The sequence below is a fragment of the Delphinus delphis genome, chromosome 16 (assembly GCF_949987515.2).
Source record: "Delphinus delphis chromosome 16, mDelDel1.2, whole genome shotgun sequence".
NCBI lineage: Eukaryota > Metazoa > Chordata > Mammalia > Artiodactyla > Delphinidae > Delphinus > Delphinus delphis.
Genome location: NC_082698.1, coordinates 78081093 through 78588192, shown reverse-complemented (window position 1 = coordinate 78588192; position 507100 = coordinate 78081093). Strand labels below are relative to the sequence as shown.

The 507100-nt window shown below is 43.2% G+C and overlaps 3 protein-coding genes, 1 long non-coding RNA gene and 1 pseudogene across 7 annotated transcripts; 2 read left to right on the top strand and 3 right to left on the bottom strand.

Moving 5' to 3' along the window:
• Nucleotides 1–19998: 19998 nt before the first annotated feature.
• On the bottom strand, nt 19999–86777 carry GNG4 (G protein subunit gamma 4). 3 transcript variants are annotated; one of them, XM_060033778.1, is made up of 4 exons: nt 86656–86777; nt 55641–55751; nt 49200–49308; nt 19999–23586 (listed from the first exon to the last, which is right to left on the bottom strand). In XM_060033778.1, exons 3-4 carry the CDS (start codon nt 49296–49298, stop codon nt 23458–23460), a joined length of 228 nt encoding a protein of 75 aa, XP_059889761.1. In that variant the 5' UTR covers nt 49299–49308; nt 55641–55751; nt 86656–86777; the 3' UTR covers nt 19999–23457. The 3 variants fall into 3 exon arrangements, with proteins under 3 accessions (XP_059889761.1, XP_059889762.1, XP_059889760.1); XM_060033779.1 differs by lacking the exon at nt 86656–86777 and adding an exon at nt 86424–86542 and having other exon boundaries at nt 55633–55751; XM_060033777.1 differs by lacking the exon at nt 86656–86777 and adding an exon at nt 86424–86542.
• A 13736-nt stretch (nt 86778–100513) lies between these two features.
• LYST (lysosomal trafficking regulator) lies at nt 100514–277755 on the bottom strand. Its single transcript, XM_060035027.1, has 53 exons — nt 277695–277755; nt 253361–253450; nt 249154–249352; nt 234901–234991; nt 231093–233172; nt 228667–229690; nt 226727–226888; nt 225077–225233; nt 222712–222938; nt 222140–222206; nt 218246–218355; nt 215691–216123; nt 212500–212644; nt 211337–211510; nt 207724–207884; nt 206688–206878; nt 203969–204214; nt 200446–200619; nt 199009–199158; nt 194796–194933; nt 193808–194006; nt 191494–191625; nt 188417–189044; nt 187517–187694; nt 185537–185706; nt 184054–184284; nt 182248–182414; nt 180999–181151; nt 174718–174909; nt 172847–173022; nt 170936–171142; nt 164524–164700; nt 163876–163952; nt 163552–163740; nt 161539–161684; nt 161352–161448; nt 160120–160181; nt 158390–158445; nt 156185–156337; nt 151492–151736; nt 146683–146749; nt 145153–145309; nt 135395–135535; nt 132435–132652; nt 125280–125510; nt 123081–123270; nt 119826–119962; nt 115944–116042; nt 109991–110130; nt 109613–109710; nt 104115–104271; nt 103638–103709; nt 100514–102696 (listed from the first exon to the last, which is right to left on the bottom strand). Exons 3-53 carry the CDS (start codon nt 249343–249345, stop codon nt 102558–102560), a joined length of 11403 nt encoding a protein of 3800 aa, XP_059891010.1. The 5' UTR covers nt 249346–249352; nt 253361–253450; nt 277695–277755; the 3' UTR covers nt 100514–102557.
• LOC132440039 (uncharacterized) lies at nt 125453–136485 on the top strand. The gene is made up of 3 exons (XR_009522484.1): nt 125453–125534; nt 128490–128661; nt 136180–136485. It is a non-coding gene; the product is annotated as an uncharacterized lncRNA (long non-coding RNA).
• A 105464-nt stretch (nt 277756–383219) lies between the features above and the next one.
• NID1 (nidogen 1) lies at nt 383220–478051 on the bottom strand. Of its 2 annotated transcripts, none has more exons than XM_060035025.1 (20): nt 477689–478051; nt 455761–456060; nt 453389–453615; nt 449848–450221; nt 447098–447250; nt 443124–443375; nt 440272–440472; nt 437945–438190; nt 436169–436312; nt 429571–429696; nt 423250–423399; nt 421765–421887; nt 403399–403617; nt 400679–400851; nt 396046–396172; nt 392212–392383; nt 389817–389974; nt 387195–387318; nt 386413–386525; nt 383220–385428 (listed from the first exon to the last, which is right to left on the bottom strand). In XM_060035025.1, exons 1-20 carry the CDS (start codon nt 477911–477913, stop codon nt 385307–385309), a joined length of 3729 nt encoding a protein of 1242 aa, XP_059891008.1. In that variant the 5' UTR covers nt 477914–478051; the 3' UTR covers nt 383220–385306. The 2 variants fall into 2 exon arrangements, with proteins under 2 accessions (XP_059891008.1, XP_059891009.1); XM_060035026.1 differs by having other exon boundaries at nt 383221–385428; nt 447098–447247; nt 477689–478050.
• On the top strand, nt 469400–471713 carry LOC132439482 (charged multivesicular body protein 1B2-like; annotated as a pseudogene).
• Nucleotides 478052–507100: the final 29049 nt, after the last annotated feature.

Below are 507100 nucleotides of genomic sequence, written 5' to 3'. Positions count from 1 at the left end.
AACAAACAGGAAGTGTCCGTGGTCTCTGTAAGACTCCCTAAAATGCCCTTATTCTAGGAAATTCTACTGGCTCACTTCATTCATCTCATGATGCAGGCATTTTATCATCTGACATCATCACAAGCAGAAGAATGGTGAACACAGTACAGTAAGATATTGAACGAGAGAGAGAGACCACATTCCCACACTTTTATGACAGTATATGGGTATAATTGTTCTATTTTATATTTTCTATCTCTCTTACTGTACCTAATTTATAAATTGAACTTTATCATAAGTATGTATGGATAGGAATAAACATAGTATATATAGGGTTTGGTACTAGCTGTGGTTTCAGGCTGCTGAAATTGGGGGTCTTGGAATATAATCCCCTGTGTATAAGGGGGGACTAGTGTACACATTTCTCAAATTACAAAATTCCATAACTTAATACTCTTAGAGTGACTTGGGTTTATGTACACAGGAAGAGATTCATTTGTACTCTTCTCTGCACTGATTTTTTCACCTTGTTTCTCCTTGTTCATTTGGTACCTTGAGATATGTTAGGAATCTTGCTTTTAGGAGATCAAAGAAAAACAAGTTTTTCTCCCACACTTCTGTGTTTCGTTTAGGTTAAAAATCAACATTGTTTTTATATTTGCCCAAGATACACCATTAAAATTACTTCAAAGCTTTCTGACCAAAATTTGTACAGAGAAGCCTTGTGGTGAACTGCAGAGTGATAATTTTATAAGAAATGAATTTCAAATGCTAGCAGGGAGGATGGTACTAGGTTTCCAAAATGACACTACATTAATCCAGCAAGCATATCTTAGAGCCATTCTGAGTCAGAGGACAGGATGATATGTTGATTTTAAAAGGTAAAAGGATAATTCCAGGGTTTCCCTGGTGGCACAGTGGTTAAGAATCTGCCTGCCAATGCAGGGGACACGGGTTTGAGCCCTGGTCCGGGAAAATCCCACATGCCACGGAGCAACTAAGCCTGTGTGCCACAACTACTGAGCCTGCATTCTAGAGCCCACAAGCCACAACTACTGAGCCCACGTGCCTAGAGCCCATGCTCCGCAACAAGAGAAGCCACTGCAATGAGAAGCCCGCACACCACAACAAAGAGTAGCCCCCGCTCGCCGCAACTGGAGAAAGCCTGCACACAGCAACGAAGACCCAATGCAGCCAAAAATAAATTAAATAAGTAAATTCATTTTTAAAAATCTAAAAAAAAAGAGAAAAGGTAATTCCAAATAGCTAATTATGCATGGGGATCATTATTCGTATTGACCTAAGTATTAGGGTGAGTTTCCTCTGTGACAGCGGTGCCAGATCCCATCTTACACAATGCTAAAACAGTTTTTCCTTCTGGTTTATACACAATGAGGTGACTATCTCTTTCCCCTGATGAATTCATGCTGGGGTACAAAACCTATAATTACCTGCCATGGAGACAGCAATCAGATGCTCCAGTGACCTCATCTGATTTCTATAAAGGATTCGGCAGTGCCAGTGGTGTTTCTCATGAAGTGTGAAAACCTGGTTTGGAATCCTAATTCTGTCACTTGCTCAAATGATAACTTCGGATAAGTTACTTAATTTCTCTGAGCCTCAGGTGCCTTGTCTGTAGAATGTGAAAAAGAATGCCTACCTCATAGGACATTTGAAAAATTAAATATAATACTGTATGTGAAAACACTTGGCAGGTGCTTAGAAAATGTTAGTTTCCTTTCTTCTACGAGGCTAGAGGAACACAGAGGGTAGAGAGCCGTATTAGTTAGCAACGGCTGCGTAAGAAACCACACCAAAGCTCAGTGTTCCCTCTTGTTCATGTACTTGCAAGTCAGCAGGGGTGACAGCTGTAGATTGTGAGTTGGTTAGGGTAGCTCTGCCTTGCTTGTCTTGCTCTGGGGCCCATGCTGAAGGGACAGCCACTACCTGTCCCTGTTATGGCAGAGTCAGAAGCACAGGAGGGTTGAGCAAAAACACGTGAGCTCTCTTAAGGTCAAGGCTCAGAACTGGTGTGACGTCACGTCCACAGGCCACGCCCAGTCAGTGTGCGGTGAAATACATGCCACCTCCAGCAGGGGCCGCTGTGAAAGCCACATGCTAAGGGCATGGATGCAGGGAGGGTGAGAACTGGGAAAAACAAGCAACCTCTTAGAGAAGCAAGAACAGCCCCCAGACCTCATGGGAAGGGGACTGGGCCAGTCAAGGTCAGGCTAGTAAAATGCCTTTGTACCCTCTGAGTGAAGGGATCAGGAAGGAGGTCCGTGCGGTCCAAAGGGACAAGGTGACATGAAAGTGTCAGCCACTCCACATGTGCAAAGCTGTAAACAGTGGGACAGTGAGATTGACACAGCACAGGGGCCCCTGCAATGTCAGATGAGGTCCTTGGTCTAAAAATAGACCAATGATGATGATGAAAATCACTTCTCTGCTATAACACCCATTTATCGAATGACATTCACAAAGAGGTTGATTGTGAATATCTGCTTCCTGAATTCACGGACACACACAGATTCTCTTCTTTTTGATCTGGCCTCAGGGAGGACATAAAGGCTTCCCTCTGACCCCTCATTTTACTCTCCAGGAGGACCTCTGATACGATTCAAGGAAAAACATGAGCTTCTGGAGGACACGTGCCAGGATGCTTTTGGGGGTGGCGGAGTCTTGGGCGGGAGGAGGGAAAGGGCCACTGTTCTCCTCCTCAACTTGGGCTTCTCTTGAGCTGCCCATGAGTTTGGAGGGACAAGGCTGGGCTGGGATGTCTTTTTTTTTTTCCATATAACTTTTTAAAAAAATTATTTATTTAGGCTGTGCCAGGTCTTAATTGCAGCATGCGGGATCTAGTCCCTCGACCAGGGATCGAACCCAGGCCCCCTGCACCGGGAGTGCGGAGTTTTATCCACTGGACTACCAGGGAAGTCCCTGGCCTAGGGTGTCTTCAGCTCAGGAGAGCGTGGACCTCTGAAGGCAAACAGGATCATGGGGAAGCCCAAGAGAAAGGAGGACTGATGCCTAGGCCTGCCTCTGCACACTCCTCCGTCAATGCTGAGCCGAGCATCTGCCGTGTAGCAAGCACTGAGTGGAAACGCTAGCGAGGCAAAGACTAGTAGACAGATGGGCTAATAAACAATCACAAAATGCGATCAGCGCTACAGGGAAAAGGAAACCCCGGTGCTGCTGGAATTACACCAAGCTTGGGAAGGTTAAGGAAGACTTCGGAGAGGAGGTGCGACTCCTAGGGTCAGTATGAGAGTTGAGTACAAGTTCTAGGTCATAAGAAAGGGTGAAATGTTCTAGGAGTTTTCAAGCACAGCCCAGGCACACCAGAAATGAGAAAGTGATAGGACATAAACTCTAACAGGGAAAGAGAACAGGGACTTACTTGTAATACCTCCTGTTGATATGCCTGGCCACTTCTCATAAGTTTAACTCCTTTTCAATCATTTAACAATTATTATGCGCCTGAATCCAGCGAAGGGTAAGACAGACATGGCTCCTGCCCTCAAGGAGCTCGGCCAGTCCAGGAGATGACCATCAGTGTCACCAGGGAGGAAGGACGAGGTGTTTGTGACCCTCCAGCAAGGGGGCATGACCATGTGTAAAGCATGAGGAAAGGCTGGCAGAGGAAGGAGCGAGCTCGGTGAAGCAAGGGCAAGGGAAGAATATCCCAGAAATGTAGATGCTTAAAGTATTATATAAGAAAATTCTAGGGAGGGTGGGAGGGAGGGAGACGCAAGAGGGAAGAGATATGGGAACATATGTATATGTATAACTGATTCACTTTGTTATAAAGCAGAAACTAGCATACCATTGTAAAGCAATTATATTCCAATAAAGATGTAAAAAAAAAAAAGAAAATTCAATTCTGCTGTATAGCAAACAAGAAAAGCAACTGGGATAGATAACAAGCAATTAGCTTGTGAGGCAGAGGCAGAAAGTATAAAATGTTTTAAGGACTCAACTGTAAGACATGTTAAAGATAGAATAAATGAAGCACATGGCTGCTAAATACAGATAAAGAAGATGAAGCAACTGAGAGTGTCAGTGATACACTGAAGGGCTGGGAGCACCAAAATGGACCTTACATATTTATAAGGCATGAGTCCTGCCACCTCTAGGTTGACGGTGATGCCATTACTACACTGGCCATACCTGTTGTCACCTACCCTGCCCCATGTATGCTCTGCCCCCCGGATGCAGGTAAAAGGCCTGGAGGATGATCAAGCTATTGGGAAGCTCCACTGGCTGGGTGTACTGTCCCGAGTCTCTCTGATAGGGAAGGTTATGTTGGCTCCAGGCGCCTTTGACCTGCTGACTCCTCTTGTCCAACCCCTACTCTGGCCCTCGTAACCACATCAGCGAGGAAGGATGGTGTGGCAGAGGGAGAAACAAGCAAATGTGTGTGGGGAGGTGTCCCTGGAGGTCCCGTGGTTAAGGCTTCGCCTTCCATTGCAAGAGGTTCGGGTTCGATCCCTGGTCAGGGAGCTAAGATCCCACATGCCTCGAGGCCAAGAAGACCAAAACGTAAAACGGAAGCAATACTGTAACAAATTCAATAAAGACTTTAAAAATGGTTAAAAAAACAAAAAAAAAGACAACCAAATGTGCAGAACACAGGGTTCTGGTGGTGTCCTCCTTCTGCCCTGCCTGCAACCCGTTCTCAGGGTGCTAACCTACCCTCTGTCCTTCCCCTTGCTTCTTCCTGTGTCTTTTAAGTGGATCTGATAACCCATGCAAGCTCCTTCATGTGGTATGTGAGGCTTTCTGTTCTGTGGCCTCTGGGAGGGTCTGCATGGCAGTGAGCCGGAGGCCACCACTGCAACGGTTATTTCCTGCATCACATCGTGCTTCGTGAGTTTCTTCCACAGATCAGCAGCCTGAGGGTGAAGAGCACCGAAAAGATTATCGTTGGGTTTATCCAGGGTTGGGATTCTGCCAGGTGGGCTCAAAGAAGGCAGGGTCAGGGAATCTAGGAAATCGGCAAGAGGGAGGTTGAAGTGATGGATCGCAGACCCTAATTTGATGAGGCAGAGAAATGAGGAAAAGAAAGGATTGTGTGACTGCGAGGAAGTAAGGGATCTGTGTGCTGGAGGCCTCCCCTCCGAGGGGATGAAGAAGAGGGATGAATGTGGCTGTGAGGGAGTGACGAGCCAGAAGGATGAGCTAGTGGAAGGTGGGCCTTCTGTTTACTGTGCAACCTTGAAGTGATGACGCATTTGCGGTTCAGAATCACCTTAACGGCACGCCCATCATCTTGGCGCTTAGTTCTCAGCACTTCATTGCATGTCTGTGCAATGGCTGAAAATCCATTGCGCTAAGACATCCTTCATTGTTTTGAACCCACCACCCCCTCCTTTGTGATTAACCCATCACACAGCTAACTCACAGCTTTTAGCATGGGTTTTCATATCTTTCTATATCTTTATAGAAAGATATCTCTATATCTTCATATCTTTCATATCTTTCTATATATATATATATATAGAGAGAGAGAGAGAGAGAGAGAGAGAGAGGGAGGATGGATAACAACAAGGTCCTGCTGTATAGCACAGGGAATTATACTCAATATCCTGTGATAAACCATGATGGAAAAGAATATTAAAAGAAAGAGTATATATATATATGTAAAACTGAATCACTTTGTACAGCAGATATTAATACAACATTGTAAATCAACTACTTCAATAAAGAAAATTTAAAAAACATACAATGTCCTGCTTTGATGCCCGAGCCACGGACCACCTGGCCTGAGAATCATAAACCAGAGACACCCTGACTCATGAAACCATGACTAAGAAATGTCACAGAAATGTCACTAGATGGGCTTCCCTGGTGGCGCAGTGGTTAAGAATATGCCTGCCAATGCAGGGGACATGGGTTCAAGCCATGGTCCGGGAAGATCCCACATGCCGCAGAGCAACTAAGCCCGTGTGCCACAACTACTGGGCCCGTGTGCCACAACTGCTGAAGCCCACATGCCTGGAGCCTGTGCTCTGCAACAAGAGAAGTCACCGCAATGAGAAGCCCGCGCACCTCAACGAAGAGTAGCCCCCGCTCACCGCAACTAGAGAAAGCCTGCGCACAGCAACGAAGACCCAACACAGCCAAAAATAATAAAAATAAATAAATAAATTAATTAATTAATTAAAGGAATTGTCACTAGATGATGATTAATCCCAGCCTGTTTCTCCCCTTTTAAAAAAAACCCCTAGCACAAAGACCAAGTTGGAGTGGCTCTGAGATTTGTCTCCCGCTCCCTTGCTTGATGCCCTGCAAACAAATCCTTACTTTGCCGCAAAAAAAATTAAAATATCCTGTTTTAAAATTGAATTCAACAAGTAATTAAGGAGCTGCTGAGAGTCAGACACTGAGGCAGGCCCTGGGTCTAACGGTGAAAAGAGAAACACAATGCAGGGTGCTAAGGCAGCGCCCTTGGGGGTGGGGACCTTAAGTGGCATGCAAATACGTACAGCAGATAAAGGCAGAGCCACTCTGATTCAGGACCACCTCCAAAGCAGCCCATCTACCTGCACACGTTTGAAACCCTCTGTCCCAGGGGATGCTAACTTTGTCACAGGTAGAGATGAAGCTTGGTTCCCTTCTCAGAGTTATCCAACACAGTGAATTTGGGGGATAGCCTCTGGCTCGTGTTTTTACACTTTATGTCTCTGTGTGTGTCCATCAAAATTTGTAATACTGTTTTGCTTTTCAAATTTACCAAAACAGCATATTTTAATTATTGTTCTATAACGTGCTCGTTCTGTTTTTAATACCTGTCTTATGTGATATGTGTGGACCTAATTTGTTCATTTTGGCTGCTGTTTACTATGAGATTGCATCATTGGATGACTATGTCACAGTTTATTTCGGCATTTTCCCATGGGATGGACATGTGTACAATATTTACAATCTGCTAGGCACAGTTCTAAGGGCTCTACAAATTCTCGTTCATGTATCCTCATGGCAGGTACTATTATTACCATTCTTATTTTACAGATGAGGAAACTGAGACACAGAGAGGCTAAGTAACCCATTCAAGGTCACACAGCAGATAAGTGGTAGAACTAGGATTCAAACCCAGATGATCTGTCACATCAGGGTCTTCATCCTAACGGCTGAGCTGTGCTGCCTCTTTAAGGTGTTTCCCTATTAAAGTCTTATTGTACTTACTGTTATGCCTATTGTCTTATGCACGTGAGCGGAGGTTCTTTCCTAGAACTGAGATTGCTGGGTCCAGATGAGATCTCTCCTCATGATGGGTTTTTACAGCATTAACGAGACTGAGGAATAAAGCATCAGAAGAACAAGTCTGAGGCTTTGACAGAATTCAGAGCAGTTAAATAGTTCTTCAATGTTTTATCCAGCTCTTAACTACAGGCTGTTCTGTCACTGTAACCGTCCAAGAGGAGGTTAACAGACTATGAAAATACTTTGAGAGAAGACAGACTGGCCCACGTCACATCAGTGGCCCACGTCAAATCTTCTGAATTCCTTCCTTCTCATCACAAACGCACTGTCACACAACTGTACGTTGCTGCGCACTCTATCCAGGAATTGGACATTTCCTCTGTATAATTTCCGCTGGTAAATTTCACTTATTAGCCTGCTAAACCACTTAGGGGATTCTGTATTACTCTATATGTCACTCTATACATTGGCCTAAACCAACAACGTTCAACACATTTTTGCCATATTGCTACCGTAAGAACAGAATAGCTTTTGGTTTTATAAATGCCCAGTACAACTGGTGTAAATCTTGGAGAATCTTTGTGTAGGTACTGTCTTCCCATTTTCTTCTTCTCATCCTGGAACACACTATAGCACCCTTGTTTGAAAAGGACTGACACACGTGTTGCCGTTGTCACCAAGGGCACTCATTAAATTCGACAAATAAAGTTGTCTTACAGATGAGATGTCGCCAGTGAGCTTAGACATCAAATGGAAATAGAATTGGGAGCTTTCTGTTAACCCTTTCTGAAGGCTTTTTGCTTTGGCTGAGTCTGAAATAGCAAACACACAGCCCATAACATGCACCTCAGAAACGGTGAGGTCCATGCTTGCACTTTCTCCCTCTTTGGTCCATTTCTGGGCCGCTTCGGGGGGACGTTGGAAAGAACTGATTTGTGCGTCTGACTCAGGTACATCCTGCCTCCACAGGCTTGTGTTTGAAGGCTGGCTCTCAGCTCACCAGTACAGTGGTCCTGAGACAGGCTGGGACCTAAAACCTGGCACCTGCGACCCTTCGCTGCAGTGCTTGCACCTGGACAAACGTCTCCTCGAGCAACAAAATACAAAGAAGATATAAGGGACTAAAAATAACTGCATGCATGCGCAGTTGGAGCAAGTTTTGAAAAATAAGATACAAAAAGACCAAAAACCCACTGCCACTTCTGAGGAGTTGGGAGCAAAAGCAGGGCACTGGGCGTGATCCCTGCACACAGCACCACCAAGGGAGTGGGCAAAACACTTAAGCCGCCCCTCCGGCCGGAGCCCTGGACCCGCTCCCACCCTCACCCCATATAAGGGACCAGACTGCCCCCCTCCGAGCACAAGCAACTTGTTTTCACTTGTTACTTGTTTTCACTCCCTTGTGCTGCAGCGCAAGTCCCCATAAGGCCTCGCCTGAATTCCTCGACTGGCCTCTTACCAATTTCTGTTGATTAAAGAGTCCAAGAGGGCTTCCCTGGTGGCGCAGTGGTTGAGAGTCCGCCTGCCGATGCAGGGGATGAGGGTTCGTGCCCTGGTCCAGGAAGATCCCACATGCCGCGGAGCGGCTGGGCCCGTAGCCATGGCCGCTGAGCCTGCGCATCCGGAGCCTGTGCTCCGCAACGGGAGAGGCCACAACTGTGAGAGGCCCGTATGCCGCAAAAAAAAAAAAAAAAAAAGAGTCCAAGAACCCGGGTCGGTAACAATCCTAGTCCCTTAATCTCTGCAAATTGTCATTTCCTAATTTGTAAACCACCATTTTATTGACTCACTAGTAAATTCATGTATCAATTCAACAATTACTGAGTTCCCAAAGTTCCTATTCTCAAGTTGCTCGCAGTAAAGGAAATAAATGTGTGTACTTGTGTACATGTAATGCTAGAGAGGAAATCTTAATTTCTTAGTAGGTTACAAGAGGTACAATCCTATTGGGTGGATACTTGGATATTCCCTTTCTGAAGGGAGGATCCCAGCACTTGTAGGTGAACTGGTGCCCACAGTATAATATTCTGATTCTAATAGTAATCTTGACAGCTCACTCCACTGACAGATGCCTAGAGTCTCTATAAGAGGAGTCTTGACACCCTTGTCATTGCAGCACTATTCACAATTGCCAGGGGACAGAAGTAACCTCATGTCCATGGAGGGATGAACGGATAAACAAACTGAGATATGTCCATATAATGGAATATTATCCACCCTTAAAACCCTTAAAGGGCTTCCCTGGTGGCGCAGTGGTTAAGAATCCGCCTGCCAACGCAGGGGACACAGGTTGGAGCCCTGGTCCGGGAAGATCACACATGCCGCGGACCAACTAAGCCCGTGCGCCACAACTACTGAGCCTGCGCTCTAGAGCCCGCAAGCCACAACTACTGAAGCCCGTGCACCTAGCGCCCGTGCTCCGCAATAAGAGAAGCCACCGCAATGAGAAGCCCGCGCACCGCAACGAAAGGGTAGCCCCCCCTCGCGCAACTAGAGAAAGTCCGCATGCAGCAACGAAGACTCAACGCAGCCAAAAATAAAATAAATTTTAAAAAACAAAAACAAAAAACAAGTAAACCCTGTCTTATACTACAACGTGGATGAACTTCGAGGACATGATGCTGAGTGAAATAATCCAGGCACAACAGGACAATACTCTATGATTCCACTTCTGTGATGCGTCTAAACTAATCAAAGTCATGGAAACAAAGCAAAATGGTGGTTGCCAGGGGCTGGGGCCAGGGAAAAACGGGAGTATAGAATTTTAGTCTTGCAAGATGAAAAAGTTTTAGATATCTGTTGTACAACAATGTGCATATAGCATACTGCAGTGACTACTTAAAAACTGTGAAGAGGGTAAATTTACATTTTTTTAAGTTAATTTATTTTTGTCTGCGTTGGGTCTTTGTTGCTGCGCGTGGGCTTTCTCTAGTTGCGGCGAGCGGGGGCTACTCTTCTTTGCTGCGGTGCGCAGGCTTCTCATTGCGGTGGCTTCTCTTGTTGCGGAGCACGGGCTCTAGAGCACAGGCTCAGTAACTGTGGTGCATGGGCTTAGTTGCCCCGCGAGGCTTGTGGGATCTTCCCGGTCCAGGTATTGAACCCGTGTCCCCTGCAATGGCAGGCGGATTCTTAACCACTGCACCACCAGGGAAGCCCACGTTATGTGTTTTTTAACACACACACACACACACACACACACACACACACACACACGGAGTCTCGGCTCTAAAGTTCCCCATGTTGGGTACGACTAGTTCCTACCTTCCAGTTTCTCCCGCTTGTCTGCTTTCAAGGTCCTTTGGACCTTTTTTGGCATCTCCGCTGAGCCCCTTGAGACAACCCTCATTGTCCATCTTGCTCCGGGGTTTGTCTTCGATTTGCAAGAACTCGACTCCATCCGGAAACCACCTCGGCCTCTGAGGCCCGGAAGAAGGTCGCAAGCCAGGCAGATAGGAAATGGCATTACGGAGACCCTGCGCATGCGCATCCCCTACCGAGCAGCCAGGCTGCAGCCCTCCTCCCGCACCCCTCCCCAAACATGGGAAACACCTGGAGAAGGTCCTGGGCACTTTGCTTCTTTCTCTCTCCACTTTCCATCCACCTGCTTCCTCCAGGTAAGAGTATTCTCAGCTCCTTGAGGACGTGTGAGCACAGGGCAAACCTGGAGGGTCACGTGGTCCAGCATGGGTCCATGTGCCCGGCTCCGAGGGTACTCAGCTCCTGTGTTAACAAAGATAAACTTAGGAGGAGGACAGAGAAAATGGAGGTCAGGTCAGGGGGGGGGAATAATCACATGATTTTCAGTCCTCTCCCCTTACTGTGGTGGCCGTGAGGGTCCAAAATGCAAATCTGAAAAACAACAACAAAAATGCAAATCAGACCTTGTCACACCCCTTCCCCAAACTCTCTGTGGTTCTCTGTTGCTCTCCGCGAAAAGTTGACACTCCCTGCCTTGGTTTACCTGACCCCTCATCACCACCCTCTCTCATGTCCCCGTTGGCCACTTCTAACTCCTCGTCCAGGGCTCCAAAACTTCCTGGAGCTCCCAGACCGCCCTCCCACCCCAGACTTTTGTTGCTGCGTGTGTCGGGTCCTCGGCCAGCTCTCTGTTCCTACAGCTCTTTCGCCTGGCTAATTCCTACTTATTTTTCAAGTCTTAGCAGAAATGGAGCATTGACCATGAAGCTAATGACGCTGAAGCTTCAAGGTCTGTGCCAAGCCCTTGTACCTCATTTGTAAGCTGGTATAACTTTTAAAGTGGGTCTGCCGAGGTGTACAAGCCTTAGTTAGGCGTCACAAAACCTGAGTCTCTTTCTGGATCTCAGGGTATACAATCCCACCTTCCTAACTCCTTAAAATGGGGATCTTGATCTTGATCTCCTACACGAGTCCACTGATCCCACCCCACCCCTCCCCCTCCCTTCCCCCTCCCCCTCCCCTCCCCTCCCCTCTCCCTCCCCTCCCCTCCCTCCCCCCTCCCCTCCCCTCCCACTCCCCCATCAACAGCCCTGCCCATGACAGCCTACAAACCATTTTGGCCTGAAACTCGTAAAGAAAAGGAATCTCACCTGTCTTTGCCGTTGGAGTGCCAAACTACAAAGTGCATAGTAGATAGTAAATAAAAATGTGGCGAATATAGGCATACCTCAGTCATTGTGTTTCACGTTCTTCCGCTTTGCAGATATTGCCTTATTTTTTGTTTTTTTTTTTTTTGTTGTTGTTTGTTTTTTACAAATTGAAGGTTTAGGGCAATCTTGCATCGAGCAAGTCTATCCGTGCTATTTTTCCAACAGCGTTATTTTTTTACTAAGGTATGTACACTTTTTTTAGACATAATGCTATTGCATACTTAACAGACTACAGTATAGTGTATACATAACTTTTATTTGTACTGAGAAACCAAAAAATTTGTGTGACTCGCTTTATTGCAGTGGGCTGGGACCCAACCCACAATATCCCTGAGGTGTGCCTGTATATGCCCTTCATAAGCTGATTTGGGGAAACACTGCCTTTTCTGCTTCCCAGGGTATTCCATAAAACCAATGACAGGAAATGAAGAGTGGGGACTAGCAAGAAGAAACCTCCAGAACATTGCCCTGGGAGGCGTCTGCTGAGCGCTGCTGATTGTGTACCACTTCTTAGAGGTTAAAGGAATTTGTGGCAACTCCACAAGTAAAGGCAGCTTCATTGTCTGCCCCACCATCTAAGGATCTCTCTGGAACGGGGCATTTTTTATGAAAAAATAGAAACAAAAGATACAGCATCTCTTCACACTTAAGGGCTGTCCAATTTGCCAGTTTTTCTTCCTCTGAGAGTTCATTACATTATACAGTCTTTTTCTGACTGAAGTCTCCAGTTAGAGCCGTTAGACACTTATTTACTCCTGATTGTGCCTGTGGCTCAGGTGAAGCTCTGGGGACAGTGGGGTCCTTTTCCTGTCTTCTTTTTACCCTTGTGAGTTATTCTTTCTAAAAAAAGCTAACATAGTGTTTGAGAACACTGTCTGAAGTCAGACTTGCTGGGTTCAAATCACAGTTCTTCCATTTACTGATTGTGTCCCGTGAACTCGAGCAAGTGACTTGATTGGCTAATGACAGCCAATTGTGAAATTTTCAGGAACATTGCAAGCCTGTTGATGTCATGTTGGTAACTTGACATCAGCCTTGAGGGTAGTATTTACACCATGGAAATTGGCAAATGCTGCAAATCGGTACCTGCCCCCTTCCCTAACCTGCTTATCGCCATTTACCAGCTCACCCCTGCTCAGTTTCTGCATCTATAAAATAGGAGTAGTACCAGTGAATACATCACGGAGAATTCTGGGAGAGTTGAGTTAAATATGCTTACTTGTGCTGGCAAATACTCAATAATTGTGAGCTGCTCTGGGTGTTTCTCCCATCTTACATGGTCCAGAGCTTTTATGCCATTACTTCAAACACTGTACCGGCCAGATCCAGCACATACGTTGGTACATTTTAAGAAAATCACTTAGATTAATTAGTGCCTTAAAACAACTAGCTCATAATTGATAGAAAATGTGTGGTCTAATGTTTATGAGGCAGACACTGATGATTATAAAATTAGAATTTTTCTAAGTCTAGCATTGATTACTTTTGTTATATACATTTCCTTTGGCTAGCTGTTAGAAAGAATTTCTTCTTTGGAATTTCTATTCTTCTTCTCCCAAATAAAGCAAAGGCTCTAAAGATAGTTTATTACAGCATTTGGTAGTTCAATAAACAAATGTGTTCTAAAAAATGGAAATAGCTGTGTTGAAGTAAAACATTTGCTGATAATTCCATTAATTATATACAAGTTAGTCAAGACTTTGGTGAGCAAATAAACTCTTGGTAATGTATTGCTGTTATCTGAGGGCTAAAAATATATCTTATAACTATCTGATCACTAATGACTTAATCACATATGTGTATTTAAATATAAATATTCTACTAGCAGAGCTTAAGTTCAATGTTTTCTTAAATGAATCCTTCATTTATCCTCAGTAGATTTGGGGGAAACTTATTTTCTCTTAGTTTTCATGATTAGTGGAATATGTTTATCTTAATTTAACTTTATCAGCATTTGCATTATAGGAAGAAAGTGTTATTAATGGAGAGTCGATCATCACAAAATCATTATAGATTCTGCACCCAGGATACTTTGTATTGGAGAACTCTTCAACCAAGATGCTTAGAAGTTCATCTCTTCAAACAGTGCCCCTCTTCAGAAAAAAATATATAGCCTGCTTGTATGTTTACAAAATACCAGCTGTCAACATGGAGAAAGATAACGGCATTTGGAGGACATGGAATCCTGTTTCCTTTTCAAGATACTCTGGTGTCAACCTTGCTTGCTTCTGGGAATCCTTTTCCTTGCAGCAGTAAACCTTTTCCAAGCCTTTCTCTGTTAGTGGAGTTGAGTCCGGCTTCAGCAATAAGTTTCAGGATAATTAATATAAATAGGTGTCTCCTTCTCCATAGGCAGGAAAGGACATTCCCAGAGGATGTTGGCCGCCCCCGGAAAAGTTTTTCTCCTACTTTTCCCTCCTCCTGCTTTTTCTGGTCCCCAGAGTTGGGCTTCCTGAGTCCCATAGAGTCAGTTCCAATCTGCGCTCAAGTAGCCTTGCCCTCATGTGTAGACTTTTATCCCCATTCCGTCCTGATGAGGCTGACTTGGAAAATAGTACCTGTCACCTGGCTGAAATCTGTGACATTCTTCTGAACATGTCCACCACCTCTTCTGCTCATGAGGCTTCTGCCCTGGGGTCCCCAGGCCTGAGTTCTCTTGCCTCTGGTGTGTCCCAGTTTGCAGGACTAGGCTTCTACTGTGGTCTTTACCCCAAATTCTTTTCTGGCAAATTTTAGTTCTCCAGACATTACATGAATCCGGATCTTACACTAACCAGGCCCATAACAACTGGGGCTTGGCCCTGTGATCTGCCCTGTGGCTTCCTCCCAGCTATCTGAAGGCATATGTGTCCCCTGCCCCCATGTCTCCTGTCCCCCATGATGACTGACCACCTGCTGGGCTTCTTCAGCATCACTTGCATCCTGTGACCCCTGTTCAGCTGCCCACTATTTTCATTTGAACCCTTGGGTATCGACTATCAATATTTCCCACTTACTCTAAAGGGCAGTATAGCAAAGTGGTTAGAGCATGTACTCTGGCACTACACTTCCTGGGTTCCAGCTTTGCCTGTTCCTACTCAGGTGACAAGACAGTCACTCCACTTCTTTGCACCTCATTTTGCCATCTTTAAAATGGGCGTAATCATAGTACTCTAAGGCTTGTTAGGAGGAGCTAGAAAGTGATACTTGCAAAGTGCTTAGAAGGTGGATTGGCACCTGGTAAGCTCTATATAAAAATGTGAAAAGGGAAAAATTTTTTTAAATAAATAAAACGTTTTGTAAGCCAAAAAATAAAAATTGAAAATGGTATTAGTTATGGGACTTCCCTGGCAATCCAGTGGTTAAGACTTTGAGTTCCAGTGCATCCATCCACAGATTGGATGGCTTAAACAACAGACATTTATTTTCTCACAGTTCTGCAGGATAGAAGTCCAAGATCAAGGTGTTGGCAGAGTGGTTCCTTCTAAGGTGTCTCCGCTTGGCTTGCACGTGGCTGTCTCCTTGTGTCCTCACACGGTCTTCCCTCTGTGTGTGTCTGTGTCCTAATCTCTTCTTATAAGGACACCACTCATACTGTATCAGGTCCTACCCTAAAGGCCTCATTTTGATTTGACTTACCTCTATAAAGACCCTGTCTTCAAATAGAGTCACATTCTGAGTTACTGGGGGTTAGAACATCAACATATGAATTTTAGGGAGACACAATTCAGTCTGTAACAATAATTAAATAATTTGTGCCTGGACAGTGACAAGCCCCTGACTCTCCCTGGCAGAACCCCTGGCTTCTTTCTCCAGCCATCTCTCCTCCAGCATCCGGCCGGGACAGCAGGGGGACCTTCCTCACCAGCCCAGCCTGGCCTACAAGAGCCCTTCCTCCATGCCCTGTGTGACCTGGCATCACAGAGCAGGAGTCCAGCCTCTGCTATCTCGGTCCATTGTGTATTCGTTCAAAATTGTCAGAGGTGAAAACCAGGAGAAGATGACACAGAAAAATCAGCTCACCACACAAAGACAGCACTACCTGGTCATAGTTAGAGAGTTCTGGCCATCAGAGAGACCCTTAATGGTTTACTTCCTTGGGTGAATACTGTGGTCCCTCAGAGACCCTGAATGTTTTATCAAGCAAATATTTTGACCTCCTTCAGATGAATATTATTATTGCCTTTTAAAATACCAATTCTGAAGTTTGCAAACTTACAGCTATAGGCTTGACCACCTGCTCCATTGGTCATTATCACAAGGTCCACCTTCCCTGTCTGCCATGAGGCCCCTTCTCCACAAGTCTGTTCCTGGAATGTGAGCCTCCTACGTTGTATTTATGTATGAATAAGCCTGGAATTTTGATGTATCAAGGTACTGGAGTACGATGGGTGCTCAGCTACTGGCTGGGAAGTTCTACCTTCTCTCCTTCCTTTGGTGCACCTTTGGTAAATGACAAAGTCTTATTTTAAATACTGAAACTGGTCTTGTTTCTACAATAAATGAAAAAGCCTTATTTTAAGTTCTGAAGCCGGTTTTGTTTCTGCAATAATAAAAGATATATACAGTCAGTCCCTATTTATTGAGCATGTGTTATGTCCCAGGCAGTGCTAAATACTTAACGTTATTCCATTGAATTCCTCTGAAATAGGTGTTGCTCGCTCATTTTACTAGACGAGGAAATGAAAGCTCAGAGCAGTGGCAGAGCTAGTTAGTGGCAGAGCCAGGATTTGACCCTGAGTTCTTCTGAGTCCATGACCCAGGCTCCTTGGCACTCTGTTTTAGTGTGTGTGTGTGTGTGTGTGTGTGTGTGTGTGTGTGTGTGTGTGTGTGTGTGTGTGTGTGTGTGTGTGTGTGTGTGTGTGTGTGTGTGTGTGTGTGTGTGTGTGTGTGTGTGTTTGTCTCCCAAATACCTCCTGGCTCAATCGTTATTTGTTGACCAAGCGGGGCCTCTCCTTTCTTCTTGCATTTTCTTGTTCCCATGTAATTTTCACTGCAGCAAGATGTGCCGATGCCGACCTGTACTTCTGAGTATAAGAGAGCAGGCAGAGCTAAGATGAAACAATAACTTATTTGATCAGAAAACAAGTGGCATCAGCTACAAGGCACCGACTTCATCAGGGGCAATGGTTTCTTATATTCTGCCTGGGGATTGGTTTCTACGTAAAACTGAGTTAAATGAAGTTTAATTTAACTTAAAAACAAAAAGAGAGAATATAACAAATGTAAAAGCTCCAAGTAAATGATAAGAATTTTCCAAATGCTTTGGAAGGAGAAGTCAGAGAACTAGTACTTATGCACACACCTGGCCATGGTAATAATAGGTCACTTTTGTCACAGGAACACTTCAGTACCCCGTAACTCCAAACAATGGGCATTAGGCATGAACTAAGCTGACTAATGTTCCCTTCATGCTTCACAGAGACAATGTTTCTTTCCTCTTCAAGCTGTTCTTTCATCACTTACCCAGGAGCTGCCCTCCCCTGGCCTGAATTACTACAATTAAACCAGCGTTCAGCTGCACAGCGTGAAGGTGGGTTTATAGCATGCAGGTGCTTTATGGTTTTTAAATGGCCAGAAAGCACATTAATACTATAAACTCAAGAGCATTCTCCCTGGCTTCCAAGTAGCTTTTTAAAAAAAAAATGTGGGGTGGAGGATATGAAAACCTTCTGCCTCTTAGACTCCTTGATTTAACTACAGGCGCTATAGCGGTGGTAAGTCAGGAGGACTGATTGGGATTCAAATCCAGTCACTTAGTACCTGTCTGATCTTGGGCGAGTTACTTAATTTGAACTTACCTTCCTGATTTACATTTGAGGAATATACATCTCCAGAATGAGGATAATTAATCTTACAACACAATTGTTGTGAGGGTTAGAACGTGAACTCCTTGGCTGAGTACATTTTTTTCTTTGCAATAAATGATCCACGTGTAAGCCCTCAACAAATAACGGTTTCCCTCGCTCCTTCCCTTAGTTACTATTTCAGCGTTTTCTGAGGGCTCATCTGCACTGGTTCACAGCTTATGAGAACCTCTAAGGAGAAGCGCTCAGGGTCACAAAGGGGACTGGTGACTTGCACTCATTCATTGGGATAATACTTACCGGGTGCCCGTCATGTGCCAGGTGATATGTTAGGTGCTGGGGATAAAACCTCTGCCCTCATGGCGTTGAGAGCATAGTCAGGGAGGCAGATGGGCACTGAGCGATCACTTGTACACATGTAAAACCGCGGCAATGACAGATGGCTTCACAGCACAGGAAGGACGTATACACAGATTTGACTTGGTCAGAGAGTTCAGGGAAGGCTTGCACCTTCGGAGTTGAGATCTGAAAAATAAGTCGACCTGGCCAAGAGAGGAATGAGGAACGTGCTCGGCCAAGGAAGCAGCAGATGCAAAGATCCTGCGGCAGCAGGGAACAGGGCTAGTGAGGTACGCTTGAATAACGGCCAGTGTGGATGGAGCACAGGGTTTTGCGGGGAGTGAGGTGTGAAAGTGACTGGTGAGAAGTAGGGCCAGAGCTGGCGGGGCCTCGGAGGCCACTCTGTGTCACTGGGGAAATCTCTTTTTTCTTTAAATTTATTTTATTGAAGTATATTTGATTTGCAATGTTGTGTTACTTTCTGCTGTACAGCAAAGTGACTCAGTTATACATATATGTACCTATATATATATTCACTTTAATATTCTTTTCCATTATGGTTTATCATAGGCTACTGAAGTACAGTTCCCTGTGCGATCCAGTAGGACCTTGTTGTTTATCCATTTTAAAGGTGAGGGGTCACAATAACGCCAGCATTTGGTTCACTACCATGCACGGGCCTGAACATCTTACAAGTCAGTAACTTATTTACAGCTAATGCAGAATCAAGTGTAAGGGTCTTATTAGAAACTGGATGGGTTGTCAGGTGTTGACCAGTGGGAGTTATCACCAGCTCATCCACACGTACCTCCAGAAACACTGAAACTGGGCAGACAGCCAGCTTGTCCTCCACCCTTGCTGCTCTGGCTGTGTGTCCCAGGGAGGGCAGAGTGGCGTGCCCCCGAGAGATGGAGCTGAAGCCTGGGGCGGGGTGGAGAGCTTCGCTTGGGTCCTCCGTAAAACCTGGTGTCTTCTTGCCACCCTGAAGAGGTGAAGGAGATGGAGGTGTAGGTCAGTTCTGTCTAATCTATGACAACCATGTTCTTCTCAGGTCAAAACACTAGTTGTTTTGTGTTTTTGTTTTTGTTGTTGTTGTTTGGGACTTGCTGCTCGTCTTGTGGGATCTTAGTTCCCTGACCAGGGATTGAACCAGGGCCACACCAGTGAGGGTGCTGAGTCCTAACCACTGGACCTCCGGGCAATTCCCCAAACACTAGTTGTTATCATTAGTTTCATGTCAAATTGGAACAGTCATCAGAACAAAATTCCTTCTGACCTTTGCTTCGCTCCCCTCCCACGGCTCCCTCGGAGGGAGGCTGCTGCCGATTCAGACTCCCTGTTGAGTTCTGTGGGCCTGGCGCTCGGAATCAAAGGTAAGACCTGTGGATTCATGTAGCAGGAGTCCCAGCGTGAAGCCACTCTGTGATCACCCCGGGAGTCAACGTTTCAGAACTGCAAGAAGGAGAATGCTGAGGCCACCCGGGAGCTGAGAGCCAAGGAGACAGCCCTGGGGGACCTCGGACTCAGCCAGAAGTTTGGAAGGGGGCCCAGTGCCCCCGTAGGTGGGAGCAGAGTTGAGGGAGCCAGGTTTGCTTCAGTGTATTTGGGAGACCGGGTTGCATTCAGAAGATGCATCATCACAAAGCCAGCTGGCGCCTGTAGCAGCTCCTTCCCCCAGAGCTGGTGTTTGATAATAGGTTTTTGTGGCCGGCCATTCATTCCACTGGTCGGAAGGCAGGAGAGGCTCAGGGTAGGTCACCGGCCTCACTGACAGAGGCTGAGCCGAGTGGGAAATCCCAGGAGGATTTCTCACTGTTCTCCCCAAAGATACAGATCCCACGCACGGCACTCACATGCCCCATTCATGGGCAACCGTCTGCGTTGTGCTGAGAGCTATTCTCTGTCCAGAGAGCTGTGGATTACAAGTATTTTGTATTTCAGAATGTTGGTAAATACACTTAAATGCCCCACTAATGATGTTATACCTAAACAGGAGTAAAAAGTTGAGCAAAGTGCCCCCCCCCCAAAAAAGGAAAAACAATAACCATAGGATTCTCCATTGCTAGGCACAAAACCAACTTTTTATTGAAGTACAACATCCATACAGAAAAGGGCACAAACCACAAGTGTACAGCTCGAAGAATTTTCACAAACTAGATACGCCCAGGTGACCAGCAACCGGATCAAGGAACAGAAGGTCCGAGAATCTCCCTTGTGCCCGTCTGGTTACCATCCCCCCAAGAGTACCTCATATCCCTACTTGCAACAGCAGAGGTGAACTCTGCCGGGTTTGACACTTGATATAAATGGAACCATACAGTACGAACTTGCCTCCTCTCATGAGACTTACGTGGTGCCGTGCGGGTGGCTGCAGGAGCACCCCTTCTTGCTGTGTAGGACTTCACTGTGCAAATATACCATAATTTATCCATTCAACATGGGCATCTGGATACCTTCCAGTTCAGGGTTATTATGAACAGTGCTTCTGTGAACATTCTAGTACATTTCTTTTGGTGAATGTACGTACACATTTCTGTTGGGTAGAGGAGTGGAGTTTTTAGGTCATATGATATGTACATTCAACCCAAGCTATTTCACAGAAGAAGGAGGAATTTATTGGACGGAGCTTGGCGGCTCACAGAATTGACAGAAAGCTAGAAAGGAGACCTGGGAAGATGGGTGGGGGCCAAGAAACGAAGCAGAAACGGTCTGCCCAGCACTCTGCCATCCCCGGACATTACTACCAGTGGACACGCCACCCCTGCAGCCTGCCAATCCTAGACACTTCCCCTGCTGGACCACTGCCACCCCTGGACCACCACAGCTCCCGTGAAACGAATCTCAGCATCCCTTAATTTCTGTGTCACTTGCACCAAGCTCACAATGCCAAGCATGGGAGTCCAAGGAGTTCACCCTGGGTCGCTGGCCGGTCTGGTGCTGGAAAAGGGGAGGCACCTGAGAGAGAAGACCTCCCCACTTCGGCATCCACTGTGCTGGGGGCACTGCATCCCTACATTTATACATAGGGGTGATTTCATGATTTCCCCCTTTAGGAAAGGGGTCAGGTGCTGGACAGCCAAGCTAGAAACACCATATGACGACTGCCCGCTACAGGCAGCTTCATCAGCTCCCGGCGATTGCTAGGGGGCGAGGGGCTCATCCACATGTTTGCGTGTCTCACAGTGCACGTTCACGAACTTGCCTTTAAGGGCAGCAATGAGTTCAGGGATACGTTAAAAGGGGCAAGCCACACAAAACGCCATAGGTTTGGAAGGAAAAGGTGTAGTAAAAGGACAAAAGGCATCTCATGGAGGGATGCAAGGAAGAGAGGAGGAGAAGGAAAAAGAGGGAAAAAGTGGAGGCAGAATACGGAGGGATGTTGGAAATGAAAACAAAGGGGAGAAAGTTTGGTGAAGACTGTGGACCACAGAATAAACAGGTCCTGGTCATAAACCAAAATAGAGGAGGACTGGAAGTCCTAGTATCACAGACAGCATACAATTCTGCTATAGTTTGAGCACACAGCTTCCTAACAACAGTGTTATTACCAGGGAGCTTTCATGAAAGAAAGAATGGGTTTCAACAAAAGAAACCAAGAATAAAAATGTACTAAAACCCTTTATGAGGGTAGCAAGTCATTAATTGATCTGAAAATTGCATTTGCCTCTTTGTAGGCGGTTTTACATGATTCCTCCAACTGAACCACGGATCTCTGAAGTCATGCGTTCTTCCCTGTACGACAGCCTGGCATTTAGCACATTGGTTTTAAATGATAATCAGAGCTTTCATCTATGTAGCACCTCCCTCTGTCCTAGACAGAAAGGCAGGAGGAGTAACTACCATTATCCCCAGTTTGCAGGTTCCAGGCACACAATGGCTTGCCCTACAGTGAAGCCACTGCCAGGGCCAGGAAGGGAGACAGTTTCCAAACCAACGGAACAGGACATACTTGGACAGAACGCTCTCTGCCCCTGTGGTTTATTCCCTTCCTTCATCCGGGGTGGGAGGAGTTTGTTTGAGGTGGGGCTTGCAAGTTTGTCTCAGAAAAATCGAGAGCCACCTAGCCTTCCATGGCAGCAGCCACGTTTCATCTTCCAGAAGCTGCCAGGATACGGGCCCAACACGCCTGCTCCTGGCAAAGGTGGGAAGAGACGTGTGCCGCCGAGCGGACCCCAGCAGCGGTGCTTTGTGGCACGTGGCTCGGGCTGTCTGCAGGTCTACCTACCTGCCTGCAAACAGGCAGGCCTGGAAGGCAGGGGAGCTCAGGGGCTCAGGTCCCAGTCTTCTGGCTCACTATCTACAACCTCGGGGAAACTACATGGTCTCTTTGTGCCTCAGTTTCCCCCTCTTTAGAACAGACATACTCTCACGGCATTTATTTATTGTTGGAGGATTAAATAAGTGGATACGTGTAAATGCTCTGATCAGTGGATGCTACGTGGTGAGCTGCTGCCTCTCCCTCACTCCTCTGGGGCAGGGGCCACCCTGGTGAAACCCCACAGGACCCAGTGCTGTGCCCAGAAAAGGCCCTTATTTTTATTATTATTATTTTTTGGCCATGCCACACAACTTGTGGGATCTTAGTTCCCCAACCAGGGATCGAACCCGGGCCCCCTGCAGTGGAAACACAGGGTCCTAACCTCTGGACTGCCAGGGAAGTCCCCAGAACAGGCCCTTATTAATGCAGCCCATGCAGAGCAGGAGGCAGAATAGGAGGGAGCAGGAAAAGGTGGCATTTGGAGAGAAGACATGTGCCCCTGGCCCGCCTGGCTGGCGCACATAAACAGATGTAATGGTGTGACATTTACAGTTAAGCTCACTCCAATATCCACCCAACACCTACATTTGTAGAAGGACCACCTCCAAAGGGATCAATGACCATCCGTGGGAAACAGGGGTCTGGACCCTCCATCAGGGGCTGGGCCCCAGGGCCCCAGGATGACCCATATTTAGAAAACCATCCGATGACGCAGGTTATTTCTTCTTTAAATAGGATGACAGAAAAGCAGGAAATCGAGAACTTGCAGAACTGCTCTCTCCAGGGAGAGAGATGGAAACGTTACCCATATACTTCAGTTGGTCAAAATGATCTGATTTGACACTGAATGATCACGAATGGGGGACTGTTTTCTCTTCTCAATAAATTATCCACTTCTCAATAAATTATCTCTTCTCAATAAATTATCCACTGAAATGTATACACTTGACCTATGTAAACTTGGGAATTGATGTTAAAAAAATTTAAGCCCTTAAATCCATACTTAGTTTTACTTGGCACATTTGTTATTTGGCTACAAAAATGTCTATTTCATTTTCTAATAATGAAAATAACGTGAAAATGAAAAGAAAAAGTGAAATAGAATGCAGTGAAGAAAACCAGTGAAAAGAGGAGACAGGCCTGGGCAATCCTGGTTGGGCGGGGGTGGGTGTGGGCAGAGCTCCCTAAAGCTATGAGCATGCGCGGTCTCTACAAGGGATTTTTACGGACCGAAAAGGAGACGTTTTCATAGCAAACGGAGTCAGAGGATGGTACAAAAGAACTTCTTCTCTCGGAAGGGGTTTTCTGACGCAGGCACTGGAATGATGAGAGGGTCCTCCCGCACGTGAGCTTCACAGTACGCCAGGAGGTCCGCTGCTGCCTGGGAGACCTGGGGCGGGGGGGGACACAGCACAGGTGCAGGGTTAGAGGCTGGTTCACGGTGGGTCTGAGGCAGAGGTGTCCATCTGGAGAGTGCACAAGCGCAAGGACAGGCTGTGACGTGTGCACCACCAACGACAAGGCCATCCCGTGGTCTGGAGAGTGGACTTGTGCAAACCCAGAGGAGACAGGTTTTGAAACATGCTTCCAAGGAAATATGATAGAGAAGAACAAACATGACTCCACATGGCATCTGTTCCTTTAGCTCTAACCCTTGTGCTCTGTTTCCTGTGCTTAGTCATGCTGGCTCTGCACCTTCTGTAAAGAATGTTGCCTGTAGCCTGAAATATAGAGGAGAGCCTATTCTCAAAGCTCTGACCTTTAAAGGTAAAACACCTTTCCATTCATATAGAGATAAAAAGTTGCAGAACAGAGGACAACAGTTGTCTTGTTGGAGGTTTAAAGGAACCCCGTGACCTGCCCTATGGGGACAGGTGCAAAAACAAAAGATTCCTACATGAAGAAGTCTGCAACAACCAGCCACACCCCCTGCCCCTTTAATATAAAAGAAGCCTGAATTCTCACTCCAGGGAAGATGGTTCTTTGGGACAGTAGTCCACCATCTTCTTGGTCTGCTGGCTTTCTGAATAAAGTCACCTTCCATGTCCCAACACCTCATCTCTCTATCTATTGGCCTGCTGTGCATCGAGCAGTACAAGCGTAGGCTAGGTAACACAAAGAGATGTCGCCTGGTGGTAGAGTAGATGAATAGCGAGAGAGGAATGAGGGGCCAGCAGGAAGGTCCAGACAGCCTCGTCCTCCTCTCAGCTGAGGGAGTGGAAGCTCCAGGCCAGGAGCCCCACCATTACTCTGCGAGACCATTTCTAGCAGGATAAAGCCGAGTGCTGGCTCAAGCCAGGCCAGTGTGACTGTAGTTATTATTGTCATTGTTTTATTGCAATCTACTCTCGTGACCAACACAGCCACTTATTCCTCCTCGACAGAACACAGATCATAAGCACATTAATATAGAACGCACACATATGCACATGTTGAACTTGGAATGGCCACTCCCCTGAGGAGTCAAGTTGCTCCTGACCAGAACACCCTTTCCATTTTCCTTCCAGGCTTATCTGAAGCCTCCTGACACCCAGCAACTGTGGATCAAACTATCCCCCAGCTCAACTCCAGGAGTTCCAGGGGAGGAGTTGCTGGGAGAAGGCCAGGTGCCGAGAAGGATTCGCCAAGAGGAAGCTCATTTTGCCCGTGGTCTGTGTCACGTGTCTGGCAAATGAGTGGTCTGTGAATTAACATCCTGCCCCATTAGCTTGTGCTTATTAGAGGCTACAGGCCAGGGTAAGTATATAGCAGGCAAAGTTAATCCTTTTTGTACATTCAATGTCTAAATCTTCTCCAGAATGAAAAAACACTCCACAAGTGAATGAAAAATGTTTGAAAGCCCCAGTATGTACAAGCCATACACCTTCCATCAGGTTTTAAAAACTGGCCCATCTTCCAAAATTTTGTAGAAATTCTTCTTCTGTATTCCAGCCCAGACCTACCTATTTTAGCAGTGCCTGGAATCCTACAAAGAATTCCAGTAGAGATATGTAATGAATTTTTCCTTTGAATGAAACAACTAAAAGTTGAGCCGATGAGTCAACCTAAATCCTGACAAAGTCTACATTTGTTGGGAGTGTGGAACGGAGCATCAGGCTTCCCCATTCATCTCTGCCCCCAAGATGCCTGTGTGACCTTGGGTAAGTAACTCAAACTCTCTGAGCTTTAGTTTCTTCATTTGTCAGACTGGGTGAGTTAGAAATCTCCAAGATCCTGTTTACTCTAAACAGTCTATAATTTGAGCTCTCATAGCACCACGGCAATATTTTAGATCCTAAATAAATGGATGTTGGGTTGAATGAGAATGAAGTTTGCAGTGATTTACAGGACACACATACAGGAATCTCCCAGGTGAGGCCACAAATATAGGCCTGCAGGGGGCCTGTGAAGCCATCACAAGGGACTAGAGCACATGAGCAGGGAAGCTGTCTCTGAAGCCCACAAAGCTGTGATGGACACTCAAGAGAAGCAGAATCACAGAGTGAGCGCGTGGGCATGGAGCCGAGAGACGGCGCTCGGCACACAGCACGCTGACTTCCACCTTCTGCTCCAAAGCCAGGTGCTCTCCCCTGACTGCCTTAGTCACGATCCCCTACTCTCCATTCCAGGCTTCTCCCAGGGCCCAGAGAGGCATGGGGTCTTCTCCGTGGCCACCTTGTTAGGGTGACCATGGAAGTCATCCAGTGGGTTCTCTAGCAACCACTGCGAACTGGTCTACACTGCTGCCCAGGCCCCCCCACACACACAAGAGGACGGCAGTCCTAACAGCCACCTGTCCTCTTAGCTCTGACTTCCATGGGCTCTTCCAGATGTTTCATCTAAGAATGTCTTAACATCCCCTCTCTAGTTTTCTAGTTTTCATTTTCCCCATCAATTTCATTTGTGGGGACATGCTTCCATGTGTTCTGAATTCTCTATAAACTTTATCATCTCATCTGGGATGTATTTACTGAGTGCTCATCTTTTAGCTCATTGAAAGGGCATAGGGGGAAAAATAAGGCAGGGTTTTTGTCCTCTAAAGATCTAACTGAGAAGAGCTAAAAAATTATACAGTCACTAGAATAATCAGTATGTACTGAAACATCACCGGAGAATAGCTGCACACCACAGCAGGGCCATGAACAAGGGCAGGGACACAGGGGTGCCTGAGTACCCATCCACTTCCACACAGGGGCAGTTACCTTGGTTAACCTGCCTCCTTTATCCAGAGGCTGGTCCCAGCCATCTGAACCCAGAAACACGATTTTCTGGCATGCCAAGAATGGCTCATCTCCTGTGGCAGATCCAGATTAAACAAGTTCAAGAGACAGCTGTATAAAACCATTAATAAAAACAATAGCTAACATTTACTGAGCGCTTATTATGTGCCAGGCCCTGTGCTAAATGCACCATCCTATGTATGACCTCATTTAATTCTTCTAAGTACTACTCTTTTTTTTTTTTTTTTTTTGCGGTACGCGGGCCTCTCACTGTTGTGGTCGCTCCCGTTGCGGAGCACAGGCTCCGGACGCGCAGGCTCAGCGGCCATGGCTCAGGGGCCCAGCCGCTCCGCGGCATGTGGGATCTTCCCGGACCGGGGCACGAACCCGTGTCCCCTGCATCGGCAGGCGGACTCTCAACCACTGCGCCACCAGGGAAGCCCCTAAGTACTATTCTTAAAGCCACTTTACAGACGAGGAAACTGATGCAGGAAAGTTAAGAAATTTGCCCAAGGTCATACAACTAGTAAGAGAGAGGACCAGAACTTGAAGCTAAGCAGTCTGGCCCCAGAAGCTAAATGCTGCAGCAGCTGCCTGGTCAACTGCTTATGAAGACTTTAACTGTAAGGTGGGCTGGAAAGTTCTCGTCTGCTGGGCCAGCACACTCTCCTTGTAGACCAGCTACCTGGGAACTCACGTGACCAGTAGGAAAAGAGTCTTGCAACTGAAGTCTCTTAGGTCATTTGTTTAATCCAGGGACAGTCCTGCCAAGGAAACCCTAACAGGTGAATGTCCTCAGCTGGGACTGGCTTTCTTCTCTCCGGGTGCCCTGGGGAGTGACTGGATGGACGCTGCCAATGTCACCCTGAGACTCCTCCCTCTAGGCTGTGACCTACATTACACGCTGTTCGAGAATTAGACAAGGACGCTATTACACTGAGTTGGCTCTAATTCCTTAGTAGCCTTCATAAACTAACCAAAACCAAGAAGCCTGAGAATTTGAAAAAGTGAAACTTAAGACCAATTACAAACAGCCAGCTAGGTCTTCCCACCTGAGACAACCGCTTAAGCTATACCTAATAGCTGCTTTGCTTCAGCATCTTCTCTATAAACACCTTGCCCTACGCCTGTCGGTGGACGGCTAACTACCTTTGGTTTGGCGTTGCCGGATTCGACTCCACGTATGCCTAAATAAACTCTTCAAAAATTTTAGTGCGCCTCAGTTTACCTATTAACAACACGATCCATCTGGTCCGAAGTTGGCTTGCTAACAACCAGTCCCAACATTACAACTTCCTTCCCCTTGATCAGTTTACATGCTCAGATCCATCCATCGTGGGTGGATTTGACGAGTGTAATTTCCCGGGAGCAACCGCAAGGGCGCGCTGCATCGCCAACCATCAGGCCAGGACATGGGAGGAGAGGGTTCAAAAAAATGGGGCGTTGGGGGACGCCCGCGGAGGCGAGATGGGGCTGGGTCTCCTTCCGGTCTCACAGCTGTGTATTTGCTCCCCTCCCAGCCCCGTGTCTACGACGCCCTGAAAACCATGTTGTTAATGTCTGGCCTCGCTAGCTCCAAGCAGGTCTAATTTAGGGATTTTTCTGTCACCTCCAAAGGTGACACTGCACTTGAGATGCCACAATTTTTCTTTCAAGAAAACAAGCTGTTCTTAGATTGCCTCCTTTTGTTGTTGTTGTTGTTATTTTAGGATCACAGATGTGTTTGCTTAGTTACAACTGCACGCCTCTGGATTGCAGAGTCCTATCCGTGCACCTGTACAACAGGAATGAAATTGGAATCAAGTCAGTATTAGCGCCCAGTAATTGGCGCCCAGTTTAAGACCAAATGTGTGGGTCTGGGTTAGCTCCACGCAATTTTAGCTTCCTAGATGCACTCAGATTATTGAGAACACTGGACAGTATGGTATACGAGCGTGTAAGCCATCTTACAACAAAAGGGAGTTTTCCACCTTTTTCCACCTTCGCTATCAGCTTTATTTCATGCAGTGTCTAAGGTCCCTTTATTCCTGTATAGCCAAAATATCTTGGATAACCCCTGAAGTTTGTTGTAATGGGATCTGAAAAGATACACACATGTAATGAACACCTTTATAGTTTTTTTTTATATTTATATATATAGGTTTTTTAAAATTATTTATTTATTTTTGAGTGCATTGGGTCTTCGTTGCTGTGCGTGGGCTTTCTCTAGTTGCGGCGAGCGGGGGCTACTCTTCATTGCGGTGCGCGGGCTTCTCCTTGCAGTGGCTTCTCCTGATGCGCAGCACGGGCTCTAGGCGCACGGGCTTCAGTAGTTGTGGCTCGCGGGCTCAGTAGTTGTGGCTCGCGGGCCCTAGAGCGCAGGGTCAGTAGTTGTGGCTCACGGGGTTAGTTGCTCTGCGGTATGTGGGATCTTCCCGGACCAGGGCTCGAACCCGTGTGCCCTGCATTGGCAGGCGGATTCTTAACCACTGCGCCACCAGGGAAGTCCCGTAATGAACATCTTAATGAGCCTTCCACATGAAAGGTGACATCCTAACACACAGTTTAGTATCCAGGCATTAATTAACCTAAATCTGCTCCTTAGATTGAAAGAGAGGGTTTCCTTAATCAGCCCTAGATTGATTTTTATGGTTGAAAGTTTCCTTCAGTGCATATAAAATATGGCTTGCAGACTTCACCATATCCCAGAAACATCTGCCATCTTTGAAACATAAAATAGACGATTCACTTTCAAAGGGAAAATTTTATTATGGTTGGAAATGTGAAACTCCCTTACTGTTTATGCTTTCTCATCAAGCCTGAAGCCTGCTCTGCCTAAAGGCCTCTGTTATGAAATGCCCAGAGAATTTTTGCCTCCTCTCCTTAGTACTGAAGTTACAAGACAACAGATGTTGAAAAGAATCAGCAGCCTGGGAACAACTGTGGAATTTTACCATTACATTGCAGAATAAAAGAGGTGATTGAAACAGCCCAAGTTAGCACATAATCCCGTTAGTTGCACTATAATTACAAGCTTCAATGATGGGGAGAAAATGTGGCAATTACTAAATCACATTCCTGGACAAGGCAGATGACATAATTACTATTCTGGCTGTGACACCCACTGCATTTACCCTTTGCATCTGAAGTGGAGCGACTCACACCTATTTCTCAGCAGTTCTGGTCCATTTAACAATACTACTTGGAATCAATTACAATCATCCTTGATGGCTCTGCCTGTTCCTCCCTCCACCCCAAGAAAACAAAGCAGGATTACAGTCAAGAGCACAGCCAGGTTGCAGCCCGCATTGTGCAATGGTATCTTTCACAAGGTCAAACTTGGTACACACTCCAGCAGAAGAAGTCATACGCCATTTATCCCTAGTAGAATCCTGAGGACATCACAGGTTTATGCCTCGCCTCTAAGTCCTGAGCTAACATGACAGGGTGAATCCTTGTGAATTTTTTCTTTCTTCTAATGCTGGAGAGTATTTGAGATCAAAATACCAGTTTTTAAGGGCATTCTCAAGATACTTCCAAATTATTACGCTATGGGCTGAATGTGTCTGTCCTCCCACCACCCCCCAAATTCACATGTTGAAGCCTAAGTCTCCAATGTGATGATATTTGGAGGTGGGGCTTTTGGTAGGTAATTAGGTCATGAGGGTGGAACGCTCATGAATGGGATTGAGACAGGCCTGGGACCTGGGACCCTTTGCTGAATGTTTGCACCTGGACAAACGTCTCCCCAAGCAACAGAGAAACTATAAGGGACTAAAAATAACTGTACAAAGGGCAGTTGGGGAAAATTATGGACTAAAAGATACAAAAAGACCCAAAACCCAACTGCCACTTCTGCAGAGCCGGGAGCAGAAAAAAGGGTGTCAGGAGCAAAAGCAGGGTACTGCACATGCCCCCTGCACACAGCACCACCAAGGGGTGGGCAAACCACCTAAGCCGCCCCTCCAGCCCGACCCCTGGACCTGCCCCTACCCTCACCCCATGTAAGTAACAAGCTCGCCCCCTGCCTCAGGGAGCAAGCAAGCAAGCAAGGGAACCTGTTACTTGCTCTCACCCCCACCCCCCAGCTGCAGCAGGGCCCCCAATAAAGCCTTGCCTGAATTTCTTGTCTGGCCTCTGATCAATTTCTATTGATTAAGGAGGCCAAGAACCCTGGTCGGTAACAGGATTAGTGCCCTTATGAGAGACATGAGAGAGAATCTCTCTCTCTCTCTCTCTCTCTCCCTTCCATGTGCGGTCATAGCAAGAAGGTGGCCATCCGTAAGTCAGGAAGAGAGCCCTCACCACAACCTGACCATGCTGGCACCCTGGTCTCGGACTTCCCAGCCTACAAAGCTGTGCAAAATGAATTTCTGCTGTTTAAGCTACCTAGTCTATGGTATTGTTATAGCAGACATTTGGCTTCCAGTGGTTCCCAGCAACTATTTTGTATTGACCCAGATCAATACAGATAATTCTCAATCATTGGGTCTAGGCCACAAACAGCATCTAGTTGGGAGTAAGGTTATTCCCAGAGGAAACCAGAGGGGTTGGGAGATACGTGTGAATAAATGAATAATATAACAGAGAGTCCCTCTCTGAATTCTAAAGTCAAATGTCCACAATAGAGGATTAGCTGCTGTTTCCTATCACCAGCGTAAAGGTTTTTTTCCACATCAGAAGTTGATTGCACATTAAGAGGTAATTCTAAGATGCTTGAAAGAGAGTTTTAATATCTCCAAGTTAATCTAAGTGTAAGAGCTTGTCATTACATGGTCTTCACCACCAGAACCGCAAAGCTCTCAGCTTGTTTAGAATGACTGACCCAGGTCTACCCTGGACCTTGACTTAACCAAACACTTCCAGCAGGTTGCTATGTGTCCTGTATGACTCTGACCACTTCTTAGCTTTAATATGTCTCAATTTCCCACAAAGGAAGCCATAATTCAGTCATTTTGCAAGTTCGCCAAAAGAGTAATTTATGTGGTGACAGAAACTAGTGAGTCACTCAAGAGGTTTCTGGGGCTGACGTAGGGGTGAAAGATGAACATAACAAGCAGGTTCTAGCTCTAGGGATTCTAGAAAGCAACAGCATCTCTTAAAGAGGAAGCATGGGGTTGTGAGTCAAAAAGCAATGTCCCTGACAGAGCTGCACTCAGCACTGCTGAGCTGTGTCAGCTGGGCACTCAGTTTTCACTCCTGTAAACGGGAATGGCAATACCTGGTGGTTTGTGGCTAAATGATATAATAACAGATGCTATTATACATACAGTGTGTTATTATTTCATTACTCACTTGGCTACTTTCTGGTAGGGTGGGAAGGGTGTTTGAGCCATAGACATGAACTCATTTCTCAGAAATGATCAGGGCAATTTGATGCCTGTGGTGCCTCCGCCCAAAACGTCCTCTTGAAGTGGGAGGCGCTCTTCACGTTCTTTCTTTTTTTTTTAAAATAAATTTATTTATTTATTTTTGGCTGCATTGCATCTTCATTGCTGCGCACAGGCTTTTCTCTAGTTGTGTCGAGCAGGGGCTGCTCTTCGTTGCTGCACGTGGGCTTCTCATTGCAGTGGCTTCTCTTGTTGCGGAGCACGGGCTCTAGGCACGCCGGCTTCAGTAGCTGTGGCACGTGGGCTCAGTAGTTGTGGCGCATGGGCTTAGTTGCTCCGCGGCATGTGGGATCTTCCCGGACCAGGGCTCGAACCCGTGTCCCCTGCATCGGCAGGCGGATTCTTAACCACTGCGCCACCAGGGAAATCCTTCATGTTCTTGTTCTACTCTCACATTCTACTCTCTGATTTAATTCAAAGATTCCTTTCCTTTTATCTGATACCTGTTCTAGACGTGCTCATTCGTATCCCCCTTTTTGGATTTTATTTCTAAATTTGATTGTAGAAAGTTATCCTCTGAATCATTTAATTTCTAAAGGTCTGGGTGAGGATTATAAATGCTTCTGGCAGAGGAAGGGAAAACGAACAAAAGGGTTAAACCTAAATTGTTAAACTAGCAGAAGCTGGATTGAGAAAGGGTTGCTACAGAGTTCAGACGAGACCTATCGAAAAGGAAAAACCTATCAGCACTGCCTCGAGACTTTTGGCGGGTCATGTGACATAATTTATATTTATTTTCTTTTAGAAATGCCATTCTTTCCACCTTAATATCATCTATCATCTTAATTACATCCCTTTCCTGGATTTCGCCAGACCCTTTTTTTTTTTTTTTTTTGGTACGCGGGCCTCTCACTGTTGTGGCCTCTCCCGTTGCGGAGCACAGGCTCCGGACGCGCAAGCTCAGCGGCCATGGCTCATGAGCCCAGCCGCTCCGCGGCATGTGGGATCTTCCCGGACCGGGGCACGAACCCGCGTGCGCTGCATCGGCAGGCGGACTCTCAACCACTGCGCCACCAGGGCAGCCCTCACCAGAGCCTTTCAATCGTCCACCTATGACCTATCAGAACATGATGATCTCCCCAATTCTGCTCTTTCTCACTTGTTCACAGGGAATACCATGATATTTGAGCCTCACCCTTCTTTTGTTTGAACAACTACTGCCTTTGGCTTCAGAATTTTGTGCTTTGGCTTCAGAAACTTAATAGTGCATGTTTTATCTTCTGGAAAAATAAAACCATAAAAAACACATTTTGCTCTTTCCAAAGAATTCACAAGCTGGCAGCACGGCCACACCTCTTAGGAAGTGCTAGAAAAACATAAGAATAATATGCGTTAAAGACACAGCTGTTAGAAGAATTATGAGGAAAGAGCCCTGGCTCAAATACTAGCGTGAGGGACTTCCCTGGTGGCGCAGTGGTTAAGAATCCACCTGCCAACACAGGGAACACGGGTTCGAGCCCTGGCCCGGGAAGATCCCACATGCCGCGGCGCAACTAAGCCCGTGCGCCACAACTACTGAGCCAGCGCTCTAGAGCCCGCGAGCCACAACTACTGAAGCCCGCACACCACAACTACTGCAGCCCGTGTGCCTAGAGCCCGTGCTCCGCAACAAGAGAAGCCACGGCAATGAGAAGCCCGCACACCACAACGAAGAGTAGTTGCCGCCACTAGAGAAAGCTCGCGTGCAGCAATGAAGACCCAACTCAGCCAAAAATAAATAAATAAATAAATTTATTTTAAAAATAAACAACCAAATGTGAAGCAAGAGCCACAACATTGATGCCGAAAGGGCTGTGTCGGCAAATTTCCGGACACTTACCGTTTGGCTCCACCAAACAGCTCTGGGTTATCCAGGCTGTTGGAGAGAAGAACCATTAGTACAAAGACAATCCCAAGCGAACTCACACTAAAATCTGGAATATCATTTATGATTTCTGTGCCGTGTGTTTACTTAAAAATATGGTCAGATTTTGCATTTGGCTGTTAATACCTAAGGAATAGGGAGGAAGACAGAGACTGTACACGAGATGAACAATGCACGTGAAGATAACTGAATCTGTTTAACTTAACTGACAGTAGTTAAAAAAAAAACAAAACAAACCACTCCTGGGTTTGAAATACAAGTGGCTTGGGCTGATGGTGCAGTGGTGAGATCCTGCGTGGAAAGAACACGAGTCCCTGTTTCTGTTTCCTGCACTATGTGGTCACCTCACATGGCACCCCCCCCGCCCCCTTCAGAGGAGGGAGTAATTGAGTCCTCGGGGGCGGTGGTGGTGGTGGTGGTGGTGACACTTTGTTGTCTTTATTACAATAAAAATCCTTATTTGTTTGTAAAATTACTCCCAAAGTAGAAAGATGGAAATAAAAATCAACGGAAACCCTGCCATTGGAGGGAACATTTTGGTGAACATCTTTGCAGACATCTTACTTTCCGTCTTTGTACATACAATCTCACAGGCTGTTCTGCAATATGCTTTTCACTCAGTACACACAGATGTACATCATTTAATGATGCTATAACACTGCCTATATATAACTTATGTGAAATAAAATTCATATTTTATGGCAAGACCAGAAAAACTTAGACATAAAAAATTTTCTCTGCCATTTGGCCGCCTCTCTCCCCGCACTGTGCACTGTGTATGTGCATTCTGCATCACGCAAACCTCCCCTTCCACAGAAATACCTCGCAACCATAAAGTGCAACATTCTCCTAGCATCAACAAGACGACACCTTACAAGATTACGTACCTTCTTGATCTTGTAAGGGGTCACATGGCCCACCACTTTTACCTGCAGATCCGTAGTATGCAAACTGTCAATAATCCATCATTTGATGTACAGCCCTCTGTCTCAAAAAACATATAACTCTGCTTTGACTTGTAAAGGGTGGAACAGTTCTCAGAGCTTTCTGAGATGTTCTTCCCGGGTTATAATCCTCAATTTGGTGCCAATAAAAATTTCCATTTCTTTCTTAGATCGACTGATTAATTTTTCATTGACACTATTTAACCAATCCCTATGGATGGACAAAAATACAATTTTTTGACATTATAACAGTGCTCTGATGAAATTCTTACTGTCCTTTATTATTTATGAGATTCTCCTTTGGGTAAATTCCTAGAAGTGAGAATGCTGGGTCAGAGTGTGAACAATAAATATTTTGACACATATTTCAAACTACCCTTTGGGAAGATGGTACCAGTTTCCACTCCGGCTATCAAAACAACTGCTCACTTCCTTTAACAGTTGATGGATGACATTGGATTTCAGCAAAAATTAAAAACGTCAATAGCCTGGATCTCAGTTGTTGGTTTTTTTTTTTTTCCCAAGTGGATCTCAGTGTTTTCCGGAGGCACAATTCTTATATGATTTTTGAAGGTAAATGTCTCTTCATATATTTGACCCTTTACATCTCTCCTTTTTAAATTGCCTGTTCATGCTGTTTGTGCATTTTTTTTAAGAAAAGGGGGCTCTTTTTTATCTTATTGATTTTTCAGAGAAATTAAATTTAAAGAAATTAACCTTGTGCTATTCAGGTAGCAAATATTTTTCTTAATTTGTTAATTGGGAGATTTTTACCATATAGAATTTTTTTAAAAATCCAGCCAAAACTTTTACTTAATGAACTGTGGATTTTGTAACATGCTTGGCCTTCGCAAACTCACATTATAAAAATACTTGCTCCTATTTTCCTAGTATTTTTATGGTCCTATTTGTTATATTTAAATCTCTGATTGAAGTTATGAACTGAAATGTGTTTCCCCAAACTCAGAGGTTGAAGCCATACCCCCGTAAAAATTAATAAAGGGAAGCCTCATTAAAATGGAGCGAGGAGGCCAGCAGGGGGAGCTCTCATGAAGTCAGGAAGTATTGTCAATTTCAAACCCCAACAGAAGAACCAGCAACAGGAGAAGACTCCTCAATTCCAAGCCCCAACAGGACATCTCCTACAAGATATCAACTACCCCAGCAAACTCGGCCGACGAGAAACTATTGTCACCCTGAACTCTCACTTTTCTCCAAAGGACTTCCATTCAAAACAACCCTCCCAGCGTCTTCCTTTTTCTCTATAAAATAACATTCCTCTCCTTTGTTTGTTGGACTTGCCTATAGTTTTTGCTGTAGCATGCTTGTCCTGAATTTCAAGTCTATTAAGTACTATTCCCAAATGAACCCATCTTTGCTGGTAAAATAGCTGACTTTTCTTTTTAAGGACAACACCCCCAATGTAACTGTATTTGGAAGGCCTTCACAGAGATACAGTCGGTCCTCTGTATTCATGGGTTCTGTGTCAGCGGATTCAACCAAACACGGATGGAAAATGTTCAAAGAAAAAAAATCCAGAAAGTTCCAACAAGCAAAACGTGAATTTCCTGCACACCAGCAACTATTTACACAGCATTTATGTTGTATTTACAACTGTTTACATAGCATTTCCATTGTATTAAGTATTAAAAGTAATCTAGAGATGATTTAAAGTATATGGGAGGAGGTGTGTAGGTTATATGCAAATACTACACCATTTTATATAAGAGACTTGAGCATCCTTGAATTTTGGTATCTGAGGAGGGTCCTGGAACCAGTCCCTTACTGGGGATACCAAGGGATGACTGTAATTCAGGCTAGCTGAGGTCATAAGGGCGGGACCCCAATCCAGTAGGATTGTGTTTATAAGAAGAGGAAGAGAATCTAGAAGGCTCTCTCTTGACATGAGCACAGAGGAAAGGCCGTGTGAGGACACAGTGTGAAGGCAGCTGTCTGCAACCGAAGGAGAGAGGCCTCACCAGACAACCCTGCCGGCACCTTAACCTTGGACTTGGAGCCTCCACAGTTGTGAGAACACAGATTTCTATCGTTTAAGCCACACAGTCTGTGGTGTTCTGTTATGGCAGCCCTAGCAGATGAATACAATCCATCTGATATTTATCTGGATAAAATCAGTGGTGTATGCAGCTTTGTCTTCCAAAGTGCTAGCCATTTCCAGCAACACTTATTAATACTCTGTTCTCTACTGCTTTGAGATGCCATCTGGGTTGTATTTCAAATTCCCAATACACTTGGGTCTATTTAGGGACTTCCTATTCTTTTCCATTGATTTGTCTATTCCTAAAGGAGTATCATAAATCTTTAAGTACTATGATTTTATAATAAACTTTAATACCTAGTAGGAATATTCTACATACCTTCCTCCTCAAATAGATACACTTTTTAAAAAAAACTTCCTGGATACCCTTACATTTATTTATCTAACTAAAATTTACAATAATTTTAAGTTTGCTTTCTTCAAAAACAGTGATAGAATTACTCCCTTTTTCAAGCTGAATAATATTCTGCTGTGTGGATATACAGACATATCTGGTTTATTGTGCTTCACTTTATTGCATTTCATAGATATTGCATTTTTTTTATAAATTGAAGATTCATGACAACCATGCATTGTCAGATGATGGTTAGCAATTTTTAGCAATAAAGTATTTTTAAATTAAGATATGTGACATTTCTTTTAGACATAGTGATATTATTGCACACTTGATAGACTACCGTATAGTGTAACCATAACTTTTATATGCACTGGGAAACCAAAAAATGTGTGTGACTCACATTGCTGTGATATTGGCTTTACTGCGGTGACCTGAATCAAACCCGCAGTGTCTCCAAGGTACGCCTGTATACAGTTCGTTTATCCATTAATCTGCTGATGGATACTTAGGTTGCTTCTGCCTTTTAGCATTTCTGAATAATGCTGCTATGAACTGGGTGTACGAATCTCTCTCAAAGAGCTTGATTTCAGTTATTTGGGATGTATATGCAGAAGTGGAGTCGACAGATCCTGTAAGTAATTCTTTAAAAAAATTTTTTTTGAGGAACTGCCATACTGCTTTTCACAGTGGCTGCACCATTTACATTCCTGGCAACAGTGGCAAAAGGTTCCAATTTCTCCACATCCTTGTCAACACTTGTTTTTTTCTGTTTCGGTGATAGTAGCCATCCCGATGGGTGTGGGGTGATGAAAAAGGTTTTTAACATCAAATGCTGATATGTTAGTCCCATCTCTCCTGTGGTAGGGCTTGTTGCTACTGTCAGAACCCATAAAATGCAAGCGGGAGCCCAAAGATACAGCTGGAAGGACTCCACCAAAGGCTTACATGGAGGAGACTCTGAAGCTTGGTGGAAAAAGGCTTCTGTATCTTGAAGAAACAAATGACCAGACATTTGGGCGTCCAGTAGCAGTGACCAGTGCAGTCAAAAGGGATACTGAGGCCGAGTGGACCTTAGCTGTTGCCTCACCAACGAACGTGGGGCTTTTGACGTCCTGAAGAGCTCTTCACTGGGCTGGGCACAGGCTCTCCAGAGGGCTCACCCTGCAAGTCCAGTTCCTTTAAGAGGCTGAGCTTTCAGTTGAAGGATCCTTGTCCAGAAGATCTGTAGGGCAGATGACACTGAAGTGGTCGTAGCAGCTCAGCACAAAGTTAGAGACCTCACAAGGCAAGAGTGGACACCCGCCCCAAGGCAGGGCCTTTGTTTCATAGCCCTGATCAAAAAGTATGCCTGCGGGTGTTGTGTTGTTTCTTTGTGATGTCTGAGCCAGTGTAGTTGCAGATTTCCTACCCCTTATTGGTAGGAATGAAGCCTATGATACACAGATGGCCTCACCTGACCCTGATTCTCTGCTATTGATTTGGGCTGTCCTAAGCCAGCCCACACTTCAGTGTGACCTGCTATGACCCAAGTAGTGTGTGGGACCCCAAGACAAGAGGACAGCCCCCACTCGAAGGAATTCCTGATCTAGTGGGAACTTCACCAGACACTTTCTTACAGTCCTAATAAATATCACCACATGTAAATGATCACAAAATATGCACATCTGTTATCTCCTTTTGTGAAATGCAACTGTACAAAATGAAAGAATTTTGCTAAAGAAAAGAAGCATGTGTTTGCATTATATTTAACTTTCTGCCTAATTGAGAATATATTTATGTTTCTAGGACACATGTGACCACTTGGTTGGGTGGCAACTTCTTTGCAGAATTTTAGGCTGGCATCTTCTGAACTGAGGTGCAATGTTGTCCAGACTGATATTTCCGCCCTTTGGTGGGGGGGTGTGTGGCAGTGTAGTGTAATGATAATCAAGGATCTGGGTTGGTATCCTCAGTTCATCACATAACAACTGTGGGCCTCGGTTTTCCTGTCTGAGGACTGGGGTGCCAGTAGCACCAACAGCTGAGGTCTGGCGTGAGGATTCAAGCATCTGACACGTGTTAAGTCAGGTGTACTTGTCCTAAATGATCGCTTCCCCTGCCTGTATACTTGATGAGTTCTTTTTTTTTTTTTTTTTTTTTTTTTTGCGGTACGCGGGCCTCTCACAGTTGTGGCCTCTCCCGTTGCGGGGCACAGGCTCCGGACGCACAGGTTCAGCGGCCATGGCTCACGGGCCCAGCTGCTCTGCGGCATGCGGGATCTTCCCGGACTGGGACACGAACCCGTATCCCCCGCATCGGCAGGTGGACTCTCAACCACTGGCGCCACCAGGGAAGCCCTGTATCATTTTTTTAAGATTCCACAAATAAGCGATATCATAATTTGAAAAGATACACGCACCCCAATGTTCATCGCAGCACTGCTTACAATAGCCAAGAAATGGAAGCAACCTAAATGTCCATCGACAGATGAATGGCTAAAGATGTGGCACATATATACAATGGACTACTACTCAACCATAAAAAAGAATGAAATAATGCCATTTGCAGCAAGATGGACGGACCTAGAGAGATTATCATACTAAGTAAAGTGAGTCAGACAAAAAAAAGACTCTTTGCTCCTTCTAATGGTGTTCCCCACCCCCTCTCAAATTCTTTCCTTAGCTTTTCTACCACCCTTTCAACTCATTATTTTATCTCTCCCTTGAGCTCTTGTTTCATAGATTCTATGTTTGCTTTACATTTTTTGGAGACTATAAAGCAGTCACCGAAAATGTTCTTTGGATTTTTGGAAGAAGACTTCTTCCTAAGTGAGTGCTCCATTAGCCTTTCATACGCTAGAGTCTGGTCCTTGATACCTTGGCAGAATATTTGCATAGGTCCAATTTTTTTTTCTTTTATACTTAGAAAGAGGGCAGTTCTAATCCAAGTCTGCTATTTGTGCAAGAACAGTATGGGGAGGTTCCCTTTGACCCCCTTCATTGTTTGCTGAAGCAATATTTGAATATTCTCTTTATAGTGTGGCTGGAACATCTTCATTCAGTTCTTTGAGTGGGTGATGAGACCGGAGGCAGTGGAAAGTCCTAGTTCAGGTAAGTTATTCTTTAGAGCTTTCCCTCTAAAGATGTTTCATACCTTCCCCAGCTTGTCCAACCCCACCGTGGAAATCTTCGGGTTTTGGCTAATTCCCACTTTAGGGCAAGCAGACCACCTTTGTGAAAAGCCAGGCGGGTGGAATGCCAAGGCTCACAGGCCAGTGTCTGTTTTTCCCCTCTGGCATATGATTAATGAATAGATATTTTCCAGGCAGAGGTGAAAGAAATCTTCCAGATGAAGAGACTACCACGTGAAAAGGCAGAAGAGCGTTGTTACAGCAGGGCATATTTAAGAAATTGCCGGAGAAAGTGTGAGTGTAGACATGTGGAAGGGAGTACAAAGAGATGAGCCTGGAGGGGTATTGACAGTTCCTCGGACACCATGAGTGGACTGAACCAAGAGTCTTGTAGGTCATGCTAAGGAGCTCCTATTTTATCCAGTTTTAAATAGAGGGATTCAAAGTCAGATTTTTATACTAGACTAATTTAGAGAAAGGGGAAGGACAGATCTGAAGGGGCAAGACTAGAGGCAGATCAACCACCTACAGCTTCTGCAGTTGGTCAGACAATACATGTGACCATGAGGATGGAGGTGAGGGGAGAGATCTCAGAAATGTTCAGGGAGCTAAACTGGTGGGATATGGAAATATATTAGCTATATGGGATGAAAGAGAGTTTCTTGTTTGAGAGACCAGGCAGATGGTGGTATAAAGAAATGAGGGAGAGAATACACAAAAAGAACAGGATGAAATAAAAAAAGGTCAGTTTGGGATGTGCTGATTTTAAGGCTTTGGGGGATTGACCAGTAGGCACCTAGATATACAGAACAAAAGTTCAGGGGGTTGGGCTGGAGACACATATGTTAAAAACTCACAGGAGTAGATGAGTACACCTAAGAAGACGCTGAAGGTTTAAAAGCAAAGCAGGCTAGGGATAAAACTAGAGACCACTAGCATGAATATAGCAGATAGAGATCCAGTAATGGAAACAGGGATGAGTGACCAGAAGTAGGAACAGAAATGCTCTGAAGAGTCAGTATCTGCTCAAAAGTGGGAGAGCAGAATCAGTTCCCACATTTCAGATCAAGAGGGGGAATTATGGGTTGTTAGTTATGAACTGGTTTAAATTTTTTAAAAACTTTGAAAAAATTCTTATATTGATTCTTAAGTAAATGACAGATTTTGATGGATTAGACAGTTAAATGTAAAAACTGAAATAATAAAGGATATAGAAAAAATATAGGTGAGTGTTGATCTAATTTCATCATGGAAAGGCTTATGTATAAAGCAAAGGAGTCCACAGGAAATATTGATAGTTTTCATAGTAAAATTTTTAAATACTGGTACATCAAAGATAATCAAAGACTAAATTAAAACACAAACAACAAACTGGGAAAACTATTTGTAATATATAATATGCAAGAAACTCTTACTAATCAATACAAAAAAGATAAGTACAACAGAAAGTTGGGCCAGGGGTAGGAATAAGGCGATCAATGTGATATACCACATTAACAAAAGGAAAGACAAAAAACACATGATCATCTCAACAGACTCAGAAAAAGCATTTGATGAAATTCAACATCCATTCATGATAAAAACTTTCACCAAAGTGGGTACAGAGGGAACATATCTCGACATAATAAAAACCATTTATGACAAACCCACAACCAATGTAATACTCAATAGTAAAAAGCTGAAAGCCTTCCCATTAAATTCTCACTTCTATTCAACACAGTACTGGAAGTTCTAGCCACAGCAATCAGACAAGAAAAAGAAATTAAAGGTATCCACATTGGAAGGGAAGAAGTAAAGCTGCCACTATTTGCAGATGACATGATACTCTATATAGAGAACCTTAAAGTCCCACACAAATTAGAACTAATAAATGAATTCAGCAAGGTAGCATGATACAAGATCAATATTCAGAAATCTGCTGCATTTCTTTACACTAACAATGAAATATTAGAAAGTAAAAAACAGTGCCATTTAAAATCACATTTAAAAATACCTTAGAATAAACTTAAATGAGGAGGTGAAAGATCTATATGCTGAAAACTATAAAACATTGATAAAGGAAATTGAAGATGATTTAAAGAAATGGAAAGATACCCCATGCTCATGGATTGGAAGAATTAATATTGTTAAAATGGCTATACTATCCAAAGCAATCTACAAATTTAATGCAATCCCTATCAAAATACCCAAGACATTTTTCACAGAACTAGAACAAATAATTCTAAAATTTATATGCAACCACAAAAGACCCAGAAATGCCAAAGCAATCCTCAGAAAAAAGAAGAAAGCTGGAGTCATAACCCTTCCAGACTTCAGAAACTACTACAAAGCTACAATAATCAAAACAGTATGGTACTGGTGCAAAAACATACAGATTAATGGAATAGACTAGAGAGCTCAAAAATAAGCGCACACACCTATGGTCAATTAATGTATGACAAAGGGGGCAAGAATATACAGTGAAGAAAAGAGTCTCTTCAACACGTGGTGTTGGGAAAGCTGGCCAGTTACATGTAAATCAATGAAATTAGAACACTCCCTCACACCATATACAAAAATAAACTCAAAATGGTTTAAAGACCTAAATATAAGACATGACACCATAAAACTCCTAGAAGAGAACACTCTTAGACATCTCATGATAGAATCTCTCTTCTTTTATGGCAGTTCCTTCTTTCAGCCTAGTTTCACTACTGCCACCATCTCTTTGGGTGACTTTATGCACATCTGTCATCTGCCATTCTTCTTTTCCTGCCCTCATTTTTTCAGCAGTCTACAGAAGGGAGGCTGACATAGAACAGGGCAATCTGTCTGTCAACAATCAGCAAATCAAGCTTGTGCTGTTTTTTGTTTTATTTTATATGGGAGTATAGTTGATCTACAATGTTGTGTTAGTTTCAGGTGCACCACAAAGTGATTCAGTTATACATATACATATATCTATTCTTTTTCAGATTCTTTTCCCATTTAGGTTATTAAAGAATATTGAGTTCCCTGTGCTATACAGTACGTCCTTGTTGATTATCTATTTTACATATAATAGTGTGTGTATGTTAATCCCAAACTCCTAATTTATCCCACCACCTGCCCCCTCCCCCAGCAACTTTCCCCTTTGGTAACTATAAGTTTGTTTTCAAAGTCTGTGAGTCTGTTTCTGTTCATTTGTATCATTTTTTTTTTTTTTTTTTTTTTTTTTTTTTTTTTTTTGCGGTAGGTGGGCCTCTCACTGTTGCGGCCTCTCCCGTTGCGGAGCACAGGCTCCGGACGCGCAGGCTCAGCGGCCATGGCTCACGGGCCTAGCCGCTCCGCGGCATGTGGGATCTTCCCGGACCGGGGCACGAACCCGTGTCCCCTGCATCGGCAGGTGGACTCTCAACCACTGCGCCACCAGGGAAGCCCTGTATCATTTTTTTAGATTCCACATATAAGTGATATCATATGATATTTGCCTTTGTCTCACTTACTTCACTTAGTATCATCATCTCTAGGTCCATCCATGTTGCTGCAAATGGCATTATGTCATTCTTTTTTATGGCTGAGTAATATTCCATTGTATATATGTACCACATCTTCTTTATCCATTCATCTGTAAGCTTGTGGTGACAAGACTACTTTCATCCCAAGGGCGGCACTTTTCGGGGTTGTTAGCACGCCCACAGCTGTTTAAGTTATCTACTGAAGGCAAGTGAGAGAGATGGGCCTAATGCTGCTTGGCAAGTCTGTCAGCTTCCTGGTCCCTGGCTGAGAGGTACTGGTTTGCTCAAGGTGTGTATCCATCCCCAGAGCCTAACAGGCCACAGCCCATGCGGTTGGCCCAGTGTCAGGAGAATCAGAACACCCTGAGGGGTACCCAGTGGAGAGGCAGCTCCCAGAAGCCCTCCTGGGAGCCTGGGACCTGGCCTGCTCAGGGCCTCTGCATCTCCCCCAGGGGGCAACGCCTTTTCTGCAGCTGAAGTCTTCTCTTGGGCTGGACGGTCAGGCTCCAGAAACCACTTTCTCCACTTAAGAATCTTATACTTTGCTCAGCTCGTATCTGCCGTGATTTCTCAACAAATTTTCCCTATTTGATGATCCATGTCATATATGTGCTTTCCCAATAGAACTTTATATTGCTTGAACCTCTAAAGGATGAGAGTAAGAATAAGGTTATGGGTGCCCTTTTCCAAGGGACCAAAACAGTTTCCAAGCCATCTTTTATGTGCTCGCTATTTATTTATTCATTCATTTATTCATTCATTCATTCATTTTTGGCTGCATTGAATCTTCGTTGCTGCATGCGGGCTTTCTCTAGTTGTGGCGAGCGGGGGCTACTCTTGGTTGCAGTGCGCGGGCTTCTCATTGCGGTGGCTTCTCTTGTTGTGGAACATGGGGTCTAGGTGCGTGGGCTTCAGTAGTTGTGGCACGCGGGCTCAGTAGTTGCGGCTCACGGGCTCCAGAGCGCAGGCTCAGTAGTTGTGGCGCACGGGCTTAGTTGCTCCACAGCATGTGGGATCCTCCCGGACCAGGGCTCGAACCCATGTCCCCTGCACTGGCAGGCAGATTCTTAACTACTGTGCCAGCAGGGAAGTCCCTGTGCTCTTTATTTTTTAAGATCCTGAGTATTATTTGCTAAGCTTCTGCTTTTGGGGAGGCCATATAGGTTCTATGCTGAATCCTCCCTGTGCTTACGATGCATGGAACACATTTACCTTTTTTTTTAAGCAGCTGATACAGGTTCACAAAGGGGAACACCCAGCTTTGTTGGGAAATGCCCCGGTGAGCTTTGAGGTAGGATGGAGAAGAGTCACATGGATGCTGGGGGAGAGGGCTGAGCTGGGGAAGGCAGTCAATAAACATTAAAGGAATGAAGGTAGGATAAGCAGCTTCTGGCAGGAAAGAGCTCTCTACAGCGGCCCCCTTTGTCTTGTCACTAACCTTACACCAGGTGCCCCCCATGCTCTACTCATCTCCGGCCCTAGCACCCCTTTCACATCGTTTGACCACACAGTACCTTGCCTAATCCGTTGGTTCTTTCCATAGATCAAAGAAGTAGAAATGAAGAATAGGTAATTAACAGATGACCAGATCTCTCCCCTAGCTTCCGTGTCAGTAATCTCGCCAACTAACTGTGTGAACAAGACAACACCCAAAGAACGATCACGAGGAATCAACAAGCCTGCACACACGCCTGCAATTATTTCTTCCACGGGGCCTCCAGCTGTTTCCCCTTGTTCTTCCCTCTCTCCGGGCCCCATGGAAGGCACGGCACACTCGCTTTTCCTACATCCTCACCATGCAGTCAGACTGCCCTTTTCCCCCTTCATCTGGACCTGGCATTGCCCTCACTGTTTGTATGAGGTCAGTGAATTCTAGGTACTGTTCCTCTCCTCCTTCCACACAGCTTCCCTCGGTCATTTACCCCCAGGCTCCCTTTTTCCTTCTTCCCCTCCTGCAGTAAACTCTCAGCCACCCTAGAAAGGCCACTTCTTCTCCCTGGTGACGCTGTTCCTATTTCCACCCTCCTCAAGGTCCTCATCAAGGTCAATCTGGGTATCCTTGACGGAGTCTCTTTCTTCCCACATTCTGTTTTTATTGTCTGGCTTAACTGATATCAATACACACTTTTTTTTTTTTGCCGCCAAAGAGTTGCATCAAGTAGATTTTTCCCCAAAGCCATCCTGTGCCCTGAAGCAAGGGGCGTCCGTCTAGTGATGCAAATCAAGTGTGAGGGACTCCCAGTGGTTACGACTTTGCCTTCCAATGCAGGGGGTGCGAATTCGGTCCCTGGCCGGGGAGCTAATAGGATCCCACATGCCTTGCGGCCATAAAACCAAAACATAAAACAGAAGCCATAAAAAAATAACAAAAAAACAGAAGCCATATTGTAACAACTTCAATAAAGACTTTAAAAATGGTCCACATCAAAAAACAAAAAAAATCGGGCTTCCCTGGTGGTACAGTGGTTGAGAGTCCGCCTGCCGATGCAGGGGACACGGGTTCGTGCCCCGGTCCGGGAAGATCTCACATGCCACGGAGCAGCTGGGTCCGTGACCCATGGCCGCTGAGGCTGTGCGTCCGGAGCCTGTGCTCCACAGCGGGAGAGACCACAGCAGTGAGAGGCCCACATACCACAAAAAAAAAAAAAAATCTTAAAAACAACAATATCAAATAAAGTGTGAGCGTAACACCCATGAGGATGGCTATTATTTTAAAAAAAGGAAAATAACAAGTATTGGCGAGGATGTGGGGGTGGGGAGGATGTAAAAAGGTATGGCTACCATGGAAACCGGTATGGTGGTTCCTCAAAAAAGTTAAACATAGAATTACCATATGATCCAGCAATGCCAATTCTGGGCATATACCCCAAAGAACTGAAAGCAGGGACCCAAACACTTGCACACTCATGTTCACAGCAGCGCTCTTCACAATAGCCAAAAGGTGGAAACAACCCAAATGTCCATCAACAGATGAATGGGTAAGTAAAACGTGGTCCACGCACATAATGAAATACTATTCAGCCTGACAAAGGAATGAAATCCTGACATGCTACACTGGACAGACCCTGAAGGCATATGCCAAGTGAAATAAGCCATAGACAAAATTCAGACAAATATTGCATGATTCCGTGTACATCAATGAGGTACCTCGAAGAGTCAAATTCATAGAGACAGAAAGTAGGAGAGGTTGCTGGGGCTAAGGAAGCGGGGGCGGCGACAGGGAGTTAGAGCTTAATGGGTGGAGTTTCTGTTTTGGGGGATAAGGAAGAGCTCTGGAAATGGGTGGCTCTGCACAATACTGTGGACGTACGCAATGCTAGTTAACGGTACACTTAAAAATGGCTAAACTGATAAGTTACATGTTATATGTATCTTACCACAATTTAAAACAAACAAAGAAAAAGTTCAAGGTTGTGTGAGCAAAACCCAAGCCAAAAAACCACACGTGACTGTGAAGCTACGGCCAGCATGTGGTTCCTCAGGGCCACCTCTGTCCTCAGGCAGCCCTGGATCATCTCTGCTGTGACGACTCTCTGCCAGCTCTGAACCAAATCTGACACGGCTGTCACTGGCCCTGGATTTACCACAGAGGCCGCAGATCCCGCCGGGCGGCTTCTCCCAGGATCAAGGAGCCGCATTTCCATAACCTACTCACCGCAAGAACAGGACTGCCCATCCCTTGATGCCACCTGAGTAACAAACTGGACTCTGAGTTGCCTTATGATCTCCTCCGCCTCTTTCGGAGACTGTGCACGTGCCTTTAGTGACTCCTGAAGGGCCCTTCCTCGTGGGGACACGTGGTCCCCACCATGACTCCTGGGTGGTGAAGGTCACAGGTGAGGACCTGTTATCACCGAGTGTATCTTCCTTGCCAAAGTAAAACTCCCCAGCATGGTGACTGTCCTATCGCCAAAACCGGTGCCCACCATCTTTCCAGTCCTCAGGCCATGGGCTTGACGGTTGGGGTCTAGCTTCTCTCTTCCTGGCGGCTCCCACACTTACCCTGTAAGTTCTGCTGAGTTTCTTGCGCACTGGCCTCTCCATCCTGCCTCTGCTCTCTTCCCCTCGAGGCCTCTCCCGGGTACCTCTACAGCTTCCGCTGCCCTCGGCCTCTGACGACTTTATCGACTGTTGTTAGTCATCCCGTACGTAGCCTCGGCGCACACCCAGTCATTTCCATGAACTGTACGTGTGCACACGGCATCCCCCAGCTGCCCTCCCAGCACAACTACCAGCTCTTCCGTCAAGTCCAAGTGCTCGCAATGAGTCACAGTCAGCTCACACTGGCCTTCCCTTCTCCCCCGTGTCACCTCCCAACCCACTCCCAGCTCACGACTCCCGGGAGTCTTCTCTGAGCAACATGACGGAACATTCCACTCGTGTTTATATCCCAGGACTGCGCTGAGGCCAGAGCACGTGCTCAGGCATCTCTGTCCAAAGAGCGAATCTCACCGCATTCTCGTCCTCTCACCAAGGTCTAGTCTATCCTTGAACCAGTAGCCTCCTGACTGTCTGCAGTGCTCATCCTTAGACCCATTTCTACACCACTGGGGCTCCCCTTCTTTAAGAACTGTTTCTCTTCTTGCTTCCTCTTCTAGCCTAGGGATCAAGGACTGATGTCTAATTTGTAGTTGGTATCAGTACGTGCAGATATAGCTGGTCCACTTAGACCGATGTGTATCGTCCTGCATCCCCTTCTTGCGTGGTATATACACTGTGTCACTCACTGGGATTGCTTACTGCCTCCTTGGACAGCTCGTACCTGGACGTCCCCAGGGAAGGGGAATAACTATCCTGACGGAAGCAGAAGCTGGTGTTATCTGGCCACAGCTCTCGGGGGTGGGAGCCTGGGGAAGGGACTGCTCGCTCTGCCAACAGAAGGCTTTAGGAGTCCCCCGGTGCCCCATGGATTCTGTCTTATTTGCATCCCAGTGTCTGGGTGAGAGCCCTGTGTTGTGTCCCAAAAGGCCACAGACACACTGGACTCGTGTTTCCTGCTGTCAGATTCCCGATGGGCTTCCAGGTGTATTACAGTCCATGAACCTAACTAAGCGGCATCTCAGAGCCACTTGCTCCGCCTGGCCCCCTGCTTGCTTCAAAGTGGCACCTGGAGAAGAGCTGGCTTCATCTCACTTCAGCTCGCCCAGCGTGAAGACAACTACACTCCTCAGAGAAACGAACATGGTGGGAGGCGGCTGGCACCTCTTCCCTCTCCTCCCCAAAGGAGCCTATGACAAACGCGGTGCACGGCTCGATGCTGCACTCCCGACAGCGCCCCTGTCAAAATACGTGATGCTGTTTAACCTCAGAGTCACTGGATCAGGCAGGAAAACTATGATGGATCTCACGGCTCAACTCTCCCTCGCTTACTGGCATGACAACGGAGCTAAAGAGAGCTGAGATGGATACGGGTCTATTTTTGGCGACTCCTCACGGAATCCACACACTGTGTATTCTGCACCCACTGGCTGCTCAGGCACGCTCTGAACCCCGCAGCAAACGCTCGTCTGTAAACGTTACAGCCGCCAGTTGGCTGGATGCGCTATGGGGCGACGCATCTGCTCTCATGAGGCTGCTCTGAGCATGGGGGGCACTGTTTGGAGCTGAGCGTTGGTCAGAGGGCCAGGCCGGCTTGTGCGTGCTTACCTTCACCCTGTCCATGCAGGCCTCCATCTTCAGCTGCTCCACAGCCTTCCTGGCTTGGGAGATGCTGGCAGTGCTGTTACTGGACATGCCTTCTTTCATTCTGCTGCCCCTGAAACAACCAAAGTTAAGGGGTTGAAAGAGCTGCTTTTCCAAAGTGAGGCAGAACCCCCCTCAGCTTTCTCACCTCCTACCCCCTGCAGCTTCTCTTTCCAGGCCAGGAAGCCATAGGAGCAGACCCTCCTGGGATAAGAGGAAGGAGTGCTTCATCTGAGTGACGGGAGCAAGCCATCAGGCTCCTGTTTGCCAGACCTTCTCAGCCCCAGCGAGAGGAAACAGAAGATAACAGATGGTCCCAGAGTCACATTACCACCCCCATGGCCATAAGTAATACCTTGACATTTGTACGGTGCTTTGCTAGTAATAAATCATTTTCGTACACATTTGTTCACTCACTCCTCTAGCAGCCCTGAAAGTGGGCAAAATAGACTGAGTTTTGTTTTACAAGTAAAGAAAGTGCAGAACTCAGAGAAACGAAGCCAAGAGTCAAAGGTCCCACAGCCAAAATCTGTGGACCCAGAACGCAAACGCAAAGCGTTGAAGCCTAGCTGAGGGCTCTTTCCACTGTCTCACATGGCGTCCTCTAGCCGGCTACACTGCAAAGTGCAAGTTTCCCCTGAATGAGCCTGCTTTATTACTCTTTTTTTAAAATTAGTTTATTTATTTGGCCACGCCATGCAGCATGTTGGCTCTTAGTTCCCTGACCAGGGATCCAACCCGCACCCCCTGCAGTGGAAGCAGGGAGACTTAACCACTGGATCTCCACGGAAGTCCCGCTTTATTATTCGTTTTAATTTGCTGCCATTCCAAAACATTTACAGACTTTATGTTGGGAGTTCGTTTTTAAACAAGAACACATATAAACACATACACACCTATCCCAAACATACATTTGTTTTTCTAGAAGGGGGAAGAAATTCTTCCTGACCCAACATGTCATTCTGCCAGAAGACTCCTGTGATGCTAACTGCTCCACAGCAAAGCACATGCCGTAGGCTACCGTTACTGCAACTAAAGAAAGTACCCAGAGGAGGTCTACTCGGGCTAGCCCGAGAGCTGGAGGTGGGTCTCCCGGCGCCACCGGTTTTCCGCAGCGCACAGTGAGGCGGCAGGAGGCGAGGCCGGTCCCGTGGTGGGCAGGCCACACTCTGGCTTTTCTCATTCACACTGGCTCTCTGGCCCAGAGGAGGCCTGATGGCAACTTCATCTGTCCACAGGCAATGTTCGAAAAATAAAACTTCCTTCTTCTAAGACAGAGCAGCCACCAAAACCACAGTGTAACAGGGGTGTGTTCCTGTCGTGGTTGGGAACTTTTATTTCCCAGGAAGGGAAGGAGAAGCATGAGTAGTTGAGGATTTTGCAACCCGGGGGAGCAGCCACCTACCCCCACACTCTACAGAGATGCGCGTGCAATTCTGCATGTGTGCTCAGGGCTGTGTCCCTGTGTGCCCACGTGCCTGAAGGGCGCGCCCTCTGCCAGGCTGTGTGTGCAGGGCGGCCCCTCTGTGCACGGGTGTGTTTACATGTCCCTGTGTCCACACAAAAGGAAGGAGAAGATGCAGTCTACTCCCCAGCCTCCTCAGCCTGACCGACAAGTGAAAACAGGCCCTGAGATGACTGTCCTCAGATTCTCATTGTCCAGCCCCGTTCCTGAAATCACCCCTCTCTTCCCTCATCACTGACTTGGGGGGTTCAGGAGTTGAGGAAGTGGAGGGGTGGCAGGGACCAGGGGGGCTTCGTGAGAGGAAGCTGAGCCCGGGGTCAGCAGAAGTGAAGAAAGGAAGATCCGGGGAAAGGGAGCTGGGGGAAGGAATCTGAATTGCATGTGGGTGTGTGCGAGTGTATGTGTGAGTCAGGGTGGGTGTGAGTGTGTGTGTGTGTGTGTGAGGGTGGGTGTTACTGTGTGTGTGTGCGTGAGTGAAGGTGGGTGTTTGTGTGAGGGTGGGTGTTAGTGTGTGTGTGTGTGTGCGCGAGTGAGGGTGGGTGTTTGTGTGAGGGTGGGTGTTAGTGTGTGTGTCTGAGAGTGTGTGTGAAGGTGTGTGTGTGAGGGTGGGTGTTTGTGTGAGTGTGTGTGTAAGTGAGGGTGGGTGTGTGTCAGTGTGTGTGTGTGAGTGTGTGTGAGTGTGTGAGGGTTGGTGTGTGTGTGTGTGTGAGAGGGTGGGTGTTTGTGTGTGAGTGTGTGTGAGGGTGTGTGTGTTTGAGGGTGTGTGTGTGTGTGAGAGTGTGTGAGTGAGGGTGGGTGTGAGCGTATAGAAAACGTTACCTGCAGAACCGGATCTCCGTCTGTCCCCCTGGAACCGCCCTCTCCTTCCCTGCTGCCCCAGGACTGGCCCTGACCCCGCTCTGCCGCTTTCTCATCCTTCCCCTGGTCACAGAGAAAGGGCACATTTTCAACCCTCTCCTCAACACAGAGCGAGAAGTCTGGCCAAATGCTTAATATTGGACAAACGGCCTTTTCCGTTTCGTGTCCGAGAGATAAAATAAGCAGGTGGGGTGGGCCCAGCACCTGGCGCCGCGTGTCTTCTCCCTCCTGTGTCCCCTCCGTGGGCCCCTCCGCCTCCCTGCTCTCCCCACCGGGTCCCCCTCCGGACCGCGTCTGCCCCCAGCCAGGAGGGCTCTGCTCCCAGGCCCTGGTGTCCTCACCCCCTTCCTCCTCCTCAGTCTCAAAGCCCCGGGGCCTCCACAGTGTCTGTCAGACCACAGCCCCGCATCGTCATCACTCTCCCAAGACTTGCCTTCTTCCCTCTGTCCCCCAAACCCAGCACTTTCAATCTAACTCCTTCCCCTCCCAGCCCCCTCGGAAGGGCTGCTGGAGAAACGCCCCCAAAAGCTGGGGACTGGTGCCCAAAGACTTGACAGGCCAGCCTGAGCGGGTCCTCAAGGCCACCTGGCGACCTCAGCCCGTTCCCATCACCCCTCCCTCTGCCCTCCTGACCACGTCAATCTCCATCACCTCCTCACCACCTCTGTCCTCTCGTCCTTGGAAGGCGACCTCAGCTTCCACGGAACAGAGGAAAAGCCGTTAGGGCAGAACCTCCTTGACTCCAGCTCCACCTCCTACGGTTGCTCGGTGTCCACACGCATCCTGCCCTCCATCCGTGCCTCTGCATCAGGACCTGCTGCTGGCCCTCCCCATGGCTGCCCACTTCCCTGCTGCCCCTGAGAGCAGAGCCCACCTTCTGCTTCAGGGGCCCATGGTGCCACACGCCATTTCCCACCTCCCTTGCACAAGGACCAGAGCGCATGAGCCCGTCCTAATCAAGGCGACGTGCGGGGAAATCTGCAGGGGACTTGTAGGAAAGGTTTTCCTTCCTAGTCAAGGTCCACCAGGAGAAGTCCCAGTCTTTGGCTGGCTTCACTGAGAGTTGCCATCGTGACGTTGGGGAATGGACCCAGGGCAAAGGCAGGAGACTCATGGAGAAACAGATCCAGAGCCCTGAGATGCGTGGATCCCGGACACTCTACTTCGGACCCTTGATACTGACAGAATATATTCCTCACAGTCTAGGCCATACTTCTTGGGTCACCTGTCACTTGCGGCTGAAAGCACCTCCTTACCCAAGCCTGACACCTCACCTGTAGCGGACCTGTCCCCTTCTTGGGGCTCTGACCTGCCACGCACCCCACTTTCTCCTGTAACATCAGTGTCTCTGGGTGCCTTCTTTCTCAGCACATAAAAATACGTTTATGTCTTTTTCATCATCTCAAAACAAGCACCAACAACACAACATAGAACCCTCCCTTCCCCCCATTTCCACTGTTGCTCAGGAAGGAGGTGGAGAGGTAACTACAGATGCACATAGAAGGGCCCCCTAAGTAACTAAACGTGGAGATGCTAAAAATAAGGATGCAAAGCCCTGTCCCCAGTACAGGGATGACAAGCCTGCCCACCTCACCCCCCTGCTCTGCTGCCCCTGGGCTCGCTGACCCCATTTATAGGATGTCACTCTTGTTGCCGTCAGTGACTTATAAGCCACTTCACACGTGCACGTTTCTGTCCTGTCTCCAAGTGGCCAGTAAGGATGCTCAAGCGTATGCACACCCAGAGCCCAGACTGTGGCGCCACAGACCAGAACCTGCATTTCACAACCTCCCAAGGTGATTCTGGCACGTCCCAGAGGTGGAGCACCACGGCTGGCAGTAAATCGTTTCCACTCCGTCGTTCCTGTATGTCCATCAGATCACCTTGGAAGGTGGGTGCTCGTGTACCTTCAGGACTCTTTAATCAGACCTTTACAGATTTTCATGGGCATATGAATCCCTGGGGATCTGGACAAAATGCAGATTTTTTGATTAAATGAGTTGGGGTTTGGTCCAAGAATTTGCATTTCTAACAAGCCCCCAGTTGCTGCTGGTCCGGGGACCACACTTTGAGTAGCAAGGCTCTGAATCACCAAACGTTAATACTGGAAGGGACCTCAGAGGTCCAGGTCCTACCCCTTTATTTTTCGAATTTTCAAGGAGGTTAAAGAACTTAATTTTGCAGAGATCTTTAATGGAAGTGGAAGGAAGCATTTCCCCGATGCTGCCCGGGCTGGTCGCCCCTCCTCAGCCTGCTGGGGCCTTCAGGGCACTAAGAGGCCGTTACCCATCACTTGGGCTAGCCTGCTCTCCCAGGACAGGCTCACCCCTCGAGTGACCCTAAACCCGCCTAACTTGGGCATGCAATGGCAGGGAGGATTCCCCCACCCGCTGTGGTGTCAAGATAACCCAGGGACACAGTTGGCCCTGGAGAAGGAAATGGCTTTTGTCAAATGGAGCTAAAGGCAACTGAGTCTTTTAAAGAAAGGACCCCCTGGGAAGGTCTCTGAGGGCCTCCCTCCCCTACCTGGTCAGGCACCTCTTAGGTTCCACATCGCTGCCCTTTCAAGACTGTAACTGAGAAGGACCCTATGGGGCCTTCCCGGGACAGAGCCCTCCCCCATATCCTCCACTTCAGCTCCTCTCTGAAGCACCTAGATGACAGTGTCTGATGCACATTTCCTGAGTTGTTCGGTACATCCTAAAACCCCCGCCAAATGGAAGAAATTAACTACCTGACGACCACGAGCATGAAGCCCCCAGACCTACTGGGGCCTGAGGATTGATGATGTGACACCGTCCTGTGACCTCACCATCAGTCAATCAGAGAATTGCGCATGAGCGGATCACATCCCCTGGGACTCCCCTCTCTCACTCAGCCTTTAAAATGCTTTCCTGAAACCTACCAGGGAGTTCGGGCGTTCTGAGCACTAGCCGGCCTGGACTCCTTGGTTGACGCCCTGCAAAGAACGCTGCACTTTCCTTCACCACCACCCGGTGTCAGCAGACTGGCTTTACTGTGGGCGGGAGAGTGGACCTAAGTCTGGTTTGGCAACAAGACTACCCAGACACCATACCTCCACGGGAACAGATGGATGTCTCTCTCCATATACATATGTGTGCATGTACACCCACCTTGACCCAAGAAGAAACGTGGAAGTAGGGAAGAATGGAGATGCAATGAAGCTGAACATGAATACTGGCCACCGGTGGACCACGAACTTGACCCTTGGCTTTTTAGAGGACAAGGCAGAAGGAAAGGGAAACGAGCCAACTACTCAGGAGACTGGCTCTGTCACCTCGGTGGTCAGACCTCTCTCTCCTCCGGCACACGGGATACACTCACACAGACAGCTTTCCCAGGGAGGTTCTAACGGGCTGCATCCTGTGGTGTATAACTGGGTAAACTCAGAGTCAGGGGCAGGGCAGTGCAAGGTGGTTCAATCCCCAGTGCTGCCCATCTGACCTGACTCGGGATACAGTGCTTAGAATTTCATCGTGCCTTTTCAGCCACCCTCCCTAACATGACTTATCTCCACAAGCCCTTGCTATGTGTCGGCTGGCAGAGTGCTGCAGTCCGTCTCTCTGGGAAATGCCTGAAAAACAGCTGTTGCCAGTGAGCACAGCCCTCTAGGCCTAAAGGGACCAAGCAGCTTAGACTGCAAGGTGGGCTGGGTGGGAGTGTTGGTTGACCTTCACCCCCTTTGTCACAGCGAGTTGCTGAACAAGGGTGCCTGCCTGAGTAACATCTCTGTTCCTAGTGGGGAGAGCACACAGCTTGATTCCCACCCCGGCCAGCAACCCATGGACATGGCTTGGTTCTCCTCCTGATGCTCCCCCAGGAGGGGGCACATCCATAATGTGAGGGATGATGTGAGGAGGGGGGTAAAACAGGCTTCATGAGGGCCCTACATCTGGGATGATGACATCTGCTAGAAGAGGAAAGTGATGGTGTGAGGACCTGGCCACCCATCAAGGAGCCTGCCAGCCCAGCCTCACCCCAGGCCCACACACGCACTGCTGGCAGAGACACCTGCTCTCCAGAGAGAACCTGCTCTTGGACAGGGTACGTTACCTCCTCACCTGCTGAGAGATGGCACAGCGACAGGCCTGGGCAGGGGATGGGCTGGCGGCAGTGGCAGCTGACAGTCGTCAGATGAGAGGCTGAGTCAGGGCTCCTGCTTTGAGGCTCACCTGGAAGCACAACCAGAGATGGGTCACCAGGTGCAGCAGAAGCCAGGCGTCTCCCAGACAGCCCCAGCTCCCTCCGTGCCCTGCCCTCGAGCTCAGCAGCTGTCTCTCCCATATCAGACCCCAGGGGAGACGGTGAGCTAAAGGCAGAAAGAGAAGGCCCCAATCCGACAAAGAGCACAGGGGAACATCTGGAGGCCACAGGCCACCTGGGGCCTCCCGTACCTGCACGCTGCCCTCACCCACCCCACTCCAGCCAGACCTCTGCCAAACAGGAACAGTTTAGATGTTTTCTTTCTTCTTATGAAAAGATACGTCCATTGTAGAAAAATGTGAGTATAGAGAAAATTACAGCAAAGAAAATAAAGACAGATTATAATGCATTTTTTAAAAATTTATTTATTTTATTTATTTATTTTTGGCTGCTTGGGTCTTCGCTGCTGCGCACGGGCTTTCTCTAGTTGCGGCGAAGGGGGGCTACTCTTCAGCCATTGCGGTGGCTTCTCTTGTTGCGGAGCATGTGCTCTAGGGGCCCGGGCTTCAGGAGTTGTGGCTCGCGGGCTCTGGAGTGCAGGCTCAGTAGCTGTGGCGCATGGGCTTAGTTGCTCTGTGGCGTGTGAGATCTTCCCGGACCAGGGCTCGAACCCGTGTCCCCTGCATCGGCAGGCGGATTCTTAACCACTGCGCCACCAGGGAAGCCCTACAATGCATTTTGCCAGAGACAATTCTGGTTAACATGTTGATGCTTATTATTCTCACACATACTAGGAATAACCTGATTCCAACCAGAGGACATTTAGAAGAGATGATTTGATTAGATGGCTTTAAAGCAGGGGACTCTCCATGGAGAGACAATGAGCCCCGCCAACTCCCTCCCCCAGAAAGGCTGACTCTGGGACAATGGGCTCCCTCCCCCAGGGCTCCCAGCATCCTGCCCTAGAGCATCCATCTCCCAGGATCCCAGTGAACTTGGACCAAAAACAAAGGCCAGACAGGAATGGACTGACAGCGCTGTTTATTCCCCCAGCTAGAGGGGCATCCAAATGCGCTTTGGTTTGAGGTCGTTTGGGCCCGTTGTACGGCTTCACAAACACCCATGCCTGCTGTTTCCAAAGTGATTGTTTCTTCCTGTCACAGTAATTTGTTGCATCTGGGTGCTTCCCATCCCCCCAGATTGTTAGACTTTTATGGAGTTCTATTCTCATCTCCTTCCCTGTTTTGTTTTCTCATCCTCTGCCATTAGAAAACCCTTTTTGGGCTATAATTTGAGAAGATACACGCACCCCAATGTTCACCGCAGCACTATTTACAATAACCAAGACATGGAAACAATCTAAATGTCCATCGACAGATGAATGGATAAAGAAGATTGGTAGGACTTGCCTGGCCTTCCAGTGGTTAAGACTCCGAGCTTCCAATGCTGGGGGGTGCATGTTCGATCCCTGGTTGGGGAGCTAAGATCCCACATGCTGCACAGCGTGGCCAAAAAAAAACAAAACGAAACAAAAAAGTTGTGGTACATATACAATGGAATACTTCTCAGCCACAAAAAAGAATGAAATAATGCCACGTGCAGCAACATGGATGGACCTAGAGATTACCATACTAAGTGAAATAAGTCAGAAAGAGAAAGACAAATCCCATGAGATCACTTACATGCAGTATTTAAAATATGACACAAATGAACTTTTCTACGAAGCAGAAACAGACTCACAGACATACAGAACAGACTTGTGGTTGCCAAGGGGGAGGGTTGGGGGAGGGATAGACTGGGAGGTTAGGATAAGCATCTGCTTTAAAGAAAAGGGCACATTGACCAGAAGTAAAGAATGCCCATGTTAAAAATAAAGATTAAATGCCTCCCTTCCTGGGACACCAATGCTGGGACTCCTTCGATGATAAGACTGCCTTCCCAGGTGCCAAGGCCATGCTGACTCACTGCTGTGATGTGCTGGTCTGTTTTTTCTGAAAGCTTGAAGGAATGTATCCCCGACTTGTTTAATGTTCTTTGTTCTGACAAGATACAAAACTGTGCTGAAAACCGTGCTTCTCTGGAGCAGTTCCTCAGAATTATCTAAGATGCTGTCTTCCGGGCTACAGTCTTCAGTCTGGCTCCAATCACATTCTTTTCTATTCCTATTATAGACTGTTGATTATTTTCATTGACATGGCCAATGAACTAGACTTGCCCCAGCATCCCTTGCAGGTAGGTGGGGCCTTGTGAGTCTTCTCACCAGTGGAAACTGAGTGGAAATGCAGAGTGCCAATTCCTGCCTGGCCTGAACAATCCGTGTGTGTATGCCTCCACACTCGTTCCCCACCCCATAATCTGTACCGTGGACATGTCTGCGATCAGCCAGGACAGGCAAGCACAGGGCCTCGGGCAGTGGCTCCCCAAGCCCCGTCCCTGGACCAGCAGCACCTGGGAGCTTGTCGGGAATGCAAATTCTCAAGCCCCACTTGGACCTGCTGAGTAAAGACACTGGGAGTGGGAGGTGGTTTAATCAGCCCTTCAGGGGGCTGGGATGCTCAGGAGAGACTAAGAACTACAGTCCTGGGGCAGGACCGAGAAGCAAAGTGTAAGGAGCCTGTATCTCTGAAATGCACTTACAGCTGAGCTGCCCTGTCCACCTGCACTGCTTGCCTCTGGGCTCCGAGGTGATGGAGAGAAATATTTCTGTGCATTTTATGTCACTGTCTTTCTGGGGCTCTCTGTCACAGCAGCTGTGCATCTCCCTAAGCAATACAGTGTTTCAACAGAGGTCTGTAGACTGCTAGGGAAACACTGTGGCCTTGAAAATACTTTTAAGCCTTGAGACAAAAGTACTAACTTAATGCTGAGAACTATAAAACATTAATAAAGGAAAGTGAAGATGATTCAAAGAAATGGAAAGATATCCCATGCTCTTGGATCGGAAGAATTCATGTTGCTAACATGGCCATACTACCCAGAGCAATCTACAGATGTAATGCTATCCCTATTAAATTACCCATGACATTTTTTCACAGAACTAGAACAAATAAATAATCCTAAAATTTATATGGAACCATAAAAGACCCAGAATTGCCAAAGCAATACTGAGGAAAAAGAACAAAGCAGGATGGGACTTCCCTGGCAGTCAAGTGGTTAAGACTCAGCGCTTCCAATGCAGGGGGCAGGAGGCATAACCCTCCCAGACTTCAGACAACACGACAAAGCTACAGTAATCAAAACAGCATGGTACTGGCACAAAAACAGACATATGGATCAACGGAACAGAATACAGAGACCAGAAATGAACTTACACACCTACAGTCAATTAATCTTTAACAAAGGAGGCAAGAATGTACAGTGGGGAAAAGACAGTCTCTTCAGCAAGTGGTGTTGGAAAAGTTGGACAGCTGCATGTAAATCAATGAAGTTAGAACACACCCTCACACCATGCACAGAAATAAACTCAAAATGGCTTAAAGACTTAAATATGAGACATGATACCATAAAATTCCTAGAAGAGAACATAGGCAAAACATTCTCTGACATAAATCGTACCAATGGTTTCTTAGGTCAGTCTCCCAAGGCAATAGAAATAAAAGCAAAAATAAATGGGACCTAATCAAACTTACAAGCTTTTGCATAGCAAAGGAAACCATAAACAAAATATAAAGACAACCTACGGAATGAGAGAAAATATTTGCAAATGATGCAACTGACAAGGGCTTAGTTTCCAAAATACACAAACAGCTCATACAACTCAATAACAAAAAAGCCAAACAACCTAATCGAAAAGTGGGCAGAAGACCTAAACAGACACTTCTCTAAACTAGACATACAGATGGCCAGTAGGCACATGAAAAGCTGCTCAACATCACTAATTATTAGAGAAATGCAAATCAAAACTACAATGAGGTATCACCTCACACCAGTCAGAATGGCCATCATTAAAAAGTCTACAAATGATAAATGTTGGAGAGGGTGTGGAGAAAAGAGAACCTTCTTGCACTGTTGGTGGGAATGTAAACTGGTGCAGCCACTGTGGAAAACAGTATGGAGTTTCCTCAAAAAACTAAAAATAGAGTTGCCATATGATCCTGCAATCCCACTCCTGGGAATATATCCAGACAAAACTACAATTCAAAAAGATACATGCACCCCTATGTTCACAGCAGCACTATTCACAATAGCCAAGACATGGAAACAACCTAAATGTCCATAGACAGATGAATGGATAAAGAAAATGTGGTACATATATACAATGGAATATTACTCAGCCATAAAAAAGAATGACATACCATTTGCAACAACATGGATGAACCTAGAGATTATCATACTAAGCGAAGTAAGTCAGAAAGAGAAAGACAAAATACCATATGATATCACTTATATGTGGAATCTAAAATATGACACAAATGAACTTATCTACAAAACAGAAATAGACTCACAGACATAGAGAACAGACTTGTGGTTGCCAAGCGGGAAGGGGGAGGGAAGGATTGGGAGTTTGGGATTAGCAGGTGCAAACTGTTATATATAGAATGGATAAAGAACAAGGTCCTACTGTAGAGCACAGGGAATTATATTCAATATCCTGTGATAAACCATAATGAAAAAGAATATGAAAAAGAATATATATCTGTATAACTGAGTCACTTTGCTGTACAGTGGAAGTTAACACAACCTTGTAAATCAACTATACTTTGATAAAAATTTCTTTTAAAGAGTACTAACGTAAATTCTATTTGGAAAACCCAATACAATACAATCCTTGCATCAATTATAGCAAGGATTCCACCTTGGGAAGCTGTGTTCACATTTTGGTTTAACATTTCTGGGCACAGACTGGTGGGGTGGGCCTGCTGAGCCCCACGTGTCCCCAGGAAAAAATCACCTCGTTGGAGAGCGAGCCCAACAATAACCCTGTATTAATAGCCATGCCTTGGGCTGAAGCCACAATTTCTGGTCCTGCATGGTGTCTTCACATAGATTTCCTCTCTGGTCCAATCCCCATATGTGAAAGGAGCTACACGTAGAACATAAGGAAGCCACTTTGTCACCCTAAAATCCCACAAGTGACACTGCTTCTGGCAGGAAAACTGGGGACAGGTTCTCCTGGCATTCAGAGTGGTCATCTAGGGTCCCTCCTCCCCAGCTTTAGGACAAAGATTTCACACACTGAGTTCACATTTTGGAGTGTCCCCCTCCACCCCACCCAGTAATGCAGGTCACATTCGCTTCAAAACAAAGGCTCTAAAAGGGAGGGAGATACGAATTCACCCAAAGAGTCATAACTTCTGCAGCAGCAAAGGGTGCAGGCTTCCTCTATGTACATATGGAAGCACAAAGTGGTGTCTTAACCTCACTTGACAAACTCTGCTCTTTCTCAGTCATCCTGGGATGGAGTTGAAAGTCCCAACCCCTGAGGCGAGTGGCAGAGAATCATGTGCTGTCACACATACAGACCACTCTGGCTCTGTGTCTGTGGTGGGAACACGGTCCCCTTCGTCCCCTGGTCAGGGGCACGGCCATCCCCGCTCCTGTTTGAGCCACTTTGCAAATTAAATACAGTGAGAGTCAAGCTTGATGCGTTTTACAATCTGAGTCTCAATTACTCAGTTTACATCTTGATTGCCTGATAGCATCTGCCTGACCTAATAACATCTAATCACACAGATGCTAACCAGGTACGGGGCTAAGAAGCATTCAGCATGGCATGTACTGGAGTGGACTTGAGAGACAAAGGATCCTTAGGAAGAGCACGCTGAGTCTGAACAATGCTGGAGCCTCTGCTGGTCGCCAGTCACCCAGTGACTGCCCTTATCTGGTCCCTACTAAGGTCAAGAAAATTAGAGAAGGTTGGCAGACCAGCTGTGATATTACAGGGCATTTGACAAGTTGGTGCAGAATAAAAAAGAGGTCCATCTTCCCTGTGATCCTCCACTCCAGACACTCTCTAAGTATTTCTTCGGCATTGCAAATGGAGTCCAAAGTCTTAATCGAGAGGAGCAAGCATTAAAAAACCTAATAGTGGGGCTTCCCTGGTGGCGCAGTGGTTGAGAATCTGCCTGCTAATGCAGGGGACACGGGTTCGAGCCCTGGTCTAGGAGGATCCCACATGCCACAGAGCAACTAGGCCCGTGAGCCACAACTACTGAACCTGCGCGTTTGGAGCCTGTGCTCTGCAACAAGAGAGGCCGCGATAGTGAGAGGCCGCAATAGTGAGAGGCCCGCGCACCGCGATGAAGAGTGGCCCCCGCTTGCCACAACTAGAGAAAGCCTTTGCACAGAAACAAAAGCCCAACACAGCAAAAATAAATTACTTAATTAATAAACTCCTACCCCCAACATCTTCAAAAAAAACACCTAATAGTGCTCTGCTGCTTTTATATCAGCCCTCACAGAGTATGAAGCCAACTTTTTTCTGCCTGCTGGGTTACATATTCCAGTTAGTCAAGCTGGACCATGATGCTGAAGGAAGCTGAGTTGATGCAGAAGAGTTGGTGTCACAGCCAGAGATCTGAAGATGCTACACTGCTGCCTTTGAAGATGGGAGGGGGCCATGCCTCAAGGAATGCGTGCAGCCTCTAGAGGCTGGAAAAGGCAAGAAAATGGGTTTTCGCTTAGAGAGCCTCCTGGCAAGTCTGGTTTCTTCTGAAGAGACTCTCCTTGGCCTGCAGATGGCTGCCTTCTTGCTGTGTTCTCAAATGGTCTTCCCTCTGGGTGTGACAGTGCCCTAATTTCTTCTTTTTATGAAAACGCCACATGACCCGATTAATTACCTCTTTAAAGGTCTATCTCCAAATAAAGTCATTCTGAATTTGGTGGGAGACACAATTCAGCCCATAACATTCCACCCCCTGGATCCCCCAAAATTGATGTCCCTCTTCCATGAAAGATAAATTCACCCCATCTCAACAGGCCAAAAGTCTTAATCTATTCCAGCATCAACTTGAAGTCCAAAATCTCATCTAAATATCATCTACATCAGGTATGGGGTAAGACTTATTCATCTGGAGGCAAAAATTCATCTCCAGCTGTGAACCTGTGAAACCAGACAAGTTATCTGCTTCCAAAATACCACAGTGACAGGCATAGGGTAGACATTCCCACTCTAAAAGGGAGAAATCAGAAAGAAGAGCGGGGTCACGGGGCCCAGGCAAGTCCTTTGAAAGACAGCGTGGTATACGTCAGACTACGTCGAATCTCATTTTGACATGACATTATTTCGACAGAAAAGCTACTTTTCCAAAGTGGGAAGTGACTGACAGAAGAGGTGATACTTTTGAGTTTTCCATGTAATTTCTGATCGAGAAAAGGATAACTGCTGTTCTATGTCCGCTCCTAGCATTATTCAAGAACGAATTTTCTATTAGCATTCTTAGGGCAAACCATTAATTTTCACATTCCTGGAGAATTCATCTTTTTTAAAAAAAAATAAGATGATTTTGTTACAAAGCATCCGGATTTTACTTTACATTGTGTGGGCATGCACGCACGTGTGTGTGTGTCAATTATTTCTCAGATTTTTACTTCCTATGAGATTTTAGGAGTAAAACAGATCAAATAAGATTTCTTTGTTGTCTGTGGCTCCATCACAGTTTTCCTCTCACCTTTAGCAACTTGTTATTTGTCTTGGTCAAGGGTGCTATTTACAAACAGGCTCCTGAACGCCAAAACGGGAGGACTGTTAGTCAATTGCAGCGCTTGGGAAAAACCTGTAAAACATTGCTGACTTCCTTTTTTTTTGGCAGTATGCGGGTCTCTCACTGTCGTGGCCTCTCCTGTTGCGGAGCACAGGCTCCGGACGCGCAGGCCCAGCGGCCATGGCTCACGGGCCCAGCCGCTCCGCGGCATGTGGGATCCTCCCGGACCGGGGCACGAACCCGTGTCCCCTGCATCGGCAGGCGGACTCTCAACCACTGCGCCACCAGGGAAGCCCTGCTGACTTTCTTAAACCTGGGAAAGAACTGACCTTGAAAGTAGCTCCCGGGAGGGGTTTGGACAAATGTATAATGACACGTATCCCCCATCACAGGATCATATAGAATAGTCTCACTGCCCTAAAAATCTTCTGAGGATTTGTCCAAACCCATAGAAGGTACACCACCAAGAATAAACCCAAATGTCAACTGTGGGCTTTGGGTGATGACGATGTGTCCATGTATGTGCACCACTTGTAACAACTGTGCCTCATCTGTGGAGGATGCTGATTAGTGGGGAGGCTGTATGTATGTCGGGGTACATGGGAATTCTGTACCTTGCATTCAATTCTGCTGTGACACTAAAACTGCTCTAAAAAGTCTGTTAAAAAAAATCCTCAGTGCTTTACCTAATCCCTGGCAACCACTTATCTTTTTACTGTCTCCATAACTTTGCCTTTTTCAGAATGTCATACAGTTGGAATCCTACAGTATATGAACTTTTCACATTGGCTTCTTTTATTTAATAAAATGCATTTAAGATTCCTCCACGTCTTACAGATGGCCAACAGGCGAGAAGATGCTTAAGATTGCTAATTATTAGAGAAATGCAAATCAAAACTACAATGAGGTACCATCTCACATCGGTCAAAATGGCCATCATTAAAGTCTACAAATAACAAATGCTGGAGAGGGTGTGGAGAAAAGGGAACCCTCCTACACTGCTGGTGGGAACGTAAACTGGTGCAGCCACTGTGGAAAACAATATGGAGTTTCCTCAAAAAACTAAAAATAGAGTTGCCATATGATCCTGCAATCCCACTCCTGGGCATACACCCAGACAAAACTATAATTTGAAAAGATACATGCACCCCTATGTTCACAGCAGCACTATTTACAATAGCCAAGACATGGAAACAATCTAAGTGTCCATCGACAGATGAATGGATAAAGAAAATGTGGTACATATATATATACAATGGAATACTACTCAGCCATTAAAAAAAGAATGAAATAATGCCATTTGCAGCAACATGGAATGCAACTAGAGATTATCATACTAAGCAAAGTTAAGTCAGAGACAGAAAGACAAATATTGATACCATATCACTTATATGTGGAATCTAAAATATGACACAGATGAACCTATCTACAAAACAGAGTCTCAGAGAGAGCAGACTTGTTGCCAAGGGGTGGGGAGGGGAGGGAAGGCATGGATTGGGAGTTTGCGATTAGCAGATGCAAACTGTTATCTATAGAATGGATAAACAACAAGGTCCTCCTCTATAGCACAGGGAACTATATTCAATATCCTGTGATAAACCATAACAGAAAAGAATATGAAAAGGAATGTGTGTGTGTATATATTTACATAAAAAAACGGAATCACTTTGCTGTAGAGCAGAAGTTAACACAACACTGTAAATCAACTATACTTGAATAAAATAAGTTAAAAAAAGATTCTTCCATGTCTTTTCATGGCTTGATAGTTCATTTTTTTTTAGTGCTGAATAATATACCATTGTATGGATGTACCCCAGTTTATCCATTTACCTACTGAAGGACATTGGTTACTCCCAAGTTTTGGGAGTTATGAATAAAGCAGTTATAAAAATTACTGTGCAGGTTTTTTGTGTGGTTATATGTTTTTAACTTCTTTGGGTAAGTACCAAGGAGCACTATTGCTAGATTGTACGCTAAGAGTAAGTTTAGTTTGGTGAGAAACTGCTGAACTGTTTTCCAAAGTGTCTCTTCATTTTGCGCTCCCACCAGCAGTGATGAGAGTTCCCGCTGTTCCACATTCTCACCAGCATTTGGTGTTTTCAGTATTTTGAATTTTGGCCATTCCAAGAGGCGTGTGTATCTCGCTGTTTTTGTTTTGTTTTTTAACATCTTTATTGGAGTATAACTGCTTTACAATGGTGTGTTCGTTTCTGCTTTATAACAAAGTGAATCAGTTATACATATACATATGTTCCCATCTCTCTTCCCTCGTATGTCTTATCTCGTTTTAATTTGCATTTCCCTGATGACATATGTTGGGGAGCATCTTCTCACCTGCTTATCTGTCATCTGTGTATCTTTTTTTGGTGAGATGCCTGGTCAGAACTCTTACCCATTTTTAATAGGGTTGTTTGTTTTCTTATTGTTGAGTTTTAAAAGTTCTTCATGTATTTTGGATACCAGTCCTTTATCAGATATATTTTGCAAATGTTTTCTCCCAGTCTGTGGCTTGTCTTCTCATTCTTTTGACCTTCCCACCCTTTCCGATGCTTGTGTGCAGGGCCACTTGTGTGCAGGGCCTCGACTCTCAGGAGACTAGTAAGGCACCCCAGAGTGCAGAATTTAAGGAGGCACTCCGTCTCAGGATCCTGCAAGAGTGACACTGCACTTATACAACCCTGAGATCCAGGGTCTCCTTAAATTTTCACTGCAAGCCTTCTATGTGTTAATATCCTTAGGGAGGAAAGCTAGACCACCCATAGTAGAGTGAAGTCTGAAAGAAAACCCAAATCTCTTACCTTCAAACACATGTAACTGGAAGGCATTTTGAGACATTAATCTACACCTGCCCTTTCACGGAGGGATGGGTATGATCGGTTAAAAAGCAGACACAGGGCTTCCCTGGTGGCACAATTGTTGAGAGTCCGCCTGCCGATGCAGGGGACGCGGGTTCGTGCCCCGGTCCGGGAAGATCCCACATGCTGCGGAGCGGCTGGGCCCGTGAGCCATGGCCGCTGAGCCTGCGCATCCAGAGCCTATGCTCCGCAACGGGAGAGGCCACAGCAGTGAGAGGCCCGCGTACCACAAAAAAAAAAAAAAAAAGCAGACACAGCTGCTGAAAGTCCTTCTGGCTTTTGCTTCCAAAAGCCTACGCCTCGGAGGTGGGAAATAAAGAACTCAGCACGCAGGGGTCAAAATGTCTTGTCCAGAGCAGGAGGAATTGCCCCCACGACCAGGGTTGCTGGGTGGTAGGGGGGCTGTAAAGCCTTCTTAGGGGGAGCATGAAGGGTCGGTAAGACCCCAGCACAGAACGGCCACCTGATGCCCTGCGGCAGAGAGGGTCACGGGCAGCCCTGAGGAGTGTGGGACACAAGACCACCAAAAGCCACCGGTCTCAAGGGCTCATCCCAGCTACCATGTCTCATTGGTCACCCAGTGGACAGACGCCTTGAGGACCAGAGAGGCACCTCTCCCAACACCCTGGCTCTACATAAATTCTGGGGGAGCCCTGAGGCAACCCCAGGGTCCAGGCTGGGACAAAAGTTCCCTGCTGGCTATGGGACACACACTTCAGAGGAAGTGGAGTTCTAGGAAAATTACAAGAACCACCTTTTACCCTACAGCCGAGTTTGTAGATTGAGAGTCACCCCAGCCCCCTTCATCCTGACTCCTGGCACTAGACGGGGCCCCGGTTAATGATGGCTCCCCCACTGCAAGCCCAGCCTCCCCTTCCGCTGTTTCCCTTCACTTTTGTGTTCTGTACCCTCGGCCTCCTTTGATTCTGGGGCTTCTGCACGAGCCCCAGCTGGTTAAGGGCACCTGGCCTCAGCTCTCTGTAGCTCACGAGCCATTTATTACCAGGCTGCCTCTCTGAAGGCGTCTTACTTCCTTGGAATCTTTGTGCCAGACGTCCCTCGAGGTAATGACTCCATGGAACCGACAGAACCGAGCAGGACCAGAGGCTGCCGTGCAATCCCTTTTTGAACACAACCGGCACTTGCTTTATGGAGAGGTGATGAAGTCAAACACCTGCTTGGTTTTTCAAGCCGGGAGTTAATTAGAAACCAGGTGAGGCAGATGTTGATGTGAGGCAAGAAAAAGCAGAGGCCCAGATAAAGCCATTACGTTTATATATATATATATTTCTTTTTAATCTTATTTTTTTAATTTTTGGCTGCAGTGGGTCTTCGTTGCTGCGCGTGGGCTTTCTCTAGTGGCAGTGAGTGGGGGCTACTCTTCGTTGTGGGTGCACAGGCTTCTCATTGCAGTGGCTTCTCTCGTTGCGGAGCACGGGCTCTAGGCGCATGGGCTCAGTAGTTGTGGCTCACGGGCTCTAGAGCGCAGGCTCAGTAGTCGTGGTGCACGGGCTTAGTTGCTCTGCGGCCTGTGGGATCTTCCCTGACCAGGGATCGAACCCGTGTCCCCTACACTGGCAGGCAGATTCTCAACCACTGCGCCACCAGGGAAGCCCACATTTATTTTTTTAACCACATTTAACGTCACGGCTGGGTTGAGTCTTCCGAACTGTCAAATACAAGAGACTTCAAAAAAATTGGTACCAAACTTCCTCCATATAATATTCAAAATTAAATAATTCCAATCCAACCTTAGAGTTGGCTGGCTGAGTTTAGTCTTAGGTGCCTAGAAATTTTGCAGTCATGCTTTTGCCTCCGGTGTTTTATTTATTCACCGTCCCAACTCCTCCTGTTACAAGGTGCTGCTACCCATCTTTAAGGTACTATTCAGATGCTACCACCCTCTCAAAAAAAGCTCCTTGAGCTGGCTTGTCATCTCGGCCCCTGGGGCCAAGCTCTCCCCTCTGTTACTGTGACACTTCTAGCCTTCCACATTAGTCCGTGTAATCTTGTATTCAAATAATTTTTTCCTTTCTAGACTGCCAGCTTTTTTGAGGGCAGGGAGTGTGTTAGGTTCATTTTTATACCCTCAGGACACCGAGCAAAGGGATTACCACTGAGTAGCTATTTACTTAATTGAATAGAATGCCAAACCAAAAACCAACCAAACTAAAATACCAAGCGTCAGCTCTTTTCTGAGTCAATACCATGGGAGCCGAAATGATGTTGGCCTAGGTTGGAATAACATCAGCTGCAAAGGTTCCAGGTCTCAATAATTCTTTTGAAGGGTAGATTCGTTTTATGGAACGAATCTATTTTTTTTTCCTAATTATGTGCTCATTACAAACATATCCAAACTCCACAGGAAAATATAAAGTTAAAATCACCTGTAAGTTAATTAAGTTATTTCAGTAAGATAATTAAGATTTTTATTTACATTCTTTGACTTAATTCCATGAAAAATATGTATATATTTGCTCCAGTATTATGACTCCTTTAAAAAACAATATTTAGGGAATTCCCTGGCGGTCCAGCGGTTGGGACTCTGCGCTTCCACTGCTGAGGGTGCGGGTTCAACCCCTGGTCGGGGAACTAAGATCCCACAAGCCACAGGGCATGGCCAAAAAAAAAAAAAAAATCAATATTTGGTGGAGGAATTTTAGACTGTTAGAAGGCTAGAGTGGAACGAGATAATGGGAATATTTGTTTAGCTTCTTTAAGATCGCGGCAACCACATCTGCAAAAATCCATGGAATCATAAGGACAGAACCAATCCCAAAGCTCTGTGTTGGAGCAGGTTTCAGTGGCCCTGCAACAGCTTGGCCAAATGACCATCTGGCCCCAGCACGCTCCTAACAAGGCCTGTGGACAAAAGGATGCTGAGATGCTCTTCACAGGGGTGGTGACCGCCAGCAGTAGTGGCTTGTTCACAGGTCGTGGAGAACTTGCCAATGGTTCCCCAGTCCCGGCCTCCGAGCCAGCTCATTCCTGTTGATTCTGTGAACTTGCCCATAACTTTACAATAAATCTTCCTTTAGCTTAGGACTCCAGAGCTGCTTTCTGTTGTCTGGAAAAGACCCAGAGTTTTCTTAAACTAGGACTGGCTGCTCGACAGCTGTATTAGGGACTCATCTCCACTCGTCCACCTATCTGTATGGACATCAGTCTGGCCGCTGGTTCCTGGGTTCTGTCCCCAGGTTGCCAGGGCGTAGTTGTGATCTGCTCTCCTCGTGGCTGTGTGACCAGGAGACGGTCCCTGGGCAGCTAAGGCCCACTGTGCATGGAAACAGCCAAAAACTAAATACGCACTATGCTTTACATAAATATCTGCTATGATCTAATAATCTGTTCATTATTTTTTCCCCTATGCTCCTGAGCAAAGCGTTGGGTAGATTTCCCACCTGCTTCTTATTATGGGATATTCCAGACATATAATACAATTTAGAGAATCATACAACGGACACCCTGGACTATTTCCCACCCAGCCTATGAAATAAATCAAAAACATATGGTCGAAATTCCCTGGGTACTTCTCCCTAATTGTGTGCCCACTCTTCTGAATTTGGTTTTTTATTCCCACATGTCTTTATAGTTTAAAAAAAACATATGTATGTGTCTCTAAACAATACAATTATTTTCCTATTGAAAAATATTTATGTATCCTCTTGAACTATTTTTCTGAGATTTATCCAGTTTACTGCCATATATATATATATATACACATATACATATATATATATACACACACACATATACATATATATACACATATATATGTATATTTACCTTCTCTTTACCCTTCCTCCTGTAGATGCAGAGCTGGTGATTTACAATATTTTGTTATTTTTGTACCATACTGTACAAATATTGTAATATTTGTACCATTATGTCATAAATATATCTCTTGAGAGAGATTTTCTCTAGGGTACATACCAGGAAGAAACTTGGTATAGATTATATACATTCTTCATGTTCACTCTTGCTTTTTATTTTTTTATTTTTATTAAAAATAATTTTTTTTGGCCGCGTGGCACAGCACGTGGGATCTTAGTTCCCTGACGAGGGATTGAACCCATGCCCCCTGCAGTGGAAGCATGGAGTCTTAACCACTGGACCGCCAGGGAATTCCCTCTTCCCTTTCTTTTTAAATAGGACGACAATAACGTACTATCAAATATATTGTCAATCTAACATACTATCAAAAATACTACGATATTGGAAGCCTCCATGTGTTGTAACTTCACATACACCAAACACAAGCTCATGAAAGAGACTGTTACTCTTTACTCAAGACATTTAAGAATTCTCCTGTGACGCTGTTTCAGAAACATCCTCGAATCATCAGCATCTTCAAGCTGTCAGAAACACACCTTCAAAGTATCGTAAGTACTTAGCTTTGCTGTTGAGGATGGCAGCCTATGGTCAGTCAAGACCAGCAGCGACCCCTGCAGTGCAGTCACACAGCAGCAGCCCCGTCAAGGCAGAGCAGCCAAAGCTGGGTGTTTTGTTCATCCTTGAAATTCGAACAAGAGCCAGGGGTTTGTAAATTGCGGGTCAACACAGCCCGGGACGGCAGTTCAAGGGCAGGTCTGCGTGCCATAGACAAGGGCTGTGTGATGGCCACACTGTGGGGTGTGGGCGTAGCTCAGAACCACTTAGGAAGTGTGGCTCAGGACACTAGGGGAGAGGAACTCTGAAACAGTGTGGCAGCCGCTTATCCACTGCTCTGTCCACTGGAAGCCTCTAGGAACCAACACTCCTGAGGGGACAGACGCTCACGCACCCAGGAGGCGCTGCGGGGCTCCCAAGTGACTTCTGACTTATGACTGTTGACACATCCGGCATAATTTACTTTTTTCTAATTCTTCTAAGAGGGGTGATGTGTGGATGAATTCTCAGTTAACCCCAAGAAGGCACTTTACTGACAAGAAAACTTCCTTCCTGTGAACACATCATGTAAGAATTTAAAATAAACCCTGAGAGGGCGCAGAAGGCCACATGAAGAGGGTTGGCAGGCTGTGTTGATGGAGAGCGTCTTGTGCAGGGGCGGGGCCGAGTTCATACACTTTGCATCTTTGTGTGAACACCTGGGCTGCAGAACAAGCTACCACAACCAAATTAGAGAATTCCCCCTTCAAGGGAAGTAGTTAGAATGCTCCCGATGCTGATTCTGGAGAAGAAGCTTAAACAATCAGAAAAAGAGTGTCTTTTTTCCGACAGGAAGCGTAGCCTATCCTAGTCTCATCGTGCTATTTGTGACTTGTATGACTTCAAGCAAGTTTCTGTCTCTCTGCATTTGTCTTCCCCTTTGTAAGATGATGCTCTTACCCCCAACAAGATGAGAATCAAGTAAAATGCCTCAGGTGGGAACAAAACCCATAGGACAACTCAGCACATTCGTAGAATATTAGACCTTGTCTAGTTAGATTTTTTTGAGATTAGGTTAACAACTTAATGGCTTGATCTTGGGAAAAAAAAAAGAAAAACACAGTAATGTAGTTTTCCTTCTAGAGGAGAAGAATCCGTAAGACCAAATGATGACTCAAAGGCAGTTGTCTTTAAAAGAAGGAAGAACTGACGTTGAAGGCTGCTACCCACCAACATGGCTGGTCCTTTGTTACGCGAATTAACGGGATTTCTCCGAGGTGGTTATTCATACTTTGCAGACAGAAAGATTTGTGTGGCTCAAGTGAACTGTGCGTGGAGGAACATATGTTAGCAGCAGTGGAGGAAAAAAACAAGCAAACAGAGAAAAACAGGACTCATTAAATAAGCCTAAAAATAATCTGGGTTATTTTCCAAGAAAAAAGATGCAGCGTCTGACACCAGTTTTTCGTTAACGTGTCAACAGCCCACTGATGATCCCAGGAAAGTCGTTGTTCCCGGTGAATTGTCCCTAAGTAGGAGAGGTGGCCGTGGTGATAGGCGGAGCTGGGGCTGGAAGCAAAGCAGGGATACAGTCCACCTCTTGCTGGCAGCCAAAGAAGCCACAGCCCACAGGAGATGCTGGGCTGACCTGACCTGTAGCCAGCACCCCCGTGGAGAAAAAGCTCCCCCTGTGCCGTACGGCTGGACCATGCTGGGAAAGCTCCGAGCCATCTCTGAGCAAGACCGCTTGCCAGGGAGGCTGGCTCTGGCTGTTTCTCCTTTTAACCAGCAGTCAACTAGCTGTTGTGAAGAGGCACCTGAGATGGGAAAAGTCGAATGAGAAAAGGCTCTGGTCCAAGAAGAGGATCACCTGGGGGTGGAAGGAGACGCCAAACTTGAGAGGGCGGCCGGGGACGGAGCTGTCCTATGATGGCACGGTTAGTCTCACTGGCCACTAACTAGTCTCCACTTTACCAGGGACGGTGAAGGACCAACAGCCAGTCTCAGAGTGGCCCTCTACACCTACACAGGGAAGCCCCATCCCCTGGAAAGTCTCCGCTCAATGCCCTGTGGAGGGAGTACGGCCGCTTACAGAGGCTTCCTGCTCTGGAGCCAGCGAGCCATGTGGGAGAAGTCAACAGCAACTACATTTCTGGTGTATTTAGAGAATTTACCATAACATGACATTGTTCGTGAACCACAGAGTATTAGAAATGGAAGGGATTTCGCAGACCATGGTTCCAATGGTTTCAAGCATAAGGTCCCTTCTAAAGTAATAATAATAATAATAAAAATGCAGCTTCCTTTATGGCAGGACTTTTGATATCTGTTGACTCGGAAGATATAAAATGATCTAAAGAACCCAGCAGTACACTTACATTCATTTTTGTCTTCTTGATCCCAGAGGCGTCTATGTACACTTGCAAATTAGCTTTATACAAAAGCACAGCACCCTGCGTTCAGTCCACCCGGGGTTCCTGGTGCAGACCTGGATTCAGAGACCTCCTGCAGCAATTCTGGGTACCACCTCGAGGAAGCTGAAGGATGGCAGAAGGCGAGTAACTTAACCCCCTTAACTTCCTTTAACCAGCCAGTTAGTGGTGCGCATCCGGCATCACCACACAGCCCAGGTAGCAAGCCAGGGACCTCTTCTTTCACCTCCATCTGGGGGACACTGAGGGTCCTTCCTTTCCCTGAATAGGTGAGTTCAGACTTCGGTGCAGAGAGAGAATATCCTGCCACTTTGGTCTGTGCTTTTTCTCCGCGCTTCCCTGTACCTAGCCCGTCTCAGCCGGCCAGAGGCATCCATGTTGCCTCCAGGGGAACTAGGATTGTTAAAGCAGAAAGGGAAAGACAGGTGTTCTGCTTTTCACTTCCAAAGTAAGCTCTGAGAGCCCTCCTCAGGAGAAGTTTGGGGTGCCAAACTGTTGATTTGTATGACGGGGTCTCTCATCTATGGGAGGCCCCCAAAGGCACCTAGAAAGAGAAGAGAGAAAGGCCAGGACTGGCCTGTCCCTGGGACCCCTGTGTTGGCAGAGGGGCAGTGATCAGGACAGGACCACCGAGGGGCCTGGGGGGCCCATGTGTAAGGAGAGCACTGAGTACTGCAAGCAGACCTGAAGCCTCTGTCCTCGTCCCACTGGGAGCCCAGGCCTGCAGCAACCTGCATGTCACTGTGGGCCCTTATCAGGACTCCCGCCTGTGCCCTGAGATACCAGTGCGTCTCAACTCAACTATCCCACATGACACTCTCATGGCAAAGGCCCAGGGATCTGATGCATCCCCTCCAGCAGGGCGGGGTCCCAGAAACACCGAGAGGGGATGGTGTGGGTACCCCAGCATCTTACTTCCACACTTGAAAGAGGCACATCTGACCTGGAATCTGGCATCCTATTTCCTTGTAAGGATGTTTTGGGTCAACTTTTTTTTTTTTCCTTTAAGAGGCAAAAGAACACAACAGAGAAAGCGTGGAGGCCCAGAGCTTCCGTCCTGGCTCTGCCGTGTGCCTCGGCCACGCTGAACTTTTTTTTTTTTTTTTTAGTTTGGCTGCGCCGCACAGCTTGTGGGATCTTAGTTCCCTGACCAGGTACTGAACCCGCACCCTCAGCAGTGAACGTGTGGAGTGCTAACCACTGGACTGCCAGGGAATTCCCCACACTGAACTTCTTTGAGCCTCAGTTTCCTCACTGACACATGGGGATAAACATCCCCCCAGCATTTCTGAAACGATCAAGTGGACTGGGGACATGAATGCTTTTAGTAAATTCCGAAACGTGAGCTATTGCTCCTCTGGAAATCTAAGCACAGCCTGCAGAATACCTGGAGTACAAGTGAAGCAGATGTATCTGGAGTTGTGGCTTCAAGTAATGCTTACTATGCTTAATATTAAAAAAAAAACAAAAACCTATAACCCTGCCTTCAAATTCCTCTCACCACTTATTTCAGTCAAAGATAGAGGGACAGGGGATGCTTTCTATGAGAGAGAAAATGAGTCAGAATGAATGAACAAAGGAATGACGAGGTAGGAACGGATGTTTGAAGATAGGAGAATTTTAAATGCATGAGGATGCTGCGCTGAACCCGAGGCTGTCCTTAACCATGCAGCCAAGGAGGAGTAAAAACCATCAGATAGCGGAGAAAAGCTATTTCCTGACAACCTCCAGGGGCCATGATGCCTTTTTTTTTTTTTTTTTTTTTTTTTTGCGGTACGCGGGCCTCTCACTGCCGCGGCCTCTCCCGTTGCAGAGCACAGGCTCCGGATGCACAGGTCCAGCAGCCATGGCTCACGGGCCCAGCCGCTCCGTGGCATGTGGGATCCTCCCGGACCGGGTCACGAACCCGTGTCCCCTGCATCAGCAGGCGGACTCTCAACCACTGCGCCACCAGGGAAGCCCAAGGGGCCATGATGCTTTTTAACCTCTGCCAGGCAGGAGAGAAATGAAAGTGGACAAGTAACCGCAGGATCTGAGGCCAGACAGATGAATTTTCGATCCCGGATTTACTTCTTACTTGCTATGCAATTTTGGGCAGGTTACTTAACCTCCTGGTTTCTTCAGTGGCAAGATGGAAAATGTAATGGCTGTATTCCTTTCCTATCACTGTTGCAATGAATTACCACAAACTCATGGCTTAAAGCAACACAAACTTATGATTTTATACTGCTGGAGTTTGGAACTCCACAGCATCAGGAGGGCTGGAGGGGGAGGCTCTGGGGGAGAATGTTTCTATAAGCAGCTCTTTTGTCCCTTTCCTGTTTGCCCATTTCTGTTCCCCTCAAACCTTACAGAAATGAGATCACTCGGTAACATTTAACCTGCCTCCTGAGTTCTGCTCTACTGAACATACACAATGCCTTACCTAACCTGTTGATTCCTTTCCTGGATTAAAAGGTGTGAGAATGAAGAATTAAGTAGTTGAAGAATGACTAACTCTGTACCCCCAGCTTCCCCCTTAGCAAATGTGCAAGTGAACCAGGCAGGCAAGACAGCATCCAAAGGAAGATCAGGAGAAGTCAGCAGTCTGCTAGCAATGGAAAAATGACGAGGGGACTTCCCTGGTGGCGCAGTGGGTAAGAATCCGCCTGCCAATGCAGGGGACATGGGTTCGAGCCCTGATCCGGGAAGATCCCACATGCTGCAGAGCAACTAAGCCCATGAGCCTCAACTACTGAGCCTGCGCTCTAGAGCCCGTGAGCCATAACTACTGAGCCCGCATGCTGCAACTACTGAAGCCTGCATGCTTAGAGTCCGTGCTCCGCAACGAGAAGCCACCGCAATGAGAAGCCCATGCACCACAACGAAGAGTAGCCCCCGCTCGCCGCAACTAGAGAAAGCCTGCGTGCAGCAACGAAGACCCAACACAGCCAAATATAAATAAAATTAAACCAAAAAAAAAACAAAACGATGAAGAATCTGACCTCCTACCTTAATGATTAACTGAGATTGTTTTCCCTTTCCAAGAATTGTCATGCTGAGCAGAATCTTCGGAGTTGGTCTCGGACATGAGTCCACCTTCTCCCCAGATCGCTGGCTTTTCTGATTAAAACAACTTTCCTTTTCACCAACACTTGCCTCTCGATTATTTGTTTTTGAGTGGTGAACAGCTGAACTGAGTTTGGTAACATTTCCTGGCCTTTTCCAGCTTCCAGAGGCCACCTCCACTCCCTGCTTGTGGCCTTCCTCTACCTTCAAAGCCACCATGACACCTTCAATCTCTCAGACACTCCTACCCTCCTCTTATAAAGATACTTGTGATTACATTGGGCCCACCAAATAATCCACGCTAACTCCCCCACCTCAAGATTCTTACTCATATCTGCAAAATCTCTTCTACCCTTAAGCTAACAGATTCATTAGGTTCTAGGTATTTGAGTGTGGCCATCTTTGGTGGGGGTGGGGGATTATTTTTCCTAACACAACAGTTATCAAGGAATAAATACGTAGTATAATAGAAGGCACTTAGAGTCTGCCACGTATAATAGTAAGCACTCAATAAATGTTTGCTACTATGATGACTATTATTTGCTCAAGCAGAAAGTCTCAGCCTGGAAAGCCTCCGCCACTCACTGGCTCTGCCCCAACCCTTTCACCTGGCCAAATCCTGAGACCCTTCTGGAAGCTAGATTTGTGATCGGGGGGACCTGTTCTCAGTTCCCTGTGGTGTTATAATCATCTGCCTGTCTCACTAGATCGTAAATTCCTCAAGAGCTGGGATGCCTTCTTCTCATCTCTGCGTCCCGACCCCCAGCACATGGCACACAGCAGCCTTCACATGTCTCATCAACAACCAAGGGTCCCTCCTGACTCCACAGCAAACAAGGGTGCAACCTGCCGGGTGCTCCAGACCACGGGGTGCTGCTCCCTGCGGGAGGCGAGCTGTGGAGGGAATGTCTGTGTCCCAAGGTCATCGTGCTCTGCGCGGGGGCGGTTATTCAGGGAGAGTAGGTTTCCCCATCGAGGAGGCTCTCGCGTGAAATGCAGGGAGGACAGATGCATGCGTTCATCCTGGAAGGGAGGGAGACCTGGGCTCCAGCACGCGTGGCAGCCAGGTGGCGTTTGCTGGGAGTCACGTCTCAGGGCTGCAGGTGGGCGAGAGGGACCAGCATGGGAAACAGGCTCCACGACGCTTGGGCAGGTTGGGGGTGATCGGACACAAGGAAGAAAGACCCACAGAAATCACCTGGTTCCGTGGTTTGTAAAACTCAAAACACAGTCCCAGGCTCTAGCCCAGACCTGCTGAATCAGAACGTCCAGGGGTGAGGCAAGAAAGCAGTTATTTCTGAAAACTACCCAAAGCAATTGTGTTATGCAGCCAGGTTTGGAAACCACGGATGGATCTACCCTGAATTTTACAGACAGACTGTGCTACAAATAAATGGTTCCCTAAACAGGTATGTTAAAATGGAAGGAACAGGCAGGGCAGCTCATCATTAAGCAAACTTACTGTGAACGAGGCAGGCCCCACATCTAGAACATATGAAACCCTTCTTACAGAGCTGTGTCCCCTAACCCATCCAGGCCCGCAGAAGAGTGGACCTGCGGGTGGTCTCTCTACTCTAGCGAGCCCCCAGATCTTCAAGACGTGCAGGTCTCTGATCCAGCCTCTCAGGGCACTCTCTGGAGGGCTCCGGGATGGGTCAAACTCCCCGGTACCAGGCTCTATCTGGAGCCTGGTACATCGGGAGCTGCTTGGCCCATTGGTCCAGTCCCTGGATGGGTGGGGTGTCCACAAAACAGGCTGTTCTCGAGTGAGAGACATCTTTGTGCTGTGTGTTATTTTGCTGAGAGTCTCTGCCTCTTGCCCCGAGTTATACTGCTGGGGATGAAGAATGTCACCTGCCAGTATCAGTAAACAAAGGATGTTACGACCATCAAACCAGCAGCCACTGCAGTCACCCCCAGCTGTGCACCCTGAAGGGTTTCAGGATGGAGAAAAGCAGGATACTGACCCTAGAGAGTTACAGCGCATATCAAAGGAATCAATTCAATGAGCCCAGACTCTTGCATCTGCCCATACGAAGAAAAGTGCTCAATTCATTAACCTGAGATACCTGGTTTTCTTTAATTTCAGTAAGCTTTTGATGTTCCGACTACCTGGTCTTTGCTGCAGAAACTCCTGTATAGCCTTGGTCCTCCCTGACCTTTTCAGAGCAGTTCCTCAGAGCGATCTGAGAGGCTGTGTCCTCGGCGTAAGTCCTCGGTAAATCCATCGAATAAAACATAATTCTCAACTCTCACGTTGTGCATTTTTTTTTCAGTCGACACTACCAAACACTCCTTTTGGGAAATGCACCTTCCTTGCACGGTGGGAGTGTGGGAGGAGGGCAACGAAGCCCTGTTCTGTCAAGGAAGGCCGCGGAGCACCAATAGCCTGTGGGTCCACCACGTCTCCAGCTGCTTCCACTCTCACTGGCACCACCCAGATCAGGTAAGTTCATTTACCTCCTGACCTTCATCTTGGATCAACATAGGAATCCTTCCATGAGCAGCTCATTTTAAATTCATAACACCCTTCCCTAGCATCCCCTATCTCCCTTCCTCGTTTTATTTTTCTCCCAAGCACTGATTATACTGTTAAATGCTCATTTATTTGCTTATTTAAATTACTTTCGATTTTCTGACTTATTAGTACGGTGTGATGCCTCTACTAAAACATATACGAGGGCAGGGATTTTTTTTGTTTCCCCGTCCACTGCCTGCCTTTTCCACTGCTGTATCCCTCCCACGTAGGTGCAGTGAGGAAAAACAGCAGGATAGAGGGAGGACTGTTATAAGAAAGAAAAAAAAAAAGAAAGAAAGGAAGAAAGAAAGAGAGCAAACCCCACCACAGGGCCTGTTTCACAGCGAACACCTAACAACTAGAGGGAGCCCGAGCTAGCCTGGGGCCCTGGGTCAATCTGTGGGTGGTTTAGGTGAGTTGCCATGGTTACCGTGAAGCTGGGCCAGGGCCCAGAGCGCCTGCCTCGGGCCACCAGACCTTGGGGGTGGGTAGAGGGGGACCAGGAGTTTCGGGAAAAACATAAAACAGAGACTCACCCTTGGATAGAGACACGTTCTCACGGAAGGCTAAGAAACCGTAACCCCCGACGTCCGCGACTGGTGAGAGCATCGGATCAAGTGCGTAACGTTAGGGGGACAAAGGAGTCATAAACAAGAAGCAGAGCTGCAACTGCCTGAACACAGAAAGAATGAGTCATCCAGGGAAGCAGGGTGGTGGCGGTTTGCTCTTGCTTCGCAGAGACTGGCGGCCTGAGCAGCCTCAGGGACTGCTAGGCAGGGGGTCCCTTTTAAGGGACTCCAAAACATGAGAGCTTGCAGCAGAAAGAGTATGCATTCTACAGAATCATTTTTGTTTGGCCCACACTTCATATCTGTTCTCTGAAGCCTCCCTACTTGGTTTCCCTCGGACCCTCCGGGCAGTGTCACCCACCCGCTGGCTTCACCTGGGGACTAGCAGCTGTGGCTCGTCTCCAGCCGGATTTCTGCTCACCCGGATGCACCTCCCAGCTCCCCCTGCCCTCCATCTCCCGCTAGCCGCTCCGACTCACCCTGCACAGCAGGCACAGGGCGCCAAGGCTGGGACCTGCTAAATCCTGGATCTGCTCAACACCTGCCCTGGATCCCCATCCCTCCTACAAAAGACTCTTCGAGGGCTTCCCTGGTGGCGCAGTGGTTGAGAGTCCGCCTGCCGGTGCAGGGGACGTGGGTTCGTGCCCTGGTCCGGGAAGATCCCACATGCCGCGGAGCGGCTGGGCCCGTGAGCCATGGCCGCTGAGCCTGCGCGTCTGGAGCCTGTGGTCTGCAACGGGAGAGGCCACAGCAGTGAGAGGCCCGCGTGCCGCAAAAAAAAAAAAAGACTCTTCCATATGCCACTCATGCGCCTTCATAACCGGGCTCCGATCTGCCCTTTCCACTCTCCTCACTGCACTTTCCTAACTCTGGGCCTTCACTCAGGCTGGTCACTCTGGCTTAGAGAGCCCTTTCTCGCTTGTCTGGATTCAAAAATGGGACTCGGCTTTCCAGGGCCTGCTGAAGGCCCGAACTTGCTGAACGTGGTTTGCAGCAGTTAACGCACAGGAGAAGCAGAGAAAGGCTGACCACCCTGGGAAGGCTGGTCACGGTGAGGATGGGCAGAAGTCTGTGGTGACAAATCCCACGACAAAGAAAACACGCCTGGGTCCAGGCCAACGATCGGCTTATTTCAGACGCTATTTACTAAAACAGATTCTAGCACAAGGAGAGGGTTTGGAGAGAAACTGGGCAGTTCAGAGGACTTTGACCCATTAGAGTATGTAATGGGCGGGGGATGTCAGGGCTGGTCCCCCTCCACCCTGCCCCGTGCAGGACACACTGTGCTTTCTCTAACCTCCTCTTAGCAGTTCTGAGGACATGGAGACATGGCAGAGTGGTGGCGATGGTCACACTCGCTGCAATGTGGACAAACGGACGGAGCACAGAAAGGTCTGTGGGAAACAGCCAGAAGAAGAAACGATTCTACAAGACCGGCCGAGTGGAGCTGAAACACCAAACCCCGCTTGCAAGGGAGATGAGGCAAAGCCACTCAGAGACAGGGACAGGGTAGTGGGGTCACCCGGGCACCCAAAGGTCTAAGTCAGCAGAAGACTCCGGTGACCCTGTCCCTGTTAGTTAAAATTCAGCTGAAGAAGAGAATACGGGATGCCGATGAAGGCTGATTTATGTATCTACGCCTCACCTTTGTGCTCCAGAAAGAATTTGGTGACTGCTTTCCTGTGTTACTTCCCTTGAGGTTCAACGCTTTGGAAATCTCAAGCTTCCCTGTTACTTCCCTTGAGGTTCAACGCTTTGGAAATCTCAAGTTCCAGCATCCCTTCCTGGCCACACAGCCCTTAAAACTTCAGAAGCCTGACTGTGTCTCTACCTCCCTGCAACATTGGCTTCCCCCATATATACCATCAAACATACACTTACACACTTAAGTAATCTGTCTCCTTAACCAAGATGCGACCCTCCCCTGTCCGTGTGGTCCCACAGGTGTCAGGGGCTAAATAAGCACCTACAGACCAGCTGGAGACCCTGGGTTGTAAGTGAAGTCAACCGGGGCACCGAGAAAACAGATTTTTCCCGAGATTGAGGAACAGAGACTAAAAGCAAAGAGGGATTACTCACACTGGTTTATCAGGCCACCAGTTTTGGGCTCTAGACTTTGCTGGAAATTCTGAAGGGGATCAGAATAGACCACCCCAAAATATGCCACCTTGGCATAAGGATTATTTTGAGCTGAAGGCAATTAGAAAACAGCAGACACAGGAGGAATTCTCTGGCCTCCCCCTTTCTACCTAAAAGCAGGATATAAATCTCCCTTTGTGAAGGTGTTTTCCCCTCCCATCACCCAGGAGGAGGAAAACAACCAGTATCACTGGAGAAAGACACCACTGAGATGGGCCTGCACAAATAAACCTACACAAATAAAATAATCCTTATCTGCCATTAGTTTTTGCCACATACTTACCTTCCCAAAATTTACCACCCCTGGAAGCTCAAAGCCCTTTATCTTTGTCTTGTCACTTTCCCACAACTCATGTCCCTTTGTTAAAATGGTACATACGCTCTGAAGCCTAACCGGTTCTTTGGGTTTGCTCTTCTATCCTGTGAAGGTCCTGTGCACATGCATAATAAACCTTTTCCCTTGTTAATCTGGCTCTTTTCTCTTGTTATTCTTGCCTGTCCTCAGTTTAATTCCCAGGCCCCAGGCCCAGAACATAAGAAGGTAGAGGAGAAATTTTCTTCCTCTCCTACAGTTTCCATAAAGGGTATGCATAGCGGGTACTACAGAGCCACAGGACAGATGCCTGCCCAAATTAGGCTGGAAAAACACGCCGGAGGAGGATTCCAATGCTTGGATGTGCCTGGACCCTCATACAGGTAAGGAAAGATGGGAAGGTGGAGGCCACTGGGATAGTGGGTCCCACAGATAAAAAGGGGGGTCCCCTCCAGGATGTGAGGGTCCTGACACCACCCACTGTCTACCATCCCTGTCTTTGCCTCTCCAACAGCGTCCGGAACCTGAGCCACAGAGTCCAAGGGGCCATCATGGAAGATAACCTACTTGTAACAGACTGTCCTCAGCAATCCCCCACCTTGCTCTGCTTTCTACCCCCTCTCAGTATTCCCTTGCTCTTTCCTTCCTGTTTTCTAATTCCGTTTCTCCTACTTGGACCTTTATACTCGTGTATCGTTTTGGCGAACATCTCTCAACTTTACATATTTGTGTGATACAACACCGGAAGGAGTAATTACACTTGAATTCGGGTGGTGGGGCTATGGGGGCACATGTATTTTTCACGGTAACCCCTTTTAAGCTGCAGTTGCAAAGGTGTTCTAATAAGAATTTTGGAAACAATTTTAAATGTTTTCCTTCTTCCTATTGCTATCGTCCTGCCCCTCTTCCTTTGGTGGCGACCTTGGGGAGGGCGTGGCAGAGGAGGCCCCAGAGCTGCAAGTTACACACAGCACCCGGAGGAAGCACAGGGACGAATGAGAAAAGCACGAATGAGAAAAGCAGCTCGCGCCAGTTACCGGGTGGAGGGAGGGCTACTGCTCCACGTCGTGCACGAGTTTGATGGGGCAGAGGGGGTGACTTGGGCCCCAGAGGGATGTTTTTTTAATTTTTTTTAAATTATTTATTTTTGTGTGTGTGTTTGTTTTTCTTAACATCTTTATTGGAGTATAATTGCTCTATAATGGTGTGTTAGTTTCTGCTTTATAACAAAGTGAATCAGCTATACGTATACATATATCCCCATATCTCCTCCCTCTTGCGTCTCCCTCCCACCATCCCTACCCCACCCCTCTAGGTGGCCACAAAGCACCATTTCTTCTATCTTCTGTCTCCTCTATCTACTTCCTCAGCCTCACAGCAGATGTCCCACTAGAGAGTCAACCCAGCTGCCCAGGGAGAAATGGTTTGAGAACTCTAAGAAGTGAGAGGAACAAATCTTCTTTGGGAAGGGAGCACAAATGCAGTCCCTGGGGGTGGGTCTCTTCCACGCATCTCAATCGCTCGCCTCCCACTGGTATATGCATTTCCTTGGTTAGTTAAAAAAGTCACCACCCACCACAAGTACCCTGCCAGATATACCCCTGGATAAAAAGGACACTACGGACACCGTTGTCCTTTTTTGTTTTGCTGAAGAGAAACCTTCCAGGTACGCCGGGAGGATTAAATGAGCTCATCCACGAGGGGCATCCAGGTGAAGCCTGGTCCTCCCTCCACGCCGTTGCCCGCTGCTCCCTCTGCTGTCTGGTCCTCCTAGGCTGAGCCACTGGTGACTCACTTGCAGATACCTGGGAACCTCAGGGCTTCAGGGACAGAGTAGCTTCTCCACACCCAGGGCCCATTCCAGAAGCACCATATCCTCAACACACCCCGCACTCCCCAATCTGCACAGGACCTGACTTTTTTTTTAATTAATTAATTAATTAACATTTTATTTTTGGCCGCGTTGGGTCTTTGTTCCTGTGTGCGGTCTTTCTCTAGTTGCGGAGAGCGGGGGCTACTCTTCGTTCTGGTGCGCGGGCTTCTCATTGGGTGGCTTCTCTTGTTGCGGAGCACGGGCTCTACGTGTGCAGGCTTCAGTAGTCGTGGCACACGAGCTCTGGAGCGCAGGCTCAGTAGCTGCGGCGCACAGGCTTAGTTGCTCCGCGGCACGTGGGATCTTCCCGGACCAGGGTTCGAACCTGTGTCCCTGCATTGGCAGGCATATTCTTAACCACTGAGTCACCAGGGAAGTCCCAGGACCTGCCATTTTGTTTGCCAAGTTCCACCAGAAAAACTGATTGCACACCAGCTGCCATTTGACCTAACAAAAGCTCCTTGACAATTAAAGTGATTTGGAATGCTCCAGCTAGCTTGTTGAATGGAGCTCTTTTTAAGTACCCACTGTTTTCTCTGCAGTAATTTTTCTTCTTCCAGCAGTACTTCTTGCCTCTACTTCCTTCCCTAAATGGAAATTTCATTTGCTTGTTTTCACTTCTGATCATTTTTTAAAAGATATTTGGTTTATTCTTCATGTGGCTTCAACCAGCTACTTAAAACCTTTCAGTAGTATTACGTTAATTTCTATAGTATAATTGATCTCCTTGTTTTTCTTTTCTGACACTCATTCAGCTTCTCCGATTTTCAGTTAAAATTCCTTTGCTGACTACTGTTGAAAGGATATTTTGGTAGTATTTTTGGTGCATGAAGGAAGTTAAATTTCAGTTTCTGGCTTAAGAAAACTGATGAACAATTTCTCTACCTGAATAACAGTCCTCTGGAAGCCTGAATATGTCTAGAGTGAAAAAAAAAAACGAACGGGAATAATCTGCAAGATTAGATAATATTGATAGTAAATTCTCATAAAGGTGTTCTGAGAACAAATCAGGTAATATCTTAAAGACAGTTTCAAAATTCCATGAAGAAAAAAGGTCAATCTACTAACGTGCATTGCATTATTAGGCATTCTCCCTTCCTCAACTAGAACAAAAAATCAGACAAGGTAAGAAAAATGTGACAGTGATATGTGGCTATAAATAAATAAGAAGGATTCGTCTAGTAGATTTCAGTCTTTTCTCAGCCATTTTGCTGCTTTCCTCAGCAAGGAGTAGTTACGTGGTGAGTCAGTGTGTGCGTGTGCGTGTGTGCAAGAGATGACATTGTTCAGTCACTCGTAAGCTCAACCCCACCCTCCTGAGACAGCTGCCAGGCTCTAGCTTCCCTGGGAACCAGGGGGACAAGAGGACAGTGTCCAGTTCCCACCTGACGTTCCACCATTTCGAAGAACGTACTGAGATTTGGAGGGCTTTAGGGACTGTCATTTTGGCTTTAAAAACTGTAAGATGAATACAGGAAAAGCTTTTTCCTCGTTTCTCCACCATCAACTTGCATGAGAAACGGCAAAGACGATTGCCCGGCCAATCATAGCACCACTGGGAATGACCCTTTTGCACTGCTTTTTTTCTCAGCTGCCCAAACATCTTCTAGAGGCTTCCTCTGAACAATTTTATGTTAAGGAGGCTGAAGGATAGGAGCCACGTGTGGGCGGAGGAGAAAACAGGAAGCCCATTGTCCTAAATAGTCATTTCAGCCTAATAACCCCATGATGCAGCTACTCATTAACTAGCATCACAATACACCTTACCTTAACGCCTACTAGTTATGCCCAGCTCTATCCATGTCTCATCACGACTGATAATGCAGCCAACCCCACACTTCAAAAATAATTCACAGTTTACAGTGTACCTGTGTCTTGTTTCTCAGGATTGAAAAAGGCTTTCCATTTATCACGTCGTTTGTTCCCACAGTAGGGAAGTGGGCCAGATCTGATGGCGGGTACCTCCTTCCCCCCCCCCCCCAGCATGCAGAAACCAGGAAAAGGATTTCCCCAAAGGATCAAGAAGCCAGCCAGAGGGCCCGGGTCCCCTCCCTGCCTCTTTGAGGCATTTGCCACTGAATTTTCCTGTCGCACCATGAGAAGGAAGCACCACAGTGAGGACTCATGAGCAGATGATGAGACTGACACGGTTTAATGGGAAACACCAGCGCAGCCCAGCCGGCCCTGTGCCAGCCTTTTACAGTCCTGGGAGGCAACAGAGAGAGAAGAAAACAGGCGCCGGTGGGGAGCTGGGAAGAGGGCGGGAGAACCCGTGTCTAGGATCCACTTTATCACTTGATCAAACTTTACCATTTCTGCATTTCCTAACACCCTAGCTCAAGATACACAGAAATAAGACTTCCTTGTTTTTAAATTAAGAAGTCTTCTCCAGTCACACCACTGTCCACCGCCCCATCCCATCCTCTTGTTTTTATTTCTAAGGTAATTAAAAAAAAAAATTAAACCTAAGCTCCCCGAATGCCGTTGGGTGCGCGCGCTGCGAGCGCAGCCCATTTCAGCACCAGAGTCGGGGACAGACGCCATAAGGGGGGGACAAACCGTCGCCCCTCCGTCCACTGTCGCCGCCCGAGGCAGGTGTCCCGGGTGCTGGGGAATCAAGAGGGCTTCTTCAGGCCCAAAGCATATCTCCAAATAAAATGACCAACTAGCCACTCCGTCCCTCCCATTACGGCGCTCCTCAACGGGGGACGCCCCTGCCGAGACAAGAGCGAACTGCCGTGACCTACATACGAAAAACGGGTCCCCAGAAGCCTCCCCCGCCTCGAGCCGGAAAGATCGGACGACCCCGACCCCCAGGAGACCCCTCAGACGTTCCGAGCTGTCTGTCCAAACCTGCGCTCGGGTTTCCCAAGGGCTCGGCGGAGGGTCCTGGCTTCGAGGAGCCCCCGCACGCGCCGGCGCCGGGCCGACGACGATGCCCACCTGTGCTGGCGCCGCGCAGGCCGGGTTCGCCGCGGACGGCCAAAATGATCACAGGTATTCGTTTCGCGAGCTTCCGCTGACAGCTGCAGGAAGACGCAGGCACTAGAACCGTCTCTCCACTTCCAGAGAGCGTCCCGCCCGAGTTTCCCTTTTGTCTCTGGCTCTCCCCGAGCTCGCCGGAGCAAGGACGGTGCCTTTCGTTCCCCACCGACACGCCCCGGCCGGCACTTACCGGGCCGAGGGCGCCGCTCATGCGCTGGCTTTGTCTCCGGAGCCGTGCTCGCAGGGGGTGGCCAGACCGAACGGCATCGCCCCTTAATCCGGGCGCAGGGCTGGGCGGGCTCCGGCTCGGCGCTCGGGCTCCCGCGCCTGGGCGCCGACGGGCTGGCGGTGGAAACGCGCGCCTCGCGCAGCGCGCCACCCCCGGGGTCTCCGCGCCGCGTCACCAGCCCCGCCCCGCCCCGTGCCTCCAGGCCCGGGCGAGGGAAAGACCTCGTGAGGCCGAGCGCTGGGTGCAGGTGGGCGAGCCCGTGCCCCGCTGGCGAGTGCGGTCACCCAGCTGCCGAGTACTTTGTTTGCTCGGCACCCCCGGTGCCGGGCTCCAGGCGTGCGTCCGGGTCCGGCGGGTGCAGAGCGCGTGTCGCCGATCCCCGCCTTCTGGCGTCCACTCTGGTCGCGCCCACTCCGCAGCAGGGTCTCGCCCGGCGCCCGGGAGGGGCCGGGAGGGGCCGGGAGGGGCCAGGAAATCCCGCCCGCCGCCGTCGACGTCGCTGGTGCGTCACCGGGGCTCCCGCACCCGGGCTCCGCGCACTCCCAGCGCCCCTAGTCTCCCATCCCCGACCCCGCGCCCCCGCCCGGCCCAGCTCTCCGCCTGGGACGCGCATCGCCCAGGGGCTGGAGGAGGGGAGATGAGAGGGACGGTGGGGTGTTGGGGCCGTGGTCCTCGCGAACTTCGGGGACCTCGGTCTCTGGCAACTTCATCCTTGCCAGCGGGTTAGCTCCGTGGACCAACCCGGCTAGGCGCGGCCGGTTGCCATCCATCACCAAAGAATACACAGTACACCCCACCCCACCCCCAAGGGGGGGCAGTGAAAGGAGAAATGCTTAATACCCGTAAAGATTCACAGGCCATTGTCTCCATTTATCGGGACGTTGCTAAGTAACGGGAAATGTAAGGATGGCCACGCCAGCCCAAGGCGTTGGGAGTGGGAGTGAGCCGCGGCTCTCCTCCCGGGCTGCGACCGGGAAGGCGGGAGCACATTCCTAGTGTTCGTGGAGAGCAGAAGCTGTTTCCACGGGGAAATCCTTGGCGACTCCTCATTCCTTCTGAACTGTAAGCGTTTTGCGGTGGAGATACTAAAAACCTCTCCGTTATTATAATCCTTTTCCTTTAGGGAAAAACAGCTTAAGCGCCGTCCATGTTACAACTCCTGGTAAAATAATACAAAACATTTGGAATAGGGAAGCTACGTTACACTTACAGCAGTGTTAGCAAGATTGGTAGGAAAAGGAGGCCAATGTTAATTCCTTTATAGTAACAGCAGAAAATCGTGGTTGACAATTAGGAAATATTTCTTGAAAACCTGCGTTCGCCGTCCTCATCCACCATCAGCAGCCATTCCTTGCCATAAAGGGTACGAGGATCACTTGTTTCTGAGATCTCTTATCCCCGTTACTTTGACATTTGCCCCAGACAAATGTGCATCTTCCGAGACTCCAGGTGTCTGATAGAATGCAAATGTGGAGTTCAGAAAGCCTCACCTGGGGCTAGCAAACACCTCACACAGGTTTTTGTCACAGCTTGGAAGTGCCCATCTAAGACACAGAGTTAAACCATGATAAAGTGGCTCAGCCAGTAAATACCCACTACACTGACCTTTTTTTAAAAAGTGAGAAAGATATATGAGAACTGCATTTAAAATTCAACAAAGCCAGAACTGGGCTCATTATTTCCACCCCCCAAATCTATTTCTCCTGTACTTCCTGACTCAGAGGCACCACTGCCCAGTTGGCTGAGGCAGAATCCTCAGTGTTCTTATCCCAACTCCCATCTCAATCCATCGCAATCAGACAATTGTAAGGGAAATCAGTTTCCACCCTTTCAGATTCCTCACTCACTTATTTTATCTTTCTCATTCATTCCAATACCCCTTAAAGTAGAATTATGTCCATTTTAAAGAGAAAGAAGAGGGTCGGTTTGAGCCCGCGGCTCCAGAGTGAATCCCTAGACCAGCAGCATCAGCTGGGAACTTGCTAGAAATGCACATTCTCAGGACCCATCCCAGCCTTACTGATTCAGAAACTCTGGGGCTGGGGCCCAGCAATTGGTGTTTTAAGCCCTCTAGGTGATTCTGATTCTGTCTATCTCTGTCCATCACCCAAGACTGCTGTGTTGACAAAAATTCAATTAACAAACTAAAGAGAAAAAAAGGGAATTTTATTCGAGCCAAGCTGAGGATTATGACCCAGGAGACACACTCTCAGAAGGCTCTGAGAACTGTTCCACCTGTTAGAAGTCAGAGGCACAGTCATACACATTTTCGAGACAAAAGATTGTATATCAGAATGACATATTGGTATTTTACATAAAGTTCCCCAAGGATAATACAGTCCAGGTAAGCCCATATAAAGCAGCAAGTCACCATGACCCCCTAGCGTTGGGAAAGAAGGCTATTCTTTTACATTGATAAAATTAGAAGAAAGGGGGGGGCGGGAAATGACCTGTGGCCCAGCAGGCACTCTCATCTTTGAGAAGGTCTGGTTAATGTGTGACAAAAATGCACACTGCACATTAGGGAGGGAGGAAGGAGGCATAAAGGGACAGAACGAGACAATTTTGTGTTTAAATTTTCTTGTCCTGCCTTAAAATGTAAATTTTATTTCATTAGCTGCAATCACCTGACACCGGCTGCAGACCCTGGACATCCATTTTCCTTCCTTTGCCGCCCGTTCTGATACCTTTGTCTGATACCGATATAGCCTCTGCAGATTTCTTAGACTGGTCTTTGCATGATGTATCTTTCTCCATCCTTTTACATTTAACTTATCTGTATCTTTATTCTTAAACTGGGGATTCTCTATTCTTGCAGACAGCACAGAGTTGGATCTTGCGTTTTTATTCAGCCTGCCAAACTGGGCCTTTTAATTGGAGTGTTTGGGTCATTTACTTCTTATGTAATTATCATGTGGTTGGGTTTAAATCTACAATCTTGCTATTTGTTTGTTTTTTATTTGTCCTATTATTGTGCATTCCTTTTATCCTGTCTTTCTTTTTTTTTAATTGAGGTATAGTTAATTTACAATATTATATTAGTTTCAGGTGTACAACATAGTGATTCAAAATTTTTATGGGGGCTTCCCTGGTGGCGCAGTGGTTGAGAGTCCGCCTGCCGATGCAGGGGACACGGGTTCGTGTCCCGATCTGGGAAGATCCCACATGCCGCGGAGTGGCTTGGCCTATGAGCCATGGCCACTGAGCCTGCGCGTCTGGAGCCTGTGCTCCGCAACGGGAGAGGCCACAATAGTGAGAGGCCCGCGTACCGCAAAAAAAAAAAAAAAAAAAAAAAAATTTTATAGATTACACTCCATTTAAATTTATTATAAATATTGGCTATATTCCCTGTGCTGTACAATATATCCTTGTAGTTGATTTATTTTGTTAAGTAGTAGTTTGTATCTCTTAATCCCATACCCTTATCTTGCCTCTCTCCCATTTTCTCTCCCCACTGGTAACCGCTAGTTTGTTCTCTATATCTGTGAGTCTGTTTGTTTTGTTATATTCATTCATTCGTTTTATTTTTTAGATTCCACATATAAGTGTTAACATATAGTATTTGTTTTTCTCTATCTGATTTATTTCACTAAATACCCTCCAGGTCTATACATGTTGTTACAAATGGCAAAATGTTATACTTTTTATGGTTGAGTAGTATTCCATTGTATATATATATATATACCTCATCCTCTTTATCCATTTATCTGTTGATTGACACTTAGGTTGCTTCCATATCTTGGCTATTGTAAACAATGCTGCTGTGAACACTGGGGTGCTTGTATCTTTTCAAATTAGTCGTTTTGTTTTCTTCGGATATATGCCCAGGAGTGGGATTGCTGGATCATATGGTAACTCTATTTTTATTTTTTTGAGGAGCCTCCATTCTGTTCTCCATAGTGGCTGCACCAACTTACATTCCCACCAATGGTGTAGGAGGGTTCCCTTTTCTCTTCACCCTCTCCGGCATTTGTTATTTGTAGACTTTTTGATGATGACCATTCTGACTGGTGTGAGATGATACCTCATTGTGGTTTTGATTTTCATTCCTCTAATAATTGGCAATGTTGAGCATCTTTTCATGTGCTTGTTGGCCATCTGTATGTCTTCTTTAGAGAAATGTCTATTTAGTTCTTCTGCCCATTTTTTGACTGGGTTGTTTGTTGTCAATTGTATTCCAATAAAACTGGAAAAAAATAAAGATAAATCACATAAAATCTAAATTCTTAAAATTTCAGATATTGTATGCTTATCTCTAGAAGTTGCATTTCGTTTTTCTAATCTTCCATTTTTTTCTCATTAGATTTGTTTTTCTTTAAATCCTTGAGCACACTTATAATAGCTATTTTATTATGCTTCTCTGTGAATTCCATTCTTTCTTTTCTTGGTCTCTTTCTTTTAGATAAGTTTTCTACTGTTTTGGGTCACATTTTCTTATTTCTTCCTATATCTAGTAATTTTTTTTTTTTTTGCGGTACACGGGCCTCTCACTGTTGTGGCCTCTCCCGTTGCAGAGCACAGGCTCCAGACGCGCAGGCTCAGCGGGCATGGCTCACGGGCCCAGCCGCTCTGCAGCATGTGGGACCCTCCCGGACCGGGGCACGAACCTGCGTCCCCTGCACCGGCAGGCGGACTCCCAACCACTGCGCCACCAGGGAAGCCCCTATCTAGTAATTTTTAAATTAGATGCTAGACATTGTAAATATATGTTGCTGTGTGCCTAGATTTTGTTGACTTAAAGAGTAGGGACTTTGTCCTGGCAGGCAGTTAAGTTCCTTATGGATCGGTTTGATAGTTTGGATACTTATTTTAAAGGACTTTAGCCTTTATTCTAGGACTAGTTTAGCCTTCCTACTATGGTATGACTCTTCTGAGGTCTCACCTGGGTGCCTGTATGTTCAATGAACTCTTCCTCTCTGATTGGTTGGAACTCAAATGTATCCCAACCCCCCGGGAGCTCTGGGAATTGTTCAGCTTACAGCTCCTTGGACATTCTTTGCTCAGACCTAGGGCATTTTATCTTCTGTACAAATGACAGCATTCAGCCTGAGCCTCCAGGGTCTCCACAACCAGGAACCTAGTTCTCTTTGTCTGGGCAGCAACCTGCTGGTGGAACTCTGTGCCACAAATTCCTGTTTCTCAGCCTCCCCAAACTCTAATCTCTGAGCCTCGTCTCAAGATGTATTCTTGTTTATTCTTCTTAGGATCCCCTTTTGCACCTTGGTTGGCAAGTGCCCCCAGGCAGAAAGCTGAGGCAATGACAGGGTTCACTTAGTCTGCAGCCTTTTTCTCAGGGATCGCACACCTGTGCTGCCTGTTTTCACTGTTTGAAAATCCTTGTTTCACATAGTATCTCCAGTTTGCAGTTGTTTACCATGGAAGGGTGAGTCTGATCCCAGTTTCCCCAGAGTGGTAGGAGCAGGAGTTCTTGGCCCATCCTTTTGGTTTCATTTCCCCTCATCCCCTCACTTTTACCTTCTGTCCCTGACACACGGACTGCTTCTACTTCCTGCTTTCTTACACCTTTGAGTCTGGGCAACACTGGTTTCCTTCTACCCTGGCCCAAATTAGTAAATTTCTGTTTTCTTCATGATTCAGCTAAATCACTAATATCTTTGGGAAACCTGACCTGTTAGCTTCCCCACTTTCCATTTTAGTCGGTCTGATCTATAAAACCTCTATTATAAAATGTACTAAATGGTATCAAAATTAAAAAAACCATACCTCTTTCCACTATACTATGAGTTCTTTAAGAGCCCATCTTATAAATATTTTTGTCTGGTATGTTGTAGAGGCTTAAGAAATGTTCAGTGGGACTCCATGTTTATGGGACATCAAGAAAAACCATGTGCTTATTAATCTGCTTAATTTTAAATATTTTTAAGGATTTGGCAAAGGCGGTTTGGTGTATGACTGGCCCCACTTAGGAGAAAAATTACAAAAAGCCTGGCCTTTTGAACATTTTTCCTGGATAAAATGTTTTCAAGGATCAGTGATAGTGATAAATAAAGACTGCAAAATATTGTCTTATATGGAGTGATCTGTTGCACAAAGAAGACACAAGGATTACCAGATTGAAAGAGACTGATTGCTTCCGGCACAATTCATCTCTGAGTGATAACCAAATTTTTTGGTCTTAAACAGGGGTCTAAAGGAGCCTTTTTTGGTGGATCTATAAGGAGCTATTGTGATCCCTGAATGGACATGTGTACACGACTCTGTCATTCTTATCCTATTTTTATATTTGTGTACTAATTATCCTGAGATAAACGTGGATCTACTGAAACAGAGGACAAGAAAGAGCGTAAGAGACTCTTTGGGGGAAGTCAAATAAGTTCACTGCAAGGTAGGGAGTTTCTTAGCAAAGAAGAAACTTAGGAAAGTGTGTAAGTGAAGATAACCCAAGTGGGGGCTTCAGGTTCTGTAAAAAGACATTATCCAAAGATAAGGAAAGGTGACCTAGGACTTAGTTGTTTCTTTTGAGTTAGAACGTTTTCTTAAAAACAAGCAAAGAAACAAACAAATGAGACATGTCCACCCACCCATCCACTTACCCATTCACCCACCACACCATCCCTCCATCCCTCCCTCCCTCCATCCATCCATCCATCCTTCTTTCCCAGTATATACCTAATCTACCCTATTCTAATGATACTGTAAATTGCTCAAAACATTAAAAAATTCCTCTTTCTGAATTACCTGCAGAATCACACACTTTTTTTTTATACATTGTAATTGTACTTTGTTTTTGACTAAAAGAGTTATCAAATATTTTATCAGATTCAGTTCGGAATGACTTTTGAATGTTTTCAAAACTCATATATGTTCATAGGAGAAAGATTTCTCAACACTGAGTATATTCAACACAATTGTAATAACTGAAAGATTTAAAATTCAGGAAAATACAGTAGGAAAGAGACCACCAGTCTAACATAAAGCAGTGGGGAAGAGGATGGCTCACTAAGTGAGTACTGAGTATCCCCCATCTTCCCTCCCCACCCCAACTGCTCCTGCATGGTTTTAAGCCTGTTAACATTTTGAAATGCTTTGGCTTCATAGTATATGGAGTGTTATCCTGAGGAGTATATTGAAAAATAACAGAGCTGTCCAAGGATTGGACAGGTTGGAAATAAATGGGTATATTTTGCCCCCAATTTGGGACAAACTGGAAATAGTTGAAGGATAATCAGCAAAGTAAGGGTAACATGGATAATTCAAAACTTCCGGTAGTTTCAACCTCCAAATGTTAAGCTATTGAATTTCTTTCCTCCCTACTCACTTTTCTAAATATTGCCTTGTAACCCTCCCTTAACTTTTGGCAATGTTATTATAACGTATCTTGGTGTGGGTTCCTTTGGGTTCATTTTATTTGGAACTCTCTGGGCCTTCTGGATCTGGACTTCTGTTTTCTTCCCCAGGTCACAGAAGTTTTCAGCCATTATTTCTCCAAATAAGTCTTTTACTCGCCTGTGTCTCTCTTCTCCTTCTGGGATCGCTATGATGCAAATACTGGTCTGCTTAATGCTTTCCCGCAAGTCCCTTCAGTTCTCTTTACTCCTTTTCATTCTGTTTTTTCTTTTAGCTGCTCTGATCAGATGAGTTCCACTGCCCTTCCTGTCTTTGATTCACTGATCCTTTCTTGTACTTCATCTAGTCTGTTGTTGAACCCCTTTATTATAATTTTCAGTTCAGTTATTATATTCTTCAGCTCTGTGATTACTGTTTGGTATTTTCTGATATTTTCTTTCTCTTTTCTTGCTGAAATTCTCACTTTGTTCATGCATCGTTCTTGTAAATGTCAACAACAACAAAAAATCAACAGTCAATCTAAGAAAGAAACGGAAAATTTTTTGCAAGCCAAACTGCAGATGGTAATCTGGGAGACAGTCTCTCAGAGAGCTCTGAGAACTGTTCCAAAGCGGTGGAGGGTCGGGGAGCTTCAGTATATATGTGATTTGGGTGAAGGGTGCATGAAACCAAGCACACGCCTCAGTAGAAGCTTGCTGCTAGCCATGAGGCACAGACATCTTAGTTACTGGTTTTAGTACTTTTCTAAGTATGGAAAGATACAGGAATCCGGGTTCATACAAAATTTCTCCCGAAAATATCACAAGGCCAGTTCTGTCAGTTTTCCCAGAGCACAGAGTGCTTCATCCTGATCTTAACCCTGAACTCCTTTCAAAGTGTTTTGTAGGTCAATGACTGCAGTGGCTAATGGCTCGATTCTCGTAGACATTGATGGTGAGCAGTATTCTTTATTTTACAGTCCCTTCCCTTTTGGTCTTACTTTTGGCCAAGGTTTGGGAGGCATTTCATGACCAGCGTGTTCCACGGTGCTTGGGATGCTCATTCCCAGGTCAGGCAAGGATTCTGCAGATAGGCCACTTGCTGTGCTATTACTGGACTAGGCTCTGTTAACAGGAGCCACAAGCCTCTGGACCAGCTGTCTCACTATCCTGTTATGGGCCAGGAAATCATTCCCTCTTGTTGCTTCTTCCCATATCTAGAGGACACTGTTACAGACATTGCTCTTATAGAACTATATATCTGGTCGATTGTTGCAAGTTGCTTAATCATCATTAATTTTATCTGAGGCTCAGTCACACGTGGTGATGCAAGAAACAACAAGCGTGCAAACGAGGCAGAATACAAGTCATATAGCTAGTGACATGAATGAGATCCTAAGTAAATAATTAAGCTAAGAACTTCCACTAGGTGCAGCCCAGTATCTCTCCACATCATCTGGCCAGTCTGCTCTGCACCAGTCACTATGTTTAAGGGAAATGATAAATTATACATAAAGTTCACCAAAGATGTCTGCACGTAAAAGGTGAGTGGTGGGTCACTGTGACCGCTTACAGGACTGAAAAACGAACGTTATCTTCTAAGGAGTTACGTGGCTGGTGCCAGAAGGAGGCCATGGGGGAGGCCTGGGTAACACATAATGCAGATGCACAATGCACACTGGGGTGGGGGACGGGGAGGAAGCCCAAACGGGCAGAGAAATCGTTTTATGTTTAAATTTTTCTTGTCTTGCCTTAAAATGTGAATTTTTATTTCATCAGTGCATTGTTCTCCTGCCCTTGGTGTCTTTGTGACTATTTTCAGGTAAAACACTTACCTCTGTTTCATCAAGGTATTTTGCTGAGGTTTTATCTTGTTCTTTTGTTTGGAGCGTATTCCTGTTTCTTCATTTTCCTGGACTCCCTGTGCTGGTTTCTGTGCATCAGATAAAACAGCCACTTCTCCCAGTGCTGAAGGAGCAGATGTGTAGGAGATAAACCTTGTCCAACCCTGACCTAGCTCCTGTTGTTTGCACGCCTGTGTGCAAAGCCAGTTTTATCTTGTCAAATGAGGCTCTTTGGGGGAATTTTCAGGGCAAGATTTCCTTTTGTCTTCCTTTCCTGACACCCCTTTGATGTCTTGGAGAGGGAGCCCCTTCAGGTTGTCCGCACCGAGAATGTGGCTCTGGTATCTACCAAAAACTCACCTGGCTCTCCCCCGACTTCTAGGGTAACTGGGGCTCCTTGGGGGAGATGGGGGGTGGTGTTTTGAGGGGCCAGTTGGGGAGCCCCCAGGCTGCTTCTTCAGTTAGCAGGAGCTGAAAGGAAGGGGGTTTAGCTCAGGCCTTCCCCCTCTGTGGTTGGTCGGGGCCTTCCCACTTTCTTGCAGTAAGTGCACTGACTAGGTCCCAGCTTTGCTGGTGGCCTGTGTGTCCCAAGTCCCATGTTGGGGGCAGGGGCGCTCACCTGTGGAGTCTTCTTATTCTCTCCTCCCGGGTACCTGGGGTGGTCTGCAGCGCTACTGCAAGCAAGGCGCCTTGCTTCTTCATCTTCTTTTTCTTCTTCTGCCACATCTTATTGAAAACCAGCTGGTAGGTGGGGGTGATAGGTCCCTACAGCAATCTTCTGAAGTTTGCAGTGAGCATTTGAAGCACTAGGGGCAAAGGAAAATCTAAGGGGTCTTCAGGGGATCCTTTCAAAACAGGGAGCGAGGTCTTCCCCCCTGAGTTAAGTTGCTGAGCAGCCTTAAGTCTACATTTCTTCTGCAGCCTCTGCTCTGGTAAAGGGCCAGAAAGCACTGTACATAGGGAGTCTTACCTCATTTCTCTTTTCTCACAGAGGAAGTCCAGTTGGAGCATGGTGCTATGAGTTAATGAGCCATTCTCTGGCCATTTTCCCTGGTCACCTACTTGTTATTGCGGCCAGACAGTATTACAAAAGAAAATAAGTGGATATCTTTGTCATTTGGAGTAGAGCCATGGAGTTTCCGATGACTCAGAATGCACCCTAATGGGTTGTCCGAGGGGACTGATGTCTGGTTGCCCACATCCCTGGATCTGGGTTGAGAATTTGCCTTCACCTACCAAGAGGTCTGTAATAAGTGTTGGCGGGGACACAGCTTTGGCTGTTCTCAGCCCACTGAAAATTTCCTTCTCTAGAGAGTTGGTAAGTAAGTTCTTCCAAATGATAATTTAAAAGTGCACACTCAGGTTGTTCAGGTACACCAAACTGACGCCCCTCCACAAATAATTCAAGTTACCGGGACCCTCTAACAGAAGTCATAACCAGGGCCCCTTTGGGTTGTCAAAGCCAGGACCCCCTAGCAAGGGTCAAAACCAGGAAGAGGGACGCAGATCATTTCACTGAAGTTTTTGGTGACCAGGGTCCCGATCAGCCTCCAGGACTCAGGCAGACGGGGGTGAAGTTAGTATTTCCCATTTTGTTGAAAATGCAAGTACTGATACACAGAAATAGAAACAACAAACACAGTCGCACCGACAAAAGATCAGACTATGGAATTGTAGCCTAAACTATTCCATCGCCCCTCCCAGATGCAGACCTCAAGACCAGATTGGCCCCGCTCCCAAAAGAGAACAGCCCAGATTGGCTCATTTCTCAAAAGGGCATAAGCCTAGATGAAGGAGGGTAACTCCCAGCCTGCACGAGCGACTTACCCCCAAATGAAACAGAAGGCTGATGGTACAGGTCAGAATGCATCTGGCTCAGAGCTCCCTGGAGCAGAATGAGCCCCAGTAGCTCCTGGGGACCCAGGGAAGGGGCTGCCCCTAGTCAGGGTCGATCTGCCACGGGCACAGGCTCCTGGCTGGCTTGTCAGAAATTGCTGCTGAACCCAAGGTCGTGTGCCCTGTGCACGGGGAGACCAAACCGAAATGTCAGTTTCGAACAGAGAAAGGTTTATTGCAGGGCCAAGCAAAGAGAAGGGGAACTTGTGCTCAGAAGACCCAAACTCCCTGATGGCTTTCAGGCCAGGGTTTTTAAAGACAGTGTTAGGGGAGAGGGTCGTAGGGTGCGTGAGCAGCTCGTGGACCTCCTTTGGACTGACTGGTGGTGAAGTAATAGGGTGATGTTTCCGGAATCTCAACCTTCCGGTTCCAACTAGTCTGGAGTCTACGGGTTGGGGGCCGTAGTTTCTGTAGAACAGCTCAAAGGTCTGCATCAAAATTGTTGTGCATTTCCCTTCAGGAGAACTAGGCTTCCCGCGAGTCTACTGTTCTGAGCAGTAACTGCTTGAGTCTGCTCTTTGGAAGTCAGCGAAGGCCTAGGAGACTAAAGGCTTTTTTCTGAAGGCTGATTGGAAGCTGGACCCTCAGGCAGTAGCTTTTAAAGTACACAAATAGACCTCTCTTTGGGGAAGACAGGAGGATGGGCGTTTCTGTCTGCTCCCTCTGCACTGAGCCCTGGGGTGTTAGTTGTTTCTATGCTACCATCCCATTGAACCCGTGAACACAAGACCTGCTGGCCACCAGAGCCAGGCTTTCAAGGGATATGGCCTCTAGGTGGCAATGCTAGAGATGCCACAGGCTCCTTTCTCGGAGACACTGGAGACCTGGCGGGGCAGAGGGAGAGCACGAATGTGACACCCACTGGCTCCCATCTCTGGAGAGGGCTGCCATCGGCCTCAGGATGTGTGTTCAATTAGCAGCACCCGCCTCTGGGCTCTGGCCTGGGTGGTAGCTGGTTAAGAACTGTTTTCCCCTTGTTACAGTTCTGTGGGACCCGGGAATGTAAGCCTGGTTGGCCACCAGAGCCAGGTGGTCAGGGGGCACCCCCCGGCAGGCAGCGCCAAATCCGGAGCCCCAGACTGCACACCCCCCTTTCTGGGAGATCCCTGCAACCCCAGGAAAGGAGAGGGCGCGCACAAAGATGGTGCCTGCCGCCTTGGCCGTCCTTGGGGCGTATTTCAGTGGCCTCCAGAAATGTGTTAAATGCCCGCCCCTCAGGCTGAAGCTCTCAAGACAGGCAACAGGCCTCTTACACAGGAAGACTGGACACAGTTCAGCCCCGGCCTCGGCGCTGGGCCCTGGGGCGTTAGCCTGGTGAGTCCTGGAGAGCCCTTGGAGGGCTGCTTCTCAGATGCTCTAGCCTCATGGGTCTCGGGGATGCAGCCGCACTGGCTTTCCAAGCTAGATGGTTTTTTGGGGTTCATCTCTCAGGGGTAGGCCTTAAAAGTTGGGGTGCCCGATGTGGAGGTCAAAGCCTCACTCCTCAGGGAGAAGCTGGGAGCCGTCAGCCCCCCAGCCCACCCCTGACTGTGGGTCGCTGTGCCAGGAGCGGGGTTTAAGGTGAGAGCGCGTCTCGGCCTCTCCTACCCGTTTTGATGTGGGTTTTGTTCACCAGATTCTAAGAGTCGCTTTGCTAGTTCTTGGATTTCTTTCAGAGGAAATTGTTCTGTGTGTAGCTGTAGATTCAGGGTGTCCACGGGATGTGGGTGCGCTCAGGGTCCTCCCGTGTCACCATCTTGAACCGGAACCCCTTGTAGCTCTTCTTTGATTCAAAACATTAACAGGTCATCCAAAATACTGAGAAGCAGATCACCAGCAATGAGCTCTGAAGGGCTGGAAAGAATTCCCCACGCCTCCCCTCCACTCCCCCATCACCTAGTACTGGGCTTGCACGTAATTGGCAATCAGTGAACGTTGCTGAAAGGAAGAGTCAAGCTGAGATGTGCAGGTAAAGTGGGGACATTCAGGTTGGCAGGCTTACACTGATAGACGCTGCTCCTGAGTTCTTCTGGGAACAGACACGTAGAAGCAGGTGTGCCCTCGTCTTGAGAATCCTTCACACACCACAGATGCAAAGCAGAAAAAAAGAATATTTCTGAGTTCCTGGAGTGCTGGTGGTTGAAGTCACCCACCTTTTGCAAGGCCCACCAGAGGAGCTGAGGTGTTTCCCTCCCTGAGCCTCTGTTCACTGACGCTCCTGCCTCAGGTCTGCACGCGTACTGCCTGGAATACATCTGCTCCCATCTGCACCTGTCAAATTTCTCTTCATCCATCAGACAGCGGCAACAATTTGACTTTGCTGGATCCTCTTGATTTAGACTGAGTTCTTTGGTTGTGTTCTCTCAGAGGACCCTCCACTCTTCCTTCACAGCACTTACCACGTTTTGTGACTATGCGCGCTGTGTTACAGACAGCACGTTGCCCTGGCAGTGCAGATCTGCTATTGGGCGTGGGGAGGGGGGAGGGACAGATAGTCTTTTCCTTTTAAAAATGAGTGGTTTGGGATTCCCTGGTGGCGCAGTGGTTGAGAGTCCGCCTGCCGATGCAGGGGACACGGGTTCGTGCCCCGGTCCGGGAAGATCCCACGTGCCGCGGAGCGGCTGGGCCCGTGAACCATGGCCGCTGAGCCTGCGCGTCCGGAGCCTGTGCTCCGCAGCGGGAGAGGCCGCAGCAGTGAGAGGCCCGCATACCGCAAAAAAAAAAAGAAGAGTGGTTTGACCTTAGGACTTCTGTCTAAACTCCATTTAAAGTAAGTAAAGATTGAAATATACAAGTTCTCACAAAGACCACAATTAAGAAATGACAGTTATCCTTTTCTAGTGACATAAATTTATAGGGGAGCTAAAGAGAGAAACTATATGGGTTACCAAAAACAGCCACCAGTTTGAGATCTGGTCATAATATTTAAACTGCAATGAGAATAGGTCCTCAAATCTATTTTTATGAAATTTATCCCCACTGTGAAGTGGCAGTGTGTACAAAGGTAACAGAGCTTGTGATAGTTTACAGAAATATTTGCTACAACATGCATATTATGAAGTGCTTCAAACATATACATATTAAGTTTCATGCTGAATAAATAATCCCCCCAATTTCATTTTTATTTTTACATAAAAATATAATATTGCACTCTTAACAAGACCAGTCATTTTGCATATTTTCTCTTTAGATAAATGATGAAATTCAGCCTTAAAAAAAAAAAAAGACTGAGTAGCAACCTTATTCTAATAAGGGACTAATGTAAAGTTCTCAGTAGAAAAATGAAAGTTAGACAATAGCTGCGATTTTTTTTTTTTTTTAAACAAAGCAAATCACTTCAACGTGAATAGGAATAGTCTCATCTCTGCACCTATTTGGACCTCAGAATTAATAGGTGGTCTGTGCAAACCATGATCTCAGTGCAGCCGTGAAGTGCTCTTACCTATGTATGCAACTGAAGGTTACGAGCATACGTAGCCACTTGCTTCCTCTTGTATTTACCTTGACAGCAGAGACTTTGCAATTGCATTTTATACAGTTTTTAAGCAGAATGTTTTAGAAAGTCTGGAAGTTACAAAAGTAGTTCTGTAAACACCATATGAATTAAATTTCCATAACAAACACGCAAGTAATTCTTAGGCAGGAATACATCTTTGTATCTCATGGTAACAGCTTATTTTACAGTGTTTTCAAAGCCAATAAAGCAGCACCCCAAGTAAAAATAGAGCCATAATATCATGATAGACTATTCCAGGAGTTTTAGGAATTCTGTCTTTATCATGTGTAAGTTTGCTGTGGAGTACACAGATTTTTCTATTGTTCCTAGAATTCTCAAGTGGTATAGGTTAGTAGAAACAGTGGAAACTGCTTCCTAAAAGAATTATTCTGCCTCCTGTTTAAAACGAAGTAAGCTGTGTCCTTTTCTTTTGTAATTCTGTTTTGGGGAAGAAAACTCCTCCTGCATATTAGATTAAATGCCTTAACTGGACTGCATTATTAATATCTGTGCAAACTTTTTCTGAAATGGAGGCTTTCTATTGCAAATTGTTAAGTATTTAATGCTCTGTAAATGGCAGATATTAAAAGAATTATCACTGTGTTTAAATCTTAGTGACTCAACTAAGGATATTCCATATCTAGTGTTATGGATTTTAAGTAGGATTTTTATGAAGAAACAGAATGTGTCTGAAAATCAAAGATACTTGTGTTGTTGTTTGTGACTGTCAAAAAATTCTGGTTCTACTTTGAGCTAAGAAGGCAACAGGCAAAAACTGCCTAACACTGAGGTTCAAATATTCAGATATTCCAAAAAATCTTTGGTGCAGAGGCACCTACTGGATTACATACTTCTCAAAGAAAGCAATGATCAAGTCCTGAATTCTTTCTCCTTATCCTTCCTTTTTTGGGGGGAGTGGGGTGGGTGTGTTATCTTGGCAGAAAGCTTTTAAAATATAATCTTTAGAGCATTTTATACAAACAGCTAACCAATTTAAATCCTACTGGCTTTTTTGGAATAATAGAAAATAGAAAGTAATAGAAAACAGAAATAGAGAGATGCTCATCTTTTCTTTAGAATCCTCTATGGAAAAAAACCTTTAGGAATATGCTTTTAATTTACTGTGCCACACTTAAACCGTGTTGGTTAGTGCATACCGACACACCCTCCAGGTCATCACTAAACAATACTCTCCTCTCAGGACCTCGTGAGGCTGCAGAATTTTGTGCAGATGAATAGACTTTATCATTACTTGGATGGTTTGTTTGGTCATCCAGTTCTTCGGGTTTGACCTCCTGTAACTGGCGAAGTCGGCAAATCTAGCTTGGAGTTAAAGTGCCTTGCAGAATGCAAGGTTCTCACTCATCCCGCTGCATAGCTGCTGAGGAAGGAATAGAACATTGGCTGTTTCAGGCGCTGCTGGTCCTTCCGACACCAGGCGATCACGGTCCCATCACTGTTTGCTGTGTACAAATGGTGGCCGTCGCAGGAAAATGTAAGGCTGTGAAAAAAAAAAATCCCATTTGTATATTGTGTCTCTGAAAAGTGTATCAGCATATTGGTGATCACATGGAAATCAGTGTAAGGGGGTTAAGATATGTTTACTGGAGCACAGAGACAAACAAAATGACGGCCTACAACTCATTGGTTTTGACTGTAATTCTAATGTAGTTTACTTGCTCTGCTGGCATGTTTGTGAAGCTCCTTCTAACCAAGTGATACAGACTAAAACCAGGACCAAAAGGATCGGTACGTTCTGCTCCTTCTTTGCATATTTTCTTTTCCCTTCTTGTTTAGCCTGATTACTTAAACTACAAATACTTGGGTATAGGAAACTTCGAAAAATACAGCAGTACTACACTTTCTCTCTATAGAAATAAATGGTGATTATTTTATGGAGATATTTTATTTCCCTGAAAGGGGAAAGGGTAAAAAATGTAACATTAATACATAATTAATGTAGGTTCATTAAACTTTACATTTAGTGGATTAAAAATTATTTTAATAAAGTAGAATTTGAATCCCTTCCTTCCAATTGAGTTTTTAAAGTCAAATTTGTTAACAGAGCAAAGGGTAACTGGTTGTTTAGCAGTCCTGTCAAGCACACGCCTGTAGCCATCAATCACCATTATGGGATTTTCCATAAGGAAAGGGAAAAAATCCATCACTTCTGCTGGAAGTTCAGGAGGCTTCCCTGGCCACGAGCCCAGCACGCCTGCCTGTGGGGCTGTGAGCTCCTGACCCAGACTTCGAGCTCCATGAAGACAGGCATTTGGCCTCCTCTTGCCACCGGGCCCCGGGCATCCTGGGCTTCAATAAATGGCCGGCTGTTTATAATGACTTTCATTACGCACTTCTTTACCTCTGTGTGCTTTACTGTCTCTCCAACAAAACAGTCACAGAGTATGTTATGAAGGAAAGAAGAGGTGAGGGAGGTTTTACCTTACAATAGGCTTATTCGATTTAGGAAATGTAATTTCCCGCACAGGCTTTAGGTCCCAAGTACTCCATAACCTAGAGGAAGAAAAAAGTCATCATCTAATTATGCAAACTAAAGTTTCCTTCCCTAAAAATTGAACCTATGTGTTTACTTGTTAAAAGTCATCTGGAAGGAAACACAATAAACCGATTAACAGTAGTTACTTCTGGGCAATTTGCCCAGGTGGGTGGGGAGAAAGGAAACCTAACTGTGTACTTTCATATTGTTACTCTTTCATAGTTGACAAACAATATAAAATTTCAAAAATGTACTAAAGCTATCTTTACTATTTATAAATAAAACGAAGAACTGAAGAACCGATATCCGAAGGTGATTTTAAATCTCTAAATATTATTATGTTTAGATAGTAAAAACCAATTTTTGAAACTGCTGTGCCCATATAGACAAAAGTACACAAAGAAAGAAGAAACTCCTCTTACCTTACGATTCCATTTTCCAATCCCCCAGCAATCACGTTGATAGATACTCCCTCAGGCTGGTTCGAGAAAGCCACGGAACAAATAATCTCTCTGCAGTGGACATGTCCAACGAGGTCCCCGTTCACTGTCCAGAGTCTGAGGTCACTGCCCCCGCCAGCTAAAATGCCACAGTCACCCGCAGGTCACCAGGCTGTGGGTGTCACAGAGCCCCCTAAACTGGGCCCCAGAGGGGCATCCCTGAGGGCCTAGCTTGTTTGTTTTAGTGATGAAGTTTATAGGCAACTCACGACTGAAGACTGTATAAATGGAGCTACTGCACTGTAAGTCACACAGAGTTGGCATATTTATCTAGAGAAGATGACCAGTGAAAAAAACGAAAATAAATTAAGCTACAAGGTAGAGCAACAATGTAAATTAACCATGAATCTTTCTGTAGTCATGATATTTCAGCATACAAACTGCCAAATCTGAATTTGAAAGGACCTAGAAAGCTAAACAATCTCCAAAAAGAGAAGAAAATATTCTGTGAAACTATCTATAAGAAGTGACTTCCGGGACTTCTGAAGAAAAAAAAGTTACAGTAAAAGCTGAGGTAAAAACTAATTCTTAAAAAAAATGAAAGCTAAATAATTCTTCAGAATGTCTTCTTAAAAAAAATGAAAGCTAATTCTTCAGAATGTCTAAGATTGACCCTTACAAATCGATGTCTTATTAAACGAATTTTTTTTCCTTTCAAAGACCATGAGTAACCAAACTTTTTGTAGTTTTCCAGGGGGTGGAGGAGGCACTAATTGCTTTAATATCTTCTATAAACTCGGGCTGTGGTTTGGGGCCTCATGGTGATGTGTCCAGCCTTCTTTGGAGAAATATTCTCATACTGATAAGACAGAGGTTAAGAGTCATGGTAAAGTTTGGACGACATAATGTGTTACTACACTTAATTTTATCTCTCCATTAGAACTAACAGAAAAGCAGACAATGTGTTTCTCTCTTTATTAAGGAAATGAAAAGATTTTATAGCAAAGAAATAAGTATTGGAAATACTTCTTTACCTAAAGGTATGCGGAAGACCTTCAAATGTCACCAACCAAAATGCCTAGTGTGTTGCAGTATCATTCACAATAGGCAAAAGGTGGGAACAACCCAAATGTTTATCAAGAGATGAATGGATAAACAAAAATGTGGTATATCTATACGATGGAATATTGTCTAGCCACAAAAAGGAATGAAGTTCTGATATAGGCACCAACACGGATAAACCTTGAAAGTGGTACGCTAAGTGAAATAACCCAGACACAAAAGGACAAATACTGTATGATTCCACTTATATAAAATATCTAGAATAGGCAAATTCACAGAGAGAGAAAGTCGAATAGAGGTTACCTGCTGGGGAGGGAGGAGTGTGGGAGTTATGGTTACAGAGTTTCTGTTCAGGGTGATGAAAAAGTTTTTGAAGCGGACAGTGGTGATGGTTGCACAACACTGTGAACGTAATAATGCCACTGAATTGTATTCTTTAAAATGGTTTAAATGGCAGCTTTTATGTTAAATATATTTTACCACACACATACACACACACACACACACACACAAAGATTAAAAAATGCCCAGTGGTCTACTTCCCATTGTAGAATATTGATTAGGAGAGATTATCCAAATAAAGCATCAAGATATAGGAGACTCTGGGACTTCCCTGGTGGCACAGTGGTTAAGAATCCGCCTGCCAATGCAGGGGACACGGGTTCGATCCCTGGTCCGGGAAGATCCCACATGCCACTGAGCAGCTAAGCCCGTGTGCCACAACTACTGAGCCTGGGCTCTAGAGCCCGTGAGCCATAACTACTGATCCCGCATGCCACAACTACTGAAGTCCGCGCACCTAGAGCCCGTGTGCTGCGACAAGAGAAGCCACCGTAATGAGAAGCCCGCGCGCTGCAATGAAGAGTAGCCCCTGCTCGCCGCAAGTAGAGAAAGCGCACGTGCAGCAACAAAGATCCAACGCAGCCAAAAATAAATAAATTTAAAAAAAGATATAGGAGACTCAATATGCTAAAGAAATACAATTGTAGATGATAAACTCATCTTTTACGTAAGTAGAGATTTCACTCTTTCTTTTGAATTTAATATCTAATAAAGATTTTAAAAAATATATAAAGTGACCGGATGTGTACTAGTATGGTCAAAAGGCTTACTGAAGTCACTGGATACATATCCGTAAACAATATTGATGTAGGGGTTGGTAACTGTAAGACACAGCTATTGCATGGCTGAGTTCTTCAAAATAAAAAATCTAAATGTGGTCCTCAACTCTGAAGTATGGTATGGAACTTAACAGGCAAAGAATTACCTTAGCAGATTGCCCAGAAACTTGGTCTGCCACAAAACCAAGTAACCACTCATCTGCCTAAGATTATAAATATATATTAAAAAAAAATCGAGGCCCTTACCCAATACTGGATTGCTTTCATGTATAATTTAACATATCAACTAAAAGTCAGAAAGTTGGGTATTCCTGAAAAAAATCTTTATTCTTCCTATACATCTTCATCAGAATTAAAAGAAATTGGAGAACTACCCCCTACTCTGAATCTTAGAATAGTATATTAACTTCAGAGTACCACTGGCAACACAGGAAAAGGCTATGAGCCCTAGTTGAAATGCACATATTTTGATATAGTGGCAGAATGATTTTAAAAAATACAGAAACCATCTACTATAATATTTACATAGTTTAATAAATTTTACATCTTATCACTGTAACAACCACATCCCATAATAAGCCCTGGGAAATTAGGATCAGGAGGAATGAGTTTGCCAGTGTATCTTCAGCCCCAATACAGAAAATTTTGAGAATATATATGTGTATACATACATATACACATTATATATTATATATACACATACATGCACATGCATATGTATTTATTTCTCTTAAATTTTGATTTAAAAGTTACTTGGATGGTTCTCACTAAAGTGTCAAGACTTTTCGTAGGCTAAATCTGGTAACTTTCTTCCCTTCCTGGACTATAAGAATAGGAGAATGAAATACAGTCTGGATCACTTAACGTAAATTTGTCCTCTCTTTTTAAAAAAAAAATCATTATTTAAAAATAAAATTAAAAAAAATCATTATTTTTATTATGCTGTCTGTATACCAGTTGCTCTTTATGAGTCCTCTTCTATATGCACTGAGAGGCCTCAAACAAGTGTAGAAGGCCTTTTTGTTCAAAGTGGAAAGAACGTTCTAGCCATTACTCTATTATACTGTGCACACTACCTAGGGGCACCTGAACACCCTACTAGTGAGCTGGTAATTGTAAGCAAAAGTAATTTGGTTTCGTGTTCCCATATGACTAGCTAATGTAATATCACAGATATAATAAATCACTACTGGCAGCAGGAAAGTAATTAACTTTACAAAATTTGGTTCCCTCGGGATCAGTCCTAACTTCCAAATGTTGCCAAAACAAGAAAGTAGAGAACTCTATATAAATAATCATTATATGATTCCCCCAAATTCCCTCTTGATGTGACATACTAAAAGCCACTAATGTATAAATCAAGGAGGAACAATTAGCAAAGTCATCAATAATCTGCCCACACTTATATTACCAAAGTCAACTGTTTAAGGTCTTTCCCCTTAGTTATGCTGATTAGGAAATAAAAATATTTTCATGACATTATTTTATGACTAGGGGTGAAGACTGGCAAATACTTCACACTGAAATCTTGAAGCATGACTGAAGATGTTACTTTTCTTGAATACAAGCATGAATGAGTGTTTTGTAAAAACAAGAGTTTTACTGTGGTATAGTACAAAAATAAATATTCGGACTTTGTCCCAGGTCCCTGGCATAGAGCTCCTAAATCCTTGTTAATTTACTGTCTTTTTTATGCTAATGAGATAACTCCTGGGGGGAGGCCCAGACAGCTTCAGGATGGGAACTGGTCACCCGAAAAGCCAACCCCGAGTTAGAACTTACAGCACCTCCCACTTCCAGGGAAGGGAGAGGGGCGGGAGGTTGAGCTCAGTTCCTAATGGCCAATGATAGAATCTACTGCCTACAGAATGGAACCTTAGAAAAACTCCTAAACAACAGTGGGAGGAGAGTTTCCAAGTTGATGAGCACACTGACATGCCAGGAGGGTGGTGCAGTCTGACTTCACAGGGACAGACCCTGTGACCTCACCCTACCTACCTTTTCTTCTGGCTGTTCACTTCTATCCTTTGTAATGAACCATAGTAGTAAGTACAGTGTTTTACTGAGTTTTGTGAGTCATTCGAGAGAATGATCAAACCTGGTGGGGGGTCTTGGGACTCCCAAATTTGCTAACTTCAACTAGTTAGTGTCAGAATTGAATTGCACTGTTGGACACCCAGTTGGTGTCATAGAATTGGAGAACTGTTTAGTGTCTGGAAAGACCACACATTTGGTGTCAGGAAAAAACAAACAATATGAAAAATGCAAGCAAAGGATGCAAGCAAAGGATGCAAGCAAAGGATAAAAGACCACCCACTGTAGATGTGTGGAAGATATCTGTACTGAGTGGAAAAAAAAAGAAACAGTTCTTCCAAGGATCCTTTCAATTAATGGAAATGCAAACAGAAAATTGATGAGCTTTTCAACAGTTCTTTCTCTCTGGATGCATCAAGTTTTTTAATATGTATACATGAAAAAACAAAAACTAAAAGCCAGACCTTTGATTAGGAGATATATCTTTGCCATGCAAATTTTGGGCAAATTATACGTCCATTATTATTTTATACTACTCTCTCACAGGAACTGCAAGACACATGTAGGAAGTTGATCATCATTCTTTTCATTTAGTCAGGAGGGAGGTAGCAAAGTCAGTAGTTAAAAAGCAGAAGCAGGGCTTCCCTGGTGGCACAGTGGTTGAGAGTCCACCTGCCGATGCAGGGAACACGGGTTCGTGCCCCGGGCTGGGAAGATCTGCGGGGCGGCTGGGCCCGTGAGCCATGGCCGCTGAGCCTGCGCGTCTGGAGCCTGTGCTCCGCAACGGGAGAGGCCACAACAGTGAGAGGCCCACGTACCGCGAAAAAAAAAAAAAGCAGAAGCAAAAAAGGATGGAAAAATAAAACCAAAGAAAATTCAGATAATTATGTAACAGTAATTTGCTTAACTTACATGTGCTCAAATGCAATCTTACATATATCAGAAAAAAGTTAAATTATGACAATACTAACTTTTGCATAAGTAGATGCCGAAATTGATGAACTCAATCTTCAACCTTACTGGGTTTTTTTTTTGGCCTTGCTGTGTGGCATGCCAGATCTTAGTTCCCTGACTAGGGATCGAGCCCATGACCCCTGCATTGGGAGTGTGGAGTCTTAACACACATACAGGCTATCACCTAAGTATACAGATCTGGTAGGGACCTGAGAGATGTAATGCAACAGTTTAACCTATGAAGTAACCAGCTGGCTGAATGCACTGTGAGGGCAACCACCCTGTGCTTTGGTTTTGAGGCCAGCTCACCTGAGTCACACACGGTGGCAATGTCACCTGTAGTCTCACTGGCAGAGACGGCTGTGACAGGGCTTTTGTGTCCCGCCAGACTTTGTACGTAGCACAACCTGAAAGACCAAAGACATGAATTTGCATATGATCATTACATATAATTATATTCTCTTATTTGTATAATTCTTTTCCTCACTGTATATGTATCTACTATTTATAAGGCATTCCTGACTATATTCCTAACTGATTTTTTAATTCAATAAGATTACAAAGGTAAAGTCCGTATTTCATGCTTAAAGCTATTATGATATAAAGATATTATTTTAGTGCACCTATTTCTCACAGTAAGAACTAAAACATTAAAAGTAGCTATTTTAGAGTTGGAGATTTCTGTACCTGTTTAAATCCCATATGATGCAGGTTCCATCTCTGCTCACACTTATCATTACACTGTATGGTTTGCAGACAAATAAGCTGGTTATCTCTTCTGTGTGCCCATAGAGATGTATCTGAGACTCCATTTCTATCTCTGAAGGCTAAAATTTAAAAAATAAGTAAAGTATAAAACAAAAACCATGACGAAAGGTATCCTAGTGTCGTATCTCAAAAATAAAAATAACCCAAGTGATTCAAATATTCTTCTCAAACATCTCATTTTTCAATCTAGTTCAACTTTTTCTAAAGAGTAAAACTAATTAAACATTAACAAATTTTTAATTGACCATAATTTCATCAACAAATAAGCTTTTCATTTTTGTCTATTCTTTTCCAGTCTTTAGCCAATTACATATGCATTTTATAGCTGTGATTATTGCCATACAAATAATTCCCTATTTTGTATTTTATACATTCTCCCATAAGCATTTTCCATTTTTGACAGTGTCTTCAAAATGATTTTTAAGTGTTATAATATTCTATACAGTTAGTATACCATAATTTACTTGAGCATCCCTTTTAAAAATAATCAATTAATTTATTTATTTATTTATTTTTGGCTGTGTTGGGTCTTTGTTGCCTCACACAGGCTTTCTCTAATTGCGGCGGGCAGGGGCTACTCTTCCTTGTGGTGCACGGACTTCTCATCGCGGTGGCTTCTCTTGTTGCAGAGCACGGGCTCTAGGCGCGCTGGGCTCCAGTAGTTGTGGCACATGGGCTCAGCAGTTGTGGCTCATGGGCTCTAGAGCACAGGCTCAGTAGTTGTGGCACACGGACTTAGTTGCTCTGCGGCATGTGGGATCTTCCCGCGCCAGGGCTCGAACCCATGTCCCCTTCCTTGGCAGGCGGATTCTTAACTACTGCACCACCAGGGAAGTCCCCTTGAGCATCCTTTATTATAGACATTTAAAATTGTTTCAAATTTTTTCAAAATTATAGATGTCATAATTAAATCCTTCATGTATATAAGTTTTGTTCCTCCTCTAAATCATTTCTTTAGAATTTCCAGTATCCTACTAGTGGATCAGTGAATATTAATAATTTTACAGTTCTTGAGTGTACTTTTCAAAGGCTTTGTACCAATTCATGATGCCACCAATGGCGATGTATTACTCATCAATAGTTGTGGACTGATTTTCTAAATCAAACATTGAAAACTGATGTTCCAAGTTCCACATGGCTCACAGATGCCAGATGTCCACACAGGGTCTAACCTTTGTTTTCATTAGAGTAGCAGTTTATTGTCATAAAGTATTTCAATACAAAGAATATAGAAAAGTAGAAAGAAAGTATAATAAAAAGCTGTATACTGACCACTCAGTTAAACTAATCCTAATATTTTATAAGATCAGCTTATTTTTTAAATAAAGAAGACATTAAACATTACATAGTCTGTGTACTGTTTTACATTCTATTTCCTCTCTCTTGTCAGAAGTTACTATTATCCTGAATTTTGTATTTGTTTCCCATGTATGTAGAATTTATGTTCTACTATATGTTACTATAACAATTGTATTGTTTTTCATGTTGCTAAACTTTATATATATGGTATTAATTATTCTTTAGGTATCTGCTGCATCTTGCCTTTTTGATCACCACTGCTTTTGAAACATGTGTTATTAGCTGCAGCTCATCTATTTTAAGTGCTTTATTTTTCACGTAAAAATACCTATTTTATTCTTAAAGACTCAAATGACCCGGCGATACCAGGCTTACAGTTCCCCTTGGAACCACTGGCTTGAGCTGTGTGGCAGTGGCTTCTGTTTAGCTAGGGCATGTGGCCTTCAACTGCACACAACCACAGCAACCAGATGGCTCTGAACAAGGGCACGAGTCCTGGTTCTGGGCCCCTTCTGGCTCTCCTCCGTGACCTTCCCCGCAGGGCCAGGAGCCTGCAGGGCCACAGGGGTGTGCCAGCGCCCTTGCAGACCATTCTTCAGGGTCCCTGGGACCAAAGAATTCCTTGCCCCCAAAGGCCTGAGCTCCTTCCTTCTCTGCTTGAACTCTGCAGCATTTCAGTTTGTGACTCAATTCCCATTCTAAATCTGTGAAAATTTCCCGAGTTTTAAACGGCAATCAAGGTTGCTTTAACTTGAATTTCTCTTATTGTAACTAAGTTTAACTTGTTCACATATTCATTTTCTTATCTGTAAATCTGTGTGCTTGGTTTTGTGTATTTGTTACTACATTAAGAAGATTATTTGTAGGAATTCCTCTATTTGTGGAATAGAATGCAAGTACCTCCTTGTTTCTTCTGCTGGATGACCTGGATCTCCATGCCAGGCTAGGGACGCTTTACCCAAAGTCAAGTCTTGAGGATCCTGGACAACCCAGGGGATTCCAATCCAGGCTGTAATTCCAGGCAAGAGTTGGTCCTATCTGACTCATCCTTACTCTTAGGGACCAGTCTTTCAGACAAGGGCCTCCTTGGGACTCCCCAGCTTGCTCTGTCCCTTGTTGTTGTTTTCTATTCCTCTCACAAGAGGCTGTCCAAGGACAGTGTCAATATTCTAGGATTGACAAATGCCCTCAAGCTAAAGCTCCCTCCTTGCTTATTAAAAAAATAATAATAATAAATAAATATATGTATGTATATATATGTGTGTGTGTGTATTTTTTTTTTTACTTCATGATCATGAATAATATTTATGGGGTAAACACAAGGTAGGTACCCTATAGTGGTTATTGAAATTTTATAGATTTTTCACTTTAAAATGATTGCAGGTGTTAGTGTTACTAGATGATTCCCTGATGGATCAGAAAATAATTTCCATGGGTAGAACAGGAATCTTGTGCTGGCCTACTTCTTCATAAAATGTTCTTGAATGGTGTAATACTACCTTGATACACTGCATATATTTTCTCCAACCACCATCAATTTAGAGAACAGAAATACAGGTGTTCACTTATATGAAGATGATGTGGCCACACTATTTAATTAGTGAAAAAATGACTCAAGACCAACTATTTTAAAACCAGTTATCACTTTTAGAAGACATTCTTCTCTAATACTGTATACAAATGGCTTATAGATAACCATTCCCTATAACCAAGCAACATATTCGTCATTACACATGTAGAATGCATTTTAGCAGACTATCTTGGGATAGTCAACAGAAACTCACAATGCTCAAAGTTATATATGCTTCACTAGCTCAGGAAAGTATTTCATAAGATTCCCTCGAAAATATTTTCAGACAACAATTATTTTGGTCATATCCTATATGGTGCTTGGGAGGTGGTCTTTCGTATGTGTCAAGGCCAACACAAACGAGAGCACAGATACTTTTAGAACCATGGCCTTCAGCGGGTTGGGAGAACAGAAGCTAGTAAACATGAGGTGTTTCCTGCCAACCTCACAGGCATAGGGTCACATCTGCAGCTTCGGGGACCCCAAAATGATGAGACGGTCCCCAATAAAAAGCAACAACAACATCTACAAAAACCCAAGTAACCTTCTCTCAGATCAAACAATGATAAAACCACACAGCTAAGATACAATTTTGGACATGGTTTAAATAGTAACTATTAATCTCATGACTTGATTACCTAATACTATTAATACTTAGGAGAAAAAGAAAACCCTTACAAATAAATTGAAAAAATCCACTTTCAGGCAAATACAGAACTGAGGAAAGGTAAGCAACCTAAGACTTCACAATAACTTCAAACTAAAAGAAGCATGTGTCTTGCTGTATTCAAATGATAATAGCTACATCTTTGATCTATTTCAAAGCTATGTTGTGCAAAATTACTCCTATACTGAGTACAGCTTAATCTTTGGTTTTTTTTAACCAATACTGTATACTGTGCTAGCGTACAATTACAATTTTAAATTATAGGAAGAATGGAAGTAAGGAAAACTAAGAGCAAGGCTGTTCATAGTGTTGGGGAAAGCAAGAGGAAATAAAAAACAAAAGATGAAGCTAGTTTTTAAATAGGTGTCTATGATGGTGCAAATGATCTGAGTGTACAAGCAGACAACTGCTCTAGCAGCAGAGATTAGAATGTATTTGTAGAAAAAAGGAAACAGGGTGAACTCAGAAGGTGAAAGGCAATGGCAGTGGTAAATATTAGAGATATTATAAAATTAACATCCGCTTTAGGCCTTGGGGAGTAAAAAGGAGAAAACAGAAGACAATCCACAAGTGAAGGCGCCTCTCTGCTCAGACCCCCTAGCATTCTTCTTACTGTGGCCTGTGTATAAGACCCTCACCTCACTCTACTGTTCCTGCCCTGAATGTGGCACTCCTCCCAGCACGTTCTACTCTAAACTACACATAAAAGTATCTGCCATCCCCCAAACTACCATGCCTTTGTTTCCATGTGCTGGTTTACTTTGCTACAATACTCTTTCTTCTTTTCTCCACTTAGTAAAATGGTCCTTTAAGATCTAGCTCATGTGGGGGGCTTCCCTGGTGGCGCAGTGGTTGAGAGTCTGCCTGCCGATGCAGGGGACACGGGTTTGTGCCCTGGTCCGGGAAGATCCCACGTGCCATGGAGCGGCTGGGCCCGTGAGCCATGGCCGCTGAGCCTGCGCGTCCGGAGCCTGTGCTCCGCAACGGGAGAGGCCACAACAGTGAGAGGCCCGTGTACCGCAAAAACAAAAACAAAAACAAACAAACAAAAAAGATCTAGCTCATGTGTAACTTTTCAGGCTCCCTGACATCTGGTTGGTCCCACTTGTGGCTCTTCTAAGCTGTGTGTGAATCTTTCTTAGAGCACAACCTCACTGTCCTGCAATAACCTGTACATGCCAACCTCCTGACACGGAGCCCTCACCATGGCCGGCCTGTATCACTACAGCGTCTCTGAACTGGTACCCTCCCCTCCAGCCCCACACCCCTTTTAAGCGATTCTCCTCGTAGGCGTTACAGTGATGGCCTTAAAATGCTGACTGGATCATATCACTCCTGCTTCAAACATTTTAATGACTCCTTAGACTAAGAGACAGAAACAATATTATGGTCACATTTATACCCCAAGGATCGTGGCAAAGAACCTTAACAAGGGCTTAAAAGAGAATAAACTTGGACAGAAAAGTAAGGAACTGAGCATCACCCTATGCTAGAAATACAGGTTTCACCCAGTAAAACATGTTTTATAAAATAATGCAGAAAATTGTAATTAAAACAAAGCACAGAGCACATTTTAGACTAGAATGATAATCACTGAGTTATCATCCTAAACTTGCCACTAATCCTCAACAGCACCTCAGACAGCTGATTCAAGAAAGGAATGACAGACCTACAGTGGAAATGCCTCTTAGGAATTGCTTCTTTAATTAACTACTAAAATACTGTAGGTTTAATCTCTTAAAAAAGTAAGTACTGTTACTGCAAAAAAACAAAAAAAAGGAATGACAGTAGAGTAAAAGAAGTATTGCATAATGTCTTCTTCACTAGAGTGTTTTAATAATTTAACTCTCAAATCCAAAGGATTCAGTGAATGAAAAAATTTCTTCCAGTAAGTGGTAGAAATCAAGACTGGCTACTTGGATTTTTCTGTCATTTAATTCACCCAGAGGGCACAGGAATGTTGAACATTAGAAGTTCTGTACTTCCAACTTTTATAGAATATTGTGGGATACTTGTAAGCACTCAGGTTGATACCGAGAACGAAAGCAAGCAAGCATCAAAATGCCATGAAAAAGCCTAAACTCAAAACAGGTCATAACTCAAAATACTGTCTGTCTCTGACCTTTACGGTTATTTTCAAAATTTTTGTGATCTTAATAAGCCTAAAATTAAAGAGTTAGACATGTGACCTTTTACATTTTAAGAGCTTATGTGAAAAGATTAAAGTACAAAAGATTAATGTACAAAAAATTTAATCTTATACCAAATTTATACTTCATAAAGGGTTTCTTCCCCTCACTAACATGAAAATCCCACAAAACGCGCCCAGGACCTACCGTGCCACTCATGAATCTGTTTGTGTAGGCTGTGATGACACCACATTTGCTCCCAGTAAACAGTTGGCAACTGTCCGGTACCCAAGCACAACTAGTCACCTAGAGAAAGGACAAATCAAAGATTATCATGTTTAAAAAGCATGAGAAATGCTCCTACTTTTCTGACAATTATTTTAAAAATATATGATCACAAAATTTAAGGTAAACATTTTACTTGAAATGATTAGAATGGTGTAAGATATAATAATATTCTGTAACTTAAAGCTTTCTAAAAGCTGTTTCCAAATTAAAATGTATTACAATGCATTGTCTATGATTTTACATTTTTCTGTGTCCACACATACACACACACACACAAATACACACACACAAATACACACAGGGCCATTTGTTCCTGTGTGTGTGTGTGTGTGTGTGTGTGTGTGTGTGTGTGTGTGTGTGAGAGAGAGAGAGAGAGAGAGAGAGATGCATGTACCTGATTTTTACTTTTATTTCTTTTTTTTTTTTCCTTTTTCTGTCTTTGGTAGGGAAACAGAGTATATATATAAGTAGAGGTATTGCTTCTAACAGTTCTAAAGATTGCTAGATAGGAGAAGAAAGAAAGATAAACGTGGAGAAAAAAAATCTGGGATTATTCCTTGGGGATTATAAACCCTTGAGTCCCAACCATGGCGACACTATTCAAGGTGGGCTCACCTCTTTGCTCGGCCTGACAGTCTTCCTCTGGCACTAGCGGACCCCCAGCACCACACCCCAGCAGCTGTCCCCAGCTGCTCTGCCCCCTCTCCAGTCCCACGTCTCCTGGTCGGTCGGCTGGTCAGCAATACCCACACACTTCACTTCACTAAGAAGACGGCGGTCATCAGCCACAGACCTCATCCCTTTCCCTCCTTTGGGCCTGAAAATGTCTCGCGTCGCCTCCTGATTTAGAGAAGCCCCTCTGTTTTTAAGGCCAGCCCCACCCCACCCCGGTGTTTCTCAAACAACTGTCAGAATTTCAAGCTGTCATTTGCTGGCTTCTTCCCCTGGCCCTGCAAACGTGTTCAAGTGTCTGCTACCTTGAAAAATGACTTGCTTGGAGCCTGACTCTTCTTAACTCTCAATATATCTTCAGAGTCCATTGGATCTAATTTTATCCTTTGAGTTTCTTTCTTGAATAGTTCTATTTGTAAAGATTGATATTTCATAATTTTTATTCTTTCTTAGAGGTCTTCCAAAGAGGAAAAAGAAAATGTACCTATTTCTTATATGAAGAATAAAACTCACTCTGTCTTGCAATTACCATATGGGTCGACTGAACTCTTTTATAAACCTAAGTTACATTTCTAGGATTTCAATAATCTCATTTTTTTCTCTATTTTGAAACACTTTGCTATTTCATCATCCTAGGAGTTATTTCATCGCTACTCTGCAATCATTCCCAACTATGCTAAAACAAAACAAACAAAACAAGAAAATGGAAGAATGATGGATCTCCTGGAAGGATAATGTAAAATGTGAAATAAATTGTCACCTTTTTAAAAAAATTAATTAATTTATTTATTTTTGGCTACGTTGGGTCTTTGTTGCTGCACACGGGCTTTCTCTAGTTGTGGCGAGCGGGGGCTACTCTTTGTTACGGTGCGCGGGCTTCTCATTGCGGTGGCTCCTCTCGTTGTGGAGCACAGGCTCTAGGTGCATGGGCTTCAGTAGTTGTGGCACGCAGGCTCAGTAGTTGTGGCTCACGGGCTCTAGAGCACAGGCTCAGTAGTTGTGACGCACGGGCTTAGTTGCTCCGCAGCATGTAGGATCTTCCCGGACCAGGGCTTGAACCCGTGTCCCCTGCATTGGCAGGTGGATTCTTAACCACTGCCCCACCAGGAAAGTCCCTAAATTGTCATCTTTTGGTTTTCTTACTGCATTGTCAAAAGAATGTTGTCATCTTTTGAGAAAGTATAAAAGAAGACCAAAGACGCCATTTCTGTAGTCTACTTTCAGCTGTCATCGAACACAGTTGGAAATTGAGAATTTTTCATTTTCCAGCAATAATAGAAAAGAGAAGAAAATTGACAGAACATGTTTCACAATTATGAGATCAATCAGAAGATAAAGGCTAAGAGACAGCAGGACTCTAATCTGTAATGATGATGATGAAATTGATCAGATAAGTGAAATCTCAGAGAGTGAGTCTTCATATGATAATACCCTGGACAAATTTTCTCATACTAAACAACCAATGAGTGAACAACATATTTCTAAGAACAAAATGAAATATGGTACTCTTATCTAGTTACTTAGGCACTTGACCGGAAGTACTTTATCACACCGTGTTTGCTAGAAATCTGAATCATCCTGTTTTGCTAAAAGGACTTAATGAGGGTATTTTTTCATCTTTAATGATGTTTCTGTGCCCAACTTTACATGATAGAAATAATTTTTCAGTGCTTAAATTCTTATTAAAATTTATAATAAGGTTGTTTTTCACTGTCCTTTATTCTTACTTTTGTTAGTTTACTGGTAAGCCAGATGACAAAAGGCAGTGACCTTTTTTTCCACGCATATTGAAGGTTAAGCAAACAAGCCATTGCTCTCCTTTCTTTCACTGCCAAAAATTCCCCAAAAGTAGCTGACTCCATCTTTAAAGTGCTCAGGGAATGGTGACGAGTGTTAGGACTATATGAATAGGCACCAGGTGCTATGCAGGTAACGAAGTCAGAAAACAGTAAAAGAACTTCCTATGGAAAGACAGTCAAAGAAAGAAGGTTTAACATACAACTTAGTACCGGAAAAAGTTATGGCAGTGCTGTGTGTGTGTGTGTGTGTGTGTGTGTGTGTGTGTGTGTACATGGTGTTTTATAGTTTACAAAGCACTTTCAGAAACACTGGAGACATTTTTACAACAGCTTTATGAGAGAGTGGTGGGAGTATGACTAGCCCAGTTTTAGAGAAGAGGAAAGAAACTCAAGTTGGGTAAGGTTAAATTCCTTGCCAAAGGCTACATAGTAAATAACAGAGCTGGACACTAACACAGATCACAGAGCTACAGTTAGCTCCAAGGCTCTTTCTACCATGTTGTGATGCCTAAATACCCGGTTCATTTAGAAAAAGCCAGGTATAGAACATGGCACTCTGGTTATTGAAAATGACATAGTAAAGGGACTTCCCTGGTGGCGCCGTGATTAAGAATCTGCCTGCCAACGCAGGGGACACAGGTTTGAGCCCTGGTCCAGGAAGATCCCACATGCCGCGGAGCAGCTAAGCCCGTGCGTCACAACTACTGAGGCTGTGCTCTAGAGCCTGTGAGCCAAACTATTGAGCGCTTGTGCCACAACTACTGAAACCCGCATGCCTAGAGCCCGTGCTCCACAACAAGAAGCCACTGTGATGAGAAGCCTGCACACCACAACAAAGAGTAGCCCCCGCTCGCCTCAACTAGAGAAAGCCCGCACACAGCAATGAAGACCCACCACAGCTATACAGAGAGAAAGAGAGAGAGAAAGAAAGAGAGAAAGAAAGAGAAAGGAAGGAAGGAAGAAAGAAAGAAAGAAAAGGAAGGAAGGAAGGAAGGAAGAAAGGAAGGAAGGAAGAAAAAGAAAGAAAGAAAGAAAAGAAAGAAAGAGGAAGAAAGAAAATGACACAGTAACAAAAGGTAAGTGGACACTGAGAAGAAAGCAATGCTGATTTTGTTCCAATACTGAGCCATGAGCTGATGCTGGCTCAACAAGAGACTGGGTAGAGGACAAACTCTGGGGACACAGACAGCGGCAGTTAGGGATCTGTCAGCGCTGTAAACAAGGCATACATCCAGCATCACCAGCTCCTGGACTAGCTGCCATCAGTCTGACTCCTTTTTAAAGCATTATATTTAATTATTATTATAAAGTACTTCATGAAAATGTTTACCTGATACTGCTGTGAACCTTGTATAAAGTTTATTGGAGGCTCGCTTTGTTTACTCTTCAACCTCAGAATGTTATCAGCATATCCCCAGCTCAGGATGGCGGACCACTGAATGTCAGTACTGTTCATGCTTCTCACACCTCAAGGAGGAGAAATAAAAGCATCAGTTGCCACTGCTCCGTTATTACTGGACAGCCGGCCACAATGGCAGGTTAAAGGCTCAAGTTCACACAGCAGAACACGGTCATTCCAGTGCAAAAGCATCTTTATATCCATAAGATGGACCCAATTGTGTTAGTTTTATTCCTTTAAGGTTAATGGGATTCTAAGGGTGGAACTGTATTCTTTTTCACCTGTGGTGTTTTGGTTGGGATTTATATGACTTAGTACTAAAATTTCTGTTAGGAAATCTTTATAAAAGACAGTGATAATCAAGCTTCCTCTATTCATGTTCTGTGACACCTTACTTTTAACAATAAATATGAACTAGAAAATGTTTTAAAAAACGTAGATACCCTGTTGAAAAATCAATATGGACAACTATTAATACCAGAAGGGGATCATTGCTAGAGCAGAAGCAATCCTGAGAAGGGATAATTTAATCCTTTCAACTGCAAGGACTGCACGGGAGACCTTCGTTTAACAAGGTTCTTTTCTTTTCTCATTGGACCCGTACACAGTAGTATGTCCTTTGGGGATAAAGATCTGGACCTCCTGACATCAGCGTTTCTCATGATCTACGCCTTGTTGGCACGTTGACTAGGGCAAATGCAGCATAAATGCTATAGCTGGTGCTGCCCTGGAAACTTAGGAGCTTTGAGTTCCTTAAGGAGAGAGAATGTGAGTACCTAGCATAATACCCAGCATATAAAGCAATAAAACAAATAAATATTTGTCGAATGAATCAACAGCGCACTGAAAATGTAATTCACAGATTTTTTTGTTTTGTTGAGTATAATCCCAAATGTGGACATCACTTTTGCAATAAAGAAACTGGGATATCCTTGTTAAGTATAAACTCCTCTCTACATAAGCTGCTATGGAAAGGAACCACACTTCATGAGCCTTGGGACCTTGCAAATTCCACCATAAAGACTGGCATGTAGTAGGAACTCAGTAACTGTTCCTGGTTTCTCATTCCGGCAACACAAGAGGCACCATATTTTTTAAAAAAGAACAATAAACTTCTGCTTTATCTATTGGAACAGTGGATCTTAAGCAGGAGTTTGCAAGAAAATGGCTTTTGTAGCGTGCACAGGCTTAGGCTCAAGCCCCAGAGATTCCGAAGCGGTATGTCTTCAATGGGACCCAACCAAGTATCAATATATTTTGAAAAAAAGTACCTCAGGCAATTTTGAGGCATTGTCAGTTCTCAACCAATTGGCCTATACTGGGCTAAAGATCATGAAAACCATGGGGGTTTAGCTGCTATATTGTAGTATGCATATATAACTAAGCAAAATGGCACAGTTATTTGACACAGCAGTGCCTAACACACATGGCCTTCCATCTGCCAGGTGCACTCCCAGTCAGTCCAGGCCTCTCCGAAATGGCCCCGTGGACGGTTCCGCGCTGGGTACAGCAGTGAACACTCACACGGCCCCTGGCCCCAGGGTGCTAACTGTCCGATGAGCATTTATTTATTAAGCACTTAGAATGAGTCCCGCGCTGTGTTAGTCGTTCCTTATATTATTTCACTTAATCCTTACAGTGAATTACCCTGTGAGATAAGTCCTTTTGTTACTCCCATTTTATAGATTAAAAGCCAGGATTCCAAAAGTGTAAGTCATTTTCTCAAGATCACACAGGTATTAGGCAGCAGAACGAGAATGCAAATTCAGGCACGTGCCAGAACGAGGCCATGGCTGTAACTTGTATGATACCACTTCCCTGGACACACCTAGATTCTGATAAATCCCAAATACATTCTATGAGGAAATAAAGTGTAATCTGAATGAACACAGCTATTAAGGGCCACTAAGGGCTTGTGACTGAAGTGGCACAAATAAGACAGGTTAGCAATTATACTGGACATATTTAAGTCCCATCATTAGCATGATAATACCAGCCCTTTCTCTCTGCTCTAAAGAGATAAACTTCAATCCACCCTAATTAATTTTTTAAAGATAAATTACTCACGCATTTTGGTACTTTAAGTATTATTAGTAGTAAATTACTTGTGACATACCTCATAGCTAATTGCAACGTCCTAGTGAGAATAAAGTACTGATATTCCAGCGATGACCAAACAGCTTTTACCTTCTCCTCCTAGCTCACTAAACTTAGACAAAATGGCGCGCAGCCTCTTTTATTACCGACAACTATAAAGGCAATCGATCATTCATTTCATGACAGAATGAAGAGTGAGTCTAAAAGAACTGTGGCCCAGCCAGCACACTGAATTCCTTTAGGTGGTCGATGTTTGGCATGGGTCCTGGCATCTCTGCACTGTGGTGCTCCGTGGGGTGGGAGGCCATGTGGACCGAGGAGCACAGTGCACAGAACGCAAGGTTAAACACTAACAGCGCGGAACGCTAAGACGTGTCTGGTCCACACGCAGGCTTCCGGGCAAATCTGCACACACCTGATGCGAACAGATGGGTACCCTCAGTCATTCATTTTAGTGTTTAAAGCCCATGCCTAGGACGTAGGAAGAGTTCTTTCACATTAAGTAAAACGGTTAATTTGGGAGGACGGAGGGATTACTTGAGCGGAAAATGTCACTAGTTTTCCACGGTGTAGGTGACATTTAGAAATATGAAGAGGGCCTCTACTGACAGCACTTTTCCATGTGTTGCTTTCAGTGAGTCAGTGCACAGAGAGGTGAGAAAAACATTGCTTTCCAGACATACATATTTTAAAAACCTATTTTCAAGGCTATCATGACTTCCTCGTTGTGTTTTAATCTCATGCTTGTCTCTTCTGAGGTACTAGATTTGCTGGTCACATAAGTCTGTCTATTCTGGAATTCAAGAGTCTCAAAGTGTACATTTATATAAAACTGTTAATGTTTTCATCTTGTGAGACATTTATTCTTGTCTCCTCCTCTCATTTCAAATGACATTGCATTTAGTTCCCATTTTTTTCACGTACTATGTTTTAATTCCTACGTTGCATTAAATGAACACAGATTTGAGTTTAGTTTTTCGCCAAGGACTCAGAAAACTCAGAAATAAAACAAAATAGCAGCACAGATGAGGGGAAACATTCAGATCTCATGAAAGACATGCCTAGGACGATTTTCATGTTTGATTTTACCTTGTTCTTTGCTGTACGTCATCAGAAGACAGAAATTTCGGGACAAACCGCAGATTGCTCTAGTGGGCAGCGCCTGGAGAGAACCAAATCTTTCTCCGTGCGGCTGGCTGAAGCAGACCACAGGTACTGGGGCACTTGGGGAACCGACATACTCCCCCCACTTCAAGCCTTTTATCCATGACAAAGGACTCTACAACCGAGGAAAGTAAAAAGTACAATTTAAAAAAAGGTAGTAAATATAGAATCACTTCTAATTTAAACTCCGAACAGAGTAAGGGAAAGCAGCCTGATTATAAGCCCTTTGTGGGCAAGAATTATTTTATAATTTTTTACTTCCCCCGTGCTTAGCATATGGAAATATGTGTTCTTGGTTGCTAGACACAGTGATGAACAAGACACATGAAGTCCCAGTGCCCGTGGAGCTGTCTGATAGCTGGGTAGCAGGGCAGACAACAACTAAACAAATACATACATAAGATGTCAGCTAGTGCAAGTGCTATGAAGAAAGTCAAAGAAGGGGAAGAAGACCAAGAGTGACAGAGCTGCCCGTTTAGACACGGGGGTCGGGTAAGACTGTCTGCGGAGATAATGTCTGAGCAGACATCTGACTGAAACAGAGAGCAAACTGGGGTTCTATCTGGGGATGGGCACGCCAGGCGGAGGGAACAGCCAGTGCGAAGGTCCTGGGGTGGGAGGAGGCAGGTCCGTACACATTCCCACTGCAAACAGACATACTGCTCAGGTCCTTCATACTTGCCAACTTCAACTAGTTAATGAGCAATAAGTATAGTGGCAAATTAAATGGCATTTATTACTTTTCAGGGACGTACTGTTATTTTGACATGTTAAAATAATAGATTCTAGCTAAAAATAATGACTCTGGTAATGACAATGACTAAAATGATTTGTAAGGCTTCAAAAGCATATGAGTTTCGTTGACAAGTAAACACAAAACAAAAAATACAGCTTTCAACTATGAAACACAACACTGGTGGTCTGGGTTCAGCAAAACAACACTGTTTCTCCTATTGATGTTTTAAAATTTAAATTTCATTTTTACTAGTTGTATAAGTTTTGTTTGTATTTAACATGCAAATTTGATATATATGAGCTCTGAGCATAAAGAACTTACATTTAGTGTTCTATTTGTGTTTTACCTTTAGTGTATTTAAGAAGAAGCATTATTATAAGAAACGACTATCAAAGCAAGATCTGTAAAAACCATGTTCTCTTAAAGTGGCTCCCAGACGACTGCAGTTCGACATCCGTGCTTTACTTTATCTCCAAGACCTTCACAACCTCTTTCCCTTGCCTTTTCATTTTCTGAGATTTCCTTCTGCAAACCTTTGTAACACTTCACAATTCACAATCTCCCATCTTTGCTGCTTTTATAATGAAGAATTTAGTTGAGGATTAGAATCCATTTTACTCTTAAGGCTTGCTTGCTTTATTTTTCTATTTCAGAGTAAAAATTATACCTACTTCCCTTTTTTTTTTTTTTTGCGGTACGCGGGCCTCTCACTGTTGTGGCCTCTCCCGCTGCGGAGCACAGGCTCCGGACGCGCAGGCTCAGCGGCCATGGCTCCCGGGCCCAGCCGCTCCGCGGCATGTGGGATCCTCCCACACTGGGGCACGAACCCGGGTCCCCTGCATCGGCAGGGGGACTCTCAACCACTGCGCCACCAGGGAAGCCCCCTACTTCCCATTTTAAGAGGCAATACTTCTAATCATTACAACCTGGAGGGGCCAAAAAAACATGTACGATTTCCCCCTTCATTGTAAACCCAAACATTTACACTTCTGGTCAGCACCTCTGCTGGAAGATAATAACCAGGAAGGACCACGCTAGGCATGTCTGCACTGGCACAGCCATGCTCAGCCTCTTCCCGAGTCCTGGATGTCTCCTTTCCTCTCATTTGCAATGCCTGTTATGTCACTGCCTGGTGAGGCTCTCCCCAGTAACGACCCTCAGGGAGGTTACAATCCGCCCTGAGCTCCCGAAGTGCTCTCTTCGTAGCACTAACGCAGCATTTCCTACACACAGAACGTAGTGCAGGCATCTGTGTTCACTGGCTGGCACTCACCTTCAGGCCGGGACTGTGCTACTCACTTCCCTGCCCCTAGAGCCTGGGAGGGGACCTGACGGCTCAGGAGTTGAGCCAGTTTTTGCTGAATTCTATTGAAATCCAAATGACATACCGGATAGGGAACTTCCTTGACCTGTTCTCTGGTTTCCCGGAAAGCAAACTGCACTAACAACCCCACGGCAGCAGGAAGCTCCCCTTCGATGTTGAGCTTGGAGCCAGGTCTGCTCGCATGGGCCGACTGGAACAGCTGACGAGGGGTCTGGCCGTAGGTTTTTATCATGGTTTCCAGTGCTCGTCTCTGAACTGGATCTTCAACTGCAGAGACATCCATTCCAAAATACGTCTGAAGAATAAAAGAAAACGAGAGGTATGTAAAAAGCAAGACTTGGCGATAACACTGAAGGGGAAAACAACAACTTGTTTTATTCTCTAGGCAATGGTTTACTCTTCTCTGTTTCAAATGAAAAGGATTTTAAAATGTTTTTGAACAGGTTAACAATCATTAATAATCAGAATAGGAATTGAGATCAGAAGAGGAATGATCAATGCTTCTGAATGGGTGAATGAAAATAATGCACCTTGACTGGTGCTAATTAGGTATGTTTATAAAATTAATTTTAATTTAAGAGAATAACATATAAGACTTCATTTATCTGCACAGCAAAGGAATCCATCAACAAAATGAAAAGACAACCTACTGAATGAGAGAAATTGCTTGCAAATCATATATCTGATAAAGGGTTAGTATCCAAAATCTATAAAGAACTTACACAACTCAGTAGCAAACCCATCTAATTAAAAAGGGGCTGCACTGTTGGTGGGAATGTAAATAGATACAGCCACTATGGAGAACAGTATGCAGGCTCCTTAAAAACTAAAATAGAGCTACCATACGACCCAGCAACCCCACTCCTGGGCACATACCCTGAGAAAACCATAATTCAAAAAGAGTCATGTACCACCGTGTTCATTGCAGCACTATTTACAATAGCCAGGACATGGAAGCAACCTAAGTGTCCATCGACAGACGAATGGATAAAGAAGATGTGGCACATATATACAATGGAATATTACTCAGCCATAAAAAGAAACGAAATTGAGTTATTTGTAGTGAGGTGGATGGACCTACAGACTGTCATACAGAGTGAAGTAAGTCAGAAAGAGAACAAATACCGTATGCTAACACATACATATGGAATCTAAAAAAAAAAAAAAATGGTTCTGAAGCACCTAGGGGCAGAACAGGAGTAAAGACGCAGATGTAGAGAATGGACTTGAGGACACGGGGAGGGGGAAGGGTAAGCTGGGACGAAGTGAGAGAGCAGCACTGACATATATACACTACCAAATGTAAAATAGCTAGTGAGAAGCGGCTGCATAGCACAGGGAGATCAGCTCGGTGCTTTGTGACCACATAGAGAGGTGGGATAGGGAGGGTGGGAGGGAGACGCAAGAGGGAGGGGATATGGGGATATATGTATACGTATAGCTGATTCACTTTGTTACACGGCAGCAACTAACACAACAGTGTAGGGCAATTATACTCCAATAAAGATGTTAAAAAAAATGGGAAAAATTATGGACCTTTTCTGCAAAGGAATATTATAAATAAATAAAGGAATAAATTAGAAAGAAAATGGCGGGGGGCGGGCAGAGGACCTGAATAGACATTCTTCCAAAAAAGACATACAGACGGCCAACAGGTATATGAAAAGATGCTCAGCATCACTAATCATCAGGAAAATGCAAGTAAAACCACAATGAAATATCATCTCACACCTGTGAGAATGGCTAGTATCAAAAAGACAAGAGATAACAACCGTTGGCGAGGATGTAGAGAAAAGGAAGCCCCTCTGCACTGTTGGTGGGAATGTAAATTGGTGCAGCCACTGTGGAGAACAGTATGCAGGTGCCTCAGAATACTAAAAATAGAGCTACCATATGATCCAGCATTTCCACTTCTGGGTATTTTGAAAACACTAATTTGAAAAGATACATGCACCCCTATGTTCATTACAGCCTTATTTATAATAGCCAGGACATGGAAGCACCCGAAGCATGCACCAATGGAATGGATGGAGACAATGTGGTAAATACATGCAATGGAATTATTACTCAGCCATAAGAAAGAATGAAATCTTGTCACAACACAGGTGGACCTTGAAGGTATGATGCTAAGTGAAACAAGTCAGAGAGAGAGACAAATACCATACAAATAAGTATGATCTCATTTATATGTGGAATCTAAACAAACAAAAGACCAAGCTCCTAAGATTGGTGGTTGCCACAGGTGGGGCGTGGGCAAACGGGTGAAGGGAGCCAAAGGTACAAACTTCCAGCTGTAAAGCAAGTAAGTCCTGGGATGTAACGTACAGCATGGTGACTGCAGTTAATAACATTGTACTGCAGATCTGAAAGTTCCTAAGAAAATAAATCTTAAAAGTCTTCATCCCAAGAAAAAAAATTTTTGTAACTACGTATGGGGTGGGTGTTAACTAGACTTACTGCGGTGATCATTTTGCAAATGATCGAAATCAGTATGCTGTATACTGGAAACTAATATAATGTATGTCAATTATACCTCAAATTAAAAAAAAAGAAAAACTAAATGAGGTTTTTCTTTGGTCTTGTCTTTCAGTGAGAGTTGATGAAAAATAATCAGGTTTTTCAATTCAGTTGACCCAAAATAGCTTCTGCAAGTAGGTTAGTAGGTGGCTCTATTTTTTCTGTGGCTGCCTGTCAGATATTGGTCAGAAAACTAGAGTCAGGGAATTGGTCAAAATCATTTCAAGTGGTCAACAAAATCAAAAGAGACGAGAGAATGCAGCTATATGGCAACACGAAGACTGAAGAAAACTAGGGGAACCTGCCCCACCTCAATTTCTCAATTCCTAAAAATGAGAACTAGAAGTTCAAAACCATCTGTGTCTGCCTGAAATTACATGATATCCAAATGCCCTTTTGTCCTTTGATGGGAATATGCTCAAAGAAAGAGTCTGATTCCTCTCAAAACACAATGGCTGGTGTCACAGGATGACTTTGTGTCGCTACCCCATCTTGAAGATGTCTAAGAATATCAACTATTGAGATATATTTTCTTACATACAGAGACATTAGTAAGGAACCTAGATTTTTGTAGGTCTGTATCTCTTCTCCTGTCTGGGCTGAAGAATCAGGATTCTAAACACCAGCATCACTGAAACCCAAGCAAAGTCTTTGTGCTTTCCATCCTGTAAGCTCAAGAGCAACTCATCCATGCTTTATTTATCCTTGGAGAGGAATAATTGAATTCTGATTCCCTCTCTCTGTGTTTGCTGTGCAGGTTTCCACATACATTGCTGAACCTGACTAGAACCTGGCAGTGAGAAGGCTGTAATGTGATGTATATCCTTCCAGCCTCCCTCAGCCAACCAGGCAAAGCTGTCAACGGAGGAAGCGGGACAGCTTCACCTCCCCGGCAAGGGGCAGAAGACTGGATGAGAAACAAAGTCAAGGTATTCCATCTTCAACCAAAACACTGCAGAGAGGTTGGCACACTTAATGTTGCACGCGACTGGTGTCCTCCATGCTGTCACCTTTCTTAGGACGTGAAGCTAGAGAGAAAGGGGGTTAGGGCAATAATCAGTCTAGAAAAGGAGTAAAAATTCAGGATCTGTCACTGTCCTTTTCTTTCCCACCTAGTGTTTATATATATATATATATATATATATATATATATATATATATATATATATATATATATATATATATATATATAAGACTTCACGTGTAATACTAAATTATTGAAAAAGTCATTTGTCCAAAGTGATACATAGGAAAAGGTATATAAAAATGAAATTGTGATAGAATGTTAGTAGGTAGCTTAAGAGACTATTATTTAGGTTCTAATGAAAACTGTAAGTGGATCTGAAAGAGCAGCAGTGAAAATTGCAAGCTTTTTAACATGAAGGGTGTTGTTACACTTTTCTTCTTAGTGTTAGAGTCAGATGGAGGGTGATGTGCACTTACTTTATTATTTTTAAAGCTAGCAGTCAGTAGCTGGGTATAGATCTGTCATGCTTGTGCATCACGCTTGTGTAATTTAGCTTTTAGCATTGAATCAGTCAGCAAATTTCAGTTTTATATCTGCATAGAACATCTCTATAAATACCAAGAGAAAGTTTCAAAGATTCTTCAGAAGTTAATCTTCAACATCCACTCCCCTCGCCACCACCCTCGCACGACCACAAGGGCTCAAATACCTGTTATAAACGCTTATCTAAGCAGGCTCATTCCTAATGGTTGCTTGATTTAATATACTCGAAAATTCAAATGAAGAATGGAATAATCCGGTATCCAAGACTCTTAAAATTTACTTTAAATTAGTATCTTTACGTTCTGTGGTATCAGTTTCTAGTGAACCCCATATATTGGTGAATGACGAATTAAGATCAAAAGGCATTTTTACATTCCTCTTAAAATATTTTTTCTATTTTTTTTAAATTAATGAATGAATTAATTTATTTTTGGCTGCGTTGGGTCTTCGTTGCTGTGCGCGGGCTTTCTCTAGTTGTGGCGAGTGGGGGCTACTCTTTGTTGCGGTGCGCGTCCTTCTCATTGCGGTGGCTTCTCTTGTTGCGGAGCACGGGCTCTAGATGCACGGGCTTCAGCAGTTGTGCCACGTGGGCTCAGTAGTTGTGGCTCATGGGCTCAGTAGTTGTGGTACATGGGCTTAGCTGCTCCACGGCATGTGGGATCTTCCTGGACCAGGGCTCGAACCCGTGTCCCCTACAATGGCAGGCGGATTCTTAACCACTGTGCCACCAGGGAAGCCCCTACATTCCTTTTTACAAAGTTAACATTTATTTGCACTTAACTGGATGGCAGACATTACCCCGTATGCATTTTCTTATTTATGAGGCTGGTATTATTGTTCACATTTTACAAATTTGTACATTAAGGTACAGAGAAGTTAAGGTCACACTGCAGGTCACACAGTAAGTGGTAGAGTAAGGATTTGAACTCAATTGTGGATTTAGAGACTATGTGCTTAATTGTGACACTTAGTTTTGTCCCATGAATTGAGTTTTATTAAATTTCTAGAACAGGACTTCCCTGGTGGTCCAGTGGTTAAGACTCCACACTTCTACTGCAGGGCGCACGGGTTAGATCCCTGGTCAGGGAACTAAGATCCCACATGCCGCGTGGCGCAGCAAAATAAATAAATAAATTGTATTTAAATATTCTAGAACGATGGTATAAACTCTATCCTTTTTAAAGCTCTAAAGTCTCAAAGAATTAATGAAAAAAATCTAGTAAGATGAGAATTAAATGGTATATTTCAGCATGCAGATACTTTTAATGTGAATTTTATATGAGAACAAGCGAAAATTTGTCCCAGTATTATAGGCACAGAGTATATTGAGGTTAATGTCCAAATTCTTAATTGCTTTTAAAGTTACATTTTGCATCAAATATGAACAAAGTTCAAAAATTATACCTCAGTCTTTAAAACTTATAAAAATTTTATATACATTTTTATAGAGGTATATTTTACTTACAATAAAACAATACAGATTTTTATAGCACCATCCCATGCAACCATCATGCAAATCAAGGTATAGAGCATTTCCATCACCCCAGAAAGTTCCCTGGTACACCTGTGGCAGTCACTACTCTACTCCCCAGAGGCAATTCGATTGGAAATTATCTTAAAGAAATAAAGAACCATCTTTAAGATAAATTCCCCATGATTTCTACCACTAAGAGATTAATGTTCCTTGTTCTTGAATTTCATGTAAACGGAGTGGATTCATACAGAGTGTACTCTTATGTAAGGCTTCTTTCATTCAGTGTAAAATGTTTTGGAGATTCATCCATGCTGTCACAGACATCTGAAATCCATTCCTCTTCACTGTTGAGTAGTATTCCACCTACCCAATATCTGGAATTGTTAGTCTTTTTACTTTCAGTCATTCTCAAGGATATAAAGTGGTAACTCATCATGGCTTTAATTTGCATTTCCCTGATGACTAAAGATGCCAGCACCTTTATCATTTGCTTACTGGCCATTCATATATGTTCCCTCCCTATGTGAATCTTATTCACCTTCGTATCCCTAGAGCCTAGCAAAATAAATGTTTTCTGAATAGATTTTTTTTAAAAAAAGGTAGACTATCTAACAACATTAAAAAACATATGTTGAGGTGTAACAATTCTGCTTCTAGGAATTTATCTTGAAGAAGTAAAGAGCTACATAAAGAAATAATCTGAGGAATATTAGTTTTAATAGCAAATGCATACTAACTAAATATCCAACAATAGGGGACTGGTTAAATAAATTATTGGATAGCCATACTTTGGAATAAATAGTATTAATATTATATAAATGGAGTGATACATATGTATAGATAAAAGTCTAGAAGGTGGTTTGATATTTATCTTTGGATGATGATATCAAAGTTGATTTTAAAATTTCTTCCTTTTGCAGTCTGTATCTTATACATTTTTCTAACAAGGCACATATATTGCTCGTGCAATAAGGAAAAATGAGGCCATTTAAAAATAGAACATGTATTGATACACAGGACAGTATGCAGAAAAGAGTTACGTGGCAGGCCTGAACTGCTCTCCTTGGGATGGCATGCCTGCAAATGTGGTCCTTGGCTGGTGTCTGGGAACATGGATTTCAAGAGAGTTCCCACCTTCTCTACCTGATAAGAGTGGCTCACTGCACCTAAACTGTACAAACAGTGTGGTGTATACTGAATACCGGTCTCCTTCTGGACGCTGGAATTTCAGGACTTGTGAGAGAGAGGGTGCCTACAGGACCAGTCCTCGATAAAAACGCTGGCACTGCATCCCTCATGAGCTTCCCTGGTAGACAACATCACACGTGCTGTCACAATTTGTTTCTGGAGGAAGTGAGTGAGTTCCTTGTGATTCACTGGGAGAAGTCTCTTGGAAGCTTGTGCCTGGTTTCCTCCAGCTTTGCCCGGTGCATCTTTTCCTTTTGCTGATTTTGCTTTGTACCCTTCACTGTAATAAACCTTAGCTGTAATTACAACTATATGCTGAGTTGTTAAGTCCTCATCCAACCTGGGGATGGTCTTGGGGAACCCCTGACAGATAGTATCTTAGTTATTCTTAAAGAGGCGAAATATAAAACCTGAAAAATCTTGGGCAAGTTTAGTGTCTTTGTCAATTCTCTTTGATAACTTGGGTATTGTAAAGAAACAGTCTAACCTTCTACCTTATATAAATGCAGAGTTTTAAAAGAGTCACTTACAGCAGGATGAAAAACATTGATGGCTTGGACAGAGGCCTTCCCTTTTTGCTTATACCCGAATACCAAGTCGATCCACTGACAGATGTTCTGGGACACGTAGTCAGACTCTAGAGCCTGTCTATGGATGAGGATAAAAAGACGAGGATCGTTACGTGCCCAAGGCGGGAGGTTGACGTGATTAACCCGTTCACCATTCTGGCGTACACCAAAATCGAAACCTAAAAGAGAAGAGTAATATCAATGTTTATCTCCCCCAGAGCATGCTTCCTTTGGCCCACTGAGCAGATCGTAAGAGTTCACAGAAACAGCTATTGTGTGCTATAACCTGGAGAAGGAGCAGCGAGAGGATAGTGACACCGTTGCTCACCTGCTGACTTACCCCTCACAGAGCTACATGGATTAACGCTATCTATCCTAACTGAATCGGAGATCTTTCAACTTTACCCTTCCACCGCTTTATAGCATATTGAAAAACAAGCAGAAAATCATTGCCCACTAATTTCAATATTCCAGTTATCAAATCTTCAAATGCATCAAGTGAGAAAATATCTCAATTGTAAACCTGATTAAAATAAAGTGAAGGCTTTTGTATAAGCATTTCTGAATGATTGGTGTTAACATATAATAAATTCAAGACTACTTATATGTAGTAAGTATTAGCATTCTGTAGTTTAAAAACTCAACGAATACAAAGTATACACATTCCTAGAATGAACTGTCTTAGTCTATTAATTTTATGGTAAATCTATAGGTCTGTTCTGATTTCACTTCCACTAAGCATTCCTGTGGACAACAAAATTATACTAACACACTGAGTAAGAGGGTTCTTCTGTGATGTAAATAAGGTATTATCTAATTGCCTCATTAGTCTGCTAGTGTAAACAAAAATCTCAGAAGTGTTTCTTTAAAAAATTGTCCTAAAGGAAATGCTACCTTTGAACAGAACCTTTTTTTGTGCTACGTTTTTTTTTTTTTAATGGACAGAAAATCCGAACACCATAGCAGAATCCAAATTTAAAAAGACCTCTTAAAAGCTAATTATGCTCCATGTAACATTAAGTTGCTGTCTGCCTACTTCTGGATCTTGTGAAAACAGTTGGAAGGATCTTCACTAATTTTGGAAGTACTCTGAAATGATATGATATAAAATATAAACTAAGGGCTTATATAAAATTAATACGGGGTGGGGGTGAGGGTCACCTCAAAAATCCCAGCAGTCATCCAACAGACAGCTGCAGGGTGACAGCGTTAGGATGTACTGGCTGAGCACCTCCATACTCTATGCGGCGGCTTCAGGGGAAGCAGCAGAGACTTACTGATTGATCAATGGTGATGAGGCATCTAAGGGCTGAGCTAGGAGGGGTTGAGCCACAGGGGGTCTCTGTGAACTCAAATCATTCCCAGCTTTTTGGTGCTCTGGGGACACATCACAGAGGTAGACACTGTTCACCCAGAGCAGATGCCTGGAGGTACAATGAGAGGCCTATAGAAATGCTCATAGGAAATAGCAGGACGTATGCTATAGCAAGTTATCGTTTCCAAAAATGGCTGTAACACCACCTGCTGTTGTGCATGCTTTTCTAGAATCTTGCTGCTCCCCTATCAAATGGCAAAGTCTATGCTCCTTCCTTTTGAATGTGGGCAGGCACTTGTGACTACCTCACAAACAGAATGCAGTGTAAGTGCCACCGTGTGACTTCCAAGGCTAGGCTGGAAAAGGCCATGCAGCTTCTGCTCATCTCTCTAGGGACACTTGCCTTTGGAACCCTGAGTTGCCAAGTAGGGTGTCCGAGGCCGCCATGCTGTGAGGAAGTCCACACTAGTCCATGTGGAGAAACCACATGGAAAACCATGGACACTACCTGAAGAGAGAGATGCCCACCAGCCCCGTGCTGCTCTGTTCCCCTGGATGTTCCAGCTCCAGCCAATCTGAATGCACAAGAGACCCTGAGCCAAAACCACAAAAACCACTTGGCTGAGCTGTTCCTGAATTTCTGACCTGCAAAAACTGTGATGGATAATACATTCAATGTTGGTTTGAGTCACTAAGTATTGGGGTTATTCACTATGCAGCCATAGATAACAGGAACATACATATAAGAAACCACAGAGGAATGTGGTTTTTGGACAGAGAAATGAGTCCCTGATTGAAAGCCACAAGGCAGGTACCCCCAGCTGCAGGTGCTGATATTTCACTGAGGCATTTCTCGCTTGGGCAACACTATGAAGCTTGTTCCAGGTAATTAGCAGCACAGATTTATTAATGATTCTCTAAATAACTCCAGAGAGGCCAGTTAATATAGGAAAAAATTCTGAAGTCATTTGTCCAACATTAACCTCTCTAAAGATATAATTCTCAATTTCATGTATTTCCTAAAGGTCACATAAAAATATGAAATTAAGTAATGTAGGAAAATGACCCAAAGATACCCTGTAAAGGATTAACTGATCTTACATTAAAGAACAGGTAAGATTACCAAGATTGTCGGTCACTGGCATCACAGAAAATCAGATTTTACCTTCTAGTATTCCTTTTCATTATTACATAACTCTAGTTAGAGTGTTTTATTTCTAACTTGGTCATTCCTCATAAAATCATTGAGATTTTGGTTAATTTACATTGTTCTTTATAAATTCATGACTTTTTTTATAATCAGCATATTATAACTTTTGTAATCAGAGAAAATAATAAAGCAAGTTCTGTAGCAGAATTAAAATACATGTTTACAAATACTTTTAATAGTTAAAAGTTACAGTTTTCCAGATATACCTAGTCCTATAAAATATTTAACATCCTCAAGCTCACTTGGAAATAACATTATATACTTAATAAGTAAAGGTATTTCTCTTATTTGGGGACTCAAATTTTAGGACTTACAAAAGGTATTTTTATTTTTGGAAAATTATAAAGTAAGTACAAACACTCAGAAATTTAAATTAGAAACGGTTTACTGTTATACCTTCACGGTTAACTAAGAATTCTGGAAGATAGAAAAACTCTGGGATAAGTTCTTTCACATCAGTCATGGACTCAAAAGAGGAGAGACGCCAGGTTGTGTTTGTAGAATGAAAAGTTCTGTCTGGGATGTCAAAACTCTGATCTGAAAAAATACAAATAACACACTTAAGACACAAAGACTTGATTCCATTTAAAACTTGTTACAGTTAATTCATTTTTACTACTTCAAAAAGATTAAAATGATGTTCACTTTGTCCATAGTTTAAAAGAGATTATTCGTGTTCTTGAAAATAAATATTTCTCTACATAATTTGTGACTGCATTATGTTATTTTTAATCGGTATTATGCTTTCATAGTACATATAACTAGATAAATGTATATCACTTATTTGTTTAATTGATTACTGTCTGCCCAAGTAGAATGAAAGTTCCGTAAAAGTAGAGACCTGGGATATCAACCATACCGAGCACATTCTAGGAACTGGATAATCATTTATTTACTGAATGAAAGAATAAGGAAGGAAAATTAAAGTTCAAATAGGTAAAATAAGGTTTTTCCCCCATCAAGAAGCAAGATTATTTCTTTACCTCTTTTCTTCCCTCTTTTCTTTTTTTGGGGGCGGGGAGCATTACTTTTTAGATGTTCTAACTCTAACCTAAAAAATTAAGTAAAATTTCCTATGAATGAAAATAAAACTAAGAATACTTACTCCTTTGTTAAGTTTTTCTGGTGAACACTATTAATAATCGAGAACTGAGTTTTGACCCTGTCTTTTCTGTCAACAGCTATCAGACTTTCTACCCTAGAATATGAAATGATATCTAAAGACCAGCCCTTGAAAACAGCAGCAGCATGGATGCTTCTTCAGAACCATGCTGTACCATCCAAAACTCCTCTCAACTTGCTGAAATTTGAACACATCTTTTTATCTGGACACTGTTAGAGACTAATTTCAGCATCAAGCAAGGCACAATTTTTTAAAAATATGCTAAATCTTCCGCAAGCCTGACCTGCTTTGCCGAGCAACATTTTCTATTACTACTTTCTCATCTATTCTGTTGAGTCAGCATTGGCTGGGCACTAAATAAAATCTGGGGAGAAATTAGGTTTATAAATATTTCTTTTTTTCTCAGAAAGTAGGCAGGGCCACTTAAAGAAATGTTTACTAACTCACTCAGGAGAAAAAGTTATTAATCTAAATGGCATCCAGAAAAATTAAAGGCAGTTCTGTGAGGCTATGATGGAATCACAGTATCCAGAGTAGAGACTACAGAACTGTGGAACAGGAGAAGCACACCGAGGTTTCTGTTGGGATTTTTAAATTCTCTGCAGCTTCTTAATAAAAAAAAAAGTAATACTACATTTCCTATAATTTAGAACATGTATGAACTCAACTGGTAGTTGTTAACCTAGCACTTTTGTCCCCCAGGGGACACTTGGCAATGCCTAGAGACATTTTTGGTTCTCATGGCTGGGTGGGAGGGGATGCCACTAGCATCTAGTAGGTGGGGGCCAGGGATACTGCTAAATGTCCTACAATGCACAGGACAGTTGCCGTAACAAAGAAATATGTAGCTCAAAATGACTACAGTGCCAAGGTGAGAAACCCTGGACTAAATGAGAAGTCTAGAAATAAATTAAAAAGCCATCACACATCATTTTAAATTAATCAGAAGAAACTGAATGGGAACTTAGGTTGTCCCTGTTTTCTTTCTTTTTATTTTTAATCATTCTTAAATACACAATGAGGAAAACCTAGCATAATAGTCGGTTGGGAGTTTTACTGGGATATTACTATATCCTTGGGCTACATGAAAAGAAACGGAGGGCAGTAACAGTTCTGTTATACACTGCAGTCATCCCAAACCACATCTGACATATTCCTTTTTATTCCGACTGCCACTTTTTATTCAGAGCATTCACAAATCAGAACATGTCCAGAAAGATGAGCAGAGCAGTGACAGGTTTGGAAACCAGAGCAAACATGGCTTAAATATGAGTTTTTAAACGCTTTACTAAGTACAGAACTGTCTTATTTATTTTTGTATTCCTTGCAGCAGCTGGGATAAGGCCTTGCATATAGGAAGCTCTCAACTGGATGTCAAATTAACTAAGGATAATTAGCCTGGGAATAAACAAGAGTGAGAGGAGAAGGGGGACAGGGCAGTAATGTTCAAATATTTGAACAGCTGTCATACAGAACGTTTGTTTTGTGTACAGACAGAGGGACAAATATAAGAAAGCCCCTTTTATAGACCAAGTAGTCTACAGTCTATAAAATTCATTCCTCCAAGAGGTTGCATGTGAGTATAAATATATACAGAAGTTCAAGAAGGGTTGAGTAAATGAACGGATGATTCCATAAAGGATTCTGGGCACCAGGAGGAACAACTACAGGACTAGTACCATGGTCCTCACTGGAAACTGATAGGTGAGTGTGTCCCTGTTTGCACGCAAAGCAGTAACTTCATCTCTATCTAAGTCATCTTCAGGCCTGAGGGCTGCCACTGAAAATGCCGAGGTAGAAGATTAACTAGACAGTTACTATAGTGAAGGTGGCAGTGTGGCTCTCCTATAACCACTTACAACTCACTCAGTTGTCAGAACAACTGACAATAACATATTCCCCTTTAGGGGCCAAAGATAACTTAGGTGATCTCAAATAATTATTAAGTTGAACATTATAAAAAAGTGAATTGCATACACTTTAAAAGGGTAAAAAGGGTAAATTTAATGCTATGTGAATGACATTAATTTTTAAATAGTGAATTGCACTTTTATAAACTTAGACATGTTCAATTTGAAGCTAAAATGTAAGACATTAACAAGGTCATGTGGCTTACTGCTGGTTTTTTTTTAACATCTTTATTGGAGTATAATTGCTTTACAATGTTGTGTTCGTTTCTGCTGTATAACAAAGTGAAGCTATATATATAAACATATATCCCCATATCCCCTCCCTCTTGCGTCTCCCTCCCACCCTCCCTATCCCATCCCTCTAGGTGGTTGCAAAGCACCGAGCTGATATCCCTGTGCGATGCAGCCGTTACATTTGGTAGTGTGTATATGTCAATGTTACTCTCTCACTTCGTCCCGGCTTACCCTTCCCCCTCCCCGTGTCCTCAGGTCCATTCTCTACGTCTGTGTCTTTATTCCTGTCCTACCCCTAGGTGCTTCAGAACCTTTTTTTTTTTTTTTTGATTCCATATATATGTGTTAGCATACGGTATTTATTTTTCTTTTTCGAACTTCCTTCACTCTGTATGACAGACTCTAGGTCCATCCACCTCACTACAAATAACTCGATTTCGTTTCTTTTTATGACTGAGTAATATTCCATTGTATATATGTGCCACATCTTCTTTATCCATTCACCTGTCAATGCACACTTAGGTGGCTTCCATGTCCTGGCTATTGTAAATAGTGCTGCAATGAACATGGTGGTACATGACTCTTTCTGAATTATGGTTTTCTCAGGGTATATGCCCAGTAGTGGGATTGCTGGGTCATATGGTAGCTCTACTGTAAGTTTTTTAAGGAACCTCTATACTGTTCTCCATAGTGGCTGTATCAATTTACATTCCCACCTACAGTGCAAGAGGGTTCCCTTTTCTCCACACCCTCTCCAGCATTTATTGTTTGCAGATTTTTTGACGATGGCCATTCTGACTGGTGTGAGGTGACACCTCATTGTAGTTCTGATTTGCATTTCTCAATGATGAGTGATGTTGAGCATTCTTTCATGTGTTTGTTGGCAATCTGTATGTCTTCTTTGGAGAAATGTCTATTTAGGTCTTCTGCCCATTTTTGGATTGGGTTGTTTGTTTTTTTGATATTGAGCTGCATGAGCCGCTTGTAAATTTTGGAGATTAATCCTTTGTCCGTTGATTCGTTTGAAAATATTTTCTCCCATTCTGTGGGTTGTCTTTTTGTCTTGTTTATGGTTCCTTTGCTGTGCAAAAGCTTTTAACTTTCATTAGGTCCCATTTGTTTATTTTTGGTTTTTTCCCATTTCTCTAGGAGGTGGGTCAAAAAGGATCTTGCTGCAATTTATGTCATAGAGTGTTCTGCCTATGTTTTCCTCTAAGAGTTTGATAGTGTCTGGCCTTACATTTAGGTCTTTAATCCATTTTGAGTTTATTTTTGTTTATGGTGTTAGGAAGTGTTCTAATTTCATTCTTTTACATGTAGCTGTCCAGTTTTCCCAGCACCACTTATTGAAGAGACTGTCTTTTCTCCACTGTATACTCTTGCCTCCTTTATCAAAGATAAGGTGACCATATCTATGTGGGTTTATCTCTGGGCTTTCTATCCTGTTCCATTCATCTGTATTTCTGTTTTTGTGCCAGTACCATGCTGTCTTGATTACTGTAGCTTTGTAGTATAGTCTGAAGTCTGGGAGCCTAATTCCTAGAGCTCCATTTTTCTTTCTCAAGATTACTTTGGCTATTCAGGGTCTTTTGTGTCTCCTTACAAATTGTGCAATTTTTTTGTTCTAGTTCTGTGAAAAATGTCATTGGTAGTTTGACAGGGATTGCACTGAATCTGTAGATTACTTTGGGTAGTATAGTCATTTTCACAATGTTGATTATTCCAATCCAAGAACATGGAATTTCTCTGCATCTGTTTGTATCATCTTTAATTTCTTTCATCAGTGTCTTACAGTTTTATGCATACAGGTCTATTGTCTTCTTAGGTAGGTTTCTTCCTAGGTATTTTATTCTTTTTGTTGCAATGGTAAATGGGAGTGTTTCCTTAATTGCTCTTTCAGATTTTTCATCATTAGTGTATAGGAATGCGATACATTTCTGTGCATTAATTCTGTATCCTGCTACTTTACTAAATTCATTGACTAGCTCTAGTAGTTTTCTGGTAGCATCTTTAGGATTCTCTATGTATAGTATCATGTTATCTGCAAACAGTGACAGTTTTACCTCTTCTTTTCCGATTTGGATTCCTTTTATTTCTTTTTCTTCTCTGACTGATGTGGCTAAAACTTCCAAAACTATGTTGAATAATAGCAGTGAGAGTGGGCAACCTTTTCTTGTTCCTGATTTTAGAGGAAATGATTTCAGTCTTTCACCATTGAGAATGATGTTGGCTGTGGGTTTGTCATAAATGGCCTTTATTAGGTTGAGGTAGGTTCCCTCTGGAGAGTTTTTATCATAAATGGGTGCTGAATTTTGTCAAAAGCTTCTTCTGCATCTATTGAGATGATGATAGGTTTTTATCCTTCAGTTTGTTAATATGGTGTATCACATTGATTGATTTGCGTATACTGAAGAATCCTTGCATTCCTGGGATAAACCTCACTTGATCATGGTGTATGATCCTTTTCATGCGCTGTTGGATTCTGTTTGCTAGTATTTTGTTGAGGATTTTTGCATCTATGTTCATCAGTGATATTGGCCTGTAGTTTTCTTTCTTTGTAACATATTTGTCTGGTTTTGGTATCAGGGTGATGGTGGCCTCATAGAATGAGACTGGGAGTGCTCCTCTCTCTGCTATAATTTGGAAGAGTTTCAGAAGGATAAGTGTTAGCTCTTCTCTAAATGTTTCATAGAATTAGCCTGTGAAGCCATCTGGTACTGGCCTTTTGTTTGTTGGAAGATTTTTAATCACAGTCTCAATTTCAATGCTTGTGATTGGTCTGTTTATATTTTCTATTTCTTCCTGGTTCAGTCTCGGAAGGTTGTTCTTTTCTAAGAATTTGTCCAATTCTTCCAGGTTGTCCATTGTATTGGCATAGAGTTGCTTGTAGTAATCTCTCATGATCTTTTGTATTTCTGCAGTGTCAGTTGTTCTCCTTTTTCATTTCTAATTCTATTGATTTGACTCTTCTCCCTTTTTTTCTTGATGAGTCTGGCTAATGGTTATCAATTTTGTTTATCTTCTCAAAGAACCAGCTTTTAGTTTTATTGAACTTTGCTATTGTTTCCTTCAGTTTTTTTTCATGTAGTTCTGATCTGATCTTTGATTTCTTTCCTTCTGATAACTTTGGGTGTTTTTTTTTTTTTGTTATTCTTTCTCTAATTGCTTTAGATGTAAGGTTAGGTTGTGAATCTGAGATTTTTCTTGTTTCTTGAGGTAGTATTGTATTACTACAACCTGCCCTCTTAGAAATGCTTTTACTGCATCCCAGAGGTTTTGGGTCGTCGTGTTTTCATTGTCATTTGCTTCCAGGTATTTTTTTATTTCTTCAGTGATCTCTTGGTTATTTAGTAGCGTATTGCTTAGTCTCCATGTGTTTGTATTTTTTACAGTTTTTTTCCTGTAATTGATATCAGTCTCATAGCGTTGTTGTAGGAAGAGTTACTTGATATGATTTCAATTTTCTGAAATCTACCAAGGCTTGATTTGTGACCCAAGATATGGTCTATCCTGGAGAATGTTCAATGAGCACTTGAGAAGAAAGTGTATCCTGTTGTTTTTGGATGGAATGTCCTATATATATCAATTAAGTCCATCTTGTTTAATGTATCATTTAAAGCTTGTGTTTCCTTATTTATTTTCATTTTGGATGATCTGTCCATTGGTGAAAGTGGGGTGTAAAGTCCCCTACTATGACTGTGCTACTGTCGATTTCCCCTTTTATGGCTGTTAGCATTTTCCTTATGTATTGAGGTGCTCCTATGTTGGGTGTATAAATAGTTACAATTGTTATATCTTCTTCTTGGATTAATCCCTTGTTCATTATGTAGTGTCCTTCTTTGTCTCTTGTAATAGTCTTTATTTTAAAGTGTATTTTGTCTGATATGAGACTTGCTACTCCGGCTTTGTTTTGATTTCCATTTGCATGGAATATCTTTTTCCATCCCCTCACTTTCAGTCTGTATGTCTCCCTAGGTCTGAAATGGGTCTCTTGTAGACAGCATATATACAGGTGTTTTTGTATCCATTCAGCTAGTCTATGTCTTTTGGTTGGAGCTTTAATCCATTTACATTTAAGGTAGTTATTGATATGTATGCTCCATTTTCTTAATTGTTTTGGGTTTGTTTTTGTAGGTCTTTTCCTTCTCTTGTGTTTCCTGCCTAGATAAGTCCCTTTAGCATTTGTTGTAAAGCTGGTTTGGTGGTGCTGAATTCTCTTAACTTTTATTGTCTGTAAAGGTTTTAATTTCTCCATTAACTCTGAATGAGATCCTTGCTGGGTAGAGTAATCTTGGTTGTAGGTTTTCCCTTTCATAACTTTAAATATGTCCTGCCACTCCCTTCTGGCTTGCAGTTTCTGCTGAAAGATCAGCTGTTAACATTATGGGGATTCCCTTGTTTGTATGTTATTTGTTGCTTTTCCCTTGCTCCTTTTAATATTTTTTCTTTGTATTTAATTTTTGATAGTTTGATTAATACGTGTCTTGGTGTGTTTCTCCTTGGGTTTATCCTGTATGGTACTCTCTGTGCTTCCTGGACTTGACTATTTCCTTTCCCTTGTTAGGGAAGTTTTTGACTATAATCTCTTCAAATATTTTCTCAGACCCTTCCTTTTTCTCTTCTTCTGGGACTCCTATAGTTCGAATGCTGGTGCGTTGAATGTTGTCCCAGAGGTCTCTGAGACTATCCTCAATTCTTTTCATTCTTTTTTCTTTATTCTGCTCCCTGGCAGTTATTTCCACCATTTTATCTTCCAGCTCACTTATCCGTTCTTCTGCCTCAGTTATTCTGCTATTGATTCCTTGTAGAGTTATTTTTAATTTTAGCAATTGTGTTGTTCATCACTGTTTGTTTGCCCTTTAGTTCTTCTAGATCCTTGTTAAATGTTTCTTGTATTTTCTCCATTCTGTTTCTGAGATTTTGGATCATCTTTACTATCATTATTCTGAATTCTTTTTCAGGTAGGTTGCCTATTTTGTCTTCATTTATTTGGTCTTGTAGGTTTTTACCTTGCTCCTTTGTAACATATTTTTTTGTTGTTTCTTTTTCTTTTTTTTGATGGATGGTGCTGTATTCCTGTCTTACTGGTTGTTTGGCCTGAGATGTCCGGCACTGGAGTTTGCAGGCCGTTGGATAGAGCTGGGTCTTGGTGATGAGATGAGGATCTCTGGGAGGTCTCACTGTGATTAATATTCCCTGGGGTCTGTTAGTCCAGCGGTTTGGACTCGGAGCTCCCACCACAGGAGCTCAGGCCTGACCTGTGGCCTGGGTACCAAGATCCCGCAAGCTTTGTGGAAAGAAAGGAAGGAAGGAAGGGAGGGAGGGAGGGAGGAAGGAAGGAAGGAAGGAAGGAAGGAAGGAAGGAAGGAAGGAAGGAAGGAAGGAAGGAAAGAAAGAAAGAAGAAAGGAAGGAAGGAAGGAAGGAAGGAAGGAAGGAAGGAAGAAAAAAAAGGAGCAGTACAATATCAAAGAATCAAAAACAAATAAAATTAGAAAGATAAAAAAATATATTAGGAAAAATAAAACTATAATTGAAACAACTGCAACAAGGCAAAATAAAAACAAAAGAAAAAAGAAAAAAGCCGGGGGAATAAGTTAAAAAGAGAGAATGATAACAAAGTATAAAGAATAAAATAAAATTAGAAAACTAAAAGATTTATTAGGAAAAATAAAAATACAAAAGAATCAACAACAATGTATCAACAGAACAGGACTCCAATCTAAAAGAGGAAAAAAGAAAAAAAAAAAAAGCCTTGGCTATAGGGGCGGGGTTTAGGCAAGGGGTGGAACTTAGGCAGGGGCGGGGTTTAGGGTGGACCGGGACCTAGGCGGGTGGGGGGGCGACGTTTCAGCGTGGGGCAGGGCCTTTGCTTAGGACCTGCATGGAAGGGGAGAGGCAGCATCTCGAAAGGAGGGTCTCTGGAGTGTACAGTTCCGGACTTTGGAGGCAGGGCCCTGCCTGAGGGTGTGTGGGTGGGGCTTAGGCCCAGCTCGTTGGAGGGGGTCTCAGAGGGGGTTTCTGCGTGTAGAGGTGGGGCCCCGGGTGGGGGGATGGGGTGGGGCCCCGGGTGGGGGGATGGGGTGGGGCTTGGGCTCTGCACGGCAGGAGGGAGGCTCCGAGGGCAGAGGATTAGGCCCTGGAGCCCAACACGTTCCCTGGTGCCTAAGTGGACAGGGAAAGCGCTGGCCCCGTTCCCCTCCGTTCCTTTGTGCCCCTCCCCCACCATCTCCCCCAGGGTCTCCCCCGTCGCCACTGGACCCCTAACCGTGGGTGGGTCCTGCTGGGTGTAGGAACTCCTTCTCTCCCCCAGCCACCCTTCAGGGGTGCCGGTCCTGGAGGTCTGGGCTTTACTTTTGCTCCCCCTTCCCCACCTTCCACTCCCTCAGGACCCGCGCGCCTGGAGGGGGCCTCGGTGGGCAGAGGATCAGGTCCGGGGATCTCAGCAGGTTCCTGGGGGCCCAAGTGGGCAGGGGAAACCTGGCCATGCTCCCTTTTGATCCTCTGCCCTTCCAATGGTTCCCCAATTTCCCCCTTCTGGACTGGGATCCCTTCCCCTCAGGGGCGCCAGTCCCGTCCCGCCTCCACTTCTCCCACTTCACTCCTCCCATGCCCCGCGTCCTACCCGGTCACTGGGGGTTCCTCCCGTCCCCTTAGGTGTCCGCAGTCCCCCACTGGGGCCTGGTAGGTGCCCTAGTTGTGCGGAGATGCGAATTCCACATCCTCCTAGTACCACTGCTGGTTTCTTGAAGAGAATTTTGTTGTGGGAATATATAGAATTCTTTTTCCTATGGTTTGATTAGTTTCAGTACGTTCTCAGGACGTCAGACAAGTGTTTTATCCCCGATGACCAATCTGACCTTTGAGGTAGTTATGAAACAACCCTTACCTTGATAGGCTAAAAACATCTTTGTGAAAGGGGGCATCCTGACCAGGAAGTGGAGCACGGTGCCGCTGTTGGAGTAGTGGGAACCGTAGTGGTAGGGCTGCACCGGGGGCATCGGGTCGTCTTCCCGGGCTCCTTTGCGGTACTCCTCCTCCAGGTACTGAAGGACACAGGGACCAGAACTCGTGACAGTGAGCTCCAGGCAGAGCTGGAGCCGCCTCACTTGTCTTCTTTCCCATCCTCTCTGCTGCCCGTTAGACACCATTCTCCATGGCTTACCCATAGCCCTCCTGAGTGTCCGGGGGTCTGGTGCCCCACTAAGGCCTGACCACACACTGCGTGCATGTTTACCCTCTCATTTGCTCATAGAGAACCCACCTGTTCTGTACCCCACCTCCCAGCCCTCTGGCTCCCAACTAATACATAAATCTAAACTGATACTAATATCAGTTTAGATAATATATATCTAATATATCTCAACTGATCAAGGGCTCAATAAATAAGAGCTGCCTCTCTCACTAGAGATGTCTGCGTCTTAAGAGGGTTTCAAGCTGTAATGCTACATTCTTTAGAGAAATGCTTCTCTATCAGAAGAACTGCAATAGAAATGTAAAACCTGTATCATATTATTGGAATTCTTTAATATAACATTTTATAGCTGTCTTGCAGTGGAGTTACACAGAAATAACAAAGACAGTGGTGACTTTTCAACTACTCCTGTCTTCCCATCATAAAGTAAGAAGCTCAATCAAATCTTTAACATCTGTCACTATTCTCATCTCCTGTAGCTTCTGTCTCTAATAACAGAGTCAGGTGACAGTGAATTTTCTGGAGTCACTTCTCTTTGATTCCCATAGCACTGCTGCATTTTTAGCTGCAGAAGCATCAAGCAGTGACAGTTGTAAGACGCTTGGATGGAGCTTTCTGGAACTTTGACATAAGATAACATGGTGAATATGAGAAAACTGCTTCAGCTGCTCCTATCTTGATACTGTTGTGAAGACTGTAACATACGGCTAATGGGATTTTTTAAATCTCCAGCAGGATTCCATTAATATTAATTTCACAGAAATGGGTAATTAATTTCTATTTTTAAACTTTACAATCCAGTATTTTTTGTTAATAAACCTGTACACAATTTGCTGAGATGAATAATAAGGGACTATAGTACATTATAAATATATTGATATTATTATATATAACACTAGGGGATACAAATAGCAGGTCCCTGGAAATCTTTGTGATTTTTGTAAGGAATATAATTATTTATATATTTGAACATTACAATGGATTATGAGCTTCCAATTTATGTAACAGTAAGTGCATTTCTTTTTCTGGGCAAAATGTTTTCAGAGAATTAAGACAGAATAATATTTAAAATCACATAGTGATTTCCAGTTGTCTGTCAATCAAAGCACAAGGAAGTGGAAAACAGAAAAAGCAATACTATATGTTTAAAATTAGGTAAAACAGTCTGTAAAACAAAAATCCAGTTTTTACTTATCAAAATACATGAGGAAAAACTAAACCTACCTTGTATGTGTCCACGTAACGATCTTCTTTTTCTTTGTACTGCACGGCTATGGGCTTGGAGAGATTTCTACAAAGGAAGAGATGATGGAAAACATCGAAGTATGCTGATACTGTCAGGTTTAAGCTGCCTTAGATGTTTACAAGTAAATAAGTGGTCAACAAAATACTCAGCCCTTGGTTTAGTGCTTACACATGTTGCTTTGCAATTAAGTCACAATTATGATTTCATAACCTATGAAGATAGAATTTTTCTAAACAGATGCATACCATTATTAGGAAATCCTGACTTAACGAATAACCTACACAAGAAGAGCTGCTGTTCTCCCTCCCTTCCCTGGTTCCTCTACTTCCTCCAAATCATAACGGATGCTGCCCACGGCAGCTGATTCCTACCAAGCCCTGGAAGTTCCTGCCCCCATTTCCACATGCTACACCCAGCTCAGCAAGGAAGAGTGAAGGGCAGTTTGGACAGGAGACATGATCATGAGAAGATGTTATGTAATTACTAAGTTACTGAAAACTGAAGAAACAACACATGCTTAAAATGACCACCCTGAGATCTGGAGTGCGAGTACTGACATAAACATTTTGTTACCTAATTCGGGGACAGCGACTGACACCATGTGCACAGTGTAGCAAACGTGTGCATGCGTATGCACGTCTGTGCTGGTGTTCACACTGTATCAGGGAGGAAAGAGAACTCTAGGATCAGTCTCCACTTTCACAAGCTACAGAGTCAAGCAGCATCTGTGTGAGGCCCATGAAAGAGCAAGAGAACAAGATGCAACGAGGAAGGGCAGAGGCTGCTCTGGCTGAGGTGCCATCTGGTCTGGCACCAGGATGGGACCACCTGGAGTTTCAACATCTGGCACCACAACTAGATCAACATCAAGATTTGCTCAAGTTTCAGTTAAGTCAAACCAGGTCTGCTTAGCCAGAGGATGATTTATCTATTTTTTGGGAAAATTATTTCCTAGGGATATTAAAGTTAGTGATAGCAAACACATTCATTTCATTTTTGAGACTCTGATAATCCTAAAAACTTTGTTAAAAAGTAAAGACAGTTTTATAGCATAGATACAAATTCACCTCAATATAGGAGAAATCATGTTCGAGATCCTGCCATGCATGCAATTGTTTTCTAAACAGTGTAAGTAGTTTTTTTGAACACAGGTGATACTGTTGTGGTTGGAAAATCAGAAGTTACTGATGAGTGAATAGAATAAACCAAAAATCAACCACAATACTATTACTCACAATATATCTGGAAGGGTACATGCCTTTCCAGATGCTCTCTCCTTATTTGTGTATGTATAATTACATTTAAATAAAAATCTCCCCCTCCTCCATAATATACATTTCTACAATATCATTCTTTTTTTTTAAAATATAAATTTATTTATTTATTTTTGGCTGCGTTGGGTCTGTTGCTGTGTGCGCACAGGCTTTCTCTAGTTGCGTTGAGCTGGGGCTACTCTTTGCTGCGGTGTGCTGGCTTCTCATTGCAGTGGCTTCTCTTGTTGCAGAGCATGGGCTCTAGGCGTGCGGGCTTCAGTAGTTGTGCCTCGCGGGCTCTAGAGAGCAGGCTCAGTAGTTGTGGCGCACGGGCTTAGCTGCTCCACAGCATGTGCGATCTTCCCGGACCAGGGCTCGAACCCATGTCCCCTGCATTGGCAGGTGGATTCTTAACCACTGCACTACCAGGGAAGTCCTCAGTAGTGTAAAAATTTAAATGTACATTAGCAGTGTATAAAAATGTCTAAAAGATAAATAATGTGCCATTTGCTCTTTTTTAAATTGACAAAAATTAAATTGAATCTGATTTCTTGAAAGCTGTCTGAACTAGGCCTACTATTTAGCAGTTATAATTAAAATATTCTAATACACTAAGTAGTATACTGGCGGTCAATTCTTCTTTAAACTACATAGATAATTTTTTAATTGACGTGTAATGGACATATAACACTATATTAGTTTCGGATGTCCAACATAATGATTTGATATTTGTATATTCGATATTACAAAATGATCACAACAGTAAGTCTCGGTAGCAGCCATCACCACACGTAGTTACAGGATTTTTTTTTGTTGTGCTGAGAACTTTTAAGATTTACTCTCTCAGCAACTTTCAAGCATGTAATGCAGTGTTATTAGCTAAGGTCATCGTGCTGTGCGTTGCATCCCAGGGCTCATTTCATAACTGGCAGCCTGTACCTTTTGACTCCCTTCACCCATTTTGCCACAATCCCACCACCACCCCCCAATGCTTCTGGCAACCACCGATCTGTTCTCTGTATCAATGAGGTTTTCTGTTTGTTCTGTTTTTGTTTTGTTTTTATTTTTAGATTCCACATACAAGTGAGATCATACTTATTTGTATGCTATTTGTCTTTGACTGACTTGTTTCCTTAGCATACTGCCCTCAAGATCCATCCATGCTGTCACAAGATTTCATTCTCTTTTATGGATAAATAGTATTCCATTGTGTGTGTGTGACATTTTATTTATCCATTCATCCACAGATGGACACTTAGGTTGTTTCCGTATCTTGGCTACTATAAATAATGCTGCAGTGAACATGGGGGTGCAGATATCTTTGCAAGTTAGTGCTTTCATTTCCTCTTGATAAATACCCAGAAGTAGAATGGCTGGATCATATGACAGATCTATTTTTAGTTTTTTAAGGAACCTCCATATTGTTCTCCACAGTGGCTGCACCAATTTACATTCCCACCAACAGTGCACAGGGTCTCTTTTCTCTGTATCCTTGCCAACAGTTGTCATTTCTTGACTTTTTGATCCTAGCCAGAGAATGTTATTCAAAAGTAAAGAAACAGCATATTCCCTCATCAACTAGGGCTATGTGGTTACTCTAAAAGGCAACTCATTCAGGAAAGGCAGGATAAAAGCTTAATTCTTTTCCTTAGTTGTCAAATTTCAAAAGCAAGGAATTGATGCCCTACCCAAACAGTGACCAGTGAGTTTAGTTTTGCTTTGTTTTGGGGGCCTTTAAAAAGTGTCATTGTTAACTTAAGTACTTTTTTTTTTTTTTTTTGAATTTTTGCAGTACGCGGGCCTCGACCGTTGCAGAGCACAGGCTCCGGATGCGCAGGCTCAGCAGCCATGGCTCACGGGCCCAGCCGCTCTGCGGCATGTGGGATCTTCCCGGACCGGGGCACGAACCCATGTCCCCTGCATCGGCAGGCGGACTCTCAACCACTGCGCCACCAGGGAAAGCCAACTTAAGTATTTTTTAAATTCAAATGTGTTCAAGCAACTGTAGTCATTATTGTTTCTGATGCCCAGATTGTCCTATCTTTGGCAGTGAGAGCCACTTCAAGTTGGCTCCTAAGTGTTTTATTTTTTTGTAACTGTGGTAAAAAAAAAACGCACATCACAAAACTTACCATCCTAACCATCCTCAAGTACCTAGTTCAGTGGTGTTAACAATATCAACACCGTTGTGCAATAGGTCTCTGAAACTTTTTCACTTTGTAAAGCTGAAACTCTACACCTGCTGAGCAACAACCCCCTATATCCACCCCACTCTTCTCCTGTCCCCCACACCCATCATTCCACTCTCTGTCTCTCTGAGTTGACTGCCCTAGACAACTCATGAAGAGGAATCACACAGTGTTTGTCTTCTGTGGCTGGCTCATTCCATTTAGCACAACGTCCCCAGGGCTCATCATGTGACAGGACTTCCCTCCTTCTTAAGGTTGAATAATATTCCTCTGTATGTATGCACCTCATTTTCCCCATCCACTGATCCACAGACAGACACCTGGGCTGCCTCCACCTCCTGGCCACTGCGAATAAAGCTGCAATGAACATGTGTGTGCAAATATGGCTCCCGAGTCCTTCTGACAAGCCTATAGTAATTTCCTTACTCTCTGACACAACAAAATATCCTGGGCTCATCTTGTATGTTTTCTACTAATAAATGCAGAAGAAATGAGAGAACAGGAAATCACCATTCTGTAACCCCTAGTGAAATAATAGACTTGAACAATAATCATCAATGAAAGAAACAAGTTCAACGGGAGGCTGAACCCACGGACCAGCCTGAGCATCCTTAGAGTGGGATATCACAGGCCTCCTGATATGGGGCAATATAAAGTCCACACCACCTCCTCTAGAGGATTCTTGCCAAAAAATGTTGAATCTGAATCTAAGCAAGCCTTTAGAAGTAATCTGCAGTCTCTAGGAAGTACAGAGGCTAGAGGAAAAATCTAAATGCTAAAGTGGAATGGGGGACATCCTACAAGATAGATGACTTATTTTTGTTTTAAAAACAAGTCAATGTTAGGAAGAAAGAAAGAGAAAAATACATACACAAAAATAGGGCTGTTCTAGATGTTACGTCTTTAGACACAAAGCAACCAAAGGTGACAGTGGGCCTGACTCAAACAAATCAACTATAGAAAGACACCTCTGATATACTCAGGGGACATTTGAAAACGGACTGGATATTAGATGAGACCATGAAATTACTGTTGATTTTCTTAGATATGATAACAGCACTGAGGCTATGAAAGAAAATGTCCCCCTTTTTTCTTAAGAGATGTGTACTAAAGACCATATGAATGACATAAAAGATTTGTGTGGCTCATCTTAAGAAGAAAAAAAAAAAGATGACATAAGTTTGGCAAAAATCTTGGTAATTGTTGAGCTGGGGTCATGGTCATATGGGGCTCATTATACATTCATTCTATTTTTGTGCATGTTTGAAAATTCTCACAATAAGAACTTCAGTAAAATAAATACATCATATTGACAAAGCCAAAAGGTGATGATGTCTTTAGTTACCTGTACACTGATGGATCGCTGAGGTCAAGGGTCTCACTAACGTAGTCAGCTAGGATAAACGGGAACACTGGATACTGCATGAGATCATTAAAGGATCGGCCGGCATGTTTGTTTAAGTGAGTCAAATATTCAAAATTAGTAATCTGTCCAGTGTACCATAAACTTGTCAGAGCGGTGATATTGCCGTATTCCAGAAGATTAGGGAGGTTATTTGTTAGTATGTTGTGGTACACATCATCACGGACCTATACGGGAAGGAGAGAAAAAACCCAGATTTTATTTTTAGGCGTGACATTTTCCTCCAAAGAATCCATGATATTATAGGCATGTTACTAAGCTCAAGTCCTCCAAGAAAATACTTTTTGCCCAATAACATTGACTGGTGGGGAACTGAGATTCAAATCCATGTCTTCCTCCAAAGGTTGGGCTATTTATTTATTTATTGAAGTGTAGTTGATTAACAGTATTATATTAGTTTTAGATGTACAACATAGTGATTCAATTTTTTTTATAAATTATGCTCCATTTAAAGTTGTTATAAAATGTTGGTTTCATTCCTTGTGCTGTACCACATACCCTTGTAACTTATTTATTTTGTACATAATAGTTTGTACCTCTTAATCCTCTCCCCTTATCTTGCCCCTCCTCCTTCTCTCTCCCCACTGGTACCACTAGTTTGTTCTCCATATCTATGAGTCTATTTCTATTTTTTTAACATTCATTCACTTGTGGCTCTTAACCACTATGTTTTGCAGCTGGAGAAATCAGTAAGAAACTAAGAAGTCTGTATAGAAAAGTCACTTATATACAGACCCTAAGAAAAAAAATCAATAAAGCAAAATGAAGAGTCTTCACCTAAATAAATGCAACATGATGCAGTAGAAAGAGCATAGTTTTCTGACAGACAGAACGGGTCTTTTTTCTTGCTTAAACTCTTTGTGTTACAGTTATCATACCTGTAATATGAGGGTAATAATATTTATTTCCTGAGAATGAAATAAATTATCCTATGTAAAACAGAATACTTGATTTTCACTACTGATTGAAAACTAGTATATAAACTCTTTTTTTAGAGAGGCACAAAAGTTCTGTCACAGAAAAAAGGTATTCTGATTTCTTCTAAAGCAATTAAATGATAATTGATAATAAATGGAAAAAAACAGACGAGCCAGGACTTTGCTAAAAACAAATGTGAATTACCCCTCTTAAATGTGTATATGCTTTACGCATAGGAAGGTGAGTCACAGATGTGGATAATCAAAGATGAGACTAAAAGTGAATGAGAAGAATGATCTTGGTTATGGAATAGGCAAGATTACAGGGTGTTTAAGAACCTAAACCTGAAGGTCTGTTTCACAACAATGTGAATATACTTAACACAACTGAACTGTACGCTTGAAAATGGTTAAGATGGCAACTTTTATGTTATGTATTTTTATGATAATTTAAAAAAAAAGAATCGGTTCAAGGCAAAAACAAAAACTAAACTTATATTCTAAATCTGAAGGTTACAATATGGAAGTTCCCTAAAAAACTAAAAATAGAACTACCATGTGACCCAGCAATCCCACTACTGGACATATACCCAGAGAAAACCATAATTCAAAAAGACAAATGCACCCCAATGTTCACTGCAGCACTATTTACAATAGCCAGGGCATGAAAGCAGCCGACATGTCCATCAAAAGAAGAATGGATAAAGAAGATGCGGTACATATATACAATGGAATATTACTCAGCCATAAAAAAGGAACAAAATTGGGTCATTTGTAGAGACGTGGATGGACCTAGAGACTGTCATACAGAGTGAAGTAAGTCAGAAAGAGAAAAACAAATATCATATATATGTATATACATATATATATATATATATTTTTTTTTTTTTTTGTACGCGGGCCTCTCACTGTTGTGGCCTCTCCCGCTGTGGAGCACAGGCTCCGGACGCCCAGGCTCAGCGGCCATGGCTCACAGGCCCAGCCGCTCCGCGGCATGTGGGATCTTCCCAGACCAGGGCACGAACCCGTGTCCCCTGCATCGGCAGGCGGACTCTCAACCACTGCGCCACCAGCGAAGCCCCAAATATCATATATTAATGCATATATGTGGAATCTGAAAAAACTGGTATAGAAGATCTTATTTACAAAGCAGAAATAGAGACACAGACGTAGAAAACAAACGTACGGATACCAAGGGGGAAGGGTCGGGGTGGGATGAACTGGGAGATTGGGATTGACATATAAACACAATTGATACTATGTATAAAATAGATAACTAGGGCTTCCCTGGTGGCAGTGGTTGAGAGTCTGCCTGCCGATGCAGGGGATGCAGGTTCGTGCCCTGGTCCGGGAAGATCCCACATGTCGCGGAGCGGCTGGGCCCGTGAGCCATGGCTGCTGAGCCTGCGCGTCCAGAGCCTGTGCTCCGCAACAGGAGAGGCCACAACAGTGAGAGGCCCGCGTACCGCAAAAAAAAAAAAAGATAACAAATGAGAACCTACAGTATAGCGCAGGGAACCCTACTCAGTGCTCTGTGGTGACCTAAATGGAAGGAAATCCAAAAAAGAGTGGATATAGGTATACATGTAGCTGATTCACTTTGTTGTACAGCAGAAACTAACACAACATTGTAAAGCAACTATACTCCAATAAAAATTAAAAAAAAATAAATCTGAAGGTTGCCTACTGCTGAAGCTAAGGTTGGTGGAAAAGAATTTATGACAGTTTGCATACTAACCTCAGCAAGAAAAAGGAAACATTTATTCATTCAACAAATATTTATTGAGCACTTATATACCAGCACGTTTAAGGTGTTAAAGCTGAAGCACTTAACAAAACAAAGTCCTTACAGTCTACTGGGGAGACACTGTTGGATGCGTTTAAGTGCTGTGAAAAAAATAGAGCAAAGCAAAGGAGATAAGGGATGCTTGGGGGTGGCAGTGAGGCAGGGGTTGCTGTTTTATTTAGAGTAATCAGGGAAGTCTCTCTGATAAGAAGACATTTGACCAGGGAACCTGAAAAAAGTAAGGGAGTCAGTAATGTAGTTCTAAGAGGAAAAGCATTCCAGGCAGCATTCTAGGGAGCAGTAAGTGCCAAGGCCCTGAGGCATCAGTGTGTCTGCTATAGTCAAGGCAAACAGGGTCTCCACAGATGGATTAGAGAGAGTGAAGGATAGAATGGTAGAAGATAAGGTCAGAGAGATAAGGAAGTGCCAGATTATTCAACACTGTAAGGTCTCTGCCTTTAATAGAGTGACACAGAAAGTGGTCGGAGGGTTTTGAGCAGAGGAATGGCACGACCTGACACACTTTAGCTGCTGTGTTGAGAGCAGTCTGAAAGAAGAGGGAGTATGGAAGCAGGGAGGCCAGTTAGGAGGCTAGTGTAATGATTTATGCAAGAGATGACTGGCTTGGACCAGGATGGTAGCAGTGGAAGCAGTCAGATTCTGGATGTATTCTGAGGGGTGAGCTAACAGAACTTACTGATAGAGTAGATGTAGTAGATGAAAGAATAAGAGGAGTCGAGGATAATCCCCAGGTTTCTGACCTGGCCAATCAGAAACACTGGAGTCACCATTTACTGAGATGGGGAAAACTGCAAAGAGATTTTGCGGGGGAGATTAGAAGTTCAGTTTTGTCCGTGTAAAATTTGAGATGCCAATTAGACTTCCAAGTGGAGATGCCAAGTAGAAACTTAAATATTTGAGTGGGCATCCAGGGAAGAGGTTTGGGTGGTGATATAAATATGTAAGTCATTATAACACAGATAGTATTTAAAGTCACAAGATGGGATGAGAAGAGAAGAGGTCTGGAGGGTGAGCCCTGGGAATTCCCTAGCGTTCCAGTGTAGGACTCGGCGCTTTCACTGCCATGGCCTGGATTCAATTCCTGGATGTTCAATCCCTGGTCCGGGAACTAAGATCCTGAGAACCGTGCACTGCGGCCAAAAAATTTAAAAAATAAAAAATAAAATGAAGAGTGAGCGCCGAGATGCCCAGAGGAAGCATCTGCAAATAAGACTGAGGAGGAATGGCTGGTGAGCTAAAAGGAGAACTAAGAAAGTGATAACTCAGAAGCCCAGTGAGGAAGGTTTTTTTTTTTTTTTCCTTTCTTTAAAGAAAGAGAGAATAATCAGCTGTGTCAAAGGCTGCTGAGGAGTCAAGTAAGATGAAGACTAAGAAATATGACCATAGGGTTTAGCAACACGGAGGTCACTGGTGATGCTAACCAGAGAAGTTACAGGAGGAGTGGTGAGACGAAGATCTGACTGGAGCATTTCCAAAGAGAACCGGAGGGGAGGAATTGGAAGCAGCAAGCATTCACAGTTTCTTCCAAGAGGTTTTCTATAAAGGCTAGCAGACACATAGCAGCTGAAAGGATGTGGCGGTCAGAAAAGGGTTCGTCAAAAATGGAATCTACTATCAAGGTTAAACTACTTTCAGGTTGGTTATACATTCGTTCATTTGCCTTTTACAGATACTGTCACTCTGGGGAATGAGAATTTAATACAGTTTTGGAGGACAAAAGTAATCCTAATATAACTAAGTATTTAATCAGTACTAAGAAATAAGGCAATTTTTATTTAATTTCAGAAACAAAGTTTAAATAAGTTAAAACTTCATTTAATCAGTATGAGTGTAGTTACACTGATCCATGATCGCTTTGAAAAAGTACATGTATTAATAAAGGCGAATCTACCTTGGTGTTATCAAATGCCAACAGGAGAGTTCTGCCATTTGTTAAAAAGATTTCTACTGCATTATCTCTCAGTTGCCACCAGCGCTTGTGAACTTCTTTAATTTCTTCATATGTCCAGGAAAATGATGCTGGTTCCAATTCTCCCTGAAGGCTCTAAAGACAAAGGAAATAACATGAAAGTAATTTGCTCTACATAATTTTAGATTGTTAAAAACTATCAAAATGCAATAGAAAGTCTTCCTTTTGTGGCAGAATGGCAGGTAAGATTCTCTGAAAATCCTCCCACTACTAAACCCTTCAAAATGCTGGATTAAAAAATCTAAGGAAAAGAATTTAAATAGACTTCGTTTAAACTTTTTTAGTAGGCTGTATTTTTTAGAGCAGTTTTAGGTTTATAGAATCGAGCAGTAGCATGGCGCTCCATGCTTCCCCGCACTCAGTTTCCCTACTGTGAACACCTTGTTCTCACGTGGTGCATGTGCTACAACTGATGAGCCACTATTGAATAGGTTATTCTTAACTAAAGTCCATAGTTTAATCTTGGTGTTGTATAGTTCAATGGGTTTTGACAAATGTTTAATGACATGTATCCACCATTACAGTATCATACAGACTAGTCTCACTGCCCTAAAATTCCCTTCTGTTCCATCTGGCAGCCACTGATCTTTTTATTGTCTCCACTGTTTTCCTTTTTCCAGAATGTCATATGGTTGGAATCATACAGTATGTAGACCTCTCAGACCGATTTCTTTTACTAAGCAAATATTCTTTTACATGTATAGTTGAGCTTGCAAGAAAGTAAGGGAAATGAAATCTCCAGGAGTCAAAAATAAAGAGAAATTTGAAAAACAGCTGTAAGGAGGAAGTGACACTTTGGCCTGCTCTATGTGTGCTTTACTACTGTACTGGGTCCCAACCCATTTCTAGAAGTAGAGACAGGAAATATATTACAAAGAAAATAAAATATTTTAACGAACACGTAATATTCTCATTCTTAAAACCAAAATCCTCCCTGTTTAGCTTTGACATTCAACATGAATTCAAGTTAATAAACATTAATTAAGCATCTACAGGCAAGGTGCTCTGCTAAGTGCTCTGCATAAAATACATCTATGTATGATAAAAAGGGGGGACGAGATATTTGCACCCACTTTTAAAAGGCAAGATAGCAAATGTCATACAGGAAGTAAGAAAAAAATGCTACAAAAGGAGAAGGCTTCAATCTATTAAAAAGCAAGGGTCTAAAAAAAAAAAAAAAAAAGCAAGGGTCTTTTTCAAGTTTTAAAGGTGGAATATGTAACCTTTTGGATCCAGAAAAAAAGCTGGTTCATGTATCAACTATTAAATTCTTTGGTTGCTGAAAAGATGCATCTTGAAAAATAACATAACTATATTTTTACTAGCTGGGATAAATACTGTAGTAATTCCTATATGAATGATGAAATAATGCCTACTCAATTTTCGGGGGCTATATTAAATTAATTATTTTTTAACATGATTTGCTTTACAACCAAATTTTATGTTTTCACTCATTGATTTCTTTGAATCAAATATGTATTCACCATAAAACCATACATAACCTTATTTACTTACATCCTTAGCAGTTTGTAGCTTTAGAAGTTCTGAAACAAAGAGCCTTACTTCTCCTGTTACAGGGCTCTCAAAACAATATTTTAATGGCATGTAAATGAATTCAAATAGATAAAATGCTTTTCTGTACAAAAATGTGAATTGAGTCTTTTTTGTTATTTTTTGATTGATATCAGCATTTCCAGAAGAATAAAAATCATGACTACTAAGCTATGTGAATATCAGGATTACTTAAGTTATTCAATTAGACAATATTTTTCTTTCTTTTTGAAGGCAAATATACATGATAGGAAACTGGGAGTGGCAGGGAATTTGTTGCTACTGAGGACAGTAGTGAGAAATCGAGTGGACATACACAGAAATAACAGGAGCACTTCAGAATATGACTCATAATACTCAGGGCTCTGCGAATCAGACCATGAACCAGAGGGGATGGCATGGTCTTCTTTTTAAAATTATCTTTAAAAAAAAATTGGAATTCAGACAAATTTACACAGAGTGCGACAATTAATGAACTCTAACAGTTCTTTCTACAAGCTCTCTGGTTGTATTAAATTTATACATTTTGGGAATTTGTCTAGATTCATACAAATGCAAACTTAAGCCTCTACTCACGGAACTTTCAACTGTGTCAGAAGCGTTATCTTCCACAAAATACATTCCACATTTACCTGCAGAAAATAATCGGTATGAGTTTAAAAATGTATATGCACTATTACCTTATATGGTTAAAGGCATGCCTCTGGAGTCAGTTGGACTGAATTTGAATCCCAGAACCCAGAACGAGCTAATACTCAATAAATATTTTTGAAGCGCATCCATGAGATCTTCGGCAAGTTGCTTAACCTCTTTGTACTTTAGCCTCATTATAAAAAGAAGAGGGAGGACTCTATTTCACAGGGTTACTGTGGGAATTAAATTAGAATATATGTAAAATGTTTATTAACAGTGTCTGCCACTTCATGCTAAAAGGTTTAGGCTATTAATTATTACCAGTATGCTTCTTAGGTTACTAGCATATTACTTTGCTTTATTTTGTCATACATTAACTGAAGTCAAGTTATCAACTAAATTTTCTAGCAAAAGAGGAACGCTTAATTATTTTGCTGACTTAAACACTCAATAGGGCAGAAAAGGCCTTACAAGATACTTCCCCAATTTTTCCTGCTTGATAGGCTGTTGTTAATGCATGTCCCTACGTCATGTATCCAAACAGTAGAAACTTCCCTGGGGTTCTGCAGTGGGTGCTGGTCACCTTGAGCACTGGCACGGCTGGCTCGGAGAAAGGCACCATCTCCATCCTTGTGACCATGGCGCTCAGCCCTGGCAAGCTCGAAACTCTGCCTGTCAGGCCTTCGGGGCTATAGCTTTAGCCAACTGCAGCGACTCTCAAATTTGAGGGTGCATCAGAATCTCTGCAGGGTTCATAAAAATGCAGATCGCTGGGCCTCACCCACAGAGTTTCAGATTCAGCAGGTCTGGGCTGGGGCCTGAGAATGCGTATTTCTTAGAAGTTCCTATGAGATGCTGACGCTCCTGATTCGGGGACCGCGCTTTGAGAACAACTGGCCCACAGCGTACAAATTGGTTCTTTAAGGGAATAGAGACTAGAGTGATAAAACCTTATTCCTTCACATCTTGAGGAAAAAGTTTCTCACCAAATGTAACTATCCCTGGATCAACAGTCTTGGCCTTTCTCTCAGAAGTACAATAGAGAATATAAATTATGAACAATCTCAAGGTGGATATATTTCATATGCATAGGGGTATCTGTTAAAACAGTAGGCTTATAAGTATACCAATAATTCTTTACTTTAAAAATAAAAATTGATATATAATAAAAGGAATGATCAAATATAAAAATGTATACTCATGAAGAAAGTCAATTTTATAAAAATTAAAGGGCTTCCCTGGTGGCGCAGTGGTTGAGAGTCCGCCTGCCGATGCAGGGGACATGGGTTCGTGCCCGGTCTGGGAAGATCCCACATGCCCCGCGGCTGGGCCCGTGAGCCATGGCCGCTAAGCCTGCGCGTCCGGAGCCTGTGCTCCGCAACGGGAGAGGCCACAACAGTGAGAGGCCCGCGTACCCCCCCCAAAAAAAAAAAAAAAAAAAAAAATTAAAATGCTGTTCATGTGCTTTTCAGAGAATAAGACTGTCATTTTTCACATTCATGAGTCATCTACATTATATACAATGTTAAGGCAAAATAACCTATAAGAAAGAGGTTATTTGTTATAGAAAGTTCATCTCATTTAATGGTAGTGTGTCAAAACAATGCTTCAAATTATCTAAGAATAAAATAGGCAGGGTGAATATGTGTAAAAATCTGCAAAATGGGACTTACCTAACAACAATTCACCAGCTGTCTCTCTAGACGGTGCAACGCTGATACATCTTCGATTCACTCTGTCAAAACATATTTAAAATTACTATGATTAAATGTTTTGACCAATTTCAGAGAGTAAAAGCTTTATTTTATCTTATCATAGAAGATTTCAGCAACGCAGACTAGAGTTTCAAAAGCATAAAACATCTTGTTAAAATCTCATTTATTGAGATTTGAAAAGATCTCATTTATTGACATTATAATAGAGGAGAAAATAGCAGAAACTTTTAGAAAAGGTGAATAATCCCAACACTCTTATGCAGAATACAGGGATTCCATTATTTAAAAGAGATTTCAATATTTTACATTTTCCAGTAAATAAGCAAACATTGGTTCATGGCTCTGATACTTCAAACACAGAAAAGAAGCTTAGCATTCTAGGAAAAAGGGGGGATTCAGAGTCAGAAAAGTTCCTCTATTCTTTTTTTTTTTTTTGCGGTACACGGGCCTCTCACTGTTGTGGCCCCTCCCGTTGCGGAGCACAGGCTCCGGACGCGCAGGCTCAGCGGCCATGGCTCACGGGACCAGCCGCTCCGCGGCATGTGGGATCCTCCCGGACAGGGGCACAAACCCGCGTCCCCTGCATCGGCAGGCGGACTCTCAACCACTGCGCCACCAGGGAAGCCCTCCTCTATTCTTTAGTCAAGTCACTTACCTTTTTGAGTCTCGCAGTTTTTCATCTATACGATGGGCATCATAACAACCTCGACCACAACAATAATGATAATACTATCAATAGTTACCATACTGACCCACTGAATAGTGCTATGACTTATCCTCCTCATGTAACAGATGAGGAAACTGAGACAGACAGAGGCTAAGATCAGATGGCTAGTAAGAGGAGGAACTAGGATTTGAACCTTTAATCAATACACTAGATTGCCTCTTGAGATGCCACCAGCAGCGCTATCTATTTCACAGAGTTGTTGGAAAAATCAACTACAAAAATATATGTATGCAACCAAGGGCCAGAGCATGATGACTGAAGTCCAATGAATCCTCCCTAACAAAAATGTCTGTTCTTTTTGGATTCTGGCCATTCAGCTTTGTCTTCTCTTTGAGCCATATTTAGGATCTTTCCCCAAACCACGGCATTATCTAAAATAAATATTACATAAGCACAACAATAGACTATTAAAGTCTTTAACACCTTCAACAAAAGAGAAAATGTCTTATGGATTCAAATTTACCTTATAGACTCACTTGCAGCTTTGTCCTTTACAGTAGAAGAGAAAGAAGAATGAGTTTTGTCTTCAAATAGGTAAGAGAGTGGTGGTTTGACCACATCTGCTGAGGAAAAAAGGACATTATTATCTTTGTGTAATGCGCATAGTTAATCTGCTATATTTACATGTTGAGTCAAGAAGCCACTATCACCTTCTGATTTTTGTCTATCCCTAAGGAGATACTTATTTGGAATAGTTAGGTAACATCTCTGTAAGCGCCTTCTCTCTCGATTTGGCCCTTCTGTTGGATCCAACTGCCATGAAGTTGGATAGTAGATGGGGTCATACCAGACTGCTCTGCAAGTGAAAAGAAAAGATTTTAAGTGGCAACCTGAAGTATTTGTAGTTTAAAAAAAAAATCATTATAGAAATTGAATAAATAAATCAAAATGTATCTATTCAATTGAAAAATCCCAACCAGTTATATAATTAGACTAGGATATGCATACACATTGTATAAAAGAATAACATTTAAAAAAAAAAGTTTCCTCTGCTCCGGAGTCCCACTGACCCTGCCTCAAGGCAAGCTCTGCTACCAATTTCTTGTATCTATTAAATTTTTAAAAAGATAGAGCATGACTACTATGTATGCTTTAGCAATATATTAGACTTAGTATGGTTAACTAAAGAAAAAAATCAATTTTCCAAATTAATTTTCTTCATTTCCCATTTTGTCTATTATCTAATAAAACAAATAAAATGAGTTCACTTTTGTAGTAATCACATTTCTTAAAATGTTTTAAAGTAAATTAATATTTTAAATGAAAGGAAACAGAACCATATTAAATACATTTTTAGAAATAGATAAGAGAAAAAAAATTACCCTTAATCCCACTACCCCAAACATACCAAAATACTGGTAGTGATTACTTTCTTTCAGTTTTTAAAATTGCAGTTAAAATTATTATGTATACACATTTCTATATCCCGCCTTCTTTCACTGAACACAGTATAGTCTTTATTATTACCATTTTAAGTGGTTAACGTTATATTGAGTGGATGCATAATAATGTATTTAACTCTATTACTATTATTATATATTTAAGTTGTTTCCAATTCATTCACTAACATAAATAATGCAGAGATGAAAACCTTTATGCTTATTGCTTTTCCATATTTTGAATATTTTCCTTAGTACAGAATCACTAAAACAGGGTAACTGGAACTAGAAATAAAATGTTTGTAGGGTTCCTGACACATGTCAAAGTGTACAATGCCACCAAACCTCTGACCAAGGGCTAAGATACATTTCTTCCTGCTGTGGAGATTAGCACCTAAAAATAATTTTTTTTTGTACCATAAAAGGTAAAATACGGTATCTAAAGGTTTTAAATCAGCTTCTAGCAATAGTCAATATTGTCCCATCTGTTTATTAATTCTATTTGTCTTATGTGAAGAGTATATTCATGTCTTTTGCTTATTCAAACTTTTGGGATCTTGATATTTTATTTTCAAATCTTTATGCATTTTTAAAACCATAAAAATGTTAACTGTGAAATACTTGCTGAAAATAAACTTTGATGTTTCGTTGTGGTTGTGCTTGTTAAATACACTGGAAAATATGAAAGGTCAAAGCCATTAATTTCTTCTTTGTACTTTCTTCAATTGTGTTTGATCTTAAGAAAGTTATCTGTCCATCACCATTGATAAATATCCTATCTTCTTCTACTTTGTAAACTTTTAGAGTTTCATTCATTTGTTCACCTGGAATTTGCTTTAGTGCATAATGATTAGTGTATAATGTTTAGTGCCTCAAAGTCATAATACTAATCAGTTATTTTAATCAAATTCAGAGAATAATACTTTAATTTCCCTCTTTTCCTTATTTGTGATGCATTTTTTTAACTGTGTTATTAAAATCTTAACTAGAAAAAGGTCTATTTCCCAACTATCCTGTTTCAGTGATTTCTCTATTCTTTTGCAAAGATCATATTTTAAAATGAAAGCCACTATATAGATTTTTCTCTCTGGAAGAGCTAATGCCCCTCCCTCTCATTATTTTTTCTCTCCCTAAAAATTAAAAAAAAATATTCTCATAGGATTATTCTTCAAGATGAAATAAATCACAAATGAGTAAACAAAAAATATTTAAACTAATGCGATAATGTTATGAATCTTTACTCTGGAGTGAAAATAACATCAATATATAAAAATTCATGCCTACCTATCATGCGTCAGTTGTTGAATAAGCTCCTGCCAGTGTCTGCTGGCACTCAGATCCACTTTATACATTCCTCTGATGTGCTGGATCACCTTTTTTCTCTCAATTCCTTGGGAAAGAGACACTGCCTGGGTGATATCCGCAGCTATTTTAGATATATCCTTTGATTTTGAATCAAGACGCTGAAAGAGGCTAAACAAACAAGATGCCCATAAGTTAAGCATATGTGGAACATTAAATGTATATCAAAACATGATACTTTAAAAGTATATGTGAAATCTAATGGGTTCCTAAAAGACACAGCTTTTAGAACACATAAAATCCTACCTTTGCTGATTATTATTAACTGTTTTCTGCCAGTTGGCTTTATTCACATGTTCTTCAGTTTCATATTTCTTTTGTTCCTAAAAGATTTGGATAATAATATATTATATAAAATTTATTATTTACCATTTAACACTGGCACAGAGCTCAACAAACTAAATTTAAAACAAAGTTAACAAAGGAAAAAAATATTGTCCCCACGAGACCAAAATATTAAAATACATTAACCACTTAAATAATGCTATAACTCCCCTTTGTTTCCACACAATTTGGGTCACAGAAATTAGGGTGGAATAGTTAACTAGGGTTGCCAAACCCGATGGGTGTGCATAGTTGCTTGCTTCCTTATTTTGCCTTTTCATTAAAGAACCCAGAACTTAAGGTCGATGATTCAACTTGCTTGTCACTACTAAAATCTTTCCTTCCCTGAAAGCTAATGACAATGGATAAGCAAGACCACAGAGAATTAAATGCTCCTTAAAACAGGCCTATTTGTTCTCTCATAGTAAAAAAGCAATATAAAGTAAAAAAAAAAAAAATCAAATTCATTATCAATGGTACTCTATAACAACAAAAAAAAACCTTTCATTCTTCAGTTATATTCAATCGGATATCCTAAGAAAATTGTTTCTTATGCTTTCACTGACTCACCTCTTTAATCACTTTAATAAGGTCTGATTTTGTCGATGCACTGGGGGGGATGCACTTATGACCACATAACTTTAAAGCATTCATAAGCAGCTCTGCTGTGTCTAGTTCTTCTTCAGTCAATTCGTCTTCGTGATTATGTATCAACTCTGACAAATACAAAACTAACTTGGCTCCATGCTTTAAAAAAAAAGTAACAATTTTTTTAATTAAAATTTTTTAAAGTCATAAAGAATTTTTATTTCTTACATTTAAATTATTTAACAGTAAATTAAATTACATTGCTAGATTTATTTGGTTGGATCTGGTTTAAATAAATCAGCTAAAAAACACATTTTGGAAACAACTGAAGAAACTGTCAAACGATTATGTGTTGGGTATATGATGACATTACAGTACATGCTAATTTTGTTAGGTATAACAATGTTGTTACGGTTACATAAAAAATGTCTTTTGAAAAATGTCATGATTACTATAATTTACTTTAAAATACTTCAGAAAAAAGAAATGATGTTAATATGATAAAAATTATTAACAATTGTTAGATCTATGTGACGGTCATATGGTATTCATACAGTATTCACTAGTCTCCATTTTCCTTAGTATGTTTGAAAATTTTCATTGTAAAAGGTAAAAAAAAAAAGAGAAAGAGAGGAAAAGGAAGGAAGAAAAGAAGGAAAGAAGGAAGGAAGGAAGGAGAGGGGAGGGAGGAAGAAAAGAGGAAGGAAAGCAAAGAAGGAAGGAAAAGAAGGAAAGAAGGAAAAAAGCAAGCACACAACCTTTTGGGGAAAGAATTTTGGAGAGGATTTGCTAAAGGAATACAGAAAATAAGCCTGGGATAAAGAAAAATAATTCTTAGTTCTTCTCATAGAACTGAACTGGAAGGAAAACTTTCCTTTAAACCTTAAGGTAAGAGGATTATGCATGATTATTCTTTCTCCTTTAATTTCTGCCTGGGAGAATAAACACTGGAGAAAATTCCAGAACAAAAATGTATCTTTGGATCTGTTTGTAAGCATTCACTATTCCCTAGGGAGAACAAAAGGTGAAAAACTCTAAACCAATAATACATCATCACTCAGTTCTGTGCATGTCTAGAGAAGGGTTGGTTTAGGCCAATCTTCTATGAACAGACCCTAAAAAGAAAATTAGAGTGTTACTTAAGGTAATGACAATGGTCCTTCCAAGTGTAAACCTAAACCAAACTTTGATTCATGATTTTTTAAGTGGCCCTTTCATGCCATAGATATTACACCTGATGGTTATGTGTACACTATGTATATTTAGACATTAATTTTGCCAACAAGTGAAACATGCATAATTTTACTTTTTAAAAAATTTACATTGATACAAGTATCACTGCATTTGGCTTTATGATATTTTAAACTGTGAATAGTCAACAAATGGATTTGGAAACTATTACATTTTGGGTGATATTTAAATTAACACGCTGAATCACATCATGTCATTTCGCAAAAGCATAAGATGAACATATGCAATGATGAAAATAGCAAAGCTCATTTTAATGCAACATTTTAAATTAGTCAGGAGACAGCTGCTACCTGACCAAAAGAGAAAAATGAACAGATGCTCTGCAAGTAAAAGGCCTGAAGAGTTGGCAAATAAAGAGAAATGGTAAATGACTAGAATACTTTCATATGTGTGTCTTAAAGGCAATGTTCTTGATAGAACTCTAAAAAATTTCAGTTTAGTATTCAGTGACATTTAAAAATCATCTTGAGAAACTAGCAGAAATGTTTTTATTCATTCTGAATATCCAAAGAAACACATGATTTTTCTAGACACTGAAGTTGTTTCTAATATCTCATTTTAACATCCTCTGATCAATCATTTATTGGCTGCAGTTCCTGGGACTAGAAAAGGTGCTATTGGAGACACACACACGCGGAGTCTTGTTTTCAGCTCTCAGAAAACTGATTTAAGGAATCGAATCTATTAAACACAAATCCTAAGAAAATAATAAAATGTTAAAATGTGTAAAAATAAAAGTTTCAATGAAGTTTCAAGAAGGAAGAGTTCTGAGTGGACTAAAGAAAGGAAGGAAGGCTTTGAAGGTGGTACCACGTGATGTGGGTACGTGCCTAAATGGACAGGACGGGCATATAGACAGACAAAGGGGAGGAGAGACAGAGTGGTGTGCTGAGTGGACACCATGAATAAAGCAGCTTGTCAGTAGGACTACAGGGATGTGAAGCGGTTATAAGAGAAAAGATGGGACTATGTTGAATAAAGGAGGAGCCACAGAGTAGAGAATTAACCAGACTCAAGTTGTAACAGTAGAAGAGAAGCTTGGGGCTTTAAAATCCACGCAGAATTAAAAAAAAAAAAAAATCAGGCAGATTACAAATGGAACACAGCTTGTAGGAAGCTGTAAAAAGGAGAAGAGCTCTCCATACTGCTGCAGAACGATTGCTAGGATACACTGTTAGTTGAAGAAAGTAGAGTGAGAAGGATGCGTATGGTTCACTATCTTTCTTTGTATTAAGAAGTGAGGGAGATAATATATACGTGTGTGTGTGTGTGTGTCACAGATTTGCTTATATGTCCAAAAGAAATTTAAAAACCTGTAGGTAAGGATGGTTACCTACAGGGAAAGGGAAAGAACGAGGGAAGGATATAGAGATAAAAGCTAGAACCTCTTTGAATGTGCTATGCTTCACAATTTTGATTTTGGAATCAGGCAGACATTTTATGTAATTAAAAACAAAATTAAACAAATAAATATTCAGTGGAATCTCTAAAAACAGAAAGCAAATTGAAGGAAAAAAAAAGAACCTAACTAGTTACTTGATGCCAAGTTGGTGGCATAACCAAATAGAGAAAATTATTTTAAATGCTTTTACGATACACTGTTTTCGTGGTACACCCATAATGGTATCCTAAGGACAGAAGAACCACCAAGAAATCTTAAACTGCATTCAGTAGATTTGTTATAAGTGACAATGTTGTCATCTTATTTTGAAAATGTTTTAAAGATAGATAAAACAAATAAGTAATTATGGTAATGTCATCAGAAATTAAGCTTATCAACATTAATAAAAAGAAATATAAACATAAAATCCAAGAAAATCATGAATTCATGATTTATTTTTCTTCCTAAAAAAATACACAATTCTTAGCTTTGTTCACTAAAAAGGCTGAGAAGAAATGACAACCCAATAGAAATAAACGTACCTAGTCCCTAGCTTTATAGTCTCTAAATACTATTATCTCATTACAAGGAAATAGGGGCTTCTTGGGGGAAGAGTTTGGCTCCAGGCCCAGGGAAGGAAATGTACAAGATGAGCCTGGGACATTCTTCTGCTCCAGAATGGAAGGAAGTTAATCATATTAACTTGTTAAAAATTAAAAAGGCCATGTTAAAAGGATAAAACAACTTGAATCTACAGAGGTGTTAATCTGAACAGGTGTGAAACTACTTAGTAAATTTATTAAAAAGTACCTGAGTTCATGACAAGACCTCAAAAATAAAAACAAATACAAAAATTAAAGGTTGCCAGGGCACCAACTTATTATTCTAAAAACAAACAGAGGAAAGAAGCAAGCATTTACCTTGCCTTTCCTACACAGACTATATTTCAGGGTAGCCAAAGAGCTGATAAGGGAATACTCTTCCCAATAGAAGAATCAGAGCTAACAGATGCTGGTGGAATGAGAAATGTAGAGAAATCACTATTTTGCAGCTCCTAATCAAAAAATGGATCCTGGCAGCTGTATGGCTGCTAAAACTATTAGGTTAAAGACTGAGGATGGGGCTTCCCTGGTGGCACAGTGGTTGAGAATCTGCCTGTCAATGCAGTGGACACGGGTTCGAGTCCTGGTCTGGGAAGATCCCACATGCCGCGGAGCAGCTAGGCCTGTGAGCCACAACTACTGAGCCTGCGCGTCTGGAGCCTGTGCCCCACAACAAGAGAGGCTGCGACAGCGAGAGGCCCGCGCACCGCGATGAAGAGTGGCCCCCGCTTGCCGCAACTAGAGAAAGCCCTCGCACAGAAACGAAGACCCAACACAGCCAATAAATGAATGAATGAATGAATAAATGAATAAATAAGTAAGATTGAGGATGAACTTCACAACGGATGAATCAGGCTGCTACCATCTCAAAGAGCAGAGCAACCAGACATTCTCGGTCTCCTGCCATGATGTAATGGAAAACGCAAAGCACTCCTGAAGTATTCTTTTAAAAATCCAAGCACAAAGGCAAATATGAAATCAAGAACTGGAATCTAGTCAAGCCTCTAGATCTAGAGCCACAAGGATGCAATCAGCCAAATCCAGAATGTGGGAAATTCTACAGAACAAATGACCCAGCGTCACCAACAAATACATGACATTAAAAAAAAAAAAAGGTTGGGGAGGATAACTGCCAGAATTAAAAAGATGTAGCACACATCAAACAAACGCAGTGTAAGGGCCTTGTTTGGGTCCAGAATCAAGAGAACTATTTAAAAAAATATAAGAAAATTGGGAAAATGTAAACACTGGGTATTAGATGATGATAAGGAATTATTGTTACAATCACAGAGAGTGATAAGTTAAAACAAAGTCCTATCAGTCTGAGATACATACTGAAGTATTTACAGGTAAAATGATTTGATATCTGACATTTGTTTCAAAATACTACAAAGAAAAATTAAAGCTGCGTAATGTCACGTGGGGTTCTTTTTCTGATTTCTCCCAACTTCTAGGTATGCTTGAATGTTGCCATAATAAGCCTTAAAAAAACTATCAGATAGAGTTCTTTGGTCTTGAGGTGGAGAGGAGATGCTAGTGATTCAAGCATAAGGGGTGAAAGTGTAAACTAGGATGGGTGGGCAGACTATAGGGAAAGGCAGGACTAGACAAATAACTGGCCTTGGTAATAAAATGGATTCAAGAGAGAAGAAAGTCAACTGTAGTTCCAATGTTTCAAGCCGAAAGCAGTAAGGATACCACCAACAGAAATGGAGCAGTAGAGATGGGAGGCTGGTAGGAGAGGACTGGGAACTGATATCAGGGCTGGATTCAGAGCAACGGCAGCTTTGCTAAGTATAAAACAATGAAAGAACATCTCTTTGAATTCTCCATAGAAGGAAACTATGGGCTAGGCATGCTTCTGCCTTGGGAAGGGAAGACAATGCCTTTAGTGCACCTGAGAGAGTCTCAATTCCGGAAAGAGCACCTAAAAGTATCACTTCAAATCTCTAACCTTTTGGTTCTTAGTATGATAAATCTGAGTTTCCCAGGGATATAAAAGGGATACCTGTCCTTTCTTAAATATCATCTAATACTTTATTTATAGGGGTATAATTTGCATTCAATAAAGCATATAGACATTAAATGTTCATTTCTACGAGTTCTGACAACTGCATACGCCCATGTAACCACTACCCAAACTAAGATACAGCACATTTTTATCACCCCAGGCAGTTTCCTTATGCCCCTTTCCAATCAACTCCCCTTCTCACTGCCCCTCTCCTTACAGAGACAACTACTGCTTGATTCTATGACCATATCTTAATTTTGCCTGTTCTTGGGCTTCATATGAATAGAATCACAGAATGTCTACTCTTTTGTGCTTGGCTGTCCCTTTCACCAACACAATGATTTTGAGCTTCAACCACATTGGTGGGTGTATCAGTAGTCTGTTCCTTTTTATTGCTTGTATAGTAGTCTATTGTATAAATATATCACAACTTAGTTACACATTCTCCCACTGACAGACACTTGGGTTACTTCCGGCTTTTGGCTATTAGTAAAAAGGCTGCCATGGATATTCTTCTACTAGTCTTTTTATGGACATACGTTTTAATTTCTCTTAGGTAAATACCTAAAAATGGAATTTTAGGGTCACAGGTTAAGGGTATGCTTAATTTTATAAGAAACTGCTGAACAGCTGTCTAGAATGGCTGTACCATTTAAATTCTCCATCTATTGCTAGGTAAGTGATAGAATTTATAGACTTTAAAATTCTTTAAGTATTTTGAGTTTATCATTCCAGATGATCAACAAATATATTTTGTTTTAACTTACTATAAATATTTTTGAAATATGTTATATGTACTGTTGTTCGAGCTATTCACTATAGATGTTTCATGGATAATATAATGCTTAAAAAAGTCTCCAAACAGTTCTTAAAGAAAACACTTCAAGATTTAGTAACGAACTACAATGGGTCTTATAAGAACTCAGATACAGAACTTCTTAAACCCTGGAAAAGGAAATGGGGAATAAACAGAGAGGTCAAATTGACTCTGGTAAAGAGCATCTGAAGAAAGACCTCAGAAAATATTTATTTGGTAAGAAAACTAATTTATGGTGTTTGGCATGAAAATACAGTTTAATTTCAGATCTTGTTTTGTACAGTTTTATATTTGACCAATGGTTTTTACTTACGAAGTACTGGGGTACTTACTTGCAGGGATGGGCTAAGACAGTCTCGTAGTATTTCCTGATGATTTGGTTCACGAACTATTTCAAAAATTTGCTTTCTCTCTTGTGAAGGGTGAGCTGGTGACAAAATATGCACGAGCAGTCTCCCAAGCTGCATTCGGAAGGTTTCCTTACAAGACCATAAGATTTTAGCCCACTGCTGTCTGGAACCACTGGCTTTACTTGAACTCTTAAATTAAAACAGAAATGAATTAGGATCAGACTTCTTAAGCAATAATATCCTAACCTCAACACAGTCCTAAAAATCACAGAACATGTTTTACTCCAGAATTTTTTAAACAGTTGAAATTAGAAAGACATATACATCCATACAAATGGGGTTTAAAAGAGATGGATGTACACCAGTGTTTACAGCAGCATTGTTCAAAATAGCCAAAAGGCAGAAACAATCCAAATACCCACTGATGGATGAATGGATAAACAAAATGTGGTATATACGCAGAATGGAATACTGTTCAGCCTTAGAAAGGAAGTTCTGATACATGCTTCAGTATGAATGAACTTAAAAACATTTTACTAAAATGAATCATGAAATAAGCCACATACAAAAAAGACAAATATTATATTAAATATTGTATGATAACTTATATGAGGTATCTAGAAAGTCAAAGTCATAGAGACAAAGCAGAGTAGTGGTTTATCGGGGCTGGGGGAGGGGCTAATGGGGAGTTACTATTTCATGGGTACAGAGTTTCAGTTTGGGATAATGGAAAAAGTTCTGGGGATGGATAGTGGTAATGGTTGCACAACAGTGTGAATGGATTTAAGGTCACTGGTATGTACACTTAAAGAGCAAAATTTATGTTATGTATATTTTACCACAATTTTTAAAAGGAGAGACAAAGAAGTTAAAGTCCTAAGCCGCTTAAAAAAATTACCTAGGGCTTGGAAATTTTAAAAGGAAAAAAAAAAGAACCATCAAAGAATAGTGGTAGATAAGCCTACATTGATTTTGCAATATAAAAGAGAAAGGATTCATAATAAAGACTTGAATTAGTACTAAAACGTTGAGTATAATTGTCACAAATTAAGAACTGCATGTAAATTGACCATCAATATCCCCTAACAACTAACCAAATAAGTTGTTTCGATTGTGGTCCCACTAAGGCTAACCCAATCCTGATCAAATATCCTGCCTCTGGTTTAAAAACTGGAATCGGTACATTTTAGAGTTTATTCTGAGTTTGGGAAATGGCTCTCCAATTACTCCTAGTCCTAAGGGCTCTGTGTGAATGATTCAGTTCTAAGTGGAACCGGCAGACAACAAAATCTAGTTTAGATTTAAGAGATTGGCAGAATCATGATTTATGAGTTCTGCTAGAATTAGATTAGCCTTTGGTATCTACGGAGTGTACTGACCAATCTGCTCCCTATGGTCAATTGTAAGTGGCCCACAGAACCCTAAGTGAGCTGATGATAAATGGAGCCTGACGCTTGTCAGTATTCTCTGTGTCACTTTGAAGGTGTTGGATATGCTTAAGGCAACATCTACACTTCATAATTATTCATAATAATAATAATTCTAGAGTAGGTAGCTATAAATAAAGTCCGTTAAAAACAGGTTATTAGTTTAAACCTCATAGTAATCATCAAATTCCTACTCTTTTCTGACGCTGATCTTATTTACGAAATTACAACATTAGAAAATGGTTGTTGGGTTACAGACTTAAAAACAATGCTGCATGAAGTGAGTCCTTTTCGAAAGGGTAAATTAGCAATACATTTTACTCTGTTATTAACATTCAAGTTGTCTGAGTTTCAGAAAATGCTGTGAAAGTGTAGGAATATGATTTTGAAAACATATAATACAGACACATAAAACCCCTGATCCTTTTCTGTGAATGAACATTTCCCATGTAATTAATTTACTTACAGTAGATACTTTGAAGCCTTCTACCAGATATGTGAACATTTCTTTCTGAAATGGATTGAAAGCAGGCTGTTCATGATAAATATTTTCTTCAGAAATTTCAGTCTGGGAAACTGAGGTCTTGCTTTGAGGTGCATTTTCTGGAGTACTCAAAATGTCAATAATGTCTGGATTAAACTCTTTGAATTAAAAGACGAATAAAAAATGAGTCAAATCAAGTCAAAAAGTTAGTCAAATTTGAACTAGTCAAATCACTAGCCATAACAAATGATAATGATGCTGGCAAAAATATTCTATGTAATTTCTGATTCTGTTGTCACAATATAAACGTGTAGTAGGTGCATTAGATGTAGAAAATACAAAACACTAGAGAAAATGAGTTCACCTAAAACAATGTAGAAATTTAAACATACATAAGTCACGCAGTTCTAAACTAAAGATTTATTTTACTAATGAAGATGAATTAAACTGAAAAATGATAGAAGTCATAAAGGTTCTTGTACAAATTAAACATAAAGACCATGTGATATTTACATTAGACAGATGTGCAGACCTGTTTCACTGGACATGCTATCCCATCAAATGCCATGCATGTGATAAAAATGGTTCAATTTCACAGTTTACCCTGGAGGCTGGTTGCCCCAAACATAAATTAGAAAAGTTAAAAAAAAAAAAACTTGCGTGTCACTTGAACGTTTTTTAGAATTTTGACTTATCTATAGTGTTTTTGAGTATATTTCTCTGCATAGCTTTTTAGTGGTTTCTGTAGGTATTAAAGTTTATACATAATTATATAAATCATTTAGCCCCTGTAGATGCACATTAAAACCACAAGGCTATACCCCTATATTACCTATCAGAATGGCTGAAACTAAAAACAGTGAAACTCATAATGCTGGTAAAGACGTGAAGAGAACTGGACCACTCACACATTGCTGGTAGGAATATAAAATTATACTGCCACTCTAGAAAAGTCTGGCAGTTTCTTAACAAGAACAAAACACACATCTACCGTACAACCTAGATACTGCACTCTTGGACATTTATCCCAGAAAAGGAAAGCCGCACGTTCACACAAAAACTTTTACGTAAATGTTTATAGCAGCTAGCTTTATTTGTAATAACCCCAAACTGAAAAACACCCAGATCAATTTTCTACAGGTAAATGACTAAACTGCGACATCTATGCTATGGACTACTCCTCACCAAAACCAAAAAGGGAACAAACTATTGATACATGCAACAACTAGGATGACTCTACAGAGAATTATGCTGAGTGAAAAAAGCGAGTCCTACACAAGGCTGCGTACTGTATGATTCCATTTATTTAGCATGCTTGAAATGATGAAAATATAGAAATGGAGAACAGATTGATAGTTGCCAGGGACTGAGGAAGGGATGGGGGTGGTAGGAAGATGGGTGTGGTGCTAAAAGGCAACATATAGATTCTTGTGGTGATGGAAATGTTCTTTTTCTTGACTGTATCAATGTCAATATCCTGGTACTGATACTCAACTATAGTTTTGCAAGATCCATCGGGGAAACTGGGTAAAGGGTACACAGGATCTCTGTAATATTTCCTAATAACTGCATGTGAACCTATGATTATCTCAAAGAAAAGTTTAAAAAAATATATTGGAGGTGCTGTACTATTTTAAACTTCAATGGTCAGTCTAGGCCAGCATTTAACATATTAAAAAGTGGAATTTTATTCAAGGCTATTAGTTCCAAATGAGAGATTCTTTTACTAGTGTGGATGCTAACAATGAAAGTATAATGCTGTTAAAAAATTTGAAACCTAGTCAGTTCTCTCGTAAATTATTTTCCTTTTAGTTCAATATCTGAGTAAGAACATATTTATTCTCTAGTCCTACCTTGATAAATAATCCTGTTAACTGCTAAAATGGTGAGCCGCTGCAGTCTCTGTGCAAGCTCTGTTTCGGTTGCCTGGACAGGATTCTCCTGGCTCATTCTCCGTTGCATCATCATATGAAGTTCATCACTTGCTACTGAACGCATTTTCATCAGAAGAGAGTCAGTTTGAGCAAGGGGAAATTTTCGAGGACCTTCAAGTATATAAATGAAAACGTCAAATGCCAGAGTTAACAAGGACCAAAGAAACTATTTCTGCTGTAACTTTTTGATTATCAGACCATGAAAAGAACCTTATTTAATTCAAAGGTAATTTATACAAAGGAAAGAGAGTGATTAAGAGAGCGTATGTTTTCCCTCTTTGAAGAAGTGCAACAGTACCTCTGATGTCAAAGTCCTAAACAAGAATGTTGAAGCTTGTGACATAGCTTAGTAGGGTGGATATCATTTGGCAAAATTTTAGTCCTCTGAAAAACTCGAACTGTTAGAAGTGTGTGTGTGTGTGTGTGTGTGTGTGTGTGTGTGTGTGTGTGTGTGTGTATACACACACATACAGTTCAGAATGCTTTGACAAAATACTTTCAAATACTGTTTCACTTCCTTGTATTCCAAAATAATCAACAGATTTTTAAAGCACATCACATTTTAGCATGAACATTACTATTTCTGGGTAATTAACATTGCTGAATTTTATAAATTAGTTTTGAAAAGTGTATATAGTGACATAGTAGAAATCAGCCAAATAAAGTGAAGAGCCCAGATATTAAAGTGATTTGGAACATATGCATCACGTGGGATTCAATCCTCAAAAGCATTTCCCGAGAAATGTTTCCTCAGGTTAAAGAGGCAGGAATGGGGTTCCTGCATCGTTACTGCACCTGCTCTGAAAGGCACCACACAGGGAGCGGATCCAGGAGAAAAGGAGGGGACTGAGTCTTGATTTAATGGGCTGAAGGAGAAGGGCATCGGAAGTTGACCACAGGAACGAAAATGACGTCTTGGTAGGTGAGGAATAATGAAATCCTTCGTTGGAATTGAACCTTTTTTTAAATTATGAAAGCATATATATCAAAGTCCACAAATAGCCTCTATACACATTACTTACAAAAGGTTTTAATGACTCGTCCTGCAAAATATGTAAATATTTTAATAGCATTTTAGATTGTCCAGTATTTTAGGTAATCAGTATTTTTTATCAGTTAATACATTTTGGTAGGTGGAGTCACCTTTGAGACAAAAATGAAGCAAATAAAAAGAAGAAACATTCATATCTGGGATACATTCAAGAATAATATTATCAGATGATGTCCTTAGCTTAAGCAGATTCTTCCAAACGTCTACATCTCTGACAGCTTTCATGCTGTATAAGCAGCTGATAATCACAATTCAGAGATGCGGCAATACACCAAATAAGGGCATGTTAAGTCTTCTTCAGTTCTATGTACTTGAAAAAGGGGGAGGGTATCCCAGCAGTCAGGCTGTGACGCTGCATTGAGCTGGTGTGGCCTCACATACTCTGCTTTCTAAGCCTCAGGTTCCTAATATGGAAGATGTGGATTAGAAGGTAAAATAGAGCCTACCTCACAGGCAGACAACCTCACAGGTTGTCACTATCCGACACTACACTAAGTATATTTGTTTACAGGCTTATTGACCATTTTCTCCAGTAAAATATAAGTTCCATGAGACCAGAAGAAATCATAACTGATACATGGCTGATGCTCAATAAATATCTGATGGCTGAATGAATGGATAAAGAGGTTTGTTCTGTGGATTAAATAAAACAATGTACGTGAAACACAATGCCTGTCTCATACAAAGAATTAAAAGTTAATAGTTGGTATTGTTATTAATGGTTGACATATAAAGGAAATTCATTGGTAGGTGAATTATATCAATAACACGATATACATATATATATACACACACACACACAGTTTAAATGTATGTGTAGCTCTTTAAATAATACCCTAACACTTACTTCTTCCTTTGTGTATTAAGGTGATGTGTAAAGTTTTTATATTGATAAGCAGACAAGGGAAAAAATATATATGTAAGAATGTACATTGCTATCCTGTTATAATAGCAAAAACAAACAAGTAAAAAAAATACCTTTGTTTATTGATAATGGTTAGGGAAGAAGGTTGGGAAGAAGATCATGGCAAATCTAACAGATTATTAGGTATTCATTAAATATAAGAATATTTATATTGTATGGAAAAGTATACTATATTGAAATATAAATCACTTTACAAACAGAAGGTTGAGTGATACTAAATAGGGATGATACTATTCAAGCAGAATTCTCTCTCTCTCTCTTATACATATCTATGTATATATAAAAAAAAAGACACAGACACTAAGGAATGGGCGCTTTGTTCACTGGGTGGTAGGGAACCATCGGAGCTGTTGAGCAGAATGGTACACGAGTCAGGCTGTAAGAAGATTAAGCTGGCAATAAAATATTACCTAACGCCTCCAAGAGTATGGGAACTCACAATCTAGATGTGGCGAAAGTGCTGCTGAAGAAACGCTGGTCCCAGGCCATGGATATCCTGGGATTCACAGCCTGAGTGAACCTGTCTGCCATCAAAAACTGGTGTGTGGCCACAAGAGGAGCTGTCCCTACAAGGCCTGCGGGAGGTGCAGGGGGTGGCGGCTGTGGGGTTGGAGATGCCAGCCGTCTCAGCAGTTTTCAGTAAACGCTGAACAAGTCTATCCAGGAAAAAAACATCCCTCCAAACATCTGCCACTAATGAGAACAGCCTGTATGAAACCTTTGAAGGAACAGTTGATGATCTAAATGATGGAAATATAAATCCCTCTCAGTCACTTTAGTATCATGAACAAATGGACTTAGGTGAGTTTTTAATAACCACACTGCTCAGAAGCAGAGGAGCTTCAGCACTGTGTATGTTTTGCTCCGACAGTGTACAAGGCCAACACACTTTTGACAATAATTTTTGACTAATACTCAACAAATAAAACACAAGCTTTGCCAAATACATGTGTAAAACAACATGGAAGGAAATACAAAGCAACCGTTTAACACATATAAAGTGGAGTTTTATAAACTGGATTCACAATGACAGAATTTAAATAAGGTGATATTTAAAACAGGAAGAATTCTTGGGAGAGACCTGAGAGACACATAAAGATACAACAGGCCTGGAAGGAGTGGGTGTTGGGTAGGACACAAAGAGATGGGTGCAGGGGCCTCGCTCCAGCAGTCTCTAAGTCTAGGCCTCGGTGGATCTGCAACATGAGGAAGCTGGACTGGATGACTTTCCAGGTCTTTTATCAAGTTCAAAATTTTTAGGATTCTATAAGCCTCATGTGGCCTTACGGTAACTGCATTTACTTAGATAGTGTGAAAAATATAAGCCCCAGTAGAAAAGGCTAGAGGAGTCAGGAACAAAAAGGAGAATGGTTTAGAGAAAGAACTAAAAGTCTATTATCCACTTTAAAATGACTCACACAAAGAAAAAATAAATAATACAAACGTGGAGCTCTGCGGGGCTCTTAGGCTTAGGGTGATAAAAGCGCTAGTACATAAAAGAGAGGGATGACAGACTGTTAGAGAAATCACAGACCAAACAGAAAATAGCAAAAGGGCCGCTGTGTTAGCCCAGGCACAAGCTGATCATAAACTAAACCAGGGAACTAGGTAGAAAAGGGAAGAAACAGATATGAGAAAGAGAAACGTCAAGAAGGAAGAAATAGCAGGCATTTGTGCAGGTAGTAAAGGTATACTTTCCTCTGTCAAAGAGGGTGAATTCCATCTAAGCAGTCTCTGACTATCTAAGAAATCCTGCAAAGGGAAAATGGTCCAAAAGTCACCTTTTGGCATGCAGGCAGTTGAGCACTACTGTTGGACTTGGTAAAAGGTGGAATTCCACCTGGGACAAAAGAGGCACAACTGGGAGGGAAGCTCATGAGGATAGATTATATTCAGATATTACATCAAGGAAGGATAAAGAAGATGCGGCACATATTTACAATGGAATATTACTCAGCCATAAAAAGAAACGAGATTGAGCTATTTGTAGTGAGGTGAATAGACCTAGAGTCTGTCATACAGAGTGAAGTAAGTCAGATAGAGAAAGACAAATACCGTATGCTAACATATATACATGGAATCTAAAAAAAAAAAAAAAAAAAACTGGCTCTGAAGAACCTAGGGGCAGGACAGGAATAAAGATGCAGACATAGAGAATGGACTTGAGGACACGGGGAGGGGGAAGGATAAGCTGGGACGAAGCGAGAGAGTAGCATTGACATATATACACTACCAAATATAAAACAGATAGCTAGTGGGAAGCAGCCGCACAGCACAGGGAGATCAGCTCAGTGCTTTGTGACCACCTAGAGGGGTGAGGTAGGGAGGGTGGGAGGGAGGGAGACGCAAGAGGGAAGAGATATGGGGACATATGTATATGTATAGCTGACTCACTTTGTTATAAAGCAGAAACTAACACACCATTGTAAAGCAATTATACTCCAATAAACATGTTAAAAAAATAATAAATAAATTAAGGAAGGATGTATAGGGAGATAAGTTTAGTTACGTGGATGCTTTACAAGTTTTATTTACATAAACTTTCATTTAGCATAATGTAAACATACTCCTGCGAAACAATGTATATTTGATAGCTTTTCTCTACAGATGAGTGTTTCACATGGTTTTAAACTTCGGCATAGCACCGACCACAGTGAAGCAGTTTAACTCAGGTAGAAGAAAGATTTGGATTTAAAAGCCCTCAAGACTGTACGGGTGATTAAACTTCAAACAATTTACCAAGTCCTCTGTTTGGAGAAATGTGTGTGTGTGTGTGTGTGTCTGTATGTGCGCATATACCTATGTCCAGTATATACAGACGTGTATGTGTGTGTGAGTGCGTGCATGCACCTATGTCCAGTATATACAGACGTATATATGTGTGTGTGTGTGTGTGTGTGTGTGTGCGCATGTACCTATGTCCAGTATACACAGACATATATATATTTGTGTATGTGTGTGTGTGTGTGTGAGTGCGTGCATGCACCTATGTCCAGTATATACAGACGTATGTGTGTGTGTGCACGTGCATGTACCTATGTCCAGTATATACAGACGTATATATGTGTGTGTGTGTGTGTGTGTGTGTGTGTGCGCATGTACCTATGTCCAGTATACACAGACATATATATATTTGTGTATGTGTGTGGGGGTGTGTGCGCACGCGCATGCACCTATGTCCAGTATATACAGACGTGTGTGTGTGTGTGTGTGTGTGTGTGTGTGTGTGTGCGCCTATATAGAGCCAATGTGTATGTGTATGGGGTGTTTACGCTATCTTTCTGAATTAATGTGTATATAGGTCAGAGCAGATTTTGTGGAAACAATAAGTCTAACAATATTAAAAATAAGAATTTGATGACATGTCCTCATTTACAGCAAGCCCTAAAGTCACGTGCATAACATAACCATATCCGAGCCACCATCATCTCCTGCCCTGACTATTGCAATAGCCTCCTCCTTGCACTTCCCACTACCTTTCCTAGTTTCCTCTAATCCACTCTGCACAGAAACCAGAATGGTCTTTACAAAATGAAAATCTGGTTATGTCATGCCAGCTACTTAAAAACCTCTGACAACTTCCCATTAGGATAAAATCTAATAAACTCCTTAACATGGCCCATATGATGACACGTGATCTGGTTCATGCTGTCCTGTATAGCCTTATCTGGCAGCACTATCTCATCAAGGGCTATACTTCAGCTACATGGCTTTCTTTCAGTTCTCTGAACAACCTTAATTTTTTCCTGCCCCAGAACCTGCACGTAAGCTGTTCATTCTGCCTGTAATACTCTTCCTCCGGCTCCTGCTAATTCCTTTCTCATCCCTTATATTGAAATCCCACTTCCTCAGAGGCTTCCCTAACTCTGGATGTAAATCAGGCTGCCCTGTTACGGTCTCTATTCCTACCTCCTACATTTCTCTACTACTTTACGGTAGCAGGGAAGAATCTGTGTCTTTTTATTTTTTTCATCACTGTATCGTCAACATTTAACACAGTGCTTGGCACAAGGCAGGTGCTCAAGAGATAACTGAATGAGAACAGCACTGAAAAGAAAGCAGTAGGAAAGTAGCAGTTTTCCTCCTCTGGGAGGAAAACCTTCTCAAACTTTATAGTTTAGCTTCTGAAACAAAGAAATGTTTTCAAATGTGAATGCCATCAGAATACAGGGGAGTCAGGCTACCTTCCATTTATAAGTATTAAAACATTATTTCAGCACTCACCAGCAATGCTCTTTCGCTTTTGGAATATTGCATGATGGGGAGCAGAAGGCGACTGAGATGAATCTGTAAGGTTTTCAGAGTCATGATTTGCGGTGGTCCTTATAAATTCCATAGCAGCCTGGAGAACTCTATACTGTAGTGCAACAGCCATATCTAAAAACAGAAGATACTAGAATGTTTTCAAGCTATGTGGTTGTTAATTTTTTAAAAAAATTGAATTGATTCTTACATTTATGCAATATCAAAACTGCCAATAGGGCTTCCCTGGTGGCGCAGTGGTTGAGAGTCCGCCTGCCAATGCAGGGGACACGGGTTCGTGCCCCGGTCCGGGAGGATCCCACATGCTGCGGAGCGGCTGGGCCCGTGAGCCATGGCCGCTGAGCCTGCGCGTCCGGAGCCTGTGCTCCGCAACGGGAGAGGCTTGCGTACCACACACACACACAAAAAAACCTGCCAATAATATTTTTTAGAGATAAATTTAAAATTTTTGATCAACGTGGGTTCTCAATGGTTGTAAACATTTATTAACTATCTTTAAAAGCAATTTTAAAGCAAATTTCCAAATGATTACTATAAAAAGTTCAATAGAAAAATACTAGCTCACAAATTTATTTCGTTTTATATAATTGTTTTAAAGAACAGCCTTTTTAATATATAAGGCAAAAGTTTAACCAGAAATTCTCACATTTTTCTGCCTCCTATTCACTATAATATTTGCCACTAAAGAAAACTAATGTTTTATGTTACTATTCAGCATAAGACTTTTCATTCTACTTGGTAAGAAAAATCAGCAGTTTTTTTTTTTTGTTTGTTTTGTTTTTAAATATTTATTTATTTATTTGGTTGCACCAGGTCTTAGTTGCGGCATGTGAACTCTTAGTTGCGGCACGCGAACTCTTAGTTGCGGCATGCATGTGGGATCTATTCCCCAACCAGGGATCGAACCCAGGTCCCCTGCATTGGGAGCGTGGAGTCTTAACCACTGCACCACCAGGGAAGTCCTAGCAGCTTCTTTTAGTGATGTGTTGGCAGCTACTAATTACATCAGGGCATCACTTTTAAATTTTTGCCACTTAAAAAGGCTTCTTTTTAAAGCCAGTAAACAAAGTTAAGGATGAACCTTCAGTAAAACAGTTTCTCTCCTCTATCCCACTCTCTCTAGGGAAGCCAGAGAAAGAGATTAGGCTCTACTAACATTTTTGGCTATTATACAACTGCCCCCCACAAATCCATGAAAATTAGATCTTACTTTGGGTCCTCTTGCTTTTGCTGTTTTGAAGATATCCAAGCAGTACAATAAGATCTTCAATAACTCTAAAATACTGTGAGCCTGAGGAACTGCAAGCATGAATTGTAACTGCTATGAAAAGTTGCTGCAGATCACAAGCGAGCAATCTGTATTCATTCAAAGGAACGCTAAAGAAAAAGAACAAATAATTTAAGGCAAATAGAACTGGTTTGAATTCCTGTTCTGCCAGTATTCATTCATTCTTTCATGCATTCATTCGATATTTATCCATGCTTACTCTATGGCAGGTTACATAAACTACACGCTAGGAACAGAAATAAGAAGACACGCTTTGACTCCTGTGAAAATTCAGCTTGCAAAGGATCAGACAAGTGAACAGATAACTATAACCAGTAAGTGGTGGTAAATGTAACAACAGAGGCTACACAAGATACTGTGGGAATGCACCGGCAGGTTCCCAACACCCTAAAGGTGAAGATTCTGTGGGCACGAAGAGGGATATTCTGAGAAGGCTTCACAGAAGTGGTGAATTTGAATAAATTAACTGACCTCTCTGAATCTCACTTACACAATGTATGTTTATTTTAAGGATTAAAAGAGATACAGATTTGAATGTATATATTAATCACTTACAACTACCTAATAAATATGAATTAGTATCTTCTGTCCCTCAATTTTTAACCTTGATAATCTACCTCAATGTGTGATATTAAGCCTCTCCACTTACTTTTTCAAAATCAAGCAAGAGTTAGAAATGGTAAATTCGGGGGGGGCCGCAATCAATAGAGCAGCATATAAGGACATTCTGTAAGTACAGTGTCTTTAAAACAACAACAGCAACAAACTGCTCTTAGCAGGAGCCTGCTGGTACTCTTCCACCTTCCACCAATTTCATGCACCGTATTATAATCAAGACTAAACGTTTTGAGGAATACAATGCTTTGTATTTCTCATATGCCCAGCACACAGATCCTCAATAAAACAGGTGCCCAATAAAACCTGCACTGAGCTGACCACAAGTTGTCCTCTCTAGCACCCAGGAGCCTCCCTGCCTAGAGAGTCACCGAGGATATGCTCTGCCTTCTCTGCAAAAATATAGTTAATAGTTAATGTTTTAACGTGCAGTAAGATGATGCTTCTAGAGATGTGTATCTTAACATTATGCTAATAAAAATGTTATACTGTACATCATAAATGCAGACACTGAAGGCACAAAACCCAAATAAAAATATAATTGCCTAACGTATTTTTTAAAGCTGTTAATCAATTGGGTGGGCAGCCATTTGCCAATGTACTTTTCGCTACTAGAAATTCATTTATGGTAGTAGACAGGGGTACAGCATGCTAAAAGTGGGAGAGCATGGTGACTGTAAAGCACAGGCTTCTGAAGTGAGAAGATTCAGCCTCAAGTTCTCTGTTTATTAGCTGTGTGATCTGCAACAAGTTACTACATCTCTCTAATCCTCAATTTCCTATTCCTGATGGGGATAATAATTTTTATAAGACTATAGTGGAAGCTTGGTAAATATATTTGAGGACAGTTAAATTTATTCACCTTGTCTTCAGGTTCTAAATACCTAAAAGTACGTCATATAAATAGCTTATTTTTTTTAAACCAAGTTTTTTGAAAATGATGGAAAATATGCCCTCCAAATTTAATTTAATTTAATTTAATCAGTTTTAGAGGAAAGAAATTCTTTGAAAGTATTATGAAATATCAAATGCTTTAATGTAACCTGCTAGTAAAGTTTTTCCCTTTCCAAAGTTCTTATCAGATGTAGTTTTAAATAATGATTTAAAACTTACTTCTTTTCTAATCCATTCAGAGCTGCTACTGTATTACATAACACGTAGAGAAGACCATTATCCAACAACATATCTGCTACCTTAGAACAAGAATTTAATATTTGGAGAAGAAGTAAGAGAGCGTTATGCAAGAGCACGTTGTCATATAAGGAGGTCTCTATTAGTCCCAGAATAGGAATGACAGACCACTTCTGAAAAAGTCCCATGTTTTTCACATCTTCCAGATCAAATCTATAATAAATAATACAGTTAAGAGCACATTAGAAGCAATTAACCATGAAATAAGGAAAAATGATTGCAATATGGGCCATTTTGTTGACTTGATTTTGAAGCTATAAAGCATAAATTAGGGAAGCAAGGATTCTTAACCGTTTTTAGATCATAAATCCCTCCAATAAAAAGATAAAAGGTGTTGCTAGAAGTCTGTTCCAAGGCAAATATTCAAGGGAAACATTTATACAATTTCATGGTTTTAATTGACTCATTTTAATTTGTCCATGAACCACTAAGTTGTCCAAAGATCCCCTGCTCTAGGGATCTATATAACAAGTGTGCAGAAAAAAAAAAGACTACTATTTTACACAGTATTTCAGGGAACTAGTAAAAAGAGGTCTAGTGAAAGGAATGGATCTCGAGTTCTTGTTCCAATACTCTTTGTCTCTGGGATGGAAGGAAATTATTTACATGTTTTATACCTCATTTTCTTTATCTGTCAAATATGTGTGGTGATGTCTGCTCTACTTTCTTCTCAAGACTTTGTGAGAATCAAATGAGATGATGCAGAATTGCTTTGAAAGAGCCAAAAGCTGTAGGCAAATGCAAAGTACTGTTGTCATTGCTGCATCTAATAAGTAAATTCTTCAAGGTCTGAATTGGTCTACTTACAAATAAGTAGGAGACACTTAATAATAATACAAGACACACATTTCTCTCTACTTTGTCATACACAGAAATAACAGTTTAACTTTTCTGCCAAACTTTTGACTTGGGAGAAAAATATTCTTTAATTTTTGTACTTATTTGCTAATCCTTCAGCATTATACCAGGGACAAAGCTCAGTAATCAGAATTCCAGGTGGGGGACTGACTCTTCACCCACATAAGCCGGGTCTCGGAGGGAGTGAGGAGCTTGTCTATGGAGCCCTCCTATAATCTGCTGCTGGGACCACAGAAGCCACCTTCTTCTCAGTTAACCTCAGGTTAACACTGGATACCAAATCTTAACTATCACTTTCTTTCATCTGATGCAGCATTTCTTTCTTTCTTTCTTACTTACTAGTTTCTAGCTAATGAATGAAATACAAAGGAAGAAGTTATATTAGAAAGAATATAATATGGAAAATAATGAATTGATTCACCTGGAAAATGACTTTTAGTAGATTTTTTCTAAGAGTGACCAAGCGATTTTGTTAAGAGTCAGTTTAACAAATTATACATTTAAGACAAAAGATTCCCAATTCTGGTGGAGGGAAGAACCCACTTACTCTTCATCAAGGCCAGCATGTCGGCCAAAGAACATTTCAATGAAGCATTCTAATAATTCCTGAGTTCCCCGATGAAGATACAACTGGTTGGCTAGCAAGGAAAAGCCACGATTCTTCAGAAATTTATCCTTTTGTTCCTTAGATGCTCTATTAAAATATGCATCTAATAGCTGAGGAAAAAAATTAAGTTAGACAATATATTAAAATTTTATATAATGTATACAAGTCAGACAGTGTATTATATTTGTAGTTGTAAGTTATTGTTTAATTTCATCTGTATAGAACAGAGAAAGCTCAAAAAAATGCCACCTCCATAGCAAAATGAAAATGAACTTTGTTCTGATTATTACGGAATGCTAATGATGACCCTGTCTTGGAGATCTTAATACTTTTGTGATGGGAAACTAGCTTTTTAGCTGAGCATGGACACCTAGCAGATTGGCAGCCTTAGCTGAGTATAAGTAGAATATTTGTGCCTAGTTCTAATTCTGAAAAAAGAAAAATGAGTCAGCACTGTATGAAGCTTTCTCTGAAAAAAAAAATATATATATATATATATATATATATGTGTATATATATATATATCCCAGACCTCTATTTTTCTAGACTTCTTAACATTTTATTTACCTTGAGCATAGGCCTAAACTTCCATCCTTTCCCAGAATCTTAAATGCAACCTGTGTACAATCTAAGTAATTATTTTTCCTTCCAAACTCACTTCTTCCATGGTTCTGATCTTAGAGCACAGTAGCACCATCCTATGAGACTTTAAGGCTAATCTCACTTTTGGCTTTTCTTGTCCTGATTTCCCACACGTAATTATGAAGGTCTCTCACCTCCATTCCAGTGAATGTCTCTCAAATCTGTCTGTCCTTTGACTTTCCACTTCCCCAGCTCAGGGACTCATCATCTCTCCCCTGGACCACTGTGATATCCTGCGAACACAACACTTCCACCTCTCTCTCCCTTGCGATGACTCCCTCACAGTGGTGACAGACTATTCTTCCCAAAACACACACCTCTTTACCGCCCTACTTAAAAAGCTTTCTAGTTTACAGCATAATACAAACTACGCCTTTTGCATGAATCCTTCCCTGGTTCCCGCATCAGAATTATTTGCTTTTCCTGTGCTCCCATTCTTCTTTATTAACACTACCACTGAAGCACTCATCACAAAAGTCCTGACATTTTACTTAGTTGGGTATATGTCTCTCTTCCCCACTGGCCTATAAACTCCTAAATGCAGAGGCTTATTCCCCTTTATATCCCACATAGCAGCTAGCCCGGTGTTTTACACATGAAATGGAAGCTAAGTAAATAGTGGGTTGCAACTGATTTAACAATATCCCACATCAAACTAAGAAAATGAGAATCTTTAAAGACCATTTCAATATTGGGTTGTCTCCTAATGGGAGCCATTCATATCAAATATTTATTCTTTCAACGATGTACTTAGGACCTTTTATATATTAGACACAAGATGCCTACCCTCACAGGACTTATATTTCAGTATGGGAGGTTAAAAAAAACCAAATACACAAACAAATTAAAAAGGTACTTACAAGACACACCTAGGATGCTAGACATAGAACAAGTGAGGAGCAGGGCTAGACAGAAGCTGGTTTGAAAGGTGAACAGGAAAGGCCTCTTTGAGAAGGTGACATCTGAGCTGAAACCTCAAGTAAGTGTCTAAGATTTAACGATACTACACTGCAGGAGAGACTTCCAATGACCTGTGTGTTCCTTGTAAGTAGAAGACTTAAAAAAACATACTGATATGAATCAATATATGGAGGAGGGCTTAAAGTTGGATGACAAGACAGAGAAAAATAGAGGTAAGAAGTAACAAACCACATCAGCTCATTATGCCTAAGAATAAAAGAAAGCTTCAGGTCTACTTGAATATGTACGTTCAAATTTTAAATTATGCATATGTCTATCGTTCCAAATGAAAACAACGTATTTAGCATTTGCCCTTACTTTAATAACTCCTTGTTGTACAGCAGGTGATGGGTGGTTAACAAGGACCAACAGCGTATCTGCTTGAATGAGCCTGTCCATCACATCTTCCAGCATAACATCAGGCAGGATGAGAAGAACTCCGCTTAAGAGTTCATACAACCCACAACATACAGGTACCAAACAGTCTTCAGTTACACTAAAACAGAGACCCAGAAAGTCTTACCAAAACAAGATCAGGGAGGAAAGTAGTGCCTCATGATTACCTTAAGAACTGTGATGAGTAGTAATAATTTTCACATGTGAAACAAAAGTGCATAAGGTTTAAAAAATGTTTCCTGATTTAACTGTGATTAACAAATTTGCCATCACTTTTTAATCACCGGTTTTTTTTGGGTATATCATCCATTAAACACTAGTTTATTCTACATCTGTGATTTCCAATAACCACTTGTGCTATTTAAACTATTAAAAATTAAACTAAAAATCCAGTTGCTCAGCTGCACTGGCCACATTTCAAGTGCGTTATGTGTCTCCTGCAGTGGACAGCACAGGTGAACGTTTCCATCATCCTGTAGAAAGTTTCACTGACGGTGCTAATTGAGATGCTCTTGGGAACGATAATAAACCGTATAATTTCCCTAAACTGAAGAGTTTTTCTCTAATAACCATATGGAATTAAATAAACCATAAGGTAATTTTTTCTTCAGGAACAATTTATGGTTTATCCTTTGGTTAAATATGGAATTCAATATCACCTAGTATTAAAATAAGGAGAAAGGTACCTTTGTTCGTTATTAATATATATGTTATAAGAGATCCCATAATAAAGACATTTCTACAAGTACAGAAATTCTTCAAAGAACAGTAAAAAAAAAAAAAAAGCGGGGAGGGGTTTGGCATACAAAAACATGTGACTACCTGTGAGCACTTGTAGTTCGGTTGTGGTTTGGCTCATAATGGAGAGAAAAGGCAAAGTTTTCCCAGTCTTCGGTGTTCCTGTCAACAAGACTTGGCCACCGGCCGACAGCTGCAGAGCCATTCTGTGAGGGAAAAGCTAGCCCAAGGCTTGCAATAGTGCTGTGGCTTCGCTGGAACGAGGCCAGTCCCTTCAGGTAATCAGGTCGGCGTGGGCAGAACTCATCCCCAAGACTGTCATCGTCTGATCTGGGTTCTGTTCCCACCTCCTTCTGATCTACTTTGACCGCTGGAAGTCCCGATGTTCCTTTTGGGACACCACTGACAGAGGCATGGGCTGAAAGGACAGCTTCCATTTCACACACCGTTTTTGCAGACTCACAGCTACTGACAAAAGCATCTGCTTTGCCTTTCTTCAGCGTCTCGGAACTCCCCCGAGGGCTCCATTTCTCTGGTTGGGAAGCAACATCATTATCTACAACGCTTTGTAACTTGTCAATACTACAACCCAAACTTCCAGTCAATTTTCGTGGTTGTATTTGAGGCGAAGAAGTAGGAAATGCTGGTAGGCTTCTAGAACGTAACATGCTGGCAGTCATCTGCTGTGGAACAGTACTGGAGGAATTGTTTCCTGGTGAGAGTAGACACAAAAACAGTATAGAAAAATCTTATGAGCGGGCCCACTTCTTTTCTGCACTATCGGTCCCAACCAGAGCAATACCCATTTATCTAGTGATATTAAAGAATCCATACAGGATAACGATCATAGGAACTAATGCTTAAAAATTCTTAAGGTTAAAACTATTTTTCTTTTAACTACTTTTTATTAAAATTTTCCCAAAATACATATCTTTACCTGTCTCCTTAACAAAATACAATATTGCCTGAGTGATTCAAAGTTATTAGGATTAATGGTGCTACTGAAGTGAAATTAAGTGAATTAAGTGAAACTCAATGTACCTCAGGCTAGCAGTCACTAGGATGCACTTTGATACAGTGGAAAGAGTGTGGGCTTTGCAACGAGATATAACAGGATTCAAGCGATAGTTCAGCTAGTTAGGTGGCTTAGGTAAATCATTTAATGAGATGAGTGTTCACTTCTGCAAATGTAAAATGAGGGTTCAGAACATCTACTTTGCAAGGCTGCTTTAAGGATTGAGATCATATCCATGATGCACCTAGCATAGTGCCTGCCATATAACAGGTGCTCAATAAATGTTAGTGATAGTTGTACTTGGTGTTATTACCAGGCTCAATGTCCCTAGACTGTTCTCTCACTCCTCCCTTTCTGTAGTCACTTTTTGCTATTACTGAGAAGAAACAGTTTTTTCTCTTCTTGCCATAGCTCTCGAATTTTCTGCTTCTTATATTCTGTGTAGGAGGAGACCAGAAAAATCACTCTCATCCTTAGTGCATGGGATATAAGTGGATGCTACTCAAGGTATGGTCTGTGGGCCAGGAGCATGGGGATCAAGCACCACTGTGTGACTGTTCGAAATGCACATTCTCAGGCTCCACCCCAGATCTACTGAATCAGAACGTGTGAGGCAGGGGCCCAAGGATCTACATTTTAACCAGCTCTCCAGGTGATTTTTCAGCAAGCTGAAACTTGAGAAGCACTGATATAAAGTAAACAAGCACTGAATGAACTGCTCAGAGCTCAGACTTTGTGGCAATAAAACAGCTCCATAGCTCAGAAGTTTTTCCTAGTTATTTCTGGGTTTTGGCTGGAGGAATAAGGTTGCCAAAAGAGACTGTTCAAACGACCTGGAAAAAATAGGGGCATGATTGTACTAGAAAATGTTTCAGAGTGATGCACAATGATTTAAAAAATGACACTTCCTATGAAATTCCAAATAAAACTAATTAAAACATAGCCTTAAAATATTATAATAAAAGGCCATAAAACGTGCTAGAGAATAACTGAAACACTTTGGGAGAGAAGGAAAACTGGAGGTTAATACCCAGATACTGTGTTCTATCTACCCATGTCTCTATCTTACCAGCCTATTTAATGATTTGTATTGGAGCTGGAGACAAGAGTAGGTGGGACTAACAGTCTGGGAGAAGGAATGTCTCAGTCTGGGAGAGGACGGCAGTCAGGAAAGGAAAAGACATACAGTCAGTTCACAACCAGGAGACATGTACCTATTTTTTCTTTATAAAAATAGAGATGAGGTTGTCTGTTAAGAACAAGCTAGGAAGAGAGAAAAGTACTGTTAGCTTAAAGACTTGAATATACTTGCTATGGAGATAGAAGAGGCAACTAATTCTGAATATACAGAAAAATTATAGGGCAGCATTAAAAGGCCAACTATGCCACAGACCCTTTTAATGGCAGGAATTCTAAGCAGCGTGAGGATGGTCAGATTGAGGAAAGGTTCGACTTTTTCAGGTCAAGCGTGCTAAAAGGCCAAGAGGACAAGGAAAATGAAGAAATAAAATTATTGGCTGATGGGATCTAGGCTGGAAGGGGAAAACAGGCAGAGGGAACTTGGGAGGATGATAAAGAAACCAGAAGGATAGGAAGTTGTCATAGAGAGTGGGAGACGGGAGGTCTATGGGTGGGAAGCGTTCTTCGATGGTGTCTAAGACAGATGCAAGCAGACTGGTAGATAAAGTAAAGGGGATGACGGTCCCCAGGGTCAAGGCTGGAGTACGGACGGCCACTCACATGGCAAGTGAAGTTGTCTAGAACGAGTTCAGGTGGAAAGGAGACAGTAAGCCTAACATAGCTTTTGAAGAAAATGGGGAAATAAATCAGAAGCTTAATGAAAGACATATGACTATGACAGAAGGGGAGAGAGAATTCCAGAGCAAGAGGGCATGAGCCTCATCCACTCCCTAAGTTCTCCTGAGAGGCACTTGTTATACTGAGTGTGAGTTACGGATATCAGAAAGTAGTGAAATGGATTCCTTAAACATATTCTATTATTTTTAAGTTTAGCCTTCCATTTATTTATCCTGAATATCAGGTTGTATTATGCTGCTAAAACACGTACAATTTATTTATCTATTAATATGCAGAACTAAATACAGAAGGGTCATACTTTCAGCATTGTTTTCGTTTGTCTGTTTACCTTCAGGTGGCGAAGCAGTAAAACCACATGGGCTTATTACCATAAATCCAGGGCTAGTAACAGACTTCCCTCCACTGCTAGAATGCCTCAGGTACATGATTGACTGCACTTTCTCCTGAAAGATCTTGCCATCTAGGATCAAAAAAAGTTTTCAGACAATTTTAAAGAAGGATAAAACAAAAATATAACTTTAAAAGCAAGTCGTTAAATACAAACGTTTACAAAAAGATGTTCAAAGCAAAGAGAAAAAACGGCATCCTTTATAATAATGCCCATTTGATACGTGAGGACACTCTACAACTTCTTACTCTAGATTCTTCTGTTGACTATTACTAGCCACATTAACTTCTATTTTCTTTGAATTCTAACGGTACTTATAGTTATTCCTATAGTTTAGCAGCTAACTGTTCACTTTTTATATGCTAATATGATCTCTCCAAGGAGACTGTTCATCAATTCATTCCTTGAGGGAAAGGCTGTGTCTTCTCTATTTTTACACAGCCCCAATATGACTCCAAAGTTGATACCTCCAGTTTAATCTTCCTTTTTGAGCTTCATACTTCTAAATTCAACTGCTTGGTTTTTTAACTGCACCGCAAATGCAGCAAATCTAAATCTGAGTCATCCTTCTGCCTTAAATTCCCTCCTGTGTTGTCCTCTGGTTCCTTTGGTGGAAGCACCTATTTCCCACGCAGGATCCAGGAGCCACCCTTGACCACAACCTTTCCTTTACCCGTGTCAAGTCAGTCTCCAGGTTCCGTTGACTTTATTTCTGTTTCTGGAACTCTTCTCATCCCTAGCATAGCGCTATAAGGCAGGCTCTAATCCCCCTCACCTGGACTATTACCTTGGACTTCTAAATGGTATCCGTGATGGACCTCTGGTCACCCCCAAATCCTCATAGCTACCAGCCTTCTCTCTATGAAATGCTAATCTCTGCTTAAAACCTCCCAGTGGCTTTCTGCTGCCTCCTTACCGCTACAAGAATCTCCTCTCCCTTCAACTCCTACTCAGCCTTTAAGACTCAGAGCAGGCATCACCACCTCCGGGAAATATCCCCTCGCCATGCTCTATGCTACCCAAAATGAAATACTGACACCGCTGTGCTTTCCACATGGTATACTTACCTGTTTATGTCTCTCTCTCCTCTATTAGACTGTAAACTCCTTAAGGGAGGTGACCACATTTTAGTTGCTACCAGAATCTTGGCGTTGCTTTATTCACTAAATGTTAGCTGAACCTAACACAGAGTCATGCTGTATAATTTCACTTGGATTTTTACTGCGGCGGAATCATTTTATTCACTTATTATATTGTTTAAAATGGCTGTTGGACAACCAGTTTCCCTCTCTAAATTTACTATCTAGCTTTCTCACAGATATACTCTTGCTTGCTTTCTTACCACATCACCTTTTCCTAGTTCTTTTAAAACTCTGATTCTTCTATCTTTCTTTTACGCTGAGATTACTCTTTCTTGTTCCACCCTCTGAATAGTAATATCACCAACAGTTCCATCCTTAGCTTCCTTTTTCCTTCTCTCTCTCTCCACACTTTTCTTCAGTGGTCTCATCTGTTCCCAGAGCTTCAACTCACTTCTACGCTGGTGGTTTCTCTATACTGAATTTTACTGTAATAATTTACTTACATCGTATTCCTTGGCTCAAAACAAACACAACAAAACAAAATCCTTCAATTACCCCCAACTAGAATACAAGTTCAAATTCTCTGATCTTACATTCAAGGACTCGTTTAATACGAGCTTGGGTGGGGTGGAATAAATGATGGTCCCAAACTACATTTATGGTATTATTGCTCACTACTCCTTTATAAATCCCCTATATTAGGTAAAATTCATTATTCTTTCTTTTCTCTTTCTATTTTTCCTCCTTTAAGTCATTCTCTTCACCTGGAATGCTAATTCTCCAATCTACCCATTAAATTTTACTTAAATTCTGCAATCCCATGGCAGATACTAATCTATTAAATCTCTCTCCATACCTGTCCAATGAAACCCTAACTCTTCTGAAATCTAATTAGTTCTTCTTTTGCATCTCTTATGTACTTACCAGATATTGTTTCTTCTTACAATTATTTCAGCATCTGTATCTCCCCTTGCCTCTTGGCATTTACGCCCTCTGAAGGCAGAGCCTACGTCTGCCGCATTTTATGGCCCTCGGCCCCTGTCCCAATCCCAGTGTGTGATTAATTTCTAGCACGGAGGCCATTCAATATGTATCAAACAAGCACAAATCAAGCGGGAAGGAAGAAACACAAGTGGAAACAGCCAAGACCTAACAAAAATGATCGTACCTACCTATGTGCAAAGAAAAGTAGAAGCCTGCAGGGTTATGGCAAACGTAAGTATTGGTAGGAGGGTGAGCTGCTAAAAGGAAACTGAAGACAGCTGCCAATAATTCCAGATCGGGAGGAGACCCAAGGACTTCTGCTATAATCTTCACAAATGACCGACAAACCTCTCGGGGCATGGATGTAAGCTGACCCTCTTTGTGTTCCTGAAAAACATAAACACTCTCTTTAGATTTAAAGAGAACTGTCAACTTAACTCACATTTCTCACTGAAGCAAGATAATGCTGTTTAAGATAGAACTGTGTTGGTTTACTACTCCAGACTGACCGTATTTACCATACAATTGAGTTGCTATTTCTCAATTCAAGCAACCCTGTTATTAAAGTTCATTAAAACCAATGTCCCCATATAAATGTTAGCTACTATTAGTACTCTTATCACTACTACTACTACTACTACTACTATGGGTTCAGAAGGGAAATTTTTTGATAGACAAAACTGATTACATGAATACACTATGTTCCAGCCTACAAAGTTATTTCTCACAACAGCTCTGAGAGGTTTTATCCATCATTTCTAGAATACGGAGGCCCGAAGTGGTTATACGGCTAACTTAAACCACATAGAAAACATGTCAGAGTAGTGCATCCAACACATACTGGTACTTGTTATTTAAGAAATATGAAGCAAGTCAAAATATCACTACTGTTGATGTCCGAGAGACTACAAAATTATTATTTTACCCCAACATAAAGAAATATTTCTGGAATTTAGCAGTTGCTCTTTTGTAACTGAGTTAGGAAAGGTCAAGCTACAAGAGGCTGGGGTTAAAAAACTCCGATACTATCAGCCGAAAGAAGGGATCCTGGAGAGTAGGGCAGACAGAAAATAACCTCACTGAAAGTCCCTCAAAAATCTGAGTCCATAGCGTTGAGTCATTAAACAGAAATCATCACAGAAAATATCTCCAGAAGTAAAGTTACATGAAAAGTACCTGCAAAACCTGGCAAGTCAGTAGAAAGTGATGCACCACTCGAGCTTTCAGTAACTGCTTAATATTAAACATCTGCTGCTGGTGATCCGCTCTGAGGAGGATTTCTAGGGCTGCCAGCAGAGTTTCCCAAACACCTTGCTGAGAAAAGAAACACATACCGATTAGCACAGAGTTACTGAAAAACATGCTGCATGCTTTTTAGAAGACATGCAATACATCAGTTTAACACTGTGTATGTATTCAGGGTCAAAGATTAAATTTGTCTGAAAAAGTAAATCTTAGGGCTTCCCTGGTGGCACAGTGGTTGAGAATTCGCCTGCCAATGCAGGGGACATGGGTTCGATCCCTGGTCCGGGAAGATCCCACATGCCACGGAGCAGCTAAGCCTGTGTGCCACAACGACTGAGCCTGTGCTCTAGAGCCCATGAGCCACAACTACTGAGCCTGCGTGCCACAACTACTGAGGCCCGTGTGCCTAGAGCCCGTGCTCCGCAACAAGAGAAGCCACCGCAATGAGAAGGACACGCACCGCAAGGAAGAGTAGCCCCTGCTCGCCGCAACTAGAGAAAGCCCGCGCACAGCAACGAAGACCCAACACAGCCAAAAATAAATAAATTTATAAAAAGAAAAAGAAACACATGAAACACATTATCAATATTAACTGTTTACAAATAATTTAGTTTCAAAGAGCATTATTAAAAATGTACAGATTTCAGGGCTTCCCTGGTGGCGCAGTGGTTGAGAGTCCGCCTGCCGATGCAGGGGACACGGGTTCGTGCCCCGGTCCGGGAAGATCCCACATGCCGCGGAGCAGCTGTGCTGTGAGCCATGGCCGCTGAGCCTGCGCGTCCGGAGCCTGTTGCTCCGCAACGGGAGAGGCCACAACAGTGAGAGGCCCGCGTACCCCCCCAAAAAACCCCCAAAAAAACAAAAACAAAAACAAACAAAAAAAAATGTACAGATTTCAATGCTAATTTCTGTATGCAGCATTTAATCAAAGAATTTTAGAACAAGACGTACTAAATTGAAAAAAGTTAGACAATGTAGAAATTCTGCATTTTGGATTAATTTACTTTTAAGTCCAAATAATAGAATTATCTGCACAATTACTAAGTGTGCAGTTTCAAACAGTAGTTAGCATCCTTTTGAGGTGCTTTAAAATGCTTCTCCCATACCGAACCAATCTTAAATTATCCACAGTAACAGAGAAAAAGGAATCTTATATAGGTAACTACTACCGAAAGATAATCTTCACCTCATTTTATTAGCCCAAATAACCTTTCAACAAAGTCATTAACAAAAAGCAAAATTAACCGCCTTGGGTTGCAGGTCTTGCTGTTTTTCCTGCCATTATCGATGGAAATGAATAATGAAAAGGCCAAGGAATTGATAGACTTAATCACACTATTCTAACAAAGGCCTCTCTCTTTATAAGACAGGGCCAAGGTGCCCTGAGAGAAAAAGATATATGAAAACTGGAAGACGAGGCAGGCCAAGTATGAAAACTTGATTCAGGCCTGAAAAATAGTACTAAAATAGAGCAGTGCCAAAGCAAACAGACAACCAGCAACAAAAACAAAACAACTCAGCTAAAAAAATAATTAGGAAAGAAAATCTTATTTCAAACCCATAGAAGTATTTGTGTATATCACTTTTGAATTCAACAGAAAATGTTTTGTTTTTTAATCACACTGTGGTTTTTTGTTGTTGTTGTTGTTGCTGTGGTTGTTTTGCGGTATGCGGGCCTCTCACTGTTGTGGCCTCTCCCGTTGCGGAGCACAGGCTCCGGACGCGCAGGCTCAGCGGCCATGGCTCACGGGCCCAGCCGCTCTGCGGCATGTGGGATCTTCCCAGACCGGGGCACGAACCCACGTCCCCTGCATCGGCAGGTGGACTCTCAACCACTGCGCCACCAGGGAAGCCCAATCACACTGTTTTTTAATGCTCAAGTTAGCATCCTCTTTTGAAATACTAAAATAGCTGTCCAATTTTTAGTTAAGATTTGATCTTCCAATCTACGATTGAGCTATTTCTTTATTACATGTTTATATTTATACTGCCTTTGATCCAACTTGTTTGTATTTACTATCACTATGTTCATTTGCTTTCTCTCCCTGAAACATTAAGTGTATTTTTATACATATATATATGTGTGTGTATATATACATATATATATATATATATGGATTTTTTAAATTCTGAAAGTATTTATTCAGAATGAGAAATCACAACAAAATAGAAAGTTTTAAAAACTGACAATACCATAAAATCCAGAAAAAGCAACAGTTAGCTGCCTGACACAGCTCTGTAGTACTTTCCCCCTGTGTTTTACAGGAGCATATTCTTTGACTGCTTCTTCAAATAACAATAATTTTGTAATATAATTTTATATAGGAAGAACAGAAAAATAATTCTGTCTTTCCTCTAGCACGTTTGGTCAAAACTTGTTTTTGTTAATGACAGATTAGAAGTGTTTCCTTCAGCTTCCTAACTCATTGATAGTGAGTAAATCTGGAGGGGGCTGTTGCCAAATTTGGAAGTAACCAAATTTTTAAAAATTCTAAAGGTACACACTTTGAACTGGTCTTTAATTACGTCTGATGATACTGTTGTTACACGCTAAATAACTCTGGACAATCTACAGTCTACACTAGAACTAAGGAGGCTCTATGAGCCATACCATGAAGACTATGCTGATAACTAGGGCAGAAAGGAAACAGCCCTATATTCATTCCCTGGCTGGGTCCTTGTGAAGACTACCTGATCCACCCAGCTGTTGAGATGCTTTGCCTAGACCTAAGATCAAAGCATGTTCCTTAGCTTATGCCTATCATGAAGCCAAGGCTTCATAGACTTGCCCTGTATACTGATACAGCTCTATGACTTCTGGGTAACGTGGCTCCCTTACTCAGAAGTGTGTCTATTTCCCTCTCCTTGACTCTACTCTCCACACTCTTAGCAGGACCCCTTTCAGAGTTTATGGTAAATGCAAGTCTCCAATTGACTCAAATGTTCTCCAGCCAAGTACTGCTCTAGCTACTACCAGCAGCGCAAGCTCTGATCCTGACCCTCCAGATCAGCATTATCCATGGCTGTCTAAAACCTTGCACAGAAATTAATCTCCAGATTTCCATCTACAATTAACATTACATTGAAGTGGTAAATTTGTTCTATTCTCCAAAAGAATGATTGGATGAATACTTAAAAGTAAATGCCTTTTATTGCACCAAAGGAAACAATCAACAGAGTGAAAAGGCAACCTACAGAATGGGAGAAAATACTTGCAAACCATAAGTGAGATAAGGATTAATATGCAGAATACATAAAGAACGCCTATCACTCATTAATAAAAAATCAAATAACCCAGTTAAAAAATGGTCAAAGGACTTGAATGGACATCTCTTCAAAGAAGATATACAAAGGGCCAATAAGTAGATGAAAAGATGCTCATCATCACTAATCATCAGGAAAATAAATGCAAATCAAAACCACAACAAGCTATTACCTCATACCCTATAGAAAAGGCACTATCAAAAAATAACAATTGTTTGGTGAGAATGTAAAAAAATTGGATCACTTGCACATTGTTGGTAGGATTGTAAAATGGTGCTTCTCTTACGGAAAATAGTATGGAGGTTCCTCAAGAAGTTAAAAATAGAACTACCATATGATTCAACAATCTCACTTCTGCATACATATCTAAAATAATTGAAAACAGGACCTCAGAGAGACCTCTGCACATCCATGTTCACTGCAACATAGTTCACAATGGCCAACATGTGGAAGCAAGCTAAGTGTGCATGACAGATGAACAGATAAAGAAAATGTGGAAGACACATACAATGGGATATTATTCCGTCTTAAAAAAGAAAAAAATCTTGTCATATGCTACAACACAGATGAACCTTGAGGACATAATGCAAAGTCAAATAAGCCAATCACAAAAAGACAAACACTGAATGATTCCACTTGTATAAAGTATCTAATGTAATCAGACTCATAGAAACAGAATGTAAGATGGTGGTTGCCAGGGACTGGGGGCAGGGGAAATGGGGAGTTGTTGTCCAATGGGTAGAGTTTCAGTCAAACGAGATGAAAAAGTTCCAGACAAGTGCCATACAACGAAGCGTATACAGTTAACACTGTCCTGTACACGTAAAGATTGTTGAGGGTAAATTCACAAGGGTTTTTTTACCACAAAAATAGTACATGCCTCTGCTTTATTCCATATCCTCCAGTCTAGCAATAGCTCCTCTAGCAGTTTAACATCCTGGATTATAGCATTAGACTCGGCATCCAACTTAAATTCTCCATTCTCATTGATATGAATAATATCTTCATCACAGCAACCTTCAAGAAGGGTCTATGGAAAAATAACATTAATAGAAGATGCATCAACAGTCAGTTAATCCAAAAATTCAACAGAAATATTCAGCTTTCAATCTTAGCAGTCATAACATTAAATTCAAAGGAAAACTAGTGAATAACTCAACATTTCACCAAGTATCTTTAAACTGTTTTGTAAAACAATTCAAGTAATGAGAAAACCCCCAAATTTCAAATATTTATAAATGACTATTCAGTTTCAAATATGGGGTAAAAGAAACCACATCCTATTTTTTAAATTCAATGAATCTGTTGGGTTTTAAATTTTTTCCAAGAAGCATTCATGCCACAAATGTATGGATCTTGACAGTTTCATGAGTTGGGGTTTGGGGTCATGGGAAGAGGCATGGTCTTTTGCCTTAGTACTAGTACCCTCAGAGAGAAATACTTTCACAATGTTACCAAGTGCTTTTAGTTAGAAAGGTACTTAAATATATGATGACAGCTGGATCACAATAAAAGCTAATAAGGCTTTAAGATGCTAACTCTATAGCAGCATTGCCTAATGGGAACGGCACAGCACTAGGTGTCTGGAGAACTAGGTTCTCTTCCATAACTGTGGGAGCTGAAGCAAACAGCGGTCTCTCTGTGGGTTTCACTTTCACTAGTCTACAGAATGAGGGGCCGGCCAAGGAGACATCGCTGGCTAATCAAGATCTAAAAATCTTAATTTTTTGCTTTTACTCTTCTAAAATGTTTTAAAGGCAATTAAAATGTAATCATTTAAATGATGAAAAACCCAGAAGAGCCTTACTTTGATTAAATATATACTATTGAGTTTCCTTCATTTTCTTCAGGAATAACTGAAACACAAAACTCTATTATTGGAAGACTTTAATGAAGAGGTATCACTGCATATGAAACTCTGAGAATAAGTTGTTGTTGTTTTTTATAGTGTCAAGAGCCACTTTCATTTCTTTTTTTTTTTTTAGAAGACGTTGTGGGTAGTAGTTTATTAATTTATTTATTTATTTTTGCTGTGTTGGGTCTTCGTTTCTGTGCAAGGGCTTTGTCTAGTTGTGGCAAGCGGGGACCACTCTTCATCGCGGTGCGCGGGCCTCTCACTATCGCAGCCTCTCTTGTTGCAGAGCACAGGCTCCAGACGCACTGGCTCAGTAGTTGTGGCTCACAGGCCTAGTTGCTCCGTGGCATGTGAGATCCTCCCAGACCGGGGCACGAACCTGTGTCCCCTGCATTAGCAGGCATATTCTCAACCACTGCGCCACCAGGGAAGCCCCAAAGAATAAGTTTTATGAGAACCTACCTTCAAAATGTGAAAGCCCACGATGCATTTTTGTTTGATCAACACCTGATGAATCATGGAAAGTCCATTACAATTTTCTAATTCATGTATTCTCTGTTGGTTGTATTTAATTAATGAGAGTATAATTCTCAGTGCTAATGCTTGAGTTTCTTCACAGATACTGAGTTCCACAACCTAAAAAAAAGTAGATATATTTTTTCTAATTTGTTGAGATTAAAAATTTAACATGTGTGGTTATCTTCCATTATGTAACGTCAACCCCTTAGTTTCATTTGAAAGCTTATTTTTTTATTGCTGACGCTGTTAGTAATTACTTAAGAATTGTAAAGAAACAAAACTAAAAACCATAAATTCTCACCTCACACCAGTCAGACTGGCCATCATCAAAAAATCTACAAACAATAAATGCTGGAGAGGGTGTGGAGAAAAGGGAACACTCTTGCCCTGTTGGTGGGAATGTAAATTGATAAACTGATACAGCCACTATGGAGAACAGTATGGAGGTTCCTTAAAAAACTAAAAATAGAAGTACCATATGACCCAGCAATCCCACTACCGGGCAAATACCCTGAGAAAACCATGATTCAAAAAGTCATGTACCAAAAAAAAAACAAAAAAAACAAAAAAAAAAAAAAAAAAAAAAAAAGTCATGTACCACCATGTTCATTGCAGCTCTATTTACAATAGCCAGGACATGGAAGCAACCTAAGTGTCCGTCGACAGATGAATGGATAAAGAAGATGTGGCACATATGTACAGTGGAATATTACTCAGCCATAAAAAGAAACGAAATTTGAGTTATCTGTAGTGAGGTGGATGGACCCAGAGCCTGTCATACAGAGTGAAGTAAGTCAGAAAGAGAAAAAAAAAAACCGTATGCTAACACATATATATGGAACCTAAAAAAAAAAAAAAAAGGTTCGGAAGAACCTAGAGGCAGGACTGGAATAAAGACACAGACATAGAGAATGGACTTGAGGACACAAGGAGGGGGAAGGATAAGCTGGGACAAAGTAAGAGAGTGGCATGGACATTATATACACTACCAAATGTAAAATAGCTAGCTAGTGGGAAGCAGCTGCATAGCACAGGGAGATGAGCTCAGTGCTTTGTGACCACCTAGAGGGGTGGGGTAGGGAGGGTGGGAGCGAGGGAGACACAAGAAGGAAGAGATATGGGAACATATGTATATGCATAACTGATTCCCTTTGTTATAAAGCAGAAACTAACACAACATTGTAAAGCAATTATACTCCAATAAAGATGTTAAAAAAATAATGAATACACAGTACAAAACCCCCCCATAAATTCCATGTTCATTTGTCTCTTAAATATTCTATAAATTGACTAAAATAACACTGATAACCTTAGAATTCAGTAGCATTTTATTAGTGACCTGAAAAGTCAGCAAAATGCCTCAAATTTTTGATGATTAGTCACTCAACAAACAGGATCTGTGTTCTGTGCTGTGGGAGATGAAGAAGTAATAGGCGTGCTACCTGCCTCCAATGGGGGTCAAATGATAAGACGTACGTATAGAAACTACGGATTGTGACTTGTACTTTGACTCCCCCAGTGCTTTCTGGAAACTACTATATGGAAGAAACACACACCTTATTATGATGATAAAAGGCAAAGAAGAGTGAGACACTGTGAATGCACGAGAGCATAAAAACTACTTCTGACTCCACTCTGCTCAGCACAGGGAAGCCTACATGGAGAAGATGGCCTGGAGAGAGAGCAAAACCCTGGGAAGCAGGGATAAATGGGTGGCCGGGGTGGGCCACAGTCAGGAAAGAGGCGAAGACTGGAAGTTCACGGTACATCTAGGAGAATGCAGATTGCCTATTTGGTTGGGTGGTGGACATTAGGCTCAAAAGGCAGGCTATAACACACCACTGTAAAGCAATTACACTCCAATAAAGATGTTAAAAAAAAAACAGGCAGGCTATACGTGTAAGGATTTTTTTAAATTTATTTTTGGCTGCGTTGGGTCTTTGTTGCTGTGCACAGGCTTTCTCTAGTTGCAGCGAGTAGGGGCTACTCTTTGTTGCGGTGCACGGGCTTCTCATTGCGGTGGCTTGTCCTGTTGCGGAGCACGGGCTCTAGGCACTTGGGCTTCAGTAGTTGTGGCTCGCGGGCTCTAGAGCGCAGGCTCCGTAGTTGTGGTGCACAGGCTTAGTTGCTCTGCGGCATGTGAGATCTTCCCGGACCAGGGATCGAACTCCTGTCCCCTGCACTGGCAGGGGGATTCTTAACCACTGCACCACCAGGGAAGTCCCACGTGTAAGGATTTTAAGGAGACTGAATTTTATTTTTGTAGGAAAGGATGGATACTAAACAAAGTTTCTAAGTTTTAAGTGTAAAAACATACTTTAAAAGTCATATTGGCAAGATCCTATATGTATGCAAGATAAAAAATTAACCATTTCCTCTAGGATCTAGTCACTGTGTAACAGTAAACATAACAAAATTATATTCAATAACTTGAAGAAAGAGGAAAAACCGTTTTGAAATTATACAAAGCTATAAAAGTAGATCACAAAATGTTGGTAAGTTAAACGAAAAGCTTTTAATTTTAAAACACTAGGTACTAGATGCAAAAAAAAAGTTTGAAAAAGTAAAAGGAGGAAAGACAGCTTAGAGTATGGCGGATCAAATACTAATCAAATATTTATAAGAACAGTAACAATAACAACAAACACTGATATGTCTCATCGCAAAATTAATCAAAAGGTTAAAAGAAAGAAGGCCGGTTAGGGAGACAGTATGATAATGTTGCAGAAGTTATACTTAAGGAGGAAATTTTGAGGATGAAAAAAGATCAGGGCAGCTTTAATTAAACAAGGATATGGACCACAAGGAAGTAGAAATGATTTGTACTGAAGAGAGACCATTTGTACCCCCATTTGGATTCTACCAATCCCCGAAACAGTCACATACACTATTGACTGCCTACTCTGCACCAGGAAAGATATGGTGCTGGCCCTCACATGACTAAATAGAACAGATAATTAAACATGTTTCTCTAAAACAGTACCTATGGCATGAGTCAAAATTTTTGTATTTCTCCTTCGCTTTAAATAAACTTCAAACCCGAACAAATTATTTTTGTACTCATTTGACCTTTTTTTCCCCCATGCATCTGGAAGCTTCAAGGGAAAAACAAGTTTCACAAACATTATTTTAAGGAATACATTTCTTCTATATTTTTACTATGGTATGCTTTTCTTTTTTCTCATTGGCAATTTTAAATCTTGTACATTTAACACTTAATTGTTCTAATTGCATTTCTGGATAATAGGAAACTTCTAAAATCTTCATAAATTAAAAAGAAATTTTAATCAAAAATTACCTGTGGCAGAAAGTTTGATGACATTCTAAACAATATGTGCTTTTTTAATCTTAAAAGCTTAATATAGTTGATATATAGCTTTATTTGTATTCGAAAAGAAATCCTAAAATGTATCAATAATAAAGAGGTAGTTTCTCCTTAAATAAAATTATAAGCAGTGATTCTTACCCTAGCAAAGAGAAAGACAAATATACCAGTTCCACCAATTTCGTGCAGAATGCCTTGAAGGGTTTTACATTCAGTGGGCCGGAGATTCTTTAGATGATAAGGTTCTAATAAGATGCTGTGAACTTCTTTTGAGCTGAAGGGTCTTTGAGAGAGTTGTGTTTTCATCTGACCTTTAAGTCTAATAACTGGCTCATAGATGGTATACTGAGCAGGACAGCAAGTGGTATACACAACGGAAAGATTTTCCTGAAACACAAATATTTTCCTTCAGTAACTAAACAAAGTTTAAAAAGTAAGTTATTAACTAGCAAATGAATATTTCAAAGTGAAAAGACAACCAACAAATCTTTTTCTTTGTTTTAAAAAAGAGAGACACTACACTAAACAAAGATGGACATGAGAAGCAAGACAGCTCCCCACAAAGGAAAAGATCAGTTTCATTTAGCAGGGATCAATATGTGTAAACCCCATCAAAGCTGAGAAAAATTCCAGCTTTGATCTTTTGAGAATAAACATGAAATTATACCTATTATCACCGATAACAACAAGCCCATACCACGCTCACTGCATGCCAGGCACTGTTCTAGGCATTTATAAATATTAACCAATCTTTACAACCCTATGAGGTGGAGACTCTGGGTCAATGTATTCAAATGTATCTTGGTCTTGAATTTGCTCATGGGCTGCCTACTCATTTAAACATGACTCTAAACTAGATCATTCTTTCTACTAGAATAAAATTCCAGACTATCAGCGTACCTAACTGAAATTGAATGGAACTTTCAATATTTCTCCCATGCAGAGGGTAGTTTTGATCAGGTTCTGGCTGTCTGTCAAATATTCTATTAACTACTTTTAAAATGATGGTAAATTTTAAATGCAAAATATACTCTGAGGCGCTCTCCGTGGAGGCAGCTGCAGGAGCTCAAGCTTAGGGAAATCAGGTAGATTCCAGATCTTCTCACAGAAGCCGGGGCGGGCGGGGGGACCTTGGGCTTCGATCATTTTCAACTCGCGGTGACTTAAGTATAGTTTCATCAGGCATCACCTAGCATATATGCATACCAACTAAACTGACTACACAGTCTACTGTATATGATTATGCTGGGTGAAACAAAATTGTATATCTGTAGCAGTTTTCATTAGAAACCTGATAAAATGCCCAGTTACCTGAAACATGTCCCACCTGACACCAATGCCTTGCCAGGAGGGCACCATCTCTGCCTGACTGCTAACTCATACCTCACAACCCCAAAACAATGAAGTCAGGCTTTAAAAATCTGCTTTCTAAAAAAGACTTTTCACATAAAACCTGTATAATTTTTATCTGTGATAATTCCTGTTGCATTTTATGACTTACAACCTATATTCTTTTCGGGCAAAATAAAATTATGTTTTGAACAGACATTTGTTGTATGAGCTCCTTCGTCTTCCTAAAGCGGAGATGCTCAATGTGTGGTCCCCAGCCAGGAGCATCAGCATGACCTGGGAATCTGTTAAAAATGCAAGCTCTTGGACCACACTTCAGACCTACTGAAGCCGAAGCTCTGGCCCAGCAATCTACGTTGTAACAAGCCCTCTGGGTGATTCTGGTTGGAGAATCATTTCTCTAAAGCATGTTTGGTCAACGCTGGCACATTTGGGGTGGGATTAATTCTTAGTTGTATGACACCACCCATGCGCTGTAGAATACTTAAAATCCCTGGCCCCCACCCAATAATAGTGGACAGCCAAAATGCCCCCAACCCCCATTTTAAAATACTCCTTAGGGAGAAAAAGATTGTGTGCCTAATACCAGATCTTCAGTTAAATTCCACAGGTAGCTACTCTATATTTATTTTACCACAGATATATATTTAACACCACTTAAGACTTATGTTTTACAAAATATCTGAACTAGAACTTCTCCTTCACTGTAGTCAAATGTTACAGCTTTAAAATATAATATATTTTGATTGTAAAATATACACCTCATTAACAACAACAATAACAACAAAATATATCCCAAAGTAGTAGTCTCCAAGTAAGAAACATCTCTGACTTATAATTGTACCTCTCATAAGAAAGCAAGAGAAGGAGGAACATAGTTTCATGGCTAAAAAACTCTACCAGCTTTTAGTAGATCTTCTAAGACCATGAAGGGTCAGTTTCCTAGCTGCTATAATGAAAAATATCTATCACAAGCTCCTAATCTATATATTAGTATAACAAAATATTAGAATAATGTATAAAATGCAATCAAGAGTCTCATATAAGCAGAGTGAGCAATAATTTGAAAGCAAAATTCCTAGTTGTTATTGATACTAAAGAAAGAAATATTCTAAAATCTGAATATGTGTAATTAATATAAATAAAAGTTAGTATTTATTTGTAAGTATGGGAGAGAAAGGTAATAAGCAATTTTTTAAGGCTAACACGTGTTATATTTTCATTATATCATAAACATTTTTCTCAAATGATTAATAGGTATAACCTAAACTAAACTGATAATTAGTATAGAAATATAGTTCCAAGGAAAAGCAGATGAAAATTTGAAACATGAAAATGAATTCTGAGGTGGTCAAAGTATTTCAATTAAAAAGAAAAACATTTCTAAGTAAAGAAAATATTAACAAACAGAAAAGAAAAACTCTAAAAATCTAATTCCCAGCTAATGACACATTCAATAAACATACATAACAGTTACTATAAAGTTAAAACTTATGAAATGGAAACTTACAATTAGAAGACCAATGTCCACATCTTTGTTGGTCATAAAAAGTTCTCTGATTTGTTCACATTGCAAAATGTCTTTATTAATATATTTGGAGTAGTCATTCACAGGCTTGCCATATTTACATGGCATTATGGACGTATGATTGGGTCCACAAGCATATAAATAAAATGCCTCTTGTGAGCCAATCTTAGCTCCTGAATAGCAAAAAAATAAAGTTATTTACTTAAAATACTCCAACCAAAGTTTTTCGTAAAAAAACAAGAAACCAAGAGGGTTTTTTTGCTAGATTCTTATAGTTGTTCACTGTATCTTACAAAATTGATAAAGCCTCAATTTCCAAATTGGTGTAATGAGCAAATAATTTACAGCAACATTATCTGGATGTAAGATGAATTAATATAGATACATATATAAAGTTAACTGAAAGCTCTTGGTATAATGAAGTCATGAAATGTCTAGTTGCTCTTTAGGCTAAAAGCAGGTTTGGTTTGGTTTTGCCTCTTTATTTTTCTTTTTTGTAAATGGAAACTATACCTCAGTAAATTCCTTTTAAAAATAACATGTGGATCTTTATTCCTTCATCCATCCATTCATCTATTCAATAAACACTGTCTGAATGCTATTACATGCCAGGTTTAGTGATATATTTTTTTAAATCACATATTTCTTTTGCCCCTAAAATGTGGTATTTTTTAATATAATATACTAAAATTATAAATAAAAGAGACAACCAGTCTAAGTGTACCTGTCATAACAGTGCATTTTCCAGGATTATAAAGTTGATTTAATATAAGCTTCTCTTTTGGGGAGGGTATGGGGGTAGGATGTATACCTCTACATTAAATGTATGTATCAATTATAAGAAGCACCTAGATTATAAAAATATTTTAAAAGTACATCTTGGAATCTAGGAAATACAGTACTTACTAAGTACAAGTGAAGGAACAGGGATTAATACTTTATCCAGGATAAATAACTTAGTTTAATATTTGTTAACTGAAAGAAAAATTTGGAAATGCTTTGAAGGGGAAAAATATACCATTGAAAAGAAGTAAATTTCCCAGGTCCCATTTGCCAGCCAATTGCAGAAGTTCTTCTTGGGATGACAAACAATGGCCAATCATGCAAAATGTTTTATTGCTGTCAGATGACAAACTTGTTTTTCTTGGAAGCATAAAATCCAAAGTAACATCAGGCTTCCTACGTTAAAAACAAAGTTAAATCAATTACTTCAGTGAGTACTAGGGATTTTTAAAGTATGAATGTTTAAAAACGGGAAATTCTTGAACACGTTTCTTGGTTCAGTATCAGATAGTTGGTGATGGGACAGAGAGGAGGGCTGATTCTCTCGTGCCTTGGTCCAAGGTGCTGCTGGTCCACAAGCCCCCAGAGGAGGGCAGCAGAACAGAGATGCTGATGGTCCTACACCAGGCCGTGGGAAGCATGACTGGACATTTGCTGCAAGCTTTCTTTGCCACTTGACTTCTGCATATTCACCTTCCTGGTTTAAGATATAAATCTACCACCTCCCCCTGATTTTACCAGAAAGTCTCCCACCTCAGTAAACAATTCCTAAAAATCTCATGTCCTCTATGAGGGCTTCAAAAACTAATCAGAAAAAGAATATCACTTCTTCAGGTTTTGCTCTGACAAGGCACTAAAACGCCAATGCTTTTTGGCATTTTCTGTTATTTCAGTGCTAAATCATTACCGAGCTTTTGATTAGTCTCTTGCTTTTCTTCATTTAAAGGTTACAGGAATCCTTACAAAAGGCAGAGTAGGAAGAGGTAAACTAGCGGTTTCTCCTAGAGAGACACACATGATGGGAGAACTTCATCCTCTAGTTGAAATGGCGGAGTGTCAAGCTCTGCCCCCATTTTAGAAATGTTTTAACCTCCATATTAAGATAATGAAGGTAGCTTATAAAGACAAAGTTTGTGAATAAGACAAAGGACTTAGAATAAGCTAATAATGAGATATTCTATTTTGGTATGTATTTATTTAAAAACTTTCCCCTAAGGCTTTCTGCTTCATACTTAACATATAAATTTAACTATTTTAATAGGAATATTTTTAACAAAGGAAAGATGTGAGCTAACTTTTTTTTTACTGAGGTATAATTGACATATAACATTATAGTGAGATAACTTCTATTACTGTACAGGCATCTTTCTTCAACCAACTAAATGGCTGTGACTGAAACAGTACTGCCCCCTAGTGGCATTATGACAATACAGTTTTTATGGGTAAAGAAAACCTACTGTAAGATCAATGCGAGATGAGTTCAACAAACACTAAAATAATTCATACTATCTACTATGTGCCATATATTCCTACCATATTTGTGTGCTGTTCATCAAATAAAAATTAATAGAAAATATTAATAGGTTTTTTCAGTGTCATTACATCTTGAAATATATTATTTGTAGAAATTATTCTATTAGTTCAAAGAGTGATAAAGATAGTGCCGAATTTAAATCAACAGAATAATATATTCATCCTTGGTCACTTGCTCATTGCTCTATTAATAGATAAAATCATTAACTTGTACCAAAGGGGAAAAAAATTCCCTCAAAGTAATGAAGAAATAAGTGGGTGAGTAAAAATTAGTGCTATGTGAATCAAGTGACTATACTCATAACTTCAGAACTGGCCACAGAGAACATCTAGACTCTCACTCTGAACATGTCTAATGATTAGTTTATAATTCCTATATCTGTCAGCTGGCCTGATCCACCAAAACGCTGTCAGGTTAGTAAAGCACAGGGTTTTAAAGCAGGCTCTATCCAGATTCAGAGTCCAGTTTGCGTTTCAGCAGCCCTCCTCACTGCTGGTAGGGCTTTGGGTCAGTTACCTTGTCCTACCCTGGGTCTCAGCTGCCTCACATGTAAAATACACCTCTTTCATCATGCTGTTGGGAGGACTAATTGAGGTCATCCATGTCAAATGCTTACTACACTGCCTGGTGTGTGCTGAGAGCTCAAGAAAGGAGGAGGAGAGAGTCCAGGAGACTCTCTCCCAGCCCCATCCCTAATCCCAACCGATCTAACTCAAGGCTCTGGAAACAAACAGTGATTGGCTACCGCTGCCATTCAGGCTTAGGCAGTTGTGAAGACAGAACTTCTCAGAAAATATTTTATTTGGACTATGGAAATTGAGCTTCAATGACATATTTTCATGTATTTTTAAAAAATGAATAAACTGTTTCCTGTGGCAGACACTGTGGACTGGCTACCCTAGAGCCGTTCACAAGCCCCTTGCCCTGCCTCCCTGAGGCTGGACGGCTGTAAGCAATCAACTCCTGCAGCCACTGCAGCGCTGGCCGGTACACAGCCTTCCCGTGGTTCCCACAGGCCCTTTCCTCTGCCTGGCCCACTCACTCTTCCTCCCTCCTGCTCATGGAAAGCTCCATCTCCTTCAGGTCTCAGCTTAAATAAACTGTTCCTAGATAGGTCTTCCCTGATGTACCTCCCTTAATAGCAAACCTGGTATTTTCTGTCTCAGGACACATTTGTTATCCCCGCAGTACTTGTCATGATTTGTACACTCATTTAATCGTGTATGCTTGCGGTCTGCTTCTTCACGGGACTGCAAGCCCCAAAAGGCAGGGAACGTGTCTGTCTTGTTCACCAAGCCCCCGAGCCTGATATAGCATGTGCTCAGCGCATAATAATTCCTCAGCAAGTATTGGATGAACAAATGAATGAAAAAATAGGTTAATTTGTGCTAAGGGTATATGTTATCTCTATGATCTAATCTACTTCGAGGGACTTTTGAGAGAATTGGAAGATCATGTACATAATGCACCTGGCAAAAGGTCTGTGACATAACAGGTTTGCAATATTTTAGACCATTCGATTAAATCTAGACTCCTCATCCTGGATCCAAAGCTGCTGTCACATAGTATCACCATGCCCACTCATTTTTCTTGCTTATTATTCAACTTAGACTGTTCCTTCCAGCCAGCTTGGTCCTTTCCCATGTTACACTAGTTTCCAATTCTGTATCCCCTTTCATGCTATTTCATTCAATAAAATACTTCCCAATGCTTACAATTTCCATACCTTAGAGTTCTCTTAGTGTTACATTTTACATTAAGATATTCTACAAAACATTTCTTATTAAGTTGACTCACAATTCTCCTGGTTTGTAAAAGTCATATAGTACTATAACCAAATCTATCACCTGGCATATTTCTAGGACCCTATCTTAATCTATCACCTGATACATTGGCTTATATTTTTCTCTAGTCATTCTAATTTCTTTTGAAACTCTGATTTAATTTAGGTATGAGTCTTATTAGCCACTTAATTTAAGTAATTCCTTATGGATTCATTTTATAATATATGGGCTTGATGGACTAAATTATAGGTTCAGTTGCTTGATGTAATATACGTTCTACATGAATGCCTAAATGTTCAGATTTCTGCATGCTCCCCAAATCCAAATATTAATCTTCAACAATTATTTCTAAGGGGAATTAATTCTGTATGAAAGTGATAAGTAGGAAAAAATATCTAACTTGACAGACTCTTATGTTAATATATAGTAAAATTTTACCTATAGTTTTCTGTAATCTGTTTCAGAAGCTGTAACAGAATAATTAAAATTGTAACTGACATTAATAAGTATTTACTAAAAACGTTTCATACCTCTGTCCAGAGACCCATATGGAGATCTTCCCATGGATATTCTTTTTCCCTTGGGGCTGCTGCAAGTAGGTGAGTACTAAATGTTGCCATTTGCTCGGAAGGAAAATATTCTCCTGTGATTCAACCTGCGCTAGTAAGACAGCTTTTGTATCGTCATTTGAATCCATGCACACACTGCACAGAAGAAAAATGGTAAAGGCTAAAAACATGAAATTTCTGATCTCAGTTTTTAACATGTATATCAACTACAATTCTAGATATTTAAGTGAAATTAAAAATCAGTTCTATTATTAAACTAACTTGAAAAGTCAGTAGGTCTTTGTTTTACACCGTAATCTGCTTAGTTATTTTATTATACTATTACCTCAATTCATGAACTAAAATAGATTTGGCTCATTTGCTAGTTAGGGTTAACAATTTGGGCAATAATCTTCAGAATTCAATTTGCAGGAAAAATTTTATTAGTACTATCTATACAGTCATTGACTTTTTAGAAATTACAGTGTAATATTTGGTTCACACAAAAATTAATACATATTATACATAAATATCTAAATGCCTAAAACAAGGATGTATTGTTGGTCTAACCTACTTCGAAGGATTACTAAGAGAATTAAGATATAATTTATATAATGTACCAAGTAACCTTTGTTACATTTACAGAGCATAGATCCCTAAGCAACATGTTTCATTTAAAGTTTTATAAAGATAGTATCATACTAGTCATACTCACTCAATACAAATAAAAGACTTGTATCTATACTAGTTAACAAAGGCAGTAGGAAAAAATGGACAAGACAGCAACGAGAACCTAAGCTTATTAGATAGTAGTTCTTAAATATATAAATTGCATGAAAAACTGCTGATAACAACGTAAGATCACTGCAATCTGATGGAATATTTTCATAGATAAGACTTCAGTATTTGGTCTAAGATAGAACTGAGAATTAATATAATGTACTTCAGAGTTTAATTATAGATTTTTAGATAGAATAATATATTGTTACAAAGGCTGTATTAATAACTGTTAGAATTATCTTCTTTTTTTAAAGAATTTTCTATTTTGCTGTAATGATCTTTATTAGCAGATTTCACATTAATGTCTCTTACACAAATTATTTAAATACATGAGCTATTCATGATGGGTTGAGGATAATCATTACCGAAAGATAAAAGTGCCACTGTGGGGATCAGCCCACACTTGGATCATCAGTGCTTTGGATCCCAATGAGATCATATGAATACAGCCTTCCTCTATGAGCCTTTCACCAGGACTCACGTACTCTGCACCTTCCGGTCTGTTGTGCTCTATGAGAAAAAGATGTGAGAATGATCGTTAAGCAACTGATAAAAAATGAGTGGAAAAGTGAATCTAAAAGATTACAAAGCATGGTTGTTCATTTGTAGTAAATTATTTACCTGGAATGTCTGAACATTCTAGGTAAATAAACAACGTTTATTTCCAAACAGCATTTCCAAAGTTTAGATGTTAACTCCAAAATGAAGAGTGAAAACAGTAATTGAGCGCAACAGAAGTTGTTAAATGTTTTAAAATACATGATAATCGAGGGCTAATTGCAGGAATCAAGAGACCACTATGATGTCACTGTGCTATGATTCTTTTATTGACTGGACTGGGCCACGGTGACATCGGGGCCCCAGCCCAGGGAGCGCACACCATTGTCACATGCCTTGCACCACCAAAAATCTCCATAATAATAATAATAATAGCATGCTTCTAAAAAAATTTATATTAAAATTCCTTTTAGAAAAATTGTGGTGTTTGAATATAGTCCTTGCCTAGACTCCCTGATGCGTGATCTCTGAACGTAATTACTGAGTGATTCTGAAACTCTAACATCTCTCTCCAAGGCAAGCGAAGGTAAATGCTATAGGCTTTGAGCCATCTGGTTATGATCCTGACTTCTCTTTCTCACCACTTAAAACTTAGCACTGCCTGAGTATGTATGATGAGCTCAGTCCTCAGCCGTGCGACCTATTACCATGATTCAGGACTTCATGGAAAGCTACATTAAGATGTACCAAAATATAAAATGCATGCCCAAAGGCTCGCACTTTTAGAGAAGATAAACACTTATATTGGATTGTGTTCAGATTGCACATATATTGGTTGTCAATTTTCTACGGGTATAACCACCGCCAGGGACTTCCCTGGCAGTCCAGTGGTTAAGACTTTGCCTTCCAGTGCAGGGGGTGCGGGTTTGATCCCTGGTTGGGGAGCTAAGATCCCATGTACCTCGCAGCCAAAAACCAAAACATAAAACAGAAGCAACATTGTAACAAATTCAATAAGGACTTTAAGAAAATGGTCCATATCAAAAAAAAATCATATTAAAAAACAACAACAAACCACCACCAATTTTTAAGAATACTCCCCCAGCAATGATAATAGTCTTAAAAAAGAACAGTTAAATTCATTGATTATCTTGAGGACTATTGCCCAAGATATAAGATATATAGAGAACTCATATCTGAAGTGATATCGAAAAAAATGTTTCCATATCAAATCTGAACTTGTACAATTAAGAGACCAGAAGAGAAACCAGTGTGTGTTCAGGAATTCAGAGTAGTTATATTACAAATATTTCTTAATTTAGTGCTCATGACAATCTTGTGAAGTAAATATTATTATCCCCATTTTGAGGGTGACAGAACTGAGGTGCTGAGAGGTTCAATAACTTGCTCAACGGCACACAGTGGTTTAGTGGCAAAGGATGTGTTATCACTGTAATATTTTCTTCACCTTTCTTCAATTTTTTTGTAGGTATACTATTTTTAAATGTTAATTTTAAATGTTCATGCAAGATTATCTTTCTAAAACACACGTTTTCTAATACATCTTTACAATAAGAAATTTTAAAAATGTTCCCAATACTTAAGTTTTCTCAGGTCATTGTGTATATTTATTCATTTTATAAGAGACCGTTTACATTGTGATTGCTCCCACTTAATATGTAAGAAAGAGATCTGCAGTTTATAGTGTAGTGGTGACATTTAAGCTCTGGAATTAAATATAGGTGGGTTTAACTCCATTTCCAGCACTTACCACCCACATAAATCGGTCATGCTGCTTAACTTCATCTACAAATACGGACAGTATGAGCACTCACCTTACTGAAATGTTGTGAAGATTAAAAATGTATATAGCAAGAGCAGAGCAAAGTGACACAATCCAGAAAGCTCTCCATGTACCTTAGACAGCACCATCATCAATAACATCACATGTATATCGTTCAGAGCTATCAATTCTTAGGTGGCAAAATTCAATTCACAAAAGAAAACACTATAACTACCTGAAACATTAAATTATCTGCTAAGATTTCTTAAAAGTTCAGCTTCCTAGGCTAACCCATAAAAGTACCTAAGTGTGTTCTGCTAATAACTTGGAAATAACGTCTGTAGAAAAGTAGATTCAGAGCTCCAACTGTGGATATCAGGTGACATTTCCCACCCTTCAATCTCGACAGTGTCGTTAAGGTTTTCCGTTCCATCTACAGGTCAGCGGTAGAAGACCTCCCTGGAAACCAGATACTGGTGAAGGCTTAGTGTTCTGAAGCAGAGGCTCTGCTGGCATGTGTAAACCTTGTGGAATGAGCAGCCATTGAGGCCAGCACCTCGCTATAATCATAACCCCCTAAACCTGTCTCATTCAGTCATTTCATTCATTCATGGACCCTAAGAATTAGCCTACCTGCTTTACTTACCACCACCATAAACTGCTTTCTAACGAACAGCTTCTTTCTACCTAGCAGTTTCCTAGTAGCATAATCGCGATTCGAGCAGTTATAGAAAGAACTGGAATGAAATTTATTCTCACTCTGGAGGTTGGCTGATGCGTTTAAACATTCTGTGATGGGAACGAGGAGAGAGGCACTGAGGTAAGATTCAGCATAAGAAAGAGAGCTTGAACTACGAGAGAGAAAGGAGATGAAATGGAGGCGGACTAACAGGAGGTGGGAAACCGGTGGCAGACGGATGGAAAAGTGGCTACAGGGTTTTATCCTTTCCTTTTCAAACACCAGGAGCCACCCTAACCCAGTGACGGGACCAGGAAAGAGGCAAGAAAGGGGGCTGGTGAGCCCTGCAGCAGTTGCAGATGCGGCCCACCTGCCTCCCCCGCCCCATACACACTAGGCAAAAGAACAGAAGAAAATGGAGTTTTCAGGGCTATCTGACAACGCAGGCTTCGGTAAGTCAGAGCCTGCCCTGCTGAGGCATTCCATGTGAAGAGCATTTGAGAGTAAGTCAGAGCATCGCTGTATTCTCAGTGCTCAACTACTATAAAACCGCCGCTGGAAAAACCTTAGTGCAACCGATAACGCTGCTGTCATACCTGTTCCACCAAAATTACTATCCAGTAAGATTAACGATTTGTTTCTTTTCTTCGTCTTCTTTCCTTTCTCTGTGGTACTCTCAGCTTCGTGAACGCGCTCCACATTAAACCACAGTGAAACGCTGAAACCTTCCGACAGGTGTGGCCAGCAGTTTTGTCCTAGCAATGGCAACTGGACGGGGGCTACATGCCAAGAGGAAAGCAGCTGCTGGGGAAAACTGTCACTGTCACCCTCCTTCTTGCTCCGCGAAACTCGTGCTCTTCTTAATAACCCCATGGCCTTACTGTTTAGAATCGTGGGACACTTTTGTGAAAAAGATGAAACGCCATTGCTTAAATTTGGAGTATGCAGCAAAGGGAAGGTGAGATACTGTGAAGGACTCATAGTAATGTCACTTTCAACAATTTTCAGAATACCCAGAAGAAGAATTTCCTAGAGGAGAAGAAAACCACACAAAACTTTACAATCATGTTACAAGGTACATAATAATCTTGAAAGTCAGGTTATAAATGAAAAGACAAACATATACATATGCATATCAGCATTCCTATTTAAATACCTTCCTATCTACTATATCATTAAAATATTCATTTTTTGTGTGTAGTTAAGATAAAATATGAAACAGAGGTTTCAGTCCTAAAATATATAATCTCTTGTGGTTAAAACCTAAAAAGTTATGAGTTGGTTTTAAGTACTAGCAATTAAATACAATAATTATGTCAGGAATCATTTCTAGCAAAGAAAGATGTTTATTTCCAAGGACACGATAGTTGCTTCTATCAATTATTTTTAAATGAGGGATAGAATCAGAGACCTTACAAATGCTTCAGATTTCTGAATGGCATTTACAGCATGACTGACTTCACAAAGTTGAGTGCTCCGTTACTTTCCACCTTATTTTACATGTCTTTTCCCTAATCAAATAAAATTTCTTTCATCTCTGTTTGGTAAACTAAAATAAGGCTTTTAGGTTTATTTATAATTACAAGTTTTTGGTTAAACTCAAACAGAGAATGTACAGAAGAGATGACAGGAAACAAGTATTTAATTAAAGGGAAAAGCAACGACTAAGGAGACAAGTAAAAAAACAGAAACGATTAACCCAGTACAATGCCCTACCCATGCATAAAATAACATCTAATGTTGATTATTACAATGATAAATGAACTCAGAAAAATAGAATAGAAACATTCCGTAAATATATAGTCAGTTCTCAATTGTCTACACGAGTGGTTTTTTTTTTTAACATGTTTATTGGAGTATAATTGCTTTACACTGTTGTGTTAGTTGCTGCTGTATAACAAAGTGAATCAGATATACGTATGTCCCCATATCTCTTCCCTCTTGCGTCTCCCTCCCTTCCACCCTCCCTAACCCACCCCTCTAGATGGTCACAAAGCACCGAGCTGATCTCCCTGTGCTATGCGGCTGTTTCCCACTAGCTATTGGTTTTACATTTGGTAGTGTATATATGTCCGTGCCACTCTCACTTCATCCCAGCTTACCTTTCCCTCTCCCCATGTCCTCAGGTCCATTCTCTACATCTGCTTCTTTATTCCTGTCCTGCCCCTAGGTGCTTCAGAACCTTTTTTTTTTTTAGATTCCATATGTATGTGTTAGCATACGGTATTTGTTCTCTTTCTGACTTACTTCACTCTGTATGACAGACTCTAGGTCCATCCACCTCACTACAAATAACTCAATTTCATTTCTTTTTATGGCTGAGTAATATTCCATTGTATATATGTGCCACATATTCTTTACCCATTCACCTGTCGATGGACACTTAGGTTGCTTCCATGTCCTGGCTATTGTAAATAGTGCTGCAATGAACATTGTGGTACATGACTCTTTTTGAATTATGGTTTCCTCAGGGTGTGTGCCCAGTAGTGGGATTGCTGGGTCGTATGGTAGTTCTATTTTTAAGTTTTTTAAGGAACCTCCATACTGTTCTCCGTTACACTAGTGGTTTTTGACCTTGTGTTCCACAGAGCTCCCTCGGGGTCTACAAAGCTCAAGTGGGGTGGTGAAATGGGCAGGGCTCAGGAACATCCTTCAACCTTGCTTCAAAGACAGTAGCTCCAAAGTTTTCTGTTTTATTTGCTTATGCTTCTAGTCAAGGTTTCATTATAAAAATGGGTTTCTTAGCAAAGAACGGTCTAAAAATCACTAAGCTGCACCAATGGACAAGTGATAGAAGATAAATGAAGAGTGAGTAACAATTTTCTTAAAGAAAAGGGTAACTCTCAAAATGGTTATAATTACTTATAATTATCTTAGTAATTAAAATTATTTAGCATTTCTTAAGCACAAAGACTTGGGGTGGAATGGGGTAAAGGGACTACAATCCCAATGATACGTCTAGCTAGCCAAAATTGAAGCAAAATGGTTAAAACTGTGTAAATAACAAAATAATCGAGAAGTTCACACACAATAACATGGAGCTGACTATATAATAATTACCACATCAAAAGAGGGAGCTTAGTGATTTCTAAATAATAAAAAAAATTCTATTAGTTATCAGTGAAAAAATGGCAAATTATAGCATATTTACTGTACAAGGAGATTTCTCCAGAAATATTCTCAAAAGAAGGGTTAGCTCTTCCGAACATGTTCTTGAACTCATCAAAGATACCAAAAGATCCACCAGTACTCTCTGGCATGCTAAATTAAAGAAAGAGAGAAGGGGGAAAATTAAAGCCAATATACAATAATTAAAAGAACGGAATAAGCAATTTCACTGAAAGAGATCAAACACTATTGTCACATCTTGAATGGATTATAAATACTCTAATAATCCAAAAATCTGCTGAAGAAATAACAATACAATTAAATGCAAACCAACTAACCAACTGACAAACAACAAAACCACTTTTCTTCAAGATTGGTTAGCTCAAAGTAAAATAAAGGTATTATTTAAAGAAGCATAAATTAATACAGTATTTCTTAAATAAGCTGTTAGGTACCATAAAATAGTCTGCTACCTTCTCATGTTGAAAATGTTTAATTTATGATTATAACTTTCTAAATAGAAAATTAGATGACATAAGTAAAAGTGGAAGTATTAAAAATTATGAAAACACTAAAATATGACAAATGATTAGTTTGAACACTTTATTCTATCATGGGGTTTACTATGAAATATAATTGGTAATACACAAATTCATAAACTGTCTAGAGTAAAATAAATATTTGTAGCGTATATTACAGCGATCGAAGTATACTTGCATGCATTATCTAAGCCGATCCTAACCAAAAAAAAGTCCTACAAAATAAATATTATCTCCCTTTTGGACATGACAAAATAATTCTGATATAAAACCTGAGAACAGAAGTTATGTTTCAGCAACATGTTTTGTAGAAGCAGTGAACTGATACAGTAGCGTAATGGTAGACATATCTAGAAATAAACTTGCAACAAGACTATAAAATAGCATGGACTTTATCCTGTAAGTAACATCAATCAGTTAAAGGTTTTAGAGTAGGAAAATAACATGATCGATGTAAAGTGTGTGTGCTTAGATTTTTTTTCCAGTTCAAAACTAACAGGCTCCAGTTCAAAATGGGGGAACAGAGATATACACATACATATACATATGCCTTTGTCTACCACTGAAAAGTCGCTGAACTGAAAGTTCAGAATAACAAAAAGGAAGAAACCCATAACAGGAAAAAAGTGGGGAGGCAGTGGGCATTGGGAGAGGTCAAGTGAGAGATTTAAAAATATTTCTTGAAGATGGAAGGAGAGACAGATAAAAGAGAAAGCTGCAGCCCAGAATCTCTTTGAATTACAAAGGGGCTCAGAGGAATGAAGAGCCGATCTGTCCAAATCTGAGGAGGAAGTAAGAACGGGGTTGCAAGCACAGGGATTAATAAAAGGTCTGTCTGTGACATCCACCTCTCTCCTTGATTCCGAGTAAACAGCACGGATAAGTCACCTTTTACCTTTATGCCCGAAACCTGTAAACTCTTCTCAAAAAAAACTGAATGGCTTCTGCCAAGAAAAAGCTGAGATGTATGGTGGGATGTTAGCATCAGGGCTACCAGGTATAACTGTAAAAGTCTGCAGACTGGCCGAGTTGCCTAACCAAGGGGAAAAATAGGAACTGAAGAGTATACAGAGTACCCAGAGAACTCCCAATACTCAACAACAAAAAAAGAAACACCCTGATTTTGAAAAAGGGTGAAGGATTTGAATAGACATGTCTCCAAAGAAGATATACAGATGGCTAACAAGTACATGAAAAGATGATCAACGTCACTAATCATTATGGAAATGCAAATCAAAACCACAGTGAGATACCACAGTGAGGAAAACATCAGACAAATTCAGCAGGGAGACATTCTACAGCATGATCAGTCCTCCTCAAAACTCTCCAGGTCATTAAACAGGGAAAGTCTAAGAAATTGTCACAGCCAAGAGGGAACCTAAGGAGGTATGACAACTAAATGCAATGTGAATCCTGGCTAAGATCTTTAAACACAAGAACATTAGGTACACATTAAGGCAATCTGAATAAATTATGGACATTAGTTAATAATGATATAACAATACAGGTTCATTAATTATAGCAAATATACTAAGGTTAATCTGGGTACTCTGTACCATCTGCTCAGTCTCTCTGTAAAGGTAAAGCTGTTGTAAAAAATAAAGCTTATTAATAAAAAAATTAAAAAGCAATCTACATTAAATCAAAATAAAATAAATAAATGATTTTTAAAAACCTGAAGTACTGATGTATGCTACAACATGGATGAAAATATTATGCTAAGCGAAAGAAACCAGTCACAAAAAAACACATACTCCATTTACATGAAATATCTAGAATAGGTAAATCTGTAAGACAGGAAATAGATTAGTGACTGCCAGGGGTTGGGGCACGTGCGTGGGGGAGGGTGAAGGGGAAAGGGGGAGTGACTGCTACAGGGTATGGGGTTTCTCTTGAGGCGATGAAAATGTTTTAACTTGGACAACTCTGAACCTACTAAAAAACACTAAACTGTATACTTCAAATGGGTGAATGGTATAGTATATTAATATATCTCAATTATATCACAAATATATCTCATGTATACAAGTTATATCTCAGTAAAGCTGTTAGAAAAGATAATGGAATAGAATTTCTCAGAGCTAAGCTGGAAATAAGTCTTCAGATCAAAAAAGTCCACTAAGTGCCCAACACAATAAATAAAAATATACCCATACACTAAGTAGATGGGGAAGAAGGGAAGGCTTTTCCTTACCGTGTAATCCCAATTAATAAATGAAGATGGAATGATGGAAACAGAAAATTACTATCTGGCAAACCACCATATTAACTGTTTCAGTCAAGAGTCATCAATGGATGCTAAAATGAGTGGGTTAAAGTATGATGAAAAAAAGGATATTTCCATAGCCTTAAGTTATCTCCCCATAAGAAACTTACTAATTATAAAGAGAAAATACTAACAATGGAAACACCCGGCAAAACACCACCTTAACCAAGTGATCAGTCAACATCACCAGTAACAAGATACAGATATCATGAACCCCTAGATATGATGCACTGTGAAAAGGCATAGCCATCACTTGTGAGGTATGCATGCCCAAAATGCATAACTTGAATTTGATCATGAGAAAATATGTGACAAACCCAAATTAACATTTTGTGTATGTCGACCTTAATTCTCCAATTACAATTTAGGTTTCTCCAACTAAAATCTACGTTTCTATCTAGTGTATATAATATAATCATATTACGTATTCATTATGAATTTGTCAAATGTCTGTGAAAGTACAGAGTAGAGAGTGGGCACTCAAGCAATACCTGGTAAAAGCAGCAATACAGGGCTTCCCTGGTGGCACAGTGGTTGAGAATCTGCCTGCCAATGCAGTGGACACGGGTTCGAGCCCTGGTCTGGGAGGATCCCACATGCTGCGGAGCAACTAGGCCCGTGAGCCACAACTACTGAGCCTGCGCGTCTGGAGCCTGTGCTCCGCAACAAGAGAGGCCGCGATAGTGAGGGGCCCACGCACCGCGATGAAGAGTGGCCCCCGCTTGCCACAACAAGAGAAAGCCCTCGCACAGAAACGAAGACCCAATACAGCAAAAATAAATAAATAAAATTAATAAAAACGTCTACCCCCAACAACTTCTTTTAAAAAAAAAAAAAAGCAGTAATACAGTGTTTAGACTGGGCTACAGTCCTCGCAATGCCACTTCTATGTATATGACCCTGAACAACTAATTTGGTCCCTTGGAATTTAGATTTTCCTCTCTATAAACTCAAGATACTTATACTATGTCTACCACATTGGATGGTTCTGAGAAACAAAAGAGATGATGCATATAAAGCTACTTTTGAAACCACACAGCACTATGCCAATGGAAGCCATTATTGTGAACTCTTCATTTCACATAGCAACAAAATTATTTCAAAGCTATTGTTTAAAACAGTTTCAACGCACCTTGAAAATCAGAATCAGTCTGTGTTAAAATACTCAAGAACCCTCCTAAAAGATTTTTCACAGTTCCCTGAAGATTAAAAAACAAAACATAAGAAATTAAATTTCTTACCTCATGAAAGCATGAAGCAACTGTAATATCATAATAAATTACTTGATAGTCTACTGTATACACATTTCTAGGTATTTTAAAATAAGTGGAGAGAATGCTATGTGTAGGATTATACATAATTTTCATTTCGTTTTTTATGCTGTTTTGTTTTCTGAGTTTTCAAAACAATGACCATATATTAAAATTAAATGCAATTTTTCAAATATTATCCACTCTCAGAAACATACTAGGATTCTTATTAGTTAGACAATGACAACATTAATGTTTATGCTACTTTGGAGAACTATGGAAATAGGAGATTTTTAGAATATCACTTGTACTAAAAACATACATTAAGGTATTATAAAAGGTAAGTAATCATCTCAATTTTCAGACAAGTTGGGTTATATATAAACAAAGAGATGAGTAATTGGGGCATGCGTGTGGTAAATATTGATCACATTTAACTAAATACATCTTTTACCTGTTGCATGAGTAGAAAAATATTCTTTTCTTTCTGCCTGATGATTTTCAAAAAACTCTCAAATACGTGGGAAAGCACGTCAAGTTTGGCTTTACCAGCAGAAAGCAAATTTAATTCCAGCGTACAAATCTCAGGATAAATTATTTCCCCTTGAGTGAGGTTTTCAAGTAAGTCATTTGGACTGCTTGATGCACTGAAACTTTCTACTTCAGGCTTTAAGTCTACCCCTAAAAGGGGGAAAAGAAAAGATTATTTTTATTCCCTAAACATTGACAAAAGATTTCAAATCTCGTTCATCATTTAGGAGATCTAGTGGCACAAGTGCTATTTATAAGAGGCTCACAAAACCTTTTCCTACTGCTTGACTTTTGATTACAATAAGTATCCTGAAAACTCAAATCATATGGATATTTTGAAGATAAATGAGTAGCCTTAAAAGTCATTTTGATCTTCACTAGAACCACGAATATTATCAACTGTAATTTTTACAGACCTGTGACACAGGTTTAACACACTCCTTTGACACAACTGGAACAAAATGCTATCCCAAACTTTCTGATGCCAAAATACCTAAATCACAGGGTAGTTCATTTGTTTGCCCATATCTCTGTGAAAACAGTAGGTCTGGCTATTGGTTGGATGAATTTTATATTGTGTCTTCTTCATAAGTGAGAAACAGACAGACTTTCAATGAATTTCAATTTCAAGTACTTTCAACGAATATTACATTTTGGAAATTTTAACTGTTATGCTCTTTAAAGAAACTGCTGTACTCTTTTAAAGAGTTCATATAGGTAAGAAATGGATAAATTTCTACCTAGACCAAAATTCTTTAAATTAAGATCTATTTAGCAAACTTACAAAAAGGAGGAAATCTATCATTATAAAATCATGTCTGCACTCTGATAAAACTAACACTGTTGGGACTTCCCTGGCAGTCCAGCGGTTAAGACGTCGTGCTTCCATTGCAGGGAGCGCAAGTTAGATCCCTGGTCAGGGAACTAAGATCGTGCATGCCACACAGTGTGGCCAAACAAACAAAACAAAACAAAAAACTAACAATATTAAACCAATATTTTTTCAAAAGCACCTGCTCAGGAGGTGGGGGGGACGGAGAAGTGGAAGAAGGTGGTTAAAAGGTACAAACTTCCAGTTATAAGATAAATAAGTACTAGGGATATAATGTACAACATGATGACTATAGTCACCATTGCTGTATGATATATAGGAAAGTTAAGAGAGTAGATTCTAAGAGTTCTCATCACAAGGAGAAATGTTTATTTCTTTTCTTTTTATTGTATCTATATGAGATGATGAATGCTAACTAACTAACTAACTATTGTGGTAATCATTTCACAGTATATGTCAATCCAACCACCTTAAACTTACACAGTGATGTGTGTCAATTATTTCTCAATAAAACTGGAAAAAACATATTAAAGTAGTTTGTTTAATGAATCAAGTAAGCTACATGAATATATATGTGTGTGGCTTTCAATTCGTGGCTGTTCCTTTGTTCTTTTCACTCTCTTTATGGTAAAAAAACAAAGAAACAAAAAATACCTGCTATGGGCCCATCAAGCCCTTTCAGTAGGACGTCAGTGATTATTCCCATTCACTCAGTGGGAAAAAGAAAATAGACTTTGAGGAAGATAAACCACTGCAAACTTACTGAAGACTAACAGTACTGGCAGAGTCACTAGATCAGCAGATTTAAAGATGGAGCCTTCCCAGAAATCTCCATATTTTCCATTCTACCCAAGTTTTGGGCCTGGAAACAAAGGACCATATGCAATGTCGTTCCATCCTAAACAAGCTGGGCTGTGGTGAGCTAAGAAGAAATCTATGCTGCAGCATCCCTGGAGGCCACAAAGAGATGTCTGCATTCCTTATATTATTTAAGCTTTATAACAAACTCCCTGCAATGCTCTTCCTGTCAATGTTTGCTGCATATATCTTTTGTATTTAGGCCTCAACGTAAACATATCTTCAGAGAGGCCTTCTCCGACCACCCAATCACTATCACATCACCCTGTTTTATTTCTTCATACTGCTTATTTCTGATACTTAATGTTTGTCTTTTCCACTAGAATATATATGAAAGCAGGGACTCCCTCTACCCTGTATTCTTAGGCACTTGGTCAATGTTTGTGATAACAAAATATATCTCATTGTTTTAAACTGCTTACAAGAATGCCAGAATTTGTTGTCAAGATCAAATGAAATGATGATGCAATGCACTTTTTAAATGTAAGGCAATACGATGTAAGGCCATACAAAATTCTAAAGTGATATTATTATGAACCATTTGCTAATTAATAATCTGACTTCAAATCCAATCACAAGTCCTTCAGTGATATTTTACCATCATCCCAGGTTTCACTGTCCTCAGGATTGCTTTCAGTATCTGCTTCATAACCTTCTTCTTCAACCAAAAGTTTAATACTGCAACACTGAGAATCCTCAGCTTCTTCTGAAAAATCACCAGGTTGGGATGACAATTCTTCTTCAGACTGATGACTCTGTAAGATCAGTGTAATTAAAAGGCAAAAGCTGTAATGTTTGTTCATTTTTCATAAATAAGGTATTTACTACTCAAAAGTTATTTTAAGGACAGCTTCGGTATTTTAAGAAAAAAAGTCTTAGGAATCAATATTAACCATTACACATTATGAAATTCACACAGAATAATTTTCTTGATTAACACCTCAAAAAATAGCTGTCCTAAAAGATTAAGCTATAGGTCATTTCAGTTTTACTGAAAAATAAGTCTAAGAAATTTCATTCTAGTTATATGATAAGAAATGACTAAAAACCACAATGAGGTAGAATTAAGTTGTACTTCTTACAACTTCATGTGAATAAATATGTATTATTTTTACATATTTGTTCATGGAAAAGATTTTTTCATAGGATTTTTATAAATAAAGTGTTTCATAAATTAGATAACCAGAGAAGAGATGAAAAATTTTCAAGGAAATTAATTTTAAGATTTCAGAATACAGTTGTCTATATACAAGCATCTCAGAAATCAAGAGTTCCAGCATTAACTCCCTGTGCAATATCTAGTGGCATGAAATTTTCCTTCTCTTATAAAAATGCTACTATTATCTTCATTTTAGAAAACACACTTGAAGAAGCTCAGAGTATTTTATCATTGCAACCGTAATAAAAGGTAAAGTAAACTTATTTTTTAATAAGTAGGTAGGTATTTTAACCCACCTAGGTATTTTGACATTTTAGGTAGGTATTTTAACATCTTCCAGTTAATCAACTGCTTCAGTAATATGATGAAGGCATTAGTAGTTATTTCAGTTAAGTTTTTAACTTATGACAAACAGTAACATAAAATATTATGGCAGAAGATTATAAGATGCCAATGTATGTCCAGACCAAGGAATTTAAAAAGAAGTTACATAAGGATAAAGGAGAGGTGACAATTAACTAAAGGTAAAGAAACATGAAAGGAGAGGGAAGTTAACTAAATATGTATCCGAGTTTCAGGAAAAAAAATTAAAATAGTTCTTTTAGAAAACAATGTTAACAGAACAACTAAAAAACTATGACTGCTATTTTCTATGCAAGTACTAGTCATTTTTAATGCTGAGTGATTTAAAATTAAAGTGAGAAGAGAGTTCTGGAAATATTAGCTGCACCAATATAGGATCAAATAAGACAGCTGAGTCACTGCCATCCCTGAATTGTTATTTAATAAACTATCAGTTTATACGTAAGACTTATCAAATAATACCTTTCCACCTAACTAGAAGTAATTCTCAGAAAATCTCCAGATTAGAAGAAGAAAAGCATGTCATACTGCTCTCCTGTTTTTTATGAGATACGGCACTGACTAAATACAATCCACCCCACGTGACGGCGACACGGCCCATCGAACTCACATGACCAAATCCTGGCCCATATGTCCTAACCACATTCGTTGGTGTCTTACTCCCATCCCACACGCTTCTGCCTCTGCCAGTCACACCCAAACAACACAACTGTCAGTTATTCATACCTTCTCAGTCATAGCATCATCGTGTTCAAAATCTGCTGAATGATTCCCCAGTGCAACTCGAAGCAGGGCATCAAATAAAGGCTTTGCTAATTCTGTTTCAATCACCTTTGACTTGGAAAGATGGCTCTTCATTTCAAGCAGTATATTTTCCACAGACAAGTTCTAAGGTAAAAAGAAAAAAGAGAGAGACTAAGAATATTAACATGCTTTAAGAAAAAATTAAACAGTGACAAAACAAATGATAAATTAATAGTTACTTAAGTAAACGCTAGTCCATTTATTTGCAGTTGATATGAAATTAAAATGACTGTAAATACCTAGCGCTTATACAAACATCCTACTGTTACAATTAATAACAACATTTTAATTTATCAAATGCTTTACTCATCTTATCTGGTTTTGAATTTCAATGTACCATAAATTAATTGTATCATGCAAAGAATGTTTAGTTAAAACTTCAGGGGTTTGATTAACCATCTCTAGATTTTACAAATTCCTTCTTGGAGATTCCTTCAGACTCTAAAAAGCACTTATGTTCTAATCCTTTTCTCTTCCTCTCTTCTTTACTCCTTCCCATCTGTCCTTCAGGGGAACTCTCACTGCTTGCCTACGTTCCTCTACTAGGGGATGAGGCCATAAGGATGGATAGGAAACTGACTTCTTCCCTAAGGAATTATCTCCGTCCAATGTGAGACACAGATACATACAGACAAGATATGATGGTGACCATACGAGAGCTATAAATAAAGTTCTCTGAGTACAGAAAAGAGAGGATGTGCCTGAGAGACCTGTCAAAGTGTCCAGAGGAAGGACTGTATTAGATGAACAATGAAGAACAAGTTGGAGACAGCAGGCATAGAAGCAGAGAGAGAGAATATGCCAGACAGAAGAACAGGTACAAAAGTACAGAAGTGATGACCAAGAATGGCATCTCAAGAAGCTGTCAGCTCAGTATGGCTGATTGCAGCATGGTGAAGGACAGCAGGAAATTAGGCTAAACAAGGAAGTGAAAGCAAGACTGTGATGGGCTCTGCGTGCTATACTAAGGAGTGTCTATTTTAATTGTGAGCAACGTGGAGGCATCAAGATGTTTTAGACAGGAGGCATTATGGAGGCTGGGACTGCAGTCAGGAGAGCCTGCTGGCTGACAGAACGGTTAGGGGTGAGTTAGTAAGGAAAGAAGGGAGCTGCCATATTCGAAGTGTCCGTAGAAGCAAGGCCCGAAACTGAGGACTCCTTTTTCTCTGAGACATGCTCTCAGGAGAAATTTGCAAAGGTGTGAGGGAGGCAGAATATGTCGGGGGAAGAAGCCAGGCAAAGATGCAGTTCCAGAATAACTGTGTAGCCCCAGCCTAATTCCAAGGGAAGCTCCGGAGCCTCAGCTGCACCACAGAAACTGGCACACACACACACACACCCCCAGAGCCATTCCCATCAATCACCGGCTCTGAGCACCCTCCCCAGGTTGGCCAAGGGCACTCCTTGGGAGATGCGTACAGGTGTGAGTCCTCAGCAGTCAACATCTGCAGCAGACGGTGGACGGGGGGATCAGCTTGGTAGGGGACCTGGGCAGGGCACCAAACAGAATCAACAAGGCTGAAGAGTCTGAACTTTGCAATACAATACTCATTATTACTCATCTGACATTCAGTGAGTAACTAATGCCTTTCAGAGTTGGTAAATTTGTCACATGTGGGTTCTGAATTCCAAACTAAAACATAAGCTTCTTGAGGGCAAGAACAGGCTCATGTACTCCTCTGTGTCCGCCACAGTACCTGGTACTGTGCTAAGCATGCAGGAGCACCTCAAAACTTAGAATCTTTGGAAAAACAAAATGCCAATAGTATTACATTGGAACTTTAAAAAAACAAACAAACAAACAAATAAATAAATATATGTATATGTAAAACACAATAGCTAGAGGAAGGACAAGTTACTACCTGATTAGGTAACTCCAATTCCATCTTCTGCTGACTAGCTCTGCTGCCATGAAGACAAATAGCCAAAAGGGCTTCCAAAAGTCGTATGCCCTGAAGTGAGGTCTCGCTTTCTCGATTCATAAATACTTTTGCTTCCTCGGGAGCAGCTTCCGCGGCTGGAATATGTTCCACGTTCATGGAAGAAATAGGCTGTGACTCCAATTTACCTGAACTGTCAGCACTCTTTTTCAGACTACCCAGTTCTGAAGGTGTGGGGTCACTTTTCACAGTCAAAGATAATAAATCTTCCTTCACAGTGACCTCAGATTGAGAAGGTCTGTGTAAATCTTGGTTTTCCTCTACATTTATATCTCCCTCCTTTCTCCCATGCTCCTCTTCAGGACTTCTGAATAGTTCCTGTATTATCATAAATATTAATTTATGGCATACTCGGAAACCACCAAGCCTATAAAACTGTTTCTGGAAAACTGGACTCAACATGTAGATCCAATGACACATTGACCAAATGTCTGCTGCTTGGTGCATGTGTTTGGGAGAGGGCAGGACGAGGCTCTCGAGAGAGAAACATGGCAGCATGTGTTGCAAAGGCTCGCTCGCTGTACTGTCGTAGCCAGAAGTATCTTCTGAATCATTGGCTGACTCTCTATCAGATTCTGCTTCTTTACTTACGCACAGGAATGCCACACAGAGGAAGAGGTTTATCGTGTTGATATAAACATCCTGGGTGACAGACTTCCGTTTCTTTGGATAAGCATCTTTGAGGCGGGCATAAAATTTGCTAAGACTCTGAGAATCTGAATAAGCTTGCTGGTTGTACAAAGTACTGACATTTAAAGATGACAGCTCCTTCTGTTCAAGGTCTGTCCCATCAATACCTGGAACTGAAGAATCTTTCTGTTGTTGCCCTAGGCTGATTATCAGAGTTTCAAATGCTTTTAGCGAGTGATTTCGAATACCATCTAAGTAATTTAATTCAATTATTTGGTTCACTCCATTACAACTTAAAAACAAATCTCTTATTACCCTGTGAGAGAAAAAAAAATACAAGAGCTTTTACATATAGCAACATCATTTATAAGTAGGTACATATACTAGTTAAATATGTCATTGCTAAACACCACCTATTTCAACTCATCAATTATCTGGCTGAAGTCCTCAGATATGACCAGGATCTTAAGTGGCTTCCTAGTTACTTTTACATCCTTCTTCAAACACTCCAGCAGCATTTGAAAAGAACAGATTACAACGAATCTCAAGTTAAACGAAGCAACACATCTCAAGTTAAGTTAAACAAAGCATATTCTTCTCCAAATGGCAAAGTTCTCTATCAATTCTCAGTGCCACAGCCACCATCACATTTGAGATGGACACTCCGGAAGCCCAGAGGCATTTGTGTGTCCATCTGTTTGTCTGCCTGATGGATCACCCAGGACTTTTGTTTGTTTTAAATCTGTATGTCACACAGGGAAAGAAGCAAACTGCAGATCTGAAGTTTTTCAGCTCTGTCTCAGGTAAGACTCACGGATCTGGATCACTGGCCACAAATATGCCAAGGAGTTAAAACCTTTCAAAGCAAAGTCAGTTCTATTTAAACAATGTCAGAATGTCAGGAATTTTTTAAAAAATGATTGTAAAGATAATGAATGATCACAGATGGGTTGTATTTTATTATGTTTTTTAAATGGTGTATGCATTAATTTGAAAGGCCAAACTACCCATCAGAAGCAAGCTTTATTTATAAAACTATTTTTTAAGTATCAGAGTTGATAATCACAAAATCTGCAAAACTCATCGATGGGATTCTAAATTAATTTTAATTTTCTCCTTTTTGCTTAATGGTATTTTCCACATATATTGCTTAGGCAATAAATGTAGACATGGTATTTAAAAAATAATAATTCCCTTAATTTCACTCCCTCCATAAATAATTATCATTTTATGTATATGCATATTTTACCTAGTTGTAAATAAGTGGATGATATTTTTATTTTATTGATAAAATATTATAAGTATTTTTTCATGTCCCAACATGATCCTTTTAAACATTATTTTTTAATGGCTAATAATAGTACATCAACAAAATATAAAATAATTAATTTAACCTTGCCCCTGCTGTTGGATACTTGTGTTATGTCCATTTTTTTCTCAGAAATATATTTAAAACTTTACTTTTTCTTTTTCAGAGAAATTAAAATCAATGGCTCTATCCTCTTCTCTATGACCACCCCAGTAAAAACAAACAAATGAACAAATACATAAATATTAAAAAAAAAAATCTGACATGGGATGGGAATTTTTTGGTAGTTGTTAAACTAAAAATTAAATCCTAGAAAAAAAAAATAATAAAGATATTCAAAAGCATACAATGAGAAAAAAATATCTACACACACACACACACACACACACACACACACACACACACGAACCTTGATTTAAGCAGGGTAGGCAGAGTTTTTAAATAAATCTGAACCACTTCCTGGGGCAAACACTGGTCATGATGGCTACATACATGAGTCTGAGCTGAAGTAATGTCGAGCTGTTGACAATGATGTGCTAATTCAACTCCTCTTTGGAGCACAGGATTAAATATGTAGTTATACAATTTCCACTGAACAACAATATTGCCTTTCTGGATTAAACTGGAAATGTGACTTGCAATCTGCACACTACATAATCTGTCTTCTTCAAAAACAAAACTCTGATAAGCCTCTAAGGCATCCCATTTCCACAACAGGTCTTCAGATCCACTGCTGGGCAGGATCCCTTGAAATCTGTAAGAAGGACTGGATAAACCTGAGGAAGGTTCAGCATCGCATGCGTTTCCCTGCAGGGTCTCTTCTAATTTGGCTAGTTGATCTGAGTCAACGGTACAAATATTGCAAGCTGCTTTCTTAGTTTTTTGTGGTATCTCGGCTCCTCCTAACTGATCCAAAATAAGTTTGTTAAGAATATTTAATATATGCTGCCGACAGTTTTTCAGGGCTGGCGATTTAAAAGCATAGAGCAAAGGGATGATCACAGATTTGGGATCCATGCAACAGCATATGCCGATGTTCTGAACACCCGAGAGAATCTGGACGCACGTGCTGCTCAAGGAAGCCTGCTGCAGTAAGCGTAAACACTGGTGAGCACACACTGCAATGCAACAGCACCGCTCGGGGTAATACACGTCTCCATCTGCCGTCTCTTCGAATGGGTTTTTGGAAACTTGGTTTTTAAAAGCCGAAACCAGCAGACCTGAGAGATCTCTGTGGTGATGCATGAGGTGGGAATATTCACACCGTCTGTGCCTTTTTCTTGTACACATTGAATGATGAAGTTGCTCTGATTTCACTTTTTTGACAGTGCTCATTATTTTCATCACACTATTGATGAGGGCTTTCAAATGTTCTGAGGCCTCAGGAGGAACCCCATCTCTTACAACCAGCCACTCCATTTGAAGAACTGCTGTTTCAAGTAAATGAAATCCATGATGCTGAATGAATTCTTGAACCAGATCCATGGCTTGACTGAAGAAGAAAGGATTTGAAGCTGCACTTTGAAGACAACAGATCAGGATCTGTAAAACTCCCTCTAGGAGCTCAGGTAAAAGAAGCGCTCTATGGCGATACCTGGAAAACACAAAATCTTCCTGAACCTCTTGTAGTGTTTTCTTTTGTCTTGGTGCAAAAGGGTCGGGCTGCTTTTCTAGGCAAGTTCTAATTTTTAAAGCTGCTCTAAGCAATTCCGTTAAATTTTTTCTAAGACTTTCTGGCATCATCTCTGCCATACTAATATCTACTGACATAAGATGCAACACTGTTCGAAAAAGCATCCGTTGAATCAAAGCCACTGGTTCTTCAGTCCAACCTGCAGAAACCATCCGACTCTCCAAATGGTCGCTGAGATTACAGCAGTCCCCAAAACCCGCTAGGAACTCAGTCAGTGTGGGCACTACACTGGCAGCTAGAGCAGAATTATGATTCAAGGTAATGTCAAACTTACAAACTTTCTCTAATAAAGATAACAGAACATGACATAAGTCAAATGGAGAATTGTTCATGTGACTGATGATAGACAAGGCCGCTGGCTCACTTAAAATGTCAGTGTTTGACTCCTGTCTTGGAATCTTCTCTCTGGAATTTTCCAAAGCCATGGTATCAGGAGGGGTCTGTTCTTTGGTTGATAAGTGGTCAAGCTTAGCTGTAAGGTGGTCTTCTTTAGGAGACTGTGTTACAAAATGCTGCAGCGGATGGGACCTTCTATGCTTAGTCATTACTATACTTTTGTCATCTGAATTGACTTCTGAATCTGAGGTGGAGAGCTGCGTCTTTCTTGCATCTCTTACAGAATAGCGATGGGTAGTTTTACGCTGTCGTCTGCTTTGTTGAAAAACATTTACTTTTGCAGAAACCTGACCGGCTGGGGCACTTCCTTCTAAATATAATTTTTCCTGAGTAGATCTTTGAGAACTTGAGTTCTTTTCTTTGGTCAGGATTATATCAGCTGAGAACGGTAGATTAAAATCTAACAATATGAAGAAAGAAGAAAATTTAGAATACCTTAATATGTTTTAAAACTCAGTTTGCATAGGTGATTACCCTCTTACTTATCATTCACTTTAGGAGTTTATCCTCAGTATATTTTTATCATGGGGCTGATTTCCTTTAGCCTTTTGTTATGTCTCTACTCCCCTTCCTCCCCTTATCACTTCACTTCCTTATCCCGCTCATGTTAAGTACCAGGTGGCACTGGTTCAAAGGATACAAATTGATTCTGAAAACAACAAGGAGAACAGTGTTAGGAAAGTAGTACTGGTATTTAGCGCTACTATTCCTACCATTTTACAAATCTCCTCCGATAATGCCATTAATTAAGACACAGGGGTGTATTATATTCTCAAAACAGTATTTAGCTTATATCCCTGATATAACTTAGAAACTTTAAGATTTTCTAAAATTATTTAAAAATCATACAGTAGATACCAAATGTTCTCCAAGACTGAGGTTAAAAGAGTTATTCATTCACAGTATCTACGGCATGTGCTACGCACTGAACTAGGCACAGGTACAGGCATTCCTGTTTCATCCTCAGTGCCTAGAACCTAGGGCTGCCGTGTGGTCACCACTCAATACCTATCTCTTAGGGAAATGAATAAATTTTCCATACTAATTAAAAAGATAATGAAATTGGTCTTTCCCTTTGCAATAACACGTAATAAGATCTCTACAAAGATATAGTTACAATTCAGAATGAATAAATTAAAAAATCTGTAAATAAAAGATTTGTGCTTTAATTAAGGGAGATTAAAAGGAGCCTGACAAATTCCATGTATGCAAAAGATGCAGGCAATGAAGACAACTTCCCCAAAAGGACACAAATTAGATTTCTTAAGTGATTAACAATTTGTGAATTCTATAAATTAAGAAGAAAACAAGAGCAGAATCAGTGAATCAACAAATATGTAGGATAACAATATTACAAGAACTCAGGTAACTCCCTAAAAGAGAGCTCCGTATCAGAAATACATTAAAAATGCATATATGGCATTAAAATACAATTCAGGAGATTTTTCTTTTTTTTTTTTCAACCTGAGATATCCTTAAGCATCTCACAATTCGCATATTCCAGAAGTGGTCAAGGGGGAAAACTGTTAATCCCTCCACTGAAACACTGAAACTAAGTTTCATATACTTAATATGATATGTATACACATATTTTTATTTTTTCTGAATCAGAAATTAAAAGTATGTAGTGTATGTAAAAGTATGTAAAGTAAGTGTAATAATTCTACCAAGTCCTGAAACAAAGTATTACTTCAAATTTATCCTTTAAAAGCAACACTAGAAAAACTAAACTGTAAAAGTCATTGACAGAGTACTGGTAATGGAAAGCAGCCTTTAAAAGAAGCAAAGAATCTTTAATTTCCTTCTTCAAACTTTTCACTCTCCATTTCTCAAATGCTAGGCTACATATCCGTATTTACTCCTTTTGCTGAGTGTTCTGTGTCTTCATCTATTTTCTAATCATCATTACATTCAAGGAATCCCCTAAGAAGGACCATGGTTTCTGTATTATTAGAAGAAATAAAAATTATTTGCCTAAAGAATTTTTCATATTAAGTATCATACTAATATATACCATTCTGATTTTGAGCCGTATCAACCGTTACAGCAGAAGTAGCTTTTCAATGGAACTTTTTTCCCCAGTGGAATTGTGGTAACACAGGTGATAAGATAAAGAAAAGAAACATACCTGTTGCCTTTTCTAGTTGAACAGGTATCTTCCATACCAGTGGAAGGAGTGACAGAAGAAGGGTAAGGAGTTCTTCTCTACATGTCAATGCCTGTATTAGAAATAAAAGAATCCTTCATGTTCCAAGGTCATGAAATACATTAATTCCTAATATTCTGTCTTAAATTGAACCAAAAAATCCTTTTTCTTGAGAAGGAAGAATCAAGTTAACCTATTTTAAATCCAATTAAAGCTGCAATACTTTGCAACTTATAAACCCTGCCAATGACAGAAGAATGTAAGAGTATTTGACGGTATTTAGCACATTCTTGCTGATTTTTCCAAAACTAGCTGTTATTACCACCATGCACACTGTAAGAATTCCTTACCTATGAAAAAAAAATTTGCTAGGTGCAAATGAAAAGTTAAGCCCTATTAATTAGCAAACCAATAACGTAAGTTACTAGAAAAGAAAGTCTTCATGCAGTTAAATTTAAAACTCAGAGAACGCAATTTTAAAAAGAGAAACTGACATTATTAATAAAATAATATATCTAAAGAGAGAAAGACGTATTAGTGAAGGTCATCCAATAAATATTTATTGATTGCACACTAGGTCCACAGCATTTACTGTCTTACCCTTTCTGGAGGATATGGTCCAAGCCCTGCAGAAGGTCCCCTCATTTGGTCCACAGAATACATATACACAAAACAGTTAAAGAACAGAAGGCATGTAGTATGTGTACATACCCAGGTGTGGTACAGGCATTCAGTTTAGGAGTTAAGAAAAAGGAGCAATCATTATCAGTTAGAGGTGTGGAGGTGCTAGACCTGGAAACGTTGAGACATGGGTGGTCAAGGAATTAATGACAAATCAAGTTTAAATTCCTCACATCAATCAGTGGGGAGGGGGTCAGGGTGATACACAATCAGATTTGCCACTATATAGAGGATGGAATTGGCAGGGAGGGGAAGGGATTGATCAGTGTCAGAGACAGGGAAACAATACAGATGAGAGATAATAATGATCTGAAGCCCTCGGATAGTAAAATTGAAAAGGAGGAGACATACTTGAGAAACTGTAAGGGAGAACTGAAATGACTTGCAGTTGACTACCTGTGGGAGTCATCAGGGCAGAGGTTAAGGACATGGGTGAGATTTCCTAGGGAGAGTATCAGGAGGACAAGAGAATTCTACCCAGAATGGAGCTCTGGAGAACAACACTGAAAGAACTGTGGATGGTGGACCTGAAGAGCAGCCTGCAAAGGAGACTGAGAAGTAGCTTCTTCCCCCAAAGAGAAGCAGAACAAGAAATATCAAGGGAAGAGAGTAGTTCAGGAAAGAAAGGTCAACCAGGTCAAGAGCTGCTGTTCTTTAATTGTGTAAGATGATGGCAGGAAAGTATTTAGCAAGTAGAGGGTCACTGGTGACCTTAACAAGCACAGTTTTAACGGAGTGATGAGGGTGCAGGTCAGATTACAATAGGCTGAAGAGTCGAAGGGAATGAGAAAGCAGAGACATAGATTCAGACTATCACTTTCTAGTGTCCTGGTTATGAAAAGCCTTAAAATTCTGCAAAAGTAAAATTTAAACTCCTTCTCAGGCTTGGAAGACCTTTCATGACACGATTCCTACTGACTTGTCCAGTTGTAGCTCCCATCACCACATCTGACCCTTCCCCACATGTCCAGCTATTAAGGGTTTCCTGAACACCACTGGTCTTTGCAAACGTCTTCCTCACATACACTGCTCTTGCAATTCTCTCACCATCCTCCCATCTGCCAAATGCCAACTCATTCTTCAGGTCTTAATTCCTCTATGGGGAGACTTCTCTAATCCCCCCTAGGTCAAGCTGGGTTTCATGCCTCTAATTTAGTACAGCAATCAACTTGCTGAACGGTTAATGTCTGAATGCCCATTTTCCTCTTTCATTCATTCAACAAATACTTATTGAGCCCCTACTATGTGCCAGATGCTTTGGATGTAGTGGTGAACAAGGAAGACAATACTCACATCCTTACAAAGCTGACACTCTAGCAAGGGAGACAGAAAATAATGGGTACAGATAAGAAAATTCCAGACAGAATGCTGTGCAACGGAGAAAATTAAACAGGAGAGGGAGGACAGCGTGACGGAAAGGGGAACATTTAAACTGGCTCGTCAGGATGGGCCCCTTGAGCAGCTACTTAACTGATGAGAAGGAAGAATCCATGCAAAGACAGGGAAGCAAAGGGCTCACAGGAAGTATATAAAGGGTTGGGAATGGATTTGACTCTTCCATAGAACAGCAGGCAGTCCAGTGTGGCTGAAGCATAGCATGGGGGAGGGCGCTAGGAGATAAGCCTGGAAGGTCAGCGAGGCGGACAGTGCCAGATCCAACGTGGCCTTGGGGGTCATGTGAAGGGGTTTGGATTTATCTCTAAATACGATGGGAAACTTTTCCAAACATACTTCCCAGGCCTCTCTCACAGCATGAACTCCAGGGCTCAGGCTCTAGTCCTTAGCAATCACCTCCCTTTTCTGCCACTCGATGCCTAGTACATAGTCAGATATCCATAAACATTACCTGCATGAATGACTTTGAATTCTGGATGTGAAGTAAAAATTATATCAAAGGGCCCCATTTTTATGTGCTTTACTTCAGAATTAATAAGACTAAAGATGTCTATATAACATTCACACGTATAGCTTGTACTCTGTATGTATCTCAACATTTTTTAAGATGCCAGCAAAAGATATAGTCTTTAAAAAAAAGTGTAAACCAATTTCGGGCAGGTCATTCCTGCAGAGTCCTCCTAAGCTGAGTCTTTATCTTCAGCAGATGAACTAATAACTTTCTAACAGAGCTTGGTGAAACCTCAAGGGTGTGTGAAGAAGTGCTATAGACACGCTGCCCTTGTAATTCAGCCCTTGTTTCCCCACAGTACACTGGCAAATCACCACTGCTGTGTGAGCTGGCATTCCTGCCCCTGGCCTCTGCAACACACGGCCTGGAACTTCTCTCGCTCCTTCCCACTTAGCTCAGGGCTCACTATGCCAAATTAGGCAGTACATGACACAAACAGATCCATTCCCTGGCTATTCCTAGACTGTCCAATCTACAGAAATCATACGACTCCTCATTTAATACTTACACTTTTATGTTTCCCCCTGTGCAGGGAAAATGACTGTGTCATACATTTTTAAATTCCCCATACCAATAATAAACAGTGAAATCACTCTCATCCAGGGAGTAAGAAGCATATTGTAAGTACCTACCAGGTGCCAGGCACCATTCCTTTCACAATTCTATTGTTTTGACTGGATTTTATATTAAGTACCTATCCTAACCATCCAGAAGTAGTGGTGGCAGGATGGGAGAGAAAGGGCAAGTTTACTGGGGGGAAAGGTTGAGATCCCAAACCAGAGGTGATGTTTAGGAAGCTACACAGGCAGGTGAGCACCAGATCAAGGACCTCAGGATGACATGCTAAGGAACATGGAATGAAGTTATTTTAATTGGTATTAATGGTATTACTTTAAATTTTGGCATGCTAATTAAATTTAATGCTCCAGACATAGCAGAAATAGGTGTTATTTATTTATTCATTTATTCATTCATTCATTCATTTTGGCTGTGCTGCACAGCATGCAGGATCTTAGTTCCCCAACCAGGGATTGAACCTGCACCCCCTGCAGAGGAAGCACGGAGTCTTAACCACTGGACCACCAGGGAAGTCCCAAGTACTATTTATTTAAGTCCTTTATTTCTTCTATCAGAATTTTATAATTATTTCTAAAATATGTATATCTATACACACATATGTGAACATATCTTCAATAGTACTGTAAACAGAATCTTTTTAAAATTTCCTAGCTATATAGCTTTAGTTAAAGGAAACAATATATTTGACTTATATTCTATAACTTTGCTGAACAGTTTTCGGATGATCTTTTGGATTTCTGTACACATCACTTTAAAAATTTTTATTTCTCCATCTTTCTCACATTAAGCTGTCATTACTTTCATACTCCACTTTACCATTGAATGTTTTTAAAACATGATGTCGAACAGAATAGTAATAAAGAGTTATTCTTATATTGGTTCTATTACAAAGCTTCTGCCAATCTGAAGAATTAAAAATAATTTTGGTTTTTCTATACAAACAGCTCATACAACTCAACAACAAAAAAACAACCCAATCGAAAAATGGGCAGAAGACCTAAACAGACATTTCTCCAAAGAAGACATACAGATGGCCCACAGGCACATGAAAGATGCTCAACATCACTAATCATTAGAGAAATGCAAATCAAAACTACAATGAGGTATCACCTCACACCAGTCAGAATGGCCATCATCAGAAAATCCACAAATAACAAATGCTGGAGAGGGTGTGGAGAAAAGGGAACCCTCTTGCACTGTCGGTGGGAATGTAAATGGTGCAGCCACTATGGAGAACAGTATGGAGGCTTGTCAAGAAACTAAAAATAGATCTGCCATATGATCCAGCAATCCCACTCCTGGGCATGTATCCGGATAAAACTATAATTCAAAAAGATACATGCACCCCTATGTCCAGAGCAGCACTATTCACAACAGCCAAGACATGGAAACAACCTAAATGCTTATGGATAGATGAATGGATAAAGAAGATGTCGTACATATATATACAATGGAATACTACTCAGCCAAAAAGAATGAAACAATGTCATTTGCAGCAAGATGGATGGACCTAGAGATGATCATACTAAGTGAAGTAAGTCAGAAAGGGAAAGACAAATACCACAGGATATCACTTACATGTGGAATCTAAAATAGGACATAAATGAACTTATCTATGAAACAGAAACAGAGTCACAGACATAGAGAACAGACTTGTGGTTGCCAAGGGGGAGAGGCGGTGGGGAAGGGATAGATTGGGAGTTTGGGGTTAGCAGATGCAAACTATTATACATAGAATGGATGAACAACAAGGTCCTACTGTATAGCCCAGGGAACTATATTCAATATCATATGATAAATCATAATGGAAAAGAATATGAAAAGGAATGTATATATGTATAACAATCACTTTGCTGTACAGCAGAAGTTAACACAACATTGTAAATCAACTATACTTCAATAAAATAAATTTTTTTTGGTTTTTCTACTCTTTGTATACGAAACCCTCTATTAATTTATTTTTAGAGTTTTTGTCAAGAAGAGATGAATTCTGTCAAATGTTATTCTGACGTCTCACGATAATTGTATGTACTGTTTCTCCCATGATGTCAAACATCATGCTAATACTTTTTCTTGCATTAGACCAGGAGTTGCAAACTCACTTTGTAAAGGGCCAGAATGTAAATATTTTAGGCTTTGTGAGTCATATATGGTCTGTGTTGCATATTCTTGTTTCTTTCACCAATGCTTTAAAAACACCAACTCTTCTTAGCTTGTGTGCTGCTCACAAACAGATCACTCACAGCAGGATTTGGCCTGTAGGCCATAGTTCACCCAACCAGCCCCCGTTCCCTGCCCTCCTCCTCTCCCATCAAAAATGGTTATTAGGGCTTCCCTGGTGGCACAGTGGTTGAGAGTCCGCCTGCCGATGCAGGGGACAAGGGTTCGTGCCCCGGTCCAGGAGGATTCCACATGCCGCGGAGCGGCTGGGCCCATGAGCCATGGCCGCTGAGCCTGTGCTCCGCAATGGGAGAGGCCACAGCAGTGAGAGGCCCGCGTACGGCAAAAAAAAAAAAAAAGGTTATTAAATGGCTGCAATACTCTTAGTTAAGACTCCAGAAAAACTTAAGGTGGTACCTAGTAGACCCTATTAGCTAGACAAAAGCACTACTAAGAACCTTGAGTGCGTTGTTCCACACAAGCCTTACATGCCCAAGGTAGAGAGAGGTCTGTATCAAAAACAATTATAGACGTGGCTTTGGGGGCATGGACTGAACTCCACTAAGGTTCAGAAGAAACTCACAATATTTTTAAAGAAGTTGTATTACTAAAAAATACACAGCTTGGACTAAAAGGGGCAGAGACAGATTAAAATGATGAGACTTCTGGGTGCCCACTTTTTTACAGGCAGGAGGCAGAATGAGAAAGCTGAAATTATGGGCTATGTATTCTGGAAAAGAGAGGACATCTCAGAGGGTGGAGCCAAGAGCCCTGGAGAACCAGAGACTAGGGAACCCCTCCTACGGAACAGAAACATACTTCCTGCTTCCAGAGCAAGGTGTGTGATGACGCACGCCTGGCTGCATTTCAGTGGATTCATGGCTGCTATGTGCCTCCTGTCACCTGCTTGCTGAATACAAGTGTGTAGTGTGGTTAACCTGTTCCTATCTCATCGTTGTGTGCAGGGTGTGCGGGGGGCAGATTACTTGTCTTTTTACTCACAAGCCTCTCAATCAAGAAGAGCTGCAACCAAAGTGCTGCACTTGGAAGCCCCGAGGGCACCCGGAGTGATGCACATCGTGAGCTCAGGGACTTCGGGCCTATGCCACTGTGGAGCGTTACTTTGAGAGTTCTGGTAGGGAGGGGGTGTGGGAGGGACGCTAATAACCGTGGCCAGAGGGGAGACTACGTAGATAAAACGTGGCCACAAGTCATTTCCTCCCATCAAGTGCTCGACTCTATGTTACCATCTCTTAAACCTGCGCCGGCCTTGTGATTTGCTTTGACCAACAGAATGTGGCAGAAGTGAGATTATGTGACTTCCTGCAGCTTCCCCCTCACCCTCTTAGAATGCTTCCACCTATGGAAAGAAGCTGAGACTAGTCTCCTGAAAGACGAGAGGCCGCGTGGGTGAGAACTGACGAGGCGGCCTGGCCAACGGCCCCATCCGACAGCCCTCAGTCTTCTGCCAACCAACTGCACATTCGGATGTAAGCCCCGCCGACACCACAGGAGCAGAGCCTGTGATCCCAGCTGAGCCTGTCTGAACTGCCCCAGAATCATGAGCAAATAAGTCATTGTTTTATGCCACTAAGTTTTTGGAATGTGGTTTGTTACACAGCAATCAACTGATGTACTCATTGCTCCTATCTAGTAGCCTGGGTGCAAAGGGAGATAATGCAGTGGATTATTTACTGCTGTCCAGTGGCTAACATTTCCACTGCAATCATACTCCCACTCCTCCAAGCAGTAGGAATGCCAGCATCCCCTACACTCCCCCTCACCCCTGCCAGACCAACCACACACAGATAAATCCTGGCATGTGTGTAAACAGAATCTGTGGAACGAGATGTAGTAAGTTAAAGTTTATTTATTATTACCTTTACTAAATTTAACGTTTGCATTATTCTCCAACAGAAGCAATTTTGCTAATAATATTATCAATGACTGACTCGTCCAATCTGAAGAATACTTTTCATTGTCTATTCTCTTACTTAAAAACCTCCCCAATATTTTCAGAATAAAATTAAGACTCCTTACTACGGTAGACAAGGCTTGCCATCACATGGTCTATGCCTTCCAGTCTCCCGACTAGCCAACCCCCCACATGCAGCCTTTGCTCTAACCCTACTAGCTGATCTTTCTCCAACCCTCAGTATGTTTGCATTTGCAGTTCCCTTGGTCTAATGCCTCCTCCCCCTTTACACTGCCAATCCCTATTTAAACATGCCAATTTCTCTAAGAAGCATTTCCTGAGGACTCTCTCCTTTACACTCCCCAAATACTTTCACACTGTTTTGTCACCATTAAAAAAATATGTATCTGTCCATCCCTTCAAAAGCTATGAGCTCCCGGTAAAGACAGACTCTTGCTCTTGTATTTCTGCATCTAGCAGAGATGCTAGCACATAGTAGGTATATAATGGTCTGCTGAATAAACCAGTGAATGAACTGTGTAGCCACAGTTTTAAAAGTCTGATTATTTTCCAATTATACTTATTTTATGTATTATTATGATAGGCCATTTATGTAGTGCTATATATTAAAGTGACAATGCTACAGGAATGTAAGAAGAATAAAGTACTCTCTTACACATAAAATAGCTATTTTTTAAATTACATTTTGTCCATAAATGTACAGCCTCTTTTAGTAAAACTTCATACTTTACTCAGCAAAATAAGTAACAACTTTATAGAACATCCATAGAATGTGAATAGGTATGGAAATTATACATACTGGAAATTTTAAAAGTATATTTATAACACACGGTTGTGTATATTAGCTCTTTTTTGGTATATTGTATTGGTAATAAATCATGTAATTTTCTACCGATTACATTAGAATTAAGCTATATATATGTTCATAATTAGGGTACAGAAAAAATTAGAAACCATTATTATCTAATATTACATGGAAACAAATCATTTTTATGTTGGAAGAGATCTTTTAAGTCATCCAACTAGATGTATTTATGTTACTGATGAGGATACTGAGATTTGGAGCAATTAAGTCACTAAAGCCACCCATCTAGTTGATATTGGTACCAAGATTAAAAAATCAAGGATAAGTCCATAAGAGAATGGACTTGAGGATATGGGGAGGGGGAAGAATAAGCTGGGACAAAGTGAGAGTGGCATGGACATATATACACTACCAAACGTAAAACAGATAGCTAGTGGGAAGCAGCTGCATAGCACAGGGAGATCAGCTCGGTGTTTTGTGACCGCCTAGAGGGGTGGGATAGGGAGTGTGGGAGGGAGGGAGGCGCAAGAGGGAAGAGATATGGGAACATATGTATATGTATAACTGATTCACTTTGTTATAAAGCAGAAACTAACACACCATTGTAAAGCAACTATACTCCAATAAAGATGTTAAAAAAAATCAAGGATAATTGTTACTTTTTAGGCTGGGCAGTTTTCAAGTTTACAAGTTTTCAAAAAACTTGTAAAGGTCTCAGTATAGGTCCACTCTAACTTTAACCATTAAAAAGGTTACATTTTTGCTACTTAAGCAGAGCATTTTTTCCCTAAGAATAAGTAGATTAACATGTCTGTATATAATAAATTATGACCAAATGGGGTTTATCCCAGGAATGCAAAGTTGCTTCAACATTTAGAAACCATCAATGTAATTCCCCTACATTAATAGGAAGATAATATGATAGTCTGAATAGACACAGAAAAGGCATTTGACAAAATCCAACATCCATTCAGGATAGAAACTCTCAACAAGCTGGAAATAAAAGAGAACTTCCTCATTGTGATAAAAGGCATCTAGGAAAAATCTAGACCTGACATCAGATTTAATGGTGAGATACTGAACCTTTTTCCCTAAGGTCGACACAAGGCAGGATGTGAAATTATCCTTTAAAAAAAAGAAGTGAAATTATCATTATTTACAGATGACATGATTGTTTACACAGAAAATCCTAAGGAAACCACAGAAAAACTTTAAGATGGATAAATAAATTTAGCAAAAGCATAAGACACAAGGTCAATGTATAAAAATCAACTGTATTTCTATGAGCAATAAACAGAAAAATAAAAATTTTAAATGCCATTTATAATGTCATAAAAAAGAATAAACTATTTAGAATAAACTTACCCCCAAAAATATAAGACCGCTACACGAAAACTGCAAAATACTGCAGAGAAATTTGAGAAGACTCAAACGGAGATTTATACCATGCTCATGGACTAAGAAACTCAGGATTGTTAAGATGTAAGATGTCAATTCTCTCCTAATTGATTTCTGGATTCAACAACATCACAAGTGAAATCATAGCAGGCCCTTTGTAGAAATAATAAGTTGATTCTAAAATGTATATGGAAATACAAAGGATCTAGAATGTTCTTCAAACATTCTTAAAAAAGAAGTACAAATTGGAGAACTTACACCATGTAATTTCTAGACTTACTATAAAAGCTATAGTAATCAAGACAGTATGGTATTAGTGAAAGAATAGATGACAGGTAAGGAGTAGAATAGAGAGTCTAGAAATAAACCATAAATATATGGTCAACTGATTTTTAACCAAGGTGGCAAGGTTTTTCAGTGGGGGAAAGAACAGACTTTTAAGAAGAAATGTTGCTGGAACAACTGGGTAACTATAAAGGAGAAAGGGGCAGAAATGAATCGTAACTCCTACCTCACACCATACACAAATATTAATTCAAAATGGATCACAGACCTAAAAGTAAAAATAATAACAAAAAAGCCCCTAGGGGGGAAAAACATCAGAGAATATCTTTGCAGCTTTGGACTTGCAAGACCAAGATTTCTTAGACAAGATACAAAAAGCACTATTCACACAGGAAAGAAATTTTGCTTTTCGAAAGACATTGTTAAGAAATGAAAAGGTGGGACTTTCCTGGTGCTCCAGTGGTTAAGACCGTGCTTCCACTGCAGGGAGCATGGGTTCCATTCCTAGTCAGGGACTAAGATCTTGCATGCAGAAAGAAATGAAAAGGCAAGCCACAAAGAAAGTATTTGCAATTTAACAAAGATTTTTATCCAGAATACTTAAAGAATTACAGCAACTGGATAACAAACGAATAACCTGACTTTAAAAATGGGCACAAAACTTGGACATTCACAAAAGAAGATATACAGATGGCCAATAAGCACATAAAAACTGCTCAACATCATTAGTTGTCAGAGAAATGCAAATTAAAACTGCAGTGAGATACTACTTCATATTCACTTAGAATGGCTGATACTAAAAAGACTGGCAGTGTCAAATATTAGAGAGGATGTAAAACAACTGGAATTCTCATACACTGCTGGTGAGAATGAAAAGTGGTACAACCACTTGGAAAAACAGTTTGGCAATTTCTTATAAAGTTAAATACCTACCCTTTGCCCAGAAATCATATGCCTAGATATTTACCCAGGAGAAAAGAAAATATATTCACACAAAGACATCTATAAGAATATTCACAGCAGTTTTATTCAAAATAGCCAAATGTAAACAACCCAAAAGGTTAAACAACAGGTAAATAGTTAGAGAAATTATGGTATATCCATACAACAAAATACTAACCAGAAACAAAAAGTAGTGAACTACCGATTCAATCAACATGGATGAATCTCCGAGATACAAGAGTACATACTGCATGATTACATTTACGTGAAGTACTAGAACAAGCAACACTACACTTAGATGTTAAAAGTCAGAACAGTGGTTATCTTGCAGTGGGGGAAGGAGAGTGGCTGACTGAAAAGGAGTATGACAAAACTTTCTAGGGTGGTGGAAATGTTCTAACCATTGACCTGGGTGGTGGTTACAGAGGTGTATATATTTGTCAAAACTTATCCAACAATACACTTAACATCTGTGCATTTACTATATGTAAATTATATATCAGTAAAAAGTCTGCTTAATTCTGTATATTAAATATCTGTCAATAAAGCAAAAGTATTGCATAGAAGGACAAGGGCTTAAACTGCCTCTTCTCTAGAGTATCCAAGAAGTGTTCCAACTCATGAGAAGCACAGATACAAAAGTTAAGGTTCCATGTGGAATCTAGAAAAATGGTACAGATGAACCAGTTTGCAAGGCAGAAACAGAGACACAGACGTAAGAGAACAAACGTATGGACACCAAGGGGGGAAGTGGGGGTGGGATGAACTGGGAGATTGGGACTGACATATATATACTAGTATGTATAAAATAGATAACTAATGAGAACCTGCTCTATAGCACAGGGAACTCTACTTCACTTTGCTGTACAACAGAAACTAACACAACATTGTAAAACAACTATACCCCAATTAAAAAAAAAAAAGCTAAAGTTCCTCCTGTACAGCCTCTAGTGTTTTGATTCCATTTTAAATGATTAAATCTTATGCAATTAAATTCCCCTTAAAGAACCAAAGGATCATTCTCCGTTTTCTGGTTTAAACAATTAACTCTTGAGAAGTCTCTCTTTTTTTTTTTTTTTTTTTTTTTGCGGTACGCGGGTCTCTCACTGTTGTGGCCTCTCCCGTTGTGGAGCATAGGCTCCGGACACGCAGGCTCAGCAGCCATGGCTCACGGGCCCAGCCGCCCCACAGCATGCGGGATCTTTCCGGACCGGGGCACGAACCCGTGTCCCCTGCACCGGCAGGTGGACTCTCAACCACTGCGCCACCAGGGAAGCCCAAGAAGTCTCATTTTTAAAATGGCTATTTATTTTCACTCTACTTCTACTTCTACTGTCCCTACTACCATTGCTACAGATATTCCAGAAAGTGAGTGACTGGGGGAAAGAGGGCATTAAAAAATATTACCATAGGAAAAAATGTTGTTGCAATTATGACTTGAATGCGTTCAATCATTTAATAGTACATTAAAAGATATTTCACAACTTAAAAGAAAAAGACAGGAAGTAGATTAATGTTTGCGTAGGGCCAAGGGGGATGGGAGGGATAGGGGAGTGATGGCTAAAAGGCACCGGTTTCTATTTGAGAGGATGCAAATGTCCTAAAATTGACTGTGGTGACAGTTGCACATATGTGTGACTACATTAAAAACCACCAAATTGTACATATGAAATAGGTGAATTCTATGATATGTGAACTATAGCTCAATAAAGCTGTCATTTAAAAAAAGCCATTGAGATTCTGATTGGGATTGCATTGGAATCTATATATCAATTTGGAGAAAACAGATATATTTACAATATTAATTTTTCCCAATACATGAAAATTATGTAGTTCTGCCCTTATTTGGGTCTTCTTTAGTTTCTCTCAACAATTTTTTATAGAATTTTATAGAGAAATTTGTACATAATTTATCAGATTTATTCCTGGGTAACTGATATTTCTGATGCTACTTATATAGTATCTTAAGAAAAAAAGAGAGAAAGCACTGAATTGTCCTAATGTGGGGTAAGAAGATGAATAGAGCATGATATGCACACTAAGTCATCAAAATTTTGAAATAAAAAATCACTATATGTGGTCTAACAAATAATTTTTTCTGATTTTAAAATTTATTTATGGAAAAGTCATACAGGGCTTCCCTGGTGGCGCAGTGGTTGAGAGTCCGCCTGCTGATGCAGGGGACACGGGTTCGTGCCCCAGTCCGGGAAGATCCCACATGCCGTGGAGCGGCTGGGCCCGTGAGCCATGGCCGCTGAGCCTGCGCGTCCGGAGCGTGTGCTCTGCAACGGGAGAGGCCACAACAGTGAGAGGCCCACGTACCGCAAAAAAAAAAAAAAAAAGAGTCATACAAATATATAAAAATTAAATTACATTTAGTCACATTTGATAAACCACATTCAGAAAAAAGAATAAAATTATATAAACCTATATAATGTTATAAATCAATGCTACCTCAATAAAAATAAATAAAATTTAAAAATACATAAACCTGCAAATATTCTGGAAAATTCCATGACAGGTAGACACCACAGTGAACAAATACGTCCTGATTTATAGTTGTTAGGTTCCTTAGCTTAGAGTGAAAACAGATACTGTTTAATTTTAGTATCTATGTTCACCCAATATATGTATTTATTAGCAAAATGCTTTCATGGCAAAGAAATTTTATTTTACAATGGTTAAGTTTACATCTAAAGCCAGGAGCATTTAAAGCGTTTAAAGCTGTCCATCATATTGGTGCTACAGAGCCCTTATTATCCTTTAAATTCAAGTTAATTGAAATATTATTATCTAACTGCATTAATTAGTAGATGGTGGACTTTTCCTTCATAAAATAAGTATTTGTTTTCTACTAAAATGAAATAGATATAAATCACATCTGGGCTTCAAGTTAACCTTGTATGAGCTACTTAATGTTTCCAGATCTCAGTCTTTCACCTACCAAAGGAGGTTAGATGAAAACATCTCCATAGTCCCAACTAGCTTTAAAATTCTGTTAATTCTATAACAAGGAAACAGCAAAATACCATATGGTCTTACCATAGTTTAAGCAAACACAGTAGTGTATGAAAAACTAGATGTGTACAAGATGAAAGACTTAGTAATTATTAGCTTACACAAAGGATTCTCTACTTTTTTCACTCCAGAATTGTCAAGTTCCCTAGATATCATTTACACTAAACTTTTCAAAAACATACCTGATACTTACTGAAAGTGCAAATGCATGATGTTTCTGAATCGTGATCTTATCTCTACTAATAATCATAGTTATCTCACACTGGAATTAGGATAAAAAGCATAGGGTATATGAAACCATTTTAGAAGAAAGGTTATATATAACTGTAAGGTATTTTAGACATTTTGAAAAGTATCCAAATAAATAATATGTTCACAAATGGGGCTACTTTTCCTTGTCTGAGTGATGTGAGAGATAGAACTTTATCTCAAAGAGACTCTCAGAAATTATGTAACCCAGAAATTACGTATCTATAATTAACTAAAATTTACTGATGAAAAAATGATTTGATATGAAAATGTTACCTGATCAATAATAGAATTTAGCTTGGTAAGTAACAGAAATCCTCGGCCGTGGACGAGGTATTGTCCAAGGGTTGCCATGTGTGTCTCCTCCTCTTCTTCCTCCTTGGCCCCCACTCTCTGGACCACCGCATTGCAAAGCCGGTTGACATCGGTCAGAAATTCACGTGCCAATGAGTTACTGTCAGTGCTCATGACCGAGCTATAAAATAAGTAATAGAAAAGAGATTAGAAAAACTAAAAATTATGTTTAAAACTATGTGCTTTTGTTGCTGTTTGTTTTTAACTGAAGACTAACTTTAAATTACTGGGCATTGGTATCTAACCTTATAATCTTTTCAGACATAGTTCCGACCTAGTCAGGGGCTCCTTAAATATTCCTACATGGCAGAAATTAGTCCTGGGCGTGAAATGGCTGAGTGGAACCATGCACGGGTACGTGAAAGCGCGGGGAGAGAAGACACTAGGGAGTGGTGGCAGTTAAGGTAGACGCTGACTTCCTCTCTTAAACGCCTCACTGCAGAATAAAAGTAAATGCATAACTTATAAAATATTCTTGCTGTACATGTTTTGAAAGATAAATGGATCTTTTAAAAATATAAACTGTTTTTCACTTGATAGAAGCCACAATCACTGACCCAAGTCCTCAGACACATGAGGGGTGGGTGGGGAAAAGATTTACCACCAGGTGAATAAAAATACAAGAATTCTAGCAGCTGAAGTTATGGCACTTCATTTCTTGCTACACATCTGAATCAAATAAAGGGCAGTGTGACATTTTAGGATTAAGGAAAACAGTATAGTAAAGCAGACAAAAGAGAGGCAAAACACAAATGTAAAGAAAAACATGTATAGGGCTTCCCTGGTGGCGCAGTGGTTGAGAGTCCGCCTGCCGATGCAGGGGACATGGGTTCGTGCCCTGGTCCGGGAAGATCCCACATGCCGCGGAGCGGCTGCGCCCGTGAGCCATGGCTGCTGAGCCTGCGCGTCCGGAGCCTGTGCTCCGCAACGGGAGAGGCCACAACAGTGAGAGGCCCGCGTACCACAAAAAAAAAAAAAAAAAAAAATGTATAAATCTTCAGAAGAGGAAAAAGCATGAAGAACAAAATGCCCAAAGAATTTCAAAATAGTTTAATTTTAGGATTAAAAGTAATTTTGAGACACCCAGTTACCCTGAGAACCTTGTAACCTGACAGCTTAAATTAAATGAAATGTGTATTGCAGTCTTCCTTCACCCTTTGGGGGAAGACCTTCCATCGTCCCTGCTGAGAAGGCAGTGGGCCATGTGACTATGTCTACTGCCAAGAGGCACTGCCAGTCTCTGGGCCCGAACCAGCTGACACACACCTGATTCAGGATCAGCCAACAAATACAATGGCTGCAAGATGTGACTCGTATGGTGCAGCCTGCAAAGAGGCCTTGGCAATCAAGGAATTTGAATTAGGGGCATAGTTGTGCTGGAAAGTCACAGAGAGATGACCCTGTGGTGGTCACTATGAGGTAGCTGAGGCCAACTGAGTGAAAATTAACCAAGAGGATGCAGAAAGAGATAAACATGAAAGGGAGAGACCGAAGAAATTCCTAATACTACTTTGGTTCCTATTCATTTAAGAGCCTGATGGCTTAATTCCTGGATTCCCATCAGAATACTAGGTATTGTTACAATAACAATCCCCTCTATAATATAACAAGTACCATTATTTTAAATATTGAACATTAGGAAAAGAAAAGTATAAAAAAGGTACATCGCTCATTATCCCAAAATGCAGCAATAGCCGCTATTATATATAATATTACTTCTTTATAAGCTTTTGTAAAGTAAAATTGTTCAATAAATCAAGTAACCTGATCTATATTCAGTCTGTATTTATCCAACTTTATTAATTTATTTCACTTAATCTGTCACTGATTTTAAGATACATAATTATTTAGTGTACCACTACAAAAGAAAAAACACTGCCAATTAAACTATAATACAATGCTTTCTTATCACTTAGAATTTTCCATACAATATCACCTTCTGGACCACCAGGACCAGCCACCATGCAACATTTCTTAAGAGTGCTACCCTATTGTTCCAGGGATTTTCTTCCAAAGAGGCTGACATCATTCTGTAAGTTTTGATGCTGGTGGCTTTCTTAACCTTACCAGATGAGGTCGGTAGAAAATTTCAGAAAATAACCAGGAAACATTGAAAACTCATCAGATATAGTACAACAATTCATGTTACTCAACTGAAGCGCTGACAATGTGAACAGCTATGACCCAGGTCACCTCATGGGCACACAAGAACAACTCTTCCACAACTGCAGCCCACTGACAGTGTTTCTAAGACACCATCATTTGCAAGGCACACTGCAACTTTACGAACAATAAAAATGTGAAAAGCTAAAAAATTGTGGTAATAATTAGGGCCTATCTTCAAGAAATTAAGATAATGAAAATTAATGTGAATTTTTAGACAATTAATGAGGAAATAATTTCAATCCCACTTCCCAAAAGCACAAGATGCCATGTCAGTAAAAAGTATTATAATATATGCAGAAATATTTTTCCTGATTTAAAAACGTGTATAAAATATACACACAGTTACATATATAGGGTATTACATATAGATGATCTATTACCTGCTTGTTTCATTTAGATATTTCAGAAATCTTTTCCCATGAGCTCTCTTTTACTCTGTTTAATAGCTGCATGCTTACTCTTTTTAATACATTCCACTGCATGTATATATTACATACAGTTCAGATATTTCATTATTAGATGTACTATCACTATGTAGCCAATCTGTCACTGTTAGACATTTAGGTTATTTCTAGTTTCTTATTATCATAAACAAAGCTGCAATAAACATCCTTACAATATTTGCACATTTATCCTATTATTTCCTTGAAGTAGAAATTGCTGTTACTTCATATAATAGGCTTCACACATTTCTGTTAGGTTTATTCCAAGGTGTTTTATGGTTTTTGCCATTATTCTGAATGGAATTTTATTTTCCATTATATTGATACAGTCTTACTCGGATAGAAAACTGGTATATAGGAGGCCTATAGGGAGTAGATTTATTTTGAGATATCCAAACTTTACTCATATGTCCAAACTTCTCACTGAACTCTCTTATTGATTTTCTCAGAATTTCCAGATATAAAACCCTGTCATCTACAAATAACAAAAATTCTGAATTTTTCTATCCAATATTCACACACTTTCTACTCTTTCAATTGCATGAGTACTAGCAGAACAACACTGGTAGGGGTGATGGGGACACTTTTGCTTTGCACATTAAGAAATACTTATTTCTTCCTATGCATCTAATAGGAATGCTGAATTTACCTATTGCCTTTCTGAATGTCAACTGAAAAGATGATTGCATGGTAATTTTTAAAGATTTTTTTGGAATATTTACAATACCCAGAAAAGTGCAAAGAACGTATAACGTGAGGTTATAGCCAATGCTCAGACCTCAGATCTAGCAAGTATTAACATGATGCTATGTTCAGTTCAGTTCCCATGTGTGGGTGTGTCTGTGTGTGTGTGTATGTGTGTAAAGAAATCAAACCTTATAGTACAGGAAAGCCACACTCCACCCACACCTCTTCCACCTCTCTAGTTGCTGTTTATCATTTCCATACATATTTTTATAATTTTGATATGTTATAGCCATAAAATATTCAGTACTGTTTTAGTTATTTTTAACACTTTATATAAACAGTATATTATAGGTGGGTGGGATGAATTGGGAGATTGAGATTGATACATATACTCTACTATATATAAAATAGATAACTAAGGAGAACCTACTGTAAAGCACAGGGAAGTCTACTCAGTGCTCTGTGGTGACCTGGATGGGAAGGGAATCTCAAAAAGAGTGGATATATGTATATGTATAACTGATTCACTTTGCTGCACAGCAGAAACTAACACAACATTGTGAAGCAACAATACTCCAATAAAAATTAATAAAAAATAATATACTATATGCATCCTCTCATAACTTTGCTTTTCCCTCTCGACATTAAGTTCATTCCTTTAAACCACTGTGCAATATGCCATGGTATGAATAAACCACAATTTACATATCTAGAAAGTTTAGCTGTTTTCACTTTGGGGTTTAAAAATTTAATGTCACATAACTATATAGTTTCAAAGTCTTGGACTGAACCAAGGATTTTGACTGCTAATATATGTTACATTAAATACTTACCAATCTTTCAACACTTCTGTAACATTTAGGGTCTTTATGATTTGAGTTCATGAACTAGACGAAACAAATAATCTTAGAACAAAGCTTCACCTACCAAAAAAAAAAAAGGAGAAAGATATTAACAGCAATAGTAAAACAAATATTTTTAACAACTGAAGTTCTGACATAAAAACAAGAGGCCAGTCTTCATATCTGATGTATGAAACAGACAACGATTTTTTTGAATCTCAGGAACACACTAAAAAATGCCTGTAGCTTCAAGAATGGTGTCTTGAGAGATGGAGTCTTGGAACATATTTGATCTGAAAAAGGTAACCTGACTGTAGCTCCCCACGGCTCTTCTCCCAACCGCCAACTTATAACCTCCAGGTAAATCCCTACAAAGGAAGGAGAATCAGGCAACATCAGTCTCCTTAACAATGAAATCTAGGTTGAGGATATATGAGAAATCAGAAAATACTACAGCCAAACAATGAATAAACCACCACCAAATTTCCTATCCTTGTTGAATTTTTAAAAATGAATTAATCTTTTGTGTATAACACAATGAAGACTATTTCTAGAATACCAAAGGATAAATTCCTACTTCTGGGGTAGCAAGAAGGTGCTTCTCTGTAGTTTTCTCCTTCTCTACAGTTTTTACCAGGCAGAGGCATGAGAAAAAACTTCCTTATTACAGTTATAAGGCAAACATAAAGGTTTATTTTGAACCACAAGTTTATAAAATCAAAACGACCTTTAATTGCTTTAAAATGCTCAAATCTAGAGAACTGTCTTGAATTCCTTTCAGCTTGACAAACAGTTCTCGTACCACACTATTCTAGGCCCTTGAGAATAGAGTAGGCAGGAAATAGGACAGAGCTGCTGTTACACTACATAGGACTTTGTGTGAATTAGGGAAAAAGCACCTCCTCCTAGGCTGATGCAGCCCACGGCACACAGCTATCAAAGCACAGGCTAGATTTCAGTCCTACTCGCCCACTCCACTGGCCAAGCACCAGTGCATCAACTGCTCGACCAAACGAAACAGCCCTGGAATGGAGTCTCAAAACACCTTCCAGACCTGCTCCTACTGCATCATCCCTGTAGTTTCAACTCTAGAATTTGGGCGGGGAAATTATCAATCAAATCATGGAGCAGAAACTAACACACCATTGTAAAGCAATTACACTCCAATAAAGATGTAAAAAAATCATGAGCAGGAGGAGGTCTTGTATGAACTGAGCTGACTACCGGCACACTCTAGCTTGGACTACTACGAGGTGGAGCCATTTATCTCACGATACTAAAACGATTCCAGCTCACTCAGCCTGGCCATCAGAAGTGGAGGCTGACAGACAACTGGATCCATCTGTTGCTCTCTCTTACCGAGGGACATTTCTAGGCCAAGCTGAGGGATTTTTCTAATGCTCTTAAACTGACATGGCTTCTTTAGCTCCATATTTTACACAGCCCAGCTTGGATAACCATGGAGTCTCACTCCATCCAAGATCATAATCCTATCCGCCAGCACAGTCAGCTGTGCCCTCCTTCACTCTGCCATCACTCTTTATTCACAGCTGTATTCTAGCTTTTATCACCCTATATTATGCTGGGTGTCCATAAAGTCGGAAAATACAGGGTTTTTTAAAAAATAAATTGAAGATGTGCTTAGGACATTATATATTTTTGCCCCTGTTTCCAAACTACATGGACACCCTGTAGCCACTTATCTATATGACTGTCTTACCTCCTAGGTCATGAGTTCCTTAAGGCCAGGAACTGTGTCTTATTACTTTTTGCACTTTATAACTATCATGCCAAATTTTAAATTGATCATCATTACAATTTTCACCTTTTAATACAACTATTCTTATAGTGACATAATAAGTAAGACTTGCTCCCAACAATATTACTAGAATTTTTATATTCTTAAAATTTACCATAAATGAAAAGCATAATAACAAAATGCCTCTAATCATATAAATGACCTTCCCAGAAAAATAGCAGGTTTCACTTTCTCTAATTCAGTGACAGGTACAGTGATATAAATGCCCAAAACAAAACAAAACAAAACCTGACAATGTATTAGCTATAACCCCTAGTTTTATGTCATCAGAAATTTCATCAATATGCCATTTAATTAAACAAATGTTTATTGAGCATTCATTATACGCCAGCTACTATTTTTGACACTGACTATAGAGCAAAAATAAAATCCCTACCCTCACGGATTCTAGTGGGGTAGAGACAGAAAAAATAAACCCATTCTAATGTCAGGTAGTAGTACTAAGTGCTATGAAAACAAAGTAAAACAGAATAAGAGTACAGAGTGACAGGAATGCTACTTCAGATAGGGCTGGCGAGGAATGCCTGAAGATGTGATATCCGAGCAAAACCCTGAATGAAGTAAGAAAACAGCCCGTGTGGGTATCCGGGGAAAGAGTATTTCGGGGCTCTGAGATTAGTGTATGTTTGATGCACTGGATACTGAGTGAAGAGAAGAAAGAGAGAAGTTAAACATTACCACAAAAGTGAGAAAAGCCTCTCGCTCCTACTTCTCAGGGACTGAAGTAAGATGTAGAAAGAAGAAACAGGAGTGTTCCTCTGGAACTCTCGTAAGGAATGGAAGCCTCCTTCCTGCCCACCCTCCTTTCCTTGCCCACCCCCCCCCCAAAAAAAGAGACAGAATAGCGCAGTTCACGGACAGGTAAGACTAGTTGGGAGGGAAAATAAAGTTCGCCTTTAGCTATGTCAACTTTGACGGGTCTCTCAGGAAGCAAGTAAAAGATATCAAGCAGGCAGCTGGATATACCAAATTGGGAGGATGCGACTGGTGAGTCAGTTTGGGAGTTATCAGCATATAGATGCAGTTTAATGAGACCAGATGGATGAAACAACCCAGAGCAGTGCTGTCTGGCAGAACTTCCTGCAATGATGGGGACTGTGCCTAGTGGCTATGGTATTGAACAGTAGGGACCCAGAGAATGAGTGTAAGTGGGGCAGAGAAGAGGTTCTAGGACTGAGCCCTGGGGTTAACACCACTGACTCAAGGAGATTCCAGCATAGGAGACCAGGAAGAAATAACATGTGAGGCGGGAAAAAAAAAAAATCAGGAGTGGTCCTTCCCAGAAACCAGGGGAGGAAAACTTGAAACAGGAAAGATTGATCAACTGTGTCAAATACCGCTGAGAGGTTGAGTAAGATGGAAACTGGGAACTGACCGCTGGATTTAGCAACACTGAAGTTACAGACAACCGTGTCAAACAGTGGCCTCAGGGGAGTCGCGAAGAGTGGTGAAGAAATGGAGGCAAGGGGTCTAGAAAACTCCTTAGAGAAGCTCTGCCCAAAAGGGTAGCAAGGAAATGGGTGGTAGCTTGAAAGGGACATTGGATAGGGGAGTCGTTGTTGGCTATTTCTTTTTTTTTTTTAAGAAAAAAATATATAACAGCATGTTTGTAAGCTGAGATATCATAGCATGTTTGTACGGCATGTTTCTCCAACAGAGAAAGGAAAATAGATGAAAAACTAGAATGAGAGGAGATAATACCAGGGCCAACGAGGAGGCAAAATGAAGAGGATCCAATGTGCAAGCGGAAGCAACGGTGACAGTTCATCCGATGGAGTGAGAAGCATGACAGAGTCCATGAGTACAGATGCAGGAACACTCGTGTATCTGGCAGTGGGAGGACCAAGATCTGGAGGCTTCTATCTTCTCAGTGAAATAAACCACAAGTTTACCAGCTGAGAGTCAGAAGTGGGAGGTGTTTTAATCTGATGAGTGGAACAGGGTCAAAACTGCAGCCCCTAAAAGATTTCCCACATGGCTGCCAGTTAGTAACTAAGATCAAGTTCCGCTGTTCAGTAACTGTACCCATACTATAGTCCCACTCTCCACTGTGTCCCCAAGAACAGAAGGATAGAACAGATGATGTCAAACACCTTGTGGAAATCTACGTATGTTACAGCTACAGCACTTTCCTGATGTGTATCTGTACATCCCCATCAAAAGTAGAAACTGGGTGATCTGCATGAATTAGTTTTAGAGAATCCCCTTAACCTTTACCGCCTGTCTAGTCCTTCTGTAAACGTTTGCAAATCTTTTAAAATGATCGCTAGAATCTTTTGTGAAGGTAACTTCAAACTCACTAAAATCTATGGAATCTACACTCTTTTTTATAATTTTGGAACTTTATTCCTCCACAGCCTTCTGAAATTTTTCAAATTTACCATAATAACTCAAAGATTACCAGTTCAGCAATGACATTAACAAATTTTCTCAGAACCTGAACCTGGGATGTGAATTCATTTAGAGCAACCAGAGATTCTGATACAATCTCCTCCTCACTCTTGGGCTTAAATTTTCTATTATTCTTCTTACTTCTACACTTATTAGTCTGTGTGTAGACCGTTCTTCGTGTCAGAGAAGACAGAAAGAAAACAGAAGTTGAGAAGTTTCATTTACTCTCTGTATCTGATTATAGGGTCAGTTTGTTTCAAGGAAGAATCTATTATTTGCCTGTTGTTTTCATCTTCTATATATAAAATGTAAAAAGGTCAGCCTTAACCTTTTTCAAAACCTCAGCTCATTATTTTCAGAGGTTTGTGTTCCTCTTTTATATATAAATAATTTTGTTTTTGTTATTTGTTTCATATCCTTCTTCTGCACGTTATTTTAAAATCTGAGTTCAATTGGCCACTTTACCTCTACCTTTCTTCACATATTACTTCCAATTGTTCCATAAAGACCAGTCTATGGTCATCTTACAACCACTTTCCCTTCTAGAAACTGTATCCATGGCACCTTACCTATCTTTTCTTTGAACTTTAGGAACTCTGCATTTCCAATTCTCTATATTCCAGCTTTGCTTCATATTCTTCTTCCTGTTTATTATGTATTCATTTAGCTATCATTTACTAAACACTCCCTTTGTGCCAGGTACTAAGAACACACACTGTGAAAGCAGTCCCAGTCTCTGCCCCTCAGGAAGATCACGTTATGGCGGCAAAGGCAAACCAACACACAGGGTACTGCATACTGATAAGGTGCATTGAACCGAATCTGAGGAGTCAGGGAAGCTTCATGAAGGAGATAATCTTCAAGAAAAAGCAGAACAGGTAAAGGGAGACAAGGAGAGAAGAAAGGCATTACAGACAGGAAGAGAGGCTCAAGTCAAGTCCTTGGAAGAATTACAATAAGTTTGGTATCAAAAAGCAAAATGAGCAGCAGGAAAACAAGGATGGAGAGAATGGTGACCAAGGATAAATAAAAGGATTTATTGATGCGCTTGTAAACATGAATTTCTGATGGTGTCAATTTCCTCAGCTATTTGAGATTCTCCAGCAGCATTCAGCTGCTTGGATCTAACAGGAGAGAATACAGATTGTATCACTGGTCTTGAAATGAGGGTTTTGGTGGGTGAAGGCAGCAGAAGCGTAAGTGGAAGGGAATCAGGGGTACAGGTGAAAGAACGATCCATATGGTCAAAATGTGTACAGGCTGGGCAGGGAAGAGAAAGACGCCAGGCAAATGTTGACACACAGGTAATCAATCCCTATGAGAGAGAAGAACAGAGAATGTGCTACGGAAGATACTGGAATTCGCAGATTTTTGAAGCAAGCAGTTCCAGATGATGACAACATCCAGACTGTGACCCTGCAAGTCAGTGTCTGAGGTGAAGTGAAAGGTCACTGTAGCCAAGTAACCATGAAGCTAGTTTTCTGGACAACAGATCACTATAAGCTCTTGAAAGCTCCTTGATGACAGGGAATTTTTCTGTGGCATTTACTGCTAAATCTACAGCATCTAGAATAGTACGTGGCACAGAGAAGGCAATCATTTGAATGAATGACATGACTTTTCTCTCAGGATTCCCATTATGTTCACTGTCTAACTAAGCCCTCACAGTGGGTCAAAATTAGGCTCAGAGTATCAGCTCCCCGATTATTTCCTTTACCTTCCGGAAATGAAATAGTCAACAACATAAGTTTTGCTTTATTGAGTGAGACTTCCCACAGACATTTGGATAGCTGACTTTGATATTTTAGCTCTGATCTGCTTCTGTGATTAATTTCTACAACCTATTATCCGAAAGATCACAGAATTAAGCTTTCACCCTCAGTCTTGTGGATTTTCAAACTTTATTTTCTTGACATATAGAACGACTACACCTGCCCCTACACCAAGCCATTACTACATACATTCTTCACCTTTCAGCATTTGAAAAGACCTTGTCACTTCTGTGTTTTAATCAGTGCAACCAATGATATTATATTTACCATTGAAGATAAAATCTCAAGCTCAACAGGACTTCCCTGGTGGCGCAGTGGTTAAGAATCTGCCAGCCAGTGCAGGGGACACGGGTTCAATACCTGGTCTGGGAAGATCCCACATGCCGCGGAGCAACTAAGCCCGTGAGCCACAACTACTGAGCCTGTGCTCTAGAGCCCGCAAGCCACAACTACTGAGCCTGAGAGCCACAACTGCTGAAGCCTGCGTGCCTAGAGCCTGTGCTCCGCAACAAGAGAAGCCACCGCAATGAGAAGCCCGCGCACCACAACGAAGAGTAGCCCCCGCTCGCCGCAACTAGAGAAAAGCCCACGTGCAACGAAGACCCAACAGAGCCGTAAATAAATAAATTTTTTTTAAAAAATCTCAAGCTCAACAATATGGCAAGAAGTACTCCAAAGGTCACCAAGTTTCCTTCTCAAGAACTGTCAAATAACAAGTGGCCATGGTGATAAGAAGGGCGGAGTCCATTGTGCTACAGTTCACTTTTTCACTAATTCATCCATTCATTAATTCAACCAATATTTATTACTTATTCAATAAATATTTACAAGTCTGATTACTCATTCTATTTTTTTTAGTTTCTGAATAGTCAGATTGTCAACACTGTGACAGTGGTGAAAACAAAGGCGGAAGATTTGGAATCAAGCAATTACTAGCCAGTCACACAGAGGTGTGTGGAGTTTGGCTTCCTTTTCCAGTAGATGTCCATCCCATACAGTTGCTATGTGGATCTTCGGAGATTATATGGTATCAGTAAACATTCTTGGAATATGTTGTATGTAGTTCTATTTTAAAGGCTTGGCACTAGCTGAGCACGTTCCAACAGAGAGTGCCATCTGGAGGAAGAAAAGATCACTACAACCTTTCCTCACAGACCAGTGAGCACGGAAATGTTAATGTTCTGCTTTATGATGATGTAGTTTCCAAGGAAACACTGAAAATAAAAGCAGAGGGTACCTGCATTTTTTATCTTTTCCCTGCCTTGTGACTTCTACAGAAAACAAGAAGTAAAAGGAAGAAGACAAGAAAAAAAGATTATAACAATGAAGTTTATTCTTATAGCCGGATTAAAAAGCGTTATTTTTTTCTTATCAAACAGTGCCACCTGAAGCACTCAATTCCTAATCTTTCATCAAATGCCAAAAATCCTGGTACATTGTCTTTTAAAATAATACTATGCACTTGCCTAAATCTGTTAATTACAACAGTATTAGAGAAATTACCATTAGAAAGAATATTTTTCAGAAATGTACTATGTACCGAAAAGGAGGAGAGTACTACAAATCACAGGATTATTGTGAGGCTTAAACAAAATAATGCACGGAATAATTAGTACTCAATGAGTTCTGTTGAATCAGAGTCTGTTACGATTTGAAGCAGCCTTCATGGAAATAAGGGTTGGTTCATATGGACTCTTAGCTATGCTAAATCCCATCTCTCCACAGTTCAATATATATTGATTAGAGACTAATTAATGACTTTCCCAAAGATCTCACACATTCTTTGCAACACATTACTAAAAATCAAAAAAACTTAGGAGGAGAAAAATGATAACACTATTTATACAATTTCATAAATGACACGAATAAAGGAATAAACATGAATAAGTTAGAAGCGTACATTTGCACAATGGCAGAAACTTTAGACATCATATTCTCCAACCCCACATTCTACAGGTAACAAAAGCTGAAGCCAACAGGTTCAAGATGCCATGACAGTTGTCCTGGGAGTTATACGATATTTTTGGAGCTAATTAACTAGAACTAAAATAACCCAGGTTTAGAAGACACAGCCTTTCTTCTGTCAGGTCAGTTAAAAATTAGACAGTGGGCAAAGAAGTTTCCTTAACACCAAATGCTATCTCTAAATGTTACCCAGAACCTTTACTCAAGTCCACTAGTTTGCAATCCGTACACCAGGAAACAAGATTTAAAAATCTCTCTCTATACACTTTTGTAACCACAACACAGAGCCATATGTCTGAAATACAGGAAACTTGTGTGGGAGAGGGGAGAAGATACTATGAACTGAGCTTGTTCAGATTAACAGAATTCTCTTTAAGGAATAAGTAGTTAAGGCATATCAGTTGAATTAAATTATACAACATCTAAGCAAGCAAATGTCTGTTAATCTAGGCTTTACCCTGTAAATTTTTGGTCATACTACATATGTTAGGTAATAACCATCAGAATGATTCCCAACTACAGACTTAAGACAGAAAGTTTATTAGGATGCTATTTACATACCAAAATTTTTTTTCTTCTTGCAAGTAGCTTGTTTGCTTTTTTTTCAATTGAAGTATAGTTGATTTACAACATTATATTAGTTTCAAGTGTATAGCATAGTGATTTTATATTTTTATAGATTATTCTCCATCCAAAGTTATTACAAAATAATGGCTATATTTTCCTGTGCTGTACAATATATCCTTGTTGCTTATCCATTTTATTATGTATATTTTTATTAATATAAGCATCTTTACAACCTATGTTATAGTAGATAAATACTGTCTTGAGAAAATTGAAGTAAAATTTGATAGTCACTGAATATGAAAAATTAAAATATATTTTGTGGGTTTATTTTTATAAAATTCTTGAAATTTAAAATGAGAGTTAGGGGGGACTTCCCTGGCGGTCCAGTGGTTAAGACTTCGCCTTCCAATGCAGGGGGTGCGGGTTCGATCCCTGGTTGGGGAGCTAAGATCCCACATGCCTCGGGGCCAAAAAAAATGAAACAAAACATAAAACAGAAGCAATATTGTAACCAATTCAATAAAGACTTTCAAAATGGTCCACATCAAAAAAATAACTAAAATAAAATGAGAGTTAGGAAAGGATGTGACACTTTAACAAAGCTCTAAATTAAATAGCTGAATCAGAGATCTGTTAAAAACCACTTTAGCAATAAGATAAATCCTTTTCGCACAATCCGGTAATTACTGCTGATTCACCATACTTGAGGAGGATGTTCAACTTCCATTTAATCAATAACTTCAACAGGAATTATAACAGTTGTTTTAGACTATAGCAGTTGTTTAGAGCTCAGGCCCTTCTTGACAAACACTGAAATTGATTTTCTGAGTTCTGCTTTAAACTATATCTGGTTGGAAGTCAGGATGTCACACACATCCTTATGAAGTTTGGACTGTGGTCTCCAGCTCCTTAGATACTAATGTGGTATCATGAAAAAAATGTGATTAAGGCTTTGAACTCCGCCAGACCCTACAGAGTCTGAGTAACTCCCCCAGATCCCCTGGGGAACTGAATTGACAGTTCCAATTTGGACTGCTAGCAACACAGCTGGCCGCACCCCCACCCCACCCCACCCCCGCCCAGTACCCTGTCAGGCAAGGGGAGAAGGTGTTCCTGCACCGCCAAGCGATCTGAGGTGGCTCTCTGACGGTCTGGGGCAAGGGCTCCGAAAGTAGGGTAGCAGCATGTGAGGCAAACAGTAGGCCAGTTAAGCTTGATGAGGTAATCGCGGCACCTCCCCAAACCTTCTTCCCGGGGTTCTCTCACAACGCCACTTCCAGGTATACTGTAGATTAAACAGCCTTATGGATATAAATCCCTCATACAACGTTGTCTCTAAGGGCAAATCATTTACAGTCTGAATAACTATCTTAGACATGAACCTTTGGAACACAACCATTTATAAGAAGTAACTGCCATCCTTAGTTTTTTCAACTAACACTGAAGGAAGTAACAAGTTGACTGCCAGTGAAGGAACACTGCCATGGAGCTTGTATTTTATGAATTACTTGAGAATGAAAATCTATGAGAGAATCAACACACAGAGAGTTGAATGATCTTAGTACCTCCTCAGAATTTTATAGATAAGAACCCTAAGGCAGATGGAGGTTAAGAGATTTCCCAAAACTTCACACCTGGGTCTTCAGATCCTGTCCAATGTTCTTCCTAATACTGCATGAAATTTTTGAGAGACTTCTCACAGGCCAACTATGTCTTTTAGAATGCTACCTGTCAAAGCATTTTAGTGATTAGGTCTGGCACTAAGTGCAACTGTAAGTAGGCAGTAACCCTGCCTGTCTATCTGTCCTCCAGGCAATGTATCCTGCCACCCTAGTCTTCTACAGGTTCATGTTATCTTTTTCCATATGTTTCCCCATTTCTCATTTACATCAAGAAGTGACCTGAAAAAAAGGAAAATTCTGCTCCTCCTAGAAAGAAGTATTTACATTTTAACAAGAAGTAACACCTTCAGCTCTAACCAGGATTGCAACATAAGAGAGGTAAAAGTTGGCTCTGACCTAGGTGTTCCATATTAAAAATATAGGACTATAGGCGGCCATCAAGCAAGCCACCGAGGATAAGAAAATAACTACAGTGTGATGGGGTGCACCATGGGAGGGGGGCAGGGGACTGGTCATTTTGGTTTGCTGGGTCATACTCCTTTCTTTGGTATGTTATTTGGTATATTCTAAGCTGACTGAGTTTTCTTCACACTGATGCTTGGAGAGAAGGTGTAAGGATTCTTTTCTCTTTAGGTTTGGCTTTTCATTATAAACTCTAAAGGGACTTCGCAGTACAGAATGTTTGATGCAGTCAATTCCAAAGGGTCTAGGGCGGGATGGGGAGAAAGGTTGTGTCCAACTGGACTCAGCCAGAAATGAATGCACGAATGACGAATGCCCAGGAATCTCTGGAAAGTAGATTGCTACCTAAGTTCTAGTCCCTTCCTAAAACCACTTAATAGGGTTCTATTACATAAACAGTAGGATTTTTATTCTCTTTACCTTGTCAGTTTACAATTGAATGAAATAAGTATATGTGCACTGCTTTCTGTCTCTGTTGCCAATGGCTTCTCAGCTGGCTGTAGCTTTCAACAAATTTCCCTAACCAAAACAGGACTTCTTCAGGGCTTGGGGGACAAAGTTCTTTTATCTCAGTCCTTGGGAGAGTTTTGTATGCAGTAGCCTGGCCCCAGGTGATAGGTTGGTTTGAAGCCTTTTTGTTTTTATTTCTGCTGTATCAAAGCCAAGAACCATCAAATGAATGACGAAAATGGAAGAATGAAAGGTGATTCAACCCTCTTCTTGATTTTGCTCCTCCATTCTCCAATAGAAAATGATAATTGGAGAACTTTTCATCTCACTTGAAATCACTGCCTGGTTGTGAATGATTCTTAACTGCTCATTTTCCTTGGGAGCCCCTAGGTCTTTCTCACCTTAGAAAGTAGCCCAGGCCTGCCAGCCGAGTGCAAAGAAGCTGGAACAGCCGTGACCTTCCTTCTCTGTGCACCCACCTGCTGAGGCTGTTTCTGAAGTGCTCTCGGCTGGTGTGGGAGCTCGCTGCTCCTGGCACACATGCCTTCCCCACTGTCCCTACACCTCCAAGCGCTCTTGCTGCCTATGGCTGATATGTCATGGAAGAAAGCAATGCACCACCTGGGACACAACTTGAAAACACGTGGAAAGGAGAGCGGAAAGGACTTGGACCACATGAGGTCACGCTTCATGCCCTGATGGTTCAGAATTTTACACCTGTTTGTCCAACTTAGGTCTTGGTGGGAAAAGCAGAAAATTTAAAAATGTTTCGAGAAGCTTAAAAATATATATTATAGGACCATGATAATCCTTAACTAGTAAATGTGGAAGAAAATGTTTATACTGTTCCTACTTTTATTCTGTATTATGCATTTAGGCTAAGTCAAGGTACAAAAATGTGTTGAATGAAATATTTCCAAATTATGTAGAATTGTGTAGGCTGTTCAAATAAAACTCAATAAAATGATCTGGCGGGGGAAGGGTCAAAATCTAAGAAAGCAATGGCTCCAGAAAAGTGTACATACTATTTTTTTCACATTTCAGGAAGCTAACAAACACCACTGCCTGTTTCCCTCCCCTTCCCCAAACGGGTGAAGTCTTCGTTCTTGCTTTCCTTCACAGCTGCTTTGAAACCTGTGATTGGCCCAGAGAGGAGAGGTCATCCTGGCTCCCTGTATGACAAAACTGGCCAGGAAATAAAGGAAACCCAGGCACAGCGTAGCAAGGCAGAATTTTAAAAGAAATTCTGAGGAAGTCACACCAAAACGTATCAAACTTAAGCCCTTCAACAAGCAGTTCATTTTCTCTAAACCAAACAAATTGGGCAACCAGATAACTCAGAAGAACCTGTGTTTGATCCTGAGCACCATAAAGGAATGGAAATTCTCAGACATTTTGGTTATAGCAAGGCTGCACTAAAAGGAACTCTGAAGGCCCATCCCAGTAAAGCATCTCCCCTGGCTTTACATCCCTACAGGAAGGAATTGTGCCAGAAGTTTTATACTGAATAGCTCATCCATCTTCATAATAGATCTCTAGATTTTCACAGAATGATGATGATGATACACCTAACACCTACCAAGATTAACTGCTACACAGCAGGCACTTCTGTAAGCACTCTCCTAGAGTGGTTGCTTTAATCCTCATAACAATCTCGTAAGTACAAATATTGATATATCCCTACTTGTCACGTGTTGGAAACCGAAGCACATGAGGTTAGATAACTGCTCAAGGTCACAGAGCTTCAAGTGTCAGAGGCAGGATTCAGACCCAGGCCATCTCTCTGCACTCTGTATACAAACGTCTATTCTCCAAAACAGTGACTCCTACCCTCCATCAAACCAGCTCTTCCTTCCTCATTCCTATTTCAGTTAATGGCCTCTACCCAGTCACTTCGGGAAAAAGAAAAAAACCAAAACAAAAACAGAATAGCACTTCATCCGGGGCCTAGAAAATTCTTCCTCTTGACAGCTTGCTGGCTCACCTCTGCATCTGTTACTTGCTATCTCTATGACCCTGGGTACTTGGCTTCCTCTAAGTCTCAGTTTCTTATCTATAAAACTGAGTTCCTAAGGGCACCTCAAGTTGTTGTGAATATTAAAACTAAATGAGACAGTGCTGGGCCCGGCAGATTGTCAGAAGATCAATAATTAGTAGCTATTATGGTCATCATCTTGAGTCTGGTCCTTCCCCTCTAAACTTACGCTTAAGCATTCTCCGGTCCTCATCTCTCTCACTTGCCATACCAGCAACCTCTTATTTGGTCACCCTGTCTGGTCTATTTTCCATTCACTTCAAATTCTACAACTGCTAAAACTGTCAGCCACATTCCTTAAAAATCATAAATGACACTCCAATTCCTAGGGAATAAGATCCCGACTCCTTATCATCATGCTATGGGATTGCCTCCCCCATCTAACCTTTTTAATCTCTCAACACATCCCAAAACACACTGCACTACCCCATAACTCCTCCTAAGGGTACACACTTTCTCAACACCATTTCACTGTTGTTGCTGTTTTTTTTTTAAATCATGTTGCTGCTGCTACAGAAATTCCCATTAATTCCCAATTACTTTTCTACATGCCTTAATCCTAGGACTCACCATATTGTATTACAGAATTATATTGTTTCTTTCAAAGCTAGATTATACTTTCCTTAAGAAGGGAAATCAGGTCTTATTTGTTTAAAAAAAAATCATTTGTGCCTGACACACTGTCACAAATGGGAAGAGCTCAATAAATAAAAACAAATTCATTTAATACTAACTTTGATAGGAAGCATTTTGTTATTCAAATTCCTTTAGGAAATATTCCCACAGCTAAAGCATGGAGAAATAAACAGGCACGTTTACAAAAGTCTTTCTCCATTCCACAGCAAGAATTTGATGTATTAAGGAAAGTGCTACAGAAACACCTAAAAACCTTACCAAAATTTTTTGATATTAAAAACAAAAAACTTCAGCAATAAAATCTTGGATGTGTATTCTTCCTATGTTAAAGAGTATAATTCAGAGTTTACAGTTTCAAAATTCTTTCAAATCAGTAGTAGACATGATGGTTTTCCATACCTCCCAAAGAAACACTAAAAAACATCTTGGAACCTTATCCTAAATGGGAAATGAAAAAATAAAAAATAATTTATAGAGCAACATCATAATGATCAACAGTTTTTAATATATACTTTGCATACGGTAAAAGAGTCAGCAAAATAAGTTTTAGAAATACTGAACATAGATATTTACAAGCTTTAAAGACCCCTTGCAAACGTACATAGTACTAGTTTCCTCATTCCTCTGTAATTCTTACAGACACAATGAAAATTCGCTTCCCTTCTAAAGAAAAAGATTTAGTTGAGGCAGTTATAGACAAATGTGTCTACTGTTACAAAACATTTTACATCAAGAAAAATAACAGTGAGACCAAACTGAGATCCAGTTGTTTCATCTGTTGTTCTCTAACCATTCATGAAGATAGACAGACAACAGGAAAGAAAGGCACAGGGGTTGGGAGTGATGGAGAACAGAAATAAAACAGGAATATGTACTAAACACTTCCTGAGCGAATGCATTTCAAATTCAACCTGCACTTAATATTTTTTTCGACCACATTGGTATCATTACAATCTAGTTTCTATCACTGTGATCTATATGTAGACACACGCAAAGAAAATGGTTAAAGTTATAAATAAACTACACACTAGAAACCAAACCCTTCTGTTTTCCATGTTGTATAAGGCATCTTTTGGCTATAGGATTACTTTCTCAAAATGCATTAAAATGTTCAAGAAGTTGGTGGTATAGGAGAAAGAATACTAGAGTAAAAGTCAAGAGACTTTTGGTTTTCTGTTTTGCCTCAAACTCTTTAGCATCTCAGGCAAAGTGCTTAACCTTTCTGATCCCCATTCTTCTTATACATATTTAAACAAAAACAAAAGTAGATGATCTCTAAACATTTTTTAGGCTATGGACTTTTGTGACAGTACACAACAGTCAGAAAATAGCAATATAGTAATAGTCATACAGTAATAGTAAACATCAAGATTAATTTAGGATTAAAATTACACATTCTAAATGTTTCCTTAAACTGTGCGTAATCAGGTTGTGTCAAAACCACTGAGATTTTATTTTAAAAAAATAAGGTGTAGAAAAAATATATATATTTCAGCAGTGTGGAACATATGACTTTAGAAATATTCTCCAAAATATTTAAATAAAGCTAACAGAAAAGCAAGAACAGTTATCAGCATTACTGTCTTTGGAAGCATCATTAAGAGGAAATCCAGAAAATGGCAAAGGATTTTAATCTTTAATAGACTAAAATAAAAATAAAGTCATAGTGCATTAAAGGTTCAGATAAGCAAATATCAAAAAGCAGTATAAGAGTGAGTTGATGAATATACAGCTATCCTACAATTCACAGCAGTAAAACCTCCTTTTACCATTGGTGAGGATACACTGAATTTTGTACTTCAATGAATGAATACCCAGGAGCAATAACAATGAATGCACTTTATGAACTGATAAACATGTTTTGTTGGCCTTTCGAATAAAGCACATAGTTATAATAAAGGAGGAAATCATTCTCACCACCGTTTTAATTTTATACTCATCTAAACTTTGTATAATAATTATACTGTTGAAATAATATCTATGCAATTACGACTATTACTCTTCCATATAAGGAACCAAGACAAGTGAACTACAAAACTTAATAAGAATTTCACTGCAGCAAATCACATTTTGATCAGAGCAATTTTAAAGAGGGAAGAGAAAGGAAAAAATTAATATACTATTATTGCTCTTTAAAAGTTCATAATATAAAACAAGCATATAGATTGGAATTCACTTTTGCTAAACAGAAATTACCAAGAGCAGTGAATTCAGCCAAGAATCAAATGCTACCACAACAGAAAACTTGAGTATATTTAACCAGAAAATATTTCCAATGTACAAAGACACAGTTAACTTTTAAAAAGAAGGAGTATAAGGACAAATCCCTAGAAAATAGCAAACCCATCCCAACAACAATCTTGGGGGTGGAACATGGTTAAACCATTCCAAAAAAACAGGCTTAAAAGTAGAGGAAAAGGGACTTCCCTGGTGGTCCAGTGGTCAAGACTCCATGCTGCCAATGCAGGGGGCCCGGGTTCGATCCCTGGTCAGGGAACTGGATCCCACATGCCGCAACTAAAGATCCTGCATGCCACAACTAAAAATCCTGCATGCTACAACTAAAGATCCTGTGTGCCGCAACTAAAGATCCCTCATGCCACAACTAAGACCCGGCACAGCCAAATAAATAAATAAATATTAAATAAAAATAAAAGTCTTAAAAAAAAAAAGTAGCGGAAAAAACAGAATCCTAGAGTTAGTCCACAACCTAGATGTCACTTTCCAATATTTCACCCAAATTAGGACTTTGATCCCTTCAATAAACACTCCCCACCCAGTCCAGCTTCTGACAAATTATAGTCATTATGAAGTTTGTCTTTCTTGATCTAAAATGTTTCTTCCTCTTACTTTTACTCTTCTGATTACTACAAAATTACTGACTAGACAATATTAGGAGGCACAGCTTGGACTTCCATCTCCTTCTCAGTTTTTAACCCCTCATCTCCTTTGGCTTCTTCACTGCCTACATTTAAAAAAGAAAAAAATCATGTTGATACCTTCCTCTTTCAAGATTACTCAGGGTAATCTGCACTGGAAGTAGTCTTCTCACTTCCCCTCCACCCCTCTGTGCACTGCAGCCTGGCTTTTGCCCACACTGCTCTACCGGAACTACTCAAGTCAAGACCAATCCAACAGATATGTTCCAGTCCTTATCTCATTTGACCTCTCTGAGGAACATGAAGCATATGAGACCATTAATCATTCACTTCTTTTCTTCTTTAACATTTGTTTATGTATCTAGGCTGTGGTGGGTCTTAATTGTGGCACGTGGTCTTCTTAGTTGCGGCATGCGTGCAGGATCTAGTTCCCTGACCAGGGATCGAACCCAGACCCCCTGCATTGGGAGCACGGAGTCTTAACCACCGGACCACCAGGGAAGTCCCAATCACTCACTTCTTAAATCTCTCTTCTCTCTTGACTTGGAAGATGCCAAATCTCTTTTGGTTTTCCTCCTGCCCCTCCGACAACTCCTTCTGTCTCCTTGGCTGGATGCTTCTTTGCCAGCTCCTTCATGTAGGTGAGCCTCTGCATTTTCCCCTCTGCCTCACTTCCCTTTGTGTTCTGTGACAATATCATCCACTTCTAAGGTTTCAGGTACCATCTATATATTAATGGCCTCCAAATTTTCATCTAGAGATGAATTCATAACTTCCTTCAGACCCTTATAGAACAAGGCATGCCCAGAGCATTTTGGAGCAGTATTATGGGGCTAGAGAATAATCTTAGGCTAGTAAGCTCCATTCACATCCCTCAAATTTAAGGCTCCATTCATTCCTTCTCAACATCCACAACCCCTTTCCAGGGTGACAGGTCCTCTGGTTACCCATGACTGATATGATTAAACATCTCTATTTGCCCAGGACAGTCCTAGTTTATGCTTCTTGTCCCAGAGTAATTATTAATGACATTCTTTTCATTTTCGAAATAACACCTGTTTGGTCAATACATTATATAATCACCCTACCTGCCACCATCCTTTCTGATTTTTCATGCACAGCTAGATGAGTCCTCCCCCTACCCCTGAATTCTTTACTTCCTTACCATTAGGATCCCTAGTTCTGTTGCTACGAAACTTCCCTATATCCTCTACCTTCACACAGGAAGGTCACTTCATCTCCTCCTCTTAATAAACCCCTATACATACCCAGATCCCAGGCCAGAGGACAAGTCAATACTATCCTGGTTTCCCAAGGTGGTTTGCACATTATTATTATCCCATTTCATCCGCCTTTAATGTTATATTATAACCATATTTAAAGTTAACACGACTGACCTTTGAGTCATGCATCTCCATTTACTGAGAATTTTGTCATACAACTCCTATCTTCCTCTGCACACAAGATCTGTTACTCTGGGGACTTCACTATCCATAGAAAAATTAATGTCAACACACTAGGATTGAGAGCATTCTGACTTCCTTTCCTTCAGTGACCCCTACTTTGCAGAAGGCCGGCATGGTTTCAATAGCTGGGCATAAGGGCTATGGGGCTAGAAAGACTCAGGTACTTCCTGTGTGCCTTGGGGAAAATTACTTAACCTCACTGAGCCCCAGTTTCCTCATTTGTAAAATGAAGCTCCTAATATGTACCTCACAGGATGGTTGTGAAAAATAAGTATGATAACCTACGGGAAGCATTCAGTATAGTGACTAGTATACTCAATGAACAGTAGCTTTTATTAATATTACTATTGTTGTAATTAGCACTATTGATCTTAGCTACTCACCACCATCAGTCATACTTTGGCCCTTATCATCACCTGCAATTGCTCCAACTCCAGAATCTTAAATTTAGGACTCTCACATCACATTTTTCTGTCTCTAGTTCTCCTTCACTTCCATTAATCCTACACCTTACTCACCGGGATTCTTCATCCTCTTCATTCTCCACATTCATCAGCCCTGTCTTGGCTTTGCTTTCTTCCTTAATCAAGCAGGATACCTAAGGTTCAGCCCTTCAATTGACCACCTCACTACCACCCGCAGTCCCCTGACTTCACAGCACCCCAGCCCAAGTCCTCCATCATACCTTCCCTTCCAATCCCCTTCCAGGTTCAGCCTATTTGCCTTCTGCTGTGTTATGCGGAGCTGCTGGAGAAAACTGCTTCAGCACTCACAGCTTCTTCCTACATTTGTGACTGCAGGGGTGTTAAACAGTATCAGCAATTAGGTCACTGGTCCCTGGCCAAGGCCGTTTTCCAATCACAACGGTAAGTTTTCTTTTCCCCTCAAAATTACACCGATCCACGCTCTTCCTTCTCAATCTCAGCAGATAACCTTGCTTCACAGAGACAACTGATGCTATCCTGGATACTTATCTATAAATCTGTATCCGTATCTACTCCCTATTTCCTTTTCCCTTTTTTAAAGGAATATGCGTCACGGCTTTTCTTCGGGATATTAACCCTTTCACCTGTGCTCCTGTTGCCGATCCTTCCACTTCCTCTGAGATTATGTCTAATTACCTTCCTTCTCTTGTGACTACAATTTTCTCACCTCTTCAATGGCCCCCTTCCTTCAGTCCACTGAAGTATCCTTATCTCTTCCATTTTTAAAGAAAAACAAACCTTCCCTGATCACACCTCCCCACTCAAGCTTCTATCCACTGTCCTCCCTTCTTTACCAAAGTATTTGAAAGAATATATTTACTGAATGAAGACTTTTAAAATTTGGTTCAGACTTCTCTCCTGAGCTCCAGACCTACATATGTTAAAATTTTTAATTCTATGTGACTCATTCCAGATGCAGTTCCAAGAAAGAAAACAGCTACTTCCACCAAACTGATGTGAACTGATGAATTTCACGTCTCCCCATCTACTCCTCCACTTCTTTATTTATTTTTATGAATTTATTTATTGATTTATTTATTTTTGGCTGTGTTGGGTCTTTGTTGCTGCGCACGGACTTTCTCCAGTCGCGGCGAGCGGGGGCTACCCTTCGTTGTGGTGCACGGGCTTCTCACTGCGGTGGCTTCTCTTGTTGCGGAGCATGGGCTCTAGGCATGCGGGCTTCAGTAGTTGTGGCACACAGGCTCAGTAGTTGTGGTGCACGGGATTAGTTGCTCTGTGGCACGTGGGACCTTCTCGGACCAGGGCTAAAACCCAGGTCCCCTGCATTGGCAGGCGGATTCTTAACCACTGCACCACCAGGGAAGCCCCATTTGTATTTTTAGAATTAAGATCAATTACCAGCATCACCATTCCCTCAGACAATCTAGAATCCTTAAAGCCCACTTTGATTCCTCCCTCAACTTTCCCCCATATCTAAGCAAGTCCTTTCTAAAATCTCCCATATCTGTCCCTTTTGTGTCTCCCCAGGACTCTTACTGTTGAGGCCCTCCTCACCTAACAGTACTTCACAGGGGGGATGACGTGAGGGTTAAATGAGATGATAAATGGGAATGCACTCTGTAAGATGTGAGGTGCTTACAAAGATTATTTAATATTATTATATCTTTGGCAAAGTGAGCATGAGGTTAGTGTCATATGACGTGTTCTTTAAAAACCAACTCTGCATCTTAGTAATGAGTTCTTTTTTTTCTAATCACAAAGCATCTGTTTGGCAATCTGGTCTACAAGTTTTCTAGGAATCAGTCAGTGTCAAGATGTTTAATGTATAGCTTCTGGGCTTCACCTCCCCACACATTTTTTAATTTAAAATATGCAATTCTTCAGGTTTCTGGCAAAAATCTTCTATTCTCTTTACTTTTTAAAGACAAGTGGCAGTAGCTGTAGAAGTATGTGTAGTACTCCACCTTATCATTCATCTATTTCTTCCACTCTTCTCAAATGGCTAGAAGTTCTCTTATTTCCTGGTCTATCTTGAGTTTCAACTTCAAAGAATTGCATTTGAATGGAATAATGACTAGTCCTTTGGAAAATTGTTTGATTCCTTTCTTGGCTAATTAAAATGGTTACACTTTAAGCATTACTCTTTCATATTATTGGATACGATTTTTCTTTGTTTTTGTTTTCCTCTTTCCAGAAGTTAGATTTGGAGAGCATTCAAAATTTCCAAATATCTCAATTACTGTAAAACAAAGTCAGGAGAATTAAGAGGCACAGGACAAACACTGCTGAGAAGCAATAGCAAAAGAAAGTAGCATCAAAGAGAATATAGCATCCCTATCAACTCTAAGATTGGTTTATAACTATTTATCTAACAGATTTTTATATACTTTCATGACACATTTAGGTTACAACTCCATTTAAAAATATTAGCATATTACCTGGTTTCTTAAAATGTAAGGGGCAGCCTTAAATTCTAAGAGCATGATATATTTTTCATACAAGTTTTACAGGTCAAATTCTATTGCTCCAAATACTGCATAATTTGATGAAAAAGATCTCCATTTAACATGTGATGGCCCATTTCTTTCAAGCCATCTTTAATGAAACAGAAGAATTAGGATAATCCCTGTATATTACTGACTATTAGTACAGTATTAAAAATATAGGTCATTACCATTGTAATTTTGCAAATGGCCAAGTGAAGCCACATTTAATAACAAGATTTCTCAGGCTTAAAAAAAAGTTCTTGAACTTAAGCCAGGCGTCTAAATATAATTGAGAAAAAGATTAATCAGATGACGGTGTTCAAGTTAGATACAACACTCTGAAATTCTGGATTATATGGCTTTCTCTGCAAATGAAACTAACAAACAGATGCTCTAAGTGCAAGCAAATAAAAGCAAAGCTACATTTGGTGAAAAAAATGATTAGGCTGGTCCAAATGGCTAAAAAGAAAATGAGCGTGAGAAAAAGTTGGGAGTTCATGGTTGAAAATATTAAACCCCTGTTACAGTCAGGATAACATAAAAAGTGTCTTAAATACAAAGTCACTAGTGTCTACTACTAATCTCCACTTGGAGTCTAATTTCATTATTTTCTAACCAACTCCTAACCTTCTCCCCACCAAACTGCTCCTCTCATAAACCTCATCTCGGTATACGTCTACTCCATCTTTCTACTTGCTCAGGACAAAAATTTTGGTGTCCTTTAAGTCTCCTGTTGACCCTACCCTCAATTTGTCCAGAAATCAACCACTCCACCAATTCCTCTCTGGTCCCAGGTACATCCTCTCTGGCCTGGATTACGGCAAGCGTCCTGGAATTGATATCCCTGCTTCTGCCCAACCCCTCACCCTACCCCAGACAAAATCTATTCTGCATCTAGCCACCAGAGTGACCCTTTTAAAAGACAAGTCTGATTATATCCCTTCTCTATTCAGAAGTGTGAGCCCCCTTCTCACTCAGAGTGGAAGCCCAAGTCCTTACACAATCTGATTCCCCATTCCCACTTACCGCTCTCCTTCATTTCTGCGACTCTTACTTTGCTCGCTCCACCACAGCCAAATCAGCCTCTCTGCTGTCCTCAAACGTACCCAGTCCACTCCTGCCTCTAAGCTTTTTGCAAGTGCCTTTCTTTCTGCTTGAACACTCTTCCCTCAGAGAGGTGCATGGATTACCCTCTCACTTCCCTTTGGTCTTGGGCTCAAATGTCATCTTCCCTAGGAAGTTTTCCCTGGCTACCTCTAGTTAAAACTGCAAGTCACGGGGGCTTCCCTGGTGGCGCAGTGGTTGAGAGTCCGCCTGCCAATGCAGGGGACACGGGCTTGTGCCCCGGTCCGGGAGGATCCCACATGCCGTGGAGTGGCTGGGCCCGTGAGCCATGGCCGCTGAGCCTGTGCGTCCGGAGCCTGTGCTCCGCAGCGGGAGAAGCCACAGCAGTGAGAGTCCCGCGTACCACAAAAAAAAAAAAAAAAAAAAAAAAAGCTGTAAGTCTCACAGAGGACAGATTTGTGGTTGCCAAGGCGGAGGGCATGGAGTGGGAGTTTGGGATTAGCAGATGTAAGCTATTATATGGAATGGATAAACAACAAGGTCCTACTGTAGAGCACAGAGAAATACATTCAGTATCCTATGATAAACCACAATGGAAAAGAACATTTTAAAAAAAGAATGTGTGTGTGTATATATATATATATATATATGTATATATATATATAAATAACTGAATCACTTTGCTGTATAGCAGAAATTAATACAACATTGTAAATCAACTATCAAAATATACTTCAATAAAATAAAACTGCAAGTCTCTCCGTCTTCCCTGCTTTTTCTCCATAGTCCTTAACACCATCTGACATAGCACATATTTTGTTTATCATCTGCAATTCCCCACTAATGTAAGCTCCATGGAGGAGGGGATATTTATCTGTTTAGGAAACTGTCTTGTACACCGTAGGTGCTCAAAAAATATTTACTATATTCATATACAATTTTATAGTTTACAAATTGTTTTCATGTAAATTAAATAATATAGTAACTCATTTTCTCCTTATGCTCCCCCCCTTTTCCAAATTCTCCAATCTTTGCAGTAATATGGATGACAACAAAGAGGTATCAGAAAAGAAAAGTTGCTGGCTACTTGCAAAGCTCTTTAAAACAGATCCCCCGTATTAATTAACTACATTTATAAAATGAAAGCTCAAAGTCAACATCTTTATTAGCATAAGGTTCCTGGGTATGGAAGTTTAAAGTAACAGAGGAGAATAGCCAAGGATCACCAGGAAGACAAGCCCAATTCAGTTTGTCCTATTAGTCTGCTCAACAAACCCTAAGGAAAGTGCAGGCTGAATTCAATATTCGAGGAAACACTGGTCTGAATTCAACACCGATGTATTCAACACGAGATTCAACTCCCTTAAAATGTTCTATCTGCTTGAAGCTACCTCATCAACTACTAAGTGCTGTCACTGGGTGTGTATGGTCTGCTGAGCATATAGGGAATGTTTTGTTTTGTTTAACCTGGTAAGACTCAGAGCTAGGAAGCGTTTTTTAAAGCCCCTGATCTTACCCACTCCGCCACTACGCAACCCGTTGGCCTCCACACTGTGGTGCCGGGGTCTCCCTGGGTTATTTCCCGTACAGTTTAATCCCACCAGAGGCCAACGGGCATCTCAGCCAAGGCTCCAATGATGCCCGGACAGACGGCAGATGTCTCAGAGGATCCTCTGGAGAGTCTCTCGCCCGGGCAAGGGGTGTTACAGGCAGGAGAAAAGCAGCGGACCAAGGCGCACGGGGGAGATGACAGGTGGGCGAGCAACCGCCGGGCAAGATCGTAAAGAGCGACCCGCAGGGTGATGGCGCGGAAACTGTCAACTCCAGCCGTCAACCTGCCAGTGTGGGCCCGGCCGGGGTGCAGGTTGTGCCGCGGCACAGGATAATAAATACAATCAAGATCGCAGCAAATCGCCGCCAGCCTGCTTGACCTCCGCCCTCCAACCGCCAGGAAATAAAGTTAGTGTCTGGTGGGCGCGCGCCCACCGCAAAGGTCCGGAGAGGCCGGGCAGTGCTCCTGCCCGCGGCTCACCTGCTGTCAGAGGCGGCCCGGGCACGGCAGGGAGACGTCCCGGAGCCGGATAGAAACCCCGGGCCGGCGCGTCGGGCCGAGTACCCCGCGCCCTCAGCCCGGCCGCCGCGACCCCCATCCCGGGCTGACTGCTACCCGCCCCCCGCGCCAACCGCCTTCCGTCCAGGCCACCTATTGGGTCCGGGACCCCTAGCCCTCTGCCGGCATCGCCGGGCCCGGGGGCCGCCTTTACCTGCTCTCTGGCTGCCGTCGCCGCCGCACGCTCCGCCTCACCGGGAAAATCCCGAGTCGTAGCCGCTGTCCCTGCCACCGCCGCCGCAAACTCCCCACCCCCGCCCCCTCAGGTAACCCAGGAAACCGGGAACACCACCCTCTCCCTCCCCCCGTCCGGCCCCCGACCCGCTCTCCTGCGCCTGCGCACTTGCCCGCCGGATGCGTCCCGAGCCCCGCCCCTCGCCGGTAGGGCAGCGCCAGCGTCTCAGGCGTGACACGTAGAGCACGGGAGCCAATGAAGAAGGGAGGAGGGCGGGCCGAGCCACTGGGCTGGGGCCGCGGGGTTCCTCCCCGCGCGGGGGAGGCTCTCCTGGTTCTCACTCCCCAAGGGGCTCGCGAGGTGGCTGCGTCGCTCCCTAGGGTGAGCCTGCACAGCTTGAAAAGCACCAAACACATGCGCAGCGTCCTCTCTCTCTGTTCAACACCGACTGTCATCCCGTTCCCCTTGTGTGGCTCCGGAGGATGGGGGTAGAAGAACTACGGGAAGGGGTCGCGAGAGGGAGAAAGGGTTACCCGCGAGGAACCCTGCCCTTCCTTTGGGGCTGGAAAAAAAACAGTTTACAAAGGTTACTGTAGGCTTCTTACAAAACCGGAAAGAGGTTTACGAAGCTACCCTAGAATTAATTCAGCGCAAAGGTGTATGTTTCAACTTAGCCCTTTTAAAACACAGTTGTAGGCAGCGTGGGCTGTCAACGTTGTATGTCTTATAACAGCAGTGCCTCCAGAGGGCGGGAACCCTAGGTTACCTATAAGGATGTTTTAGCTGCATCTTTGACTGTCAGGTCCAGCACACGACTGACAGACTTCTGATGCTGGCAGTTTGGCATTTTAGCGGACACCCCTCGTCACCACTCAGTCACTGAGGCTGGCCTTGCGGTGGAATGTCAAAGGTATTGGGAAAGCGCTTGGGCTTTGAGGTCTGAGGGTCGGGGGTTCAAGTCCTACCTAATACAAAGTACAGCTGACCATTGAACAAGAGGGAAGTTGTTAGGGGCACTGACCCCCTGCTAGTTAAAAATCCTGTATATGGCTTTATAATCAGCCTTCCATCTAATGGATTCAACCAACCTCAGATGGTGTAGTACTGTAAAACAGATTTAGTGAAAAAATTTTGTCTGTAAGTGGACCCGTGCTGTTCATACCTGTTGTTCAAGGGTCAGCTGTATAAGCAATGGTTTACTAATTGACAGGAGCTGCTTTAGAATCAACAACTCCAGTAATTTTTGCATAGGAATCAAGAAATAGAAATAATTCAGGATATTATATCCTAAGGCTGTATACCAAATGCAACTTCCATCTGCCCCAACGACAAACCAAGTAAATAGGTGCCCAGTGATGTGGTTTGAAGGGGCTCTCGGGGAAGATCCTGTACTTTAAAATATCTCCCCACTGACATCTGAAGTGCAACTATTAGCAGTTCATACGTTTGTGCAGAGGTCGCACACTTCCTACAGCAATCTTGTAAAACTGGAATACTCCAGGGATGGGCAACACACGTCCCCAGCAAGTTAGTGAAAGAGATGTTATTCACTTAACAAATATGTAATGGGCACCTACTATGTGCTGGTTACTGTGTGCTAAGTGCCCGAGATGCTTTGGGGAATTTCCCTGAACTCAGAGGAAGCCAAACTTGACATATTTCACAGTTTTACCTATAACCAAACCTACTCTTGTTTATACAACAACTGTCACATACTTATCTCAAAAACACCTCTTTTTTTTCTTTAATGGAAAAAATAAGCCATAGAAGTGTTAAGTAACAAGCCAGTTTCTGTTTCTCTTGAATGGAAAATAATAGATGGTCATGATTTCGTTAAAGTCAAAGAGAACGAAACAAACTTTATACGACAATGGTACACAACCGGCCCTCAAAGTACTATTTTTTGTAAAAGGCACAGAATAATGTCTTTTGTGACTATCTTTTCTCTTCATATCTGAGTTACAAAGTATTTTAACCAAGCTACCATAGTATTGGCTCTGTGCAAGAGTATCTCAAAACGTAGATATTAAGTATACACATTAGATAAAACTTAGTTTAAAATATTTCAAATGAACACACAAAATAATGTGTAATCAAGCACATGCAATAGAAGAAAGAATAAAGAAAAGTAATAAGAGATCTGGAAGGAAGCCCTACTTATGTATTTATCACATACTGGAAAACTTTGTAAGTGGGCAATTCTCCAGATAATTTGACTCTAAAATTAGAAACTAAAAGGAGATTCTAAAATCAAGGTTTTAAAAGGTGCGGTTAATGTATATGTGCATCATTTCACACTGAATTCACCAAAATATGTTAAAATACTTATTTCGTGACTACATGCATATGTAAATCAGACCATGTCACACCTCTGCTCAAAACCCTGCAATGGCTCCCCCTTTCAGGTAGAACCAAAGTCCTTACAATGGGTTGCAGAACTCTGCACCGTCCAGCTCCTCACAACTTCATCTCTTCCTACTCTGCCATCCCGAAGGCACACTGGCGTCTTTACTGTTTACCAAACATTCCAGATACATTCCTGTCCTAAGGCCTTTGCAGTGGCTGTTGCCTTTGCTTGCAATGCGTTCTCCAGATAGCCACATAGAGAACCCCTTTACCTCCTTCCTGTCTTTGCTCAAATTTCATCTTCTCGATGAAGTTTACCTCAACACTGCCCTTAAACCTGAACAGGAAGGGACTCTGCCCTAGGCCCCATACTTAAGTCTCCCTCATGTCACAAATGCCATCTGTTAGGAGTGCAATTGATTCCCACTCCCTTGACCACATTCATATGTTGAAGCGCTAACCCATACATGACTCTGGAGACAGAGCCTTAAAGGAGGTAATCAGCCTTTTAATTAAGGTTAAAAGAGGTCATAAGGGGGTGGGGGGCTCATCCAATAGGACTAGTGTCTTTATGAGAAGGGGAAGAGTCACCAGAGCTTTCCACACATGCACAGAGGAAAGGCCATGTGAGGACTCAGTGAGACTGTGGCTGTCTGCAAACCAGGAAGAAAGGTCTCACCAGAAACCAGCCCCACTGGTACCTTGATCTGGGACCCCCAGCCACAAGAACAATGAGAAAATAAATTTCTGTTGTTTAAGCCACCTAGGCTGTAGTATTTTGTTATGGCAACCCTAGCGGTCTAGCATACCCGCCAAAGAACATACGGGTTTTCTGTCAGCTTGGGGTCTGTTGCTGAAGTCTACACTGTGTGATCCTAAACATCATCTTTCTCATTGAACCTATCAGCTTCAAACATTCATATTTTAGCCATTTATTATGTTTATTTTTATTGTCTCCTGCATTTAGACTATAAGCTCCATGAAGGCAGCAACACTTGCTCTGTTTATGATGTATCCCATGTGCCAGAACAGTACCTGGCACATAGTAAGCACTCAGTAAATATTTTTTGAATGAATAGTTTAATTAAGAAGATTTTGTTCAAATTCAAGTAAATATCCAAAGAATAAGTTATTCATACTTTGAGATGAAGTTTGACAACTCTAATGCCTACTGCACTGCACTGGCATAGAAATGGATTTGTAAAGAAGTGGTAGAGGGGATGCAGGGCTGTCATTTCAGGAACAGTAACATGGTCAAAATTATACAGATGGTCCACCTTTGCCTACAGACCAAGTAATTGCTACATTAAAAAATTATAGTTGTAGGGCTTCCCCGGTGGCGCAGTGGTTGAGAGTCCGCCTGCCGATGCAGGGGACACGGGTTCGTGTCCCAGTCAGCGAAGATCCCACATGCCGTGGAGCGGCTGGGCCCGTGAGCCATGGCCGCTGAGCCTGCGCGTCCGGAGCCTGTGCTCCGCAACGGGAGAGGCCACAACAGTGAGAGGCCCGCGTACCAAAAAAAAAAAAAAAAAAATTATAGTTGTATAAATTTAGTTTGGGAGTGCTTTACTTTATTAGGATGTATATGGATCTTCAAAAAACATGCTTTTTAATAGGTACCTTGAAACTTTATTGAAGAAGTCAATTCATAATTAATGTCTCCACTAGGTTACAAGTAACATCCACTCTTTTTTGCAAAGCTTATCAGAGTAGGTTTTGTTTGTTTGTTTGTTTGTTTTTTACCGTAGGGGCCTCTCAACGCTGTGGCCTCTCCCATTGCAGAGCACAGGCTCCGGACGCGCTGGCTCAGCGGCCATGGCTCACGGGCCCAGCCGCCCCGCGGCATGTGGGATTCTCCCGGACCGGGTCACAAACCCTTGTCCCCTGCATCGGCAGGCGGACTCTCAACCACTGCGCCACTGGGGAAGCCCGAGGGTAGGTTTTAATAAGATTCTTTTATGTACTTTTCTCTACTAAATCACTGATAACATTTTAAATCCCCCAAAATACGTATACTTTACTTTAAAACTCTTATGACATTGCATTAAAAGACTGGTAAACAGCAAAAAAAAAATTTGTGGGAAGATCTTTTCAACCAGCTAAAAGCGTTAAAACAACCCAGATATTCCCTTCTTTGCTGTGGAAAGTTCATACTGAGTGTGTCTTAGTGTCCTACATTCTCGCTTGCCATTTCTTATTTTTATAGTTGATATTTGTCTGTCTTAATTCCCTATATATTCCTGTGGTAAACAAGTTTCTGATTAACTTTGAGCTATGAGCTGCATGAGCTGTATATTTTGGAAGAGAACACTAAGTCTATCCTATACAACAGACAGGCTAAGAAGTGGAAGGAAATTAAGAAATGTTATCATAAGAAATGCATGTTTGCTATCCATTCCTGTTTAAAAGCCAAGAGCCCAGGGGATCAGAGCAGATTAAAAATTCATAAGAACACTCTAAATCTCATGGTAGCTCATTCAGAAGACCAGAAAAACAAAGAAACAGTTCACGGTATCAGCAAGTTCACAGAACAGAAGATTACTTGACCAGTTCAAAGCAAGAGTTGGAAAGGGTCAGTCAGGTTCAAAGTAAGGAACAGGTAAAGATTTTATACATATATGTGTGTGTGTGTGTGTGTGTGTGTGTGTGTGTTTCACTGCCTACTCAAAGAAACCTGTGCTACATAAGACTATTCTTAATGTACATTTTCTCTATAATTTCATACATGCCACTAGTTTGGACCACTTCAGAAAATGTCTCTGATTCTACCTAACACCACAAACGGAATCCACTAGTGAGACTGTAACACTGATGCCTTATTTCAGGCCTTCATTCAATTACTGATTCTTTTCTGTGTACTTGCAATGTTTGAGGCTTTGGGATATAGAGGTAGATAAAAGACATTCTATTATGGAGAACAGTATGGAGGTTCCTTAAAAAACTAAAAATAGAGTTACCATATGATCCAGCAATCCCACTCCTGGACATATATCCAGTGAAAACTATAATTTGAAAAGATACATGCACCCCAATGTTCATAGCAGCACTATTTTCAATAGCCAAGAAATGGAAGCAACCTAAATGTCTATCGACAGATAAATGGATAAAGAAGATGTGGTATATATACATACAATGGAATAATAGCTGTAAAAAAGAATGAAATAATGCCATCTGCAGCAACATAGACGGACCTAGAGATTACCATATTCAGTGAAGTAAGTCAGAGAAAGACAAATATATAATATCAATTATATGTGGAATCTAAAAAAATGATACTTATTTACAAAACAGAAATGGACTCACAGACATAGAAAACAAACTTGTGGTTACCAAAGGGGTAGCAGGAGGGTGAGGGGGGAGATAAATTAGGAGTTTGGGATTAACAGATACACACTACTGTATATAAAATAGGTAAACAACAAGGACCTACTGTATAGCATGGGGAACTATACTCAGTATCTTGTAATAACCTATAATGGAAAAGAATCTGAAAAAGAATATACAAATATATGAATCACTTTGCTGTACACTTGAAACTAACACAATATTGTAAATTAACTTTAATTTTTTAAAAAAGACATTCTAGGACTATTGGGAGCTCCAGACAAGTAAACAAGCAATTACAGTGGATGGTGATGAAGGTTATGACAGTGTCACGCACAGGGATCCCTGAGGCACTGTGGAGGGACGTCCAACCCCACCTCTGGGATCAGAAAAGACATCTTGGAAAAGCTGACTCTAGACTTCAGACTTAAAAGCCTCAGCAGGCTTCAGGCAGGCCAATTTTTCCTAACTGCTTTTAGTGCCCCCAATCTAGGACAAAATTTTTAAAATGAGCTCAATGTAGTGAGTTTTTCCGCAAAGCTGAGTTTATTCAATTCAAAAGATTGTCCTCTAGTATTCCGAAACTATGCCCTTCCTACTTTTTGGGAACTTAAATCACCTTTCTTTATGATATGGCAAGCAGAGCCATGCATATGTTTAATGGCCTTTCTTGACCAATTAAATGGCAATAAAAAGTTGGCGAGCTGATTGGTCCCTGAAAGAGTTTATTGTTTTGCTCTTTATTTTTACTTTTTGGCAGCAGTCTATTAAATCCATGTGTCCAGAAACCAGGCTGGGTCAGCAGGGAGTTCTCGGCCCATATGCTCCTCCTCAGACCAGCAGCACCAGCATGTGAGAAATGCAGAATCTCAGGCCGCGCCCCAGACTCAGAGTCACACTTGGCATTTCAACGAGATACTCAGGTGATTTCTATGCACATTAAAGTTTAAGAAGCACTATTTTAGGAGGGGGAAGAGCATGTGTAAAAACTGGTGAGAGAGCAGACGTAGAGAACAGACTTGTGGCTGCCGAGTAGGGCAGGAGACGGAGTGGGAGTTTGGGGTTAGCAGATGCAAACTATTACATATAGACTGCATAAACAACAAGGTGCTACTGTACAGCACAGGGAACCATATTCAATATCCTGAGATAAACCATAATGGAGGGCTTCCCTGGTGGCGCAGTGGTTGAGAGTCCACCTGCCGATGCAGGGGACACCGGTTCGTGCCCCAGTTAGCGAAAATCCCACATGCCGCGGAGCGGCTGGGCCCGTGAGCCATGGCCACTGAGCCTGCGCGTCCGGAGCCTGTGCTCCGCAACGGGAGAGGCCACAACAGTGAGTGGCCCGCGTAACAGGAAAAAAAAAAAAAAAAGTATGCATTATCTCTTTTATCAGCTAATAGGGAAAGAATATCCCAAGTGAGTGTGACAGACAAGCCAGCACACAATCGAATACAGTAGTCTTCCCCATGTTCCTTAACTCCCAGTGCCTATCGTTATTTTTGTAATTTGTTTGTCTTCTCAAATATACTTTGAGTTCAGTAAGTTGTGAGGACTGCATTTTAGCATTCTGTATTCCCAAGTGCCTGAGACAGTAGCTGCTCAATAATTTTTTTTTAATAAATGAGGAGGAAGAATACAGGAGCTGAAAGAATTCTCCATGACCTGTGGTCTCATGGTCAATAGTTGTTAGAGATTATATATCTTTTACACTTTGGGAGATTTTATTTAAATCCTGACTTTTGTGCCCGGAATATCAGAATATTTCATATCTATGTGCATTCTGATGTGGCATCCTGATAGTAAAGTGCTATTTTATGAATGGATAAAGAAGATGTGGTATATATATACAATGGAATATTACTCAGCCATAAAAAAGAATGAAATAATGTCATTTGTAGCAGCATGGATGGACCTAGAGATGATCATACTAAGTGAAGTAAGTCAGGCAGAGAAAGATGAATACCATATGATATGTGGAATCTGAAATATGACACAAATGAACGTATCTATAAAACAGAAACAGAATCACAGACATAGAGAATAGACTTGTGGTTGCCAAGGGGGAAGGAGGGGAGGGGAGGGATGGATTGGGAGTTTGGGGTTAGCAGATGCAAACTATGATATATAGAATGGATAGGTCTTACTGTATAGACCAGGGAACTATATTCAATATTCTGTAAGAAACCGTAATGGAAAGGAATATGAAAAAGAATATATATATATATTACTGAATCACTTTGCTGTGCAGCAGAAATTAACACAACATTGTAAATCACCTATACTTCACTAAAATAAATTAAAAAAAATAAAGCGCTATTTTATGCAACGAGAAATCAGACTTGTAAAAATTACATAATCATTTCCCCAGTTCACAATGTAAACTAATTTGAGAGGCATAGGCCTGTCATATATTTGGAATCAGAACTGAATATTAATGTAGTGTGACCCCATCTTCAGCCTAAGCTATATAGCCTAAGCTCTATTCAGCCTAAGCTATATATAGCCTAAGCTATATATTTCAGCCTAAGCTATATAGTGGGAGTTGTAGGGGTCTCGGTGGGGCTGTCCAGGAATAGCCCACGTGAGTGAGTGACAAGTATTCTGGGGAAGCTCTCGTTCTAAGTTTCTCTGGTACACAAGCTCATCTAATAAGAAAACTTGGGCCGCAGAAGGGAAGGGATGAATGTATGTACAGTATGGTGTCTGGTATCCAAATTTGATCCTCACCAGCATCTGAGATATTTCTAAGTCCTGAGCTTTCAAAGATATTTCAAAGGGATCTGAGATGAAAAACTGAAAGGCCTGTTTTCACTAAAATGTCTGTAGAATCCCTGGTCCCAGGCAGCTCTGCCTTTAAGATCCGTGCAAGCAAGCAGTCACACCAGAGAAAAGAGAACAGCTCTACTGTGCCACGGGGAGGGGCCTGCAGTGCGCCAGCCACAGCAGAGGGAGGGCACTCATTTCCTTAGCTGTTTGCCCGGAGCCTTGGCTTGAAGCAAAAACCCTTCTCCCTGCCCAGCTTGTGCTGACATTAGAGCAATGCGGGAAATGAAGGACTCCACGGGAACACAGAATTCACTTTGTAAACAGCTGGCTTGTGGTCAGCTTCTGCCTTTTTCAAGCAGCTACTCTGTGAGTCAAGTTCTGAGACAGTTGTATCACCTAGTAGTAGAGATGCAGCCCAGGCATGCTATCTTATTGAAAATAAAATATAGACTCTATTTGGAAGTGTAACAATATCCAACCTGTAAAAAGTAATCTGAGGGCTTCCCTGGTGGCGCAGTGGTTGAGAGTCCGCCTGCTGATGCAGGGGACACGGGTTCGTGCCCCGGTCCGGGAAGATCCCACATGCCGCAGAGCGGCTGGGCCCGTGAGCCATGGCCGCTGAGCCTGCACGTCCAGAGCCTGTGCTCCGCAACAGGAGAGGCCACAACAGTGAGAGGCCCGCGTACCAAAAAAAAAAAACAAAAAAAAAAGTAATCTGAAACACACAGTAATATTGGGAAAAATGCAGACGTTATGTTGGAAAATCAATCACTGAAATATAAAATGAAGAAGACAGGGTGGGAACTTCCCTGGCGGTCCAGGGGTCAGGACTTGGCACTTTCACTGCTGAGGGCCCAGGTTTGATCACTGGTTGGGGAACTAACATCCCGCAAGCCACGTGGCGCAGGGGAAAAAAATTCTAAAAATCTGAGCAATACAAGTAAGACATTTTTAAGCACCTTTGTGAACTGTAAAGGACCTTAAATAAGCAAGGTATTTAAAAACATCTGGGTCTATTTAATAACATAGTCTTCTGGATTTTCATCCATATTTTTTAAAAGATCATGTCACTTCCCATGGGTCACTATGGTAGAGTAGTTTAGTCAGCAAAGCCTCAAGGCAGTCACATCAAGCAGTCACACCCAGGAGCAAGTGAGCTCAAGCCTTGAGCTGCATAAAGACTCCCGGCCACGAGACAGTCTTGCCAAAATGCAGTGCCTCCCTGGGCAAGGGGAAAGCTGCTTTGTGGCAAGTGGCTCTGGCTCTCTGGGTGGTCTTTGTGGCCGGGGTACAAGTTGCCATTTGACTCAGATTCTCCTGAATTCGATGTGATTTCTGGAATATACTCCCCTATTCTATCCCACTCTCCCTCCCCCACCCAACATCCCTAAGAATCAGATACCAGCCACCTGAAAGAAAAGGAATGATTTTAGACTGCACGAGTTTCTTCTCCAGACCTTAAAAGCATCAACCAAGAATGTGAGGTCACCAAATCAAAGGAATAAATGGCCAGGAAATGTACTATAAAGCACTGTCACAGGACCACTCGCCCCTCAGGATAACCTCTCCTGACTTTTGTCCTGCCCAACCTATAGCACCATTTCTGGAAGTCAGCTGCTGACTGATAATTAGGTCTAATAGAGAGCGAGAGTTTCCTGACGGGATGCAGGCAACACTGTGTTTGCTGGCAGCTGTGCCTTTGCTAATTGTTGGAAACCTGGCTTTTGACCCTATGCTCGCTCTCCACCACCACACCCAACTCAGGCAATTTAGCGAAGCCAGCTCCTCACACGTTGAAGGCAGCTCTCAGGTAAGTATGCTACCTACCACCATGGCTGATTCTCTCTCTCTCTCTCTCTCTCTCTCTCTCTCTCTCTCTCTCTCTCTCGGCTGTGCCAGATCTCAGTGGCAGCATGCGGGCTCTTCGTTGCTGCCTGAGGGATCTTCTCAGTGGCACGCGGGATCTTTTTTAGTTGCCAGCATCGTTAGTTGCAGGGTGCAGGCTCTTTTAGTTGCGGCATGCGGGATCTAGTTCCCTGACCAGGGATCAAACCCGGGCCCCCTGCACTGGGAGCGCAGAGTCTTAACCACTGGACCACCAGGGACCACTGGACCCTGTGGCTGATTCTTAATAAAGAGACCTGGTTTTAGAACATTCACACCCAGGGCGAATGCACTTGCAGGTATGTGGGAGTTTCCTGAAATAGGATAAATTCAAGTCAGACCTATAATAGATGTCTTTGAAAATAAGATAAATCTTGGCCACTGGAAGACCGGTTTACAAGCAGGAGCATTTGGTGGAAAGTGCCATCATCCCAAGTGCCACCTCTGTTTCTGGGCTCCCTAACCAGATGCCTGAGAATTAGTGTGAAAGACACCATTTAAAGGGAAAGAGAACAGGGAGAAAGATTTTCCTCCAAATAGTCTCTTGTTTGATCACCATGCATTACACTCATCTTTTCCCCTCTAATTAGAAATGTCATCTTTATTCCATACTAACGTTCTTTCTCTTCTCCATAAAAGAGAGAAATATACACCTGTCAACTGATAGCCCTGAAAATGGATCTCAATCTTCAGAGGAATAACTGCTGTCTCATTTTTTCTTTGATTTCACTGCTATTACATATGTAGCACTGTGCCTTCTGTCTTGTATACACAAGTGATTGATTACATCACTTGAATTCCGTAATTGTTCCAAACCTGTATTCTATTTACTGGCCACTTCTTCAATTTCAGGGAGTGAAGAGGGAGAAATGCAAGAGGGAGAAGATATCCCATTCAATGGTAATTTACCAGTCTGTGTGAAAAAAAGATCAGTAGTCTTGCCTTATCCTGCCTTCCCTTCTAAAGAATCAATAACACAGACATTCTGAAAACACAGAAGAGAAGAATGTAGGCTGTAAGATCTAAACGTAAGTTCACTGGTCATTTCTTCTAAGGTAAGAAAGCTATGCCGATCTATGACTCAGGAAAAGTTTCATGGTTTGGCACCAACATCTTACCAGTGACTCTCAGCAGTCTTTACCACATGTAATATGTACTATAGGCCAGAAATAACCACGTGAAGCAGGTTCGAGTTTTTTCTTCTATCTACAAGTTTTCATAAAAACGTAAAGACTGCCTGGATGAAATACACACATAGTGTATAGGGCTATTACCATCTATTTTTACCGAGAGTACTTTTTAGTAATCTTGGCTCAGGGCTTGCTTTCTCTGTGCCTATTTCTTATTTATGGAAAGCTGTCTCCTTAACTGCCCAGTATTAAAATCCCTCCAGCAGTTTTCCTATCACTCTTCAAATGTCCCTGGAATTCCACTTCTTACTCAAAGATTTTTCTTATCCAAATGGGAATGATGAAGTATGGCTGCACTTTCAGTCCCACTCCTGGGCATATACCCGGAGAAAACCATAATTCGAAAAGATAATGCACCCCAGTGTTCGCTGTAGCACAATTTACAATAGCCAAGACATGGAAACAACCTAAATGTCCATCAACAGATGAATGGATAAGGAAGATGTGGTACATATATACAATGGAATATTACTCAGCCATGAAAAAGAATGAAATAATGCCATTTGCAGCAACATGGATAGACCTAGAGATTATCATACTAAGTGAAGTAGGTCAGACAGAGAGAGACAAATATCATATGATATCATTATATGTGGAATCTAAAAAAAGGATACAAATGAACTTATTCACAAGACAGAAACAGACTCACAAACTTAGAAAACAAACTTATAGTTACCGAAGGGGAAATGTGGGAGGGGGGAGGGATAAATTAGGAGTTTGGGATTAACAGATATACACTACTATATATAAAATAGATAATCAACAAGGACCTACTGTATAGCACAGGGAACTTTACTCCGTATTCTGTAATAACCTATATGGAAAAAGAATCTGAAAAAGAATGGATATATGTATATGGATAACTGAAACACTTTGCTGTACACCTGAAATTAATGCAAATTGTAAATCAACTATACCCCAATATAAAATAAAAATTAAAAGTTCTATTCAAACCTCAAAAAAAAAGTACGGCGGCACTTTATCCTTTAAAGAATTCCATTTAGCTTCCTTTGAGGAAGGACATGAGTTCAATGTACTGTCATTCATGTTGGCTAAATAGGCCCCAGTGTTGCACGGGATGCCAGTCACTGTGATAATTCAGATGATTCTTTTTTTTTTTGAGGTTACCAGAATGATTTCATTTGGATAGCTCTTCTCTCATGAATGTACAGGGGCATTTGTTATTTTACTGATGGTAAAATTAGAGCCTAGAGAAATTAGGTAACTTAACTGTTAGTAACCGGCAAGGTGGGGCTGGAACTCAGGTTTCCTGATTCCAAATTCCTAAGCAGGTCATGACAGAGTAATAACTACAAAACTTACTAACTGGATTTCTTGAAAGGATTTTCTTAAAAGCATTTGGCCAGAGTCTAATTTTAGAGTTCAAGTGATAACAGCATTGTCACGTTTCAACTGGTTGATAACTTCTCTATGTGAAAAACATACTTTTACTGCAGGGAAGAGTTAAAATATTCCTTCCAGGGTCTTTGCTGTGCTTTAATTATTAAGCATTACTTCAAGGGTATTTATATTATGATACTGAAGATGCACACTTACCATGCACAATTACTTTCAAGGGAGGGAAAAGAAGGGGAGTTAGAATTACCATATGATCCAGCAATTCCGCTCCTGGGTATATACCCTAAAGAACTGAAAGCAGGGACTTGAACAGATACTTGTAACTCTGATGTTCATAGCAGCGTCATTCACAACAATCAAAAGGTAGAAGCAACCCAAGTATCCATACATGGATGAATGGATAAACAAAACGTGGTCTATGCATACAATGGAATAGAATTCAGCTTTAAAAAGGAAGGGAGTTCTGTTATTTGCTACAACATGGATGAACCTTGAGGATATTATGCTAAGTGAAACAAGCCAGTCATAAAGGAGAATATATGATTCCACATATATGAGGCACTTAGAATAATTAAATTCATAGAGACAGAAAGTAGAATGATGGTTGTCAGGGCCTAGGAGGAGGAAATAATGAGGAGTGAATGTTTAATGGGGACAGAGTATTACTTGGGGATGATGAAAAAGTTCTGGCGATGGATGGTGATGAAGTTTGCACAATGGTGTGAATGTACTTAACGCCACAGAACTGTACATTTAAAATGGTTAAAATGATAAATGTTCTGTTTTACATAGTTTAATACACACACACACACACACACACACACACACACACACACATACACAGACGAGACAGAACAATTAACCCTAATCTGGAGGGAGGAATATACGGAAGGCTTCTCAGAGGAGGTGTTTTCATCCTGAAAGATGAAAAGAGGGTTGGTAGGCAGGAGAGAAGGAAAAGTTCCTCTAGGCTGAGGGAATAACTACGGGAAGTTGGAAGGCAAATTACAAGGTTGTATTCAAGGAATAGCAACTTATCCAGGTGACTGGACACTTGAAGGTGACTGCGTACTTGTGGGTAAGTTACAAGAGATGAAGCTTCAGTGGCGAGGTGGGGGAAATCTTGAGGCCCCCTGCATGCCACGCAAGAATTTGGGGCTTTATTCTGTAGGCAATGGGAAGACTGGAGTCCTTTAAGCTTGGGGACATGATCAAGCTTGCATTTTGGAAAGATACTGCTTGGCAGTTGTGTGAAGAATGGGTTGGAGGGGAAAGACTAGAGGCAGGGACACTGGTGGAGAGAGTCTGGCAAAAGCCAAGAGACAATGAGGGCTGAGCTGAGAGGATGTGGAATGGAGGGGGCTGTTTAGCAGGATGTGGAAACCAGCAGGAGGTGGGCAGTGAGAAAGCTTGTGGAGTGGAAGACAGCCCAGGCCACTTGGCTTCTCAGTGCACGGAGCTGTCTTTTCATCCACTTCCGTCTTTTCATTTTCATCCACATTGCCAGCCCAGCTGACCCACCCACAAGTTCTCCAGGTCTCCTGTCTCAGAACAAGCGCTCAATACCCCTCCCAACCTTGACCCTACTTGGGCTTACTCTTCCCTCCCAAACCCTAAACCCCTGACTTCCCACACTGTCCTCAGCCGCCTCTCCATCTGGCAGGCATTCTGACTCTTGCTAGCTTTCCCTCCAATCTCACCCGCAGTCTTTCCCTTCCCCTCCAACTCCAGCCACAGAATTTGTTATTTATCCCTTCATAATTCCCCACTCCAGTCCTTAGTTCTGTGCTGTCTCCCTCCTCCGCCTAGACCAGTCTCTAGCCTCTGAGATAGAGGGACTTGAGCTATCCTTAGCCCATATCAGGAATATGGTAGAGGCTGAAGGGTTAGAGATCTAGCAGCGGGGGTGAGAATGAGAAAGAGAGAGAGAAAAAAAAAGAAAATGCACTTTGGATATGTTGGGTTTGATGTACCTCGTCTAATAACATCTCACAGAAGTCCACCTGCACCCACTTACTGCGTGAGTCCTTGTACCTACGCCATGCCCAAGACAGTCAACCTCAGTTTACTGACATCCAAGAATCAGAGCTGGACTCTCTCGAATAAGGGTCACTGGCTCACCGCATTCTCCTTCCTTTCTGTGCAGTATCTCCGGACAAGCAGTCTGTAGGAACCAGCTCCAGAAAGCACCAAGGCTGCCAGGAATTCAGCTATTAATCATCTTCCTCGGTGGTTCTAAAGCTCTCAGCCTGTACCCAGCCTGCCCACCAAATCTGCGCACTTGCTTGGCGGGCACCGGGAGGTCTCAGAAACACTTTAACCTACCTGTACAGTGATTGTCTTTTTCAGGTGAGCAAGGAACTCTTCCCTTTGGTCGTCACTGTGTAGGCATCTTCACTGCAGGCTCATCAACAACCACCTACTCTGTGTTACTGCAGTGAAACTGGTTTCTTCCATGCTGTTAAGCGAGCCGGGTCTCTCGTTTGCAGTTAGTTCACTTCTGGCTTCTGTTCAGCTGACTTAGGATAGAATCACTCTCCTAGCATTATAAGAACATGCCCAGTTGAGTCAAACAAACGGAAACCCCATTAAGTGGCAAAGGCAGATCCTGCTGCATTCTCTGATGTCACTGGGAGCAGATGGCAGAGGAATAGCTTCGTGCACCACAAGAACCTCCCAACACCACTTCCCCATGGAAGAATGGATACTCGGCCAAAAGAGGCAATGCACCAAACACTCTGGCACTACAGCTGCTCTTTTCAAAGCCAGATCGTCATTGGAAAGGACTTCTTATGAGCCCTCTGCTGCTTTTTCATTTGGCGATGGGGCTAGGCAATCTCTGCGTCGCCGGCAAGGCGAGTGGCCCTCTCTCCCTCTGGCTCTCTGGCAGGTGGCCATGCTTGGATCACATGGGGAAGTTGGCACATCGAGTCTGATTCCTTTGCAGTGTAGCTGCAGCAAGGATTTCCAATTAGTGATTTTGTGAGGGCTGTGGTGAGTCATAGCGCCCTGATTCTCCTGCAGAGGGTGAGGGTCTGTTTGTCCCCGTGAGGATCGTCATTACTCTTGTTCTGAGAATTCTGCAGTCCTTGGAGGACCTAGAACCAAACTAAACGCCAGAATGTGAGCCCTGAGCCTGGCAGCTGCCACTCACCATCTGGTTGCAAACTTTCACCAAACTTGCAGTGTAGATTTTTTTTGGCCCTTCTTTTGTGCAGACATCTGCCCCTTTCCCTTTCTTTCTGCTATTATTCTTTTCTTTTTTTTTTTTTTTTTTTTTTGGCGGTACACGGGCCTCTCACTGTTGTGGCCTCTCCTGTTGCGGAGCACAGGCTCCGGACGCGCAGGCTCAGCGGCCATGGCTCACGGGCCCAGCCGCTCCGCGGCATGTGGGATCCTCCCGGACCGGGGCACGAACCCGTGTCCCCTGCATTGGCAGGCGGACCCTCAACCACTGCGCCACCAGGGAAGCCCTCTTTTTTAAAATTTTGATTTAAAAATACTCTCATCTTTTTAATCTCATGCCTGTTATGGATTTATGGACTAATATTTTTATTAACAAATTCATGTGCATATATATATATAAAACAATAAATTGTTACCTTTTATTCAGCATTTAAGCCAGGCCCTAGGTTAGCACCTTACAAACATTGTTGTATTTAATTCTCACGACAATTCTGCCCAATAAGTATTTTTGTTCCCATTTTACGGATAAGAAATCTGAGACTTGCCCAATGTCACACTGATTTATTTATTTTTTGTTCTCAAGTAGTTGCTTTATTCCTGTCAATTATTTGCTTGAATATTTACTTTATTTTTAAAAATTTATTGAAGTATAGTTGATTTACAATGTTGTGTTCATTTCAGGTATACAGCAAAGAGATTCAGTAATATATATATATATATATATATATATATATATATATACACACATATACACGCACACACACACACATATATTCTTTTTCAGATACTTTTCCATTATGGTTTATTACAAAATATTGCATATAGTTCCCTGGGCTATACAGTAGAAACTTGTTGTTTATCTATTTTATATACAGTAGTTTGTATATTCTAATCCCAAACTCCTAATTTATCCCTCCCCCTACCCTTTCCCCTCTGGTAACCATAAGTTTGTCACACTGCTTTTAAATGGTAGCACTAGCTAGTTTAACTTCCAGTTCCATGCTCTTAACTACTTACTAGGCTGCTCTGTGTGTGTGTGTGTGTGCGTGGTGTGTGAGATACATAATACCTATAAGCATATACAGACTATAAAGGTGCACAATAAATGTTTGTTGTTACTATTATGTATTATATGTATTTACTCCAAACTTTCAGTGTTATTATTGTACCTAGAAATTGATGCTAATTATGTTATATTCTGGACACAGATTACAGCTAAACAAATTCATATTATAACATCATGGTGGCACCTAGAACAGTGGCTATTAAAGTGGATGCTTAGGGCTTCCCTGGTGGCGCAGTGGTTGAGAGTCTGTCTGCTGATGCAGGGGACACGGGTTCGTGCCCCAGTCCGGGAAGATCCCACATGCTGCGGAGCAGCTAGGCCTGTGAGCCATGGCCGCTGAGCCTGCACGTCCGGAGCCTGTGCTCCGCAACGGGAGAGGCCACAACAGTGAGAAGCCCGCGTACCACAAAAAAAAAGTGGAAAAACTGGTAAAATCTGAATAAAGTCTAATACTTAGTTGTACCAATGTTAATTTCTTAGTTTTGATCCATGTTATAATGGTTATGAAGATGTAAACATTAGGGGAAGCCTGGTGTAGGGTATATGGGAACTCTCTGTACTCTCTTTGCAATTTTTCTATAGATCCAAAATTATTCCAAAATAAAACATTTATTAAAAATAATAACAACAATATTATGGATATGAAACATCATCGATACCTTTCTCTTATGGCTCCTCCCCAGAGGTAATCATTATCCAGAATGCAGTGCTTATCATTCAAAAAGCCTAACAACTATCCCTTCCCATCATCTTTACCCCCTGGTAACCATAAGTTCGTTCTCTAAGTTTGTGAATCTGTTTCTGTTTTGTCAATAAGTTCATTTGTATCATTTTTTTTTAGATTCCACATATAAGCAGTATCACACAATATTTCTCTTTCTCTGTCTTACTTCACTCAGTATGACAATCTCTAGATCCATCCATGTTGCTGCCACTGGCATTATTTCATTCTTTTTAATGACTGAGTAATACTCCATTGCATCAGGGAGTTTGGGATCGACATGAACACACTGCTATATTTTAAATGGATAATCAACAAGAACCTACTGTATAGCACAGGGAACTCTGCTCAGTATTATGTAACAACCTAAATGGGAAAAGAATTTGTAAAAGAATAGATTCATGTATATGTATAACTGAATCAGTTTGCTGTACACCTGAAACTATCACAACATTGTTAATCAAATATACTCCAATATAAAATAAAAAGTTAAAAAAAAAAAGCCTAACAGAACTAACTGCAAGTATACGGAACTGTTGGCCAAGAGCAGCAATTTTTAAAGATTGCTTTCTTTTCAATTTTTTTTTCAGATGAATGTATTTGCTTATTTTTTTTCTCTGAAGTGTAGTTGATTTACAATGTTGTGTCAATTTCTGCTGTACAGCAAAGTGATTTATATATATATGTATATATACACACACACACACATATACATTATTTTTGAAAATATTCTTTTCCATTATGGTTTATCATAAGATATTGAATATAGTTCCCTGCGCTGTATAGTAGGACCTTATTGTTTATCACTTCTATATATAATAGCTTACATCTGCTAATCCCCAAATCCTAGTTCATCCCTCCTCCAACCCACTCCCTCTTGGCAACCACAAGTCTCTTTTCTATGTCTGTGAGTCTGTTTCTGTTCATAGATAAGTCCATTTATATTCTATTTTAGATTCCACATATAAGAGATATCATATGGCATTTGTCTTTGTCTGACTTACTTCACTTAGTATGATCATCTCTAGGTCCATCCACGTTGCTGCAAATGGCATTATTTTGTTCTTTTTCATGGCTGAGTAGTATCCCATCGTATATATGTGCCACTTCTTAAACAAGATTTCTTAACGCCTTTGGACTTCGGTGAGAGGTCAGGAAGGAGGTTCCTCCTAGAGACCCTGCCCCTCCTTCAAGCAGTAGCACTGCTCTGAGCCCCTCCCCTTCATCAACTCACTTCCATCCTGACCAGCTGCCCAGCCCACAGCCTTGGTCCCACCACAGACCTCATCGAGGAGGCCACCTGTAGGCCACTGCCACTGCCCGCCTGCAGTCCCTTCCCCTCAACCTTTCCCTAACCAAATTTCTCCGAGTTTTAGGACACAGGAGGACACATGAGGACCTCTGAGAGCTGCCAGTCTCTATTACAACCCAGGCCAGTAGACAAGAGCCCCGAGGCTCAGCCCTTTTCTATAGGAGAGACAAGAGTCATGCCATGTGGCGTGTTCTAAATGGGAGAACTCCCACTGAAAGCCCGGGAGGCTATTTCCTCAGCACTCAAACTGTGCACCTGGACAACTCTCCCCCTCCAGCTGCCCACACACACAGGGTCCTGCACTGGGATGGGGGAGGGACAGGGCTCTGAGGGCCCCTTTCCTTGCTTCTGAGGCCAAGGTATTTCCCTTATGTCTAAAGGTCATTAGAAGGGCGATAGCTCTGAGACCTCATTCGTCTGTTTATTTGAAGATTCCATTAATTAAAAAAAAAAAGGGGGGGGCTTCCCTCGTGGCACAGTGGTTAAGAATCCCCCTGCCAATGCAGGGGACACGGGTTCAAGCCCTGGTCCGGGAAGGTCCCACATGCCGCGGAGCAACTAAGCCCGTGTGCCACAACTACTGAGCCTGCGCTCTAGAGCCCGCGAGCAACAACTACTGAGCCCACGTGCCACAACTACTGGAGCCCACACACCTAGAGCCCATGCTCTGCAACAAGAGAAGCCACCGCAATGAGAAGCCCGCACACCGCAACAAAGAGTAGCCTCCACTCACCCCAACTAGAGAAAGCCCGCATGCAGCAACAAAGACCCAACGCAGCCAAAAATAAATATATAAAATAAATAAATTATAATAAATAAATAAAGATTCCCCCAGAATATTGCTAAGCAATAAAAAAGAAAAAAATAATGCCATCTGCAGCAACATGGTTGGACCTATAGATTGTCATACTGAGTGAAGTAAGTCAGACACAGAAGGACAAATATCATATGATAATCGCTTATACGTGGAATCTAAAAAAAGGAGGGGTACAAGTGAACGTATTTACAAAACAGAAGTAGAGCCACAGATGTAGAAAACAAACTTATGGTTACTAGGGGGTAAGGGGGGTGCGGATAAATGATAACCAAATGATAACCTGCTGTATAGCACAGGGAACTCGACTCAATACTCTGTAATGGCCTATATGGGAAAAGAATCTTAAAAGAAAAAAAAAAAGAAAGAAAAGTGGATATATGTATAACTGATTCACTTTGCTGTACACCTGAAACTAATGCAACATTGTAAATCAACTAGACTCCAATAAAAAAATTCTTTTTCATTATCAAAAATAAAAGCAAAAAAAAAAAAAAGATTCCCCCTTCATGTTGTTTATAAAATAGTAACTGTGAAGCTAGAGATTCACAGAGGCCCTCACAGAGGAGCCATAGACGGGCTGCCAAGTAGGACTGGTCAAGGCTGTGCGAGGCTGACCAGGAGAGTTAAGAAAGGGGAAGTGTCTGGCCAAAGTCTCTGGGGAAATAAATAGACTTATCAGTTATCCTTTGACCTGCAGATACTGTTCTTTTGTCAGGAAAAACAGACCATACAGTTTTTGGATTCCTGAAAGGTAACCCGGGAAAGTGGGAGGAGTGGCGCCTCCTACGTTCTCCCACACTCGTTCTCCCACACTCGGGCCATCTAGTGCTAGACCCTGAGGCAGAAGGACAGCAGACATGAATTACTGGTCTGTGCTTTTTCTACAATGAACACAAAAAAGAGAATATCTAGGGGGAGCGGGAATGGGGAAGAAGGAGAAGGGGAATTCAGGCTAAGGTGCCTGTTTACCTCACTTCAGCTTTTAAGGGCTGACAACCCTAACCCGTAAGACAAGGCTACTTGTGTCAGCACTGAAGTAAATATCTGAGGTGATAGGTCTTTGTTTTCTCTACGAATTCACCTAATTTCTTTTTAAAAAGTCTACAAAGCGTACTGGATTGTGAAATTCGTTTCACACTACAGACACCTAGAATCACAAGATTTTAAAGAAGGATCATTGTGGATTTTAGAGTGAAATGTGATGGTAAGATACATAAAGCTAAGTCATGAAGTTCTACGTTATAGAAAAAAAAAAAAAAACACGTTCACAGGTTTCTTAACAATCAGGACCATCATTGTTTATGTTTCCAAGTAGAAATGGATTTTCTCACTTCAGGCACTGACGTGTGGTCCTAAGACCTGTGAGCCGGAACGCCTGAGTTCTACCCCGGTCCTGCTGACACCAGATATTTCACCGTACATGAGAAGTGAACCGCCTGTATATGATCGCTAAGAGGCTGTAATCAATGTTGTTCATAAAGCTGGAGAGCAAAGTGGACATAGGCAAACACAAAATCCACATGGCAAGTATACAGAGATTACATACACAACGTAATGATGAGGGCACTGTGATTAATAATCTGAAATGAGAAGTGTTGCTCTCACAGATTATTAGCAAAAGAAATTCTCTCCAGAGATGATGAATGTTGAAATTGGTTGAATATTGATGGGACCTTCAGCTTCTGAACTGGAAGGGTCTGTGTATTCTATTCTGAATGACTTTCAGAAAAGGAGTTTAAACAACTTTCCCACGTAATTGTCTCAATGTCTAAATGAGCCTGATGGTGAGAAAGCTATTCCTTTCATTTACTCCACTGCTACCTTTGCTCTTAATCCCATGAGGTGGGGCAAAAAGGGCATGTATTTAGGTACGAGCCTGTCCTGGCTGTGCTACTTCTTGCTTTGTGCGTGAACCGGAGGGAGGGAAATGACCCTCTGCTCCCAGTTCCCTTGTCTATTAAGGCACCAGTGAGAAAAACAATAATGCTTAGAGCTAGCGTCCATGCAAAGCACTCTATACAGAGACAAAAAAGCTGATGATTATCATTCTAGGGTGTCATATTTAGAAAAGACAAGTATTAACATGATAAGATTTTAAGCAATTAATGCACTGCAATTCAGTTGCAACCACATGGAAGAACTGCACGAAACATACTGTGAAGTGGAGGAAGCCAGACTCAATACAGAGGGGCTTCTGGGGGCTGGGAACATTCTCTCTTGATCTGTGTGTTGTTGACACGGGTGTGGTCAGTTTGCGCTCACTCATCCCTTCTGAGCATAGGATGTGTGCCCTTTTCTGTACGTGTGTCCTTCTTCAACAAAAACTGAAAATTTTTTATTTAGAAAAACTAGATACCGTGGATAAAAAACAACAGCAACAACGATAAGAATCTCCAGATTTCGCCATCTTCCAGAGACAGTGAAGGCGTTCCGAACAAGCCTGCCCAAAATGTGCCACTTTGGCACATGGATTATTTTGAGCAGAAGGCAATCAAGACACAGCAGACTCGAGGAAAACTTTTACCCCCCTCTTGACTACCTAAAATAATTTAGATCAGGGCCTGGCCCAGAAAGAGAGCTTGTACCAGAGGTAACTTTATATCTGAAAGACCTACTGTACGGCAGGGCGAACATCTAATGGCCAGACCTCTGCTCTTCCTACTGTCCTGTGAACGGCCCTCCTCCCCTTTGAAGCCCCTATCCCATTGTAGTTCCTTAGCTCTGGATGGCATAAGCGCCTCAACCGCCCAACTTGCCCCAGGTCTCACTGTCCTTGTAGGGCTCCTGTATGGTACGTACACAATTAAATTTGGTTTTCTCCCATTAATCTGCCTTATGTCATTTTTATTGTTCGACCAGCCACAGAACCTAAGGGTTAGAAGGGAATTTTTTCCTCCCTGACAATAGCTACTCTAAATATTTGGATGTAGATCCTTCCAGAATGTTTTCTCTCTATGTAAATATATATTTTGTGAAAATGAAATCACATTCTACATCTTTTGGTAACCCAGTTTTATCACCAGGCAATATACTGTAGAGTCCATGCAGTAATACTGCATGTTATTAACTGCATAGTACTGAAGTCTATTTTATCAACGCCCTATTATGTTATTACAAACACTGATAAATAAGACTTGCTCAGACATCTCTGCTCAGTATTTGGTTTATCGTTTTAAGATTCTGAAAGTGGAACTGGTGACTCTAAGGCACACATCTTTAAGGCACTGGGTTTCTTCTAGAAAGACTGCACTGATTTACATTCCCACCTACAGGGGTTGAAAATTCACCTTCCCCCTGTTGCCCTGCAAAAATGGATATTATCATTCCTTTTTTTTTTTTTTTTTTTTTTTTTAGCTGTGTTGGGTCTTTGTTTCTGTGCGAGGGCTTTCTCTAGTTGCGGCGAGCGGTGCGCGGGCCTCTCACTATTGTGGCCTCTCTTGTTGCGGAGCACAGGCTCCAGACACGCAGGCTCAGTGGTGTGGCTCACGGGCCCAGTTGCTCCGCAGCATGTAGGATCTTCCCAGACCAGGCCTCGAACCTGTGTCCCCTGCATTGGCAGGCGGACTCTCAACCACTGTGCCACCAGGGAAGCCCTATCATTCTTCTTAGTCTTTGCCATTCTGGAAATTTCATGTGACTGAGCCCAAGGGTCACAGAAGAGGCAACAGGGGTTGAAGTTCCAGCTCCGGGATGGAACAGACTTGGGTCCTCCTTCCAGTTCAGAACCTCAGGTTCTTCAGCTATAAAATGAGATAATTGAGGGACTTCCCTGGCAGTCCAGGGGTTCAGACTCCATTCTTCCACTGCAGGGGGCGTGGGTTCCATCCCTGGTTGGGGAACTAAGACCCCACATGCTGTGAGGCATGGCCAAAGATTTGTTTTAAATGAGATAAATGACATTTCCTAAAAAGAAGAGCTCGATAGCTCAACACTAGTCACGACCACCTCCGACTCTGAAACTCCTTTCCTCTCTTGTTTCCTCCCAGCATCCTGGGTGTTCCCCTGTGCACGTAAATCGCGTCCCACCACTCCATCACACCCTTTCTTAAAACACTTCCTTGGCCACTGTACATAGAACAAAATCTAAACTCCTTAACCTGACTGACCTGACTCCACTTGCTCTGCCTCTGCCCGCCTCCCCGGCAGACGCTGGATGCTGACAGGCCTCGCTTTCCCTTGCCCAGCTCTCCGCGGCTGCACCGGCCTCTTTTGGTTCCTTGCTCAGTCCCCAGGCCCGTCTCCTGGACTGCTCCTCCTGTCCTTGTCTTCAGCTTAAAAACCACGTCCTTAGAGAGACCTTCCCCGCCCCACCTGCCGTTTTCTCACAGAGCATCCTGTTCTGTGCCTTCACAGTTCTTATCACTATATGTAATCACATATTTCTTTGCTTGGGGATCTTCTGTCTCCCCACCACCTGGTAAGCTCAATGACAACAGAGACAAGGCCTGTTTGGTTCACTGCTGTATCCCCACTGCCTGCCTCCTTAACAGATGCTCAATAAACACTAGTTCAATGAGCGCATAGCCGTTTCACTTTTCCTCTGGTTTGGTGGCTTATAAACCCATAGCACTGTGCTATGCAAATCTGTGCTGTCAAATCTCTGTGACCAGTCCCTCTGGGCAGCTCTCTTTCTGATCTGAGCCTCCCCCAGGCCATTTCTGATCCCTCTCATCCCCCCGTCCCTGAGTTCCTGTTTTCTATTTCACCTTCTGCAGCTCTGAAATGAAATATCTGCTCTTTTGTATTGTTTGTTCAGTGTTTGAAATCCCTCCCCTCACCTCAGGGAACCGTTCATTACACTAATCGTTTCTTCAAATGGCACTCCATCCCAGGGGGTACTGGGACGGGGGTTCAATAAATATTAATTCACTCAGCATTTACTTATGAAGTGCCAGGCAGTATATTAAGCACTCGGGATACAAAGATCCATGAGATACAGCACTTACTAACTTCAAGGAACGCCCAGTCTAGCAACGGAAGCACATAATTATAATATTCTGTAGCAGGTGCAATGATTTGCTATATAAAAGACAAAGAGTCTCACAGGGAAAGGAGATCTAATCCAATTTGAGAGAGAGAAAGATCCTTCTTCCTGGAGGACATGTCATCGGATCTGAGCCAGATAAAGGGGAGAAAGGCGTTACAAGCACAGGGAACCGCATGAGCCCAGATATGGAACAGAAAAGCAACATTCTGTGGACAGGAAAACAGTCAGCCCTTTAGCATTGCTAGAAAATCAAGTGCAGTCAGAGAAATAAGTCAGAGCAATGAGCTGGGGCCTGATCAGGAGGCACTGGAGTCATGGTTAGAAGCTGGGACGTTTAAGTAGGAAGAGGTCCCTGAAAGTTTTAATGAGGGGTGGGTGGTGGGGCGGGAGGTGGTGGATTTGAGAGGATGCATTTTGAGGCAGGAGACCCGGTGAATTTGATGAGGCTCTGACCTGGGGCAGAGGTCACAGAGAGAGAGTCAGAAACAGTTTCCAGAACCTTTAAGAAGTCAAGCTGGTAGGACTCGGTTACTGATGAAGTGTGGGGCAGGTTGGCTGAAGGTTGCTGAGAAAGAGTCAAGAGCCTGGGGGATGCAGAGATGATGATGGGATTGCATCGACCAAGGGCACACTGGGGAAGCAGGCTTGGTGAGCCGGAGAGAGTGAGGTGATCCATCAGGTTTGGGATGTGTTGAATCTGAGGTGCTTGTAGGAACCTGGGAGAAACAGGCCCAGAAAGGAGGGCTGGAACTCAAGGTTTGGGAGTCATCACTCTCCGGAGAGCATGTGAATTGCAACAAGCAGTGGCCCAAGGATGGTACCCAGGGAAACCCCAACATTTGTCCTCAGCTGGAATGAGAGAAAGATAGATGTAGTTAGCATCCTCTCTAATTATCTGTTCTTCCATGCGTGTTAATCTTGTTCCCATTGCCTTCCAATTTCCCCTAGACCTGGGTAACCAATCGCTAATTGCTAATAATAGCTGTCATTTATTGAGCACTTACTATGCGCTACGTATATTCTAAGTACTTTGCTTGCATTGATTTCTTTACTCGGTCCAAAAGCCGCAAGAGGTGTTCTCCCCATTTTGGGGGGATGATGGGACTGATGCACAGGTGAGCAATCTGCCGCAGCTCAGACTGTTGATAAGCAGGTGTAGCCACTGTTACGTGGAGACAATTCTCTCTCTTGGAGGAGAGCTGCTCATCCTTCATAAATCAGATGCAAAGCTCTTTCTTTCATTTTCTGTCTTTCTCTTAGAGACAAAAAAGGGAGCTGTAGTGTTGCTTGTTAACATTTCTGGGCCCTAAAGAATGACTGAAGGGAGAAAGAACTTTTTAATGAGGTCTAGAGTCCAATTAGCCTTATCGTGAATTAATTTTCATTTTTCTCTTAAGTACTAGGGTTCAAAACTGAAAAAACGTTGCTGAGTATGGCAGGGTGCCATCTTCTGAGGCACACACAATTCCTATAAATATCCTTTGTTTGGGAATGCGCGTATTAGGAGAGACACAAATCATGTGGATAACACGTGTTATAGCTACTCCACGGTTGAATGGGCCTTCCCCATACTCCCTTCGTGCTTTCTAAGGTTGAATAGTATATTGTGAAACACTTTGTGTATAAAAGAACTTTATTATGTAGTGTCATTATGTAGTTTTGGGGAATAATCCAAGACTGACTTTATCAGCTAGTCATTTTATAGAGAGCTTTTTCTGTAAATTTTTGGTAATGTTATATTTTCTGACGTTATATCCAAAGCTGGATAATGATGATCTGTTATAAAGCATTCAAAGAAAAAACACACAAAGCTAGGAAAATGAACCTTTATCAGTGTGTCAGTGAAGGTCTGGAAATATTCTAGAACTCTTTTATATGCTTGCTGGTATGAGAGTGTTAATAAGAGTTCTGTTTTAAATTAGAAGTAAGACTTTATTTACAAAAACAGGTGGCTGCCCACAGGCCACAGTTTGCCAATCGGATTTTTTTTTAAATACTGCAATAAGGTATTATCTATCTGAAAGCTTTTCCTGTAAGACCAGAAACAAGACAAGGATGCCCACTCTTGCCCCTTTTATTCAACATAGTATTGGAAATCCTAGCCAGAAAAATTAAGCAAGAAAAAGAAATAAAAGGCATCCAAATCAGAAAGGAAGAAGTAAAAATGTCTCTTTTTGCAGATGACATATTATATATTAAAAATTCCTAAAGGCTCCACCAAAAAACTGTTGGAACTAACAAGCAAACTCAGTGAACTTGCAGGATACAAAATCAATATACAAAACTCAGCTGTATTTCTATACACTAACAACAACTATCAGAAAGAAAAATTAAGAAAACAATCTCATTTACAATTGCATCAAAAGGATAAAATATCTAGGACTAAATGTAATCAAGAAGGTGAAAGAACTGTACACTGAAAACTGTAAGATACTGATGAAAGAAATTGATGATGACACGAATAAATGGAAAGATATTCCATGCTCATGAATTGGAAGAATTAATATTATTAAAATGTCCATACTACTCAAGTAATCTACAGCTTCAATGCAATCCTTATCAAAATTCCAATGACATTTTTCACAGAAATAGAACAAACAATCCTAAAATGTATATAGAACCACAAAAGACCATGACTAGCCAAAGCAATCTTGAGAAAGAAGAACAAAGCTGGAGGCATCACATATCCTGATTTCAAACTATATTACAAAGCTATAGTAATCAAAACAGTATGATGTTGGCATAAAATTGGACACATAGGTCAGTGAAACAGAATAGAGAGCTCAGAAAAAACCCCACAAAATATGGCCAATAATATACAATGGGGAAAGGACAGTCTCTTCAATAAATGGTGATGGGAAAACTGGACAGCCACATGCAAAAGAATAAAATTAACCATACCCCAAAATCAACTCAAAATGAATTAAAGACTGAACATAAGCCCTAAAACCATAAAACTCCTGGAAGAAAACAGAGGTGGTAAGCTCCATGACTGCGGCTTTGGCAAAGATTTTTTTGGTTTTGACACGAAAAGCAAAAGCAACAAAAGCAAAAATAAACAAGGGGGACTACATCAAACTTCTGCACAGCAAAGGAAACCATCAACAAAATGAAAAGACAATCTACTGAATGCGAGAAAATACGTGCAAGTCAGATATCTGATAAAGGATTAATATCCAAAATATACAAAGAACTCACACAACTTAAGAGCAGAAAACCAAACAGTCCAATTAAAAATGGGTAGAATAGAAATTTTTCCAAAGAAGAAACAGAAACAGACTCACAGACACAGAAAACAAAGTTGTGGTTACCAAAGGGGAAAAGGGATGGGGGAGGGATAAATTAGGAGTTTGAGATTAGCAGATAAAAACTACTATATATAAAATAGATAAACAACAAGGTCCTACTGTATAGCACAGGGGACTACAGTCAATACCCTGTAATAAACCATAATGGAAAAGAATATGAAAAAGAATATGTGTATATATGTATAACAGAATCACTTTGCTGTACAGCAGAAACTAACACAACATTGTAAATCAACTATACTTCAATAAAAAAAAACCACAATGAGATATCACGTACTTGTTAAGATGGCTATTATCAAAAAGGCAAGAAATAACAGGTTTTGGCAAGGATGTGGAGAAAAGGGAATGCTTATGCACTGTTGGTGGGAATGTAAATTGATGCAGCCACTATGGAAAACAATTTGGAGGTTCCTCAAAAAATCAAAAATAGAACAAACATATGATCCAGCAATTTCACTTCCGGGCATTTATCTGAAGGAAACAAAAGTACTAAATTGAAAAGATCTATGCATCCCTATGTTCATTACAGCATTATTTTCAACAGCCAAGACATGGAAGCAATCTAAGTGTTCATTGATGGATGAACGGATAAAGAAAATGTAGTATACATATACAATGGAATGTTAGCTATAAAAATAGAAGGAAATTCTGCCATTTGCAGCAACATGGATGGACCTTAAGGGTATTATGTTGAGTGAAAAAAGTCAGACAGAGAAAGACAAATACCATACGATCTCACTTATATGAGGAATCTTAAAAAAACAAACAAAAAACCGTAAAAACAAAAAAACCTAAAACCAAAACCCAAAAAACAGAGGTGGAGCATGGGGGTGGGCAAAATGGGTGAAGGGAGTCAAAAAGTGCAAACCACCAGTTATAAAATAAATAAGTCCTGGGGATGTAATGTACGGCATAGTGACTATAGTTAATAATACTAGGGACTTCCCTGGTGGCGCAGTGGTTAAGAATCTGCCTGCCAATGTAGGGAACACAGGTTCGACCCCTGGTCCGGGAAGATCCCACATGCCACGGAGCAACTAAGCCCATGCATCACAACTACTGAGCCTGCGTGCCACAGCTACTGAAGCCCATGTGCCTAGAGTCCGTGCTCCGCAACAAGAGAAGCCACCGCAATGAGAAGCCCGCGCACCACAACAAAGAGTAGCCCCAGCTCACCGCAACCAGGGAAAGCCCATGCCCAGCCATGAAAACCCAATGCAGCCAAAATAAATAAATTTTTTTAAAAAGTTAAAAAAATAATAATAATACTGTATTGTAAACTTGAAAGTTGCTAAAAGATCTTCTTATCGCAAGAAAAAGAATTGTAACTATGTGTGGTGATGGATGTTGACTCGACTTAATGAGGTGATCATTTTACAATACATACAAATATTAAATCATTGTATGGTACACCTGAAACTAATATAATGCTATATGTTAAGTATATCTCAAAAACAAAACTGCACAGAATTTCTAACTACTCTTTGGGCAGAAATGGAGAGCCATAGAACTTAGATACTATTTCCAAATAAGTTGCAAAGTAAGGCAAAAAAGGAGAAATCATCCATTTCACCTATCAGTAAAAAGCTAAAATACCAAACTCCATCTTAGAATGTTATAGGACAAACACATGCTTTTATAGAACTAGAGCATTCAGAGGTGTTAAAAATATACATGTATGTGTATACACACATACACACACACGTAAAATGTATCTTGATGACTGAATTGTTTGTGTCCCTTTAAAAGCTACACCGGAGCCTAGTGCCTCATTCACCTCACCCTAGCCCCAGCCCCGAAAATTAAAACCATCTTGAGGAACTTGTATATCATAGGGTTTAAGGCACTAAGGGAAAGCAGCCCACACAAACTCTCTTCTATCAACACTCAAAATTCTCCAGCTCAAATTCATGACTTTCTGATGATTACTGTGCTCTTTGTCTCTCTGACACACACACATAAGCACTCATACAAACCCACATTCTTTCTCTATAGTCCTTTATTAAAATGTAAGAATGTAAACAGTGTTGTGATAATAGCCCAAATCTACTAATAATAGCTAAATTGTTTGACTGTTTACTTTATGCATGATGTCATGTAATCCATGGAACACTCCTGTGTGGGAGGTGTTTTTAGAACCGTTTTATGATGAGGAAACTGAGGCTCGGAGAGGTTAAGAAGCAAATGCAGCCTCTGGCGACAGACTAGCTTCCACCTTTACCTCTATCACAGTTCCTACAACTTAATCACCCTGAGACTCAGATTCCTTTCGAGAGTAAAATGTGAATGCTAATTGTCTATACTTCATAGATCTACATAAGGATTAAATAAGATAATATATTTGAAGCACTCAGCTCAGTGCCTGGCACATAGCAAGCGTCCAATAGATGATGATGATGATGGTGATGGTGGTGATGCAATTGGCCAAAGGTCAATAGCTACTAGGAGGTGACATCATGCTGCTACAGAACTCCCAGAATCCCTTCCTCCAGAGGCAGGGCCTCAACCCTGGGTAGGTGGGAAGATAAGAGGTAGAGGGTATCTATTTATCTCCTTCAAATTAATGACAGATTTTGAACTACCACAGATACTATGTTCCAAATGTATCATAGCCCTTGACCTTTCCCATCCGCTGAGCCAGTCAAAGACCCCGCAGCGGGACAGCTCCCTGAGTCATCGAGAAGCCCAGCCCGGGGAGTCCTGGCTTCTGTGCCCCGCCTCAAAATTCCAGCTCTACAGTCCAGGCTAGTTCGGCAAATGTTGCTATTTATATCTCTTCCTTTGAATGGCTATTTCACAACTGCAACCTACACAATTCGCATATTTCCCCTGCTATGCTCCCACCTCCCCTCTCTCCCACCAACACACACATTTTTTCCAGTGTGGACTCCACATTTAATCATTTAGTCATAAGGGTTTTTTTTGTTTTGAACATCTTCTTTGCTGAAATTCTGTGCGATTACTGAGAGCACAAGAAACGAAACTGAATTTCACATCAGCCTCTCTCCCCGTCCCTCTCAGCCTTTCTCCTTGTTACCCTGAATGAAGACCCTACCCCTTCTGAGAAGCCTCTAGGTTTCTCAAGGACTTTCCTCCCTCAATCATCCCTTCCCTCCAGCATCATAAGTTTCTCCTTATGTCTATCAGTCTATTATTTCCAGGGTCCTATCTTTATACCAAAAAACCTACACTTTCCTCCAGCTATGGCCCCATGGCTTTGCTGCCCTGCCCAGGAAACCTGTCCACATCCTTTTCTCTCTTCCTCTCTTCAAGCTATTGCAGTTGGCTCTGGCCCCTCCCCTTCCGCTAAGACTGTTCTCTCAAGATCGTCAGAGACAACACACTGCCTTATAAAATTGCAGCCCTATCAGGGTCGTTTCCCTGTCCTCTTTTTTTTGTTTGTTTGTTTTTTTGTGGTACACGGGCCTCTCACTGTTGTGGCCTCTCCCGTTGCGGAGCACAGGCTCCGGACGTGCAGGCTCAGCGGCCATGGCTCACAGGCCCAGCCACTCCGAGGCATGTGGGATCTTCCCGGACGGGGGCATGAACCCGTGTCCCCTGAATCAGCAGGCGGACTCTCAACCACTGCGCCACCAGGGAAGCCCTCCTTGTCCTTTTTTGACTTGACTTCTCAACAGCATTTGTCACCAAGACCATGCTCCTGCTTAAACACGGTCTTTCCTTGGCTTCTGGGATATTACGTTCTCCTGGGATTTCCACCAGCCACTTCTTTGCTGGCTTCTCCTCACCCACCAGAGCTCTGCATAATTTTGGTGGATCCCCGTTGTATTAGTGTGCTAGGGGTGCTGTACCAAATCACCATCGACTGGGTGACTTAAACCACAGAAATGTATTGTCTCACAGTGCTGGAGGCAACAAGTCCAAGATCAAGGTGTGGGCAGGCAAAGGGGGAGGAGGGTGGGCGAGGGAAGGATTAGGAGTCTGGGGTTAGTAGATGCAAACTCTTATATATAGGATGGATAAACAAAAAGGTCCTGCTGTATAGCACAGGGAACTATATTCAATATCCTGTGATAAACCATAATGGAAAAGAATATGAAAAAAAAGTATATGTATAACTGAGTCACTTTGCTGTACAGCAGAAATTGACATAACACTGTAAATCAACTATACTTCCCCTGCCAAAAAAGGTGTTGGCAGCGTTGCTTCCTTCCGAGGGCTGTGAGTGAGGATCTGTTCCAGGCCCTTCTCCCGGCTTCTGGAGGTTTACTGGCAATCTCTGGTGTTCCATGCCTTGTAGATCTCTGCCTTCGCCTTCACATGACATTCTCCCCGTGTGCGTGTCTCTGTGTCCAAATTTCTCCTTTTGATAGGGCACCAATCATACTGGATTAAGGGCCCACCCTACTCGAATGTGACCTCATCTTAACTAATTAAATCTGCAACCATCCTATTTCCAAAGAAGATCACATTCTGAGGTACTAGGGGTTAGGACTTCAGCATATGAAATTTTTTTTGCAGGGGGGGATACAATTCAATCCATAACATCAGTCTTGGGACTTTGCTCCATCTCAGATGATCTTGCATCATCCCATGGCTTAAATGTCGTCTATGCCAAAGCTTCCCAATTCTAGGTCCAACCCTGGCCTAGAACTCTACACCAGTTCTTCTCAAAGTGTGCTCCCCAACCAGGGGCATCAATGTCACCTGGGAACTTGTGAAAAATGCAGATCTGGGGACTTCCCTGGTGGTCCAGTGATTAAGAATCCACCTTCCAATGCAGGGGACGTGGGTTCGATTCCTGGTCAGGGAACTAAAATCCCACATGCCGTGGAGCAACTAAGCCTGTGTGCCACAACTACTGAGCCCATGCACTACATGGGCTCACAACTAGAGGGAAGTCCATGCATACCTGAAGATCCCCTGTGCCGCACCTAAGACCCGACATAGCCAAACAAATAAATAAAAAGTGCAGATTTTCAGGCCTTACCCCAGATCTATTGAATCAGAAACTCTGGGGGCAGGGTCCAGCAGTCTGCTTTAACGAGCCCTGCAGGGTAATCTGATACAGGCTGGGTTTTTTGGGGGGTTTTTTTTGCGGTACGCGGGCCTCTCACTGTTGTGGCCTCTCCTGTTGCAGAGCACAGGCTCCGGATGCGCAGGCTCAGCGGCCATGGCTCACGGGCCCAGCCGCTCCGCGGCATGTGGGATCTTCCCGGACCGGGGCACGAACCCGTGTCCCCTGCATCGGCAGGCGGACTCTCAACCACTGCGCCACCAGGGAAGCCCCAGGCTGGTTTTAAGAACCACGACTCCAGAATCACATATCCAAGAGTCTATCTTTACAGCTCTACTTAGAAACCTGATAGGTTCCTCAGAAAGAACTCTTGATTTCCACATCCTCCCTTGCGCTGCCCTCCCCCTTCAGACCATTTCGCTCCATCCTCACCTTAGAAAATGGCACCATCATGTCAAAGCTCAGGAATATTCCAGATGGAAAAAGAGAAGCAAACGAATAGAGAATGGGCTCGGTGTGTGCTCAAGGAACAGAAAGACGTGCAGTCTGGCTGAAGTGCAGGATACAAAGGGCGGCACAGAACAAGCCAGGTGTGAAGGGCAGGGAGGGAGGCAGAGGCTTTGGGTGATGTGCAGACATAACAGCAACAAACACGTTTTGTGGCATCCACATCTCCTTCGGTTGAGCTCCCTTGCATTCTGGGAAATGGCCTTTCCTGACACAGCAGTGAGGACTCAACTCATCGGTGAGCAGTGTTCATCCCTGTAGATGTAAGGACCGCCCCCCCGCCCCCCACCCCGAACCCTTTTACCGACAGGGGCCTCTGTGCCCCAGCTTCTATGAGTGTTGGCTGATGACAACTCCCAGCCCCTTTCTCCTGGGAATGGGCCTCTAGCAAACAGGAATCGTGGCTCCCGTGAGGCCATGCCCCACCCTCACCAGGCAGTGTATACTGAGGCACAAAAGCTTGGAGCCCTTGAATTAAGGGGGATTGACTTCATGGTGTAATTGGGGTTTCCAGGGCTGCCTGGAGGGATGAGCTTGAAGCTAGCCTCCAGCTGAGAGCCCCACCTTGCTTGGGTTTTCCTGTCCTATCTTACTTCCCTCATTCCCCTTTTCCTAAGAGTATTTCCCCAACGAATCACTTGCTCAAGAAGCCTCCTGCTTCCTGAGAACCCCACTTGCTTTGGAGGGGAAGGTTCAGGAGAACTTGAGTAATTGGGGGGTTGGTTGGCCACAGTTGCAGAAATCCACAGAAGTAAAGAGGGTCCTGAAGAGGAATTTGATTCTTCAGGACAGAGGCTGGGGGTGGTGCTGATGATAGTAGAGTGGTTTATCCAGAGTGAAAGGTCACTTATGTTAAGATTATTGCTTTTGTTAAACACAATTCGAAATCTCTGAATCCAAGGCATTCATCAAATGCCAGTAGTCCCAGCCTGCTGACTATTACAGTTCCTGAAGTATGGGACAAGTTCTTTTTCTAGAATATTCTGCCGTACCTTCCCTTCTCTGCTCCTCACATTTGAAAATAATGTGACTGAAGGAAGTGCTCTTTGGGGGTTGAGACTGACCCCCTGGTACTCCCAGACCGGGCTGGCATCCTCCTTAGCTCTCTGGTATCCTTTGCTTCCCTAAAGAAGCACTTACCACACTGCATTGTCCATATAATCGCCCATTTATTGCATAATAAGGCGAAGAAGACGCAAGAACACTGAGCGTAACTCAGGCTACGTGGCCTGCTCCCTTGTTGTCTCGTGGAAAATACTTAGAAAATATTTGTGGAATGATAAAAATGAGAGAGTAAATGAATGAATGGTCAATATAGCAAACTGTATAAGTTCCATGCAAAGGCAAATTTGTTTTCCCTTATGCAATGTCCCTCTGCTATATGTCTGTTTAATCTGTTTGCTCCCTTGCCTGCCATGGGTGGCCAAAACTGTCTCTAGTCCCCTCTGATCCTTGCAAGAGACAACAGAACCAGTGTTGGATATTAGTGCTTAATTTTGAATACTTAATTAACCAGTTAACATTTATTTCAGCACAAATTATTTTAAAGATATTTTAAAGGTAGGGATTTAAAAAGAAATAAAATTCAGCGGTCTTCAAGAAGCTCATGGTGGCTGATTATACAATTCATTCTTCTCAATTCTTCTTCATTCACTCAAGCAAGAGTGTCTTGCTGAATGCAAAACTAAGTTTGGTTTAATTTTTGTTCCTTTGTTATACTTTCCGTGGAAGTACATTCACATATCATTAAAAATGTCTTCTGCAGACCACGTGGCCTAGTTTTGTCAGGAAACATGACAGGCATACCCACCAGGCTCTGGCTGTGGGTGAGATCAGTACATGTTACTGCTTGGCTAGAAAGGCAAGGTTGCTGGTTCAAGTCCTACTCTGTGTACCTGCAGGGGAATCAGCGTCCCGATAGCAGGACATGTTTGAATCTGAATCCGAGTTGTAGGGTGGGCAGGCCCACTTTAAACAGCAGGCACCTTTCAAGTTCCGGCACTAGATCGCCCGCTCCAGGCTTTGAAATAAAATCAAAGCTTGCTTTGGCCTTGACGTGAGCTTTCATCTAATAATAGTCTGATAGGTATGTCTACAGCAGCTTATAAAAATTTAAATATTACCCTTTAATGACAGGAACACAGAGTCTTTGAGTTTCTTGGCATCTGAGAGGTGAGTCATGCATTTTATAGATACAGAATTGAAAGAGGAATGACTTGCATGAGGCCAGACGGCAACTCCAAGGATATAGTGGCTCCAGCATCATGAGGCTGCCCAGAACTACTGGGCCAGCTGCCATCTTTTCATCCCTCCACTGTACCAAGTATGAACATGAGTAGAGAAAAGCAATTCTGGCCACTGAGATGAGAAGAAACAGATGCCAAAGTTCATAGCTCTTGAAAAGGTAAAGACAGACCAGGTTGCATTTCTGCTGTGCCCCGTTGGGGTAAAGATATACAGGTGGTGGGGGCTTCCCTGGTGGCGCAGTGGTTGGGAGTCCGCCTGCTGATACAGGGGACACGGGTTCGTGCCCCGGTCCGGGAAGATCCCACATGCCGCGGAGTGGCTGGGCCCGTGAGCCACGGCCGCTGAGCCTGCGCGTCCAGAGCCTGTGCTCCGCAATGGGAGAGGCCACAACAGTGAGAGGCCTGCGCACCGCAAAAAAAAAAAAAAAAAAAAAAAGATATACAGGTGGTGGGTTTCTTTCTTCTTACCTGTTCCTGTCCCACTTGGCCTCTGAAAGTCAGCCAGCACTCTTTCTTCAGCAAATGTGTGCTGGGTTCTGGGCAAAACAACATTATAATAAAAATAGAAAAGGTGAACCATGACATGACTCTAATTGCCCCAAAGGGTCTTTGTCCCTAACCTAGAAGTCATGCAATCTTGCATTTTCCCATTAGGGATAGAGACATTTGACTTGTCACCCATAGAAATGTTCCCACTTTCTTGGGCATAATCGGTGTTAGCAAAAGCATCCTTCATCTACTGAACACCTATTTTTTTTTTTTTAATAATTTATTACGATCATCATTCCTTTATTTATTTATTTTTTTGCGGTATGTGGGCCTCTCACTCTTGTGGCCTCTCCCGTTGCGGATGTGCAGGCTCAGCGGCCATGGCTCACGGGCCCAGCCGCTCCATGGCATATGGGATCTTCCCGGACCGGGGCACGAACCCGTGTCCCCTGCATCGGCAGGCAGACTCTCAGCCACTGCGCCACCAGGGAAGCCCCGAACACCTATTTGAGGCAGGTACCACTGGGCATTTTGTATGGTCTCCACTTAATCCTTATGACAAATATATATTTATTGAGCAACTGCATGTGCTGGACACTGTTGGGGACCAGAGATACAAAAATAAACTGGGCACAGCCCCTGCTCTCCAGAGTTGTATAGTCTAGTGTAGAAAATATACTCATGATCAAGAAGTTACAATACAGTATAATACAATGAGATGTCACCTCACACCAGTCAGAAGGGCCATCATCAAAAATCTACAAACAATAAATGCTGGAGAGGGTGTGGAGAAAAGGGAACCCTCCTACACTGTTGATGAGAATGTAAATTGGTACAGCCACTATGGAGAACAGTATGGAGGTTCCTTAAAAAACTAAAAATAGAGCTACCACACAATCCAGCAATCCCAATCCTGGGCATATATCCAGAGAAAAACATGGTTCGAAAGGATACATGCACCCCAATGTTCATTGCAACACTGTTTACAATAGCTAAGACATGGAAGCAACCTAAATGTCCATCGACAGATGAGTGGATAAAGAAGATGTGGTACATGTATACAATGGAATATTATTCAGCCATCAAAAAGAATGAAATAATGCCATTTGCCACAACATGGAGATTATCATACTAAGTGAAGTAAGTCAGACAGAGAAAGACAAATATTATATGACACCACTTATATGCAGCATCTAAAAATGATAAAAATGAACTTATTTACAAAACAGAAACAGACTCATAGGCTTAGAGAATGAATTTATGGTTACCAGGGGGGAAGGGTCGGGGGGGGAGGGATAGTTAGGGAGTTTGGGATTGACATGCACACATTGCTGTATTTAAAATAGATAACCAGGGCTTCCCTGGTGGCGCAGGGGTTGAGAATCTGCCTGCCAATGCAGGGGACACGGGTTCAATCCCTGGCCTAGGAAGATCCCACATGCCGCGGAGCAACAAAGCCTGTGCACCACAACTACTGAGCCTGCGCTCTAGAGCCCGTGAGCCACAACTATTGAGCCCACGAGCCACAACTATTGAAGCCTGTGCGCCCAGAGCCCACACTTTGCAACAAGAGAAGCTACCGCAATGAGAAGCCCACGCAGCGCAATGAAGAGTAGCCCCCGCTCATCGCAACTAGAGAAAACCGTGCACAGCAACAAAGACCCAACACAGCCAAAAATAAAAATACATAAATAAATTTTTAAAAAATAATAAAATAAAATAGATAACCAACAAAGACCTACTATAAAAAATAAAATAAATATATCTGTATTTATAAGAAAAGAAATTACAATACAGTATAATAAGGGCAAAAAGGTGAGCCCAGATGTCTATGGGAGCACATAGGAGGAAACCCTAACCCAGTTTTGGGGTGCCGACGAAGTCTTCTTGTGGGAAGTGATGTCTAAGCACTATTTGATGAAAATTATCATCTCCAGAGTTACCTCTGAGCCTCAGAGTTTGTGGAAGACAGAATACTGGCTCCCAAAGATGCCCACATTCTAATCCCCAGAACCTATGAATACGTTAGCTTATATGGCAAAAAAGACTTTGCTGATGTGATTAAGTTAAAAATTTTGAGATGGGGAGATTATTTTGGGTTGTCTGGGTAGGCCCGATGTAAGCACACGTAACCCCTTATAACAGGGAAGCAAAAAGGTCAAATTCAGTAGTGGGAGATGTAATGGTAGAAGCAAGAAGTTGGAGTGATGAGAGGAAGGGGCCACAAGCCAAGGGATACGGGTGGCCTCTAGAAGCGGAAACAAGTAAGGAAACAGATTCTCCTTGAGAGCCTCCTAAAGGACACTGCCCTGCTGACACTTGGTTTTAATCAGTAAGACTCATTGTGGACTTGTTCTACAACTGTAATAGAATACATTGGTGTGGTTTTAAGCCATTAGGTTTGTAGTAATTTGTCACAGCAGCAATAGAAAACTAATATAAGGACTTCCCTGGTGGTGCAGGGGTTAAGACTCCACGTCCCCAGTGCAGGTGGCCCAGGTTCAATCCCTGGTCAGGGAGCTAGATTCCACATGCATGCCGCAACTGAGTTCGCGTGTCACAACTAAGGAACCTGCGAGCCACCACTAAAGACCCAGTGCAACCAAAGAAATCAACAAATATTAACAACAAGAAAGAAAACTAATATAGATTTTAAGTCATAACTGGTGCAACGTCACAAATTAGATAGGATGAACCCTGGATTAAAACCAAGAGTGAATATTCCAAAGCCTGGGTGGGCTTTCCCTAAAGCTTATGTTACCTCTTAAGAAACTTCTCGGGTATCTGCTCAGTATGTTTTGAAGAGCTTGTCTGCCAGTCTCCTTCCATTCTCTCTTGCCTAAGGCACAAGTGTTCTTATGAAGATAGTGTGTGGTATTAGATGCTAACGTGCTAGGATGTTAGGCAGAGGACATGCGTGGATCAGTGCATTGTTTTTTGAATAGCATAGTAGAAAGAGAACTAGATTAACACTAAGAGACTTAGGGTCTCTAGTCCTAAAGCTGTAATCAGCGCGGGGACTTGAGCAAACCCCTTCACATTTCTGGGCTCCATTTTGCTCATCTGAACAATAAGGGCTTGAGTGAAGTGGTTTTTGGTGCTGCTTTAGTTGTTTTTTTTTCCATGCGGGATCTTAGCTCCCCAACCAGGGATGGAACCCGTGCCCCAGCAATGGAAGCATGGAGTCTTAACCACTGGACCACAGGGAAGTCCCGATGTGTTTTAGTTTTAACGTCCTACAATTTCTAAAGGCAGGATGTCCTATCCCTCCTCCCCAGCACGTACACTTTGAAGCCAGTAAGCCCCCAATGCGAGTTCAGTTTTAGCAGCTCGGATGCCAGTTCATTTATTATTTAACCAAGGAAAAGGAAAGAAACCTCTCCTCTTCCAAAGAGGCCAGCGTTAGCAGAGATCGTCTGAAATTCCGAGTTTCAGAAACTGCGCAGGTCAAGCTGAAAGATTAATTAGCAACCGGCAAAGTTGAAGAGAATGATCTTGGTTTGTAAATTCTGTCACTGCACATAAAGTATTATGTGAATGGTTGTAAATGAACAGTAGCTCTAGCTAATTCTGGAAATGGCCATATTCCCATGTTATCTGGTGCTGGAGCCTGAAAGGAGAGCTTGAAATAAGATCTGGATCTTTGGCAAATGATCTTAGGGGCCCCAGTACATGAGAGTCAAGGCCGTCTCAGATTGTGTGTTCAAACTAAATGCCAATTTGTTAACGCAGAGCGATTCTGAGGCTTTAGCTCTGCTGGGGAGATACCCTGTGGGTTTCAAGCAACCTTAATACTTGGCATGTCACAGCTTTGTATCTCTGATGCATGGGACCCACAGTACAAATTTGCCTTGACCTTTCTGTACAGGTCCTGGTACAATCCTATGAATGCGGCTGATGCCGCCCAAATTGCTTCCTTGTCAGTTCCCTGCTTTCTGCCTGGAGACGCCTGGGAAGACTTAGGCAAACACACAGACTATGAACCCAACCAATCAACAAATAGTAAACAATCCCATGGCCTTAAAATATTTTTCCTTCTTGACGCCTCTATACAACACTGATGCGACCGTCACTCTCTTCCAAAACATGTTTCTACCTTCCTCGAAGATGCTTTACTCCATTTATTCCCCTTCTCTGCTGCTCCTCCTTTATCTCCACCTCTGTCTTCTCTTCTTCCCTTGGCTGGTCATCTTAGTCTTCCATTTCCAACCTTGGTTCTCAACTCCTTCCCCTGCATGTTATCTCCCTTGATAACCTCATCCAATCAGCGTTCGATTAGCATGCTAAAGCAGACGGTCCTGAAACTGAGAGCGCTGAGCCTCCCTCATGCCCCAGTTCCCACCATACTGAAGGTGCTGGCGTCACAGAGCTCAGGCTGGATCCCGTCTCTGCCACCCAGAAAAGCTGTGTGAATGTGGACCGGTGACAAGCCTCAGTCTCCTTATCTGTACAATGGAAAGAATCATAGAAGGGACCTCCTGATATTGTAGTAGCATGAAAGAAGTGAAGGCTGTAAAGTGATTGACACCTAGGAGTCACCTAACACATGCTATCTGTAATTCTTATTTGAATAATTAAGCTTTTTAACTTGCATACTTTGTTAGCAGATCCAATGCACACCTCTCCTCCCTGAAAATATGAAACACTTCACACAAGCCCTCCAGTGGTTCCTGTTTCTTTGAGTGGTGTCACCTGCCTTTCCATTTTGTATTCTTTCTTTGAAAATTTTTTTTTTTTTTTTTGGCTGCACCACACGGCATGCGGGATCTCAGTCCCCTGACCAGGGATTGAACCCGTGCCCCCTGCAGTGGAAGCGCGGAGTCGTAACCACTGGACCGCCAGGGAAGTCCCTGCCTCCGCATTTTCTAGACCCACGAGTTGGAAGTCAACTTTGAGCCTTTCTCTTTTTTGTCTCTGTATCTGATGAATTGCCAAATCCTACATCTCAGTTCAAATCTGCCTCTTCCTCTCCATTCCTACCCCCAGTAACCCAACTTACATCGATTAGTGTCCCCGTTCCCTAACCAACCTCCCTTAGTCTCATGTTTTTGTGCTGCCAATGCATCCGTCTTCATCTTGGCCCAGAGCTGTAATTTCACGCTCCCCTGGTCTTAAACACACTTCTACTGATTCACCCTTCTTGTTGAATGAAAGCCAGTCCCTCAGGGTAACATTCAAGTTCCTACACAGCAGGGTTGAGACTTGTCTGAGTGTGTGAGGAGTGGGAAGAGGGCCGCCCTCGGGATGCTGGAGTAGGTGTCCACTGCGGTGGGGGAAAGAGGAGTCACTCGGTTGTTCTAAGTGCCAGAGAGTATATATACAAAGAGAATGGATAACTGCAGTTTACATAGTGACAAATATCAAAAATCCTATGGGCATGAATAACATTCAATCACAGATATTTATCAAGCATCTACTGAGTGCCAGACACAATGGCTGGGTGTTGGGAATACCGCAGTGAAGGGCTTTGCTCTCAAAAATTTACAGTTGGAGCGGGAGCCAGAGAAATCCACAGACAGTCGTAACACAGCATGGAAAACGCTGAGCACTTCCATGGGAACATACAGGAGCAGCTCCCACACCTGCGGGGGTTGGTGGGGAGGGAGGAAAGCTTCTGGGAGGAAAGGACACCTTAGCGGAGACCGATGCACAAAGACTCACTCAGCCAGGTGAGGATGGAGGGGTAAGGACGCCAGGGGATGTTTCAAGATGAGGGGGTCTCATGGGCCCACCAAGAGACACAGAAACCTTGGTGTGTTGGTGCCTGAGGGCTGAGGCTTAGCCAGGGGCAGAAGTCAGAGGTGTTGAGAGAGAAGATTAACAGGTAAGCAGGGGACGGATTAGGAAGAACTTTCTTTACCATGATAAAAGGGTTGGCTTTTATCCTGGGGGGAAAACGGCAGCCACTGACAAGTTTTAAGCAGGGTAATGGGCTCATCAGATTTCCTTTATTATCAGAAACTGAGAAAAAGGCAAGGATTTTAGCTGAGGAGAGTCTAAATACACCAGTCATTAGAACTCAGAAAATTTCAGTAACAGACACACCTCGGAGATATTGTGGGTTTAGTTCCAGCCCACTCCAATAAAGCAAGTCACACAAATGTTTTGGTTTCCCAGTGCATATAAAAGTTATGTTTACACTATGCTATAGTCTGTTAAGTGTGCAATAGCATTATGTCTAAAAAAACAATGTACATATCTTAATTTAAATATACTTTATTGGGCTTCCCTGGTGGCGCAGTGGTTGAGAGTCCGCCTGCCGATGCAGGGGACGCAGGTTCGTGCCCCGGTCCGGGAAGATCCCACATGCCGCGGAGCAGCTGGGCCCGTGAGCCATGGCCGCTGGGCCTGCGCGTTCGGAGCCTGTGCTCCGCAACGGGAGAGGCCAAAGCAGTGAGAGGCCCGTGTACCGCAAAAAATAAATAAATAAATATACTTTATTGCTGGGACTTCCCCGGTGGTCCGGTTAAGACTCCCCGCCTCCACTGCACAGGACATGAGTTCGATCCCTGGCTGGGGAACTAAGATTCCACATGCCGCAAGGCGTGGCCAAAAAAAAACTAAAACCTTTATTGCTAAAAAATGCTAACCATCAGCTGAGACTTTAGTGAGTCGTAGCAGTACCATCAAAGATTACTGATCACAGATCACCATAACAAATAGAATATCAATGAAACAAACAGTTTGAAATATTGTGAGGACTACCAAAATGTGACACAGAAGCACAAAGTGAGCAAACGCTGTTGGAAAAATGGCACCGATAGACCTGCTCGATGCAGGGTTGCCCCAAACCTTCAATTTGTAAAAAACGCAGTATCTGCAGAGCACAGTAAAGCAGAGTGCAATTAAATGAGATCTGCCTGTAATTCTATTTCAATATCTGGAACTTCAATTTTAAGACACGTAATTGCCCTTGGTTCTTTACCTCTGACCCTTGCAGTTTATAAGTAACATGGGAAGTCATCAACTGATTTATGTGCTGTTGTCTAGACAAATATTTATTAGGATGTCAGAGTCAGAAAGGACTCTAGTCGCGTTCGGCATAAAAATAAAGACACCGGTGATGGGTCCTGGCTTTTTTCTGGTTTGCTGCCTTGATTTAGCACTGTCTGTCTTCTGTGGCCCCGAGTAACTATAAAATAACCCAAGGTGGAGGCATGTTGCCTGGATAGGCACTGAGGGGGCTTATAGACCTGGCCCAGACCAACACCCCACTCTCAGGGAGACTAGGTCATGGTAGGTGCCCCACAAGGAGCCTGAAGCAGATTCACCAGGGAGGAGAAGAGAATGAGCTGGCGGGGTCAGGCTTCCTAGAAGGAGGGGACCTGGGTCCCATTATGTTAATAGATCCTGGCCCTTTGAGCCCAGTTTCGAAAGACAGAGATATAATCTCCCCTCCAGGTCCAGACTCAAAGACTGGCTTAATAGAATTTAGTCCTATGAAGCATATATCCTTAGTAAAATGATGACTTAGTCCTGATGGGTTAGTCATCACAGGGGTTACTGTCGCGTAATGGGACAGCCCTGGAAAAGGGAATTAGTCACAGAGTGGAGATGACTTATCTTTGATTATTTCCCACAATGAAGGTTGAAGAAGTGGCTCCCCAAACCCCATGTATTTTTCAAGGTCATTGAAAATGTCAGCATCACCGTTATCCTACAGTAACAGGTGTCACCAAACTGGGGACCATCTCTAGAATGTGAGTTAATGCTGTAGAGTGCACTGACATTACAGAAAGCCACTGCATTTTTGTTCCATCTGTATAACAGTGGGATCTCACATACAAGCAATCCTGTACAGTGCAGGCTCTGTGAGATGCCTGCCTGGGTGCGTCATCTGGAACCATGTATCTACCGTGTGACTTTAAGTTTCTTAACCTCTCTGTTAAGGAGCCTCTTGCTAAAATGGGGATAAAAATATCTAAATGGGGATATCTAAAAGGGGGATTAAAGATATCTACATTACAGATTTATCGTGAGGATTAAAGGAGATAATTCACAGACGGTGCTTAGCACAGAAAATGCGTTTCAGAAAGTGACACTGGGTGATTAATGTCAACCTAGTCTTTTACTTCTTCTGGGGGAATTTGTGTTTCTTCTGTGATTTACCTGCTCTTGTCATCTGTCCACTTTTCAATTAGGGGCAAGTCACATTTTCCTTATTAATCTCAATTGAAATCTACCTGCATGAATTCACAGGACAACTGTGTCAAGGCTCTTAGACCTTGAGAAAACAAAGCAGCCCTGGCTTATGTCTGCACTGAAACCTGGAAGAGTTCACAGGCCCCTTTACAGTTTGCTCATCATCCTCTCACAGACTTTCCTTCTATGGTATCAGTTCTTCCGCAAGAACACTTAACACTTCTTTTTCTTTCTTTTAATCCTTTTGACACTTCCTGTTCTCCTGAAATACTTAGGCTCCCTTCCCCCACTAAAGAGACACTGACCATGAGATTTTGTACATAAACCACTATGGATCCCAGAGGGAAAACTGAAATCAAAGGAAAAACTACATTCCAATTACTTGGGCGTCTTCGGCACATGGTTGTGAATTGTATTTATTTAGCCAATCATCTGCCATTGATGGAGCGCTCACATGTGTCAGGCAAGGTGCTGGCACCTGTCCCAGATAGAAGGACATGGACCAAGGCTCAAGGATCTCAGACCAAATAGAAGACCCTGAAGGACCTTCCAAGGCAATAGAAATAAAAAAAATAAATGGGACCTAATCAAACTTAAAAGCTTTTGCACAGCAAAGGAAACCATAAACAAAACGAAAAGACAACCTACAGAATGGGAGAAAATATTTGCAAATGATGTGACCAACAAGGGCTTAATTTCCAAAAGATACAAAGAGCTCATACAACTCAACAACAACAAAAAAAACAAACAACCTAATCAAAAAAACGGGCAGAAGACCTAAATAGACATTTCTCCAAAGAAGAAACAGAGATGGTCAAGTAGGCACATGAAAAGATGCTCAACATCACTAATTATTAGAGAATTGCAAATCAAAACTACAATGAGGTACCACCTCTCACTGGTCAGAACGGCCATCATTAAAAAGTCTACAGATAACAAATGCTGGAGAGGGTGTGGAGAAAAGGGAACCCTCCTACGCTGTTGGTGGGAATGTAAGTTGGTGCAGACACTATGAAGAACAGTATGGAGGTTCCTCAAAAAACTAAAAGTAGATTTGCCATATGATCCAGCAATCCCATTCCTGGGCATATATCCAGAGAAAAATATAATTCAAAAAATACTTGCACCCCTATACTCATAGCAGCACTATTCACAACAGCCAAGACATGGAAACAACCTGAATGTCCATTGACAGATGAATGGATGAAGGTGTGGTACATATGTACAAGGGAATACTACTCAGCCATAAAAAGAATGAAATAATGTCATTTGCAGCAACATGGGTGCAACTAGAGATTATCATACTAAGTGAAGTTAGTCAGAAAGAGAAAGACAAATACCATATGACATCACCTATATGTGGAATCTAAAATAGGACACAAATGAACTTATCTCTGAAACAGAAACAGACTCACGGTCATAGAGAACAGACTTGTGGTTGCCAAGGGAGAGGGGGTGAGGGATGGATTGGGGTTAGCAGATGTAAGCTTTTATGTATAGATTAGACAAACAACAAGGTCCTACTGTATAGCACAAAGAACTATATTCAATATCCTATGATAAACCATAGTGGAAGAGAATATTAAAAAAGAATGTGTATATGTATAACTGAATCACTTTGCTGTACAGCAGAAATTAACACAACGTTGTAAATCAACTATACTTCAATTTAAAAAAAAGACCCTGAAGGAAGGCACCAGACTTGGTGAAGTGGCTGCTGTGAACCTACGAACGGGGGCAAAGCAAGGACAAGGAGCTGCGTGTACTGCATGTGAAACATGTCTGTACTGAGGGCACTTGTATTTTCATGTTCGTTTGCCATTTTTTCCTTAGTGAAGCCCTAGAAGACAGAGTCCTGGTCATCTTCTTTCTCGGGGGCTCCCAGGGCTTTGCCCCACGAGCAGTCCTTCCCTTTGAGATGTACCATGAGCTATGTGGGGTCAAAGACCAGGACGCAGTCAAACTGCCACAGAGCATGTGCCAGTTGACTTCTTTTCCCTGGTGAGGTGGGTTCAAACCCAGATTCTGCTTCATCCCGATAGAGCAACAGAAGTCTACACATGACAAAGCAGTTGCTTTCTGAAATGCACTTACTGTGCGAAGCACTTACACAAATTATCTCTTTTCATTCTCATTACAAACCTATAAGGTAGGTATTATCATCTCCATTTTAGAGCTGAGGAGCCAGAGGCACAGAGAGGTTAAATAACTTGCTCAAGGTCACACAGCTGATAAGTGGTGCTTCCAGATTATGAACCCAGATAGGTCTCTCACAAGATCCTATGCTATGCGATACTGCTCGCCCATGAAATCTCACTGTTATACGGGAGAAATTTAAAAAGAGAAATAGTTTATTCACTTATTAGATTGGCAAAGACTAGGAAGCTGAGTGATGTCTAGGGTGGGGAGGGCCTGGGGAAAGGTGTGCTTTGCTACCGCCTGTAGATAAGGATGATGGACTTCTACTCCTCCTTTCCTAAGTCAGAATTTGTTCAGGTAGCCTCCTGTCTCCAGGTCCAGAATGGAACCCAAGCATTTTATGCCAGTATTTTTCAAGCTATAAACATGAAGTTTGTTTGGTGGGTCCCAACCAGTGTCTTTCGAAAAATTGAAGTCGAGTAAAAATAGAGTGTATTGTACCTTTCATCTGGAGTTCTGGTTTGTCTGAGAAAATAAATGTCTTTATTCTTTAAGCCAACTTGTATTGGGATTGTTGTTCCTTTGCAGCTGAAAGCATCCTGGATGATTCATTGAAGTGTGAACTGTGCAGTATTTCTGGAGGGCAATCTGACTACATGTATCAAAAATTTCACTAAACATACTCGGCAATACCACTTCTAGGAATATATCTCAAAGAAAGAAACGTTTGCATGGACAGTTTAAAAGGATGTTCATGGAATCAACATGTTTAATAGCAAAAAAACAGACCTGAATAACCGTTAATAAAGATTATATAAAATATGTTGTACCCTAGGTCTGGATTCTATGCAAGGAAAAGCTACGCAACCAGCAATCGGTGAGATTTATACGTTAGTGAATTGTTCACACTAACAGGAAACTGTGCATAAATGACACAAATAGGAAATTAGTCGAGCCACTGACTTAAAAAGTTAAGACACCTGTGCTTTTTGCAACCTTTGATGTATAATAATTGATAGAAACAAAGATCATCACTAGACGCTAAAACCATTGGATAAAAGATTGCAGGAGCAGGATGTGCACGTGATCTCAAAGGATCACCCCTAAGGTTATTTACTGTTTACAAGGGAGTCGGGGGACTTTATACTGGAGAGATCTGGCAGATGCCACCTTAACCAAGTGATCAGACTTTGCAATCCCAACGAGACGCTGGGAACCTCCTGATGTGATGCCTTGCAAAGTACCGATACCACCTAGGTCGTATCCTTGTCAGAAAGATTAAACCAGATCTAGTCAAAAGGAAACAGATTCAGATTGTAGGGCCTTCTACAAGACAATTGGCTTGGACTCTTCAAAAAATGTCCATGTCACAAGAGAAAAAAAAGGCGCGAGAATATTCTAGAACAGTGCTGTCCAACAGAAATATAATGTGAGCTATACATGCAATTTAAACTTTTTAAATAGACAAATAGGTAAAACTAATTTTAATAGTGTATTTTTAGCCCAACACATTCAATGTATTATCATTTCAATATGCAATCAATATACAGAATTACTGATGAGATAATTTACATTTTGTGTGTGTGTGTTAAGTCTTGAGTACACTCAATTTGGACCAGCCATATTTCAAGGGCTCAAGAACCACATAGGACTGGGGGGTTCTGTATTGAAAGGCACAGCTCTAGACTAAAGATGGCTAAACGGACATAACAACCAAATGAAATTAGGATCCTGTATTGGAACAAAAAAAATAGCTGTAAAGAAAACTGTGGGAATAATTGGGGAAACTTAAGGGTAGAATGTGTATTAGATAATATTATTGTATATATGGTAAAGTTCTTGGTAATAATAGTACTTATATAAAGAGAATTACATTATTCTTAGGAGATAAATGCTAAAGTACTTGGGTGTCAAGTATGATGTCTGCAACTTACTTTCAAATGGTTCAACAAATTATAAATAGGTGGTAAGTCAATAAATAGAGGTTGAGATAGATATCGATATATAGAGGGAGGGAGCAAATGTTAATAATTGGTGAATCTAGGGAAAGGATATTCAGATGTTTATGGTACTGTTTTTCCCAACCTTTTCAAGCTTTGATAGGCCTAAGAGAAAAAATAGATTCCAATAATGATAATGACATTTTACATTCTTTACAGTTTATGGCGTATTTTCATATATATTGTGAATCTGATCCTTTCAAAAGTCCATGAAGGTAGACATATGGTGTGTTTTATCTTTATTTTATAGTCAACGAAAACATTTCTTCAGCACCTAACCACATGCCGGGCACGGCACATGCATTTTCTCTTTTAATTTCCCAAAGAACTCCCAGAGGCAGGTGGAGTCTCTCCCCTTCACAGCGGGTGACACTGGAGGCTTTGGGAGGTCAGGGGACTGCCAGGGATGTGAACTGGGCAAGCCCCAGAGCTGGGGTTTAAATGCATCTCTGTCCCACTCTGGGGCCTGAGCTCCTTTCTCTGTGTCCTGTTTCACAGATGTAGAAGTGGAAGCCCAGAGAAGTTAACTAACTTGTTCAAAGTCACACAGCTACCGAGGGCAAAGGCAGAATTCAAGCCCACGCTTCATTCAGTCTCTGATTCCAGGGCTCTTTTTTCACAGCACACTCTGAAGTCAGTTTGGGCTCTAACGGGGTGGCTCATGTGAGAAGAAATCTTGGAGAAAGGGCCCCCGGCACAGGAAATTAGTCGAGTTATTGAAGTGGAGCGAAGGAAAGGCCCTTGAGCTCAGAGCAGGCCTGGCTGGGGAAAAGCTCTGTAAAAATAAAAGCACGACTGCACCGACTAAATCATCTGATGCTCTGATTAAGAAGCATGAGTTGCCACACCATGTGATGGGGCGGCCGTAAGCTCCGGCCCTGGAGACATGACCTGGCACAGATTCCATCATTGGAGGGTGGTATTCAGGTAGGATTATGTTTGGGGGGATGGGAGGAGGGGGGAGCAGTTCAGAACTCCAGTCTCACAACTGTGCTGCATTGTTGTAAATGTAAATACTCTTCTTCAGTTTTCACTTAATTTTCAATGAAATTTAAATTTTTCAAATAAAAACTAAATTTTTCATTTAATTTTAATGATCTGATTAAAAGACTGGGTGCATTACTGAAAGTCTTAGCCCTGAGAACAATGAAGTTCTTTGCCAAAATACTCAAATAAGAAAAAACTAGAGGACTTCCCTGGTGGTGCAGTGGTTAAGAATCTGCCTGCCAATGCAGGGGACACAGGTTCAAGCCCTGGTCTGGGAAGATCCCACATGCTGCAGAGCAACTAAGCCTGTGCACCACAACTACTGAGCCTGCGAACCACAACTACTGAGCCTGTGTGCCACAACTACCCCACACCTAGAGCCCGTGCCCCGCAACGAGAGAAGCCACCACAATGAGAAGCCTGCACACCACAATGAAGAGTAGCCCTGCTCGCCGCAACTAGAGAAAGCCTGCACGCAGCAACAAAGACCAAACACTGCCAAAAATAAATAAAAATAAATCAATTAATTTTAAAAAAAAAAGAAAGAAGAAACTAGCCATGGTAACAGGAATCTAAGGGAATCGTGCGTTTTACATCAGAACAGGCTCAGGGCAGTGAGGACTTCTAAAGGGAGATCGTCCCTTCAAGGACCACCCCGTCTTCTCCCACTGGGTAGGGGACTCCAGCAGGGACCTACCAGGGGGCTGTGAAGCTGAGAAGGTCACCACCTTGTTACCGAGCCCAAGCTCATACTGCTCACCGCACGACGGCAGGCCAATGTATCGAGAGGTGAGGTGTTGGGGTAAGGAATAGCAACTTGATTTGGAAAGCCAGGAGTCCAGGAAGCCGGTGGACTCGCATCCCAAAGAACCGTCTTGCCTGGGTTAGAATGCAGACTTCTTTTATATTAAAAAGGGAGGGAGTAAAGTCAAAATCTGCTTGTTCCCCTCAGCCTCCTGAGGGGAGGTGTTAATTTCTTCCTCCCTGCAGTCATTCACAGGCCGGCCTGGTCAGGATATTTCCTGTGAGCTAACCAAAGGTATCTTAGCTTAATGCTCAATACCTGGGGAGCAGGGTTAGGGTTAGGGTTAGGGCTCCCAGAGATGGGTCACTATGTGTAATTTAAGCTTATAGGCGACATCCCTTTAACGATTAACTTGTAACAGAATACAGCAGGTTCTTCCCTATTACATTCTGAGCATTGATCTGCAACCACAAAGTACTGCCTGAACTGCTGGAGGGAGCTGACTGGCTGTCCTGGAGACAGTGGAGCTCTGGGTCTGTCCAGGCTCAGCCTCCCGAGAGTGTGTCCTTTGAGAAGCCTGGGACGCACCCAGGACCCTCACCCTGACTGCGGCAAGGCCTAGGCTGGGAGTCATGATGGCCCCTTTTCTTTTTTCAGTGTTACGGAAGTGTAGTTGATTTACACGGTTGTGTTCATCTCTGCTGTACAGCACAGTGACTCAGTTACATGTATATATATTCTTTCCCATTGTGGTTTATCACAGGGTATTGAACATAGTTCCCTGTGCTCTACAGCTGGACCTTGTTCTTTATCCATCCCATATATAATAGTTTGCCTCTGCTCATCCCAAACTCCCAATCCTTCCCTCCCCCACCCCTCCGCCCCCTTGGCAACCACAAATCCATCCTCTGTGTCTGTAACTCTGTTTCTGTTTCCTAGATACGTTCATTTGCGTTGTAATTTAGATTCCACATATAATACAACGGGCTCTTTTCAAATGACTTCTCAGCTGGGATGCTGCACAGCTGTCAGCCCAGACCCTGAATCCGGGAATGGTCAGAGTCAGAACTGAGTGCCCGTGAGCGGGACACAGGTGTAGTCCGAGGTTTGGGAAGCAGCCATTGGTTATGGGTGATGTTGGGGGCGGTGGCTGAAGCCCACCAGTGGACACCAGTCCCCAGCAGGAGGGTCCTGGAGGCGGCAGTCTAGGCCAGCAGCCAAGGTCAGTCATTCCGATAGCCTGCGTGGGTCTGACGGCTGAGCTAATGAATTGTGCAGAACTCCATTCTCATACTGAATGGGTTTTGTTACACTGTCAACCCTGCCTGAGAACTTCACCCAGGCTCATCTGAAAGGGACCTGACATGGGGGCAACAAAGGACTTGTGCTGAAACCCTTCCAAGTGTGACCTCTACACTGACCACCGGCACATCTTCTCTGTCATCCACCTCGAATCCCCATCGGGGTTTGTTGTTTGTTTTTTAATCCAAGTCTTTACCCTGCCAAGCACTAGGAAAAGTAGGATTCACCCAGTTAAGAGCTGACAAGGAGTCCCTACATGTGGGCTTGTGACCCTGCAGCCCAGAAGGGCTCACACTCCCCTGGGTCTCCCACGTGCCCACTGAGCCCCGAGGTGGGAGACCAGACCCCAGGGCTGGAAGAACCTTGTTTGGCTCAGAGTCTGAGCAGAGTCCTCTGCGCTGGGGAAGACTTCACACTGACCACCGCATCTTGTGACTCACAGTACCAGAGGCTGCTCTTAGAGAGAGGAAATGATGACGCTTCCAGCCCTCAGAGGAGATCTGCGGTCGCTGTAATCAGAGTAATACTCTGTTCTATTTCAGTGACACAGGGTCACATTTTCCTTTAAACTGAGAAAATTCATGTCAGGCGTAATCATATCACCTCCCTCCCTCTCTTTCCCATTCTGCCTTCCTTCGCTCCCCCACACGCTCCTCTACCCTTTCCTCTATTTTTACGGATGTGAAATTCACATAACACGCAACGAACCATTTTAAAGGCTATGACTCAGGGGCATTTCGTGCATTCACTGCTGTGTGACCATCAGTCTTCTCTGGTTTCAAACCCTTTTCATCACCCCAGAGCGCCCCACAGGCAGTGAGGGGTCACTCCTCTTTCCCCTTCCCCCAGGCCCTGGCAGAAACCACTAACCTGCTTTCTGGACATTTCATATAAAAGGAAGCACACAATATGGGACCCTTTTTGTGTGGTATCTTTCACTTAATTTTCTATGTTCAAGGTTCATCCAAGTTGTCCAATATAACAGTACTTCATTCCTTTCTGTGACTGAATAACATTCCATTGTGTGGATATGTCACAACTTGTTTATCTAGTCGTCTATTGATGGGCATTTGGGTGGTTTCCACCTTTTCCCTATTATGAATAATGCTGCTATAAACATTCGTGCACAAGTGTCCGTGTAGACATGCTTTCCTTTCTCTGGGATGTACACCTAGGAGTAGAATTGCGGGGTCATATAACGCCACGCTTAACATTTTAAGAAACTGCAAAACTGTTTTCCAAAGCGGCTGCACCAGTTTGCATTCCCACCAGCAGAACAGGAGGGTAACTCTTTCTTTCATCTGATGAAACAAAACAAAATTAAAACAATTTGCTCTTCGTAAAACACTGAGTCCGCTAAGGACATTTAAATAACCAACCACCTTTTGCAACAATTCTCCAAGTGTGGAAAGGTAAGCCTGAAACAAATTCACCCAGCTGGTCCACAGCTTTCCCTGAAAGGCAGAACAAGATGCTTTAGAGGGAAAAGACTGCGCACAAGTTGTTCTCTCGCGCGCCGGCTCCCCGGTCAGCTGCTCTTCTCCACATTTTATTCTGGCCCATCAGCAGGTCAGCTTAGCTGGACGCCCACTGAGCAGAGAACACTCACGTCGCCAGCTGGTGGGAAGACACATGGGAAAAGATGCCAGAGGTATTCAAGGAGCATATGATAACGCAGACAAGTCTGAACTGACAAGACAAGGGACGGCATTTTCGAGCTGGCAAGGACTGTGAGATCTCAACTCAAAGTCAGGCACAAGGCTGGAGTTGAGGAGACTGAGCCCTGTCCCCCAACACCCCCCAGGTTCAGGGACTTACACCTGGCCAGTCAGCGGCAGGGGATGAGAAGTCAGGCCCTCCACAGTGAGAGCAGCCCCGGTTCCCTTTGCCGGGGTTCCCGGGCTTGTCCCACGACGCAAGATGAGGAGGTTGGAAAATGCAGATCCCTCAGTCCCGCCCAGACCACCTGGACCTGGCTCTCTCAGAAGGAGATCTGTGCTTTTAATGGTTCTGATCAGGAAGTTTGGGGAACATGTCACCAACTGTAAACAAAACGATAAGGCTGATTTAGCAGCACCAAGAGTGCCTAGTTTGTGATTTTCGTGTTGATATCACCTTGCGTTTGAGTGAAAACTGGAAGTTATTATGTTTATTTGATGTGTGGTTTCTGTTCGAGTCTGCCTCAGGCTCTGACGGTCTGACGGTTTAGTCAGTCTATGGCATGCGCGCACGGGCACACACACGCGTGCACACGCGTGGACACTCACACACACACACATACACATACACACACAATGGATGGAGGGTTACCCCACCTCTTTTAACCCAGATTGTAACAACTAACCTCACTGCTCTGTACCTTGCTTTGAAAGCAAAACTTTAAGTCCCTCATCTAAATCTGATAATAATTACTGAGAAAAAGCCTGTGTAGCAGGTTTTTAAATCCTGGTTTCACGGATGAAGAAACTGAGATTCTACAGGTCTCAGTTACTTGCTTCAACTGTGAAACCAGTTACTGGTTCAACTGTGCCTCCCCACCCTGAAAGGCTATGTGGGTGTTCTAACACCCAGTAGCTCAGAAGGTGATCTTTTGGAGACAGGGTCTTTACAGAAGTAGTCAAGTTAAAATGAGGTCATTAGGGTCTTATAAAGTGGGGAAATTTAGACACACATACCCACACAGGGAGAACACCACACGAAGGTGAAGGCAGACATCAGGGTGATGTGTCTACAAGCCAAAGACTGCCAGCAAACCACCGGAAGCTAAGCACAGCCTGGGACAGACTGTTGCTCACAGCCTAGAAGGAGCTATAACCCTGACAACACCTTGATCTTGGACTTCTACCCTCAGAACGGTGAGACAATATGTTTCTATTGTTGTAAGCCACCCAGGCTGTGATCTTTTTTGTTATTGTTATTTTTTTTTGTAATTTTAATTAATTTATTTATTTATTTTGGCTGCGTTGGGTCTTGGTTGCTGCACACGGGCTTTCTCTAGTTGCGGCGAGCGGGGGCTACTCTTCCTTACGGTGCGCGGGCTTCTCATTGCGGTGGCTTCTCTTGTTGCGGAGCTCGAGCTCTAGGCGCACAGGCTTCAGTAGTTGTGGCACGCAGGCTCAGTAGTTGTGGCTCGCGGGCTTAGTTGCTCCGCGGCATGTGGGATCTTCCCGGACCAGGGCTCGAACCCGTGTCCCCTTCATTGGCAGGTGGATTCTTAACCACTGTGCCACCAGGGAAGCCCCGGCTGTGGTCTTTTGTATGGCAGCCCCAGCAAACTAATACTCCAAAGAGATGCAAACCTGGCTCTGTCCACATCTGACTAGAGTGTGCATGACCAACTCAAGGAGCCCGGAGTGTGGCAGGGGACAGACGTGAGCAAAACACCCGGCAGTTCTATGACAGCTCTGTGCAAAGCCCACGGGAGCACAGGGTAGGCATGTGGGGATGGGAGGCAGGGGTTTTAGAGGCAACTTCCAGCAGGTGGAGTCCAGATGTGGCCTGTGTCAGTTCCAGGGCTATGATCTAGAATGCCGCGCAGCAAGCACACGTTGAGGGCTCATGGATCTCACCATACAAACACGGGCGAGCGGTCCCATGGACAGTGGAAAGAGAGGCCTCTAGGAGGCAAACACACAGTGTTCTAGCTCCGTTCTGTCTTTGGTCAAGCCACATAGTCTCCAGGGCCTTGGTTATTCCAGCTATAAAACTGAGAACATCATACCTTCCTACCCTAATGGACCAGATGCCCACTTAAGGTTCACTTATGAGGCTTATGTCTGGGAGAGGGCGGCCTGCTAGTAGGGCAGTGGTTCCCAAACTTGGTTCAGCCTGGGGAACTACCCAGATTCCAGGCTCCCTCTCCCAGAGCCTCCGATTCAGAGGTACTACCACAGAATATACACGAAACAAATGCTCTCCACACGATCCCAGTGGGCTGCCAGCTGCGGGCACCACTGGGTTAGTGAACACTGCTGTGTAAAACGGGGCCAGCCAAGGGTTTGGGTTCAGATATGAGACGAGGCATTTGGAGATGCTGTCATCTAACCTGTAGAGTACTGAGCTAAAGTTGACATCGGAACACAAATGTCAAGTGCGTGGTGATGTCCAAGGCTAGCTCCTCATGAGGAAATGAACGTTCTCGGTAGGAGTGAAATGATCCTTGTGTGTGTACCCAAACATGCACGCGTGCACAAACACATGTGTATATATATATACACATACACATGCCTACATACCTTGTGCAGCTGAAGGGCCGTGCTACAAAGGAATCTGAGAGCTACCACGAGCAGGTCTGGGGAGATGATGAGAGCTCTGCCGGGGTGGGTGGGGAGGTGGGAAAGGGCTGGGCTGTAACTGCAGGATCCACACCCAGAGCATGAGTTAAAATAAACATTGCTGTGCCAGAGCCAGGGAAAATCCAGGGCCGGGGATGCTAGCAGTGTGAGGGCTACAAAAGCAGAAACGAGGGAAAGATGTTTAGGAAGACTTCTGTCACCATGAAATGACATGCCAGGCCTGGTGGCTACTTGAGCGGAGTCACGGGGTCAGAGAAGAGGGTCTGATAAGGAGCCCTGTGGAGGCGCATCTGAATGGGGGCCGGGGAGACCTGAGGCAGGTAAATGGGGAGACTGGGTGATTGGGGATGGCGCGGTGGAGAGTGTTGACCTAGAAGTCGGAGTCTGAGGCTGGGCTGGTTGTATAGGGATGTGTTAACAGGGACTGGAAGAAACTTCTGAAGTTTTAATCAAGGGGAAGGAGTGTTTAATATTGTCAGATACAACAGACACACTTAATTTAAAGAAGCTTGTTCTGGGACTTCCCTGCTGGTCCAGGGGTTAAGACTCCGAGCTTCCACTGCAGGGGGCGCGATCCCAAGTCGGGGAACTAAGATCCCACATGCTGCACGGCGTGGCCAAAAAAGAAAGAAAACTACATAAGCTTGTTTGGACGTTAACTGACTTGCTAACTCGATCACTAGCAGTCTATCGCATTTACCAAGTAACGTATAGGAGTTACAGGAAAGTAGATTTGGGGCTCAATATCAAACTAAAATATACTCCAAAATAACTCTTTATAAACAGAACCAGCTGACTGATCCCTTCTGGCTGGGGCCTGCCTAGGTTAGGAGTCTGGGGAGCAGAGCTGGGCTGGGCAGTGAATTTACTCTAAGTCATCCAAGTGAGAAAAACCAAGATGTGAACAGAGCCTGTAACCTCTGGAGCATTTAACCTTGAAATGTCAGACGACGGAAGCAAGGTTCAGACTTCAAGTCCTAGGGTTCAAGGCGGGTCAGGTCAAAGCAGCACTGGAACCAGGTGGGAAAGCCCAGAGGTGGAAGCCGACCTGAGCCTGGAGCAGAGCAAGATTCAAGGCAGAAGGTCCCAGGTAATCGCCGGCTGCAGACGTGCTGTGTGTGATTGGTGGGTAAAAGAAGCTTACGTGTCCTGGCAGGATGGCTACATAACTTGTGAGGCCCAGTGTGAAATGAAAATGCAGGGTTGGGCTTCCCTGGCGGCACAGTGGTTAAGGATCCGCCTGCCGATGGAGGGGACACGGGTTCGAGCCCTGGTCCGGGAAGATCCCACATGCCGCGGAGCAACTAGGCCCGTGAGCCACAACTACTGAGCCCGCGCGTCTGGAGCCTGTGCTCCCCAACAAGAGAGGCTGCGACAGTGAGAGGCCCGCGCACCACGATGAAGAGTGGCCCCCGCTCACCACAACTAGACAAAGCCCACGCACAGAAACGAAGACCCAACACAGCCAAAAATAAATAAATAAATAAATAAAATTTAAAAACATTAAAAAAAAAAAAAAAGAAAATGCAGGGTCTCCTTGCTGAAAAACCAAGAATTTCAAGACAGCAAGAGCAGAGCATTAAACCAAGTGCAGGGCCCTTCTGAGTGCGGGTCCTGTGCAACTGTACAGGCCGCTCACCCATGAAGCTGGCCCTGGGCGCAGCTTAGGTGTGGAAGGAAGGCAGTGAGCCCCTGGCTGTGCGTGTTGCAGCAGAACCTGCTGAGCCCGCAGTGGCAATGCCTGTGCTGGACAAAGCAGCCCAGAGAATGCCCACTAAAGCCATTCCAATGCTAACAGTCTCATCCTACCAGGTAAAAACACCCTGGGAGTCTGTAGATGGTGTCATGTGGTCCAGACAAGTCAGCCAAAAAGGCAAAGCCAAGGTCCCTCAAGGCCCATGTCTAACAATCCAATTGCAGGCTCCTGCCCATGTCATTTTCTGCAGCCTGTCCCAGTCAAAGACTACAACTCAGCTGTAATTGAAACAGGAGAACAAGTACAGTAGCAACAGTTCAAATAGCCCTGGGCAGGTTGGGTTCAGCTCACCGCAGTCACGACTTTCCTAACGTTTTCAATAAATTCTTGGTGCCAGAGATCAAAGGCCTCTCATCTCTTTTGAAGAGTCTATTTCCTTTCTGTCACGCACAGTGATGCTGACAGGTGGGAAGAGCAAAAGTGACAGTGAGGTAATTGGATTCATGCTCTGATGTTGTAACACTCCTGCCTGAGCATAGATCATGGGGGAAAGTACATTCAATGTTCAATCACACTCGGGAATCTAAGCAAACTATTATCCCTTCTCCTCCTGGAGGAAAAAAGATCTGAAATGTTGAGGTTAGCAGCCCGCAGATATAACTTAGAGGTCACACTTAGAAGTCAGTCTTTTAGCCATATGTGTGTAGACACACACACACACACGTATGTATATGTATATATCTATCTGCATGTATGCGTTTATGCATATGTATACATGTATATATGGGTATATGTTTGTATATATGTATATGCACGTATATATATTTATAAATATACACATGTAAACAAATATTTATATTTCATATATGAAACAGTGACAAGAGGTATGGCTATGAAACAGCTTCAGTCAGTAATATGTATTTCAGGGAAAAATAATATATTAAAGATGCTATAAACCCAGTTCTGAGAAAATTCTCACTTATATGGGGAAAACTGATTTCTCCCATGTCTGCCAGCAGCTGGGGTTGAAATCACCTAAGTGCAGGTCTCAAGCTTACTCCTTGCCGCCTGGATTTGCCAAGCCATGGGGTTCGTAAAGCATGTTTCTTTCTCATGCAAAGAGCCAGGATCTCGGAGGTTAGGTGGAAGACCACCAACTGGTGAAAAACCACCTCAAAAGATTTTTGAGGCCAAGCTGTCTTGAAGCCCTGCACCGACAGAGTTATAACTTAGTTTTATTTATGCTCCGGTGGTATTTTGACTCCAGAATAAGGATCGGGTGTCTTCACAGTCCATTTTCTGCATAGGTCTGATGATGCGCGGTTTAGACAAATAAGATACTGAAACAGAAAGCTGAAGAGCATGAAAGGGATCTTCCAGGGGTTTCCTTGTATTAAACAGAGGGTTGGGACTTCCCTGGTGGCGTAGTAGTTAAGAATCCGCCTGCCAATGCAGGGGACACGGGTTCGAGCCCTGGTCCGGGAAGATCCCACATGCCACGGAGCAACTAAGCCCGTGCGCCACAACTACTGAGCCTGCGCTCTAGAGCCCGCGAGCCACAACTACTGAGCCCGTGTGCCGCAACTACTGAAGCCCGCACACCTAGAGCCTGTGCTCCGCAGCAAGAGAAGCCACCGCAATGAGAAGCCCAGGCACTGCAACGAAGAGCAGCCCCTGCTCACCGCAACTAGAGAAAGCCTGCGCACAGCAACGAAGACCCAACGCAGCCAAAAATAAAAAAAAAACAGAGGGTTACTCTACAGATAGCAGTATTAATGGTTTTCATAGATATAGCAGCGGTATTTCAGGCCATTTATTATTTTTACTTTAACAATTTGTCAAAGATGTCGATGTGTAAAGAGAAAGACTGAGGAAACTGCACATGCATTTATTTTACTTCACACCAACTGGACACCATTTGGTTTGGTCCTTGTGGCCATAGTTTACAGGTGCCACTCTTTACCAAGAAAGAGGGACTGAAGTTACAGCTATTTTAGGAGAAAATAATTCTTTTCCTAGATAGTCTTAAAAAGTAAAGCCTACAAAGTCATGGTATGCATAACTGCATGTTTAAAATGATGATAGAATAAGAGAAAATCAAGACAGAAAAAAATATGAAAACACATTAAACTTAATTATTGTTTTTCCTGAAAATCAGTCTAGCTGTTTTCATTTCACTCTTCGACTCTGAACTCAATGAAGAAGGCAGTGTTGTTTCCATGTTTGTAAAGTGGTGACTTGCTTGCAAAATGGGGCCCTGTTCTCTAAGAGCCTGTAACAGACGACCTCCAAAGGGATGGAAGAATAAATTAATGGTGGGGTGGTAAGTGCTGGAACAAGAGAATGCTGATAGTTGCACAACACTGTGAATGTACTTAATGCCACTGAATTGCACACCTTCAAATGGTTGCAGTGGTCATTTTTATCTTGTGTGTATTTTCTCATAATAAAAAAGTAATCAATGCACATCCATCAGACACTGATTCAGAAATGAAAATTCAGAAATGAAAAAAGAATCAAAAGCTCAAAGCTGCCCAAGTCCATTATCACATGAGTCTATACCGTAGTTCATAGGTACACAAATGTTATGAGCAAAATCACATCTACTCAAGGAGAAAGAACCGCCGCATACATCGTAGTGAGCCTATCAGGCTGGCATTACATCTGACATCAAATTAGAATAAAAAATCGAAAACAATGACGAGCCATTATCAAAAGGAAATCCCCTAGACTGGCAAAGGGATCTGTAGGGGTTGGCAAACCCGTGGCCCCTGGGCTGAATCAAGTCCCACTGCCTGTTTTGGTGTTGCCTGGGAGTTAAGAATGGTTTTCCCATTTTCCAGTGGTTGAGAAAAAAAGCAAGAGAAGAGTACTGTTTCATGACACATGAGCGTGAAATGAAATACACATTTCAGTGCCCCTAAATAAACCTTTACTGGAACACAGGCCAACCCCTCACCATTCCTTTAGGTACTGTACATGGTGCTTTTAGCCGTAATGGCAGATTTCAGTAATGGCGACAGAGACCATATGGCCCGTAAAGCCAAAAATACTTTCTACCTGACCCTTGGAGCCATTTGCCGGCCCTTGCTCTGGAAGGTGGACAGTACTTCTAGATGAAGGTGGGCCACCCCGGAGGGGACCCACCTCAGGGCCAGACTGGGGGACTCTTTCTTTAAAAAGCCACCCTGCAGAGAAATGTTCATCAAAAGGGGGAATCCAGTTCAGCACCCTAGAAGGGCCTGCTCCATGGGGCTGCAAGGCCAGAGGCATAGCGGGTGCTCGGGGCGATGGGGCCACTGTGGTATCAACAGCCTCACCTGCCCTGTGCTCCAACACACCCTCACCTGCATTTCTTTTTTTTTGAAGTAAAGTTGACTTACAATGTTGTGTTAATTTCTGCTGTACAAAGTGATTCAGTTATACACATATATACAGTTTTTTATATTCTTTTCCATTATGGTTTATCACAGGATATTGCATATAGTTCCCTGTGCTACACAGTAGGACCTTGCTGTTTATCCATCCTATAGATAATAGTTTGCATCTGCTAATCCCAAACTCCCAATCCATCCCTCTCCCTCTTCCCCTCCCACAAGTCTTTTCTCTATGTCTGTGAGTCTGGTTTTTTTTCATAGATAGATTCATTTGTGCCATATATTAGATTCCACGTATAAGTCATATCATATGGTATTTGTCTTTCTCTGTCTGGCTTACTTCACTTAGTATGATCATCTCTAGGTCCATCCACGTTGCTGCATGCACTTTTTTTTTTTTCTTTTTTTGTCTTTTTGGTGCACTGTGCAGCTTTCAGGATCTTAGTTCCCCGACCAGGGATTGAACCTGGGGCCATGGCAATGAAAGCACCAAGTCCTAACCACTGGACTGCCAGGGAATTCCCACACCCTCACCCACATTATCTGCTTCCTGCTTTCTTCCCTTTCAAAGCTTCTGTACATGTGTGATAGTCAACATCCCAGGTATAGCAGCCTTAGGAGGGGGAGGGATGGAAGCATAGCTGAGGACCTAGGTGGTGCCCAATATTTAAATATTAGCTCTTTGAATCTTCCCCACAACTCTCCTAGAAAGTGGGCACTATTAGCCCCACTTTGTACATAATATTAGCTACTATCCCCGCCCTTTTTTTTCCTGAGTGATTGCCATGGTCCCTGGCATTATTCTATGAGCTGTATATAAATTAAATCATTTCATCCTCAGAACTCTACATATAAGTACAAGTATTATACTCATTTTACAACTGAGATCATTGAGGTCAAGGTATATTAAGTAATTTGCCCAGAGTCGCTCAAAAAGAAAACACAGGGTCAGGATTTGGACCCAGGTACCCTGGCATAGAGCTAGGGCCTGAACCGTTCAGCTGGGCTGTCTGCCACTGCAAAAGTGCCAAGAGGTTCTGGATTTTGCTAAGGAAACACAGATGGTAACAGCAGAGCAGGTGGCATTTCAGTTCTTTCTACCGCTTCTTAACTGATCGTAACCCAAGACATGGGAAACCAGAAAACGGCCTTCGTTTGTCAAGAGACCACTACGTTTTAGGATTCTAAATCTCCTCTTCCAATGCCTAGCAATGGGGACAGCTGTCGCGGTACTCTTCTTAAAGCAGAACTTGACTGGTAATAAAGTGAAGACCTGTCCTTTTTCTGATCAGGGTGACCTTCCTGATCTGAATTGGAATACTGGCTTTTCAACCAGATCTTTTCAGAACCGAGATTGATTTGCTGAAGGAGAAAAAGAAGAACATCAACTCTGTTACTGTTGTACATAAGACAATGACTACAAGAAGACCAACTTTCTCTGATAGATGAAGTTTATCCAGAGACAGAGAACTTCTTTGGCTCCAAACAGGCTAAGAAGGCTGAAGGAATCTTCGAGGGAAATTTTCTGTGTATGGGACGTCCCTGGTGGCACAGTGGTTAAGAATCCACCTGCCAACGCAGGGGACACAGGTTCGAGCCCCGGTCCGGGAAGATCCCACATACCGCGGAGCAACAAAGCCCGTGCGCCACAACTACTGAGCCTGCGCTCTAGAGCCCGCGAGCCACAACTACTGAAGCCCGTGCGCCTAGAGCCCATGCTCCGCAACAAGAGAAGCCACCCAATGAGAAGCCCTCTCACCGCAACGCTTTATAAAAAAAAAAAAAGAAGTTTGCTGAGGACACCAGCTCAGCACAATGGGTTCCTGCGACTCGTGTCTGCCTAAAATGGATTGCAGCTTGTCAGCAGCTCCTTGGAAGAACCACACGCCTTGGAATGATGGGGAAGACCAGATGCAAAATGCCAGCGCGCAGAAGGAAACTTTGTTTCTTGTTTCTGGAAGCGGCAGTGGGGTTGACTCAGCAGGTTAAAGACAGGCTGGCCCCCCCAGGTGTCTCCTCCCTGGTTAACAGCACCTCCTCCCCTCCCACCCTGTTCCCACCTGGCACCTGCAGCAGAGACTGAGACGCCCCAGGGCCTTGCCTGGGACAGTGAAGCAGAAGAGGCATTTTGCAGGTGCAGAAATGGTACCCGGATGCAAACAGGAATATACCGCTAAGGCGACAAGAATGTTGGTGTGAATAACATCCAGGGGGACCCTGCGGTTTGCATTTCTAAAGTGAAAAAAAAAAGATCAGAAGCCAACAAGGTGGCAATGAGATCCTGTTATGTGCATAAGAGCTGGTATTCATTTCAGCCGGCTGCACTACAAAAAGATGTGAGAGCTACTTTTTGTTTTAAGCTTCAATCATATTCCTTCCACCCTTGTTTCAATTTTGCCAACACTTACTGAACAGCTAATCTGAAACAAGTCCTGTGCCAGCTTCTGGGAGAACAGGATGAATTAGGCACAGTCCCTGACCACAAGGAGTTCAAATCTAGCATCTCCTGCAGACCTCTCGGGGGTCAACCCCGAGTGTTGTACCTGCAGAGTTGTGCTTTTGAGGAGAGAAGCACAGCAGGCTGCCCCCCCACAGTCCCAGGGTCCCCCTCTGTCCTCTGTTCCCCACCACACTGAGGGTGGAACAGTTTGCACAGCTCTGTAATCTCAGCCACAAAGAGCAGCCCCACCCTTTGTCCCCGTGAAACTCTAGGTTGACCTGTAACTATGGCCACACTGCAACCCTGTGCCATCTGATAAGGACAGAATTCAAAACAGCACTCACAATTCCTGCCAGCATCAGGCATGAACATCGGCCAACCTACTCGGTCTGGGCTGAGCGTCATGTGCAGGAGCCGCAAAATGAAAAGTGGAGGCGAGAACTCAGCCGCCACCTAGAACAAGATGACACGCACTCACACGCGCACTGGCATCCGCACGCCCTCTCCCCGGTGCTTTGACCCAAGCACTTATGTGATTCCATCCCCAGTTTCTAGAAAGAGGAAGCAGCGCTGAGCACAGTGCTTTGAAAAATAAACATGAGCAATTCAATAGCTTTGCAGAGAGGAGATCAATGGGGCATGGCTGGCTTTCCTCTGGTTCTTGCACAGGAACACGCCCAGCTGGAGTTTGTTCAAGAGTGATCTCCAGCCCCTGATCCTGGGAGCTGACTGGGAAGGTGTTTAGAAAGTGAAAGCTGCAGGTATCATTTGGCAGAAATTACTGGAACCCAGCCCGTCTTATATCAGCTGTGTTCCAAACACACAGAGAGATGTTCTGAAACTAAGCTAGTTTGGCAATCATTTTAGGGTAGCAAAAGAGAAGGAGGCTGGTAACTAAGAATTTCCCAGAATGCCTGGTGGTCCAGGCCTTGCCATGAGGGCTTTCCGTGCATTGTCTCATGGAATCCTCACCACCACCTTCTGACTCACTTTTTTTTTTTTTTTCTTTTTTTGCGGTACGCGGGCCTCTCACTGTTGTGGCCTCTCCCGTTGCGGAGCACAGGCTCCGGATGCGCAGGCTCAGCGGCCATGGCTCACGGGCCCAGCCGCTCCGTGGCATGTGGGATCTTCCCGGACCGGGGCACGAACCCGTGTCCCCTGCATCGGCAGGCGGACTCTCAACCACTGCGCCACCAGGGAAGCCCCACCACCACCTTCTGAAGTGATTACTGTTAACATTTCCATTTCACAGAAGGGGAAACCGAGCTTTAGCGAGGTTAAGCCCTTTGCCTAAACGTCACATATCCCTGCCTCGTGCTTGCCCACCTCCTCCTGCCAGCAGGATTGCCCCTGCTGTTCCCCTGAAGTGGCAGAGGGTGAAGCACAGACTGCCCAGAGGGTCCTAGCCCTGCCCAGAGAGGCCGAGCCCCGCCCAGAGAGCCCTGGCTCCGGCATGCAAGGAGGAGGGCAAAGTGCATTCACGTCTTTGTACTTGGTAACAAAATCTCCCTTCCCCATTCTTTTCGGACATCGGGTGCATTCAGCTGAGATAACCCTACCCCTCAGTTCCTGGGTGCAAGTTTGAGAGGAACAGGGTATTTATAGTTTCATAGTATCTCCCCACAGATTAAGACTAACATCATGTGCCTCTTGGTGTGATGCACTAAGATATGGTTATGAAGCATTTCTGCCAAAACACATCATCTGAACCTAATCATGAGGAACAAATGAGACAGGCCCAAATGAGGGGCACTCTACAAACTCTGCAGGAAATGACAGAAGAGACAGAGCCAGGCTGAGGGGCTATAAGGTGACCCGGCCACCGCAAGCATCGCTGGATTCTGGAACAGGGAAGAGCAATTTCTCTAAAGGCCATTACTGGGTCAGGTGGTGAAATTTGAATATGGCGTGTACATTAGATCCTATATTGTATTAATGATAGATTTCCTGACTGCGACGATTGTATTGTGGTTATATAAGAGAACGTCCTTGTTCTCAGAGGCAAAGGGCAAACTAATACGATTTAACTCTCAGATAATTTAGGAACAATAACAATAATGATAGCATGTATAGATACAGAGAAACAAAAAGATAAAGCAAATGTGGCAAAATATTAACAATCAGTAGATCTGTGCCATTTGCAACAAGATGGATGAAACTAGAGGGTATTACGCTTAAGTCAGACAAAGACAAATACTCTATGTTACCACATATATGGAAACTAAAAAATAAAAATGAATAACTATAACAAAAACAGACTTACAGATGGAGAAAACAAACTAGTGGTTACCAGTGGGGAGAGGGAAGCAGGGAGGGGCAAGATAGAGGTAGGGGATTAAGGGATATAAACTACTATGTATAAAATAGATAAGCAACAAGGGTATATTGTACAGTATAGGGAAATACAGCCATTATTTTGTAGTAACTTAAAAAAAAAAGAAAAATACACCAAAACATTAAGAGTGAAATTGGCTTATGTTTTTGTCTTTTGCTCTTCCTATCAGTGCTAAAAAATAAAAAAGTAACAATAATAAAGAATAAAAAAGCTAATAATAGAGGGAAAAAACATAGTATCTTGTAGAACCCATACGGTGGTTGCTCTTAAAATCCACTAACTGTGTAGGTGGCTGAGAGCAATTAAACAGAAATGAATGACTACAGAAGAGAAAGCAGGTTTGGGGCAGGGAAGTCATTAAGTGCAAAACCCACACAGAGTGCGATGCACATTCCCTAGGAAGACCAGAAACCACTACAGAACATTCTGGAGCTCTTCTAACCTCCTTCCATTTCTAGGTCCTTTCCTGGATTTCACAGTAAATATCCACAGCCAGAACCATCACCGACATGGAATCCCAAAGGGAGACAATTATCCAACAAGCAAAATAGATGGCCCGTTCACTTTCGGGTCCTGTCTGTACTGACAGAAGCCACTGGGTGAGAGGTAAGAGTGCTTGACTCTGCCTGTCTGTCTCTCTCTCTCTCCACACACACACACACACACACACACACACACACACACACACACCCCATCACACTGTCACATCATCCAGGGTTCTCCTGGTCTGAATCCCCATAGGCACGTATATAACAGCACGGTGCTCTGCCTGACACGCTAACCACCCGCTACTCTGAGAAGCTCTTCTGTTGGGAATGATACAGTTCCCACGAGTCCCTGTGACAACCACCCCAGAGGTGAGAACAGGAACTCTGCTGTTTCAAGGCCGATAGGCTCAAAGGGCTATCTTTGACCACAGTTGTTCCTTGAGGGATAGAAAAAGCTTAAGTTGGAGGTTATTTATAGAGAGAGAATATTAACAACCCAAAAGTGAATTAGCAATCTGGAAGTCAAAGCTTGGCGAAAGTGATGACCAATAGATCGCGGCTGGGGAAATTAGATCAAGATATCCACATCTTGAAAGAGGAAAGAGTTGGAAAATCTGAAAACAGTTTCTTGTAGCCCATCAACAAAAACTAGTCCAAACATGACGAGGTGCAGGTCAAAGGAAATGGACTCAGGAATTTGGGACTCTTGGAGGCAACCGACTTAGCTAACTGGAACTGGTTCCTGTTTCCCCTTGGAGCCTGGCAAGGCTGAAGGCGGTGAGTTTCCCACCCAGCCTGCTGGTGCAGCATAGGGGCCAAGCTGGGTGGGCCTGGCTGGGGGGAGCAAAGGGGCTCATATATCCTGCAGAGACGACAAAATTTTGGAAGGGAGGCTTCAGGTAATGAAAGTTTCGAAGCACATGAATGCAGGTTTAAATATTTCTCTCTCTCTGTTTTTTTATTGAAGTATAGTTGATTTACAACGTTGTGTTAATTTCTGCTATACAGCAAAGTGACTCAGTTACACAGATATATTCCTTTTTATGTTCTTTTCCATTATGGTTTATCCCAGGAAATTGAATATAGTTCCCTGTGCTACACAGTAGGACCCTGTTGTTTATTCGTTCTATATGTAATAGTTTGTATCTACTAACCCCAAACTCCCAGTCCACGGTTTAAAAGAAGGTTTAAATTATTTTTAGGTGGCTGCCAGTGAAATGTTAAATGTCCTCTGGGACTTGATGTAATTCTCTTTAGTTTAAATCTCACATTATATCCTTGCTGTCCTTTGCCTCCACACTGCCCATTAACTGTGACCTCAACCCAGCCCAAGTTCTTAAGATCATTAAGGTGGACAAACTCACATAAACATCCCGACCAGAGTGAGTAACCGCAGGCCCAACTTCCTTCCGAAGGTGCGATTATATATTTATATGAAACGTACAATAACAACCCTTGTGTGTTATTGACCTGCCTGTGTTGAAAGAGAATGTTTTGTTGAGGAGGCTGAGTGCCCTGGAAGGAAGTTGCTCAATCTAAGTGAAAACCAAACCATGGCTTTTGTTTCCTCGGGAAATTTTGCAGTAACTGGTTCTCTATAATTAGTGAGCATGGGTTTGACCAAAGCCGTCACCTAGACCCCGCCTAGCATGTGTAGACATGAGCAGTACACAGCCTGGGGACATCACACCGGTCATCTTTGCCATCCTATAGCCATGAACGTGTTTGAGTCTTGGAAGGAACCACCCAGTCTGGGGGATTTTCAAATTTTTTTCTAAGTCGGGGTAGGGGGGGCTGGATTGGGAGTTTGGGGTTAGCAGATACAAACTATTATATATAGAATGGATAAAGAACAAGGTCCTACTGTAGAGCACAGGGAACTATATTCAATACCCTGTGATAAACCATAATGGAAAAGAATATGAAAAAGAATATATACGTATAACTGAATCACTCTGCTGTACAGCAGAAATTAACACAACATTGTAAATCAACTTTACTTCAATTAAAAAAGAAGAAAAAAAAGAAAATCAAAATTTTTTCTAAGTCTACTATGGATGGAAGGGAAGGGAGGGGAAGGGGAAGAGGAGAAAGATGAGAGTTTGGTTCATAGCAGGGTCACTTCCCTCTGTCGCAGGTTAACAGGTCCACATTCCAGAGGGGTTCCAATGTCGAGAAAAGGTAATTAACAACCATGGATTAGTCTTTGCCATTTCTCGGATGAGGAAATGAAAGTCCAGGGCGGTTAAGTGGCTGGCCTAAGGTTGTGAGTTACAGGAAATGGCCAAGGCTTCTGACTTCACGTCCAGGGCCCTTTCTCCCTACTGCACACCACCCAGTAACACCAAGGACAGACCAGTGACAGGGGCTGTGGATAAGTCTCCTGACGGGCAGATTGACAGGGGATCCACTGATCAATTCTCTATCAATTCCTACTGCACAGGCAGCACTGTGCCGGCTTCTGCGAGGCACAGAAAAGGGTTTAAGTCATATCATCTTTTCCACAAGGAGCTTACTCTATATTTGCAGAGATGTGACAGATGGTCAAAACATGTAAATATCAGTGCAAATCCAGGATGGTGGAGCGTGGAAATCACCGCCGTGGGAATCAGAAGAGGCAGAGCGCTCTTCGAGGAAGCCCAGTGGGGAGGCTCCCTGGAGGAGGTGAGCCTGGCTCTGAGCCTTGGAGGAGCGCAGCCCTGGGGACCCCGTGAGGACAGTGTCAGCTGCAGAAATGGAGGGGTCATGAGGATATAAGGGAGTATCCTGGCACTGGGATTTGTTCACACTAGGAAATACGGAGAGAGAAGGCAAAGAGGCAGGAGCCAGGGGGTTCATGCGCACCCAGAACTCGGTGCCGGCAGACAGAGGGAAGATGAGGAGAGATGTTGCTCAGAGCTGCCTGGACCCATCGGCTTCTCCGTCCTCTACCCTCCCACCCACTGATCTGCGAGTCACAGTAAGGCAGCATCCCGTCGACGGCCACGGCTGGGTCCTTAGATCAGACTTTTATCACCCCACCTGCTCCTGGTCCTCTCACTGCTGCTCTGGCCCCTTCTAATGGCCCCCAGAATTCTCTTGCTAAAAAGCCAATGCTGGGCTTCCCTGGTGGCGCAGTGGTTGAGAGTCTGCCTGCCGATGCTGCAGACGCAGGTTCGTGCCCTGGTCCGGGAAGATCCCACGTGCCGCGGAGCGGCTGGGCCCGCAAGCCATGGCCGCTGAGCCTGCGCGTCGGGAGCCTGTGCTCCGCAACGGGAGAGGCCGCAACAGTGAGAGGCCCGCGTAACGCAAAAAAAAAAAAAAAGCCAATGCTACCATGTCCTCACTCTGCTTTAAGACCCAAGGAACCCACTGTCTGTAGGATAAGGCCACACTCATTTGCAGGGCAGACCAGCTCCTTCATAGTCTGACCACACCTACTTTATGGCCTCTTCCCTCTTGTACCCTTGGCCCCAGGCTGATGTCCTTACAGCCCCTTCCTCTAAACCACATGCAACACCCTGCACAACTCTCTGAATCCTCCATGCCTTTCTGGCATAGTACCTTATTTTGTAGCCAGTCTTTGATTGTCTTCTAACTTTTCTTTGAAACTCACCTCAAATGCATCACCTCCTCCAGGAAGCCTCCCTTGCTTGATGCTCAGGTTCCTGGCGCTGAGCTCCAATAGCACATCGTTAGGCCTATTCTGTTCCCATTTGTTTTTTGTTTGTTTTTTGTTTTTCCTTTTTTGGCCTCGCTGTGCAGCATGCAGGGTCTTAGTTCCCTTACCAGAAATCGAACCCATGCCCCCTGCAGTGGAAACACAGAGTCTTAACCACTGGACCACAAGGGAAGTCCCTGTCCCCATTTGTTTAAATATCTATCTCTACAAGGCAGAGCTGGGAACCCAGGGCTGATTCTCATTCTGTTCTGCCCAGGGTAAAGAAACGAAGGCAGATTTTCAGGTTATTGGGGTTAAATGAGTAGAAGGCACCATGGACAGATGTGGTGCCACAAAAGGCTCGGGTCTGCCGTGCTGGGGCCGCCCCCTCTGTTACTGACACCTCCATTCTCTAAGGCTGGGATTAGGGATCCAGGAGGGGTATCTCCGGCCCCAAGCTAACCTCAGTGATCACAACAGTGGAGGTCTAACATACTTTAAGAAGATATTTTGATGCTAAAAGCCCAAACATAACACAGTAAATCAGAAAGAAAAAATAAATTTAGCCATAATCCCATGACCTCAATACAATCACTCTTTCAAATTTTTTTAAATTTATTTTTACTTATTTACTTTTGGCTGCGTTGGATCTTTGTTGCAGTGGGCGGGCTTCTCACTGCGGTGGCTTCTCTTGTTGTGGAGCACGGGCTCTAGGCGCGCGGGCTTCAGTAGTTGTGGCGCGTGGGCTCAGTAGTTGTGGCTCGCAGGCTCTAGAGCGCAGGCTCAGTAGTTGTGGTGCACGGGGCTTAGCTGCTCCGTGGCATGCGGGATCTTCCCAGACCAGGGCTCGAACCCGTGTCCCCTGCATTGGCAGGCGGATTCTTAACCACTGCGTCACCAGGGAAGCCCCAGTCAATTACTCTTATTTTTCACTTTCCCTTCCAGTCTTCTCCCTTATGTCTTGTGATGGTTAGTTTTAGGCATCGTCGTGACAGGGCCAAGGGATGAACTGGTGAAACATTACCCTGGGTGAGTCTGTGAGGGTGTTTCGAAGGAGATTAGCATTTAAGTCAGTAGACTGAGTAAAGATCTTTCTCACCCTCGTGGGAGGGCATCATCTAATCCATTGAGGACCAACCTTGATAGAACAAGAAGGCACAGGAAGGGTGAATTCTCTCTCTCTCTCCTTGCGCTGGGACATCACCTTCTGCCCTTGGACATCAGGCCTTCAGACTCAGGCTGGGGCTTACACCGTTGACCCCCCCTGGTTCTCAGGCCCTCAGATTTGGACTGAACCACACCACCAGCCTTTCCGGGCCTTGCAGATGGCAGACTGTGGGACTTCTCAGCATCCGTAATCCCAGGAGCCAATCCCTCATCATAAATCTCTTCCTCAAATCAACACGTTGTACAACTTAAACGATGTCATATGTCACTTATATCTCAATAAAGCTGGAGGAAAATCTCCTTCCATATATCTATACACATCCTATCAGTTCTTTTTCTCTGGAGACCTCTGACTGATACATGTCTATCATTGCAGTTATCGTTTTCTTAAATATAATATTGGGTTGGCCCAAAAAGTTCGTTTGGATTTTTCCATAACATCTTACAGAAAAACCCGAATGAACTTTTGTGGCCAACCCAGTATGTAAGCAGAGTCAAAATTCCTGAGAAGATGTCTTTCATTTGCTTCCCACTGCTCTGCACACGATGGGTGCTTAATAAGTCATTTGAGGCAGACTGGCACGTATCTTGAGTATAAGCTTTTCTCAGAGGCAGTGTCACCCTGGCGTGACTCTTCCAGAAGGAAGCTAGTGAGAACATCTCTCACCACTTCCAGCCTGCTCTTTCCTACCTCAAACCCACTTTTTCCCTTTAAAACTTTTTTTTTTTCCAGCTTGTGGGATCTCAGTTCCCTCACCAGGGATGGAACCCAGGCCCTCTGCAGTGAAAGCGCAGAGTCCTAACCACTGGACCGCCAGGGAATTCCCTCCCTTTGAATCTTATTTTTATTCCTTCAATCAGTCATTTAGTCAACAAACACAAGTGCCGACTGCAGAGCGGGCCCCCGGCTGGGCCCTGCGCTCAGTGCCGGGTGTGGGGGGGTGGTTGACTGCCTGCAGCCCCACTGCTCCCTCGAGACCCTGGATCAGTGGCTTGTTATTCAGGACTTATCCAGCTCCCAACAAGGAGTCCAGGTGCACCCAGGCCCCTTCTTTTGTGTGAGCTGCAGAAACAATTGTCCAGCTGCCCCGAGAAAACCCACAGTTGAGATTGTGTCAGCAGGCCTCTGTTCTGTTTCTATAAAGGACAGCCTATTAGGTAACAATCCATCCCAAGTGGAAAACATGCCTTCTGTAAGGCCTGAAATGAACTCTTGCCTCATCCCCCTTCAAGCCCACAGTCCTCTCCCTCTGAAACAACGAGGTTGACCAACTACAGAGCGTCTCCAAAATGTCTTTTCTAGCTTTAAAGAAAACAGGGACTCTAGCCTCAGGGAGACAAAAGATGACACTGTGTGAGGGGAGCTCCAGGGAGTGGGGTTGAGCCAGAGGGGCCCTCGTCCTGGGTGGGAAACCACCTTTCCCAAACTTCTGCTGCAGGGAACGTCTGGGAGGGTAGGCTCGGGAAGGCCAAGTTGCCGCTGCACGGGGCTCAGAGGAAGGGATTGCTTGGGTGGAGGCGAAACGCTACACCAACTGAGGAGGAATTCATCTCCAGTCCTGAGACCTAAAGAACCATGTTCCCCTGTGATGGGGTGGGGGGCACCTTGGCCTCCCCATAAACTCACAAACCTAGGATGAGGCAGGAAAGAAAGTCACACTTCTCATTCACCAGCACTCTTACAGGGAGGGTGGCTGAGCAGGGTGTCCTCCAGAACTGTGGGCTTTCTGTATGCATGTGGACGGACACACACACACACACACACACACACACACACACACACACACACACACACACACACACACACACACACACACACACACACACACTGTTGCGGGCTGAGCTGAGTCCCCCGATACTCATGTGTTGAAGTCCTCACCCCCAGAACGTCAGAATGTGACTGTATTTGGAGACAGGGCCTTTAAAGAGATGATTTAGGTAAAATGAGGTCATTAGGCTGGGCCCTAATCCAGTATGACTGGTGTCATTACACAGACAGACAGAGGGAAACCATGTGGACACAGCAGGAAAACGGCCGTCTACAAGCCAAGGAGAGAGGCCTCAGGAGAAGCCAACCCTGTGACACCTTGATCTCAAACTTCCAGCCTCCAAATCTGTGAGACAACAGATGTTGGCTGTTTAAGCTGCTCAGTCTGTGGTGCTGTGTTATCACAGCCTGAGCAGACTACCACACGGTTCCCACAAATTCACACACACATACACACACACACACACACTCTCTCATACAAAAATCGCTCACGCAGACCCGCACACTTACCCACCATCTGCACAGACACACTCACGAATCCTCACCTCCCAACCCCACACCATCTACACAACTCCGCTCCCTTCACACACTCACATGCACTGCCTGAGGCCAGAGACTCAGGCTGCGTGGCTCAGGCCCACACGGAGGCCGGTTCCCCTCCTCGAATAGCGGGCTTTGCTCTCCATCAAGCTCACTCCTCTCATCCCGGGCCCTTTGCCTGGACTCTGACTTCCTGCGTACTGACCCTCCCTGGGGCCTGGCAACGTGCTCTCCTGTCCTGACCTTGGCCTGCACCAGGAGCTGGGAGGCCTAGACTCCGATGAGCACGGGCAAGGAGCACACATTCGGAACCTCAGGATTCTCATCTCCAAAATCAGCGTTTACGCTAGCACAGCAGTTCTCAAAGCGTGGCCCCCAGACCAGCAACATCAGGACCACTGGGAACTTGCTAGGAACGCACACTCTCAGGCCCCACCCGGACCTACTCATCAGAGCCTTCGGGTGGGTGGAGCCCAGAAGTCTGAATTTTAACACGTCCTTTGGGCAGTTCTGGTGCAGGCTAAGGTTTGAGGACCACTGAACTGGGCAATCTCTAAAATTCCTGCTAGGGAATAAACCTCCCAGACTAAGCATTAAGTGTGGTCATTATGATGGGTAGTATTTATGAAACGCCTTCAGTGTGCCCAGCCCTGTGCAAACATTAACTCTACAACAACCCTCTAAAATAGGTGTCATTAAACATATTTTCCAGATGAGTGAAAGGAGGGCCAGAGAGGTTAAGTAACTAACCAAGGGACACACAGCTGGAGGTGAGCCGGAGGAGGATTTGCACCAGGGCTCCCTCACTGTGTGGTCCCCACTACTCCACCTGGGCTACCACAGTGACAAGTACCTGGCCTGCTGTCAGTTCTCAGTACAGGTCACTCACTTTCTGGGGGTCCTATGACCTATGACCTGCTCTTCCCACCTTAACCAACGTTGCCAGCCTCCCTCACCGCCCTACCTGTTACGGTACCTTGGGGCTCTCCCCCACCTCCCATCCCCTGTCCAACACTGAGCCCTGCCTTCCTTCTCTTTCCACGCTAGTGGCTGGTGGGGCATCACAACCGTTCCACGGTTTGACACCATTGTTGGAACCAGCTTGGCTCGTGAAGGAAAGAGGCCAGGCCTAAGTTCAAGACCTGTGATGGCCTGAGAAAACACAGCCTCTCCCCGCACAACTTCCCCCAACAGAAAAACCTCCTGCAGGCAATGCTGAGATTCCCAAGGCCTTGATGCTCACACAGTGCAAAAGCCTGTGGGAGAAACAAGGTTTCCCTAGTGTTTCCATAGGTGAGGCCTGGGGCACGTGGGCACTGAGCAGAAGCAGGGCCCTCCAAGGGACTGGTGTGAGCAGGGAAGCCCAGCTGCCCTGAGGCCGCCCTGCCTGGTCCCCTAGCACCATCACCCTGGTCGCCTGAGCAGTGCATGGCCGGGCTGCGCCCCACGAGGAGGACAGACGTCTTGTCTGTCTGCACTGCTCTATGCTTAGTTTTTACATATAGGAAGTGCCGAGTCAGTATTTGTTGACTGAATGAATGGATTCTTGTTCTATCTACCAGAGTTTACATCAGCACAGCTTTGTATACACGTGTGTACACGCACACACATGTCCTCACACTCTGGGGCTGGTGGACACGCCAAGGGGAGCAGAGAGTCAGGAAGCAGGACAGGGCAGCCGGGCAGGGGAGGCTGGTGTGGAGCAGGAGGAAAGCACAGAGGGACAGAGCGGGTGGGAACGGACTGCTGCACAGCTGAGGCCAGTAAAAGCAAAACCCAGAGGCTTCCCTGGGGGAGCCGCAGTTAAGACTCTGCGCTCCCAACGCAGGGGGCCTGGGCATGATCGCTTGTCAGGGGACGAGATCCCACATGCATGCTGCAACTAAGAGTTCACATGCCACAACTAAGGAGTCTTCAAGCCACAACTAAGGAGCCCACCTGCTGCAACTAAGACCCGGCTCAACCAAATAAATAAATATTAAAACAAAGCAAGGGGGAGACCTTCAAGATGGCAGAAGAATAAGACGCGGAAATCACCTTCCTCCCCACAGATACATCAGAAATACATCTACACGTGGAACAACTCCTACAGAACACCTACTGAAAGCTGGCAGAAGACCTCAGACCTCCCAAAAGGCAAGAAACTCCCCATGTACCCGGGTAGGGCAAAAGAAAGAAGAATAAACAGAGACAAAAGAATAGGGACGGGACCTGCACCAGTGGGAAGGAGCCGTGAAGGAGGAAAGGTTTCCATACACTAGGAAGCCCCTTCGCGGGCGGAGACTGCAGGTGGCAGAGGCGGAAAGCTTCAGAGCCGCGGAGGAGAGCGCAGCCACAGGGGTGCGGAGGGCAAAGCGGAGAGATTCCCGCACAGAGGATCCGTGCCGACCGGTACTCACCAGCCCGAGAGGCTTGTCTGCTCACCCGCCGGGGCGGGCGGGGCTGGGAGCTGAGGCTCTGCCTTCGGAGGTCGGATCCCAGGGAGAGGACCGGGGTTGGCAGCGTGTACACAGCCTGAAGGGGGCTAGTGCACCCCAGCTAGCTGGGAGGGAGTCCGGGAAAGTCTGGACCTGCCGAAGAGGCAACAGACCATTGTTTCGGGATGCGCGAGGAGAGGGGATTCAGAGCACCACCTAAATGAGCTCTAGAGACGGGTGCGAGCTGCGGCTATCAGCGCAGACACAAGAGATGGACATGAAACACTAAGACTGCTGCTACAGCCACCAAGAAGCCTGTGTGCGAGCACAGGTCACTGTCCACACCTCCCCTCCCCGGAGCCTGTGCAGCCCGCCTCTGCCGGGGTCCCGGGATACAGGGACAACTTCCCTGGGAGAACGCACGGCGTGCCTCAGGCTGGTGCAACGTCTCGCTGGCCTCTGCCACTGCAGGCTTGCCCCGCATCCGCACCCCTCCCTCCCCCAGGCCTAAGTGAGCCAGAGCCCCCGAATCAGCTGCTCCTTTAACCCCGTCCTGTCTGAGTGAAGAACAGACGCCCGCAGGTGACCTACACACAGAGGTGGGTCCAAATCCAAAGCTGAACCCCAGGAGCTGTGCGAACAAAGAACAGAAAGGGAAATCTGTCCCAGCAGCCTCAGGAGCAGCGGATTAAAGCTCCACAATCAACTTGATGTACCCTGCATCTCTGGAACACCTGAATACACAATGAATCAGCCCAAAACTGAGGCGGTGGACTTTGGGAGCAACTGTAGACTTGAGGTTTGCTTTCTGCATCTAATTTGTTTCTGGTTTTATGTTTATCTTAGTTTACTATTTAGATCTTATTATCAGTGGTAGATTTGTTTACTGAATTGCTCACTCTCTTCCTTTTTTTTAATATATAAATATATATATATTTTTCCTTTTTCTCTTTTTGTGAGTTTGTATATGTATGCTTATTTGTGTGATTTTGTCTGTATAGCATTGCTTTTACCATTTTTCCTAGGGTTCTGTCTGCCCTTTTTTTTTTTAATATAGTTTTTAGCTCTTGTTATCATTGGTGGATTAATTTTTGGTTTTGTTGCTCCCTTTTTTCTTTCTCTTTTTTAAAATTACTTTTTAATATTTTTATTTTAAATAATTTTTAAATTTTTTTATAACTTTATTTCTTTTTATTATTTTTTCTTTCTTCTTTCTTTCTTTCTTTCTTTTTTTCTCCCTTTTCTTCTCAGCCGTGTGTCTGGCAGGGTCTTGGTGCTCCAGCCGGGTGTCAGTGCTGTGCCTCTGAGGTGGGAGAGCCAACTGCAGGACACTGGTTCACCAGAGACCTCCCAGCTGCACATAATATCAAACGGCAAAAATCTCCCAGAGATCTTCATCTCAACACCAAAACCCAGCTTCACTCAACGACCAGCAAGCTACAGTGCTGGACACCCTATGCCAAACAACTACCAAGACAGGAACACAACCCCACCCATTAGCAGAGAGGCTGCCTAAAATCATAATAAGGCCACAGACACCCCAAAACACACCACCAGACGTGGTCCTGCCCACCAGAAAGACAACATCCAGACTCATCCACCAGAACACAAGCATCAGTCCCCTCCACCAGGAAGCCTACACAACCCACCAAACCAACCTTAGCCACTGGGGACAGACACCAAAAACAACGGGAACTATGAACCTGTAGCCTGCAAAAAGGAGACCCCAAACACAGTAAGATAAACAAAATGAGAAGACAGAGAAACACACAGCAGATGAAGGAGCAAGGTAAAAACCCACCAGACCTAACAAGTGAAGAGGAAATAGGCAGTCTACCTGAAAAAGAATTCAGAATAATGATAGTAAAGATGATCCAAAATCTTGGAAATAAAATGGAGAAAATACAAGAAACGTTTAACAAGGACCTAGAAGAACTAAAGATCAAACAAACAATGATGAACAGCACAATATATGAAACAGAATTTTCTAGAAGGGATCAATAGCAGAATAACTGAGGCAGAAGACTGGATAAGTGACCTGGAAGATAAAATAGTGGAAATAACTACTGCAGAGAAGAATAAAGGAAAATGAATGAAAAGAATGGAAGACAGTCTCAGAGACCTCTGGGACAATATTAAACACACCAACATTAGAATTATAGGATTCCCAGAAGAAGAAGAGAAAAAGAAAGGGACTGAGAAAATATTTGAAGAGATTAAAGTTGAAAACTTCCTTAATATGGGAAAGGAAAGAGTCAGTCAAGTCCAGGAAGTGCAGGGAGTCCCATACAGGATAAATCCAAGGAGAAACACACCAAGACACATATTAATCAAACTATTAAAAATTAAATACAAAGAAAAAATTAAAAGCAGCAAGGGAAAAACAACATACAAGGGAATCCCCATAAGATGAACAGCTGATCTTTCAGCAGAAACTCTGCAAGCCAGAAGAGAGTGGCAGGACATACTTAAAGTGATGAAAAGGAAAAACCTACAACCAAGATTACTCTACCCAGCAAGGATCTCATTCAGATTCGACAGAGAACTTAAAACCTTTACAGACAAGCAAAAGCTAAGAGAATTCAGCACCACCAAGCCAGCTTTACAACAAATGCTAAAGGAACTTCTCTAGGCAGGACAAGAGAAGGAAAAGACCTACAATAACAAATCCCAAACAATTAAGAAAACGGTAATAGGAACATACATATTGATAATTATCTTAAATGTAAATGGATTAAATGCTCCCACCAAAAGACACCAACTCGCTGAATGGATACAAAAACAAGATCTGTCTATATACTCCACAAGAGACCCACTTCAGACCTAGGGACACATACAGACTGAAAGTGAGGGGATGGAAAAAGATATTCCATGCAAATGGAAATCAAAAGAAAGCTGGAGTAGCAATTCTCATATCAGACAAAATAGACTTTAAAATAAAGACTATTACAAGAGACAAAGAAGGACACTACATAATGATCAAGGGATCGATCCAGGAAGAAGATACAACAATTGTAAATATTTATGCACACAACATAGGAGCACTTCAATACGTAAGGCAAATGCTAACCGCCATAAAAGGGGAAATCGACAGTAACACAATCATAGACGGGGACTTTAACACACCACTTTCACCAATGGACAGATCATCCAAAATGAAAATAAATAAGGAAACACAAGCTTTAAATGATACATTAAACAAGATGGACTTAATTGATATTTATAGGACATTCCATCCAAAAACAACAGAATGCACTTTCTTCTCAAGTGCTCATGGAACACTCTCCAGGATAGATCATATCTTGGGTCACAAATCAAGCCTTGGTAAATTTCAGAAAATTGAAATCATATCAAGTATCCTTTCCGACCACAAGGCTATGATACTAGATATCAATTACATGGAAAAATCTGTAAAACATACAAACGCATGGAGGCTAAACAATATACTACTTAATAACCAAGAGATTACTGAAGAAATCAAAGAGGAAATCAAAAAATACATAGAAACAAATGACAATGAAAACACGATGACCCAAAACCTATGGGATGTAGCAAAAGCAGTTCTAATAGGGAAGTTTATAGCAAGACAATCCTACTTCAAGAAACAAGAAACATCTCAAGTAAACAACCTAACCTCACACCTAAAGCAATTAGGGAAAGAAGAAGAAAAAAACCCAAAGTTAGTCAAAGGAAAGAAATCATAAAAATCAGATCGGAAAATAAATGAAAAACAAATGAAGGAAATTATAGCAAATATCAGTAAGACTAAAATCTGGTTCTTTGAGAAGATAAACAAAATTCATAAACCATTAGCCAGACTCATCAAGAAAAAAAGGGAGAAGACTCAAAACCAATAGAATTAGAAATGAAAAAGGAGAAGTAACAACTGACAGTGCAGAAGTAAAAAGGATCATGAGAGATTACTACAAGCAACTCTATGCCAATAAAATGGACAATCTGGAAGAAATGGACAAATTCTTAGAAAATCACAACCTTCTGAGACTGAACCAGGAAGAAATAGAATATATAAACAGACCAGTCACAAGTACTGAAATTCAGACTGTGATTAAAAATCTTCCAACAAACAAAAGCCTAGGACCAGATGGCTTCACAGGAGAATTCTATCAAACATTTAGAGAAGAGCTAACACCTATCCTTCTCAAACTCTTCCAAATATAGCAGAGGGAGGAACACTCCCAAACTCATTCTATGAGGCCACCATCACCCTGATACCAAAACCAGACAAAGATGTCACAAAGAAAGAAAACTGCAGGCCAATATCACTGATGAACATAGATGCAAAAATCCTCACTAGCAAACAGAATCCAACAGCACATTAAAAGGATCATACACCATGTTCAAGTGGGGGTTATCCCAGGAATGCAAGGATTCTTCAGTATATGCAAAACAATCAGTGTGATACACCATGTTAAGAAATTGAAGGACAGGGCTTCCCTGGTTGCACAGTGGTTGAGAGTCCACCTGCCGATATAAGGGATACAGGTTCGTGCCCCGGTCTGGGAAGATACCACATGCCACGGAGCGTCTGGGCCCGTGAGCTATGGCCGCTGAGCCTGCGCGTCCGGAGCCTGTGCTCTGCAACGGGAGAGGCCACAACAGTGAGAGGCCCGTGTACCGCAAAAAAAAAAAAAAAAAAGAAATTGAAGGAGAAAACCATATGATCATCTCAATAGACGCAGAAAAAGCTTTTGACAAAATTCAACACCCATTTATGATAAAAACCCTCCAGAAAGTAGGCATAGAAGGAACTTACCTCAACATAATAAAGGCCCTATATGACAAACTCACAGCCAACATCGTTCTCAGTGGTGAACATTTAAAAGCATTTCCTCTAAAGTCAGGAACAAGACAAGGTTGTCCACTCTCACCACTATTATTCAACATAGTTTTGGAATTTTTAGCCACAGCAATTAGAGAAGAAAAAGAAATAAACGGAATCCAAGTCGGAAAAGAAGAAGTAAAGCTGTCACTGTTTACAGATGACATGACACTATACATAGAGAATCGTAAAGATGCCACCAGAAAACTCCTAGAGCTAATCAATGAATTTGGTAAAGTAGCAGGATACAAAATTAATGCACAGTAATCTCTTGCATTCCTATACATTAATGATGAAAAAATCTGAAAGAGAAATTAAGGGAACACTCCCATTTACCATTGCAACAAAAAGAATAAAACACCTAGGAATAAACCTACCTAAGGAGACAAAAGACCTGTATGCAGAAAACTATAAGACACTGATGAAAGAAATTAAACATGATACAAATAGAGGGAGAGATATACCACATTCTTGGATTGGAAGAATCAACATTGTGAAAATGACTTTACTACCCAAAGCAATCTACAGATTCAATGCAGTCCCAATCAAACTACCAATGGCATTTTTCACAGAACTAGAACAAAAAATTTCACAATTTGTATGGAAACACAAAAGACCCTGAATAGCCAAAGCAATCTTGAGAAAGAAAAATGGAGCTGGAGGAATCAGGCTCCCTGACTTCAGACTATACTACAAAGCTACAGTAGTCAAGACAGTATGGTACTGGCACAAAAACAGAAATATAGATCAATGGAACAGAATAGAAAGCCCAGAGATAAACCCACACACATATGGTCACATTATTTTTGATAAAGGAGGCAAGAATATACAATGGAGAAAAGACAGCCTCTTCAATAAGTGGTGCTGGGAAAACTGGACAGCTACATGTAAAAGAAAGAAATTAGAACACTCCCTAACACTATACACAAAAATAAACTCAAAATGGATTAAAAACCTAAATGTAAGGCCAGACGCTATAAAACTCTTAGAGGAAAACATAGGCAGAACACTCTAGGACATAAATCACAGCAAGATCCTTTTTGACCCACCTCCTAGAGAAATGGAAATAAAAACAAAAATAAACAAATGGGACCTAAGGAAACTTCAAAGCTTTTGCACAGCAAAGGAAACCATAAACAAGACCAAAAGACAACCCTCAGAATGGGAGAAAATATTTGCAAATGAAGCAACTGACAAAGGATTAATCTCCAAAATTTACAAGCAGCTCATGCAGCTCAATATCATAAAAACAAACTACCCAATCCAAAAATGGGCAGAAGCCCTAAACAGACATATCTCCAAAGAAGATATACAGATTGCCAACAAACACATGAAAGGATTCTCAACATCACTAAGCATTAGAGAAATGCAAATCAAAACTACAATGAGGTATCACCTCACACCAGTCAGAATAGCTATCATCAAAAAATCTACAAACAATAAATGCTGGAGAGGGTGTGGAGAAAAGGGAACCCTCTTGCAGAGTTGGTGGGAATGTAAATTGATACAGCCACTATGGAGAACAGTTGGAGGTTCCTTAAAAAACTAAAAATAGAACGACCATACGACCCAGCAATCCCACTACTGGGCATACACCCTGAGAAAACCATAATTCAAAAAGAGTCATGTACGACAATGTTCATTGCAGCACTATTTACGATAGCCAGGACATGGAAGCAACCTAAGTGTCCATCAATAGATGAATGGATAAAGATGTGGCACATATATACAATGGAATATTACTCAGCCATAAAAGGAAACGAAATTGGGCTATTTGTAGTGAGGTGGATGGACCTAGCATCTGTCATACAAAGCGAAGTAAGTCAGAAAGAGAAAAACAAATACCGTATGCTAACACATATATATGGAATCTAAAAAAAAAAAAAAAAGTCATGAAAAACCTAGGGGCAGGATGGGAATAAAGACTCAGACCTACTAGAGAATGGACTTGAGGACACGGGGAGGGGGAAGGGTAAGCTGGGACAAAGTGAGAGAGTGGCATGGACTTATATATACTACCAAATGTAAAATAGATAGCTAGTGGGAAGCAGCTGCATAGCACAGGGAGATCAGCTCGGTGCTCTGTGACCACCTAGAGGGGTGGGATAGGGCGGGTGGGAGGGAGGGAGATGCAAGAGGGAAGGAATATGGGAACATACGTATATGTATAGCTGATTCACTTTGTTATAAAGCAGAAACTAACACACCATTGTAAAGCAATTATACTCCAATAAAGATGTTAGAAAAAAACAAAAAAAAGTGAGCCGAGGCTAAAGGAAAAGAATCACAAGTTGGAAGTTGGGCCTGAGAGCTGATCATGCTTGAGGTCTGCTTACAAAAATATCATTTGTGTTGAGTACAGAAGGTCACCGATGAGACCAGAGATGGTCCCACGCCTGTGAACTTTGCTGACTCTGGACTCAGGCCCGGCCGTCGGGTTGCCTTGTGGGCAGGGCTAATCTGGCGGGATCTAGAGGTGCACCGAGGGGGGTTTTGTGGGCTGGACTTTCACCCTAAGTGACGCTAGGTTTGGTCTCACTTACTGTTTGTGGACGAAGCTTTTCATTCAGGGAAACATTCTGCATAATCCTACAGCCAGGGTGTCTTGCACAAGATGTTCTTGCAACGTGACCAGGCTGGGGGCCCCACGCCTTCTAAGTCCAGGTTAAGACCAAGTCCTGCTACCCGCAACTCCTTCCCTTCCCCTGGGCTTGGCACCTCCGTCTGGATGAATCATCTGGTGAACCCAGGTAATTGCAGGAACCGAGGCCCAGCCCTCAGCTGAATGGGCCTGCCTCGTCTGTTTCCCTGCAGCCACTGTAGTCTTCTTGGACGGTCCGGAACTTGGACTAGGTGGGCCACTGCTGCCTTCTAGGACCTGGAAAGGGCTACAGAGAGCACCTCCCAGACCGACGGGCACTGCACACGAAGCCGAGCAGCTCCTTTGCAGCATTAACCTCGTGTGTGACAAGTGGACACACCGCAAGCCGTCATGCCACCATGGGCAGGTCCCTCAGGGCCTGTCAGGAGGAGACTGAGGCTCGGAGAGATGGAGCGACACGGCCACCAAGAGGGCAAGCCAGGGCTCCAGCTTGTGTCTTGTGGCTCCAGGTCTGTGTTCCTTTTACCCTGCCAGAAATCCCCGGTTATAAATGACGAGCACGGTTCCTGGACAAACTGCTTCACTGGAATTCAATCCTGGAGAAGAAAAATGGCCCCTGCGATGGGTGTACTCGGTCCTGGAATCTGCATGGCCTGTGTGATCCAGCCTCGTGAGCAACCCTCCTGCTCGTGTTGTGTTCCTGGATTAGGGGTGATTGATGCCAGCTGAGGTTCCCACCGAGGCTCCGTGCAGAGCGAGCGAGTAAGATCACAGGTGTTGGGTTCCTCCCACTCAGCACAGCCAGGCAGATACCTTCTTATATCCTTGTGAAGCAAACAACACATTTTATTGTGACAGTACCTTTACTATGAAGGGGTGAAGGGGGTCAAAAGGTAGAAACTGCCAGTTATAAGATAAATAAGTCCTGGGACTGTAACATACGGCATAGTGACTACAGTTAATAATACTGTAATGTGTATTTGAAAGTTGCCAAGTAGACCTTAAAAGTCCTCTTCACAAGAGGAAACAAAATTTGTAACAAGGTGTGGCGACAGATGTTAACTAGACTTACTGTGGTGAGCGTTTCGCAATATATGCAAACACTGAATCATCATGTTGTGCATCTGAAACCAATACAATGTTATATGTCAATTATATCTCAATAAAAATTTTTTAAAATAGCTCTGAAGTTTTGTCAGTAATAATATACAAGCACTGGGTGGGTCTTTGAGCAGTAAATGAAGAAAATAATACAGTAAAGGGAGTCTAATCACTAATAAAACCCCTGCTAAAATTCCTAAATCCCTTACATTTTCTAAGGACTTGTTATAATGAGCTGGTGATACACTGCCCCAGGGCAAGAGGTCAGTTTCATCTCTGCTGAAACTCTGGATGAGAAAGTAAATTCTTTAAAAACTAAATGAGTGACCAGCAACTTCTAGCTTTTCAAAAGAGGAATTGTTCCTCAGTTTAACACTGGAGTTTATCAGCAGCAGGTAAAGCTCAGGAAATCAAAATATTAAAGGACTAAGCTCAGAGCTGGGATGATCGCAAAACCCAGGTGAAAACTGCTAAAATACGGACTTAAACCGGAGGGCAGCTTCTGGCCTTTGAAGGGGGCAAGTCAATGATCTGACCTTCCCTGCAGAGCCACAGGGCTGCTGGTGAGCGAGGCCCAAGGTGGCCCCTTCCTCCCCAAGTCCTCAGATACCCCAGAGTCCTCCCTGAGACAGTCTGTTTTGTTCAAGCCTATTTTGTTTCATTTTCCACTTTCCCTTTCAGGTCAGGATCAAGGGAACCCAATACGAAAATTGTTACAAAGTCTTTCAGTGAATTCCAGAACCCAGAACTCACACCATACAAAATACCAATTTCCCTTAAGATAAGGGCAGCTGTCTCAAATCCTTTTTGGAATAAGGTGAGGTATAAAATATTTATATTCCCTAAATAGAATTATTTGTCCTAAAATAACATAAGTCGACCTACCTCTGGGCAGAAAGCCTCAGGTGCAGACAGGCAGGCCCACCTGTTTACACGCAGGGCCACAGTCTCGGCCAAGAAAAATAACCCCCTCGGTGAACAACACGCTGTTCCCTCACTAGGTCCAGTCACCAGAAGAAAGTTCTCAACGCCCAAGGTCTCCCCAGGCTTGCTTTTAGGTCTCCTGTTGCATTGACTCTCTAGCTCTGTTGGGTGAAGATTGGATGTGGTCCAGGAGGCTGCCGGCAACACGGTGGATGCACAAGTCGGATTCTGCCTAGACCTGTGGCCCATGTGTTTTCCATTTAGTGACACCCACGCTACCGGCACAGCGGCCAATAGCGCTCACGGCAGGGGTCCAGCCTCCACCCTGCATCCGCAAACCGGCCCTTGGCAGGACTGGGCGGGCCGTTCCCTCCGGGTTTGCATAGTCAGCACCCACTGCAGAGGCAGGGACAGAGGTCTCCTTAGAGACCTGCTCCCGGCCCTACAAAGGCAAAGTGGCCTCTCTTACGATGCCCTTGGGTGGCAGGTGTGGGTCCAGAGAGTGACACTTGCACCTATTTCACTCACGTAAAGAATTAAATCCGTGCATTCAAATGCTCCAACGAGTCCCACCCACGTACAACTCCGTTAACTACTTCCAACGACTCACTTACAGTGGTCACACCGATTACCGGACTCCCCAGCGCTGCCACCGGGACAAGCTTCAGAGAGCTGTCAGGGACACGGCCACGCCAGCAGATCGTCCAGCCAGCCGCCTGTCATGGCCTCGGTGCCCAGAGCTGCCATATTTCATTCCCGACCCCAGCCATTCTGATCAGAGCAGGGGTGGGGGACAGCTGGCCCAAGGGAATAAGACAGAAATGATGGGGAAAGCAACCGAGTGGGAGCCACAGCAGCAGCTGTAGGAGAGGAGAAGGGAGAGCCAGGGGGCAGCAGACAGAGCAAGCTCGGCGGAGAGCCAAGGGCTTTCTGAGCCCATCCGCTCTGGGCACTGCTGACCCAGCTTCCCTTGAGCACCTGCGCTGGTAGCCATTGTCCTGAGGAGACTGAAGCACCTCTGTGTCCTCTGCATCTCCCAGGACACTGGGGACCTGGAAATTCATTACTGTAAGAACCTCCTCCGTAGCTGTTGGATGCTCTGGTGTTAAGGGCTGAATTGTGTCCCCCTAAAATCGTCTGTTGAAGTCTTAACCCTCAGTACCTCAGAATGGGACCTTATTTGAAGGTACGGTCTTCATAGAGGCCATCAAGTCAAAATGAGGTCATTAGGGTGGATCCTAATCCAGTCTGACTGGTGTCCTTATAAAAAGGGGGAATGTGGACACACACACAGAAAGAATGCCATGTGGATGTGGAGACGGCCGTCTACAAGCCAGAGAGGGAGGCCTGGAATGGACTCTTCCCCAAAGCCCTCAGGAGGGACCAGCCCTGCCCACACCCCTCCATCTCAGACTTCTAGACTCCAGAACCGCGAGACAATAAATGTCCGTTGTTTAAACCAGCCATTCTGTGTGCTCTGCTCTGGCAGCCCCAGGACACTGACACAGCTGGTAGGGTCCTCTGCCTGGCCCAGGGGCCCTAAAACCAGCACAGTCCCGCATCTGCAACCACTTCAATTCCAGCCCTTTAAAATGAAACCTTTGCTTTCGTGTTTTATTTTATTTTGTTTTAAACATTTTGGGACAACTGTATGTGCAGTTTTAAAAGTTCGTAAAAATAGTTTTCTATTAAAAGGCAGAGGCTCCTGGCCTCTTGCCTTCCCAGATCTGTTCCACTGCCCAGAGTCAAAGGGCTCTAATCGTTCCAGTAATTAGCTGTCAGGGGCCGGCATGTCTGAGCAGAGTACTGACTTGTTCTCTGTTCCAGGAGTTCCCTCACTGAGAGCATCCCTTGGAAAATGCCAGAGAAGGTGAAAGGAGATGTCTTCGTGCGGAAGCAGGACTGCCGTAAATAGCCTGCTGGCTTGCTAATGGGAGTCAGGCACTTCAGAAGGGGACGCTCAGTCCCCAGAGCTCCTGTGGCTCCTGTCACAGAGCAAGGACAGGACCCAGAGCAGACCCTGAGCTGGCCAGACTGGAGATCGTGACCATCTGTCCTACCAGCACCTCTGTGCCCCACCCCCAGCGCGGTCCCTGGCTCAGAGAAGACCCTTGACTTGTAAATATCTGATGCTAATGGTTGTTGCAGGGAGAAGTTACCTGACGCTTCTATGTGTCTAGTAATTAGTTGGCAGGGGCTGCTCTTTCTCTTTTTTTTTAATATAAATTTATTTATTTTATTTTTGGCTGCGTTGGGTCTTCGTTGCTGTGCGCAGGCTTTCTCCAGTTGCGGCGAGCTGGGGCTACTCTTCATTGTGGTGCGCGGGCTTCTCATTGCAGTGGCTTCTCTTGTTGCGGAGCACGGGCTCTAGGTGCACGGGCTTCAGTAGTTGTGGCTCGCGGGCTTCAGTAGTTGTGGCTCTCCAGCTCTAGAATGCAGGCTCAGTAGTTGTGGCACACGGGCTTAGTTACTCCGCGGCACGTGGGATCTTCCCGGACCAGGGATCGAACCTGTGTCCCCTGCATTGGCAGGTGGATTCTTAACCACTGCACCACCAGGGAAGCTCTCTTGCTCTTTTTTTTAAACAGACCTTATTTTTTTAGCTGTTTTGCATTTACAGGAAAAACTGAGTAGAAAGTGCATAATTCCCATATACCCTTCACACACGCACGCACACACGCACGCACACACGCACGCACGCACGCACGCACGCAGTTTCCCCTGTTATTATCTTGCATTCGTAAGTGTGGTACACTTGTTACAATGGATGAGCCAATATTGACACACTGTTCTTAAATAAAGTCCATAATTTACGTTAACGTTCACTCTCGGTGCTGTACATTCTATGGGTTTCGTCCAGCGTATAAAGACAGGTATTCACCAACACAATATCATACACAATAGTTTCATAGCTCTAAAACCCCTCTGCACTCTACCTATTTAGTCAGCCTTCCCTCCCTCCCCACCCTGAAACCACTGATCTTTCTACTGCTCCATATTTTTTCCTTTTCCAGAATGTCATATAGTTGGAATCCTATAGTATGTAGCCTGTCAGATGAGCTTCTTTTACTTAGTAACATGCATTTAAGTTTCTTTCATGTCTTTTCCTGGCTCCATAGCTCATATCTTCTTAGCACTAATATTCCATTGTCTGGATATACCAAAGTTATTGATCCATTCACCCACTGAAGGACATCTTCGTTGTTCCCAGGTTTTGTCAGTTATAGATAAAGCTGCTATAAACATTCATGTGCAGGTTTTTGGGTGGACATAAGTTTTCAACTTCTTTGGATAAATACCAAGGAGCATGATTGCTGGATCGTATGGTAAGAGTATATTTAGTTGTGTAAGAAATGACCAAGCTGTCTTCCAAGGTATCTGTTCCATTTTTGCATTCCCGCAGCAATTAGTAACAGTTCCTGTTTCCAACTCTTTGCCACCATTTGGTGCTGTCCGTGTTCTGGATTTTGGCCATTCTAACAGATATATAGTGGTGTCTCATCTTTTTTTTAATTAATAATTCCCTAATTATATATACTGCTGAGCATCTTTTCACATGATGCTTGCCACCTGTATATCATCTTTGGTGAGGTATCTGTTTAGATCATTCAGTTTCTTACTGTTGAGTTTTAAGAGTTCTCTGTGTATTTCAGATACTGGTCCTTTATCAGATACGTGTTTTGCAAATATCTTCTCCCAGTCTGTGACTTGTCTTCTCATTCTTGTGAGTCTGCTCTCTTTTCAGACGCTCAGGAGGGCCAATGAGGACAGACACCCAGTATCTCCAGGGTGCACTGTGTGTGCCCACACTCGCTGGACAGCAGGCTGATGTATGGGGCCACATCTAGGCAGTGGGAGAGAGTTTGGGCTGGAGGAACATGTATTTTGGGTGGGAGTATGTCAGATTCCACTGCACTAGCTCCGTCCATCCATCTGCCATCCACCTGATATGGAAGGTGTGCCTGTTTTATACCCTGCTCATTGATTCTAGGCATTAGGAAAGCAAAGATGAGTAAAAACAGAGCCCTCGCCTTCAAAAACCACACAGGCTGGTCCGGAAAGTGGACAAAGAAATAGGTCACTTCAGTGCAGGATGAGAAGTGCCCCATAGAGGGAAAGGTGGGTGCAGTGGAGGTGGAGAAGGCTGTTGGGGGACGGCAATGACAGAGGGAGAAGGAGAATCAGGGTGAAGGTCTCGCCTACTCTGCTGTCTCCAGGGACCCCCAGGGCAGCACGAGGGAGCATCCCCCGCCAGCTGAGCCTTTTGCGGGCGTGTCCAGGAGCTTTCCATCCCCAAAGGGCAAACAGCAGGTCTCTCCACCCTGCACTCTCACTGTCACCACCGCAGCTTCCTCTTTGTCACTTTCACGCGGTCCCCAAACAGGAACTGCTTCAAAGCCCTGAGTAGCTGCGAGTGAAGCTGCCCTGGAGATGCGTAAGGGGCTTTCACACCCCAGGGGGGACAACCGACAGCTCAAGCTTTAGGGCAGCAGCTATGGCTACCCTCATGGTCAGTCGAGCAGAGGACCCTGGGGCAGGGAGGGACAGGTGCGTTCCCTCAGGTGGGCGCATCTTCCTCCCCCACACCCTCCCCACAAGGCGATCCTCAGGAGGGTGAAATTACCGCAGTTAGTACAGTTGTGAAGGGGAACCAAAGAACTTCCCATCTGCAAGGTTCTGCAATCAGCAGTACGGGGGAACCTTTCCCCATCTTTCTCTCAACTAGAAGTTCTTTTAGTTGTAAAGGCAATGTGTGCTTCTGGTAAAACATTCAGTGACAGCAGAGCACAGTCTATGCTGAAAAGTTAAAACCATTCTCACTAGCCCACCACATCACTCACCCCAGAGAGGACCATGGTTATCAATTTCTCGTCTCCTTTCAGACCTTCCCTAAGTGCAAAACACACGTCTCTAGTTGCAGGGAAACAGGCAGTCAGATACAGAGTGTTCTGTGACCTCCTTATTCACTTATCTCTACATTTTGGACATTTTCCCGTGTTACTACCGATAACCCGATTCACCTTTTGTTTTTATCAATCCCTTGTCTGTTTTTTAAGGCAAATGCTATGCCAATGAAAGGCCGTAAAGTAGAACTGGCTGGGGGCTGTCAGCCACCTTAATAGCAAGAAGAGCCCACAGAGTGAAGTGGAAAGAGCATCAGACAGATCCAGCCGGAAATCCCAGCAGGCGTGCTGTGTCACCTTTGTAGATTTCTTTACCTCTCTGGGCTCCCATGCCACAGCAATAAAATGCAGATTACGCTTGATTTAGGCTAAGGGTCAGAGTGTAATAGTTGCTCAAGAATTGTAGCTCTTCTCGGGGCTTCCCTGGTGGCACAGTAGTTAAGAATCTGCCTGCCAATGCAGGGGACACGGGCTCAAGCCCTGGTCCAGGAAGATCCCACAGGCCACGGAGCAACTAAGCCCGCGAGCCACGACTACTGAAGCCCATGTGCCCTAGGGCCCGCGCGCCCTAGAGCCCGTGCTCCACAACAAGCCACCGCAACGAGAAGCCCGCACACCAAAACGAAGAGAACCCCCGCTCGCCGCAACTAGAGAAAGTCCACGCGCAGCAACGAAGACCCAACACAGCCAAAAATAAATTAATTAATTAATTAATTAAAAAGAATTGTAGCTCTTCTTAAATACATGGAGAGACACCCCATGTTGATAGATTGGAAGCCTCAATGCTGTTAAGAATTAAGCAATTCTCAGGAATTCCCTGGCGGTCCAGTGGTTGGGACTCCACGCTTTCACTGCCAGGGGCTCGGGTTCAGTCCCTGGTCAGGTAACTAGTCCCCTGAAAGCTGCATGGAGGAACCAAAAAAAAAAAGAGAATTAAGCAGTTCTCCCCAAATTGATCTACAGATGCAACTCCATCCCCATCAAAATCCCATCAGGGCTTTTTTTTTTCCCCCAGAAAATCTGCAATGGTTCTCACCCTGCAAATTGGAATCACTGAGTTCTGAAAGAGCTGAGGGGTGTGGCGGCTCCTAGCTGGGGGCCCTGCGTATTTGCAGCTGGTGTTGGTGGCCTTTCTGGACCCCACATGCCCTTTGATTCCCAGGAACTCTGACACTGGTAGGAATCGAGGCGGCGCATCTCACACATGTATTAGTTTCCTAGGGCTGCTGCAACAAAGTAAATGGGATTTACGGTCTCACAGTCCTGGAGGCCAGAAGTCCACGGTCAGGGTGTCGACAGGGTTGGTTCCTTCTGAGGGTAGAGGAGGAATCTGCTTCTAGCTTCTGGTGCCTTGGTGGTCATCTCTGGTGTTTTCTTGCAGATGTATCACCTCAGTAGATACCTCACTTCAGTGCTGGCCTCCCATTCACATGGCGTTCTCCCAGTATGTGTGTCCATCTCTGTGTCCAAATTTCTCTTTTTAATAAAGACACCTGCTCATACTGGATTAAGGCCCACCCTAAAAGCAAAGTTGTAGTTAGCTGATGCTACCAAGTGTGTCTGGTGCTGCGTCCCCAAAGACTCCTGTGCAGCTGGGTCCTTTGAGCCCCTCAGTGACAGCTTCGAGTTGGGTCCGGTGGACACTGCTGCCCTGGCTAATCACACGCGGAAAAGCCCGATGATTTAGACGTAACTTCACTGCTAACAAACTGTTTCCTCCGCACAATTCTTGTTCACTGTCAAAAGTGAACACTGCAATCGTCTTCAACTGGGAAAAACTCACTGAGCTGGACCCTTGTGATCTGCACGTTTTTGGTACATATGTGATTCCTCGAGAGAACGTTTACTTAAAAAACAACTTTATAAAGACACATAAACCATGATTACCACTGAAGACCAAAGGATGGTCATTATTTTAGAATACCAGGGTTAGTGGTAACTTTTTTCTTGTGTCTGTTCTTCAAGTATTCTGTAGTATCATGAAATAACTTGTATTAAAAATTGGAATAACTTATACTAGATGGAAATACCCATTTCCACCTCTGTCCACAGCTTGTCACAGATGTGGCACATATTTGAAAATCAGGGGAAAGGTTTTACTTTAAGATATTATCTAATGATACACAGACACATATCTTTTATTGTCCTTCATTTTACTGCACTTCAAAGATACTGTCTTGTCGTGTTTTTTTACAAATTGAAAGTTTGGGACAACCCTGCATCAAGCAGGTCTATCGGTGCCATTTTTCCAACAGCGTTTGTTCTTTGAGTCTCTGTGTCACATTTTGGTAGTTCTCACAGTATTTCAAAATTTTTCATTATTATTATATTTGTTATGATCTGTGATTAGTGATCTTTGATGTTGCTATAACTCACTGAAGGCTCAGATGATGGGTAGCATTTTTTAGCAGTAAGGGTTTTGGTTTTTTTTTAAATTTATTTATTTTTGGCTGCATTGGGTCTTCGTTGCTGTGCGCGGGCTTTCTCTAGCTGTGGCGAGCGGGGGCTACTCTTCGTTGAGGAACGTGGGCGTCTCATTGCGGTGGCTTCTCTTCCTGCAGCGCATGGGTTCTAGGACCGCAGGCTTCAATAGTTGTGGCCCACGGGCTTAGATGCTCCGTGGCACGTGGGATCTTCCCGGACCAGGGATGGAACCAGTGTCCCCTGCATCGGCAGGCGGACTCTTAACAACTGCACCAGTTGGGTGCAGGGAAGCCCAGTAAAGTATTTTTTAACTAAGGTATGTACATTGTTTTTTAGACATAATGTGATTGCACACTTGATAGACTACAGCATAGTGTAAACACGACTTTATATGCGCTAGGAAACCAAAAAATTGCTTTAGTGAGATATTCGCTTTATTGGGGTGGTCTGGAACCGAACCCACAATATCTCTGAGGTACGCCTGTCTAAATCTTTCTACTCCAATTGGCTGATATGATTTCATAGTCCAAGATTTACAATGACTTAAGAAAACAAATGTGTTTTATTTTACTTTCCACGAATCCTTGCTAGCATGTAGATTTCAGTTGATTATCTATGGAAACAGGACTTAGAATTCTTTGTCTCTTTTTTCAGTTCTCAAAAAGGTTCTGGCATCATTGATGGTAATGGGGGTGATGATACATGTCAGAACCTGACTGTTACTTCAGTTTTACTTTTGTTGTTTTTTCTCCTGGACCCTTGAGGCAGGGGCCAGACTACACACCTGGGCATGGGGACGAGGAAAGGAGGGGAGGAACTCAAGAAAGCCAAGAGAGGCTACTAGCTCCATGCGGAGAATGTCTCAGAGCTATGCCCTCGAGGGCAGGAGAGGGCAGGATGAGAGCCGTGAGTGGGTACCAGTCATTCTGGGAGGGAATCATGGGCCAGTCCTGCCCTTTAGCCTTCCTGCGGGGTAGGCAGGGGTACAGTTCATAACTAATGCTCATTCAAGGCCTCAGGGATGGAGTTCTAGGAGTCCCACGCTTTCCTGTCCCCCTTAAAGAGTGGCCCATTGTTGACAACCCTGTCTGAGATTCCTCAGAGTCCCCTGACCTTTGCACATCCTCTTCTTGTTGTCTGAAGTGCCCTCTCTTCCTTTATCTGCTTCGCAAACTCCTCTTTCCCTTCAAGACGCAGCTCAGGCCTGGCCCTCCCAATCCTCCTGTTTATCTCTGAATCCTGCTTCTATCCCCAACATCTGGCACGAAGTAGGTGCTCAAGGAATGCACAGGATGAATGAACTTTCAGGCAAGACGGTTGGATTATGGAGACAACATGGGTTCTGGCACTGGAGAGAGGTCCATTTGCACGTCATACCTGAAACGCACTAATGGTGAGACCTTAAACAAGAGACTTAACCTTCCTGTGCCTCAGCGTAATCACACAGGAAACAGAAGTATTTACACTGCATTTCCCACAGTTTAGCTAAGGTGAAAGCATTACGTGAATTTTTAAAGTGCTTTGCCAAGGTCAGAAATAAGCAACACTTCCTGTGTTCTTGTTGCACACCAGGCGCTCTCACCTCCTACCCCAAGGAGCCCCACCGTGACTATGAGATGGATATTCATACCCTAATTTCAGACAGGTGCAGGGACTTGTCCCAACACGTGGCGGACCCAGGCTTCACCCAGACCCCTCCCACTCCTGGAACGCACGTCTGCTTGATGTACCGCAGGAAGGGGCATATCCGGAAACAAGGACCCCAAAGAGCTCATCTCCAACTGGTTATAGCCGAAGGGCCAGCAAACCATCCCTCACTTATGAATTATTCAAGCCCAAACCTGAAACCCCAGTGAACGTTTAAACGCACTCAACGCTGCTGTTTATCTCAAACTTCATAATCAGTTTATTTTTTTCCTCTCCCGAAGGATCCCACTTGCATCTCAATGGCACAGGGGTGTTTCCCACTCAAATCAGGTTATTTCCCGGTAGGACCAAGTGAACCAGGACACAAAGCAGTTTCAAATCTGATCCTTTGCTAAGATGTATTCCATGACTGGCCGAGACCAGGCAGCCGCTCTTCCTCTTCTTGTTTTTCCCTTTGAGTGGAAGGAACCAGTTGTTTCTCGAGAGAGGAGAGCCTGCCTGTTACTTACAGGTTGTGTTGAAGATCCACTCTGTGTGTCAGCCATGCACGGCAGGGTCAATCAAGGGTTCAAGTTCTGCGGCTGTGATGTGCTGCCCAGAGAACAGGATCCTGCTTGCTTTGTGACAATTCACATTTTCCAAATAACAAAACTGGGTGAGGGCCAGGGCAGTGCATGGTTTCAGGGCTTTTACTATCAGTCATCCCCAGCAAATGCCAGTTATCCACTGCTCTGTAACGAGTTCTCCCCAACACTGGGCTGAAAACAATAATCATTTTATTATTATCTCTCATGGTCATGGGTGTGGACTGGGGTCACCTGGGCTGTGCTTGTGGGACTGCTGTCAGCCAGTGGCTTGGGCTGCACTCGTCTGGGGGGTCTTCTTACCTGCATGTCTGGTAGCTGATGCCTGCTGTCGGCTGGGAGCTCAGGATGGGCTGCCAGCCCAGACACGTGGCCACCCCGTGTGGCCTGAGCTTCCTCGCATCATGGACGCCGGGTTCCTAGAGAGAGAATCCAAGAGGACCAGATGGAAGCTATTCCACCTTTCAGGCCTGGCCTCAGAAATCACACCATAGCCCCTCTGTAGTCACAGACCCCCCGCCCCCCCAATTCAGAGAGGGAACGTGGTCCTGCTTCTCAAAGGGAGGAATGTCAACATCACATCAACACAACATCACATCAACACAACTCTTTAAGAACACGTGGGATGGGAGATGGTGCTGAGGCCGTCTTGGAAAATATTATCTACAGGGTAGAACCTGGACACGCTTGGCCTCATGACTTCTAGGTCAGTGCTTCAACTCTAGTTCATGCTGCTTTGGGAGGTATGTGGGGTAGTAAAATTGACTACCTATAAGACAAAAACCGAAAATCCCTGGGATATATTATTTGCAATGTCTATGACAAAAGGCTAATTAACTTTAAAATGTATAGGGCCCTTATAAATCCATACGATTGTCCCAATTTTTTAAAAAACTAAGGACTTGAAGACTCAATTTACAAAAGAAATTAAAATAGGAGCATACATTTAAAAAGTTCAACTCAACTAAAAGAATTAGGTTTTAATAAACAACACCCCCGTGGGTATCTTCTAATTGTCAAAGATTAAAAAAAAAAAAGAGAAGAAAAACAAAGAACCACCAAAAGGCAAAAATATAGGGAATGGGCCCTTCCAAACACTCCTGCTGGTGGGTGTAAGTTGGTACAAACTTTCTGAGGGGCAGCTGGGCAGTATTTATTAAAAGCCATAAAATTTCAAATAATAGTGAGTTGGAATTTATCCTAGAGAAATGAATAAGGACACCTTGGTACACCTGAAACTAATACAACATTGTAAATCAACTATACTTCAATTAAAAAAAAGGTTTAAAAAAAAGTGCTGTTCATGTGCACATTTAAGTGGAAAACAAAAATATCTAAAAGTATATTTAGCAGAATCCCACTTTTCTTATGTAATTTTTACAAAATATAACAATTTTTAGAACATTTCTGGGATAAGATACCAATGTATGAATGATTGCTGAATAATGAGATTTCTTCTTCTTGTACCTTATGTTTATTTTCCAGTTTTGTAAATGCAAATGCATTAAATACAAAGAAATAATAAAGTAAAAATAAATTTCCACTTAAAATATTTTGTAAGGGAAAGGTGGGAAGGATGTGAAAGCATGGCCTTTAGAGCAAACCAGATCTGGAGCTGGACTCTGCTCTGATACAAAGTGCATGATCTTTGCCACGTTTACTTCACTTTGGGCCTCAGTTTCCCGAGATGACCAACGGGTGCAGTAAATTCTACTTCACAAGGTTCTAATGAGGAGGGACCCCAGTTCCCATTACATTCAGTAAAGGAAATCTCACTCCGGGATCCCTGCTGGGCGCCCTCCCTTCTTTCATCTCTTAAAGGCCTGAATGTTGGGAACTCATCACTCAGCACCCCCTGGTACCCATGTTGCCTAGGCAACGAGACACACTTGTGGGTGAGGGCAACGTCTTGTTTGCAAGGGGCCTGCATTGTCTGGAATTTGCCTTGTATTCTGTGTCATTCTCCACTGAGGTACACCGGGAACCTGGTCCCTGAAGAGAAGGGTACACTCACGTGTACACAGAGGCACACTTAGGAATACTTCTGTGTGCTCCTCGTCACTGTGTGTTCCTCATGTCATGTATAGATGTCTATAAATGCTTACTGAATAGAGATGACAGACTCACAGACACAGAGAACACACTTGTGGTTGCCAAGAGGCGGGGGGGAGGGAGAGGGATGGACTGGAGGTTTGGGATTAGTAGATGCAAACTATTATATATAGGATGGATAGATAACAAGGTCCTACTGTAGAGCACAAAGAACATTATCCAATCTCCTGGGATAAACCATAATGGAAAAGAATATTAAAAAAGGATGTCTACATGTATATAACTGAGTCACTTTGCTGTACAGCAGAAATTAGCACAACATTGTAAATCAACTCTACTTCAATTAAAAAAAAAAAAGACTCTGGGAGGAAATGCTGGGCTGTTTGGGGGAAATCTGCAATAAAATATAGAGGCCTGAACACATTTGGGACACTAACATTTAGACTTCCTTTGGTAGCAGGTTAGGCAACCTGACTTTTAAGGAAGTTCGTTAGCAGGACGGTGGGAAAGCTTGAACCCCTCTTCTTTCGGGGGAAGTTACGTGAGCGGCCAGGCCTGGGAGCCTCAACACCCCGCCCCCCATGCCCAGCAGGCATTGAGAGGTGTATCCTGCCCTCTAGTGGTCTCTTCTGGAATTGCCTCCAAGGAGAAACCTTGACGCAATGGGGCTGGAGAGCTCTCACGCTGTCGTCTGGGCCCGTCTACCTTCGCCTGTGCTTCAAGCAACCAGGGCGTCATTCTCAGAGCCTGTTTTTCAAGGCTTTTTGGCCCTTTCATCTCTTAATTGCGTCTTGTTTTAACAAGGGCCCCTTGTAAGGGTTCTTCTCCAAAGTAAGAGGCTCTGCTTTAGGCATCCTGGCTCAAGAGGTGAGGGAGCCGGCAGTGCTGGACCTCAGAGCCATAGCTGGGCAGTGACCGCTCCGCCAGGGGGGCTGGGGCCCTGCCTCCACCTCCTTCCAGCCCTCCTCAACCTGCTTGCTCCAGGATCTGAGAAAAGAATTTTGCAAAACCATGTTTCCTCTTACATTTTTATTCAGAACATTTTTCATCATAGGTTCCCTCAGCTGTAAAGAGATGTAACTTCAGAGTATTGTCCATGTTGGTATTAAAAAAAAAAAAACTGTTACAACCACTCTACAAATGTATCCAGTGAACCCCAATACAAGAGCATTTCCAATCTACCATCAGCTGTTGAAAAGGGCTGTGAATAAGCCCTTTAGAACGTCCTTCCCATTCCCCATAAAATGTTATTGTAATGTGATGTGTTTTGTCCTGGAAAGTCTTTTATTGACTACCTTGAACTGAATAACCCAGACTAGAGGGAAAGGAAAGGATGCCGGAGTGAGGCACCCCAGGGGGAGGGGCAGGGCAGCCTGTCAGGTGGTGCGGACCCACACAGCAGGGAGCAGACAGGGCTCCAGGGCCAAGGAGCAAGGCTGAGAGATGTGCAGGGCTGCATCCTCCTCAGACTATTTTCTATCGTCCTCAATTCCCTTGCTTGCTTCAGGAGGGTCTGTCACCCTCAGTGCAGTAGCTGGGGCAGTACTGTGGAAGGAGCTGAGGGGTATGGGGAGGCGGGGTTTGCTCCGTGCACTGCCCTCTCCTCGGAGGCCTTTGAGCAGGAAGTCGGCAGTAATGGGCCTGGGAGGCTTCAGGGGGCACATGGGCATCAGCGCCAAGGACATCAGAGGTCCCCACGGAGCAGAGAGGAACACAGACCCACAGGCTCAGCAGCTACAAGGCAAAAGACATAAGACAGCTGGAAACTCCACAGGCAGGAGGTATAGGTCCTGAATGCAGCCCCTTCTCAGTACAATCCCTGGCCCCAGAGAGCTCAGCTCCTGAGGGAATATGCCTGAAAGCCCCTCACCTACTTCTGTTACGAGACCATTCATTTCATGCCTTCTGTAGTGTCAGAAATTCTAAATGTTGGGACTTCCCTTGCTGGTCCAGTGGTTAGGACTCTGCGCTTCCAGTGCAGGGGGCACGAGTTCGATACCTGGTCGGGGAACTAAGGTTCTGTATGCCACAAGGAGCGGCCAGAAAAAGAAAAAAAAAAAAAAGAAATTCTAAATGTTAATATTTCTATTATCTGAGGCCCAACACTATATGTGTACATAACAGATACTCAATGCGTGGTGGTAGTTTTTAAACTAAATCCATGAGTGGATAAATGAAATAGTGGAAGCCCTCTTGGGCTTAGTAATCAGACCCCCAACATTTATTCCTCAGGTAAGAAAAGTTAGCTGCTATAAGTATTAAAATGAAATGGCTTAATAGAGAAGGAGAGTCAATTGGCTTTGCGGATTGCTGATCAAAGCAACTATATTTGCACAGTGTGTCTGTTTTTTAAGACCCAACATCTTATTCCCAATGAAAAGCCTTTCTGGATCAGTTTTACCCTTATTATTTCTTTTTTTTTCCTGGACGCACCGTGCTGCATGTGGGATCTCAGTTCCCCCACCAGGGATTGAACCCGTGTCCCCCTGCAGTGGAAGCACAGTCTTAACCACTGGACCGCCAGGGAAGTCCCATTTTTATTGGCCTCTTAAACTGTGTGTTTGTGTGTGTGTGTGTGTGTGTGTGTGCGCGCGCGCGCGCACACACACACACACACGCAGGTAAATCAATCATTGGAAGCATCAAGCTATGGGGTGTCCTTTCTCTCTACACCCCGACCCTCTGGGACTACACCACTGGGACTACATTGGTCCCAGGAGGGCTGTTGTTGGAATGATGGTGAACAAGGTGTGAGACCGAAAAAGACTGGCAAGGCCATGCCTGAGGGCAGAGGAGTCCCCACTCTCACCGCCCCCAGAAGAACTCAGAGCAGGGGCTGGGGGAAGGGAGGTCAGGGCACTCCTGACCCGGGAGCCGAGCCTGCGGGAGTAGGGGAGTGGCCCCCGAGAACGGGCAGTGAGGGAGGAGGGCAGCCCACCGACTGCCTTGTCTCCCTAGGGGAGGGGAGAACAGCGCACCTTACCCGGTCTGCAGAAGGGCCGGGGAGCCGCAGCGGTCCAGGCAGTCGTAATGAGGAGGCTGCAGAGTGACCCCCGAGGATCAGGTTACCAAAGGCACCCACGGAGGGAGACCCTGGGGCAAGAGAGCCTCAGAGCACAGCAGCACCCCCGGAGGGCCACTCGGAGGGAAAGGCTGGAGGCATCCTAAAGGAGCACGTCCACAAGCTCCAGGTGTTACCAAACACAAGTTCGTGTGCCCCATGCATAGTGACGCTAAATAAACCGAACCCTCGAAGTGAAACAGGAGGGAACGGGGCAGGGCACAACCTTTAAACGGATGACATAGCCATTGAGGATACGACAAAAACTGGTTAGAACCGATTAGGCCCAAGATGGCGGAAGAGTCGACTTCCGGTAGACCTCGAGCCTCATTATGCACTCATTGTAATATATTAGCATATGATAATGACACGCGCGCGAGCGTCATGATAGTTCCGAGGCTGACCATAAAAGGCCAAAAAGGGGGCAATGGCCCAATTCCCGGAAATCCCTGCCCCTTTCCCGAAACAATTGGAATAATGCTCCGACTTGTTAGCCTATGAAATTACCCAGCCCATAAAAACAAACCACTCCATATTTCGGAGCCGCCCTCGTCTTTTGAGATGGATCGCGTTCTATGGAATGTGTATCTCTCTAAATAAATCCACTTCTTACGTCTCACTTTACCTCTTGCTGAATTCCTTCTGAGCTGAGACATAAAGAACCTGAGCTTCATTAAGTCCTGACACCAGGTGTGCGATCTCAATTAAAAGGCAGTGGGTTAGAATCCCATCTGAGTTGTGAGGTCTCAGGAGTTTGGAGCAGAGAAAGGTTTATTAAAGGGCCAAGGAGAACAAACGGCTTGTGCTCAAGAACCCCGAACTCTCCGATGGTTTTGAGGGTGAAGTTTTTAAACAGGCAAAATTTGGGGTGAGGGCTGAAGGGTGTGTGTTCTTTCTTCTGATTGGTTGGTGGTGAGGTAACAGCGTAATGTTCCAGGAATCTTGTGCTCAGCCTGAAGTTACCATCCTCCACCTGGATGGGGGCCTTAATTCCCGCAGAAGAACTCAAAGATATTATGTATATCCCTTGACGAGGAACCAGGATCCTGCTTTAATGGCTACACTATAGTTTCTTGACTGGTCCTCTTCTGTTTCTGCATTCCTTCCCTTCCCTGATTAGTAATTGTTTGAATCTGCCCTGTGGTACTCAGGAAGGTCTAGGCGGCTGAAGTCTTTATCCTGTAAATTAGAAACTGGGGACAAAAAGGTTTCTGTGCCCAAGAGAACCCCATGGGGTCCTGCTCAGTTTCACAGTGAGCTTAGATTTGGCTCTGGGGGAGAACCTGAGGAAGGATGGGGCAACGATGCTCCTTAATACAACTGAGTTTGACCCCAGAGTGGCTGAGCAATTACTGTAGTGAACTAGAATTCCCCAGAGTGAGGAAATTAAGTTTTCTGCCGTTGCAGGCTCTGCACCTGAAAGTCAAAATGAGCTACAAAATAAATAGGACTTTTTGGTACGTTTTTCTGTACATCTGTATAATTCATACCTGCTAGTTTCACTGTAACTAACATGTATCCTAACTGGACACAAGTACATATGAGGTGTGGTTATAAAAAAGCTTTTTAATTTTTTTTTAACTAAACTACAAACATTTAAAAACATACTCAAAAGGAGATCATAGAGTTATGAACTTATGTGTCAGTTAGGGTTTGTGCTCAAAGAATGTCACCTGCCATATCAGTAAACAAAGGGTTTTGCTGCCATCAGTCACTGCAGCTACCCTGGACCATGCACCCTGAGGGGATTCAGGACAGAGAAAACCAGAACACTGGCCCTAAATACTAAGGTGCATATCAAATGAAAAATTTCAAGCCCAGATTCTTGCATCTTTCCATACAAGGAAAAGCGCTGAATTCATTAACTTGCAATGTCTGGTTTTCTTTAGTTCTTTAATTAACAGTAATCTTTTGATGTTCCAGCTCCCTGGGGGTTTTTTTGTTTGCTTTTTGTTTTTGTTTTTGCAAAAACTATTTATCTGGCTCCTCCCTTGCCTCTTTGGAGCGGAGCCTCAGAGTGATCTGAGAGGCTGTGAAGTCCTCAGTTAAGTCTGCTGAATAGTACATAATTCTCAGCTTTTAGGCCGTGCAATTTTTTTTCAGTCGCAGTCTCAAAAGCCAGATGTACCCATGTTAGGATAATATGAGGGAAGTTTAAAGTTATGGCTGGGGTGTGAGGAACCTCAGAGGGAACGGAGCAGTCCTAGGGGAAAGTACCAGGAGGCTGTTACCTCCCTGAGGTCCAGAGACCAGGGAAGAGAGTGGTTCCTGGGACCCTAGCAGACAGCGTGGGAAGGGGGACACCTGGAGAGGGGCAGTGACCTTCGGTGGTCAAGGGGTAGAGATAACCTTCCGCAAGTCGGCAGGGAGAGGGAAATAAACATTTAGATTCACTCTCCTCTCTCCCTCCCTCTCCGCTAGGAAACCAGGGGGCAAGGGAGACACAGAGATCATCCTTAGATGGACTGGCCTCTTGGGGTCCAGCTAACCAATAATCTTAATTCCATCTGCAAAGCACCTAGATTAGAATCTTGGAATCTTTAGAATTCAGCCAACCACAACAATGATCAGCATTTTGCCAATCTTAGGTAACTCGCCTTTCTTTAAATTACAGTGTATTTTTAGAAAGCAGGTTTATTGAGATTATAATTCATATGCCATACAATTCACCCATGTAAAGTGTACATGCAATGTTTTTTTTGTATATTACATTAGTAATTTAAAAAATCGTGGTAGAATATATATTACATAGAATTTGCCATTTTTAAGTGTACATGTGGCATTAAGTACATTCACAATGTTGTGTAACCATCACCACTATTTATATCCAAACCTTTTCCATCACCCTAAGTAAAACCTCTGAAACCATAAAGCAATAACCCCCATTTCCTCTTGCCCCTAGCACCTGGTAAACTCTAATCTACTTTGAGTCTCTATGAATTTGTCTATTCTAGGTACCTCACATAAGTAGAATCATATAATGTTCGTTCCTTTGTGACTCGCTTATTTCATTTAGCACAGTGACTCCAAGGTTCATCCACGTTGTAGCATGTGTCAGAACTCCATTACTTTTTATGGCTGGATATTATTCCCTTGTATGTGTACACTAGATTTTGTTTATCCTTTCATCTAGTGAGGGAATCTTGGGTTATTTTCATGTTTTGGCTATTGTGAATAATGCTGCTATGAACATTGGTGTACAAGTATCTGTTCGAGCTCCTGCTTTCAGTTTCTTTGGGTGTATACCTAGGAGTGGAATTGCCGGATCATATGATAATTCTGTGTTCAACTTTTTTTTTTTTTTTTTTTTTTTTTGCGGTACGCGGGCCTCTCACTGTTGTGGCCTCTCCCGTTGCGGAGCACAGGCTCCGGTCGCGCAGGCTCAGCGGCCATGGCTCACGGGCCCAGCCGCTCCGTGGCATGTGGGATTTTCGCGGACCGGGGCACGCACCTGTGTTCCCTGCATCGGCAGGCGGACTCTCAACCACTGCGCCACCAGGGAAGCCCCTGTGTTCAACTTTTTGAGGAACCGCAAAATGGACTTCCTTTGTGGCAGCACCATTTTACGTTCCCACTGGAAATGCACAAGGGTTCCAATTCTCCACATCCTTCTCAACACTGTTATTTTCTGTTTTTGTTTTTGATAGCCATCTGCCACCCTAATGTGTGTGAAGTGATATCGAATTGTGGTTTTGATTGGCTTTCCCCTAAAGGTTAATGATGTTGACCATCTTTTCATGTGCTTATTGGCCATTTGTATATCTTCTTTGAAAAAATGTTTATTCAAATCCTTTGCCCATTTTTGATTGGGTTGTTTTTGCTATTGTTATTGTTGAGTTATAGTTCTTTACATATTGTGGATATTAACCCTTATCAGATATCGGATTCACAAATACTTTCTACCCTTTCATGGGTTGGTTGTCATTTCACTTCTTTTTTAAAAAAATATTTATTTGTTTATATATTTATTTGGCTGTGTCAGTTCTTAGTTGCAGCACGCGGGATCTTCGTTGCCGCGTGCAGGATCTTTTTAGTTGCAGCATGCGAACTCTTAGTTGTGGCATGTGGGATCTAGTTCCCTGACCAGTGATGGAACCTGGGCCCCCTGCATTGGGAGCACAGAGTCCTAGCCAGTGGACCACCAGGGAAGTCCCTCATTTCACTCCTTTGATGCACAAAAGTTTTGAATTTTGATGACCAATTCATCTTTTTCTTTTGTTGCTTGTGCATTTGGTGTCATATACAAGAAATCATTGCCAAATCCAACATCAGGAAGACCTTTCCCTCTGTGCTGGCCTCCAAACAATTAAAAGCAGCGATCAGAACCCACAAATCTGATTTTTGGAGAGCAGTGTTGTTCTTATCGCTCACCCTGGCCCTAACTAGGAACACTAGGAACGTGGGCTGCTGTCCCCACAGCTGAGTGTCTTGGGGCCGAGGGGTGGGTGATGGTTGCCACTATTAAGAGGAAATTGACCAAAATGTATCAGCCTTTCATCAAGCTCTCTCCTGGGTGCTGCAAGCATTCTACTAGACACAGAGTTCCGAAGTACTTTATTCAGACAGCTCCTGCCAGTTCAACTGCTGTTTTGACAGATGGATGGATTCCTAAACCTTCCTACTCCACCATCTTCCCTGACATCACCTTTACGATTTTATGACCAGAATAAAACACTGGAAGTTTTAGCCCTAACGTAAGTTGTCCCTGTCAATAAATCCACATTGGCAGGCTGTAACTGATCCCACTACGGTGCCATTTTACAAGCAGGCCCTGACGTACCAGGTCCCTTCTCTACAACAACTTCAGCTCTGAGCACCTTGTTCCTGCTATTTCTGAGCCCCCTTCACTCTGTCCAAGTCAACGGTCCATTCTCATCCCCCCAGGGGTCGGCACGGGTGGCACTTCCCATTGGTGGCAGCTTAGAACGGAACGGGGGTCTCACTCTGTGGCCAAGGTCAGGAAGGTATCTTTGCTCCTTCTGGACATGAGGAGGGGAGAAAAACACAGCTCATCTTCAGAACTGAATCAGGAAACCCTATTGCCTGTAGCTAAAATTTTTCTAAAAAATGAAAACAATGTTTGGGCTTCCCTCGTGGCGCAGTGGTTGGGAGCCCACCTGCCGATGCAGGGGACACGGGCTTGTGCCCCGGTCCGGGAGGATCCCACATGCCGCGGGGCGGCTGGGCCCGTGAGCCATGACTGCTGAGCCTGCGCGTCCGGGGCCTGTGCTCCGCAACGGGAGAGGCCACAACAGTGAGAGGCCCGCGAACCGCAAAAAAAAAAAAATGAAAACAATGTTTAAAAGGGTGACTTGATGTCCACAATAGAATTAATTTTTAAGTCAAATATCAGCCCCTAAGTTCAGGGACTCACTTGGGAAACAAACCATCCCTTAAAACACTGGGGACTAAATAGGTTTTGCAGATTATTAAATGGCTATCTTTCCATTGTGAATCCGCCTCCCGAGATTAAATATCTTCATTCATACAAGATAGAGGGAGATTTTTTAACAAAAAAAAAAATTTATTTTCTGCACTAATATTTATACAGCTGTAAACTCAAATAATCATCCAATACTTGTACAAATCTGGGGAACAGTTAATAAGCACCTTCAATGGTTTCCACAGTTTAAGAATTTATCATTTACAAAATTTTAGAATGAGTTTAGTAAAATGAATAAGATAGTTATAAACATTATACAAAGTCATGACAAAACATTTGCTATAGAGGGCTCAATATGGAATGATAAATATAAAATTAAACTAATTTATGGGGTTGGGCTATATAAAAGACCCATGTGTTCCCCAAACCTTGTGATTCTTGGGGATATGTGCCTCTCAAAACAAACTCCAATTATTCAAGGAAAGGCTCTCTTGATTCAGGTCTCATGTACTGCAGAAAAGGGGGTGGGAGGGGCTGAGTGTCCTGAGGTTTGCAGATAAGAAGAGGGGTCTCTTCCTTACGGAGAAAAACAGGCATATTCTTCCATGTCAAGTGTATAAGTGTTCTCTGGCAAGGACATACCATTTTTTTCTTTGGCGTTATTTAAGAATTTTTCTCATTGCTATTGTTAAATCCCCTCCTCCACCCTTTCTCTTGGGCTTTCCATTCCTGCTCTTGGTCAGTCTCTTTGAGATACTTCTGAGTCTTCTCTACTCCCTTACCCCGATCTTTACTGACTCAAATTCCTTAATCTCAGCTTTCAGTCCAAAATTTCTATCATTTTAGGACTCTGGGAAGCAGTTGACAAAAAAACAACAAGCAAACAAACAAAAAAAACCCACTAGCTATATATAGTCAGGAGAGGTTTTCTAAACAAACTGTAGAAACATACACATGAAATGTGGCAATGGTCCTTTTAATTACACCAATGAGCAATAAATGGTCTGGATCACTAGTATAAATATTCAGTTTGGCCCTCCTGGATTGTGATTTTGCATGAGAATACAGCCAGCAAGGGCCATGGATAGAGGGAGAAACAAAGGAGAAGAAAGCTTATGGTTGATTGTAGATTGGATCTCATGGGTGGAGGCCAGAGGTGAGGGACTATAGGGGGTGTCATCTCTGGTACCAGCCCCAGCCTGTGTCTCAGATGGGTCTCCATTAGGAGGCTGGATACAGGTGCCAGCAGTGGGGCTGTGCCACCCCAGAGACCAGATGCTAGGATCCAAGTGCTCTGGTCATCTTTGGTATAATTTAAGGCACATCTATAGAATCCCCATCCTCAAACATCTGACTCCACACATTGAAAGTCCTACTGCAGGACACTCCTTTGATTTGAGCATTTGACTACCAAAGACGACTGCTGAAATGCCAATAATTTAGCTGGGAGAGGTTTCTCAGTATCATCCACCAAATACCCATGTATCCTTCGGACAGGGTGGGTTTTGACCAAAAAGCAGGGCTTGCTCTCTATAATGTGGGCCTTGGGCAGGATGCAGGTGGTACAGAACTCAGGGATTCAAAGCCAGGAGTATAAAAAGGGAAATCAGAGCACCAAGACGAAAGTGTGGGAGGGCTAACTCCCTCCTTTGCTCACAGCCTTGCCTAGACAATCCTGGCTGGTGTGTTCAGCAGCTGACGGGATGATGGGTATCTCAGAGTGAGGCTGAGCTCGTAAGGCCACAGGGAAGGGGCAGTTCAGGCCTGGGGAGGTTCTACTCACCACTGGGGTGTTAAGGTTGGGGAAAGTTTCCAGCACCAGGACGGGGCATATAATCTTCACTCAGGGCTGTATAAGCTTGTCTGCGGGTTGGGGTCAGGGAGGTTTTCTGTCTTTGCGTAGGAGTAGAGGCTTTCCCATTCCAGAAGTGCAGGGCATATGTTTTGGGGAACAGTGAGGGCAATGCTGTTGGGGTTCAGGCTGGGTTGGCCCTGGACCTGGTGTCCACTTAGCCACCAGGTCAGACAGTTTTCAGTCTGGACCCTTTCAAGTAGGGTGTTGCTGTGAAATACTTTAGAGAGGGAATGAGGCACTCTTGTCTTCATTTCCGCTCGATACAGTCAACGCCCAGGGTATTGTCAGGGCAACGGCAGGTCCTGCTTCCTGGGGTGGCCAAGCAGAGGTGGGTGCAGCCACCATTGTTCACTGAGCAGTAGTTGTGACCTGGAAAAGGCAGAAGTCAGCTCAACAGCTAAGAGAGTGGCCTCCATACTACACCCCTTTTTGGTCTCTGGGAGGCCAAGCTTGTGGGGGCTCCTGGGGAACAGGGAAGGCTGCACAGGGCACTCAGCTCAGCTTATCTATCGGCTGTTTCCTCATCATCAAGGATTTGCCAGATGTGCAAAAACCTTGATTCCTGATCTGGGGGCTACGCAGATTTACCATTGAAGCTATTAAACAGATCTCAGGGAGGGTTTTCCAGCTCTGAACAGAACATGGGGTTGGAATTTTAAAGCACAATGTGTTCTTTATCTAGCTTGGCCACTTGACTGGGGGACAGGAGGGAAACCAGGAAGGAGGTTGGGTTAGGGGAGAGAATTTGGAGAGGCAGCCTAGCATAGACTCAAGCCAGGCTGCATAGCTCATCCCTGGTTCTGCCATCGTGAGCACCATGAGTGACCGTGTGACTCTGGGCAAGTGGCTTCCGTTTCCTTATTTATAAGGTGAGCATAATAATAGTACCTACCTCATAGGGTTGCTACAAGGATTAAGTGAACGAGTGGATACGAAGCACTTAGTATGCTAAGTGACTTAATATATGTGACGTACCTAGCTCACAGTAAGTATCACATCCATGTTTGCCTGGTAATTATTATTATTATGAATTACTGCTGTTGCTGTCAGGCCAAATGGATGGATTTTAAAGCAGCAGAGATCCTAACACTGATGTTCCTCCTTGGAACCTGAAGACCGCATACTTTTAGACTCTTCCTCACCCTTATCCTCGATCCACTTCATTCTTTAACATTTTCTATTGATTCATCTTGGCTCACCTACTCAATAATGAAGACCCATGACGGAAGGGACTGTGTCTCACCTGCCACGTGATAAGGGCTACGAGAGGCCACATAGGTAGCAGCCGGAGTGTGGGCTCTGAGCCCCAGAGTGCTTCCAGCCCCCTGACCAGTTACAGCACAGGTGAGTTACCTTCAGGACACTGAGACAGGGCGGTGGTGATGCCATACAGCCGGGTCTCTTTGTGGGGATGGAAGGAATCCGTCTCTCTGGAAATAGCAAGGTCCACAGCGACCACGGAATTCCTACAGAGCACCAAAAGATGGGAGGTTACAATACATCTAAGGTCTTGAACTCTTCTCTAGGGGGCAGCCTCTTTTGTTGTTTGGAGGCCATCAACAGATTCACTGGCCTTGCTTCCTAGCCATCCCTCCCTCTTCCTGGGATGAGACAGGCGTGCAGTTCTCTGGCTTCTTAAAAAAAAAAAAATTGGAAAAGGTCAGCTAGCTCTTCCCTCCGGCTCTAAATTCCAAGCTGGGAAATCGACTTTCTATACAGATGCCCTTGCCACATCTGCTTGCTCGGTTTAACCCCACCTTCCTGCGGGAAGAGCTGGTCAAGAAGCGGCTTTGGGAATACTGCAGTTTAAGAATTAAAATAAAATGGGGGCATGGAGCCCACCAGCCAAGTGACCGAGATCGGCTCCTGGGGAGAGAATAGACATGCCCAGGAAGTCCAAGTCTGCACTTGAAGCTGCCCATCCAGGAGCATCCAGATGGTACGTGGCACCCCCTGCTTCCCTAGAAGCCCCGCCTCCCATTCCTTGCCCTCCTCTCTGACAACCAAAGGGCGAGGCAGAGGGGGCACCTCTGGGGCGGGAAGGTCAAGCCAAGAGGCCACTTGGGAAGGGCGTGGCCTCCAGAGAGGGCGGCAGGGCAGGCCCCCCGGCCCCCACGCTCCAGCTGCTGACGTACATCTTCCAGTCTGTGTAATAGAGATTCTTCCCGAAGCTTGTAACGGCGAAAGGATACTGGAGCCCTTCAAGAACCTTGCGTCTGCTGGGCTGATCGGGCTTCAGGCATTCGGCCCGATGGGTGCCTGTGTGGGGCAAACACAAATCGTCCATTGTTCATACAAGAAATGGGCCCTTTGTGTCCAAAAACGAGAGTAATGAGGGCAAGGGTGAGAGGGAGCGCTACAGGCTCATATCCTAGAGAACACAAGAGTTGCTCTTCTAAACTGGAAAGTTGTCTGTTCATCCTCCCTGGCCCCTCACTGATCAACACCCCCTCCATCCAGTACCCATACCTGGTTCTGACAGGGAGACAGAAGCTGGAGCAGAGGAAGAGCACCCCGTTTCACCAGTTCCCGGGGACTTAGGAACGATGCCATCTTCCAGCTCCTGCTCAAGCCCCTCCTCCTTGAAGCCTCTCCACACCTCCCCTCCCTGCATTCAGAGCCCTTAGAATTGCCGAGCTGCACAGCCTCGCATCGATACCCGCATCATGACCAACTTAAGGCTTGGGCTTTCACTTAACTGCGCACGCTTTACTCCCTGCATCCCCCGTGGCACCCGACAGTGTCTAGAACAAAGCAGGAACACAAGAGAGACTTGATGGATAGCTGACATTCCTCCCCGGCTGAGCATCTTGCCCACATCCCTCGCCTGAGGGACACCCCAAATCTGCCCAGGCCGGAGCACACATCAGGGCTGCATTACTTTATCTTCCTTGGCCTCAAGTCCTGCCTAAGCCCCCGGGGACAAGCGGGAGCTACAAGAATGTTAAGTTGTGACGTGCTTAATAGGTATCAGGATGAGGACAGGCTCTGGGGGGTCAGCAAACTTTTTCTTAAAGGGCCAGTTAGTAACTAGTTTAGGTTTTGTGAGCCAAGAGGCAAAAACCCAGGACATTATATAAGCATTTATATAACCTTTTATTTATTTATTTTACAGTATCAATCTATTTTATTAATGTAAACAAATAGTTTACTGAAAATGCCAAGGTTTAGTTTGTCCCCAGTCTGAAAGGTAGAGTATTTCTATCAAATCATTTGGTCTTTGGGAGAAGACTTGACCGTACTGAAAATGAGTATGACTAGGCTGAATGTGTGATTTGCACTACATTTCTGAGACGTTCAGATTCTTGCATGTGAAATATAAAATGAGCCTCAGCAGGAGTGTGAGACTAATAAATTTGAGCCAACTAGTTTGTCTGCAAAACAGTCTATGGATTGAAAAAACTTTTAGATAGCTCTAATGCCAACTGAATTAAGTTGTCATTGTCTTAAATCTGAAACTCCGAAGCATCCTATAATAAGAAATTTTGCATTACCACTTGAGCTTGCCTAAACAGTCTTATAAAAATGCAAATTAAAATACACAGTGTTTTGGAGGCCTCGGTGACGTCGTATGACGGCGTAGTACTCAGTTAGAAATGACCATGTAGATTATACACTCAGTAAAAATGGGTAGAGTCCAGAGCACATGATGGCACTGGTAACTGCAGGCAGGCCCATCAAACTCTGCTTCCATCTTTTAAAGCTTTGTACACAAGTACTATTGGATGTGGAGGAATGAGACACCTTCTTTATATCTTTGGAAGTTCTTTTCCCTTTATGTGGCCCTTCTCTTCCTATGTGAGGTGGGAACTTGCCATGGAGGCCTCCCTGTTTTCCAAGAGGCAATGAGAATGCATGATCCTGGACTGCTTCTTTAAGGCTCTTCACTGGGGCTTCTTAAAATGCTTGAGGGAAATGAGTAGGAGAGAGGGAGGGATCGATAGTGCACGGTTGATGCAAGATGCTGATAATTTTGTTGGTGGCAAACAGGAAGCTGAAGCTCCAGCTACAGTTTTCTCTCTCCAAACTCCAGAACTCCACACTCCAGAGGCCCTCCTTTCCACGTGCTGTATATAACCTTTTAAAATGTAACATTTAAAAATGTGAAAACCGGGGCTTCCCTGGTGGTGCTGTGGTTAGGAATCTGGCTGCCAATGCAGGGGACACGGGTTCGAGCCCTGGTCTGGCAAGATCCCACATGCTGCGGAGCAACTAAGCCTGTGTACCAAAACTACTGATCCTGCGCTCTAGAGCCCATGAGCCACAATTACTGAAGCCACAACTACCGAAGCCCGCGCGCCTAGAGCCCGTGCTCTGCAACAAGAGAAGCCACCGCAACGAGAAGCCCACGCACCGCAGCGAAGAGTTGCCGCAACTAGAGAAAACCTGTGCGCAGCAATGAAGACCCAACACGGCCAAAAATAAAAACAAATAAATAAATTAATTTTTTTTTAAATGTGAAAACCGTTTATAGCTCCTGGGTTATACCAAGGAGGTTGGATTTGTCCCAGGGCTGTAGTTTGCTGACCCCTGACCTGGAAGATTAAGACCTCTCCCTAGACTGTGTCAAGCCTAGAGAAACAATAAATTTCAGAGCAAAGATATGCAGCTATTGTTTGTGCAGGAAAAAAGCAGTTATCTTAAGCTCTCTTCCCCATAACAGATAATCTTGATAGTACAGGGGGTAACAATAATTGTTTGGTAAAAAACAAGGCACTGTTCCAACCCCGGGAGCCAGGCCTGGGGCTTTCCATCACCTGCATCCACCCAGCAGAGTTGAGATGAGTAAGCGTCAAAGGTCAGCCCGTTGGGCAAACCCAGGTCATCCTGCACAAGGATCCTCCGGTTTGTGCCATCCATGTAGGAAGTTTCGATTTTGGGGCTATCTCTGTTCCAGTCTGTCCAATAAAGATTCCTGGAGGAGGAAAAGGAGGAGAAAGAGGAAGAAAAATATGAAGATGCATGAGAAAAAGTTCACTTAGAAAACACTTAAGACTCACAGACTTGGAGAATGAACTTATGGTTACCAGAGGAGAAGGGTTGGGGGGAGGGATAGTTAGGGAGTTTGGGATTGACATGTACACGCTACTGGTGGCGCAGTGGTTAAGAATCCGCCTGCCATGGGAGGGAGGGAGACGCAAGAGGGAAGAGATATGGGAACATATGTATATGTATAACTGATTCACTTTGTTATAAAGCAGAAACTAACACACCATTGTAAAGCAATTATACCCCAATAAAGATGTTAAAAAAAAAAAAAAGAATCCGCCTGCTAATGCAGGGGACACGGGTTCGAGCCCTGGTCCTGGAGGATCTCACACGCCACAGAGCATCTAAGCCTGTGTGCCACAACTACTGAGCCTGCACTCTAGAGCCCATGAGCCACAACTACTGAGCCTGCGCTCTAGTGCCCGCAAGCCACAACTACTGAGCCTGTGCTCTAGAGCCCATGCGCCACAACTACTGAGACTGCATGCCACAACTACTGAAGCCCAGATGCCTAGAGCCCATGCTCTGCAACAAGAGAAGCCACCTCAATGAGAAGCGCGCGCACCGCAACGAAGAATAGCCCCCGCTTGATGCAACTAGAGAAAGCCTGCGCGCAGCAGTGAAAATGCAACGCGGCCAAAAAAATAATTAATTAATTAATTAATTTTAAAACAATGGATAACCAGCAAGACCTACTATATGGCAGAGGGAACTCTGTTCAATATTACGTAACAACCTAAATGGGAAAAGAATTTGAAAAAGAATAGATACATGTATATGTATAACTGAATCACTTTGCTGTACACCTGAAACTGACACAACACTGTAAATCAACTTGACTCTAATATAAAATAAAAAGTTAAAAAAATAACAACAACAACAAAAAACTTTAAACGAGGGGAATTCCTTGGCGGTCCAGGGGTTAGGACTCCGCGCTTTCACTGCTGAGGGCCTGGGTTCCATCCCTGGTTGGGGAACTAAGACCCTGCAAACTGCAAGGGGCAGCCAAAAAAAATTAAAATAAAATTTAAAAAATAAAGTTCATTATGGAAAAAAAACACTTATAAAGAACCCATGGTGAAGACATTAGCAGACACTGAGACACAGAACGGCTGAAAAGGATCTGCAGGCGTCAAGACATTTTCCTTTGCAAAGACCCTTGGATCTGGCTCTTCACTTGAATCTTTCTGTTACTCTCGATTTCACTCCCCTTAAACATAAGTTACGTATTATATCTCAGTAAAACTGTTTAAAAAACCCCAGAACGGGCTTCCCTGGTGGCGCAGTGGTTGAGAGTCCACCTGCCGACGCAGGGGACACGGGTTCGTGCCCCGGTCCGGAAAGATCCCACATGCCGTGGAGCGGCTGGGCCCGTGAGCCATGGCCGCTGAGCCTGCGCGTCCAGAGCCTGTGCTCCGCAACGGGAGAGGCCACAACAGTGAGAGGCCCGCGTACCGCAAATACAAACAACAACAACAACAAAAAACCCCAGAACACCATAACTGACATAAACACATGGGAATAATTCCCATATGCTGTCACCACACAGGAAGGCACAGCAGACCCAGGGGATGAAGCCCAGAAGCAAGGCTGGCAGAGGCAGTGGTCAAGGCACCTGCTGTCAGGCAGGTGGTTGAGTGGCCACAGAACAAGAGGTGTGGCTCAAAGGGAAAGAGTCAAAGCGTCAAGGAGACACGGGCCCGGTGTGTAAGATGTAGAGCTTGCAGTAAGGGAAAGGGAGAAAAAGCACTGATATGCTGACAAAACCCATAGGGAGGGACTCCAAGGTGTTCATGCTGGGTTGGCCCCCAGGAAGGAGCCCCAGGGGGACATTTATGCTACCTTGATACTCTTCTGGGATCGATACAAGTCAGGTGTTGATTCCCATTCAACCCAAGTGGAAATATCCAATTTCTGAGCTGTCAACTTACAAAGGCTCTTGGTAAAAGATTGGAAAGTGGAACACGGTATCAAGTCCATGATCACACGTGAACATACTGCCATCTCGCCATGGATATCTGCAAGCCTCCGACTGTAGACTCACTCGTCCTAAACTCATTCATTTCAGGAGAGCAGTGCTGGAGTTATAGCCTAACATTTGAGAAAATCCAAAAGGGCAGATGCAAATAGAAGAGACGCACACACAGATTTACACAAAGATACCCTCTCACGGAATCCGTCACGATGCCTCTGGGATTCACCAAATCAGTCTCAAACAGCACCCGGCGCTGGGTCCCATCCAGCTTTGCAACTTCTATCCGATCCAGGTGAGAATCCGTCCAGAAGATGTTGCGGCCAAGATGGTCAAGAGCAATGCCTTCTGGGCTTCCAAGATCTAGAAGCAAACACCAAACATGGGCTTCCAAGATCTAGAAGCAAACACCAAACACTCCTGATATTTTTTAAAGCAAGTAAGATGAGGTTTTTCTGATTACTCAGTGCTATTTCACCTGGCATCCAATCCTTGCACCTTGAAAAAAGCAAATGGGAGTGTTCAATGCTTGTTGTTTAAGATAAGTAACACTTAGTGACAAATTGAAAAATGCTACTCATTCCCTCGATGGACATCCACCCTGTGCACTACATTGGGAGCCAGGCCCACAAAGATGCTGAAGCTGTGGCCCTGCCTTCAAGAAGAAGCCCACAGCCAATCACAGTTCAGACTGAGTTCCAGGTTCTGTGGGAACATGAAGGAGGGACACTGGACTCAGCGTGGGGACACCAGGGAAGGATTCCTGGGGGAGATAACACCTCCTAAAGCTGGTTCCTGCAGAAACAACAGGACTTTGTCAGGCAAAGATCCTGGATAAAGGTTTTCCAGGTAGTGGGACCAGCACATAGGTCTAAAGGAAGAATAGACACGGCCTGAAGTAAACCATATGTCATTTTGTGTGGCTGGAGACCCCGAGGGTGGAGGGTGGCCAGAGATGAAATTAGGATGCCCGTGTTAATGAGCTTAGAGCTTATCCCTTATGCAAAGGGGAGGCACCAGAAGATCTGAAGATGGGAACGGGACAGATTTACCTTATTCATCAATGGGGAAAAAAGGTTATTTCAGAGAAATAATATATGCAAGAAATCACAGCTGTTATTACTTTGATACAAGTATTAGGATTACAAAGAAGGGGTGTCAGGAATTGTGAATAGCACCCAGAAGTCCTACTAGGCTATAAGCAACTGATTTCCAAGCCAGGGGTTGCCACAGCCTCAGCTGACTGCAATGGGAACCTTCAGCACCCACCTAACCCAATCAGGAGTTCAAGATTGCAATGGTTTCCTGACTAGAAATACAATCAAGTTAAAAGCTAAAACCCCACCAGGGTTTTACTGGTGTCATCTGGGATTCTTTCCCCTCTGCTGATTATAGAATCGAAGGTCATCTAGTACAGCTGGAAGTGGAAACAGGAAGGGGGAGAGCCGAGGATGGAGCTAACCTGCCCCAGGGGCCTGGAACGAGGAAACCAACCCAGCACTGTTTTTTTTCTGCTTTCTTTCTTTATTTGGTTGCATCGGGTCTTATTTGTGGCAGGCGGGCTCCTTAGTTGTGGCTCGCTGGCTCCTTAGTTGTGGCAGGTGCAGCACTGTGTTCTTTCATCAATAGAGGAGCAATCCCGACCTTCAGCCCCCTCCACATCGGCTTTCACTAGACCCCTAATACAATCATGACTGTGAATGCCGGCAATGTCTAAGCCCCCTCAAAGGACCCCCAACAGAGGAAGTTTATTAAGGATTAAAAACAGCAGTTTCTAATTTTAAACAAGTTCTTTATTGTTCTATCCAAAAGTAAAGATTTATAAAGTATTAAAATATTTTCCATGTCCCTAGAGGCAAAGAGATGGTGAGACTGAACTCCAAAGGCCCCTTTCAACTTTCAGACAATATCAGAAGAAATCATTCTGGGGTATATTTGGAATGAGTACATCCTGTCTGAGAGGCATGAGCTATTCAGACACACATAGAACAGTGGGACCAGGGAAGGCTGTTCAGTGAGCGTCTCTTTACAAGTTCCAGGAAGGAACTCCGTGTCACGTTGTCTCTTTATAAACAGCCCTGCTCTTGACGTCAAACCCAAGAGCAACCATACCTCCTTCCCCAACCAGGAAAATACTTTATGGGATAAGGAGCCAAAGGAAAGGCCTGGAAAACCTCATCCTTTGCTGTGAGTCAGGGCAAGATGGGAAGACGTCAGGGCAATATATTCCACACTGATTATGTTGAAAGGAAACAGATGACGATACTTTTCAAAGATATTTGGCTAGGGCTTTAACTCAAGGAAAGACAGAGAAACCCAGGATTCAGACGTTATGAAATTAAGAAGAAAAGAAAAAGAAAAGATACACACTGCCATTTTCACTCACTAGGAATGTACCAACACATACCACGATGAAGATGTAAGTGGAAGTTTCTTTCTCTCTTTTTGAAATTAAAAAAAAAATGTATCCCTAGGGATCTTTCTTCTACAAAGATCACATTCTGATTTAATTCTGTGTTTTCACAGTGGGCTTTTGTCTGGAATGTTTCTTACTGAGCTTAAAGCTTTCTTGGATTATCAGTTCCAAAAGCAACAGGAAATAGCAAACGATGACCTACTCCCCTCTTCCACTGGGTTTTGAAGTTAAATCACAGATAATAGCAACAACATTTTTAACAGTGATAAGATGCAAAAAGGCATTTTCAAACTTCTGTTCATTAAAGCAAGCCATGAAAACTAGCAGACATTATTTAAATAGCATACTGGATTCCAGAAAAGGATTTGAGGTCTATGTCCAAAGTCAGACATATTTAACTCAACCTCAGTTTAATTCCTGCTACATCATCTCTTCCGAAGGAGCCAAGGAAGGAAAAACATGCCCCAGGGGCTACTCCGCAGGCACAGGGACCCTTCCAGAGTACCAATTTCTAGGGAAATGTTAAATTGGAAATTAGAAAATCTACAGTTGGCCCCAAGTAAAAAGAAATACCAAAGAGGCTCATATATTTTAAGGATGTATCTTTGATTTGAGTGTTTTGCAGAGGAAACAAGATGATTTTACACAGCAAATATCATTGGCATGACAATGTCTTTTGATTGAAAATATCTGCAAGTCAGCTGATGAGTCACAGACTTCGTAATGTGTAATATTTGACCTTTTCAGTACAGGAGAATTTTTACAGGCCCTTGGGTTTTTGTCATAATGGACTTGAATCTTGATACAACATATCTACGTAAAATAGCCTTGGCTTGTTGAAGGTAGGCATTAACATAATAGAGTCCTCAGCTTAAATCAGCATCCGTAAGTTAAGGAATTGAGGTTAAATGTTGAGGGGTAAGCTGTGCCAAAGTGCCATGTGCTTTATCATCAGTGAGGCAACAAAAACAGAAATGTCTGTAAGAGTTCAGCCTGATTTTCTGTACTCTTCTGGCAATCTGAGCAAGGTCCAGTGGGGGTGAGGTAGAAGAGAGGAGACCCACCCCACCATGAGATTACAGGTTGAAGTGACAACCCTTCAACTGGAAAACTGTCTTGCGAATAGACTCACTTCTCAGGGACAATATTTGCCAATATGCTCGTGATCCTTCCATCTTTACGATCTATCTGCTTATTGCCTGATGGACCACCCACCCTGGGGCAGACAGTCTGAGAATTGGTTCTAGGCTCAGCAGCCAGAGGGTGAAATGTATATCCAAACTGGATGGTGGAGTTTGGCCTTTATTATTCCTTAAAACTGGCTACAGAAGCTTTCAGAGACAGGCATGGACATTTACCCCGTTTTAATTTTACTCTCCTTAGGCTAGCAACAAATCCCAGCTAAGATGTTCATGATTTAGTGATGAGTCCTCAGAGGACTCTTCAGAGAAGGCTGGAAAGGGCGATGTTTGAGGTTGAGAACACAGCCCCTCTCAGATTACCATATCCTGCAAACAACCATACACCGCATCCCTCCACTCTCTCCCAAGAGCCACGTGGGCTGCTAGAAGCAAAACCCCAAAAGGAAGACTGACATTTGCTTGCCCACCTTGTCGAATGATGGTGCTTGGCTCTCCACCATGCAGACTGGCTCTCCCAATGGAAGGCTGACTGATGTCGGTCCAGTAAACCATCTTGTCCACACAGTCGAAGGCCAGTCCAATGATGACTTTATCCTGGAAGTGCAGACCAGTGGTGAGAGGGGTCCACCTACTAGTGAATGATGATGGTGGGACTCTTTCCTGTGCTTAGAGGCATTTAGATACCTTTTGAAATGAATTGTCTTCAAGTCTTTGTCTTTTTTTTTTTTTGGCTGTGTCACGCAGCATACAAGATCTTAGTTCCCCAACTAGGGATCAAACCCATGCCCCCTGCAGAGGAAATGCGGAGTCCTAACCACTGGATGGCCAGGGAAGTCCCTCTTTTGTCCATTTTAAAAATTAAATTATTGAGTTGAAGGAGTTCTTTCTATATTTCAGATAAAAATCTGTTGTCATACACATATATATATGTACGTATGTATATTTTTTCTCAGTAAATAGTACTTTTTCATTTTCTTAATGATGTTTTTGGAGAGCAAAAGTTTTAAATGTGTATTAAGTGCAATTTTATTTTTCTTTATGGCTAATGCTTTTTGTATATCATCTAAGAAATCTTTGCCCAACTGAAAATCATAAAAATTAAATAAAAGACATAAATATTGGAAAGGAAGAGGTAAAATCACTCTATTTTAAGACTATGATTATTTATGTAGAAATTCCTGGGAAACCTATAGTAATATTTTAACTAAAAATTGAATCTAGCAAGGTTGCAGGATCCAAGGTCAATGTAAAATTGTATTTCTACATACCAGCAAAAAGTAGAATTTTAAAATAATAATGTTCATAATAGCAGCAAAATATTTAAGAATAAGTATTTTAAAATGTGCAAGATTCTATACTGAATACTATAAAACATCGTAGAGTGAAATTAAAGAAGACCCAAATAAATGAAGAGATGTTAGTTTAATGGATCGTAAGATTTAATATTGCTAAGATATCCAAAATAGAGTTTAGGATATCCCTAAATAGAGTTAAAGATCCAGTGCTATCCATATCAAAATCCCAGCAGGCTTTGCTTTTCTTTTCTTTTTTTTCCCTTTCCTTTCCTTTCCTTTTCTTTTTGGTAGAAACTTATAAGCTTACTCTAAAATGTATATGGAAATGCAAAGTGAGGCCCTGGGGACCACAGAAGTGTAAGACCAGGATGCTCTTTTACTGGGAGAATCAGGGTTATTATCAGCAGACACTTGCCCTCCAAAACTCATGTCATAAAGGAACAGAGATCCTTACCATACACCATATACAAAAATTAGCTCCAAATGAAGCGAAAGTCTAAATGTAAGAGCTAAAAATACAAAACTCTTAGAAGAAAACATAGTTGAAAGCCTCATAACATTGGATTTGGCAATGATTTCTTGGATATGACATCAAAGCAAAAATAGATAAATTGGATCTTATCAAAATTAAAAGCTTTTGTTCAGTAAAAGACACAATCAACAAAGTGAAAAGGCAACCAACCCATGGAAGGTGATAAAATAGTTGCAAATCATGTAACTGATAAGGGGTTGATAGAATATATAAAGAACTCGTACAACTCAGTAACAATAAGAACAAAACAACCCAATTACAAAATGGGCAAAGGATACGAATAGACATTTTTCCAAAGATATATAAATTGTCCGTAAGTATATGACAAGATGCTAACATCACTAATCATTAGAGAAATGCAAATCAAAACCACAATGAGATACCACTTTACATATATTAGGATGGCTACAATTAAAAAACAGAAAATAATAAGTGTTGACAAGGTAGAAGGGAAATTGGAACCTTTGTGCTCTGGTGGTGGGAATGCAAAATGGTGCAGTGCTAAGGAAAACCGTACAGTGGTTCCTCAAAAAATTAAAAATGGAATTACCATGTAATTCCAGGTCTTGTCTATATACAAAAGAAGTGAAAGCAAGGACTTGAACAGATGTTTGTAAATCCATGTACATAGCAACACTATTCACAATAGCCAAAAGGTGGAAGCAGCCCAAGTTCTCCAGTGATGGATGAATGGATAAACAAAATGTGATACATCCATATAATGGAATATAATTCAGCCTTAAAAAGGAAGGAAATTCTGACACGTGCTACAACATGGATGAAATCTGAAGATATTATACTAAATAAAGTAAACCAGTTACGAAAGGGCAAATACTGTATGATTCCACTTATAGGAGGTCCCTAGAACAGGCAAATTCATAGAGATAGAAAGTAGAAGGGGATGCAAAGGGCTGGCAGGGGAGGAGGGAGTTTTTATTGAATGGATCCAGAGTTTCAGTTTGGGATGATGAAAAAGGTTCCGGAGATAGATGGTGATGATGGTTGTACTTAATGCCACAGTGGCATTAGCTACAGTTAAAATAGCTAGATGGTAAAGAGTTAGATAGATAGATAGATACATACATACATAGAAGGACAGACAGACAGATGATACATAGATAGGAAGGACACAGTGAATATTTATAAGGTTGTTTCAGCGCTCTCCCTCCACTGATCCCATCTCAATTTCCTGCTTTTCATAGCCTCATTTGGCATTTAAGCCTCTCCCCTTGGTCTTGGGGGAAAACGACTTTCACACGGAATTTAACCCACTCCCACTACCCGGGAGTGTGTGCTAGTGGATACGAGGAAGAATGATGATTACCCCTGGAGGGATTTGTGCTTCAGTGAGGCAACAGGAAATCACAAAGATCACTTACACATTTGTTCAGCAAATATTTTTCAAGTGCCAAGCACAGTGTGGGATCTGCCAATACCCCTGTGAAACAAACACCTCCATGAAATAGATGGACAATTTCTGATCTTGCTGTGCTTATATTCTTGGTGGGAAGAGATACGTCAGACATAGAACATGTACCCTGATATACAATGTTTTGAGTAGTGCTGGGTGCCTGATGAAAGACAAAGCAGGGTAGGTGGAGGCTGCAGTCTGGATAGGGCAGCCAGGACAGGTTTCTCTAAGAGCTGATGTGCCAGTAGAAATTCAAGTGACATGCAGCAGTGAACCGTGCTAGTGTCTGGAATGAGAGAACTCCAGGCAGGGGGACAGCAAGTGCAAAGGCCCTGAGGTGGGAGTGCGAATGGTGAGTTGAGGACTCAACTCAATGGTGAGTGAGGGGGCAGTGGTAGGGAACGGGGTGGGAGAGGTAGCCGGAGGCCATGGAAAGAACTGGATTTTTTTCTGGGTGAAGGGAACCCATCAGAGGGTTTTGTGTTGGCGAAGAACATGAATCCAATCACAGCTGCTTTGCAGGAGGCTTTTTGAAAAGCATTTTTACCATGGATGGACCTCGAGATTATCATCTCTAGTAAGTTAGTAAGTCAGGAAGAGAAAGACAAATACCATATGACATCATTTATATGTGGAATCTAACATATGACACAAATGAGCTTATCTATGAAACAGAAACAGACTCACAGACAGAGAACAGACTTGTGATTGCCAAGGGGGAGGTGATGGGGGTGAAGGAATGAGAGTTTGGGATGAGCAGACATAAACAATTACATGGATAAACAAAAAGGATAAACAACAATGGATAAACAAGGTCCTACTGTAGAGCACAGGGAACTATATTCAATATCCTATGATAAAACATAATGGAAAAGAACATGAAAAAGAATGTATATATATATATATATGTATAACTGAATCACTTTGCTGTAGAGCAGAAATGAACACAACGTTGTAAATCAACTATACTTCAATAACATAAATTTTTTTAAAAAGAAGCATTTTTATTTTGCAGACTTTTTTGGATCATGTTTCCTCCCTGGTCAAAAAGAAGAGGGGGTATGGCGGTGTGTAGAGATCCATGCAGGAAGAGAAAATAGGGCAGGTGGGAAAGACAGGGGAGTAGGGAAAGGAAGATGAGAAGAAAGTAACATTTCTACCCGGAACCTTTACGCAGGCTCTGCAACCAGCACGGAGGGGTAATGAGGATTCCTGCTGGACTTTCATCTCTAAGAGCTGGTAGCCCACTCGCTGCTACTTCTTCGTTCCTTAGAGGACCCTGACGGCCCCCACTGCCCTGGCAACCCTGAGTCCACAGCCAGAAGCCTCCACCAGGTCTCAGGTTTGTTTTCCTGGCAGGAGGTCAGGATCCCAGACAGAAAAGCTCCTCAGAAGTGTCTGACCTCTAACTAACGGACAAAAATTCCCCAACTCACAAAATGCATCTTTGAAGCTTTGAAAAGCTCTGGTTACTTACTACTGCCTCTGGGCAGACAGGCGCATCTTGAGCTGAGCGGCTGCGGAAAGATGAGTCACGTTGCTAATTTAGCAGGGATGGTGCCATCAAACCTGGCAGATGCTCGCAGACAAGAGAGCAAACTCACGTGATGCGCCCACCTGAGGGGTCAGATACCAAAGGGGTCTCTCTGGAAGGCCTCCTGTTTCTGCTCCCACCCTCGAGCCTCACGGGGGTGCTTAGGAATACAGTGGCCCCATTTAGCGGTGGACACCCAGGGTCACACAGAATGAAGAGGTCCTGGGTCCAGGGGTCCAGCCCTGGTCCCTGGGCTGACTGCACCCCGCCCGTTGCTCCAGGCCATTGAAGCAGAAATTGTCACCAAGTGCCATCGGCCAGCACTCACCGGGGCGTGAAGCAGCGCCTTGGCTTCCGTCTTGGTCATGGTGTTTCCCTCCAGGGGGAGGTGCTCTATCTTCCCGGTCTGGGCGAAGAGTAGGTGGGTCCCAGGTGGCAGGGGGATCACGGCGGTAGGAACTGAGGGTCTGTGGTGAACCGGGGGAGCCACTGTACTCAGACCTGGGTGGTGGGAGATGGCAATGAGTAAGGCCCCCGTGCAGTAGGAATGCACAAACGCACACGTGCGGGCGCGTGCACGGACTCACACACACACACACACACACCGGCTCACGTCACCTTCATGGCACCACAAACTGCACCGTCACACGTGCACATTTAATATCCGAAAGCACAAGGAGCAGAAAGACCTCAGTCAATCAAAGGGCATTTGTGATGAAGATGATGCAGGGCCAGAGTTTAACATTAAAGGTCGATTGGAAAAAAACAATGGCTCAGTCTCCCCCTTAATGGAACTAACCTGGCTATCGGTGCCCTGCTCTGCACACGGGCTGCAGCAGTGAACAAAAACAATGCAACAGCGGCAACCCTGAAACCCTGGCCACAGGGAGCTCGCACCCCAGCAGGAAGCTGCTGAGTATTTTCATGCTCGAGGAGACCATCTGAGCGGACTAGCCCCACTCAACCCATCCCACGGGGGTGGGAGGGTCTCAGACGCCACAAACGGGAACATAGGCCTTCTGGGCTTTCCAGAACGAAGTGATGGGCAGGGCTAATCCTCCCTCAGACTCGGCCTTGCCTCCTACCTGCTGACCTGGTGACCCAGCACAGCTCCTGGCTCACCTGACAAGAGAATGTCCCAGGAGGGGACAGGCAGCCTGTACTGCAGGTAAGGAACATGCAGTGGCTGTCGGGAAACCTGGGCCCCAGACCTGGCCCTGACACTCGCCGTGCGGACATGTCGTGGACCTTCCTGGGCTCGTTTCCTGCTCTCTGAAGTGAGAGAACGGGACCAGGTCATCACCGAGCTCATTTTCCACGCTTTTCTCTTGTCCATCTTGCCTGTTATACCCAATCAATGATATAAACCAATCTGGTGGACCTTTTTAATATCTCTGGAATCTATCCCTCCAAACTCACTGCCAGATCTCAGGTCAGACCCTCGCCATTTCTCACCTGGATTAATTAGAAATACTGCAATTAATTAATTGCACCCACCTCCCCACCACCAGGGCCTCACTCCTCCCTTTCAGCTCTTCTAAAACTGAAACCTGGTCACATCAGCGCCTGCTCGAAACCCTTCCTAGGCTCCCTCAGGACCAATCCAGACCCCTCAGAGGGGCACCTGATGTCCTTACCTCCATTCTGCTCCCCTCCCACAGGACACAGACCCCTGGGGGTTTCTTTCCTGCCTCTCCGCCTGTTCCTGCTGCCTGGACCACGGGTCTCCTCAACCCCTTCTCCCCAGCGCAGCTGACTCCTGACCCTGCTCAAAACCTTGGTTCTCACAGTACTGCTCTGCAAAGCCTTCCTGGGCTAGCCCGCAACCCCCCAAGCCACTCTGCTTCCTGGCCCACCTATTCTCTCTTAAGGTTCCTTTCCCTACCCTGAACCTGTTTACCTGTCCTCTGAGGTTCTGGGGCTGGCACTGGGGCTTCCCTCTGGGCTGCCAGCACGGACCACACCAATCTGACACTCAGTTAATGCTGGCTGGCTGGCGTAATGAAGATTGTGAGTGATCACTTGTCACTTCCTTTTTTTTGGCCGCCTCTCGCAGCACGTGGGATCTTAGTTCCCCGACCAGGGATTGAACCCACGCCCCCCCGCATTGGAAGCGCGGAGTCTTAACCACTGGACTGCCAGGGAAGTCCCTGTAAGTTATCACTGCTTACTCAGCAGCCTCTTAGCAGCTTTGGGAAACTATCTGGTAGGGGATCAGTTTATGATTATTAGCTAAATGGAGAATGGAGAGGCAAGGATTGATTGTGTTAGATTTTGGTAATTTGTGACAATTACCATTTTCTATGCCTGGGACAGAATTTCAGAGCTGAGAAGCATCCTAGAGATTATTTTGCTTGAATCCGATGTTGAGGCCGAGGACGCTAAGACTCAGGCAAGTATCTGTCCAGGGTCACACAGCCTGGCCCCCAGCTCGGCGCCTTCCCACAGTCATGGACCGTTGCAGAACTATCTTGCAGAACCCTTTGCGGCTGTTTGCTCCTGGCGTTCTAAATGGACCGAGTACCTAAAGGTCCAGGAGCAACTGTGAAAGAGGCAAGTGTCCCAGGAAGAGAACCGCCTGAGTAAGCCCCTCCGTGCCTGGGGAGGGGCTCCGGTTGGTCTCTCCCATCCCTGCGCTGTGTGCCGGCGCAGAGCCGCTGGAATGCTGGGCCACCCACTGCAAGGTTTACCACGGGGACCCCGGAGCACACACCCTCTCTGCTACCAATTGCAGCCTCAATGCAGCGGGTCCTGCCCATCATTTGCACAGAACAGGTTTGCACAAAACAAGAGGAGGAAAGGCTAAGAGGGAGGAGAGGGAAAGTGGGTAGAGAGATGGTGGGGGTGGGCAATGATGGGGAGATGGAAAAGGGGGCTGCAGAGGGGAGAAAGGGAGGGGGGGACGGGCTTCGAGCCAGTGGTGCAGGTCAGGATTTAGGGCAGGCAGAAAGTGCCAAGTGCACCTTTGGCAAGGGTCCCCGGCAAGCGTCCCCGGCGATGCTCGCAGGTGCTGAGACTTCCGGTCTCCAGCACTGTCCTCTGACTTACACGGTGGCCTCATCCCGGGCGTGGTCCTGGTGCCCTCCACCTCGCGGCCGTCGCGGTCCACACACCAGCAGTAGCCAGTGCTGCCGTGGCACTGGGTGGGCGCATAGTATCCGTGCTCATCACACTCGGGAACAAACAGTCCCGGAGGCCGGGGGCGCTGGGGGTCCACCGCCCCGAGGATGTGTTCTCGTTCATGCTGGCATCGGGTTTTCTCCACTTCTGTTAGAGAGGCGAGCAAAAGGGGGGTCATCAGCTCAAGTCCCCATATCCAACTCAGAACCTCAGGAGCTGCCTGTTCACTACTGAGTTTTGTTTCATTAATTTAAAAAAATGTTTAATTTATTTTTATTGAAGTATAGTTGATTTACAATGTTATATTAGTTTCAGGTGTACAACAGTGATTCAAAATTTTTATAGATTATACTCCATTTAAAGTTATTATAAAATATTGGCTATGCTCCCTATGCTGTACCATATATCCTTATAGCTTATTTTTTAAAAATTTTTAATTTAATTTTTATTTTATATTGGAGAATAGTTGATTTACAATGTTGTTAGTTTCAGGTGTACAGCTAAGTGTTTAAATTATACATATACACATGTCCATTCTTCTTCAGATTCTTTTCCCATATAGGTTATTACAGAGTATTGAGTAGAGTTCCCTGTGCTATACAGTAGGTCCTTGTTGATGGTCTATTTTATATATAGTAGTGTGTATATGTTAATCCCAAATGTTTTATTAATTAAAAAAAATTTAAACATCATTATTATTTAGTGAATTTAACGGTCAAGAAGAGTATATCTACATTTTCTTTTCCTTCCTAGGCCATTTTTTTTTTCAGTTTTGAAAAACTGAGGCAAACTGACATAACATAAAATCAACCTTTTTTTTTTTTCTTTCTGGCAGCACCCCGCGGCTTGTGGGATCTTAGCTCCCCGACCAGGGATCGACCCCGGGCCCTCGGCAGTGAAAGCACCGGGTCCTAACCACTGGACCGCCAGGGAAGTCCCCAAATCAACCACTTTACAGTGAACAATGCAGTGGGATCAGTACAGTCACAACGCTGAGTGGCCGCCTCCTTCCTCTGGCACCAACGCATTTCCTCACCTCCAAAGGAAACCCCAGACCTATTAAATGGTTGTCTCCACTTCCTCCTTCATCCCAGCCCCTGGCAACCGCCAGTCTGCATCTGTCTCTATGGATTTACCTATATTCTGATTATTTCACATAAATGGGATCGTACGATATGCGACCTTTCGGGTCCGGCTGCGTTCACTCAGCAGAACGTTTTCAAGGTTCATCCATGTTGTAGCCATGTAATAGGACTTCATTATTTTATTTTTTTAAGATTTTGTTCGTGTGTGTGTGCGGTACGCGGGCCTCTCACTGTTGTGGCCTCTCCCGTTGCGGAGCACAGGCTCAGGACGCGCAGGCTCAGCGGCCACAGCCCACGGGCCCAGCCGCTCCGCGGCATGTGGGATCTTCCCGGCCCGGGGCACGAACCCGTGTCCCCCGCATCGGCAGGCGGACTCTCAACCACTGCGCCACCAGGGAAGCCCTAAGATTTTTTATTTATTTATTTTTTTGGCTGCACCACGTGGCATGTGGGATCTTAGTTCCCCGACCAGAGATCGAAGCCGCGTCCCCTGCAGTGGAAGCTCAGTCTTAACCACTGGGACCGCCAGGGAAGTCCCAGTACTTTGTTCTTTTTTGTGGCTGAATAATATACTATTGCATGGCTACACCACATTTTGTTTATCCATTCATCACTCGATGGACAGCGCTGATATTTGTTCTAAGAAATTTCAAGTGTTTCTTAAATTTGTCCTCTATCATCACCAGCTTCTTGATTATCCACACTGAGTCTGGGTCAAAGATTTGGGGGACCAAAGATCACAGGGCACATTTACCAACATCTGTATGTTTCCTTTTAATTACGTGCTAGTGTTTGGCATGAAACATGGCCTTTTGACTGTGTAACTCAGATCCCAAGGCTGGGAAATACTGCTCTATCTTTGGGAAATTGCTGATGAGAAGCTATGAACTGGAGTAAACTCCCATGTTTATAGAGTTGTAAGTGGCAGAGTTGCAGCTGCTTCCACGCTGGCTAGACTCCAGCCACCACAGAATCCAGCCAGACCAGCGCTGCCATCATCTCTGCGGCAACCGCCACCCAAAGCGATGCCCAGACATTGCCGAGAGCCACACTTCAGCCAAACTGAACCACGTCTGCTGCCCCTCTCCTGTGGGCCTTTCCATGCGCCGTTCATTGTGTGACTCCCTGCCCACCCCCGCCTCCTGCCCGGTGAATCCTTCAAGAATCAGCTCAGGCATGTGCTTCTCGGGCCCTCCAAGAGCTCCCAGGATGCTCTGGGCTCGCCCGCCCTGTGACTCTCATCACACTGATGCTGAGACTCTAAGGCTGTTCCTGGTCTGTCTCCCTGAGCAGATTCTAGCCTCTGAGAAGGTAATGAGGGACTGCATCCCCTTAACCTTGACTTAGGAAGCCCCTCCTGGGCTGGAGTGGGGATGGACATGGTAATAAACCCCAGGCCCTGCCCTCAAGGAGCTCCCAGTCTGGAGGGAAGGGAACAAGCAAACACACAGTAACAATCCAATGAGTCAGTGTCTTGACAGAAGAGCCCAGGACACAGCACATACACACAAGAGGTCCTCTCTGTAGGGCTTGGAGAGCAAAGGCGTGCTGGAGTGCGTTTTGTTGATCTATACTGGAAGATTGTGGTTATATAATCGAGGGCAGGGCTCCACTGACTTTTCCTGCTAAGGAGCAGAGAATAATTATTTTTGGTTATATGGGCCATATGGTCTCTGTCACAACTCAACTCTGTGGATGTGGCATGAAAGCATCCAAGTTTAATACATATTGTAAATGAACGAGTGTGCCAATAAAACTTTATTTACAAACAGTGGGCCAGATTTAGCCTGTGGGTCTGTAGCTGTCAGCCCCTGCTCTAGGGCATTGCTAGTTATGTTAGGGAGAAATCTTATATAAATACTCTAGTTAATATATTAATGTGTATTAATATATTACTGTGTTCATAATATATATATTGTAATAATAGAGTATATAATAATATATTACATATTTCACAGAATTTCGTGTCTGAAAAATGTTTTTGATCCTCAGTTCCACCACTTCTGGCCCTGTCAGCAATGCTGGTTGACCAGCGATGGCAGGAGTAACTAATCCCACGGTATTATTTGAGGCGTGAGCAGAATGTGATGAGACAATGTGAACGGCTGGAATTTTACGTCTTGCACTCCAGCATTCATCTGTGACTGTATCTATGCCAGATGACAGAAGGAAAACAAGTCTGTGGGCCACAGATAATTTCGGGGAGTGAGTTAAGCTAACGTGTGTGTGTCACCGTTGCCATAACACGTTCAGTGAGCAGGGGGCGTCCTAGGCACTGGGCATGTGGGTGCAGAGGGCCCCGGGGCTGGGCTAGGAGTCCAGAGACCCGGGTTCTAGCGTTCATCTGTGACTGTATCACACAAGAGATCCTCTCTGTAGGGCTTGGAGAGCAAAAGCGTGCTGGAGTGCCTTTTCTGATCTTTACTGGACGTTTGTGGTTATACGATCGAGGGCACGGCTCCACTGACTTTTCCTGCTAAGGGGCAGAGAATAAATATTTTTGCTTATGTGGGCCATATGGTCTCTGTCACAACTCAACTCTGTGGATGTGGCATGAAAGCATCCAAGTTTAATACGTATAGTAAATGAATGAGAGAGCGTTCACCCGGGACTGTATCTACACCAGGCCTTCACAGTGCATTCGGTGATGTGTTGCCGATGAACGTTTAAAGTGCCTTTGTGCTGCCAGTTCTCATGTCAGCCTGCTGGACACGGCTGGCCCCTCGATTAGAAACAGCGAGCCTGCCAGAAAAGTGTGTGTTGAACCTGGGAGGGGAAACTGGGTCTGCTTTCTCTTTTGTCCCATAGGCTAATATAAAAAACAAAAACAAAAGGCCCTGCTGTATAGCACAGGGAACTATATACAATATCCCGTGATAAACCATAATGGAAAGAATATAAAAAAGAATGTATATATGTGTGTAACTGAGCCAGTTTGCTGCACAGCAGAAATTAACACAACATTGTAAATCAACTACACTTCAATTAAAAAAATAAAATTAAAAACAACAACAACAACAAAACGTATTTGATGTAGGAAGAGCCAAACAAAGACACAAATAAGCCGTCTGGTTGATGATAAAAATATTGGTTTTCTTCACTCACTCTTAGATGTAGGGCTTGTTTACTTCCTCAGTATCTTACATTTGTACAGGGCTTTAGTTTCTGTACAAGCTGTCTCTGCTCACAAATCGTTCACTTAATTCTCACCATAATCCTATGCAACAGGCAACTACGGTTTTTACGTCAAATGAGAGAACGGAAGCTCAGATTGGCTTCCCCAGGCCACAGCACTAGCGAGTGGCTCAGCTCAAGCTAGAACCCGGGTCTCTGGATTCCTAGCCCGGCCCCGGGCCCTCTGCACCCACATGCCCAGTGCCTAGGACACCCCCCGCACACTGAATGTGTTATGGCAACGGTGACACACACAAGTTAGCTTAACACACTCCCCCAAATTGTCTGTGGCCCACAGACTTGTTTCCCTTCCATCAACATATGTGTATGGTGCCGCCTTTCCAGCTAGAAAACAGGCTTGGTATTCTGTGTACTGTCAACCAAATCAAACTTTTAAGGGAGGAAGGGGTACCTCCCTTGTACGCGGCTGACAGTTTTGGGTTAGCCAATACACAAAATCTCAAGTGATCTAGGATTTCCAGTGGAGCTGTATCTCAACTGTATCTTTTTTTTTTTAACATCTTTATTGGGGTATAATTGCTTTACAATGGTGTGTTAGTTTCTGCTTTATAACAAAGTGAATCAATTATACATATACATATGTTCCCATATGTCTTCCCTCTTGCTCAACTGTATCTTAAGTGCTGTACCTTGAACTTATATTAAGGTGGGGGAGACCTCAGTTGTGACTCAGGAAACAGAATTTCAAGTGTGTGGTTTTTTTGTTTTTTGGCCGCGCTGCGTGGCTTGTGGGATCTCAGTTCCCCGACCAGGGATTGAACCTGTGCCCTCGGCAGTGAAAGCACCGAGTCCTAACCACTGGCCCGCCAGGGAAATTCCCCAAGTGTGTCTATGGAAAGCTGTGATATCACTGTGTTCCCTGGGATGGCTTCTCAGCCTGGCCCACAGCAGCCCCTGTGGGTGCCTCCTGCTCAAGGCTCCAGGCTCCCACAGGGAATGTCCCACTGTGGGTGGGGTGGGGAAGGGCTAATAAAGACACATCGGCCTTGCTTCTGGTTGATAAAATAACTGAGGCAAGATTCTCTTTGTTCACCTAGTTTAATCTGCTCGGGGGGAGGAAGCATCCGAGACCTGATACTTATCCAGGGAACAGCAGGGAGTCTGGGGTGACTCTTCTCAAATTGGGGACAAAGAGAATGAGAGGAAAAGGAAATAGATGGAGAAGAAAAAAAGCCCATGTTTTTGTCTCTTGATTTACATCCCATTCCCTTGCCTGATTAAACTTCTTCCTAGGTGTTAATTCAAATAAATAACTCTTGTAGCCTCTGATATACTCAGTGGGATGGAGGAACTCGCTCGGGGGGGGGGTTCCGTTTTTTCAACCTCTTCCTGCACAGTCCAGCTCCCTCCGTAAGGGGCCATCTGCTCCCGGTGGCACTGCCACACACACGCATCTTGGGATGAGCTAACATGCGCATGGTGAAACCAGGCCTGGTCTCTGCTGGGTTTGAGATTTTGGGCTCCTAGCCTCATCTCATTAACTGCCAAATGGACCCTTGTTAGTCCAAGATTGCCAAGTTTCCAAGAATGGGAATCTACAAGTAAAAGAACAATACCCATCTGATGTGAGGTTTACTAAGGACACCGCCACAATCTCCACCACCGATGATGATGATGATGGTGGTAAAAATCTCTCTACTTATGAACTCTCTTCAGGTCCCTTCCCAACATTTGCCCCCAGTCCTTACAGGACTGGTGAGGAAGGAGAATGCCCAGAAAGGGGGAAATAAACTAGCAATTGGCAAAGGGCAAAAGGGGAGGGGAAGGCAGAAAGGTCATAAAGCATCAGGAAGAGAAAATGCACCTCTAGCCTGTCGGCACCTGTGCCGTCTCATCGTGTGAAACTGCGTCTTTGGGTTTTACTCCCGTCTCCTCAGCCCACCCCCTGCATCCTTCCTCTCCTGACACCCCATAAGTGTGGGCCTTTTTTTGGGGGGGGCCCATTGTGTGGCTTGCAGGGTCTTAGTTCCCCGACCGGGGATCGAACCCGTATCCCCTGCAGTGGAAGCGCAGAGTCCTAACAACTGGACTTCCAGGGAATTCCCTAGTGTGGGCTTTTTAAATTTGTGTATCTCTCAGATCAGGAACCCCATAGACCCTTGAATCATTTATGTATTTGCTATAAGCATTTACTGAAACCTCTGCGAGCCAGGTGCCCTGCAGGCTGTGGGCACTGTCGCTAGATACGAGGGCCCTGGGAGTTCACAGGACCCCACCAGGGTAACGCATTGTGAGAAGTGGCTGGTAGCGGTCGAACAGGCTGCTTGGGAGCTGAGAGGAGGACCACCTCGGTCAAGGGGTCACCTGACACCGAGGGCAATCAATCTGCAGTGTTCCTAATACACCCCTAATGCTCTGCGTGGTTGAACCCAGTGGCCTGGGTGTAGGACTCACCTCAAGCTGGGGGTTTTCAGGCCGTGCATGGAGGAGGATAAAGAAGCCAGGAAATTCAGGATATTGGTGAGGGCGGTGACATGATGCTTCTTGGGGTTACGGTGAGAGGACTTCGAGAAAAAGAAGGGATGGAGAAGCCGACTTGGAAATGAGGCTGTGTGAGGCTGCAAGGCAGGGAGATAGTGGCCAGAGGGGGCCACAGGCCTCAAGACCATAGGAGTTCTCCAGCCTCTGGGGGCCTGGTTTGCGGGATCCTCTACGTCCTGACCTCACCTGAGCTGCTTAACAGTATCTCGTCCCCACTATTCCTCCCCATCTCCTGTTCAAATCCTACTTCTCACGCTTTCCCTCACTTCCCTAGCCCACCTGGATCTCCCCTCCCAGCCACGAGTTACCACTTCCAGACTCGCTATAGTTTCAAGTGCTCTCTTGTCCTGCACAGGGACAGTGTGAGCTCCTCCCGAGCACAGACGTTACTGTTTATGTGCCGAGTACAGTGATGGGCACATCACAGATGCTTAAGAAATATTTAGCAGTTGATCTTGGCTAGTTAGCCAGGTGCCTTGGGCAAGTTAGTAGCCTGTCTAAACCCTCATCCATTCAACGAGGTTCATCGTACCCCCAGTGACACATACCAGACAATGATGGAGAAAACTAAGAGGTGTGGCATCCTGGACACCAAAAGAAGAAAGTGTTTTAGGCGGGAAGGTGAGGTCAACTGTACCAAGCGCTGCTAAGAAACGGGGGCAGGGCTAAGATCTAACAAAGTGAAGGTCATCGCTGGCTTTTACAGGAGCAGTTCCAGGGTGGGGAGGGGGGTTGGGGGACGGTAGGGCAAAGCTGGCTGCAGTGGTGAAACCGAGCAGGACCCTGTGTGGCTCCTGGGCACAAAAGCCTTCCTGTGTCCACCCCCCATGTCTTAATTACAGGAAATAGGCTTCATTCAGCCTCCAAGACCTTCCCTGAGTTCCAAAGGGCAGGTTCAGACCGTTGCTAATCAGGGAAGGGAGGGGATGCAGAGACAAGAGAGGAACAGTCAAGAAACAATAGCGCAGCCTTGGGGCAGGGTCCTGGTTCCCCCTCAAGGGATACACAGAACAGTATCTTTTAACTGTTTTGCAGACACTGAAACCCTCACCAGGTGGAGGAAGTTAACTGTTTGCTGCCCACAAGCACTAGACCCCAGACTGGTTGGAACCAGAAGGTTGATGATGCAGACTCCCGCTTACCTCACCACCAACCAATCAGAAGAAGGTCCACGAGCTGATCACACCCTCTTTGAACCATTGCTATAAAACTCTTCACTACTCCCTCCAGGTCGGGACACACAGTATTGAGGGCATTAGCCCACTGTGTCCCCCCCTTTGCCTGGCAAAGCAATAAAGCTCTTCTTTTCTACTTCACCCAAAACTCTGTCTCCGAGATATAATTGGGTATCGGGGTACAGAGGCTGGATTTGGCTTCAGTAGTTCAAGAGGGAATGGGAGGCTCTGGGAAGAGGGTAACAGCCTAGTTTTAGAATCTAATTAAAGACAGAATAGCTACAAAGCCATGGGCAACATTTACAATGAAACGAGGTGACCAGGTTGTCCTATAAACCCCCAGACACAAGCAGGGGTCACAAAGCCCCCCTGGTGTCAGCGTCTGTGTAGAGAAAGGAGATGGAAGCGGCAGGGCATCTAACAGTTCTGGGAACAGGAGAACCCAAAGAGCTAACAGGTGCTCAGCTGGAAAGTGAGCCAATTTGAAAATGGCAGCTGAAACTTTGGAGGGATTTTTCTACTCCAAGGTGGAATGTAAAGCCAACAGCAGCTGGAAGATCTAGCCCCTACTGGGGAGAAAGTGCTGGGAATGGAATCAAAACTAAGGAGGATGAAGATGACACGTACAAGGAAAGAGAAGGTCCGGCGGGGGAGGGGAGCAGAGCCAGGAAATTGTAATGTAAGCTGAAATATTTTTAAACACTTCACCAAAAGAGCAGAAGAGGAAGCTCTGTGTCGCTAGAAAAAGCTATCTGCACCAAGCGTCTTCCAGAAAGTTCAGGGAAACTAAAACTCTCATAAAAATGAACAACAGAAAAGTATGGAAGGCAAATCCAACACAAAGTTACTATAAGGAAAAAGGATATAAAAGGATAGTCAGGAGTACAACAACCCTACAGAGAGTGAAAGCTTGCCAAAAAGATGTGCTAATGGATCAAAACTGTAATCGTCTATTGGGTTGGCCAAAAAGTTCGTTAGGGTTTTTCTGTAAGATATTATGAAAAAACCCAAACGAACCTTTGGCCTGCCCAATATTTCAAGTTAAGCGAAAAGACAGTAGACAATGATTAAAAAAACAGGAAAGAACAAAATGAATCAGCATTTGAAAAACTCAAAAATGAGGCAACAGAATTCAGGGAAGAAGTAGAAACTTTTAACAAAGAAGCATTTCAGAAATGAAGACTCAACTAGACGGAACACAAAGTGAATAAACAGAACAGAGTATGCCTTAGGAGAAACAGAAGGTGGAAGCCAGGAAAACGTTTAAAGAAAAAAAGAAAGGATATCAAACAAATTTAGGAGATTCGGGAGAATACTGGAGACAGGCAAAGAAGGTTCAATACACAAAATGGAAGTCCCTAAAAAATAACCCAAAGCAAAAGGAAAGAGAACAGAAACTAAAATTCCAGAAAACTTTCCTGAAATTAAAAGATGTGAAATGACAAATTGAAAAAGCACACCGTGTAACTAAGACCCAGAAAAACCAACACCAAGTCATATTCTAGTAAACTTGTTGAACTTTTGAAGGGAACTATGGAAGAGAAAGAAAAAGAATCCTTTGGGCATCCAGGTAAGAAGGGGGAAATTATCTTCCGATGATCATTTGCCCTTTGGACAGCCATGCTTTACGTCAGAGGAATATTTGAGATAGTCAGAGAAAGAAAATGAACCAAGGAATACTGTTTTCATGAGCCCTTCCCGAGAAATTTACTAGAGAACAAGCTTCTGACAACCAAATAACTAGAGAGGCATTGACGTAAGGACTGGTAACAAGCAATAAAGAGTGACTTGCTGAACTAAGACCCAATGAGGGTTCGAAGTGAGAGAACATAGGGACTTCCCTGTCGGTCCAGTGGTTGAGACTCCATGCTTCCACTGCAGGGGGCGTGGGTTTGATCCCTGGTTGGTTAACTAAGATCCCACGTGCTGCAGAGCGCAGCCAAAAAACAAAAACAAACGAAGTGAGAGAATATAGTAGGTGTTGGTTACACGTAGATGCCCAGGCAATGTAGATATAACTACAAAAATAGGAGGGCACGTGCAAAAAATTTTAATTGTTCTAAGAAATTGTATTGGTGGTATGTAGTATTTGAATTCTCAGCCTGTTATGTGTGTAATGTGGAATAAAGTAAATACGGACTTATGGTCTATTCTAATTCTTACATCCACTGTGCCCTTGAGAACCAGAATTCTCAGTGTGGAAGAAAGGAGATATGGATATAATCTAGACGGGGTAAAGGAAAAACGCTGTGGTCATGTATCTGAATTGGAACTATCAACACGGACTCATGAATTCCTAGCTCTGTTTGAACATTTCTACTACTTAGATTGTGGTCCTGCAATGCTATTTCCCACTAAAAGAAGAGCTTCATGGAAAAAAGGCTGGTTCTAGTTCAGAGAGCAAGGAAGATATTAAAGACCACAGTGGACCCTCTGTATCTGCAAGGTTCCACATCCTTGGATTCAACCAACTACAGATCGAATATGTTAGAAAAAAAAAATCCCAGAAAGTTCCAAAAAGCAAAATTTGAATTTGCCACACAATTTACATAGCATTTTCATTGTATTTACAACTATTTACATAGCATTTACATTATTTTTACAATTTTTTACATACCATTTACATTGTATTTATAATTATTTACATACCATTTACATTGTATTAGGTATTGTAAGTAATCTAGAGATGATTTAAAGTATCGGGAAGGATGTGGATAGGTTATATGAAAATACTACACCATTTTATACAAGAGATTTGAGCGTCTGTGGATTTTACTATCCTCAGGGGTTCTGGAACCAGACCCCCATGGATACGGAGGGTTGACTATACTAGGATCATGTCAAAAGGACCAGAGGCCAAACTGAAGAGGTTCCCATGGGCCAAAGATGGGACTCTGAATCACAATGAGAATAATGATTACAACCAATCGATACCCATGAGTCTATAATGCTATTAAAAAACTAACAATTAATTAGCAAACTTCATTGGCTAATAAGGAATCAATCTGTTATCTTGTCAAGCAGTAAGAAAAAAAAAAGGGAAAGATCCAAGCATTTATCCTGCCTTTTCTTTATGAGATGTACCACTGGGCATCCAAAGGGTAGATGAGGGGAAGCATTTCTTTATAAGTAGTCCAACTAATAAATGAAAAAAAATACCCCACCATGATGATAGAATTAGACTACTGCCATTTTGTTACCCACTAAACATTAATGGACCTAAGCAATGAGCATCAATTCCAACTAATAAAGGAGAAAGAAATGATAGAATTAACATCTCACCATTTGCCACTCCTTGGAAATTAATGGATCTAGGACATAATCATTAATGGCTCCTAACATCACCTGGAGTGAGACAAGCAGACTTTACGCTCTTCTGATGTAAGGTAAGACCACCAATTGTCTTGCCAAAAGGACTGAACCCAAGTCTGATCAAGCCTCTGGACTCACCTGCCAGTTTGCAGACTATATGGAGAACAGAGAAGCGTGTTGAACTGCCCCAGACTGTAGGAAATTACAGCTCAAAAGTCTTGGGTTCTTCAACAGATAAACTTCAAGGACAAGAAAGGGATGGCAGAGGGAATTAGAGATAGAAAAACGAGCAACTCTAAATCTATAGTGTCTAGGAATGTACATGTATGATGAAACAAGAAATGCAAGGAAGTGATTTCTGTGAAGGTGATGTTGGTGGTTACTTTTGGAGAGGAGAAGGCAATGACTGGAACAGAGCACCTGCACCAGCTTCTGGGGCTGCTGGTGAAGTTCTACTTCTTGACCTGAGTGGTAGTCACATGGGGGTTCACCTTAGCTATCCATCCTTGAGCTATCCATCTGTGCTATACGACTTTCTGCATCTATGTTTTATCTTACAATAAAACGGTAGAAAAAAGGAGAGAAAATGGGAGAAGAGGAAGCGGAAGTAGAACTGCAGACAACCCTCATGAGGAATTAAACACTATAAAAGGGAGGAGGAATGGGACGGCAGTTGGGGAGGAGTGGAGGCTCAAGGGAAGTCCTCATTTGTGTCTTTTTTTTTTTTTTATTGCGGTACGCGGGCCTCTCACTGTTGTGGCCCCTCCCGCTGCGGAGCACCGGCTCCGGACGCGCAGGCTCAGCGGCCACGGCTCACGGGCCCAGCCTCTCCGCGGCACGTGGGATCCTCCCGGACCGGGGCACGAACCCGCGTCCCCTGCATCGGCAGGAGGACTCTCAACCACTGCGCCACCAGGGAAGCCCCTCATTTGTGTCTTTTGGATGAGAAATAGCTTCTCTGCAGGCTGATTGGAATTATCCAGTAGAAATGGAAAGAATAACCATCCAGGATGGGGGAGGCTACCGCAGGAATGGCAACTGCATCTCAGACAAACAATAGTCTGGCACATTAAATTAATGTTGATTGGAAATTTATGATTTGACATTTGGTTAGTATTTAATATGTAAATGAGTTTTGCTTTTATAGTTATAAAAGAAGTTGATACCTAGATTTCTCCATAATAATCTAAGCGCACCCTGGAGATCTTAAAAATGTTTTTCTTTCAAAAAGGGTCTTACGCAATTTTGAGAAAAGTTGCCTTAGGAAATTCTTTTCTATAAAGAGTTCAAGAAACCTTTTGTAAACTAAGAAATTATTCGGACCTCATGTTCCTTATTTACAAAATAAAGGAGATGAATTACAGAATTTCTGGAGCCCTTTCCAGCTCTCAGTGGGAAATTCAAGTTTTCTAACAGTGGGTTTGCTTGAAACAAAGTGCAAACTGTAACACAAACAACAGACACACAGCAAACAAAAAGTACATGTTAAATTCTTCCTCAGTTTTCCTCCCTTTACAATTGTATTATCCTAAATGTTTTCCTCTTTCCATGCAGCCCTACTTTCTGAACTCTTTTTTTTTTTTTTTTTTTTTTGCGGTACGCGGGCCTCTCACTGTTGTGGCCTCTCCCATTGCGGAGCACAGGCTCTGGATGCGCAGGCTCAGCGGCCATGGCTCACAGGCCCAGCCGCTCCGCGCCATGTGGGATCTTCCCGGACTGGGGCACGAACCCGTGTCCCCTGCATCGGCAGGCGGACTCTCAACCACTGCGCCACCAGGGAAGCCCTGAACTCTTTACTTACCTTTCTGTCTATAAATGGCTATGGATCTGGAAGCAGTAAGCTGGTAAGCGGGCCTGGTGCCGAGCGTAAAGAAGAGTGATCAAGCATCCCCAGGTTTGGTACTTGTCCTTAAAAATTCGGCCTTTACATCTCCAGCCCAGGATTCTTCATACTCCTCTTTCATCCTCTAATAAGCTCTCCTATATTCCAAACCTCTACCCAGTTCCATTCCCCCAGACCTGTCACCTCCTCATATCCCCACACTTAGGTAGTTCCCTTTCACACTGTAGGAGGGTTGGCCTGTGACTACCAGTATCAGCAGAAGTGACAGCATTGTCATTTCCAAGGTTAGGTTACAAAAGACTGTGGCTTCCATAAAAAAAGAATGAAATCATGCCATCTGTGGCAACATGGATGGACCTAGAGATTATCATACTCAGTGAAATAAGTCAGAGAAAGACAAACATATATCACTTATATGTGGAATCTAAAAAAAAATGATACAAATGAACTTATTTACAAAACAGACTCACAGACATAGAAAACAAATTTATGGTTACCAAAGGGGAAAGGGGTGGGGGAGGGATAAATTAGGAGTTTGGGATGAACAGATACAGACCACTATATATAAAATAGGGAAACAATAAGGACCTACTGTGTAGCACAGGGAAATATATTCAGTAACTTGTAATAACCTATAATAGGAAAGAATCTGAAAAAGAATATATATATACATATATATAACTGAATCACTTTGCTCTACACTTGAAACTAATACAACATTGTAAATTAACTATACTTCAATTTAAAAATGCAAAAAAAGAAAAAAATCTTAAAAAATTTTTTTTTGAAAAAGACTGTGGCTTCCATCTTGGGCACACTCCCCTTCCTTACTTGCTCTGGAGGGAGCCAGCTGCCAGGTCTTAAGCACACTTAGGCAGCTCCATGGGGAGACCCGTGCCATGAGGAACCGAGGTCCTCCGTCCAGCAGCCCGTAAGGCCTGCCAACCACCATAGGGATCCTTCAGCCCCAGATGAATCTCAGAGAAGATGGTAGCCCGGCTAAGGTCTTGACAACAACCTCTTGAGATACCTTGAACCCAGATCACCCAGCTAAGCTCCTGAAATCCCTGCCCCACAGAAACTGTGAGATAATATACATTTACTGCTTTAAGCTGCTAACTTTGGGGGACAATTTGTTACACAGAAATAGATAACTAACATGGCCGCTTTCAAACTTCCTGACCACAACCCATAGAAATGCTTTCCGCTCTGCAGTTCAGGACACACACGCATGCTTACACATACACACACATGCACACACTCAGCCATGCACTAGACAAGCATCCACAACTATTATTTCATGAAACAATACTTATTCCTACTGCATATATTCGGCATACTCTATTTTCTCGATTATTGTTTTCTTTTTCGTTCCATTCCATTTTAAAGAAAATGGTAATAGTGCCCCGCTGAGCTGACTTCACAATCCACACATGCATTTTGGGCAAAGAGTGCAGAAGGACAGTGGGGAACAAATCATCATTTTTTTTGTTTTGTTTATCATTGGCTGATACTGCAGTAGTCATGACCTTAACTGACACACCCCTAAAGCTAGTTTAGTTTTTTATTTTTTTAAACTAGCCCCTCTGTATAGAGTAGGTACCCAAAACTGCTCAATGTCTAATCCCTACACTTCATTATGTTTGGTAATAGTAGTCCAGATAACACTATACTTAATTTTTCATTAATATTTCATTAACTATTTAGTCACACAAAATTTAGAAAAATATGATGAAAACCTCAGTGTTCATATTCCAGCTAGGGAAAAAAGAAAACATTAGAAATACAAATGCAGACCTTGTGCAGCCCTTCCCAACCCCAATTCCCTCTCCTACCATAGAAGTAACCTTTATCCTGAACTTTTTGTTTCTCATTCCCATGCATGCGTTTTATAGTTTTATTGTATGTGTTTATACATATGCAGGTTTCTTTTCATACAGGCTTATATTTCATATAAATGGGATCATACTTTTATGACTTTTTTTTTAATACGTAAGAAGTAAATTTATTGAGAGAGACACACTCCGTAGACAGAGTGTGAGCCATCTCAGAAAGTGAGAGTCTTTTATGACTTTTTTATGCCCAACATGCTGTGGAGATTTATCCATTAACTCTAGTTCACTCAGATTTATTTATTTACTTATTTATTATTTAATGTGTTCATTCATTCATTTATTTATTTGCTGCACCTCGCGGCTCGCATAATCTTAGTTCCCCGACCAGGGATTCAACCAGGGCCCTTGGCAGTGAAAGCGCGGAGTCCTAACCATGGACCGCTAGGCGATTCCCTCTAGTTCACTCATTTTAACTCCTGTATATTATTTCATGGTATGAATTGTACCCAGACTCATTTGTCCATTCCTCCTGCTGGTAGTCACTTAGATTTTTTTTTCTGTTTTGAACAATACTCGATGGACACATATATTTCTAGTGTACATTCTCTCTCGAGCATATAAATAGATGTTGAATTTCTTAAGAAAACAGGATTAAATACCTAAATAATCCTAGCAAAGAACTCTGATCGGTTTTATCCTTGTCCCATTTTTGTATCCCAGACTATAGGTCTGGATTTGTTTCTGTTTAGTCAATAGAGCCTCGAAAATGGGGCGAGGTGTCGGGTTAAAAGAACAAAAATAAAAAATGAAACATCTGCTTCCTTTTGAACTGGAGATGTGAAGGAAGCCTAAGGAGATAATGCCTTAGTCATTTTTAATAGCTGCTGGAATGTCTTAACTCAAATTATCATGAACTTTTCTCTATGTAACCTGCCTATCAGAATCTGTGGGGAGAGCCGTGTCTTTTACCCATAATTTCAGGAACAAGAGGTTGATCCTGCCTGGGTTCATCTAGGCTGGGGATCAGCAAACTTTTGCTGTCAAGGGCCAGGTAGTAAATATTTCAGGCTTTACAGTCTCTACCACAACTACTGACCTCTGTCTTTGCAGAATGAAAGCAGCCATAGGCTATTCATAAACTAGAGTATGAGTGTTCCAATAAAACTTTATTTACAAAAACAGGCAGTGGACCAGATTTGACCTGCAAGTCATAGTTTGTTGAGTCCTGTCCTAAGCAGAAGAAAACAATTTAGACCAGCAATATGTAGTATTGTATATCGAAATTTAAACTTTAATCTGATATTCTTCCCCTTTTAGATGGTCAATTATCCTAAAAACTGGTCACACCCAGTCCTGTTCAGAGTGCAAATAAATAATTATCAATACTATTATACACTGCCGGTAGGAGAGGTGCATTCATTTATTTCCTCAACAACTATAAAGAGCTATGAGCCGCAACAGAGGCCACGTACTCCACAGGATACTGGGGACATGAAAATAAAGTGCACAGGCACCCTATGCTCAAGGCACTCAAGGCTAGTGAAGGGAGGCAGACATTGAAATAGCTTGTAATTGCTCAAAAGAGTGATGAAATGGAAATTTCCATGTATCTCTTATTGAAACATTGACAGTGGCATAAATATATTTTGCCAACAACAGCAGCAGCAGCAATTAAAATAAGTAACAACTCAACTGGCTAACTGCAGTCGGAGGCATCAGATACAACCTTAATCTCATGACAGGGTACCATGTGATTTCAGGAACTGAATCCAGGCTGGAGTCCATCGGGCAGACCTGGGTTTGAGACTTAGTTCTAGGACTTACTACCCCTGGGACCTTGATTGTGCTTTTATCTCTGCGTTTTAGCATCCTCTATGTAAATGGAAATAGTGATAGTACTTACTTTAAAGAGATGATTATGAACATTACATGCAACAGTGTAGGTAAAGCACCCAGCACACAGTAGGCTTCATGCAAATGGCAGCTAATTATACGTATTCATCCAACAGCATTTGTTGAGTGCCTCCTAAGTTCCAGGATCATTCCAGGTACTGAACTAGGGCTATCATTATCCTCATGATCTAATGAGATACCACAAAAGTCTCAACTTTAGGGCTTCCCTGGTGGTGCAGTGGTTGAGAATCTGCCTGCTAATGCAGGGGACATGGGTTCAAGACCTGGTCTGGGAGGATCCCACATGCCGCGGAGCAACTGGGCCTGTGAGACACAACTACTGAGCCTGCACGTCTGGAGCTTGTGCTCTGCAACAAGAGAGGCCACGATAGTGAGAGGCCCGCGCACCGCGATGAAGAATGGCCCCCGCTTGCCACAACTAGAGAAAGCCCTCGCATAGAAACGAAGACCCAACACAGCAAAAATAAATTAATTAATTAATAAACTCCTACCCCCAACATCTAAAAAAAAAAAAATACTCAACTTTAGAAGCTGCACAGTCCAGGTGTAATAGGTGGCACACCCAATTCTGCAGAGTCCTCAGCCTGCCTCTTCCCACCGCTGGTGGCCCTTCACCTCCACCCCACCCCAGAACCATTCCCCGTGACTCTTAGGAATCTGTGATGGTTAATTTTAGGTGTCAACTTGACTGGGCCACAGGGTGCCCAGATATTTGGTCAAATATTATTCTGGGTGTTTCTCTGAGGGTGTTTCTGGCTGAGATTAACCTTTCACTCTGTAGACTGAGTAAAGCAGATGGCCTTCCCTTAGGTGGGTGGGCCTCAGCCAATCAGTGGAGGGCCAGAATTGAACACAAAGGTGGACCCTTCCCCAAGTAAGAAGCAATTCTCCCCTCCTGGTGACCTATGGATGGAACATGAGCTTCTTCCTGCCTTTGGATTCAGACACTGGCTGGGTCTCCAGCTTGCCAACTACAACCCCTGGGACTTGCCAACGTCTATAGTTGTGTGGGACAATTCCTTCTGATAAATCTCTTTATATATAAATAAATATATTTCTCTCTCTCGCGCTATATATATATATATATATATATATATATATATATATATATATATACACACACACATACACATACACACACACACACACACACACCCATTAGTTCTGTTTCTCTGCAGAACCCTAATACAGACCAGTTCTTACCCTGTATTGCACCAGTCACAGGGATGACCAGCCTCCAGGCTGCCAGCACAGTTCTAGTCCAGGTGTGGGACCCCCAGAGTTGTGCAGTGTGCAACCCGCATGCTCAACACCGCAGCTGTGCTCTGATCACCCACCTCAACTCTCCACGGAGCCTCCCACGTCCCCACCTCGCCTTCTCTCCCAGGGCCATGTACTCAGTACTCATGGACAAGGCAATGACCCGCCAACTCCAAACGTCCCCAACACCTTACCTCCAGGCACGCAATGGAAGCCGTCTCCCTGATAACCAGGTTTGCACTGGCACGTGAAGGACCCTGGAGTGTTGTAGCAGACGGCATCAGGGTGGCATCGGCTTAGCTGGCATTCATCCACATCTGCAAGACAGCCACCAAGCCCGGGGATAGTGAGATTCCTCCTAGAATTCCTAGTTTCCAGAATAACATAAGCCACTTGCTCAACTTTTGGGGACTCAGTTTCTGATCTGGGAACAGTGATTTAGGAACTCATCAAACATTAATTATCAAAACACTAACTCCTCAATTTCTATCCAGTGTATTTACAAATGTGTTTCACTTCGATGTTTTCAAGAAAAATCAAGCGTGCAAAAGGAAAAACGAGAGGATCTTTTTTCATTATTTCCTTCTCATCATAAACGAGAGCTTCAGAAATGTCTGAGTTTGGAGACAGACGATTAACTGCTTGACAGAAAAATCTCAAAGACCAGAGAAAATTCACATGTTCAGTAACAAAGAGAAAGTATTTCAGAAATTATAATCTCTTAGAGAAGCTTGGACTTTCCAGAAATACTCCATGGTGTAACGTTAAGTAATTTTGCAAACCAGGGGACCGGGGAACGGTGTTCAGAGTTATTTCACTTAAAATTATCTCTAAGAGCACCCTGGCTGCCAACAATGGACTGATCTGAGGTCTGAATTTTGTGGAACCATTTATTCTCTGCATCTGAAGTCATTTATTCAAAAAGGGGACTTCACATTTTTGGTAACACAAGATTAGAGCAGGCCAGGTGAATGACTGTATGTATCTTATTAAATAAAAGGCTGGACTTTAAGCTCCATGTGTGTAAGGATTGTTTGTCTTTTCATGAAAGACAAACAATCTCCTCAGTCCCTAGCAGACAGCAGGTGTTTAATTATTGCCTGAACGAGCAAGTGACATGGAACAAAATGGTACAGGGAGGACAAGTGTCTTCCCCAGTGAGAACAGCCCCCCAAAGAAAACACATAATTCAAATTACTAGAGATACAAAATACAGCCCATCTACTCAACAGAGTTGAGAGAAGAATTCTTTTTTTTTTTTAATTTTATTTATTTATTTTTTTTTGGCTGTGTTGGGTCTTCGTTGCTGTGCGCGGGCTTTCTCTAGTTGGGGCGAGCGGGGGCTACTCTTCGTTGCGGTGCACGGGCTTCTCATCACGGTGGCTTCTCTTGTTGCGGAGCACGGGCTCTAGGCGCAGGGGCTCACTAGTTGTGGCACATGGGCTCAGTAGTTGTGGCGCACGGGCTTAGTTGCTCTGCAGCATGTGGGATCTTCCCGGACCAGGGATCGAACCCATATCCCCTGCATTGGCAGGCAGATTCTTAACCACGGCGCCACCAGGGAAGCCCGAGAAGAATTCTCTTGAATTTGGAGTTGAGTTAGTAATTAGCATGTGGTAAGTAACACCCAGGGAATTATTTCAGGTTACACAGGGAGGAAAGTCAGAGTGACCACATACCTTGGCAGGCTCTGCCATCCCCAGAGAAGCCTGGCAGACAGGAGCAGGTGTAGGAGGAGCCTCCCAAATAGATGCACTGGGCCCGCTGAGAGATGTCACAGTCATGAAGGCCAGTCTCACAGTAGTTGATGGGGCGCTGGTCCATGACAGCTTCAGACAAAAGGTTGACACGCAATGTTTGGAAGAGTCCCCTGAGCAGTCCCAGGGCCCTTCCAAGCAGTGTAGTCCACCGAGGTGGACCATGTCTGGACCCCACACCTCCAGACATCTCTTCAGGTTCATCCCTGCTCCCCGCTGGATGGTACCCCTGGCTCTCCTCCTGTTTCCTCCCACCTGGATCCCACCTCTGATAAGTCTTCGCAGCCTGCCACTGCAGGGGGTCAACCGGCCTGGCTCTCGACCTCAGCTTCGCCCCAGGGCTCTGTCTCAGGCCACTCTCCACACCTGGTCCCCGAAACCCAACTTTCCCTTCATCTGGATGTGGAGGTCGAATCTGCAGGTAGACACGCTTCCCGTGGCACCTCTGTTGGTGGAGCGTTTGGAGCTGAGGATCTGAGACTTCCACGGTATCTTTGCCCTCGGCTCAGTGGGCGGGTGGAATATTCACTACGAATGCCAAAGTCACCCACGTCCCACCAAGGAAGGTGAAATAAACTTTCCCAGGGAAGTGAGACGGGGATGGTAGGATGACTGTGGGCCTCTGGGGTGGGCAGCCCTGGGTTTCTACAAGGTGCATGAGGCCACCATATGGCTTTGGGTGAATCATATAACTTTTCGGAGCCACAATTTCTTCCCCTGTAGAATAGGAATGACTTCCAGCTTGCCAAGCATGGGGAGGCCCAGTAGATGGGACTATTATTTTCTAAAGGGTCCTGGTGACAAGACTCAGAGAATGAGGTTGTAGGAAGTAGGCATGTGACATACAGGCTAGAAAATCATACCCCATCTTGTGCTGCTGCCTCAAGATGAAAGTCAAGGACTAAGGTCTAGGGGGTGATTTCCAACAGCTGGTTCAGATACTCTGGGGTTTGTAAGGCACTTTAACTTCTGGTCTTAAAGCTCTAAGGCCCAGGTCAGAGTCCTGGCCCTCACGATGCCAGAACAGTACACTTTCTTCCTGCAAGGAGGCCCTCAGGGTTTAGATTATCCTGGATACAGGAGGACTCCTCAACTGTATCCTCAATGAGTCTTCCCAAGATTAATTCCAGTCCATCCTGCCTCAAGTGCTTCGGCAGAGAGAGCTCCAAGCACTGTCAGGGGACAGGTAAAGAAGAGGATCCTCTGCAAAGGTCTGCGCCCATGACAGGTTAGCAAAGTACCGTATTGGTGGATGAAGGCCCAGCCTGCGGACTCAGCAGTTTAGACTCCTGAAGTTGGACTGTTAACTAACTCCCATGGGACAGGGACCATGGAACCAAGTCTGTGGGCCAAAGGGTTACTGGATTTTAAATTGCTACCAGTGGTCCAAATTTCTTTCCAGACAACAGTAGCCCAGATTACACTGAACCAAACCAAGGACACACTGTTTCCTTGGGCCGCTCCTGTCTTCTCTCACCTTTCATCGTTTCTAACATTCTTCGTCTCTCCAGGGTCCTCTTTCCCCCAACTCCTTCAGCTCGCAAAGTGTGAAAGGGACACTCTTGGAGAATTGGGACCAAAAAAAATGTAGGGGAAATATACCCAGACAGAACAACCAGGAAAGGAGTCTCACTTCTCTTCCATCAAATATTCATGTCATTAGAGTGCATAAGTGACCATTTTACACATTGTGTTCGCTCCAGCCTCATTGTGCCCCACCCTTGGCAACATGGGTAGGTCCTAATGTCCCCTGCCCTGCCATCACCTTCACCGTTGCTTTTTTTTTTTTTTTTTTTTGGCCAAGCCGCTTGGCTTACAGGATCTCAGTTCCCCAACCAGGAACTGAGCCCCGGGCCCACGGCAGTGAAAGTGCAGAGTCCTAACCACTGGACCGCCAGGGAATTCCCACACCTATGCTTCTATAATCCTCAAACCCTTTCTAGAAAAAGGTAGTTTATAATTTAGTTTTTTTTAATTTATTTATTTTTGGCTGCGTTGGGTCTTCGTTGCTTTCCCTAGGCTTTCTCTAGTTGCGGTAAGCAGGGATTACTCTTCGTTGCGGTGCGCGGGCTTCTCATTGTGGTGTCTTCTCTTGTTGTGGAGCACGGGCTCTAGGTGTGCGGGTTGCAATAGCTGTGGCTCGCGGGCTCTAAAGCGCAGGCTTAGTAGTTGGGGTGCACGGGCTTAGTTGCTCCGTGGCATGTGGCATCTTCCCGGACCAGGGCTCTAACCCATGTCCCCTGCATTGGCAGGCGGATTCTTAACCACTGCGCCAGCAGGGAAGCCCCTATAATTTAATTTTTTAAATCACGTTTTCCTTTATGTAAGACCATTTTTCACGCCAGAGCAATTTTCTTCTGAGGGAAGCTTTAGAACTTTACAACTCCAAGCAATTTAGTTCTACCTTTTTCATTTTCAAAGTATACAAAGCATTTTTTGTCTTTTTCTTTATTTTTTTTAACATCTTTATTGAGTAGAATTGCTTTACAATGTTGTATTAGTTTCTGCTGTGCAACAAAGTGAATCAGCTATGTGTATACATACATCCCCATATCTCCTCCCTCTTGCATCTCCCTCCCACCCTCCCTATCCCACCCCTCTAGGTGGACACAAAGCACCGAGCTGATCTCCCTGTGCTATGCGGCTGCTTCCCACTAGCTATCAATTTTACGTTTGGCAGTGTAAATTTTTAAGCAAAATATACAACACAAAGGAGACCTTTTCACTGATTTACACAAGAGGGGCCACCAGCACATCCAGCTCTGCTTCCCTCAAAGGCTCCTAACCCCGCAGGCTGGCAATTTCCTACAATTCTCACCCTGCCTGTCAACTAGCAGGGGGTACAGGGTGGGAGGGAGGGGAAAGTTTTGGAGAGGACAGAAAATCAGGCTCAAAATGGGATTTAAAACCAGTATGGAGGTTCCTTAAAAAACTAAAAATAGAATTCCCACATGACCCAGCAATCCCACTACTGGGCATATACCCAGAGAAAACCATAATTCAAAAGGAGACATGCACCCCAATGTTCATTGCAGCACTACTTACAATAGCCAGGTCATGGAAGCAACCTAAATGCCTATTGACAGACGAATGGATAAAGAAGATGTGGCACATATATACAAAGGAATATTACTCAGCCATAAAAAGGAACAAAATTGGGTCATTTGTAGAGACGTGGATGGATCTAGAGACTGTCATACAGAGTGAAAGAAGTCAGAAAGAGAAAAACAAATAACGTATATTAACGCATATATGTGGAACCTAGAAAAATGGTACAGATGAACCGGTTTGCAGGGCAGAAAGTGAGACACAGATGTAGAGCACAAACACATGGACACCAAGGGGGGAAAGTGGTGGGGGTGGTGGAGGTGGTGGTGGGATGAATTGGGAGATTGGGATTGACATATATACACTACTATGTATAAAATAGACAACTAGTGAAAACCTACTGCATAGCACAGGGAATTCTACTCAGTGCTCTGTGGTGACCTAAATGGGAAGGAAATCCAAAAAAGAGGGGATATATGTATACGTATAGCTGATTCACTTTGCTGTACAGCAAAAACTAACACGTTGTAAAGCAACTATACTCCAATAAAAATTAACTTTAAAAAATTAATTACAATTACATGTTCAGTTGGGGTTTTACTTTTCTAGCTCCTGCATTTCTGAAGAGAACCCTGCACTGTGACCTGGCATGGGCAGAGCCGAGGAACTGCCCTGAGATGCTGCCACCCCATGTGACACTGGTCCCCGAGAGACACCTGCAAGGCTGGCTGGGGCCAGGAAATGAGACAACGCGGAGAAGGGAGGTGATGCCAAGAAGGAAGGACAAAACGAGGGAAAGAAGCCACGTGTTACAAGGAGAGAAAAGGGCGGGGAATAAAGAACCTTTAGGGGAGTGGTTTCACAGCCTCTAGTTACTTTAAGTTCTGAGAAAAAGATCACAGAGATGAATGATTCACAGTAATTTTTCCTAACAACATGACAGGAGAGGGAGGGAGAACAGGAACGCTGGGTGAGCCAGGCTGAGCCTTTAGCTGAAGCCCAGCCCTGTTCCCCCGACCGACGGGCAGGTGCATGGTGCCGTGCACTGTACAACTCGGGGTCCCAACCTGCCCATGCTCCGTACGGGTCACGTATCACAGGCGGCAACTGTATCTACACATAGAGGTGATTTGCAGGTCAGCTGAGGCTCTTTTCCTTTGTGTCAGCATACTTTGCACATTCCAATTAACTAAAAGTTTGCACCCAGTGGAAAAGAGAAAGTCACAGGCTTGCAGAAAATGACAAAGATGGAAATCCACAAAGCAGCCCCTCCCCTAATGGATACCCATCCTCATGGAAAGACAGTCACCTCTGGCCATCCATACGCCCTGCCCCTCACAGTTGTCAGGACACAGACAACCATCCAGATTCTTTCCTCACGCTTCCCTGCTCTGACCTGACAGACATCGGTCCCAGCCTGTGCTTCAACCCAGGACGTAGCTTTAACAAGGAATTCTGGGAGAGTGAAACCGACCCGTAAATTATCCAGTGAGGAGCCAGACTCTGTGTGTGAATGCATTCAGGCAGACTTGGTTTCACCCAGTGAGCCATCTCTCTGTGAGGTGAGTCTCAAAGGAGCCAATTAAAAGAGGCCAAAAGCCAAGTGGGATGGAATTGCACAGGGGGCCACGGGCAGGGGGAGAATCAGGAAACCTCGATGCCAGGTCTTGGTGGAACTTAATGATCTTCAGGTGGTTTTCACACTTGCTTCTGGGAGGGGGGAATCCATTATTCAAACAAAATCTTACTCAGAAATTGATATACAGGAAAATGAAATAGTCCTTGTATCCCCACTGGCAGATCCTGGGGCATCTCCAAGGGCCCCACGGGACACAGGAAGCCCATGATGCAGTCTAATCACCTCATTTTACAGGTGAGGAACTGAGGCCCAGAGAGGTTGTCTTCCTCAAAATCACATGCCTAGGAGTAGACGTTTGCCCACCACCTGTCTTGCACCCCACCCTAGCCCTTCCGTGAGGGTGGATCCCAGGAAGGGCTGGAGACAGAAACTGAGGACACAACATGCCTCACACACGTCTGCCCCAGGACTGTCCACGTCACCACCCAAGGGGTAAGGGATCCACCACCAAAGCTTGAGCCGAAATATAATGCAAACGGTGCTGCCACAGAAAACAGATCTTTGAATCTGCTTCGTCTCAAAAAGCAGAGAAGGAAGTCAGGCCAAATTCACAGAAATTGTTGTTCTTTATGGAAAAAAAAAGAAGAAGTAACTTTAGCAGAGCTGAAATCTCAGCTCTGTGCAAAGGGGACTGGCTGTCTCTCAGTTCACAGATGTTTGGGTCATACTCAAAATATGAGAACGGCCTGTTCCCTCCGCCCTCAAGACACCATCTCACCCTGGGACCTTGGCGGCCTCATCTGAATTTCAAGACAGAGCAAACAGAAAGCATGCTAGGGTTTAGTAAACAGCAAGGAAAGGACAAGGAGATGGTTCACGGAGGCAGTAAAAGAGGAATCTGTTTTAAATTGGGAAGAAATGTTCAGTTCAGATGGCCCCTTTAGCATGCTGCCCTCCAGACCTGGAAATCTCCAAGAATCTTTGAACTTGAAATTCTTGGAAACAACAGGTCAAAATGCAGCAGTCGGAAAAAGTGGGGAAATTTAAACAATCTGGCTCTTTGGAGTTGGCCCATCACCATCATCACCAAAATCATGAGCAACCTAAAGCATATAGGCTTAACTTCTAACTTTGATAGGCTATGAAGTTATGCTAGTACTTGGGGCTTGTAAAATGGAAATCCGTAAATAGAAAGGCTCCGAATGGAGTTTTAGATGTAAATCAGGAAGAATTCAATCGAAGGCAGGTAATGACACAAATGCCTATAAGGTGTTCCCTCCACGTGAATCCCAAGGCCACTAATTATAAGGAGAAACATGTCTAATTGTTTGAATAGCTATTAAAAGAATAATGGAAAGAATTAAAAGGAATTTTATAAGAAGGGAAGGGTATTACCAGTGTAGACAGGCAACACTGCTTATTCCTTGTACCTGTGACTCTCCAGGCAGTCGGAGGGAAGGAATGAAGTCTGATTCACCTTTGTAAACTGTCCTCCCCAACAGTACAGGGAACCTTCCATCTCAGCCAGGACAACTACCTGGGGCAATACCATTCACACAGGTGCTGACATACGTCATGTGAATTAGTCGTGTTGAAAAGTCACCCACAGAACTTACCCACACACGTTCCCTCCTCTGAAAACCGGTAACCCTCCACACACTCGCATCGGAAAGTTCCTGGGTAGTTATTGCAGATTGCGTGGCTCCCACACACCGAGGGCTGCTCTGAACATTCGTCAATATCTACGGCAAAAAAAATGTTTTTAAGACTTATTTATTGATTTATTTATTTTTGGCCTCGCCGCTCAGCTTGGGGGATCTTAGCTCCCCGACCAGGGATCGAACCCAGGCCCCCTGCAGTGTAAGCGCCAAGTCTTAACCACTGGACTGTCAGGGAATTCCTCCCAAATTTTTGTTTGAATGCAGACTCTTAAAAAAAAAAACACCTCTTCAAACACCACTAAACATAATAAAATAGAAAGCATTTTGGCATGCAAACGGATCCACTTTAAAACACACCTTTTTATGTTCCAAAAATGATGTTAAAGAAATCTTTTTTTCTGTGCATAATTTGAGAGTGATCCGAAGGCCCTCCTCCTAAATAAATGTGTACTCCCCGCTCCCCGCCCAACCCGCCCTGCCTTTTGGAGTTAGTTGCTGAGCCTGGCGCCCACTAACATCAGATGGGCAAATACGTGTTAGAAAGACGTGCAGACAAGTCTCCAGACTCTGAATAAGATTCCTAAACTACAAAACGTAATTAAATATGCTCTTGTTCAAAAATATTTCCTTTCTCCAACGATACTGACAAAGCAAAGTGGGACCGTTTAAAGCCTAATTGTGAATCTTGGAACGTTACCTGAGCTTAACGCACTAACAGGAAAACCATTAACTCATAAGATTGTGAGTGATGCTCTCCCACAGGACAATACTGTGGCCATCGCGTGGGGTGACTGGAACAAAGGAACGTATGCTCCGGAGCTGGACACAGCTAGGTTCAAATCCTGCCTCCTTTCCTTACCAGCTTGTGTGGTCCCGGGCAAGTTGCCTCGCTACTCTGCCTCAGTTTCCCCATTGGTGAGTACTCACGCTACTATTCATCTTGAGGGGTTCTACTGAAGATTACAGAAAATGGATGTAAGCCTAGCCTGCTCGAGAAATGTACCTATTGGGACTTCTCGGGCCAGCCGGCGGTTAAGACTCCACACTCCCAATGCAGGGGGCACGGGTTTGATCCCTGGTTGGGAAACTAAGCTCCTGCATGCCACGGGGTGCGGCCAAAAAATAAGAAGAAATTAAAAAAAAAAAAAAGAAATGCACCTAGTATTATTATCCTACACTACCAGCCACAGGGGTGTTCCGATTCTAGGAACATAGCCCTCAGGTGGCCACTGGCACTGAGGGCCAGTCTGTGGCTACCACTACAGGAAGGCTGGTTGGCCCAGATAAGAAATCAAGCTACTCTGTCATCACCTGGGTCACCTGTCCACTGATGGATTGAAATGAATACAGTCACACAAGATCCTTCTGTGCCAACCTCACTCTCAGAGTGCACAGGTACTTCTGGCATTTTTAGAATTCTCGGAGATGCGTGTGAGGAAGATTTTATAGTGGCTGAGACCACACAACCCCCTCCCCCTCTCAGCTGCCCCTCCTCAATCCCATCATGTGAATCTTCCTCATGCTCCACCTCCGATGGCCAGTCCAGCCGGTCTCTTCACTGGTGAGGCAAAAGCCCTGCTGGCTTTTTGGACTATATTGCACAAGACAGGCATTTTTGCCACTTCAGCCCCGTAGCTGGACCTATACTCAGAAAAAAACCCAAACCAAATGGCATTCAGCTTTTGAAACTACACTGCAACGTAAGTTTCTGTGACGTGTTTAAGATACAAGATCTCGGGGCTTCCTTGGTGGCGCACTGGTTAAGAATCCGCCTGCCAATGCAGGGTACACAGGTTCGAGCCCTGGTCCGGGAAGATCCCACATGCCGCGGAGCAACAAAGCCCGTGAGCCACAACTACTGAGCCCACATGCCACAACTACTGAAGCTTGTGCACCTAGAGTCCGTGCTCTGCAACAAGAGAAACCACCGCGGTGAGAAGCCCACGCACCGCAACGAAGAGTAGCCCCTGCTCGCTGCAACAAGAGAAAAGCCCACACGCAGCAAGGAAGAACCAACACAGCCAATAAATAAATAAATAATAATAAAAAAGATACAAGATCTCATATCACTTATATGTGGAATCTAAAATTTGGCACAAATGAACCTATCTACAAAACAGAAACAGACTCACAGACATAGAGAACAGATTTGTGGTTGCCAAGGGGGGGGAGGGGGGAGGGGGGAGGGAGAGGGATGGACTGGGAGTCTGGGGTTAGTAGATGCAAACTATTACGTTTAGAATGGATAAACAAGGTCCTACTGTATAGCACAGGGAACTATATTCAGTATCCTGTGATAAACCATAATGAAAAAGAATATAAAAAAAGGACGTATATATGTGTATAACTGAGTCACTTTGCTGTACAGCAGAACTTAACACAACACTGTAAATCAACTATACTGCAGTTAAAAAAAAAAAAAGATCTCAGACCAGAATATGGCTCCAGGCACAGCTGGAAGGTTACAGAACAAAGCCCCTCCCAAGGCAGCCTCTTAACCAGCTGGAGCTGGGATGGGGGTGGAGGGATATTCAGCAAGTGTGGACTTTCCAGCTCCATCCACCAGCTGCTGCTTCAACAACCCGGGAGAAAAAGATCATTCTGCTTCACTGTGTTCTGCACTACAGCTCTCAGAGGACACTACAGGCCAGATGTCTGGACACGCTGTGCAAACTGCAGGGATCCACGGCTGAGGCTCAACTGCCAAAGCACGAGAGCACAGAGCAGCAGTTTTCAATCAAAGGGACAGAACACAATCACCAGGGGAAATTTTCCAAGCTTCATTCCACCCCTAGAAGGTTTATGGAAAGGGAAACTGCGTGTTTCAAGAAAGCTTCTTAGGTGATTGGAAGGATGCTCATCCGGCACACCCTACCTGGAGAACCACGGCAAACGGGACCTGGGGGCCCGTGGGATGAGGAAGGGGACGGTACCCTAGCACGACCCCCACCTCCATCTTGGAATGTCTACACATAAAACCTTGGAAGGTCTACACATAAAATCCAAGCTGGGCGACTCCTTTTCTTTCAGAGCAAAACCCTAGCCATCTCCCTGCTATTATTTCACGGTCCTTACAGCTTGGAAATTCTTCCTAATGCCTAATTTAAACCCTCCCTTCTGTAATTGGAGGCTAGGACTCTAATCCATTCTTTAGTAGAAACCGTGAACTAGTGATAACTGTTCCTTATAAAAGATCACAATATCTGCTTGAAGATTATTGTTCTTATTAGTCATGATCTGGTCAACGTCTTCACTGGGAAGAGGTTTCCTTTCACATAAATCATTCCCTAACCCAACAGGAAAATCCTGGATTATTCTTGTAATCACTGCTTCCTTTTCGACTTTTTTTCAGAGTGGCTACTTTTCAACAACTCTAAGTTTCTCTAAAATGTGTCCTTTTCATAAACACCAGGCTCTTATTGGAGAAGAGTCTCAGGATTTATTTGTTAAATGCCTTGTGCGCACTCAATGAGAGACTGTGCAAAACCCTCTCTTACAGCCTCCCAACTGAGAAATATAGGGAAGCCATTCTGTCAGGCACCAGAGCTCTTGTGATTCAACTGGAAATCTCCAAATTAGCTCTCAGGGTCACTCTGCAGTGTCTAATCAAGCCCAGCCTTACTTTGAATGTCATCTATCATTATATCAACGCTACACACACTGAATGACAAAGGCTCACCCTCATCCTCTCCAGAGGCACTTTCCAGGTCAAAATAATATGTGAAGTGACCTGCTTAATGCAATTTCCTATCAACAGCCCGGTGTCTCAATGCATTAACACTACGAGGCTTATTCTCGTGACCCAGAACAGAAAGTAGCCTGACTAGGAATATACCCACATTCCATGGTGCAAATCTGCCAGGGCAAAAGCAAGTGCGCACAAACACCTGTCTTCCTGGGCCAACACATCGGAGGGGTTTCCACGATAGCAACAGATTCCATCCATAAAGCATGGCTGGTTGTGCCTTGGGAAAGTGAATCAAGCAGTCCCACCGCAAGCTCAGGCACCAAAAGCAGAATTTGCCAGAGGTTATGGGTCAGCAGGTTGGGGTAGCTCCACATTCTGCTAATACAGTAATTCCCCTACATACGAATGAGTTTCATTCCGAGAGTGCGTTTGTAAGTCCAATTTGTTCGTAAGTCCAGCAAACTTAGGCTAGGTACCCAACTACCACAAGCATCTATATACCGCTGATTTTACGCATGCTTCCGGACATCTGGGCTTGAAACAAAGATACTGTACTCCCGTACTCTATACAGTACTGTACAGTACACAAAAGCACAACCACTTATAGAGGATGCACGCACGTGACAATGTACACCAGACACGTGAACTAACTTACATGACGGGACACGCAAATGCACATTTGCAGCTTTGAAGGTTCGCAACTTGAAGGCTTGTATGTAAGGGACTTACTGTATTCAGTTGGCTTATGAAGCTGAAGCACAGCTACATAAAGACTAAGGAGGTACAGGCTTCCGCTGGAGAAATGGGAGCACCTCATCCCTTCGTGGTGTCCATCACCATCACCATCACCATCACCATGGCCTGGGAGGTCTCTGCTCACACACACACAGTATCACAGTTTCAAAGTGGCCTGAGCCAATTTAGCCATTCAAGACTGTTGGGCTCTTTGGGGAAACACCGGGGGAACTCTGATGATCAGAGGTGAGGAGGAACTATGTCCCCTGCCCAGTGGTACGTTACAAGGGAAGCGAGTCTCAGATTGAATTCTACCACACGGACCAAGTCCTCAGCGAGCCGGCTAAACAGTGGTACAAGCTGTTCCCGTAAGCCCAGTCCCTGCTCTCCATCCTTTCAGACGTTCCAATGAGCACCTCACATAAATTTCACTCTGAAGTAACTGCAGCCATACCCCAGCAGCAGGATCTGCTAACCTTCACGTGAAATCAGCACACTAAAGCTGCCGTTCATTGGAGGCATCCAATGGATTCAATTCAACGGATTCCAGACCCAAGGCATCGTTCCCAAATTCCAAGGCTGCTGGGCTCCCCAGATTCTTATGCCCCAGTCATTCAAGGGGGCTGCTCATCATTCTGGCCAAAAAGACATGTGCACACCCCCCATTTCACTAGGGAAGCTTACTTCTAGCACTCCTTGCATTTGCTGGTGAGCCCCTGTGGCAGGTGTAGGAAGCTCTGACATTCTTACCCTAGTTGCCTCTGCTATATGGACTCTTCATGGAGTCAGGAGTCAACTAACCGCCTTTTGGCGGTGGATTAAAATTTAGTAACAAACATAAATATCAATCTGTCTACGTGAAAGTATTTAAAGTGAAATCATAAGCAATAAAATAAGTACAGTGAAGACAGTATAATATACGCACTTGAGTCAGAGACTCAAGGTCCAACGTTCCAATGTCCCCGGCTCATCTGTAAAAACAGGAATAGACCTCCCACCCATTAGGATGGCCGCTATCCAAAAAACAAAACAAGCGTTGGCAAGAATGCGGAGAAATTGCAGCCCTTGTGCACTGGCGATGGGATATAAAATGGTGCAGCTGCTGGGGAAGACAATATGACGGTTCTTCGAAAAAAAACACACACAGAATTGATGTGACCCAGCAATTCCACTTCTGGGTATATCCCCAAAAGAGTTGAAAGCAGGGTCTCAAACAGATATTTGTACCCCATGTTCATAGCAGCATAATTCACGACAGAAAAAGAATTGAAGCAACCCAAGTGCCTATAGACAAATGAATGGATTAAAAAGAAAAAAGAGTATGTGTATGCAATGGAATAGTTCGCAGCCTTCACAAGAAGGGAGATTCTGACCCAGGCTCCAACATGGATGAACCCTGGGGCCACTCTGCTAAGTGAAAGAAGCCAGATACAGCCAAGGACAAATACTGTATGATTCCACTTACATGAGTTACCTAGAATCATCAGATTTGTAGAAAGTGTTATGGAATGGTGGTTGCCAGGGGCTGGCGGGGGAGGGGAGGGATGGGAAGTTGTTATTTAAGGGGAACAGAGTTTCCATTTTGCAAATGAAAAGAGTTGTGGAGATGGATGGTGGGGATGGTCACACAACAGTGTAAACATACTTAATGCTGCTGAACCGTACACTTCAAGAGTTAGAATGATCAATTTTATATTATGTCCATTTTACCACAATTAAAAATAATTTTTGAAAGACAGAAATGAAAGAATCTATCTCATGAGCGTTGCTGAATTAAATCAGTTAGTGTTTGTGAAGCACCTAACACAACAATGCCTGGGTACGTCGCAGCTGTAGTCATATTATGTGTGTTATAAACAGCGCTGACTTTCCCCTCCTTTAAGCCCATGTATTCTCGACGTGAAGGGGAGTGTGGCCTTATAAATTCTACTCTGCTGCTTAGAGTCAGGGCATCTGACCAGATGAAGGAAGGGCCAGGACCCCTAACCTCACGGAGCGAACACTGAGCGTGACCATCAGTGTTTATCTCACCAGTGCTGCCTCTTCCTCGCCCCTCTGCTGTACAGGATCTGTTTCTGCAGCCCCCCACCCCGCTGCCCACCACCACCAAGTCAGAGTGGACGACTGTACCGTAGCAGGTCTGTCCGTCTCCCCGGAAGCCGATGGAACACTCGCAGGTGAACTGGGTCCCGGGGCCGGGGCGACAGGCTGCATTGCTGTCACACCCGTGAGTGCCGATGTAGCAAGGATTCTGAAGGGCATCAGGGGAGTCGTCTGTGAAGGCAGAGACATTGAAACCCAGTGAGGATTCAGAAACTCTTATTCCTCCAGAAACCCCAGAAAGTAAGGCAGGACTGATGACCAGAAAACCCGCCGACTCCTGAGTCACCTGGGGGTCACCTGAGGCGGGATCAGCAAACTACATCCCTTTGGACATTTGTCTGTTTTTGTAAATAAAGTTTTACTGGAAACCAGCCACACCCATTCACTTGCATACGGTCCTTTTGTGCTACAGTCACAGAACTGAGAGAGACTGCACGGCTGGCAAAGCCTGAAATATTTATTGATACTGTCTGGCCTTTTAAGAAAAAAATACGCCAACCCCTGATGCCTGGAGCTACAGCTGTCAAAGGAAGGAGACAGACACCTGTCCTCCTTCTGCTTTATGGAGCTGAGGACAAACTCGACTAGCTGGCGAAGTGACCTGGGTACAGAGGGAGAATCAAAAATAACTGAAAAAGAGAAAGACCTTCACACCTAGACCCCAAATATACAGAACCCCTAGGGCTTAAAGATTTGGATGATGTGAGACCTGACACTGGGCTGTCCCACTAGCTGCAGCTCCTTCCACGCAGCCAGAAGCACCCCGAGACTAGACCCCGCCTCTCGCAATGTGCCGTCCCCGGGCAGAAAGCTCGTTGTAGGCTCCGTGCCTGACTTTCAGCAGATTTGATTAGGATTTCCCCAGGTGAGCACACAGTGAGTATCAGAGTGTTTTAAATGCCTGGCCATCCATAGGCACATGACAAGATGCTCAACATCACTAATCATTAGAGAAATGCAAATCAAAACTACAATGAGGTATCACCTCACACCGGTCAGAATGGCCATCATCAAAATATCTACAAACAATACATGCTGGAGAGGGTGTGGAGAAAAGGGAACCCTCTTACACTGTTGGTGGGAAGGTAAATTGATACAGCCACTATGCAGAACAGTATGGAGGTTCCTCAAAAAACTAAAAATAGAACTACCATAGGATCCAGCAATCCCACTCCTGAGCATATACCCAGACAATTCAAAAAGATACATGCACCCCTGGCAGCACTATTCACAATGGCCAAGACATGGAAACAATCTACGACATGGAAACAACAAGTGAACTTATCTAGGATGCAGAAATAGACTCACAGACACAGAGAACAGACTTGTGGTTGCCAAGGGTGTGGGGGAAGGACAGGGATGGATTGGGAGTTTGGGGTTAGAAGATGCAAACTGTTATATAGAGAATGGATAAAGAACAAGGTCCTGTTGTATAGCACAGGGAACTACAGTCAATATCCTGCAATAAATCATAATGGAAAAGAATAAAAAATAAAATAAAAATAAATGCCCGGCCATAGGCAGCTGCAGCCCTTGGATGGTCTACTCTTTAAGGTAACTCAAGGATTATCATTCTGCTCTACCCCAAATGGAATAATGAGGAGGCCTTAGGTTAGCAGAACAGAGACAGGTAGGTTTTCTAAGAATCATAAATGACAAGACGTTTATTTCTGCCGGGAGCTATTTCAGCATAACTTTCTTCTTCTTACTGAGAGTAAGAGACGAAAAACAACATGTCAAAAGCACCGAGAGAGCCGTGCAGGCAGACACACACGACGCCCAGTCTGAGCTGCCACCTCTTACCCCTCACAGGACCAATAGAGTTGCTCAGAGCATAGCGCAAGATCCTCTCCTCCTGGTTGTACAGGACAAACACGCTGTCCACTGAGAGCTGCTGGGTGCTGGGCAGGGCCGGCCGGGAGTCGTCGTGGACGCACTCCTGGAAGGTGATGGTCTGGCGCCACTGGTACGTGTGGATGTGAGAAGGGGCAGTGCCATCCCGCTCGGGTTCCATCACTGTGTACTCCCGGGTGGAGGATGATGTGATCACTGGATGCGGGAGGGAAGCAGGGAGACAAGGCAGGGACACAAAGGAGAGATCTTGAGGATACAAGAGGCTTAGTCAAGGGCTCTAAAACCATCAGCAGTATTCTCTGCCTATACTGCTACCAGATGAGAGATCGGACGGAACAGGATACATAAAACTATTTATTTCAGCACTGGGACTCATTCTGCCACCTAGATTTCCCATACTATTATTGATGTTGTTTGCATTAGAAACAGTTACTGCTTTTTCTCATCAAGTGCTTCTCTATAAGTTCCTAAGTCACCCAGAACCAACCCAGAGTTTAAGGTCTGATGGAAAGAGCACGGGCTTGGAGGGAGAGACACCTGAACTCACACCTTGCCCCTTCGCTCACAAGGCGTGTGATCATAGGCCAGTTACTAACTTCTTTACCCTCTGTTTCCTTTCCGACATGGGCTGCGGTGAGGATGAGATAATGTATGTAAAATTTCTGGGATCAAGCAGGCTAATACTCTCATTAAGACACACCACCGTTTACAGAGCATTTACCACGCGACTAGCAGAGTGCTAACTGCTTTTTACGGGTTATCTCACTTAGGATTCAATAAATAGAGGCTGCTATAAATAACCCTAGATTAAACGGTTCTCTGACATATAAAAATGAGACACTCATAGGTTTCAGTAGCCAATTTCTATAAATTACTGAAGAGCCGTGAGCAGATCTCAATAGAGAAAGGAAAGTCTTCCCCACTTAGAAGACAGCTCGCTTTTCCCCCATACAATGAAAATCTCAACTTCCTATTTTAAAAAAAGTATAGAAGACTCTTTATATCTGTGTGCTCTGTGGTAGTTCACAATCGAAGCCAGAGGATACATAAAAGATTAGTGTAAGTTGCCTCCTGTCCAGCTCCCACGTGCTGGGCTGCCAGAAACACCATCTGGTCGTAGCCTGACTTGCAGACCGGGGTGCTGCGGCTCCTTGCACCTCCTACTCACCCACTCGTTTTCCCCAGGAGAGCCGGAGCGAGCCACAGGGCCATGGTAATTGGTACAACCATTCTGGATGGCCATTTAATAAGGGCCTTTAAAGAGTCTCCCTTGTTTGACTCGGCACTTCTATTTCTAGGAATTCGGTCAGAAAAGAATCAGAAATGTGGTCCAGATTTATGATGAAGGTGATTATTTCAACTCATTATGAGAAGGAAAAATTGGAAATAACCTAAGCTTTAGAAAAGAGAATGGTTTACATTGAGAGCCATACAATAGAATGGTAGAGATTCATTAAAAAGTGTTTGCAAAGCCTAGAATGAAACTATCAAGTATTCACAATTTGATGCTAACTGGAAAAGTGAAGATACAATAATGTGGCATGACTGAAATTATGTAAATAGAAACTATATACTTGACTGTAGAGTATACAGTAGTAGTGCATCAATGTTAAATTTCCTGATTTTGATGAGTGTACTGGGACCGTGTGAGAGGATGTTCTCGTCCTTAGGAAGAACACGTAAATTATTTAGGGAATGAAGGATCATGGTGCCTACAACTTACTCTCCAAAAAAACCATATATATATATATATATATATATGTATGTATGTATGCGAGAGAGAATGATAAATAAATGTAGCAAAATGTTAACAACTGGTGAGGCTGGGTAAATGATATGTGGAAACTGCTATTTTCAACTTTTCTGTAAATTTGAAACTTAAAAAGTACATACAGATGTATATTATAATAAAATTATACTGTTTTGAAATTATATAATATGGTGAGATTTTATGTTGGGATATTATTTGTGTTGGTATATATACATATGTTGGGGTATTTTTTATATGGAAGGAAAAGGCTGAAAGGAAATACACTTAATCTAATAATAATTGTGTCCTGGTTTTACATCTGTAAGTTATGTTTATTTTCTTTTCTGCCCTCAATTCTCTCCAATGAGTGTGCATGGTATCTATTAGAGAAAAGGTGATTTGTATAAGGTACCCCCTGCACTTCCCTCTCCGAAGGCCAGGAGATAGCATGAGTTCAGGGCTGGAGCCTGTGGGTGATGCTGGCCCAGGACGCGGCACTGGCCCGGGACGCGGCGCTGCGGCTCACCCTGGTGGGAGTAGTGGTAGAGCTCCGTGTAGGGCTCGATGTGCACCGAGGAGCCGAAGGTGATCTGCGGCACTCGGCCCTCCAGCTCCGTGTCGATGGTCAGGTGTCCGTGCTCGTCAATACCGCTGAACTGCTGCTTAATGAACAACTTGTCCGGGTGCCCCACAAAGGTCACCTCAGCCTGGCGGGTGAATTCGCCCCCTGCAAAGCAAGGTCAGTCTGTCACGTTGCTGTCAGGGAAACCACCCTCATGCCCACCCTGGGCTCACTGTGGGGACAGGCTCACACCTCCTCTGCAGATGCTTTAGTTTGGTTAGTAGAAATGGGGCTGTTGACACCAAGGACAGAGCTGGGACATCCATATGGCCCAACTGAGTCACGCGCAAGAAACAGAAGCTGCTTGCCAGCTGCAAACCAGCATCTGAGATGGGTGGGCTCATGGCTTGTGCTGGAAAAAGCAGGGGATAGGAGTTGGACTCCCAGCTGTGCTGGGTACTGGTTGGGTGAGCCTGAACAAGTTATTTAACCTCACGGGAGCCTGCATTTCCTGATGATGAAAAAGGGACACAATCTGTCTTGGGGAAATTAGGTAAGTACGTTAAAACGTCCTCTGCCCAACATGAAGCGCTCCAGGATGTCGGCTGTGGGAATGACTACTGTAAGAGCTAAGCCCTGGTCAGGATGGGCCACTTGTTCAGAACAAACTATCACCAGACCCAGAAACCATCCTAGGAGCACACACTAAGGTGCTGGCTCAGGATCTCCCCTTGGTCTGGGCAGGGAGGCAGCCCCCGACAAGCAGGAAAAAATACCCCCCCTTCTTCCAGCTTCCTCCCTTTGCCACCTTTGCAGACGCCTGATAGCAGAGCTGACAGCCATTTCATGATATGTGAAAAGTACATGAAATTTACATTTCAGTGCCCATGAAGAATTTCATTCCAACACAGACAGGATCATTCATTTGCATATTATCTTTGGTGCTTTCGCTCGACGACGACAAAGTTGAAGACAGTTAGTCCCCTACGTACGGATGAGTTCTGTTCTGAGAGCGCATGCGTAAGTCCAATATGTTCGTAAGTCCAACAATGTTAGCCTAGGTACCCAACAAACACAATCCGCTATCTAGGACTGTACTGTAATAGGTTTACAATACTTTTCACACAAATAATACATAAAAGAATAAATGAAGAAAAAAAATAAAGAAAACATTTTTAATCTTACAGTACAGTACCGCACCTTTCAAAGTACAGTAGTACCAGCTACATCATCGCTGCTTTTACGCTTGCTTGCAGACATCCTGGGCTTGAAATGAAGACACTGTACTACCGTACTCTATACAGTACTGTACAGTGAAGTACGCAAAAGCACAACCCCTTGTAGAGGATGCACTCACGTGACAACGTACGCCAGACACGTGAACTAACTTACGTGATTGGACATGCAAACGTAGGTTCGCATCTTTGAAAGTTCGCGACTTGAAGATTCGTATGTAGGGGACTTACTGTAGCTGTTAACAGAGCCCGAATAGCCTAAAACATTTAGGCAAAGCTTAAAATATTTACTAAATGACCCGTTGCAGAAAAAGTTGGACAACTCCTGCTTTATAGCCCCCAGGTCCCAGGCAGATTTCCAGCTGATAACACAGGGGCAGTTAAGAAGGACCATTGTAGTAACAAAGATTTGCTGTTGTAGGGAATTTGTAAAGACTCCCTCAGCCTCCCTGAAGCTGATGTAAGTTACAAAGGACCATCCATTTAAGTCAACCCATATTCAAGGCAACACCAATATGAAATGCTGTGTAGCCAAGGACTAGGATCTGTGGATCTGGCCGCAAAGCTCGACTACGTCTGCAAAGGGAAGAGCATGTGTTTGCAAGAGAGCCTGAACATCGTTATGATACTCGGGGTACACATGCCTGTGGGAGAGGGAGAAAAAACATTGGACCATACATAAGGTATCTTATACCCTTTTCAAATATATATCCTCTCCTTTCTTAAAACGTCCACATTTCAGGAAGTTAGGTATTTATGCTCTGTAACTTTGGGAGGGGTGTCTGTGCAAAGCCTACAGACCCTGCTCTCGGCAGTGTTTTCACGATAAAGCCGTGGCTGAAGCTACAGTGAGGCTAGGGGTGTTGGAGAAGGCAGGTCTAGGTAGTCAGAGGCGGCGGCTATGTACCTGTGCCCCAGAACAGCGGGCTCCAGGTCCTAGGAGCGGCCAGAGATGACGGATGCAGACTCCTCCAGCCAAGCAGTTCCAGGAAAGGGCCTCCAGCACAGGGGGACCAGCCTCAGCACAGCAATGGGAGAGGCCACCACTGCTCCAGGGAAGCATCTCCTCTGCTCCCACCCACCGACAATCTGCCCACATGTCCCCTAAAGACTGAACTTTCCCCGACGGGACACGGTCTCTAGGCAGCTCCAAGGACACTCAGCTTTCCTAAGACTCGTGAGGATTATGCTTATCAGGCTGACTTTACCAGCTAGAAATGACAGGTTCCTTTTCTCCAAGCAGATACTGAGGAAATATCAAATGTCAGTTTCAGATTAGTTGGGAATTTGGAGGCAGGCTGGATCAGTAGAAGCAGCCCCATACGTTGGGTTGTGAGGATATAGGAGCAAACATCATTTGCTCCGCCTAAATCTATATCTCCGCCCTGAAATCGCTCCCTGACCAAAATGCAATTCTAGACAGTCTTAGTTAACGTATATTAATTGAAAAACTTCTTGATAATTTTACCTCAACACCTTATTTCCAGAGCCACAAAATGCTTATCGGTAAGTTACTTGCAGACATGGAGTTCCCTTTCCATTCACCCCAGCCCGTTAATTTTAAGGTCTGATGTCAGTTACCTGTGATGCTAAACCCATTCTTGAATCCATCTTGCTCCACGGCAAACATCCATCCAATGATGCCTCCAATAGGGGCCAGAGGAAGCAGAGAGTATCCGATGGTCTCAGGAATGGTGCTGATGGCTGTGTAGGAGCGCCCATGGTTCATTACCACGTAGGAGTGGAGGTCGGTGTTCTCAAAGACAATGGGAACTTGGCTGTTCCCCACAAAGACCTTCCCTTTCACCTTGCCGTTAACTCTCTGGGGGGTACCTGAGTGAGAAACAAAGAAAGCAGCCAGCCCTTCAGAATAGAATAGTATGTCTGGTAGGATCTGTACCTATAAAAGCAAAGAGCCAAACAGTGCTGGGGTAAAGGGCTTTGGGGTAAGTGAAAGCAGCTGTTCAAAAAGGCAGTTCCTATGGCTGTGTCTATGAGCCTTACAAATTCCAATTTCTTCCTCTCTTCCACGCTGATGGATCATGGACAGCAGAAAAGTGAGACCCATTGTTTGATGGAGGAAGGTCTGAGGCAAATAAAATGATCTCATAGAACAGTATCATGGGTGGTCTAGAACTAGGTGACATAAATGTCTCACTTTTGAGAGTATCGGGGACAGAATTAGTCATTTCACTGGGACAGCAGGGCTAAACTGGATGGGACATTTGGTTGCCTGATCTGTAACACATCTTAAAGAGCATCTCCGGCTCAAACATAGGACTGCCAGTCTGAGTCCTGGACCTTCACTCAAGCCAAGCCAGACAGAAGTGGCCACAGCGGATATCGAAGGCCACACAAATACGCCCTCTGACCCAGAACCAGCTTGTGGGCTGGGGTGTGTTTGTTGTTCCATTTAGCCAACTGGGAAAGATGGGAAACTTACTATGGCATATTTAAAAGCTTTCTTCATAAATTGCTAAATAGTATATGTATAGGACACCGTTTCTGAAAATCACATTAATGATAAAAGTTAGCATACACTTAGGGGCAAATATCTGAAGAGGTGTACACAAAACTGCTACCAGTGGCTAACTCAGGGCCATACGGTGAACTTTCATTTTCTATACTATACATCTCTATAATGTTCAAATATTTATAACTTGCATATATTTATTATTGTTTAATCAGGAAAAGATAAGCTCTCAAGAAATTAAGTTGTTCTTGTATTTGAATAAGAAAATTGAAGGTTACCACATGACCCAGCAATTCCAACTCCTAGGTATATACCAAGAGAACAGAAAACATACGTCCACCCAAAAACTTGTACACGGACGTTCTTAGCAGCATTATTCACGACAGCCAAAAAGGGAAAGCACCCAATGTCCATCAATTGATGAATGGATAAACAGAATGTGGTATATCCATGAAATGGATATTATTTCGCTAGAAAAAAGGAATGAGGTACCCGATACACGCTAAAACATGGGTGCACCTTGAAAACATCATGCTAAGTGAAAGAAGCCAAACACAAAGGCCCCATGTTGCAAGATTCCATGTATATGAAATATCCAGAACAGGAAAACCCGTGTTGACACACAGTAGGTTAGTTGTTGACAGAGAGTGGGGATGAGGATAAACTGAGGGTGACGGCTAAGAGATCCAGGGTTTCCTTCTGGAGCGATGAAAACGCTCTAAAATTAGAGGTAGCAGTTGCACCCCTTAGTTAATATACTAAAAAGAACCAAATGGTATACTTTAAGTGACTGTGTTACTTACATCTTAAAAAAAAAAAAAAACTGAAGGAAGAGGTAAATAAGTCACCTTGGACTGTTCAGGTCTGATGTAGAAATTCTATCACTTACTGATTGTACATATTGTGTTTCTCTTCCTAGATTATAAATGTCTTTCCCACCCAACTCCCTGGCTCCGTCTTAGCAGAGGTTTCTGTGCACAGTAAGTTCTCAGTAAAGTTTGTAGAATAACCTGAGACAAACGAGCCCTCATCTGAGCATGGTCACCCGTGTTCTGAAGACTTTCTGCTGTGTTCAGTATGCCTTAGCTGCTAAACAGGGTCACTGAGGGACTTCCCTAGCGGTCCAGAAGTTAAGACTCCACACTCCCACTGCAGCGGGCATGGGTTCCATCCCTGGCCGGGGAACTAAGACCCTGCATGCCGTGCGGTGCGGCCCCCAAAAATAAAATAAAATAAAATATAAAATAAACAGGTTCACTGACAAGCCAAGGCAGACTCGACACAGAGTATTTCTGCAAATAAACTATGTCATTACACTGGGGGATGCTGTGAAGTTAGAGGACTAATATCAAAAAATGCCTCCCCCAAACAATTACAGAAACAAGCAGGAAAGCCAGGGGGAAGGAAACCAAATTTTTTCCACCAAACTTGGAGTTAGAAAACTATGTCAAAAGTAGCAAGACTCCAAAAAAATATTTAAACCACAAAACTACGACGGGGCGTGCACAGAAGGTCAAAAAATGCAGCCGAGCCATCTGTCACATCTGAGCTTCCTGCCAAATGCAACCTGTCGGCATTTTCAGTCTGATATCTGGCACAGAAAGAGCTAATGAGATTTTTGCTCTTTGAGAAGAAAGGTTCACTGTAGATTGTGGAAGCTGCTCCCAGGTGAGAGAAATATAAAAGCCAAGCCTAAAACAAAGCAGCAAAGGTACACCCTCCCTGGGGCGGTGGGCTTTGGAAGCAAACAGACAACACATTCATAAACGTTAAAAACATCCCCCCAAATTAATACGCAACGTATCCAAAATTTTCTTTCGTTGCTGCAGATAGTATTTAACCATCTAACTGTGACCTAGGAGGGAACTTTTTTATTTTAGCAAATCAAAATAACTGATTTCGCTTTAGCTATGGCAGGGGATCTGAAAAACAGAAAAGTGTTCCTCCAGCTGAGTTTTATTTAGTTGTATTGTGTGAAGCAGTTGAGGTTCCTCATTAAACACACGAGGAAAATGACAGGTGACAAGTGAGGTGACTTGGCATCTGAAGGAACAAATGTTCAGTATGGTCGGTTTGGGTTTTGTTTTAATTCTGGTTTATGGCCTCAGGTTCCCATAGGTCTCCCTCTCGAAGTAAACTCTTATCCGGACCCTCTAGACTTTTGCAGAGAAGATTCTTCTGACCATCTGAGAATGTCAAGACTGGTTGGGTCCTTTTCCGGGGGCAGAGCTCAGAACTGATGCCAGCCCACTGACGCCAGCTGAGTCCCTTTTGGAGTGGGCCCACAATGGGTCTGGGCTCCAGAGTTAGCTGTGATGCACCCGTTATGCTCCTCTATCACCACGTTGGGATTCCAGGGGCATGAGGACAGGTCTTTACCCGCTACATACTTTGGTTTCCACCAGCCCACTGTGGCCTTGCTGGAGTTGAACCACCATTAGGATGGTCTGAGTGATGCCAAAAGAAAAGGTTTGAAAGAAACGGAGGAAAATGGGGGGCACTGACAATTTGTGGTCCAGGCTGCATAATTTCAACACTTCAGCCTTTGTCTCACGCTATAGGGACAGCTGTGAAGATGGGCTCCCAATGGTCGTCATTTCAGAGATGGAGAAACAGCACAGGAAAGAAAGAGACCTCCCCTTATTAGAAAAAAAGGACACTCCCCAGGACCACACCCCCAGTAGAAAAATACAGGCAAGAATGGGGAATGAAAGATCAACTATCATTGCCCGACTGAAAATACCACCCCCGTTTAGAGATCTAGGTAAAGGAAAGATTTCAAAACAAGCACCAAGGGGCTTCCCTGGTGGCGCAGTGGTTGAGAGTCCGCCTGCCGATGCAGGGGACATGGGTTCGTGCCCCGGTCCGGGAAGATCCCACATGCCGCGGAGCGGCTGGGCCCTTGAGCCATGGCCGCTGAGCCTGCGCATCCGGAGCCTGTGCTCCGCAAAGGGAGAGGCCACAACAGTGAGAGGCCCGAGTACCGCAAAAAAAAAAAAAAAAAAAAAAACAAGCACCAAAACAAAAACTCCACTCCTCCCCCTTTCTCCCCCTTCAAAGGGAACAGACAGAAGCAAAGTACCTTCTGCAACACACTGCCGGCCATTCCCCGTGTAGCCGGAAACACAGCTGCAACAGAAGCCGGTGGCAAAGTCCCTGCACTCTGCGTGCACAGAGCACTGGTGTCTGTTGTTGGCACACGTCTGGCGGGAATCTGTGTTGTAGCTGAAAACTGCTTGGAGAGAACACAGCACACCTGTAAGCGCTTCACAGGGCTCTGGACCAGGAGGCTTTCTGACCCTACGCCCTCAGCTGTGCAAGACCTGACATCTGCTCAGGCAATTCAGACCCAGGGCTCTCTACCTGTAGCCACTTAAATAGTATAGTGGTTCTATTATTCAAACCACCAAAGCAAATGGGTCTAAAGGGAGTTTGAGAAATCACAAGGGTGAATTCTTTAAAAATGCTATAATCCAATGTCCTCAGTATCACGGAATCAATATTAGGTGACTGCCACCCAATGTCAATCCTAATATGGCATCCATCTAATGTCGTCAGATCCGCTTCACATTTTGAGCAGGAGGGACCTTAAAATTTTTAAAAATTATCTTTTATTGTGGTAAAATATCTATAACATAAAGTGCCATTTTAACAAGCTTAAAGTAGTTTTTAAAAATTTTGACCCTTGGGCTTCCCTGGTGGCGCAGTGGTTGAGAGTCCGCCTGCCGATGCAGGGGACGCGGGTTCGTGCCCCGGTCCGGGAAGATCCCACATGCCGCAGAGCGGCTGGGCCCGTGAGCCATGGCCGCTGAGCCTGCGCGTCCGGAGCCTGTGCTCCGCAACGGGAGAGGCCACAGCAGTGAGAGGCCCGCGTACCGCAAAAAAAAAAAAAAAAAATTGACCCTTTCTTCTCACCAGGGGATAAATCCTAAGCTCTTGAGTCAAAAGCTAGTTAGAAATAATTCCTCAGTCATACCTGGTCTAAAAGCCTCTGACCCAAGAAACAAGAAGAATTTCTCCCTATTTGAAATGTCTCTTAAAAAAAAAAAAAAAAAGTCTCCCTCCCAGGTTCATTTTATTGGATGATGAACTAGCTCATTAAACTCAAAAATCCAGAGCAAATTAATTTGGGATGAAGTTCAAAAACACAAAAGGGGATGAACTTTTATAGGGGATAATGACCCACTTTATAAATGACTGTTATGAGTGAAGAGAAAAGTAAAGTTTAACTCCAGGTAGATTCCATGAGTCCTACACACCCAGAAGGGAATTTCCTGTATTTATAAAGATGGCGTTTGGAGCTGAAAATACTTGGGCCCTGAGCTGAACGCATGTGAGGCTACTGATTGCTTAAGCCCAGCTCCCAGTGGGTCTGTTATGGTCAACGTATCTGTGGGTGACCATTCAAATCACACCAGGAATGCACTGCTGGCTACAGAAGACTGACCTTTCTAATAAAAACAGTGAAATAACTGGGATCGAGGGCAGAAAAACATCTCTTTTAAACACAGTTGGGGTTCAAATCCGGGCTTTTCTTTTTACCAGTACCAAGGAATATACTACCATAAGCTGCTGGGGCTAGCTATGCTCTCATTTAAGTGAAGGCTTCACAAATGAGAATTTCAGAGACATGTATGTGGGGTGAAAGCAGGATGAGACTGAAATCTCACCCTGAAGGTAAACATATGTGCCGGTAAACATATGCAATCCACCTCGGGGCGACCACTCTGAGACCCGGCTATAAGAGCTGAGTGCGACGTGCTAGGTGTCAGCATTACCCCAGGAAAGCCAGGGTGCCATGTGTATAAAGGGAGCCCTGAGACATGAACCACGTACTCATCATGTCACTAGGGGCAGCTTCTCCGTTTCTGTGCCTCAGAGGTAAGTAAGCACACTACCCCGGCCACCAGATACTGTCCATGCTTTGGGATACTCGATAAGAACAAACATCCGACTATTGCTACGAGACAAATCACAAGTAAGGAGAAATAAAAATGGGTGAATAATGTGGAACTGAGTAGATGTTTTGAGGGCCTTAGGATAACTTCATAGTTGAAGCAGTTGTGCGTCACAGTAAACATCATTTAAAGGCTTGGACTGTCCCCTTGATAGGAATCTTAATGGATTATACGTCAACCTGAAGGGCAAAAAAATAATGAACACAGTCTAGTTCAAATGTCTTTTATAAGACAAATCAAAGCATGCTGGGGTTCCAGTGGTTTTCCCTGAAAATGTAGCCAAAATCTGATATAATACGGTTGATTACAAGATATTGTACTTTAAAACCATCCTCAAAAAGGGGATCTACTTATTTTGTAGTTTTAAACGTTCACAAACTAACTCTGAAACTGAGAGGGTCCGGGAGGAAAAATCATCAACCATCCTCCTTCCAAAACCAAGAGGAAATAAATTTCAAAGATAAACCGTGTCAATAGCCAAAAGAGCTTCTAAAATGTTTTTTCAGGTGGGTGAATACACTACTGATCTCAGAAGTCACAAATAAGGAAGGAAATCTGACTATCAAAATAATTCTAAAGCACTTTTCTCTTTAAAACAGAAAAAAAAAAAGAAAGAATAATAGAAGACTTGAAAGAGGACATGTTCTACAGTCTCCATAACCCCAGCCCTAATGGCCAGATCCCTTGGAGTCTCTGAAGCCTTCGGGCCCATCGACCGATGCTCTGCAGCTGTGAGTTCCACCCCTCCTTCCCCAGGCACTCATCCTTACAAACCACCAAATAATGCGCACAGCTGACACCCCACCAGCAATGCTCCCCTGTCTGGAAACCCAAGTATCCAAGAAGGTACCACCTGCAACATAAATGGCCTTACCAACTCCTGTTTCCTCAACTTCATCCACATCTATGACCTGTGGTTGCTGCTGGGGAAACCTCTCCGCTGGCAGCTGGAAAGATCTGGTCCTCTCCGTGGGAGGTCCAGGGGGTCTCTCAGTAGCCAGGCGGCGGGGGGGCAGGTCACTGGGCACGTTGTATGTGCCAGTGTCTCCCTTTCTCCGGGCCTCATAGGGAAAGGATGTGGTGCCCGTGTCCTCCAGGCTCAGAGGTGTCACCGAGTCATAATCCTCATCATCATACTCTGCTCCATCGTCCAATCCCAGGTTCACGTCCGAGGGCACCACGCCACTGGCCGTGGCCGGACTCCCAATCTCAAACACCCAGATGCCCTGCTGCCCAGAGTTGCTGCTCCTAGGGGGAAGGACAGGCTTCTTGGAAACAGGCCAGCAACCCACAAACAGCCCCCAGCAACCAAGCAGAAGGAGCCCTGGGGATCCGTGTCAATTTGAAACCCAACGCCTGCTTCTGCCCACAGCCTCGGTAGAGGATGAGAGAGCAGATGCAGTCCTGTCTGGTCATCACTGAGCTGAGACCATCCAGGGGGATACGGTGAGGCTGTATCCAATGGGCACAATCCTAGCAAAGGCTTAGTCTTGGCCACTCGAGAGGCACGCTTCAGGGACATTTTCAGGCCTTAAAATGCAATTTATAGGAATCACTCGTCATGTGCTTTACCATATAAGCAACCTGTTGACCGGAGTCATCCATTTTCTCAGTTATTCTCTTTCCAGGGCATGGTGTAATATGATAAGAAATATGTATTTGGTCCTTGTCTCTGGTTCCGGCATACAATCCCTAAAATCCCTGTTATCTCTGGAGTGATAAGAGTGTCTTTTTGTATGCTAATGAGATGGCTGGTGGCTGGGGACCCTGGGTAGCTTCAGGATGGGGGCTGGTCACTAGGAAGAATAAAGCTTGGGGCTTCCCTGGTGGCGCAGTGGTTGAGAGTCTGCCTGCCGATGCAGGAGACACGGGTTCGTGCCCCGGTCCAGGAAGATCCCACATGCCGCAGAGCGGCTGCGCCCATGAGCCATGGCCGCTGAGCCTGCGCGTCTGGAGCCTGTGCTCAGCAAGGGGAGAGGCCACAACAGTGAGAGGTCCGCGTACCGCAAAAAAAAAAAAAAAAAAAAGAATAAGGCTTGATTACAGGGCTGGAATTTTCTTCCCCACACCCTGACTTCCAGGGAGGGGGGTGAGGAGTGGGGTTGGAGAATAGGTTAATCACCAATGGCCAATGGTTTAATCAATCATGCCCATGTAATAAAAATTCCTAAGTGATGAGATTGACAGAACTTTGGGGCTGGTGAACACATCAAGGGGCTAGGAGGGTGGTGAGCCCAGAGGGGACACGGAAGCCCCTCACCCACTCTTCCTCCCATACCTTGCCCTATGCATCTCTTCTATTTGTCTGTTCCTGAGTGTATCCTTTATAACACACTGGTCATAGTAAGGAAAGTGCTTTCCTGAGTTCTGTGAGCCATTCTAGCAAATTATCGAACTTGAGCAGGGGTTCATGGAGATCCCCGATTTATAGCTGGTTGATCAGAAGCGCAGGTGGCAACCCAGGACTTGCAAGGGATGTCTGAAGTGGGGGCAGTTTTGTGGGACTGAGCCCTTAACCTGTGAGGTATGTGCTGACTCCAAGTAGTGTCAGAACTGAATCGAATTACAGGACACCTAGCTGGTGTCTGAAGAGTTGGAGAACTGGTTGGGGGGAAACCCCCACAAATTTGGTGTCAGAAGAGTTATGAGTGAAAATGGTACAGAGTTGGTTTATTAGAAATCCCAACACTGTTAGCTGTGGAACCTTGGACAGGTCTCAGTTTACCTTTTTATGTTAAAAGTGTGTAGTGAAATACAAATGATATTGAGAATCTAAAGGCATTTTATAGTTATAAAATACAATAGAATAACCCTAATCTCTACTTCTTGCACCACCATTTTTACTGTTCTTCTGTGTGTGATTGGAAGTGTTCCTATGAGAAATTATGTAAAATGACCAGCTCGTACAATGGAAAGAAGGGACATACACTACTTAGTAGAGAATACTGAGCAAAAGATTGGGGTTAGACAGGGAATGAGGAATCAAGACAGTCCTGCAGAAATTGGACGTCTAATCAATCTGTCTGCTTGGGACTCAAATAAAGGCAGTGCTATGCAGGAGCCTGCTTGAACCAGCTGGTAAAAAATTAAAGTATATAAACTTACAATTAAATAATCTATATTAAAATGAGAGGCAATCAAAAAGATACATATACCCCAATGTTCAGTGCAGCACTATTTACAATAGCCAGGACATGGAAGCAACCTAAATGTCCATCGACAGATGAATGGACAAAGAAGACGTGGTACATATATACAATGGAATATTACTCGGTCATAAAAAAGAACGAAATAATGCCATTTGCAGTGACATGGACGGACCTAGAGACTGTCATACTGAGTGAAGTAAGTAAGTCAGAGAAAGACAAATATCATATGATATCGCTTATATGTGGAATCTAAAAAAAAATAGTAATAAATAAACCTATTTGCAAAACAGAAATAGAGTCACAGAGGTAGAAAACAAACTTATGGTTACCAAGGGGGAAGGGCAGGGATAAATTGGGAGATTGGGATTGACATATACACACTACTATATATAAAAGAGATAATAAGAACCTACTATATAGCACAGGGAACTCTACTCAATACTCTGTAATGACCTATATGGGAATAGAATCTAAAAAAGAGTGGATATATATATATATATGTATAATTGATTCACTCTGCTGTGCAGCAGAAACTAACACAACATTGTAAATCAACTACAATAAAAATTAAAAGAAATAAAAGCAGAGGGAATAAATACTTGAGACTCATATTAGCTATGTTCTTCAAGTTATTTGAATCTACTGCACCTCTATGGTGAGAATACTATATAATGGTTCACCTTTTCTCAACCCCAGGTTGAGCGACATGATGTGAGCAGCTGTAAACGGGCCATGGGTAAGAGTATTTACACCACGGAAATAGGCAAATGCTATAAATGAGGGCTTCCCCAACCCACCTAAAGCCAGTGGCTAAGCATTTACCAGCACACCATTAAAGTGTAGAGGAGTTTTAGATTCAACTGGCAATATGAAATTGGGAGGGGTTTTCTCAGCCTTGGGGCCATAGCAGGACATAGTTTTGAATAACTTGTATTTCTAACTTTATACGTATAGAAGAGATGGTAAAGCTGTCTCAAATGAGAATGATATCTAAAAACTTGGATACCTGTTCATTCTAAGAGTATATTCCCTTGAGTTCATCAGAAAAACAAAGTACTCCATAATGTAAAAATTATATACAAAATTTAAATCCATGGGAACATTTTCAGGTAATGTTCTATATTGCCCATTACATTATTCTTAATAAAACAGTCTTATAGACTGTTTTAAATAGTTATAGACTGTTTTAAATAGTCTTACAGACTTATAGACTAATGATAGTCTTATTAAGGGGAGAATCTACTGAAGAACAAAAAAAAAGCATACTTGGCCAAGTTTCCAAGTGATTCTCTGTCATTAGCAAATACATTATAAGCTCCGTCACTCTTCCATATGAATCCTACTAAACCTTGGCTGAAAGCAACCACTGCGGGAACTTGGTTCTCATCCTTCTTTGAGAATGTTGTATAGAACTGCAGACCATCTTCAGGATAAAGGAAAATGGCGTAGGTGCTGGAATCAGAGGAGGCCAGAACAGCCTGGAATGTGTTTCTCTGTGAAGATGAGTTAAAATTCAGTTACTCAGGAAAATATCTACAGATCTTAAAATGTGCTCTTCACCAGATCGTATCTAAAAAATACAGAGATGGCAGTATTTACACCTTATTCTAAAGAAATACTTTTGTAGGACCAAGTATTCCAGGATAATTCCACTTAAATATCTCTAAAGCTATGTCAACATGAAATTTTCTAATTAATCAATGAATACTTTCTGCATAACCGTGACCCTAAGGTTAATGCGAAACTATAGATGACACCTCCAGGTAGTGGCCTAAATCTCATGCAACTTAGCAAATTCTTACCCACAGAATTTGTTTCCACAGCCATTAAACATATTCAACCACATTCATTATTTAGCTGATTGAGCCCAAGCACCGTGCAGTAAGAAAGAAAATGAGCTTTGAGAGAAAACAAATCTGGATCCAAATCCTGCTCTACTCCTCACTGACTGTGTGACCTTGGGCACGTTACCTAACCTCTCTGAACCTTGATCTGTGAATCTGTAAGATGGAGATAAAGCCACCTACGGCACAGAAATGTTAGGAGGGCTACGTGAGCTAGCATAGCAAGGGCCAGGCACAGAGAACATATTCCTAATGTTAGTACCTCTCCTTCACACCAGGCATTGTCCTGAGCACTGTGAAGACGAATAAAAGTACGCGATCGCCGCACTTGAGAATTTATAGTCTAGGTGGGAAAACCGACATGTGAACAAAACGTTGCCAAACTGGAGGATAGATTCTGTAATGGAGTTGTGTGCAGGCGAAGTGCCCGATGCTGGGAGGAGTGGGGGCAGAGGAGGCGGAAAGAACAAGCAGGAGCTAGACACGTGCAGTGAGGGTCAGGGAGAGGCCATCGCAAGCAGAGAGCACAGCTAGTGCAAGAGACTGTGGGTAAAACAAACAAGCAAAAAGCCTCAGCAGGGAATTGCAAATAATCTGATACAGCTGCTGCAAGAGGGTGCAGAGAAGTAAGAGTGAGGGGAGATTTGGCCCGTGAAGCAGGCAAGAGCTCTGTACAAGGGGCTGGGCAGGTATCGCTCAAGTGAAAAGGATGCACACTCGAGAAATTGAAGGTTTTAAACAGTTTTCCAGTACAGCACTCAGGCAGATACAGGTGGCAAGCAAAACGTGTCAGACAGACTTCTCCAAAGTGTGCTCTATGGGATGCAATGTGTCTCATTTGGGAGGGAAAAGGGTATGGCCAAAAGGTTTGGGGATGGCTAAATTAAACAAAATTAAGCAGGTTTCTGTACTATAGGACTTTCCAGAGTGAGTCACCATGAGGGAGATATAGTTTTAGCGCTTCCCAAACTTATTTGGTCTGAGGAGTCCTCTTCCTCAAGGAATGTCTGTGGGACCAGTGTTCTGTGGTACACACTTTGGGAACCACCAGCTGGGAATATCCCCCATTTAAAGGGAGTGCTTTTGGACCTTTCAAGTTGCTCTCTACCCTGTAATGCTATAAAAATTAAACAATGGCGGAGCAAATTTATTTTTCCAAGGAGAAATCAAAGCATGTCCTAAAGAGTCACCTCAGATCTAGAGATGGCTTCTTCAAATATTCCCCCCTTCCTCCAAGGGCAAGTCCAAGCTCTACACACCCTAACACCTTTCCCAACCACTGCATCCACAGAGACTCTCATCCCTGGTTATGATGAAACTTGTTTCCTGAACCACCCACATGGTACAAATGGGTTTTGTCCCCCCAACTAGAGTCTGGATCTGGTCTTTATTTCTTCACATCTCTTGAGACTGCTTTATTAGTTTAACCTATCACTTCATATTAATAAATTCTCTATTTATCTAGAAGCCACCTCCCACTATCCACCACCCAACGTAAGAGCAGCTAGGGCTGTAATTTATCAGGCCTGTTCTTGCCATGTGGCAATCTTCTCAGGAATTGGCTTTCTTTACATCTAATCGTCATTACAGCATAGATTTAAGTAGCCCTGCAGATAAGGTTTTGGAAGCTTCAGACCTGCAACAAACAGCTTACTAGATTTTGCTTTGGATGTCTGTCCAATCTTTATCAATCGCATGGGCGTGGTGTACATCAGAGTAGCACAAACCAGAAGACCAAAGTGTACAAAGCCAACATATTAGACTATTTGCCCTTGTGCCTGGGTGGGTGCTTACCTTGCCTTCCTGGGCAGGGTCCTTGCTGGGCCCTTGGTAGGGAGCCACGGATTCCCAAGTGACAACCACCACGCTCCTGGGCTTGAAAGAGACTTCTGGGAACCCTCTCTGGACACACTCCGCTGCCAACTGAGTGACAGAGGGAGATAAGTCTTCCCGATAGTAAACCTTCCCAAGGCCATCTGTCGTGTCCAAGTCCGCCAGGAAAGGGGCGACTGCTCCGAAGGTCGGTGGGAATAGCCCAGGATGGGCTTCTTCGGCTGGGGGCTCACTCATGGCAATAATGCCATTTGTGGTAATCTGTACAAAACCAAACATCATTAAAAGGACTGCAGAAACTGACAATCAAAAATTGGGAGCAACCCAAATACCCATCAACAAGAGAACAGGTAAATAAATTCTGGCCATTTCATACAACGGAATGCTATACAGTAGTTTTTTAAAATACACAAAACAACACGAGTGAATCTCACCAATATTAAGCCAAGCAAAAGAATCCAGACACAGTATATGATTTCACTTATGTGAGATTCAAGAGGAAAACAGTGTAGTTCCGGTAACTGCCATTAATCTCAAATGTACACATAGTTGCACTTGTAGAGTACGTAAAGATAAAATTATCTCAGCTCTTTTTTCCTTGAAAAAAGAAAGAAAGGAAAGAAAAAAAAAAGAAAGATGTGCAGAAACGACATCTTCTTCAGGGAGACTGAGCTCCCGTTCACAGAATGCTGTCATAGTGTATCAAACATGACAGTGTGTCAAATACAAAAAAATTGGAGAAAGACATGATCCAGGACTGTAAAACTCAGCATTCTTTTCCTAGGGAGGACGGCCTGGTAGAAGGATCGGGGGCAAGAATCACAGGACCTGACTCTGGCGTAGTCAGCAGACCTTGGGCAAGGGTCTTAAGCTTCGCATCTCAGGCTTCCCAAGTGTGTGGTTTGTGGCACACGAAGGACCATTCAAACATAAGTCATCATCAAAGACTGTGTTCATTTACTCAACAGAGTAATCATTGCAAACCAGGGCTGTGCTAAGCACTGTGGGTCCACAAATAAGTAGAACCCGGGCTCTGCCTTCAAGGTACCCACAATCCAGAAAGACACGGAGATGGACTTACACAAACAGATGATAAGACAATAAGCAAACAAGTGTCAAGAAGTAAACGTGATGGGTCACGATGGTGGCGTTATTTTGAACAGATGAATGAATTAGATCAATAGCTAACATTTATTGAATGTTTACCATGTCCCAGACCTCTTATTAACATCTAATCCTCAGAAGAACCCCGTAAAACTAGCTATTACTATTATCCACATTTTTCTGAGGTGGAAAATGAGGTAAGTTAATCAATTTGTCCAAAGTTACCAATAAGAGGCCTCACCGGGATTTGAACCCAAGGAGCCCGACTTCGAAGTCGGCCCTCTTGATCACCACATGTACAGCCTTCTTGAAACCAGTTATCAGTTATCACTTCTTGAAACCAGTTTATAGTCTATGAAAAGACTTCACTGTTCTTATCCAGCTAAAACTCACATTCCCTGGGAAAATGGGGAAGGGACTACAGCCCCCTGGCAGTGGGCATGCTTGGGCCTCCTGCAAAGCCATGCTTAGAATGAGGCTTTGAGCCCTTCCCACATCCTTGTTAGTGCACAGTTCACTGGTGACAGAGAACACCAGGCCAGTGATCTCTTTACTTCTGGAGTCTATGAATTAAAAACAAAAAAAAAATCCCTAATCCAATGGGACCGACTTTGCCTATGGCCCTAGTTTGAGCTTCAAGAGGTTACAGATTGGAAGAACACAGCAGCAAAGGGAGTTACAATTGTTCAGGAGTTCATGAGAAGGCCTGTGGGTTTTCCAGGTCACTTACTTATCCTTCCCACGGCCTTATCCTTCGGTCACTTCAGACCTCATTCCTAGAGAAGGGGGCAGCGGCCGACAAGAAGGAAAGGAACTTAAGACCAAACTCTACAACATGCCAAGAACCAGGTAAAAAGCTTCGATGTGATGGAGCCAATGTGGGCCCCGAGAAGGGAAAAGAACAGGTTTGAGAGTGAAGTGTGGACCTAGCAAGATCCTTCCTTTTTACCAAGCGTCACGGTCTGTTAACTGTTCAGGTGACGTATTTTCCATCATCACCTGGCACCAGCACTGATTTTCTAGAATGCACGGACAGGCCGCAGAGAAGGGAGTCAGGGAAGGAGCCTCGTCCAGCTGGTCTCCTGCCCTCTTCGCCTCCACCCCATCCAAACATCTCCCAGCACAAACATCCTGATTGGGTTGCCGTGTGGGAGCGTGGGAAACGGCTCACTTTCTCAAGCCACCAGAAGTTGGCAGTTACCAGTTGCCAGTGGGAAGTGATCACATGGAAGCCACATACAGACAACTTGGTTTTAAAAAGCTGTTTTCCAGTGAAATTTAAAGCAGGCCAACAATTCTGAAAATGTTCCCGGTGCCTTACATTATTGAGAATCTGGGCACAGGAATTTCTATTCTCACAAGGAATGCTTTAGGAATTGAGTTTTTAGACAAGAAGCATGACGCCCTGCCTGCAAATGCTTTGGACAAAGACCAGACAACCCTCATTAGTATTAGTAGGAAAATTATTTTTCAGGCAGTTTTATGGCACATTCAACTCACTTGTCTACGATAACGAAGAAAGATGTCATATACAGAACACCCGGAAGTTTCATTTGATTCCTAAACTTCTTAGTAAACGTTTTCAGTCTTGTTTTCGTTTTTCTCCAAATGTAACAATTAATGGCCAACTTGAGGAACGATATTCCTTTACATTTGGGTGCCAGGCTTATTTCACAAATCTGTCCAGCTCCTGATACTCCTACTGGCCTGGATCCTTTTCTCCGTCTTGTTCAAGTCGAGCAATTCAATAGAAGGGCAGGCGCACAAAGGGAAGGAGGCCAGGAGGACAGACCTGGGTACCACTGAGAAAGGCTGGGACCTGGGACCCTCTGCCGGGGTGCTTGCACTTGGACCTGGACAGACGTCTCCTCCAGCAACAGAATACAAAGCAACTATAGGGGACTAAAAATAACTGTGCGCATGCGCAGTTGGGACAAATTATGAACAATACGATACAAAAAGGCCACAAACCAATCGCCACTTCTGAGGTCCCTGGAGCAAAAGCAGGGTATTGCACATGCCCCCTGCACACAGCACCACCAAGGGGGTGGGTAGGCCACCTAAGCCACCCCTCAGGCCCGACCCACCAATCCACTCCCACCCTCACCCCATTTAAGGGACCAGCTCACTGCGCCCCCCCTAGGAGAACCAGCAAGGGCGCCTGTTTCTTGTTTTTACCCCTCAAGCTGCAGCACAAATCCCAGTAAAGCCTTGCCTGAGTTTCTTGTCTGGTTTCTTATCAATTTCTACTGATTAAAGAATCCAAGGACTGGGCTTCCCTGGTGGCGCAGTGGTTGAGAGTCCGCCTGCCGATGCAGGGGACACGGGTTCGTGCCCCGGTCCGGGAAGATCCCACATGCCGCGGAGCGGCTGGGCCCGTGAGCCATGGCCACTGAGCCTGTGCGTCCGGAGCCTGTGCTCCGCAACAGGAGAGGCTACAGCAGTGACAGGCCCGCGTACCGCAAAAAAAAAAAAGAAAAAAAAAAAAAAAAGAATCGAAGGACCCAAGTCGGTAACACCATCTCCAAAGGGACTAGACTGGGCACCACAGACAGAGTCACGCAGCCGCCTGTCCAGCTGCCCAGGGCTGTCGCCATAACAGCTGTTCACCCAGTTGCTTAAGCCAGGAAACCTGGCAGGCGGCCTTGATTCCTTGCTCCTTCTCATCACATGTCCTGTGTGTCCGGCCTCCAAAGTATACGGCACTTTCTCCATCCCTGCGACCACCAGCATCCCTCTTCCCCACCTCCTGCACCCATATAACGGGCTCTTTCTCACCTCTTCCAGGGCTCAGCTGAAGTAACACCTAATAAGGGAGCCTCCTCCATCCATCCAGGGTAGGCTCCCCTGGCTGGCCCCTCCTCCTCCCTTCCCTCACGCCTGGCCCCTATTTATGTCTCCGCCTCCTATCTGTGTCCTTCCGGGCACAGACCACAGATTGTAGGGATCTCACTGACTCGTCTGCCAGCTCTGGCCGCTCTCCCCACCGCCACAGTACATCCCTTGCGGTCCAGGACCAGGTCCGTCTTGGTCTGTGCCATAGCTACAGAGCTTATCCCCTGCCTGGCACACTGAGCTCCCTCCCTTCCCGACTCCCTCCAGGAAGTGCACAGGGGAGGTCCATAGGGATAAAGCCTCCCACCAAGGCTGTGTTTTTGTTTCTTTGCGGTACGCGGGCCTCTCACTGTTGTGGCCTCTCCCGTTGCAGAGCACAGACTCCGGACGCGCCGGCTCAGCGGCCATGGCTCACGGGCGCAGCCGCTCCGCGGCATGTGGGATCCTCCCGTACCGGGGCACGAACCCGCGTCCCCTGCATCGGCAGGCGGACTCTCAACCACTGCACCACCATGGAAGCCCCCAAGGCTGTTTGAGAAATACTGCCCGGTGAGTTTCGAGAAGGGCCACAGCATTATGTGTCCGCGGTTCTTCCGCTGGAGTGCGACACGATTTACTAAAACACTTTGCATAAATGTGAACCGATAACTCAAGTCTGAGCTAGTCTCTAGATGTAACTACCACTTTACAGGAAATACGGGGGACAGAAGCACACTCAGAGGATAGCATAGGGATGTGACCAGCAACATCCAGAATATGGGACATCCTGAAGGACAAATACCCAGTTTCTTTAATAAATGCATGGAAAAAAGGTGAGGGGAACCTGTAGATTTCAGAAGTCGTGAGGTACCTATCGACTAGACGTGATGTGTGGGCTTCGCCTGGATCCTGATTTAAACCAGCCAACTGAAAAGTCAAATAAAATATTTTATGAACCTATGTGATATTGGATGACATTAAGGAAATATTGTTAACTTTTTAAGTGTGATCATGATTTTGCAGGGTTTCTTTTTGTTTCTGTTTTTATTTTTGGCTGCGTTGGGTCTTCCTTGCTGCGCGCGGGCTTTCTCCAGCTGCCGCAAGCGGGGGCTCCTCTTCGCTGCGGTGCGCGGGCTTCTCATTGCGGTGGCTTCTCCTGTTGCGGAGCACCGGGCTCTAGGCACGCGGGCTTCAGTAGTTGTGGCACGTGGGCTCAGTAGTTGTGGCACAGGGGCTTCGTTGCTCCATGGTATGTGGGATCTTCCCGGACCAGGGCTCGAACCCATATCCCCTGCATTGGTAGGCATATTCTTAACCACTGCACCACCAGGGAAGTCCCCGTTTTGTTTTTAAAAAGTCACTTTTTTAGAGATACATTCTGAAATATTTACAATGAAATAAAATGTTTGGGATTTGTTTAAAAACCATTCAGTTTAGGTAAGAGGGGAGAATATTAAGAATAGGTGGGGATATAGGTGAAACTAGACGCACCATAAAGGGATAAATGTTGAAGCTGAGTGATTCATGAGACTGCATCATAATATTCTATTTGTGCATATGTTTAAAATTTTCAAAATGAACTTTAAAAAATAGATAATGAAGTGATTAATCTAAAGTTTAAAGTTTCTAAAGAAAGGCAGTTAACTTTTATAGCTAAGCCCACATGAATGCTCTCTGCGAGGAGGAGGGCCCACGTTCATTGTCTGAATTCCTCCTTCCCCAGACTGCCCCAGGTCCACCCCTTCCCTCACAACCCCTGCCTCTCCTCTACCAGAGATTTTCAGGAATGTTAGTTGCACTGGGCGCGCTAGATTGTGTTAATGAGTAGAAGGTGCTGGTGAAAGCAGGTTTAGTAATTAACAGGAACCAAAAGTTGCAGATGCTTGAGGCACCAGGTGCAGGGCCCGGAGTCCAGAAAGAAACAATTATTAAACATAAGTATTATACAGCAGTCACCAGTATTATTTTCTGTTCACCACTTTGCGCCAGCTGAAAAATTACGTGGATTATAGGTCCAGGTTTTAGTTTTGATATGAATGTTGGTGAGGAAAAGTCTAGAATAGAAATAGATGCGCTGGAATTTTTCTTTCTAATTGCTTGCACTTCTCCAAACTCACCATGGTGTTTCACCTACTTAACACTGCGTGCTTTTGCATTCATGGTCCCCTCGGCCTCAAAGACCCTCACTCAGCTCCTGTCCGTGGCAAAGTCCCATTTCTCCCTGTGAAGCCCTCCTGCCCTCCCCAAGCAGGGTTTAGCACCAGCTCCTTTACATCTGCACCTCTTTCTATCTTTGGGCCATTTACAGGCCCAAAATGGAGTCGCTTATGCTAAGCCCCACATCACCAAACTGAGACTTGATTATAGTTTCCACTCTATATGGAATCTTAAACCAGTCAATCAGAAACCACCTGATCAGCACTAGTGAGGTCATCTGCTGGGTAGACCCCTGCCCTCCCCTAAAGAAAAGTAACTTTGCAATATTAGGACCTGCTTTTTTTGGCCAGATAACTTCCCTGTTCCCACTCCCTCCTGCCTATAAAAGTCTTTCATTTTGCATAGCTCCTCGGAGCTCCTTTCTATCTGCTAGATTGGAGGCTGCTCGATTCAAATCGATTTTTGCTCAAATAAACGCTTAAGAATTTTAATATGCCCCAGTTTATCTTTTAACAGTTTGCAATTAGCACCTTGGAGTCCTGACTTAGGAGCCCTGAGTCCCAGTGGCACCGGCACATTCCTTGCTGTGAATTATGTAATAGGGAAGAACAAATCTAACTCTGTATTGGATCTGTTTCTTTCATTTTAACCTTGAAGCAATTATACTCCAATAAAGATCTATTATTAAAAAAAAAAACAAAACAAAAGAATGTTGCCTGTAGCCTGAAATATACAGGACAGCCCATTCTCAAGGCTTTGAACTTTAAAGCCATAACACTTCTCCATTCATATAGAGATTAAAAAGTTGCAGAACAGAGAATAACATTTGTCCTGTTGGACGTTTATAGGAACATTGTCACCAGACCTACATGGACAGCTGCAAGAACAAAGGATTCCGGCACCAAGAAGTGGGCACCAACCAACCACACCCCCTTGCCTTTTGGTATAAAAGAAGCCCGAACCCTAACTCAGGGAAGATGGTTCTTTGGGACACTAGTCCCCCATCTTCTCAGTCGGCTGGCTTTCCAAATAAAGTCACTATTCCTTGTCCCAACACCTCTCTCGATTTATTGGCCTGTCATTCAGCAAGCAGTATGAGCTTGGACTTGGTAACTATAACATGGCAAAACTCTTGTGAATTTTTTTTTTTTTTTTTTTAGCCACACTGCACGGCTTGCAGGGTCTTAGTTTCCCAACCAGAGAGCGAACCCACGCCCCCTGCAATGGAAGCCCGGAGTCCTAACCACCGCACCGCCAGGGAAGTCCCAAAACTCCTATGAATTGAATGCATTCCTGAGAAAGTCTGTCTGTATTATTGAGGGCTAAAGTAATAATGATGATGATGATGATGATGTTATATTATTGTCTTAAGGTAACTCTTACCAAAAATTGCCTCGCTGAGGTTTTTGGTAGCGTAATAATACATTGCTTCTTTATTGAAAGACAGCTACCTCCAGCACACTGACCAACGTAAATACCGCCCTGAATCTTGCTGACAGTTCACACTGGGAAAAAGAAGTTCCTTCAGGAAAGTTAATGTTCAGCTCAGCGTGTTACTAGCGCAACTTAACAGCCCTGTACAGAACACACCTATTCACTCACCCCAAGGAACACACCAAACAGGCTCTTCAGCCAGCTGCACCATCAATTACATCACAAAACGCCCCTGGGTGAAAATGCAAGCCTCACAGGGCTAACAGTTGGAGCCACTTACTTACAATTGTTTCCACTCAGCTGACAGTAAGAGGCAACAGAGCACTAACTCACGATGAGGAAGTGGCCCCCATTTAAAAAAAAAAGCACTTCCAATCTCCTGTGCATCTTTAAAGTGAACTCACAGGCAAATGAAGCCCTGGAGAAAGTCTAAATGCAGATACTCCCTACATTAAAATTCTGTGTTAGATTCCTTACGTTCAAGCAAACGCTGAGGAAGTGAAACAACAGTCATCTTTTTTGACTTCAATGAGCCTGGTAGCAGGCCCCAGGGCAGGATGCTTTTCCCCTGCAACCCTGAGGGGAAAGCCTTCTTTAAAACAGATGTGGCTAAGAATACTTGAGGTAGGCACAAATAAGAAACAAATGGGCTCCTTTTAGAAATGCAAAGAGCAGTACTGGGAAGACAATGAAATTGCTTGCAGTTGCAAAAGCAAACTCCATGGGTGGGAAGAAGCAGGAACCTAAGGTAAAATAATTTAGGCCAAGGAAGGAAAGGGAGGCAAACACTTACTGCTAGGTTTGAGGCCCTTTACTAAAGCTGTTTGCATTTTTTTTAATTTAATACAACCACCCCTCTTCTCACGTGTATGAAACACACAAGGAAATGACAAGAGACTTAATTTAGCTTCATGTCACACAGCCAGCAAGTGATGGGACCAAGATTTGAACCCACATCTGGTCGAGTCCATTACCGGTGCTCTTTCTGTTATACCCAGCCACCTAGTTTAGAGAAATGGGGAGCAAAAGTCCTGTTAGTTGCAAAGCTTCATGGGATGGCTCCACAGATAGAGACTGGGCAGCTAGAAAAACCTAGAAAACGAAAAGGGCCTAAGAAAAGAAAAACTTGAGAAAGAAGTCCCTGAAATAGCCTGAACTAATGACACGATCAAGGTGGAGGTTAACTGATTCCAGCCTAGAGCCCAGAGGGGACCTGGGGTCTGCCCCCCTTGAGTGGTACTTGACAGTTTACAAAGCATTTTTACTCCAGTTATTGTAGTGAACCTAGTAAAGCATGCATTAATATCATCTTCATTCTTCATTTGAGAAAAAAATGAATTTCCGTTTATAGGACTTGCCTAAGATCATACACCAGAAGTGCGAGAACGAAACTCTTGAGTCTAAATTGCAAATATTTTCTATTAACTCCACAGAACCAGAGAAATGACTCTGGCTTGAATTGGAAATAGAAGCAAAAGGATTAGCAGATAAAAACAAGGGGCAACCTGGTAGTAATAGTTAAAAGATGAGTCAGTGTTTTAAACTTAATCCAGTTAATGTCTAATGAGAGACTCAGGATAAGTTACCCATCTCTTCTGCAGGAAATTTCTACCTGAGATTATCTGCCAACATTTAAAAATGGTTGGGAGTGGGCTTCCCTGGTGGCGCAGTGGTTGAGAGTTCGCCTGCCAATGCAGGGGACACGGGTTCGTGCCCCGGTCCGGGAGGATCCCACGTGCCGCGGAGCGGCTGGGCCCGTGAGCCATGGCCACTGAGCCTGCGCGTCCGGAGCCTGTGCTCCACAACGGGAGAGGCCACAACAGTGAGAGGCCCGTGTACCGCCAAAAAAAAAAAGAAGAGGTAGAAGTGTCCTTCAGCATTCCAGAACAGAAGGTGATCAGGAAAGGCAAGAGAAGGGCCTTGTCCAAACCCTCAGTCTCTGGGGAGAAGTGTGCCCCTCCTTAACACCTTGGATAGAGATATCAGAAGTTCACCTGTGCTGACTAGGGCACCAGGACTCCCTGAATTTGGATTATACCAATCCCTTAATTTCAACACCAGTCCCTTAATTGGAACATCAGAAATTATAGGGGAAGAATTAAGCACTTATCTGCCTTTCCAGAACAAACCATGTCAGTGTAACCCAAAAGCCCCAGTTGACGAGGGAAAGCTCTTCTTTACAGGAGTATGCCAGCTAATAAATGTAGAAAGAATGCTAGAAACCAACAAGTAAACAAGACAAAATAAGACACAATTTGGCAACCGTTAATTTAATAATTGATTCAGGCAAAGATCGTCAATGGTTGCTACAGACATTAAGTGAAAGGTTGGTGGGCAAAGGGACAGTTACATAAGGCCAAACAAAGTATCACCCCATAGCTTGCTCTCTGCTTACAAGGGGAAAAACGTAACACGACAGACATGATCTAGCTGTCATCACCTTAACACCAGCAGCTAGCAGAGCAACAACCAGACATCACTTACCTCCTGATATTACACACTATGCCATATATGGCTTCATTCATGAAGTATTCTTGTTAAATAATGTTTAACCTACTCAACAATAAAAATACAGATAACCCAATTTAAAATTAAGCAAAGGATGTGAACATACATTTCTCCAAAGAAGATATGCAAACAGCCAATAAGCATGAAAAGATGCTCAACATCACTATCATCAGGGAAATGCAAATCAAAACCACAATGAGATACCCCTTCACACCCACCAGGATGGCTAAAATCAAAAAGTCAGATAATAACAAGTGTTGATGATGACGTGGAGAAACTGAAACCCTCATACATGGCTGGTGGGAATGTAAAATGGTGCAGCCCCTTTGAAAAACGATTTGATAGTTCCTCAAACATTAAACATAGAGTTACCATATGACCTAGCAATTCCACTCCTAGGTATATACCCAAGAGACCTGAAAGCTGATGTCCACACGAAAACTGGGACACGGACATTCATAGCAGCATTATTCATAATAGCCAGAAAGGAGAAACAACCTGAATATCCATGAACTTATGGAAGGAAAAATAAAACCATGGAATATTATTCAGTCATAGAAGAACTAGGCACTGCTAAGTACTGCAAAGTGGAGGAGGCTTGAAAATGTTATGCTCAGTGGAAGAAGCCAGTCACCAAAGGTCACATGTTGTATGATTCTATTTACGTGAAACGTCCAGAGCAGACAAGTCCATAGAGACAGACAGTAGATTAGTGGTTCCCAGGGACCGGGGCAGTGGGGAGGTGGGGGAGATGGGGAATGAATGACTGCTGAAGGATACTGGGTTTGTTTGGGGGGTGAGCAAAATATTCTGGAGTTAGACAGTGGTGATGGTTGCACAAGTCCCTGGGTATACAAAAAACACTGAACTGTACACTTTAAAGCGGTGAATTTTAGGGTAGGTAAATTGTATCTCATAACACTGTTATTTAGAAAATCAAGGAGGTGTAGAAAACAAGGGGGAATGTGTACATACATATGTTTGTACATTTGAGACTCTCTCTGCAAAGAGATAAAAAGTTCATGAATAGTGATTGTCTCTGGGGAGAGAACGATGGGCCTGGAGGCCAGGGTAGGAAGGAAACTTCCCTTAACACTGTTTTTACAAGTTTTGTTAACCATTTGCATTGTCTTACTATTCCCCAAATTAATTTAAAAATAAAATTCTACGCGTTTTCTAAAGAAAACAATGTTTAACCTGAATATTTTCAAAATTACCAGTTTTCAGAAAATACAGAGATGGAATAACAGGCTAGACTACCTTACAAAGAAACAGTCAAATGCAGAAGGTGGGACCTTCTACAGGACATTAAGCTGTGACTCTTAAATAGAGTGAGAAATAAAAAGGGGGAGCGTATTGGTCAAAATTAAAAGAGACTAGCGACTTCCCTGGTGGTGCAGTGGATAAGACTCCGTGCTCCCAATGCAGGGGGCCTGGGTTCGATCCCTGGTCGGGAAACTAGATCCCACATGCATGGCGCAACTAAGAGTCAGCGTGCTGCAACTAAGGAGCCCACGTGCTACAACTAAGGAGCCGACGAGCCGCAACTAAGGAGGCCCAGTGCAACCAAATAAATAAATAAAATAAAAAATTAAAAGAGACTAAAGAGCCAAATGTAATGCTTGTCATGCTTTGGGCCCCAGTCTGAATGAGTCTAGCTATAAGGGACAGCTTTGGGGATATTGGAGAGATTTGATATGTACTGGGCATAAACTGATAACAGGAAATTATTACTGATTTTGTTTAGTTTGATAATAGTATGCTGGTTAGGTAGGGAAATGCTGTTACTGTCTTAGGAATGCATAGTAAAATATTTGGTGATGAAATGTCATGATGACTGTAATTTATTGTTACTTTGGATACATGAGTAAAGAGAAATTAAACAAATAGGGAAAATGCTAACAACAGTTACCTTTATGTAATGTGTCTATGGGTGTTCATGATACTAATTTCTCCCCTTTTGTGTGTGTGTGTGAAAACATTTCTAATTAAAAATTAAAGGGACTTCCCTGGTTGTCCAGTGGTTAAGACTCTGCACTTCCACTGCAGGGGGCACGGGTGCGATCCCTGGTTGAGGAATTAAGATCCCACATGCAGCACAGCCAAAAAAAAAAAATATTTAAGAAAAAAATTTACCTGAGGACAAATCACTTAAGAAACCTGCTCCTTAAGGGATAAGAACCAACTTTTTTCACAAGCAATGCAATGGGGAGTGTAGCCTCACACACCTGGCCCCAAAGTCTGTACATTACAGTGCTGATGAGAGACCGTCAAATGAATAAATGAATGAAGGAGGGGAAGAAGTCGGTATCCAAGGTGGCACAGTATAAAGACCGCAGAACTAGGGGTGGGAAGATCTGAGTTCACGGTCTACCTCGACCCGAGCTGAGTGTATTTTGACAAGGCCCTTAGCTGCATGTGTCAGTGTTCTTCTCTATCATAGGGGGCTCATCCTATCACCTGCCTGAGCGACCTCACAGGGCTGCTGAGTGTCTCAGATGAGATAACACATGAGCAAGCCTCATTGCACTCACCTGCAAATAGCTCTAGGACCCACAACCCGTGTCCACACACCACCGCCACCCTCCCCTGGACCCTGGCAACAGGTCTTTAGCTGTAGAATTCACTCTTCCTCCTCCACACCTCCCCTAAAAGTCCTTTACCCACAGGCAGCATCATTTTTTAAAAACTTTTATAATTAGACTACTTTTTTTTTTTTTTGCGGTACTCAGGCCTCTCACTGTTGTGGCCTCTCCCGTTGCGGAGCACAGGCTCCGGACGCGCAGGCTCAGCGGCCATGGCTCACGGGCCCAGCCGCTCCGCGGCATGTGGGATCTTCCCGGACCAGGGCACGAACCCATGTCCCCTGCATCGGCAGGCGGACTCTCAACCACTGCGCCACCAGGGAAGCCCTAATTAGACTACTTTTAAGGGAGAATTTTCAAACGCACACAGAACAATCACCAAAATTATCCACACACTCTAGTTCTTGCTTTATCTATTCCTTCCACACATGTGCATATTTATTTTTTCTTTTTTGAAGTATTTTAAATGAAATCCCAGGCATCAAATTATTTCACCTGTCCATATTTGCATATGTATCGCTCCTAGAAAAGCAGTTTGTCTCCAAGATGTGTTTTACGGCCAGTTTGTTTCCATGTTTCCATCAGGATCCAACAAAGTCCTTACCTTACATTTGGTTAGCTTGTCTCTTAAGCCTCTTTTAATCTATGCAGTTCTCCCTCCTTTTTCTCCCATGCCATTTATTTGTTGAGGAAATGGAAATCTTTTACAAATAAATCATGTGGGGGGGGATAAATCAGGAGTTTGGGATTGACATATACACACTACTATATTTAGAACAGATAACCGACAAGGACCTATGGTATAGCTCAGGGAACTCTACTCAATATTCTGTAATAACCTAAAATGGGAAAAGAATTTGAAAAAGAATAGATACATGTATATATATAACTGAATCACTTTGCTGTACACCTGAAACTAACGCAACATTGTAAATCAACTATACTACAGTATAAAATAAAAATTAAAAAAAAATCACGTCACTCATCGAGCTTGAATCTCTAATGGCATCCCACTGCTTCATAGAATAAAGTAAGGAATACCTAGCGTTCATTCATACCTTCATTCATTCAACAGATCATAACAGAGCACCCACTATGTGCCCCGGACCCTACTCCTGGTGTGTACCTGGGAGACAGCGGTGAATAAGGCAGGTCAGACGCTGCCCTCAAAGGGTTCAGACTCTAACGGGAAAGATGAGCAACACACAAGTAAGCAGATAAACTAGTTTTAGGTGGCTATACATGCTGGGATGAAATCAAGACAGAATGCAACAAAACAACACGCATGGGCGTCTGCATGTGAGCAGAGACCTGCGTGACGGGACGGTGCAGAGGGGAGAGGAGTGTCTACACCTGGGTGGGACAAGCTGGCTGTGGCCGAGGAATAGAAAGTGGCTAGTGAGGCTGGAGCCCAGCACGTGAGGACAGCCAGGGTAATAAGGGATGACAGTGGAGAGCCAGCATGACTGTACCATCACCACGCGTGGTGAGAAGCTGGATGTCATTAAGTGCAAAGGGAAACACCTAGAGGGCTCTGAGCTGCAGTGTCCAGGTCTGACTTAGCTCCCCCAGTTCTTGCACCACCGCCCTCACTCACACTGGCTTTCATTCTGTCCTGAAGACATGCCAAGCTCCTCCTCTCTACAAGCTCCTGGTCTCACACTCAGTAACGAGGCACCATTCTGCCCCTTCCCCTTTTCACATGGCTAACCCCCTACCTATGCTTTAGTTCCAGGTGGAGAAGGTCTAGCTCAGTTTCACCACAATATATGATCTTCTTCCTCATAGCACTTATCACAGTGTCGTTACTAGTTTAATGTCTGTCTTCCTCACTAGACTGTAAAGAGCAGAAACAACACTGCTCTGGTTTCAATCTCTATCTCCAAAGCCTAGCACTGGTCCTGGCATGTTAGGCAACAAATTAAATATTTGTTGAATGACTAGATGATGTACCTCAACATTGCACTGCATTATATGAGAAATAATAACCAGTGTCCTGTACATAGTAAAGGTATATATTCAACACCTGGTCACTTGATCAGAGAATACCAAAGATCCACGATAAAACGAACCTTGGAGATAATCTTATCAAACCTCTTTGTTTTATAATAAGAGAGGTCTGGAATAATAAGAGGGTGAGCTATGAAGTGACTGGACCTCAATTATAAGTTGGTTAATCAACCTGATTCATCAATTTCACTTTAGCCCCCATTAGAAATTAATACTCTATCAAGTATTCTGTGACTCAGCCAGGGCCACTGTTAGACCACAGGGCGCCTTTGGGCAAATTAGAAGCAAGTACCCCTTCCTCTGAATGGCCCCAGGCCCATGCTGAGGTTCAGGGCTTGGTGAGTGGCCTGAGGGCTGGACTTTAGCCGGTTTGGCCCCTCAGTCAGAGCCTTGTGCTGCAAACCACCTGCATAACCATGGGTGGTGGCCCCGGACTTAACGATAAACTTCCTATGTGCCAGTAAGTGTGGCAGGTCCACGAGTGATGTCAAGAGGAATAGGACACAATCTCAGGGAGTCAGGCCGGCCTGCAGCTCAAGACTAGGACGGGGCTGCATGTACCCTCCCATCAAACCTGCGCCTCCCCAAACAAGTCACGGGACCATGTCGAATATGGAGAAACACCTATTTAACTTGTAGTTTGCTGTCAGAGAACTTAATAACAATGCCAAGAAATATGAGAGAGAAGAAAAGGCTGGAAAGGCCAAGATTAAAAAGGCCATTTAGAAGAGCAGTCCAGAAGAGGCAAGAATACACATTGAAAATGCAATCCACCAGAGGAAACAAGCAATTAATTTCTGGAGTGTGAGCGCTGGGGCTCCTGCTGTGGCAGCAGGAGTTCAGACTACGGGCAAGGTGACAAAGTTCACGGCCATTGGTTGGCTCTGCAGATGCTACATGGAGGGGTATGAACCTCCATGAAAAGATGTTTGTCCCGATGGACACGTGTAAACACCAACTGGAAATGCTGAAGGTTCAAACGCAACAAAGGGAAGACACGATGAGTCACTCCACAACCCTAACAATATACCACAAAACCAAGTGGATATGTTGCTTCAGGAAATGGCAGATGAAACTAGCCTTGATGTCAAATGCAACTACCACAGGGTCAGTAGGTTCTATAGGCACAAGTGTTGCTTCAATGGAACAGGATGAACTCTAAGAGACTTGCTTGTCTGCATGATCAAGAGTAAGTTACAGGGCTTCCCTGGCGGCGCAGTGGTTGAGAGTCCACCTGCCGATGCAGGGGACACGGGTTCGTGCCCCGGTCCGGCAAGATCCCACATGCCGCGGAGCGGCTGGGCCCGTGAGCCATGGCCGCTGAGCCTGCGCATCCGGAGCCTGTGCTCCGCAACGGGAGAGGCCACAGCAGCGAGAGGCCCGCGTACCGCAAAAAAAAAAAAAAAAAAAACCTAGCACGAGGGACTTCCCTGGCGGTCTAGTGGTTAAGACTTCGCCTTCCAATGCAGGGGGTGCAGGTTCGATCCCTGGTCAGGGAAATAAGATCCCACATGCTGCGCAGTGCGGCCTTAATAAATAAATAATTTTTAAAAAAAGAATTCCTTGGTAAGGTTGGTGGAATAAAGCAAAATTTTCTTTCTTCTTTTTTTTTTTTTTTGCCGCGCCTTCCCCATCAGGGATTGAACCCATACCCCCTGCAATGGAAATGTGGAGCCTTAACCACTGGACCACCAGGGAAGTCCCTGAAGCAAGTTTTGAAGAAAGTCAGTGGCCTGTATTGGCAGAGAAGGTAGGGTAAAAATAGGAAGAACGTTAGAAGATCTTAAGAGTTAAATTTACCTTACTTAAGGAAAGATTCCTATATGTAAGTGGTATAATGAAAATCAGTTTGTGGAAGATGTATGTGGTGTGTGTGTGTGTGTGAGACAGAGAGACAGACAGACAGTCATGAGGAAGGGAGATGAGGAGATGCATCAGGAGAGCAGTATACAATCTTTTTGCTTCCAAGGATATCCTTTTATTACTTTTTCATAGCCATAAAGAATTTTATTTCCCAAACTGAACTTATTGAACAATAACTAATTCATTTCTCCATGCTTATGAGTCAAGACATGAATAACATCATATGTAATCAAATCATGTACTAGATTTAAACACTGGCCCACTCCCCTCTCGTTACTCAGGATGGGGTCCAAAGAATGACTGGTTTCATCACTGGGATTGTGCTGATTTAAAAATAAAGAGATTACTCCACGTGGAGAATCAGATCTTATCACGCAATGGCCCACAGGATCAAGTTAGGAAACCAAGATGGCCCCTCGCTCCACCATGGAATATTCCCCAGCAATACCCTCTGCCTTGGAACAGCTCTCAAATTAAGGCAGAGGCATACGATGTCTAGATACCATCAAATCAGCAGCTCTTGAACATTTTGGAATATTCCCCAGCAATACCCTCTGCCTTGGAACAGCTCTCAAATTAAGGCAGAGGCATACGATGTCTAGATACCATCAAATCAGCAGCTCTTGAACATTTTGGTCTCAGGACCCCTTTATATTCTTAAAAATTATTAAAGAACTCCCGGAATCTCATGTTTATATAGGTTATATTGATCAATACTTATCATACCAGAAATTAAAATTGAGAAAAATTTAAATATTTATAATACTTAAGTAATAATGAACTCATTCCATGTTAACATAATTTTAAAGAAAATAAAACCCAAAAGTACCTAGGGAGAGAAGTGTTGTTGTTGTACATTTGGGCAAATCAATTTGATGTATGGCTTAATGGAAGATAGCTGGAGTCTCCTACCTTCTACATTCAATCTGTTGTGATAAATATCACAACACATGTAGATATCACATATCCTGTAGCCTCTAGTGAGCTCCACTATATACACATGAGAGCACGGGAGTAGAAAAAGCAAACAACGTTTTCTTATTACCAGGAAAAGAGTTTTGACCTTGTGAATTTCTTGAAAAAGTCTCCAGGGCGCCCAGGAGTCCCCAGACCGCACTGTTAGAACTGATGAGTTGGGTCATCACTAATCGTACCCTTTCCAAGGGCTCCAAACCCAGCTCTCAGCTTGTTCCCTGCTTTCCTACTTCCCCTCGTAAACCAGTGTCAAGGCTTCCATTCACCTTCCAACCTAACTGCTCTTTTGAAGGTCTACAAGCTCCAGGGCATCTCCACGTTCTGGTCCACTTCTTGGTCTCTAACACCACCAAGTCAAACCTGGACTAATGCCTTTTCACTCAAGTCAGCTCTGCCAACCATCTCGTCATTCACTCACGCCTCAAGACCAAGAACCTCTCCCTCCCTGCCTTCTCCTCCGCGTTCCACGTGTGACTGGTCAGAAATCTTGCCGATGCATCTTAGATCAACTCAGGTTCACCGGCTCCTCTCCTTGCCCCATTCCTGTACGCTCTAATTCCTGCATATCTGATAAATCAGTAACTTATGGGACTGGTTTTCCTGCTCCCAAACTCTTCTTGTCCATTTGTTCATGCTGTCTTGCAAACCACTGCCAGACTTATCTTACTAAAGACGGGCATGCCTTGTGACCAGCTACAGACAGTATAACCCAGCAACCACTAACCTTCCAGGAGCTGTCTTTCATGACCCTCCAGGTAATGTATTGCATCGTTTGGCTCCACATCTTCAGCTCTCCCTGTATCCATGCCTGTTACCACCACGGCGGGGGGCGGGGAAGGTGATGACCTTCCTCACCCATTGACTCTGGGCTCAGCCATGAGACTTGCTTTGGTCCCTGAGATGTTAGGAGGCATGACCCAAGGGAAGGCTTGGAAAAGCACTATGCATTTCCACTTACTCTTTTATGCTTCTGACATCTCCATGAAAGAGGACATGCTTAAGCTGGCCCCCTGAAGCAGCACCATCCAATAGAATTTTTAGTGGTGATGGATACATTCAACAGCAGCATTGTCCGATCTAGTGGCCACTAGCCACTAGTGAGAGTGTTGAACATTTGAAATGTAGCTAGTGTGACTCAAAAGCTGAAATTTTAATATTATTTCATTTTAATTAATTTAAAATAGCTATACATGGCTAATGACCATATTAGGCAAAACAGCTGTGGAGGTTGAGACACCTCCCTCCCCCACCACCTCCCAGAGCAGAACCAGATCATCCCAGTTGCTCCTGCTGAAGCCACCTTAAATCAGCCCACCACCTGCAGATTCCAGATACATGAGCAACAAGTGCTTATAGTTATATGCCACTGATGTTTTTGTGGCTGTTTGTTACACAGCAAGAGCTAACTGATACATTTATCCCCTGCCCCTACTGCCTATCCCAGACTGAACCCTCCTATGCCCACAAAAACACTCTGCTCCAGTGGGGTCATATTCCTCACTTTCCCAGCATATGCCAAGCTTGTTCCCATCCTCATGCATTTACCCCTGCAGTACCTCCCACCATGAATGGCCTCTCCATTTCCCCCTCCGCCTACTGAAAATGGACCTGTCTTTCAAGTCTTAAATGTAACCTCCTCTGTAAAATCTTTCCTCACTACTCTAACTCACAGCACTCCCTTGGGTCCATCACATGTTTTAGGTCTGATGCTTGAAAGCATTACGAGTCAGACACAGATTTGGGCTGAAATCCTAGTTTGGGTTTTTTTTGGGTTTTTGGGGGGTTTTTTTTGTGGTACGTGGGCCTCTCACTGTTGTGGCCTCTCCCTTTGCGGAGCACAGGCTCCGGACACGCAGGCTCAGTGGCCATGGCTCACGGGCCCAGCCGCTCCGTGGCATGTGGGATCCTCCCGGACCGGGGCACGAACCCGTGTCCCCTGCATCGGCAGGAGGACTCTCAACCACTGCGCCACCAGGGAAGCCCTAGTTTGGGTATTTTTAACTGATGCGATGGCCTTGGGTAATTACTAATCATTGTTATTATTTCTTCATCTGAAAAAAAGGGGGCACGCTGTTTTGAGGATTAAATAATGTAAAACTAGCAAGTTCCTGACACATGTAGATACACTCATCCAATCATCACTTTCCTTCTCAGTGGGTTTCCTTTCATTTTCTTAATCTAATGCCCAGAACAGTACAGACCATCTAGTTCATGCTCACACTTCCTGCCAATTCACCCTTTCACTCAGGGCCATGTGAGGGTTTCCATCAGCTCAAAACAGCATCTACAAAACTACAAATAGTGGTGGGTGCTGTGATGTGGCACCCGATCCTCGTTCAGCTCCTGGGAATGCAGTCCTCAGCCCTCCTCTTCGATAACTGCCTCCGTGGAAAAAACTGCCTCACCCGAGGGTCACACCTGGGTCCAGGGCAGCCCTTATGGAATCACTGATCACTGTAAGGACATGGAGGTCCATCCCTCTCAGGAGACTTGAGAGAGCTCTGAAAGGCCATCCCACCCCCAGAGCTCCCAGGGGACTGGCTGGATGCCCTTGCTGGCCTGCACTGCAGCTCCACTACTCCGCTCAATCTTTCTTCACTGCCCTCCCTTCTACAATTGTGGATCTGCGAAGCTCACCCTAATGAAATAACCTACCTGCTAATCTCCATCTCAGAGTCCTTCCTGGGAACCCAACCTGAAGCACAGAAATAAGATGCAAAGAGAGCTCTGGGAGTCTTTCTCACTGAAATGCAGATTAAAAACCCAAATTGGCTCAGAAGGTGTGGACTGACAGGAATCACTTTTTAGCAATCGATTTTCTAGGTCTTTAGAACGTAATGTGGTTAGTCTGATGCCACAAGTAAAGAAGGGCGGAGGGCCCTAATTTAACAGAGGGGTTCATGAAAAGAATTCAGTGGGTCTGTTAACCTAGAGAGAAAAAGAAATTTCATTTTAATTTTCAGCAACCCGTAACTGGTATTTAGCATTTCCTTCCATTATAAATGTAGGCAACAAAACACAGTAGTATTAGCACTTAATGACCTGGCCACTAACAGAAGTCACAGATATTCTCCTATTATAGTCACAGTAGGCGTCTCTGAATATTGTTTACAGTCCCCATGACCTTGAAAGTTCCGGCATTAGCTGATCGTACACTGGATCCACTGTTACACCTTGCTATTTAATACGGTTAAGAAGAAAAAAACTGCATATATTACTTAATACAATTTTTTAAAAATATTTTAACTCATTTTTCAACAGAATTGATCTCCTTGGCAATCCTGTGGATTTCATCTCATGCATTTAAAAACCTAAGACAGGGTTTTACAGGCTACAGCAGACTGTGCAAGGAGGTCAGGGCAGTCAACCAACAAGGAGACACCCTCTGTCGGTGGAGACTTCGAGGACTCATTCTTTTTGGGCAAAGCCGACAAGCTCCACGTGGGTGCTGTCCCGGGCGAGATCTGCCCCGGCCAGAAGACGAGCACAGCCATTTCACCGGCAGGACAAGCTCCAGCCGCTGATGGCGTTGTTCCCTCCACTTCTGGAATGCACACAGCTTTATATGAAATCCACATGGTGCGCGGCGGCGGCAGGCGGCGGCACGAAAGGACTTTACCAAGTTGACAGCGTCCCCGAGCCCGGCCAGTTCAGAGAAGGATCCAGAGAGCGAAAGGTCCCTGTCCCGCTCCCCATCTGGCCGCCCTCCCCCCGCCCCCCATGGTGACAGTGCTCGGCTACAGGAAATTGGATCACCGGGGCGCCCTTTCCCAGCCCTTAACTCTGGACTGAGAGCAGAATCATTGCCAAGGCGTATCCGGAGTCCACACACACAAATGCAGGGGCTGTCGGCTACATTCCCGGGGCGGAGAGCCCGGTTTGGCGGTCTTTTCCTGCCCCGGCACCTACGGCAGTCGCAGGGCCCGCGCGCCGGCTGCAACCCAGCTCTGGCCTTTGCCCCGCGCCCGCGCCTGGTCCCAACCGCACCGGGTCCTGTCCCCAAAAGGCAGGGGACAATGGCGAGACGCGGACCGACTTCTCGGAGGTGATGCGGTCCACAGCCGCCGGGGTGGAAACGCCGCCCGGGTCCCGGGGTCCGGGGTCGCGGGGTCGCGGTGTCCCAGAGTCGGGCAGGGCGCGCGCAGGGCGGCGCAGACGGGACGAGCTCCCCAGACCCGAGTGCACCTCGGACGACAGTGACCAGGCGGCGGGGAGGTGTCGGCAGGCCGGGCGGAGGCGGGAGCCCCCTTGGGCTTGGAGACCGAGCGCCGCACCCCGCGCCCCGGCGGCCTGAGGGTCTGGGTCCCCGCCCACGACGCTCACGTCCGTCCGGCTCCGCGGGCGCCCCCGGCCCGCCCGGGCCTTCCTTCCGACGCCGCGTCAGCCCCCCGCGCCCTCCCAGACAACTGCCCCCATCTCCCGCCCGGGGTCGCACTCACGTAGACCGAGTTGAGGTCGGATTTGTCGAAGAAGCGGAGCGCAGTGCTCAGCTCCAGGGCTGGGGAGACGCGGTCGTCCCCGGCCTCCAGCTCCAGGTCCCCCTGGCCGGGGCCGAAGGGAAAGAGCTCCTGGCGGCTCAGGCAGCCCCCGGGCCCCGCCAGCAGCAGCTGCAGCAGCAGCGCCCGCGTCCACGCAGCTCCGCTCCGGCGTACCGCGGCCAACATGTTCCCGGACTGCCGTCCCGCAAACCGAGGGGCTCTGCGGCCGGAGGCTGAGGAAGGCGGAGATGTAACCGGACGCCCCTCGGCAGCCCCTCCGCGTATCCCGCCTCCCGAGGTTCCCACCCCGGGAAACAGGGGAGGGAACCGAGGGAAGATGGGGAGGGCCCCGCCCCGTCCACAGGGCGCGCCGCGGAGGCTGCCCAATGGCCGCGAGGGGGAGGGCGAGGGGCGACACCTAATCCCGTAGCCGTTCTGCCCGGGTAGCCCTCCTTCCCCGCGGGGTGATGGGCGCTGGTGGCCGCTATTCCCGAAACCAGCCCAGTTCCCACCGAACGGCCCCTCCGGGAGTAAGAGCAGAGGGCCGGGCTCTGCACCATTATCCTCGGCCCAGGGCTAAGTCGTGGAGATCGGGCGACGCGGAAATGCCCTGGATTCGGGGACACAGTCCACCCCAACGCTGCTTGGTGGCGTCCGGAGGTCGGACATGGTCAGACTGGTAGGAAGAGGAAGGAGTAGGTGCTGAGGATCAGCAAGAAGGGATCGGGCCAGGAGCATGGCCATTTACTCAGCCCTCCATTCTTTCAGCTTTATTGAGTGTGGGAGCCTATGCTTGGTAATGGGAACTTCGGCCAGAAGTCGGGTCCAACCCCCAAAGTCATGAGTGTACAACAGTGTTAGGCGGGGTGGAGGCCCCGAGTGATAAAGGACATCGGGAATGGAATAGCTGGTCAAGGATAGCATCTTTGGGGATATGGAAATCAAACCAGGTCTTCCGGAAGGCATAGAATTTCACCAGGGGGCTGCAGGAGGAACTTTCTAGAAGCTGGAGGGCTGAGCTGTGGGTGGATTCAAGGTGCCATCCCCCGGTGGAGAATTCGGGAAAGGAATTCCCGAATTCCAGTTCGAAGTAAGTTTAATACTAAACCTAGGAATTTGAACTCGCTCTAACCCTCACAGGAGAACTATTGAGAGTTCTTGACAAAGGGAGATAAGCGACATAAGTGGTATCCGAAATAATCCGTTGGTCATTAATTTGGCACTGGGTTGAAAGAAGAGACACAGAGGTCATCAGAGGATCGCTGAAAGGAAAAAAAAAATAGGGATGAGGAAAGAAAAGTGGAAACCGAGAAGAAATGAATCTAAAAGGCATTACAGTGAAAGAAGGAATAAGACCTGATTATAGATTTGATATGGGGGATGGAGTGAGAGGAGAAGAGTTTAAATTGGGTGGAAGGTTTTGAGCCTGGAGGATTGCAAAACATGTGTTGCCTTTTGAAATCAGGGAATGGGAGCTGGGAAGTTGGGAGTTGGGTATGTGTTTGATGTCAGACCTGTTAACCTGGAGGGGTCAACAGGGTATCCCCCATTGCCTGTTGCCCACTAAAATTAAGGACCTGGGACCCAGTTTGGGAGAATTCTCCCAATAAACAGCAAGTTCTGTATAATGTTCAAGGAGCATGAGTCCAGTAGAAAATATGAAGAAAAAGCCAACGAAATACACCATCGTTTTGCAATCACAATACCCCTAGGAGACAGAAACCATCCCCACTTTACAGAAGAGAGACAGGGACCCAGAGAGGTTTAAATCACTTTGCTAATGTCGCACAGCTGCAAGCCTGCCCGGGACCCAGGGTGGTCTGGTTCCCCCTTCACCCCTACACCAAGTGGAGTCATTATTGCTACATTTGTTTCTCTTGATGTTAAAGAGCAACTAACGTTGCCTGCCTGCAATCTGCTGCCAGATCCAGTGGCTTTTCTTTCAGTTCCCTTCCAGAATTGCAGCGCCCCAAGCCTGAAGCCTCCGTCCTGCCCCAGAAGGACTTCCTACTCTACCCCATGCCATCCGTAGCCTCAGCTGCTGCACTGCCCGTCTCTGGGCTTCTGGGCCCCAGCTCTGCCCCTTCCAACGGAGAGAACTCCATACAGAGGCTCTTCTTTCTTCCTCTGTGCTCACCTGCACAGGCCCCAGTTTTCCCAGTGTGTGCTCAGCCAGCCCCATCCGGCCCGTCCCTCAGACTCACCCCCTTCCAAACCCCCACCCCACCTTCTGTCTCACATCAGAGCTGGCTCTGAAGCCGCTGCCTGTCCCTGGAATGCTCTCACCCCCTCTCCCGAATTCTCTGCCTTTTTAGTACTCAGACAGCTTCTGAAACTCCTATTGGTCGGTGGAATTTTCCTCGGCTAATACAGAGTAAGAGCTGTTCTCCGCTCAGCGGGTAGCTTGGAGTCCAGTCTAGCTGAGGCCTGGGCTCTGCCATTTACTAGCACTATGAACTTGGGCAGGTTTCTATATCCTCCTCATTTGCATGGGATGTTCATTCCCACAAACAAAGAATCGTTATGGGAATGAAATAAGATGATCCCTGAAATGCTCCTAGCACAGAATCGGAGCATAAAGGAAGTACTCAGTTAATATTAAGCCATCATTATTATCTAAATGTCTGTTTTTCATGACTCTTATCATTTCCACAATTAATAAGAATCCGCTTTGTGTCAGATACTGTAGTAGGAATTCGAAATACGAAGACCATTAACTCATAATCCCTTTTGTAAGCAGCTCATAGCCTACTGGGAAAGACAGACACAACATTAACACAGTGGGATGTTTAACAGAGACACAGAGAACAACAGCGGATGCTCCTTGTTGAATGCCTGCTTCTGCTAGATGCTTTATGGAGCATCGAATTTAATACTAATAACAATTGCACAAGCTAGTAGCTTTATAGTAGCTGTAGGGAAAATGAGATCTGCAAAAGTTAATGCGCCCAGTTTCACACAGTGGAAGAGCCAGTATTTGAACCCCAGTGTATCTGAAACCAAAGTTGATACTCTTTCTACCACACCCTCCTGCCTTTCTGTAGAAGGAGAGCTTTCTCCCTCAATTTCCAGCCAAAAAACATATTTGCTCCCTTGTTTATACACAATGTTCATGCTCTGTTTATGTATGCTTCTGTTCCCTAATTTCATTAGTATAGTCTTGCTTAAGTTAGTTTGTATATACTGTAAACTATCTGTCATTTCCTATTTATAGCCCTGCACTCACCACACGTTGCCTGGTGCTCAGGGGACATGACATCTATGCTGTGCCTCCCGTTAGGACAATGTGGGCCAGGTGCCAGCCACTCCTTTAGAATTTATAGTTTCAACATTTAGTGTGTAATCATAATCTTCATCATGGAATATTTAATTTCATATTTTGCTCTGGTCATTTTCTAAGTGTATTTAATACCTAGATGTTTTTCTCTAGTTGTTTTATGCGGGTTTTTTTTTTCCCCAGATATAAGCTCTTTGGGGCGAGGATCAGTTATTCTGTTTCTTTTCCAAAGTTCACAGAGCCTAGCACGATGCTGCATGCACGTTAATAAAAGTCAACAGTTTGAGAATTCAATAGTACTTTTAAGAATCATTTGAGGGACTTCCCTGGAGGTCCAGTGGTTAAGACTTCACCTTCCAATGCACGGGGTGTGGGTTAGATCCCTGGTTGGGAAACTAAGATGCCACAGGGCAACTGAAACTGCGTGCTACAACTACTGAGCCCACGCACCTCAACTAGAGAGCCCGCGTGCAGCAAACTACAGAGCCCACGCGCCACAACCAGGAAAGAGAAAACCCGCACGCCACAACTAGAGAGAAGCCAGCACACAGCAACGAAGATCCCAAGTACCACAACTAAGATCCGATGCAGCAAAAAAAAAAAAAATCATTTGATATCTGCAGTAGCAATATGCACCCACAATTAAATGACTATGCCAGTTGTTTCTTTTTCTTTAAGTTAAACCCTACTTTTGAGACATGTACTCTTTCATTGACTGCTGTGATGGGATAAGGCAAGAAGACAAAATTTAGGAAGCAGGCTATACCTATAAGAAGCCAAGGTAACTTTTCTCTTTGGCTTATTTCAGACAAATGCCCAGGCAACTGAGTGGAAAGATAGCTCAGTTGTCTATTTCACTGAAGGAGACGTCTGTTATAATCTCACTCTCCTGTGAGGTTTGGCCACTGACCACATATGGCTATATTTATTCCTTTATTTACCAGATGTCATGCAGAGTTCAACGTATCAGTGTTTCAATTCCAGGGGAATTCACTTAACTCATGAATAAGGTGATTGCTATTTTAAACAACTTAAGCTCATCTGTTATAAGGATATCCTAAGTTAAGTGACCATCCCTACCAAAGGATGAGAATCAGGCAGGATTTGGTGCTCAATTTATTGTATTCTCAAAGGAGATTTGGATAAAAAGTACTCGGGGGAAACACATTATGTCCATCGATATGTTTGGTTTGGAAGATACCACAGTTTTCAGGATAAAGTTTAATCCTCCTATTTCTACATCCTGTTTTCATCTGGATCGTCTGCTGGTTCATTAACATCAGACCTCCAGCATAACCTGCCTTTTGTTGTTGTTTTAATATTTTATTTTGATTTATGTAATTTGCAGACTTACATAAATGTTGCAAGAGAAATACAAAAAGTTCTCATATACCCTTCACCCAGATTTCTTCTTAAAGTTTTACCGTAATTGCTTTAATTTTGTCTCCTTTCTCTCTCTCTCTCTCTATAGATAAATAGATAGATAGATATACACACACACATTTTTTATCTAGACTATTTGAGGATACGTTTTAAACATGATGTCTCTTTACCTCTGAATACTTTAGTGTATATTTCCTAAAAACTGGAACATTCTCTTACATAGCCACAATACAGTTGTCAAAATAAGGACATTAACACTGGAGTTAACTTTGATCAGTTGATTACAGTGGTGTCTGCCAGATTTCTCCACTTGTTTTTTTCCTAAAGTAAAATTAATTAGTAATGTTTCCTTAAGCACCAGAATTATTACTCTTTTTATTAATAAAGACTTACTATCTTTCCCATTTTCAGGGTTTGTAAAGCATCTGCGTATATTTAATTCCATTTCCAATCACTGTTTTTCTAATTTTTCACTTCATACCATTTTTCTTCTATATTTTTTTCTCTCCAAAATAATTTGTGAGAGTATTTTTATAACTATGTCATGTTCCAAGACAATGTTCATCCCAAGACAGTACTATAGAAAACTTAGGAGATTAATACAAACAGCTTATATTTATGGCTTCTCAGCTGCAGTTCACAATTTTCTTATTCCAATAATGGATTTTCGTATGTTAATCACCTTTATGATTTTTTCTAGCTTTATTGAGATATAATTGACAAAACTGTATACATTTAAGCTGTACAATGTGATGATTTGATATACATACACATTGTGAAATAATTACCATAATCATGTAATAAACACATTTATCACAATTATCATAATTAACACACCTGCCATTTCACATAGTTAGCATTTTGTGTGTGTGTGGTGAGAACACTTAAAATCAACTGTTTTAGCAAATTTCAGGTCTACAACACAGTATCGACTATAGATAGTCACCATGCTGTACGTTACATCCCCAGAACTTACTCATCTTTTAACTGAAAATGTGTACCCTTTGACCAACGTCTCCCCATTTCCTCCACTATCCGGCCCCTGGCAACCACCATTCTACTCTCTGTTTCTATGAGAGAATAGCAAATATTTTTAATATTGTATGTTTCATTGAAAACAGTAGTGACTTGTGATAGATGACACTCATGGCCTAAGATTGTTAAATATCAATCTGAGTCAAGTGCAAGTAAAGGTATTAGTTCTTCTTAATTTTCTTTTGTTAATAAATCTTCATAAGGTCCCATTTCCATGTGGTAAACTTTATTGTAACGAAAATAAACATGAAGTCTGCATAATGAACTAAATTCAGCATAAATTGTGACGATTGTAGCTGACTGTACTCAGTCACAGCAAGAAGGTCGTTAGACCATGATGACTCATTACTTTGTGTTAGCTAATTAGATGAAAAATAATTACAAAAGTATGTTTGTGAAAAATGTCCTTGTTGGCATTGGATTAAGCAGTCATTGCCATTCAGCCTCTGGTTCTACGTTTGATGCTGAGACAAGCTAACCACTGAACAAAGTGAGTGGGGAACAGATTTTTCTAAAAAAAAAAAAAAAAAGTAACATGTTTCCATATGACATCAAGTATGCTTACGGAAATAAAGTAAAAACAATATGTTGAACTAGAAGTTCTTTGAACAATCTAGTTCTCTGGTATGGGCTACATGTCATTTCCTTAGTGCTTAGATGCTGTGCTTAGAATCGGTACCTCCTGGGCATTGTAATTTCTTCTCTGGATAATTTATCTTTCTACAAAATGGGCAACTGCCTTCATGGAATTATTTTAGAGGGTACAAAAAACTCCTCCAATTCCCATTTACCCACTGGTTTTAATTTTGTTTGTTGAACTTGAGGTTTTCCTTCCAATTAAAATCAGAGCCCACTCAGGCTGGTGCAACGTCACGCCGGCCTCTGCCGCCGCAGGCTCACCCGGCACTCCGTACCCCTCCCTCCCCCTGGCCTGAGTGAGCCAGAGCCCCCGAAGCAGCTGCTCCTTTAACCCCGTCCTGTCTGAGCAAAGAACACATGCCCTCAGGCGACCTACATGCAGAGGCGGGGCCAAATCCAAAGCTGAACCCCGGGAGCTGTGCGAACAAAGAAGAGAAAGGGAAGCAGCCTCAGGAGCAGCGGATTAAATCTCCACAGTCAACTTGATGTGCCCTGCATCTGTGGAACACCTGAGTAGACAACGAATCATCCCAAACTGAGGAGGTGGACTTCGGGAGCAACGATATATATATATTTTTTCCCCTTTTTCTCTTTTTGTGAGTGTGTATGTGTATGCTTCTGTGTGTGATTTTGTCTGTATAGCTTTGCTTCTACCATTTGTCCGAGGGTTCTGTCTGTCTGTTTTTTTGTTTGTTTGTTTTAGTATACTTTTCAGCACTTGTTATCATTGGTGGATTTGTTTTTTGGTTTGGTGGTTCTCTTCTTTCTTTCTTTTTTTTAAATTACTTAAAAAAATTTAAAATAATTATTTCTTGTATTTTATTTTAATAACTTTTTATTTTATTTTATCTTTTTCTTCCTTCCTTCCTTCCTTCCTTCCTTCCCTCCTTCTTTCTTTCTTTCCTTCTTCCTTCTTTCTTTCTTTCTTTCTTTCTTTCTTTCTTTCTTTCTTTCTTTCTTTCTTTCTTTCTTTCTTCCTTTCTTTCTTTCTCCCTTTTATTCTGAGCTGTGTGGATGACAGGCTCTTGGTGTTCCAGACAGGCATCAGGGCTGTGTCTCTGAGGTGGGAGAGCCAAGTTCAGGACATTGGTCCACCAGAGACCTCCCAGCTCCACGTAATATCAAACGGTGAAAACCTCCCAGAGATCTCCATCTCAATGCCAAGATCCAGCTCCACTCAATGACCATCAAGCTACAGTGCTGGATACCCTATGCCAAACAACTAGCAAACACGAACACAACCCCACCCGTTAGCACAGAGGCTGCCTAAAATCATAATAAGGTCACAGACACCCAAAAACACACCACCAGATGTGGACCTGCCCACCAGAAAGACAACATCCAGCCTCATCCACCAGAACACAAGCACTAGTCCCCTCCACCAGGAAGCCTACACAACCCACTGAACCAACCCTAGCCACTGGGGGCGGACACCAAAACCAACGGGAACTACGAACCTGCAGCCTGTGAAAAGGAGACCCCAAACACAGTAAGTTAAGCGAAATGAGAAGACAAAGAAACACACAGCAGATGAAGGAGCAAGATAAAAACCCACCAGACCTAACAAATGAGGAAATAGGCAGCCTACCTGAAAAAGAATTCAGAATAATTATACTAAAGATGATCCAAAATCTTGGAAATAGAATGGAGAAAATACAAGAAACATTTAACAAGGACTTAGAAGAACTAAAGAGCAAACAAACAATCATGAACAACACAATAAATGAAATTAAAAATTCTCTAGAAGGGATCAATAGCAGAATAACTGAGGCAGAAGAACGGATAAGTGACCTGGGAGATAAAATAGTGGAAATAACTACTGCAGAGCAGAATAAAGAAAAAAGAATGGAAAGAATTGAGGACAGTCTCAGAGACCTCTGGGACAATATTAAACACACCAACATTAGAATTATAGGATTCCCAGAAGAATAAGAAAAAGAAAGGGACTGAGAGAATATTTGAAGAGATTATAGTTGAAAACTTCCTTAATATGGGTAAGGAAATAATTAATCGGAGAAACATGCCAAGACACATATTAATCAAACTATCAAAAATTAAAGACAAAGAAAACATATTAAAAGCAGCAAGGGAAAAACAACAAATAACACACAAGGGAATTCCCATAAGGTTAACAGCTGATCTTTCAGCAGAAACTCTGCAAGCCAGAAGAGAACGGCAGAACATATTTAAAGAAATGAAAGTGAAAAGGCTACAACCAAGATTACTCTATCCAGCAAGGATCTCATTCAGATTTGATGGAGAAATTAAAACTTTTACAGGCAAGCAAAAGCTAAGAGAACTCAGCACCACCAAACCAGCTTTACAACAAATGCTAAAGGAACTTCTCTAGGCAGAAAACACAAGAGAAGGAAAAGACCTACAATAACAAACCCAAAACAATTAAGAAAATGGTAATAGGAACATACATATCGATAATTACCCTAAATGTAAATGGATTAAATGCTCCAACCAAAAGACATAGACTGGCTGAATGGGTACAAAAACAAGACCTGTATATATGCTGTCTACAAGATACGAACTTCAGACCTAGGGACACATACAGACTGAAAGTGAGGGGATGGAAAAAGATATTCCATGCAAATGGAAATCAAAAGAAAGCTGGAGTAGCAATTCTCATATCAGACAAAACAGACTTTAAAACAAAGACTATTACAAGAGACGAACAAGGACACTACATAATGATGAAGGGATCAATCCAAGAAGAAGATATAACAATTGTAAATATTTATGCACCCAACATAGGAGCACCTCAATACATAAGGCAAATGCTAACAGCCATAAAAGGGGAAATTGACAGTAACACAATCATAGTAGGGGGACTTTAACACCTCACTTTCACCAATGGACAGATCATCCAAAATGAAAATAAGTAAGGAAACACAAGCTTTAAATGATACATTAAACAAGGTGGACTTAATTAATATTTAGAGGACATTCCATCCAAAAACAATAAAATGCACTTTCTTCTCCAGTGCTCATGGAACACTCTCCAGGATAGATCATATCTTGGGTCACAAGTCAAGCCTTGGTAAATTTAAGAAATTGAAATTGTATCAAGTATCTTCTCTGACCACAGTGCTATGAGACTAGATATCAATTACAGGAAAAAATCCGTAAAAAATACAAGCACATGGAGGCTAAACAATACAATACTTAATAACCAAGAGATCACTGAAGAAATCAAAGAGGAAATCAAAAAATACGTAGAAACAAATGACAATGAAAACAGGATGACCAAAAACCTATGGGATGCAGCAAAAGCAGTTCTAAGAGGGAAGATTATAGCAATACAATCCTACTTTAAGAAACAAGAAACATCTCAAATAAACAACCTAACCTTACACCTAAAGCAATTAGAGAAGGAAGAACAAAAAAACCCCAAAGTTAGCAGAAGGATAGAAATCATAAAGATCAGATCAGAAATAAATGAAAAAGAAATGAAGAAAATGATAGCAAAGATCAATAACACTAAAAGCTGGTTCTTTGAGAAGATAAACAAAATTGATAAACCATTAGCCAGACTCATCAAGAAAAAAAGGGAGAAGACTCAAATCAATAGAATTAGAAATGAAAAAGGAGAAGTAACAACTGACACTGCAGAAACACAAAGGATCATGAGAGATTACTACAAGCAACTCTATGCCAATAGAACGGACAACCTGGAAGAAATGGACAAATTCTTAGAAATGCACAACCTTCTGAGACTGAACCAGGGAGAAATAGAAAATATGAACAGACCAATCACAAGCACTGAAATTGAAACTAAAAATCTTCCAACAAACAAATACCCAGGACTAGATGGCTTCACAGGCAAATTCTATCAAACATTTAGAGAAGAGCTAACACCTATCCTTCTCAAACTCTTCCAAAATATAGCACAGGGAGGAACACTCCCAAACTCATTCTACAAGGCCACCATCACCCTGATACCAAAACCAGACAAAGATGTCACAAAAAAAGAAAACTACAGACCAATGTCACTGATGAAAATAGATGCAAAAATCCTCAACAAGATACTAGCAAACAGAATCCAACAGCACTTTAAAAGGATCATACACCATGATCAAGTGGGGCTTATTCCAGGAATGCAAGGATTCTTCAATATACACAAATCAATCAATGTGATACACCATATTAACAAATTGAAGGACAAAAACCATATGATCATCTCAATAGATGCAGAGAAAGCTTTCGACAAAATTCAACACCCATTTATGATAAAACCCTCCAGAAAGTACGCAGAGAGGGAACTTACCTCAACATAATAAAGGCCATATATGACAAACCCACAGCCAACATCATCCTCAATGGTGAAAAACTGAAACCATTTCCACTAAGATCAGGAACAAGACAAGGTTGTCCACTCTCACCACTATTAATCAACATAGTTTTGGAATTTTTAGCCACAGCAATCAGAGAAGAAAAAGAAATAAACGGAATCCAAATTGGAAAAGAAGAAGTAAAGCCGTCACTGTTTGAAGGTGACATGATACTATACATACAGAATCCCACAGATGCTACCAGAAAACTCCTAGAGCTAGTCAGTGAATTTGGTAAAGTAGCAGGATACAAAATCAATGCACAGAAATCTCTTGCATTCCTATACACTAATGATGAAAAATCTGAAAGTGAAATTAAGAAAACACTCCCATTTACCATTGCAACAAAAAAATAAAATATCTAGGAATAAACCTACCTCAGGAGACAAAAGACCTGTATGCAGAAAATTATCAGACACTGATGAAAGAAATTAAAGATGATACAAATAGATGGAGAGATATACCATGTTCTTGCATCGGAAGAATCAACACTGTGAAAATGACTATACTGCCCAAAGCAACCTACAGATTCAATGCAATCCCTATCAAGCTACCACTGGCATTTTCACAGAACTAGAACAAAAAATTTCACAATTTGTATGGAAACACAAAAGACCCCGAATAGCCAAAGCAATCTTGAGAAAGAAAAGTGGAGCTGGAGGAATCAGACTCCTGGACTTCAGACTATACTACAAAGCTACAGTAATCAAGACAATATGGTACTGGCACAAAAACAGAAATATAGATCAATGGAACGGGATAGAAAGCCCAGAGATAAACCTACGCACATATGATCACCTCATCTTTGATAAAGGAGGTAAGAATATACAAATGGAGAAAATACAGCCTCTTCAACAAGTGGTGCTGGGAAAACTGGACAGCTACATGTAAAAGAATGAAATTAGGACACTCCCTAACACCATACACAAAAATAAACTCAAAATGGATTAAAGACCTAAATGTAAGGCCAGACACTATAAAACTCTTAGAGGAAAACATAGGCAGAACGCTCTATGACATAAACCACAGCAAGATCGTTTTTGATCCTTTCTGACACCTCCTAGAGGAATGGAGATAAAAACAAAAAGAAATAAATGGGACCTAAGGAAACTTCAAAGCTTTTGCACAGCAAAGGAAACCATAAACAAGACCAAAAGACAACCCTCAGAATGGGAGAAAATATTTGCAAATGAAGTAACTGACAAAGAACTAATCTCCAAAATAAACAAGCAGCTCATGCAGCTCAATATCAAAAAAACAAAAACCCAATCCAAAAATGGGCAGAAGACCTAAATAGACATTTCTCCAAAGAAGATATACAGATTGCCAACAAACACATGAAAGAATGCTCAACATCATGAATCATTAGAGAAAGGCAAATCAAAACTACAATGAGATATCATCTCACACCAGTCAGAATGGCCATCATCAACAAATCTACAAACAATAAATGCTGGAGAGGGTGTGCAGAAAAGGGAACCCTCTGCACTGTTGGTGGGAATGTAAATTGATACAGCCACTGTGGAGAACAGTATGGAAGTTCCTTAAAAAACTAAAAATAGAACTACCACATGGTCCAGCAATCCCACTACTGGGCATACACCCTGAGAAAACCATAATTCAAAAAGAGTCATATACCACAGTGTTTATTGCAGCACTATTTACAATAGCCAGGACATGGAAGCAACCTAAGTGTCCATTGATAGATGAATGGATAAAGAAGATGTGGCACATATATACAATGGAATATTACTCAGCCATAAAAAGAAACAAAATTGAGATATTTGTAGTGAGGTGGATGGACCTAGAGTCTGTCATACAGAGTGAAGTATGTCAGAAAAGAGAAACAAATACTGTATGCTAACACATATATATGGAATCTAAAAAAAAAAAAGGTCATGAAGAACCTAGGGGCAAGACGGGAATAAAGACGCAGACCTACTGGAGAATGGACTTGAGGACACGGGGAGGGGAAAGGGTAAGCTGGGACAAAGTGAGAGAGTGGTAGTGTATATATGGACATATATACACTACCAAATGTAAATTTGATAGCTAGTGGGAAGCAGTCACATAGCACAGGGAGATAGCTCGGTGCTTTGTGACCAGCTAGAAGCGTGGGATAGGGAGGGTGGGAGGGAGGGAGACGCAAGAGGGAAGAGATATGGAGATATATGTATATGTATAACTGATTCACTTTGTTATAAAGCAGAAACTAACACACCATTGTAAAGCAATTATACTCCAATAAAAACGTTAAAAAAAAAATCAGAGGCCACCTACATTTGTGAGTTTTGAAAAGCATGTTTTGACATAACAGAGAATTTCAAGGGGCTAAAAGAGGTATGAGAGGGCACCATTGAGGACTGAAAAATAATAGTCTGGAAGAACCAGAGTGCTTAAGGCACAGTTGGCCTGTTTCACAGGCCCACTGGGGTCAGCCAGGTGTATCCATTCAAGTACTGAGGACAGGGCATACTTTTTTTTTTTTTTTTTTTGTGGTACGTGGGCCTCTCACTGTTGTGGCCTCTCCCGTTGCGGAGCACAGGCTCCGGACGCGCAGGCTCAGCAGCCGTGGCTCACAGGCCTAGCCACTCCGCAGCGTGTGGGATCTTCCCATACCGGGGCACGAACCCGTGTCCCCTGCATCGGCAGGCGGACTCTCAACCACTGCGCCACCAGGGAAGCCCAGGGCATACTTTTTGATGGGTTCATTGATGCCAAATAATTTTATCTAGCATTTATAGTTACACTTTTAATAAGCTATACTGATCACTTATTCATCAACTAACATTTACTGAGCACCTACTATGTACCTGACACTGTTGTAACAGTGCTGTGAATAAAAATAAATTAGGAAAAAAATTAGGGTAAGTATTTACATGGGTGGGTGTCAGAGGTAGTTTTATTTAGGGTGATCAGGGAAGTCCTCTTCAAGGAAATACCTTTGAAGCCGAGGCCTGAGGAAGTGAGGGAGTGAGCCATATGTGTGCAGGGTGAAGGAGCATTCCAGGCGAATGTCTGGACAGGGTTGTGCTGCGGTGCAGGGGACCGCAAATTGAAAGTTCCTCAGCAAGAATGGGCCCCCTCTCATCAAAGAATAGCGAGCGGCTAAAGGTAGGTAGAGCTGGCCCTCCGCACCCACCGACACGTCACGCTGTGGCCCCGCTTTACTGAGTCCGACGGGGCACTACGCAGCCCCACTCCTGCGGGATGCAGTCACCTCCTTTAGGTGACTTGGCCAAGAGTCACATGGCAGCCTGAGTGTCTTCCCACCCATCCTCCTGTTTCCTCCCTCTCCTTTCACAGGTGTGAGACCTGCACTGAGTCTGCGGTAGTTCCCCAGGCCGAAGAAAATGGATGAGGTCTGGGGACTGGCTCGCTCACCACCTGGTGGGCAAAAAGGATGGTTACATTTGTGCCATTTACAAAGTATGTATCATATATGTGATGTCATCGTATCATCACAGCAGCCTTGTGTCTGTTCCACTTTACTCGTGAGGAAACTGGGACTCAGAGTATTTAAATGGTTTCCCAAGGTCTCAACGGCTAATAAATGTTATAGCTGAGGCTAATGTGCCTCCTTTTAACTCCAAACACAATACTCTTTCCGCCCATGTAATGATATTCAAGTGTTTGTGTAAACATTTTTAAGGCAACATAAGACTTACTCAAATACAAGTATTTTTCTGGATTCGAATCTGTTCAAATATGCCAGTATTCTATACAGGGCTACCACTGGAGTATACATACATCACTTTATCCCGCAGTATATGGGGTCTTAGTTCCCCGACCACAAATGAGGCCACACCCCCTGCAGTGGAAGCATGGAGCCTTAACTACTGGACTGCTAGGGAAGTCCCATACACTTAGATTCACTTTTTTCCAGTTCACATGGTAATGTCATGATTTTCCATGTTTCCATGTGTAGCTTTCCATTTTCCATGTTTCCATGTGTAGCTTTCCTAATTATTACTTTACAAACATTGCATTTATTTGAGCTTAATTCATCTGACCATCTCCCATCTGTTAGCATTTAGGCTGTTTCCTTTTTTTTTTTTTTTTTTTGGCCGCTGTTAAAAAACATCTGCAGTGACTATTGCTCTTTCTCTCTGGGGATTATTTCTTCAAATCTTCTACCCCAAATAGGATTACTGGGTCAAAGGATGAGAACATTTTTATGGCCCTTGATAATGTATTGCTGCCGTTGGGAGTGAGGGGTAAGGCGAGTTGAGAGGTAGAATGTGGACAAAATCACCACCAACACTGGAGAAACAAGACGTGTGTCTTTTAACCTTTCTACAGAATCAGCTCAAATCTACCTCCTGCAAAAATCCTTCCCAGACCCCTCCCCAAGAGAATCCATCTCTCCCTTTCCTGCACCCTATTAGATCAATGATTGTAGCAACATCTCCTCTTGGCTGAGAACCCTTTAATTTACAAAGTATATCTACAATCTCATGTAATCTGCAGGGGTATTTTAACTCTCATTTTACAGATGAGGAAACTGAGAGTCAGAGTAAGTACCTTGCTCAAGGACACTCAATTAGCAAAAGGCAATGCTAGGTTTTCAAAGGCAGGGCTCTTCCCTTTACAGAGCTGTAAAAGAACAACTCAGATCAATAGTGAACTTTTTGTCTTTGTCCGAAGAGGTGGCCAGGTTGCCGTGGGACAGCAAGGTGTGGGGGGAAGGGGCTGGAGAGATGGAGAATAATTGATCAAAGCTGAGGATCTGCTGACTGTCGCGATTGCGCCGTCTCTCCAGGCTCCATTCGGGAAAATTCCCATCACTCCATTTAATTCTCATTACAAACAATCCACTCCTTATGCACAAAGTTATAAGAAAAAAGAAAATTTAAACCCAGACGATGGAAACAGATCAAGAAGGGACATTTCAACCCTCTCTTCCTTCTTTTTTTAAAAATTTATTTTATTGAAATATAGTTGATTTACTATATATATATATATATATATATATATATATATATATATATACACACACATACTTTTTCATATTCTTTTCCATTATGGTTTATCACAGGATATTGAATATAGTTCCCTGTGCTATACAGTAGGACTTGGTTGTTTAACCCTCTCTTCATTCTAATGCTAGGAAGAAACATACAGCAGTTTGACCCATGTCCTACTAATGGCTGAGTGGCCCAGTAGGAAAAGACCTGGCCTAGAAACTGTGCATGCCAATGAACTTGAAAACCAACGGTTTCTGTGATATGAATGGTTTTGTTAAAAGTATCTTCTGGGGAGTTCTTCTTCCTTCCTTCATCTGCTGCCTGGGATGCAGATGTGTGGACTGGAGCTCAGCAGTCAACGTGAATCACGAGGCCACCCAGGGAGGGGGCTGCAGTGAGCTGCAAGGGTCCCCGAGGATACATGGAGCTGCCCCACTGCCTGAACTGCTGGCCTCTGGACTTCTATCATGTGAGAAAGGAATCACAGGGAAGGGCCAAGTGCAACACCGTTAGGGGACCAATCACAGAAAGAGAGGCCCTGTCTACAGGGTAGAAGAACCCCAACCTCTCACAGCAGATGGTGCAAGCTTCCCCTACAGGGTCCATTCTGATTTTCCACTTTTCCACTGCTTGCACGTTGAATCCGGACTTGGCTGTGACAGGAACTCTTTACAGGATCTGGTCCAGAGTGAGGGCTGGGACCCCTGGGGAGAGAGGAATCCATACCTATACTGTGACTGATGATCTAGTGCAGGAGCCTGCCCGGAGGAGTGCTTCTGGGTCTGCAATTAAAATGAAAATTCTAAAAAGACATAAATCTTACATTTGTAATGATTAGATTGGATGGACATAAAATTACTCTGTCAGGGCTTCCCTGGTGGCGCAGTGGTTGAGAGTCTGCCTGCCGATGCAGGGGACACGGCTTCATGCCCTGGTCCAGGAAGATTCCACATGCCACAGAGCGGCTGGGCCAGTGAGCCATGGCCGCTGAGCCTGCGCGTCCGGAGCCTGTGCTCCGCAACGGGAGAGGCCACAACAGTGAGAGGCCCGCGTACGGCAAAAAAAAAAAAAAAAAAAAATTACTCTGTCAAATTGCTATAAAATTTCCAATCACAGTTGCTCTCAGGTTCTGTACTTGTCTCATTGGGGACTGGTAACAATCCACAGCCCAGCGCTGGGTAGGATGGACCTTTTAACCTATACCCGAAAGGGATATTGTGTGCATAATATGTATATTAATAGGAATGTTTAGTCTAGATAGAGTGAATAATTCTACATTAGGTAATTTTTATGCTGAACCGTCCTACAATATAGGTAAGTAATTTGGAAATGTTACCACTGGTTAGTTTTCACTAATTTTTTGGAGACAATGAAGTGAGTGGAAGACACTTCACTGGAGGTCTTAGACCCCCATAGCTAACCACATTTTTGGGCCACTGAATCAACCAGCCCTGCCCCTGGATTTCTGGTCTTGTGAGATAATGTAAATTACCTTTGGGCTCAAGCCATATTGAGGGGTTTCAGTGACTTGCAGGCAAAAAGTCCTAAAAATTCCAGATGCAGGGGCTTCCCTGGTGGTCCAGTGGTTAAGACTCTGAGCTTCCACTGCAGGGGGTTCGACCCTTGGTCAGGGAACTAAGATCCCGCATGCTGCACAGCATGGCCAAAAAAAAAAAGGAATAAAAATTCCAGATGCTGACCCTCAATCCATAGGGTGATCCTTAAAGAATGTGGCTCAGCCCTTGATCTGTAGCACTCAATGCCTGCTTATGGTCTCTCCTGAAGACTAGTTTGCTGTTTAACCGTCAGCAAAGCCTGGTTGAAAGTCAAAGTTTTAAGGCTGGTTGTTTGAATCATGTAGTCTACTCATTCTTCTGATGACCCTGGAACATTCTGGAACATCAGAAAGATGCACACCTTGATCAGGTTATTTGGCCCCATATAGAGTTGCTCACACTGTCTTGCGCCTGGGCTCATGTAAAGTTGCTCCTGGCTCCCAAAGGGGGATCCTAGAAGAGACAGCTGCAGGAAATACTCTCATTTATCACTTGTAGATTGTTGAGGACCTTGCTTGTAATGTTATCCAGAGTCTTAGATTGTCTTCAAATCCAAGTGCCAGGAGAAACTTCACCCTCCCTAAGGGACTGCTATGAGTTTTCCCCTGAGGAGTTAACTGACTGATGTTCTCTTTTGGTTTGTCTGCTCATGGAACTCTCAGAGTAAAATGTAAGGTTCACCTTTGATAGCTGTGCAGACCCTATGGTCTGTATTAACTCCTTTATCATTTCCACAACTTTCTTTTTTTCTTTTTTTTTGGCCACACTGTGTGGCATGTGAGATCTTATTTCCTTGACCAGGGATTGAACCCGTGGCCCCTGCAGTGGAAGCACAGATTTTTAACCACTGGACCACCAGGGAAGTCCCTCATTTCTCCCATCTTGATCTTCTGCTTCCATCTATATTAATCTGTTCTCAATTTTTAAAATTTGTTGTCATTTTAATTGTACATCCCCTCAAATCCTTTATGGAAAGATACAAGAGGGTGTGAGATCAACACATACCAGCTGATCCACTTTTCAACGTCTGACTACAGATTAAATCAGATGAATATGAAACTCAAGGGTAGGCATGAAAGAAAAAGTAATTCATAAGCACAGGTCAGCCTGAAGGGTGTGTGCAAGGGCCAAGGAATGATTTTTGGTCATGGGAGTGGAGTGGAAAATAGATGTCAGGTGACAACTTGAGCAGGTCCTCTATCAAAGGATTGGAGTCCATCTGATGTGCAAATAGATTTGTTGCCTTTAATCAAAGTTGCAGGTTTTCTCCACACCACTCCGGTGTTTTGAATCATTCCTCCCTGGTGAAGAGATACAAGCCCAGTGGTTCTCAAAATGTGGAGCCAGCAGTAACATTTGGAAACTTGTTGAAGTGCACATTCTCAGGGTCCCACCAAGACCTACTGAGTCAGAAACCCGGGGGGTGGACCCCATATCTGTGTTTTAACAAGCCCTCCAGGGGATTCTGGTGCTGATAGTTTGAGACCCACTGCACAAGACCATCAGATCCTGGTCAGCTGGCATTTACATGATTGTTTCTGAATTCTCATTAGAGAGCTTGGCGTAAGGCCTTGCATCCATTAGTTGGTCCATGAATGTCTTTGGACCAAATGGAATAGACACTTTTCTTCGCTCTGGTTTTGCCTCCAGACTCTGTGGGGAGAAGCGAGGTACGTACCACCCTTCTGTGAGGCCCTGGTCTCACACTCTCCTCATTTTCTTCCCTTCTTCTCCCTCTCCTTCCACTTCTTTCCCTTTCTACTATTCCCTTTTTGTTCTTCCCTTTACTTTGTCCTGTATATACCTTCTGTTTCCTCTGACATCCTCTAACAAACAAGAGAGACACCCACGTTCTCCCCTTCGATCCACGTAATTCCGAAAATCAAATTCCTCCTAAATACAGGCACGTAGTTCCTATTTGAGTTCTTTATTTTTTTACTTTTTAAAAAAATTTTATTTATTTTTGGCTGCGTTGGGTCCTTGTTGCTGTGCGCAGGCTTTCTCTAGTTGCAGCGAGCGGGGGTCTACTCTTCGTTACGGTGCACGGGCTTCTCATTGCGGTGGCTTCTCTTGTTTCAGAGCATGGGCTCTAGGCGCGCAGGTTTAGTTGCTCCGTGGCATGTGGGATCTTCCCAGACCAGGGCTTGAACCCGTGTCCCCTGCATTGGCAGGCAGATTCTTAACCACTACGCCACCAGGGAAGCCCTGCTTTTTAACTTTTTAATTGAAGTATAGTTGATTTACATTGTTGTGTTCATTTCTGCTACACAGCAAAGGGATTCCGTTATACATATACATATTCTTTTTTATATTCTTTTCCGTTATAGTTTATGACAGGATATTGAATATAGTTCCCCGTGCTATACAGTAGGACCTTGTTGTTTATCCATTCTATATGGAATAGTTTGCATCTGCTAACCCCAAACTCCCACTCCATCCCTCCCCCTCCCCAACTTGTGGCAACCACAAGTCTGTTCTCTATTCAGTTCTTTAATTAAAAGTAAAACGGTGGTCATTTATTCATTCATTCATTCGTTCCTTCTTTCAGCATCTACTCTGTGCTGGGCATTGTTTTAGGCTGGGGTAGGTGAACATTTTCTGTAAAGGGCCATATAGTAAATATTGATACTTTAGGCTTTGTGGGTCAAGAGATAATGTCCTCAAATCTTGAAGCAACTGTCTCTCTGAAAAGCTAATAGTGGGTTTTTGTTGTGCTGTTTTGGGTTTTTTTTTTTAAACATTTTAAAATATAAAACATTTCTGAACTTGCTGGTTATACTAAAACGAGGGTAGGTGGGATTTGACCTAGTGGCTATTGTTTGTTGACCCCTAGATTTAGGCATTGGCGATACAGCATTGAATGAAAACGACGAACGTTCCTTCTGTCATGGAACTTACATCCTAGTTGAGGGAGAAAAAATAAATATGATTAGTAAATTATCTCATATGTAAAAAGGGCCAAGTGCTATGGAGAAAATAAAGATGAGTTGTTTGGGGAATGTGGTGGTGGAAGGGAAGTGTGAATTTTAAATAAGGTGGTCAGGGAAAGCCTCACTGAAAAGGTGGCAATTGAGTAAAGACTACAAGGAAGCCAAGGAAGGAGCTATGAGTGTTCCAGGCAGAGGGAACAGTCAGTGCAAAGGTCCTGCAGCAGGAACCAGCCTGGGATGTGAGGCAGTCGACCTGGCTGGAGCCAGGGTGAGAGAGGGGAGTGGTAGGTGAGGTCAGTGTGTAGACTCACGTGCTGTGTGTGTGCATGCGCTTGGGGGGCGCTTGTGTGATGTTTGCGGAATGAGGAGAGGAGAAGCTGCCGAAAGGGCCACTACCTGGTCTCTGAACTCTGTCTCGTTTCCTGAGCCTGATTCCAGTCTATCTTCCCAATTAAACCAGAAAGCATCTGCTATGAGCCCCTCCCCAGGATCATTTGCCTGACCCTCTGCAGTCTGTGCCATGGCTTGACCCAGGCCGGCCACTTCTCCCGGCCAGTGGGGAAGAGCCAGAGGTAGGGATATACGCTGATCAGCAGGGCATCCAGTTCAAGGGGGAGTTGAAAACTCACTAGAACATTCAGGTAACCTCTCAGATTGGAAACGAAGGGAAAAAATAAAGGATTTCCTATTAGAGATGAAAGGACCGAATGGGAGGGGGTGGGATGTTCTGGGTGGTTGTTTTTCAGGATCTGTAATGGAGGAGGGAAAATGAACCACTTCCTGGGAAAGGAAAGACTCCCACACACCCCACCCCCAGCCTAAGTACCAAGAGGAAGGGAACGCAGGTGGCTGTCTCTGTTTTAGGGCATCCCCTGGCGAATCCAGGTCAGCTGGGACTTGGATTGACTGAATTCAGGCTGAAGAGGGTGCTTTCTACGATGAAATACAAACAGAAATGGACTTTGGGAGCTGAGACCTCATCACCTTTTTTTTTTTTTTAATTTTATTTTATGTTGGAGCATAGTTGATCAACAATGTTGTGTTAATTTCAGATGTACAGAAAAGTGATTCAGTTATACATATACATGTATCCATTCTTATTCTTTTTCTTTTTCTTTTTTTTTTGGAAGCTCAGCTCGGTACTCTGTGATGACCTAGATGGGTGGGATAGGGTGGGGAGGGAGGTCCAAGGTCCAAGAGGGAGGGGAATATATGTATACATACAGCTGATTCACTTCATTGTACAGCAGAAACTAACGCAACGTTGTAACGCAATTATACTCCAATAAAAAAAGAAAAGATAGGTTAATGTTTTGGGAAAGGGATAAAATAATTGGAATACAACCTTGTGAGGGAACGTACCATAACACTTGTGAGATGTTATTCTTTTTCAAATTCTTTTCCCATTTAGGTTATTACAGAATATTGAGCAGAGTCCCCTGTGCTATATAGTAGGTCCTTGTTGGTTATCTACTTAATTTAATTAATTAATTTATTTATTTTTGGCTGCACTGTGTCTTGTTGCTGCTTGCGGGCTTTCTCTAGTTGCAGTGAGTGGGGCTACTCTTCGTTGCGGTGCGCGGGCTTCTCATCGCAGTGGCTTCCCTTGTTGAGGAGCACCGGCTCTGGGCACACGGGCTTCAGTAGTTGTGGCATGCAGGCTCAGTAGTTGTGGAGCATGGGCTTCATTGCTCCACGGCATGTGGGATCTTTCTGGGCCAGGGATCGAACCTGTGTCCCCTGCATTGGCAGGCGGATTCTTAACCACTGTGCCACCAGAGAAGTCCCCAAAAAGAGTCTTTTTAATTGAATATGGTTGACTATGAAACATCCACTTTATATAAAGAATATAGGAATGTATATGTCATTACATATGTGTGATTATATAGTTTGTAATTATAATACATGTAATTTTTAACAGTTTTACCATGGACTAATGAAAGCTTTGTCACAGAACAAAGCTGACCCCAGGCCCCTGCTTGGGAGCCACGGCCGATGCAGGAGGTGCAGGATCAGTGATGGGGCCCCTGAGGCCCTCCCTGGCCCCCTCACGCCCCACCTCGTTCTTCATGCTCTGGCCACTCCACACCCCTTGCAGTTTCCTGAGCTTCACCCCTTCTCCCCTCTTGTAGAAGATAGACTCTATCACTCATGCCTTAGAATAGTATCACTTTCAGGCTTCTGTCACTGTTAGTCTTTTTTCCTTACCAGACCCTGAATTCCTTGTTCACCTCTGGGTCCTCTCACAGGAGGAAACACACAGTAGGTGCTCATGAAATACTCACCAAACTGAACTGATTATGAGCAGAAACTGTGTTGTTCAAAGCAAAGTTTCCTTAATGAGAACAATTCAGACAGGAGCCAGCTGGATAACAAAACCACCTCCATGGGGGTGTAAACATCAAACACTGCATGGGAGACTGAGTCATTGGTCCCTGTGTCCAGGAAGGTCCTGGGGAAAATGATAGGTGTAGATGGGTTTAAAACAAATATAATTTAAAATGTCCATCCTCTGATTCACTTCTGCTGAAAACTGAAACTAACACAATATTGTAAATCAACTATGCTCCAATAAAAATTTTAAAAAACAAAAATAAAAAATAAAATGATAGCTCTCAGCATGGAGTCTTCGTTGGTCCAGATAACCTTATTCCACAGATACTATTGAGGAGAAAATACAGCTGATTATTATATTGTTTTTTAAAAAAAAGCGCAAATGGGGCTTCCCTGGTGGCGCAGTGGTTGAGAGTCCGCCTGCCAATGACGGGGACATGGGTTCGTGCCCCGGTCCGGGAGGATCCCACGTGCCGCGGAGCGGCTGGGCCTGTGGGCCATGGCCGCTGAGCCTGCGCGTCCGGAGCCTGTGCTCCGCAACGCGAGAGGCCACAACAGTGAGAGGCCCGCGTACCGCAAAAAAAAAAAAAAAAAAAAAGCGCAAATGAATAAAACAGCCATTTTGAAGCTGTAACTAATACATCATCTTTGGTACACATTGTACTGTGGGTGGATTTTTTTTTCAACCTAAAACTTGTTCAAATGTTATTTTCTATAAGTAGTCTAACTGAGGTGCAAAATACCCTTTTAACTAAAACCTGTCAGCTTGGGTCTCCCACAGGGTTCTGTGTAATGCACAAGAATTTCCTCTCTGCCACGAAGCCCTGCAGATAAATAAATGGACAGAAACCCTTGAGTCCATTTATTCTGCGTGAGTGTACAGACCTACTAGCCATATAGTTTACACGGTTTATTTATGTCTGGTAACTGTGTGGACCTAATAGCTTTCGTTCAAGTTAGAAGATCTGAAACTAAAACCATCAGCAATCTACTCATTTCAGCCCAAATATGGTGTGACATTTTGGTTCAGAACACACCCCACGGGATTGTCCTGCAGCCCAGGGAGGTTTAGGAAAGTCAAGTACTTTTCTTCTTCCAGGAACTCGAGTGCTAAATATTTACAAACGTAAAGAGAGACAGTGCTCCTGAGACCCTCTCAGGGCAGGAGTGTTTGACTCAGAGGGTTTTTTTCCTTCCTAAGTTTACACTGAAGATAGATTATGGCAAAACAAATGATGAAAAATGGGAAGCGTGTTGAATTGGTTGTTTGGACAACGTCGCACCAGCTGACTTGTTTGGCTCATCTACGGGACAATTCAGTCCCATTCTGCTCGTCTTAGCATCCAATCCACCCTTTACTACTGTCCTGTTACAACATCAGGGCTTTCCACCTGCATCCCTGCTCTCTCTGAGGCTGAGGGGACCATTAGCCCCAGAAATGAATTGTCTTCTTTTTCGAGTTTTATTTTAAGCAAATGTTACCTCTCTCCATTGTGTTTACTTTCCCCTTAAATGTCTAGACCTAAACAAATTTCCTTTTCTAAATTATGAAAGCAGTGCATGACTGTTAGAAAAACTTCAAACATTCAGCCATGTACAGTGTCGAAAGGAAAGTTTCTCCTTTCCCCTCCCTGCATCCCATACTCCAGAGGTCATTGGGGATTTCTATTAGGACATGGTCTCTGGAGTCAGACTACCTGGGTGCAACTCTGTCACTCTCCTTGGAAGACCTCGGGAAGTTCCTCGACCTCCTCGTGCTTCAGTTTTCTCATCTGTAGAATGGGGACAATTATGGGCTGTGTGAGGATTAAACAAGTTATCATAGGGCTACTGTGAGGATTAAACAAGTTATCACATGCAAAGTGGCTGGAGCAGAGCTTAGCACTTAATAAGCACTAGGTGTGTGTTAATTATCATTATTAGTAGTGGTGATACTATAAACATATACCGTATTACTTAGAATATAGGATTAGCTGCTGTAACAGAGGCCCCAAACTACAGTAGCTCAAATAAGACAGATGTTTCTTTCTCTTTCTAGAAGTGTTTGGAGGAGTGGGACAGGGCGGGTAGTTGCCTCTGTTCCATGAAGTTTCATCCTCTAGCAGGGGTCCTTGACTGCATCAAAGCCTTATCTCTGGGGTCCAGCTGCAGGAAGGGGACAGAGGAAGTGAACCACTAACTTCCTCTAGAAGGATGTGACCATTTGGTTGCACACATCACTTCTGCTCACATCCCACTGGCCAGAATTTAGGCTCTCTGCTAAACCTGGCTAAAAGGAAGGCTTTGGCCGCCCACTTAAGTGTAGGATTGGCTACACTGCCCCCTGGCATCTTCATACCCACACAAGCTAATGCAGTCTTTAGCTGCCCACTTAAAATAGACAGGAGTGGGGGGAGACCAGAATTCTATTACTAAATGAAATAAAGAAGGGATACTGACAAACAGCTAGCAATCTCTGTCCCACACATTTTTTCTCTGATGGTATCATTCCAGACATACTGCTTTACACACAGATTTTCCACTAGGCAATATATTGGGTAGGTCCCCCTATGTCAGTATAAACATATCTAGTTTATGCTGTCTGTCAGCTCACATATATTCCAGGGAATGGAAGTCCTGTAATTCACTGAGTCAAGCCTTAGCGATGGGCACTGAGGTCATTTTCAATCTTTGCTCTTACAAACAAAGGTCTAGTGTGCATCCTTCCACATAGATATTTTTTGCAATTTTTTAAAAAATAAATTTATTTATTTATTTCTTGCTACGTGGGGTCTTCGTTACTGCACGCGGGCTTTCTCTAGTTGTGGCGAGCGGGGGCTACTCTTCCTTGAGGTGTGCGGATTTCTCATTGTGGTGGCTTTTCTTGTTGTAGAGCACGGGCTCTAGGCGCACAGGCCTCAGTAGTTGTGGCACACGGGCTCAGTAGTTGTGGCTCATGGACTCCAGAGCGCAGGCTCCGTAGTTGTGGCGCACAAGCTTAGTTGCTCCGTGGCATTTGGGATCTTCCCGGACCAGGGCTCGAACCCGTGTGCCCTGCATTGGCAGACGGATTCTTAACCACTGCACCACCAGAGAAGTCCTGCAATTTTTTTTGCTAGCACTTCTGTATCATAGGTTTATAGAAGTGGGTTGCTAAGGAAAAGAGCATGTGCATTTAAAAGTCTTTCCATACTATGAAATTCCACTCTAGAAATACTGTATCTCTTTGTGTTCCCCCAACAATATAGGAGAGTCTTTGTGTCATTCTATCTACAGAGGGGAAATCTCCCCTTTGGAGAGACAACTATCTCCATCTAAAGACCTTGGAGATAGGGTATGTAGCCACAATTGCCCTCCCCACCCATCAAATGATTATCTTGATTTACAGTTGGTCCCGTCTGGTGGTATGGAAAAAGGAAAAAAGGAAGGACAGGAGGCAGAAACTTGACATTCATTGAAGACTGGGTATTATTATCCTTACTTTCTAAGTATGAAAATAGAGGCAGAGAGCAGTTATATACTTTGCCCAGTTCCCTTACCTGGCAAGACCTTGTTCCCTTCTCTTTTCTGTCTTTTTGGAAGCTTTCCTCATTCATTCTTCTCTTAGGTACTACTTACATATAATACAATTCGCCAACTTTAAGTACACAGTTGGCAAGTTTGTTGTTGGTTTTTCTTTTTGGCCGCGAGGCATGCAGTTTCTTAGCTCCCCACCAGCGATTTAACCTGTGTCCCCACCGGCATTGGAAGCACAGCGGAGTCTTAAACCCTGGGCCGCCAGGGAACTCCCCGCAATTGGCAAGTTTTAACAAATGGATCTTATTGTAACCACCATCACAATCATGATATGAAACATCCTCATCCCTCCCCAGAGCCCCGTTGTGTTCCATTACAGTCAATCCCTTTCCTCCACCCAACCCTGGAAACCACCAATCTGCTTTCTGTTGCTATAATTTTGTTTCTAGAATTTATAAAAATGGAACTATATAGTATGTGATTTTTGTGTCTGGCATCTTTCACTTAGCCTACTGCTTTTTATTTTTTTAATTTATTTTTATTTATTTATTTTTGTCTGCGTTGGGTCTTTGTTGCTGCACTCGGGTTTTCTCTAGTTGCGGCGAGCAGCGGTGGCGGGGGGCACTCTTCGTTGCGGTGCGCAGGCTTCTCATTGCGGTGGCTTCTCTTGTTGTGGAGCACAGGCTCTCGGCGCGCGGGCTCTAGAGTGCAGGCTCAGTAGTTGTGGCACGCGGGCTCAGTAGCTGTGGCTCGCGGGCTCTAGTTGCTCCGCGGCATGTGGGATCATCCCGGACCAGGGCTCGAACCCGTGTCCCCTGCACTGGCAGGTGGATTCTCAACCACTGTGTCACCAGGGATGCCCCCTACTGCTTTTTAGATTCATCCATGCTGTTACAAATATCTGTAGTTTCTTCTTTTTTAACTGCTGAGTATCATTCTATTGTATGGATACACAAAAGTTTGTTCATTCACCAGTTGATGGATAACTGGGTTGTTTCCAGTTTTTAGCTATTACAAATAAAGCTACTATGCATGTTTCTTCCCAGGTTTACGTGAACATATGCTTTACTTTCTCTTGGGACAATACCCAGGAGTAGGATTCCTGGGCTGCTTGTAGGTGTATATTGAACTTAAGAAGAAACTTCCAATCTGTTTTTCAAAGCAGGTGTATCATGGTGCATTCCCACCAGCAATGGATGAGAGTTCCGGTTGCTCCACATCCTCGCCAGTCCTTGATATTATTGGTCTTTTTCATTTTAGTCATTCTCAGTCGATTTCAATGGCTTCCTAACCTGTCCTTGATCCCCCCCAACTCCCTGCAGACCCAGGAAGTATGGCCTCTCTGCCTTTCCTCTGGAGGATGGTATTGAACACAACACCCTCACACTGACGGAGTTGGAAGGCACAGTCCAGGTGAAGTGAGTGAGAAGTTACTTGCCAGAAGGGGGAACTTTAGAAAGAAAGAACCAGGAAGCTAGGGAACAAAAGGCCAAGAGGCTGACCAGAAGGGAAAATAGGTGTGAATTAGCAAGGGGAGGGGCTAGAGAGAGCTAATTATCAGAAAGAAGTGAAAATGGGAATAGGGACAGGATAAAAGAGAGTTCTGGAGACTTCCCTTGCAGTCCAGTGGTTAAGACTCAGTGCTTCCAATGCAGGGGGTGTGGGTTCGATCCCTGGTCGGGGAACTAGGATCCCACGTGCCATGGGGTGTGGCCAAAAATTTTTTTAAAAAGAGAGCTCCATTTTGAAAAAAAGTGTTGTGACGCTGAGTTATGTGAGATGATGCAGATATATAGCAATGACAGTGTCTGAGAGCACGGACTCTGAGGCAGGCTGCCTAGGTTCAAATTCTGGCTCCACAACTTGCTTGCTGTGCCACCTTGGGCAAGTTACTTAACTTCTCTGTTTCCTCATTTGTTAAATTGGCTAAAAATAGCACCTACCTCATGGTTGTTGAAAGTGAAACCACACAACTCAGGATGGGACTTGAACCCGCTGTCTTTTAATTGAGATCACAACACACCTGGTCTCGGGACTTAATGAAGCTCAGGTTCTTTATGTCTCGTGGCAGAAAGAATACAGTGAGAGACGAAGTGATAGGTAAGAAGTGGATTGCTCTGCCTTTCCCTCCTGTTTCACAAGGATGGAGCTATTATCAATACATGTAAAGTACTTAAAATAATGTCTGGGTCCATTTTAAGAATGAGGGATGGGTTTGCTATTCTTTCCCCATCATCCTCATCCCTTGTCACTATGGACCTAGAAGTCAACTAAACTGGATTTGATTCGCACCCCAAGATTTCCTTGCACGGTACCCAAAATAACTGTTCAGTTGATACTCAGAGTCTGTGCACCCTCAGCAGAGTGGGGGACACGAGCCACCCTAGGGCAAGCACGCCAGCCTTTGATTCTGGGACACAGTTCTCTAACCCATGGAGGGAGCTCTGAGGAACATCTTCTGCAGATTTGCACTGGGATGCCGTTTCATCACGGTGAGGGGAGAATTTGACAGTCAATGGGTCAGGAGAGGTAGAGCTTCACACTAACCTACTGACAGTGGGAGCAACTATTAAGAGTTCCCACTCAGTCAAACTCCAAACATGTGGTTATACTGATTAAGTATACATAAATAGAGCTTCTTGCCTGCCCTAGACATGTACGGCGTGGTCACAAAACGAGACAAGCTTTAACGTTAATTTGAAATGCGTGTGTCTCTCGCAATGCCAAAGATGGTAAAGCAGCTGCATTACATTCTCACGGACCTCCAATACTTCCTTCCTTCCTGACTAGAGTATTTAACTCGCTTCTCAAAGTACTGACTGGCTGGAAGGCAGCACGGGACATCTGGTCTGCCTGCCCCGCCCATGTAATGCGTTCAGCAGACCCGTCCTCTCCATGGGGCCTTGCTCAACCTCCATCCTATAAGCAAAGACAGAGATGGGCAGAGAAATGGCAAGTGAAGATTTTTTATTCATAAGGAAGGGAGAAGAAAGAAAAGAACCAACGGAAACAGAATTGCAGTCCCTTGAAGTGAGGTTTGGGGGGCTCCTGCAGCCTTTTTGTAAGTTTCTTCTTGTAAGTGTCTGCCTTACCTGTCTTTGTGAGCTGCCCAGCAGAAAGCAAAAGCCCGGTGGGTGGGTTCTGGGTGATCTCTTCTCCCCTGGCAGTGCTGCTTCTGGGAGGCCTCTCTCTTCCATCTGCAGCTATCCCGGCATCCTTGTTGGGGGCCTTTCTTCCGCCCCCTCTGCACGCTGGTGTCCTCTGAGTTCTCTCCTCTTCCTACTTGAAGGCCTTTTCCTAAACGATTTCATGTCCTGTACTGGCTTAAACTTCCTCTTCTATGCTGTGCATCCCCCAGATTTCCAACTCCAGCTCAAATCTCTCTACTGAATGCCCGATGGACATTTCCATTGCTGT

Bases quoted from the DNA above. Each gene is read 5' to 3' on its own strand.
- GNG4 (XM_060033778.1), bottom strand. From the start codon at position 49,298: ATGAAAGAAGGCATGTCCAGTAACAGCACTGCCAGCATCTCCCAAGCC. The intron at 23,587-49,199 runs GTAAGCACGCAC...CCCCCGCCCCAG, and splicing joins CCTGCATGGACAGGGTGAAG to GTCTCCCAGGCAGCAGCGGA.
- LYST (XM_060035027.1), bottom strand. From the start codon at position 249,345: ATGAGCACTGACAGTAACTCATTGGCACGTGAATTTCTGACCGATGTC. The intron at 204,215-206,687 runs GTAAGTTTCCAT...TTTGTGTTTCAG, and splicing joins TGGACATTGGTCTTCTAATT to GAAAATCTTTCCGTTGTGTA. The intron at 163,953-164,523 runs GTGAGTCAGTGA...CAAATCTTTTAG, and splicing joins TTATTAAAGTGATTAAAGAG to GAACAAAAGAAATATGAAAC.
- NID1 (XM_060035025.1), bottom strand. From the start codon at position 477,913: ATGTTGGCCGCGGTACGCCGGAGCGGAGCTGCGTGGACGCGGGCGCTG. The intron at 447,251-449,847 runs GTAAGGCCATTT...GTTCTCTCCAAG, and splicing joins AGTTGAGGAAACAGGAGTTG to CAGTTTTCAGCTACAACACA. The intron at 400,852-403,398 runs GTAAGTCAGAGG...CCCACCACCCAG, and splicing joins GCCCGGGATGAGGCCACCGT to GTCTGAGTACAGTGGCTCCC.